Source organism: Gouania willdenowi, chromosome 1 (assembly GCF_900634775.1).
Source record: "Gouania willdenowi chromosome 1, fGouWil2.1, whole genome shotgun sequence".
NCBI lineage: Eukaryota > Metazoa > Chordata > Actinopteri > Blenniiformes > Gobiesocidae > Gouania > Gouania willdenowi.
Window position 1 is genome coordinate 42,364,076 of NC_041044.1, and position 555,000 is coordinate 42,919,075.

Consider the following 555,000-nt stretch of genomic DNA (forward strand, 5'->3'; position numbering starts at 1 on the left):
TTTACTACGACCTCCATTAAAGCCTGTAAAACTGTGATAAAGGCTGGAGTCACGTCATTAAAATAACTTTTGGGCTGCGGTGCGTGTGTGTGAGCGCCCCCCCTCTCTCTCCCCGAGGCACTGCAATACCAATCTCGGCTGAAATACGTTCAATAAAATAATAATTTACGTTGGGTTTGCTTTGGGCTCGGGCCCTAAAATTTAAGGTAATGGGTCGGGCTCAGGTCGGGTCGGGCTCAGGTCGGGTCGGGCTGGATTTTTTGGGCCCGATCCAAACTCTAGTGTAAATTAGAAAGTATTTTTCAAAATAAAAGACAAGTCCAACATGAGATAAGCAATAATTCTTCTTCTTTTTTTTTTATTTTGACCTGCTGTCTGCGACCAACCCAGTACAAGTCTACGACCCACTTTTGGGTCCCGACCCACCACTTGAGAATTGCTGCTCTAAACTTTTTATCTATTTTTCAAATAACTTCCGTGTGTGCATCTTTAAACAACACGTTTGTATTGTTTCACGGGTATTGTTCAATGTTTTACAATAAAATCAGATTGAAACATTGTGTGTGTGTGTGTGTGTGTGTGTGTGTGTGTGTGTGTGTGTGTGTGTGTGTGTGGTGTGTGTGTGGTGTGTGTTGTGTGTGTGTGTGTGTGTGTGTGTGTGTGTGTGTGTGTGTGTGTTGTAAAAAGAAGCTAACACCAGTGAGCTGAATGGCTACTCAGTTTTTACGACATTGACTAAACTCTCAACGAAACTGGAACAACTGGTTTTATGTGTGTGTGCACAATGTCGGTGTTTACAGACAGAGTGATGTCAGAGAACACAGGGACAATTGTTCAGTCAGTTAGTTTGCAGTTGCTGATTATCACAAAGGTCAAGGCTGCAGGCTATTGTCTGAGGGCAGCCGCTGGTCTCCACTGGAACAAGCTAAAGTTGAACAGCCCTCGCTGATAACGTTCATTGAAGCTAAAGCGTCTCATCTCACATCAGTCATTTCTCCAACGCTTCAGTCACTTCATTGAATTTGCCTTTTCATTCTGTATTCTTTCGTTTTTCCTCCTATTTTTTCCAGTGCTTTTATCACCATGCAATTACAGCTTATCTGCAGTAGTAAACTTGGACCCTTCACTTCCTTATCTCCAGAGCTGGGCAGAGCAAGGGTCTCTTGGGCAACAAAGGATAGAAAGAAGAAGAAGAAGAAGAAGAAGAAGAAGAAGAAGAAGAAGAAAGAAGAGAGAAGAAGAGAAGAGAAGAAGAAGAAGAAGAAGAAGAAGAAGAAGAAGAAGAAGAAAGAAGAAGAAGAAGAAGAAGAAGAAAGAAGAAGAAGAAGAAGAAGAAGAAGAAGAAGAAGAAGAAGAAGAAGAAGATTGCAAACAGGTCTCAATCAAATGAAAGAACATAGCTGCTGATAGGAAGTTCTAACTGTATTCCTTTAAGCCACATGTGTCAAACTCAAGGCTTTGGGGCCAAATCCGGCCCTTTAGAGCATCAAATCCGGACCTTTAGGCTCTAAAGTTCAGAGCATCAAATCGACCTGCTCGAGAAAGTGAAAATTATAGAAAATCATTGAAACATTTAGTATTGTTTATTATCAACTAATTCAGCTGAACCTATCTCAGCCCCTGCAAATACAAAAATTCACTTGAAACACACAATGTTTGCAGAGTTTAAATCTTTTTTTTTTTTAATTCAAAATCTCAATTGTTTTTCTAAAATCTGGAAATTTTCTTGAAATTATTCCACAAAATTTCCCCTAAAGATCTTGCAGGGACTGATATACTTGTATACTTCATCATTTATATGTGTACATTGAAAACAAGGCACAATAATGTTGAATTAGCTTTTTTTCCCACCAATAATCTGTGGCTCAGTTAAACTCAAACTGGTTAATATTTGGCCTCTGAACTAAATGAACTTGACATCACTGCTCTAAGCCTCCCTTTTTACTCTTTATATGTCTTTTTAATGTTTATTCTCTATCATGTCAAACTGCTAAACACATTAAGTAAAGTAATGGAGGAAGTCACAATTGTGAACACCTATGACTAATGGAAAGATTATTAAGCAAAAAGAATTGATTTTTTTGGGTTATTTATAGGTATTTTTTAGGGCGTGTAATAATAGTTTTTCACCGATATCCGATATTGTCCAACACAAAGTATTTACTGATACCGATATATACACAGACACCCTCCCCACCAGCCTATTTTAAGGTCACACATCTACACCGCTATGGAAAAAACAGGCTAATGCTACTTTTATTGTGATGCCACACTGGATTTATTCCACAAATAAACGTCATCTGTGATAAGTAAGAAAATGTTTTCAACTTCAGAGATTCATTTTTATTACCTTGTCTCAAACAACAGCACATATACGTTTTTCATCCACCCATCCATTTTCTGACCCACTTGCGCCTTTTTTCAGGGTCGCTGGTGCCTATTTCCAGCTCTCAATGGGCGTTAAGTGGGGGTACACCCTGGACAGAGCGCCAGTCCATCGCAGGGCAACACACAGGCAATAACCACTCACACTCACATTCAGGCTCCACTCAACCTAACAATCATGTTTTTGATTTTGGGAGGAAGCATGCAGAACACGCAAACGCTACACAGAAAGGACCCAAGCATCCAACCCAGGGCTTAAACCCAGGACCTTCTTGCTGTGAGGTGGACCTGCTAACCACTAACCCACCGTATGCCCTTGGTTTTTCAATATCAGCAAAAAAAAATGATACCGATGTCAACCCGACTTCACATTTTATCACTAATATTTAGTGGTGACACAGCCCAGTCTTCATGAAGTTCTTGAGAAGGACACAAAATGGACTTGATTATTTTTGTGTGCGTAGCAACATGATTTCCTGACATTGTGCTTTCTGCGTGACACGTGTTTTATTTGTGCCGCGCGTCACATAAAGTTGTGGCGCTTCCTGGTGGTGATTGCAAAGCGATGTACTTCAACAGGTCAGACGATGCTTTCTGTAGCAGCACTTCTAGCCTCGCCCCAACCTCTGACTTTGTTCATTTGTCACTCATGGATTTATTCATTTTGGCTCTGAAACCTGTCTGAGTGTCCAGTGTGATTGGAGACACTGTCTGCTCCACTAGGATCATTGTCTGTGCTAGCTGCTACATGTTTAGCATTGAGATGGTAGCGGAGGCTACCACCTGAGGCTTGTTTTCCATCCTGTGTTCTTTTTTAACTAAAATAAAAGCCCACAAAACCAAAATTACGCATATGCGCATACGTTATTTATTTATTTTTGTGCATTATTTTATTTTATCAATTAATCGCAATTAATGCGATAAAGTCCCAGCCCTAGTTCTAATAAGATGCAAGTTTACAAAAATACCTGCCAATCGAAATGTGTTGAGTCTAAAAGTCGACAATGTTGTTGTCGTGGTGGCACACATGCAAAGTGAAACTTTTATTTTTGTGACAGGGAGACGTTTCCTCGTGAGGTTGTGTTGAATAATATCGCACATCGCTTGTATTTTCATTTAAACATTAACCGTGACATTTTCTCTTAAGCCTTAACCAATCCTCATGCTCCTCCTCCTCCTCCTCTGCCTAACCCTCCCTGATGTTTGAACTGGTCAGAAAGTGTGTGTGTGTGTGTGTGTGTGTGTGTGTGTGTGTGTGTGTGTGTGTGTGTGTGTGTGTGTGTGTGTGTGTGTGTGTGTGTGTGTGTGTGTGTGTGTGTGTGTGTGTGTGTGTGTGTGTGCGCGTGTGTGTGTGTGTGTGCGTGCTCATCAGAAGGGTCACTGGGGTTAGGGAGTAGACCTTGGCCTTGTGGTTTGACCTCAGAGAAGAGACCAGTGTCTGGGTCTGAATGCCCTGTCTGACCTCCCTGTAACAATTGTGTGTGTGTGTGTGTGTGTGTGTGTGTTGTGTGTGTGTGTGTGTGTGTGTGTGTGTGTGTGTGTGTGTGTGTGTGTGTGTGTGTGTGTGTGTGTGTGTGTGTGTGTGTGTGTGTGTGTGTGTGTTTTCTAAATTAACCACATTTGTATGGGAGGTGTGTGAGTGTCGTCTTTTGCTGTGTGTGTGTGTGTGCGTGTGTGTGTGTGTGTCACATTGGACGGTGGGGGCTTTGGTGGGACGAGACAGAAGTGACAGGTATTGATCACTGCTGGTCCAGTCAAGCAAAGACCCTGTGAAGCCTGTGATCTTTGGGGAGAGTCCTGTCTGTGTGGGGACGTCTATACGATCAATGTGAGATCCTCCACTCAGAGCAGAGCAGAGCAGGGCAGGGTCAGCCCGGGTTTACCTTTTTTCTTTTTTGTTCTTGACAGACAGCAGTTGAGCAAGGATATGTCAGCAAATACATGAGTGAAAACTGAAAAGAATATCAATAATCTTAGTGTTTTTAGATGGAAAAAAGCGATGAAATAGACAGGAAATGATGAGAAGTGACTAAAGATACTGAATCTAAAAAAATATATGTCTGTCTTCACTGGTATAACTGACAGCCTCCTAGTGGTCATCTAATACTGGTGTGCATTAAGGGGGTTCACAAAACACATGTTCACCAAATTTTTATAACCTTTATATCGTCAAAGCTTCTGATATCTGTGAAAGTTGCGCATTATTGGGTTGAGCAACACAAATTGTGAATAAGTGTGCCAGTCTTTACGTTATATTGGTTTCTATTGTTGGTACATATAATGAAAATATCAATAAGAACAAGGTAAAATGTGATTTTTTTTTTAAACCAGTGTGCATTGCCATGAATCTGACGCTACGATTCACTATTTACATGTCACAATATAATACATACAATATATCCTGATAGTAAACGATACACATCATATCAATTATAAATTTCACCTTTACTTGTAAAACTAAATGGTATGAAACATGATTTAATTTTTTTGTTTTAAACTTGTGAGAAAAAGTAAATGGTAACTAACTATAATTTAAGTCATATCAACAATAAGTGGTATGTTTTTCAAATTGTCAAATTACAGTGTTTGAAGAAATGGTAAATGGACTTGATTTATATAGCGCCTTATAACCACACTGAAGCAGTCCCAAAGCACTTTACATATCAGCTCATTCCCCCAATCACTCTCACATTCACACACCAATGGGACAGGACTGCCATGCAAGGCGCAAGAAGAGTTTGATGATGTAAATGACAGTATAAAGAGAAGGAAGAAAAAGAAAAGAAAAGGAAACATAAAAAAGAGAGAAAATAAGACAAAAAAAGGAGAAAAAAGAAAGAAAGAAAACAAAGAAAAGTGCAAAATTACTTTTTTACAAAAAGTATAACTTTTGCTTCTGCAACAGATTCTGATTCTATTAAGTTCCTTAAATTTAAAAGAAATAACTTCCTACATCTATGAAACAAAAATAAAGTGCAGTCAACTTCCAACTAAAATGCATTTGTCACGTGTCGGAGGTGGAGACACGACCAGGAACACATGCACAGAGACAAGAGTTAACACATGAAACTAGAACTACAATGGAAACTAAACAGAACCAACAAAGACTCATAGAACAACTTACAGGCGTTTACTTGCTATGCATATATTAGCGCTTTTAAATGGGGGGGGGGGGGTTTGCTAAAAAATAAATTGATTTTTACATTTTTGGGATTGATACGATAATCACACAGTGAAATATTGCGATATATCTCCTTGTCATCCAAAGTCAATAAATATTTCTCAGCTGAGTGGCATCTTGAGGTGGGTTTTTTTCTACCTATTTGTCCTCCTTCTTGCCTCCATGCCCTCACCTCACCCACATATAAATTGATTTGCAAGGGTCCAGAGTGAGCAATGGCTTAGGGCGCCACCTTTTTTGCATTTGGAGCGTTGAGGGGGACAGCACAATGACTGCATCCAACAAAAGCAGAGAGGAAAGAGGGATGAAGTGAAAGGATGAGAGGTAAAGGAAATGGGGGGAGGCTGCTTGGACTTTGTGTGTGTGTGTGTGTGTGTGTGTGTGTGTGTGTGTGTGTGTGTGTGTGTGTGTGTGGGTGGGTGAGGGGCTTGGTTGTTGGACCAGGTTGAATTTAGCGGAACAGGGTGAACTGACTGGTTCAGGGGTCCTCATGCACAAACACACAGATAGATAGATGGACACAGCCATGTGCACACTCTTGCATGTGCAAATACACACACAGACACACACACACACACGCACACACACACACCCGTGCCCTCATGCCCTCAGCCCTCCCTCCTTGTCCCTTTATCCCTGTCTGGTCAGTAAGGTCAGTGCCTGTCTGGGAAAAGGGGGTCCCTGAATCCCCAAACCTCTTCTTTTTTTTTCACACGCAAAAACATCCACGCAACACACACACTCTCAAAAAGAAATAAAGAAAACGAGGCATCTAATCAACACTTTGTAAAGCAAAAACACATCATATCAAGGACATTTTATCAAGTAAAAAAAAAAAAAAATCCTTGTAGCTCATTCAGCATCAGCTGACCATCGCCTCTTGCATTGGACACACACACACACACACACACACACACACACACACACTGTGCGGCACTTATTAGCCCAGTCTGCTCTTCCCGCACTGACCTCAGTGAAAGAAGAGAGTGAACACATTCAAATGGAAAACACAGTCCATTGTGACTGATGTTTTGTCTCCTCGCGATGTTAATAGATACACTTACCAGCATTTAGAAAAGTGCTGTGGTAGCAGTGCTAGATAACAACACGGTCCTTGTCGGGGATTTCACAATATTTAAGGTCATGTGATTTATGATACTGTAGTTACACTTTTGCACGGACACTTTTCTGCAAAAAAATGTATCAAGGTGAATCTTATCCTCTGAAAACCTAAAGAATAAAAGCATGAGAAATATGCATGAACGTCTAAATGTATGGCATGAGAAGTGTTGTGTAGCTTTTAGCTTTTTTTATTTAATGCCCCTGAGAAACCATTTATTACACACAGACACATGCAAAGAGAGATATCTTAGATAGTGGGGAAAAACCGTCATGAACCTCCTGACCTGAAACCTTATATAGGCTAGCTAGCAGGGACTAGGGGTAGCCTGTGCATGGGGGAAACGCTGGGAGATGAGTGGGGGAGGAATGGATAGAAGTATCTGCACTCCCAGCTGTGGTTGGAGCTGATGGAGGAGGAGCATCAACCTTTTTCTCTTCCCTTTTTTTTTTTCTCACTCGCTTCACCCTGTGATCTCTGACCCGCTGGAAGGCAAACGGACTCGTCTGGTCCACTGCTCGGCTGTGCATGAGTCACGCTACGAGTCAGATCTTTTCGGGGAACCTAACAAAAGCCGTTTCTTTGTAAATCTGTTTTTCTGAACGTACAATACTTGAGGGATTTTCTCACATAAATGCTTGAACGAGTGTTACAGGTGCTACAGTTCTAAACGCTCTAGGCTTGGACCAAACGCAGGAAGTTTCGGAGATGACGAAAAGTCCACGACGGTTTGTGTGGGCTAAGGTGCAAAACAAAACATCAGAACCACCAAAGTTAAAGGCTATTTGTTGCTGGTTCATTGGTGAATGTTGTAAAGGAACAGGCAAAGAAGAGGTTATCATGTATTGGCCAACGCCTTGACCAATATCCAGACACTTTGTCCTCACCACAAGTCTCTCTTTTTTAAGTTATGTCATCTTTTCTTACTGTCAGCTGTTGAAAGAACCTGAATCAACATTTAGATACTTCATATCTGCATCATATTTGAGACACACATTATATTATAAGCATTTTGTTATGCTAAAAGACTTCCTGTGATTCAGCCAGATAGGATTTGGCCAGAAAAGTTTTGTTTAAAAGGAAGTGCGGTTGTTCATAAAAACATACCTGATAGTTTCTCTTTTATTAAAGGGTGCTTTCACACCCGTACAGTCTCGATGGTAGAGAACAATAAGAGGCTCTTATGTATTGGTTATGGTGAGCGCACAGATTTTCTATATCCAGTAGGTCAGAATTTTGCGCTCTGAACGCAAACCAAGCCAAAGCAAGGTGATAAAAAGATCAGCTGTTCTTCACCCTTTCAGCACAAGTTTGAGATTATACCGGTGTGAAAGCACCCTTTAGTAAAAGTGAAACTATCAGGTATGTCTACTTGTAAACAACCGCACTTTCCCTTTAAACAAAAACTTTCTGGCCAAATCTTATCTGGATGATTCACAAAAGATATAAATTCTCTCAAATATGACTCAGATATGAAGCCTCTTAATGTTGATTCAGGTTCTTTCATCGACAGTAGGAAAAGACGACAAAACATAAAAAAGAGAGACCTGTGGTGAGGACAAAGTGTCTGGATAAGCCACAAGGAGAACACAGAGAAAGAAGGTGAAGGCTATGTTATGTCTGAATAGTGTCTTCGCTCATGATACCGATGGAGGCCCATTGCTAAGTCTGAGTCCATGAGCATGTGTGTGTTTATATGTTTTACCCATCAGCACTGATAGGACATTAAATACAGAGGTCATCTCATCACCTGTTTGCTCTTTTGGTCCCACACATCATGAGGTTTTCTGCTGGTCCTGCCACAGATCTGGGTCAGGGGACATTCCTTTCAGACCCATTTCATCACACCCACCCCCGCCCCCCGCCTGAACCCCCTGCTGCGTCTGTACTCCATCCCTATCCCAGCAGCCTCTTGCTCCTCCATGCCAGGGATTGTTTCGAAAGATTAGACTTAATATGAATATCCATAAACAGAATAGGACTCCCAGACTGTGAAAGCTATCAAAGACATATTTGCATCTAATCCTCAAAGAGCCTCCTCCCACCCCTAACAGAGAGCCCACTACCCCCTTTGGGCCCCCGACAAGGTCCTACTAAACCTCCCCCAAAAAACTCTCTCAAACCTGACATCCCCCAACCTCAGAAACCCTCCCCACTTGCCCCCCGGACCATCCCATCCATTCCCCAACCGTTGGGCCAGACAAGACCAGACCAATTCTGTTGGGGATTATTTGGCTTAGTGATGAATAATGGATGACCATCTCCCCTCTGGCTCTCCACCACAGTTGCACCTCTCAATTGGGTCTGGCATGGAGCCATTCACTGGACTGTCTGGATTGATGCTTTCCTGGCAACCCTAGTCCAAGAGATCGGCAAGGTGATGGCACTGCTGAGAAAGTCCTGACAGGATGTAAGTGAAGTTTGCCTAAGACCAGCTTCAAAGTTTTAAGTTAGTTCCAGAAGGCCAAATCTAGATAATTTAGTTCAAAACAGTTTTAACAATTCAAAAGTTTTGAGAATTGATCCTATTTTTTGAAATATTACAATGATTAATGTTTATTTATCACACGTTAATGCTTTGAAGCATGTTCCTTGAAATACCCACAAGAAGGCTATGGATTGAACAGGACATAGTAAAGCTTTTTTCCATTAATTGATATATAAAGTGATTGTCTTTGACACTAAGTAGACCGTGGACTAGCAGGAGTGTACAGAGCGTGGGAGAAAGGCCTGAACATTGTCCTTGTCCTGAAAAGCAAGGAAGCCACTCTTCTTTTATTCCTCCTCTCATCCTTGTTTTGCACTTTATCTCTTTTCATTCGCTTTGGTCTCCTTCTTATTTTCAATGGAGCACTTGGGGCCAAAGAGATGTCAGTGCTGTGGTTCTACACACACACACACACACACACACACACACACACACACACACACACACACACAAGGACACACCTGGGCGTAAGAGCGCCAGCTGAAAGGAGACAAGTTCATCTAAAGGGCCTGGCTAACAGTAAAGTAAGAGGGGCCAAGTCCCTTTGTGCCCCTGGTCCGCTCAGAAGCTTCTTAGCCCTTACTGTGCGAAGGACTCCTGAGGTGCAATTGGACAAGATGTTTTTTGTACAATCATTATTTGTGACCCTTTTTTTTGTCTTTGGTTTTCTTGTTTTCCAGCTTTGTTTGTTTGTGTCTTTCAGCTGAGTCTCGAGTAGCCTTGGGTCCTTTGACGACAGCTGTGCCGTCGGGCAGCGCATAGAAACAACACAAGTTCAACACAATGACTGACAAGCGCTTTGTAGGAAAAGAGGCCCACAATGAATGTGTCCCTAGCACTAAAGACCATGGTTGGCCCCTTAAAACCAGAATCTATGGGGCAGTTTGGCCCATGAGTGTCCACTGTGCAAGTGATTCCCTCCTCAGGAGTCTGGATAACCTCAAACTCATGGATGACCATATTAAGGGAAATGCTTTAAAAGTGTTTATGCAAAGTGTTGACTGTTACACTAATAGCTGACTGATTGCTGTGTGTCTCAATCAGAGTGAATAAAACCAGGGAATGTTTTTTTAAAGTAATCAGCTTGGATTCTGGATGACGGATTGGATCAAGTCTTAAAAATGGGTTTTTCAAAAGAAAAGAAATGGATTACGTAATCAGATCAGATTACGTAATCCAATCTTGGTTTTGATCCGATTCAAACCTTTAGTTTAGGTTTTTCAGAACTTTTTAGTAGGATTGGGGAAATGGGATTAAACTGATCCCATCAGAAGGGTGGATTAATCCTGGCTTTTAGGCCCAAAATGTAACAAAACTTTAAAAGTGTATCAACTGATATTATATTTAGATCATGGAGTATTTATTCATTTGATTTGTTCATCCATCAGGATACAGTGATTAGGAAGTCTATAACAGTATAGGCCTACAGCAAAGTAGAAAGTGTTTGGCCTCATAAAATAACCCCCCAAACAGCTCAATATTGACCACAACTAATATATTTAATTCTGTCACTAACTGATGTATATTCATAACATTCAGAAATATTGTTGTTTTTAGAACGACTCATTTCTGAAAATGGACTAAAAGCACATTTATAACACTTTCCCCTGTGCCTCTACCCACTGACATAATCTCAAATATCACAAGGTTTGAATGTAAATCAAAGGAAAAGAAGCTTCCAGGCTACGAGGAATAAAAGAGAAACTAAAAGGTTGCTCACACTCACCTTCCACTCACAAATCAACATTATTCCAAAATAAGTAGAATTTTATGAAATTGTTACATTTATTGAAGATATAGGCCTACATAACGTTGTAGGTATACAAATGTACAACCACACAAAGCGTTTCTTGGTGAATGAAATTTGTTAAATAAAACATAATGTGGCTAATGTCTCTGATCTCTTTTTCTTGAACGACAAAGTGTCTGTTTTATGTCAGTTATAATCTGCTACAATGGCTGCAAATCATAAAATATGGGTTTTAGATTATTTAAAGTTGTTCAAGGCATATAATTGCATTGGCAACTTACATGATCTACATCTCTTCTCAGTCTTTGTTGAGTTTCCGTGAACACTCGGATTAGCGGGTCCCTTTAAATGTTTTTGCAGCAAGGAATTGTGATACAGCATTATCCGGTCTCCTTTGATAAAGGATGCATCAGTGTTTCCTTGGCTAAAGGAGGTTATAAAGGAAACATTGAGCCTCCTTTTCTCAGCTTTTAGAGAGTTGGAATGCTCCTTATCATGGCCACTACTTAAACACTTCCAGGGATCAAGGAACAGTGAATAGGAAAGGAGATAGGAGGGACTATTCAGAGACACCTGGGCTGCGTCCGAATAGTCCCTCCTATTTCCTTTCCTATCCACTTTTCCATAACCCTGTGGATGACGTCACGGGTAAAGGAAAGGTGTTATGGGCGGAGTTAGGAAAAGGCCATCATGTTTTGTTTTGACAATCAGATACACTTCCACTAGGTGACGTAATAATCTGACGGCTGCAAAGGTTAGTGAAGTCTGCCGCGGTGAAAAACTACAAATTTTGAAAATGGACTAAAAGCACATTTATAACACTTTCTGCTGATATAATCTAACATATCACAAGGTTTGAATGTAAATGAAAGGAAAAGAGGCTACCAGGCTACGAGGAACCAAAGTGAAACTAAAAGAACACCACATTGAGAATGATTGCTTACACTCAGTTATGATCTGATAATATGTCTTACATAGAATAAGATATGAGTTTTAGACTATTTAAAGTTGTTCAAGACATATTATTGCATTGAACTTGCATGATCTCCGTTACTTGTTCGCGCTGGGGTGTGTGTGTCAATTTAAATGTTGTCGCCGCATGGAATTGTGGGTCAGCAATATCTCGTCTCCTTTGGTAAAGGATGCATCAGTGTTTCCTAGGCTAAAGGAGGTTTTAAAGGAAGCATTGAGCCTCTTTTCCTCAGCTTAAAGAGAACTTGAATGCTCTTTATCATGGCCACCACTGAAACACTTCTGATGGTGAAGGAACAGTGGATAGGAAAGGAGATAGGGGGGACGATTCAGACTAAAGGCTTGAATCAGCCTTCATCAAACAAAGATGAGCTCTGGTTATCCAGAAGTGGTGATCCAGATCAGATTAATCCAGTCCAATGTTGCTTTAAAAAAAAAAACGGCTCAAAAGTAAAATGGGTTACATGATCATTGATGAACAAATCCAGATCAATTTTATCTGGATTTAACACTAGCATGCCCAAGGTTTTCTTACTCCTGTTGCCCTGCCCAGAGGCCGCCAAATGACACTCATTTGCAACTCAGTGGGCCACCTCTCTTATGTAAATAAAGCCTTTCGATCGGAATGTGCAGCTAGGCAGTGACAAACTTTGGGGGTTGGTGTAAATGATGGCCAGTGTTGAGAAACCAGTTTCTCCCAGGTAGATGTTTGTTAATCCAAATAACATTATATGGAATTATTGGATAAGAATGGCCAAATTAATATGAGCCATGTGTGTTGTGATCAATTAATAAACCACAATAAATAAAATTAGAAAAAGAAAAACAGTATTAACAGTATTCACTATTTACCTTTATTGTTTTTGAAAAGTGCTTATAAATAAAATGTATTGTTGCTATTTATGGTAAAGCGAGATTTCCGAGTGTGAAAAGGACTGTTTGAGTTCTCACTTTAAAAAGGTAAATTCACGAGGTCCACCATTCACTAACCAGGTCCATGATTATTTTATTAAGCTATTATTTTACAAATTTGAAGAAAGTGCACAAGATGCACAAAGAATCAATGCTTCAACAGGGAAAAACAATCTAAATCTCTGTTTACACCATCAGTTATGCTGACATTATCCCTCTTAACCTTTGACCCAATGCGGAAGTACGAAGCCGGACAAGTTTGGTATCAAGTTCTGTGTGGCATGTGACCTTAAATCCAAGTATGGCTGGCGGGATGGCCCTGCTTGGCGGTGGATGGCGTCCTCTCTCGTCGGGGGGGCCGGGGCCGCCTCCCGGTGGAGAGTGTTGTATCGTGGCGCCGGGTGGGCCTGTGCTGGCCCTGGTGCGGGCATGGGCCTCCCCCCTGCTCGGCCGCTCCCCTTGGTGGCGGGGTGGCGTTGCTCCGGGCCGGCGGGCGGCGGGGGTCGCCCCCTGGGGTGCCGGGGGATGTTGTTGGTGCCTGGCTGTGCCCGGGGGTGGGGGGTGTCGCCGTGCTCCGCGGGGCCGGCGCGGTCTGGGGGGTGCCGTGGGGGGGGTCTCCGGCTGTGCTGTTCCGGGGCCCGCAGTGCCACTTGCCCGTCTGCGCCATCTACCCTCTCGCGTGGCCCGCCACGCGGACGGGCCCGGCTCACACTGGACAGGCCTCCTACATGTTCACTTCACCCCACTCCCAGCTGGTCTGGCTCACTCACAAAATGCACCACACACCAATACCCAACCCTTGGGGGGCTGGATGGTGGGGCTGGGGGTGGAGGGGGCCGCCACCTGTGTTACTATGTAGTGGCGTGGGGGCGGCCCTCCCACCTCTAGTTGCCCTACTAATCCCTCCAATTTTAATCGCATCTCAACATGTCACCCCCCGGAGGGTGTATCATCTTTTACACCCTCCGGCCTATTACACCACATACACATAAATCCACAGAGGCTGGAGGGGGAGCACCGCTCCCCTCCATCCCCCTTCTTTTAATTACACCCCATACATTCACCAAACACACACATTCACACAGGGGATCGGGAAGTGCCTCTCCATTGGGGAATGGAGAGGCACCATAAGAGGGTGGTGGGTTGGTACACATATTTGGGCCTCTCCGGTGGGGGCCTGGCCCCTCTGTTGGTGGCTGGGCCACTGCATAGAGCAAAAGCACATCAAGATGGTGCGGTCGGGCGTGGCGGTGGGTCTCGGGGGGGCTTTGCCGGGGTCTCTCCTTGCGGGGTCTTTCCGGGCTGTGTCGGCCGGGTGGGGCGCGGGGGTGCCTCTCCCCCTTGGGTGTGGCTTGGTGCTTGCTTTGTCTCCTGGTGGCCTTGGGGGCGGGCCCCGCGGTGTGCGGGCCCGGGGCGGCCTGCCTCGCCGGTTTGGGGGGTGGGTGTGCTGGGGGGGTGCTGGTGTCCTCGCCGGGGTTGGGGCGGGGTTGCTTGGCGCCTCGGGGTGATGCTGTTTACTGGGGGGCGGCGCTAGCTGTTCCGGTGGTGGAGGTTGCTGTCGGCCGCCTGGTGGGTCTATCCTGCCGTTTGCGGACTGGTGGGTGGGTCCGGGGCATCTTTGGCTGGGGGCTGCTGTCCCGCACTTGATGTGTGCCGTTGGGGTGCCTCCGTCCCCGCGGTGGGGATCGCCGGTTGCTCGCGGGCCGGCGGGGGGCGCTGCTCCGTGGCTGGCGCTGTCCGGGGGGCGGCGGGCCCTGGGCTGCTGGCCGTGGGCTGTCCGGGGCTGTGCGGTCCTGCTGGGCCGTGGCCGGGTCCCGGGCGGGGGTGTGGGATGCGTCCCGGGGGGCTTGGCCCGGGGGCTTGCCCTTGGGGGGTCCTGGTCCCGGGGGGTGCTCCTGGGGCCCGGGGTGCTTGGCCTGCTGGCCGGGCCGGTCCTGGCGGGGGTCTTTCGGGGCGGGTGGCGCGTGCCGCGCCCTTGCGTACCTACTGGTGCGGCCCCTGCTTGGGCAGTGCCCCGTGAGGTAGGGTGTCGGGGGCCGGAATAGGGGGCCACATCCCGGCGGGGCGGTCTGGCTTGGCCCTTGGAGGGGGCCCTGGCTTTAAAAAAAAAAAAAAAGAACTGAAGCTCGTGGCGCGGGCGGCATCAGTGAAGGGTGATCTGGGGCGCCGTGGGGGGCTAGGTTGGGGTGCCTGGGGGCCGGCGGGGAGACTCCCAGCGGCCCCCTGGTGCCTTATGCGGCTTGGGGTGTGGTCGTCCTCCCTGGGCGGGCTGCTCCTGGTGCTGCATCCGTTCCGGGTCCTTCTGGCCTGGGGTCGGGCCCCTGCTGGCTCTGGGCTCGCCGGCGGGTGCCCACTGGCTGCCTGTTCGGCGCGGTTCTGGTCGTCTGCTGGGTGTGGGCTTCGGCTCCTCCGCTGGGGCCTCGGGCAGGGAGTTCTCTGGGCCCTCCCCTCGGGGGGTTAGGCGCGGGGGTGGGGTGGGGGGGTGGGGGGGTCGATGGGGTGGGGGGTCTGGGGGTTGGGGGTGGGATCGGTGGCGTGGTGCGCTGGGTCCTTGGCTCCTTGGGGCTTTCTCGGGTGTGTATGGGGGGGCGATGGCTGCCTCTCGGCTTGGGATCTTGGGGGCGTTCGGGGGACTGCTTGGCCGTGGGGTGGTCGCCGGGGGCCCTTAGGCTGCCTGCTCTTGCTGCTGGCCTGACTGCTTCTTCGGGCCCGGGGGCGGCTCTTGGGTTTTGCAGTGGCGGTACTTGGAAATACATTTGTCATGGATGCACTGGCCTTGGGCTGTGGGATAACACTCATACTGGGCTCAACCTTAGACACGTTGTTCCCAAATACCTGTTTTATGGAATTTCCACTCACCTCTTCCTCTGTTCACAGCCACCACCATTATTCCTAAACCACACACTGGTCACCAAACTGGCTTGACAACACAACAATAAACACAATATACACAACCACAATTTCACATCGCATCACTTAAAACTATTCCTCACCCATTCCATATCCTATCTTGTATCCCTCTTCCCTGCTAACTTCCCCACCCCCCTCCAACCCCTCACCTTGGTGTAACACTGCCCTCTCTTTTTTACATCCTCCCTTTAATAAAGTATTTCTTACCCTTCCCTAGGGAGGGCTGGTGACGGTCACAATTATGCAATGAAATAAATAAATTTATTTAATTGCAATAATAAAATATGCATTGCTGTCAAAAGATTGCACTTCTTGTAGTGTTAACCTTCGAAAGCATGTGCAGACAAGGTAAAAAAAAAAAAAAAAAAAAAAAAAAAAATCCAAGTATGTGTGCAAAATCATCCCATATCTTGGCAAAGACCCCAGTCGTCCACCTGGGGAGAGATTGTCTGAAAATGTGGTGATGAAGCTTATGGAACCGTTTATGGACAAAGGAAGAACTGTTACAACCGACAATTTTTTCACTTCATTGTCACTAGCACGTCGACTGCACAGCCGGAAGACCACCCTCCTTGGCACAGTCAATAAGATTCGCCGGGAGCTTCCAGATTCAGCTAAAAAGAATTTGGCCCGTGAGGAATTCAGCACACAAGTGTTTTCAACCTCTGGTGCCACACTGACTGTTTATGTGCCCAAATGAAAGAAGACTGTCTGCCTCCTCAGTAGCGTGCACAGCGTGGTGGAGACTGAGGCTACTCGGAAAAAAAAGCCGAACACAGTCACCGACTACAACAGCATGAAATGCGGTGTGGATGTCATGGACCACATGGTTCTGAAGTACACTGTGCGTTCAGGAACACGGCGTTGGCCAGTCGCTGTGTTTTACAACATGATTGACATTGAAGCGCTGAACGCACATGTGCTTTATCAGGCATGCACTGGGGTCAAGGAGAGAAGGGTGGACTTCTTGCTGGAGCTTGCAAATGAGCTTGCCCAGTCTCATATGGCAGCCAAGGAGGTGAATGAGCAAAACCTTCAGCAACAACCACCCACACCTGATGTGGGGAAAAGGGCATTGTGCCAGGTGAAGTGTTGCTGCAGGAAAAACCGTGCCACCAAGTGTTGTATGTATTGTGACAAGTTTGCATGTGGCAAATGCATAAAGGAGGTGTGGCAGTGCCAGAATTGTTCACAAAATCTCTATTAAATAAATTTCACCAAGAATGCAAACAAACTGTGTTGACGTCTCACAAATACTACTTACTACTTTCTGTTGCAAAAGTTGAAATATAAGTTGCAACCTCTATGTAGCTGCTGTATGGGAAACACAAAGGAGAATACAAAAGGTCTTTGTGTCTTGAAACCAAACCCAGCCACCCCCCCACCCTAGCTGAGGGGCCTCAGTAACATAACAATGGTCACAAGCTGAGTTGTTCACACCCGCCATCTGACACCAGCTTGGACTTTATAGGTATAGGTGTCAAATGACACCACTCTGGTCATGCTAGTGTTAATCTTTTGAAACACTGGACCCAGGTTCTTATGGATACACATCTTATCTCTCCATTTCCTTTCTTAAACTTTGAGACAATATTTAAGGTAACTCAGAAAGAGTTCTCTAAACTCTGTGCTGTGAATGCAGAAGAAAGGATGTACTGAGTATGGTGAGGTCAAGGTCTGCCGGGTCAAGCATGTGACTATGTCCTTCTCCCCCCCCACCCCCCTCGTCCCACTCTCTTTAACCCTTGGGCTACAGGAATGAACCACGAGTGAACCAGGAGTGGCGTGATAATTCTCAGAAACTTCCAGAAACTTCCATAGTCCTTCACCCTTCCACCGCTGAAGCAGCTGGAGTGGCTCAGAGAGTTCTGCTATACATGCTAAAATAAACAGCCACTTTTTAGCAACATTTAGCAACAAACCACAATTAAAAAACATCTTCTTATGTTACTTTTGACCAGATGTTAAATCTAAATCTAAATGTTATATTTAAATATGAAATTTAAACCCAAATCTAAATGCTAAATGTTAAATCTAAATGTTTAATATTACATCCGAATTGTAAACCTAAATGTTACATTTAAATATGCATTTTAAATCGAAATCTAAATGTTGAATCTACATTTTTTAAGGTTAAATCTAAATCTTAATCTTAAAAATTAAATCAAAATGTTAAATCTAAATGTTACATTTGAATATGAATGTTAAATCTAAATCTAAATGTTAAATCTTAATCAAAATGTTAAATCTAGCATTTAGATTTGACATTTATATTTAAATGTGATAATCCGATTTAACAATTAGATTTAGATTTAATATTTAACATTTAGATTTAGATTCAACACCTAGATTTAGAAATAACATTTAGATTTAACATTGACATTATATTTTAAAAGAAAAGTAAAAATCACAAATTTCACAAATATTGCTGTAAATCATGACAAAAGTTTTTTAAACATGGTTTGTTGCTAAATGTTGCAAAAAGTTGCTGTTTATTTTAACAAACGCAACTTTACGATCGACGCCCCATAATCTACTGGAAGGATTACACGACACTATACACCTTTAATTAAACCTGACACGTGGGAGAAATATTGCTTTCAATTATGAATGGAAAGAGAGTAAAACATCAACACACATGCACGTAATTAATTTAACCTCATTTTCACGATATGTAAGCATATGTGTGTTATATCATCCCTCCATCCAATATATTTGACCTTTGAACCTGATCAGGGTCATCATGGAGCACCGCAGTTCTTCCATTATTACATAGGACACAAATCAGTCAGACTATCACAATGTTAAAACAGAAAGTTGCAAACTGTAATCAAATAATGGAGTATTTCAACAGTGGAGGGAAAATGGGAGACAAGGCAAACTACGCTGGAATAAAAATGTTTTAATAATTTAAAAAAACAAATAAATAAGATTGAATAAAAGTCTGCCTGCTGATTCTAATTCTGAACAACAAAACAAACCATTCCATCTGAAACAAAAAAAAAAAAAAGTAATAATCACATTCCTTCTTAAATACCTCCCAGTACTTGTTTCAAGCCAGGCCATAAATCACGTATTTGCTGTATTTGTTGTCCAGCCTTGGCTTACACTAAATTATAGTGGCACAAAGAGGCCAGAGGATGAACTTTGGTCTTGAGTCACAGGACAGTAAACAGACACTTTGCTGTCTCCAGGAGAACGTACGGCATGTAACTGACTCACACTGCACACGCTCACAAACACACTGATATAATCAGAGGTGAAAGTAACAAAGTAACAGATTACAAGTATTCACGTTACTGTAATTGAGTTGTTTTAATGGGTACTTGTTTACTTTTTCAGTACATTTCTGAATCAGTCATTTTACTTGCATTTAAGTACGTTTTAAAAGAAGTTTGAAGTATGTTGTTACATTTCTACACCCAATCGTTACTAAGTAAATTATCATTTTTTGTTTTAAAATGATCAACGGACATTGTTAAATTACAACAAAAAATAATGAGATGACGAGACAACAATCAAATGCATCACATCATAGCCGACCAATCAGATTAAACGTAATATGCTTCTCTCTGTTTCCTTGTATTCATTCTTGTTTATGGCCATGTATGTTTTCATTGTATTCATTCATAATTTATTGTTTATTATTTTCTTTTTTCAAAGTAAAGTGACCTTGAGAGGTTTAAAAAGGCGCCTGAGAAATAAAATGTATTATTATTATTATTATTATTATTATTATTATTATTATTATTATTATTGTTATTATTATTATTATTATTATTATTATTATTATTATTATTATTATTATTATTATTTTGCACTGTGCTAGAACAGCATTAAATGTTGGTTTTTTTTCTCAGATTTAGAGTTCATAAATGAAACTATACTTAGAGTCTGACTTTTTTTTTTTTTATTTATTATTATGAATTGAATTAATTGGTGTTATTTTATTTTATTTTAAATTGCACATTGAACAAACCTTTTATTTTGTACAGATGCCTTTGTGGAAAATAAGTTAAGTTCCAATTGTGCAAGATTGAATCTCTTCCTTTTTAAGTTTATACATGAGATGTTTACTGTATGTAAGGGAACTGTGGCAAGATTTATTACCAAAAATAAACTCAAGTAACTAGTAACTTTTAGTTGGGTACTATTTAATTGAGGTACTTTTTACTTTTACTTGAGTAATTTATGTATGACTTACTCGTACTTGTACTTCAATACAATTTCAATCAAGTAAGAGTACTTCTCCCTAAGTAGGATATATCAGTACTCTTTACACCTCTGGTTATATTAAAGCACACAATCCAACAGTGCTGTTATATAGTCAAACAGGGCCATAGATGTTACATAGTATCTCTATCGTGTTTTGGAGGTTTTTAAAGGTTTTGCCGCTCTGAAAGTTCCACACCAGGAGGTTCAAGGTCAGATCAGTTGGTCTCAGGAATCCACTGCCCTTCCCCGCTCCACCTCCCTCATCTCCCTCGACCCTTGACCCCCCACCCCACCCCGCCTCTCCAACAACTCATGCTCTGGAATCAACTGTGCCAAAGGAAACCCCTTCAGCAACACAGCCACCACAAGGTTTATTTCAAGTAATATACCCCTGTAAGTTTTACCTTTTTCCTTTGGCCATTTTTCAACTTCCTTTGTCCCATTTTGCCCGTTTTCAAAACTTTTTTCAGACTTTAGCCACCATTTGCCAATAAATATCCATTTTTTCATATTTTTTGTCCATTTTTGCAGAATCATTTTGACACTTTTATTCAATTGTTGCCCTTTCATTAATTTTGTAGGCCACTTTTCATGCCAAAAAGCTAACTTTTGCCCAATAATTACCACTTGTTTCCTTTTTTCCCTACATTTTGCCTCTTTTTGTTCCACATTTGTGCTTTTTTTAAGCTACCCTTTGCCATTACGTACCACCTGGATCCTCTCTTGGATGCTTTTGGCCCATTTTAGTCACTTTTCACCCCTTTCTTGCCACGTTTTTGCCACTTTTGGACAATATTTGGCCACCTGTTACCATGTTTGCCTTCACACGCTCCTCAAAAAAAAAAAAACAAAGCGGACTGGACCAGCCCTCTTTGGGTTGACGACCCGCTGGACTAATGCCCGGTATGCCAGATGGCCAGTCCACCCCTGGTCCTGACATTACTAGTGTTAAAGAAATGCATTCATTATACCTTGTCTTTGCCTATGCTCCAAGACAAAATACAATACAACCTATATTTCGGCATAGAATTGATTTACTACAAAAGTCTGTCTCATTTAGATCATCTCAACTATTGAATAAACCGTCTAAAAAACTGAGGAACGCAACAGATTTGCATGGACAGTATATACAGTATAAAAAAACACTAACACTTCTGTTGTACATGTGATTGAGACATGTATTGTTCTATTACGGTTTTATTATTATTTATTATTATTTTTGGGTTAGGTGGAGGGATCTAGTAAGGTTAGGTAGGGTTAGGGTTAGGTAGGGATAGACATGTTTAAAGGCACAGGCAACAGGAACCCTTTCCTCCTCCTTATAACAGTAAAGGGTTAGGGTTAGGTAGTGTTAGGGTAACAAAGGGTTAGGGTTAGGGTTATGAATGACACTTAATGACACCTATGGAGCTATGTTGGCATTTTTGGGTTAGGTGGAGGGATCTAGCGGGGTTAGGGTTAGGTAGGTTAGAGTTAGGTAGGTTAGGGTTAAGGGTAGGGTTAGGTCAGGTTAGGGTTAAGGGTAGGGTTAAGGGTAGGGTTAGGTAAGGTTAGGTAAGGTTAGGTAAGGTTAGGGGTTAGGGTAACAAAGGGTTAGGGTAATGAACAACACTTAATGACACCTTTGGAGCTATGTTGGCATTTATTCATGCTAATGACAGGTGTCATGTTATAATAATGACAGCGTAATGTCTGCCTTTATGTATTAAACTTCAAGCAAAGTATTACTCAATAAAGAATAAACTCTATCTCTGGTTTCAGTCCAGTGTATGGGCTGGCGTTGCACTGTCCAACAAAGTCATCATCACAGGCTTCTATTCGTCATTGCACCTTGAAACTAAAAGAGGCTTCTTAATCATTGGCAGCACCCTATTCAACACATTCCAGCCCCTCGCGCCTCACCCCCTGCCCTTCTTTTTTACTCCAGGGTCAACGTTTTCACCTTATCTGGAAGCCATCAGCAGTACCAGTTCCACCTCTGTGAGTCATTTTGGTCTAAACTGTTGCACGTCGTTAAAAAAAAAAAAAAATACAAGTTCTCCCTCTGTCTGTGAAATAGGAAGAAGGAGGAAAAAATTACACACAGTGACATTTAAAGCAATACTTCACAAGCGAGGTAATCCAGATCTCTGCCAAGTTTTTCCTTCCCTGCTCGTACAGATAGTCAAGTGGGCAGACCACGACTCAGAGAAAGGAGGAGGGGGAGGAGGAGGGGGAGTGGGGTTGATTCTGCTATGATCCGGTTCACTCTTTTGGCTTGGACTTTCTTCTCACTGTGTGGTCATGGAGAAAATTGGTGTAGTCAGAAAGCTGTGGTGCACGGGCCAGGGCCAAACATTGATGCTACAAAGTTAGAGGAAAAAACACAGAATAAAGCAAAGACAGAAAAGGTGTGACGAAAAGGGTAAGTGGAGGTGGAATGTGGCCGAGGTTTTTCAGGTTTCTCTTTAATGTTCTCACATTTTCTCACTTCCTGTCCCTGGCTCGTCCTCGTGCTTCTCCAACTCCCCCCAACCCCCCCACCCTTAGTCTTGCACTTTAACTTCAACCTTCTCCGTCTGAGCGACTCAAGCTTCATCCTTCTATCCGTCTGCGGTTCTTCTCTCCCTTCCCCCCATTCTCTATCTCTCCCTCTCCTCAGACAGACACTGCTACCCTCCTGGACGTTTCCTTTCTGCTGGCCTGCCCCAACAAAGGTGCTCAGTCATGTGAAACCTAATCTCCAGCCCCCCAAAACCTGACCCTTGACCTCTTCAGTCTTCACACAGCCAAAGGGGGGGAGGGGAGCGAGGCAGGAAAGGGGAGGCTTTGGGAAAAAGGTCACATTCCCAAAGACACTTTCTGTGTATGCACGTGTGTTTCTATGTAAGTGTGTGTGCATGCACCCAATCCATTATGTGGTTTAGAGTCCAGCAGAAAGCATGTGTGTTTGATTCTGCATCCGAGTCCAAACAAGCTCAAGGAGACTATTTTTTTTCCTCCTGTGTGCTTTAAATGCTTCATGCATTTCTCTACAGTAGATTCATGCGCCTGCTTGCATAGGCACATGGCATGAATGTGTGTGCACATGCTTATAGAGAACACTTTTAGCCCTGGAGCGTTTCTTCTGCCCAGACAAAACACAGACTTTGTTTTCTAACCCACCCAGACCTGCAAGTCTTGTCAGGACAGAGCTCCTCTCCTCTCCTTCCACCCTATAATGGCAATCTTCAGATCTCAGTGTCTGTGAAACACTGTGCCTATGTGTGGGGGGGCATGGGTGTCAGCTGTCCGGGGTGATTAGTGCTTTCATATTGTTCCGAAGAGGCCGACCGAGGCCCCCTCTTCACTGGAACATAGCACAGCTGCAGCCTCCGCTCTTCAGCCACTCTCTCCACACACAGCCATACTGAGCTCGACTCTCACACCCACGAAAATGAGAGACGGAGGCAAGAAGCAGAGAATGATGGAGCTGCAGTTTGGGATGGAAAAAGATAAAGAGAGGTGACAGATGACAGGGTGAAGTGTCTCATTACACGGATTACAGAGTTCATTCAATGCATCAACTCTCCTATGTACAGGAAGGCCTTTTTTAGTTTAAACACACGTCGGGACACAGAGAAAGTGCAGAACTTTTCTGACAATCTTTTCGAGCTGCAATTTCAAGCTTTTACAACTTTTGTAATGATCTTCGATTTATTGATCAATGCACCCCTCACCCGTGGAAGATCGGGGACCCCCACTGTACCTGAATGTGGTTGAACACAGACATGAACATTGAAGAACAGTCATGTGAAGACAGGGCCACTTATAAGGGGGAATAAAGGGAAGAGCTTTTTGGGGCCCATATTTTAAGTCCATTGTTCTATGTATCATAATGGTCCAATAATGGTGGAGAAGGTGGTGAAATGGAATTTTAAAAAACAGAAATTGGTTAAAAGATGCAAATTAGAGTGGCCAAACACAAACAGACAAAATGGTGAAAAGGGTTCAAAGTGTCAATATTGGAACAATTGTAGAAAATTTTAGTATAAACTGGCAAATAATAGGATTGACAAAGCGTGAATTTTGTTAAATTGGCACACATAAGCATGAAATATGGTGATAAGATAAGAGGTTAAAAGTGACAATAATGGGTCAACATATGCAACATTAGGTGGGAAAAGTGGTGGAAGAGGTTTATGTGTTGAAAATGTCTTGAAAGTGGAAAAAAAAAATGTGCAGAAAAGGCATTGAAATTTGAAAAAGAAATGTCAGAAATGGGAGTAATGTAGCAAAAATGCAGTAAAAGGAGCAAAAATATGGCAAGAAAAAGTGATGAAAACAGGTTAAACTATGGCAAGTTTGGTGTAGTTGCAGAAAAAGGGGTAAAAATAAGCAAAATTGGGCTCAAAAAAAGTTCTTAGTTTCTTGAAGGCATCTGGCAACCCCCTCCCAGTGTCTCACGAGCCCAAATGGGGTCCTGACTCCAAAGTTGAGAACCCCTGGCCTACACTATTGATTTATCTGATTAAAAAGTCCAGTGTCCAACAGCATTAAATAATAAAAGCTTTTTTCCATTAAAAAATAAAAAAAAAGTACTTTTCTGTTAAACTTTTACTAAACTTATAATTTGAAGAGTTGTGTATCTGACACAGTCACAAACCAGAAGAAGTTAAACTTTTGCTTTTCAAAGTTTAGGACAAATGTCGTTAACTGAAGGGGTGAGGGGACGGTCGGCAAGTCAGGATACTACTATGGTTAAAGTATGCATGCTATGCACGGGCTGAATAGTGGCAGGATTTGTGGGCCTGGCCTTTGTTGTTCCTCTGACATTGAACTTGGGTGATCACAGGGGAGGGGGTGGGGTGTGTGGGGGGACTGGGATGGGGGTTAACCACACTTTTAAATCTTACAACTGTGTGTATATACTGAAGAACACACACAGGCTAACAATGCTCCTCTCCATACACACACCCAGCCATCCCCACTTCCTTGGAAGTCTGCTTTATCTCAACTGTCAACACCTGAACTAAGCAGGAACCTCTCTCTATCAGTGAACTTTAATCTGGCCCTGCAAGGCAAACAGCGCCAGGCTCGGACAAGAAGAGCGATTAGTCTGTCATGTTGCCCTCCTGAGCTTCAACCGAGAGAGAGGAAAAAAAACTGAGAAGGGAGTGGCCGGAAGAGAAAAAGACAGATTGGGACACAGGCGTGCGTGAAGTTAGATAAAGAAAACAGAGAAAAGGAGAGAAGACACAGGAAATGGTGTGATGGGAAAAACGAGAGGAAGAGAAAAAGAATGGTGATGGACACTTGTTGCAGATATAACACAGATGTTTAGCTGACCTGACAAGACCACAGAGCTCTGCATGAATGTAAACTTTGATCCTGATGACCAGTAACTCAAACTGAGGCATGCAGTTATATGGCAGAATTAAAAACACAGCCAAGTTCACTTACAGTTCACCTCACAATTCATCAGACATTCCTCAAAAAATGTCTGATACACCTTACATTTAAAGGCTCTAAATGATGCTTTAAATGTTGCTATGTCACATGTCCATCCATTATTCAAATGAAACATTTTACAAACATCAAAGACATTCATTTATAGACAAAACAACAGCAGTTTCAAATGTCCTAAGTTCCTCAAACCTCATGAAACTGTCACAAAAATGACGATGCATTTTTTTTGTCCTTGACAACAAAATTTCCTCCTGTTTTTCGTGCTACGTGACACACATTTGTATTGCAAACCGCTGAATGTCAATGGGATTTATCACCTTAATCTAACCCAAACCCAAAGTTCTGATAAAATGTTCTGATAAGACGTAATTTTCAATTCCAATGGAAGCACACGACTTTGAAAGTCCTGTCCCGCAGCACTAATAGAAGGTAGAAGTTGTGTTTGGCATGTACCAAAACACAATCATCATTTTTTGTCACGTTTTCCTGTGAGATAATGTTGAAATTTCCCATAAGATCAATTGCTTTAAGTTGCCACCTATATTTAAGCACCAAAGACTGGAAAATAAAGACATCACAGTTATTTTGGTGGTTATCAGTTCGACCTCACAGCTCAAAGGCCATTGGTTATAATCCTTAGGTGCACAGAGGATCTTTCTCTGTAGAGATTCCCAATACATAAACATTAAATCAGTGGCTTTACAGTATACGCACCTTGAGGAAAAAAAAATGGCTTAGTGCGATACTGACTAGATATTTAATGCATGTAAACAGGATAGCATAGTCATACTAACATACTACTAACATACTACTCATACTAAGTCTGACGTCAAAATAGAGTATGTAGTGTGTTCACATTAGATAGTATGAAAAAAATTGAGGACTCGAGAAATACTCGGATGTATACTATATGGGGACATTCTTGCACGGTGGGCACACTAGTCATACTCAACCGCCCCATGATGCATTGCAAGTGGATTGTAAAATCATCTTGGGACCGGGGTCACGTACTGAGTTTACCTCCGTACTGAGATTATAACCCTAACCCTAAGATAATAATAAACAAATAAAACACGTGTCCGTTCACTTTGAAAACAAAAACAAACAAAATGAATAAAAAAAATTATCAAAAATTCATTTTCCGGTAGTGCGCATGTGCGCACATGTGCATATACAATCTCAGTACAATGCGCACTCACTGGCTTCAAAGTAAAAGTCTAACATCCCATTTTCAAAACAAAGGCCTCTCTTTTAGTTTTTTTTTAAATTTTGTAAATAGGGCTCTTGTTTTGAAGTTAACAGGAAGTTTTGTCAGTAGCACAATGGAGGGTATCCGAAAATCTCAGAAATGTCGAAATTAAATGTGTTTACGTGAGTTTTATGGATCAAATGAGCACATGTTGATATTCTACTTGGTCACTTTCTCACTTCAAATGTTTTCAGAACTTTCAAAGGTGGAGAATCAACAGAGAGATTTAGCCTCAGTGTGAACAAGGTTTTTGTTGTTGTTGGTTCCAAATGCATCTTGGGAAACTTGGAAGTATACATCAGAGGGATTTGTCATTACCTTAATCATATAAATAGTATTTACTCACTGAGTTTGTAGTGTGTACGTTAGTATGATTTTAATGCTTTTTCTCTTATTTTTGTTTTGTCTATTTGAAATTGGTTAAAGGTGAAGAGAAAGGTTCACATTCCTCTCACTAACAGTGTTTATTAGTTCAACGTTTGTTTCATTTGGTTGTTTTTGGTGCAAATTTAACTTTGAGTTGCAGGTGTGAGGCTCCAACTGTGACCAGTTGCTCTGATTGGCCAGCAGCTATAAAACCAGGGCTGCTGGTTAGTCAGAAGGGACACATCTGAGTGGAGAAGAGCTGTAGGAAGAAGTAAATGCACTCCTTTTTTGTATAAAAAATGGCTTGTTTTAAAATAATTGAGTGTAAATTAAAAATAAAAGGCTGTATCCATATCTACTTCCTCTGATACAAAGGTTTTTTCCCCCTTTCATTCCCTGTGTATTGGCCTGAGGTATAACAAATGTACTGAGTGTGATTGGTCAGTGTTGGCCCAATGTTGGAGTATGCAGAAACCCTGCATGCTGAAACTAACACTATGAGTCATTAAACATGGGATGTGATATTAAACCATTGTTTGTGCCAAAAGATGGTAGCTGTGTCTCAGATATGGGAAAGATCATTAGTAGTGTTCCTTTGAATTAATGGGTGTTTCATCCTTTTAAACACGAGACACCTTCATCAAAGGTGGCCAGCTACAGGGTGAGCCTGAGCCTGCATTCCATAACTGTTTCCCTGTATTCAACTGTATCTTGAATAAAATTATGGACATGTTTTATAAACATTGACTGCTTTGTTACCCTTTCTGAAGTCTTAATGGGACTGATTTACATATGTTTGACATTCCTGCATTTGAGTAATCATCAAATCATGCTAACAAAACCAAGGGCTGTGTTCCAACTCACAAACGTACTATAGACTACACACTCAATGAGTATATACTGTCTACTATATACTATAAATATGATTAGGATGATGAGCGTTCCCACTGAAGTTTACTTCCAAGTTTCCCAAGATGAATTTGAAACCTTGTTCACCCTGAGGCTAAATCTCTCTGTTGATTCTCCACCTTTACTTTGAAAGTTCTGAAAACTTTTGAAGTGAGAAAGTGACCAAGTAGAATAACAACATGTGCTCATTTGATTTTCGCAGACCCTCCATTGTGCTACTGACTAAACTTCCTATTAACTTCAAAACAAGAGCCCTATTTACAAAAAGGTGAAAAAAACTAATGGAAGACAAGAAGAGATGCTTTTATTTTGAAAAAGGGATGTTTGATTTTTAGCTTGAAGTTCCGTTTGCAAAAAACTCTTGCTGTTATAATCACAATTAAGTTAGAATTAAATTCCGATAATTGACTTTGTAATGAAAATTGCCAATAGTAATTCTAGAAAAACCCTTAAACTGGGGTGAAAATGCAGTAAGGCAATAATAAAAGAAAAAAGTGAAAAACACCCAATTTTTCGAAGATAAGGCATTGAAATGTAAACATGTTGGATTTTTTTTCTGTCATAAGGCACAACAATGGGGAAAAAAATGTGATTTTGTTAAAATTGACCCATTATTATTATGAGATGCTAACAGAGGAAGAAGGTGAAGTTTTATGGGGTTGTTTATTTCAGGCTCAGTAATTGTGATTAATAGAATTTTAACTTTAACATTTGGGAACATGATTGATTGTAATTGACTTTGTTATTGGGAAAAATGTCGGCCACCGTAATCACAATTGAGTTGTAATTGAACACGGATAATTGAAGACGTAATCGTAATTGAGAAAAGTAATTGACCACAGCCCTAGCGAGTGTGTGTACTGTGCATATTGCAAAAATGTCCTGATATAGTATACATCCGGGAATTTCTTGCATACTCAATCTTTCCACTATCCAATTGGAAGGCACTATACTCATTTTGACCTCAGGCTTATGAGTAGTATGTTATTATGACATTTCAAACACAACCAAGGTTTAGTTAAATGTGAATCTGTGGATCTTAAATGTTTTTTTTTTTTAATCTGCCCAGGGACGACCCTGCCTTGTGCTTGTTGGTGAGCAGAGATAGACACATGCCATGACCCTGATTAAAAAGAATGATGGATAGATAGAAGGATTCATGTAAGTGCTGTGCTAGGGACAATTAAATACATTTGTATATTTCACCAAACGACAGAAAGAAAACAACCAAATCCCAAGGACATAATGTAATACCTTTTTATTTTTTCAAGACAAAATGGCTGAGTGAAGAGAATAACGCAGAACAACAGCTGAAAATAGAGTGGCATCTCCATCAATGAAACAAAAAAACAACCCAATAACACCATCTGTAAATTAAGAAAAAACTCACAATTGGTCAATGACCTTTGGTCATCGGACAAAGAAAGTAAGCCATCACAATTCATCATGAAGGAGCTGATCTGTTTTGCAATGACTCTGTTCTGAACAGAGATTGTGTGCATGTGTGTATGTATGTATGTGTGTGTGTGTGTATGTGTGTGTGTGCGCGTAGTCATAATAAATAATGTCGACCAATGCCACAGGTCAACTTCAAGTTCAGTTCAGAACAAACAGCTTGTGAGTGAAAACAGAACACAGGATGAAATCAGGCAGAAAAAATACCCAAAATATACCTCGATACCATCAGCAATGACGACGTGTACCAAACGTTTCCTCTCGTGGTATCACTTCTGTATACTTAGAATATGCCTTGCATATGAGATGTACCATATTAAATCATAAAGCACCATGGAGCTTTTGGCAATGGCAAGAAAACATGTCACAAAGAAACGCGTCTCAGATTGACGTCGGGTTGATTGCATATGACAAAAAAATTATTTCTCAGAAAACAACTGGAATGTTATCAAGAGGTACAAGGAGAGTAAAAGGTTGGCTACCAAGAAAAACCCAACAATAGCTTGTATTACTGCATATAAAATGGCAGGGGGGAGAAAAATATATCAAAAGAAAATGATAAAGATATGTACAACCACCTCTTTTTTTTTTTCTGTCATACCTCATTGTGGTCACACCAACGGGACTGCCCGAAAAGGCCATCACATGACCTCTCACCCTTGGGGAACACCACAACATGTTATTTAAAAAAAAAAAAAAAAAAAACATACTTATTTTCAAGCATACAAATTATTCACACTATATTATCCTGCCAATATAAGAAAATATACGGTGGCAGCTTGTTGGGATTTTTTCACTACAGAAAAAAAAATAGGGTACATTGAAACCTTTTAAAGAGTACAGGCAAAACAGTTAAAAATACAGGCTCCAACATAAATACTATAAGTGCCTACACTATATGAACATTAATTCCAAATACCATTCTAAATACAGGGAAAAAAGTAGACCATAAATGTGTTTTTGAACATAGGAACTTACATGACTGTGCATTTTCCTATTAGTTTTAAGTTCTCTCTATATATTCATTTATTATAAATTTCTCCCCAATGCAAGTTTTTTTTTTTTTTTTTTTTTTTTTAAACCTGAAGACTCACGTATAGTAAAGGCAAAGATGAGATACATTACAGTTCATTACATAGTGATCAAGTCCTGGATGTGACCAAGGACATCAAAGACAAACAACAATAAAAATAAAAAAAATACTCAAACTTCTATTTTAAATAGGTTTTTCCCCTTGAGATATGAAAGTGTTAGTTTAAAAACCTGTTTCAACACACTTTAGAAATTAAATTTTGTAGAAATGTGTTTTGTCTTTAGTGATCCGTGTGTTTTCAGAGCTGGTATATGGAGCAGGACATTTCTATGGCGGGTCCCGCTTTGATACCTTTACCACGTTCAGGTGTCTGAAGGAGACATGGCTGGCAAACGGTTACTGATCAATCCTTGTACTGTTCATTCTTTGGTTATTCCTTTTCAAAGCCAAATTAAAAAAAAACAACAACATATAAATGGTGTGGTTATTTTGTTTTACTGAATTAAAACCAAAACAGAAATACAGAAACATCAAAAACCAGATAAGCAACGTTTTTTGGTTTTAAAATCTAAATAATAGTGAAATCTTGTTCTGTTTGTGAGACATTTTGATATTATCCAAATAAACTGGTAACTATTGACTCTGAGGAACAATATATGTTAGAACTCGTACCATTTGACACTTTTGCAAAAACAATTACACAGATTTTTATTTTGTATGCTTAATACCGTGAACCACTCATGGTAGTCGTCAACACACACGGAAGTTGACCACAAGAAATGAGGAGCACCAGTAGATGCATTACACCCCCTCTGGTTCCTTTAATCACATATCTTACGCATGCTTTTTGTAACATCATTCTTAAAAATGTATTTGTGTTAATAACGTTTTAATTCACCAGTTCATCAGTTGCTCTTTTGTCCGGGAGAAAAAGTCCGCCCCCCTGTGTGTCCCCTCTGTGTGGTGAGATTAAAACATGAAGTTCTCATCCATAATTTCCCTTAAATATCCAAATATCTCACAAACTTAACAATATTTAATTTAAAAAAAGAAAAACTGCTGCTTGTCTGTTTTATTTTTCTGTATTTATGTTTAAGTTTTACATTGGTAAAACAAAAATAACCACACCATTTATTTGTTATTTGGATTTAAAATGGAATAACTAATGAACGAACAGTACACAGATTATTCTGGTCCAACTCTTTTTTTTATTTTTATTTTATTTTTTCTTTTAATGCAAAGCAATGACGTAGCATAACTCTGTAAGTATAAGAGCAAGTTTTAGGTTTTTTTTCCCCCTTGAGTGTTTGACTGTAAACTGGGAAAATTGAACAGTGCACCTATAGGTAGTCCCAGATCTAGTTCTCATTTTAGACTCAAACCGACTGTATCTCCGATTAGAGAGACAGATACAGAATCCAAGGCAGAGTGACAAGTGCTAAATCATCATTGATGACATGGGGATGGAGTTTTATTTAATATACAGCTACCATCATGAGGTCTAGAGCAGTGGTTCCCGTGTACTCCCTTCATATCATGTGTATCCGCTCCAACATTGTTCCAACATTGGTTCCCTAAGGCTTGATCTACAAATTCAAAACAATGAGTGGAATTTATATATTTTTTAAAATACCATGCAACTTTTATGTGATTACTGCAATAGTACGTAAGTAAATCTAGTATCATTTGTAAAAATGTAGCTAATTATTGTCTCCTATTGTCAGAAATGTGATAAAATAACGTCTACAGCCCAAAATTATGGCTTACTGTACTATACTTGTATGTATCTGTATTTTCAGATTTTTCATTCAATATTCTGGAGCATCTGTAAAAAAAAACAAAAAAAAAAAAAAACAAAAAGCAATTTCTCCCTGGGATAATAAAGTATATTTGATTTGAAAATAATCCTGTTTATTAAATTACAAGAAAATATATAGTATTTATTGAGCAATAGTACTGTTAGTTTGTGGTAATTTGTAAAAAAAAAATAAAAAAAAATAAAATAAAAAAAGCCTGAAAAGGAACTACAAACATTTTTTCCGATTATTTTTTACATTTTTTAGAGTACCCCCTGCAATTTTTACACGTACCACTGTTTGGGAACCACTGATCTAGAGCATGTTAATGTTAAAAAAACAATATAAGAATAGGATCGTATTACATGTCTGATGCTGAAAGAAAAAAAAACAAAAAAAAAACACCAAATTAAATTTCCTGACCTCTATTTAAGTGACTTGCTAAAAATAAGTTTGATATTAATCAAGGGCGTCTAAGATCTAATATGGTAAAGGCAATCAACGCTACAGGAACAACAAATTTGAATTGTAGAGACACCTGGTAAACCCACTCCCTATAAGCTACCCTGACCCGTCCACCCACCCCCTTTTCTCATACAGACACCCAAATCAAAAAATCTGTCTGGCATGAAACAATCAGTTACCACTCTGTGCTCTTCAGGTGACCACTGCTACTTACACAAAAATAAGAAGAAGAAAAAACAAACACACACCAGCAAAACTTTGAAATTTCAAAGAAAATAACCACTCTGTAAAATTAAGAGCTTAACGTTGGTTAAAAAGGACTCATCGGAGTACTTCCATGTGGTACGTACACACATACGAAACATAAGATAATAAACATCTAAATCAAAACTTTACATACCAAACCAAACCTATTCTATTATAGCATGTAACATGCCAGTAACAGAATTGTAGTTTAGAAATTCAAACAATATACAGTCAGGCAGAAAGATGATTCACCAGAGATACGTGGTTTGTTTTATAGTTTTGTGTTGGTTTTTTTCTTCTTTTTTGCTGGCCTCCAAAAACCTCGGCAAAATTCAAAAAAAAAAAAAACAACAGCGTGGAACAGGTGCTTGATGCAAGTACCTGTTTTTTTCTTCTTTTTTTTAATATGTGCACAAAAATGTCCTGTAATCTTGTATAGCTGAAACTCCAAGCTTGTAGCTAAAAGGAGAATTAACTAATGCCAGGTAAATATCCAAGGCACTCGTCATCATTTTTACACCATTATGTTAATTTTACTGCTGTTTGTAAATATTTAATGGCGCTAGTGCCTAGCATTTATAGGCAGCTTAAGTTTTATATATAAATCTCTTTTTGTTCTCATGTTGCATGAAAACTCTTTCACAAAGATCCTTTTTTTTTTTTTTTTTTAAATGTGACCCTGCTTGTCTTGATGGTTGTTTTTTTTTTTTTTTTTTTTTTTTTCTGATAAAATGACACCGTTCACAATGTTTTGAACAAAAAAAAAAAAAAAAACTGTACATGATATGTAAAAACTTTATGCAGCATGGATTTTCAAAAACTATTTCTGTTATTTTTGAAGAAATCAAAAAGTATCAACAGCGACACATCTACAACCACCAGCTGAGGACGAATTTCTCTCTAAGTAGCCAAAAAACACACCAAGCATGCTGTCCAGGTTACAAAAAAATACAAAAACGTGTAAATTATGTAATTTTGCACAATAGAAAGGCTCAAAAAGTTTTTGCGTTTGATGCAATAGTATTGCCCCGATGGTGATCATGCGTTCAGCTGTTTCCAGTCGAATATAAGCGCAGGGCTGTGTTTTTTACTGGTGTCAAACCCTGTTGTCCTTTCCCACCACTTAACAGCTGGTTAGATCGGGTTTGTTTTTAGCCGATAGTGCTAATGGTGAGCTGCCAGCGTGATGCTCTTTGCCTACTCAGTCTTAATGTCATTAGCCAGAGGGCGGTCAATGTGCCACTTCTTCATGTGTTTTCTCTAGAGTGCTGTACCAATGAAAGGCATGTGGCAGATTTCACATTTGTACACGTCCTTGCCCATCTGTCCGTGGGTCCTCATGTGGCGCCGTGAGCTTTGAGCTCTGCGCACAACGCGTAACTGCACAGCTCACACTTGTAGGGCCGCTCTCCAGTGTGGGCTACGTCGGTGCACAGTCAGGTTGCTACAATTCTTGAACACCGTGCCACAATACTCGCAGGTGTCACCTCCGACGACCATCCTTGGAGTTCGGCCGTCCGTTTCCGTGCGGTGTGCTGGCTCCGCTGCCGGTTGCCGCTGCGTCCCGAAGCGGCACGCTCCCCGTCCAGCTCACCGGGTGGAGTGGAAAGCGCAAGCTGCCATTTTCTGACGAGTGCTCGGATGAGGAGGCAAAGGGCGATTGTCTAGAGTCCCCACTTGTGAAGCTCATGAATGGGTCCTTGATTTGCCGGGAGGGCCGCGTAACCAGCTAGCCACTGGGAGTAAACGTTCTCTGTGTTGGGGATGGTAGGAGTGGGAGGGGTCAATGTCTTTCTCTACCTTAATGCGCTTGGACAGAGGACTGAGAGACTCAGGACTGACTCCTCCACTCAACAGCTTCCTGGACAGACTATCAGTGGATAGAGGCCCCAGGCCATTGATGGTAGTGGTGGATCCATATCTGCATGGTTGAGCTCCGTGGTGGGGTCTCCAGCACCAGGGGTCCCATAGGCAGGCTCTGGCGTCGTGGGTGTAAAGCCTCACTGTAGTCTGGTGGTGTCGAGCACCTTCAGTCGCAAACTGAACCGATAGTCATTTCTTCCCTTGTCTACTCCAGGCTTCCTGTCAATGTCCTCCTCTCCTTCCCCCTCCTCTTCGTCTTCTTCCTCCTCCTCCTCCTCCTCTTCCTCCCTCCTCCTCTTCTCCTTCTTCTTTTCTTCCTCCTCCTCTTCTCCAGTTCAGGCATCAGACCATTATTCTCACTCTTGAACTTGGCCACCACTGACTTGAGAGCTTCTGTGGCACTCCCGATCAGATCGCTCGTGCCAGGCTCAGGAGAGCTAGCAGTTGATAGGCCGTCCTCAGACTTGGCACTAAGTACCGAGGACTTGCTCTGACAATGTGTCTTCATATGGCGCTTTAACTTGCTGGCTTGCGTGCAAGCATGATTACAAAGGTGACACTTGAATGGCTTTCCCCCGTGTGGCTACGGCGGTGAACTATAAGGTTGCTCTGGAACTTGAAGGTTCTTCCCGCAGAACTCACCCATGATTTTGCCTTGACAGGGTGCCCGGTTGGACTGCGTTGGATACGGGATTAGGTGTGGAGCTTGAGCCTGAAGGCGACTGAGAAGTGGAGAGTGGATGGTGTAGCTGAGAAAGGGGGCTTAGGAACCTGGCTGTGGAATGGCTGCATTAGCCTTTTTGCATAGGGCTGGGTCTGTTTGGGAAAGTGGCGGAGAACCTCCAGTGGCGTTACCGGCCAGTGCACGCAGACGTCTGGAAAAGTCCATGCTCTGAGGGGGTTCTAATGGCACTGAGTTTAGCCTCATCACCCTGTCGAAGGCGCTGGGATGGTGGTGGCCAAGGCTAAGTCGTTGGGCTCTGATGGCTGAGGCTGGTGACAGCGGCGGGGGGCTGAACAAAGGTGGCGTCCGCGGGTAACGTCCCTCGCGTGGCGTCGAAGCTGAATCCCGGCCGGACCCCGAGCCGGGCATTCGTAGGAGGCTGTAGGGGCTACCATCTGCCAGGTGGACGGCGTGGAGGGGGGGTTGAGACGAGGGCACAATCACCCCCCATCCCTGGAGCTGCAGCCATGCGGGGGTGGTGAGGGGGCTGCCCGGCTCGCTTTCCAGATAGATGCGGAAGCCGTGGGTGTTCTGGGCATGCTGGAGCAGGAACCAGGCACTGGTGAAGGGCTGTTTTGCACGTAGTGCATCGTGTAACTGCTGGGCTCATCTTTATCTGCAAAAAGGAACAGAAAAAAAGAATAAATTACCTGGAAATTAGTTTTTCTTAAAAAGGCCTCTTATGAACGTGTTGATTAAGATATATTTGCAGAGATCTTGTTGAATGTATTCTACTAAAATGCTAGTGTGTATACCTTTCATTAGTATGATATGAGTTAGACAACTTATTTGTTTTTTTATTACTCACTTAGGGCCAGGGTTGGGATCAATTATAATTGTTAATGTTTGTATGTTTCATATCAAGCTTTCCCACATTTTACCATTTAAAAAAAAATATTAAAACCTATACTTTCATTGATTAGTTAACCTTACAAGGTAACTAATAGATAGGAATGAAATTAGATTTTTTTTGTGTGTGTATTTTACAGCTGATTTAGGACCCGTTATCATAAGAGATGCTAACAGAAAGCTAACACGAGAGGAAGATTAACTTTTATTAGGTTATTTATTTCAGGCTCAGTAATTGTGATTAATTGTAATTGAACTTCAGTAACTGAAAACGTAATTATAATTGACTTCCTGAGGATAAAAAATAACTGTATTTAATTGTAATTGATCCCAACCCTGCTTAGGGCTGGGCGATGTGAAACAAAACTCATATCTCAATATTTTTAACTCAGTAAAGTCTTACCAGTAAGACAATTGTGGGTTAAATGTGTTGATGTCACACAGGCTCATTTATTAACCAACAGCTGCACAATATGTTCCACTTTAGACTTTTTCTCCTCTCAGAGACAGCACGTGTGAGTGAGCTCTGTCGTGTGGCTTGTTTAGAGGACGGTCTGGGAAAGTAGCGACTGCCAAAACAAGTATTAAAATAAGCTAAAAAATGTAAATATATCATCATTGGTCTATATTGTCAAAATACAAATCTCATATCTTGAATCTCTATATATTGCCCAATAGTTATAGATGACAAAGATTTCAAAGAGGCCTATTGCAACCATAGGCTTACAAAATGATTTCCTCTATTCAATGGAATTTTTCCACATCTAGAGTAAATAGGCTAGCTAATGCGTTTCAAAGTCAATAACACAGGTGAAATATTAAATATGCAAAACAATGAATAAAACACAATAACAAGCAGTATTTCAGGCAGCAGTAACACAATGTTCACAGCTGAGAAGGCAGTGGAATATTTCAATCCGTAATTGACTTTCAACAGCACTTACACACTGACCTGAGATTTGCCTGACAATGCACGCCTAATCTCGTTTTTAAACACACTCATCTCTCCCTCCGATGCCTTGTTTACAGAATTAGCAAGGCTAAAGTGGGACATGTATCTGATTCTGCATATTAACGCTGAATACAAATAAGAGGTCACACATCAATAAATCATACCAGCATTTATGGGGAAATGTGCAATGTTGAAAAAATAAAAAGGTAAATTTGTTTGTGTGTGTGTCGGAAGAAGAAGAGGAGGAGGAGGAGGAGGACGGAGGAGGAGGGGTTCTCTATATGAAAATGCATTTCTTGCATTGCTTTTTCTTTTCTGATATTTCATGCTTTGTGGATTTATTTAAATCCTCTCAGGTGAATAGAAAAGGAGAAGAAGGGGAAAGCAGAAGTGAGAGATATGCAAAGTAAGACGCATCCATCACTTGCAAATGTGCTCCTTCTTTAATCTTTGCCTTTCGTATTCCTTTCTCTTTTTTCTTTTTTTTTCCACTGGAGGCCATTTTTCTGAAGTCATTTGCAGACACTGAACCAACCAAAAAGCAAGACCACATTATGCTCGAGCTAGGGAGAACACGTAAACGAGAGTGGGGAAGAAGATACGCTGTTCCTAAGATGGTGGACGGACAATTTTGCATGTTTTAAGCCCCGCAGTGGCTCGGAGACAAAGAGGTGAAGGTGGGCCAGAAATAGAAGACGACTGACGAGAAAAAATAAAGGGACAAATGGAGGGAGCAGATTGATGTTTTGTGGTCTGCTTTCCTATCTTATGCATCCACAGCTACCGTGGCCCCCTTCGAACAATCTCACTTAAAGACCAGAACGCAGCATAAAATGTGCACCCAATCAAACCTTGAAGCAAATCTTTTTTTTCCCTTGACTGAAAAGAGTTAGAAGGGGGGGTATACTGGTAAATTATGGATCATTACAATCTGCAAAAATTACAGTTAATTGCTGCCACCTGCAAGGGGCTTTGACCCACTATGGAATTTTTCCATCATAAAAAAACATTTGCCTGTACACGTTTTTTTTCTCTCACAGGCACAAATAAAATGTGGCCATTACTTTGGCTTTTGCTGTATGTATATTTCCTTATTATGTGTGTTTTTATGGCTTTAAGTTGAAAGCCCCATATCACTCGTAAAATAGTCGCAATAACCTGGCCTTTTCCCTTTGATATGCAGGATATACATGCACACTTAGCCATGCAATAATGTCTGAGTGGAGAGTGAATGCGGTACATGTGGTAGAAGCGAAAAAAATAATGATAAAAAACATGCAATTTTGAAGGACAAAGAAGAAAGCAACAGTGGCTGCAGCTACAGGGTCGAAAAAGGCAGCGAATGAGGAAGAAGCAAACGGGGGAGATTAGCGGGCATGAAAGGGGGGACAGTCCAGTGACACCCCTCCATGTTTCTGAAGGACACGAGCACCAAAAACAGATTGCTGCAAAGCTGTTAGTCACTTCATCTGCTCGTGTATCAACACCAGCGCGTCTCCTGCTATGTAATCATTTGTCCATTGGTGGACATTTTTTTGACAAACTGTGCTCACGCCATGAGCCGTGATGATAATTGTTATTTCTATCCGGGGAGTGGACGCTTGACGGACATCAACAAACCCGACCGATGCACGCAAGCAACAGGGAACGTGTCAAAAAGTAAGCCCGCTATTGTTGCTAATAGCTGTCCTCAGAAAGCAAGAAGGACAGTTAAAAGGCGTTCTGACAAGCTGTTGGATGCTTTGAAGGCTTTTTCTCCTTCTGGGACGGACGATGAGCACGGGACGATGGGAGAGAGACAAAAAAAGATGATTTTATAAAAGAGTTTGTCCACTAATGGAATAAAAAAAGCTCCTTCTCACTGCCTGAGTCTGCCTTCTATACTCCTACTGACTGACTTTAAGTCCATGGTGAGTTAGGGGCTGGAGAGCAGGAGAGCTGGGGCTAATGCTGGATCTCCAGGTTCCTTTGAAATAGGATCAGTAGAAAGTTAAAAAAAAAAAAACACACACATACACATACACACACTGACAACCCTTTAGCTTCCATTTCATGGAGGGGCTGAAATAAAGACTTTGGAGGAGAAAGGACCAAATAGGTCAGAGAACTAAGACAGAGGGAAGACAAACAGGGAAAACACAACGGCAAGAAAAGAAAGAATATAAGAATATAGAACAGTGAAACAAAGAGTGAGGCAACAATTCTTCTGAAGAAATTTCATTCCATTGCAACACATTGCGAAATTAGACTTGAGTGTCTCAGCAGCTGGGTTTCTATTACATTTTGAAATGCGCAAAATCTAAATGGCGCAATAAAAACTGGTAATGGAAAGCACTGAATTTTGATAATACACTCAAATATCACGTAAAAGTTTTACCATTTTCATGACGAGGTTTTTCAGACGTTTCCATATTGAAATGTGTCCCAAAAGAGCCATGGAAACACTTTTTACGCAAATACACGTCACAGGGCGTGACGTACCTGGTCACATGACCAATTCTCTCCGAGAAAACATGGCACGGTACGTGTAGATAGAGGAGGAGACCGAGACATTTCTCAACATTATACGTAAACATTATTACTGCCGCATTAGACGTGAAAGAACAAAGGAATACAGAGTGTTATAAGGAGGTTTGGAGCGTCCATCTTCCTGCAGCAAAGACTCGCGGGATGAGATTTCACGGGAGTTACGAGGCTCCAAAACAACCTTCAAAGGAAACACGATCAAAGCGCAATTATACTTTGGAGGAGAGAGGACCAAATAGGTCGGAGAGCAAAGACAGATGGGCGGCAAACAAAGAACACATAAGGGGAGAAAAAGAATAACCTAATGAGGCAACGCAATGAAGAGAAACATAAAACATTAAAACAAAGAGGGAGGTAACAATTCTTCTGAAGAAATTTCATTCCATTGCAACACATTGCAAAATTCGAATGAACGACTTGAAAGTCCCAATAGACGCATTTTCATTGCTCTTGAAAATAAAAACTGGTAATGGAAACACCTGATTTACAAAAGTTCACTCCAATATTGCCAAAAAGTTTTAACGTTTTAATGAGGAGGTATTTCAGACGTTTCGATATTGAATTGTATCGCAAAAGCACTATGGAAACACTTTTTACACAAATACACGTCACATGACCACTTCTCTCTGAGAAAACATGGCGTGGTACGTGGACAGAAGAGGAGAACGAGACATTTCTAGCGTCATACGAAAAATAATTACTGCTGCGTTGCTGTTGTTGTTTGTTTCTTGTTTAATGACGTGTTACAACCAACTTGAATAGGTGCATATCGCCACCTACTGTACTGGAGTGTGAATAATCTTGGTGCCATCTACTTCAGGTAGAAAAAAAAAAAAAAAATGGTTGGTACTGAGCGTACCACAATTACTATGCTAAGTACCTTGGAACAGTCCATCGTTATTGCAAGGGTTTAACATCTCATCTTCCACAACTGTCCTAATTCGATCACTTTTATTTTTCTGTTGCAATACCACTTTCACTATCTTGCAAATGAAGGCAATAAAGGTGACCTTGTCAACTATCAATGGGTCATGGCTGATTTTTTTCCAGGTTCTTATTTACTGTTGGGACTGGGAACCTGCCACATTAGACGTAAAACAACAAAGGACTGCAGAGTGTTATAAGGAGGTTTGGAGAGTCCATCTTCCTGCAGCGAAGTCTCACGGAATGAGATTTAACGAGAGTTACGAGGCTCCAAAACAACCTTCAATGGAAACACGTTCAAAGTACAATGATACTTTGATGACATTTAGAAATATTGCTTTTATTTTGCAAAAATCTGTAATGGAAACCCAGCTAATCTGTGGACATTTTGTGTTTTCCAATTAATTAATACTTTATCCTTGAAATGCTAAATAAGTCTATTGGATGACCGTCTTGTATTATTTGCAAAAACAGACATGTTCCCACCAGAGTAAAATGCAAGGTTTATAGAGCTGTTGTACTATCAACCCTACAACGTAAATGGTGCAGAATCCTGGACTTTCTACCGCTGTCAGATCAAGAAGCTCCGTGCCCACATGATGAGACAGTTGAGGGCTATTATGAACATATCCTGATAGGACAAAGCTACAAACATAGCGATCCTGCATTGTGCCGGCCTACCATCTATGGAAGACATCTTAAATGAGAAGGGAAAATGGAAAATGAAGGACAACTGTTGAATTCCCAGCTCTGTGAAGGTAAACGTAACCAAGGGAGACCCGTTCTTAGGTATAAGGATGTGACAAAAAGAAAACATGAATCTACGAGGAATAGACTCAGTGTTGGCAATGAACAGGGCTGCATGGAGGAACATCATTAAACCCAAGCCTACAGTACATCATAGCACAGTCCTTGTTGCTATGGACCGATTGCAAGAGAGAGAGAAAATAAATAACATTGTTTGTTTCAAGAAACAAAGCTGCTAAAATGTGTTGGAAATGGTGCATTCTGTGCTATACTGTATACTACAAAGTCAATGAGTATTTACTGTTTCATTTGATCCATAAAACTCGCAGAAACACATTTCATGCCAACATTTCAGTCTCACAGTTCAGAGATTTTTGGAGACCCTCCATTGTGATACTGACATAACTTCCGGTTAACTTCAAAATAAGAGCCCTATTTACAAAAGTGTTGAAAAACTAAAGAAAGACAAGAAGAGATGAGAATGGGAAGTTTGACTTTTAGCTGGAAGCTAGTCCCAGGACCATTTCACATTCCGCTTTCATACAATCTAATGTGAACGCACTACATACTCAGACTTAGTATGAGTAGTACGTTAGTATGACATCGTACATAGCCTATTAAGTATGATTAGGAGGATGAGCGTTCCCACTGAAGTATCAGAATCAGAAATGTTTTTAATGGCCATGTACAGTTTTAAGGACAGTACAAAGAATTTGTCTTGGTAGTTGGTGCACAAAACAAACAACAACAAAAAAAAAAAAACAACCCAGCAACAATAATAATAATAATAATGATAAATATAAAGGATGAGGGATAAATAAAGGATAGATAGAGAATAAAGGATAAATAGGATAAATATATATATATATATTGTATATATACAGTGCAGCGGATAATGTCATCATGGAGGTGGTGATCGGGTGAGGGGGGGGGGGGTTCAGTGGGTGACTCGGGGTGTGTTCATGTGGATGGTGGCAGAGGGAAAGAAGCTGTTTTTGTGTCTGGAGGTTCTGGTCCTGATGGACCAAAACCTCCTTCCAGAAGGGAGAGATTGAAACAGTTTATGACCGGGGTGGGAGGGGTTGGCCACAATCTTTCCTGCACACCTCAAAATCCTGGAGGCGTACAGGTCCTGGAGGGAGGGCAGATTGCAGCCGATGACCTTCTCTGCAGAGTGGATGATACGCTGCAGTCTGGCCTTGTCCTTGGCCGTAGCTGCAGCGTACCAGATGGTGATGGAGGAACAGAGGATGGACTGGATGATGGAGCTGTAGAAGTTCACCATCATCTTTGTTGGCAGACTGAACTTCTTCAGCTGCCGCAGGAAGTACATCCTCTGCTGAGCTTTTTTGATAAGGGAGCTGATGTTCAGCTCCCACTTGAGGTGCTGAGTGATGATGGTCCCCAGGAAGCAGAAGTACTCCACAGAGCTCACTGTAGAGTCTCCCAGGGTGAGGGGGGTGAGGGGGGCTGGGTTCTTCCTGAAGTCTGCTATCATCTCCACTGTCTTTAAAGCGTTGAGCTCCAGGTTGTTCTGGCTGCACCAGGACACCAGCCGGTCTGTCTCCCACCTGTAGTCAGACTCGTCTCCATCAGAGATGAGACCGATGATGGTCGTGTCGTCTGCAAACTTCAGGAGTTTGACCGACTGGTGAGAGGAGGTGCAGCTGTTGGTGTACAGGGAGAAGAGCAGAGGAGAAAGAACACAGCCCTGAGGAGATCCAGTGCTGATGGTCCAGGGAGCAGAGATGGTTTTTCCCAGCTTCACGTGCTGCTTCCTGTCAGACAGGAAGTCTGTGATCCACTTGCAGGTGGAGTCTGGCACGTTCAGCTGGGAAAGCTTGTCCTGAAGGAGAGCTGGGATTATAGTGTTGAAAGCAGAGCTGAAGTCCACAAACAGGATCCTGGCGTAGGAGCCTGGGGTTAATGACATTTCAAACACAGCTCTACTCTTTGTAAAACACATTTTTCTGTTGTTCCATAATACATCCCCCAAAATCACATCTTTTCATATTCATGCAATACCGACCAAATAACCTCACAATTACTATTTACCAGTGTATCGTTTTAGCCCAATATGCTCACATAGCATACATCCATTCTTTTTAGTCCGTCAAAGTTTCCAACAAAGCACAAAAAAAGTTACCAGACTTTTGCCAGAGCGTGACTTTTGTTTTTCTAAGTTTGTCCTTGACCATCCCTGATTGTAGACTCAGGCCATGGCGGTGTGACCACGCAGCTTTCACTGATATTGGCCATTTAGCTAATGGAGGAATGGGCTAACAGGATTAGCTTACAGCGGGCCTTCAGAACGCAGAAGAAGGAGGAAGTCACAGAGACGGGAGACACGGAGACATGGCATGTCACTGCCGTTACCCAAACTTATCCGTCCCCGTGGCTCCAAAGAGCACTCTGGCACACCTGAAAAGTGATTATGCTAATACGAGGTCTTTGCCAATATTCATAAGTGTTTATGGGTGTTGAAGTGAGTGTCTTGGGAAGATGGCGGGTTGTCAATACAGTGCTTTTAAGAGTGGCTGAGCCATAACTGGCGTTAATGTGATTACTACTGTGTTTATGTCATTAGGGTATTCACAGGCAGGGATTGGAAAGGGGTGAAGGGGGTTCAGGAGAAAAGAGGCTGAAGAAATAGACGAGCATGTAACAGAGACTCAGACCTGGTCTTCTAAGTGTCCTACGTTGGTCGTCTTGGAGATTACTCACACTTGACTTTGAAGAAAACTTAAAAATGTTATAAGCAGAGGTGAAAGTAATGAATTAAAAGTACAAACGTTAATGTAACTGAGTTGCTTTTATGGGTACTTGTGCTTTTTTGAGTATCTTTCTAAATCAGTCATTTTATTTGCACTTAAGTATGTTTTAAAGTAATTTGTTACATTTCTACACCCACCTATTACTGAGTAAATTAATATTGTGTTTGTTTTCAAATGGTCAACAGACACTGTGAAACTACAAAAAATGAAATAACCAGAAAACAATCAAATGCATCACATCATAGCCGACCAATCAGATGAAACGTAATGCACCACACGCCAAAACAGCCTGGGATGGAGGTTATTTTCACCAGAAGATTCTACAAGCACGATGTAACCCAGTGCTTTTCAACCATGTGGCTTAAAAACAAATACATCAAACAATTACACATCACACACAATAAATAATAAATAACTGTATCTTACAAAAATGTTTGAGAGCATCTGTTATTGGTGTTATGTTATTATTATTTTTAAATGTATATTTTGACAAACCGTTTATTTTATACAGATGCCTTTGTGGAAAATAAATGAAGTTCCAAATGTGGGAGATTTGGTCTCTTCCTTTTTTAAGTTTACTAGTATAGTGACTGTCGGAGGTATGTATTCATATTGACGTTAACAGGAGTTCCACAGTGTAAATGGGAAATAAATGGGATATATATATACTTATATATTTTCTTTTGGAAGCCAGAACATCACCAAAATGTAATCAGCCGTTCCTTGACCCATTATCAACATTTCCTGAAAGTTCAATCAAAATCCGTTCATAACTTTTCTAGTTATCATGTACAGACTACACTGCGTTAGCTTAGCATTAGCATAGAATAGAACAGCGATGATGATGTCACTGTTGATGACATCATCAGTTTGAACGTTTTTGGAACACCGATGACGTCACTGTTGATGACATCATCATTGTTCTAAAACAATGTTTGGACAGGAGTTCCACAGTGTGGAATGGTCATTATAAATTGGTTTTGAAATTACCAAATGACTACAGATGCACACACTCAGGGTATTTGGAAGCCGTTGACAAAGTTTCAGGTTGATCAGACACTGAGGCGGGGAGATATTCGCTCCATGGACACACACACACACACCTTTCTTGCAGTATAGATAGATACATGAGATGTTTACTGTCTGCACAGGAACTGTAGCAAGATTTATTACCAAAAATAACATGGAGGGGGTGAAAGTAAATATTAACTTTTACTTTGAGTACTATCTAATTGAGCTACTTTTTACTTGTACAATTTCAATCCACTAACAGTCCTTTGTCTGTCTCACCTCCTGTTTATATGTATGAAACTACCACATCTGATAATGCTAACCATATGACCTTGCCCTCCGTCGATCCTTGCCTCCCAGTTTCTGTTTGTCACACACAGCCCATCTCACTCTATGGCACCGTTAAGTAAACACGTTGTTTACAGTTTATAAACACGTTGTTTACTAAACTGTTCATTAAACAGGTTATTCTGACCTCTGTTTTGTCTTCCACAAACAAAGCCACTGATGTTTACACTTACAGGCCAAACAGTCTTTGATTTGTGTTGGGTTAATAATAATGTTTGTCACGTTTGACAAATGTTTGTTTTTTTTTTTTTCCTATATTACAATCAATTCTACAAAGTTTTGAAGTCGCCTACCATACGACACAAACACAAAATGACTGTATGGTTCTTAAACCTAATAGAAACACTATCGGTGGGTGATTTAACGTATTCTGGTGTGTGTTTTGGGTTCCACAGTAGCTTCAGCATCTTCTCTGATGTGTTAGAAGATGTGGATGTTCTCCTACTCCAAATTTATGTTTAGGTTTTTGGCTTTGTAGTCCTTTTGTGTGGGTTTTCTTGGTGTTTTTAGACGTTACCTGTGTTTTTGAATTCCTATTTTCTTGTCAATATGGCACATTTTTGTTGCCTGTTTGTGTTTTTTAACAGTCATCATGTGTTTTTTTTGTTATTTTTGTCTCATTTTTTGTCATTTTGTGTATTTTTCTGTCATTTTGTGCAAATCTGTTGACATTTTGTGTGCGCCTGAAATCCTTTTGTTTAACTGGTTGTTTAGTGAGTCTTTGTTGACATTTTGTGCCTTTTGCTGTCGTTTTTTGTGTTTCTGGAGTTTTGTGTGTCATACTGGGCTTCATGTAACTTCCAACCTCATGAAATACAATTTGGTTTTGGGGGCCGCACAAAATGAGACCCAGGGCCACATGTGGCCCCCGAGCCGCCAGCTGCCTATGTCTGCTCTGAAGTGTGAATGATGAATAGGATCACTGATACAGATATCTGGCAAAGAGGAGATTTAGTGCTGGGTGGAGGTTTGCACTCGTTCAGGGCCGTTGTTATGAATGTTTCCTAAATGTATAATTTAATGCTATTTGATTAAATAATATTCTTCTTTATAAGATGGTTTACAGCAGTGGTTCTCAAACTTTTTTGGCTCAGGTACCCCTATTTATGGTTTCTGAAGCCTTTGTTCGACTACAACATGTTGCTCAGAATTCAATGTAAAACAAACAAATGTGGAATAAATGAGTGATAACACATTTTAAATCTCATTTTGTAAATAAATGGAATGAAACAGTATTTAGTGTCTTCTGAATGGATTTATTTCTATAGTTTTTATCATTTCTGGTCATCTCCCGCCTGGTGTGGAACCTAAATTCCTTGTATTTTTAGCTCATGTTCTAATCAAGAACATTATCGTCATCATTATTATGATTGTGAATTTTAAAAAATAAACAATATAAAACCTCATGTTTTAAATGCTTTCATTTGTCTATTTTTCACTGTCTCTCTCATGTACCCCCTGTAGTGCCATCGCCAGTGAGAAACACTGGGTTACATTGTCATTATTTGGTGTGTGTGGGGTGTGTGATACACTCGCCACAATGGATTTAAAAATTAGCCTCACCACGCACTGTCCGCTCGCCTTCGTAACCTTACTGCCTTGTTTTATTTTTCTCTGATGAACTCTATTTGAACTGACCATCCACCCACTCATCTATATTTATACATTAGTTTATCCAACCATTCAACCATCTTTTTGTTTATCCGTTCGGACTAAAAAACTCCAGCTGTACAGACCTTATAATACGCTGTTCAATCTGTGTCTGTGATGCAGATCATTATTTGCACTCTGGGAGGCTGGACCCCATTGTTTCTCATCTGAGCTCTAATGGTAGAGTAAAAAACACCTCTGGGCTTCTCAGCTTAACCAGTCTAATTAAATGCACCGTCGTTTTTCATTTATTGTGTTGGGATCCGCTTCACAGGATCAAACGGCCTTCAACCAACGTCAATGCGAGGTATTAAATAACGGAGGGAAATCAAAGAAACTGTCAAATGTCAGTTTAAGCCCACGTTGTCAGGTACATAAGAGCATTTCATCAAGCAGGAGTATTTTTGGACTTGGACGAGAAGTCTCTGAGCACTTCAGAGAGAAATGAATAAAAGCGTCCTGTCAAAAGATAAGATCTGTCTTAATAAAGTGTAGCTTAAGGAGGTTCTGAGAAGTGCGTGTAATGAGATAACGACAAACACGCCACAGAATGAGTGAAATGCAAAACAACATAAAAGTCTTCTTTGACTCGTTTGAGTCCAAATGTCGCCGGTGTAATTTAGACGAGACTAAAATGTGTCTCCTTTAGGGCTGGGCAATATAGCGAGATTCAATATATAACGAGTTTTCCATTTTGGTGATATAGAAAATTACAATATCGCCGATATCGATATATTTTTATTTATTAGCTTATTTTGAATTTAAATACTTGTTTCAGGAGTCGCTGCTTTCACTACTTCTCAGAAAAGCATAAAAAGCTCAGTTAGATGGATTAGTGGGTGTGTCCTAACCCAGACCTTCATCTAAATAAGCCACACTACAGAACTCACTCACACGTGCTGTCCCTCAAAGGAGAAAAAGCCAAAAGTGGCACATATTGTGTGTTAATTAATGTGTTCAATTGTGTATTTTTTTCCTCCATTTATGTATTTCTGTTCTTTTATGTATGTTTGTTGTCCCATTGTGTATTTTTTTCTCTTTTTGTGTATCTTTGTTGTTCTTTTGTGTATTTCTCTATTTATTTGTACGTTTTTTTATGTATTTTTGTTGTCCTATTAAGTATTTGTGTTGTTCTTTTGTCTATTTCTCTGTTAATTTGTGTTTTTGTCGTCATTTTGTGTATTTTTTGCTGTCATTTTGTACATTGTGATACACACACTTTTTTTTTTTTTAACTTAAAGCACTGTGATGTTGTTTCAGCCTGTGTGACTTTTTGCATCAGCAAATTTAACCCTGAATTTTCTTACTGTGGAAAGACTTTGATTTAAAATAATTTAGATTGTATATTGTATATACAAATATTGAGAGAGGCCTACTCTCCTTACAAGCGTGGTCTGTGTTCGAAGTGCAGTGACAAGATAGCGTCCATACGACATGAGGCCGGACGCGTTAGCATCGCTATCTCTGCATAGCTCAGCTGGTGACAGGCTGGCGTTCCCCACAGTAAGGGATGGAGGGGCACCAGGAAGGTCGACTAGCTGCACATTTCTGCATAAATCTCCAGATAGATAACATCAGGCAGCAGGCAGGCAGCTGCAGATGATAAGGACCCCAGGGCAGGGCATTGGACGCTGTCAAAACTGCTCCGTTTCTGGCTATTGGACGAATGATGCACGTTGGAGCACAAATACTATTTATAAAGACACAATATAGCTTCAGCAAAGTCTACAAGGCCTTGCATCTGACCTCCATCCTCACGGACAAACATTTAGAATCACTTCATGGAAAAGTAATGTGAAAATATCAAGGAGGTTTATTATGGCTGTATTTCATGCTGAGCCTTAAAAAGCTTTTACTGGGGAAATAGATAATAACTTTTTTATTACTAAACCTTCATTTACCAGGAAAATCTATTTTTTAAACCAGGTACACTGAGTTTTATTCCCACATTTAATTTCAGTAAAACTGTACTTCATGCTGAGCTGAAAAAAAGTTTCTACCACCAAGGCCTTTTTTTATTACTTACTATTACTTATACTTTATTTACTTATTTATTTATTTATTTATTTACCAGGAAAATCACATTTTGATTTATTTTCTTTCGTTTTTTTTAAACCCTCTTTTTCAACAGAAAATGATAAAAACTATATATACAGTATGTATCAGTCTTATACATTGACTTTTTTCCCTATATTTAATTTCAGAAAATAGAATAGAATACTCCTTTATTGATCTGTAGGTCACACCTAAATTAGTATACAAAAAAAACAGAAAAAACTGTATATATATATATATATATATATATATATATATTCTGTCTGGACTGGAGACACATTTTGGGTCATGCTGTAGTATCAAATGCAAACTGCAAAGGCAAATGTTTCTTTTAAAACAAACTGAAAAAATTTTTTTTCAAAACAGAAACAAAATGTTAGGATTTTTTATTCTATTTTTTTTTTTTTTTTACTATCATTTTAGCCAATTTTTTGTATCGGTTTTCTCTACTGCATATGACTAAGAGGGGTATTTTTAATTATGTTATTGTTAATTTAATGTTCTAATAGATTTTTAAGCTGTTGAATGTTTCCTGTTGCACTTTTCGATCATGCAAAGCACACTGTATAAAATGTGCTATACAAATACATTAGCCTTGCCTTGTTAACCTATCTGTAAAAGTACAGTCTGTGAGCATCAGACATAAACAGCTTTGCATTAAATCTTTATCAACACATTTCGCTCCAAAAATGGTCTGATTTTACAACAAAGACAAGTTAATGGACTTATAATTGATCAGAACCTGAGAACACCAACAGCCAGAGGACAACAGACGACACAACTACCCCAGTTTGCTAACATATCATTATTTAATAGATAATACTATAGTTGAGGCCACAATGATCAATGAATTCAACATCATTTAGTACAAAACAAAAGGAAAAAGGTCAAATTTGCACATTGCATTGTGGGATGTGGAGACACGGAGACGGGTGGTGCATTCAAGTGTTTTTACTTCATTCTGATAAGACGAGGAACAAACAGAAGAAAAATGGACTCACTGGAATCACTGTAACCACAGTAATGAAGTAAAAAAGACAACACTTCTATGCATTGCATATGCTTACGGCACTACACATCCCACAATGCAATGCGTAAAAATGTCAACAAAGGTGGAGATGAAAGCAAACTTTTTAAATTTTTGACTTTTTTCCTTTCTTTTTGGATAAAACAATGATTTTTTTCATTGATCTATGAGACATAAACTATGAATTTATCTAATAATAATTTTTTTTAAAAAAAGCTAGTTATCAGTGTCGCTTGTGCTCAGGGAAAGAATTCCCAGTAAAGGTTGTAGACACTCTGTAAAGGAATGAAAGCTGTGGATATAAATTAGCCTTGAGCTTAAGAACATTTTGACATGTAAAAACAAACGCACACATAACACACACTGAATGTGTGTGTATTAAATGAACACACACTTTCATGGAAAGCATCACTTTATCCTTCTCTCTGTCTGCGTTTCCCTTTCCAACACTTTTTTTTTCTTCATACACTGTTATGGTCGCACTGAGAGGTTGAAGTCTGTTGACATCTGTGGAAGTGGAGTGTTTTTTTCTTAAAAAACCAAAAAATACAGCAAAGCATCGGCAAAATTGACTCTCTTTATCTTTTTTTTCTCTAAAGCCCTGAATTACAGGAACGTTCTCTGGTGGAATAGTTTGTTTGGGGTACTATCTTCTATGGATCTATAATTTTTTTAAAAATCGAGATTTTCTCGTACTGGTACACTACGGGTTTATGGACGACCAAACCTGCCAAAATTAAAAATACATGAACAACTAAATAAATGTGGGGGAAAAAAAGAAAAATTTAAAATTTAAATACAAATAAATACATAAAAGTGAGGAAAAAATACAATACTTAAAATATAAATACATCATTAAATAAATAAATAAATGCCCTTTATTTACATTTACATTTTGTTGAGATCCAAACCTGCCAAAAATAAAATAAAAAAATAAACAAATAACTAAATGAATGTGAAAAATAACAAAAAGGAAAAATATAATTAAACACAAATAAATAAAAACAAGTGGAAAAAATACAAACGTTAAAACATCAAAATATTAAATATACATTGCATGTTTTACTTTGATTCATTTAATTATTTATTTTATATCGGTACAAATGAAACATATTTTTATTTTTGTTTTGTTTTTATTTTTATTTTTACTTTTATTCATTTATTTTTCAATTATTTATCTATTGGTGTACCAGTATTTATATTTTAACTTTTGTATTTTTCACATTTAAATGTATTTATTTGTATTTCATTTTCATTTTGTATATACATATATGTATATATGGTAAGTTACTGTATATGTTTTTTCATGTTTATTTATTCAATTTATTTAATTTATTTGTATTAATAATAAAATATTTTTATTTCTCACATTTATTTATTTAATTTAAAATGTAACAGGCTTGGGTCCCAACAAAATATAAATGTAAATAAGGAGCAATTTTTGAATTTTTTGTGCATTTATTCATTTAATGATGCATTTATATTTTAACGTTTGTATTTTTTTCCTTTTTATATGTGTTTCATTTTCACATTTATGTATTTATTTATTCATTTAACTTAGATTTTGTGCAGGTTTGGTCATTCATACGGGTTAACTGTAGAAAAAAACAACACAAACTGTTTGCTCACTGTGGCGCCAGCAGCTCTAAAGCATGGGGAATTATTTAGACACCAGTGAACAAGGGTTGTTTGAAACATGCATTATTTTTCACCCTGTCCTACCACCTCGGGGTGAGAGGACCAGGGCATGTGAGCTCGGGCCAACCATAGCAGCTCGTTATGCAGAGAAGCCTCGGGGCCATGGTGGACGGACGTAGCACTTTTAAAACAAGAGGGCCAGTGTGTTGGAGTGTCCCGTGGCCCCGAGCTGTGGAGACTGAGGGTTTAACACGCGTCCCATCTGGTGTGTGTGACTGAGCACACGGTGGTCGAGTGGTTAAGCAGCCATCAATAGCTAGACTCTTTAGATCAGGGGGTTTGTCAGGGTCAGCTGTATCTCACAAATCTGTTTTTTTTACCAAGAAACGGAGAAAGTTGGAAATACTTTAGTCACGAGTTCAGTGTAACGCCCCAAAAATCTCCTTTTATGAGTTTTTAAAAAGCATAGCCATTAAAGTCAATAACAGGAAGTTCTTTGATACCATAATAAGGACACGACAACAGTAATGGGAGGACCTCAGAGCCCAAATCCATTAGCATCCATCCATTCAACCCAATTCCCCACTGCATTATTAATTCATTGAGGAGAAAACTGTGCCGGGCCCTTTTCGCTCGGCCCAGACGCTTTCCAAATCTTGATTAAAATTGCAAAATGGCCTCCTGTTCAGCCCTCATTCAGCCACTCTGAGACATCTTTGACAGAAGCAGTAGGACACTCGTCAGGAAGTGACATAAGGAAGTGGTCAGATAACCAAAGGGACCCACATACTGTATGTTTCCATCCATGCTCATTGTAAGGACCTAACAGTGATATCACTTAAAGTATTCTAGTGGCCTTAAAAATAATATGGTATATTGTTTCAGATAATATTGTTTCAAAAATGTTCAAAAGTCAAATAATTGAAATTGATTAGGATGATGAGAATTCCCACTGAAGTGTACTTCCAAGTTTCCCAAGATGCATTTGGAACCTACAACGACCAAAACCTGAAGCTAAATATCTCTGTTGATTCTCCAACTTTGAAAGTTCTGACCCAAACCCTTTGAACACATTTTATTCCGACATTTCGGAGATTCCGATATTGCCCTCCATTACTGACAAAACTTCCGGTTAACTTCGAAACAAGAGCCCTATTTACAAAAGCGTTAAACTAATGGAAGACAAGAAGAGATGCTTCTTTTCATTTGAACTATTTCTGAAGCAACTGTAAAAACAAAACAAAAAAAGCAATTTCTCCTGTCATAAATAAAGTATATCTGATTCTGACTATCACCTGACCAAGCCTTTTCTATCTTTCCACGCTACAAACTAAGCAAAGAAAGAATGCATGATTCTTTGTGATTTTCAACATTTCGGTAAAATCTTCAAAAAAACATTAACTGGACACAAAATAACCACAACACTTGAAAAAGAGACGAGAAGAAGAAGAAGAAGAACACTTTGTCCCTCTATCTATTCCTAGACCAGAGTTTCTCAAATGGCAGTGGCTATTCTATCCGTACGCAGCGCCCCTGATTGGCCAGTTTAGGTCACGTGACTAAGACTAAACCTAAGCCTAACCCTAAAAATTGTTGCAATATTGGGTTATAACCTAATCCTAACCCTAAAACGCTACGTACATGTACTTTGGTAAACGTACCAATAGCACCGGGGGTTGTCCGTACGGCAACTGTACGAATAGACACTTTCTTCTCAAATGGGGGTACGTGTACCCCTATTGGTACACAATGGCACTACCTAGAGTACTTGAAAGAGAAAGAGAGTGGCGTAATGTGACCGAAAATGATAAAATCCATAGAAATAAATATATTCAGAAGCCACTAAATCAGTGTTCTTTAACCTTGGGGTCGCCTGAAATTTCTGAAAAATTGAAATAGATTTTTATTTTTTGTAATTCTAGAAAAAAATGTCTTTGTTCTGCCAAATATTATTGATATCAAAATGGGGTCACGATCCAAAAAAGGATGCATTATAAAGCATTTCTTTCCATTTATTTACAAAATGAGATTCAAAATGTGTGTTATCACTCGTTCATTCCATCATTTTGCTTTATAGCTAAATGTTGTAGTGGGACAAAAGGGGGTACATTCAGAAACAAGAGAAAGAGGGTACTTGAGCCAAAAAGGTTTGAGACCCACGGTCCTAGACAGTAACAAAGCTGGACAGGCGTGCGTTCACCGTTCATGTCTCTCAGTTCCACTGCGGCTTCTTATAATTCCCGCTTCACACAGTTACCTACGTCTTCCCAGTTACATCTCATTTACACTCTCACCGTCAGCGGCCTGTTAAAAACACAGCGTGTGGATCCTTCCATTTAATCTCCCTGGAGGTGTGTCAGGAACAAGCATGGCTCCAAACAGTGGTGAGTGTGATATTAATTAAGGTAGACAACCTGTAGGCTCCTTTGTGCCCAGCTGTAGAGCATAAATCTGGCTTTTTAACGAGGCTACGGGCCCTAAGATCTCAAACCATGCTGGAATGCTACCTGCACTGCCATGCCAAAAATCTGTCTGGGTCTAGGGCTCCTATAGATCACTTTGTTTATAAGGGGCTATAGCGACCTGCCCTGGGGAGGGAAAGCAAGAAGGAGAGCGAGAGGAACTAAAAAAGAGGGTGGCAAAAGCATGGGGGGAGCTATTTCTAATGGGTCATTGGGTTCAGGTGTATATGGTGTTGTTTTAAAAGGGGTGTCTTTGCATCTATAATCTGCATAGTAACACATTTGGGCCTACAAATATATTAAAACTTCCTTTAGGACCCGAAAGAAAATAAAAAACTAAAACTAAATGAGTGTTTTTTACAGTATATTAAGACAAATATGAAATAAATGTACACTTCTACACAAATACACTGAAACTTCCCAAGAACTGTAGGCGGAGTTTGAGATTCTTGCCAGGCGGGCCAAAAGAAATGTTTTACATTGTGAAGAAGAATTGCACAACAGAAGAACCAACCTAAAGTCTGAAAAGTCTGGGACCATTTCAATGAAAACTTATACTAGTATCTAAAGTGTAATCCAAACTTTGCCCCCCGCAGACCCAATGAAAACTAAAAAACTAAAACTAAATGAGTACTTTTACACTACACTATATCAAGACAATTGATGTAATACACGTACACTTGATTTTAAAGCATTAAAGGTGTGATAAATAAAGAAAACCACCAAAACATAGTTGTGCTTTGCATTGGAAGAACACCAAGATGAGGACATCAAAGAGCTTCTCCACAACATGACATGTGACCAAAGCCTGTGTGCTATTGGGGACGGAAGGATTTATTCACAGACAGCTGCAGAGGAAAGCACACGCATGTACAGACCGACTAACTGACTGACTCGTCTATACCTCTGAGTCAATAGCAGTTTGATCTCAAGTGGGCCACAGATTTAATGCAAGAAAATGAGTCACTTCAACATTAATGTGCCCTAGTTTGCACTTCTACGTATAAATAACAATTACTAAATATGTAATAAACTAATAATATCCAAATGATAAGTGACAGATATCAGTCCCAACAGGATCTTCACTTCAAATGTCCTTGATTTTGTGAACAATTTCTATTTAATTCAGTAAAAGGTGTAATAATTTGAGGAAAATTAAAAGATTTCGTAAGAATTTTAACAAAAAAAATGTTTGCCATCATGCGATACAAACTGTGAGCCCCTGCAAATATTGTTACATTTAATTTACACAATGATTCATGTTTTCTCTCTCATTTTTACTTTCTCCTGCGGGCCAAATTGGATGCTCCAAGGGGCCGAATTTGGTCCCCAGGCCTTGAGTTTGACACACGTGCTCTGAGCCATGAATTGAGCGCAGAACAAACCCAATGAAGCAAACATTCCAGAACAGGCAGAGGCAAGACACTGGCATGTGCAGGCTAAAGAGTGGCTATAATGCAAACAGTCTTTCACACTCATTTACACAAAGACAATTATTGATTTCAACCAGATTAAAAGTACAGCAAAGGTTTGTGATGTAGAGGCTTCCTTTAGAAAAGTGCAAGCTAACAAATGTATCCAGATATGTACAGTATGTGTGAAAGAAGGAAATATGGATTAATGGCTGATCGGGGGATAGAGGTGCAGGAAGTCCAGACTGCAGTCTGCAGCCCATACCTGAGATTTATGAGCCAGATGTTTGTGCCACTGCTTCTCTAAAAAACTATAAAACTTCATTTATAAAAATTTACCAGTTGATTGAACAGCCACAAACAGGGGTTTTGCTCCCCCCACCCCCACCCCCTTTTTACGCCGCCTTATTTATCCTTCGTACCAGTGGTTCTCAACCTTGGTGGTTGAACACAGACATGAACATTGAAGATCAGTCATGTGGAGACAGGACCATCTATAGGGGGAATAAAGGGGAGAGATTTTTGGGGTTCATCCATAAAGTCAGCAAAATGATGGTCTATTGTTCTATGAATCTGTGATAACCACATTTATTTATTCATCTGAATAATATCCACTGTTGTCCAGGACGTTTAGTATTAATTGTGCCTAAGTATATAGTCATCTTAAAGATGTAAATCCTTGTTTTAATCAGAAATAAAACCAAGAAATGATAGAAAAGGTTTAAAAACCACAAAAATGTGTTAAAAGTGGACAAAAACAGGTCAAAAGGTCATTGAAACAAATAATAGGAACATTTCGTTTAAAATGGCAAAAATAAGCATGAAATATGGTGGAAAGAGGTTAAAAGTGACAATAATGGGTCAACATATGTGACCTTAGGTGGAAAAGTGGTGGAAATGGTTGATAAGTGCTGAAAAAGTGGAAAAAAATTGGCAGAAAAAGGCATTGAAATTAGATGGAGAAGTGGCAGAATTAGGAAAAATGTATCAAAAAAGCATCAAAAGGTGCAAAAATAGGTCAAGAAAAAGTGATAACAATAGGTTAAAATATGGCAAGTTGGGTGTATAGTTGCAGATAAATGGTAAATATAACAAAAATGGGCTCAAATTGTTGAAAAAATATTGTTAGTTTCCTGAAGGCATCTGGCGACCCCAAGGTTGAGAACCATTGCTTTATACAATCCCAGTACTGACAGGAATGCTATGTAAAGGTTCTCCAGATCTGACCTGTCACTGAGAGCGGCTGACGACCCCTGACCGACACAAAGGTCATGGGGGCGTTGACCCTAGCGGACTGCTTGTGTTGCATTCTGGGAAATGAACGTCGTTTGGCACAAGGTCAAACTGTAAAGATCCTATATGGTCATTCCATACATGTCCAGCTGATATGAGGTGGGGACTGCCTGAGAATGTTTGATAGGGAATCCATGAGTTATCTGGTGTACCTTTAACATGACTGTATGGAAATATAAAGAAAGACATGAGAGGATATGTTTGCTCTTCTAACATTATCACCTTTACAGTAGAGTGAGACGGAAAGGAGGAGTTATAGTCCCCCTTTTGTCCAACTACAACATTTTGCTATTTAAAAACAACTATAGATCATGATGATGGAAAAACGAGTGATATCACACATTTTAAAGAATCTCATGTTGTAAATAAGAGGAAAGAAACAGTATTTAGTTCATGGCTCTCATCCTTTTTTTAATCGTGACCCCATTTTGATATCAAGGCGACCCCAAAGACGTCTTTTTCTGGAATTAGTTTTTGATCATGTTGGTTCTCAATTGTATTCCATTCACTTGGGAAAAAATTTTTAATTTTTTTTTTTTTTTAAAAAACAAATTTTTTTTTTACAGTTTTTTGAGTAAAATGTTCCTGTTTTTCGGAGTAATTTTTTTTACTGTTTTTTGAGTAATTTTTTTTTACAGTTTTTTTTAGTAATTTTTTTCTGTTTTTCTAAGTTTTCTTCTTTTTTTTTTTACAGTTTTTTGAGTAATTTTTTCCCATTTTTCGGAGTAATTTTTTCTTACTTATCATGATACTAGGAAACCCCGTGAGAACATCCATCCTATGGTGACTCCTGGCTGCACGCTTCTACTCTCCACCCATTCTGAGTATTTTCAGCAGTTTTTTCTTTTCTTTATTTCCAAGTTAATGCATTCTAGTTAAACTACATTTAAATGTTTAAGATTGTGGGTTTTTTTTTTTTGGTTTTTTTAAAAATAATAATCATTTTAAATTGTCAGAAATTTCTGGTGATCCCACATGGGGTCCTGACCCTAAGGTTGAAAAACACAAATTTAGTGGCTCCTGAATAGATTTATCGCTATAATTTCTTTTTTTTTTTTTAATCATTTGCAGTCATTTCAAGACTGATCCATAATTTGTTAATTTTCCACTCTCTCTCTCTCTCTCAAGTACCCCCTGTAGTGCCATCACACACCCCAAGGGGTACACGTACCCCCATTTGAGAAACACTCATCCTAACAGTACAAGGTGCAGGGAACAGCGTAAAAAAAAAAAAACGTGGATACAAGAAGAAAAAGAAGAAGAAGAAGAAGAAGAAGAAGAGGAAGAAGAAGAAGAGAAAAAAATCAAATGTGTGTTGGACAGCTTTACACTGCAGCTCCTTTTTTAGATGACATTAGTGGCAGCTGCTTCCTTTGTGTGGTTTTATGGCCAGGCCCCAAGAAAAAGCTGCAAAAAATGTCTGTTAATCTGCTGCTGAAACTCAAGTGTCTGTCAAACAAGGGGAGCTTGAAAGCACCACGGTGCACCCTCCCTCTCACACACACACACACACACACACACACACAACCAGAGTTAAAACACGCTAATAACATCTCTCACCGTGTACGCAGATATAGTCGGTCTAATGAAACAGTGAAACAGAAACATCTCCGTTTCTCTCCCCTTATCACATATCATTAGCTCATGGTTAATCATGTGACCTCCACTTGCATTAGCATTAGCCACTACACTTAATGACGCAGCTGCTGAAGCTAATTAGCGTAAAACAACTGGTTAACAAACCTATATTTTCAATCTATTATTTACTTAAACTTCACACACAGCACACGCATACTATATTTAATTTAAGTAACATCCACAATCATCTTCACGCAAAGAGATTCAGCAGAATAATTTTATTTTCTTTACCTATCAACGTACTGAGCATCCTTTCCTTAAGCTAACACGAGCTAACTTACACTTTTGTCCTAAAATGTATTTGATTTGATTTAATTTTTCATTTCAAACATGCACACAACAGCAGTGTATTTACACCAATAATAATAATAATAATAATAATAATAATAATAATAATAATAATAATAATAGCAATTAAATAGTCAAACAAAACAAAGTTAGAATAAATGGTCTGTACATAGAGGTGTAAAGAGTACTGATATATCTACTCAAGTAGAAGTACTGTTACTTGATTGAAATTGTACTCAAGTACAAGTAAAAAGTAGCTCAATTATAAGTTTATTGTTGTCACGGTTCACTTGAATACAGTAAATATCTCATGTATAAACTTAAAAAGGAAGAGACAAGATCTAGCACAATTAGAACTTAATTTTTTTAAAATAAAATAAGACCAATTAATCTTAGACTCTAAGCGTAGATACATTTATGAACTCTAAAACAGAGAAATTACCTCCATTCAAAGCTGTTTTTCTGATTGGTCGGATACGATGTGATGCATCTTATTGTTGTCTTGTCATTTCATTTTTTTGTAGTTTCACAATGTCCGTTGAATCATTTTAAAACAAAAAAAATAATAATTTACTCAGAAATGGTTGGGTGTAGAAATGTAACAAATGATTTGACTTCTGTTATAACAAACCTAAGTACAAGTAAAATGACTGTTGAGTCCTTGTAATCTATTACTTTCACCTCTGCCTGTACTTGTTCAAAAAGGAGGAGGAGGAAGTATAAAACTTATATGATCCTAACCTAATATTTAGTACTATAATTTATTTCTATACAATCATCTTCTTATAATATACACCTATTTATGCAATGAAAAGAGACATAATTAATTCATAAATATGTATATAAAATTATACAATTCATGTAATCAACTATAAATTCATCTGTCCAAACATACACACACATACATAAGTTGATACAAACCTATTTGACTTGTTTGAAAAGCTACAATTTCTATATAAGAAACATATAACAAGCACCAAACGTTAATTTAAAAAAGACTCATTTTATTTACTGTAAATACCATCCCATTGTCCTATTGTCCAATTATGCTTAATGTTAATGATAATGCTACAGCATAGGGCAAAATGAAGAGATACAAGGGCATGTTTGTTTACTAGGAGGACAGGACTAATAAAAGGAACATTTGACATTCCACATTTAGAGATATAACAGCTTCATGAAAGGAACAGCATCATAAAACCATCTATTCATTTGCTTTGGTTTCGGGGTCGCGGGGGTGAGCTGGAGCTTGTTTACTGGTATGTGTGTAATATGTACCTAAAGTATGGTTACAGTAAAGAACAAAAATGGAAAACATAATATAAAGTTTGTTGTTTTTTAATGAGTTCTTCATATAAATTGTTTAATTAAAGAAATGAAAATGTTTTTTAAATGCTGTAAAGTACCTTACACCACAGTGGTTTCCAAACGGTGGTGCGCATGACGTTATGACACGACAATGTCTGGCCAAAATAATCATTTTTTTTACTTTATTATTATTAGTGTTCTGAAATATGGGATTGCACATTTTACATTATTTTTATGAGGTTTTTTTTTTTTTTTGATAAAGATCAATATTATTTTTGACCCATTTTATTGAAGTTTTGTTGGAATGGGGGCTTTAAGTATTATTCACTCTTCAAAGGGATAATGTATAAAAAACTTGTTCTCTAGTTCTCCAGTAAGTAAAAGGAGCTGAATTAATGAAAACGTTTTCAAATGAAACAATATAAACAGTGATTTAAAAAGAAAAATACATATATATAAAAAAACTTCTCCATATTGAATGATGTGCAACATTAAACAGTTTTAAGACTTCCTCAGTCATTTATTGCGTAAGAAACCTGTCTGTGGAGTGCAAAAATAACCACTAGTTTAACTTAAACATAAGCATTTCCTACATTTTATGTGTGTTTATATCAGAGCTGTTATAATCAGGTCAATATAATCTGATACTCGTCTTCTCTGCTCATATTGGACTGATATTTGATATCATTATCGGATCAGGACACCATTAGTAAAGATTATTGATGAAATCTTTAATAAATGCATCAATCGTCACTAACTGAAGTAACTTGTTATGAATATAACATACACCATTCCCTCTTATACAGGAAAAATAGGCTAAAAAAAACGGTCCCAGGAAATAAGGAATCAAATTCGACACCACTCCTAAGGTTTTCCCGCATTCAAATTTCACCAGATGAGTCAGAATTAGGGAATAAATCTTTCTAGAGAATGCAAAAACTGCACAAAAGCCCACTAATGAAGACACAGTAAGTGTGGGGGGGGCCAAAGATGCGAACAAGAAGAGCAAATTAACCTTTTTAATTGGAGTGTGGTCGCCCTCTTTGGACGCTGTAGTTTGGATCCAGCGTGCTGACAGATGATGAGAGGGGAAATGGCAGCACTATTACAGGCTACTTGGCACATGTCTGTGGGTACCAGAGCCTGGGGAGAACAGAACAGAACGGGGCATGTCCAGCATGGAAAAAACACTCGTTGCCAGAACGTCCACTGGAGAAAAAAAAGTCTAGCCTCAATAAAGATATAAATAGAAAACGGTTTTCTTGGCACTTGAACTATGGGATAAAAGGTTAGCGTAAGTGTCTGGTGGTCTTGCTCTGATAACAAATGTTGACCTGGGCTTTGGGCGTATAAAGAACCAGTCCTGACAGGTGTGAGGAAAGGTACTCTATTCCCTTTCACATTCCCAATCCCAATATCCCATCTGCCTGGCAAGAAGAACGGAAAAAACAGACAGAAGGGGAAAATAATAGAGGATAACTTCCTGTGTGTGTGTGTGTGTGGTGTGCGTGTGTGGATAGGGGAGTAATGTTTATGTCTGCAGAAACACAGAAAACAAACGTCAAGGTCAGAGACGATAGAGTCGGTCCAAGCAACAGATTTACAGGGATGTTTTAGCTTTTTAGCTTACACCCACACATTTCATACACAAGGCAATTCCATGTGCTTTACATGATCAAAAAGTGCAACAGAAAACATTCAACAGCTTCAAAATCAGCAGTAAAAACATTAAATCGTCAACAACAACATGACCAAAAATTCAGCCCTGGCATTTTCTATCCAGACCACTACGTTATCAGCGACACCATATAGAAGCCGTTATTAAGTCTGTAGCTGTGTTTCCATTACCATTGGAAATAGGCAAAATCTAAATAGCACAATAAAATCTGGTAATGGAAACACCTGCATTTTGAAAAAACACTCAAATGTCACTAAAAAGTTTTTACGTTTTCATGAGGAGTTATTTCAGACGTTTTGATATCGTAATGTGCTGCAAAAGCGCAATGGAAACACCTTTTCCTCAAATACACGTCACAGAACGTGACATACATGGTCACATGACCACTCCTCTCAGAGAAAACACGACTCGTTATAAGGAGGTTTAGAGCGTCAATCGTCCTGTGGCGAAGTCTCACAGGACGAGGCTTCAAAACAACCTTCAATGGAAACAAGTTTAAAGCGTAATTATACTTTGTCGACATTTGGATATATCGCTTTTATTTTGCAAAAATCTGTAATGGAAACACAGCTATAGATACACAACATGTGGCTCTTTATGTCTTCATTTTAATTGTTATTCCCCCAGAAAACCTTAAAAGGGGGAAACTTTTTAACTTCTTTTTACCAATTTCTATTTTACAACTTTCTTTGTCCCATTTTTGCTCCTTTTCAAAAAGTTCTGACACTTTTCTCAGACTTTAACTTCCTTTTGCCAATAAATATCAATTTTTTTCCTATTTTTTGTCCATTTTTGCAAGGTATTTTTGAAACTTTTATCCAATTTTTGTCCCTTCTTTCATTTTGTTTCCTTTTTAACCTACATCTTGCCTCTTTTTTTCTACATTTTGCCTGTTTTTGTTACACATTTTTGCCCTTTTTCACTGTTGTTTGCCACATTTTGCTCATTAAAGCTACCCTTTACCATGACATACCACCTGGTTCCTCTTTATTTACCCATTTTTGGCCACTTTTCACTAATTTTAGTCACTTTACACTTATTTCTTGCCACGTTTTTGCCACTTTTGAACCATTTTTGGCCATCTGTTACCAATACTAAAACTTTATTAGCTGTATATACTAACTGATAAGTACTGTCTACATCTCTATGATGTATTTATCTTTGTGAGATTGAATCTTGTAAAGTTTAAATGGAGTTCATTGGAGACTAGGGCTCCTGAAGGCCCCTCACCTGGTGCCCACGGGCACCATGTTGGTGACCCCTGGGTTTAATATAATCCTGATGTCTGGTGTGTAATGCTGACCCCATTAGCCAGATGCCCATGGACAAGTCGAGGTCATCCCTTAAGACAAAGTAATCAGTCTGTCGCCTGGTTCTCCATCCATTCCCTTTGTCCCTTTGTCAGTCCACTCAGTGGATTTCAGTGTATCTCACTGCCTGTGTCCATCTGTCTTAAATTATACATTCTAATGCATTTAGAACAAGGCACAAAGTGGACACAGTTGGGTTTAGTCATCCAAAGCCTAGAAAATGTTCAACGTCCATAAGTATCACATGCTATGCCATGCACTGCACACCCACTGTCCGGCTGCAGTTCGCCGACACAAATTATCACGTGCAATATTTTTTTTTTCCATCACTTTCTCTTTCTGTCGCCTCCTTGTCCGTAAACACATAAATGCACTAGACACATGGCCGGAGAGAGCAGACTACCATCTGGGAGCAGTGGCCGGCTTTTGTCTGCAAAGGGGTGAAAGCGCCAACAAGACACCCCCCACCCCCCCACACCGCCTTTAATATACACACGCATACACATAAAAAACCATACAAGAAGCCCCACACACACACACACACACACACACACACACACACACACACAACAGCTCCCGCCACCTTTCCCATCCAACTGCTCTAAGTGGATGGGGAGGGTGAGAGCTCTCCTCATACAATCTGCACATATACATATGCAAATTTGCAGGAGGGGGGCATTATAAAACAGCCATCATCATCACCAAACACACACACACACACACACACACACGCAACGGTGGTTAATTTACTTGGCCTTTGCACCAAAGTACCATCACCAGAGTTTGGGAAGAAAAAAAACATATTTTTTCTTTGAAATATATGAGACAAACAAGGAAAAAATGGCTTTTTTATATAAATAACAAACAAACGCGGGCATGTGTGAAATAGATGCAAATGAGATTGCAGAATTTACATGAAGGGAACACATAGGCACATGCACACACCAGTATATTATCCATGTTTGCCCTGCAGCGTGCATAGGATTCATCTAAAGTCGCTGCATTAATTTACACAAGATTCTGTCATATCTGTGTTCACTCAGTCCTTATTATAGCATTGCTGCACGTTTTCTATCGGTGGGAATTCCAGTTTCCTGACCAGGTTCCCAATTTCACTGTCACAGTTTAACCGTCAATGTAATAGGATCAAAATGTGACGCAAGATGCACCAACTTGTGTCGTTTTACATTGAAGTTGGTGTAGAGAAACAGAAAAATGATCACCATCATCCCTTCTTTTTAAACAAAGGACTAAATCAAGGGTGTCAAACTCATTTTAGTTCATTTTCATCTCAAGTGGGCTGCAGATTATAGGCAGGAAAACAAGAAATTTCAACAACATAATGCTCTACTTTGTATTTCCACATTTAAATGATGACAATATTTAAGCATTAAGTGACAGATATCAGTCCCTGCAGGATCTTCACCTAAATTTACTTGATTTTGTTATAAATTTGTATTTAATCTGGGAAAATCTTGTAGAATAATTTGAGGAAAATTGCAGGATTTTTGGGAGTTTATTTTAAAAATTTGCTTTCATAAAAATGACTGGCATTATGTGATATAAACATGTGGAAACCTGTGAACATAGCAAATATTGTAAAGTTTAATTGAATTAGTGTATTTTTAGGTACTGTGATATCTATAACTGAATTAGTTGGTAATTTACACATTGATTTTTCATGTGTTTTTATGTCATTTTTTTTTTTTATTTTCTCCAAATTGGATGCTCTTAAGCAGTTTTTCTCAAATGGGGGTACGTGTGCCCCTAGGGGTACGTGATGGTGTTTATTTTTAGTTCAAAATGATAAACAATAAAATAATACAAAAATAATAAAGATGGAGGAAATGATCTTGATTAAAACACCAACTGAAAATACAAGGCAGGAGATGAGTGTATATGGTCAAAAATAAATAAATACTTATAGATTAAATTAGATTATCCTTAATTTCATCCCACAGTGGGGAAATTCACACGCGACAACATCTAAAGACACAAAGAGCAAGCGAACAAGAAAGTTAAATACAGAAATGAAAAATTAAGACAAAAATAAAATAAGTTATAAAAAAATAACATAAACAATTAATTTAATTCCTGTTATTAAATGATATTCTTTATAATGTGTGTTATCACTTATTCATTCCATCATTATGCTCTATAGTTGATTTTTCATAGTATTCTGAGCAAATTGTTATAGTCAAATAAAGGGGGTACTTGCATTCAGAAATAGGAGAAAGGGGTACTTGAACCCAAAAGGTTTGAGAACCACTGATCTAAAGGGCCAGAATTGGCCCCCGGGCCTTGAGTTTGACACGTGGACTAAATAGTCACACTTGTGATGCCACAGTCTGAATATTGTGAAATACAGCCTGTCCAAAGCTCAGTCGTAAAAGTCCTTTTATTATTAAGATGGTGAATAACTGAGAGCTGATAAAAGTGGATCCCACTATGAGAAGCTCTGCTGTGACACAGTGATGAACTTCATCAATTCTTCAGACGTTCATCATTTAACACACTTTTTTTGATGTGCCATAGCAACGATGAGTTAGTGGGTTTAAACTCAAAACTATTGAAAGTGAAATAGTGAAACAACCTGTGCACAAAAGTCAAATTTAGCTCATATCTAGATAACTTTAACCATTCAAAGACTGGGCTGGTGGAAAAAGAGCAGTTTCAACTTTTAACTTATACATTTACCACTTGTATATATACTAGTATAAATTACATATAAAGTATGACGTCAAAAATATCCAAGCTTTAAGTGACCTTAAAGTTAAATTCACTTACATTCCTTGATATTATGAACAATTGTTATTGAATTTGGTCAAATAATTTGAGGAAATCTGCAATTTAATGAAAAAAAAAATTAGTTTGTTTTTTACAAAAAATTTAAAAATGAATGCCATCATCATGCAGTACAAGCATGTGTATTTGGAGGGGCTGAGATTTCTAAAACTGAATTATTATGTTTTCAATTACACAATGATGTATGGTTTGTCATCTTTACTTTCTCCTGCAGGCCAAATTAGATGCTGTAAAGGGCTGGATTTGCCCCCGGGCCCTTATGTTTGACACATGTGTTTTTACTTGGTCACCATAGAGCATAATGATGGAGTGAATGAGTGATAACACACATTTTAAATAATCTCATTTTGTAAATAAGTGAAATGAAACTGTATTTAGTGCCTCATGAATTGATTTATTTCTGTAGTTTTTATCATTCTGTTGATGTTTCTCCTGATGTGGGACCAAGACTCAGATAATTTTCTAATCAAGATCATTTCCATCATCATGTTGTTTGTTTTTATGTCTTGTTGGTGTTATTTAAATCATTCGTGTGTGTGTTTCCGGTGTTGTGTTTTGTATGTTTCTGTTATTTTTGTGTATTTGTAGTGATCTTGTGTATTGTTCTCTCATTTATCGTGTGTCTTTGTTGTCGTTTTGTGTGTTGCTGATAATAGTAAGTATGTTTCTCTCTCAATGTGTGTCATTTTGTGGAGTTTGTTCTTTTTATTTTCACTATATTTACTCTTATTTGTGTGTTTTGTTGTCATTCTGTCAATCGTTGGCAAATTTTAACCAAAAAATAAACAATATAAAACCCAAAATTTCCCTGTCAAGTACTCCCTGTAGTGCCACCGCGTACCCCCATTTGAGAAACACTGTAGGAGTATGCCATATCGAACACAGCTATGGTCTTTCTGGAGCCACGTGTGCAGATACACTGTCGAATATGTCCGACGTAAATAAAAGGTTAGGGTTAGGGTTCTTACACAAGCAGCTGAGATCTTCAGTATCATATCAACCCCTCCTGTTTTCTCTGTTCCCATGTTTGCTGCTATGTTTTCAGTACACAATAGCAGCAGTGGGGCTAAGCTCATGTTGCCCCATCAAGAAGAGGAGAGCAACCACAACAACTAAACACTTTTCCCTCCTGTTCCCGCCCTGTTTACCACCACATCTATTCGTCTCTCACTTTGTTCCCACGCTCTGTTGCTTTTCTCCTGCGCTCTGCATTGTCCTGTACCCTCAGGTTAGAGGTCCTATCTGTTTCTTCCACTAAAGCCAGGAAACTGAAGGAGGTGGGGGGGGTAGCTGGGAGGGTGAGGGTGAAGCAACCAGGTCTGTCTGTCTGACTGCCTACTTCGGCCGAGGCTGGATAACTGGTCTAAACCGGTTCAAACATACGTGACCCAGTGACATGTTGTCTTTTGTCTACGGACAGAAAAAATCTATGGAGGCATTACATCTAAAATAAGCAGGTACCAAGAAAGTGTGTGTGCGTGTGTGTGTGTGTGTGTGTGTGTGTGTGTGTGCGTGCATGTGTGTGTGTGTGTGTCAAGACCTCTGAGGCCTGGATAACAGCCAAGTTCATCTGTTAATGGACAGCTATGTGGAGCGCCACCCCATCCCCCTCTTTCCCTTTTCCTTGTATCTCCAGCAGCCGTGCCTGCTCACGACCCCCCCCCCCCCCCCCCCAACACCACCACCACCCTTAACCCCCATCCAGGCCTGCCCGATATAGGCCCTCTTCCTCTGCGCCCCTTTTTCCCTTCCCTTGAAAGCTATATCATTCATTCTCGTCCTCCTCGCTGCCCCCAACACTCTGTGCGTCTCCTATTCAAGATAAACAGAGTGTTTCAAGTTCAGGAGACACCCTGGGACCCTTTAACAAAGCCATCTATCATGCTGTCGACCCGAGACTCCTTCGGCCACAGCAGCCTCTGATATGCACTTACATCTCTCTCTGTCTGAATGTGGACGCCCACTGACTTACTGGTCAAGCTTGCTAATAGCTGGACAAACTCTCTATTGTCTTTGTAGCCCCATGGTCTTTATATGACATGGCCAAGATAGACAACCCCAACCTGCTTGATCTTTGTTTGGGGAAATCAAAGCACAAATCGGAGACCACATCTGGAGAAGGAAAAGGACTTTATTTATGTATTGACCACTATCTGGTTACACTCCAGTAAAACCAATTGCTAATTAACAGTGTGTTCATACCAAAGAATTCTAGAACAATTAAATGCTCTAGGATTTGTTTGTGTGGATAGTCCACCTCTAGTCTGGAATCCATCCTAATCTTAATACAGGCGATTGCTCTGGAAGTGCTCACAAGGCATTTGAGTTCTGGGGGGTGAGGGGGCTGAGGGGGCGCAGACGGTTAGGGTAACCACTCAAATGATGAGTGGATCTGATGACAATTGCGCATCAAGCGTAGATATTTTTCCCTTAAAAGAACCAGCAGGCGGAAAATGGCTTATAGTACGGTACGGACGTATGGCTTTAAAGCCTCTTCTTGTTGTGGCTTCAACGATATAGCCAGATATTTTAAAACAGAGCAGAGCTCAGCTCCGAACGGCTTCTATGTGGCAGGCACCATGTTTGTTTAGACACTGCTTGGCACAGGAGATATGACGTTGTTTCTGTACGACTAGGTTTCTTTCAAACCCAGGAAGTGAGCAGAAACGGCGGCATTACCGTACCCGCTTTTTTACAAAAAGTAAGGAAGTGGGTGGGGCTTATCACCAGGCTTGTCCGCCTCATCTGGGCGGTCTGAACACGCAAACAATGTCTAGAGCAGATCAGTCAGACAACTTCTGTAGTGACTGTTCTTGCCGGATTCGGAGCACCAATCAATGTTTAGAGCGCGCCAACTGAGCTCTCTGACCAAACACAGGAAGTTTCTAACATGACGTAGAGTGCACGGCATTATGGGTGGATGGGATACCTGGTATGACGCGAGACAAAACCACGGTAATTTGTTACACAAACGGAGCCAAATAAAGGTGATAAAATGATCAGCCTAACCCAACTATCAGCCGCCAATCCGGGAACGAGACATCAAGGCCACTACCATCCCGTACTTATTTCATTTGATGGACTGGTATACTGTACTAAGGTGTCTTGCTAGCAAAACTAGATCCCAGTACAAAATGAAAGTATTAAAGAAAAGTTGAATACATAAAACTTAGAGAATGGACGCAGGGTTAATCTCTGTATAATGTCCCTTAAGATATTTTAGAAAGCTGACTTTGTGTTTTCACTGGTGGTTAATTCCCATTACACAGAAAGACTGCACAATTTATTGGTTTTAAAATATTTTAGAACATTTGAGATACAAAACCCATTTATGAGAGATCAGCTAAGTATTGAGATTGCTGTGTTAGTTTCAATAAATGAGAATTTGCGTCACAGTTTTCATATTAAAACATTACTTCACCAACACTTACAGTTTAAATATCAGTTATATTATAATATTTGAGCCAATTTTATTCAATCAGTGGCAATTTTTTAAGGTAGGGACAAGGTTGTCGATTGTTTAATCAAACAATCAGAAGTAATATCTGTGAATTCAGTTAAATAATTCAGGTAGGAGTAATTGTCGAGGGCTAAAATGATTAGGATTCTGTTCCAATGAAAGCCGTCTCAGTAAGAAAAAGTCGCTAATGACTAAAATTAGATAAAAACTGGTCTGAAGACTAAATTAAACGTGAGATAAGTGGTTAGGAGCTGTTTCATTTCTCCGTCTTAGCACATTTATTCACACTTTCGTTTCATTAACAGAATTTTTATCGTAGTTTTCATATTAAAAGTAAACAATACTTCACCTGACTGACACTACAGTCTAAATATCAGTTATATTATAATATTTGACCAAATTTTATTCAATCAATGGCTAATTTTTAAGGTAGGGACAAGGTCATCGATTGTTTAATCGAACAATCAGACGTAATATCTGTCAAGTCAGTTAAATAAAAGCCATCTAAGTAAGAAAGAATCGGTAATGACTAAAATGAGATAAAAAGACTAACGTAACGTGAGATAAGTGGTTCGGAGCTGCTTTATTTATCCCTCTTAGCACATTTATTCACACTTTTGTTCGGCGTGTCCTCGTGTATCTTTTCGGAGCCACACAGCAGCCGTGGCCCCAAAAGCCTCACAGCTGCTGTCCTCTCTCGCCTGTTGGAGACAGGCTGGCAGGTTTTAAAGTGCTAAATTATCCAGTAGATGTTATCAAGTTGTTGCCTTTCTGCAAGGAACCATCAATCTTTCATAAGTTCCACACACGGCGTGCAAGCGTTCCCAGAGTCCCCCCCCCCCCCCCCCACTCCCAGTTCACCAACCTCCTGGTACAAGTCGCCAAACAGCACGCAAACTTGTACGTGAACACATCACAATCATAGTCAACAAATACACATGGTGACATAAACTCAGGCAGGTACATGCTCTAGCACTCAAGGGTCCTCATTTATCAACCATTCGTATGTTCAGATCTAAGCGTGTGACGTGCGTTCCACCAAATTCACGCAAGCTTCAGTATTTATCAATTCTGACGTGAGCGTACGCTACGATCAGATCCAAGTGTGGATTTGTGTTGCGAAACAGTAAATTGTGATTGAGACTGAAAATAAAGTATCGAACAAGCCTCAGTTTTTATTTAAGCATAAGCAGACACACATTCAGAACAGATAAAAATGGATTATGAAAACAAACTAAACAAAATAATATTAATTCTAAAAAAGCCAGAGTTTTTAGAATTATAAAACGGTATACGGTATTCTTTTCATGGAATACCGTATAACCCCACTAATGAATTCTGCTACCAAGCAGGAGAACATATGTGCTATACGGAGGAAACAGGACCTCATTCATGCTTTTAAATGTAAATAGTTCCTTAAACTTTTATAAATGTGCTCCAGTAATCAGTGATGTGATGAATTATCGGTGAAATTGGCTGTAGGCATAATAAACACAGACAGGAAAACATTTTTAAGGCTTTTTTTTAAATTTTTTTTATAATAATAATTCTTATTATGTGATATTTATTGCCTAAAGCATGCGGTCCAAGGTCGATATAAATGTCATATTTCCGTGTGTGTCTCCAGGATTTCTGCTGTGAAGTTGTTCTTGGCGCACACAGGGGGGCAGACTTCACCTGCTTAGTAGCTGATTCTCTTCCACAGAACGTTTAAATGAGCTCCTTTAAGTCCGGTTTTCACACGTTCAAAAAGAACATCTTTTTTATATCGTTTTGCTCCACCTTAGATGGGAAAATGTTGATTTTCATTTTGTTTGACCTCAATGGGTGGGGGCTCCATAACAGGAGGGTGTAACATGTTAATGACAATCGAATTCAGCCACTGGATTTATCAACACCCGATCATTTGTACGCTGGGATTGGTCAGATACAAATGTTTCATAAATCACACGTTGGTCCTGTCGTACGACCAAATGAGAACTCAAATTTGCGCTCGTTTTTACACAAGGTTGATAAATGAGGGCCAAGCACTCCAGAAAACAAGTGGGTTGGATGTTGCTTTGGGGAAATCAAGCTCTAAAAATTCTGAGCATTTAACTTTTTTCAGCTCCCACCTTACACTGCCATAAACTGGGCCTTCATTTCCCCATCTCTCCCTCCTTCTTTGCCACTTCTAGCCGTGGCCTGGCGTGCAGGCAGAGCAGAGCAGAGCAGACATGTAGCGAATGCTGTGCGGTAATGGGCTAATCAAAAATGCAAAACAATTGGCAATTACCGAGCAGAGCTCTAATGGTCATTAGAATTTACAACAAGGTAATGAACTGAGAGTCAGCTCGGCCCATGCATATTCATAAAGCAATCAGGCCTTTGAAGATTAAAGAAGCGCTTCAAATTTAAATGAGGGCGCCAGCATGTTATCTGTGAGATTCAGCCTGCAAAAGTAAAGGGTGCCTGGGAGAGGAGTGTGCGTGTGGACATGTTTGTGTGGAGAGACGCGCAGGGGGAGGATAGTCTGGGATGGGGGATGGAGTGCAGGTATAAGTATGTGTGCATTCGTGCATAAATGATGATTATGTTTGTGTATGTGTCAGTCTCATCAATGCATCCACTTGCTTTCTCGCTAAAGGAGACGACACACACACACACACACACACACACGGCAATGAGCTCTTACACCCAAAGTGATTCTGAAAGATTTATATTGAGTCGTTGAAAAATGAATGAAGTCACTAACTTCTGATGATCGTTTTAAAGCCGTGGGATTTTAATCCAAGATCAAATGTAAAATTAATTTGAGCTGTTATAGAAGGCAAATAGCTTTTGATAACCAAACCCCATAGGAGAGGGGAAAAGAACACATATTAGGGTACACAGATGCAAAACTACATAGTCATGGTAAAGCATGCTGAAATTTCCAAAACGTACACATGAACACACACGGAGAAAGTTAAAGGGTTTTCCCAAGAGCAACATCAGAGGAGCTCCTTAGGCTGACCATATGTCCAGATTCATCTTGTCCGTACCGTCAAGCCAGATTTTACAAACTCATCAAATTGTCTGGTTTCCCAGGGACCCTGAACGCATCTAGGGGAACACGTTAATTTAAAAGACCATAACTCTGCTAATATTTGCTCTATCTGAGAAATTCCACCAGTGTCTGAAAGCTAAGGATGTCATTACGTTATTTTACTCACACGTGACGGAATGATTAAAGATGCCGCTTTGCTGTGACAAAATTGTAGCACACGAGGAAAAGAGAAAGAGAGACAAAAGTCCAAGACCTGTTTCAATGATTGAGAGATTTAAAGAAGGTTTACATGAGATTTTTGAGGGACAGATTGTTATAATGCATGATAAAGGTGATTGACTCAGTCACAAAGAGAGAAATTTATTTTTAAACCTTATGGACAATAATAAGTTGTACATTGTATTTTAAGTGTTTTGTATTTTCAGGTATTCAAGACAACGTTGTGTACTAGGAGTAAGTCCTCTTTTTAGGAAATCAAAACATGGTCACCCTAGCTTACTGGGACCAGGATCTAAGGGTTCCTGATAACACGGTGCCCTTGTCACCGTAAGCATATCCCATGGCCTCAGCTTTATCGTCTCTCGGTGCGGGAAAGACAAAGCAACAGTTTGCAGTTCGTGCAGCCTCATGGTTACACAAATACCCACTGCAGCCACAACAGGAACACCCGAGGGTGAGATGACATTCTGAGAGGTGAAAAATATCCAACGGATTATTTAAAAGTGACTAAATAAATGCTCATTGAGTGTAGGGCTGGGCGACAGAGAACAAAACTCATATCTTGATATTATTCAAGAAGTGGCGACAATTTTTTACTCAATAAATCTTCCAGGAGACCAGATCTGAGTGAAATTTGCTGATTCAAAATGCCACACAGGCTCATTATTAACAAACACTGAACAATATGAACCACTTTAGTTCTTTTTTTCTCCTAAAATGAAGGTGTCAGTGAGTGTGGACCCCCACTGTACCTGACGGTGGTTGAACACAGACATGAAAATGAAAAAAAAAATATGGGCAAATTGTGAATGTGGTTAAATTGGCAAAAAAATCTGCATTAAATATGGTGAAAATATGTTAAAAGCAACAACAATGGGTCAAGATATGCAACATTAGGTGGGAAAAGTGGTGGAAAAGGGTTTATAAGTGACGAAAATCTCTTAAATGTGAAAAATGTGCAGAAAATGCATTGAATCTTGATGGAGAAGTGATGGAAATGGGAGTAATGTAGCAAAAAATGCATTAAAAGGAGCAAAAATATGGCAAGAAAAAGTGATGAAAATAGGTTAAAATATGGCAAGTTTGGTGTAGTTGACCCCAAGGTTGAGAACCCCTGCTCTAAGGGACAGCACGTGTGAGTGAGCTCTGTAGTGTGGCTTGATTAGTTGAAGGTGTGAGAAAGCAGCGACTCCTAAAACAAGTATTTTAATACAAAATAAGCTAAAAAAAATAACTAAACATGTATTATACGTGACAATTTTCTATATCGTCCAAATAGAAAACTCGATATATATTGAATCTCGATATATTGCCCAGAGCCTAATTAAGTGGCATTTTAAAATCTTTTGCTTGAACTTTCTGACTTCCTAAAACTCACTTTTTAAACAGTAAGCAACCACTTCCTGTGCAACAAATGCATCAAAGCCACTCTTTCTTCTCTGTTCCTGTTTCGTCTAAAAATAAAGTCATTAACCTGCAGGTGGTGAAGCCGGCGGCTGCATGACAGACGGTGACGCTGTCAGATGACCCCCCGACCCCCCCCGACCCTGTGATGTGAAACGCCTGCCACGCTATTGACAGAACACGCTTATTTCTGAGGAGACTTTCTTATCCAACGCATGTGGTTGTGGACAAATAGGCTTGTTTGTGTTGTGTTGTACTCCAGTTTTAATGTCTTTACACTGGCTCCCAGTCAGCCTCAGAATAGACTTTTAAAGTTCTGCTGCTGCTGGTGTATAAATCTGTGATGGGTTTTGGTCCAGAATACATCAGTGACATGTTAGTCAGTATGAACACAGGCAGGTCTCTCAGATCTATAGACACAGGTCAGATAGTGGGAGCCCAGGTCTCTCAGATCTATGGACACAGGTCAGATTAGTGGAGCCCAGAGCTCACAGTAAACATGGTGATGCTGATTTTAGTTGTTATGCTGCAAAGAAGTGGAACAAAAACTGAAGTCAGCATCATATGTGAACATTTTTAATTCCAAGTTTCTGAGAGGAAGATTTTTAATCATATTATTGTTGATTTAATGTTTTTACTGCTGATTTTATATTTTTATTGATTTTTAAACGTGTAAATGTTTTCTGTTGCAATTTTTAATCATGTAAAGTACATTGAATTGCCTTGTGTATGAAATGTACTTTACACATTAATTTGCCTTGTACAGTTTCGTTTCACTGTGTGCGTGTGTGCGTGTGTGTGTGTGTGTGTGTGCGTGTGTGTGTGTGTGTGTGAACTATAGTGGTTGTGAAAAACGGGATGTGAGTGTGTTTGGTAAGTTTATGGAAGTAAACCATGAGGTGAGGTTGGATTCTGTCTACAATTGACAACTCTGTGTGTTGTTGTGTGTGTGTGTGTGCGTGCGTGTGTGCGTGTGTGTGTGTTGTCCTCTGGGGGGCTCTTGGCCGAGGCTTCCTGTGTCTCAGTTTGTCTTCTAACAACCACAGCCCCAGGCCAGACAGGTGGAGGCTAGTTCAAGTATGCTTGCAAACACACACAGACACACACACACAGACACACACACAGACACACAGAAACACACACAGACTGGCACACGTGGACATCGGAGTTTTCCTTCCCTTCAAGAACACACACGTACACAGTGTAAATCCCCCTCCTGTGAACCAGAGTTTTTGTGTAATAAATGGTGTGTGTGCAGAGGCCCCCGTGATGTGTTGTGAGTTTGATGAGATCTGTCAGAAACATATGATCCTTATTTTTAGCCCCTCCCCCTCCCCCCCTGGTCCACGAGATTCTAACCCAGTCGCCTCTCTCTCTCTCTCTCTCTCTCTTCATCTCTCCTCTCTCTCTCTCATCTCTCTCCTTCTCTCTCTCTCTCTCTCTCTCTCTCTCTCCTCCTCTCTCTCTCTCTCTCCAGGGATTTGAGATCTGAAAGTTTTGGCTACATTAGCTTGTCTTCACCTCCTAAAAGCTTCCAACATCCACTCTAAAGATCATTCTCACTTCCACACAGAGTTGGCTTCAGATTAAGCAACACACACACACAACACACACAGACACGCACACACACACACGTCTAATGGACCATGTGGGGACCGTCGCTCAGTCTCATTTTCTTCATATACAAAATTTGGTAAACTTACTTGAAGTTTTATACAGACTGACTTTACGTTGTCCATTATCATGAATAAAGTGTTATAAAGGTTTGTCACTAAGTGTCGTACGCTAAATTATGACACCTTTGGTACGGTGCACCTCTTAGGACATTCTCAGGTCTCAGAGTCATTTATCTGACAAAACAAACTCAGACTCAGCAAAACTTTCCGTCAACTCAAACGGCGTCAAATGGAACGGCCTCAGGCTTCAAAACACAAGTCAATCAGACTCGATGCCCTCTGGCCTTCAAACACGACACGGCGTTTTACTTTGAAGGAACCAAAAATACAAACGACGATTTTGAAGGAACCAAAATCGTTCTTTCCTTTTATTTATTGTATTGTTTAATTAATAAACATAGTTTATGAAATGTTGATATAAAAAACAAATAAAACAACAGCTTTCAACTTACTCTCGTATCCAAAGCAGCACATATTGATGACATCATGTGTATTTCCGGTTTCTTCAAAAAAAAATGTTGTGTTTTTACGGCCTGAGACCATCAAGTCTGATTACTTTTATTTTGAAGGCTGAGGTCGTGAGTTTTTGAGGGCACTTGTTTTGATAAGTGACGCTGTGTGATTTGACTGAGGTTTTGCTGAGTCATGAGTCAGTTTGGGTCTGATAAATGACTCTGATGCCTCACTCTGAAACCTGAGGATGTCCTAAAATGTACACCGTACTTTGGAGCTATGGTTGGCATTTTTTTGGATTAGGTGGAGGGATCTAGTGGGGTTAGGTATAGGGTTAGGGTAACGAACAACACTTAATAACAGCCATCATGACAGCCTTATTCATGCTAACGACAAGTGTCATGTGATACTCAAATTGTTCTTTTAAGGCCTATGTTTCATAATAAAACTGAATTATTTTTTTTAATCTTTTTAAATACCAGCCAAGTGAGGTCCTACAGCTACATATTTGTTGAATACAAAGCTGCAGTGGAGCTTTGTAGTAAACAACTCTCCACTTTGGTTTAAAATAGATTCATTTAGGCTAACTATGACATTATTTACCCCTGTAACCCTGAAATAGGACAAAGCAGGTCTGAAAATAAATGGATTTTTACTACTACACTCACACAATCCACCTCACCTTATGGTTAATAAATATACCAAACACGCTCACATCCTGTTTTTTACAACCCTGGTTCACACACACACACACACACACACCTAGCCCAGCCTGTCCCTCAGCCCCACCGCTGTATGCCAAGTCTGGCCTGGCACGGCCCACAGAGGGGTGTCCTCGGGCCAGGCTTGCCAAGTCAAAGACTCTTTCATGTTCAGCCTGCACTGCCAGAGTAGTAAAGCTTTAATAAACAGGCACACACACACACACACACACACACACATCCTAAGTAGTCAAAATCGCACTCATGCATGAATAAATATGCACTTTAAATTATATTGTGTACATGAAAAGTGCTCTATAAATAAAATGTGATTGATTGGTTGATAGATGCACACACACATGTACGTACATTGGTTTAACTAGGGCGACCAAACGTCTGCTTCTACCCAAACATGTCCTCTTTTCACATCTTGTCCGGACCGTCCGGGCAGATTTTACAAACTCATCAAAATGTCTGAGTTTCCCAGGGACCCTGAACGCAACTCGGTGAGCTCGTTAATTTAAATGACCGTAACTCTGCTAATATTTACTCTATCTGTGAAATTCTACCAGTTTCTGGAAGATGAAGAGTTGCTCTTTACAGCCGTCACACACGAGGAAAAGAGAAGAGACTAACGTCCAAGATGGATTGACAGAGAACAAATACTGGTGAATTTAAATTTTTTTTCCTCCTGGATGATAAAACCTCCATGGATGTTCAGAGGGATTTGAAAACGAAGGAGCCACTGGGAGAAACTTAGAATGTAGGAAGTTGAGGTACATTTTCCGTCATTTGGTCTAAACTTATCACCTCCCGTCTCCATGACAACAAACCTAATAAAGCTCAGTCAGCATGGGACGATGGGATGCAAATTTTCAGTTATTCATTGAAGTGTATATTTAATGATCATTTACTGAGATGAATTTTCTCATTGTTTCAATGATTGAGAAATTTTAAGAAGGTTTACATGAGATTTTTCAAGGACAGATTATTATAACGCATAATAAAGGTGATTGACCTCTGTCTTTGTTATAAAGAGAGGGATAACAACTTCTTTATCTACAATATTGTATTTTGCCATTACATTAAGGTAGATTAAAAAAAAAACGTGGAGCCCAAGTATCCTCTTTTTCAGTAATCAAAATATGGTCACCTTAGTTTAATACTAAACTCAAAAAGTAAGTATTTGCTCAATTTTGCAGAAGCTGCTTACACATAATCCAACAACAACAAGTGCGCAAACATCCACAACAATTGTAAGTTGTTTAGAGTTCTGTGTGTCACAAAAAAAAAACAAATGAAATGATTCCTGAGACTCTGTTTCTTTTAGAAAATAGGAAAACTCTATCAAAGCCAGTGTAGGATCCAATTAGAGTCTTTTTGTGCAGACACCGGAGCTGCTTATGATATAATATTAGCTGGTTTACTATAATTACAGCAGCATGCATCTATGCCTTTTCACAATCAATTAAAGTGATCGCAGGAACAAAAGCACCGCATGTAAACTTAAACAGTGACCCACATGCCTGCTGATGCACACGCACACACACACACACACACACACACAGCACATGTAGGACCAGATATCACTTCCAAGAAGCCCCTCACATCCCACCATCCCACCCCTCACCACCAGCACTCACACAAATACACGCACCACCTAACCTACACACCCCTTCCAGTCGTGCTTGTGTGTGTGTGTGTGTGTGTGTGCGTGTGGGAGAAAAGTGGCACAGTGCCAACACGGAGGCTACTAAATACCTTTGTCTACACGACACACAGAGACGGACAAAAAAAGACACACCGTCCGTAGCCACAAAGAAAAGAGCTGTTAGAAGGAACTCTGCTCTGCTGGGGGGGGAGGGGGGGTTATAAAGGTGGCTACCATAATTGACTCAGTATTGATTTGGAGTCCAGGTTATAACACAGGCAGCATGTTGGTGAAAGGCGTAAGGTGTGAGATGGTGGTCGATTTGCACAGCTTGGACGGCCTCATTAACACATGTGGAGGGACTGGAGGAACTGGAAGAGGTGCTAATGTGGAGGTGTTAGCAATTATGGACAGAGCAATCACTTATAGTACAAAAATAAATGTGTATATCTATCTATCAATCTGCAGAGGTGTAAAGAGTACTGATATCTCCTACTCAAGTAGAAGTACTGTTAATTGTAGGGGTGTAACGCATAGTCAGAGTTTGAGATTCTTGCCGGGGGTGTGTGTGTGTGTGTGTGTGTGGGGTGGGGGGAATAGAATTCAATATATAGACCACATTGTGTGTAACATATATACAATAATGCAAAAATGATTGGTAACGTTGACTACTATGACAGAAGACGATGGTCACATGACTTGGCTTGTATCTTTAAAAGAACAACAATTAATTCTTTTTTTTTTTTTTCATTCACTGTGTTTTATGGCACTGAAAATATGTGTATATGGTGTACATTATATTAAGAATTGTATTTTTTTCGAAATGAATTTGGGAAAACTGTAATGAAACTTTTGACCACTGGGGTCTATTTGTCAATACTCAATACGTTTTCAATTAAAATTCAAATTAGGTTTACATGACTCTTATGCTTGTTTTATCAACACAAAAATAATTCATTAATATTAATATAAAAATATGTTTTTGGTTTATCTATCTATCTATTTATCATCTATCTATCTATCTATAATCTATCTATCTATCATCTATCTATAATCTATCTATCTATAATATATCTATCTATCATCTATCTATCTATCTGTAATGTACTACGTGATAGCACCGTTCCAAAGATGCTGCTTGAGAAACCATCATCTGCTCTTTTTTCTGGGCCATCCATAATCTGTAGACAAGCTAGGATGTCCTTTTGCATATCTTAAAATTATTTATCATGCAAATGACCACACACAGCCCTGTTCTGCTCCGGCGTAACGGCCCCCCAGCCCCAGACTGCGACCCCAGCCCCAGCTGCAAGCGCGACACTCCCAGACGGTCTCAGCTGTTCCGTAGACAGTCAGACACTATGAGGCACAGCATCATCCCTCCCCAGACCTGGTCTATTACTTAGTGACCCCCCCCCCCCCCCCCCCCCCCCCCGACACCTTTAAGTCATAGGCACAGTTGAGATATGACAAAAACAGAGTTATAAATATAAAGACTGTCTCGAGAATTGTGCCAACCACAATGTGTAACATATACAATAATGAAAAAAAATGAACAAAAACAAATAAAAACAAAATTTGTAACGCGAAGTTACCCGTATACAGGTCAAATTGCATGTTCTCACTCATTCACACTCTTAAGGGATTAACAGCATCGTATCACAATTATCAGACATATACCGTTTGAACGCTTACAATCTTCCGACACAAAAATCACAGCAAACACAGTCAATTATTTTATCCAAAAAAAAATGTCAAGCCAGCACTGCTCATCTTTAAAGTGATGCCATGTCTTACTGAATTCATATATAGCATCAATTGTGGTCTCAAATCAAAAGACATTAAAAGATCCAATGAATCCCAGAATTTAGTCCAAACACAGTAAAACTGCTGTAAAAAAATAAAATAAAATGTAACGTCCTATTTACAAGGAAAAAGCAGCTCTGCTGTGATTTCTTTTGTACCTCTGTGAGGCTGAACCGTGTCAATGAAAATCCTCATTTTTAGATTATTGTTGTAAATTCATGATAAAATCAGGCTACCATCCGATTTCTGCTTCATTTTTGCTGCAATACCAAAACTCATACCTTAATATTTTTTCTCAAATTGGCGATATGTGATATAAATATCAATATTTTTCATTCAAATAAAATCTGACCAGAAAGACAATTTTTGGGTTAAATATTGCTAATATAAAATGCCACACAGACACATTTATTAACAAACAGCTGCACAATATTTGCCACTTGTTGGACAGCACGTGTGAGTGAGTTCTGTCGTAAGGCTTGTTTAGTGGAAGGGGACACTCAGAATCCATCTAACTGTCCTTTTTCATTCTGTTCTGAGAAGTAGCAAAAGCAGTGAAAACAAGTATTTTTATACACAATAGCTACAAAATATTATTTTGTCATGGACGATATCTTAATTTTGTATATCAGCAAAATAGAAACTCGATATATTTTGAATCCCGATATATCGCCAAGCGCTATGCATACATACATGACTGGTGGGCACAGTGTCGCTTCACCTTTTACATTGGTGAAGAAGAATTGCGCAATAGAAGAAAAACCAACCTAAAGTCTCAAAGTACAACAAATGAATTCATATATATTTTATACAGTCACCATGTTTTATTGGCACTTAAAATTTTGTATATTATGTAAATTATATTAAAAATTTTATTTTTTTCAAACTTTTGACCACTAGGGGGAGCAATACTCCCCCTGCCTCCGCAAACTGTGCGTATGCTTTAAGTTTAACCATCCTAGACTGTCAGTGTCCTTCCTCATCCGAACCCTGGCCTTCACACACTGTTGTCCATAGAGAAATCCATCTGTGTCAGAGGATATTTCAGGAAAAAGGGGGCGGGGAGTGCAAGGGTTACTGTCACTTAACGGTTCGCTGTAGCACCACACAGTAAATCATTTAGGCTGAAACGTATCATACACTCCGTCCCCAGGACATAGGACAGGAATGTATGGAGGATGCCTCTGTAGGTGTCCAGACTCTGACTGTGCTGAGCCAGAAGAACATGACGGTTAGCATATGGAGGGGGTGCTGCTGGTGCCCTGGCACTGCCAGCATCGATATATCTATGTTAGAGACAGAAAAAATAAAACAGAACTGATGCAGGGACACACTAGCTTTATGTAGATGTGACGTATGTTTGATTCTGAGGGGCAGTTGTTTTCCGTGTATTTTATTAATAAATAAATATTATTATTATTATTATAGAACAGTTTTTGTCCAATAACTCGTCCCACAAAGTTTGTCCAATTTCACCATCCAGGGTCCCCCAGCGTTTATAGAATACTCAGGACAACTCTGGTATTTTCTGGCATTTTCATAAGTTTAACAATTATTGATGAATTGGTAAAATTATATTTACACATTTTTCCCATTCAAACCTATTTGAACAGTGGACACCTGCTGATAGTCATTATAATACAGTTTTACTGTATAGGTATTACAGACCCCGAGAAGTTATACTGACTCTGAGGGGTAATGTTGACTCTGAGGGGTTATACTGACTCCGAGGGGTTCAGCTTATGCATCATCACTGGAATTTTCTCTTGAGAAATAGTTTCCTTCTGTAATTCCAAACCTGAAAATGAAGTCGATCACATGGACTGTTTTCCTGGGTGAAAGTATTCAATCCTGACTGTTAAACCTGGAAAGATTTTAATGCTCAAATGTGAATTCTACCAAAAAAAAATGACTCTTTGATGACATCAGACCTGCACAATGAGCAAAGAAATGCACGTTTGAACAGCTGACCAGGCCACGTGGCACATCAGATGAGTGATGAGTACAGACTAATGGTCAGCAATGGTCAGGCCTGAAAAACATAGAAACAGGATCCTGTGGCACTACTTTCTCTCTATATCCTGAGTTGACTTCAAATGAATAAAAGACTATGCAATCGCTACGATATCTGTTCATGAGACAAATAACAGTTCAAATCCAAACCCTGCTCTAGAAAACCATCCATACGTGACCCATGCTTGTTTACACATCATGTTTTCACTACAGCTCCACTCGGCCTTCTTGGACAAACCACGCAAACCAGTGGACTCAAGAAGTAGTTAATTACGCAAATCAAGGAATACACTGACAATTAGTGGCAGAAGAGATCCTCAAATAAACACGTTTCCCTCAACAAATCAGCATAATTATATTGTTCTCTATCTACGTTTAATTTTAAGCATCAGAGTGAGAGCTTGGTGGCCACATAGTTGAGGGTACGACAGATATGGAAGCGCAACGAGCTTCAGTGGGACTGAGATGAGTCTCTGCGACCACATGAGAGACAGAGTGTGGAGTCAACAGCACATCTGTGATGCAGCAACAAGCTTGTCTGTCTCTCTCTCATGTATTCTTTGACGTCTTGGGTTATTCTTGTGTCATCTTTGCTCTGTGCCTGGGGGGGAGGGCCTCGGAAGTCTGTTTATATATATACAAATGTATATATATATAATATGTATGTATGTATGTACAAAACATTTTTAAATTATTTATATTGAGGTGAAATAAGCTGGTTGTTAAGCACAGTTTTGCACTAAAAACCTTATTCATACTGCATCAGAGCCCTAGCTACCACCCCCTTTAAAATGGATGTGTCAAAGAGCAGAAGATAGACAGCAGCAGGAAACCATGTCTTTCTTACAAAAGGAAAACCAGGCCAAGACTTAAAGGAGAGGGAGAGAAATATATATATATATAATTATATTATTATTAGTTATACACCCCTCCCTACCCCCCAAAAATAAAAAATGAATTAGCCGCCACTAATTGTAGCAAGTGTGTCCCAAACGCAATATTCAATAACCACTAAAATACAGTAGAACAGATTAATAAAATACAAGCACTAGATATGGAGTCACTAGGTTATGTGAAGAAAAAAAAGCTTATATAACAAAGGAAGAATACTAGTATAGTTTCCGGCCCAAAAAAAGCTTCTTTTAAAGCTAGATTCTTTTAAAAAGAATCTAGCGTTGTTTTTTTTAGTTATTTTTTATGAACCAGACCAAAGCAATCGTTTTTTAGCTCCTGGTGTGTTTACCTGTGATATTCTCTTGCTTGGGGATTATTCCATGCAAGGGTGTGGATAAACAATCCTGGTCCCGTGGCGACACCTGAACGGCCACCTCCACAGGATGGCGCACTTTCCGTAAGTGCTGATACTGGCTCCGCGATTGTGGCGAAGACGCGGACAGCGGCGAGCCGAGCGGCGAGGACGGCGGCCGCTCAACGGGTTTGTCCAAACAGACGCCGCCGTGGCACTGCCTACGTTTGTGTTCGATGAACAGTAGAATGTCGGCCAGGGGGAAACGCAGTGGCACTGGCCGCAGGTCAGCAGGTCCTGGTCCTGGTCCCCTTTCAGGGGCTCGGCCCTGAGCCACCCCCAGCCTGGGCCGTCCTGAGAGTCTTCTTCTGGTAAAATGCCTGAAAGTGGCTCAGCTGGAAGGACACAGAGAAAGACATTTGTCACTAACAATGCAGTAAAAAAATATTTTTACAACTTGGCACAGTGTTTGATAAACATACAAATAAGGGTGTAAGAAAAAAATCAATTTGGCGATATATATACAGTATATATATATATATATATATAGTATCGATCCAAAAATTGTCCAAATCGAGTTTTTTAATCATGTTTTTTATGTATAAAAAAACATTTACAATGAACCACATCAGACCTTGTTTAACTACGTCACTCCTCAATGCATTTTAGCAGAAGTTGATTGAACTTTTATAGATGTAAGGTTACTTTTTTTTTTTTTTTTTAAAGAATTTAAGAACTTAACAGAATCAGAATCTGTTGACGAAGCAAAAGTGAAACTTTTTGGAAAAATGTAATTTGACAGTTTGATAAACATACCACTTGTTTTTTTTTCTAGTTTTTTTTTACTTTGTCTGCGCAAACTCACAGTTGATGTCAGGGGTGGACTGTCCATCTGACGTAATGGGCATCATCTCACTGGGCTGTCGACCCAAAGGTGGCCGGCCCGGTCCACTACATTTCATATGTTCTTGACGAGCGAGTGGAGGCAGACATGGCAACAAGTGGATAAAAAAGGTCCAAAAACATGGCAAGAAAAGAGTGAAAAGTAACTAAAAATGGCCAAAAGCCAAAAAATGGGAAAAATAAAGAGGAACCAGGTGGAATTAAATAGCAACAGGTACCTTAAATGTGCAAAATGTGGCAAAAAATAGTGAAAAATGGCAAAAATGTGGAACAAAAAGAGGCAAAATGTATAGGGAAAAGAAAACAAATGGTATTTTCTGGCCAAAAATGGATAAAAGTGTCCAAAAGAACTTGCGAAAATTGACAATAAATAGGAAAAAGGGATATTTATTGGCAAAAGTAAACCAAAATCTGAAAAAAGTGTGCGCTGGTATAGACAGAAAATACCAGGGCTAAATGTGGGTCCCAGTCCACATGGTTGAAATGTACCTGATGAAACATACAGACCTCTCTCATCTTTTTAAGTGGGACAAATTGCACAATCGGTGGCTGCCAAATACTTTTTTTGCCCCACTGTATAATGTATTGTTTAGTATCAGGATATATATGTATCGTGATATGCAAAATGCAAATCATATCGTCAGATTCATGGCAATGCACAGCCCTAGTGTGATATCAGGTTGAATTTACAAACACTTTAGTTAAGAGAGACAGAAGGAGAGAGAGACAGATCTTCTTTTAAAGGACTGACACGTTCAGCTCGCAGGCACCAGTCAAACGATTAGGTTGCTTGACCCTCTTTTATTGTGGTGCCAATCTTGCTTTTATAATGAACCTAACACCTCCGAGGATCAAAAAATAGATTTTAATTTGAGTTCAAGATGATTGGACCCCATTTCGTTAAAAGTGCTGGGATCTCATGAACCAAGGTTAGACATTGAGAGGTTGGATGTGGAGTAGGTCCCTGAAGTGTCGACAGACGGAGAGAAAGAAAAGAAAGAAAAGAAGAGCGAGGCAGTGTTTTAAAAAGAAGTATACGATGAGATGTGTTCATCCTTTCATTCTGTATTAGGTGGGTTTAATAGGTCGGCCCTGATACTTGTATGTATGTTTAACTGCTTTACATAAGAGCTTTAGTCTGACCTGTGATCTTAAGATGAACTCATTATTCAAGAGTGATAGAAGTATGAGAATTACCCATTTTTCAAAGATCTTAATAGAACATTGAAGTAGATTTAATGTTGCAACTGCGAGTCTTTTTCACTTCTTGGGAAATGCTTGAGTTTCCTTTCCTTTATTGCAACTTTACAAACTAAAACTCATATTCTGTTGAACATATTGCCAAAATATTGAAGGCATGTTTACTTTTGATTTACAAATCAATGAAGGAGGAAAACGGCTTTAATTGGCAACTGTATCATTTCATCATCAGCCAAAGTGTCCATTTGTGACAAAATAATTGAACATAACTCCAGTTTTTTTATATATAAATTGACCAAGGAGAGGATTTCACCTTTTAAAAGCCACTCAACTTTGATATGACTCATATCTTATCACCCCAGCCAAAATAAGGAAACAACTCATGTTGCTTTTTAAAATAAAACTCTACATATTTGTTTTTGTTTTTCAAAAATGGCCAGAAACAGAAAGAAAAAACATGTTTTCTAACGCTGCAATAATTCATAATTGCTTGAGAAAATGTCAATTTAAAGACGAATCCCCCCCCCCCCCCAACCCCCCCCCCCCCCCCCCCTGTGTTTAAGGGTCCCTGTGAGCACACGACCAACTTAAAAGTAATAAAGTGGATCAAGTTCAAGTTCACAATCGGCCTGTAGGACTCCAATCATGTTGCGCCCCCCACTGGCAACTCTCCTGATAATTATCTGACAAATGAGGAAGGGGGGGGAGGGGGGTTAATTGGTTTCGACTGAAACAGGAACAACATGAGACAAATGTACTGCAGGAATAATTAATGCGTGGCTTTTTTTTTTCGTTCTTAATGTTAAAACTGACATTGTGTTTATTTGGAGACACTGACGCGTTACGCATGTGCGATACAAGAAGAATATTATGACATTAATCATCAGCTGATGAGTGACTCAATGCTTCAGCGGAGGAGGAGGAAAAAAACGCGGCTCTGTGTTTAAAATCCAGCTCTGTGTTTAAAAACACTGGTGCGTAAAACGACTTCCTCCCCTCTCCAGGAACAATCCGTGAATCCACAACCTGCATCGATTCACGCCACTAGATTCCTCAATATATAGTGAATACACACAGTTTAAACAGCAGCAGTGAGGAAATGAATAGGAGAAATGGGATTCAACTACGGGGTAACACACACACACACACACGCGAGGTCCGTGCGCAACGGACGGTGCGTAAACACTTCCCTGAGTCCAAAGCCAACCCCAAAACATCTGGGAACGGATTGTCACGAGCAGGTAGACTTTAGTAGCTTTGGAAACTTCTTTGAAAGCGCGTGCATGTCCTTTTATACCAAACGGTCCTGTGAATATTTAGTTTTTTGGAAACTTAACGCGTCGTTTCCAAACTTTTAGCGCAGCGTTAAAGTCACAGCTCTCACATGCATGTTGTCTTTTTATGACTGATAGAAGTAGAGCAGCAGCAGCAGCAGAGGAGACCCTGAGCTTCATGCACTCACACAGCAGTACATTACATTATGTTACATTACATTATGTTACATTACATTATGTTACAATACATTTCATTTCCACTTACGCGAGAACTCCCGTTTGCTCAGGTGCTGCGGTTTGCCTTGCTTGCGGCGAGACATGTCGGTTCAGTGGAGGCTCCTCAGCTCTGGGTTCACATCGGGAAATCCGTCCCTAAAAGGTAGAGTCCAAACGGGATACCTTCATGGATGCGCGTGACATCCCAACAGCAGAGAAAGAGCAGCGGATCATACGGTGGCTGTGCGGGGAGAGCGCGCGGCGCGCAGAGCGGACCTCTTCATGACTTTCTGCGCACACACAGAGAGAGAGAGAGAGAGAGAGAGGGTGATGGGGGTGCAGAAGCCCCCTGAGCTGCAAGTTCAAGTGCGGACGTGACGTTTCTGCGAACTTGAACGTCAGGCTAGTGCACGGAGTAAGACATGCACGACATGGGCAGGGCATAGGCGACCGGTGGGAGGGGGTACACGCCATAATGAAGACCAATGGACACTCATCATGGACTGTACCTATGGAGGAGAGGGGGGGAAAGACCCTGAAGACACCAATGGACGGAGGGGGGAGACAAAGGGGGCGGGGCCAAGAAGGAGAGAGAGAGAGAGAGAGAGAGAGCATGTGGTGTGGATACATTTGGTTTAAAAAAAAGAAATTAAATAACCAATTGTATCAATTTTTATTCTTCATCAATTTTCATGTAAACAATTCCACATTAAAACAGAATGCTTAAATTTACATTTCCAATAACAAGTTGATTCACATCAATCATCATCATCATCTTCATCATCATCATCTTCATCTTCATCATCATCATCATCATCATCATCATCAAATCATTAAATTAACTAAACTACTATAGTAATTGAACATCAAATCAAAGTGAACTTTTCATTTTAATAATCACATAATAAATGTATTACAAATGCAGGTTTTTTACAGCCAGAGCTTAAACTTTCACCAGAAATATTTAGTTTTCTTTTTCTTTTTTTCTTTTTTTCTTTTTTTTTTTTTAAATTAATCGGAAAAGGTGGACTTTTGAAATTGACCTTAGAGAAACATTCAGTTTAGGGCGCCATCTAGTGTTTTTATTTGAACAATAAAATATTTTAAAATGTTTATTATTATTATTATTATTATTATTATTATTATTATTATTATTATTATTAAAAATGTAGTTGTTAACAAAATTTAAAAAAAATTAATATAACAAGAAAATGTTCAATAAAAAACTTAAATTACAAAAAAAAAGAATGTAGTTGATTTATAGAGTTATGTTTAAAGTATCGATAAGAGAGGGGGAGTGTGTGTGTGTGTGTGTGTGTGTGTGTGTGTGTGTGTGTGTGTGTGTGTGTGTGTGTGTGTGTTTCAGAAGCTATTGGGGATCTTAATTAAAAATAAATGAATAATATGAGAATACAATGTCATTTAGTAATCATCACAAATAAAATGCATTTTACTATGCAATTTTACCACAAAAATATAACAAATATTACAATAACTAATAACGATAGTATTTATTATCATTATTAATAGTATTATTATAAATTGCCATGACATTAATTAAGTCTACATTTAAAAAGCATTCGAGTTTACGTCTAAAAAATGATAACATTTCTGTGCCCATATGGCAGTATAACGTTACATAATGAGCGGCTGTGGAGTGTGCGCACAGACAGCGCCACCATGCGTCATAGAGGAGGTGTTACAGGAGGACCAGGGCTGGGTGGAGGAGCTGAAGCAGCAGCATCGGTTGTTGTCGCTGGTAATGCTGTAAAGAGGCTGGATGGATGGATGGATGGATGGATTCTGTCTATGGTTCGTACATGTTTATATATATGTTTGACTGTTTACATCCATCACGGTTTGATTCGTGCTGCTTGTTCATCTCATAGGACGGAGGCATCGTTTTGTGCGACAAATCCTCCCAATAACGCGTTAATCACCACCGGACACCATAACAGCCTCCGTTATTTCATGTAGTTTGCTTTTAGACACGTAATGCCTGCTCTTTGTAGATATGTCTACATTTTTATCAACGTGTTTGTTGTGCGGAAAATAAGGATTAAAACCCAACGCTATCATTACCTTCATCCTGTAATATTTGACCAATAAATGCGTGTTTGGTGCATCAGTGAAACATCTATTTCTCTCTGAGGCTCCATTATTATTATTATTATAGTCCCTGATAATATATATAGTCGCCTGACTGAGTCATGGCCTTCTATAACTGGGCTAATTTTCCGGCTCTGTCATTGGCTGACAGCTTATCAGCAGCTCGTGTTGTCATTTTTTTAAAAAGGGAGATTCATATCAGATATACTGTGTGTGGTCAAGCGTCTAAAGACAAGAGCATATCTGGGCCTCTGCCTTTAGTTCCCTCTACTCTCTGTGCTGGGCCTGGTGATGATGATGATGATGAGGATGATGATGAGGATGAGGATGAGGATGAGGATGGTGAGGTGATGCACAAACATGGGCTGAGCATAGGAGCACGAATGTATGTGAAATAAAATCCCACGAATCCAGCCACTGGAGTGAGTCAGCACAGTAAGGCCTGTCTGCAAGACATTCTGGCATTCTAGTCAAATATAATGCACAAAATGACTTCAAAAACATACAAAATAATAGAAAAGATATACAAAATGACAGAGAAGTTTACAAAATAACAGGAGAAACGCACAAGATGACAACAAATATGTACAAAATTACCCCAAAATCACAAACTTTTGCAGTAAAAATGCACAAAAAGGATTCCAAAAATACAAAATGACAACAAAAATGACATGGCATTCTAGTAGAATAGTGGTTAAGTTTTTCATCCTAATGAAGAAGGCCCTATGTTCAGATTTAATTAAATTTAGTGCGGCTCCAAAAGTAAATGCACAAAAATGACTTAAAAAATGACACAAAATATGGCCAAAATATACAAAATGAAAGTTAACTCCAAAAACACAAACAAAAATACACAAATGAAGAGACAAAATAATTATGGACACAGTGTTTATTACTTTGCATCAAATAATGCAAGATATTCTGGCATTTTAGTGCCTTGAATAGTGGTTCACACTTCGTCTTCATGAAGAAGGTCATTGTTCAGGCATAGGAAACTGGTGGCCCGGGGGCCACGTGTGGCCCTCACTCTGATTTAGTCCGGCCCCAAAAGTAAATGCACAAAATGACTTCAAAAACCATACAAAAATAAACAAAAATGAACAAAATGAAAGAAAAGATATACAAATTGACAGAGAAATTTATAAAAAAGACAACAAAAACACACAAAACGGCAAAAAAATATGCATAAAAATGACTCCATCAACACAAAATGACAACAAAAACGCACAAAAAATGGACTTCAAGAACCTACAAAATGAGACAAAAATATACAAAAGGAGAGAAATTATATATAAAACAAGAGGAAAACATACAAAATGAAAGATACATTTACAAAAAAGAGAACAAAAACACACAAAACGACAACAAAAATACTCAAAGAGAACTCCAAAAACACAAAATGACAACAAGAAAACACAAAATGACTCCTAACGCACAAGACGACAACAAAAATGCGCAAATTGAGGGACAATTAAAAACAATAATAATAATTAAAAATGAGCCCTGTTGTCAGAACAGTTATCTACCACTGTCCTGTAGTTGCTGGTTTAATTCCCAAAAGGAGACAAATTGAGATATTTTCCTTCTACACAATCTCCAAGTGTTTTGTGGGTTTTCTCTGTATTTGTTCTTTAATCTGTTAGTTTGACCATCATCTCTAAATTGCATGAAGGAATAAATGTGTGAGACATAAAGTTGGATTATTTTGTGACCTATGGGATTGAGGACACCATCATTATTACTGATCGTAGAGGAAATGTCAGTGCTATATAATGTGTGTGTGTGTGTGTGTACGGAGCATTTCCTGAAAAACAGATTATTCCTGCATGTTATTATGTTTGTCTTCCTATCACTGCCTCTGTGTTTCCAGCAACGTCATCATTCCACATTGTTTTGATGATGGAGGATTTTATGGACCTGGTTCTTCTCTTTAATGGTTACTGTGGGTTCAGCAGGATGCTGGAATAGATATGAGGAGAGTTTGACCCTTGTGTTTTTCTCTTGTATATTGGTAAATCAGTCAGTGTCCTTTAGTGCTGACTCAAATATCTGTAGTGTGCAAACACACTAACACACCATCTGTTCCCCTCAGGCACTATGACACTAACTTCTTCCATCCATAGTCACTGTCCTCTCCTTAAAATAACCTTAAAACACAGTTTTTTAACTATAGTTTTTGATACTTTGTTTCTTTCAGTTTCTGTAATATTGTCCATGTGTAATTGTGTTCATCTGTGTGAACTGTAAGACCAGATGTTTATGTTTAGGTTAATTATAGTATCACAAATACAGAAAGGTATTACATACACATGCCATAATTAATAACGCCCCAGTTAAACATGATATATAAATGTGTGGAGGAAAAAGCAGGTTTTGTTGTGAAAAACTTAAAGATAGGTCAAAACATATTGGAGGAAAAAAAGTGAAATAAAGATGTTGTCATGCATTTTAAATGCAGTTTATGTAAATTTCGACTTTATTGTTGATTTGCCCAGAATTATTATAATTGTCCCTGATCCATTCTGTCCTGTATATCTGGTCCATCAGGACGCTTTAATGGTCTGATCTGAGCTCCAGTGATGCAGTGATGAGTCTGACGTCCTGGTTCCTGGTGAGTGGAGGGGGGACACGACACCGTCTCCCCAGGGAGATGATCTTTGTGGGACGGGACGACTGTGAACTCATGCTGCAGGTATGGACTAAGCCACTCTGTCATTCTTCATCGAATCACAATCTGTAGCACTGGGATTAGCATGGATTACATTGGTTGTGGTGTGATTCAGAGTCGCAGTGTGGACAAACAGCACGCAGTCATCAACTATGAGACCAACACGGACGAACATAAAGTGAAGGATTTGGGAAGCTTAAATGGAGTGAGTTTCTTTTTTCTTACATGTTATTTTTTATTTATTTATGTTTTTAATAATGAGTATTTCATTATCTATTCATTTTTATCTATTAACTTATAACATGTTTAATTATATTAAAATATTGAATATTTTATTTGGTCATTAAATAGTTATTAATATATAAAATAATAGTTTATTTCGATTTATGATGTGTATTTATTAACATTAAAATGTTGAATTTATTTGAATTATTCATTAAATATATATGTATATATATAATATTTATTCATGATTAAAATATAGATTTTTTTTAATTATTGATCAAATAATTATTTCTATATACATAGTTATATACACGCAGTGGTGTGAAAAAGTGTTTGCCCCCTTCCTGATTTCTTAATTTTTTGCATGTTTTCCACACGTAAATGTTTCAGATCATCAATCAAATTTAAACATTGGTCAAAAATAACACAAGTAAACACAAAATGCAGTTTTTAAATGAAGGGTTTTATTAATGAAGAAGAAAAAAAACCACAAAGCTGCACGGCCCTGTGTGAAAAAGTGTTTGCCCCCTAAACCTAATAACTGATTGGCAAAGTACCCCTGACTGCAGTCCGCAGTTTGGGGCGGAGCTCAATGCGACACACTATTGTGCTGTGATTCTTTTACAGTTAAAAATAATCAATACATAATCGTGCTACATAAATAATTTCATGTGTTACACAATTCTATAGACATACAAATTAGATATGGGTTAGGGTTAGAGTAAGTCTGAACGCGATTGGTTTATTGAACGAAAGTTAAGCACCGCCCCTTAGCAGCGACTACTGCAATCAAGCGTTTGCGATAACTTTCAATGAGTGTTTCCCAACGCTGTGGAGGAATTGTTGCCCACTCATCGTTGTAGAATTGTTGTAGTTCAGCCACATTGGAGGGTTTTTGAGCATGAACCGCCTTTTTAAGGCCATGCCACAGCATCTCAAGAGGATTGAGGTCAGGACTTTGACTTGGCCACTCCAGAGTCTTCATTTTGTTTTTCTTCAGCCATTCAGAGGTGGACTTGCTGGTGTGTTTTGGATCATTGTCCTGCTGTAGAACACAAGTTGGCTTCAGCTTGAGGTCATGAACAGATGGCCGGACATTCTCCTTCAGGATTTTTTGGTAGACGGCAGAATTCATGCTTCCATTTACCACAGCAAGTCTTCCAGGTCCTGAAGCATCAAAACAGCCCCCGACCATCACACTGCCACCACCATATTTTACTGTTGGTATGATGTTCTTTTTCTGAAATGTGGTGTTATGTAACGGGACACAGACCTTCCATAAAGTTCAACTTTTGTCTCGTCAGTCCACAGAATATTTTCCCAAAACTCTTGGGGATCATCAAAATATTTTCTGGCAGAAACGAGACGAGCCTTAATGTTCTTTTTGCTTAGCAGTGGTTTTGGTCGTGGAGCTCTGCCATGCAGGTCATTTTTCTAATGGTGGAGTCATAAATACTGACATTAACTGAGGCAAGTGTTGCCTGCAGTTCTTTAGATGTTGTTGTAGGGTCTTTTGTCACCTCTTTGATGAGTCGTTGATGTGCTCACCACTGTTCCGTGTTTTCTCCATTTGTGGATAATGGCTCTCACTGTGGTTCGCTGGAGTCCCAAAGCTTTAGAAATGGCTTTATAACCTTTTCCAGACTCATAGATTTATGACTTTTTTCTCATTGGTTCCTGAATGTGTTTGGATCTCGCTATGATGTCTATAGCTTTTAAGGATCTTTTGGTCTACTTCACTTTGTCAGGTAGGTCTTATTGAAGTGATTTCTAGACTGAGAACAGGTGTGCAGTAATCAGGCCTGGGTGTGGCTATAGAAATACACTCAGGTATGATCAGCCATAGTTATGTTTTAACAGGAGCACAAACTCTGTGTAGCTTTGGATTTTTTCCTTCCTCATTAAAGGTGCAGTCTGCAACTATTATAAAAGTGACTTTTTGTCATATTTACTAAAGCTGTCACTATGTAAGGACAGCTTTACATCAAACTAGTAGTTTGTGTGAAAAAAACAGACTCGTGAGCCCCGCCCCCTGCTGCTCCTGCAGCCTTTGACAGATTGCCAGAATGAACTTCGACCGAGCAAAAAGAACCAATCAGAGCCAGGATTGTGTTTGAGCTGTTGCTCACAGGCCCCGCCCCTTTCCCAGAGCTAGAGCGCCATCTTTTTTTACAGTGTATGGTCTGGAGGAGTAGAAGATGGAATTGGTGACTTTTCTGTTTGAAAGGTAATTACTGCTGCTTGATTTACATTATGTTTGATTTGTAATTGTTACACTAGAACTCTGTAGTGCATGTGTTGTTCATGTGGGTGCAGCAGCCTCCGTGTGAGCTGCTGTAAGTGACACTGTGTTGTTGCTGCTGCTGAGGTGTGTGCACATAGAGAGAGAGAAGCACTGCAGTAATATACTTTTAGCAGAGCATGTTTTATTACTGTGATGTTGCTGTCTGGCTAACATTAGCTTGTTAGCTCATCTGAGGGAGGTACTTTGGAAAGTTTGGAGGCAGGGCAAGAGAGCAGCGGGGAGGGAGGGAGAGGGAGGCATCTGAGAGTTGCGGACTGCACCTTTAATAAAACCCTTTGTTTAAAAACTTCATTTTGTGTTTACTTGTGTTATCTTTGACTAATGTTTAAATTTGTTTTGATGATCTTAAACATTTAAGTGTGGAAAACATGAAAAAAAGTAAGAAATCAGGAACAGGGCAAACACTTTTTCACACCACAGACTTTTAAACCAGTTTTAAAATAATTATACGTGTTTGTTTTTTCTCTCCTAACAGTAGTATAAAATAAAAAATAAAAAAATATATTTAACTAAGTTATCAACTCTTTTTCAGACATTTGTCAACGACGTCCGAATCCAGGAACAAACATACGTGACGTTGAAAATTGAAGACAAGTTAAGGTTTGGTTATGATATCCTTTGGATGGATGTGTTATTATTACACAGCACAAAGTCATTTCAACTTCAAACTGTACAAACGGTAACTGTATATGCTCCTGAAAGCCTTGTTGCAGAATGTATCAGATCATTGTGTTCTGACCTTAACTATCATCACATACCAACCTGTTCACTGTGGTTAGAGGAGAGCTGCTTATTCCAGAGGAGGCCCTCAAGGTTGGACTCACTATTTCATTCATTGTATCAAAATACACCTGAGTTTTTGTTCTCATTTCATGTGCTTTTTATATTTTGTGCAATTTTGTTGCAGTTTTGTCTGTTTTAGATTCATTCTGTGTATTTTTACCATTTTTGCATGTTTTTTGGAGTCATTCTGTGTATTTTTGTAGTTTTTTTGCTTTTCTCAGTTTTAGATTCATTTTGTGGATTTTTGTTGCATTTTTGTGTGTTTTATTGAGTCATTCTGTGTACATATTTTATCGTTTTGTGTGTCACCCCCTGCGTGCACAGATTGTTTTTCGGGTCACAATTGTTTTCATCCTCTTTCTCTAAACAAAAGAGGTTTACATCTAAAATCTTGAACTTTTCCTGTTTGTTTTCAGAGCAACCAAAAGCAACACAAGTTGTCATTTTGACTAAAAAAAGCTACTAAATTATCTAAAAATCAGGCTGAATAAAAAACCCAACAAATCCACATAAACATGCATCAGCTACAGTGGGGAGAAAAAACTCCATTTTAAGAAACCTCCAGCAGAACCAGGCTCAGAGGTGGCAGCCATCTGCAATACAGAAATGAACACAGAAGCAGCGTCGCTATTCACAGTTTCAAAAACATGAGTAACTTCAGTATGGTGTTGAGTGAAAACGCAGCTTTATCAATCATTTTTGGTTCAATAAACTCTTGTCGTTCATCAGCATGAGAAGTTGAGCAGCCAGCTTCAGCTCAACCAAAGGAAACCACAAGCTGCCGAACCATCGAAATCTGACGTAAAACCTGGAGCGACGTCTGTGTGTGAAGGAGCCTCGGCCAAACCCGTTGATGTCAGCAAATCAGAGGAGAAAACAGCAGGTGAAGCACTGAAGTGGCTCAAGTATTCAAATTCAATGAAAAGATTGTCTACAAATGATAAAATATTCTAGTCTTTTTTTATTAGTTTTGTATTGGGTTTAGCTACCTTATTCCTGGGGCTGCTACTTCATGGGGATACATTATTGAAATACAATAACATTAAAATAGGCTGCATTAGTGTAAACACAGCTTTTCACTACATGAGGCTCGACATCCATAGTAAGTTTATAAAATAGAAAATAACTTAAAGCTGATTTCTGAGAAATCTATGTTTATATATCTTTTTTTTGTCTTACTATGGTCTACTGTAGGTGGTCATTCATATACATCAATGTATATAAGACCCGCCTTCATCCTATAGACCCCTACAAAACCCCAATAGTTCACCCAGCCAATAGGCTTCGACTTCCTGTGGACTGGCAACAGAAAAAGTTTGGGAACCACTGCTTTAGAGCATCCAATTCAGACCAAAGGAGAAAGTAAAAATAACAGAAAACATAAATGTTTGTGTAAATGACCAACTAATTCAGTTGTAGATATCTCAGTACTTCCAAATACACAAATTCAATAAAACGATACAATTTTTTCCAGACCTCAATGTTTTCCAATACCTTTAAAACACAATAGCAGTGATTTTTAATCACAAATTGTCTCTGGATGTTTTGAAAATCTTGCAATTTTCCTCAAAATTTTCCAAGAAATTCAGCAATAAATCACCAAATAAATTTAAAAAAATGTTAGAAAATTAAGGAAATTTGGGTAAAGATAATGCAGGGACTGATATCTGTTATTTATTGCTTGAGAGGTTATGGTTAGTGTTAATAAATTAACCGTATTGCTTGGATATTGCCATTATATTAAATACTTTACATATAATTTATACACGAAAGTGCAAACTAGAACACATTAATGTTAACATTTCTTGTTTTCTTTATTTTATGGTCCACTTGAGATTAAACTGGTCCGTATTTGGCCCCTGAACTAAAACACCCTTTGACACCCTCCTGAAACACATGCGTCAGTGTTTGTTTTCATTAATGTGTCTTGTTTTCTAGTGGATGTAGCCTTATTGCACAGGGGGACCCCACTTTACGGGCAGCCTGCCTGGTGGGGCGATGGAGACGCTGAAAAACAGGAACCAGGAAGACCTGAGGAAAAGAGCTCAGAGAGGAAACGGGAAAAACTAGAAACAGGTTAAAGAACAACAACATCATTCTATTTAGATAAATGGTAACACTTTACTTGAAGTTTTATACATAACGGCTGACATTAAATTGTCATTATCTGTAACTAGCATGAATAAGGTGTCATGAAATTATGACACATTTGGAGCTATGTTTGCATTTTTTGGGTTAGGTGGAGGGATCTAGTGGGGTTAGGTAGGGTTAAGGTTAAGGTGAAGGTTTCTTTAATTAAAAAACAGGTTTAAATGCATACAAATGTATCAAATTTATAGTAACTTAGTATATATATGCACTCACTTTGATTTGTTTTATTTTTTTATATGTTATGACTAAATTACTTCTGTAATTTATTGTGCTATGCAAAACATCAAAATGTCATGTGGTGCGACTGGGAAATGACAGCCTTCATGACACTTCATTCATGCTAATAACAGGTATCATGTCATAATAAGTTGTGTTTTTAAGTTATGCTTACTCATAAACAAATATAGTTCTATTTACTCAAACATGTATAGTTAAAGTTACTCAAAAAGGAAGAACATGTTACACCAACTTTAAACTACTTCATCTATTTAATTAACTTGAACGTCAGATTTATAGTAAGTGGGTGGAGGGATCTAGTGGGGTTAGGTAGGGATAGGGTTAGGGTAAGGAAGGGTTATGGTAACAAAGGACACTTCATGACACCTTATTCATGCTACTAACAGGTTCCATGTCATAATAATGGCAGGATAATGTCTTATGCCTAATGTAAAAACTTCAAGTAGTGTTACGGCTAAATGCTTTTTCACCATTTTTTGTTTTTGACAGACACCAACAGGAATGCAGAAAAGTCCACTCAGCAATCAGCTTCTAGTCAGGAGCCAAGTTATTTTGAAATCCCAACCAAGGACACGTCACGAGATCCAGAGGCAGGTCCCTCTGCTGCCGCAACTGAGCCCACTCATGGGCACGCCTCCTTCACTATCGAGTTTGACCCCGGAGCATCAGGTAAAGTGACTCGAGCAGCTAAAGTGGGTCCAGAGACCAAACCGCGTCCTAAACGGCCTGTTGGGGAGGAGCTGAGTCCACTTCAGACGGCCATGGTAGCAGCAGAGGTGAAAGTTGCTGATTGGCTGGCCCAGAACGAACTACCGTTGGCTCTGAAGGAGACGGTCGCTGAGGAGGACGGCGAGAGCGTGAAAAGCGACGTTCCCGTGCACCTGAGGAGTCTTAAAGGTGTCAGCATCTGATGTGCAATGTGATGCGTACTGTGAAGGTAACCATGAGTGAGATCCTTCATCTTTATTTTCTTTTTTCAATTTCTCATGACTTATCACACGGCAGGCGGCAGACATGAAGACGGCACACAAAGCGACTCGGAGAACGTTCTGGAAGAACAGCGCCGGGCCGCTGCCAGGGAGGAGCATGTGTGGGGCGGTGGGGGAGGGGTGAGGATCAGAGAGGGAAGGGCCAACGTGCCGGAGGGGCTGTTCGCAGAAGAAGACAGTCCCGCACGTCGCCGCAGGCCCTCCAAAGGGACTGGTGGGGTTACGCAGAGGCAACGTGGATCTGCGCCGCATCAACACGAGGGCTATCGCCATGGAGACGAATACAGCGATAGACGGACTTATATCATTGAGCTGGAGAACGGAGACAATGAAGAACAGGTGAGAGGAGTGATCGAAAAAGCAGGATTCTCAGCAGGAATTTTTCACAGAGCAGGGGGGTCATGTGGTGCATGAGCGAGGGCCGCCGTTGCAAGTGTTGTAGGAGGGTCCTGACACATCCCTCCCCAGAAAATTTCAAAATGTATAACCCTAAACCCTAAGTAAAGCTAAAGTTTTTTTTCTTTTTAATCTTTGTGACAGTCTTACTTTAAGACTGAATGTAGTTAGTTAGTCATGCTTGGTATTGGTCCTCCACTAATAAATACTCACAGACACTGTAGAGACAAGAAATAACATTTTATTCAAAAGACTGATTCAAAGATGCATTTTTCAAATTTAAAGGAGGTATTAAGTGGGACCCGCAGTAATAATGGGACTCTTATGGACACGCCACAGATTATGAAGCATACCGTTTATATTGGACAGGGATTATGGGTTACAAAGCAGAAAATGCACACAAGCCAGACAGAACACCACCCAAACCCATCAGACCCAAATGAAGCCAATGTCTCTTTAAGCCTGAACCCGTTTCAACCAGACACTATTACGATCCGTGTGCGGCACGCGCATGTAGAATGATCAGTTGCGAGTTATAAACATGACGAGCAGCTTCGTGAGTCACTACAAGCTACGCCTGGTTGAAGAACACTGTTTATATTGGACGGTGATTACGGTTGCCAAGTGGAAGATGCACACAGTCAACATCAGGGGAAGCTAAGTGGCTGCAATGGTCCTCAGGTAAAGACGGGAGCATCCGAACAAATCGCCTGTAGTAAATAGACGGTGCGACTGATTTATGTGTCTCTGCCTTTTCTCAGCTGCTTTTTTTATTATCTTTGTGCATTTTCTTCCAGATGTTTGATGTGGACGAGCAGACGAGCTGCTTGTCCAGGCTGGGAGTCACGGACCACAGAGACAGACTGATTTCTCAGAGATCTGCTCCCAGAGAGAGAGGGAAGGCTGGGCGTGTAGACGCAGAGGTGCCAAAGTTCCAACTCAATTTTTCTAACGATACCTTTTATCTTAAGCTTGACTTGCCTTTCTCCATGGATCAGGTCCTGCCTGAGGAGTTGGTGGTGGGGGGCCCTCGTTGGGTGTCACAATGGGCCACACTGGCTGCCAACCACATCCGGACTGACCCTGAGGGATCAGGAGGAGAGAGTCAAGTTGTGGCCATGGAGGAGAGAGGTACGTGATAATGGTGCAATGAAATCAGATGAGATGTGATTACTACAAGATTAAAATAATTATAGAATCAACATGGAAACAACAGAAGAAACTGTGAGCAAATGTCACATTTCCCCTACATGGTACCAGCCAGGATCTCAAAGACTACACAATTGTGCTTTTAGGTGTCTTAGTATTAGTTTAACATTAACTCACAATTTAAATATGTTATTAATATTAATATTAATCAGCAAAACAATGCAACGGTACATTAAACTTCCACCTCTATAATTTCTAACTTAAATCAGAGGAATCGTATTAACATTGAAAAACATTCTCTCCTTTCAGCTGAAATAAGTGAAACCAGCCACCCTGCCTCCTCTGGCCACACTGAACGTAAGAGGAGAACCCTACCCCCACTACCTGGGGAGGATCTCAGTGTAGGAAGGAGGACCCCAGGCCCAGGCCTGCGAGCAGATATGGGTGAGAAACAGGACACAGAACTACAGGAGAAGGAAAACCATGAGGAGACGATGCCGAGGGTGAGGAACAGGTCTGGAACTGGAGGTTTGAGTAGCCATGGAGGCAGTCCCAGTCGATCTTCTCCGGCCAAATCACAGGACAGTGGGAGATCAACACAGTCAGGGGTGGTGACCAAGCTCCCCCCTCGTCCTCTAAACAGCGCTGAGAAGAGAATGGAAGAAGCTCGGAGGAGAAAAAAAGAAGATGAGAAAGTAAAGGAGGGTAGTGGAAAACCGTTGTTAAGGCAGGAGAGTTTTACCGTAGAGAAACCAAGCGCCAATGTTCCCATTGAGCTCATACCGCGTATCGACGGGTTAGCAAGCAAACCTCAGAGTAGAGAGGCCGGCGTTGATACTGCCACACTACAGAAAGACTCTGAGGCTGTGGCAGCCTTTCTTGAAACCACCGTTTCTGACCAAGGAGATCCTCCAAGTCAGTCCATTGAAGGCTCCATGTCGCCAGAGTCGGATGTGGACACAACAAGCACCGTCAGTCAGGCTGACGGCGCGAGAAAGGTCATGCAGAAACGAAAAACACTCCCAGGACAGCAGAAGGAGAGAACTGTGTTGCGCTCATTCAACAATGGGGTCACTGGAGGCAGTGAGGTCCAGGACAGAAGAGGGAAGAACAGAACGTCCGGTCCTCAGCAGCACAGCCGTCCATGGACTTCTCTGGACCTCACCGATGATGACTTGAACTCCAGTTCACTGCTTTCAGACACTCAGCAAACAGCCACAAGACCATCCAGAAGTTTGCATACTAAAACCCAGACAGGAACCACAACAGCCACTGCCAGTACCAAATCCAGCCGGGCTAAGGTTACTCAGCCTCCAAGTTGCTCTGCACCAACCAAATCCACGAGCGTTCTCAAACCCAGGCAAACAAGGGCCTCAATATTGAGAAGAGCCCGGCTGGGTGATTCCTCAGACACTGAACCTGCTGACTTAGACCGCATGTCAGTGGCCTCTGAGGCCTCCACAACCAGTTCCACATCAAGAACAGGGATGGCAAAAAGAGGAATGTCCAGGATCGAGGCTCTGGCACAGCCCAGGAGGCCGAGGGTGGGTTCCCCATCTGCCCAGAGTGACTCAGAGGCCACTGTGACAAAAAGTAGAGGTCTGGGGGCCCGCAGTGCTGTTGGTGAATATACCATTAGGCAAGGACTTAGGTCCACCATGAATCCAGTGTCTGGTCCAAGAGCCAGAGCCAACAGCGCCTCCAAACTTCCTGACAAAACCAAAGGAAATCCATCATTCGGGAACTCCACAACCCAATGTAAGAGTCTCATTCATTAATTGTCAACCTAAAGATCCAAAGATTTGATTTGAGGCCTTGCCTAAATTTTACAATATTTCTCCTTCAGCTGGAACTCGGTGGCGCCGCATCCCTGTCGAGTACGCGTCCACCTCAGAGGATGAGTATGGCTCCAACCGGCACCTATCCAAGCAGAGTCACTCTCGACCCCTAACTTCCAGTCGGGTGTCCCAGGTGGGAGCTTCTGCCCCTGTGACCTCTAATCCTGAAGTACTGCCAACCCCAAGGCAGAACTCCAGGGAGCAGGAGGACTATATTATGAGAGACTGGACAGCACACAGTGAGGAAATTGCCAGGTCGGTGCTATTTTGTCACTCTGATTTGTTGCACATCAGGGAAAATATGGTAAGGTATCAAATGTACTGAGTAGATATTGTTTTTGCTCATCAGGATCAGCCAAGATCTTGCCAAAGATCTTGCCATGCTGGCCCGTGAGATCCATGATGTTGCGGGAGAGATTGACTCCGTGAGCCCTGCAGCCAATGACTCCGGAGCACAGGTAAACCTGCAGTCATCAGAAAGCTCTTAAATCCTCAAACTTCATCTACTAAAATGCCTAAAAAGAACGCTCACAGACAGGGTCGGCGCCGTTTTGAGAGAAATGAGGGGCGCTGCGTATGCATAAAGTGGTAGTTTATGGATACGTTCAACGTTTCCATAGTAACGGCCTGAATTAAATTATCTGTGCTCTTTGAAGTGAACAGAGAGTCTTCAAAACTCAGTGGCATTTATGTGTTTTATTGTGACACTTTATTTCATATAAAACATGACTCAAAAGATGCTAAAAAGATTAGCTTAGCAGTAGCATAAATTCTGCTTCACTCTGAATCGTTGCTATGGTGATGATTTTGGAACATGTTTGTTGACTCTTTCTTCTATTTTAAATAGAACTCAGTAAGTCTTTCATGTTAAGATGAAAGAACACACAAAGCATTTCAAAGCCTGAGAAGCAACATTTACATTGTTAAATCCTCAAACTTCATCTAGTAAAATGCCTAAGAACGCTCACAGACAAGGTCGGCGCCGTTTTGAGAGAAAAAAGAAAGATGATCCAGTGAAGGCTCCCACTGAAGACTTTGACTGGACAAAGCTTTTTTCCCTCCTTGATTCACAACCTTCACCAAGTCCTGATGGATCTTCTAAACACCAGGAACCAGTTAAAGAATCAGTAGCAGACAACAAGGCTCACAACCCAGAGTCTGTTACAGAGAGTCTGTGCTTGGATAATGAGGACAAAAACATTTCCACGGTGGAAAATGAGACAGTCATCTCACTACAAGATCTGGAGCTGATGAACAAAGAGCTCACACAGCTTGGTCCTTCACTGGACGTAGAAACAGAGGATCTGAAGGACACACAGACCGAACAGGACCAGGAAATACATGGTTTGAGTCCTGAAAAGGAGAACACTTCACTCCTTGGCTCTCAGCCGATGGAAATGTCCATCCTCCAATGTTCTCAGGTCCAAAATGACACTTCTGTGCTGGACCAACTGAGGGAGGAAAATGACAACCTCAAACTGTCTATGAACCTGTCCCAACAAGCATTAGAGACCCAACTGACCCAGTGGGACAAAGACAAGGCCAGATTATTGGACACACAGAAGGAGAAGGAGACCATCTTTGAGCAGCAACGAGAGATGATTGACCACCTCAATCAGACACTGGAGAAATCATCAGAAGACTTTAAGGTGCTGAAGGAGCAGTGGGCCACAGAAAAAGATGCTCAACAACAGCAAACCATTCTGATGATTCACCTCAAAGAAGAGGAAGTCTCCCGCCTCAGCGTTTTATGGGAAACAGCTGAGCGTACGGTCTCCATCCAAGTCCTCGAACTGGAAAATAAAGCTCATCTGGAGGCTGAAAATGTAAAAATGATCTCCACCTTGAAGGCCTGTATCACTACTGAACAGGAAAAGCTTGAAGAAACAAGAGAGGAATGCAAGCAACTGAACGACGTCCAAAAACAGGACAAGGAGCTGATCCACCTTCTTCAGACCAGGCTGAAGAAGAAGGAAGGAGAACTTCTCGAACAACACGTTCAGGCCATGAAAGAGCAGGAGAACCTTCATTTTCAAATCATGCTGCTGAGGGAGAAGAATGCCTCTGCTTTAGTAGAAGCTGATCTGTTGAAAAGAAATCTCAGCATGAACATCAGTGAACCTGAGAAAGATCCTCCAAAGAAGAAATCTGTGTTTAAGAGGTTCATCAACTTTCTGACAAAGCGATGGCAGAGGAGGTAAAAGATCTGATCATGGACATCATCAGCTGATACAGACTTGGAGCAAAATCTGGACTGGAAGTGTAGTTTAATGCTGACTAGTCAAATAAATGGAAAGCTTTAAATGTTGGGGATGCTTGTCTTACTCTGTGACTTCCTGAAGTCACAAGTCAGAAAAGATAAAGTCTTGAAAACTTTCTTTAAAATTCACAAAAACTATTGTTACTCATTCCACAATCAATAAAAAAAAGAAATAAAAACCCTCTCAAAATGATGTTTCTACTAAATTTCTCTTTGTCTGATTAGGTAAAAGGAAGAAATGAGAGGCACAACCTTTTACAGCCTTCATGCTGACTAATCAATTCTCATGTTATTTTATTGGGATTATTTTTCATACTATTATTATTGGTACAACTACTGCATTAATGTTATTGCTATTCTTATAATTACCATTATATTCTTATATTTTTTTTTTTATTATTATTTTATATTATAGTTACTGGTATTCTCATCAAAAAGACAACAGAAAGATACACAAATACACATGACTCCAAAAATCATACGTTACAGAAAAATACACCATACAAAAAAATATAAAAGTGATGAAGTCATGCACATGTCCCATAGAATTAAACCAGGAAAATTGCACCCACATTTTGCACCCGCAAATATACCCCTTATGCTCCCACATGAATACATACTTCCGACGGTCACTGTACTAGTATATTTAATTGCAATAATAAAACATGCATCGCTGTCTTAAAATGATTACACTTCTTGTAATGTTGACCTTTGACAGCATGTGCAGACAAAGATTAAAAAATAAAACTAAAAAAAGGTTAATTGTTTGTCCTGATTGCAATTATTCACTGCAGCAACATCATTTAAGAAGTCCATTATAATCAAACTACTATTACCATGACAACTCCTCCATAATCATGGTCGGCATCATTGCTAATAAAAACTACACCTGGACACTCATCTGTAGCATTAAAATACCTTTTACACCAAACCTGCCAAAAGTATAAATAAATAAATGTATAATGGAATAATTTAGCACAAATTGTGCGGCTAATGACTAGCTCGCATGTTAGCATTAGCCCCGCGCACATGGACAAAAAATAGTGGGGGGGTGAACAAGCCATGCTTTGGCATTAAAGTTGGGATTAAATATTGCAGCACACTCATATTCATTCAGATAAAAGCTCATTTAGAGAAATAAAAACACTTACTGTACTTACATGTCTGCCATGATGTATTGTCGTCTCTGAGTCTCAGTCCAACTGAAACATTCAGTGCAGGTGTCGGTGACGTCACCAGACAAGTTTACCCTCCAGTGTGGGCGTGTCCAAAAGTTTTAGGTTTGGTAAACGCTGAAAAAATGAGTTTGTTTAATCATTTTTATGAGAAGTTCAGTAAAATTAATTTTACAAAGTAAAATGATAAGTTTGGTAAATATTCACACTTACTACTTATCTGCAACTTTCACAAACGCAAAAATAAATTTAAATTTATTTTTTTGAGCAGATATTCTTTTTAAAATAGTCATACCAACTACATCGATGAAAAACTTTTTACAGTGTAGCCCCCCTGACTATGGGTACAACCGATGACGTTGCCTGACCTTTCCTGTACTTTTAGTCATGTGGTGCACCTATCACGTGACCTAAACCGGCCAATGAGGGGCGCTGCGTATGCATAAAGTGGTAGTTTATGGATACGTTCAACGTTTCCATAGTAACGGCCTGAATTAAATTATCTGTGCTTTTTGAAGTGAACAGAGAGTCTTCAAAACTCAGTGGCATTTATGTGTTTTATTGTGACACTTTATTTCATATAAAACATGACTCAAAAGATGCTAAAAAGATTAGCTTAGCAGTAGCATAAATTCTGCTTCACTCTGAATCGTTGCTAAGGTGATGATTTTGGAACATGTTTGTTGACGCTTTTTTCTATTTTAAATAGAACTCAGTAAGTCTTTCATGTTAAGATGAAAGAACACACAAAGCATTTCAAAGCCTGAGAAGCAACATTTACATTGTTAAATCCTCAAACTTCATCTAGTAAAATGCCTAAGAATGCTCACAGACAAGGTCGGCGCCGTTTTGAGAGAAAAAAGAAAGATGATCCAGTGAAGGCTCCCACTGAAGACTTTGACTGGACAAAGCTTTTTTCCCTCCTTGATTCACAACCTTCACCAAGTCCTGATGGATCTTCTAAACACCAGGAACCAGTTAAAGAATCAGTAGCAGACAACAAGGCTCACAACCCAGAGTCTGTTACAGAGAGTCTGTGCTTGGACAATGAGGACAAAAACATTTCCACGGTGGAAAACGAGACAGTCATCTCACTACAAGATCTGGAGCTGATGAACAAAGAGCTCACACAGCTTGGTCCTTCACTGGAGGTAGAAACAGAGGATCTGAAGGACACACAGACCGAACAGGACCAGGAAATACATGGTTTGAGTCCTGAAAAGGAGAACACTTCACTCCTTGGCTCTCAGCCGATGGAAATGTCCATCCTCCAATGTTCTCAGGTCCAAAATGACACTGCTGTGCTGGACCAACTGAAGGAGGAAAATGACAACCTCAAACTGTCTATGAACCTGTCCCAACAAGCATTAGAGGCCCAACTGACCCAGTGGGACAAAGACAAGGCCAGATTATTGGACACACAGAAGGAGAAGGAGACCATCTTTGAGCAGCAACGAGAGATGATTGACCACCTCAATCAGACACTGGAGAAATCATCAGAAGACTTTAAGGTGCTGAAGGAGCAGTGGGCCACAGAAAAAGATGCTCAACAACAGCAAACCATTCTGATGATTCACCATAAAGAAGAGGAAGTCTCCCGCCTCAGCGTTTTATGGGAAACAGCTGAGCGTACGGTCTCCATCCAAGTCCTCGAACTGGAAAATAAAGCTCATCTGGAGGCTGAAAATGTAAAAATGATCTCCACCTTGAAGGCCTGTATCACTACTGAACAGGAAAAGCTTGAAGAAACAAGAGAGGAATGCAAGCAACTGAACGACGTCCAAAAACAGGACAAGGAGCTGATCCACCTTCTTCAGACCAGGCTGAAGAAGAAGGAAGGAGAACTTCTCGAACAACACGTTCAGGCCATGAAAGAGCAGGAGAACCTTCATTTTCAAATCATGCTGCTGAGGGAGAAGAATGCCTCTGCTTTAGTAGAAGCTGATCTGTTGAAAAGAAATCTCAGCATGAACATCAGTGAACCTGAGAAAGATCCTCCAAAGAAGAAATCTGTGTTTAAGAGGTTCATCAACTTTCTGACAAAGCGATGGCAGAGGAGGTAAAAGATCTGATCATGGACATCATCAGCTGATACAGACTTGGAGCAAAATCTGGACTGGAAGTGTAGTTTAATGCTGACTAGTCAAATAAATGGAAAGCTTTAAATGTTGGGGATGCTTGTCTTACTCTGTGACTTCCTGAAGTCACAAGTCAGAAAACATGAAGTCTTGAAAACTTTCTTTAAAATTCACAAAAACTATTGTCACTCATTCCACAATCAATAAAAAAAAGAAATAAAAACCCTCTCAAAATGATGTTTCTACTAAATTTCTCTTTGTCTGATTAGGTAAAAGGAAGAAATGAGAGGCACAACCTTTTACAGCCTTCATGCTGACTAATCAATTCTCATGTTATTTTATTGGGATTATTTTTCATACTATTATTATTGGTACAACTACTGCATTAATGTTATTGCTATTCTTATAATTACCATTATATTCTTATATTCTTTTTTTTATTATTATTTTATATTATAGTTACTGGTATTCTCATCAAAAAGACAACAGAAAGATACACAAATACACATGACTCCAAAAATCATACGTTACAGAAAAATACACCATACAAAAAAATATAAAAGTGATGAAGTCATGCACATGTCCCATAGAATTAAACCAGAAAAATTGCACCCACATTTTGCACCCGCAAATATACCCCTTATGCTCCCACATGAATACATACTTCCGACGGTCACTGTACTAGTATATTTAATTGCAATAATAAAACATGCATCGCTGTCTTAAAATGATTACACTTCTTGTAATGTTGACCTTTGACAGCATGTGCAGACAAAGATTAAAAAATAAAACTAAAAAAAGGTTAATTGTTTGTCCTGATTGCAATTATTCACTGCAGCAACATCATTTAAGAAGTCCATTATAATCAAACTACTATTACCATGACAACTCCTCCATAATCATGGTCGGCATCATTGCTAATAAAAACTACACCTGGACACTCATCTGTAGCATTAAAATACCTTTTACACCAAACCTGCCAAAAGTATAAATAAATAAATGTATAATGGAATAATTTAGCACAAACTGTGCGGCTAATGACTAGCTCGCATGTTAGCATTAGCCCCGCGCACATGGACAAAAAATAGTGGGGGGGTGAACAAGCCATGCTTTGGCATTAAAGTTGGGATTAAATATTGCAGCACACTCATATTCATTCAGATAAAAGCTCATTTAGAGAAATAAAAACACTTACTGTACTTACATGTCTGCCATGATGTATTGTCGTCTCTGAGTCTCAGTCCAACTGAAACATTCAGTGCAGGTGTCGGTGACGTCACCAGACAAGTTTACCCTCCAGTGTGGGCGTGTCCAAAAGTTTTAGGTTTGGTAAACGCTGAAAAAATGAGTTTGTTTAATCATTTTTATGAGAAGTTCAGTAAAATTAATTTTACAAAGTAAAATGATAAGTTTGGTAAATATTCACACTTACTACTTATCTGCAACTTTCACAAACGCAAAAATAAATTTAAATTTATTTTTTTGAGCAGATATTCTTTTTAAAATAGTCATACCAACTACATCGATGAAAAACTTTTTACAGTGTAGCCCCCCTGACTATGGGTACAACCGATGACGTTGCCTGACCTTTCCTGTACTTTTAGTCATGTGGTGCACCTATCACGTGACCTAAACCGGCCAATGAGGGGCGCTGCGTATGCATAAAGTGGTAGTTTATGGATACGTTCAACGTTTCCATAGTAACGGCCTGAATTAAATTATCTGTGCTTTTTGAAGTGAACAGAGAGTCTTCAAAACTCAGTGGCATTTATGTGTTTTATTGTGACACTTTATTTCATATAAAACATGACTCAAAAGATGCTAAAAAGATTAGCTTAGCAGTAGCATAAATTCTGCTTCACTCTGAATCGTTGCTATGGTGATGATTTTGGAACATGTTTGTTGACTCTTTCTTCTATTTTAAATAGAACTCAGTAAGTCTTTCATGTTAAGATGAAAGAACACACAAAGCATTTCAAAGCCTGAGAAGCAACATTTACATTGTTAAATCCTCAAACTTCATCTAGTAAAATGCCTAAGAACGCTCACAGACAAGGTCGGCGCCGTTTTGAGAGAAAAAAGAAAGATGATCCAGTGAAGGCTCCCACTGAAGACTTTGACTGGACAAAGCTTTTTTCCCTCCTTGATTCACAACCTTCACCAAGTCCTGATGGATCTTCTAAACACCAGGAACCAGTTAAAGAATCAGTAGCAGACAACAAGGCTCACAACCCAGAGTCTGTTACAGAGAGTCTGTGCTTGGATAATGAGGACAAAAACATTTCCACGGTGGAAAATGAGACAGTCATCTCACTACAAGATCTGGAGCTGATGAACAAAGAGCTCACACAGCTTGGTCCTTCACTGGACGTAGAAACAGAGGATCTAAAGGACACACAGACCGAACAGGACCAGGAAATACATGGTTTGAGTCCTGAAAAGGAGAACACTTCACTCCTTGGCTCTCAGCCGATGGAAATGTCCATCCTCCAATGTTCTCAGGTCCAAAATGACACTTCTGTGCTGGACCAACTGAAGGAGGAAAATGACAACCTCAAACTGTCTATGAACCTGTCCCAACAAGCATTAGAGACCCAACTGACCCAGTGGGACAAAGACAAGGCCAGATTATTGGACACACAGAAGGAGAAGGAGACCATCTTTGAGCAGCAACGAGAGATGATTGACCACCTCAATCAGACACTGGAGAAATCATCAGAAGACTTTAAGGTGCTGAAGGAGCAGTGGGCCACAGAAAAAGATGCTCAACAACAGCAAACCATTCTGATGATTCACCTCAAAGAAGAGGAAGTCTCCCGCCTCAGCGTTTTATGGGAAACAGCTGAGCGTACGGTCTCCATCCAAGTCCTCGAACTGGAAAATAAAGCTCATCTGGAGGCTGAAAATGTAAAAATGATCTCCACCTTGAAGGCCTGTATCACTACTGAACAGGAAAAGCTTGAAGAAACAAGAGAGGAATGCAAGCAACTGAACGACGTCCAAAAACAGGACAAGGAGCTGATCCACCTTCTTCAGACCAGGCTGAAGAAGAAGGAAGGAGAACTTCTCGAACAACACGTTCAGGCCATGAAAGAGCAGGAGAACCTTCATTTTCAAATCATGCTGCTGAGGGAGAAGAATGCCTCTGCTTTAGTAGAAGCTGATCTGTTGAAAAGAAATCTCAGCATGAACATCAGTGAACCTGAGAAAGATCCTCCAAAGAAGAAATCTGTGTTTAAGAGGTTCATCAACTTTCTGACAAAGCGATGGCAGAGGAGGTAAAAGATCTGATCATGGACATCATCAGCTGATACAGACTTGGAGCAAAATCTGGACTGGAAGTGTAGTTTAATGCTGACTAGTCAAATAAATGGAAAGCTTTAAATGTTGGGGATGCTTGTCTTACTCTGTGACTTCCTGAAGTCACAAGTCAGAAAAGATAAAGTCTTGAAAACTTTCTTTAAAATTCACAAAAACTATTGTCACTCATTCCACAATCAATAAAAAAAAGAAATAAAAACCCTCTCAAAATGATGTTTCTACTAAATTTCTCTTTGTCTGATTAGGTAAAAGGAAGAAATGAGAGGCACAACCTTTTACAGCCTTCATGCTGACTAATCAATTCTCATGTTATTTTATTGGGATTATTTTTCATACTATTATTATTGGTACAACTACTGCATTAATGTTATTGCTATTCTTATAATTACCATTATATTCTTATATTCTTTTTTTTTTTATTATTTTATATTATAGTTACTGGTATTCTCATCAAAAAGACAACAGAAAGATACACAAATACACATGACTCCAAAAATCATACGTTACAGAAAAATACACCATACAAAAAAATATAAAAGTGATGAAGTCATGCACATGTCCCATAGAATTAAACCAGGAAAATTGCACCCACATTTTGCACCCGCAAATATACCCCTTATGCTCCCACATGAATACATACTTCCGACAGTCACTGTACTAGTATATTTAATTGCAATAATAAAACATGCATCGCTGTCTTAAAATGATTACACTTCTTGTAATGTTGACCTTTGACAGCATGTGCAGACAAAGATTAAAAAATAAAACTAAAAAAGGTTAATTGTTTGTCCTGATTGCAATTATTCACTGCAGCAACATCATTTAAGAAGTCCATTATAATCAAACTACTATTACCATGACAACTCCTCCATAATCATGGTCGGCATCATTGCTAATAAAAACTACACCTGGACACTCATCTGTAGCATTAAAATACCTTTTACACCAAACCTGCCAAAAGTATAAATATATAAATGTATAATGGAATAATTTAGCACAAACTGTGCGGCTAATGACTAGCTCGCATGTTAGCATTAGCCCCGCGCACATGGACAAAAAATAGTGGGGGGATGAACAAGCCATGCTTTGGCATTAAAGTTGGGATTAAATATTGCAGCACACTCATATTCATTCAGATAAAAGCTCATTTAGAGAAATAAAAACACTTACTGTACTTACATGTCTGCCATGATGTATTGTCGTCTCTGAGTCTCAGTCCAACTGAAACATTCAGTGCAGGTGTCGGTGACGTCACCAGACAAGTTTACCCTCCAGTGTGGGCGTGTCCAAAAGTTTTAGGTTTGGTAAACGCTGAAAAAATGAGTTTGTTTAATCATTTTTATGAGAAGTTCAGTAAAATTAATTTTACAAAGTAAAATGATAAGTTTGGTAAATATTCACACTTACTACTTATCTGCAACTTTCACAAACGCAAAAATAAATTGAAATTTATTTTTTTGAGCAGATATTCTTTTTACAATAGTCATACCAACTACATCGATGAAAAACTTTTTACAGTGTAGCCCCCCTGACTATGGGTACAACTGATGACGTTGCCTGACCTTTCCTGTACTTTTAGTCATGTGGTGCACCTATCACGTGACCTAAACCGGCCAATGAGGGGCGCTGCATATGCATAAAGTGGTATTTTATGGATACGTTCAACGTTTCCATAGTAACGGCCTGAATTAAATTATCTGTGCTCTTTGAAGTGAACAGAGAGTCTTCAAAACTCAGTGGCATTTATGTGTTTTATTGTGACACTTTATTTCATATAAAACATGACTCAAAAGATGCTAAAAAGATTAGCTTAGCAGTAGCATAAATTCTGCTTCACTCTGAATCGTTGCTATGGTGATGATTTTGGAACATGTTTGTTGACTCTTTCTTCTATTTTAAATAGAACTCAGTAAGTCTTTCATGTTAAGATGAAAGAACACACAAAGCATTTCAAAGCCTGAGAAGCAACATTTACATTGTTAAATCCTCAAACTTCATCTAGTAAAATGCCTAAGAACGCTCACAGACAAGGTCGGCGCCGTTTTGAGAGAAAAAAGAAAGATGATCCAGTGAAGGCTCCCACTGAAGACTTTGACTGGACAAAGCTTTTTTCCCTCCTTGATTCACAACCTTCACCAAGTCCTGATGGATCTTCTAAACACCAGGAACCAGTTAAAGATTCAGTAGCAGACAACAAGGCTCACAACCCAGAGTCTGTTACAGAGAGTCTGTGCTTGGATAATGAGGACAAAAACATTTCCACGGTGGAAAATGAGACAGTCATCTCACTGCAAGATCTGGAGCTGATGAACAAAGAGCTCACACAGCTTGGTCCTTCACTGGACGTAGAAACAGAGGATCTGAAGGACACACAGACCGAACAGGACCAGGAAATACATGGTTTGAGTCCTGAAAAGGAGAACACTTCACTCCTTGGCTCTCAGCCGATGGAAATGTCCATCCTCCAATGTTCTCAGGTCCAAAATGACACTTCTGTGCTGGACCAACTGAAGGAGGAAAATGACAACCTCAAACTGTCTATGAACCTGTCCCAACAAGCATTAGAGACCCAACTGACCCAGTGGGACAAAGACAAGGCCAGATTATTGGACACACAGAAGGAGAAGGAGACCATCTTTGAGCAGCAACGAGAGATGATTGACCACCTCAATCAGACACTGGAGAAATCATCAGAAGACTTTAAGGTGCTGAAGGAGCAGTGGGCCACAGAAAAAGATGCTCAACAACAGCAAACCATTCTGATGATTCACCTCAAAGAAGAGGAAGTCTCCCGCCTCAGCGTTTTATGGGAAACAGCTGAGCGTACGGTCTCCATCCAAGCCCTAGAACTGGAAAATAAAGCTCATCTGGAGGCTGAAAATGTAAAAATGATCTCCACCTTGACGGCCTGTATCACTACTGAACAGGAAAAGCTTGAAGAAACAAGAGAGGAATGCAAGCAACTGAACGACGTCCAAAAACAGGACAAGGAGCTGATCCACCTTCTTCAGACCAGGCTGAAGAAGAAGGAAGGAGAACTTCTCGAACAACACGTTCAGGCCATGAAAGAGCAGGAGAACCTTCATTTTCAAATCATGCTGCTGAGGGAGAAGAATGCCTCTGCTTTAGTAGAAGCTGATCTGTTGAAAAGAAATCTCAGCATGAACATCAGTGAACCTGAGAAAGATCCTCCAAAGAAGAAATCTGTGTTTAAGAGGTTCATCAACTTTCTGACAAAGCGATGGCAGAGGAGGTAAAAGATCTGATCATGGACATCATCAGCTGATACAGACTTGGAGCAAAATCTGGACTGGAAGTGTAGTTTAATGCTGACTAGTCAAATAAATGGAAAGCTTTAAATGTTGGGGTTGCTTGTCTTACTCTGTGACTTCCTGAAGTCACAAGTCAGAAAAGATAAAGTCTTGAAAACTTTCTTTAAAATTCACAAAAACTATTGTCACTCATTCCACAATCAATAAAAAAAAAAGAAATAAAAACCCTCTCAAAATGATGTTTCTACTAAATTTCTCTTTGTCTGATTAGGTAAAAGGAAGAAATGAGAGGCACAACCTTTTACAGCCTTCATGCTGACTAATCAATTCTCATGTTATTTTATTGGGATTATTTTTCATATTATTATTATTGGTACAACTACTGCATTAATGTTATTGCTATTCTTAGAATTACCATTATATTCTTATATTCTTTTTTTTTTAAATTATTTTATATTATAGTTACTGGTATTCTCATCAAAAAGACAACAGAAAGATACACAAATACACATGACTCCAAAAATCATACGTTACAGAAAAATACACCATACAAAAAAATATAAAAGTGATGAAGTCATGCACATGTCCCATAGAATTAAAGGACTTTATTTAATACCGTGTTCTCTGAGTCTTGTAATGTCAAATGGGTCCATTGCTGTTTTCCTGTATCTGACACCGCTGGGTCAGATTCTTTGCTCTTTTGGGATTTCTTTTCTTTGTTTTGCTGATGACCTACAGCTGTACAGTACATGCAAAGTGTATCTGACATGAATATACTTCAGGCGTGTCTTTTAACTGTTAGGAGATGGTTATCTTCACATTTCCTGCTGTTTAACTCTGCCAAGACAGAACTGATTGTTGTTGGACCTGTGGTCTATTGATTTAATTTTTATATAAAATAGAAAACTAGATTGGCCTTTTTTATTTTAGAAATATTGCCAAGATTAGAGCAATTCTGTTGTCTCAGGATGCTGAGGTCCTTATTCATTTGTTTGTGTCATCATGCTTAGATCACTGTAATGTACTTCTGTCTGGGTTGCCCAAAGATAGTTTTCATGGTCTACAGATGGTAGAGAATGCAGCAGCTCAGGTTCTCACTGGCTTAGGTAGAAATGACCATATTTCTCTTGTGCTGGCCTCTCTTCAATGGCTACCAGTTCAGGTCAGAGCAGATTTTAAGGTATTGGTGTTAACATAAAAAACTGTAAATGGCATCGTCCCATCGCACTTGTTAAATCTGTTGAACCTGTATGTTTCAACTTGTATTTTGAGATCCCAGGAGACTGCACTTCTGAATGTCCCAAGGATCCATATAAGACTGTTGGGGAACGTACTTTTTCAATCTGTGCATTTTACCACCTGAAATTAGGCTTGCTCTCTCCATTGATGGTTTTAAGGCAAACCTATAAACCAATCCTAAAATTATGTTTAATGGATGTGCTATTTGATGTACAGTACTTTGATTGAAAGTGCTCTATAAATATTTTTATTATCATTATTATTATTATTTTGAATCAATGGGATGACTCGACATCTCATTCCCGGCTTTATATAGAAAATATGAAAGTGTTGCCGTTTTTTTAACTTTAGTTTACCTTTGTTTTGTTCACTTTAAGCAGCAGGCGCAAGTATTTGACGGAACCACAGAGCAAAGCAGCGCCCCGGAGACCAACGGGCAATCTGCGGAGCCTCGGACCCGCGGCTCTGCCCGACAGAGCAGTCGTTCCATCCGCAGACAGACCTGGAATAGGGAGGATGTGAGTCAGCTTTTATTTTTTATTGTTTTAGATTTCAATAATCAGCAAAAAAAAAAAATTGCTGTGACCTGCCTATATGATGTAAGTAAGTCCTGCATCAACTGTCAAAACAAATAACAAAATAAAGCTGCATCTGTAGCTGCAGCTCCAACATAGTCTGACAGAAGCATGGTTTTGTAATTACGACCTTTAGGATTAACATGTTTTACTCACACATTCATTTGTTTTATGGGATAATACAGACAACAACAATGTTTGGTATAGAGTGGGATTCGAACCACCAACCTTCTGAATATTCGAAAGTCCACTATTTTTTCAGAGCTGATGTATTTTTTTGTTTTTTTCTAACTTTGAAGAGAAAATTTACTCAATAGACAAAAGTACCCCTTAATGCCACTAGAAGGTGCTCTAGGTCTTAACATTGTGGTTGTGGTTCACTGACCATTAAATAATGTTTAAAAAATAATAATAAAATAATATAATATAATAATATTACTATTGAAATGATAATGTGATTATGATTTTAATAAAAATAAAACTGGTTATAATATAATAATATGTTTGTTACAATGTATAATATGCTTAGAACACTTAGGCGAATAGTCTGAATTTGATGTTTTGCTTGATGATATTTTGTCAAGTGTAGCCTGAAATTGAACAGCCAGCTTCCTTTATGACAGTCACCGTACAACACTGTGCTTTATGAGCTGTTATTTTTATTATTTTCCCAGGCCATCCTTGACAGTTTACTCCTTGCGTCTGTGACTCAGCTGTCGGCTCAGATACGACAGTGTGTTGACAAAACAGCCTGCAAAATCAGGTGAGACTCAAACTTCAGCATCTTTACACTCATAATAAATGATAAATCATTATTATTAGTTTAATATCATATGTTTTATTTTGGCGTGTCCATTAGCTACCTATATTTTGCTTTTATCTATGTTTGTTACATCGTGGCTTCTAGGATCCTCTTCAAGGATAAGGAACGCAAGTGGGACGAGATTGAGACCAAACTGCAGGAAGAGCATGACTCTCTGTTACTGAAGAGCTCCAACCAAGTGATGAATCATTGTTATCGCTATAAATAATTATTGTTGGCTGCTAACTTTTATAAAATCCTAAATTTGGGAACAATATAGACTGGGTGTTTTTAAAGTGGGTTAATTAATTATTCGGACAAATGTGTGTGAGGGAGATCTAATCAATGTTTTCTTTTGGTAATTTATTTTACTTTAACGCATTAAATGCTATTAATTAATTACAGAAAAATAACACACTAAAAAAAAATGTTGTTAATCGCTTTTCCTTTTTTCTTTTCCACTTCAACCCCCACGTTTCATGAAAAGCACAGTTGGGAGCAAATTGTGCAAGAAAAAGTTGGCCAATCACCAGAGCTCTTTTAGCCTCAGCTACCACCTCAATGCTAAACATGTAGCAGCTAGCACCTCAATGCTAAACATGTAGCAGCTAGCACCTCAATGCTAAACATGTAGCAACCAGCACCTCAATGCTAAACATGTAGCAACCAGCACCTCAATGCTAAACATGTAGCAGCTAGCACCTCAATGCTAAACATGTAGCAGCTAGCACCTCAATGCTAAACATGTAGCAACCAGCACCTCAATGCTAAACATGTAGCAGCTAGCACAGACACTCAGACAGAGCTAACTGCTACATGCTCTGAGCAGACAGTGTCTCCAATCCACACTGGACACTCAGACAGGGTTCAGTGACAAATGAACAAAGTGGATAAATGATTGTAGTGGACAGTCGACCACTCGGTGGTAAAGGATGTGGGCGGGGCTAGAAGCGCTGTTACAGATAGCATCGTCTGACCCAACTTATCAACTGCTATGTAGAAAAACTATTTCAGACTTAATTCATCAGCTTCATCAGTTGCTCTGTTTATTTCATGATATCCACAGATATTCTAACTATTTTACACTGTTCAGTTTCCACTTCTCTGGAATGTTCTGTACTAGGTGCTGTTTTTTATTGAAAGTGTCTGGATGTACGTTAAACGTAGCCATCGCAGACCTTTTCTGCATAAACGCAATGTGCCTGTGTTTTCACCGTGCTAGGATAGACGAGTGGTCTGTGGCCCTGCAATCAAGGATTCTTCCTTCTGCTAAAGTGGGTTTGAATCCACATTTGTCAAGTTATTTTTTTTTCATTTTAACGTATTTAGCACGGCAAATTCCACCTTTAAAAATACATATTAGGGACAGATTAGGGATAAAGTTAGAGTTAGGGTTAGGGATAGGGCTAAAATAAAAGGGTTAGCGGGCTAGCTAAAAATTAATATGAGCTAAAATACAAATGACGCAATTAACAAAGCACAGGCCTATAGTGGCCTCTAGTGGCTGGTGGTAAACCCTGCATTACACATCATGTTAGCACTCAGTGACGAAAATAATAAACACTATTTTGTTTTTTAGGCTCATTTATTGTTTTCATTGATTCATTCATAAACCAAATTATATTTAAATTGGAACACGTTGCTTCTCATGTCAAATATTGTCAGGTGATTAATTTAATCCCAAACTCTCTAGATAATTAGATACCTTTTTAATCTAGTTAAAACTCTTTCTTTATCATTTAGTATTTCCTGACTAGACTTTAGAAATTATTTTTGCAATTTTGCATCAAATCTCCACACAGGGTTGTGCCTCGGTCGTAGACTCAGCCTTTGGCATCATTTTAACCCTAGAATGACATGCATTATTTAGGTGACGGACCTCATCAAGCATTAGCTGAGCAAACAGGGCTTGGATCCAAATTTGAACTTTCTTGTTGACTGGTGCAGTTTGTGATACTGATAACATTTTATACTATGTGTTTTTCTTGTTTCCTGTTCTTTTTAAAGGAGGTTTCAACTGTTGTTCAAGACCTGAAGAGAGTGGAAAGACAACTGATGGGTAGGAAATCTGTTGGAAATAAATATAACTACATAAACGTGTCTGTATTTAAAGATATACATGTTTACTTTTCTCTTGTTTTTTTTAATTTACCAGTAATTGATATGATGGTGGACCCTGACGGGACTCTAGATGCTCTGTCCACAATGGGCATCACCAGTCCTCTGACAGACCCCAGGTTGTGTGCGGAACCACAGGTTGAAGCTCAGGGCCTTTCTGACAGCCTTTCAGCTCCCAAACCTGAAGGGGCGACCTTTGACCCCCACAGCTCCTCAAACCCTGCAGAACTGGCAGAGTGAACACTAGACAAAAACAACTGATGGACACCATATACAGTATCTTTACAGATTTGAATGAGTGACAGTTTTTTAATATGAAATCTGGACTTATCTGAGACATTTTTGGATGTGTCTTGTATGTAAACTATAACAATATCATTATGAATCAGCTAGTCCTTCATTTAAGGCAACCAATCACTGTTTTATGTGGCAGGTCATGAGGTTTTTTTTAATTAGATTTGAATCTATAAATCATCCAAAACATCTTCTTCCCCTGAGGAAATCCTACATCCCGATGCGTGAAAAATCACCAAATTTTGCATAAAGGTTCAGTCCCACGCCAGGTAGCCTGAGCTACAAAAACAGGCTAATAGTCATGAAAGTGACGCTACAGCAAACCTCTGAAGTTCAATATCAAATTGACAACCAATCAACCATTTGTGCTACAGATTTGCAAGTTTCACCAAAATGTCGTCTCAACACAACTGCAGTTATATCCAATCACAAATTTTGGAATGGACTCAAAATTTTTCTCAAATTTAGAAATTTCTCACTAACAATGCCACAGAATTCCTCTAAATTACAGGGAAAAAAAGTGCAAATTAGGGCTGAATGATGTCAAATTAGATTTTTTATCTCGTCTATAATCTGCAGCCAACTTGAGATCAAACTGGAAATGAGTTTGATCTTAAATCTTCTTCTTCTGCCTGAAAAATCACCAAATTTACCACAAATCTCCAGTCGCACGCCACAAAAACAGGTCAATAGTCCTAAAGGTGACACTACGGCAAGAAAATTGCAACAAATCAACCGTATGTGCTACAAAACTTTCACCAAAATGTAATCCCAAGTCTGAAGAAACATTTTTACATGTAATCTATCACTGAAAAAAAAAACTGTAAAACCTACAAAACCATTCTTCTCCCATCATTTTTGCCCAGTTGACACCAAACTTGCTATAGCACATACATCTTCAGACTGTACTACACAAACACAGATTTTTGAGTTTTCAAAATTTAAGCCTACAGTGCATCAAAATATTTGACTGTATACATACTTGCAAATACTTTTAAAAATGACAAAAATATTTTGAAAATTTCAAAATTTAATTTTGCTCTCATGCTAGCAATTGAAGTATTCAGTATTTCCACTAACGGAGCCAATAAATCATTGTTTTGAAGAAAAAAAAACTAATTACCAACATACCCATGCTGTGTAGGTGTAATTTGTATATTGTTTTTTGGTTTTTGTGTTAATAAGTGAACTTTTTCCAGCGTTTGAAATCTACCTTTAAACGCTAACAGCTGCTGTCTTGCACACACGTGACTGGCTTAGTAAATTAGTAAAGCTACGCAGACTTTGTTTCACAGAGTTTTGCATTAAATTCAAACTATTTTAAACAGCTTGATTTTGGTCATATATTTGTAATAAAGTCCGTAAGGTGGGATGTTTATCGACTTACGAGTTATATAAACAGCAACAGTAGTAATATTTAACTGGCTATAAGCTGATGTAAAACAGAGTATAATTTCATAACATAATTTTGTTACTGAATAACATTAAATACAAGAAATCTCAACAGCAACTAAAAAACACACACTAACTCCAGTTTTGGCCATATTTATGAAACCATGGTAACATATATAAACATAAAGTTTTTCGTACATTTACAATATATACCTTCTAAAAGTGCATTAATGTTTCTGCATATTACTGCCCCCTCATGGGGGTGCACGTACTGACTGCCATCCTCTGTGGTTTTTAATTGTGTTTTTTATATAGATCATCATGAACATTATTCTATCAATCTATTGAAAATTACAACAAAAGATATTTCAGTCCAAAAGATCAACAATTGCTGAGTGAATGGGCCTGAATGCAGTAATTCAGTTTTATTGATTTATCACTTATACGTATAGAATGCAGTTATATCATATTAAAGCCTCCCATCGTGTTTCTGAACCACTTTTAACTAGAAATATGCAAATTCAACTGTTTGAATGAATATTATCAAAGAGTTTGAAGTGTTGAGGTGACGGGTGAGGTTCCGCCCCCTCTGTTGCTCTTACAGAGACCACGCCCCCCCCCCCCCCCCCCCCCCCCCCACAAGAAAACTGATTTCTTCTGTAAAGGTATAAATTAAATAATGTTTTTTTCCCCTCCAGATATATCCCAGTAATGACTTTCCACCTGGCGTTGTTTGATGCTGGGAAATGAACTGGGATTGTACAGTTTACCAGAGTTTATTCATGTTTATTCAAGTTGCATTCAATACCTCCATCCATGCCTTTGCCTTTTGAAACTTCTGTAATAAAGATAAACCTTCTGTGTGTAATTACAAAATCCAATGTAGCTCCCAAAAATGATTTCTTTTTCTTCTTCTTCCAAATGAATATTTTTGTCACAAGTGCCCAGGACGCAACAATCACCACAGATGGAGATGAGAGTGAAAATGACACTATGTTGAAATTCTTTTGAGAGAACAACAAATGATGTTCCTTTTGTTGTGTTTGTGTCATCGACCAAAAACAGGGTTAAAAGCCAAACTGTCTGTGTGGTTTTTTCAACGACTTCAGATCAATGACTTGTTGTGTTGGAGCCAGCATAGGGACCACCTCCAAGTCCTGCAGCTGCATCAGATCATTACTGATGGATTACCGACCATGACCTGCTGCGTTTGCTCATGTCTTGCCTCATGCCACTGTTTCTACATGAATGTAACGTGTTTAAAGTTCAGCCAAAACCCTCTTTATGATGACGGATAATGCTTTTTGCAATCAGCATTCTTCTGTTCGAACATTTGGTAAGTTTCTGTTTGGATGTTTTATACGTGTTTTTTATTGCAAGTACTTTTATTGATGTTAGGTTCAATTTAAATTTTGCAATATCGGTGTATTATTTGTCTTATTTCCAATAAAATGCATGATTATAAATTATCTTTTTGTCAATTTTACAACATTTTGTTACAAAGTAGGAAAGCGAACTACCAAATACTTTGGTTGTAGATATCTCAGTCCATTCATATTCATTAAAACTCTACAATATTTGCAGGAGATCATGATTTTTCTGTGTTTTTATCAAAGGACTGCAGTGATTTTTTTTTTTTTTTTTTTTTAACCACAAATTTTGAATTTTTTTTTTTTTTTTTCAAATGCAGAAATTTACCACAAACAAATCTACAAAATTCCTCAAAAATGTCACAAAAATTGGAAATTAGGGCACTTTAAACCAAAAATGTGAGTTTGAGTGAAAATGATTGACACCCCTGATTTAGGACCGTAATTTTGCAGCATGAAACTTAGAAAAAGTAGTAAAAAGGTTTCAAAGTGTCAATATTGGAACAATTAGTAGAAACAATTTGTTCTAAACTGGCAAAAAATGGAAATGACTAATTGTGAATGTGGTTAAATTAGCAATGAGCATGAAATATCGTGAAGAGGTTAAAAGTGACAATAATGGGTCAATCTATGTGACTATAGGTGGGAAAAGTGGTGGAAAAGGTTCATAAGTGCCTAAAATATCCTAAGAGTAGAAAAAATGATTTGCTTCTGAAGATCCATTTTATAGTGACAGAAAGTAGTATTTGATTTAAATATTATTATAATTATAAAGCATACATATGCAATAGGAAAGCTACTGATAGAAAGATGATGCTAAGACATTTTGTTTTAATATCGGTCTCCTCTGGTAGCTAAACCACCTCTACTTGTTGTCCCTCTGGTTCTAAATCCATGACAGTAGAGATAAAGTTAGGGGTTCACTAAACTGCTTCATTTGACTTATTTTAGGAAGTTGGGGTGTGTGTAAAGGTGTTAACATGGTCAGGTGTCAGAAAACAGACAAACTTAGCAAACAATGAATAAAATGTAATGCATTTAAACCTGAACTGTAGAAAACCAGGACTGAAGAACTGGAAAACTAACAGAAAGGCATGTAGAAGTAATGTGGTTACTGGGAATGATAAGACAACACAAAATAGCTCATAAAGCAAAAACACGAGGGACAGAAAGCAGATAAAAACAAAGATTGTGACCAATTTCGATCAGTGCAGCTCTGCTAACTTTCAGATAATTCTTGGTATAACAATGGTTAATTCACATGTTCTTGTATCCAGAATCAATATTTATGTGCAGACTGACGGAGCGCCATTGGCTCCCACCACCACCAACACTCACTCACACACTACATTCTTACTAGGCAATGTGGGTAAAGTGCCTTGCCCAAGGACACAATAACAGATACCACTGGGGTGACTGTCCCCCACTGTGGCACCTGGAATTCTCAATGGTCTCCATCCAACTACTAACCAGGTCCAGACCTGCTTAGCTTCAGAGATCTAATGGGATCGGGCAATGACGGGCTGGTATGGCCACACCAGCACCTCTAAAACCTCACAGTGATAAAGATGTACGACTATGCCTCTCAGTGTTATAATGCAGAATCCTCATCATTCATATATTCTGCACCTCTTAAATGATGGATAATCAGTGCTTTCAGGATCAGGATCAGAGAAGATGACCACAATGCTTGTTCAGCAATAATTTTCCTGGAATTCCCTGCAGAGACAAGAGAAGATGCAGAAAGAGTTGTTTTACTTCATCATTCTGTAAATATAAGTGTGTTTCAGGAAAGTTATAGGTTCAGCTTTCTTTAGTTGTAGTAGCCTACTGTGTCAGCTTATTTGCCTTTTATTATAGAAGATAATAATTTAAAAAAAACTACACACTGTGACTTATAAATAGCATTTCCAGTACATGAGCATATTCCTCCAGAATTAGTTTCTCTTTATTGGCTTGCTGTAAAATGTAAAGTAGCATTAAAATTCTCCCTAATAAAAAAAAGAAGCTCTAATATATTTTTCTGACCTGCTCCTGGCTTTCAGTTCATTATTTATTCACAGCAAAGGCTTTATCTCTGTGAAAGATCTCCTTTATGGCAGGCTGTATTTACATGTTCAAGTCACTAGTCATCATTGTAGAGCTAGTTACTAAACAGTCACTAGTTAATGCTACTAGTTATCCTACAAAAAGTAACTTGGAAAAAAATGTAAAAGGTTGAAATTGCAGCTTGATTTCGATCTCCATTGTGGGATGTGGTTTACTATGGGGGAACATGTATATCTTTATTACTATTTACGTATTGTTGTACATTTAGTTTCACTTGTACTTTAGTTTCACTTATTTACTAAATGTAAAATGACCCTGTCTCTCTGGTCTGATCCCAAGTGTTCCGACCTTAATAAGATTTTGGGAGGGACCATTGTACTACTCATACTAAGTTTAACGTCAAAATTAATATGTAGTGCATTCACATCATTTTAATGTGATATTTATTGGCTAAAGTGTGCAGACTGAGGTCAATATAAACGTCATATTTCCATGCGTCTCTCCAGGATCTCTGCTCTGTAGTTTTTCACTTTGCACACAGGGGGGCAGACATCACCTGCTCAGTAGCTGATCCTCTTCCACAGAACGTTTAAATGAGCTTCTTAAATTCCAGTTTTCACACGTTCAAAAAGCACATCTTTGATTTGCTCCACCTCAGATGTGAAGATGCCAATTTTCATCTTGGAAAAGTTTCTTTTCTTGTTTGACCACATGCTGTATTTATCAACACCCGGTCATTTGTAAGCTGGGATTGGTTGGATACGAATGTTTCGTGAATCACACGTTGCTCCCGTTGTACGACCAATTGTGACCTCAGATTTGCACCTGTTTTTACGCAAAGTTGATAAATGAGGGCCATTGAGTTTGTAGTGTATAGTTCATTAGTGTGACATTTATTTATTTGGTTTTTTTTTCTTCTTTATTTAAAAACAAAAATAAAGTGACATTTTGAACACAGCCTGAGAGTTTGCTGTGTCATTGTATTATCAGACATCCTGTTTTTTCAGCATGCTTCCTATTTCACTCTCATATATTGTTGGATTTTCAGTTCATATTAACTTGAAGCTTTTGGAAATCCTGCATCCATGTGACTCCTCCTTCACCTAAGGCTCCGCCCCCACATCTCCCTGACATCAGTTTTGAATGCAAATTTAAAACCTACAACAGCAGAAATACACACTTCTACACTTTAAAGAAAAATAATTACACAATAAAACAGTATATAATGAAATATTTGCTGAACAATTCTTCTTTTCTCAAACATGTTGCAGATAAAAACAATATTATTAAGCAATAAATTATTACACAATGTAAATTTCCTGTTGAACAGTTGTCTGAATTAATGAAATGAATTAATTTGAATACAATTAAAAAAAGAACTTTCTGGAATTAAAAGATCAGATAAAAACAATCATATTTGTGTAAAAATCATCAAAGTTGCTAAGATAACTTAAAATGTACTTACTGTATTAACAATATGGATTCCTAATGCCTTAAGAAAATTAAATGTTTGCATCTTGATTGCAATAGACGTTTAAACTCCAAATATGTGTGTAGAAATATTTACTATGGGGGGAATAAAACCACTCATCTTTAAATAAATCTCTTCCTCTCTTTTGAACCAAATACATGAGTCATTCTTGCACAACATATAATTGTATAATTGCAATAAAAAATCAATGTCTAATTTTCCAAGAAGGAATTGAGTTTATCTACAATGAGGCTTTTCACAATGATAAAGCGTTTTTTTCTTCATGTTTATAGCTGACCTATTTCCTCTATTTGTCTCGTTCTAAAGCCATTATTGTAAATAAAATACCAAAAATAGATCTATATGATTAAAGCAGTAGTGTACACTATAGAATAACATTAACGTTCCTATTTGGCAGAAGCTTGTTTCTATGACAATGTCATTTTATATTTGACCATTAACAAGCCTGATGACAAAAAGGCCCCGAGGAGGAAATCACGGGTTGCAGTACGTCCACTCTTATTAAACAAAAGTAGCAAACACAGCAAAGATCTTCATGTTTTACTGGTTTGAAACCCTTGTTGTGTTCATTCGTGAACACATTGTTGTTGTGCATTACATCAGACAACAAACAGACCCTTTGTGTTCCAGATACGTGCACCACAATGACTTTAAAATGACTAGTACAGTGCCCGTCAGAGGTATGTATTCATGGAGTGGGAGGAGCTTAAGTAGAGTTATCAGTTAGTGTGTGTTTAAACATACTCATTTGGCACACACAATAATACAGTAGTAGCACAATTAGATAGGGATATAATAATAAGAGTGAAAGTAGTAATAATAGTAATGTTATAATAATAATAATAACAGTAGTAATAGTAAAAACATAATAACTAACTCTAGTAACTCTAATGTGATCAAAAAATAATAATATTAATAATAAACAATATTAAATAATGATAAAGTGATATAATGATAATATAGCAATACTAAAAATATAATGAGAATACCAGTAACTATAATATAACATAATAAAAAAGAATATAAGAATATAATGGTAATTATAAGAATAGCAATAACATGAATGCAGTAGTTGTACAATCATACAATAATAATAATATCAATAATAATTGCAATAAAATAACATAATGAGAATTGATTAGTGAGAAATTCTTCCTTTTACTTAATCAGACAAAGATAAATTTAGTAGAAACAAACATCATTTTGGGAGAGTTTTTATTTCTTTTTTTATTGATTGTGGAATGAGTAACAATAGTTTTTGTGTTTTCTGGCTTGTGACTTCAGGAAGTCACAGAGTAAAACAAGCATCCCCAACATTTAAAGCTTTCCATTTATTTGACTAGTCAGTATTAAACTAAACTTCCAGTCCAGATTTTGCTCCAAGTCTGTGTCTTCTAGCAGCTGATATCCATGCTGCTGCTCTTTTACCTCCTCTGCCATCGCTTTGTCAGAAAGTTGATGAGACGCCTAAACACAGATTTCTTCTTTGGAGGATCTTCAGGTTCACTCCTGTTCATGCTGAGTATTCTTTTCAACAGTTCAGCTTCTACTAAAGCAGAGGCATTCTTCTCCCTCAGCAGCATGATTTGAAAATGAAGGTTCTCCTGCTCTTTCATGGCCTGAACGTGTTGTTCTAGAAATTCTCGTCCCTTCTTCTTCAGCTCTGTCTGAAGAAGGTGGATCAGCTCCTTGTCCTGTTTTTGGAAGTCCTTCAGTTGCTTGCATTTCTCTTTTGTTTCTTCAAGCTTTTCTTGTTCAGTTGTGAGAGAGGCCTTCAAGGTGGAAATCATAGATACATGTTGAGCCTCCAGATGAGCTTTATCTTCCAGTTCCAGGGCTTGGATGGAGACCGTACGCTCAGCTGTTTCCCATAAAGCGCTGAGGCGGGAGATTTCCTCTTCTTTATGTTGAATCATCAGATTGGTTTGCTGTTGTTGAGCATCTTTTTCTGTCGCCCACTGCTCCTTCAGCACCTTAAAGTCTTCTGATGATTTCTCCAGTGTCTGTTTGAGGTGGTCAATCATCTCTCGTTTCTGCTCAAAGATGGTCTCGTTCTCCTTCTGTGTGTCTAATAATCTGGCCTTGTCTTTGTCCCACTGGTTCTGTTGGGTCTCTAAGGCTTGTTGGGACTGGATCAAAGACAGTTTAAGGTTGTCATTTTCCTCCCTCAGTTGGTCAAGCACAGAAGGGTCTTTTTGGACCAGAGAATGTTGAAGGGTGGACATTTCCATCTGCTGAGAGCCAAGGAGTGAAGTGTGAAGGTTTTTGTCCTCATTAGCCAAGCACAGACTCTCTGTAACAGACTCTGGGTTGTGAGCCTTGTTGTCTGCTACTGTTTCTTTAACAGGTTCCTGGTGTTGGGAAGATCTATGAAGACTGGATGAAGGTTGTGGATCGAGAAGGGAAAAAAGCTTTGTCCAGTCCATGTCTTCAGTGGGAGCTATCACTGGCTCAAATGAATCTTTCTTTGGTTTGTCAAAACGGCGCCGACCCTGTCTGTGTGCATTCTTCTTAGGCATTTTATTGTTGTAGTTTGAGGTTTTTCCAAAGGAAATGTTGGCTTCTCAAGCTGTGAACTACTGTTTCTCCTTAAAAGATCAAAGAACTACTGTATCTCCTCAAAAGATCAAAGCCCAACTGAAGTAATATTCTAAAGTGAGTTACTGTTAGCAACAGAGTAAACAAAAACATGTTCCAAAATCATCACTATAGCAACGATTCCAACAAATTCCAACAGAATTTATGCTACTGCTATGCTAATCTCTTCAGCATCTTTTGAGTCCTGTTTTATTTGAAATAAAGTGTCACAATAAAACACATAAATACCACCGACTTTTGAAGACTCTCTGTTTACTTCAAAGTAGAGTTGTCAATAATGGCCAAATGAGTATGTGTTTGAAGGTTGGATGTACAAAGAGGTGTACATACTCTGTACTCTGTAGTGTTATAAAGGGGTTTATTTGTGGGTGCAAAGTGAAATAGTGTGTGATTTTCCTGGCTTAATTCTATGGGACATGTGCATGATAAATGTGTTTGTTGTTTTTTTTTGTTTGTTTTTATTCATTTTTATTTATTTTTCCCATTTTGTGTATTTTTCTGTAATGTATGTTTTTTTGCAGTCATTATGTGTGTTTTTGTATCTTTCAGTTGTGTTTTTGTGCATTTTTTTAGTGATTGTTTTTTGTTGCCATCGTTGTGTGATTCTGAAATAATTTTGTGGTTTTTTTGTATCTTTTTGGTGTTGTTTTGTGCATTTATAATGTCATTTTGTATATTTTTTGTATAAATATTTAGTTTTGTGTATTTTGAGTCATTTTCATATTTTGTTGTGGCAGTGAGTGGTTGGATTTGAAATGACGTATATTTACGTCAATGGCAGTGTGTGAGTTAATTAATGAGTAGCAAGTTAACTAAGCATAGATTGTTCTTTGTAGATTTTATAGTATAGACCTGAGGGTGTACTTACACTTCAAACAATAACTAAACCCCTGCTTTCTCCTGACCTGTCACGAGGAGGGAAATTTAAAAAATGTCTTGATTATGGGCGTTGCTCCGAGAGCAGTAAAGACACGCCCAGTCACAGCAGCCCCACCCCCACAGCGCTGCACAGTTTCACACGGAGCTGTCAATAATTTCTCACTGAGGAAACCTAGTCCCTCCTCCCATCTTTTTTAGGAGGGGTGGGGCCAACAGCAACAGTTAGTGATGTCACTGATTTAATCTCAGCAAATAGCAAACTTAAATTGCAATAGTCGGCGTTCAACCCATAGAAGGCAGTCACTTTGACATTTTACAACTAAAAACACTCAATTTAAATTCTCAGACTAAATTGTAACGAGTGGTACTATGATCAATAAACTACATTACTTCATATCTAATCATTTATGGATTGAGCAGAAAAAAGTGGTTAGAAGAGATGATTTTTGATCATTTGTTAAATCTTTCATTACTTTCTAACAGAACACATCTTCACCGTACAGATCCACATCTGAAAACCGTGCTGGCCTCTCTGGCACGTGGCCAGGCCGTCTACACTCATAGACCTGCTCAGCGTTGACTTCTCTCGTATCACCTGACTGTGCCGTCATTGAACCAACACGTCATGTGCACGGTGCACCACACAGTAAGCAGCAGCTTTGGGGTGTGAAGGTGAAACACTTGCCCCCAAACATCCTTCATAGGACATCAGCAGGGTAGCGTGAGGATGGAAAAGATGCTCATTATTATTTGTGAGGACATTAATAGCAACAAAATGCAAACCGGAGCAATGTAGGGTCAGCTTTTATTATTGCCAGAGGTCGTCATTTAAAAATATTTCTGTAATCTAAAATAAATCAAATATCAAAGTTGTATAAAAAACTGTTCTGGGAAAATATAATAAAAAATTACAATTACGTCTTAACCATGTTCAATTACAACTCGATTACGTCCACTGCATTTTTTCCAATAACAATTAAAATTTTTCACCTGAAAGTCAATTACAATTACGTTGTAAATTACTGAAGCTAAATTACAATTAATCACAATTAGTGAGCCTTTAATACATATATTTAGTCCATAAAACTGTTAATATCTCTTATCAAATCAATATTTATTTATTAAAACAAACACTTTTAATTCAATAAAATGCAGCTCAAAATCAGCTGTAGAATACATGAAAAAATATGATAAAAATACACAAAATAACAAAATGTATCGACTTGGTTATCTTGTTAGGCTTCCTAGTTAATTAAAATATTGGTTTTAATATTTTGGTGTGGGCGTCTGAGCCTTTTTTGGGTCAGGGTACCCCTAGATTTTTCATTCTTTTAATGGTTTAAATGATCCAACAGGTAAACTTGATCTGAATTATCATATTTTTTTAATATACTACATATGTGTAAGCCATAGAACTGTAACACAGTTCCCCAGTTTTACATTTTATTTTTTTTTATAAAATTTTAAAAGACAGTTTTAATAGAATATTCTTACCAATTACAATGTCAATTGTCTGAACTTTAAATTATGGTTACTCCAGAAACAGATTATTACAATTATAATGATATAACTGTATTTAATTACTAATTACACAGTTACAATTACAAATGACCCCAACCCTGGAGAAGAGGGAACTGTTAGAATACTCCACTGGGGGGGGGGGACAACCTTGGGATGATATATTACAGGATTTCTGAGCCTAAGTATGTGCTCGGTGGTCTCTAAGGACCTTTAGAGATAGGTGCATATTAATAAACGTAAAACGTAATCAGCATCTGCCAGATAGACGTTTTTACAATTTTACAACCACTTATGTTGCAATTAGCATGTATTTTATTCATGTCAAGAGTTGTCTTGTACCGTCCAACCATCAGCTTGGGATCTCATCTCATTCTGGTGTTTGTCCTGTTGATGTCAGGCCGTTGCTTTACTATAGATGTCATTTGCCTCCCTTTGGGAACGACGCTTCTTCTTCTCGTTTCTTTCTCCGTTTTTGTCCCAGACTAGCAGACAGGCAGAGGACACGTCCTCCACTGAAGGACCTTTACCTTTACCTTTGTTTCATTATCTCTCTGCAGTAAATGTGAAATATCTCTATATTTTAACTGTTTAAAAACTCATCCCTAAATTACACTAAAACTTAATGGCCTTAATTGCATACCAGTGTGTAGTTCCTTAAAACACGATAAAAATGTCCCAGCTCTCAAGTTAATGAGTCCCATGATAAGAATTAACCTTCCAAAATAAAAGAACAAATATATCCGATTGAAGAATGTGGAACGTCAGCTGTCATATTTGGTCAATGTTGGTGAGCTTCTGTAACCATTTATTAAAAATCTGAGTTTGTTTGCAAAAATTAGTCTTAAATGTCAAATATTATATATTATAATGAAGCCAGGTGAGACAAATCAGCTATCTAAACTTGAGGCCTGTCTAAAGGACGTTAGGGCCTGGATGGACCAAAATTTTCTTCTTCTTAACTCAGACAAGACTGAGGTCATTGTACTGGGCCCACGACACCTTAGAGAAACCTATGCTAGCCTAACTGCCCTAGATGGCATTACTCTGGCACGAAGCACAACTGTTAGAAACCTTGGGGTTCTATTTGATCAGGACTTATCCTTCAACTCTCACATAAAACAAACTTCAAGAACTGCCTTCTTTCATCTCCGTAACATTGCTAAAATCAGATCTATCCTGTCTCAGAGCGACGCCGAAAAGCTAGTCCATGCTTTTGTTACCTCTAGACTGGATTATTGTAATTCTCTTTTAGCAGGCTGCCCGAGCAAGTCGCTTAAGACACTTCAGCTGGTTCAAAATGCTGCAGCACGTGTACTGACCTTAGTGTGGAGTTACAGAGTCTCAGCGGCTCTGTCTCCACCCTTTCCTCTGCACACACCCAACACACCATAACGTGGATGGCTGTTCATCATAGGAATGGGATCCACACAAGGTTCCTGCTGCTTAACAAAAGGTTTTCCTTGTCGCCATGATGAATTCATGTTGGGTGTGGGATACATATGTATGTGTATATACGTATATATGCATATGTGTGTATCAATAAAATGAAGAGTCCGTCCTTAAGACTGCTCTACTGTAAAGTGTCTTGAGATACCATTGGTTATGATTTGGCGCTATATAAATAAAAGATTGATTGGTTGATTGATATTACAACTAAGGATGCACGATCAATCAGTGCTGATTTCTTTAATTTTGAGGGATCGGCGACTGGCCGATATTTGCATATGAAACCGATCTTTTGCGTCGCTCTTTTCTACCTGTGTGCACGATTTTGCTACACGGGGTAACCTCAACAGTCAACGTAGCACAGAGGTCGGTAACATTTATCAGTCAAAGAGCCATTTTTGGACCCGTTTCCAACAGAAAAGAAAGCGAGAGGAGCCAAAAACCCTTTTGACATTTAAAATGAAGATAAAACTTCATACAACGTTGTTGTTGTTTTTTTACCTTTGTGCTGTATATAAACAAACTATAGTGTGTTGCATTTATGATCCCAGTTACCTGCTACAGAGAAAACAAAGTTACATTTGTGTACGTAACAAAAATATTTTAAACTCCGGAAAAAAGGCTGTGGGTTGAAGGTTGTCTATAAATGAGTAAATGTTCATTTGGGTCCTTGTATTTAAGAACAAAAAGCTAAACTTCTGTTTAATGGTCACTAAGGGCTTTATTCTCATGTGCATAAGTCCAAAAAGCCACGCAGTGGTGCTGTTTTTGGCTGTGTGCTATTCTCCTCCTGTACTTAAGTCAGTCGCTGCGTGCCTTTATCCCAGTTACGCACTGTGAGTGTTCCCATTCAAATGCGTAAGTCCTTTTCCTCTTACGCGCTTCTAACCCCGGAATAAGTGCAGTGCCCCCATAAGGTGAAACATTATATTACACTAGAAATATGGAGTTAGTTACATTTGAAGCCTCACGGACTCGTGTGTCGTGCAGCAGCAGCTGTGATCACTCAGCTGCTGCTGCTGTTTGGTTGGGTAGAGTTGGTAGGAGTTGGGTTGGCATGTTGCAAATCGAGACCACCAGTGACAATTTCATATGTTTCTGCTGGCAAGTATTAATTCAATTCAAATAAATAAATTTAAGAAACTACCAACATCACTGAGTACGGAGCATTTGAAGCTAGCTATCAAGCTAAAGCTAGCGGGAGCAAAGAACCAGTCAGTGAGCCGCTGTTTGCGCTAATGAGCAGAAATAGAGAAAAGATACTACGAGGAAAATGATGGAGTTCATGGCTTTGGACATTAAAAAAAAAAAAAAACTTGCACTAAGTAACAGTGCAATAAGTCTGAGAATAACTAACCTGTGCCATGTATATTCTACTTATTACCCATTGGTTTTTGAAAATGTTTCACATGCTGCACTTTATTTATTTTTTTCCTGTAAACTGTTAAAAGTTATTGTTAGATTAAAATCCACAAAGCTGCTGCATTTGGACACCTAAAACTCACTTTATTCATGGTTTAAGATGTTTTGTTAGTTTGTCCTATAGATTATTATTATTTTATCATCTACCTCAAACCTTTTTTTTCTGTTTAGAAAAACAAAGTTTAGTTTGTTTAAATGAAAGACTAAAACAGGGCCAAATAAACATATTTTAGGTGCAGAAATAAAACAATTTGAACTGTATTGTGCAGCAGTTTGCTCTTAAAATAATTATAAACGCATATCTGTCCCTGCACAATCTTCACTTTCAAATTTTTAGATTTTGTGGCCAATTTGTCTCTAATTTTGGGGAAATTTTGTGGAATAATTTATAGGCAGTTGCATGATTTTGGAAAAATTGAGTTCTTTAAACAATTTGAGAATAGAAAATAAATAAAAATGGCTGCCATCATGTGATATAAGCATTGGAAAATTATGTCTTGCTATTATTGTGGAGCTTTATTGAATTTGTGTATTCATTTGGAGATATCTAGTCGGTATATACACAATGATTCATGGTTTCTCTGACATTTTTACTTTCTGCTGTGGGCTGAATTGGATGCTCTAATGGGCCGGATTTGGCCCCTGGGCCTCGAGTTTGACATGTGTGGTCTAAAAAAACTCATATAATTTAGTATTTTGCAGCAATGCTCTAAAATTTTCATTTATATTTGAAATATCTCCCTCATGTGTCGTTAAAACAAGTTTTTAATGTTGCACTAGAATTTTTCAATGTTTTACAATAAAATAAGATATAGAACATTTACGTTTATGCTGTCATTTATTTAAAAAAAATAATCAGGATCGGCCAGAATCGGATCGGCACGTCAGGCTTTTTAAAGATCGGTGATCGGACAGGAAATCGGTGCATTCCTAATTACAACCCAAAGAAAAATGCATTTAATGCGTCCTTGCAGAAGTCTTTACAGCGTTTATTGCTGAGTCGGTGAACAAACATGCAGCATGCCTGCTGTCAGTAGCATATGTTGTAGCAAACTCAAGGGTAGATGAAAGTGTTTGTGGATTCGTTGTTAATGGGTTTTTTTTTTTTTTTACCCCCACCAAGGTCCTTTGATGTGTGTCGAGGAGAGAGAGAGAGAGAAAGAGAGAGAGAGAGAGAGAGAGAGAGAGAGAGCTCTAAGGATGAAGCTATTTACCCACCAGACGAGAAACACACCAGTGTGCTGAAACACAGCATTCCTGAAAAGCCCATTCATCAAAATGACTGAACACAGTAAAGAGGAGCAGACAATACTGCTGACGTACGCTTAGACTATAGAAGTTAAAGATATTAATTCAAACTTTGGGTTTGTTTTAATTCCCCCTGGAAATGTGTAGGTGCTAGGCCTGGGCAATATGTCTACATTCAAGATATATTGAGTTTTCTGTTATGGCGATATAGAAAATTATATCAAATATTTAAGTTTTTCATTTATTTTGTAGCTTATTTTGTATTAAGATACTCGTTTTAGGAGTCGCTGCGTTCACTAGTTCTCAGAACAGGATGAAAAGCTCAGTTAGATTCATTTCTGGGCGTGTCATAACTCAGACCTTCACCCAAAGTTGTTACTAAAAATAAACATTAGAAAACCCCATATTTTTAATGCTTTCATTTGTTAATTTTCTCTCTCTGTGTCCTCTGTAGTCCCAACGCGTACCCCTCGGGGTACACATGCCCCCATTTGAGAAACACTGCCTTAGAGGACAAAAAGCCAAAAGTGGCACATATTGTACAGCTCTTTGTTAATAAATGTACCAGTGTGGTGGTTTTTCATCAGTAAATTGACCCCCGAATTGTCTTTCTGCTCAGACTTTAATGAATTAAAAATATTGAGATTTATCGTATATCGTCTTTTGAGAAAAAAATATTGAGATATGAGTTTTGGTCCATATCGCCCAGCCCTAGTAGGTGCAGATGGTTACATGAGGCATGCTCGACCTGCTCAATCCTTTAACTGTCGTTTGGGTTTTCAGAATTCACTATATTGACATTTTTCAGCATCGTCCGTCTCAAAGCAAAGAGTAACTGCTTTCTGTCAGATGAGTTTTACCAAGACTGATTAAACAGGGAAGAAGTGTGTGTGTGTGTGTGTGTGTGTGTGTGTGTGTGTGTGTGTGTGTGTGTGTGTGTGTGTGTGTGTGTGTGTGTGTGTGTGTGTGTGTGTGTGTGTGTGTGTGTGTGTGTGTGTGTGTGTGTGTGTGTGTGTCACCTCCTCCTCTAAGAGCAGCACATAGAGCGTTTACACACATTTGGCTGAATGAACAATGTTAGGACGGAGCAGGAGGAAGAGGCTCGTACACATACAGTAGAGCAGGTGTTAAAAACATCATCGCTAAGGTTGAGTTAAAGGAACCATCTGAGACGTGTTGTTTCCAGGCTCTGTGAGACTTTAGAGGACTGCTGCGCTCATGGTCGGACACACCACACAGGAGCCTTTGAAGGTGAGGCGATTTATTCTGAAATCTGGAATCGTACCCGTATTCTGATCCTAATTTAGCAGAATTTACTCTCTTGAAGTCGCAATTTGGCTTTAAAAAAGAAAAGAATTTGTTTTCTAAAGTCTATACTTGCTTTCATTTTAAATAAATGTTGGACAATATATCGTGCAAAACGATATCATGATGTTAAAATGTAACTCCTATTGCATAGTTGTTTTTTGTGTCTTTTTTCCTTTCCAGAAATATCGTATCATATCGTTATCCCTAACACATCATCATCTATCATATCGTATCGCAAACTCAGTGTATCGTCCCAACCCTAGTTCTTTTCAAAGCTAGTGATGCCGTATTGAACTTGTCTTGTAAACGCAAACTTCCAGCTTTAAGGACACGTGCAGGTGCAAAGTGTCTATGTTAGAACACTCTACTTAAAGTTTTATACATAAGGCTGACATTACGTTGTCATTATCTGTGACGTGCAGTCAGGGTAGGCAAGGTAGGCAGTGCCTTTGTTTTAATTATAATATAATTATAAATTATTTATTTTTCCATTTCTAATACATATAAGTTTTAATGTGTCAGCATTTTATGCTTTTCATAGCCCAAATGACTCAACATCACTATTTCCTGGTACAGCAGAGACGCTGCACAGTCTCACTCCGCTGTAAGGCAGGAGGAGGCCACGCCCTCTTCCAAAAGCACGTTGCTGCTCTGCCTCTGTTCCCATTGCGTTTTTTTGTGTTTGCACATGCGCAGTCAGTTCCCCAAGATGAAAACCATTTATGTCCAAAGGCAGCTCTCTACACTGCCTTTGGACATAACCGTGCTATGCTAAATGCTATACATATGTTCACAGTGCACTAGTGAATTGATATCATGTGACCGCTGCTGCTACGTTCTCTAGCTAGTGGGCGTGATAACACTACAGTCATGATGACAGCGCTAGAGACGATAAGGAAACATTTTTTTTGTGGAAAAACGACAGCTTTTAAAAGATGGAGACCAACACCTGAGTTACCAGACCTTCAGCAAAGGTAAGGTCAGAACATTGTTGGTATTTTCTACAGTGAATGGAACAAAAGGAAGGATTGACTTTGCGGATGCTCCTCACTGAGGCTGCTCTGAGTTGTTGTTGGTGTCATTTTCTCTGTGTTTCTGTGTTTCCAACACAAACAACAGATGTGCTGCCATGTCATGAGATATATCTTGTTGGGAGATTATGGAGGCTATAATAAATAATTGTTTGTTTCTTTTATGGTGTTTATGATGCTGATTTTGTTAGATGGCTAAATACTTGTTCATGTGGATCTTGTTGGGTTTTTTTCTCTCTTATTATGAATTTTATATTTTGATAAGCGCATTGAGATTACTTTGTTGTAAATTGTGCTATACAAATAAAGTTGAATTGAATTAACACTTGCCAGCGGAAACATATGGAATTGTCATTGGTGTTGACATGGTTATTTTTTCAATTCTTAGTTTTTTTTGTTTTTTTTTTTCCTTTCCAAACAAACCGTATCGTTATCGCATACCCATTGTCGTCTATCATATCGTATTGGGAACTCAGTGTATCGTCCCACCCCTAGATCTTTTAAAGGTTAGTGATGCCATATTCTTGTCAACGCAGTCTTCCATTTTACATTATGATGTAACTACAGCTTTAAGGACACGTGCAGGTGCAAACTGTACATAGTCTTACATATGTGCCCTCAACAATGAACAGCAGTAGCTTAGCTTAGCTGATTTTTAGTAAATCTGCTACTTTAAATGCAGCGCAGTTAGCATCTCCGCTTGGGAAAGGCTAACTTGTATCAGGTAAAACCCCATCTGGGGTCACAAGACACTGGGAGGGGGTCGCCAGATGCTTTCAAGGAACTAAAAAATGTTTTTAACAATTCAAGCCCCTTTTTGCTTATTTTTACCCTTTTTTCTGCAACCACACCAAACTTGCCATATTTTAACCTGTTTTCATCTGTTTTACTTGTCATATTTTTGCTCCTTTTAATGCATTTTTGCTACATTATTTCCATTTCTGACACTTCTCCATCACATTTCAATTCTCCATTTAAAATTCTCAATTATCTGCACATTTTTTCCAGTTTCAAGACATTCTCGGCACTTGTAAACCATTCCGACCACTTTTCCCACCTAATGTAGCATATATTAAGCCATTATTGTTACTATTTTTACCACATGCTTGTTTCTGTTTTCCACCTTTAAGCCAATATTGACACTTTGAATCCTTTTTACCACTTTTTCCCACTCTAATTTGCAACTTTTAACAGATTTCTGTGGTTTTAAAATCCCATTTCACCACCTTTTTTACCCTTTTTGGTCACTTTTAACCCATTTTATTCAGATGAATAAATAAATGTGGTTATCACAGATTCATAGAACAATGGACCATCATTTTACTGACTTTATGGGTGGACCCCAAAAATCTCTCCCCTTTATTCCCCCTTATAGATGGTCCTGTCTCCACATGACTGTTCTTCAATGTTCATGTCTGTGTTCAACCACCTTCAGCTACAGTGGGGGTCCCCGCTCTCTGGAACCTTTATTTTGAAGGTCGTGGGCTGAAAAGGTGGAGAACCCATGGTTTAGAACACCTTAAACAACCTCATTAAAGTTTCATCCTCCAGTCGATGAACTGTCCATCAAGTATCTGACTAACTAATTGTTTATGTGAAATATCTCTGTGAAGAGCTTTTGTTGAGGCTTTAAATTGAAGGACTGCGTCAATATCTCGCGTCTTTCACCGTTGCTTGTTTTTCTGAGTCATGAGGCATTATTTTCTCACAGCCTTGCACACGTCTACGTCTACAGTCTGGTCCTTGACTCTGCAGGATGTAATGAAGAGCTCAGTGGTCTCAATGGACCGCAGAGCAGCGCGAGGTGCACACGCCTGGCACCAGCCTCTCAGCCTCATTACCTGAGACAGTCAGTGTGGAGAGAAGGGGGAGGGGGAGGGGAAGGGTGGGTTAACAAATCTTTCAGCCCACATTGTCTCCAAGTCTTTAAAAGCAAAAACTCCTCAGAAGTCAAAGAATTGACCAAACAGAACAAAAAATGAATACATAATGTGATTTTAGCAGCTTTCAAAACAAGGCAAAAAGGCTGAGATGGTGAAAAGGAAATGCCCGTGCAGCACTTTTTTAGCTCTTTGAAAATCAGGCTGGATCTGATCTGAGCTGTAGCATCATAACCTTTGACCCCAGTGACATGTTGTCATATTGTCAACCAGGGCTGGACAAAAATTCTGCCTAGGCATTTTCTGTCCAGTCCACTACATTATCAGTGACACCATGTTATTAAGTCAGTGATGCTCAACATGTGGCTTTTTATGTCTTAATTTCATTATTATTCCCCCAGAAAACCTTAAAAGGGGGAACTTTTAAACCCCTTTTTAAACTGTATTCTTGGACCATTGTGCAACTTTTTGTCCCATTTCTAAAAAGTTCTGACACTTTTTTCAGATTTCAGCGACCTTTTCCCATAAATATCCCTTTTTTATATTTTTTGTTCATTTTTGCAACTTCTTTTTGATGCTATTATCTAATTTTTGTCCTTTTTTACATTTTTTTGGGCTCTTTTCATCCAAAATAAGCTATAAATCCCACGTCTTTCCTTTTTTTCCCCTTCATTTTGCCTCTTTTTGTTGCACATTTTTGCAACTTTTTCACTATTGTTTGCCACATTTTGTCCATTTGCTACCCTTTGCCATTACATACCACCTTGTTCCTCTTTATTTGCTCATTTTTTTGGCTATTCTTAACTGCTTTTGGCGCATTTTAGTCACTTTAAACAGATTTTAGCTACCTTTTGCCAATAAATATCTCTTTTTTCCTCTTTTTTTGGTCAATTTTTGCAAGTTCTTTTTGACACTTTAATGCAATTTTTGTCCTTTAATTTTGTTGGCCACTTTTCATCCAAATATGCTATAAATACCAATAAATATCACTTCTTTCCTATTTCCCCTTCATTTTCTTTTTGTTCCACATTTTGTCCTTTTTCACTGATGTTTGCCACATTTTGCCATTTGGGGTCAATTCCATTTTTCAATTACAATTCCATCTTTAATTATCCATGTTCAATTACAACTCAATTATGATTACAGCGGCCAACATTTTTTTTCCAATTACAAAAAAATTACAATGTTGTTTTCCCCTGAAAGTTAATTACAATTACATTCTTATATATTAAAGTTAAAATTCAACGAATCACAATTTGTTTCGCGCACCGACTAGCAAGACAAATTCCTTGTACGGTCCTAAAAACTGTACTTAGCCATTAAAACATTTCTGATTCTGATTTCTGAGCCTTTAATACAGTAAATAACTTCATAAAATTTAACCTTCCTCTTATGATAGCTTTCTGGCCTTGTTAGTCTTCTTTATCCAGGAAAATATAATATAAATATATACTGTAATTTTGGTGTGGACGTCTGAGCCGTCAGTGTAGATTTAAATTTTCAAAAAAATAGTAAAATGATCTTAAAGAGAACTGACAGGTAAACTTGATCTGAAATATGACATATTTTAATAATTACCTACTTACTGTATGTGTATAGAACTGTAACATGATTCCACAGATTTGCTTTTAATCAGAATCTGAATCAGAAATACTTTAATAATCACAAAAAATACAGCTCCAGATATACAATAATATATTTTATACAAGCCACATCTATTAAAAACAATATAAATATACATACATAAAATGTCAACTGCACAGTTTAATTATGTGCAGAAAGTGCAAAAAGAGCATAATTACATGTTTTGAGTTAGGTTACAGAAGGGGGGTGTCTGACTATCTTAGGGAGGTGTTATAGAGTTTAATGACCACAGGCAGGTGCTCAGAAAATAATTAAATGTAAATGATAGTTTTTATAGAATTCCCATGCCAATTGTGGAACAGATTGTGTGTTGAAATGAAAAAAAAATGGCTGAATTTAAAGCAATTTAAACATAAATATTGGTACATAAAGTTTATCTTCTTGAAGCATCAGTGTTAAAGGGAAAAAATGTGAATTATGGGTGTATATGTACTGTATAATTATAGTGTAAATAGATGTATATTATAAGAAGATTTTATGTATAGTATTAGATATTACAAGGGGTAGGATGATAGAAGTTCTTTTCCAACATGTACAGGCTTCACGAGCAGGATTTTGTACCATTTGTTCACTCTATATTTTGTTTGACTTATATATATATTTTATTATTATTATCTTTTTTTTCATTGTGGTAGATACACTGCTGTTGTGTTCATGTTTGAGATCAAATTAATAAAATAAAAATAGTCAATGCCAATTATCTGAACTCAATTACAATCCCATTACAGTTACATATAGTTCCAATTACAATTGTCATAATTATAATTAATTATCAATTACACAATTACAATTATAATTGACCAGAGCTCAGAGCTAATCTGGTGTTTGAGAGTAGGTTCTACCTCAGGATCTTTACTACGATGCACTGATGCTAATGTAAAGGTTGGTAGTCAAATCCTGGGTTTTTACAGTCAAATGAAGACACGGCAGTCATTGTATTGATCATGAATCCTAAACTCTAATCAATAGCATCGATCTAGAACATTAGCATTAAAGGATGGTTGGATTTCCACACATGCACCTAAATGCTGCAGCACAGTTCCCCTCGCTAATGAAGTGTTTTAAAGTAGGGATGTGCACATGAATCTATAACAATACGATTCACTATTCGCATGATACTAAACAATATGATATACATTGCGATGTATCACAATGTCAATGATCGATTGTGATTATTGATTATTGATTATTCTGAGTTCAACGTACATTACATATACACATAACTCTTTTCGCATTAACATACTTTCATATACAGTATACATGAGCTCGAAAAGGAGTGGGAGGAAGTAAACTTATAAGTTCCCACCCCTGTAATTATCATAATTCATATCAGTGGTTGCTTCCTTTCACAAAACAGAAAAACAGTTTACATGCAAGAAACAAACACATGCATATACACATAATTATAAATACATATATGAATATACAAAAGGATGTGTTACCAACAATGGTAAGTACTTTAGTAGATCACAATCTATTGTTAAGCTCTTACATGTAACAGTTTTATTTTTATTTATATATACTGTATATACATACATAATAATTACAAATTTAAAGAACAAAATTGTATGAAATACAATTTATTTCATTGTTTTACACTTTGAGAGAGCAAGTAAATGGTAACTAACTGTAAATCAAGAACAAATATCAAAAACAAGTGGTATGTTTATGTTTATTAAACTGTGAAATTACATTTTTCAAAAAAAGTTTAACTTTTGCTTCTAGAACAGATTTTGATTCTGTTAAGTTCTTAAATTATCTTAAAAAATTAAATGGTTTTTTTCCTTTATAAACAAACATGAAAAAAAAAATTCTTGGATAGATACAATAATCGCGTAGTAAAATATTATAATATATTGCAGAATCAATCTTTTTCTTACACCTTTATTTTGAAGTATTAAAGTGTTTTATTGGGTATGTTGTTGTGTGTGTTTACTTTACATGCTTCCTTTAGGACAAATTTTACAGAACTGTAAGGTTGATTATCAGAGCTACGCAGATGACACACAACTATATCTATCACTGAACCCAGATGACCATGGTCCCATTGAGGTGTTGTGTGACTGTTTAGAAAAAATAAACTGCTGGATGAGTGAAAACTTCCTTCAACTAAACCATGACAAGACGGAGGTGATTGTCTTTGGTAACAAGGAAAAGAGGACTGCTGTCAGCAATTATCTTGAGTCTGGATCTTTAAAAGCTAAAGACCAAGTCAAAAACCTTGGTGTTCTGATTGACTCAGATCTTACATTCAGCATCAGATCAAATCTATCACAAAAACATCTTCTACCACCTAAAGAACATCTCCAGAGTGAAAGGTTTAATGGCTCAGAAAGATCAGGAGAAACTGGTCCATGCTTTTATCTCCAGCAGACTGGACTATTGTAATGGTCTTCTGACAGGAATCCCCCAAAAGAGCATCAAACATCTACAGCTGGTTCAGAACGCTGCAGCTCGGGTCTTAACCAGAACAAAGAGGTCAGAGCACATTACTCCAGTTTTAAAGTCTTTACACTGGCTCCCAGTCAGCCTCAGAATAGACTTTAAAGTTCTGCTGCTGGTGTATAAATCTGTGAATGGGTTTGGTCCAGAATACATCAGTGACATGTTAGTCAGGTATGAACCCAGCAGGTCTCTCAGATCTATGGACACAGATCAGATAGTGGAGCCCAGAGCTCACAGTAAATATGGTGATGCTGCTTTTAGTTGTTATGCTGCAAAGAAGTGGAACAAACTGCCAGCGGAGCTGAAGTCAGCATCACATGTGAACATTTTTAAATCAAAGTTAAAGGCACTTTTTTTCTCTACTGCGTATGATTGAGAGAGATGTCATGATGATTTTACTGATGATTTTAATTGATTTTACTGATGATTTTAAATGTTCTTATTGATTTAAATGTTCTTATTGATTTTAAACAATTGAATGTTTTATCATGTAAAGCACATTGAGTTGCCTTGAGTATGAAATGCGCTATATAAATAAATTTGCCTTGCCTTGCCTTGCCTTACTTTCCCTGCAGACGCAGCAGAAATGCATTGCGATCTTTGCCCTTCTCTGCTGCTTTGCCGTCCTGGTTGTTCTCATTTTCTCGTCTGTGGACATTTGGGGGGACGACGAGGATGGGATCACAGAGGAAAACTGCAGCAAAGACTGTCTGTAAGACTTTAAACCATCAAATTATTAAAGCAGTTTACCTTTTACGATGCAAAAAATATCCATGACAAATGATGATTTTATTCAAACATTGTGAAACCTTTATTAGGGTAATAAAAGTGACAGTTTAATTGTACATTATTGACTTTCTAAAGCCAGCACAAACAAACAAGAAGTGTTTTATAAGGTCAATGGAAATGAGATTTATTTATAGCTTTATGTCTGTCTGAATATGTCGTCATAGGTTAACTTTTAGTGCAATCTGTAAGCGATGGGTATTCATGTTTTATTCTTGCAAAAAAAAATTCTATTATACATTTATTATTTTTAGTACATAACTAAGAACGTCGCCAGCCCTTTCTCAGAAAAGTTAAGTTATATTTTATCAGAGGGAAATATTAAATAAATAAATAAATAAAATAAATATTTCAAGACATTTTTAGCTCTTTTAAACAGTTGTCATGACCAATATTTGCCAGTTTAAACTAATTGTTCCTATTTTTAAATGACATTACCCCATTACCCCTCCCCCAGTTTAACTTTTTAGCCATTATTGACACTTTGAACACTTTTTACCACTTTTTTTCTCTATTTTTGCCCACTCTAATTTGCAACTTTTAACCAATTTCTGTGGTTTTTCAAATCTCATTTCACCACCATTTCCACCATTTTTGGTCACTTTTAACCCATTTTATTTCTGATTTTTAAAAAAAACTATAGTTTTGCTTATTTCATGTATGGACCCCAAAAATCTCTCCCCTTTATTCCTCCTTATAGATGGCCCTGTCTCTACATGACTGTTCTTCAATGTTCATATCTGTGTTCAACCACCTTCAGCAACAGTGGGGGTCCATCGGTCTCTGGAACCTTTATTGTGGGGGTTGCAGCCTGAAAATGTTGATAAACCACTGATGTAGAGAGCAAAATCTGCTGTGCAAGCAAAGAAACATATTATGTAGGGAGAATATAGTGTCTGAGCATTGCAATGTTTCCCTCTGATAAAGATCAGAGTGAAGAGAGTGAGTGTATACAACAAGTGTGACAGAGCCATTTGTTGGAAGCAAACATTTCTAATTTATGTCCCAACGAAAGCTAATAAAAAGCTATATTACATGATAATGTCTATTAACACAGCTTTGTATCTTCTTATTAATCACAAATACTCTGACTGTGCGTTTTTGATCACTTAACTTGTGCACATAAACTTTATTGGTATATAAATATGTCCAGATCCAAATACTGATAAACTCTTTTTTTTACAGCATTGTGCTTGTGGAAAACATCCCAGGAAATCTCTCTCTACCCAGGAACAGCAAACCCAACCTTTCCCTCTTTGATGGCTTAAACACACTGCTGGACCAGGCCAGACGCTCAGTGGAGATTGTGTCCCCAGTCTGGAACCTGAATTTTTGGAACTATAAAATAGTACCAGCCCATGCCAAACAGGTACGATATAATGACACGAAGAACATAAACCAATTCCATTCCCCTGTTGGTCTGGAAGTAATTATTTTCAAGTAAAGCTGTGAGTTCTGTTTCCGTGACCTTTTTATCCTAAAGATAAATGACTATTAACTGTTGCAGAGACATTGGATGTTCTGCTGCAGTGATACAGAACATCCCTCTCTTCCTCAGGGTCAGCTTCTGTTCCACAGACTGCTCAGCTTAAATTCCCGAGGGGTGAAGCTGAAGATTGCCAGCAGTCAGACAAACTCCAGTGAACTGAAGGACTTGGCAGCACAGGGTAAGTAGCTGTCTGTCATATTTCTATTTTATACCAGCACTTTGTTTTGTCACCTCAGCAAATGCAAGCTATTTATTTTCAGCGATGGCAGCCCACGGGTCACTGAGGGTTTTTCTGACATCCAAAAGTTTTGTTGAGGTTTTTTATTTAATGAACCAGTTACCTGCAAACTTTTTCTCCCAGTGGTTTTGGTTTGCCTCGAGGTAAACAGACGCTTTTGCAGCCCACAGTGACATCCCAGTGTTCTACATTAGGAGTCCAACTTTACAATCATAACCTGTACCTGGTATTAGTCAATGGCTGTGTTGTAAATGTCATACTAACGTACTACTCATACTAAGTAGTATGTCGTGCTTTCGCATTAGATCAGGAGCCAGCATGGACCATTTAAACTGTGATTTACCTTCCAGGATTTAAACTCACAAAGACTACATATGAGATGGAGTTAGAACCTATTAGTTTGTACATACTTCTGATGTTTAAGTTTTAGTATTAAACTAACCATCTCTAAATGATAAATATGTTGCAGATCTGGTGTATGGTCAGTGGTATATGTCATTTGATATGCTGTATATAACATATATTTATTTATAAATAGGGAAATAAAGTGTTTCATGTTGAAACCTCAACATTTCCTACCTTTTTAAGTTACTTTTAGCCTTCGTTATTATCTTATTCTCTAATTAAAGTGAAACCGTGAACATTTAATATTTAAGAAATGTTTTTCTAACTGCTATCTCTTCAGACTATACAGTACCCTGATGTATACTATATTGAGACATTTTTTAAGTATGCACGGTGCACAATAATCACTCTAGTCATACTCAACCCCTCCATTATGATGCATTGCGAGCGGAATGTAAAATCGTCCTGGCATCCCATTTTCAAAATAAAAGCATCTGTTCATGTCTTCCATTAGTTTTTTTTTTTTGTTTTTTTTACTCTTTTGTAAATAGAGCTCTTATTTTGAAGTTAACTGGAAGTTTGGTCAGTAGCACAATGGAGGGTCTCCAAAAATCTACGAAATGTGAGAATGAAATGTGTTTCCGCAAGATCTATGAATCAAATGAGCACATGTTGATATTCTACTTGGTCACTTTCTCACTTCAAATGTTTTCAGAACTTTCAAAGATGGAGAATCAACAGAGATATTTAGTCTCAGTGTGATTCAGGTGTTTGTCATTGCAGGTTTCAATGCATCGTGGGAAACTTGGAAGTATACTTCAGTGGGAACGCTCATCATAATAGTCATACTAGTATATAGTAGACAGTAAATACTCATTGACTTTGTAGTGTATAGTACAGAGTGTGACATTTTAAACACAGCCATAGTCCTCCAAAGCTGTTTCTAGCTCTTTGGGGACCTTATGTAAGACTCCCTTAGGAAGGCCACAGTTTGCCAAACAACATGGATCAATTCCTAATCCTTTAAGTAGTACGTGTAAATCATTTACATAATACCTGCCATCTCATCACACACTGAGCAACTTTGAGGTACAAAGATTTTGACTTAAAGGCAACCTAAAGAGTTGACCCATTACCCATATCAGTTATTTTAAATGATTCCTTAGGTCAATATACAGCGCTTGATAGTATCAGTGCTCCGAGCGGAGCTTCCCTCTTGAAATACCGATCATGTAAGTTTGAAAGGGACTGACCGTCTTTGGCCAGGTCATGTGACCTGGAGAATGCCTGGAGAACGTTTCACTTTACGGCAGTCACGTGACCACAGGCTCTGATATACTCATAGAGCTAAGCTAAGGCTTTTGCTACTATTTTTCCACCTGATCGACTCCTGGTCATGGCCGAGGCAAGAAAAACCATTAAAACTGCTTCTGAGGAGGGGGCCGAGACTCGGCCGCTGCCGCCGCCAACCCGCCTTCTGTCCACCCCAACCCAGGCCCAGCCGCGGCGCTAACACAGCCCCGCTTTGCAGCCCAGGCCGACCGATCCTTATCCCGAAGTTACAGGTCAACTACTGTCTGCATACACAACCCAAAGACAAGGGAGGCTGACCCGACTGACTGTAGATTTCTGGCGCTTGTGGCCACTAGGGGCGCTTGACATGAAAGTTAAGGGTCTAGCGCCCCTAGTGGTCAAAAGTTACAGTGTACCTTTAATTACACAGTTATCAGTTATCCTGGACTCCCCAGGCTCCTACGCCAGGATCCTGTTTGTGGACTTCAGCTCTGCTTTCAACTCTATAATCCCAGCTCTCCTTCAGGACAAGCTTTCCCAGCTGAACGTGCCAGACTCCACCTGCAAGTGGATCACAGACTTCCTGTCTGACAGGAAGCAGCACGTGATGCTGGGAAAAACCATCTCTGCTCCCTGGACCATCAGCACTGGATCTCCTCAGGGCTGTGTTCTTTCTCCTCTGCTCTTCTCCCTGTACACCAACAGCTGCACCTCCTCTCACCAGTCGGTCAAACTCCTGAAGTTTGCAGACGACACGACCATCATCGGTCTCATCTCTGATGGAGACGAGTCTGACTACAGGTGGGAGACAGACCGGTTGGTGTCCTGGTGCAGCCAGAACAACCTGGAGCTCAACGCTTTAAAGACAGTGAAGATGATAGCAGACTTCAGGAAGAACCCAGCCCCCCTCACCCCCCTCACCCTGGGAGACTCTACAGTGAGCTCTGTGGAGTGAGCTCTGTGCACAAAAACAGCTTCTTTCCCTCTGCCACCATCCACATGAACACACCCCAAGTCACCCACTGAACCCCCCCACCCGATCACCACCTCCATGATGACATTATCTGCTGCACTGTATATATATATATTTATCCTATTTATCCTTTATTCTCTATCTATCCTTTATTTATCCCTCATCCTTTATATTTATCATTATTATTATTATTATTGTTGCTGGGTTGTTCTTTGTTTTTTTATTTTTTTGTTGTTGTTTGTTTTGTGCACCAACTACCAAGACAAATTCCTTGTACTGTCCTTAAAACTGTACATGGCCATTAAAAACATTTCTGATTCTGATTCTGATTCTGATCTCAACCTTAAAAAAATATGTTCAGATGGGGGAAAAAAGACTGTCACCTCTTCTGACCACAGAAATATGTCCATTTAAGAAGACAGTCCATTGTTTTGTCCAACCACTGCATCGCATTGGGTCACAAACATGTCAGATCATCCCATAAATGTGATACAGGGTGGTATAACGGCTACTAAAAGTGAAACCAATTGTGAGTGATCTTCAGTTTATTTATATACTGGATTATCTATAGATTGAACGTAAATGTATTCACTGTGACATTAAATGTAATGTCAACCTTTGCCTTTACCTGTGAGGTAGTTTGAGAGGGAGGAGCTCACATTCTTATGTAGGGTAGGAGGAGCCAGGATTGTCAGGAGGAGGAGTTTCCCCATTATGATGTATTAGTGGAAAACATCCAACTCGCCCGTTTTGAGCTGACTTTTTACAAAATGTGGAATAACAAGGGAGAGAGGAAATAGAACTTTTCCAACTTTAGCCCTCTGAATGAGGTTAAATGAATGTGTATCACTGTCGCAAAACCATTATAAAGTGCATAATACTGCCCCTTTAATAGCCCCTATAGAAGTAACTCTTTCTTTTTTTCACTCTTTTCAGAAGCAGAAATCAATTTTGTTAACCAGACAGCATTCACTAGAGGAGGACTGCATTCCTCCTTCTGGATTGTGGATCGGAAGCACATTTACATTGGGAGCGCTGATATGGACTGGAGGTCTTTCTCCAAGGTAACAAAGTCACAACAAGGCAACAACCGCCTCAGCATGCAGAATAACATCTGAGAATAAATGAGCCTCACAAGTCATATGAGGTCAACTTTCTACATTTGATTAAATTAGCACATTTGTCTGTGACAGAGAGCTGGTGAAATGAATAGAGCACAGATTAGTTTCCGTGCTAGTTTATTCACATCAGGTTTGATTTAGCACTTCTGTCTGGGCCAGTTCAGTAAGACGTGTTATTTCACTTTTCATTTAGTATGAAATTCACAACAGAAAGGAAACCAGGAGGCAATAGCAAGCTGGGATTTTAAGTGATTATCTGGCACTTCTAATTTTCCACTGCTGAGTGGGATTGACAACAGCATTAAACATGCCTACTAGGGATGCAACGATTCACTAAACTCCCGATACGATTTGATTCACGATACTGGGTTCATGATACGATTCTCTCAAGATTTATATTACAAAATGGGACTAGACAAATGATGACTGAAAAATATTCCTTTATTTTTTGGGGGAAAAAAAACTAGAAAATACTGTATTTTCTTTTTATTTTTCATTGTCAAAAGAATCCATTGATAAACTATTCAAAACAATGCAATTTAACTAAAAATAAATCTTGAATGAAATAAATAAAAGAATAATACAAATGAAGAAGCCTATTAATTTAAATTCTGGTTCTATAGTAAACAATGCAAAACTGCATAATAGTTGTTTTTCCTTTTAAAAGTGCAACTGAAAAAGTATTTTGTGCCTTAACAATTGGACTTTAAAAAAAACAGTCATTGCACTGTATTTACATCAGATATTTTTTGGACCAGCAGAGGGCGCTGGTAACCCAGTGGTCGGTTGGCATGCAGATATTCTAGCAGTGAAGAAGAGATGCTACGCGCTAGCAGATAGAGCTAATAGAAAAATGTGACTTTTACAGATGTTCACGTAATATTACAGATACTCTTTTGGTGCTAAAGGGGTAAGGAATCATTTATGAACATGTTTAAGAGTAGAAGGCGGCCAGAAAGAAAGTAGTAGCAGATTCTGCCCGCCTCCTGCACTTCTGAACAAGAGAAGGATAAATGTAAAAAAAAGTACTGCAATTCAATTTTCAGAGTATCGATGTGAACCATGATACCTATGAATCAATTTTGAACTGCCTTACAATTAATCGTTACATCCCTAATGCCTACATGTACAGTATATAGTATACTGTCCTATAGAACACAGAGCAAAGCAATGAAAAGAAGATGTTGTGAATTCACATCATGTGTTCTAAAAGAAGATGAAAAACAGGCTGGTACAAAAATAGACAAAACATTAAACACTGTTGTGCTCAGTAGTTAATGAGCAGGCAGATATATTTGGAACAGCAGTCTCCCTTTTTCATTTCATTGTCCTAATAACAGTGAAAAGAGGACGGCAACGTTTGTCTACTGATGGAGCAGCTGATCCAGAAAAGGAACTTTTGAAATATTTAATTGAAAAGTAGCATACATTTTTTAAATCAGTAATAGCTTATTTATTTGTCAACATTTCAAAATAATAAATTCTGATTTATCTGTGTCTTCTTTTAAGGAAACTATGTTAGCCAACCCTTGTAACGTATTATAGAAATTTCACTTCCAGTAGTATTCAAGCTATGTTCGTAGCATCAAGAAAAGAGATATTTAAGGAAAAAAAAAACCTGATAGCAATGAAAACCCTTCATTAGCATATTGAAAATGTGTTTAAGTAAATACATATTTATTTATAAGTTGTACAATCTGTTGTAAACAAGACAATATTCTCATAGCTCATGATAATATACATGTTTTGTTGTACAGCTACAAAAATTGTAACAATAAGAAATGGAGGAATCTATATTTGTATCATGCTTTAAAGGTCCCATATAATGCTGCTTTTTTATACCATTACTTATAAGTCTCAGAAGTCCAACAAAAAAGTTTTTGAAGTGTATTGCCCCAAAACGCATCCCTCATCCTGAATTTCAGTGGTCTAAAAAGTTGTTCTCATAAGAACATTTTTTAGTGAGGGTTGAACTCACCTCAGGGGCAGTGGGAGGAGTTATTCTTCTTATGATGACATAAATGGAGCAAACTCATAACTACTTGTCTGAGCACACATTTCACAAAAAATGTAGAACAAACAAGAGATGGAGGAATCATACATTTTCACTTTTGGAGCCTCATTTTTGGAGATGCATATTACTGTTAGAAAACCATTAAAAAGTTAAATTTGTATAATATGGGACTTTAAATGAAATGAATGACACATTACTTTAAGGGGATGCAGTGATACACTAATGAGGCCAAAAAATAATTGGCCTACATGTTATTTCCTAATATGTGTTATTTACTGGTAAATTGTAAATACACAAATTTATTGAAACTCCACAATATTTGGAGGAACGCATTTTTCCCCCATGATTTTATCACGTGATGGAAGTCATTTTACATCTCACATTTTTCAAAGAGCTCAATTTTTCTATAATAATTTTGCATTAATTTCCCCAAATTCAATAAAAAAAATGGTCACAAAACCAATGAAATTTCAAAGACAAAATCCTGCTGGGACTGATATCTGTCAGATATTGAATGCACATTCCCACTGACACCAGCCATGTGTTTCTCCCCCCCCAGAGGAAAGAACTGGGAGTAATGGTCTACAACTGCAGCTGTTTGGCCCTGGACCTCCACAGAGTTTTTTCCTTTTACCGGCAACTCCACGACAGGGACTACATCCCCTCCATCTGGTCCAAGAGAGTCACGGCCCTCTACGGGATGCACGGGGCCCTAGGCCTGCAGCTCAACGCCACCCCCGCTACAGCCTACGTGTCTGTGAGGAGCTTCTCTGACATCTCACACAATTACAGAATCCTAAAAATAAATCACCTGTGCTGAACATGGAGCAGCTCATAAACAGAGTAGAATATATATATACAGTATATTTATTAAGGTTTTCACAGGTTTATGATGCTGGTGAGACACAGTCTTTGTGGATGTTTTGGGATACAAGTTTAATTAAAAAGGGATAACAATGTACTCACAGGAGGCAATGAATCATGTTGATATCCCGCTGAGTGTGAGTATCAGGCTGCTTCAGCCCAAATTAACAGTAATAAATCTTGCTACCTTGTAAGTGGCGTTGCATTAATAATCCCATGGGAACTAATGAAGCCATGCTTCGCTGTAGCAATAATGCACAGGAGTGGAAAAAAAAGTACAAGAAAGCACAGAAAGTTAAGACTGAATAATGAATGGAATAATATAAGAACGAGTTTTTACCCTTGAAAGAATTGGGGAAAGTCACGCTGAAGTCTAATAACTCAGCCTTTCAATGATAGTTTGCGTGGTACGGAAGAGGATTAGGGCCAATTTTGATGGAGAAAATAATATTCAACAATAAAGTTGAAATGTCGAGGATAAAGTCGCAATTTCGCAAAATAAACTCAAAATACAATATCGTGATATAAAGGTTTGCTAATAAAGTCAAATTTATGGAAGCTGACTAGAGCCAATTCACCATATACGACAACGGTCGCCATTAAAACTGACCCTAATGTGTTTCCGTAGCTCCTCAATAGCCACAGACAGACTGAATGCTCCACCTCTTCTTCATAACTTCACTGGTTTTTCCTTCTGAACAGATTTAGTTTTTGCCAATATCTCTTCAAAGTCCTTAAAGTCATTACAACGCTGTGTTTATGAGCTAAAAGAGAAACGTATTCATCGATACACGGCCACAATCTGCTGTTTGTTGTTATATATGGTGAACTGGCCCTCGTCAGCTTCCGTAGATTTGACTTTATTAGCAAACTTTCGACTTTTGTCACTTTATTGTATTTCAACTTTATTCTCAACGTTTCTATTTTAGTTTAGTTTATCAACAAACTTTCTCCATGCCCCCCATGAACGCCATAAAAGCACAATATATATATATATATATATATATATATATATATAGTAAGAAGAATGAAGCCGAAATATTGAGATTAAAGTTGAAATTTCGATAAAGTTGAAATATAATGTTGAGATTAGGGATGTAACGATTAATCGTAAGGCAGTTAAAAATCGATTCATAGGTATCACGGTTGATATCGATTATCTGACAATTGAATCGCAGTACTTTTTTTAACCAGCAGAGGGTGCTATCCACAAGTGTAGGCGGCGGGCGGAGTCTGCTAATACTTTCTTTCTGGCTGCCTTCTACTCTTAAATATGTTAATAAATGATTCATTTCCCCTTTAGCACCGAAAGAATATCTGTAATATTACTTGAATATCTGTAAATGTCATGTTTTTCTATTAGCTCTGTCTGCTAGCATAGCTTCTCTTCTTCACTGCAAGATATATGCATGCCAACCGACCACTGTATTACCAGCGCCCTCTGCTGGTCCAAACAAATATGACGTAAATCATTGCAATCACGGTTTTTTTTTTTTTTTTTTAAAGTCCAATTGTTAGGGCACAAAATACATTTTCAGTTGCACTTTTAAAAAGAAAAATAACTTATGCAGTTTTGCATTGTTTATTATAGAACCAGAATTTAAATTAATAGGCTTCATTTTCATTTGTATTATTCCTTTATTTATTTCATTCAAGATTTATTTTTAGTTAAATTGCATTGTTTTGAATAGTCAAGGAATTCTTTTGACAATGAAAAATAAAAGGAAAATAGTACCGTATTTTCGAGTTTTTTTCCCAAAAAAAAAATTTTGTCTACAGTCCCATTTTGTAAAATAAATCGTGAGAGAACCGTATCGTGAATCGAATTGTGTCGGAAGTTGAGTGAATCGTTACATCCCTAGTTGAGATTGAAGTCAAAAAGATGAGATTCAAGTCGAAATTTTTCAAATGAACTCGTAATACAACATTGTGATAAGTCGTAGGTTTGCTAATAAAGTCAAATCTATGGAAGCTGGTAAGCTTCCACACCACCCACACCACTCCGCATCCAGACAAATGAAATGTTCTCTCCACCATTGATATGCTTCTCTTAGGTTTTCACATAATTTATCCCGTCTGTTCTCACTCTCCCTCTGAAACCAGTACGTGAGGCAGACCCTGTGCGGTCACTGAGGTTCGAGGAGTCCGTTCCTCCAGAGTATGTTTGTGCTTTCAGACTGTTACTTCCACGTCAGTCTTCCTTTTCCCACTTGCTTTGCTGTGGAACTGTTGTGCCTAACACCGTGATGGGGATTTATGCTGCTGGAATGTCCTCCATTGCACACAGGACGTGAACGCACATCAACTTTTGTCGGGCTGCTAATAGCAATGCCCCAAAACAGTTCATGGACCATTCTGTTTGTAAAAAGATCTCTGATTGGCTGAAAAGTCGCATCACACTCCTGGATTTCTAAAGGTTTTATACAAAGCCTTTTTATACAAAACATTTTGGATTACAGTAAGCTCATAGATGATCATGGATTTTTGACCAAATGGAGCCAATAAAACTTACATCCTGCAGCTTTAATCTGTTCAGAAGGAACAACCAGTCAAGTTTGGAAGAGGTGGAGCATTCAGTCCCGTCGGTTTTGGTGGAGACTGTTGTCATATATAGTGTATTGGCCCTAGTCAGCTTCCATAGATTTGACTTTATTAGTAAACCTTCAACTTTTATTACGATATTGTATTTCATATGTAGTTTTTTAATTTTGACATTTCAACTTTATTCTTGATTTGCCCAGAATGCTTATCTCCATCAAAATTGGCCCTAATCTACTTCTGTGTCCTTTCTGTAGACCTCGCCCGAGCTCTTCTGTGCCAAAGATCGCACCAAAGATGTGGACGCTATCGGTCAAGTCATTCAGAGCGCTCACACGTTCATCTTCATATCTGTGACCGACTACCTTCCTCTGGTGAGCAGGAGTTTCAAAGGAGCCTCGGTCACAAGGTGTGTGTGCAATAAAAAGTATTAGTTCATTTCTCAAAAAGAATGCAGTCACAACTTCTCACAGTTACTGTAAGGCAGGGACGGGCAACTTTGATCATAACGGGGTCCACAAAAATGTTTTTGTCTGAGCCAAGGGCTACATTTTGAACATTCATGTTAGTTTTTAGTATAATTACCAATATGAGCATCAATACAGGGAAAAAACAAAGGGTTTATGTATTTGCTGTATTGTGTTTTTAGTCATATTCTGTGTTTTTGGAGTCATTTTGTGTATTTTTCTCACATTTTGGGAATTTTTGTGCTCAATTTGTGTATTTTTCTGCCATCTCAATATTAATTGCCAATTTGTGCATTTTTGGAGTTGTCCTCTGCATTATTTCATTGTTTGTATTTTTCTGTCCTTGAAGTCATTTTGTTTGTGTTGTTGAATTTTTTTGTGCTTAAGCAGTTATATGAATCTCTTTTGTATATTAATATTCTTCGTGCACTTTATTTGTGTAAACTCATGTCTAGATATTGAGCCTTTTGCGTCATTACGTGTGTTTTTTGACTTATTTTCTGTATTAAATTAGGCTGCAAGTTCCTTTAAACTTGAATTAGACTTTTTGGAAGTTGCCGCCAGTTGCCTATGTCTGTTGTCAGGCAACCGTTGTGTGTTTGTAGGTACTGGTCCCCTATTGATGATGTGATCAGGGAGGCCATGGTTCTGAGGGGGGTGAGAGTCCGTCTGCTGATAAGCTTCTGGAAAAAGACTCACCCTCTCACCTTTAACTTTGTCACCTCGCTACAATCGCTTTGTGTGCAGCTTCACAACTGTTCCCTGGAAGTGGTGAGTGAAAGAAAGTGATATTATTAACATTATTTATGTTGATCTTCATTTTTTTTTTCTTGTCAGAGGTTTTTTAGCCGCAAAGAGAAGAAAAACGACAATCAACTTCCACTTAACCACAACAAATATGTGGTGACTGACAGCGCTGCTTATATAGGTATGTACAGTATAGTCTGTGTGTCATACTGTACGTTTAATTATGGCAGTTGTTCTCAAACTTTTCTGGGTATTCCCCACTTTGAACGATGGTGATCTTTCAAGCCCCACCTGCCCCCATTGCCCCCTAAATCAGGGGTTCTCGACTGGTCTCCCCCTGGTACCCACGTTTTGCCACGGTCATTAAATCACGACCCACTTTTGATTTTTAGAATTAGGTTTTCGAAAATAGCTGTTGAAAACACACACATTTCTACTTTAAAAAAAAACAAACAAATCTATATATTTTCCTGTGCAACATGCATTTCACAGAATGCCTGTCAAAAGAAAAGTTTATTTCAAAATAAAAGACAAGTCCAACATAAGAGACATTAAGTATTAATTTATTTATTTTTGACCAGCTGTCCGCGACCCACCCAGTACAGGTCCGTGACCCACTTTTGGGTCCCGACCCACCAGTTGAGAGTCCCTGCCCTAAATAATTCTGACAATTAACATATTTTCTAATTTATTGAACCAACTATTATTAAAATATTATTTCATAATAAATCAAAAATTAAATTAAATTAACCACCTGCATAAAAAATAAAAACCGTAATTGAGAGAAAGGGTCAGTAATACAGGAAATAACAAAACATTGTTTACAATCTGTGGCAAAAAGTGTAAGAAAACAAAAAAAGGAAATACATTTTTGAAGTCAGTTAATGAAAGTTTGTTTTCACACGCCGATGTAAATATGGCCGTCATTTTAATTTTGTGCAGCCTACAAAAAGTAAATACAAGAAAATGATTTAAAAAAAACACACAGAAAAGCAAAAATACACACAAAAAAATACAAAATTACAAAATATTTGCAAATAGCGAACAACAAAAATACACAATGTTTCTCCAGGGTACTAAATAACACTAAAAAGCGTACAAAGCAAAAGTACACAAAATGACTACAATAAAGCAAAACAAACAAACAAAAATGAAAGAAAAATATACAAAAATGACAACTATTACCGACTAAACCCTTCAGATATTAGTCATTATTCTAAATACTGAGATTATATTCTGATATTGTAGCCCTATGACCTCAGATAATCCCCTTTTTGTGGCCCCCACTGTGATTAAAGTGACTTATTTCTGATCTAAAATGTTATAAATAATATTATAATACCTCTTGCGTGTAAAGTTTTCAAGGCCTGAGTTTCTTTGTTTTTCTTCTTGTTTCTCCTCAGGAAACCATGACTGGGTGGGCAGTGACTTTGTAAAGAACGCAGGAGTCGGACTAGTGATGAAAATAAAAACCAGATCAACAGAGTCACGGGTTACAATCTTAGATCAACTTAAAGCAGCTTATGAGAGAGACTGGACGTCACGTTATTCAAAGAGTCTACAAAGAACCATCGGCTAATAAACCTGCTACTAACACACAAACCTGCTACTTAGAAGCACATAGACTTTTTCTGTATCCTAAAGCCTTATAAACCTGAATGATTTATATTTACATCATTTATACGAGTATCAATTGAAACTTTTTTAAATTTTATTTTATTTTAGACTGTTTTGAAGCCAATGTTATGCTTTGACTGTGCAGCTAGTTATAACATTATCATCTAATTACCTGATAGTGGACTGTTATGTATGTTAGCATGACATGTTGCATGGGTGATATAAAAGCAATATACATACAAACTATTTACCTCGACAAGCAATGTGAATCTAACGCTGTATGTTAATCCTATATAGAGAATATACACTGTCTGAATGATGCTCCTGGATGATTTATTCATTATATTTGCAACAATTTCTAACACTTGAATGTGATCATAAATCCAGGGTGAGGTGATAATGTCTACTATTATTATTTTTTTAATGTAAATTATGGAAATTATTGTTTCTTTTTGATTGGCTACATGTTTATGTTTTTAAAGTGTTTTAAACCTTTTCGTTTTCTGTAGTTTTTTTTATAAACTTAAAGTATACAGTTTAATATGAAACTCTGTTTAAAGGATTTATTGTCATCTTCAGTTTTTTTCAGGGGCTTCCAACAGATCAACAATGGTTGTTTCTGGTTTCGGGTTTGATGCCATTATTGCATTGTGTAATGCCTGTTTTAATTTCATTTTATTAAAAAAAGCAAAAAAAACAAACACTTTCTCTAGACCAAAAGTTCTCAACCTTGAGGTCAGGACCCCATTTGGGGTCAAGAGACACTAGGAGAGGGTCGCCAGTTGCCTTCAAGAATCTAAGAATATTTTATGAACAGTCTGAGCCCATTTTTTGCTTATTTTTACCCTTTTTCTGCAACTACACAAAACTTGCCATATTTTAACCTATTTTCATCAATTTTTCTTGCCATATTTTTGCTCCTTTTAAAGGGATCCTGCACTATTTTTACAAATGTAGCCTAAAACCTTTGAAATGTCCTTATTAGGAGACCTATGCCTAGCAAACGCATTATTTTGCACCATATTTGTTTTATTAACTTATAAAAATGTCCCATTTTGTCCCATCAAACTTTACCATTTGTGAATCTGTGTTCTGCCATTTTGAAATTACACTTTTTCCACTTTCAAGACATTTTCAGTACATTTATTGCCACGTTTAACCTCTTTTCACCATATTTCCTGTTTATTTTTGCCACATTCACTTTTTGTCATGCTCATTATTTACCAGTTTAAACTAATTGTTCCTAATATTTCAATTACATTTATGCCACTTTTAAGCCAATAATGAGACTTTGAACCCTTTTTACTACTTTTTCTGCAACTTTTAACCAGTTTCTTTTATTGATCTCATTTCACCGCCTTTCCCACCATTTTTGGTCCATTTTAACACATTTCATTTTTGATTAAAACAAAAACAAGGATTTACATCTTTAAGATGACTATGTACTATGGCGTAAATACTAATTAACTTCCTGGATAACAGTGGATGCTAAAAAGTTTTGGAAAAGTTTACACAAACTGAAGCAAAACCAAGCCATGATCTATTCATACAGTGATTTTATTTTATTTTACTTTGTTTCTTATTTATTGATTTGCGTCTCTGTAACTAAATGAGGCCTATCTACTGAAGTGCACCCACTAAGTATTCATGTTTTCTTATTGCAGTAACAAGCAGCTGCATAAGTCTCATGAGGCTGTTTCTGTGTGATTTTAATGATGTATAAAGTGTAAAGAACAGACCGACAATTTTTAATATGTTAACAGGATATCTAGCCTTACACACAACATTTAAAAATGGGACATTGTGTGTGTGCTCTTTATTTTATTATTATTATTATTATTATTATTATTATTATTATTATTATTATTAATGGGAGGAAAATAGACTTTAGGAAATTTATTTTCTTTATTTTATTATATTTTAGGAGTTTGTGGTGACTGACAGCGCTGCTTATATAGGTATGTACAGTATAGTCTGTGTGTCATACTGTACGTTTAATTATGGCAGTTGTTCTCAAACTTTTCTGGGTATTCCTCACTTTGAACGATGGTGATCTTTCAAGCCCCACCTGCCCCCATTGCCCCCTAAATCAGGGGTTCTCGACTGGTCTCCCCCTGGTACCCACGTTTTGCCACGGTCATTAAATCACGACCCACTTTTGATTTTTAGAATTAGGTTTTCGAAAATAGCTGTTGAAAACACACACATTTCTACTTTAAAAAAAACAAAAAACAAATCTATATATTTTCCTGTGCAACATGCATTTCACAGAATGCCTATCAAAAGAAAAGTTTATTTCAAAATAAAAGACAAGTCCAACATAAGAGACATTAAGTATTAATTTATTTATTTTTGACCAGCTGTCCGCGACCCACCCAGTACAGGTCATTATAAAGTGTAAAGAACAGACCGACAGTTTTTAATATGTTAACAGGATATTTAGCCTTACACACAACATTTAAAAATGGGACATTGTGTGTGTGCTCTTTATTTTATTATTATTATTATTAATGGGAGGAAAATAGACTTTAGGAAATTTATTTTCTTTATTTTATTATATTTTAGGAGTTTCTATTCTCTTACGACTGTGGTATAAGCAACCAAATAAAGATATTTACTTGTAAACTTTCATTATTAATCTCTGTTTGAAACTTATGTCGTATATTGCAAGAGATTAGTCTTGCAATGGAAATACAAACTGAAGATTTAAATAGTATAACAACAATGAATTTATTAAGAAACACTGACATATAGTAATACAGTCATTTTGAAAAAGCATGTTTATAATAGTGTGAAATGTAGCATTTTATTACCGTGTTAGTGGCTCACTGGTGTTTCAAAATAAGAGGAATAAATCTATATAATCATAATCACTGAACACAGTTTATACACAAATCATTAAAATCCTCAAGATAAAAAAAAAGAATGACTTCACTAAATAATGTTATGATTTAGTCAGGTATTCACTTTAGTTGCAAAATAAACTTTTAAGGCTATTGTGGAAAAATGTTGGCAGTAAAAAAAAATAAAAAATTGAATTTATGGACAATATAATCAAAAAAGAAGGCAGAAATGTGCAAAATACACTTGTTGGTTTTATAACAGCCACAAGATGGCGCTAAAAGACGATTTCTAGACCCAGAAGGTAAATATTGTGAAGAGTATTAAGTCGTTGTTGTTGTTTCCAATTATAATAATTAAAAATAATATATATAATCATATTAGTGCTTTTCAATAAATCTAAGGACACTTTTGAAAAATAAGATAAATATCAGAGACAGCAAAGCGAAATAATTATAGTTTGTTTTTAATAATAATAAGGGTATTAATAATAGTGGTAATAATAATAATAATCTAAGTGTTTATTCCATGGAGTGATATAATACTGACTAACAGTCACAATACTGTCAATAACGAATACAGTGATTTTTTATTTTAAATTAAACGTCTGTTTTTAATATTGTTAAAAAAAAAAAAAGCTGCTGATTAAGATGAGGGGGCGGGGCCTCGGTCTCTATGGGATCAGTTGGTTGTTTAACTTTTAACGGAAGCGGAAAAACAATAAAAATAATATGTTTTCGTGTTATAACTGGAAGTCGTTATTATTTCTAGTTGCATTCATATGTTGGAAACGTTTTACACTATTTTATGTGTTGTTGTGATGAACATTTAGCCTGTCTCTGAAGAGGAAGAGGAGGGGCTGAAACCTTTGCAGCACAGGATCATCATCATCATCATCACTGGACATGTGTGTATGTGATGGTACTGGACAAAATACGGAATATTTCAACCCTGACTTGTTTTAACTTGATTTTTTGGAAATTGATACAAAGTTTGGAGTTTTTTGGGGTTTTTTTCTTCATCTGAGGAGATCAGAGTTAGTGAAACCAATGCTATTTCTAAGATCTGTGTTTTATTGATACTTCTCTGAGGATTGATCCCTCAGCCTCAGTAAAGATGGAGAGCAGAGTATTCCTGTCCTCTCTGGACCACTTCATGCTCAGCCCACTGGTCTCGTGGGTACGATTCTTCACTAAAGTCTGATTTATTTATTTTTTTTACTCTCTTAAAGTCCATCTTATGTGTGATTTTCATTTTGAATGCGTTCATCTTCAGGTGAAGACTTTTGTTCCATGTGATGGAGGCATTCATTTGGATTTCTCTGAGTTGCTGGATGGAGTGTTTCTGAATGACATCATGAGCCAAATGTAAGTTTTGCAGCTTCTGTTGTTGATTTGTCTCATTTCCAGTCAAAGGCTGATTGATCCATAAAGTGTCCAGATGGACATCATCCAGATTAGTGGCGTTAGTGTTTTTAATAGCTTTAATATGGCATCTGTCTCATCTACAACAGGAAATGTTTTACTTTACTGTAGTTTGTGTGTGAAATAATATAACACACAATGAATATTTTCTCCTTTTTTTACTGATTCATCACTGACTAACCGTCTGCAGACATTAACAGTGATGCTATTGTCAGTCTGCAGTGATAAAAAGGGGTGTTTGGTTTTAACTGTGGGTGTTTTGGGTTTTTGCTTTTTTTTTTGTTTGTTTGTTTTTTTTTTGCAATACTTGAAAAATTCTCCAAAACATTTTATAAATAGCATAAAAGTGAATTATATCATAAATGTACAACAGCCTATGAAAAGGGACACCATAGTTTAACCCTTACATAACTAAGTCAAGCACATTCTGCAGTGTTGGGGTCAATTACATTTTTTAATTACATTTTCGTCTTCAATTATCCATGTTTGATTATAACTCTATTTCGATTAAGGTTAAAATTAAAATGATTATTTTCCCCTTAAAGTCAATTAAAATTGCGTTCTCAATTTCTAAAGTTTAATTACAATTGTGGCTTTCATCATCCATGTTTAATTACAACTAATTAAAATTATCATTTTCCCCCTTAAAGCCAATTACAGTTACATTCTCATTTAATAAAGTTCACTTACAATTAATTACAATTACTGAGCCACTAATAAATAATAATTTTTTTTTTTTTAAAAAAAGCCCATAAAATGTATCCTTCATCTTGCGTTAGCTTTCTGTTAGCATCAAATAAAAACAATAATAACAGGTTTGTTTTGACCCATATTAAATATAGAAAAAATATCAGCAGTTGTACAATTTGTTTCTTATCCATTGGTTACTTTGTTAGGCTTCTTCATCCATAAAAATATAGGTTTTAATATTTTATTAATATTACTTGGTGAGGGCGTCTGAGCCGTTTCTCTGTCAGTTTAACCCTCAATTAAATTTGATTTAAATGATAAACTCAAGAGAAGTAAAAGGTAGTGGGAAAACTTGATATTAAACATATATTAATAATAGTGTAAGCCATAGAACTGTAAAATGGTTTGATTAAATTTAACTAAATTATAGTTAATAATACAGTAAATTATAGTTTTTATAGAATTTGAGTCAATTATCTGAACTCAATTGCAAACCAATTATGAATACAACGGCAACATATTTTTCCAATTTAAAATTGTATTTACATCATAATTGTAATTAATTATCCTGCAGATTTGTTTTTTTTTGTTCCTCCTCATTTTTTTAAACAATGCACAGACTTTGTTTTCATTCTTAAAATGAAGGAAAAAAAACATCTTACGTCACTTCTTTTTAGATGTTCTTTAAATTAAATATATGATCATCTGTAGAAGTTTTGTTTAATAAGAAATTGCTTTGGTTGGTTGTAAATAATGTATATATATATTACGTCCATGTATGTATCTTTTATTGTCATTATCTTAAATATAACGAGGACTATGGATGGAAAGTAGCTCATGGATAAATCTGGCACTTTTACACAAAGTATTGTATTGTTTTGTTTTAATAATGTGCACTTTCCTCTACAAATAAACAAATAAAGTAAAGTAAACTTTTTAAAAAAAAAAAAAAAAAAGAGTTTTTTTGACATTTAAAAAAAAAAAGACATTAATCTTTTCAGTCAGACAGTCTGGATGTGCCAAACCGTGAAGGAACGTCATTCTGTTAAGATGCTATTTAGGAGATTATGATCCGCTGTCCTTATGGTATGACAACGTTACCCTCTTTGACGAACACATTCAAAATGTTAAATACATCTATACACACACACATTAAATATTTAAGACTTTCTGAGTATTTATTACAGTCGTCGTCTAATGACACAGATTGACAAAGTGGTGTAGAAGAAGAAATACTGATGACCCAGTGCACGTGTGGATAATTCCGTCTAGCGTCTAGCCACCCCAAGTCTGCAGAGTCCGTTCATCCCACTTATCCTCAAACCAGCTCCAAACTGCAAAACAATGCAGCACCAAAGGGAGGATTTAGGAGGCGGGATAATCCCAGGGTTTGGGAAACCCTGTGGGATTAGAGTGTGATGCTTAGTGCCAGGGGGACACAGATGGATGGAAGTGGAGAACCTGGACAAACAATAACACGGAAAAGGCCTGGGAATGAAGATTTTCAATATATGCTGTGACGAAGTAATCAATTGGTGTAAAAAAAATGTCAATTTAATCTGTTTTTTCAATTGCAAAACACCTTTGGCTTCTTTCCTCTGATAGGATTTTTTTAAATTAATTTGTTTATGTATTAATTTTTCCTTTTTTCACTGATTTATTTGATATTTTATGTATAAAACTTGTAAAAAAAAAAAAAAACTTTTGAATTTACAGAAACCCTGCATCTGCTGCTCTCTGTGTAAACAAAGTGAGCAGAGATCCAAGTCAGAAGATCCACAACTTAAACTTGGTTGTTCAGCAAATCAAGGCTTACTACCTGGTAGGTGTTCCACACTTTGCTCCACACGTTTTTAATCCATGGGGGGTTTTTACGCAAACCACCAAAGCTGCTTAACATTCAAGCCGTTTCCACATTAGATTGGATTTAGCATCAGATTGAAACCTTTAGTAGAGCCAGTTTGATTGGTTCAGATGTCCAATTTAATTTTATATCATTAAAAAAAAAAATGTTACCAATCTATTAAAATATTATCAAGTGCTGTATGTTTGTAATGTAGGCCTCGCAGATCAATCGATCGCATTGCATTGTGGGATGTGGAGTCTCATAGATGGATTTTACTGCATTCTTACCATAATTTCTTGTTTGCCCAAAAAACTCTTCATATTTTTAAAGAATTATTCCCCAGCTGTTTGGTTTCTCCATGTTTGTGATTGGTCTGACGCTGCAATCTCCCCCTGTCACAGAAGCGCACACGTAGCCTGGCTGAAATCTCCTGTCTTAAGTGAACGTGTTTATATCCTGCTTCGTAGTACAGCTGCCCTCTGACGGAGGACGTTTGGTTAGGTGAAGCTAACGGAGAGATATCCCAGATATACTTATCCGGCTTCGTAGTACAGGCCCGATAAGTTACAAAACCGGCCGATATTGAATGTCTTGTCGAGTGAGGTGATATCACGAGGAATACTGGGAACAAATCGGAACAAAAATGGTATCTGTCCTTCTTGTCTGGGGAAGTAACACAAAAAATCACAGTAAGAATGAAGTAAAAACACTTGATCTATGCGTCTGTTTACAGGACTCCACATCCCATAATGCAATGTGTAAAACTTGTGTTTACAGTTGAGATTAAAGCAAACTTTTGAAGGTCAATTTCAACCTTTTACATCTTTTTTGAGCAAGTGATCTTTGATTTATTGATGTATGAGGCCAATACTACAGTATGTCTTTATCTGATAAAAAAAATCATCATCTTTAAATCATCCAGCCCTACCTGTGACCCCAATCGGGTAAAATGTTTACCTCTTTAACCACAATAGGAAAGAGGTTCTGTTATATAATGTAATTTATTTTTATCTCACATTGTTGCTTTCTAATTAAAAAAAAATACGTAAATGTAAGTACTAAAAGTCAAACATATAAAATAACATTAAAATCTATAGTACAGTAGTACTGTACATACTCAGATTGCTCTGCTTTTGTTGGTTTATTCACAAATAAATCTAAATTGTGTTTCTATTCATGCCTTTAAGCAGATATTATGTAATGTACAAACATACATAGTTTCTATTCAAGCTCTAAATCATATCTTAGTATTTATTTCTGCAGGACAACCTGAGACAACTGATCATGTTCCCTCTGCCAAACGTGATGCTTTTGGGAAGAATGCCTTACTGTGGTACGTCTGCATATGAAACGTTACAATCACACAACGTTAGAAACACACACACACACACTTGTCTTTCTTGTCTTTACTTTAAGACGTGTTGAGGTCAGTGTCTCATTCGTGACAGGATCTTTTAGAAGGTTTAATTCAATTACATTCTATCATGTGATAAGCAGTGATGGCTGGGCTTTATCGAGTAGTGACCCATATTCATCTGTCAGTAGACTGCCCTATTTCAATCCGTTTAAAGTTGGGAAGTCTTTTTCTTACGTCACCGTCATTTAGTTTTAGCTCAAATTTTAAAAAAATCAAAACTTTAATCTGTAATCTAAACTCCCTCATTCTTTCGTACCTAAATTATGGCTTGGAAATACGGGGAAACGACTACAAATCCATTCCTCATCCTATTTTCCAACTCCAAAAAAAAGGCAATAAGAATGATCACTAAAGCAGATTTCTATGCACCAATAAAACCCTGTTTTTGTCGAACTAAACTTATTTAAAATCCATGATTCTTGTTGACCTTAACACATTAGTAATGGTGCACAAGGCACATAATCATCTTCTCCCTCCTCACATCCAGTAGCTTTTTGAACACAGGAAAAGTCAATATAACCTCAGAGGAACTGAGATTTTAAAAAAAGGAAAAGCTAAAACAAATTTAAAAAAAAAGTCGATATATTTCTGTAAGAGGTGTTAATCTGTGGAACGACCTGAAAGATCAAATAAAATAGTCCGGGACAGTCACAGCTTTCAAAAAGATGTATAGATCTACTATAATCAATATATATATATATATATATATATATATATATATATATATATATATATATATATATATATATATAAGCTCAGGATGATTAAAGTAGCAACTAATAAAGACTTTAATAGATTCAAAACGAATGAAATGAATTAAATGATGACATGATTTAGTTTAAAAATAACAAAATAAAATGAAGTTTATGTTAAAATAACTATTCTAAATACGTGTGCATTTCTCTTCTGTTGGACACTTGAAATTGTTCGTTATAAATCTTTGTGTTTTTGTCTTGTGGAAGTTTGTAAACATGGATTAGGCATAATAAGTATGAACTTCAGCCTTAAACCCTTTCGGTCATGCTGTGCACAAAATTATGGAAATGTTTCTGTTTAATGTTTAATGGAATGAAATATTAAACTACTACTAATGCCCACAGAGCAGAGCCTGGAAGAAATGAAGAAACTTTTGCTTTTACTGTTGGGATGTGCAGTCCAGGCAAGTGCCACGCATTCAGCTTAATACCATGTGCGTGTAAAATATTCCATTAATTCACTTTATTTACAGTGTGAGAGAAAAGAGGAATACATCGAGAGAATCCAGATGCTTGATTTTGACACCAAAGCTGCGATTGCTGCACAGATTCAAGAGGTGCGTGGCTTTATATTTCTGCTATTTATTTTAGGCCAACAACCTGATGTATGGTATTCCATAAAGGAGGATTAACAAACTCTGAGTCTATCCATAAACTCTGAGTCAACTTACCCAGCGATGGGAAACTCTGGGTATCTGATTCCCTGGTATGAAGTGGGTCAATCAACCCTGAGTATGTAAACCTTGGGTTACGTATGTGCACGCGCGCGATAAAAAGCCATCATCTATGGATCGACGATTACACAAACTACCATGGTAACCACCCGGATAAGAGTGATGGGTGAAATAAGCCGGTGTTTGAGGAATATGAGCCTGTTCTAAAGGTGCGTTCACACTCAACGCCACTTCAGTGACTATATAGTCTTTAAAATCACCCGTAATTAGTCACACTTTTTGGTCATTTCATCACTTTATTGCTTCAGTGACGTGACGAGCGGTGAACATATGAATAAAATGTGTCTGAGGAGACGTGGCAGTAGCATAGGATGGCTGCATAGAGAGACCTCCCATTACACTGGATATTAAGACAGTGACTGCCGCTTGATATCGAATCATTTATATTGATTTTTAATGTAATATTGTCGCCAGAGTCATCTCGACGTCCAAAAAATTTGTCATGAAAAAAAAATTGACCGGGACGCGATGTCGCAACCCATCGCTTTCAAAAGCGGTGTCATAATTCACTGCGCCATCTCAAATGATCATCTCCTCCTTTACATTATCCACAGGTTTGTATCCAGTGACCTTTACTACAGACGTCAGTAGATGTTTTAATGCAGATCAACCTCTCAGTGACTTTCACTTAATGATCTACATCCACAATGTTATAAAGAAAACAACACAACATTAGTAATGATGTGAACACGTCTGTGGTGTGTGATGTTACTAATGTGTTTCAGAGAAAAGTTAAGGTTCATTAAAGTGTTCAGAAACGGAGTTCAGGTGGGCGGAGCCAGGTAGAAACCCAGGGTTTCTTTGATAAAACCTGCCAGTGACCAGGTTTAGTTCAAGGACAATGTTGCCATGGTAACGTACTCAGAGAAGAACATACCTCACGTTTAGGAATGAGATACTCAGAGTTTCCCTCATTTAAGCCTGAACATACTCAGAGTTTGAACATAACCCACTTTATGGAACACCCCTCAGATGCTAACTGTGTTTATTTTTCCCCTTTTTGTTTCCTTTGTTTACCAGCTGACCCACAATCAGGAGAATGTGCTGGATCTGCACTGGTTGGAGGCCACGGAGCTCCATCCTGAGGAAATGGAGGCCTTGAGCAGAAGCATGGCCTCACATCTCAGACACCTGCTGGACCAGAGGGACGCCCACCTGGAGGTACTGATCCATCTTCTGCTGCTTTCAGGGTTGGGGTCACTGAGTAATTCAGTATTCATTACAATGATTGTGTACCAGGGTTGGGGTCAATTATAAGTGCAATCTCGTTATTGATAATTAATTACAATTATAGCTTAATTGTAATTTATTAAATCTGTTGCTGTCATAGTCGTAATTAAATTGTAATTGAGTTCAGATAACTGACTTTGTAATTGTAATAGAAAATTCTATAAAAATGGTCAATTATAATTTAACAAGGTCACCAATAGATTGGAAATAAATTAGATGATAGATAATTGTTTTTAGTGTATTTTACAGCTGATTTATTCTGCGTTATCATAAGAGACGCTAACAGAAAGCTAACGCGCTTTTTTTTTATTTCAGGCTCAGTGATTGACTTTAGTATTTGAGAACGTAATTGTTATTGATTTTCTGAGTATAAAATGGAGTTGTAATTGGAAAAAATGCTGGCAACTGTAATTGAATTGTAATTGAACATGGGTAATCGAAAAAGTAATTGTAACTGAAAAATGTAATTGACCTCATCCCTGTAAAATACACTAAAAAGAAATATTTATCATCTAATTTATTTCCTATCTATTGGTTACCTCATTAGGCTTCATAATCAATAAAAATATAGGTTTTAATATTTTTGGTGTGGCGTCTGAGCCTTTTTGATGTCAGTAAACCTACTTTTTTAAATGGTAAAATGTGGTAAAGCTTGATATGAAACATATTTTAATAATTATTAACTACATATGTGTAGAACTGTACATAGAACTGTAACATGGTTCCCTAGTTTTGTGTTCAATTATAAATGACAATTTTTAAAGGATTTTCATGGCAATTGCAATTAAAAAGTCAATTATCTGAACTCAATGACAATGTAATTACAATTACAACAGAAACATATTTTTTAAGATTACAATTACAGTTTTAAACACCATAATTGTAATTCATTATCAATTGTGGGATTAGAATTGTAAATGACCCCAACCCTGTTAGATGATGAATAATATTTTTTTAGTGTATTTTACAGCTGATTTAATGGTCAATGCTAACATGCTAACAGAACGCTAACACAAAAGGAAGGTTAACATTTTGTGTGTTATTTATTTCAGGTTCAGTATTTGTGATTCATTATAATTTAACTGTAGTAATTGAGAACATAACTGTAATCGACTTCCATGGGAAAAATAATAATTTTAATTTTAATTATTCGGAGAAAATGCCGGTCACAGTAATCGTAATTGTAACTGAACATGGATATAGTTGTAGACGTAATTGTAATTAAAAAATGTAATTGACCTCAACCCTGGCTGCTTTTGTTCTTATTTGTGTTTTTTTTTTTTAATTATTATTTTTCATTGCTTTTTGCAGACCATTGCTGAGCTGATGCATGAAAAAGAAGGTGCTGTTGGCCATCAGCAGCAGGTTGGAACCCAGCAGCACCTGGCAGTGGAGCTGGCCGACTCCAAGGCCAAGATTAGACGATTACGACAAGAGCTGTGAGTAAGAAGGGTTTTTTGTTTTTAACTTTGTTCTGTAAAAAGTGTCAGAATCAAAAGCTTACATTCTAAAAATCATCATTTAAATCAAAATAACTCCAATTTTTACCAACTGTTCCGTGATTATTAATGGTACACTGTATATTTCTAATTTGATTTAATGAATACTTTTTGAGATATGGTCATTTTTGGACGTCCTTATTTTTTTTTCCATTTTCAGCTTCCAATATCTCAGGAATTACATCACTTAACTAAAAAAGGTTTTAAAATATTGCTATAGCTTTTTTAATAATATGAATGAAAAAGAAGACCTTTTTGAAAACAAAGTGATTTTTTTAATTATTATTTTAATTGTGGGAAGAAAACAAAAGGAGAAGAAGAAGAAAAACAAGAACAGGAACTAAAAGCTAAAATATGAAATGGGGAAATTAAATTACTGGTTAGATGTAAGGGTTCTGTAACTCTTTTTCCCAATTAAAAAATAAAAAATAAAAGAAAGTAAATGGAAAATGTTGTGTTTTTAGACGTGATTTTCTTTTATCTTATTTATAGAAATCATTATATACGTGTATATTATATAAAAATTCCTTCATAGAGGATGTGAGTGTGGTGTCGTGGGATTTCCCCTTTAGAGAGTGAATGAGAGGCAGAGAAAAGGGAGACCAGAGGATAATAGATGCCCTGGAGAGTTTGGCCCATTTACTGGTTCTCTATGGCAGGGTCCACTACTGAGCACTAGCACTGACCCACATTTGCTCTATACACACACACACACACACACACACACTGATCCGATCACTTTATCCGTATTTTCCTGTTAGAATGCTCAGCTTTACACACTGTTGTCTAGCAAACATAATATCACATAAAGCTGTTAAGCGTAATATTGAGCTTGATTTTGCACTTTTGAATAAACCTGTGATCATTGGTCGGTTTCATGTTATAGGCTAAAGTGCATCTAAATATCAATGTTTGTATTCATCTATGTCAGAGGTGAAAGTAATAAATTACAAGTACTCGCGTTACTGCAACTGAGTTGCTTTTATAGGTACTTGTAATTTAAAAAAAAAAATTCTAAATCAGTAATTTTACTTGTACTTACGTTAGTTTTAAATGAATTCCATTTCTACACCCAACCGTTACTCAGTAATTTATTATTATTTTTGTTTTAAAATGATTAACGCACCTTGTGAAACTATACAAATAATGAAATAACCAGACAACAATCAAATGCATCACATCATATCCGACCAATCAGATTAAACATTATGCACCGCCCCTAAACAGCATTGAATGGTGGTTAGTTTCTCAGGTTTAGAGTTCATAAGATCACAAGGTATACTTAGACACTGGTCATTATTTAGTTATTTTTTTAAATTGAATTTATTGGTGTTATTTTTATTTTAAAAAGAATTGTACATTTTGACAAACCTTTTATTTTGTACAGATGCCTTTGCGTAAAATAAATTAAATTCCAATTGTGCAAGATGTGGTCTCTTCCTTTTTAAGTTTATACATGAGATGTTTACTGTATGTAAGGGAACCGTAGCAAGATTTATTACCAACAATAAACATGGGGGGGTTAAATTAACTAGTGACCTTTATTTGGAATTCTATTTAATTGAGCTACTTTTTACTTGTATTTGAGTATTTTACGTACGACTTACTTGTACTTGTAGTTGAGTACAATTTCAATAGCAGTATTTCCACTTGAATAGATATATCAGTACTCTTTACATCTCTGATTTCCAACAGTATGCTGGGTGGAAAAAATTGAAAACTATTCTTTTTTCTGAGACATTGTTGTTATTTCTGATTGTTATCACAGTACAACATGCTACATGCTAACCTACTGTGTCTGTTATCTACTCTGACACCAGAGAAGAGAAGAGTGAACAGATCCTGGACTGCAGACACGAGCTGGAGAACCTGGCAACCGTGTCGAAGAGGATCCAACAAGAGGTGTGAAATCTGACGGAAATCTCAACTTCAGCTCCTTTCGATTTGAATAAACATGAAACAATAATATGTATGAAATGCACACTAGCAGGCACTCTGCTTTAGCTTTATTTGATGAATCACATGTTTTTCGTCTAGAACTCCCAGTTACTTGTGGACGCTCGTGCAGCTCGTACCTATCGCGATGAACTTGACGCCCTGAGAGAAAGAGCCATCAAAGCTGACAAACTGGAGAGTGAACTGGGACGCTGCAAAGAGCAACTGCACAAGATGGAGTTCTACAAGGCTAAAGTGGAGGTGCGTTCATGTTGTCTTTGAAGAGCTCTGATTTTACACATTTCATGGGTTTTTAGTCACACTTCTTATTGTCCTTCAATGTAAAGTCTTCCAAGTGTTACATCTGCTGTGTATATTTATATTTCCCCCAGGAACTAAAAGAAGATGTAAGGGTTCTCCAAGAAACCAAAGAGGTGTTGGAGGATCAGCTGGAAGGCTGGAGATCTCGCTCAGATAAAGTTCATCAACTGGAGAAACACAGTCTGCTGCTCAAAGCCCAGGTTCATGAGTTGGAGCAGGTCGGATATGTTCAGCATTGTGATTATATATATAAAATTTCCATTTCACTGATTTTTGTGTTTGATTGTTACAGGAGAGGGAGGTTGATCGGAAACATATGGACGACCTACAGAAGGAGAACTTGGCGTTGTGTATGGCACAGAGGAGGACTATGGAGGAGTCCCAACACTTAGGCTGGGAGTTAGAGCAGCTGTCCAAGACCTCTGACAAGTCTCAAGGTGGGACCAGTGGGAACCTGTTGGTATGGGCTGGTGGGGGGTGTCGTAGAAAAAACAGATAAATGCAAAAAAATCCATCCAACCCCAAAACCACTTTTTCTGCTGACACAAAATGAGTTTTGGTATGAAGTCGTATCTAACATGCAGTCGTATCTGCATGTTGGATATAAAAGAGGCAAATGATTATGTCTAGTGCTAAGCTTAACTAATTAAAAGAACTAACTAGGATTAATTATGGTAAAGTAGGTTTTAAGGCCAAAGTATATTTATGACCTCACCAAAACAACGGTTTACTGTTTGTTTCATGCTCTTAATGATAGTTTTAAATGAATTAATTTATCTTGATGTGTTTGACTAAAGGCCAGCAGACTCTTAGTGAGGAGGTGGTGGAGAGAACCCGGAGCCGGATGCTGAAACTGGAAAAGGAGAACAAAAGTCTCCTGCGGACCATAGAGTACCTCAGAACTGCTTCCAACACTCGTAGTGCACAAACTAGACAAAGTCAACAGCTTTCCTGTAACACCAACGATGTCTCATCCAATGAAGAGCGCCCAGGGTTGGAGAACCACAGTCACGTATCTCCAAATGATTCAGTAACACAGCATCTGCTTAATGGAGACTTGAATTGCCAACTGGACTCAGAAGGTCTTGGGGTAGTTGCCACGAATAACTTTCATATTCAGGAGAAAGGCCAGCGAGAGGATGAAAACAGCAGACAAGTTTTAAAAGAATCACTCTCTGATCGAGAGGTTTTAGAAAACAGCCACAACAAGTTATATAGTGTTGTGGATTCACATGATCAATCTCCCAGCTCAGGCTATGGGAGCATCTTCATGGGTGGGCCAACACGTACCAGCAAACACACACAGCAACTAGAGGCCAAGTGCAAGGCCTTGGACACAGCTAACCAGCATCTACAGACTTCTCTAGACAACACTGGTATGTCAGTCAAAAAAAAAACATTGCTTTCAGTCGCCGTATAAACTCATAACATTGGTAACTTTTCTCACATGTGGCTCTTTGGAGACCGAAAAGTCCAGCGTCTAGAAGCAGAAGTTCAGGATCTGGAAGCGGAAAACCACAGTCTGCAGGCCACCTTGGAGGGACTTCGGATCTCTGTGAGACGCTTAGAGCAACTGGAAACAGAGAAGCAGAGTCTGGAGCAAGAAACTGCAGCTCTGGATAGAGACAAGAGGCAGCTAGAGAAAGAGAATCGACGACTCAAGCAGCAGGTATAGTTAAAAGAACAACCTTTCCTCTGAGATGTAGACGGACTCTCTCATTCCCCGAATGGGTTTCATTCATTTCAGGCAGAAATCCAAGATGCCAACTTGAACAACAGCAACGTTTGCATGGCTGGCTTGGAAAGGGAGATGCGTTTTCTCTCAAAGGAGTTGGAGACGTTGAGGGAAATGTCTGAGAGGGTCAGAGGCCTGGAGAGAGATAACAGAGGACTGAGCAAGCAGGCAGCGATTGACCAAAAGACTCTGTCAACGCTCAGGGAGGTAAGACTAAAGAACAACAACCAAAGGTTTGAAGTTTCTCTTCTGTTTCAAAGGCCACAACACATTCTTAAATTGTAATGTTGTTTATGTCCCCATCTTTGGAAATGGTCAACAGACTTGATTTATATACAGTAGCGCTTTATAACCACCAAGATAGTCCCAGAGCGCTTCACAATATTAGCTCATTTACTCATTCACATTCACACACCAATAAGATAGAACTGCCATACAAGGTGCTAATCAACCATTGGGAGCAAGTTAGGGTTCAGTGTCTTGTCCAAGAACACTTCGACAGCGGTAGTACTGGGATCAAACCCCCAACCTCTTGATCATTACCAGCTGAGGCACGTTCGTCCATCTTTGTCCAAAGCTTTACTCCCTTTGCAATTTCTCAGATGCTGATGGATTTAGTTTTACAATGAAGCTTAATTTCCAACTTTGAGTTTAGTTTAATACAGACATGGGTAATGGGTGGCCCGGGGGCCACTTGCGGCCCTCTGACAAATTTTTTAGGGCCTCCAAATCATAGACTGTAAAAAGAATGGACGGGACAATCTCCCCGGTGGAGTGAAGCTTTTATTTTTAGAGCTCCTTCTGCTGAGTGGCTGCAGTATAGGTCATAAGCCCCGCCTCCTCAATGATAACAGATGGGATGTGGGTCAAACTGTAAAGTTAAAATACTCATCACATAATTTTTGTGATCATTAGTTATTATCACCCTACATTGTGTTAAGTGTTCATTTTTCTGTGAAGTTTGTTTTAAATAAGTTATTTGAGGTTGAAAAACGGGATTTTACATCATATATGACGATGATTGACAGCCGTGGACTTTCCATAGCTCTCTTTGTGAATAGCAGCTACGTCGTGAAAGAAAGCAGAGACGAGTGATTTTCTTCATCTTTAAATAGAGTACGTTTAAATATTTGAGTGTAAATACTGTATATGGTGGTTTTGTATTAACCTCTATGATCTGAACAAGACATTGGTAGAATTTCCAGGGGGAAAGATACTTAAGTTCTTGGCGTAGCTGGGCTGCGTAAGTCATCAGGGCAGTAGGCTAAATGGGCGGGGCGTGTTACCAGGGCTCCTCCCGCCGAACCCTACTGTGCAGACCCTGGCTCCAAATTACATTAAATTTGCAAGATTGAAGTGCCCCTAAGTGCTGTACTTTTTGTTTCAAGAACGATGAGTGGGGACAGCTACAGTGCACGCTCACTGCTCCAAATAAACACACAAAATGACTCTCAAAAGTAGAACACAAATACACAGAGAGAAAACATAAAAAAAGAAATGGCAGCATGATTTTCCAAAATGATTTCAAATGCATACAAAATTAAAAATAAATGCATAAAAGGACAACAAAAGTAGACAAAAATATCCAAAAACACAAAACAGCAACAGAAAGGTGTACAAAAATAAAAACTAAACACAAAATTATTCTAAAAACACCTACAAAAATACAGAAAATGAATTACAAAAACATAAAATAGCAGAAAAAATATACTAAACAACAACAAAAACACACACAAAGCCTTTATTTTTTCCTGTGTTAATGCTCAGATTGGTCATTATTCACAATGCTGTCAGGAATATTGACAATCACATTTTTGTGGCCCCAGCTGTGATAAAAGTAGCCCATCTTTAATCCAATCTGTATATTCATTTGTAAATGTATCTTAGTGTGTTTTCCATTCAATTTAAGTTGGATTAAACAACAAGCCAATAGCGTACTGGTATGAGAAAAAAAGAAACACAGGAACTCATTGTTCAATCGTGAATATTTGACCGTTTTCAGGAGCTGGTGAGTGAGAAACTGAACAGTCAGCAGAGACAAAATGAACTGGAGAGACTTACACATGAGCTGGACATGAAGGGTTTGAACCAAGAAGGTCAACAGTCGGCTGAAGCTGAAACACCAAACGACAGGTGTGAACGCACGGCTCAGAGCGATGTCAATATGAGCATAACCCAAACACGTTTCCTGGTATTTCTTCATGGACTAGGTTCAGGATGCTTGAGTCAGAGTTGGAGTCGTCTCTGAAGAAGTCTCTGCAGATTAAAGATGATAAAATGGCTTCTCTGGAGGCTCGACTGCAGGAATCCTCATCCCTGAACCAGCAGCTGCGTCAGGAGTTAAGGACTGTGAGTCAATTTAAGATGGACAACCTTCACCTGTAGTCATTCCAGAAAGTTCATTTTGTCTTTTTTTTGAATAAAATGTTATGGTTTCATTTATTCAGACAACTTTTTTCAGGAAATTTGCTTTGATCTCTTGACATGTTTCTATTGTTAACAGACAGTCTTCTTCAGAGGCATCTGCTGATCGTTTTGATGTGTCCCCAACTTCCGCGTAATAATTCCAGCAAGTTCATTTTGTCTTCTTTTTTAATAAGTTCCAGAACTATTATTACTTATTAAGAATTATTACGCGGAAGTCGGGAAAACATCAAAGTGATCAGCTGCTGCCTCTGGAGAAGACTGGCCCTTGTTTGAACGTTGTGTAGCCCCCAAAAGTAAATGCACAAAATGACAAGAAACATGCAAAATTGCAGAAAAATACACCAGACAATAAAAATACACAAATGACTCAAAGAGCACACAAAAAAACTAATAAATATACACAATGACAAAAAATATACACCAAAATCACAAACTTACAAAAAAAATACAGAAAGAATACAAAATAACTTCAAAAACACACAAAACAACAAGAAAAATGGGAGAAAAATAATCAAAACAAACATGATATAAGATCAAAAACACAGAAAATGAGCAAGTTCATTTTGTCTTCTTTATTAATAAGTTCAAGCAAGTTCCAGAACGTATTTACGCGGAAATCAAGGACACATCAAAGCGATCAGCAGATGCCTCCGAGGAAGACTGGCATTTGAAACTCAAAACATGTCAGGAGAACAAAGTACATTTCCTGAAAAAAAAAAAACGTTGTCAGAATAAATGAAACCTCAACTTACTTGCCGATAGGTTTGTTAGCACTAGTGTTTACTTGGAACTAACTGTGTTCTTCAGGTGAAGCTGAGCTGTGAGGCTCTACATCAGAGGCTGGAAGAAGAGCAGACGATACTGAGCAATAACTCTACAGGAGAGACTGGAATGGCTGTGAATGAGTGGCTGCGGGAAAGTCAAGAAGCAACGAAGGAGCTGCTGAGACTCAAAGATCACCTCATTGGAGTTGAGAGAAATGTAAGTGGAAGATTTGCTGTATTTATGGCATCTTTGGACCTAATAACTGGAAATAGACCCTCTTAAAAACCAAAATAGTTATAAATATAAATAAATATAAAGTTTATAAATGGAAACGCTTTTTTTCACTTTCATTTGTAAAATCACCGTTATTAAATTATTTCTGCTTCATTGGGTTCAGTTTTTTAAAATAGTTGATGGTTGTGAAGACTTATATCAGTATACATATATTTATGTGGCCCTTGCTGTAATGTTGTGCAGCAAAATGACAACAAAAAACATGCAAATTTGCGCAGAAAAATACACTCGACAATAAAAATACACAAATGACTCCAAAAGCACACAAAAAACTATTAAAAAAAACACACGACTCAGGAAAACAACCAAAAATATACACCAAAATCACCAAGTTACAACCAAAATACACCGAGATGAATCCAAAAACTCAAAATGATAACATAAATGCACAAAGTGATAGGGAAATATACAAAATACCTTAAAAAACACATTAAACAACAACAAAAATGGGAGAGAAATAGTCAAAACAAACAAAATTAGGCCAAAAACCCCACACAATTTGAAAAAGTGACAAAACAAATAACATCAAAATCACAAACTTAGAACAAAAAGACACAAAAATGACTCCAAAAACACAAAATAACTTAAAAAAAACACATTAAACAATAACAAAAATGGGAGATAGTCAAAACAAACACAAAATTAGGTCAAAAACACACAAAAAACAATAAAAAACCACACGACTTGAAAAAGTGACAAAACAAATTACATCAAAATCACAAACTTAGAACAAAAAGACACAAAAATGACTCAAAAAACAGAAAATAACTTCAAAAACATACAAAATAACAAAATGAGATCAAAAACACACAAAATGACTCCAAAAATGCACAAAAACACTTTCATGTTCTTTCCTGAGTTCATTCTTAGCCCTTAGATCAGACATTTACATTTTTCTTTGTCCCTCGCTGTCATAATAGTCGTCCACCTCTGATTTACAGGAACAGGATTAAACCCCATCATTGTTGTTTTACTTGTTTTTTAATCATTCTGCTTTTCAATAACTTATTATGAATCCTGCTAATTGAATCCTGAATTGAGCAGCATTTAAAGCCACTATTCTTCTTTCTTCTGCAGAACGCGACTCTGGAGGCGGAGCGTCAGGCGCTGCACGTTCAGCTAAAACAGCTGGAGAGTCATCGTGACGTCCAACAGGCTCAGATCCTGTCCCTGCAGCGTCAGGCCGCCACGCTGCAGGAGAACAACACCAGCCTGCAGACGCACAACGCTAACCTGCAGGTGTGCACAGGGTTGGGCTCAATTACAATTAAGTAATTGCATCATTGACAATTAATTACAATTATGACTTCATCATAGTTGTAATTGGCATGGAGATTCTATTAAAACTATCAATTATAATTTAATTTTGCGCGAAACAGGGGAACCATGTTACAGTTTAATAACTTACACATATGTAGTTAACAATTATTTAAATATGTTTCATATCAACTTTTCCCACTACTCGTCAGTTCTCTTGAGGATCATTTTACCATTTAAAAAAAAAAAAAAAACTGAAATTGAGGGACTCGGACGCAAACTCCAAAAATATTAATACTAATATTTTCATTGATTAGGAAGCCGAACAAGGTAACCAAGACATATGTAACAAATTAGATGATATATAATATTTATTAGTGTATTTTACAGCTGATTTAAGACATGGGTCAAACTGACCCATTGTCATAAGAGATGCTAACAGAATGCTAACGCAGGAAAAAGTTATATGGGGTCATTTATTTCAGCCTTGCTAATTGTAATTAAATTATTCTGAAATTCAGTAATTGAGAACATAATTGTAATTTTCATCGAAATTGGAAAACAATACCAGTCATCGTAATCATGATTGACTTATAATTGAACATACAGTAGATAATGGACAAAAAACATGCAAAATTGCAAAGAAAAATACATTCGACAAGAAAAATACACAGAAATGATTAAAAAAACACACAATGACAAAAAACATACATTAAATTGATACAGAAATTACAAACTTACAAGAAAAATACACACAGATGACTCCAAAAACACAAAATGACAACAAAAATGCACAAACTGACAGGAAAATACACAAAATAACTTCAAAAACACACAAAAAATATACTGTCCGTCTTCCTCAGCGGTATCATCTGATTGCGTTCATGTGTCCTTATGAGTTCTTTTTCTTTTTTTTTTTATGAGTTTTTTCCCTGCACAGAAAGCAATCAGTAGATGCCTCTGAGGAAGACTGACAGTTAGCAGTCGAAACATGTCAGGAGATCAAAGTCAATTTCAAAGTAAATTTACTGAAAAAAAAGTTGTCCAAAAGAAACCGTAACATATTATTTCAAAAAAAGAAGATGAAATGAACTTGCTGGAATTCCTATGTTGGGAACGTTTATCAAAAGCTGTTTTTGCTGACTCGTAACTAAATTTGCTGTTTCTGCAGGTTGAGAAGTCGACCCTGAGCTCACAGAGCGCCGCCCTCATGGCCCAGAACAAACAGCTGCAGCAGCAACAGTCAAAGACCGAGAGCAACCACGACAACGTGGTGCGTGAGCGCGAAAACCTGCGTGGAGTTCACGAGCAGCTCCTACGAGATCACGAGCGGCTGGAGATTCTGCACGAGCGACAGTCCATGGAGTGTGAGACGCTGATGGGAAAACACGGCTGTCTGAAGAAGGCCCATCGCACCCTGGAACTGGAGCATCGCACCCTACAGGACAGGTAGGAGTCAGAAACTAAAGAAATCCCCCAAAATCACCATCGATTTCCTGCTGGTTGAGACATGTTATGTATTTTTGATATATTAGAAAAGATAATGTTCTCAGTGAAAGGTGACACTGCTAGTTTGTTTGTAAATGGAAACCTTACCACCTACTGCCTCTCCTGCGTGCTACCCCAATATGTTTTTTTTTTTATTAATTAAATTATTAATTTATTTACATTTATTTTACAATTATTTTATTCATTTTATTCATTTTATTCATTTATTTTTCTACTATTATAGTTGTATTAGCATGATTTGTTCATGTTATCACTACGAATGCCACTGTTTACCACATTCTCTTAACTCATACTATATTACATACAGTATATATATATTTCCTGTGTATGTATATGCATATGTTTGTGTGTATGTATATACATTATTATTACATTTCATGTTAGAGACACTGTTACACTGTTCTTGTTTTTTTACCCTTGTTTCAGGACCTTAGGTTATATTTTTACTTTAAAAAAAAAAGAAAAGGATGGGCAATATGTGTATTATATATCATCTTTGTATTGTACTATCCCAAATGAAACCCTAACCCTAACCCTAAAATACAAATTTAAATTAAAAAAAAAGAAACTAAGAGGAAAAGTGACTATCAGGAAAAGCACACGCTGCATTCATCCACATGTTATGTTTGTGCATCTTTATAAAATGTTCAGGCACAACAGCCTGTTGAAAAAACAGACCAAGCTAGACGAGCATGAGAAGGCTCTGAAGGAGGAGCAGATGCGGATGGTTCTGGAGAGAGAGCAGCACAGAACAACTGCTGCAGAATGCTGCAGACTACGGGACGAGAAGGACTGGTAAAAATTCAGGAATTACAGTTACAATGAAAATTACATTTATTATTTTCCCCTTACAATTACGTTCTCAATTACTAAAGTTTAAGAAACATAACCCCATGAAACGCAACCTTTGTCTTGTGTTAGCTTTCTGTTTGCATCTTAACTATAATATATTATATTATATTATATTATATTATATTATATTATATTATATTATATTGTTGTGTTGTGTTGTGTTGTGTTGTGTTGTGTTGTGTTGTGTTGTGTTGTGTTGTGTTGTGTTGTGTTGTGTTATATAGCACCTTTCATACATTGGGACATGTAGCCCAAAGTGTTTTACAAGAATTTTTGAATTTTTTTTCAACTTTGGAGGTCATGATTTTTTGAATATGTCAAAAAGTAATACGTAACATGGTTCTCCAGGTTTGCGTTTAACTGAATTGTAAATGACAGTTTTTATAGAATTTTCATTCCAATTACAATTACAGAGTCTATTATCTGACAGCAACAGTTTTTTTTTCTCAATTACAATTAAAAATCCATCATAATTGTAATGAATTACCCATTATAATTGACCTTTACCCTGACAGACTTTGAGAAAGGCCACTTTATCATAAGCTCTCGTCCTGTGTGTCTCAGGCTGAACCAGACGTATCGTCAGCTCCTCAACGACAACGAGTCTCTGACGGTGGAACACAAGCAGCTGAAGAGCCAGCTGAACGAAGCCAAGCTGGAGAACACCTGGCTCCAGGCCGACTTCTCCAAACTCAAGAAGGAGTTTCAGCAGCTGGACATCACCTCTACAAAGCTCACCAACCAGTGTGAGGTATGGACAAACTGGGTCTAAACACATTCAGGTGGATTGGGTGGAAAAGACTAGTTACAGCAATAATGTGCCCTAGTGTGCAAATACACATATAGATTATATATAAAATATGTAAAGCACGGATAACATCAAAGCAATGTGTGACAGATATCAGTCCCTGCAGGATCCTGACTTTAAATTTTCTTGATTTTGGGTAAATTTTTATTAAATTTAGGGGAACATTTTTAAATAATTTCATGAAAATGGCAGGATTTTGGAAATGTTTAAGTTTCTTTTGAACAATTTGAGGTTTAAAATGACTGGCATTATGTTATATCTACAAATTGATAAATGAGTAATTTGCACAATGATTAAAGTGTAATCTTAATAATAACAATTATTATTATTGTTGTTGTTGTTATCATCATCATTATTATATTATTATCATTAGTATTGTCATTAATATCATTATCATTATTATTTGATTATTATTATTACTTTTTACTTTTTCCTGCGGGCCGAATTGGATCCCCTAAATGTCCAAATGTGGCCCCGGGCCTTGAGTTTGAGCATTTATTATTCTGTTTTATTGTTCTATTTTATTGTTCTATTTTATCGTTCTATTTTTATTGTAAAGTGACCTTGGGGGGCTTGAAAGGCGCTTTTAAATAAAATAAATTATTATTATTATTATTATTATTATTATTATTATTATTATTATTATTATTATTATTATTATTATTATTATTATTAATATTATTATTATTATTAATATTATTATTATTATTATTATTATTATTATTGTTGTTGTTGTTGTTGTTGTTGTTGTTGTTGTTGTTGTTGTTGTTGTTGTTGAGGTGATAAAGTCTCTGTTTCCTCCTCAGCTGCTGAGTCAGGTGAAAAGTAACCTGGAGGAGGAGAGCCGCCACCTTCTGACCCAGATCGAGACGCTGATGATGCAGAACAGGGCTTTACTGGAGCAGTCGATGGAAAGCAAAGATTTCTATCACGTTGAAGAACGACAGTACATGTAGGCACAGGCTCCCAGTCACAGAATGAACTCAAACTTTTTAATGTAATCTGTCTCTCTGTGTCAGTGATAAACTTAATGATCTGAGGAGGCAGAAGGAGAAGCTGGAGGAGAAGATAATGGACCAGTACAAGTTTTATGAGCCGTCTCCTCCTCGCAGGTAACGCTGCAGCACCATGTGACACAATTGTTTAAGATACTGGACAAATGGTGTCAGTAATCCCTGATAATAATAAGACAAACTCTAGATATTAATCATTTTGAAAAGGATTTTTTTTTTAAAGAAAGTAAAAAAAGACACATACATGTGGTTCCGTGATTATTCAAATGGGAAACTGTACATTTTTTGTTTGATGGGATGAAAACTTTTTGAGATTTGGCCAATTTAGTGATGGAGGGTACGTGTCCATTTTCTTACATTTTCAACTTCCAATATCTCAAAATCCACATCACCTAGAAAACTGAAATTTGGTGTAGCAATACAGCTCCACCTACTCTCTCTAAATATATAAAAACATCCTCTATACATTCTATCTGGTGGACATTCCAGCACCTCAAATCTGGAAAAAACTTTGTTGGGGTTTTGGGCTTGAACATGTTTGGGTCTTCAGTAAACAACTTATTATATGCGTCAGCTTCCTGTAATTTGATCATCTTAGAGCTATGAACATAGACTGTTCACATCACTAATGATTAGTCACATATATGTATTGGTTATTGGGTCACACGTTCTTGAAACTTGAAAAAAAAATTACTTTTTACTACATTCATTGGCCCATAACTGCATGTGGGAATGTAAGAAAAAATCTGATTTTTGTTTTAATTTATAGTATAGAAAATACTCTTTCTTGGGATGTAAAACAATTTTTTTTTATGCAACTTCATTTTTATTTTTGACCCCAAATTTGGGTTATTTTACCACTCGCCTTTATTGAAAATCCTTTACATGAGGTCATTGTTGCTTGGTTCTGTGTCTTATAATCATTTATTGTTTATTAGTTTTTCACTAATGACATAAAAAAATATGCCAATTGAATGATTGTTATTATTATTTATTGGTAAAAAATTCAGAATTTTTTGAGACCGAAGTATTTTTGCAATTTGTTGAAATGACGTAGAATGACCGACGTATATGATAATATCTAGCATAATCAATAAAAATCTTTAACCAATCATCTGTCTATATGCACAGCAATGTTTTTTGTTGTTTTCAGTTTAAAAAATTGTAAAAATCAAAGTCATTGGTTATTATTTGTCATCTGTGATCTCCTGCATGTTTTTACTGCACACGAGCCGTCGTTTCTCTGCATCCTCCGCAGGCGTGGGAACTGGATCACTCTGAAGCTGAAGAAGCTGATTAAATCCAGTATCCGTGAGCCCGGTGGGCCCGAGCCTCCACCCACCTCCGCTGATGCTGCCCACCTCTCCTGTCACGACAGCACTTCCATCCTCAGCTCTGAGGGCTCAGCCGCTGACGCCCTCTCACCACGGCGTTGCAACAGTGAGTTTTGTTCCTCTCACATTCAGCAGATCCTCGTCAGAGCCCACACACACATCATTCAGCAGTGTGTGTGTGTGTGTGTGTGTGTGTGTGTGTGTGTGTGTGTGTGTGTGTGTGTGTGTGTGTGTGTGTGTGTGTGTGTGTGTGTGTGTGTGGGGCTGCCAGCTCGTAGGAAGTGCACAGAAAGGTGTGGGTTAACCAACCTTCAAATTCAGCTTTAAAATTTTAAATAACGACTCACAAACAATTCAATATATTTGTTTGATTATCATTGGCTGGTTTGCACAAATGACCATACAGTTTGTTACTATGTCATTCAAAGTTATTGTGCATTAAAATGAAACTATCTTCAAATAGCATTAACCCTCCTCTTATCCTGGGGGTCAATGTGACCCCATTCAATGTTTATCATTCAAAAAAAAGTATTTTTTTTTGCTTCATATTTTGTAACTTTTCCTAATTCAATGGGTACAATCAATTAAGCACAAAATTATCATGATGATATTTTTGAATGTGTGGAACTGATCACATATTGCACGCAAAGGTGTGTAAAACTTGTCTGTGTGTGTGACCATTGTGTGACCTGACACCCCCACACCAGCAGGTGCAGAGTTGATACTTTTGAGTTGATGCATGGCATTGAGGGTGGTGGGGGTGGTGGGACGACAATATTCTTATGAGAATTCCCCACTCCATGGGCATGAGTGGAATAGGAAAAAGTTTGCTGTCAGTGAGGTTTTGGAACAGCTCTTTCACAGTGAAAGTGAAACAGTTGTGTTTTTATTGTCGTCTGTCATTTCCTTTGATGCGTAAAGTGTTTGAACTTTCCTCCTTTGTCCTGAGTAACCCACCTTGTGTCTTATCTCTTTGTATTTGTTTCCAATCCCCTTCCTTTGGCCCAACTCTTCCCAACTCTCCCCTGCTTACCGTACTTCCCTCTCTTGGTTCTCATCCCTCCACCTGCTCCACACACACGATGATAAAAAAGCCCCACGAAAAATATTTCCCTGTACCAGGAAGAGGTTGAAAGACAGAAACAGAGTCAAGTCTCTCTTTCGTCGATCTCTGTGTAAGAAAGCCTGGTCAGCGTTTATTAACACTTTGAAATAGGGGTGTCCTAATCCGATATTGATGACGGATAACGGTCTGATATCAACCTGATATCTTTTTATGCTTTCACACCTTTTTTAACTCAAAGAAATGCAGTTGGACAAAAATATTTAGGTATTGCAAAAGGTGTCATTGATTTGATATTAATATCAGATATTGGCCCGATATCAGAAAAAAAGAAAAGAAAAAAACAGTATCGAAATATATTGGCCTGCATGTAAAATCTCCAATATCAGCAAACCTAATATGTTTTTATTTGATTTATTTTGGTTATTTTTCAGGGTCTTCAATTTTCAAAATATGATTTATTCAAATATATATATGTATAAAATAAAGATGTGTATAACTCATTGGTTAATAATGAATACGTACTGTTGCTGACTATTTTTTGCCATTTGAATAATTTATTCGTAGTGATGTTGTATCAGATCGTTAATGGTCAATATTTGCACTATTAATATCGGGACATCCTTTAAATTCACATATTTTTACTAAAATAGCCTTTGATGTGCTTCAGCTTTTGCTAATATGCTAACATGATACGGTTAAAAGAAAAGCTTCCTACCATCCTTCTCACACCAGAGAAAACTACTGTTGATATCTATTACCATTGATATCTTTTCATTTATAGCTAATAATACAAAATTATTATCTAACAACAATCTTTCATAATCGCCATGGTTATTTTTACCTTCCGTCAAACACCCTCTTCTCCCACTCCTCCATCCCACACCACAGCCTTGAGCAGCTTATCCTTTCCTCCGGCCTCCTTTGAGGCGTGCGGATTGGCTGAGAGCTCAGAGCAGCTGGATGGGTCAAACGTTGATTTGGAGAAGAGTCGAAATGACCCACTGACCTCATCTCCTACCACCACCTCCATCCTGTCCATGCTCCATCGTCATCACGACACCATTCAGCCATCTGGCCATCCCAACAGCACCACTGACACTGTTTCTGATCTCTCTGAGCTCCTGGTAACAGGTAGAGGCATCCACTGTCAACATGTAGGCGTATGGGTTGAGTTTTCATTTGGTGATTTTAATTGTGAATTTGGTTTTCGTGCCCCACAGGCAAAGATGGGAACCACAGCGCAGTGCCGTCAGGATGTGACAACGAGCAGCAGAATCTAGGTAAAATCTGCCTGCTTGTACAGATGTGCCCCCAGCTGAGGAATTAAAGTAAATCCATCAAAGCACAAGCATGACCTTGTTTCATATTAATCTCAGCGCTGATCCCAAATCCCTACCACTGCTAGAAGAGAGACTTGACTCTGCTGCTCCCTGTTGGCCATCATTGATACTGTTGTGACGTTTTGGAATAATGAGACGGAGTGAAGCTTTAGGGTTGCTGGTCAGATGCGGACACAGGGTTTATTATGTCAACGGGTTTGGGGGAACAGACTGGTCTGGGATTTGGAGGTTAACCAGCTTTCAGTGTGTGTGCTTCAGTGAATCTGCTGCTGTTCAGTGCTCTCAGTGTTATGTATGTTGCTGATAGCGGTAGTCATGACATAGCAGCGCCTCTTCAGGCAGAGGCCCTGGTTGTGTGCTATCAGTGTACAATTGTATCTGGCCTGCTTAGGGCAGTCTGACCAGAACTGATCAGGAGAGAGTTCTCAAATTACATAATTACATAGCAATAGTCAAAACATAGCGAAGCCTTCTCAGGCAAGGCCTGGGTGTGTGCTATCAGTGTACGATGGTATCTGGCCTGCTTAGAGCAGTCTGACCAGAAAAGACCAGGAGAGAGTTCTGTAATAATTAGATAATTACATAGCGGTAGTCAAATCATAGCGGAGTCTCCTCAGTCAGAGGCCTTGATGTGTGCTATCAGCGTAGTCAAAACTGAGAGATGCGTACAGAGGGTTTATTGTCAAAGGGTTTTGGGAACTGTCAGAGGTTAACAAGCCTTCAGTGTGTGTGCCTCTGTGAATCTGTTGCTGTTAAGTGCTCTCAGTGCTATGAGAACCATAGTCATAACATAGAGGAGCCTCCTCAGGCAGAGACCTTTGTGAATGCTATCAGTATACTTTGGTATCTAGCATGGCAAGAACTGACCAGGAGATAGTTCTGTAATTACATATCAGATAGCATCCTAACTTCGACTGTTTTTTTTTTTTTCAGGGTTGAACGCGTCACAGAGTCGAGCTCAGAGTGAAAGCAGTGGCGAGTTCAGCCTGAGCCTGGAGAACGAGCCGTGGTCGAACCGCAGCAGTCCTGTTCAGCCCCCTCCATCCCGCTCTTCCTCCCTGTCCAACCATCTGCCCAGTGAGGCCTCCTCCTCCCCCCAGCATAACCCAAAGGACAAAGCTAATTCCATACCCGCTGCTAACACACACAAGTCAGACGCTCGGGACGTCTTACCTCACGACCTGTGGCTCACAAGAAACACGAAAAGCATCCGAAAGGGGTCGAGAAGAGGCAAAGTGACCCATCAATCGTCTGATTCAGGCACTATTGGAAAAAACCATAACATGGACTCAAACTTGAGTGTTAGCCAAGCCGAAGCCACTCGAGCGTCTGCCTGTTCGCCAATCACAGTGCTCTACGTCCAGGGCAAGTCTTCGTCAATGTCCGGCTGCCTCAACTGTTTTTCCACCCCTCTGGGAAAAGAAGGGAAAGGAAAAGGAACCAAGGGTCCCAAAGGTCTCCCAAGAGCCAGTAGCGTCATTTCTACAGCCGAGGGCTCATCTAGACGCTCCAGTATCAGTAGTGTCAGCAGTAGCAGTAGGGTAGTACCCAACGCAGACCCACTCTCAGGTCGGGACTTGAAAGACTGCAACAACCAGACAGAAGCAGACGATCCAAATCCGCAATCAAACCGAGAGGCAACCAAAAACGAACCCATTCCTCCCACCAAGCCTCCCAGAGACCCATCAGCCGTTGTCCTCACAAACACAACAACCACAGCTCCGGTGCAGGAGGAGTCGCTTTTCGAGTCTCTGTTCACATTTAACTCCGTCTTTTCTAACACTATCTTCAGTGACTCTGTCGTGACGGCCGTGACTAATCTGGATGTGTTTGACACCAACCAGACTTTGATCTGTCCAAATATATCAGTGGCAAAAAGACGAGAACCTGCAGAAGAACCTCCACAAACAGTAACCGAAGAGAAAAATGAGCTGAGGGCAAATGTGGGATAAACAGCCATCACAGTTTCCTAATGGTCCCATTAAGGCAGATAGAGACAGGTTAGGTTTCATCCTCGCAAATAAAGCACAGATTTAAAATAGTTTTGAAGTATCTCAATTATAAATATCCAAACATTTACCAAAATTACTTTGACAAACCATTATTAAAATATTCCCTGAGAAAAAAAAGTCTGAATACTAACCCAATGTCTCTTTGTTTTTTCTTTTAATACTTTAAAATAATAGCCAGCCTTTAGGTTTACATCCTTTTTGCCAATAAATCTTTACATCGATGCAACATGTTTAAGAATATTCCCTCTCCTTTCCCTTATTGTCAATCCTGTGTTGTTGTTTTTTTGCCTTTGGCCCAAAGTTGAATATATTTAGCTGGAATTTTATTTTTTTCCCAAAATAAATACATATTATCTGCAAAAGTGCTTTATTGTCTGCGTGCTATTATTGACCTTGATTTTAAACGATTGTACTGCTTTAAGACAGACTGTGTTAATGTGCACCATTTAATTTCTTTATTTGTTAGAAAAAGCTCTTTTAAATTCTTGATATTACATTGTGATACATATTTGTACAAAGTACAACACTGTCTGACATCCTGAGCAGCAAAATTACATAAATGTGGGATGATATATAGATGTTAAAAAAAATGTGTATATATATATATAATGGTCTTGCTGAACCTTGAGCATTAAAAATAGCCTTTACACTTTATTGATATAAAGCTTTATGAATGTTCTAAATTATGTGATTGCAATTTTTGTTTTTTTTAATGTAATTTGAAGAACAATAGTCAACATGTAGTTGGGATTTTGAATGGTATGCAATTTATTCAGTGCCAAGACTAATTTTGACTTTGAGAACGAACAATAATCTTGGGATTTTTTTTCTCAAATTATATAATACAGTCATAATGTTTGTAAAATGTGTTTCAGAGCAAATTTGAAAAAAAATAATTATTTTTAATCTATGCACATGGCACGTGAAATGTTCATTACACATTGACAAGTAATTTATAAGGAAACAAACTACCATTATTTCATGTCACCATAAGGAATTCATCATGTTTTAAAATATGTTTTTTTGTATGTGTTTTATTGTGAATGTGATTTATTTATTTTTACTTTTATTCGTGTATTTGTTTTATCGTGAATATGATTTATTTTTATTTTTTGTGAATGTGATTTTTTTTTGTGATATATATATATATATATATATATGTGTGTATATATTATTGGTTTAATTTTTATGATGTATTTTTATTTCTTTGTTTTATTGTGAATGTGCTTACACTTTATTTCTTCATCGAGCCATCAGGCGCATAGTCTCTTCTCATTGGCTCTCCTATTGGTCATGTGACCTAATGCGGAAACGCTCCATTTTCCAGTGATAAACAAACCATCCGTGGGTGCTCCTGGTTCCTGCAGTGACTCACTTCTCTCCGTACCAGCAGCTGGAGTGGATCCGCACTCTGTGCCGTTTAACTCGGCTCTTTCACCCGCGGGTCTACACGATGCTGAACGCCGCCGCTGCGCAGCGGAACAAGGAGCCGATCCTGGCGGTGATCCGGGACAACGTGGACTCCGTCAGACCTCTGAGGGCCCTGGAGATCTCCTCCGGTACCGGGCAGCACGTCACCTACCTGGCCCGGGCTCTGAGGAACATTACCTGGCAACCCTCCGAGTACGACCGTCAGTCTCTGACCAGGTGAGAATGGAATCGGTTTATTGATTATTATCTGTATCGATAAATCTCATTGCCTGTAACATGGTAGACAGAGATGGGCAACTATCACATTTTTTTCTCTGTCTTTGTGGGGGGTTTTGTCAGTTTTTAGTCATGTTGTGTGTTTTTGTTAGTTTTTGTGTGTTCTTGTTTCAATTTTGTGTATTTTTCTGTCATTTTCTGTCTTTATGTTGTCGATTTGTGCGTGTTTGCAGGGGTCGCTTTCTGTATTTTCATGTTATTTTGTTGACAGTTTGTGTCTTTCAAGCTTATTTGTGTCTCTTTGTTGTCATTTTGTGTATTTTAGGGATATTTTTGTGTGTTTTAACAGTTATTTTGTGTATTATGTTGGGCTTTATATTCCTTCCAACATCTTTAAATTGTGGGGATTTGTTTTGGGGGCCTCACAAAATAAGACCGAGGGCCACATGTGGCCTGCGGGCCACCGGTTGCCTATGCCTGATGTAGACCTTGACGTCATAGCGACCATTTGATGATTTTAATTTTATAACTATTAGTTTATTGATTTACAGGTACCTCATTTTATAAATTAATATATCTATAAATATATTATATCTACTTCTGTAATTATTATTAAATATTTTTTTGTTTATTTGTGTAATATGAAAAAAAATATTTGATCTCTTTTCTTTTGTAAATCTTATTTTTTTATTATTTGAAAGTTGCCTTTTATTCTTTTAATGTGAAAGAAATTGTTGGAGTAACATCAAAAACTCATTTTAAGTAATTATCAGAGTTAGAAATACATCACAGAGGCTTGAGAAATATTACAAATAAAAAGTAATAAACACTAAAAGGTAAAAAAAAAAGAACATTTACATAATGAAGGAAAATGAAGGAAAATGCTGTTAATTAAATAAGGATTAAATAATGTTAAGAATAATAATAATAATATAATACAGATATATACAATAATCAAGAAGCTGTCTCAGATTAAAGTGAGGACTTATTTGCTATATGTTTCCTTATCACTTATCCTAAACAGTCCTTTTTTAATCTACAAATGTGAAATAAAAACTAAGCCTAAATAAAAAATCTTGATTTAAATCGAATTATTTTCGTGTTTCCTAAAAAATCAAACTACTATAATGACTATATTTGTGTCTGCTAGTGATTCATGGTGTTATTTATCCATCTATTGTGACACTGTGCCTGTGTCTACACGAATCTCTTTTGTTGTGCTTCTCAGTATAGAAGCGTACAGAGCCCACTACCAGCTGCCCAACGTGAAGCCCCCGATCCACCTGGATGCTTCTCTGCCTCATCAGTACTGGGGAGGCATCGAGCCAGAGAGCCTGGACCTGGTTCTCAACGTCAACATGATCCACATTTCTCCTCTGGCGTGTACAGAGGTAGGACAGATGTGCTCCTGTGTAACATCACTGTGTCATCAGACATAAACAAACACACTTTGATTTTTCTATCAGGAATATTCAAAATATATTAGCTTTTCATGGGAATTATTTATTAAAATTAAGTAACATTGAAACAACTGATGTTTTTAAATGATGCTAAAATATAACATTTGTAAAGTCCTGTTAAGGGTTAACCTTTAATTTAGAAAATCTCCCGTTAATTCACATGGAAAGTTTCCAATTTTGACAATTCACACGATTTTGCAACCCTCGTTAAAATGTTCTGTTTTATAATTGTGTTATTTTTGAATGGATGCTCATATTAATGTTTAGATGTGACAGTTATTTAAAATCACTCCAGATTTTTTGATTAATTCCAATAAATACTTTAAATGAAAAGTTTATATTTTTGAATATTCCTGAAGTTCCTGAGCATAAGTTCCCGTTGAAAATTATTACCAATAAAATAGCATCAGTTAGGTCTCTAATTGGTGCTAAATCAACAAGAATGTAAGAAATGATGTAATGTAAGAAATTTTGGTTTAGATGATTAAATATTCTGCTTTTAAAAAAAACAAAAAATTAGTTATTTAATTTTAATTTCAAAATTAAAAAAAAAATATTGAAATTCAACACATTTACTTTAAAAGCTGGTTGATTTTTATTTATTTTTTCTTTCTAAAAACAAAAAAATAAATGTTAGAAGCCCGTAACCAGAAGTTACTGTTTTCAAAATAAGAGTGCGTATGAGCACTTTTCTAAATACACAATCTAACATGGTTGGGGTCAATTATAATTGTAATTGTAATTTTTTTTAAAAATGTTCTGTTGTAATCATAATTGAATTGTATCTGAGTTCAGATAATTTAATTTGTAATTGTAATTGGCATGGAAATTATCTTTAAAAAAAAAAACTGTCTTTTACAATTTAATTTAACGCAAACCTGTGGAACCATGTTACAGTTCTATGGCTCACACATACGTAGTTAATAATTATTAAAATGTTTCATATCAAATTTCCCCACAATCTGTCAGTTCTCTTAAGGATCATTTACCAATTTTATTTTTTCACACAAAATTATAATAGCAATATTATCATTGATTAACAAGACTAACAAGGTAACTGAGAGATGGATAATAGTTTTTATTTTATTTTATTTTATTTTATTTTATTTTATTTTATTTTATTTTATTTTATTTTATTTTATTTATTATTTATTATTTATTATTAATTATTAATTATTTATTATTTTATTTTACAGCTGATTTAAGACATGGGTCGAAACTGACCCGTTATCATTAGAGATGCTAACAGAAAGCTAACACAAGAGGAAGGTTAAGTTTTATGAAGTTATTTATTTCAGGCTCGGTAATTGTGATTAATTGTACTTAATGACCTAATTGTAACAGACTTGAAGGGCAAAAATAATAATTGTAATTTTAATTGTAATTGGAAAAAATGCTGGTCACCATAAACATAATTGAGTTGTAATTGAACATGGATAATTGAACGCGTAATTGTAATTAAAATATGTAATTGACCCCAATCCAATGTCCAAAACATACACTGACCAAGTAACATTATCTTTGGGAATAAATAATCAATGTTTACATTTCTAAAGCATTTTCCCACCAGCTCTAAAACTTTATGGTAGATGATGTAATGTGTATGTATTCATACAGCATCCTTTGACACGTAGCTGCTGTGCTAACCATTGTGAGCAGCGTTAGCAGCGTTAGCCTCACAGCTTCTCTTTCATCAAACAGAACAGGAACATCTTCACCTGCCTTCACCGCCCACACAGCCTGTGAGTGATGTCATGTGATTCAGACGTTTGTGATGCTTTGCAGGGTTTATTTCAAGGAGCTGGAGCTGTGCTCAAACCACAGGGCCTGCTGGTGACGTACGGGGTGAGTGAGTACATACTGCTGTTTATCTCCGTCAACAGAAGCTACATCATGTTTGTTTGTTTTTCCTCTTCAGCCTTATGCAGTAAATGGTCAGATTACGCCTCAAAGTAACGTTGACTTTGACTACAGTCTACGTCAGAGGTACGTTAACATCTGTTTATCACTCACCCATACAGCAGTGAGTTTAAAGTGCACACATGCATGACTCCTTTATTATCAGGCGGTGGCTATTCGTACGGTTGTATCAATATACCGACATTCTATCCGTACACAGCGCCCCTCATTGGCCAGTTTTGGTCACGTGACTAAGACTAAACCATACCCGAACCCTAAAAATTGTAAGTTTAAATGATGAACTTACAGAGATATTAAAGGAAGAGTTCACTTAGAATGTGTTATGATCTGTAGTTACTGTGGTTTTCAGGAAGTTACCCGCGTTAATTTTGGCCCCGATGAATTGAGAAAGTTGTACAGCCTCCGCTGCAGCCGTCAGCACTGAAGCGGGAGGGAACAGGGAGGGGCTACAGCCTCCGCTCTACACACAGTGAAGGACGAGGGATTTGTCGCTTTAAGTTGCTTAAAAAGTTCAGATTTTCCAACTTTGAAATTTTTTTTAAATTACACGTCACATTGCTTTAGTGGAGATAACTTGAGATCTAGTCATTTACATTGATTTTAATGTAATGGAGTTGCTTCAGTCACTTCAGTCGCATTCAGCGTGAACCTTAAAATGCTACGTACTTTTACTTCGGTAACCGTACCAATAGCACCGGGTGTTGTCTGTACGGCAACCATACAAATAGACACTTTCATTATTTAACGACTGCCACCTGATAGATGATTTTTAGACATCTTTATATTTTATATTAATTAATTTGGAGACATTTTGTGGAGTACTTTGAGGAAAATTGAAGCCATTTTGAAAATTAAGAGTTCTTTCAACAACATGAGATGTGATATAAGCACTCTATAACTTCATGCAAAGTTTTGAATGCAATGGTGGCATTTAATAGCAAAATAATTACAATCATATTTACAATAACATTTTTGTATTTTTTTTACGACAAGCAATAAAAGACAGATTTACGTGGAATAAAGAGTTATTTTTTGTAAAAAATAAATAAATAAAAAATCACAAGCTTTTTGTTTCCCACTCATGATGTAGAGAACATCTGTTTTTCAGTTGTCAGTGATCGTAATGTTATGGCTGAAATGTATTATTTGATGATTTTTGTCATGTTAACTAAGGGTGAAAGAAAAAATTGATTTAGCGATATTTCACTGTGCGATTATCGTATCAATCCATAAAAAATGTCCAAATCGATTTATTTTTTATCTTGTTTTTTAACAAACAAAGAAAACATTTAATTGCGCTAACATATGCATAATACGTAAACTCCCGGTCACTAGGTGTCAGTGAACGCACCATGAGACCTCAAGGCATTTTAGCTGGATTTTTTTTTTTCATAAAACATACTGGACACTTTTATAGATGTATGTGGTTGATAAACATACCATTTGTTTTTGATAATGAATTACAGTTTGTTAGCATTTACTTGTTCTCGCAAGTTTAAAAAATAAATAAATTGTATTTTATACCATTTTTGTACTTGTAACGGTGAAATATGTAATTATTTATATCTCGATATATCGTATTGTCTAATATCGGGATATATCGTATTATGACATGCAAATTGTGAATTGTATCGTCAGATCCATGGCACTGCACACCCCTAATGTTAACATGAGGATTATAAATGCAATATTAGGGATAGATACCAATTTCTGTACTTTTTTACCGACCGAATTCCTTCGGTACCACCTGGTATCGATTCACGTAAAATTAAACAGTGTCGTGTTTTGGTACCTAAACGCATCTTTGTGACTGTGAGGGAGTGGAAGAGTGGGCGATTTCCCGTACAGTTCCTGAACACAACATTACAAGCAAACGACGGCTGTAGCTAAAGTATGGCTCCGCTTTTTAAAATGCACTGCAGACTGTGCACCTACTTGTTAAAGTTGTTTATTATTATTATTTATAATAATAATAATAAATATGGTAATTGGAACATTTTGAGATTGTATTCTTTACCATTCATTACCACACAAAAGTATCTAAAATTGGTAGCGTTGAGTACCCATCCCCAGTCTCCCCAATCTCTTTAGATTGATTTTAAAAAAGAAGAACAAGGAAGCCTCTGGGATGATTCTGCTCTTTAAAATGTCATTTTGGAATTATTTATTTATTTTTAAATCTTTTCTTGCAGGAACCCAGAGTGGGGACTACGAGATATCTCGCTCCTCAATTCTTTGGCACAAGAAAATGGATTATACCTGGAGAAAATAGTAGGTTCTGCTCACCTATCCAAAACACACACACACACAAAATGCTTTCACTTTAATGTATTGTTTTTATATTGTTTTGTTGGTTCTGTCTTAGGTGGACATGCCTGCAAACAACAAATGTCTCCTGTTCAGAAAGGAAAGTTTGGTGTGAAGTGTTTGAACGGCAGAGACGCCTTATTGTATAACTGTCAACGCTCAGACACGTCGCCAAATGTACAATCAACAAAATGAATGTTTCCCCTAATCTGTGATCCATTATTCTGCCTTTTATTGCACACCAGTAAGAGTTTTAACAAACATGTTGAGTTTACTTCTAAAGCAGATGCTTGGTTGCTGTTTGCTCTGAGTCTTTGCAAAAGTTTAATGAAGAATGGCAAGTACAATTAATACACAAGTGTTTTAAAAAATTAAGCTGTTTAAAAAAAATAGATACATTTTTCTTTAGTGTAAAAATTTTTTTTTTTTGTTTTTCTTCTGAATACAAGTATAGAATTCAATGTAAAAACATTTTTTTTGAAATATTAGTTCAAAGGATCTGGAATGTAGTAAAATTCTGTTGGAATGAATATGTAGAAATCATATAACTTGATGAATTCTCAGTATTTACTGTGTTTTTGTTGTTTTTTGTTAATAAAGTTCTTCATTCCTGTTCAGCCTTGGCCATGTCTTCATCACATGACTTTTTTTCCCAGAACGTCGTGCAGTCTCTCGAGTCTCCGCTCTGGAATGGCTTTGACGTCGGACATCCCATCATGCACCACTCCCATCACCAGCATTTGCGTTAAGGTTTCATTTATTCAGACAACTTTTTCAGGAAATTTACTTTAATCTCCTGATATGTTTTGACATGTCAGCAAATTAGAGTGGCCAACAATGGACAGAAAAAGTGGTAAAGGTAAGAAAAATGGTTTATAGGTGCAGAAAATGTCTTGAAAGTGGAAAAAAAATATGCAGAGAAGGTATTTAAACTTTAAGAAATGGGAGTACTGTAGCAAAAATGCATTAAAAGGAGCAAAAATATGTGATTAAAAACAGGTTAAAATATAGAAAGGTTTGTGTAGTTGCAAAAAAAAGGGTAAAATTAACCAAAAATAAACTCAAAAGTGTCAATATTGGCTTTGAACTGTCAAATAATAGGCATGACAAATGGTGAATGTGGTTAAATTGGCAAAAAATAAGCAAGAAATGGAAAAGTGGTGGAAATGGTAAATGGACTTGATTTATATAGCGCTTTTATACCGACACTGAAGTAGTCCCAAAACACTTTACAATATCAACTCATTCACACACCAATGAGACTGAGCTGCCATGCAAGATGTTGGTCAACCACTGGGAGCAATTTAGGGTTCAGTGTCTTGCCCAAAGAAAGGGTTTATAAGTGCCAAAAGTGTCTTGAAAGTCGAAAAATGTACAGAAAAGCAAAAATGCAATACAAGGAGCAAAAATATGACAAGAAAAAGTGATGGAAATAGGTTATAATATGGCAAGTTTGGTGTAGTTGCAGAAAAATTTGCAAAAGTGGGCTTGAAATTCTCAGCTTCTTGAAAGCAACTTATTAAGTCTAAGTATTTACTGTTTTATTGTTTTTGTTGTCAATAAAGTTCTTCATTCCTGTTCAGTCTTAGCCATGTCTTCATCACATGACTTTTTTCTCAGAACGTCACGCAGTCTCTTGAGTCTCCGCTCTGGGATGGCTTTGACGTAACTGTCAGACTGGACGATGGCCATCCCATCATGCACCACTCCCATCACCAGCAGGGGGTTGTCCTCCACTGTGATGTTGGGGCAGGGGCAGCTCCAGTCAATTTTGGCGATGGTCACCTCCAGATGTTTGGTATTAAAGAAGCTCAAGCCCATCTTTTCATCCCTCAGCACCTCTTCCAGGCTAAAACGAGCTAACCCAGAGTCCAGGTCCTCCACCAGCTCCGTCAGCCGTCCCACAATTGCGAAGTCGCTGCGACACAGGTTGGGGATCATCTTGCCTTTCGTTTTGCATGTCTTGCAGGGCTTTCGTTTGGCTTGCGGACAGTTTGATTCACATTCCTTTTTGGTGCTGAAGCTGTTGGCGTTGCCGTGGCAGCCGCCGTACGCAAAGGCCTGGCACTGTTTCATGACAGGATTCCAGGCATAACGGGCCTCCCAGCTTTTGCAGGGACCCTGGACGGCGGGTAGGGAACAGACGCCCATCCCTTCCCTTTGGCAAGACGCTTTACACTCCTCGTACGTCTCAAATTTGTTGCGACTGTCCTCACAGCCTCCATTGCTGAAGGTGATGCAGGAGCCCAGCTTGCTGTCGTAGTACCAGTCCACGTGGCGCTCTGCGCTGCACACCCGCAGGTCCACTTCCGTCAAGCAGTCCGCCGGAGAGAAGGGCCGCCCCATTGGCATCTCGGGGTCGTCCGAGAAGTCGTCGTCGGCTCTCCGGATGACGGACAGCGGGTAATCTGCACGAAGGACTCCCACTGAGTTCCTGGCAATGCAGGTGTAGATGCCCGTGTCCCACACCTGGGCGTTGTAGATCACCAGCTGTCCAATATTGGTGATGACCACGTTGCCGTACATCTGGTCGGGTCTCATCACCAGCCGCTCGCGCCTCCCACTCTGCTTTTCCCATGTCACGTCGGGTCTGGGGACGCCGATGACGTCACAGTGGAAGTTAACGGTGCCACCTACGTAAATGGATTGGTGGTGAGGGTTGGAGTAAAGCGTGGGCGCCATGGGGTCCTGCTGGGAGGACGTTGGAGTGGGAAGAACTGTAGTATCTTGCGGCAGTGGACTGGTTTGAGGCCCAGCCAGGTAAAAACGACAAGGCACAACGGTTAAAGTCACCCCCCGGATGCAGGCCTCGGCGTCCATGTAGCAGCGGTTGAAGTAGGTGAGGCCGTCAGAGGCGCAGGTGAAGTTGGGCTCCTTCTCACAGCGGTCCTGGCACTTGCAGATGGGCTGTCCTTCCCAGATGTCGCAGATGGCTCCCTGCTGGCTGCAGATGAAACCCTCACAGGTGGCCGTGGAGGGGGCGGTGGCGTCCCCTGTGCCTCCCCAACCATGCGGCTGAGCTGGGGTGCCATCGGAGAAACGGGCAGCGACGCAACTGTTGAAGCCGCACACGTTGGTGCAGCATTTCTCAAAGTCTGCACAGTCCTACAAACACAACACATTTAGTAATTAACTTACAATAAAAAAAAAGTTGAACAAACTTGGTTATTTTTTGCTACTAATAGTAAAGTTCATTAGACTTATTTTGATGATGATTTATCTTATTTAACTGGCGCCCTGTCCAGGGTGTACCCCCGCCCAGCGCCCTATGAGAGCCGGAAATTGGCACCGGCAGACCCCCGGGACCCTGTTAAACAGGAATAAGCGGGTATGAAAGTGGATGGATGGATGGAAGACCCTAAAAACTAGTTTAAATGTGGTGAAAACACTTACACTGGGGTTAAAACGCAATAAGGCATGAAAAATTTGGAAAAACACCTAAAATCGGAGGTAAGGCTATGGTAAGGCATAAAAATGTTGGAATTTCTTTTTTCTTTTTTTTTTTTTTTTTAAAGAGGCTTTCATAATAACCCTAAAAACTAGTTTAAATGTGATGAACACGCTTAAACTGGGGTTAAAACGCAAAAAGGCATAAAAAAAATAAAAAATTTGAAAAACTAATGAAATCGGAGGTAAGGTTATAGTAAGGCATAAAAATGATGGATTTTTTTTATTTTTTTTAGATTAGGCTATCATAATACCCTAAAAACTAGTGCAGATGTGATGAACACATAAATTGGGGTTAAAACGCAGTAAGACATGAAAAATGAGAAAAAATTGAAAAACACCAAAAATCGAAAGTAAGGCATAAAAATGTTGAAATTTCTTTTTTTTTTTTTTGTTTCTTTTATTAAATGAGGCTTTCATAAGACCCTAAAAACTAGTTTAAATGTGCTGAAAACACTTAAAGTGGGGCTAAAACGCAGTAAAGCTTGAAAAACTTGCAAAAACACCGAAAGTCGAAGGTAAGGCTATAGTAAGGCATAAAAACGGAAAAATGTAAAAAAATTTTTAGATAAGATCCTAAAAACTAGTGCAGATGTGATGAACACACTTAAAGTGGGTTTAAAACGCAGTAAGACATGAAAAATGAGAAAAAATTTTAAAACACCTAAAATCGAATGTAAGGCTAGTTAGGCATAAAAATGTTGGAATTTCTTTTTTCTTTTTTTTATTTAAATGAGGCTTTGATAAGGCCCTAAAAACTAGTTTAAATGTGCTGAAAACACTTAAAGTGGGGTTAAAATGCATCAAGGCTTGAAAAATTTGCAAAAACACTTAAAGTCGGAGGTAAGGCTATAGTAAGGCATAAAAACGGAAAAATGTAAAAAAAAAATTTTATTTTATTTTTTTAGATAAGATCCTCAAAACTAGTGCAGATGTGATGAACACACATAAATTGGGGTTAAAACACAGTAAGACATGAAAAATGAGAAAAAATTGAAAAACACCTAAAATCGAAGGTAAGGCTATAGTAAGGCATAAAAACGGAAAAATGTAAAAAATTTATTTTTTTATTTTTTTTAGATTAGGCTATCATAAGACCCTAGAAACTAGTGCAGATGTGATGAACACATAAATTGGGGTTAAAACGCAGTTAGACATGAAAAATGAGAAAAAATTGAAAAACACCTAAAATCGAAGGTAAGGCTAAAGTAAGGCATAAAAATGTTGAAATTTCTTTTTTTTTTTTTTGTTTCTTTTATTAAATGAGGCTATCATAAGACCCTAAAAACTAGTTTAAATGTGCTGAAAACACTTAAAGTGGGGCTAAAACGCAGTAAAGCTTGAAAAATTTGCAAAAACACCTAAAGTCGGAGGTAAGGCTATATAGTAAGGCATAAAAACGAAAAAATGCAAAAAATTTATTTTTTAATTTTTTTTATTTTTTTTTTAGATAAGATCCTAAAAACTAGTGCAGATGTAAAAAATTTTTAGATTTTTTCTTTTTTTTTTAGATGAGGCAATCATAAGACCCTAAAAACTAGTGCAGATGTGATGAACACATAAATTGGGGTTAAAACGCAGTAAGGCATGAAAAAAAAATGAAAAACACCTAAAATCGAAGGTAAGGCTAGTTAGGCATAAAAATGTTGGAATTTCTTTTTTCTTTTTTTTATTTAAATGAGGCTTTCATAAGACCCTAAAAACTAGTTTAAATGTGCTGAAAACACTTAAAGTGGGGTTAAAATGCATCAAGGCTTGAAAAATTTGCAAAAACACTTAAAGTCGGAGGTAAGGCTATAAGTAAGGCATAAAAACGGAAAAATGTAAAAAAAATTTTTTTTAATTTTTTTTAGATTAGGCTATCATAGGACCCTAAAAACTAGTGCAGATGTGATGAACACATAAATTGGGGTTAAAACGCAGTAAGACATGAAAAATGAGAAAAAATTGAAAAACACCTAAAATCGAAGGTAAGGCTATAGTAAGGCATAAAAACGGAAAAATGTAAAAAAAAATTTTTTTTATTTTTTTTAGATTAGGCTATCATAAGACCCTAAAAACTAGTGCAGATGTGATGAACACACATAAATTGGGGTTAAAACACAGTAAGACATGAAAAATGAGAAAAAATTGAAAAACACCTAAAATCGAAGGTAAGGCTATATAGTAAGGCATAAAAACGGAAAAATGTAAAAAAATTTATTTTTTATTTTTTTTAGATTAGGCTATCATAGGACCCTAAAAACTAGTGCAGATGTGATGAACACATAAATTGGGGTTAAAACGCAGTAAGACATGAAAAATGAGAAAAAATTGAAAAACACCTAAAATCGAAGGTAAGGCTATAGTAAAGCATAAAAACGGAAAAATGTAAAAAAAATTATTTTTTTTATTTTTTTTAGATTAGGCTATCATAAGACCCTGAAAACTAGTGCAGATGTGATGAACACATAAATTGGGGTTAAAACGCAGTAAGACATGAAAAATGAGAAAAAATTGAAAAACACCTAAAATCGGAGGTAAGGCTATAGTAAGGCATAAAAACGGAAAAATGTAAAAAAAAAATTTTTTTATTTTTTTTAGATTAGGCTATCATAAGACCCTAAAAACTAGTGCAGATGTGATGAACACATAAATTGGGGTTAAAACGCAGTAAGACATGAAAAATGAGAAAAAATTGAAAAACACCGAAAATCGAAGGTAAGGCTATAGTAAGGCATAAAAACAGAAAAATGTAAAAAAAATTCTTTTTTTTTTTTTTTTTAGATAAGATCCTGAAAACTAGTGCAGATGTGATGAACACACTTAAAGTGGGTTTAAAACGCAGTAAGGCATGAAAAATGAGAAAAAATTGAAAAACACCTAAAATCGAAGGTAAGGCTATAGTAAAGCATAAAAACGGAAAAATGTAAAAAATTTATTTTTGTATTTTTTTTAGATTAGGCTATCAAAAGACCCTAAAAACTAGTGCAGATGTGATGAACACATAAATTGGGGGTAAAACGCAGTAAGACATGAAAAATGAGAAAAAATTGAAAAACACCGAAAATCGAAGGTAAGGCTATAGTAAGGCATAAAAACAGAAAAATGTAAAAAAATTCTTTTTTTTTTTTTTTTAGATAAGATCCTGAAAACTAGTGCAGATGTGATGAACACACTTAAAGTGGGTTTAAAACGCAGTAAGGCATGAAAAATGAGAAAAAATTGAAAAACACCTAAAATCGAATGTAAGGCTATATAGTAAGGCATAAAAACAGAAAAATGTAAAAAAAATTTTTTTTTTTTTCTAGATTAGGCTATCATAAGACCCTGAAAACTAGTTTAAATGTGCTGAAAACACTTAAAGTGGGGCTAAAACGCAGTAAGGCATGAAAAATTTGCAAAAACACCTAAAGTCGGAGGTAAGGCTATAGTAAGGCATAAAAACGGAAAAATGTAAAAAAAAAAAAAAAAAATTTATTATTTTTTTTAGATTAGGCTATCATAAAACCCTAAAAACTAGTGCAGATGTGATGAACACATAAATTGGGGTTAAAACACAGTAAGACATGAAAAATGAGAAAAAATTGAAAAACACCTAAAATCGAAGGTAAGGCTATAGTAAAGCATAAAAACGGAAAAATGTAAAAAATTTATTTTTGTATTTTTTTTAGATTAGGCTATCAAAAGACCCTAAAAACTAGTGCAGATGTGATGAACACATAAATTGGGGTTAAAACACAGTAAGACATGAAAAATGAGAAAAAATTGAAAAACACCGAAAATCGAAAGTAAGGCTATAGTAAGAAATAAAAACGGAAAAATGTAAAAATATTTTTTTTTTTTTTTAGATAAGATCCTGAAAGCTAGTGCAGATGTGATGAACACACTTAAAGTGGGTTTAAACGCAGTAAGACATGAAAAATGAGAAAAAATTGAAAAACACCGAAAATCGAAAGTAAGGCTATAGTAAGAAATAAAAACGGAAAAATGTAAAAATTTTTTTTTTTTTTTTAGATAAGATCCTGAAAGCTAGTGCAGATGTGATGAACACACTTAAAGTGGGTTTAAACGCGGTAAGACATGAAAAATGAGAAAAAATTGAAAAACACCTAAAATCGAATGTAAGGCAATATAGTAAGGCATAAAAACGGAAAAATGTAAAAAAAAAAAAATTTTTTTTTCTAGATTAGGCTATCATAAGACCCTGAAAACTAGTTTAAATGTGCTGAAAACACTTAAAGTGGGGCTAAAACGCAGTAAGGCATGAAAAATTTGCAAAAACACCTAAGGTCGGAGGTAAGGCTATAGTAAGGCATAAAAACGGAAAAATGTAAAAAATGTAAAAAAATTATTTTTTTATTTTTTTTAGATTAGGGTATCATAAGACCCTAAAAACTAGTGCAGATGTGATGAACACACATAAATTGGGGTTAAAACACAGTAAGACATGAAAAATGAGAAAAAACTGAAAAACACCTAAAATCGAAGGTAAGGCTATAAGTAAGGCATAAAAACGGAAAAATGTAAAAAAAAAATTTTTTTATTTTTTTTAGATTAGGCTATCAAAAGACCCTAAAAACTAGTGCAGATGTGATGAACACACATAAATTGGGGTTAAAACGCAGTAAGACATGAAAAATGAGAAAAAATTGAAAAACACCAAAAATCGAAGGTAAGGCTATAGTAAAGCATAAAAACAGAAAAATGTAAAAAATTTATTCTTTTATTTTTTTTAGATTAGGCTATCATAAGACCCTAAAAACTAGTGCAGATGTGATGAACACACTTAAAGTGGGTTTAAAACGCGGTAAGGCATGAAAAATGAGAAAAAATTGAAAAACACCTAAAATCGAAGGTAAGGCTATAGTAAAGCATAAAACGGAAAAATGTAAAAAATTTATTTTTGTATTTTTTTTAGATTAGGCTATCAAAAGACCCTAAAAACTAGTGCAGATGTGATGAACACACATAAATTGGGGTTAAAACACAGTAAGACATGAAAAATGAGAAAAAATTGAAAAACACCTAAAATCGAAGGTAAGGCTATAGTAAGGCATAAAAACGGAAAAATGTAAAAAAATTATTTTTTTATTTTTTTTAGATTTGGCTATATAAGACCCTAAAAACTAGTGCAGATGTGATGAACACACATAAATTGGGGTTAAAACGCAATAAGACATGAAAAATGAGAAAAAATTGAAAAACACCGAAAATCGAAGGTAAGGCTATAGTAAGAAATAAAAACGGAAAAATGTAAAAAAAATTTTTTTTTTTTTTTTTTTTTTTTTTAGATAAGATCCTGAAAACTAGTGCAGATGTGATGAACACACTTAAAGTGGGTTTAAAACGCGGTAAGGCATGAAAAATGAGAAACAATTGAAAAACACCTAAAATCGAATGTAAGGCAATATAGTAAGGCATAAAAACGGAAAAATGTAAAAAAAAAATTTTTTTTTTCTAGATTAGGCTATCATAAGACCCTGAAAACTAGTTTAAATGTGCTGAAAACACTTAAAGTGGGGCTAAAACGCAGTAAGGCATGAAAAATTTGCAAAAACACCTAAAGTCGGAGGTAAGGCTATAGTAAGGCATACAACAGGAAAAATGTAAAAAATGAATTTATTTATTTATTTATTTTTTTTAGATTAGGGTATCATAAGACCCTAAAAACTAGTGCAGATGTGATGAACACACATAAATTGGGGTTAAAACACAGTAAGACATGAAAAATGAGAAAAAATTGAAAAACACCTAAAATCGAAGGTAAGGCTATATAGTAAGGCATAAAAACGGAAAAATGTAAAAAATGAATTTATTTATTTATTTATTTTTTTTAGATTAGGCTATCATAAGACCCTAAAAACTAGTGCAGATGTGATGAACACACATAAATTGGGGTTAAAACGCAGTAAGACATGAAAAATGAGAAAAAATTGAAAAACACCTAAAATCGAAGGTAAGGCTATAGTAAAGCATAAAAACAGAAAAATGTAAAAAAATTTATTCTTTTATTTTTTTTAGATTAGGCTATCATAAGACCCTAAAAACTAGTGCAGATGTGATGAACACACATAAATTGGGGTTAAAACGCAATAAGACATGAAAAATGAGGAAAAAATTGAAAAACACCGAAAATCGAAGGTAAGGCTATAGTAAGGCATAAAAACGGAAAAATGTAAAAAAAAAAATTTTATTTTTTATTTTTTAGATAAGATCCTGAAAACTAGTGCAGATGTGATGAACACACTTAAAGTGGGTTTAAAACGCGGTAAGGCATGAAAAATGAGAAAAAATTGAAAAACACCTAAAATCGAAGGTAAGGCTATAGTAAAGCATAAAAACAGAAAAATGTAAAAAATTTATTTTGTATTTTTTTTAGATTAGGCTATCAAAAGACCCTAAAAACTAGTGCAGATGTGATGAACACACATAAATTGGGGTTAAAACGCAGTAAGACATGAAAAATGAGAAAAAATTGAAAAACACCTAAAATCGAAGGTAAGGCTACAGTAAAGCATAAAAACGGAAAAATGTAAAAAAAAAATTTTTCATTTTTTTTAGATTAGGCTATCATAAGATCCTAAAAACTAGTGCAGATGTGATGAACACACTTAAAGTGGGTTTAAAACGCAGTAAGACTTGAAAAATGAGAAAAAATTGAAAAACACCTAAAATCGAAGGTAAGGCTATAGTAAGGCATAAAAACGGAAAAATGTAAAAAATGTATTTATTTATTTTTTTATTTTTTTTAGATTAGGCTATCATAAGACCCTAAAAACTAGTACAAATGTGATGAACACACTTAAACTGAGGTTAAAACGCAGTAAGGCATGAAAAATTTGGAAAAACACCTAAAATCACAAGTAAGGCTATAGTAAGGCATAAAAATGAAAAAAATTTAGATTTTTTTTTTTTTTTTTAGATAAGATCCTGAAAACTAGTGCAGATGTGATGAACACACTTAAAGTGGGTTTAAAACGCGGTAAGGCATGAAAAATGAGAAACAATTGAAAAACACCTAAAATCGAATGTAAGGCAATATAGTAAGGCATAAAAACGGAAAAATGTAAAAAAAAAAATTTTTTTTTTCTAGATTAGGCTATCATAAGACCCTGAAAACTAGTTTAAATGTGCTGAAAACACTTAAAGTGGGGCTAAAACGCAGTAAGGCATGAAAAATTTGCAAAAACACCTAAAGTCGGAGGTAAGGCTATAGTAAGGCATAAAAACGGAAAAATGTAAAAAATGAATTTATTTATTTATTTTTTTTTTTTAGATTAGGGTATCATAAGACCCTAAAAACTAGTGCAGATGTGATGAACACACATAAATTGGGGTTAAAACACAGTAAGACATGAAAAATGAGAAAAAATTGAAAAACACCTAAAATCGAAGGTAAGGCTATATAGTAAGGCATAAAAACGGAAAAATTTAAAAAAAAAAAAATTTTTATTATTATTTTTTTTTTTGGATTAGGCTATCATAAGACCCTAAAAACTAGTGCAGATGTGATGAACACACATAAATTGGGGTTAAAACGCAGTAAGACATGAAAAATGAGAAAAAATTGAAAAACACCTAAAATCGAAGGTAAGGCTATAGTAAAGCATAAAAACAGAAAAATGTAAAAAATTTATTCTTTTATTTTTTTTAGATTAGGCTATCATAAGACCCTAAAAACTAGTGCAGATGTGATGAACACACATAAATAAATTGGGGTTAAAACGCAGTAAGACATGAAAAATGAGAAAAAATTGAAAAACACCTAAAATCGAAGGTAAGGCTACAGTAAAGCATAAAAACGGAAAAATGTAAAAAATTTATTTTTGTATTTTTTTTAGATTAGGCTATCATAAGACCCTAAAAACTAGTGCAGATGTGATGAACACACATAAATTGGGGTTAAAACGCAGTAAGACATGAAAAATGAGAAAAAATTGAAAAACACCTAAAGTCGGAGGTAAGGCTATAGTAAGGCATAAAAACGGAAAAATGTAAAAAATTTTTTTTTTTTAGATTAGGCTAGCATAAGACCCTAAAAACTAGTGCAGATGTGATGAACACACATAAATTGGGGTTAAAACACAGTAAGACATGAAAAATGAGAAAAAATTGAAAAACACCGAAAATCGAAGGTAAGGCTATCGAAAGGCATAAAAATGTTGGAATTTCTTTTTTTTTGTTTCTTTTATTAAATGAGGCTTTCATAAGACCCTAAAAACTAGTTTAAAAGTGCTGAAAACACTTAAAGTGGGGTTAAAACGCATTAAGGCTTGAAAAATTTGCAAAAACACCTAAAGTCGGAGGTAAGGCTATAGTAAGGCATAAAAACGGAAAAATGTAAAAAAAAAAATTTTCATTTTTTTTAGATTAGGCTATCATAAGATCCTAAAAACTAGTGCAGATGTGATGAACACACTTAAAGTGGGTTTAAAACGCAGTAAGACTTGAAAAATGAGAAAAAATTGAAAAACACCTAAAATCGAAGGTAAGGCTATAGTAAGGCATAAAAACGGAAAAATGTAAAAAATGTATTTATTTTTTTTTTTATTTTTTTTAGATTAGGCTATCATAAGACCCTAAAAACTAGTACAAATGTGATGAACACACTTAAACTGAGGTTAAAACGCAGTAAGGCATGAAAAATTTGGAAAAACACCTAAAATCACAAGTAAGGCTATAGTAAGGCATAAAAATGAAAAAAATTTTGATTTTTTCTTTTTTTTTTTTAGATGAGGCTATCATAAGACCCTAAAAACTAGTGCAGATGTGATGAAAACACTTAAATTGGGGTTAAAACGCAGTAAGGCATGAAAAAAAGAAAAATTGGAAAAACTAATAAAATCAGAGTTAAGGCTATAGTAAAGCATAAAAATGGAAAAATGTTGGATTTTTTATTTATTTATTATTTTTAGATGAGGCTATCATAAGACCTTAAAAAGTAGTTCAAATGTGATAACATTTAAATTGGGGTTAAAATACAGTAAGGCATGAAAAATATGAAAAACAAGTCAATTTGGAGGTAAGGCTATAGAAAGGTACAAAAATGTAAAAATGTTGGATTATTTTTTTAAAGGCTATCATAAGACCCTAAAAACTAAAATGCAACTTAAAAAGTAGGAAAAAATAGCTTGAACTGGCAAATAATGAGCATAACAAATGGTGAATGTGGTTAAATTGTAAGCATGAAATATGGTGAAAAGAGATTAAACGTGACAGTAATGGGTTGACATATGCAACGTTAGGTGGGAAAGTGGTGGAAATGGTTTATAAGTGCTGCAAATGTCTTGAAAGTGGGGAAAATGTGCGTTGAAAATTGATGTAGAAGTCAAATTGTTAAAAAGATATTCTTGAGGGCATCGGCCCAGGTTTTCGCGACCCCAAATGGGGCCCTGGCCCCAAGGTTGAGAACCTCTGTTCAATGGTGTGCACAGCAGGTTTTGGGCTTACTAAAGGTCGTTGTTGTCAAAACTGTTGAGCATTTAAATATCATTGTTTGTTTAATGTTTAGATATTTTTAGTGCCATTGGAAATAAGCAAAGTTCACCTCATCCACGTCGCACTCCCTCTCACAGGTGCTCTGCGCATCGACCCAAAGGTTTGAGTTGAGTTTGTTGGGACAAAAGCCTTCGTGTTTCTCTCTCACTTCTGCCACGCTTGCGCACAAAGAAACTTTAAGGAAACGACAAACCAATAGTATCAACAAACACACGTGTGTCCATTTGATTGGTTTATTATTCCAGCTCGTGTCTCTTATCTGTCTTTCATCATCCACCAGTTTCTCAGGAACCTCACGCATTGTTGCTCTTTGGTGTCAGTAGTATTTCCATTCCTCATTTGACTCCTCAAAGGATGACTCCTGTGGTAGCGAATCACATTTCGCACACGTGTGCGCAAAACGCATGAGTGCGCACAGGGGGAAACGCAATAATCCAACGCAAAACAGACTTTATCTGTACGTCAAGCATTAAATATCCGTCATATTTGTCCAAATCCGGAGTTTCCCAAGCAGCGACGCACAGAGCAGCAGCACAATGAGAGAGAAAGACGCAACCTCAGCCTTTCACACAGGGAGTGAATGGAGGTGGAAAGGGCAGGCCCCCCCTGACCCCCTCTGACCCCCCCACCCCTGCCCCCTCCTCCATACTCCACCACTGGCTGAAACTTTTACGAAGCGCCAAGCAACTGGACAAACATTGTAAACATCAAAGGAAACAAAACTTGTTCCCTGTGCGCACGGAGACACGCGCGCGTTCCTCCTGCTTTTACCGGCTTGTACGTTTTGTTAAATCTAAATGTTAAATGTAAATCTAAATGTAAAAGTTTTTTTTTTTTTTTTTCTGTATTCTGTAAAGCAGCTTTGAGTCCTTAAAAAAAGCGCGATATAAATGTATGTATTATATTCAGGGCCCGAGCACAATGGTGCGTAGGACCCTATTGTAATGCACCTCGTTTTTATTATCATTATTTTATTTACGGCGAAATGATCGAATTTTTAAGGGCCTTAACACCTTCAAAAACTCATGAAAATTTTAACGCACTGGTGAAAATTTTGATATTTTTGGGGAATTGCGCACGTGAATGGCAAAATGACTCAATAGCGCCCCTTGAAATCTGTATTGGCTCCCAGCTTGGACTGATGACATCATCACTCTCTACAGTCAAAATTCTAGTGTACTGAAGAACTATTACTTCAGTACACTGAGGATTTCCCTGATCTGAGTTATAAGTGCTGTTATTTCTTTCTACCACAAACTCACAATGTAACCTTATTGTCTAATAATTTACATCTGTTTTATACCCACACAGAAACCAATCAAGCTCCTCCAGTTATGGTTTAACCCAACCGTCATTCATAGTCATAGCGCCACCTATTGGTAAAAGGAAATCAGAGACATTATATTTGCACAGAACATTGAAGGAAAGTTTGTGATATAATCCTTGAAAATGGTCAGCTACGTCTCAACACTTTCAAATTTCTGCCACACCCCGACATGTTGTGAGGGCCCGTTCAGCGCTGCTTGCAGCATTAATTATTATTATAAATCTAAATGTTAAATCTAAATCTAATGGTTAAATCTAAATCTAATGGTTAAATCTAAATCTAAATATGGGGTGCCAAATGTAAAAAGTAGGTCACTTTTTTCCTAGCCAACATATTTTGACCATTTAGCTCATTTTCCTCACATTTAGCTATTTTTTTTTTCTTTCATTTGAGACAGAAATTCATGCAATCTATCTATATCATTGTTAAAAATATGTACGCATGAAAAATAAATGGAAACATCAATATTAAATCTACGGTAAATGTAAATGTTAAATCTAAATGTTAAATCTAAATCTAAACGATTAATCTAATTTTAAAGGTAAAAGTTAAATCTAACTATTTAATTTAAATCCAATTGTTACATCTAAATCTAAATGTAAATCGGTCCCTAGGTGTAAAGCTAAATGTTTACAAATTATAGAAGTGGACAGGTCAGCGCCTGTCAATCACGAGGCCCCGCCCATAACAGTTAGTCAAGCACCAACACATCTATGGGGTGCCGAATGACTTTTTCATAGCCAACATAATTTGAACTTTCCTCACATTTAGCTATTTTTACTTTCATTTGAGACATAATTTTAGATTTACATTTGACATTTAGATTTAAATTCAATATTTAGATTTATCATTCAGATTAAGATTTAACATTTAGATTTATTTTTCATGTTTACACATTTTTAACAATGATACAGAACATGCTGTTTTTTTATGTGTGGGTGTTTGACTTCATGGCGCCATGTGGGGTTTGGGGGGCGTGTCCAGTCACGTCTCTGACCAACAAACACGCGCTGTTTACATCCTGCGTGTCTAGACGTGGGTCAATTCACTCATTGACGCTGAGCTCAGAGATGCCTCGGTCAGGTGGGAAAGAGAACTCGTTTTCTTCCTCCGCTTTGCTCTTCCTCCCCCGGCCCGGGGGCCCCTGACATGCGGCTCCCCGCATCTTTTCATCCGAGGAGGTGACCCGCAACCCCTGCGTGACTTCTGACCGTGCTGCATTCACGGACCCCGGCCATCGAGCCTGTTTTATGTAAAAGTCTAATATAGAGAGGCCCCACCGCACCTCACCCCCAGACACATTAAGGGTGGACAAAGGGGACAAAAAGTGCCCCGGCTCTTTCCCACCATCACTTTGATTAGTGTTAAAGCACGAGTGTGAAACTCAAGGCACGGGGGCCAAATCTGGCCCTTTGGAGGTTCGAATTTGCCCCGCAAGAGAAAGTAAAAAATGACAGAAAAAAACATCAATAACTGTAGTAAATCAGTGTTTTTCAACCTTTTTTGAGCCAAGGTACATCTTTTCATTGAAAAAATCAAATAAACACAAATAAAATAAGTATTATGTTCTTTCATATTTCATATTTTGCAATTAACAAACTGCATTTATTCCTATTTGTGTTTTTAATAGAAATCAAATGAAATCTATTATAATTTTTCATATTTCTTGTTTCAAATATAAAGTGCAATTAACAATATTTGTCTTAAATTAATATAAAAATACAGAAATATATTATTATTATTATTAATAATAATAATAAGAATAATTAGTTACATAATACATTTATATAATTCAATTTTGTTCTGTAAATGTTAAGCGTGTCAGATATTAACATTAACAACTCACACAATAATATTCATTTAAAATCCACTGCTTTCAAATTCAATTTTAAACCTTCTCTTTTGATGCTTAAAAATGATCACTGATCACTTTTTTTTTTATCTCCTTTTGTGTTTCGTTCAGAGGAAATTTTGCATGTGTAAAATATTCTGATTTTAGGGGTTTACCATTATATAATAATAATAATAATAATAGTAATAATAATCATATTAATGTGGGACTCTTTAGGTGTGCAAAGATAATAAGGATGTTCCGACACAATGGCAATACTGTAGCCTTTAGTATTTGCCAATATACTTTTATTTTATTGTAGTATGACATGTTAAAAGTCTTTTCAAAGTGATAATACTCAAACTGAGAAATACAGTCAAAGTAAACTTCCTGAAAAAAAAGTTGTCTGAATAAATGAAACCTTAAAATATTATTTAAAATGAAGGAAAAATTAACTTGCTGGAATTATTAGTCAGTCAGCAACAGTAGGTACGAGAAAAATGGACCCATTATTAAACAATGGATTATATACATTTTAACCTTACACATGAGAATATTCTACATTTGAATATCATATTTAAAAAACCTCAATTAATCAAATATATTGTAGATTTTAGATGCATGCGATATATAATATAATATAATAATACTCTTTATTTATTTTTGCCAATATTAGGACACCCTTAAACAATATTACTAATGACATCATGAGGTGGATTAACTCTGGGTGTGAAATCAATGTAAACCAAATGCCTAAATCAGTATATTTAACCTTTATTCTGACAGAATGCTGCATCAAAGGGAGAAAACACAATGAAATTCCAGTATCTGACAGCAACAATCATGTGTTTACATAGTGTTTTTAACAGCTCATTTGGTCCATTGCATGGTTCACATTACATCACTGAAAACAGGCACCAGTTATGAATCACGCTCTGCTTTTAAAAACACAGACGTAGAAATGCATCTGCATTCAATATTAAACAAAAATATGAGTCATGTTTAAAATATTTCTCTGAAGATTTGCTTTGTGCCCCAGAAACATCATCCATTCCACAGCAGTAAAAAAAAGAAGAAAACAACTGAAGGTGGATCACTGAGCAGCAGCATTACAAAGGCAATAACAATAACAATAATAATAATAATTGATCTCCACCTTTGATTTATACAATCTCGTTTTACATTCATAAATATTTAGTAGCATGTACAAAAAAAACAAGACCTGTCAAGCTCAAAGCTATGGAGAGGATTAGGGCCAGGAAGAAAAAAAATCATAAATATAGAACAAGTTTTTTTTTGTTTTTTTTAATGATTTTATTTATTTATTTATTTTTTTAGTCCTAATATTTTTTGTTTTGATTTTTTTTTTTTTGTCTTAACTTTGTAACTCTGATTTTTAGGCTAGTTGAGACAAATGAAGACAAAAAAAAACAAAAAAAAAACAAACAATCAAGACAAAAAAGATTCAGACAAAAAAAGTTAGCACTAAAAAAAAAAATTTAAGACAAAAAAAAGACAAAAAAAGAAAATTAAGACTAAAAAAAATAATAATAATTAGGACTTTAAAAAAAAAAGACAAAAAAAAAAAAAGTCGACAACAAAAAAGTTGAGACTTTAAAAAAAATCAAGACAAAAAAAGATTAGACTAAAAAAAACTAAACAAAATTAAGACAGACATTTGCAATTTTTCATCCACTACTTGATCTTTTTGCTGTATTTTTTTCCAGTGGTCCTAATCCTCTTCCGTACAAAGATGAGTTCAATGAAGTAAAATGTAAAGATGAGTAACAAATATAAACCTGGGGGTATTAAACAAAGGACCTGCAGTTAAAAAAACAAGCTTCTACCATGAGTCTAAAAATACAGGAGAATTGTAAAATAAGGCCAAGAATAAAAATAAGCACATTTCAAATAAGTACATTGTCTTTGATCAAACCCTCAGAGGCTGAACAGTTTTTAAAGTAAGAAGAAGAAGAAGAAGAAGAAGAAGAAGAAGAAGAAGAAGTAGTCTACTCTCTCTCTGTGACACTCAAATCAAACGCGCCCTATTTTAAAAACACAGCGTGGAGCTCTGCATAAAATCCTATGAGTCACATGACGTCCAAGCAGGTCTTTGAGAACATCCAACAACATCCAACGATCACAAAACAGGCTGAACTGACGACGCATATTAACACCTTGAAACCCTTCCTTTGATGCTCATTTATGATGATGATGATGATGATGGTGATGATGGTGATGATGGTGATGATGATGGTGATGATGATGATGACGATGATGGTGATGATGATGATGATGATGATGATGAATGTTGTTGTTTACCCTGGTAGCTCGTGCGTTGTTACACAAACATCCACCAGGTGGCACCAGTGAGCACACACTAGCTCAAGCCTTTGTGACAGTCCCAAAGGTCAAAGGTCAAGGTGAACATAACTGGCCGCTCTCCCATTGGGTCATGTGACCTCGTAGAGCATCAACACCTCTGATCCAGGCCCAGTAGAGGCTCCTCCCTCACTATGAGATCTTACAGTTGGACTTAGAGGATGAAGACGAGGAGGAGGAGTTTTTAGGGGGGCTGTGGGGGGGCCTGAAGGACTTGGAGCGCTTGAGGCTGTTCCCTTTGCTGCCTCCGCCCCCCCCGCCGCCGCTGCCAGAGGCCGTGCTGTTGGTCACGGAGTAAGAGCGTCCGTGCATCATGACTGCATTCATGCCGTTGGCCATAGAAAAGGACTTTAGGTGGGACTTGATGGCCACGGGGAGGGGCAGTTTGTCTATGAGGTGCACCGGCGTGCACGACACGATGGAACGGCAGCACAAATCCTGAAGACTGAACACTGGAAAACATACGTCACACGTTAGTATTTAAAATAATGACCAATCTGAGCATTAACACAGGAAACAACAAAGGGGTTGAGTGTTTTTATTGTCATTTTCTGTTGTTGTTTTTTTTTTTGCATGTTTTCAAAATTAAGTTTGTGTATGTATTTTTGTTGTCATTCTGTGTGTGTGTGTGTGTGTGTGTGTGTGTGTGTGTGTGTGTGTGTGTGTGTGTGTGTGTGTGTGTGTGTGTGTGTGTGTGTGTGTTATTCAGACAACTTTGTTTTTAAGAAATCTGCTTTGAAATTTACATTGAAATAACTTTGAAAAAAGTTGTCTGAATAAATGAAGCGTTAACATGTTATTTTTAAAAAAAGAAGACAAAATCAATTTGCTCAAAAATCCAATTAAATGTACAAAAGTACAACAAAAATACACAAAATTACCACAAAAATACACATAACAGTAAATATATTTCAAAATAATAACATAAAAAATGACTCCCAAAACACAAATTGATAACAAAAATCCACATGAATAACAGAAAATATATATAGTATATAATAAATATTAATAATAAAAACTACTCCAAAAACACAAAATAACAAAAATAAATAAAATTACCACAAAAATAAATACAATTATCACAAAAACACACAAATAGCAGAAAATATATATATAAAAAAAAAAATAATACAAATTATTTCAAGAACACAAAATAACAAAAATACACATGAATAACTGGAAATATCGAGAAAAATAAACCACACACAAAATGAATAACAAAAACACAAAACGATAAAAAACACACACAAAAATACTATTTTCTTGTGGATTTATTATTATTATTACTATTATTATTATACATATTTTGTGTAATGCAGCCACAAAAAGAGGAAAATCCAGTGTCGTTTTTTTTTTTTGTCCCTTGCTTAATTTTTCTAGGTTTTTTGGAGTCATTTAATAATAATAATAATAATAATAATAAATCAAATTTGCATAGCGCTTTTTTGGACACTCAAAGACGCTTTACATGTGGAATAATAATAATTTTTACTTTGTGGGCTTCACAAAATGAGTCCCAGGGCCGCATTTGGCCCACGGGCCACCAGTTGCCAATGGCTGTATTAGGATGTACTGCAGTGTAGGTAGATTAGACGTACAACTGTATGGTCTGTTCTCTCAGGATTTACTAAAGATGAAGGTCCTGAAAGTCAGAAGCTAATTACCTCGGCTTATATGTACGTTTCCAATTTTCTGCCCATTGAATGATTCTAAATACTGCACAAGGGTGTGGGTAAAAAAAAATATTCAACAAAGTTTTACATAATTTAAAAATAGATTGATTGGTTTATTCTACATTGATCAGGTTACACAATCTGAGAAAACCTTTTCTTTCTTTCAATTGTCAAACACTAAAATACTTTGTGGCTTCAACATCAACACGTTTCCATGGACTAACCTCTGTTTGGCCTCCAGAACTTCTCCATTCCGTGTCTCATCAGCACGATTCTGGAAAGTTCTGTGAAAGACTCGATGACGTTGAAGTTGCAAAGCGGGCTGACCTCAAAGAAGGTCATGTTGTTCTTCTCAGCGTACGCCCTCGCCTGCTCAGTCGGCACCTGGCGTTTGAAGGCCAAGTGAAGGCGATTTCCTACCAGGATCCTGGGCACGCCTGGTGCATGCTGACAGAGATATACAAACATTACATCTACACGGGTCCAGATTTCAGATTTATCAAACACAAACCTCGTCAATTTCACGAATCCAACGATCGATGCCATCAAATGACCATCCATTAGTGATGTCATACACCAGCAAGATTCCCTGAATAAGGAAATGCATGAGTATCAGTGTATCTAAAAACAAGCATTTTCCACATTAATGTGCACTAGTTTGCACTAGCCCCTAATCACGGTCGAGGGGGAACTTCCACGTATAAATGATAATGTATGTAATGCAACACAGATATCAGTTCCTGCAAGATCTTCACTTAAATTGCCTTAATTTTGTGACCAATCTTTATTTAATTTGGGGAAATTTTGTGGAGTAATTTGACTCGACAATATTCAACAATTTGTGATTAAAAATGCCTGCATTCCTTACAGTATGTGTTAAAGACATGAGGGAACTGAGCTCTGCAAATTTTGAGGAATTTCATTGGTATTGTGTATTTGAAAAGGCTGATATTATCTACGACTGAAATGTTTGGTAACTTACTAATTAGTCATTTTTACTTTCTCCTGCGGGACGGAATGTATGCTCTAACGTGTTAGTTTAGTTTAAACTGGCATATAATGGCAGTTGACAAATTGTGAATGTGGTTAATCTGGCAAAAAATAAGTGAAAAGAGGTTAAAAGTGACAAGGTCAACATACTGTATGTGACATTAGGTGGAAAAGGTTTTAAATTGGGCTGAACGATTTTGGAAAATAATGTAATTGCGATTTATTATGCAATTATTTTTTCAAGGGCCTCTTGTCATGTATTTTTCAATGAACACAAGCAACAAATCAATCTGTTTCATAATATAAACAATTTCAGATTTATTTAAACTTTAAATAAATATAAAATATAAATTTTAAAGCACAGATTACAACAATAAAGCAAACAAATCTGTGGCTTTTACCTCTTCAACATATCTAACTAACTTCACGTTTCATGAAACATGTAAAACATGTGGACTGCACTTCTTAAACACTGTCTGAACTTAACAGGACCGAACAAGACAGGACAATACGTAAAAATAAATAAATAAATAAAATTGTATTTTATGATATCGCAATAATATCGAAAATGCAATTAATCATTCAGCCTTAGTTTATAAGTGCCGAAAATGTCTTGAAAGTTGAAAAAATGTGCAGAAAAGGCATTGAAATGTGATGGAAAAGTGTCAGAAATGGGAATAATGTAGCAAAAATGCATTAAAAGGAGCAAAAATATGACAAGGAAAAGTGATGAAAACAGATTAAAATATGGCAAGTTTGGTGTAGTTTCAGAAAAAAGGTAAAAATAAGCAAAATCAGCTCAAATTGTTCAGAAATGTTCCTAGTTTCTCAAAGGCATCTGGTGACCCCCCTCCCAGTGTCTCGTGACCCCAAGGTTGAGTTTGATTAATGTGGTTTGGGGGCATGAATGTGTGTTTGTGATGGTCTACATCAGTTATCCCTGTGATGGACTCTGAACGGGTGAAGAAGCTCACCTGTGCTCCCCGTGAGTAAGATCTGAAGATGGTGCAAAACCGACCTTGTCCTGAAGTGTCCCTGTCAAAGACCCAAACAACAACGGTTACACACCAATGACATATCATTTGTTCATTATTCAAACCTTACCATAACTCCAGTTTAACTCTTCTCCCATCCAGCAGAATTGTAGTGGTTTTGTAATCAATTCCTAGAATCACACAACGTGAGTTAGCATCATTAATTTATTTTTTCAAAGTAAAAGTTTATGGGATTGAGCTTTATGTTTGAAAATATAGTCGAGTAATGGGAGTCAGACAGTTACATTAATGTGCACAATAAGTAGGGCTGGACAACTCTGGTCGTTTAGTCGACGAGTTGGTCGATGCTGTCGTGGTCGACCAAGGTTTTCATTGGTCGACCAGCAATGGCATCAGTTTCAATACCGTTTAAAAAAAAATGCAATGCACTTATATATGTAATAAGGATTAAATATCAATATAATGTATTTAATGTGTTTGACGTGCTTTTGTTTCAAAGTGCGCTGATCTGATGTTGACATTGACAGTTGTTTAGGCTAACCACTAAAACAAATGTAAATATGTCATTTGTATGAGGAAAAAATAGGTTTTAATTGTTGGTTTCAGGTATATATATATATATATTCAGATATAAATACCTAATGTCTGTCAGACTTGTAGGTTTCACTTTTGCTTTGTCGGATTCTGGTCAAAGCTTGAATAAGGTTCATTACATAAATTATCTGTTGAAAAGCAAATCGAAACCACAAAAAGCCAAAACAAAATATTCGTCTCTTTCTCCTCTGCACCAGCTCATTCATTCTCCGTTTTTTATTTTTATTTTTTTCATTTTTTTGGTCGACTAATCGCTACGTGTGCCATAGTCTTGGTCGACCAACCATTTCCTTGGTTGACTACAGCCCTAACGATAACTGTAATGACATCTTGTTCATGTTTGAATTATAACTGAGACACTTAATTGACATTACTGTAGCACAATCTTCTAAAATGTATTTCATCATTGACAATAAATATCATTAACACTAAACAAAATGCCTACACACAAAGAAAGTAACAATGAGCCTAGAAATGTAGCAGAATTTCTTTTTCAAAATCGTTAAATATTATTATTATTATTATTATTATTAATAATAATAATAATAATAATAATAATAATAATAATAATAATAATAATAATCAACTTTATTTATAGAGCATTTATTAAAACACATGTTACAAAGTGCTTTCCAAAGGCAGCTATACAACAGAAAATAAAAGATATAAAGTCTTGGACAGAAATTAAAACAGTTTAGGAAACAGAAACATAAAAACAAGTCAGAAGTTACATAAAATGAGGGAAGACTCTCCGATAAAAGTATGTTTTAAGAAGACTGCATTAGATATGGACAAAATGTAACATGGAACTCAAGTGCAAAAATGTCACTTTAGTAGAGTATTCGTTATTCATCCCGCAGTGAGGAAATATAATGATTTACGTAGGCATGTGAAGTGGAGCGGAACAAGAAACAAACTTTCAATAGCTGACCTCAAAAATAAATTTGCTTTTTTTTTCTTAACCTTTTTGACACAAATTTCAAATACATTCCTCTATTTTTGACTACTGCACTTTTACATTTTTTTTATGCAGCTGATTAGTTTTATTTAGTGTTTGAGTTTTGATTTAAAAAAAAAAAAAAAACTGTTTCGCTATTTCCTGTATTTTTGTTTCATTTTTTTCACAGATAAATAATTTAATTTAGTTTTTGATTTACAATGAAATCTAATTTCTTGTTCCCTGTTAGTTCTGTTAGTTCACTGAAAAAGTGTTTTTTGTCAGGGTTATTTGGGGGGGGGGGGGGGGATGGCGCAGATGGTGCTTTAAAAGTTCACTTTCATTCAAAGTGGGGAACAGCCAAAACAGTTTGAGAACCCCTGCTGTAGCACACTGAGCAAAGGTTCAAATGATGTAGAGCAGTGGTTCCCAAACTGGGGTACATGTACGCCTAGGGGTACTTAAACACCTCTCAGGATGTACACAGATTACACACATTTGACAGTTCATTTTTCAAATCATTATAGTTTTTTGTTTTTTTTCCTCATCCATCAATAATAATTTGTGGCACAACTCTTTAAAATACACCAACAGGTGAAGTTCAAATTCTAAACTGAGCAAAACATCAGAAATAAATTAATAAAAAGGCCTAAATTCAAGGTTAATGTTGGATGAGACACAGGAAAGAGTTTAGACACAAATAAATAATATACAAAGTGTCTATTGATACAGAAACGAGTACGTTTTCTGGACCTTTTCTACATAAGCGTATGTGCCTGTGTTTTTTCACCATGCCAGAATGGCCGAGTGGTCTAAGGATCCTTTCTTCCGCTAATGTGGGTTTGAATCCCACTTTTGTCATATATATTTTTCATTTTAACATATTTAACACGGCAAATTCTACCTTTAAAATTACATATACAAAAAAAATAAACATTTTAGGGTATTTCCTGGGTTTGGGTTAGGGCTAAAATAAAAGGGGTAGCTAAAAATAAATATGAGCTAAAAGAAAACTGACGGAACTTTAAGTCACATGGTGCACCGATCACGTTACCTAAACTGGCCAATGTGGGGCGCTGCATATTAATAGACTGGCAGTCTATTTATAAGTTTCCGTATCAATAGCCACGACTCATAATGATTTGTGGCACAACTCTTTCAAATACACCAACGGGTGAAGTTCAAATTCTAAAACGAGCAAAACATCAAAAATAAATGAATAAAAAGGCCTACATTGAAGATTAATGTTGGACAAGACACAGGAAAGAGTTTAGACGAGCCTGTAGACACAAATAAATACCAAAGTGTCTATTGATACGTAAATGTCTATTGATACATAAACGTATCAATAGACAATAGCCGTAAACGTATAAAAAGACGTAAACATATCAATAGACCCCGGGACCATTGATACGGAAACGTACGTTTTCTGGATATTTTCTACATAAGCGTAATGTCACCGTGCCAGAATGGCTGAGTCGTCTAAGGTGCCTGACTCAAGACTTTTCCCTTCTGCTGCTGTGGGTTCGAATCCCGCTTTTGTCATATATATTTTTTTCATTTTAACATATTTAACACGGCAAATTCCACCTTTAAAAAAACATTACAAAAAAAACATTTTAGAATAATTCCTATTTTAGGGTTAGGGCTAAAATAAAAGGGTTAGCGGGTGAGTAAAAATAAATATGAGATAAAATAAAACTGAAGGAACTTTAAGTCACGTGGTGCACCTATCACGTCACCTAAACTGGCCAATGAGGGGCGCTGCGTATGAATAAACTTCTGGTCTATTCATACGTTTCCGTATGTATAGCCATGGCCTGAGAAATAAGGGCTAAGGAGTACATGGGGCAATAAAGTTTTGGAAACACTGATGTAGAGATGAAAATCAGAATCCTCACCACTGCTGTAAGCGTATGGAGACTCCACAGATCCATCCTGTAAACTCTCCAATATTTCTCCCTTTCCCACGTCGCTGTCTCCCACCAGGAGGAACTTCAGCAGATAATCGTAGCTCTTTACAGGGCTGCTCTGGGTGCCCATCATCCCCCGCATTGGTTCAGATCCACACGGGGCTCCTTTAAGCTCAGGAATCCACAGAAGAGCTCAGTAGGACACGGTCCTGAGAGGCTTGGACTGGTCCTCCTGACGTTAGCTTCACTGCTAGCTTGTGTGCTAACTTGCTACGACTCTACTACGATAACATTAATCACAATAAATAAATGACATCTGGCGTAATTTATTCTCATATGTAACGTGTGCTCCTCTGTTGTCAGGATGACTCGTGCTCTGACTCCGTTGGTTGTTATTTACACGTTGTTATTATTCCAAACAACACTGGATGCTAGCTTTGCTTTGCTAACAATAACGGCAGCTGCGCATTTAATTAATCACCGAAAATGTAAAATGAAAAATGCACAACATGAACTCGACAATTGCAACACCTAAATTGAACTACTTAACTGTGTTTATGAAGAAAATGTCAACAATGGGTTTTCAATCATCGCGTTCACAGGTTAGCTTACTGTAAAAACCACCTGACAGTGACGTCACGAGTGCGTAATATCCAGGATGCACGTTTCAAAATAAAATGTATTATCATTATTATTATTATTACACACTTACAGCCTGCCTGATTTTATCAATGATAAATATTTTTTTCTGTACTGCAGGATACAAAATTCTGCAAAATAACTGATATGTATCTCAAAACTCAAATGCAAATATTTTAGAGATACGCTAAAAAGATTTTTTTTTTTTCTTCAAATCTATAAATATTTCTGTCATTTTAATATTTTAACAAGGACTTTTTTCAAGAGTTCACGTTTGTCATAAAAAAAACAACACATATTTCAGATACAGTATTTGTGTGTATTTGTACAGTAATTGCCAATGGGTGAAAAAAATACAGGTTTGATTGAGGATTTTTCTTAAAGACACTTTATTTTGGGCATATACCAAAAGATGTATGGGTTTTGGTAACTTTTAATGGAGCTGAGTAAGTCATTGTTCTGTCTTCGTGTACTCAGTTTATTATGTTATCTTGTCTAACAACTTGTCTAGTATTCTGCACCTAATAATTTCATCTGTTCTGTCAGTTTTCCTAATTGGAAAATGTATCCGATTGGTCAGTCTTTTTAGGTTAATGTTTTCTTAAGGGACTGAAGAGACTGGACTGAAGAGATCCCAAACTTTATTAGATATGATTATAACTTTATTTTTTATACTAAAAAAAATTACTCCTTACTGCTCACCACTAATTGGCTGTTCCTGATTGGCATTCGAAACACCTGTGGGAGTCCTGCAATGAGCCCAGAATACAAAAGCCAGCTGAGAAGGTGGTGTTGTGCTTCTTTAGGTCAGGAGTCGTCAGTGGTGGGAGGTAGTTAGCCAGCAAGCTACTGCCGTCAAAATGGGGTCGACACCTGCTAGGATTTTAATCCTGCTTTTTTCATCTGCTTGTTGTTCTGAGTTAAAAGACAAAGCTGATTCTGGTGTACTTTCTCAAGATCCTGACGTAGAGTGGGAGAAACTATTAGAGAATGTGAAGGAGGAAGAACCAGAAGAAACTCCTGCTGCCAAACCCAGACACTGGCACAGCAGGCCAGTCACAAAGCCCTTGCAGTTGCCTGAGTATGTAATTGCCACTGGCGCTGACAACACCGCACTTTTCAGGCCAGAAAAAGGTGTCCGACCCCTCCCCGAGTCAGTAAAGCAAATGCTACTCAACCCTCAAGGTGCCACCTCCAGGAGCCACCCGGACCAAGCCAAGAGGATTGAAGTTTTGTGCCATGTGGACAGAATGTATGTGCGAGTCAAAAGGGATCTTTTCAAGTCTCGGGATGCTTACAAACGTTTGAAACTGGGTAGCTGTCCAGTCAATGAGGGTACCAATGACCACTACTACCTTCTCTACCTTCTGTCGTCCAAATGTGGTTTCAAGAAACAGGTTGGTGAAGTCCTCTATGGTGCTTTCATCCCTAAAGACTAAAATATTGATGCATGTGTTTCAGAGTAATAAAGGCTGTTTAATAATCAGCATTAAGCTCAGCTACAACCTAGATGCTCCTGTTCTGAGGGAATTGCCGTTTGAAACAACAATATTCTGTAAATTTCCCCGGTGAGTCTTCTTAAACATTTTTCTTTTAAATGCTTGGACACCCTTGAATTAACCAAAGCTCACTGTCTTGGCTAACTCTCATATTCCTTCCCTGCAGCTTTTTTCATTCCTACAAAGTTGGTTTCCATCCTCAACTGCGAGGAGGAACAGTGTACAGGCAACTCCAATCAAAAAGCAAGTTCGTCATCACCCCTCAAGATGGTAGGCTTGTCAAATAAGACTTTCTCTCATTATGCAGGTTTCTCTTTAAAAAACTGCAAGAGCATAGTGAAGGAAATGTTTCTCTCTGTAGGGATGGGTCCAGTTTAGTGTTTTAGGGTATAATGTGGCTTGTAAATTAAGTTTGTTGCATTTGTTTAACTGCTAATGTAGAACATCTCAAAGATTAATGGCAGACAGTGTTTCTGTAAGTTCAGTGCAATGAGATTTATTTTTTTTTCCCGAGGTTTGTCACCCACTTGGCTTTTTGAACTGTTCAATTGCATGATGCTGTTTATGTGTCTGAACTTGATTCTTTGCCTCTTCAAGCATCGGGCAAAAACATTCTTGGCACCAGATCCTACACCTTGGGCCAGCTGATGTTCTTCCAGGCCAGTGGACCTGATGTGTCGCACTCTGGAGATAAGAGACTATACATCAACAAGTGCTACATGACTGCCTCCCAAAACCCCAACTCCAGTCCTAGATATACAATTATTGACAACCAAGGGTAAATGTTAGGTTCTTGGCTCCTAACTATGGCTTTTTATCTTTGATGTCAATCAATTGGGTGGTTTCTCTTTGCAGCTGTATGGTTGATGGCAAGGTGTCAGCAGAATCCAAATTCCTTAAATGTGGCTTAAAGATGGTCCAGAGATTCAGTGTGGCTGCCTTCATTTTTAGGAGTTCTTCTTCTTCAACCACCACATCACAGGTAGCATGACTTTGAGCCACTACTGTTCAGAAAAATGCAAGTTGAGAAAAGTTGCACTTTTTTTTTTTTTTTTTTTTTGTTTTAGCAAATCTACATGCACTGTGAGATCACTGTGGGTTCTCACATGCCAACGCCAAGTTTAAAAGCATGCAATTATGATTCGACCTCAAAAACGTGAGTTGGACAACCAAACCATGAGGACTTGGTGACCTTTTTCACTGGTTAAATTAGATTTATTGTATAAATAATTTAGATGGAAGGAGCTCCATGGTGCAGATTCTGTATGCGCTTGCTGTGAATCGACCTGCCCATCAGCCCAGGCCAAAGGTTTGCTAAACTGATTAATTCTTAAAACTGCAAAATGTTTTAGTTCAATCTTCAAATGTTACATTTGCTTTTGTTTTGAATTTCTTCTCTCCAGCTCCCAGAAGTTTCATCACCACTCCTTCCTGGAAGGTTGGTTTGACCAGTGAAGATGAAACGAAGAGCGTCTCGGTTGCTCCCAGGATGAAGTCACAAGAAGTTGTTCCATTTGAAATGGGTGCTGGTGGGGCCGACCATGAAGACTTTCTAGAAAATTGGGACCACGATTACTGACTTGTCCTCGAGACTTTTAATTAAATGACGTTTGTTAATATTTGACTCCTTTCTTTTTTTCCCCTATTCTAAAAATACTGACACTAAGTGAACTGTAAACAAGTGTGTCTTAATGTTACAAGTGTATGTAATTAATCACGTTTAGCTACATAATCTCAACATTGACCATCTGGAAATGTGAAGCAGTTGTGTGCACCATGAGTGGCTCTTTAAAAAACTCACGTGACCAATGATGATGCAAGTCTTAGTTTCCAGCCACACATCCAGAAGCCTTATAAATATCACATGAAACTGCGTGTTGGTTTCATGTTTATCTTCTCACAGTAATTCAAAAGCAGAATATGGGAATAATTTGTTACAGTGCATTTAATACACCAGGCCATTACTTTTTTTCTTTTTTTGTTTAAAAGTGCAATAGGAAAAAACAGCAATTTTGTGAATCAAAGAACCTGATGCAAACTGGTTCATTTCTCTGAAGGAGCCATTAGTCCCAGTATCCATGAAGCAGTTTGTGAATTCTTCACAGCGGTCTCATGTTTCCTGTTATATTTTTGTAGCAGGCTCTCATCCAATGCAGTTATGAAATGTCACTGATAATGTGCTCAGCTCCAGGCGTTAGCAGGTGCCAGTCAAATCTTCAAGTATTTTACTTTTTGCTGCAACCTGCACTGGTTTTTAACCTCCCAAGTATTTTCACCAGCGTTTAACAGAATTATGTTAAAAGCATGATCTTGACAATGTTTTAAACAAAAACAGACCCTACACCACATGTGTCAAACTCAAAGCCCGAGAGCCAAATCCAGCCTTTCAGTGAGTCCAATGTGGCACTGTAGGCAAAACTTAAAATAAAATGAGAATCGTGTAAATTTCCAAATCATTCAGTAGTAGATTTCAGTCCCAAATACACAAAATCAATGGAACTCTACAATATTCAGAGCTAAGTTTTCTCATTACATGGCTTTAATTTACAACTAAATTTATCCAAAATCTTGCCATTTTCCTCTTATTCCACAATTACCCCAAATTAAATAGAAATTGGTCAAATAATCAAGGAAACTGTGCCTTACATATTTTACATAGCATTCATATTTAGAGGTATAAACTGGGGCACATTAAGGTTGAAATGACTCGTCTCTGCCAAAAGTCTGGACCACTTTAAGATCAAACCAGTCTGTGTTTGGCCCCTGAATTACAAGGAATTTGATACACCTGCTGTACATCATGGAAGATTAAATCCATTACATTTTGGAGGGGATCCAGATTAATATATTGATTCTGGATCAGTTTAAACATCAAAAAATCCCTATCATTATTGGCAAAATTTGAAAAACTCATCCCAGTTCATAATTGATAGATCTTTATGAAACTTGACTCAGTTATGCCAGAGCGGTTCCTCTATTACCCCACCAAGTTTCACTTCACTCCTTGGCTCTCAGCAGATGGAAATGTCCATCCTCCAATGTTCTCAGGTCCAAAATGACCCTTCTGTGCTTGACCAACTGAGGGAGGAAAATGACAACCTTAAACTGTCTTTGATCCAGTCCCAACAAGCATTAGAGACCCAACAGAACCAGTGGGACAAAGACAAGGCCAGATTATTAGACACACAGAAGGAGAACGAGACCATCTTTGAGCAGAAACGAGAGATGATTGACCACCTCAAACAGACACTGGAGAAATCATCAGAAGACTTTAAGGTGCTGAAGGAGCAGTGGGCCACAGAAAAACATGCTCAACAACAGCAAACCAATCAGATGATTCAACATAAAGAAGAGGAAATCTCCCGCCTCAGCGCTTTATGGGAAACAGCTGAGCGTACAATCTCCATCCAAGCCCTGGAACTGGAAAATAAAGCTCATCTGGAGGCTGAACATGTATCTATAATTCCCACCTTGAAGGCCTCTCTCACAACTGAACAAGAAAAGCTTGAAGAAACAAAAGAGAAATGCAAGCAACTGAAGGACTTCCAAAAACAGGACAAGGAGCTGATCCACCTTCTTCAGACAGAGCTGAAGAAGAAGGGACGAGAATTTCTAGAACAACACGTTCAGGCCATGAAAGAGCAGGAGAACCTTCATTTTCAAATCATGCTGCTGAGGGAGAAGAATGCCTCTGCTTTAGTAGAAGCTGAACTGTTGAAAAGAATACTCAGCATGAACAGGAGTGAACCTGAAGATCCTCCAAAGAAGAAATCTGTGTTTAGGCGTCTCATCAACTTTCTGACAAAGCGATGGCAGAGGAGGTAAAAGAGCAGCAGCATGGATATCAGCTGCTAGAAGACACAGACTAGGAGCAAAATCTGGACTGGAAGTTTAGTTTAATACTGACTGGTCAAATAAATGGAAAGTTTTAAATGTCCCAAAATGATGTCTGTTTCCACTAAATTTCTCTTTGTTTGATTAAGTAAAAGCAAGAAATGAGAGGCACAACCTTTTACAGCCTTCATGCTCACTAATTGCTTCCTATTTAGGAGTTAAGTCATCCTGTGTGGTTTATCTTCTGTTCAAACTGACTGTATTTGCTCTGCGATATTTTCCTCTACAGCACATGAAGGAAAAATGATTTCCTGTTGTTTGTAGCTAATGACATTCCGGAAAAGAAAAAACTCCCACCCTGAAGTACAGAAACTGTTTGAATTTACAGACGTAATATCTTAAAACCAAGAACTAAGAAGTACATCCTGTAAGTCAATATTTCCTCGTGTGGAATCCATAATTTAGACTTGTTTATCAGATTCTTGCAAAGATTTAAGATCGGAGGCAAAATCAAAACCTGAAACATCACCATACTATGGATGCACAACATCTTCTTTGTGATTCATTATGATTCATTATTCTGCTGAAAGAGGCCACGGCAACCAGGGAATGCTGTTCCTAAGAAGGGTGTATCTGTGGCAACAAAGTGCGTGGTGAAGCCACATGTTCCCCAGCGAGGCGACGCACACACTCATGTTCATCTTTGTGATGTAAAAGGAAATGTGATGATGATGAATCAAATCAGGTGACCTTTTCCCTGAGCTCTGTGAAGTTCCTGTTCTAATCCATGTTGTTTTTTGACAGCAGTCAGATTCAAGTTTCTAACTTGTCTGCAATAAGACCACAAACTGGTGCTTGTATACGCTCTGCAACCTATAGTTTTGATCAGTGGTTCTCAACCTTTTCAGCCCGTGACCTTCAAAATAAAGGTCACAGAGAGCGGGGACCCCCACTGTAGCTGAAGGTGGTTGAACACAGACATCATGGAAAAGAGGTGGAAAGTTGTGAAAGTGGGAGAAATGATGAAAATAGGTTAAAATATGGCAAGTTTGGTGTAGTTGCTCTTCACCTTCTTATCCTGTACAGTGCACAGGGGTGGATACAAACTTAAACACACAACCACCATACTTAGTTAATTTTTACAATTTAACCAATCAGACACCTCCAGAGGAGCTGCTCATTAATTAGCTAGAAACCAGACAATATTGGAAGATGAATGGGGCCTAAATAAAGCTGTGAATATCTTCAAAACATATGTAATAGGAGACATTAAGAAAAAAGGAAATTAATCAATCACGGCATGACATGAGTAATCCTCAGCCTTTTATCGCTTTGTGGGCTTTTATAACTGGTTTGTCAAGCTCTGTTTCATTCAGTGCGTCAGGGTGTGTTTTCAAAGGGTTCTGTGAGACATTTTGCATCTGACAATCTGCTTTTTTTCCTCCGTTGGTTTGATTCTGATGACGCAAATTCACCCTTCACCTTAGTCTAGTCAGCAAACAAATGATCTGGCTGAAGCGGGACACATTTGACTATAGCTTGAAGCCACTTTTGCATGTGTTTGTGTTTTGAAAAGTACAACAAATGAACAATATTACACTTTAAATAAATAAAAACATTCACCATTAATGTGATAAAATAAAACATCGAAGCCAAAGTTGAACTTTAACACCGTGTGGGATTTTTCTTCTTATACTGTATGTGATGCGACTCTTGTGTTGTTGTGTCACACTGACCACAGGTGTGTGTGCAGGGAGGGGCTTGATGACGGCTCATGGTGTTTGATTTGAAAGCTTCGACATCAACAAAAGAGCTCGAGATGCCAGTGTTTGCTGAGTGTGGAACCAACAGCGACTTATCTATCATGGATGCTGTCTTTTTATAAATCTTTCACTTTGCATCTGCTCATTTGGGTTCAGTAAATAAAGGTAAGTGTATGTGATCCCATTGTCTTTTTATTACAAAATACATTAGATACTGGTGGTATACATTTATATACACACATACTGTAGACACTAATTTACACCTAACAGTATACATATATACAGAGGTGAAAGTAACAGATTACAAGTACTCACGTTACTGTAATTGAGATGCTTTAATGGGTACTTATAGTATAGTATATTTTTAAATCAGTCATTTTACATGTACTTAAATACGTTTTAAAAGAAATAAAGTCCTTTGTTACATTTCTACACCCAACCGTTACTGAGTAATTTTTTATTTTATTTTTTTTTAATGATCAACAGACATTGTGAAACTACAAAAAAATGAAATGACCAGACAACAATCAAATGCATCACATCATAGCCGACCAATCAGATTAAACGTAATGCACCTCACCAAAACAGTGTTGAATGCCGGTTAGTTTCTCAATTTTAGTGTTAATAAATGTACTGTTGCTATACTTAGAGCCTGAGAATTTCTTTTTATTTTGAATTAAATGTATTGGTTTTATTTTACTTTAAAAATAATTGTACATTTTGACAAACCTATTATTTTATACATATGCCTTTGTGGAAAATAAATTAAGCTCCAATTGTGCAAGATTTGGTTTCTTCTTTTTTAAGTTTATACAGTACATGCAATGTTTACTGTATGTAAGATAACCGTGGCAAGATTTATGACCAAAAAATAAACATGGGGGGTGAAAGTAACTCGTAACTTTTACTTTGAGTACTATTTAATTGAGCTACTTTTTACTTGTACTTGAGTATTTTGTCTATGAGTTGTACTTGTACTTGAGTACAATTTCAATCAAGTACTGTAACAGTACTTCTCCTTCAGTAGGATAAATCAGTACTCTATACACCTCTGCATATATATATAAAAGAATGATTTTATTATTTTTATATATTTATTTATAAGGGGTTTTATATATATATATATATATATATATATATATAGACTATAAAACGTTTTTCTTTCCCTTTTCTATGTGTTTGTATTGCGGTACATGCACTAATTTTTTTTTTTTTTTGGACATTTCTTGAAAAATTGATAAAACGTCTTCAGTTATAAAATAATCTAATTTTTAAATGTCAGTAATGACTTTAGAGAAGACTGGATCCCATACAAATAATATGTAGTATATCTGAATGGAGAAAAAAGCAGGTTGACTCCAGAATGATCTGACTAGAAAGTTTGTCAAGTTTGATTATATTTATGTTAATTACGGACATCTCGATTGAAGTTTTTGTGGCTATCTCAAAGGTTGTCAAACATTGAGTGGTATTAACTTGAATACTATTCACCATGCTGTATTAGCCTTTATAAATCAGAATAAAACAATCACTTAAAATTTTTTCATGATCTGGTGCTTTAAATTTTGTTTTGTTTATGCTTGGAAACAGTTTGCAAATCACGTTCCTTCATAGGTTTGATTTGTCATGTATTTTGTGAACTAACATATAGTCATTCCTTGCCGACTCAATAATTTGTTTGTTTTTCTTCAGTTTTTAGTTTTACCAGGACCTTCTGTAGAGGACCTCAGCATCTCTCACAATGGATAAGTTTCGTATGATGTTCCAGTTCCTCCAGTCCAACCAGGAGTCTTTTATGAACGGGATCTGTGGAATCATGGCACTGGCCAGTGCTCAGATGTACTCTGCCTTTGAATTCAGTTGTCCGTGTATGCCTGAGTATAACTACAATTATGGGATCGGACTGCTCATTATTCCCCCGATATGGTTCTTCTTGCTTGGCTTTGTGTTGAACAATAACGTCTCTGTGCTTGCTGAGGAGTGGAGGCGACCCACCGGCAGTCGAAGCAAGGACCCGACGATCCTACGCTACATGTTTTGCTCCATCACACAGAGATCTCTGATAGCCCCCGCAGTCTGGGTGTCTGTCACCCTCATGGATGGAAAGAGCTTCCTCTGTGCTTTTAGCATCAACTTGGATATTGAAAGGTTTGGGAATACCAGTTTTGTTAAAGGAATGTCAGAGACAGAGAAGATCAAACTGTTGGCCAGGATTCCCTGCAAAGACTTGTTTGAACATCCGGAAATTCGAATGGCGGCGTCACGATACATCAAGTGTATATCGCAGGTGATCTGGATCATTTATCTCTTTTTACTCTTAAAGATATTGTTAATTATTTGTATTAGTATCTCAATTTTAATGTAAAGATACAAGAATGTTAAACCAAATGTGAAGTAACACCAGCCTGTAGTGACTGTAAGACTAACTGGTAAATACGTTGTATGCCTTTTTCTGATGTGGATACTTTGTGAAGGTTGTGCACACATCTGTTTTATCTACAGTAAGAAAGCATCTACAAACACTACATAACAACCCTTTAATGTACATTTGAGATAAAGTAAGTGGTGTTGTACTCAAGACCACACTATCCAAGACTAAGACTTGCCCAAGACCATGACTTTTGGGTGTCAAGACCAATTCAAAACCAAAACTGAGACAAGCCAGAACCAAGACAAGAACAAGACTTTCGGGAGTCAGACCAAATTAAAACCAAGATCGAGACAAGTGGATACTAAGACAAAACCAGGACTCTTGGGAGTCGAGACGATTCAAGATTAAGACTAAGACAAGCCGAGGCCATGACAAGACCAAGACTTTTGGGGGTCGAGACCAATTCACAACCAAGACAGAGACAAGCCGAGACCAAGACAAGACTGAGACTTTTGAGTGTCAAGACCAAGACCGAGGCTTTTGAGTGTCGAGACCAGGACCAAGACTTTTGGCAGTCGAGACCAATTCAAGACCAAGGCCAAGACAAGCCGAAACCAAGACAAGACTTTTGAGTGTCAAGACCAAGACCGAGACAAGCTGAGACCATGACAAGACCACGACAAGACTTTTGGGTGTGGAGACCAAGTCAAGACCAAAACTGAGACAAGCCGAGACCAAAAAAAGACCAAGACTTTTGGGAGTCGAGACCCAGACTGAGACAAACCGAGACCAAGACAAGACCAAGACAAAACCAAGACTTTGGGTGTGGAAACCAAGTCAAAACCAAGACCAAGACAAGCCGAGACCAAGACAAGACCAAGACAAAACCAAGATTTTGGGTGTGGAAACCAAGTCAAAACCAAGACCAAGACAAGCCGAGACCAAGAAAAGAACAAGAATTTTGGGAGTCGAGACCAATTCAAAACCCAGACCGAGACAAGCTGAGACCTAGACCATAAAAACCTAGCTATTTTAAAAATCATGACAAGGTAGAACAGTTAAAGAGGATTCTCTCTTTAATTTTTGAAACACATTTGAAACACAAAAACAAGGATTCTGCAACTCTTTCAAAGCTCACCATGCAAAAATCTTAACAAATTTGTTCATTGAAATTCTTACCATTTTTTTATCCTTGTATGTATTTAAAAGCCACAGATACTCCAAGAATAATTTTAAATATCTGAAAATAAGATGTGGGACAATACCGAGTGAAAATACTCTCAAATCCGAGAGAAAACAAAGACCTTCAAACTGTGGAGACCAAGACTGGTTTTGAGTACTCTAGAAATAGGAATATGTTATTAAGTAAAAAGAAAAGTCATCATATTGTATTTGCATGAAAACCAATTTGTACAAATGCCAATAATTAATTGAGGTTAATCTAGAATTATTGAACACTTGGATGTTGCATTTTTAGTTTATCATATTGTCTTTATTTCACAGGCATGTGGATGGATGTTTTTGCTCCTGATGACCTTCACTGCTTTCTTGATCCGAGCAATCCGCCCCTGCTTTACCCAGGCTGCATTTCTCAAAACCAAGTACTGGTCTCATTACATTGACATCGAGCGCAAAATATTCGATGAAACCTGCAAGGAGCACGCCAAGAGCTTTGCCAAAGTATGCATCCAACAGTACTTTGAGAACATCAGCGGAGAGATGAGAGTCCTCCACCACCATCACTCCAACAGAGATGAGAGCGACGACGAGGAAGACAAGAGGAGAAGTGATGAAGAAAAGTTGCTGGGTATCAGGGCGCAGGATGATATGAACAAGGTGTTGTGGAACTGGCACACCTGTAAACCGGCCCTGGCTTTGAGAAAGGACCAAATAGCGGAGGAAAACGAAGGCAAAATGAATGGAAACCTCAATGGGGCTGTAAATGGCTTCATAAAGGGACACGCCCACCAAGTGGAGAAAAAGGAATGGGCTGTGTATTACAGTAAAGTCTGAACTTTCATATTAGCTGACCTTTATCAGGCTGGTAATCACTAGACCAGACATGGGCAACAGGCAAACCCGGGGTTTCATATGCGGCCCTCTGTCTTGTTTTGTGCGGTCCAAACAAAAAAACTCAAAAACAATAACTGCACACAAAATGAGACAATATTCAAAATAAGACAATATACAAAATCACAACAAAATAACACTGAAAGTCTTGTTTCCCTTCCCGTGTTAATCCTCTGATTAGCTACTTTAAATGCAGACATGAACGTGACCCTCTGATCAATTACAATTTTTGTGGCCCTCGCTGTGATGGAAGTTGCCCATCTCTACACTAGAGTGTTATTTATCAGTAGAAAACTCTGCAGACTAGTGTATGTATTGAAAACAATGACATATTCTGCGTGAGTTTAGGCATGAGTCGGATTTAAAAAAAAAGTGTGACAGTCACTCCCTGCTATATGAAACACGACCATAACAAGAACCAGTAGAAGTAATCACCTGGTGTGGCAGTTTGCTTTAGGGCTGCTGGTCAGGCGCAAACACAGGGTTTATTACGGGGAACAAAGTTTTGTAATTACATATTCATATGTAATTACAGAACTTTCCCCTGGCCAGTTCTGGTCAGACTGCCTAAGCAGGTCAGATACCGTTGTACACTGATAGCACACACCAAGGTCTCTGCCTGAGGAGGCTTTGCTATGTTACGACTACCGCTGTCCGCAACATAATAACACTGACAGCACTGAACAGCAGCAGATTCACAGAATTACACACACTGAAGGCTTGTTAAACCTCTGATCTCAGATCAGTTTGTTCCACCAAAACCCTTTGACAATAAACCCTGTGTCTGCATCTGACCAGCAACCCTAAAGCTGGAATTTGTCTCATTCACCCAAACCTCCACAACAATTTGTTTAGGATTCTGCAACACTTCAATCCAAGTCACTCTCTAAGATGTGGTTCATCTACGGCTGTTTTCACGTCATGATTTGCTGTAGACGTCTATCTGTGAAGCTACAGCTGCAGTGCAAAAATAAGGTTGATAAAATCTCAACTGTGAGTGAAAGCTGCTTGTGTCCATCAATAAAGTATTGTTAGAGCACGTGGGAGAACTCATGTCTGTGCTGTCGTCTTGCATGAGACGACCATATTAGTCCATGCGGCACTTAACGTTAAATTAGGACAGTTAATGATGGGAAATAACTCAATCTTCCTATATGGAACAGACGATGAAAGGACATTAGGTTTGTCATTAGGCTGCCGAGGCCTTACCAGCAGGAAATAATGATTCCACTGGTCGCTGCCAAAGTCTGGTAATGATGCAGCTTTCGATGGATACTCTGTGTGCTCTGTTTTCTGATGATAATGTAGTAGAGCTGCTGAATCGTTTTGTACAGTCCTTGTACATTTTAATTATATCTTTACTCTTTTTTCTGTCTATCTATTAGTTTGTTCTTCAGCTATATTAGATTGATTCAACTTGTTACATCCTACACATGGCAAAGACAGGAGCATCCTCAATAAATACATTCACTTAAGGCCATCCATCCATCCATTCATCCATCCATTTTCTTCCACCTATCCATTGCCGGGTGGCGAGGGCAGCATCCTTAGTAGGGAAGCCCAGACTTCCCTGTCCCCGGCCACTTCATTCAGCTCTTCCAGGGGCATCCCGAGACGTTCCCAGGCCAGCCAAGAGACATAGTCCCTCCAGCGTGTCCTGGGTCTTTCTTGATTCCTTTGATTCCTCTATAATTGGAACACACCCCCCGGTGTCCCTTCTTAGGCAATTTTAAAGTCAAACATAAAACTTAATAGAGTTCAAAGTATTAATGAATTCCTATTGTACCTGCTTATTCATATACAGGTCCAGCTTTATAAACCATGGTACAATCTTGGACGGACCTCCTGTGACACAAACATTCTCTTCTAGCCAAATCTGGTCCTTTTGAAGTCATCTCGTAAGAGAAAGTAAAAATGAGAAGGAAAGCATTATTTCACAGTGTAAATTACCAAATAATTCAGTTATAGATTTTGCAGTCCTGCCAGATTCATAAATTCATCGAAACTCTATATTATTTGCAGGAGCTCGCTATCATCCTGTGCCTACATCACACGACTGCTGCTGTTAAAAATTGTCGAAAAAATTATCTGTTTTTCCAAATTCCTGAAAATTTTTACAAACAATCCCACAAAATTTGCCCTAAATTACAGAAAATATTTTCATAAAATCAAGAAAATTTGAAGTGGAGATCCCACAGGGACAAATATCCCACAGGGACAAATATCTACCATTTGTAGCTTGGATAATGTCAGTGATTTACAAACTGTTTATATCAGTTATTTGTGGCACGTATTAAAATGGCACTTAAGATCAAACTGCTCGGTATTTGGTTCCTGACAAAATAGCTGGACACCCCCTACCTTCTAGGGATAAATTAGAGTCCACAATTAATCAAACAATGGTTTTTGACTGTGAAAAACCAGATTATCTGAGACAAATTCAAGCAGGCACGGGGAGAGCATGCAAACTATCTCATTTTCAGGGATTCAAACCCTGGACCACTACTCCACTGTGTTGCCAGAGCACCAAACATTTATTTTTTTTTAAAAAGGATGAAAATGTATATTGTAAAAATCTGAGATTTTATATTACTAGCTATAAATATGATATATAATATTTCTAGGTTTTGGAGGTACAGTTTTGAAAAAACACTGGCCTAAAGAAGATTATGTTTTTAAGCACTGAAGAAAACTCAGCTAAAGGCATTGATGGAAATCCCTTAATAACCTGTAGTTTGGACAGAGAACTTCTTTCTGTCATGTAAGGAAACTATGCAAACACGCATGGTTGGTAGGTAAAAGTATTTACATGTCAAGGTCAACATTTGCATGAGGAATAGTGACAACAGGTTTTTTATGGAATCTGGGCATTTCCTTTGACTTCTCATGAACCAATAAGGGTTGTTAACCACACTGAGAATCACTGATGGTTGTTCAGTGTCTATCCTTTGCAAAAAACAAAACAAAAACAAATGCTATCTGTACTCTTAACCTAAGAGAATGTGTGTAAAAATAAAAATAATGTAAAGTAAAGTAAAAATAATAGTGAAAACATGAATCATTATCTAAATGAAACAATATTTGGAGGGGCTCACAGTTTTCCCAGTGCTTATATCGCATGATTGCAGTTATTTTTAAAGCTGCTATCTGAAGTTTCTGAGAGGACGTCCCGATGTCCCGCCCCAAATAGCCTCACTTCCTCCCCCTGCCTCTCCCAATCTACCAGAAGCCACGCCTCTATTTTTCTGCATGCGCATCGCGGAACATAACATAAGGTCGCATTGATATAGGTCTATGGGTCAGATAAGAGCCAAAATCATATTTACCTGTTTGCTGTTGTGACGCGTGGCCTTGTTTCCGTGCACAGTTCCACATTCACTTTGATTGACAGTCTCAAAAACAGGAAGTGGAAGCCTATTGGCTGGGTGCACTCGGCGATTGTTTCCATTCGTATAGGGGTCTGTAGGACGAAGGAGGGACTTATATAGATTCATGTATATGAATGACCACCGGCAGTAGACCATAGTAAAAGACTAGTTAGGTAATTTTATGAATTTCAAAAGAATGATACATAAATATAGATTTATCAGAAACTCTGGATATCAGCATTAATGTTAAACAGCTAAAAAAAACTAAAAATTCTTACAAATCCCTTCATTTTCCTGAAATTATGGGACAAAATATAGATAATTTAAAGTGAAGACCCTGTTGGGACTGATATACTGTATATCACTTATTGCTTGGATATGGTTGCTATGGTTGCCATACTTATTGCTATGGATATTTTCTTACTTATTTTGTATTGTATGTACGTAGAATTGCAAACTCTGGCACAATAATGTTGAAATTACTAGTTTTCGTTTTAAGATCAAATTGCTCCATATTTGGTCCCTGAAGTAAAATGAGTTTGACACCCCTGCCTCAGAAAACAGATACAATGCAACAATGCATTAAGGAGCATCTATGTGCATCTGTGCGGTCTATCCAGCTGTTTCTCGGTGGTCAGAGTTAACATCATTTCAGAGAGCGGGTGGAGGAGGGTGAATGAAAATGGCCTTTTCCCTATTGAAGCTTCTGTTGCCCTTCCTTTACCCTCCGCCTCCTCAGGGATTAGAGGAGCAGCTCTCCCTTTGACCATCTCACAGCTCTCCCCCAGTCACCCAGCAGCTGTTCTCTCCCACAGCTGAATCTGCAGCCGGTGCTACTGGTGTGGGGGTGGACTCGCAAGCCGTATCTTTGCAAATGTTGTGAGCCCATTTGTTTGTAAGTGTGCATGTTCTCACCTGATTTGTGTCAACGTCGTATCTCACCAATGCAGAGGTGCTTCTTCATGCTGTTTGATCATTACGCACTGCAGTGATGAAACATTCATATCAAATGCAAAATATATTTAAAACACTTGATCACAAAGAGAAGAAAACCCTTCAATTATCAAGATTTGCTGAAGGTTAAAGAATGTGAATCAATAACCTGCCTCTGAACTGAAAGACTATTTGAAGTACAGGTCATTCCATGTAATTTCAATACATTTTCAGGACATCACGCGTGCTTTAGTCTCAAAACATTCTGATTATTAAATAGGCACACTGTAATTTTTTAGTTTAATCGGATGAACACTTTTTGAGATAAGGCCAATTTCGTGAGGGGGGTTCCTGAGATATTGGAAGCTGGAAATGGAAGAAAAATAAAGACGCACGAAAATCGACACATACCCCCCCTCACTAAATTGGCCATCAAAAAGCATTGATCTGATCAAACTTTGGAAAGAGTACATTGGATAGACGGATGGATAGATGGATGGATGAATGGATGGATCGTTTATATTCAGTTTGACTTAAAAACAACCAAAACAAGCCAGTTTGAACGCTTCAGGCATTTAAAGAGGATTTTCCAAGACACCTTCATATGGCTTCCGGGATGTTTATCGTAGAACGAGCCCTGGGATCCACCCAGGGGATAAAAGAGGGATTAAGTCTCCAGTCTTGCCTGAGAATGCCTTGGGATTCTCCCAGAGGAGCATGTTGTGGAAGCAGCTGAGGGAAAGGGCTGACTGGGCTTCTTTGCAGGACTCCAATCCAAAGCCAAGACTCGCGTAGGCGGACAAAAGGTAGTTTAAGGTTCAATACATGCAAACCACTTTTAGTTGGAGAACTAAAAGGTGGAACGATGTTCAAAGTTCACGAGACGATATACAATACTGTGCTCACAACAATGATACAAGACAACATTGTTGGAAAGGGAAAAAAAAAACATAAAAAATGCTGTTTGAAAAATGATCATTCTTTTATTTGACATAATTAAATCTAGATATGACCTTTTCAACTCAAGTGAATATGAGACAACACAAATAAAAGCATGGCTGTGTTTGAACGTATTATACACTACAAACTCAATGAGTATATACTGTCTACCATATACTATAGTATGATTAGGATGATGAGCGTTCCCACTGAAATGTAATTCCAAGTCTCCCAAGACGCATTTGGAACCTACGATGACAAAAAAAAGTTTGAAGCCAGTATAAGCCAGTCTACATCCGCGTATTTCGTGGGTACTCAATATTTTCATATTATCTAACGTGAACACACTACATACTAATTTTGACGTCAAACTTAGTATGAGTAGTACGTTAGTGTGACAATTTCAGCACGGTCTATTTAAAATGAAAAAAGTGGTACTTTTTAAATAGGATGCAAAAACAGAGACTGATAACCCACACCCTTGCAAAAACACAATACTACTTGTACCATCAACAATATATCTTGTGACAATATATCTTGTGACATCTTGTCAAACCTTTCCATGTGATGTTTGCCTGTTGGTTTCCTCTGAATATTCCAGTTTACCCTCCCATCTGTCAAATTATGGACACTGATTTTAGGAACTAAGGTTAAGTATTGTTAGAATGTTAGCTTAAATGTAAATGGCTTTAGTAGTTAAAGGATCACTTTTTGAGGGACGTGGTGTTAGTTAGTAAAAGCTTAGATACACACCCCTGGACTCTGAACTGTGGATGGAAACACTATAAAAGAAGAATCAGATACTGAGATGTCTTTGGCATCCAGAGCAGTCTGCTGTGACGGAAGCAGAGAACCACGATCAAGCTTGTAGCTTTCTCGTCATCTACTGAGGAGAAGAAATAAATAAATTGACTGATGTCCAGGTCATTGGAAACACCAGCATTAAAAGTCTTAAGACTGTGTTGATTTGCTGTTCAGTGACCAACTTGTTTCCACACTACACCTCACATTCACAGGTCTAACAGAGGCCATGTTAGACTAGAGCAGGTCATCCTATTGCTGTTATATACGGTCCAAAGGTGGTAGGCAGACGAAACCCCCACCAATACTGGACATCTCATTCTGTAATCAGTACCTCAGCCTCACACACTCAGACCCAGCTGGAGAAACATCCTGTAACAGTTCCTCAGATTTGTCTGAGACCCAATACCACATTGAGGCTACTTCTGTTACAGTCATTTAACTCCCAACCCAGTCCAAATGGCTCTGACCGAGGCCCTCCCCCACACAGGGGCTGCTTTCGCTACAGATTCTTGTCCAAGCGGGCACCCCGTGCCCCCTCCTTTTACCTGTACCACAGGCTCTTCTTCTAGATGCTGAAATCAGTCCCCAATGTTGGAATCACTTATTTTGTGTGGATTTTAATGCAAAATTCCAATTTACATTTAGATTTACGATGTGCACTATGTGTTCCAGCAACAAGACAAATCATGTCAGGAATGTGGACCCCTTATTCCTGACTGCTTCTCATCTCTTTTGTTTTGGGAAAAATAAAAATAAAATTCTAAGTTTTCCCAGAATTTCACCACCACCCATTCAGAATTTAATGAGCTCCTTATGTAGTCAATTATTTAACAGGCAAGATGCTGGTTTCCAACTGTTGTGGCGGTTTTGGATGAATGAGGCCAGTTTTAGGGTTGCTGGTCAGATGCGGACAGGGTTTATATATCAAAGGGTTTTGGAGGCAGACCAGTCTGGGATTCGGAGGTAAACAGGCTTTCAGTGTGTGCCCCCCAATGAATCTCCTGTTGTTTCTGTGCTCTCAGGGTTTTTGCATGTTGCTGATAGTGGTAGTCATAGCAATTGCAGAGACCTTGATGAATGCTGCCAATGGTATCTGGCCTGCTTTGGGCAGTCTGACCAGGACTAACCAGGAGAGATTCTGTAATCACATATCAATGTGAAGCTATATCCACAGACTGTTGAAAACAAAGTCTGTCTAACTGGAATCAATCATTGCTAGCATAACCACAAAACAAAATGACAAGCACAAATTGCTTAAGGGGACAAATTCTACTCTTTATAAGAATGAATCAAATGCGTGTGTGTACGACAAGGAAATCAATGCGCTAGGTTACATTTGATGTTCTTGTCTTTCTGACCTCCACTAAACACAATCGGCCATGTTTGGTTGTCAGGACAATCAGCCATGCGGGGCCTCCCTTGACTTTGCTGCAAAAGTCTCTCTTCAACTCATTCTCTCTCTTACACACACACACACACACACACACACACACACACACACACACACACACACACACACACACACACACAGAGGCATGCTTGCAGGCGCCCCATTTGTCAGTGTCTGCCTCATTCTGCCTTGCTCCTGCCTACAGATTGGTGGACAGAGGTGGCGAGGGAGGGCTGAAACAGACAGAGTTGCGAGGCAAAAAGCCTGGTCACATGAGCACGGATCTGTTTACAAACCAAAGGCAGAGCTGGGGCAGGAGCTATAGAGCAAAAGGCAGGAACAGGAAGGCGCTCGGTCTGCAGGCTGTGTTCTCTCCCCTCCTCTGTCCCATTATTACGGATTGAAAAAGAGGAGAAGCCCTGCCTAGACAGAACAGAACCCAGAGGAACGACACACAAACACAGCCTTTGTCTCTGATCGTCTTTCTTCAACTAAAGCAGCAGATGGTTTAAGGGGGTGTGGGATCCCCCCTCCTCCCTACAAACATATATATAAATATACACACGTATCCACTGACCGACCGAAGACCAGCTGGCTGCTCAGAGCCTTGACTTTGAGCTTTGGATGAGGGGCTCATCCTTTGTTTTTTCAGAGAACCTGCAAGATCTTAGGACTGGCGGAGGTGGAGACAACAGAGGAAATGAGAAGGGGGAAAAAGACGTTTTAACAAAGACGAAGAGGAGATTATTGTCTGATAGTGGCGTCTGTTGTCATTTCTATTGGATCTGATTGAGATTCAGTGATTGCTGTTTTTTTTTGGAAGACACTGCAGATGCAAAGTGGAGCTAAATAGGGCCCTCTCTGCTGGAAATGTAAGTATCCTTTGTTCGCACGTAGTGTGCTTTGTTTATGACCTTGTGAGTTGTGATAGAGGGAGATTGAGCTATTTCACAATAACAACTTCCTGACTGCACATGGTGAGAGGCGTCTGAAAAACAAACCAAGACCATTTCTTTGTCTCTCTCTCTCTCTCTCTCTCCCCCCTATATTTTTTCTGTGTCCTGCGGTGACATCATCCTGGGATCCAGAGGCACATGAGGTCTCCAGTCCTGTTCCAAACACCCCAGTCCCAAATCTCCCAATCTTAACACGGACTGGTTAATCCAGATTTGGGAATGGTGGGTAGCACAGACTGCTGAGCCAACAAAAAAAACACACACAAACCCAACCAACACAGCCTCCCAAGGATTTATGGAAATCTGAAAAAATCTGAAAATCTTGACGGGGTTTTTTGTTTTGTTTTTTTTTGTCAAAGAGCTACCACGCTTCAGACAAAAGAACAATCTGAGCTCAGGGTGACAGAGTCAAGGCTTTGGTGACCCGAGAAGAAGCAGCAGCCCACCACCACTTTGGCTGGTCTCCAAAGCTTCTCCTGACAGAGCCTGAATTCACTGCTGCTGCGCTGGGAGTCACATTTCATGCAACCATTCCAATGGTGTAACGGTAAGTGGGTGCATTTTGCTCTGACTTTGACTTCAAAATTCATAATGAAGTGGAGATGTATGTATGTATGTATGCAGCTCAGAAACTAGATCTACATGCTATTTATTGATAAAGGCTTTTGTTTGGTTTTGTTTTGCTTTCTTAAATATTTTTTCTTAATGAAGTCGTCTTTTATCTGCATGCTATGGGGCTCTGAATGTAAAGTTGTGCATGCTAAAATCAACAGCAACTTTTTGCATCATTTAGTAACAAAGTTTAAAAAAACGCATGTGAATTTTTTTTAATGTTACTTCTGACCAGATGTACAGCAGTATCTGTGAAATTTGTTTTTGTGTGTTTTTCTTGTAAAAATATAATGTAATCTAAATGTTAAATATAAATATAGGAGAGTTTAACATCACGTCCCATGTAAAATTATTCTAACATTTAGAATGAGATTTAATATTAACATTTAACATTTGGATTTAGATTTAACATTTATTATTTAGCATTTAGATTTAACATTTATATTAAATGTAACATTTAGATTTAACATTCAGATTTAGATTTGATATTTAACATTTAGATTTAGATGTAACATTTAGATTTAGATTTACCATTTTAACATTTAGATTTAGATTTAGATGTAACATTTAGATTTAGATTTAATATTTAACATTTAGATTTAACATTGACGTCAAATCAATGGTCAAAAGAACCATAAAATTTCACATACATTTTTCAAACGTGGTTTGTTGCTAAATGTTGAAAAAAGTTGCTGTTCATCTTATCATGTGCAACTTTATAATCGACGCCCCACAGCATGCATCCATGTTTGCATGGTATTACAATACAATATAGGAAATCCCTTCCCCTCACCCCTCTCTTGTAAATCCCCCAACCCCCCAGCCATGTCAAATTATCCAACCCCCTCATGCCCCCCGACTGAGTGCAAGCTGTAACCATTCATTGAGTGTGACACATGGACACTTGGAGGCTGGCAAAGAGCAGCGTCCTCGCTGCAGAGTAATGGGAGCACATGTGGCCTGTGGAAATGGGGCTTCCTCTTCTTTTGTCTTAGCAAATGCTCCTTCTCCCCAGAGTTCATTCCAGTTAATACACGTCCACCCCCCACCAGCCACGAGCCACCACCTGCAACACACACACACACACACACACACACACACTTTATCAGACACTTCTCAAAAGTCTGTGGAACAGATGGCGACTGTGGTGTCCGTCCTGTGCATTTTTTTTCCTTCTTCACAGCTAATTAACGCACAATCCCTAAACCCACTGTGTCCCAACAACTATTTTATTCATTAAGGCCCTTGTTTACACGTCAATGTTTTAGTTCTGTTTCCATTTTTTTTCAATTAACATTCAATTCAATTCAACTTTATTTGTATTGTGCAAATTACAACAAAGTCATCTCAATGCGCTTATCAAAATACAAAATTCATAATAAGAAAGATCATACCACAGATCAGGAACTGCCATCATCAACTTCACGACACCTGAAACAGAGCAGAGAGAGAAGGACGAGGAGAAGACACTGACTGCAGAAAAACACGATACAGTATAATCCAGTCAGCCTGCCTTGGACTTGGGCCTCACTCCCAGTGACCTAGTCCACACTTATTATAAAGGTGATGAATCTCTTCCCGTTTATTGGTAAGCTAACAGCGACTCCAAGGCCTGTAAATGCGAACGTTCACAGACGAGCCCATGTTCGCTCTAGTGGTTAGGTTTTGTTATGATTCAGTCCTGTTTATGCGGACTGTAAATCATCACCAGAATTTGAATCTCTTCCCGTTTATTGAACCAGTAAATGTGACCGTTTACAGACGAGCCTATGTCCGCTGTAGCGATTAGATTATGTTATGATTCAGTCCTGGCAACATTTCAGTCATGGCAACATTTTTTAAACAATCTCTGTTTACATGAAACCGCGGGAAACATTTCAATTCAATTTAACTTTTTTTATATAGCGCAAATTACAACAAAGTCATCTCAAAACGCTTAACAAAACAAAGAGTCCATAGAAGGGAAGAAAGAACCCAACAAGATCCACATGAACAAGCATTTAGCGACATAAAAAACGATGTAGTATACAGTACATGCCAGGTGGTGTGATTTTGCAACGAACCAAAATAAACGCATGCGCAAAGACATTGGCTGTTGGAAATGTCACACTCTGTACTATAAAATACAAACTCAGTGAGTATATACTCTCTACTATACAGTATACATTACGAAATACAACGATAAAAACCTGAATCACACCGAGGCTAAAAATCTCTGATGATTCTCCATCTTTGAAAGTTCTGAAAACATTTGAAGTGAGAAAGTAAGTAGAATATCAACATGTGCTCATTTGATCCATAAAACTCACATAAACACATTTTATTCTGACATTTCAGAGATTTTCAGAGACCCTCCATTGTGCTACTAACAAAACTTCTGGTTAACTTCAGAACAAAAGCCCTATTTACAAAAACGTTAAAAAAAACTAATGGAAGACAAGAAGGGATGCTTTTATTTTGAAAAGGGGATGTTTGATTTTTAGCTTGAAGCCGGTGTCATATACTGAATTCACATCGTACTGAGACTGTATATGTGCGCACATGCGCACTACCAAAAAAATAATTTTTGCTTGAAGAAAAAAAAAAAATCATTTTTGTTTATTTTTCTTTTCAAAGTGAACGGACACGTATTTTATTTGTTTATTAGATTATGTGAGGGTTAGGGTTATAATCTCAGTACGGAGGTAAACTCCGTATGTGACACCGGTCCCGGGACCATTTTACGTTCCACTCGCAATGCAACCCATGGGACAGTTAAGTATAACTAGCGTGCCCACCGTGCATACTTAAAAAATGTTTCCAGATACTGTAGTTTACAACAAGATATTCCTTGTGTATTTTTCATACTATCTAATGTGAGCGCACTACATACTAACTTTGACATCAGACTTAATATGAGCAGTACGTTAGTATGACATTTCAAACACGGCCACTTCCTCTGAACACAAATAAGAGTAGAGCTTAAATCGGACCTAAAGTTAGACCCAACCTGGCCTGATCTTTCTCTAAACCCGAAAAATAAAATAAAAAACAGCTAAAACGTGGGGAAAACATTTGCGTTTTCACTAGAAAACATTCTTGTGTAAACGGGGCATAAGACGTACACTGTCACTGAGTCTTTTTGTCGTACAGAAGGTCAAACATCCACCATCCAACAGTTCTCAGTTACATGATCATGGGTTCAAATCCTACTATATTGTGTAACTCTGTTAGCACTGAGATCTATGGATTTACACAACTCAGCTGTGATTGGCTCCAGCCACCTCTCGGAGGACCAGCAGATGAAATCTGGTTCTGAAAGTATATTACATTACATGGTCAAAGTTAATTACTTTGTAAAATAGTACATGGTTTGATTGCATTTATTTAGAATGTTTAACTCCTCAGTAAATGCTAAATTTAAATACTTAGACTAAAATGTGAAGAGTGGGACTATGATCAATAAACTACATTACTTCATACCAAGTCATATATGTATTCAGCAAAAAAAGTAGTTTTTATTTGATTACAAAACGATTTTCAATTATTCACAATTATCAATATGATTTTCTTCCATTTAACATCAGTATCGTACACTATTGTATAGTGTAAAAGAAAGTCCAACTTAGAAGGACTCAACAATTTGAAATATTTAGTGTATGTAAAATGTTTTTAACTCTTTTTTTATAAATGTAATTGATGAAAATGGTGAATTAACATGTTTTGTTGGCATTTATATATAATGAAGGTATTTAAAGAGGTTTTTTTCTTATCATTTTTGTGAATTAAAACTCGTATTTGTATGTATTTGTCACTGTAGTGACAGTTACTGTAGTGACAGTTACTGTAGTGACAGAGTTCCTGAATGCAGCACCTGGTCTAATGGAAAAGTTTGACTTCTGCCAATGTGGTGCAACGTCACCCCTTCAGGTAACAACCTGCCTGTCGAGATGATAATGCGTATTTTGCAACCTCTTCCTGGCAGGATGCCTGTGTGGTTTGGGTTGGCAGTACTCTGAACACTTGTGCAGCATGACGTCTGACATCTATCACCTCCCGCTCAACGTCTATGTCATCGTGCTGGGCATCGGCCTCTTTGTCTTCATGCTCAGCCTCATCTTCTGCTGCTACCTTTTCAGGTACGCTCAGGAACTCTGGAGAACTCTTTTCTTTTAGCATCAATCTCTGTTGCTATAGCTCATAATGCACTACTGCTGCTATGGTGATAAGCAACTCTCACATATGGATAAGAGCTTTCCTTATGCTAATTTATGGATGGAACGTTGCCTTCCAAGGTGCCAAAGTGGTTACATTCAGTGTCTAAATGATGGAGCGACAGTTTATCAAGTACAATATTCATCGTGCCTTAGTTTTTTTGTTTGTTGTTTTCAATTCCAATTATATTTTTTCCACTGAAAGTCAATTACAATTACCTACTCAATTACTGAAGTTTAAATTAAATTACTGAACCTGAAATGAATAACCTCATAAAGCTCATCCTCCACTTGTGTTAGCATCTCTTACGTATATCCCTGACCCATGTCTTAAATCAGCTGTAAAATACACAAACAAATATTATCTATCATTTAATTTGTTTCTCATGTCTTGGTTACCTTGTTAGGCTTCATAATCCATGAAAATGTTGGTATGAATGATTTTTGTGTGGGTGTCTGAGCCTTTTTTCTTTCAGTATACCCCTAAATTTACTTATTTTTTAAAATGCTACATTGATCCTTAATAGAACTAAATGTAAACTTGATATTAATTACATATGTGTAAGACATAGAACTATAACACGGTTCCCCAGTTTTGCATTTCATTGAATCATAAATGATTATGCCAATACAACTCAATTACCATTCAATTACAATTACAAAAATCTTTCGTCACACACAGAGAGATTCATACTTTTGGGCCAAATTGGAGTCACCAATGAACCTTGGATAACCTCCCACTAAAACCAGTGCAGCAGATTGTTCAGAATTCATCTTAGAACCGTGAAGCACAGATTCAAACACAGAACGCTTCCAAAAACAAAACAAAACACGGAAGGTGACAGCATCAGAGCAGTGTATTTTTGGAGTTGTTTGGTTTGGTTTTGGCTTTAATGCTGATACAGTATGTCTGTTTGATAAAAGATAGGCAGGTCAGAGATTTGTCCTGTTTCCAATGCATATGATGTATCCTATGCCTTTTCTCCACATATCTTAGTTTTTTAGTCAACTGTCAGTCAGAGTGAATGTGGGTTTTGACCATAGACTGTTAAAAAAAAAAAAAAAAAAAAATGGATGAGACAAGCTCCCCGGTGGAGTGAAGCTTTTATTTTTAGAGCTCCCCCAGCTGACTGGTTGTAGTATAGGTCATAAACCCCGCCTCCTCAATGATAACAGATGGGATGTGGGTCAAACTGTAAAGTTAAAATACTTAAACCTGATCATTAGTTATTATTACCCTACATTGTGTTCAAGTGCTCATTTTTCTGTGAAGTTTGTTTTAAATAAGTTATTTGTGGTTGAAAAACACAATTTTACGTCACATATGACAATGATTGACAGCCGCGGGTGTTGCGTTGCTCTCTTCGTGAATAGCAGTTAAGTTGTGAAGTAAAGCTGAGATGTGTGATTTTCTCATTTTTAAATAGAGTTTGTTTTGATAATTGAGTGTAAACACTGTATATGGTGGTTTTGTACTAACCTCTATGATCTGAACAAGACGTTGGTAGAATTTCCAGTTGTTGGCGTAACTGGGTTGCGAAAGTCATCAGGGCATTACGTTAAATGGGCGGGGCGTGTTACCAGGGCTCCTCCCACCGGACCCTACTGTGCAGACTCTGGCTTCAAATGATGTCAAATTTGTAAGATGGAAGCGGCCCTAAGCGCCGTATTTTGGCTTCAAGTACGTTGAGTGGGAACAGCTACAGTGTGACTGTGTGGTTAACAGCACGACTAAATATAAGTACTGGTTCCTATTTATAACTTATGTAAATGTTATTATTGCCAACAACAATGTTACTATTTACCTGATCAACCACACACACAGCATTACAGCTCTTTTTACTTTGATGTATCAAATTGTGGCTGGTGTTTGATACACCTTATTGTTCCTTAATCTGGCAATTCACTGTTTTTGACGTAGCGGCAATGCAAATTGACAGCACTGAATTGCAGGCGAAGGAACTAACTCTAAAACATAAACATCCAGAAACATAAACATCTAAAACCTCTTTACTTTTTTTTTTTTACATTTTAAGATATATGGACTCGTGATAATAACACAATAGAGTGACACGTTAAAATGTAGCATTTAAAATACCATTGTATAATAAACAGGTACAATGGCAGGATATTGGCCATCCTTATTATTCTGTATCTAGTTATTGAAAATTGGGTAAAAGCCAATGAACTCTTTGGGCAGGCCACCTACTACACAACTCAATAAGAGATCAGGCCATTAACAATGGCAGCACAGATTAAGTATACTTCAGGTTTTCCAAGATGCATTCGTAAACCAACAACCATCTGAAAACGTTTCAAGTGAGAAAGTGACCAAGTAGAATATCAACATGTGCTCATTTGATCCATAAAACTGACGTATACACATTTAATTCCGATATTTTGGAGATTTCTATATTGTCCGCCGTTATGCTACTAAAAAAACTTCTGGTTAACTTCAAAACAAGAGCCCTATTTACAAAATCATTAAAATAAAACTAATAGAGGACAAAAAGATATGCTTTTATTTTGAAAATTGGATGTTTGATTTTTAGCTTGCTACATTCCCGTCACACTGCATCATGGGGCGGTTGAGTATGATGAGTGTGCCCACAGTGCATACTTAAAGAATGTCCCCATATAGTATACATCCTGGTATTTCTTGCATACTCTTTCATACTAAAGGTAACGCACTACATGTTCATTTTCACGTCAAACTTAGTATGAGTAGCACGTTAGTATGACATTTACAACACGGTCGTCAATGTATCGTAACTCAACTTCAACTTCAAATTTTAAAAAGACAAAGCTACAAAGATGTGAAAAATGTCCCCAAAAAAATCAGCCAAATACTATGCTTTAACCTTCGACCCCAGCGTTGGTTAAGTTTGAGACTTTAGGCATTAATAAGTCGAGCCCTGATATCCAGCAGTTGCTCTTGTCTGTTGTTGCGATTCCACTCTGAGAAAACATGTTGCCTAAAAGCACACAGGGATCAATATTAAGAACCATCTGTGATGAAACCAGTGATCAAACCAGGAAATGTGCAACTGCATCTATATCAACGTAAAACGAGCAAAACAATACTTTCCTACCAAGCTAGCAACACCAATCTGTCGAGCCAGTTAGCTGATTGTTGCCATCCATAAAAAATGCACAAATCAGAAGTTTAAAAAACCAAAACCTAAATCCTTGCTAGAGCACTTAGTGTGTGTGGTTTTACATTCATCTCTAATCCATAGAGGAGAGTCTCCATGGAGGCTGTTTACACCAAGCTATGACGCTAGTAGTGTTCTGTTTCAACTGGCGACCACATTAACTGGTGACGAGAGATCTGAAAACAAAAAAAAAGAAAAAAGCTTGTTTTCAAAAGCTCTGCTCTCTATGGAAGAGGATTAGGGACATCCAGAATAAAGTTGAAATTTCAGAATTGAAGGCGAAATTTTGAATACAATATTGTGATAAAAGTCGAAGGTTTGCTAATATAGTCAAATCTACGGAAGCTGACTAGAGCCAATTCACCGTATATGACAACAGTCTCCATCCAAACTGACCCTAATGTGTTTCCGTAGCTCGTCAATAGCCACAGACGAACTGAATGTTCCACCTCTTCATAACTTTACTGGTTTTTCCTTCTGAACACGTTACGTTTTTGTTCTCTTCAAAGTCCTTAAAGACATTACAACGCTATGAGCTAAAAAAGAAAGAATCTCTTTGTTATTAAATCCCACTTTCAAGTATAGTTTAACGTATTCATTGATACACAGCGTTTGTTGTTATATATGGTGTGTTGGCCCTTGTCAGCCTCTGTAGATTTGACTTTATTAGCAAACCTTGGAATTTTATCACAATATTGTATTTTGTGAGCATTTTTCGAAATTTTGACTTTACCCTCTTTTTCTCGACTTTATTGTCAACATTATATTTCAACTATATATTTGAAAATTCAACTTTGACCTTGACATTTTGACTTTATTCTCGAAATCTCGACTTCAATCTCGTCGACTTCAATGTCAACATTATATTGCAACAAAATTCTCGAAATTTTGACTTTAATCTTGACATTTCTACTTTAGTCTTGAAATTTTTACTTTAATTTAATCTTTTTTACTTTATTGTCAACATTATATCTCAACTATATTTTTGAAATTTCAACTTTAATCTTGACATTTTGACTAATCTCAACATTTCGACTTTAATTTTCATCTTTTGTACTTTAATGTCAACATTATATTACAACAAAATCCTGGAAATTTCAACTTCAATCTTGACATTTCAACTTTAATCTCGACATTTCGACTTTAATCTCGACATTTCAACTTTAATCTCGTCTTTTTTACTTTAATGTCAACATTATATTGCAACAAAGTTCTCAAAATCTCAACTTTAATCTTGACATGTCGACTTTAATCTTGACATTTTCACTTCATTCTTGATTTGCCCAAAATTTGCTCAAAAATGATAACGCTAATCCACTTCCGTACCTCTCTGACTATTACACATAGACAGTCAAACATTCACTCCAACTAGAATTAATTTAAAAACACTGAAGAAATGATGTTTCAAGACTAGGCTAGAGAATGGAGAAATAAATGACTAAAAGAAAATCTCTCATGCAGAGAGTCTTTTTGAGACTGTGATGATTCAGAGTATAAAGCAAAGCTTGAGTGAAAGCCATGTTTATTGTGGCGGTGACAGCTGAACAGATGCTTCTCTGTTTGTCTTTTTCCAGATTGAAACAACAAGGAACGAGGGAGCAGTTCAGCTACAATGAGGTACAATCTGCTGGTTTTTTTGCTCCTTTATTATAAAAGTATTTACAGCATTTGAAAGACCAGCACCAGGGTTGAGGTCAATTATACTTGCAATTGCATATTTGGTATTTAATTACAATTATGATGTAATTATAATTGCAATCGTAATTTAAAAAAAGCTGTTGCTGTTGTAATCGTAATTGAGTTCAGTTAATTGACTCTGGAATTGTAATTGGTATGGAAATTCTATAAAAACTGTGATTTACAATTTAATTAAACACAAACCTGTGGAACCATGTTACAGCTCTATTGCTTTACATACGTCGTTCAAATTTACTAAAATATGTTCTCTTTAAGATCATTAAAAAATATAAAAATTTAGGGCTATACTGACAGAAAAAAGGCTCAGACGCCCACACACAAAATATCAATACCAATTTTTTCATAGAAAATGAAGCCTAACAAGGAAACCTAGAGATTGAAAACAAAATTAGATGATTTATAATATTTGTTAGTGTATTTTACAGCTGATTTAAGAAATACTGTAGGTCAAATCTGACCCTTTAGCATAAGAGATGCTAACAGAAAGCTAACACAAGAAGAAGGTTAAGTTTTAATGGATTTATTTATTTATTAATTGTAATTGAACTTTAGTAATTGAGAACATAAATGTAATTGACTTTCAGAGGCAACATAATAATTGTGATACTAATTGTAATTAAAAAAAAATGCTGGTCACCATATTTGTAATTGAGTTGTAATTGAACATAGATCATTAAAGATGTAATTGACCCCTAACGTGTCAATTACCCTCATTTATCAACCTTGCGTAAAACGGGTGTAAAGCACAAGCATTGATCTCACGTTAGCATTAACCTAGCATTAGTATTAGCTTAGCATTAACATTAACCTAGCATTAGCATTAACCTAGCATTGGCATTTGCCTAGCATTAGCCCAGCATTAGCATATAGCTGAATATTAGCAATAATGTTGAAAAAGTTGCATTCGCATTCCCACAATTCCCACTACTGAAACAAACTTAACCAATGCATAATGATGGTTTCAATTAAATGTTACTCATTCACAGCCTAAAAGCTTAAATCTCTGCTATTTAATCACAACAATTCTTTACATTGTGGTCAAGAAAAAGTGGAGGAGTTGTTTAATGTGTTACTGTTGCTGTGTTGCAGCACAAATCCACACACGCAGACCTGACGTGAGATCTGATCGTAGCGTAAAATGGATAAACACAAAAGCTTACGTTCAGATCTGAACGCACCAACGGTTGATAAATGAGGGCCAATGTTTTTAGAGCATTTGAAAGGGCAGCAGTGCCCTTCTTAGATAACCTTGAATCCCTCGATGTGTCGTTATTATGCACACTGGTTTTTTAATTCAGCTGCAGTGTGAAATGATGTGGTAGGTGAACAGTGTCTGAGTGGGACGTGGTGACAGAAGGTGGTCAACCTCGGGCAAGGTTAAACTCCAGCTGTGTCTATATTCATCATGATTTAGGAAAAAAACAGAAAAACTGCACACTCTTCCACAATGCGCCCTTTCTTTTCGTAGGTGGTGCTGAAGGGAGCGAGCAAGAAGCTGAGCCTCCTCGGAGTAAGTCTCTCTTTGTCGTGTCAGACAGAAAAAAATCATATTTCACTCTCTCTGCTGCACGTGTTCAAACTCAACTGATCTGAGCTGGTTCAGCTTGTTTTACTTTCTGCCTTAGCGATGGGATTAGTATGCTGCGCAGTGTGCACACTCAGGGTGGAGATGTCCTGAAAATATCTTTTAAAGTGTTGGTGTGAGAGTGCCTGCTGGATGTGGCACTCCAAGAATAACTGCACTCATTCAATATGCATCGTTATAAAAAAGATACGCGCTTTGCTTTCTCTGTCTGTCGCTGGTTCCTAAAAAAACTGTTTTTTACAGTAACCTTTGCCAGACTGGATTGGAGTTGATTGCACAATTTTTACTTGTTTAATCTTGAGATCTTCTTTGTTGAGTATAATGACCTGATCAAATATAACACCTGTGTCAAACTCAAGGCCCGTGGGCCAGATTAGGCCCACCCAAGTATGTAGTCCGGCCCGCTGGAAGTAAAAAAGAAAAACATTGTACATCATCATATACATTGTACATACAGTATCTGACTCCCTCCAAATTCCAAAATTCAATAAAACACCATCAAAATACAATGGGGCTTGATGAACTACATTATTTCTGATTTTTTACTATCCATCCATCCATCTTCATACCCACTTATTCCTGTTTATCAGGGTCGCGGTGGTCTGCCGGTGCCAATCTCCGGCTCTCATAGGGCGCTGGGCGGGGGTACACCCTGGACAGGGCGCCAGTCCATCACAGGGCAACACAGACAGACAACCACTCACTCATTCACTCCTATGGGCAATTTAGAGACTCCAATCAACCTGACAGTCATGTTTTTGGATTGTGGGAGGAAGCCGGAGTACCCGGAGGAAACCCACGCAGCACGGGGAGAACATGCAAACTCCACACAGAAAGGACCCAAGTACACCCCAGGGCTCGAACCCAGGACCTTCTTCCTGTGAGGCGGACATGCTAACCACTAAGACACCGTGCACCCTGATTTTTTACTAGAGCTTGGAAAATTCTTGCTAATTATCCCAAAGAATTCTGGCACAATTCATTGCAAGTTTTGAGAATATTAGTTGCAAATTCAAATAGATTTGATAATAATTTTTTTTTAACATTCAGGATATTGTGAATTAATTACAATATTTCTTACATGTGAAAACACAAACTGGGGCATCACAATTTAGAATTTGTGTTATTTTTCCTTTAAAAAAAACATGGATTTTTCTGCGTAAGACCAAACTGGCTTGTATGTGGCTCTTAAACTAAGATACGTTTGACACCCCTGAAACATAACAAATTAATTCTGAAGGAAAAAAGACAAGCTGGTGGATGGAATGCGAAGCTTTTTGGGGATATTTTTGCTATTTATTATGTGGATGTTAGTTTTACACATACAGTATAAGTAACATCAATTCAAGCGCAGAGTCATCTTGTTTGTTTGTTCACATAATTAATAAATATATAAAGAGGGTATAAATAGATCAAGAACAAGTAAAATTAAATACAATGTATGTGGCTCTACAGCTAAAAGAGACAAAAAAAATGGTGGAAAAGGCAGTGAAATGGTAATTTAAAAAGCACAGAAAATAATTTAAAGTTGACAACCTTGAGGGGCCAAAATATGGAATTTAGTAGTTGGAAAATAATGGGCATGACAAAATGTGAATGTGGTTAAATTGGCAAAACTAAGCATCAAATGTGATAAAAAAAAAAAAAAAAAAAAAGAGGTTAAAAGTGACAATAATGGGTTAACATATATGACATTAGGTGGAAAATAGGTGAAAATAGTGCTTGAAAGTGGAAAATGTACAGAAAAGGATACATTTGAAGGAGAAGTGTCAGAAATGGGAGTAATGTCGCATAAATGCATTAAAAGGAGCAAAAAATATGGCAAGAAAAAGTGATGAACATAGGTTAAAATATGGCAAATTTGGTGTAGTTCCAGAAGAAGGGTAACAATAAGAAAAAATGGCCTGAAATTGTTCTTTGATTCTTGAAGGCATCTGGCAAAGCCTCTCCCAGGGTCTCACGACCCCAAATGGGGCCCTGACCCCAAGGTTGAGAACCCCTGATTTAATGGACATGAAACGGATGCTATACTGTTTAATTTTACATTTTGATAATAACCGAAGGAAGAAGCTTTACCAAACAGTGCAAAGTATTGGAGTGGGTGTTGTATTTTATTATGTACATTGTTGCAGTCCATGTTTCCTTTTATGTAGAATAACCCCCCCCCCACGCCCACGACAACAGCCTCTTAGAAGTTACACATTCTTTCAAAACGTTGAAACAGTCCAGAGTTTTGAGTAATACTAAAAATATTTCCACATCTACAACTCCCAAATTTAAAAACTGAAATAATCTGCTGCTGTTAACTGCACAGACGACTTCAGCATAAAGTGGAATATGATAAAGAATGTCATCGTTATGGTTGATCTTGTATTTCGTTTTTACTGTTGTGCTTTGCAGCAAACTTGTGCCGTGTGTCTGGAAGAATTCCGGACTCGTGATGAGCTGGGAGTGTGTCCGTGCTCACATGCATTTCACAAGAAGTAAGTAAAGCTGAGCCAGAAAGCAGTGAATGACTTTAATAGGAGATGATGCTGCACTAATACCTGCTCTCTGAGCACAGAGGAAGCTTCTCTAAAACTGCCTTTAAACTGGACACACTATCTGCAGCTTACAAAGATCATTTTTAACAAAAAACACACCTTCTAAAATCCCAATCTTCTTCCTGCTTTACTTGTTAATTTTAACCCCCTGTGGCGCCGTCGCATACATTCATTTAAGAAACACAGTCCTAAACCAATGAGTTCTTAGATCTCAGCACTAACACACAGCATAAAGTCATTGTGTTTTCATCAATGTTTATTATCTATAACCACACCAACGCCACATGCTAAACAATTACCAACTAATTCAGTTATATCTCAGCCCGTCCACATACACAAATTATTCTGTATCGTTATTCAGATCTTGGCTCAAAGCCACGTGATCTACTAATCAATATAATAAGTTATATCATATCAGGCTATTACCAATGGGAGCACAGCCTTTCTTCTAATAAGCAACAGTTAGCGATAATGTACATACAGTATATACCCACCACCGTTTTAATACACCTGGGCTGTGTTTGGAATGGCTTACTCCACACTATACTCTTCCCACTAAAGTGTATTTCTAAGTTTCCCAAGATGCATTTGGAATCTACAACGACAAAAACCTTGTTCACACTGAGGCTAAATATCTCTGTTGATTCTCCACCTTTACTTTGAAAGTTCTGAAAACATTTGAAGTGAAAAAGTGACCAAGTAGAATATCAACATGTGCTCATTTGATCCATAAAACTCATGTAGACAAATTTTGGGGATTTTCAGAAACCCTCCATTGTCCTATTGACAAAACTTCTGGTCAATTTCAAAACAAGAGCTTGTTTTACAAAGTAGTTTTAAAAAACTAATGAAGAACAAGAAGAGATGCTTTTATTTTGAAAAGGGGATGTTTGACTCCTAGCTTGAAGCCGGTCCCAGGACCATTTTACATTCCAATGCATCATGGGACGATTGAGTATGACTAGTGCCCACCGTACTTATAAACATATATATATATATATATGGGTATTTCTCGCGTACTCAATCTTTTTATACTATCTAATGTGAACGCACTAGTACATACTAATTTTTCAGACTTAGTGTGAGTCGTAAGTTAGTATGACATTTACAACACAGCCTATTACACTCTACATTCACGTCCTAGTAAAGAACCCTCTTGTTTCCTTCCAGGTGCCTCCTCAAGTGGCTGGAGATCCGCAGCGTGTGCCCCATGTGTAACAAACCCATCCTGCGGCTCCACACAGACGCCCCTCAGGGGGCCGAGGGTCCCATGGACCCAGAGGAGGTGTGAGAGCGTGGACTCGTCTTACACACTCTCACACACACATTAAACACACTAGTGATGATGATGAACAGAGGCAGTCATCTTTTAAAGACATTTCACAGGAAAGAAATGTTGACGACAACAAAAACCCAACGTGGCAACGCGGCTGTCAACGTTTCGGCAACGTTGCCTGGATGGGAACTGAATATCGACGCCAACTTGTGTTGGTCAGATCAAAAAAATCCCACCAACTCCCAGTTTAACTCCCATAAAGCACTGGTCAGAAGAAGAGGTAGAAGAGCTGGAAGTGAGTGGGCATCAGGATGGAGACCTCTATCATCTCAGGGGGTGAAACCAACACAGCCAGCACAACCATGACCATCAGATATCAGCCTGTAGCTCCGTGTGCCACTCATGCTTCTTCAATACTGCCAACGTACGTACGTAGATGGACAGATTCAGCCATCGGGCCACAGCAGCTGGATTAAACCCTGGAGAGGTTAGGTAGACGATACGGTTACCGATTGTTTCCCTCTGAACAAGAGACTGATAGAAAACTAGTCTTGCGTTCATGTATTGTATGTAAGCGTCTCCCTATATATTGTTATTTTGTATTTTAAATAAAACGTCACGTAATGTATTGTAATGATTGTTGGATTTATTAAAAATCAGATCAGAAATCTTTTCATTAATGTAGTTAATAATACACAGTCTCACACACACTGTATACAGGTTTAAAAAGTGAGAAACATGGTGTTTTTTTTTTAAACCACCATTTCTCTCAGTCATTTCTTGTTGATGAAGATGAATTACAAGCAGAGCTGATGATCTTCACTCTGCAGCCTCGGTTCCTTTAGCTTCCACAAACTCCATGGCCTTCTCCTTCACTGCCTGGACGCTCTGCGAGTCGCCGTGTTTCTTCTCGTACTCCAAGTAGCGTTTGAAGAAGAACTTGATCTTCTTGGTAGAAACGCTCAGATGAATGACTCGATCGAAGAGAGCCCTGAGGACGCAGGAGGAGCGTAAATGCACAGTTTTGACAATCATACGCACTTCCGCTAGGTGACAAAATAATGAGACGGCCGTGAAAGTTAGTGACGTCTGCTGTGGTGAAAAAACTACGCGCTTCTGAAAATGGACTACTAAAAGCACATTTATAACACTTTTTGCTGATATAATCTTTAAAATCACGAGGTTTGAATGTAAAGCAAAAGAAAAGAGGCTACCAGGCTATATATATATATAAATATAGATATTATACCATGGGCTCGGGCCAGGTTTGGACGCTGCGCGGTAAATAAATGGTCAGGTGATGCCTTTCGATTAGCACGAGAAAAACGCAAGTAACATCTAGGGTTCTCGCCAGCGGTGTGATGTCGGCCCCTACGCTGTGTTTCCACCACAAAAGGGACAGTTTAATCAAGAAAGGAAGAAGAGTCCAAATTTTAGTCTTGGGGTCCCGAAGCCTGAACCAGTTTTTTCAGAACAGGAAACCACTACAGCACTGGGTTAAAATGCAGAAAACGGATTATTACTGGCACTAAAACGTCCCGCTGATGGCTAGTTTAGAGGCTTATACATGATTATACATCAACAGCGGTTAGAGACTTGTATGTTCTCAGAATTAATCTTGAGCCTGATTTTACCGTTTGCTCACATATCAAGGTTCTCGTCAGTGCTGTGGAGCGTAAGGACCTCCTACGCTGTGATTTTGATCCCCTACGTTGTGTTTCAATCAGTGTAGGGGGTTTTTCTGTGTTTTTTTTCCCTTTTTTAAATCGGTAATAATTGTTGCACACTAAAATAGATTTATTATTAATGCCATATGTACACGTATGAAATAACAGGTACAATTGTACATGTCACTAAAGGGTCTTCCATGTGAGCACGGTTTGTTTTAACTCTTTTTAATCTGCATAACTGAGAAATACGTCTATTCAATACAAGCGATTTGCTCGGATGCCCCCGCCTTCTCCTGAGGACCCCTGCGGCCACTTACAGTAGCTGCCCTGATGTTGCCTGTGTGCATCCTACGCTTTGTAACTCATACTCACCGCCAATATAAAGTGTTCTTCAACACGACGTAACATTTAGCGATACATAAAGCTGCTAGTCATGTTTACAACTCGCAATGAATCTACATGAGCTCGGACTAAGGGTGTAACGATTCATCCATTAGATGAATCACAACAACAAATCGTAATTTGATTCGAATCGTTGCTAAAACGAATCATTACACCCCTAGCGCACACTGATGTGAATACCGTCTGGTTGAAACTAGGGCTGGGCGGTATGACCAAAAATGTATATCACGGTATTTTTCTGAATTAATTAACGATGTCACGATTTTTTTTTTCATGCATAATCAGGTGTTCAAAGCATTTTCTACTGGTTGAGAACCAGAATGGTTTATTTTGCAGAGTACAGGTAAAAAAAAAAGGATATGAATTAAATAAAATATATAGGGTAAAGAAAAATAAAGATAAAGATAAAGAGAGATGAATTACTGCAGTAGATTAACTTAAGATGGTCTATTTTACTGTCATGATGAGTGAATATTGTAGAATAATTCCACACTAGTAGTAATACAAGTTTGCAACAGCAGCCCAATGGCTCTTTGCCGCGCTAGCTTAGCTTTAGCATTAGCTTGATTTCTAGCTTTAAATGCTGCATACTCAGTGGTGTGGTGGTTTCTTATGGTGAATAATGTAGTGTTCTGTTTGCACCACGACTTAAACTGCAATCCTTTGCTCTCCTTATTTGTGTATTACTTCCGAACTGCTAAGCTAACCGTGTCCGTGAGTGTTGTTCTCCTATACCAGAGGCATGCGTACGCAGACACATGCTCACATGCAGCTTCAGAGCTTTCATTTGTCTTTCTGATCCATTTACATGTATGATGTGGAGTACTTCTGCTTCCTGGGGACCATCATCACTCAGCACCTCAAGTGGGAGCTGAACATCAGCTCCCTTATCAAAAAAGCTCAGCAGAGGATGTACTTCCTGCGGCAGCTGAAGAAGTTCAGTCTGCCAACAAAGATGATGGTGAACTTCTACAGCTCCATCATCCAGTCCATCCTCTGCTCCTCCATCACCATCTGGTACGCTGCAGCTACGGCCAAGGACAAGGCCAGACTGCAGCGTATCATCCACTCTGCAGAGAAGGTCATCGGCTGCAATCTGCCCTCCCTCCAGGACCTGTACGCCTCCAGGATTTTGAGGCGTGCAGGAAAGATTGTGGCCGACCCCTCCCACCCCGGTCATAAACTGTTTCAATTTCTCCCTTCTGGAAGAAAGTTTTGGTCCATCAGGACCAGAACCTCCAGACACAAAAACAGCTTCTTTGCCACCATCCACATGAACACACCCCAAGTCACCCACTGAACCCCCCCCCCACCCGATCACCACCTCCATGATGACATTATCTGCTGCACTGTATATATATATATATATATATATATATATATTTATCCTATTTATCCTTTATTCTCTATCTATCCTTTATTTATCCCTCATCCTTTATATTTATCATTATTATATTGTTATTGTTGCTGGGTTGTTCTTTGTTTGTTTTGTGCACCAACTACCAAGACAAATTCCTTGTACTGTCCTTAAAACTGTACATGGCCATTAAAAACATTTCTGATTCTGATGAACCGATATACCGCCCAGCCCTAGTTGAAACGAGTCCGGACTTAAACAGACATTGGCTTCTTCCGGGTCAGACGGGTTTGAGTCGTGCTACGTCGAGTTCTAGGCGAGGCCAACAGTGACGTTAGTGACATCACTGATCTAATATCAGCCACTCTGACATTTTACAACTAAGAACACTTAATTTAAATAATTATTAGAGTCAAATGTGAAGAGTGGAACTAGGATCGATAAACAACATTACTTCATACCTAATCATATATGGATTCAGCAAAAAATTTGTTTTTTATTTGATTACAAACTTGGTATTAGGGTGTAGTTACACTTTAATTATATTATGAAGAGATACGTGCACTGAAGGTGGCTTTTACTCACCTGACATCCTTCTGCGTCCCATGTTTGACTGTGAGGTCGATGAACACTGACCACAGGTCCGTGCGTTTGGGGTAACTCGTCAGAACTTTATCCAACATGTTACGACCTTTATCAGCGTCGCCGTAACGAAACTCCAGCTGAGCAAACCGGGTAATCACATCAACACCTGCACAGCACAGCAGGGCAGAGAGGTTAAAGCAGTGTTTTTCAACCTTGGGGTCGTGACCCCATGTGGGGTCACCTGGATTAACACAATCTTAAACAACTTTATTTTATACTAGGGGTTTTCCACTGGTCTCATCCTGGGACCAACATTTTTTCACGGTCATTAAATCGCAACCCACATTTTTTTTTTTTAAGAAATTAATAGGGATGTAACGATTAATCGTAAGGCCGTTAAAAATTGATTCATAGGTATCACAATTCACATCGATACTGTGAAAATTGAATTGCAGTACTTTTTTTAACCAGCTATCCAGAAGTGTTGGCGGCGGGCGGAATCTGCTAATGCTTTCTTTCTGGCCGCCTTCTACTTTTAAACATGTTCATAAATGATTCCTTACCCCTTTAGTACCAAAAAATATCTGTAATATTACATGAATATCTATAAAATTCAAATTTTTCTATTAGCTCTGTCTGCTAGCGCATAGCATCTCTTCTTCACTGCAAGAATAGCTGCATGCCAACCGACCACTGGGTTACCAGCGCCCTCTGCTGGTCCAAACAAATATCTGACCTAAATACAGTGAAATGACTGTTTCTTTTTTTTAAGTCCAATTGTTAAGGCACAAAATACATTTTCAGTTGCACTTTTAAAAAGAACTATTATGCAGTTTTGCATTGTTTACTATAGAACCAGAATTTAAATTAATAGGCTTCTTCTTCATTTGTATTATTCCATTATTTATTTAATTCAAGATTTATTTTTAGTTAAATTGCATTGTTTTGAATAGTTTATCAAGGGATTCTTTTGACAATGAAAAACAAAAGGAAAACAGTATAGTTTTTTCCCCCCAAAAAATAAAGGAATATTTTTCAGTCATCATCTTTCTACAGTCCCAATTTGTAAAATAAATCGAGAGAATCATATCGTGAACCCAGTGTCGTGAATTGAATCGTATCGGGAGTTGAATGAATCGTTACATCCCTAGAATTTAACCAAATTTAGTTTTTCAAAAATAGCTTTTAAAACACACAATCTTTTTTACAACATAAATCTATAAATGTTCTTGTGCAACATGCATTTCACAGCAATTAAAAGTTTCTTTTTAAAATAAAAGACAAGTTCAACATGAAAGACTTTAAGTAGGACCAGCTGTCCGCAACCCACCCAATACAGGCCCGCGACCCACTTATGAGTTCTGACCCACCAGTTGAGAATCCAATCTACACCTCTGTATTTGTTACACAGTATAACAAACATGATCGAAAAGTAATTCGAGAAAAAATTATTTTAGGTCGACTGTAATTTCTGATAAAAACCATGTAACTCCATCTTCAGGGGGGTCAGAGTGGGTCACAGTCAGAAAAATATTATAAAATTAAGACAACATAATTATCAAATAAAATTATTAACTGGTCTGAACCATGGAAGTAAAACCAGTAGTTGTTCTATGGTAAATCAAACATTAAACGGTGAAATCAAACACGTAATTACAGAATGATGGGACTGAGTGACTCCAAGAGCACTGCTGTGTACGGTGTCCTGAGCTGACGCCAATATTAAATTACTGTGGTGGTATTTTTACCAGCAGAAAAGCTCACAGTCACTTCAAAAATGTCTGCAGACGCCAAAACCTACGTTTTCTGAAACCAGACCAAGACTGAAGCTCAAAGATGGGGAAGAGGGTGGGGCTCAAATAACTACAAACACACTCAAGACACACCTTAGTTTTAATCCAACAACGTCACTTAAAAAGGATCAAAGCCCTGCAGCATTATGCTGTGTTCACACCAAACGCGTTTCAGGTGTCAAAATCGTGCCTCATGCCCCAAGTTGGACGCTTGTCACCGAGCGTCGAACATGCTCTGGACGCACGTCCAAACAAGTTGGGAAGAGAGAGCGTTTAGGGGAGGGGCTTCTCTGTTGCTGGTGGTGTTACTGTTCATACAATGGATGATATTGTGGCGCTCAGTTACGTTCATGATTCACCCAGTGAATGTGAAGTGGTGGGGGACATTGTTGTGTTGGGAAAGCGATGTTTCCGGTCGGATGTATTTTGGTGTGACTGTCAGAGTGTGGGTGAATGGAGAATAAAGTTTGGAGTTCCTTACTAAACACGCCACAGCGCTGTTTCTGGATTCACCAGAGCTGCGCTCGGACGAGAATCACTTTCAACACTACTTCCGTCTCTCCCGTGCCTAGTTTGAAGACCTGCTGAACCGCAACTACAGGTGCTCTATTCCAGCAAAAGAACGAATTTTTTGTTTTCATTCTGAATACGTCACGGTTGGGGAACGCTCCCGATTGGTCGACGCGCCGAGATATGCCCCAAAAGTTCAACAATCCCAACTCTAGTGTCGGCTGCGTTGGTGGCGCTTTAAATTAAAGCTTCAAAACGTGCTGCACAGGAGGCGTGGGGCGCGCAGCGGGACCTCTCGACGCTCCTAGAATCACGTCCACCATATATTGTGTATGTAAACCTGACGCGTTTGATGCTTTGGACGCGTTTGGTGTGAACGTACCATTAGTGTAACTTACTTTCTTTAGAAGGAAGGCTTTTTAGCGCCCTCTGCAGGAGGGAGTTAGCGGCGTCAGATTGGCCCTGCTGCAGGAGGAAGGTTCCATAGCTGATCCACACCGCTTTATTCTGACGGAAACGTTTCACCATCGTTTTATACAGGCTCTCCGCCTCCTGAACACACACACAACAAATCTGATTAATATAAGCAGAATTAATGCAATTGCATTATGTTTGGTCGGTTATGTTTTGGCCTGCGTTTATTCATTCATCTGTGAAGAGTAACTTAACAAACGGACGGATTTTGATCAATTTTTAAGAATTATACAAAATGGCGTAAGGAACAAGTGATTACATTTTGTGGATGATCCGGATCAATTTCCCTGATTCTTACGTTTAGTAAGGGTGTAAGAAATAACTGTTCACATGATTTATTGCAATATTTCACCGTGCGATTATCGTATCAATCTAAAAAATGCCCAAATCGATTTTTTACAATCCTGTTTTTTCTCGCACACACAAAGAAAACATTTAATTGCGCTAAAATATGCAAAGTGTAAAAACGCTAGGTATCAGTGAACCACATCAGACCTTGTTAAACTTTCTCACTTTTCAATACATTTTACCTGGAAGCTGATTGCACTTTATTTTCATAAAACATACTGGGTACTTTCATAGATTTTTTTCTTTTTTTTTAAGAATTTAAAAACTTAGAATCAGAATCTGTTGTAGAAGCAAAACTTTAACTTTTTTAAAAAAATTTTAATTTGACAGTTTGATAAACGTACCACTTGTTTTTCATATTTATACTTGAATTACAGTTAGTTACCATTTACTTTTTCTCCCAAGTTAAAAAAAAGAAATAAATTGTACTTCTTAACATTTTGTACTTGTGAAATTTGTAATTATTGATAACTTTATGGACATCGTATTGTTTAGCATTGGGATATATTGTATCGTGACATGCAAATCGTATCGTGTCATCAAATTCATAGCAATAGACACGCCACCCTATGGCGTGGTGGAGGTCTGCGCTCTTCGAGTGCTTTTTAGTTAATTTGTTTCTTTGTCTTTTCGTCGAATTATGTCAAAAGTACGTACCGGATTTTGACAAAAATGTAACCAAAGATAGACATCGCACCATGGAAGACTAACTTTTGGAAGAGATCGGGTTCAATCTACTGATTCTGGATCTGTTATATAATGAATAAACAAAAAGACGGTCAACATCCTCCAACAAATTAAAAACGGAACAAGGGCTATAACTACGGGAAAAATAATTGCGCGCTTCTCATTTTCGAACTCCATCAAGGTATTGATACCCTGAAGCCACACACCGAATTTGGTTATTCTATCTTAAACAGTTTCTAAGAAAAGCTGTCCCCTTTAACTCTGACAAACGGACGCACAAGGACCTCAAACTTTCATTTTGTTCTCTCAAAATCTCTCTCTCATCATTGGCACCCGAAAGCACAATGTAGTACAGTTATTGTGTTGAATTAACGTGACAGACTGCTTTGATATAGTTATAAGATGACTTATTTTATGTTGTCATCAGCAACGGTCCAAACTCAGAAATAAACGGTGCATAAAGAATGTCGTAAACCTTGGTTTTGTCAGACTTGGTGTAGATGTCGGCCAGCTGCTGGTAGACGAGCACAGGCTCACAGAACTGCACGGCTCGATCAAACACCTTTTTGATGCTCTCCTCTGTACCGTACATGTTCTCCAGGTTCAGCAAAGCCACCCACACATTCAGCTTCTCCTGCTCCTCCCTGCAACAACCACACATAGAAGCATCAGTGGCTGCATTCTTCATCATTCTCACTCATCCTCTTAAAGGGATAAGTTTGGCCAAACATCTTCTAAATGGACTTATTAGTAGATCTATGCCTAAGAAAACACATTATTATGCACCATATTCATTTTATCGCCTTTTAAAAATGGGACCACTTCACAGTTTTAGAGCCTGTGTTCCTTCATCTTGAAATCATGTGATTGATGATGTCACACGGCCCCACTGCCTGTAAACATCCCATTGTTTTCCTTTGGAATGAAGCATTCAGCTTGACTTTTAGATCAGTTAGAAGCTTTTCAGATCATTTAGCAGCTTTCTGAGTCAAAATTCCAATTTGTGCTGATTTTGGTTGCTCTAAATAATCAGGAAAAGTTAAAGATGTCCATGTAAACCTCTTTTGTTTAAAGAAAGAGGTTAAAAAATTAATCTGTGACCGCAGAAGACGACGGTTTGATAGTAGTCAATGAAGCAGAGAAGTTGAGCTCTCCTAAGGGAACTTTACTGTCCCTTAAACAGTGCTAAAGTGCTAAAATCACAAACTGTTGAAAACACACAAACCCTGACAATAGAAGTCCTTTTGGGTGGGAGTCCTCAAACTGTCTGATTTCCTCACTAACTTCAGCTAACTCAGTGCTTTTTAACCTTGGGGTCGTGACCCCATGTGTGGTCGCCGGGAATTAAAATGCTTGAAATGTCTAGTATACACACATATATAGTGTATTTTTTAAAATTATTTTTTTTATAAATTATCATTGTTATTTAATTGTTATTCTTTGCCACACACAATCTAAAACACAATAATTCTATACTTCCACTTTCTCAAAAATGAATCTAGTTCAAATAAAATGCAGTAGAAAAATATCTGAGCTGGTGAATCTTGTCACTTTGTGCCCTAATCCTGAATAGCAAACTGATCAAAAATTTGTGATATAAAAATGGGGTCACGACCTGAAAAAGGTTAAAAACCTCTGAGCTAACTTGTTTTTGGCATCTTTAACTTTACCTGTTTTTTTTAGAGCAACCTAAAGCAACACATGCTGTCATTTTGACCTAAAAAGCTGCTAAATCATCTAAAAATCAGGATGAATGTTTTACTCCAATTGAAAACAAATAGGATGTTTACAGACAGTGTGACATCATCAATCATGTGATTTAAAGATGGTGGAATACAGGCTCTAAAACTGTAAAGTAGTCCCATTTTTAAAAGGTAATTAACTAAATATGGTGCATAATAAGGTGTTTTGTTAGGAATAGATCTTCTATTAAGTACATATTAAAGATTTTAGGCCAAACCTGTAAAAACAATGGTGGATCCCTTTAATGTGCACTAATCGTGTCACGTAGCGTACCTGAAGGAAATGGTTTTCAGGGCTCTCTCGGCCACAGCTCGGGCCTGTTCGATCTGCGTGGCCTGCAGATGATGAGCCATGAACTGCAGCCAGAGCAGGGAGCTGTTGGGGGACGCTAGCAACAAACGCTCGAATGCTGCTGCGTCCTCAGGCCTCAGGTTGGGATCCATGAGCTCAGCTTCCCGCTGCACTAGAGCTTTCTCTGCTGCCTTCTTCTCCTTCTCCAACTCATGACGAGACTTCTTTAATGACTGCCAGAAGACGAAGATTTAATCAAAACAATGAGGAGAATATCAGCGGTAGAGAAGGAAGGGGATTTGATCCTTATGATGCATCACCTTTGGGCCTTCCTCGTGCTCCTCATCATCACTGGAGTCTTCTGCCTTGGCAGTAGATGCTGGCTTCAGGGAGCTCAGGCCCACGTCCCAGGAGAACCCTGCAGCAACCTGGAGTCTGGATGGAGCTGCTGAGCTGGATGGAACCTGCTGAGAACAAGACCTCTGTGGATCATTATCACTCTTAGATGTTCTACATACACCACATCAGAGTACTGATATATTCTACTCCAGTAGAAACACTGTTACTTGATTGAAATTACAGTACAATAATACTCAAAGTAAAAGTTATTAGTTACTTTCACCCCCCACGTTTATTTAAAAGGAAGACACGAAATCTTGCACAGTTGGAACTTAATTTATTTTCCACAGAGGCATCTGTATGAAATAAAAGGTTTGTCAAAATGTGCAATTCTTTTCAAAATAAAATAACATCAATGAATTCAATTTTTTTTTTTTTTAAATAAAAAAATCACAGGCTCTAAGTATACTTACATTTATAAACTCTATAACTGAGAAAATAACCAACATTAAATGTTGTTTTTAGTGTGGTGCATTACGTTTAATCTGATTGGTCGGCTAAGATGTGATGCATTTGATTGTTGTCTGCTCATTTCATTTTTTGTAGTTTCACAATGACTGTTGATCATTTTAAAGCTAAAAATAATAATTTACTCAGTAACGATTGGATGTAGAAATGTAGCTAATTACTTTATTCCTATTGAAACTTACTTAGGTACAAGTAAAATAGAAATATACCAATAAATATACCCATAAAAGCAACTCAATTACAGTAACGTGAGTAATTGTAATCACATAAATTTACCTTTTCAGCGTCTGTTTTAACATCTTTGTCCTCTTCCTCTCTGAAGTAAACTTCCACGCCGCTGTCATTATCATCCGTCTTCACCTTCTTGGTTTTCTTTTTCTTCTTTGGACTCGGTGCATCTTTTTCTGTCTAAAGTTTTAAAGACAAGAAAAAAGAAAATGAGGTCATTAATTAATTGTGCCTAAAATAAACAGGGTCAGGGGTCAACATGTGCATCCAGTCCCAGCTAACCTTCCCACTAAGCCACAGCTGATCGTGGCCCTTATTTATCAACCTTGTGTGAAAACGGTGCAGATTTGATCGTACGGATTCACGTGTGATTCATGAAACATTTCAATCTGACCAATGCCAGCGTGCAATTGATTGGGTGTTGATTAATTCGGCAGCCGAATTCGATCGTCATTAACATGTTACGCCCTCCTGTTTCGGAGGCCCCGCCCACTGACAAAAATGTGCTTTTTGAATGTGTGAAAACTGGACCTAAAGAAGTTCATAAAAACACTCTGTGGAAGAGGATCAGCTACTGAGCAGGTGAGGTCTGCCACCCTGTGTGCGCTGAGAACAACTTCACAGCAGAGACCCTGGAGTCACTCGAATACGACTTTTATATCGACCTCAGCTGTTTGCACGCTTTAGGCAATAAATATCACATTAAAAGAAATTAATACTTGAAACCCTTAAAAAAAAAAAAAAAAAAAAAAAAAGACTAAATGATGTTCCTTGTCTGTGTTTTATTATGCCTTCAGCCAATTTCACCTATAATTGAACACATTATTGATAAAATACTGCAGCGCATTTGTAAAAGTTTAAGGAACTATTTACATTTAAAAGCATGAATGAGGTCCTACTTCCTCCTAACAGCACATCACTTGGTGATCACATTCTCCAAGAAATTCATTTTGATAATCTGTTCTGCTTATGCCTAATTGACAACTGGGACTTGTTTAATACATTATTTTTTGTCAGATTAGGCTGTGTTTAACCATAAATCCATCACGTCACAACTGATTAATACCGACGCCTAAAAATTGTCAACGCTCAGATCTGAATGTACGAACAGTTGATAAATGAGGGCCAGTGAGTGCAGGTTAAAAAAAAGTGAAGGAGTCGTTTTACTTCTTTGCTCTTTGGTCGGCTGCGCTTCTTGGTCTTCTTTGCTTCACGTTCCTTCTTCTCGTCACCCACGAGGCGCAGCGGCAGGCCGAGGGATTCTGGGAGGATGTCGGGCTTTGACGTGTCCTCGGTGAGCAAAGAGAGGTCGACTAGCCCCTCCCCTTTGTCAATGCTGTAGACAGGGACAGATAGAGAGGAGCAGGATAAATATAACGCTGGCGACAGGATGGACTCTAAAAATACCTGATACCTGAGACTGGGCTGAAGTAATCAGGGGAGCCCAGATTTATTTCTGACAGCTGTTTTCTACTACGTTCACATTTAAGACTACATGTCACGTGTAATAGTAACGTTGTGTTTCACCTGCACACTTTAGTGGTGAGCAGGCTGCTGAGGGCCAGGTGATCAGAGATGACTTTAGCACTGGTGACAAAGTACTTGGTGGATTGTTGGAGTCGGGCTCGTCCTGTGATGCAACTCGACAACCTGGAAAGCAAACACAATAAAGTGTGACTATGAGTAAATGATCTGATGCCCCCTGTAGGGAATTCGCCTGTGCTGAGTGTTTAACGGACCTGATGAAGATGCCGTGCTCTCCCACAGACTTGACGTAGCCTCTGATGGTTTGTCCCACTGTCAGTTCCTCTGCTGACAAAACCTCTGGGTCTTTGGCAGGTTTGGCCTGTTGAGGATTCAGCCTGAAACACGAGTTGATGACAGAAAATGTGATTTCGGTTCCTAAGAAAGACACGTGTCAAACTCAAGGCCCGGGAGCCAAATCCAGCCCTTTAGAGCATCCAATTTGGCCAGCAGGAGAACGTAAAAATGACAGAGAAAACATGAATTATTGTGTAAGTTACCAAAATATCCAGTCGTAGATATCTCAAATTCACAAATGTAATGAAATTCTACAATATTCTGAGGGGCTTGCAGGTTTTCTTTGTTGATATCACATGAATGCAGTCATTTTAAATTGCAAATTGTGGAAATAACTCAGAATTTTTCCACAAATCTTGCAATTTCTCACAAAAAATTCTTCTGAATTACACCAAAAAGGGTTACAAAAATCAATCATTTTTTAAAGTGAAGATTTGGTATGAACTGATTTTTTTTCCCCACCAAAAAACTGGTCCATTATTGGTCTCTGAACTAAAATGAGTTCGACTCCCTGCTATAAAACATCATGAAAGAAGCTCGTCAGTGAGGAGAAAACTCACCTTGATGGTCGCAGAGAAAGCTGCCACTTGTCATTTTTACAACCGAGAAGGTAAAACCTAAAAAGGCAACGATAAGACAACAATGAACTTTGATCTGAACTTTGATCTGCTCAAACACAAAAGATAATTTAATCACGGCTAAAATGTGTGCTATTAAGAAAAGTATGCAATGAGGGTGTAAGAAAAAAATCGATTTGACGATTTTGGAAAAATACAATTGACAGTTTGATAAACATATCACTTGTTTTTGATATTTGTACTTGAATTACAGTAAATTATCATTTATTTGTCTTCACAAGTTTAGAAACAATGAATTAAATTGTATTTCATACCATTTTGTACTTGTAAAGGTGACATTTTTAATCATTGATATCGTATATAAACCTTATCGTCAGATCCATGGCAATGTACACCCCTAGTATACAATGATGTGGGAGGAAACGGTAAACTCAGGCTCAAGATGTATGTGTGTAGTTCATTCTGAGAACATTTAAGTCTCCAACCGCTGTTGGAACTCCTGTACAATCAGTGGCGCCTCTAAACTAGCCACCAGGGGGACGTTTTAGTGCCAACAATAATCTGTTTTTGCACTTTCACCCACTGCTGTAGTGGTTTCCTGTTAATTCTGAAAAAGCTGGGACAGGCTTCCTTGATTAAACACAATTTCCTATTTTGCTCAAATTTGTTTGGTATGATGCTGCAACTTCTTCTCATCATTTGTTTTACTTTCCTTTTATGATGTTGCTCCTGTTTTAATTTTTCCTTTGTTCTGTTCAGCACTTTGTGCTTCATATCTGAGAAAAGCACCTTTTAATTAAAAATTACTTACCTACTTAATTAATCTTCTAAAAGTCCTTTTAATTACGATTCATTACATTAGCATTTTCTATGTAAATTGTTTAGAAACTTAAAGTGTTTTTTGCCAAAGAGGGCAGACTGAACACTGCCCTCTAGCGGAAACTCTATACATTCATATCATTAAAATCACATTATTGCCTATTTTTTCATCAAAATTCCTGAAAAAAAAAGATGTGAAAATCTAAACATTTCTTGCAAGTTGACAGTTGTGCTGACCTGAGGAGCTGATCTTTGCTGAAGGCCTCCAGTGGGTTGGGTTTGTAAGCATCAGCGACGTCCGTCACACAAACAAAACCTGTTCCTCCAAAGGGAAGTTTGACCTGGAGTCCAGCCTGTGGGAGAACGTTAGTGATCAACCCCAAAGAGCAGCTGCCTTTCTCCAGTTTATGCACACCTGAAGGAAGAGAAAACAAACACAAATAAACAACAGACTTCATTTGTTGTTTAAGGCGTAGAATAAGGAGTCTGAGTGTTTCTGACCTGTTAGCGACAGCACAAACCGTGGAGGTTTGACCACCACCTCCACCACTTTAGCTCGCACTGCTTTGCCTAGTTTGTACAATTTCTCTGGATGACTGGCGTCCTATGAGGAAAAAAAAAAAAAACAACTTCCAATCCTGTTTTCTGAGCCGGTGTAAATAATAATATAAAGACAATTAGACTTATGCTGCTTAAATCCAAGAGTTTAATTCTGTCCTTTTCTATAGTGTTAAAGGGATCCTCCACTGTTCTTACAAATGTGGCCTAAAATCTTAGAAATGTACTTATTCAAAAATCTATGCCTAACAAAACACATTATTATGCCCCATATTCGTTTTATTAACTTTAACTTTATTAACAGTGTGTTGACACTCTTTGGTGGCTCAAGTTAGCGAGTAATCACAGACAGTCAAAGACACAGAAGCCCTGAGGATAGAATTCCTATTGGGTGGGAGTCCTTCAAAAGTTTGTGATTTGCTCGTTAACTTCAGCCACCAGAGCGTGTCAGCGCACTGTTTAAGAGAGAGTAAAGGCTACCTAGGAAAGCTCTTCTTCTCTGTTTCATTGTCTACTACAAACCTGCAGGGTTGGAACTGTCACCCTATGCGGTCACAGATTTTTTCACTGTTTTTATCCACTTTCGGTAAATAAAAGAGGTTTACATAGACATCTGATTATTTAGAGCAAACAAAAGCAGCACAAGTTGTCATTTTGATTGAAAAAAGCTGCTAAATTATCTAAAAAGCTGCTAAAGGATCTAAAAATCAGGCTGAATGTTTCACTCTAATAGAAGACAATAGGATGTTAACAGGCAGTGAGGCCGTGTGACATCATTAATCACGTGATTTCAAGATGGCGAACAAAATATAAGCTCTAAAACTGTTAGGCAGCTCCATTTACAAAAGTTAATAAAAACAAATAAGGTGCATAATAATGTGTTTTGTTAGAGATATATCTTCTAATAAGTACATTTCAAAGATTTTAGGCCAAATTTGTTAAAAAAGAAAAAATAGGGGCGGATCCCTTTAAGACTGTGCTCGTTTACCAGCTTCTGCAGAGCTGGAATTTTAGACATTTATCAAATCTTGGTGCATTTATGCATGTGACAGATAATTTAAAATAACCAGCATCTTCACACAGAGACAATGTTCATTAACTTTACCTTAGGGTTTGTGATCATCGCCAGCAGGTCAATGGTCCATGTCTTGTAGAGATCAGTGGTGACCTCCAAAGACTTCTTATCTGGATGAAACTGAGGACAAAACGTCAACAGGATGAAGAGAATTCCTTGTTGGTGAATTCACTAATTATATCAAATGCCATCTTTTGGTTCCGTCACACAATCAGTGCATTAAAAGTTTACCTTTGATACAAAGCAGGTAATTTCATCCCCAACCTTGTGTCCAGTGAGTTTTTCTGAGGCCGTTTTCCCTTTAATAGCGACACTCTTGTCTAGTTTGCTGCAGAAACGCAATAAAGCAATCACTCAAATGTTTTTACATTCACCAACAATTTTTTATATTTCTACATTATTTAAAGGAGACATGAAACACTGACAAGTGTATATATACTGTATATTAGTTGTTAATAAAGCATTTTGTTTGAAGTAATGTAGTTTGTTGATCCCAGTTCCCCTAAAACCTGGGGGTGTACTTATTACACGTTAACTCACTCAGTGCCACTGACAAGATAACTCGTCATTTCAAATACCAAATAATTTTTTTTTATGAAAGTAGAGGCTACAATCTTTCAGAATCTGGTGTCAGATTTCAGATAGTCATAGCAGAAAATATTCTGTGGGTCTTTAAAAATAGTCAAAATGCTCAAAAACGGCTGGTACTGAGTGGGTAGAAAATCTGAAAATTGCTGGCACTGAATGAGTTAATATTGGAGACCAAAAAAAAGAGCTGACAAGCTAAGACTGCAGGGTAAACAGCTCATGGCTAACTGCTTACTCGCAGTACCATAACAAACCAGTATGTTAAAGTTTTTTCAGGAAATTTACTTTGATCTCCCAACAAGTTTCGACTGCCAACTGCTAGTCTTCCTCAGTGGCGTCTGCCAATCGCTTGATTTCTGCATAGTAATTCCAGCACATTATTCTTGCCTTCTTTTTGAATACGTTCCAGAACTTATTAACTCATTATGGTATGGAATTATGTAATCATGTTAATTTAAATTAGGTTAATCTGAATTAAGTTGATCAAATCTTAATCAATAAACCTGCTCAGATGCAGTAAATCATTGATCCCTGTGGGGAAATTGGGTGACATTAATGCTGCTCTCATACAACTTAATATATTATAAATAATCAAAAAGGAGTCGTCAGAATAATCCATGTCACTACAATTTATATCTACCTTTGAACTGTAGCTTACACGTGGTTTTAAACGACATTTTTATTTTCACATACATTTTTGACTGATTATGGTTTTTTTTTGTTTATTTAATTATTATCATTTATGTTGTTACCTCAAGAGTTAAAAACAATTTTTTTTTCAAAAAAATTATAAAATATTTCTTAAAAAAACAGAATTTAAAAAATTTAATTCAATTTAATTTATATAGTGCCGACTACAACAAAAATATAAAATTCTTACCAAAAAAACTCCAAAATTCCACACAAACAAACGATTAATGTGGGAAAAAAAAAATTAATGCAAAAACAAAAAAAAGAAAAGAAAGAATTTGTAAAAAAAAAAAATAAATGAAAAGAATTTGATATGGCCCTGGTGCTACAATCCTCTCAGAGCTGTACACATTGGGCTGGACTTACCTGGGAATGAGTGTGAGTTCTGGAATGGTGTATTTGAACTTGGGATGAGAGAAGGGCAAAAATCTAAAAAACAAAATTGCTACAATTAGTTTCAGATTAAAAATATGTCATTACAACAAAGAAAAGAAGGAAAATATGCATTTCAACAAGTGAAGCAAAGACTTACTTTTTATTGGAGGCTTCCCGTCCTCCGATGACACGGACTGTGACGTCACAGCCTACTTTCACGGAGGACGTGGGAAACGACCCAACGTTCACCGCCTCTGGTTCCATCACCTCTGACACGTGCACGTAGCCCGTGCTTCCGTCCTCCAGGGCCACTTTAATCCGTGTGGGCTGCACAGACTTCACTTTTCCCTGCAGGACTTCTCCAAAGCAGTGACCGCGGGAGCCGCTCTGGGTTTCTGAGGTGGTTCTGTGTCGTGGGGGGGCGGCGGCCTGATGCCACGACACCAGAGGAAGTCCCTGCATCTCTTCTGAACTGGGATCCACCACTTCCACAGACACAGTTCCTCCCTCTTTCAGTTTATCGGACTCAAACAGTAAAACCTCGTTCAAGTGGCTGCGAGTCTGGATCACCGTCAGCTGAGCCGTGTTGTTCATGGAGATGACGGCGAAGTCTTTGTCCACGTGCTGCACCGTCGCTGTGCATTTCTGTCCCTCACAAAGCTGTGTGAAGATTAGTGAACAAACACTGAGTCAAGACCACATTCATTTTCTCTGGATTTTAAATAAATGCTTCGGTGAACAGGAAAAGTAACTCACAGACTTCTTCTTCTCCACCAGCTTAGGAAGCACAGACACATGGACTGATGCAGACATGACGTCCACGTGAAGGACTGACGCAGACACTTTCTGACCAGCGCTCAAGTTAACGCCTAGAAAACAACATTAAAATAATGAAATGAACCACTCTCTTATTCCAACAACAAAGTAGCTGTTTTTGCTTTATTTCTTTAAGTTAGTTTCTCTTTAGTGAAACTTATGGACAATTAGTGATTGAGCTGTGGAGCAATGGCAGGTTATTATATATGTGTGTGTGTGTGTGTGTGTGTGTGTATATATATATATATATATATATATATCATAGGGGTGTAACGATTAATCGTAAGGCAGTTAAAAATCAATTCATAGGTATCACGGTTCACATCGATATCCTAAAAATTGAATCGTAGTATTTTTTTTTTCTTGTTTAACAGTGTAGGCTGCGGACAGAATCGTCTACTACTGTCTTTCTGGCCACCTTCTACTCTTAAAAATGTTCATAAATGATTCCTTACCCCTTTAGCACTGAAAGAATATCTGTAATATTACGTGAACATCTGTAAAAGTCACGTTTTTCTATTAGCTCTGTCTGCTAGCATAGCATCTCTTCTTCACTGCAAGAATAGCTGCATGCCAACCGACCACTGGGTTACCAGCGCCCTCTGCTGGTCCACACAAATATCTGACCTAAATACAGTGAAATGACAGATTTTCTTTTTTTTTTTAAGTCCAATTGTTAAGGCACAAAATACTATTTCAGTTGCACTTTTAAAAAGAAGAACTGTTATGCAGTTTTGCATTGTTTACTATAGAACCAGAATTTAAATTAATAGGCTTCTTCTTCATTTGTATTATTCCTTAATTTATTTAATTCAAGATTTATTTTTAGTTAAATTGCATTGTTTTGAATAGTTTATCAAAGGATTCTTTTGACAATGAAAAATAAAAGGAAAATATTACAGTATTTTCTATTTTTTTCCCCAAAAAAAATAAAGGAATATTTTTCAGTCATTATTTGTCTACAGTCCCATTTTGTAAAACAAATTGTGAGAGAATCGTATCGTGAACCCAGTATCATGAATTGAATCGTATAGGGAGTTGAGTGAATCGTTACATCTCTAAATATATCATCTAAGAAAAATATGAATGAAACACTGTAAATACTCCTGTACTTTTCATTGTGCTTTTAAAGAATAGTGAGATAAACAGCCAGTGTGACATTAATGGCAACTTATTTGCAATTGGAAAAATAACTTTTTTCTACTATGACTAACAAGTAACCAATAACCAGTTACAGTAAAGACAGACAATTATCTAAAAAAAAAAAAAAACAATGATATATACTATATATTACCCATTGATAAAGCTTGCAAATTTAAGTCCATTACAGATACCCTTTATGGCGAGAAACGCTTTAAAATGTACAGAAACTAGGCCTGGGAAATATATTGAGATGTCCATTTTGACGATATAGAAAATTACAATATATCTATTTTATATTAAAATACTTAATTCTTTCACTACTCACTCACACGTGCTGTCCCTTAGAGGAGAACAAGCTAAAAGTGGCACATATTGTTTAGCCGTTTGTTAAAAAATGTGCTTATGTGGCTTTTATCATTAACAAATTTAATCCACAGTTGTCTTTCTGGTCAGACATTTATAGCAATATCGTCATTTTGAGAGAAAATATCGAGAAATGAGTTTTGGTCCATTTCGTCCAGCTCTAGTGAAGAGCAGAAATGTATCAGAGGTGAGAGATTTAGTGCATACCCTTAATGTGATGTTTGGTGGCCAGAAAAGTGGCCCCGACCATGTCGTCTGATTTAAAGGTAGCACCGCCGTCCGTAACGCTGTCCATAGTCAACTTCAACTTCTGACCCACAGCCAGAGAGACCAAGGCCTGGTGAGGCTCACTGCCTTCTACGAAACACATGAAAATCACAGAGGGTCAGAATGAGCAAAAACAATCAAACAAAAACACTTTGCACCAGACTACCATGGGTGGTTCTCTTCTAAAACAATGTTTACTATTTGGATTATTAACGACAAGCAGCAGCTGTTTGTTACAGGAGAACCTTCAAAAACAAGAAACAAAAACAAACCTTTTGCAGCCAACTTCTCCATAACAGCTCGTCTCTCACGTAGACCGTTGACCAGTCTGGTCTGAACGTGTCCCTCTGGGTATAAAACCTCAGAAACCCTTAGTGTGACCAGGAACCTCTGCTTCTCCTCGTCCAGGTTGGTCACTTTAGCCAAGACCGTCTGGCCCAGCTGGAACGCCAACTTTGTGTCACTGATGAATTTGTCGCTCATGGCCTTAAAATGAAAAAACACATTAAAATTTGAATGAATACATCAAATGTTCAGTTGGTAACGTATCTTTTCACGTACCGATTTAGGTGAAAGGCCAACGAGGCCATATGGGAACTCAACAAAGACCCCGTAGGACATGATGTTCATGGTCCAGCCGATGAGCTGCATCCCCACTGTGAGCTCAGAGAAATCTTTGGCTGCCATTCCGTCCTCCAGAGACCATCTGACAGTTGGTTTATTAGTGAAAGACTTCAGCAAACAGTCAAGGAAAGGTTTCAAACACGCAGAAATCAATATTTCACTTTCTTTTCTGATCATAAAAAGCAGGATACGATTTTCTGTTGCTTCTTGCTGCAGCAGACGAGGTCAGAGAGGACATCTCCCACCTGTAGACTCTCCCACAGCATTGTGCAGTTTGACATGTGATCAGAGAGGTGCACTGTGGGTAATACGGCATGGAACTCATCGGGCAGGATGGACACCTCCAGACCCCTGGGGGACTTCTTTAGCACCTTCGCTTCAAACTTCTACATCACATAAAAGAAATAGAAAATGCGGAAAAAGGAAACGTCTCATTTCGTATCCATGAGTAGATCTTAGTCATTATTAAGTGAAAATGATATTTTAAAGCTACTGGTGATGATCATTTTATTTTCTAATCAGATGAATACAGAGTAAGCCTCATAGATCAATAAATCGAAGATGATTTGCTTGGGGAAAAAGTAAAAAGGTTAAAATAGTTTTGAACTCGCACTTGGCATCTTATTGGCATTTTTGAAAAGGTTTCATGCATTGCATTGTGGGATGTGGAGTCCCGTAAACAGAAGTGTTTTTCTCGTCATTCTTACAGGACTTGTGCAACAAACCTGGAATTTCTTCTTATCGCACTAACTTTCGAGATTTAATCCGTGTGTCGTTTAATACGCCGCTGGCTAACTTCTTACCAGGGTAAATCACCATGGTAACTTAGGATGAACAGCTAACCTGGTCCAGAGCCGTATAGGGAAAGAGTTGCAACAATAGAAGTTCGAAATGCTTGACCGCCACGTGATTCATGTAGACTCAATTTGTTCCTGGAAGTTATTAGATACGCTGATAATAATAATAATATCCAATATGATTATTTAAACATCTTACCGTTCAAAAGTGCATCACAACCTGTCTAATCCGCACTAGCTTCATTGCGCTACAATAGTAAACTGGTCACTTCCGGAGTCACCAAAAACCGAACCATTGGAGTGAACGGAGTCACTGTGAGTAAATTAAATGCTGGATAAGATTCAAGCCAGCATAAAGCCCCGCCTCCTGACCAATCAGTTCTCAAGGAAAACGACCTGCCCAATAAAAGGAGGATCATTCTGTCACTTTGTCAGAGTTTTTGGGCACAAACACAAGAAATCCCAGTAAGAATGAAGTAAAAACACTTCCATGCATCCGTCTACAGGACTCCACATCCCAGAATGCAATGCGCTAAACTATTTTGACAATGTCAATAAGAGAGTGTTTATAGTGGAAATCAAAACAAACTTTCGAGCGACAATTTCAATCTTTCACTTCTTTTTTTCCTTCTTCAAGCCAATGAACTTTAATTTATTAAGAGGACGACACTATCTTTATCTGATAAAACATTTTGGTCTACAGCAGCTTTAATTGTTTTTCATAGAGGTTAAATCTAAAAATCACTAAATAAAGACAGAAGTCCTTCCTACCTCCCCTACATCACAGTTAAACTCAGGCTTGGTGACGTCCGTGTCTCCTTCCATGGTTGCTTTGAAGGACAGAACCATTTTCTCCTTCTCGGGGTGACAGTGGAGAACTTTAGTCTTCAGCACCTGAATCACCAATCACACAATAGATTAGTTGAAGTGTATAGATGATAAACTAAAAGCAGACGTGGCCCTGATGGTCCGAACCTGTCCGGGATAAAAGACCTCCTCTGGACTGATGATGGGCTCTGAGCTCAGCTCCCTCACTGGAACCAGTCCTTTCACGTTGTTGTAGAAGCGAACGATGCAGCCAAAGTTTTTAACGCACACAACGTGGCCGTGGGACACGCGACCGGGACGGGCGTCGGCGTAGCTGAGGATCAGTGGTAGGGTGCTTTCAATCAGAGCCTTTTTCCTGGTCAGGAACAGCTTCTTCTTCTCTGGTTCTACAGACAACACCTGGACGTCCAAAACCCACAGGAGGATTCATTGAGTGAGAGTTCAATTCAAAAGTGGCTTTAAAAAAGGATTATTTTGCACCATTTTCATTTTATTGCCTTTTAAAAAGGGAACTACTTTACAGTTTTAGAGACTGTGTTAGAGTGCAAAAATGGACAAAGTGGTAAAAAAGGGATTAAAGTGTCAATACTGGCTTAAAAGAGGCAGAAATTGGGTGAGAATGGGTTGGGCTAATGTTATTTAAAAAGTAGGAACAATTAGTTTAAACTGGCAAATAATGAGCACGACAAATGGTGAATGTGGTTAAATTGGCAAAAAATAAACATAAAATATGGTGAGAAGAGGTTAAAAGTGACAATAATGAGGTGGGAAAAGGGTTTATAAGTGTTGGAAATATCTTGAAAGTGGAAAAAATGCGCAGAATAGGCATTGAAATTTGATGAAACATCAGAAATGGGAGTAATGTAGCAAAAATGCATTAGAAGGAGCAAAAATACGGCAAGAAACAGTGATGAAAACAAGTTAAAATATGGCAAGTTTGGTAAAGTTGCAGAAAAAAGGCTCTAAATCTGTTAAGTAGTCCCATTTTTAAAAGGCAATAAAATGAATATGTTGCATAATAATGCCTCTTCTAGTCATAGATCTTCTAATAACAGCAAAAACAGTGGAGGATCCCTTAAACATAACGGCGGGAAAACGCACTGACCCGGCATTTGACTTTCATTCCCTCCATGTATTTCTTCTCCGGGTTTTTGAGGATGACGTCAGAAAGGTGCATCCGAGGAACCAAACCTTTAATGTGATCAGAGAGATGCACGACCATCCCGTTGGTCAGCAGGACGGACACGGTTCCCTTGGTGGAGGAAACAAATGAACAAAGGCCATTAGAGACGACGTTTAAGGTTAACTCTTTGCTTTTAGGACAAATCAAGTAACTTAAAGTGCAACTAATGCTTCTGGTGTTCAACGAATAACTGGTTTTAAGACGATGAAAGAAATCAGAAAACCTTTCTAACCTGGTTCAAGAGTGGCTTATTACTAGTTTATAAAAAGTGCATTTAAAGGTCTACAAACTGAGATGTTATTTTAAGCTAAAATGCTTTGGACTCACCTCTACGAACTGACCTGCCTGTAGGTCGTGATATCGGAAAAACTTCTTTTCAATCACGCTCCTGAAATAAAAGAGCCAAGAATGTCATCATCAGTGCACTGAATTAAACTAAAGGACGTCCATCAGTCGTGTCAGAAAGCAACCAAAATAAGTTGAAGAGTACCTGCGTAAAGAAACCATAAAGATTTGGTCCATGGGGCTGAAGTCCATGATTCTGCAGGTGTGCTGTGGCCTCGCCCACACTTTGTTCTCATTGGCTGGTGTGTTGTTCTCCTTCAGATGATTTTTCTTTCAGTAATAAAAACAAAATGATGTCACTACCAGCCTGACACCAGATTTCCACTCGACTCGGTCCAGTCCTGTAGATCTTCTGCTTTTGTAAAGATTATTGTGATTCAACCATAGATAAAGTCAATATTTATATGTAAAATACGATCCAATAGACCCATTTCAATGTGGACAAACATGAGAAACGTGACTGACGTGCGCGCGCATACTCAGTGCAGAAACCATGTTGTTTACATATGTGACGCTTGAAAAATGGCAATGAATGAACCGTTGTTAAAGCTGCACTACCTGATTCTTGAACCATGACAGGGGCATTACTGAATTCCCTCCCAGTCTCCTCCTCTCACGAAAGTGCACAAAATCATGCACAAGAGCTGAACGTGCACGGTAAAACACGTCACCACGCTAAAGGCTGCACACAAAATATAGGAAAATGAAACATTAGATTACCTGTCCAGAAAGAAAACAGCCACTTGCGCGTCCAAAGTTAGTCCAAGACTAAAAGCAAGTTTGTACCGTGCACGCGCTTCACCATATATTGCTGCAGCCAATGAGGAGGCTCCTTTGTGGGCTCTGCTCACCCCTCCTTTCGCTAAATCCTGTGATTGGAGCTGGAGGGGGTGACCGCCAATATTTTGTCTTCCGGGGTTTATGAACTAAAATACTTAATTATAAGACACAGACAGCACGCAGATGTACTATTTCTTCAGAAATTATTACTTTTTCGACTTATTATATGATGCTAAAATAAATCGAGTACCCCAGCTTTAAGGCTCGAAAATAGATCTAAGTATGTAGAAAGCTTGTTACCAGAGGATGCGGTCGCTTATTTAAGGAAACTTACTTTAGGTACGATTGCAGGACCCATGCAGCATTCCCGTAATTGAGTGGTCATCCGACATGCACTCCAGGCCTGATGTTCAATGACCAGACATTTATACATATCTGATAGAAAACCCAAAGAAAAGCTAAAAGCATTAAGTCTCTAGATGTTTATAACTACTTGTTATGAACGGGCAGGTTGGCGGGCTGCTGGACTCCTGTTAACAAAGGTTTCCGTTTAATTCTGCGTATTCTGATCAGTTTCATCGGATGAGTTTCCATCTCTACATTAAGTCTCCTCCTCACTGTCCCACTTCTGCATATCAGTCCATTTACAGCTTTTTATGATCGCTATTTACTGGATCCAGACTGAGATAGCGCTCCATCCGCTCCCGCCGCAGCGATTACGTTCACACGATCGCTTCTGAACAAACATAACGTGGTTATTTGGGAACTTTATGCTGTTTATTTCTATCATAAACTGGCTGATTTTTACTTTATCCGGAATGTTTCAGCGCTCTCTCTCTCCGTGTGTGTGTGTGTGTGTGTGTGTGTCAGATATGTCAGCTGTCAGTCTCTGTTTGACAGCACACAACCATAAGTCTCGTCTATTGTTCTGAAAAGGCTGCCCACCAGCCGGTATATTGTAAAATTTAAGTCCTGAATTGTTGCTACTACGATTTGTGCAATCGATGGCATTGTGTTGTTTTTATACGAAAACAAAAGTGTTTCAATCGTGTGCCGATGCTAGTACAATGTAGTTCTCCGGTTGTTTTGCACAAAGCCTGCACGCGCATGCAATTTAATATGCATACGTCACATAGAATGGGTCTCTGCTGCCCTGCAACAGCCTGATATGTAACAACGACCTGATTTTTTTTTTTTTTTTTACTAAAACCTAAAATGTAATAAGTGATCAATAATGTAACAAGATGCTGAGCCCAAAACAGTAAAACTTTTTACATTATTACATATATTAAAGCCTTTTGGAGAACCTTGACACTTCTGGTAACTGCATTTTTTTCTAACCGTCACATACATATATATATATATATGTATAAAAGTTTATAAATTTAAGGTTATCTTTCTGACTCACGTGTACAAAAGCCAAGGTTTTGTCTGGCAGCTCCAGCACGGCTCCCGACAGGTGATGCATCGCCATCATCTTGCACTCTTTCACCACCTCACCTATACGGTCTCCAGCTGCAGGGCTGGGGTCTACGAGGGTCCCGGTCTGAGTGAGGTACGGGCGCAGACTCAAACCCACTAAACGTGTGGAGGGTTCCACGTACAGCACACACGCTCTGACCTAAAGGATATGCAGTAAAATCCAGTGAGTTCTGGATCGATGTGGTTGAATAAAGAGTTAAACCGTGTCAGCATCACCTGAACTCCTTCAGCGTAGTTGGATTCTTGTCCTGGCTCCATGTGGAGAAAATCCACCTGACCACTGAATGAAGACAGGAAGTCCAGGAGCAGACCGTGTTTAGTCACCTGTAATAAAAACCAGAACAAACGGACCCTTAGAGTGATTGCGTGTCCCATTGGGCATCTCCAAGTCTCACACCAAGGTTTTTAGGAAAAATCCTCAACGTTTTTAGGTATTTCATATTATGAACAAAAGTAAACATTCAAGCGACACTTGCACCCATTGCCCCCCAAATAACACTGACAAACACTTTTAGAAGCACTGCTCTAATCAAAGTCAAAGCCGTCATTACCTTTTTGATGGTGGCGTTAACCAAAAGGCCAGGAAGGAGGTTAGTGAGGTTCCAGCCCTGCTGTGGATCAGCACAGGCCTGAGATATAGCGCTGGGATCAATGGAGACGTGAACCACACGTCCGTCATTCTTTACCGCCTCCACTTGATATGTCACATACTGACCTGTGCTTAACTCTGGAAATGAAACCAAAAAAGGGTAAAAAAAAAAAAAACAAACAAATGAGGCTAAAGTGAATACCAATATTATTTAAGACAAGGATTAATATTTACAAAACATTTTTTAATAATATAATATTGATCAATCTCAGTTAATCTAAATGAATCTCATAACAATATTTGACACTAGAAGCAAAGTTTTTCAAATCTAAATGTATGTTGGTTTATGACTGAACCAATGAAAAAAATAAATGAGCCAAAACAACAAAATAGTATTTAATATTTCCATCACTGAGTGCGAACAAATTATTCTTTATTCATATTACACATTATGATTGCATTGTTCACAAAGCACAAACTTAAATTTAACTAAGCTATGTTCATGCTTTTCTGGAGTTTTGGGTAAACTTTCTAAAAATGTAGTAACACTTAGTGCAGAACCTTCCAGAGAAGTGGAAACTGAACAGTGCAAAACAGCTGGTGTGAAATACACAGAGCAACTGATGAAGCTAATGAATGAAAACAAGTGATAAACTGCATTATTATTATTTTTGGTGCATTATTTTTTACTAAATAAATAGAAACTAATTATGCAAGAAAAACTGAAGACTGACTTTGACCTTAAATGTGACTTTGAGCGAAGGTCAAATCACACATTGAAAAGAAATGTTGTTCAATGGTACCAGTCTGAGCATTGAGTCTCAATTTGTGGCCACGTTATAGGGAAAAAAGCCTCAGTCTGATCACTTTTCTGAGGAGTTCTTGACCTTAAATATGACTTTGAGCAAAGGTCAAGGTCACACATTGAAATAAATGTTGTTCAATGGTACCAGTGGCCATGTAATAGGGAAAAAAGTTTTTTTTTTCCGTGACGTCATGAAATTTGACCCCTACTATCTTTTTACTGGTAGGTCATACAGCTTCGGTCCAAAGAAATAAAATACTCCACTGGAGATGAGCTTCATAAATGTAAGCATCGAACTTGTACAAAAAATATTTGTAGAGATATGAACATTTTTGGTTTTTGACACTTGACGCAACCTTGACCTTGATATTTTGGCTCCAAAAAATATCTCGACTGCACATTCTTGACATTGCCCCATGAGATGTAATTAGTGCTGTATTAATAGGAGTTGCGTAAGAAAAATAATAAGTACTCATACGATAACAATGTATTTGTCAATTTCCAAATACACTTAATGCTTTTGTGACACGTTTGCAATTAGTTTAAAATCCCTTGATTCTCAGTCCCTAGCTGTCTGTGAAAGAACTGCAGGTGGGATGTGAGTTAATTTGCAATAATGCGCAATAACAACTATCAGCGTAAGATTTTATAACAGTTTGACAGTAGTTAAAATATAAACAGCAATCTTAAAAAAAACACAATATAAGTTAGAAAACAAATGTGTCCAATTTAGGTCCAGTAAATGTGTTGGAATGTGCATTTGTTTTGATTTTAAATGTTTTCAAATAGAAGAGAAATAAACAACGCTCAAGATTTGTTCTACAGTTGTGCAAACTGGAATATTCTGGAAATTTCTTGTGTTCCAAGTGGAAAAGGAAAATTTAACTGGGAATAATTTAACAAACACTATAAACTCTGTACCTTCACCATTGTTTTGTTGGCCTTTTATTGCGTTCTTAGGCAGGAAGGCTTTAGTTCCACTGACGCCAATGTCAATGACGTATCCGTGATCCTCCACACTCTCCACACACCCACTCAACACCTACAGCAGGTAAAACACACACTTTGTTCAGGACGTGAAACCCAGCAACTGACGTTTAAATCATTAACACCACATGCTAACCATTCCAACTTTTAGCGTGGTCATTGTGAGGTTCTTGTTGACCAGCTTTGGGTTGATTGACAGCTGGATGCTAAGCGATCCTTTCTTGGATGTGTCCAACTTGGCAACCACGCATCTGATCACCATGCCAGGGATGAACACGCGTGGCAGAGAACAAAGCTCCTGAAAGGGAATTAAGTGGAAAACAGCCTTACATACAGTGTACTTCATAGGACATCCTTAGGTCTCAAGAGGTCTCAGAAAAACCAAACGATGTCAGATCAAACAGGCTCATCCTTCAAAATAAAAGTCAGATTAAATGGCCACAAATAAAACCGCCTCATGCCGTGAAACACAACATTACGTATTTTGAAGACACCAGAAATACACGTCATCAATATGTGCTGCTTTGGATACGAGAGTAAGTTAAAAGCTGTTATTTTCTATTTATTTATTTTTAAAGGTTAAGATATATCAACATTTCATTTACAGCAATGGACAAAAGTATAAGCTCCCTTGTCATTTTTTCCAGAAAATACACAATTTCTCCCCAGAAATTGTTTCAATTATGAATGTTTTTGGTATACACGTGTTTATTTCTTTTATGTGCATTGAAAAAAAAAACCCACAAAAAAGCAGAAGAAAAAAGCCAAAATTGTGGAAAAATATGAACAAGCTCAAGGTTAAAAGACTATCTCTAGAGATGGTCTTGCTTCCAGGGGTGGGAAACTCCAGTCCTCAAGGGCCAGATGAACGGCTGTCATCAAGCTCTGCAGAAGCATGGTAATGAGCCGTTCATTTGATTCAGGTGTGTTGGAGCAGTGATATCTAAAAGTCTCAGGAATCTGGCCATCGAGGACTGGAGTTGCCCACCCCTGCCTCAGACAGTTCTGGGCTCTTCTCCATATACCTGTTACTTGCCACAGGTGAGTTTAAAAAAAGCATCACATGCTTGAAATGAAATCATTTATCCACAGTTTTAAAGGGCGTGACAACAATTTTGTCTGGTCCATCTTTTTTTATTTAATTATGCAGTTAGGCTTTTTTCTTCTGTTTCTTTGGTTTTTTTTCAATGCACATGAAGGAAATAGACCTTTGAATCCCAAAAACATTTATAAATGCAACAATTTCTGGGAGAAATTGTGTTTTTTCCGGGAAAAATGACAGGGGTGCCAATACTTTCATCCATTACTGCAACTATGTATTCATTAATCAAAATATACGTTGATATATCTTAACTTTTAAGAAATAAAACAAATAAATGGCTTTTCAACTTACTTTGTCATGTGTACTTCCAGGTTCCACCAAAATAAAACACCATGTCGTGTTTTACAGACTGAGGTCTGACAACTTTTATTTTGAAGCCTGAGGCCTTTTCATTTGACGGCATTTGGTTTGGCAAGTGAGGCGGTTTCATCTGACGGAGGTTTTGTTGAGACATGAGTTCCATTTTGTTTTCCTGATACGTACTTCCATCATCAGAGTGTGGAGCAGGATCGTGGCTCTGTGGACTTACCTCAGCGTCGTCTGAGTCCAGCTGGTCACTGAGCAGCTTGGTGTACGAGTCACAGATGTTCCTGATGCTGAGGAACCCTTGAAGGCCACACGGGAGGCTGACCGTCACCTCGAAGTCCGTCACGTCCTTCACACAGCCGAGTAGCAGCATGCCCTCTTTAATGTTCTACAGGACAAATCAGTCAGGCTTTAATAAACATGAAAACAAAACACAGAACAAGTCTTTGAGTGGAGAGAGATTTAAGACTCAGATTCTGTCAAATTCAGCCAAACTGCAGAGTTCTGTTCATCCTCTCAACCTCACACTTCTCATTCAAGTTGTAGCGAGTTGTATTTCACATTTATTCACACAACGAATGTTTGGTAAATGTGTTTCTCACTGAAAATGCCAGTAGGCTAAATAAAAAAATCTGATAATTCTGAATGTTTTCTTGTGTGTTTACTAGGTGTGTGACAATATCTCCATACAGTGACATATCACGATATCTTTACGCACGATCGATTATCAATATGCTCCCGCTAAGTATCAAAATTTTTTTTTTCAAAAACCCTTTTCTGCTTTTTCACTAAAATGTGCAGGTACGTCTTCACAGAAACGTCACTGTTTGTTGAAGGAACCAATATATTGTTTACTGGAATATTTCACTATAATGGTGTCACTGGTAAGAAAGACCCTATTTATTGTTTACATAAAGCACTATTGGAGATACTTATTCATTTACATTGGTATGTTGACACTTATGTACAAAAATGTTGCACTAAAATAGTGTCACCGTTCATATGACACTTTTTCAATTTATAGTCTTTCAGAGATATAAAATAAAAACTGTATTTTTTCACTTAATCTTTTTTTTTTCTTGTTATGTCAGATTATCGTAGATTGATTTCTGACCAATATATCGATAATCGCAGCATCGTCATATTGTGAGATAATCGTTATCGTGAGCTTTGTATCGCGTATCGTATCGTGAGGTACCCAGAGGTTGCCACCCCTAACAGAGACTGTCAATCAAAGTGAATGCGCGTGTGTAAACTGTGCACATAAACAAGGCCGTGCATCACAACAGCAAACAGGTATCACTGAGCAGCATAGCATCATGGAGGTGCGCTCCCAAACTCCAAAGCTTCGGCTAAAAAACTAAATAAAACTCTGGGTACAAAGCTTGCGGATATAAACGTCTTTTTGACCGCAACAGAATTGATCTCGGAGCTGCTTTTCAAAGGTGAAGGGACGTGCAGCTTTTAAAATGATTCCGAACGGACCCTGATTTGGCGACATTTCTCTTGGACAGTTAATAAACATGCTTTAATCACACGACGATGAGTGTTTTATAAGTGAAAAACAATACTACATGTGTGTTGGTGTGTTAAACATTGTTGTTATGTTCCGCGATGCGCACATAAGTAGAGGCGTGGCTTCTCAGAGAAGCAGAGGGAGGAGGTGGAGCTGTTTAGGGAGGGACATCGAGACGTTCACTCCTGAATTTCCTCTCTCTTTTTTCATTCTCCGGTTATCAGCTTTAATGTCAATAATTACATGTGAATAACAGCCATTACATGATTTCCAATATATTGATCAGAACACTACACTATTCGGACAATTTCAGGATATTTCACCCAGAATTCACAACCACCGTCCATGCAGAACAAAAAGATGCAAAGAATTAAAGAAAATGTGCAGGAATAAAAAGGACTATCCTACCTTAATGTGAAGAATTTCCACACATTTGGCCGCAGTGTTAAGCGTCAGTTCCTCCTCTTTTTTCCCATCCGTCTTTTGTTTCTTGAATTTCTTGTGCTCTTTGTTGGTTGCTTTCCGTTTATTAGTTGCTTCTTCATTGGTGGTCTGTAAAAGAAAGTCCAATTATAACTACCAACCGTGCATTAAATGGTCAGCCATAAAGGCCTTTAAGTGTGCCAATATGTTTTATTGTTTAACAATATCTGTCCAATAAACAAACTGTACCTGAAACAAGTTATCAACATCCGGCCGCTGAACCACTATTTTACTTTCAGTGGTTTTCTTTTTTGTCCCTCCTCGAGGAAAGTCCTCCTCTACTGAAGCCATTTTTGATTGATTTGTGTTCTTCTTCTTCTTCTTCTTCAGAAAAGAAACGTAGCAGAAAAAAATAGTGAAAAAAAACCACAACAACATATAATTAGTCCAACCTGTTTGGATACAGAGGCAGAGAAAAGACAAAGATACAGAAGCAGGAATGGCCATGAATATAAATATTATGGTATTAATATAATTCTTTCAAAGGAATTACTTAGAAACACCTCTTTTTAAAACTCAAATGATTAACTAAGCAGTGCCAACATTTGACCAGAAATGTCTACACAACGCCAGTTAATATAATTACGGGTGGATCAATTCAGAATGTATGAATTTTAACCATATCCAGCAAAATATTAAAGTTAAAGAATGTCCGGTTGCTTGAAACGACTACTATAGCCTCAACACCGCCACTGTATAAACAATTCAGCAAGTTCAACAAGATGCGGCTAAAATGTCATTTAGATGTAGGACAAAGTTTTAAATCAGAATCGTTTAATTCTATACGTTTAAAGACTTAATAAAAAAAAAGAAAAGAAAGCGACACTCACATGTTTTCTCAGCACCACGCCATGATCCTGACCCGGAAAGAAAACTCGCAAAGGGTTGTCCCTGTCTATCCAATCAGATCACAGGATTGTTGATTGACATGTAATATAACCTATTAGAACTCATTTTATAAAATTTGCATGACGTACATATCTTTGAGCCAATTGGAATGCAGTATTGTTTGGACAGAGTAGGCGGAACTTCCTGTGTATATTAGCATTGCGGCTACTGCTGAAGGACACCAGATTCTTCTATCTGCCACCACAGGGGTCGTGTGTTTAAGGTACACTTTTTTTTAACAATGTAGTTTCTTTACTGCGTTTTCCATATATTACAAAGATAGCTTATATTGTGTTCCAGTGGTTTGTGTGATTGGGTTCTTTCTAGATCATGTTGAAACAAATTAACCAACAGCTGAGACTAGCCGGCTAACTTTAGCTTAAAGCTAAATAGCAGCTCAGCTCAATATGACTGATTCATTCTGAATGGCTGTTTCGACGTCAACATTTCTAGCAATAAACTGCCACTTGAGTTAAAAATGTCATTATTTAAATGTTATCCAGGTATTAAACTGGCTTTTTTTTTTTTTTTTTTTTAAGTTGTCAGCACCAGCTCAAATACAACTCATGCAATACTAGTTTAAAACGTGAATTAGATTTATTTATGCAATTTTATCCACCCACAGTCCTGGTGACACCGATCATATATAATTGCCGGATACTTGCCTGCTAAATTTATGGTATGAAACATGCAGCCCCCGGCCTAAACCTGGGCCGCTAGAGTGTCGATTTGTTCTATGAATCTGTGATAACCACATTTATTTATTTATCTGAATACTATCTTATAATATAATATCTTACAGTTTATTATTTACGGCGCCATAGTATATAGTCATCTTAAAAAGGTAAATCCTTGTTTTAATCAGAAATAAAATGGGTTAAAAGTGACCAAAAATGGTGGAAAAGGTGGAGAAATAGGATTTTAAAAACCACAGAAATTGGTTAAAAGTTGCTAAATAGAGTGGGCAAAAAAAGTCATATAAAGGGTTCAAAGTAATGTGTTAAGGTTTCATTTAGTCAACTGTCAGTCTTCAAGTTTAAACTGGCAAATAACGGGCATGAAAAATCGTGAATGCGGTCAAATTGCCGAAATTAAGTACAAAATATGGTGAGAAGAGGTTAAAAAGTGACAATAACGGATCAATATATGTGACATTAGGTGGTAAAAGTGGTGGAAAGGGTTTAAAGGTGCAGAAGTGAAAACAATGTGCTGAAAAGGAATTTAAATTTGATAGAGAAGTGGCAGAAATGAGACTAATGTAGCAAAAATGCATTAAAAGTTGCAAAAATATGGCAAGAAAAAGTGATGAGAATAGGTTAAAATATGGCAAGTTTGGCGTAGTTGCATAAAAGTAGTAAAAAAAAAACAAGCAAAAATGGGCTTAAATTGTATTCTTAGTTTCTTGACGGCATCTGGCAACCCCCTCCCAGTGTCTCGCGACCCCAAATGGAGTCCAGACCCCCAAGGTGGAGAACAGTGCCCTGCTGTTGTTTATTGTGAACATGTCAAACATGGCATAAACTATAATCATTGATTTATATTCTCTCTGTAGGACCATTTGATAATCCATCATGGGAGGACACGACGCAGGATCTCAGCACCAATTCACTGGAATTGCAAAGTACTTCAACTCATACACGATCACTGGAAGGAGGAACGTAAGTTTCGTAAAGGAACAGTTAAAGATGGTATTTATATTCACCGTAAAACACTTGTAGCAGAGGTGTGGACGAGAGTCACAAATCTGTTGACTGTAGACTTGAAAACAAACGACTCGTGACTTAACGAGTCTATTGATTCTGGAACTTTTTTTTTTTTTTTTTGCTACATACAACACAAATATAGAGGTAATCATAGTAAAAAAAAAATGCTGACAGGTTACCATAGACAAATCTTATACATTATAATAAAGTGTGTGTGATATTATGAAGTAAATAATTCAGTTTATATAAGTTGAATAAACTTTCTCTGTAAAATGACACTTACTGTGCTACATTATGTACTCATTGTGACTTGTTAAGACTTATAACTTAAAAATTAGGCGTTTCCACCTCTGACTTGTACTAATATCATTTTGTGTTTGTCTCTTTTTCTTTCAGTGTGTTCTGGCTACATACACCACCATAGCAGCCCTTGTTCTTTTCTTTAAATTGAAGCCGAAGAAACAAGCTGCCGTGACAGAAAAGTGATTATGTAAGTATACGTTGAATGGACAAATGTATTATTTGCACCAGGATTCATTTAAATATTATGGAATAAGAAGCATAACGGGATATTAGGTGATTAAATGTGCATCAATCAAGTCTTGAAGTTTTTATCATCTCGGAGCAAAAATCTGCATTCATACATGTTTCTTTATGTTTGGTGTTTTTATTTCCCTTTAGCACTTTGAGATGCTTTCATATGTAAAGTGCAATACAAATAAAATGTATTATTGCATGTGTGATTAGACTGAAACCTGAGCACTTTTCAGCATTTCATGCTAACAGGCGTTAAAATTCCTACTATTTGGTTTATTTTTCCTGCCTAATTAGTGAGGATATTTAGCATCCGACTCTGAGCGATTATACTGACTCCGAGGGGTTTAGTTTATGCATCCTCATTTGCATTTTTTCCGTCTAGTTCCCGTGTCAAACTCGAGGCCCGGGGGCCAAATCTGGCCCTGTGAAGAATTCAATTCGGTTGAAATGAAATGGTTGGAGAAAAAAAAAAAACTAAATTCTTACAAAATTTTAATTTCCTTCAAATTACTACATAATTAAATAGAAATTGGTCACAAGTCAAGGAAATTTAAAGTGAATACTCTGTTGTAACTGATATTTGTCACTTATTGCTTATTGTCGGTATTTCATGTATACTTAGAAGTGCAAACTATGGCACAATAATGTTGAAATTACTCGTTTTCCCGCTTAAAATCTGTGACCCTGCTGAGATTAAACTCAATCTATGTTTGGTCCCTGAACTAAAATGAGTTTAACACCCCTGGTCTAGTTAATCAAATGAATTATACATTATCTACTACTTACACTGTATGCTTCCTTGTCTTTTTTCTTCCTACTTGATCAACTTGTTTTGTCTTTTATTTAAAACTTTTCTCCCACAGGTTTGGACCATCATTTCCAGCTGCTGGGTTTGGAGGGAGCAGCTGATATGCTCGTCATAAAAATGTGATTATTTGGTTTTTCCATGTCAATAAAAATAAACATGCCCAAAACTTAAAAACACTTAGTTTTATTTACAGTGTGCACCGGTAGAAAAGTCTATGTTACAGAAATGTCAGCCACATGTTGACTAAAACTTCACTTATGGCAGTGATGCATTAAAAAAAAGCGTGTTTCTCTGAGCTCCTGATCCGTCAGACCAAACCGCACGATAATGAGGGGATGATTTTCCCCTCATGTCAGGATGTGACGGGGTTTGATTCCCATTGTGGAACCAATCCTTCAAGTATGTGTAGATGTGTTTGTAATGTTATGGTGAGGTCTCAGGGATTGTAGCCCCCTGCAGCCAATAGAAGGTTCCTCCGTGTGAAGTGAAGGTGGATAACGGGGGTAGATTTGGTCATGTATGAACCTAAAAGAAGCTCCTGGGAATTATCCTGTAGATGGATGTGTCCCGTCGCTGCTGTAAAGTCATCAGTCTCTAAATCAAAGGCTTTCGTAGCGTCCCAAAGACGAACCGTGTTGTCCATCGAGCCTTTGGACCATTAAAAAACAAAAGGAACGTGAGTTAAAAAAGGTGTTTTTTTTGTTTTTTACCATGTGTTGGTGAATAAAAACAAACATACCGGAGGCCAGTATTTCACTGTCTCTGCTGAATCTGAGGGAGTAGATGGTGTCTGTGTGGCCCTTCAGTTCTCCAACCATCAGACCGTGACCGATGTCCCACAGCAGGACTCGACCGTCTGTGGCACCTGAGGCCAGGAACTTCCCATTGGGAGAAAACGCCAGTGCGTGGATGGGCCCCTGTAGGTTAGAATGGTGACATCATGTGATCAGTAGGTTACACCTACAACTGCAGTAATTTCACTTCCACTAAGTCTTCCTAACATCACACACTTTAACTCTGACTCAAACCTCTCAAACAGTGGTTCTATAGCGACCCCTACTGGTCCATTAGTTTATTTTATACAAATATTTGCATAAATTAAAATTATACATTATTATATTTATATAATTTTATATATATATACATTTAAATTGTTATGTAATTTTAGATAGTTACAATGATCTATTATCTATAATACATTATTATAAATCATCTATTAACAATTGTGAATTGTACAACTATTAATATAAACATAATTATAAACATTTCCACAATTCTAAATTATACAAATTATTATTGTAAATTATATAATATTTCCATTAATACAAATTATATATATTAAAATTGTTATGTAATTATAATATGTTTATACAATTATAAATTATTTATAATTTAACATTTTATTATATTATAAATATGCTAATAAAAAGATTAACATAATTGTAAATTATATCAATAATACTCTATTAATATACAAATAAATTGATAAATATTAGACAATTATAAATGATATACAATAATATAATGTAATTTTAAATTATATCAACTATTAATATATTTGTAAATTATATTAATAATATATAAAATTCTAAATTATATAAATTAATATAATTGTAAATTATATAAATATTAATGTGTAATATACAGATGTATTGACTATGGGTAATTGTTGAGTTAGGTGGTCGAGGAAGTTTTTGTTTCATTGGTTCACAGCACATGAAGAGTGTTTATGTGCTGTACACACTGACCTTATGACCGGTGAAAATGCGCACACAGTTTCCATTGAGGACATCCCAGAGGCGGATGGTGCGGTCCGATGACCCCGTGACGACGTAGTTGGAGTTTGGATGAAACCGAGTGCAGGTGATGTCAGCCAGGTGACCAGAGAACATCCTGAGGGGCTGGTAGTGGTCTGTAGCCCACAGACTGAGGAGAAACAAACACTATCAGACCTGGGTTCATTCAGATTATCACACATCCTTCAGTTTCTTACCGAGCGACCCGGTCGTGTCCCCCCGACACAAAGTAGTATCCATGAGGGGAAAACTGTGTGTCCCACACTGGGTAGTTGTGACCTTTGTATCCCACCAGACACGTAAACGTTTGGAGGCTCCACAGCCTGATCGTACCGTCCTCAGAACTGGACAAAAGATAGTTCCTGGAGGACAAAAAAACCAGACCACATAGTAGGGGTGTGTACATTACCATGAATCTGACGATACGATTCATAATATGATATATCCTGATACTATACCAGTAGTTCCCAAATATTTTTGTGCCCAAGTCACATGAAAAGTAAAAATCTGAAGGCACATCTATTGTACAAAGTAGCCTTAATAACACGTATTATCACTCATCATGTACAATATCTGTAAATATGCATAATTATTTACTAATACCGAATGAAATTTGACAAAGATAACTGTATATTACTCATGAAATATTTATGAACAAAATATTTCCAAAAAGAAATGTAGTTTGCCTCTGTATTATGAAATGAGTGATACAAAGTAGTAAATTTAAAAAATAATTATTTTTGTGTAGTTGTATATTGCAATAATTAGGGTCCTATAAAATCTGTTTTATTTTTTTCCAAATCTGGTCGGCTCTGATTTTAGGAGTCAGTGATAATTTGCGTAGTTTTATGGGAATTTAGATGCTGTTTCGGGTGGTTTAGGCGGTATGTCAGGTGGTTGAGGAGGTGTTTTGGGTGGTTTAGGCGGTGTGTCAGGTGGTTTAGGAGGTGTTTTGGGTGGTTTAGGCGGTGTGTCAGGTGGTTTAGGCTGTGTTTCAGGTCCTTTAGGCAGTGTTTTGGGTGGTTTAGGAGGTGTTTCAGGTGCTTTAGGTGGTGTTCAATGCAGCCAGGATGGGAGGGAAGCGGGCGGTGCACCTAATGAAATCAAAAATGTAATTGACCCCCAACCCTGGTCAGTGCTGAGTTTTACCTGTCTGGGCTGAAGCTGATGCCGTACACTGGACCACTGTGTCCGTAGAGTATCTTTGACTCACTGGCCGTCTTCTCGTCCATGATTCTCTCCAACACATCGTCAGACTCTTTATCAATCATATTCAAGTCTAGAAAGGAGCAGAAAAAGAAGAAGAGATGGGAAAATCACAGTTTTACTCTAAATAATCAAAGTCAAAGCTGCCGCCACTCCTTTCGGTCGCATTGTGCCGTGTATTCTACCTGCTGCAGACTTGACCTTTCGGAGCTTCTTTGGTGTGACGCTCCAGACTCGTACCGTGGAGTCAGCGAAGCCTCCTGCGATCAGGCTGGAGTCATCTGTGAGGTCCACTGCAGTCAGACCCTGTAGATCGTAAAAAAACAGGAGGAACATCTATGATATATACCTCTATCTCAGTGGTTCTGAAATGAGGGTATGTGTACCCCTAGGGGTACGCAATGGCACTACAGGGGGTACTTGAGAGAAAGTGGAAAATGAACAAATAAAGTGTCAGTATTGGTCCCAAACCAGACGTAAGATGACTGGAAATTAGAAAGCTATAGAAATAAATCTATACATGAACCACTAAATCAGTGTTTTTCAACCTTTGGTTCGGGATCCCATGTGGAATTGCCTGAAATTTCTGAAAAATGTAAATAGATTTTTAAATTTTTTTAATTATTATTATTTTTTAGATTAAAACAACACACAATCTTAAATCTTTGTAAATCTAGTTAAACTGGAATTCAGTAAAAAAAAAAAATCTGAGCTCAAACATGATCAAAAACTAATTCTCGAAAAAAAAGATATTTGGGGTCGCCAGAAATTCTTGATCTCAAAATGGGGTCGCCCTCCAAAAAAGGTGGGGAACCTCGGCACTAAATACTGTTTCTTTCCACTTATTAACTAAATGAGAGTATTTCAAATTGTGTTATCACTCATTCATTACATCATTATGATCTATAGATGTTTTTAAAGAGTTTTCTAAGCACAATAGTCAGACAAAGGAGGTTCTTGGATTCAGAAATAAGAGAAAGGGGGTTCTAGGGCCAAAAATGTGGGCCAAGAACTGTCCTTACATGTTCTTTCTTTCACCCAGAAAGTTTTACTCTAAAACAGTCTTTATGTGCACAGTTCACCCAGAAAGAACTCAGCACATTTGTTCAGAATTGTATACGTCAAAGCAGACACCTCTGAGGAAGACTGGCAGTTGACAGTGGAAAAAAGTGGTCTAAATAAAATAGAAACCGTAACATATTATTAAAAAAAAAGACAAAATGTACTTTCTGGATATATTACCTGGTAAGCGTTTAGAAATGAGTAGAAGCAGATGGAGGGGAGGTTATCTGGTCCCAGGCGGATCCTCTTTGTGGCTTCCTTCATGTTCATGATCTTGTCCAACTTGTCTGAGTCTTTTAGTTCTGGTAGAGGTATTCTGGAAAAAAAAATAGATATTTTACCACCAGTCAAGTCAATCAAATCACTACATCTAGGATTGATAGACACTTTAAAGGCTTGGAAGATATTCCTATCCCCATTAATAACCACACAGTTGTACAAACATAGGAGTAACCGATTTTTTTTTCTTGAAAAAGTGTGATAAAATGCTCAGTCTACATCCGATCTGGATTAAACTCCGTCGGGTAATTGAGGATCCAACCTGAAATAAAAAAAATTCCAATTTCATAATGATAAGTTAAATATGAACCAAGAATTTCACAAATAACATGAGAGATAAGGATGTTTCAATTTTTCAAACTGATCCAGAGTCAGTATATTCATCCAGATTCTGTCCAAAATCGCAATGCATCATGGGGCGGTTGAGTATGGCTGTGTTGTATATGTTATACTAAGTTTGACGTCAAAATGAGTATGTTCTTATAAATATCAGGACGTAACTGCTACGTACTGAGATGTACTGGAATAGCCATGGGCTTTTTGTATTGAGTTTTATTATAATCATGTTTTTTTGGAGAATAAACTATTCCTATATGTATTGAAATCGCTGCATGAGACACTATTACTTTACTGAAGTTGTTGACTGCGATAGTCACTCACTCAGCACGGCGGAAGTAGCAAAAATCACAGCGGAACTACCAAAAAGCCATTTTCCGGTAGTGCGGATGCTCATAATCGGTCTCAGTACGAGGTAAACTCAGTACGTGACACCGGCTTCAAGCAAAAAATCAAACACCTCCTTTTCAAAATAAAAGTCCTCCTCTTGTCTTCCACTCGTTTTTTTTTTTTTTTTTTTTTTTTTTTAACTCTTTTTGTAAATAGGGCTCATGTTTTGAAGTAAACAGGAAGTTTTGTCAGTAGCACAATGGAGGGAATGAAATGTGTCTACGTGAGTTTTATGGATCAAATGAGCACATGTTGATATTCTACTTGGTCACTTTCTCACTTAAAATGTTTTCAGAACTTTCAAAGTAAAGGTGGAGAATCAACAGATATTTAGCCTCAGTGTGAACAAGGTTTTTGTCATTGTAGGTTTGAAATGCATCTTGGGAAACTTGGAAGTATACTACAGTGGGAACGCTCATCATCCTAATCATACTTATAGTATATAGTAGACAGTATATACTCATTGAGTTTGTAGTGTGGTAGTGAGACATTTCCAACACAGCCTATGCCTAGTGTACCCAACGTGTATACTTAAAAAATGTCCCGATATAGTACATAAAACATTTGGGTATTTCTCGCGTATTCAATCTTTTCATGCTATCTAATGTGAACGTATGAGTAGTACCTTAGAATTACATTTACAACACAGACCATGTTAAATTTATAAGTTACTATTTGTGTGTAAGATGTGTGAGCAGTGTTTGAGGAGTTGAGAATCCAAACCTAGTCTGTGATGGAGCATTGGGGTCCTGCTTCTTGCTCTTGGATCCCATGTTGTCCTTTTTTGGTTTCTTCTTCTTGGGTTTGCCCTCTTCATTCTCCGCCTCCTCATCCTCGTCATCAAGAGGAAGCTCTATCTCTGGCTCCTTCAGCAATCCGTAGTACACCTGAATTGTTTGTTGAAATATGTATTTTAAGAAGCTCAGCCGTACTTGGTGCATATTGTGAGTTCTAACCTTTGCCTTGTTGGCCTCTCTCTTGGCCTCCCCCGCCAAGCTGCCCGACATGGCGTCGATCTGACCCTTGCTGCGTGGCATGCCATCGAAGATGTCGATGTAGAGGTGCTCCTGGATGATGTTCCAGATCTGGTTGTTCTGACGCTCCTGCAGATGTCTCTTCAGCAACTGGTAGGAGTCGCGTGAGATACGCAGGACGAACTTACTGGTTCGGAAATCCAACAGCGTTTCGTTGCCTCTCATGTGCTCTTTTTTTGTCAGACTACATAAAACACGTAGGTCGTCTTGGTAGTAGCACTCCTGGTCCCCACTGAACCTGGGGAGGACAGAGACAATAAACAGCTCATTAAATTGTTAAAAATTATGGTAACACTTTCCTTGAAGTTTATTACATAAGGCTGTTATTACACTCATTATTACCTGTCATTACTAGGCCTGGGCAATATATCGACATTCAAAATATATCAAGTTTTCTATTTTGGCGATATAGTAAATGATAATATCGCCTATATAGAGACATATCTATTTTATAGCTTATTTTCTATTAAAATTCTAATTTCAGGAGAAAAACACAGCTAGATGGATTTCTCAGACAAGCCACACTATAGAACTCACTCACACGTGCTGTCCCTTACAGGAGGAAAAGTCAAAATAGCACATATTGTGCCCGTGTGGCTTTTTTCATCAACAAATTTAACCTTTAATTGTCTTTCTAGTGAGAATTTAGTGAGTTAAAAATATTGAGATTAATATTGTATATCGACATTTTCAGAAAAAATATAGAATTATGAATTTTGGTCCATGTCACCCAGCTCGAGGGCATGAATAAAGTGTGATGAAGGCTGTCATTAACTGTTGTTTGTTACCCTAACCTAACCCTAATCCCACTAGATCCCTTCACTTAACCCAAAAAATGCCAACATAGCTCTAAAGGTGTCATAATTTAACGAACAACACTTAATGACAGCCTTCATGACACCTTATTAATGCTAATGACAGTGTAAGGCAAGGCAGGCAAGGCAAGGCAAATTTATTTGTATAGCGCATTTCATACTAGGGCTGGGCGATATATCGAATATACTCGATATATCGCAGCTTGTAGTCTGTGCGGTGTTGAAAATGACCATACCGTTAAACTCGCGGACTTTTTTTTTTTTTTTTTTTTTTTTGAAATGTCATCTTAATGACAACATGCACAAAAGGGCACTATTTGTTTTAAAATATTGTAGTGGCATTATGTACAAAAAGTGCACTTTAATTTTGTGTTTTGAAATGCCATGTGAGTTGCATCCTGCACTAATGTCTTGTTTTGAAATGTCTCTGTGACAATTTTGCACAGAACGTGCACTTTCTGTTGACAATTTTATGTTTGAGCCACTCACTGTTTAATAAATACAGTTATGTCAACTTTGACTTAGTTGTGATATCCCCTTTTTTGCATGAAAGTTTAAAATTGGCATATATTAATGCAGTATGAACATATAGAATCATCATACTGGTGTGATTTTGTGCATCAAAGTGTTAATTCAAGGGTAATGCAAAATATCGAGATATATATCGTGTATCGTGACATGGCCTAAAAATATCGCGGTATTTATAAAAGGCCATATCGCCCAGCCCTATTTCATACTCAAGGCAACTCAATGTGCTTTACATGATAAAACATTCAATTGTTTAAAATCAATAAGAACATTTAAAATCATCAGTAAAAATCAATTAAAATCATCAGTAAAATCAATTAAAATCATCAGTAAAATCAATTAAAATCATCAGTAAAATCATCATTACATCAACAACATGACCAAAAATCTCTCTCTCAATCATATGCAGTAGAGAAAAAAAGTTCCTTTAACTTTGATTTAAAAATGTTCACATGTGATGCTGACTTCAGCTCTGCTGCAGTTTGTTCCACTTCTTTGCAGCATAACAACTAAAAGCAGCATCACCATGTTTACTGTGAGCTCTGGGCTCCACTATCTGATCTGTGTCCATAGATCTGAGAGACCTGCTGGGTTCATACCTGACTAACATGTCACTGATGTATTCTGGACCAAACCCTTTCACAGATTTATACACCAGCAGCAGAACTTTAAAGTCTATTCTGAGGCTGACTGGGAGCCAGTGTAAAGACTTTAAAACTGGAGTAATGTGCTCTGACCTCTTTGTTCTGGTTCAGACCCGAGCTGCAGCGTTCTGAACCAGCTGTAGCTGTTTGATGCTCTTTTGGGGGATTCCTGTCAGAAGACCATTACAATAGTCCAGTCTGCTGGAGATAAAAGCATGGACCAGTTTCTCCTGGTCTTTCTGAGTCATTAAACCTTTCACTCTGGAGATGTTCTGTAGGTGGTAGAAGGCTGTTTTTGTGATAGATTTGATCTGATGCTGAATGTAAGATCTGAGTCAATCAGAACACCAAGGTTTTTGACTTGGTCTTTGGTGTAATGTCTGCCTTATGTATAAAACTTCAAGTGTTATCAAAATGTTCCTCATATTAAGGGTGTACATTGCAATGAATTTCACGATACAATATATACCGACACTAAACAGTACGATATACATTGCGATGTTAATAATTACAAATTTTACCTTATGATTGACGATTTGCACATCATGATACGATATATCCTGATACTAAACAATACAATATATCAATATATATATATATATCTCAATAATTATACATTTCACATTTACAAGTACAAAATGGTATGAAAGACAATTTATTAATTTTTTTCAACTTCGAGAACAAGTAAATGGTAACTAACTGTATCAGCTTCCAGCTAAAATGCATTGAGGAGTGTTCAGGTAGTTTAACAAGGTCTGATGTGGTTCACCGACACATAGTGACCAGACGTTTACGTGCTATGGAGATGTTAGCGCAATTAAATGGGTTTTTTTTTGTTAAAAAACATAATTGATCGTGGTGGAATATCCCGATATATTGCCAAATCAATTTTTCTTCTTACACCCTGACCTCATATTTAGTGATAAAATATGCTTTAACCTCTACTCACTTTTCGAAGAAGGCCTTTGCCTTATTTTCGTGATTGTTGTAGACCAGCTCCAGGTACATGTGCACAAACAGGGGGTAGAACACCTGTGACAGCTCAGCCCTGTGACAGTCCAACACCGTCTCTATGAACTTCTTCAGGCCGCTGTAGTAGACTTCATACAGAGCTGGATCTCCCTGCTGGCTGTAGGCTGACAGCACCACGTTCACATCTGGCTGGTCCTCGGCAACAGCTGCACAAACACAATCAGAAAACTTTTACTTGCCAAGTAGAGTTCTTAAACAAGACGATGAACAAAAAAATCTAAACTTTCTGATCATTCACATGTTATCCTTTACACACTTTAAACCTTTCCAATTAATGAGGTTCAACGCAAGATGTTTATAATTTACAATATAACAAAAGATACAATTTCCCACTGGCCACAACAAATCTTTCATTTCCAACAAAAGGTTTAATACTATTTCAATGATGAACTTCTCTAACCTTTGTGGGACAGATAATAAATTAATAATAGTCATTTAAATCTAATGTCAATGGTTAACGTTCACCCTTTATATCCTTACACTGTAAATAACATTTCACACTTATTACGAGGAGAGAAAAAAAATCAATAATCCATTGATCAGGATTTTATTGACTATTATAAATTGATTCTTCAATTTCCAAAGATTGATTATTTACATTTTTCAAACTGTAACACAAACCAGACCAGTCCTTTAATTAGATATTTAAAATGCACGATACAATATTATTGAAAAGAGAAATTAAATAATTCAGCAGCTGACTGATGTTCAATGGCAGATCAATAATCCTTGTTTAATTATAATTTAAAAATCTAATCGATAATAATCGTTAATAATCGGAAATCAGTTTGTAATAGAATCGAGACGTCAATAATGGGAATCGAATCTAACCGAAAAATTTAACTGATTAAACAAACCCCATAATATATGTCAGAATAAGTTCAAATCTTTTAGAAAACTCATCAAATGTTGAGGAAAATAAAATAGCCTAAATTTATTAATTTGTCCTCTTCTGCAGCTGAAATAAACAATGAATCACACATTCCCATTCAGTCCTACAGGCAATCTAAAGACTCTAGTAACCCTAACATACATGTCTTTGCATGGGGAGAACATGCAAACTCCACACAGAAAGGAACTTCAGGTAAGTTTGTTTTTAATACGTGGGGAAACTGATTATGTTTGCACTGACATTGATCTAAGTCAGGGGGTTCTCAACCTTGGGGTCTGGACCCCATTTGGGGTTGTAAGACACTGGGAGGGGGTCATCAGATGCCTTCAAGAATCTAACAATTTGAGCTAATTTTTGTTGATTTTTACCCTTTTTCTGCAACTTCACCAACTTTACCAGATTTTAACCTATTTTCATCGCTTTTCTTGCCACATTTTTACTCATTTTAATGCATTTTTGCTACATTACTCCCTTTTCTGCCACTTCTCCATCAAATTTCAATGCCTTTTGTGCACATTTTTTTTTCCACTTTCAAAACATTTTCAGCACTTATAAACCTTTTCCATTTAATGTTGCATATGTTGACACATTATTGTCACTTTTAACCACGTTCACGATTTGTCATGGCCATTATTTGACATTTTAAACTAAATGTTTCAATATTGACACTTTGAGCCCTTTTTACCACTTTTTCTGTCCATTTTTGCCCACTCCAATTTGTACATTTGAACCTATTTCTGTAGTTGTTTTAAAATCCCATTTCACCACCTTTTCCATCACTTTTTGGTCACTTTCAAATTTGTATTTCTGATTAAAACCAGGATTTACATCTTTAAATGACTATATATATACACTATGGTAATAATAATAATACTAAACTTCCTGGATAACAGTAGATATTATACAAATAAATAAATAAATGTGGTTATCACAGATTCATAGAACAATGGACCATGATTTTGCTGACTTATGGATGGACCCCAAAAAGCTCTCCCCTTTATACCCCCTTATAGATGACTGTTCTTCAATGTTCATGTCTGTGTTCAACCACCTTCAGCTACAGTGGGGGTCCCTGGTCTCTGGGACCTTTATTTTGGGGGTCGCGGGCTGAAAAGTTTGAGAACCACTGATCTAACTAGTAGTATCCCTAAGTATAAGTAGCATCTAAATGTCTGAATATGTTAGTGTGAAAGTGTTTATGTTGTTTCTTTTGATTTTTCCTCTCCGTTAACTTACTTATTTTTGAGTAGAAATGATTGATTTCTCCACTATGGGACTATTATCGTGCAATCCTTGTCAAATCCTAACAGGAGACTGGACTTTACAGATAAAAACAAACAGTCCGTTTAACCTTTGGACGGTGCAGATGATGAAACGGTGACCCGGCTCAGAAGAGAACCAGCATCTGTTCTGCCGTCTGCCTCCGGTCCTCCCAGTCCGGTCCCAGTGGAGTCTCCCCCCTTCTGATCCAGAGAATCCTCGGGCAGTCCCGCCTCACGCCGCAGGATCTCCACGGACTCGCTCAGGTTGTTCTTTCTGAGGAACTGCAGTACCGCCAACAGCGTCTGCTGGTCCTCCGCGGCTCCGGCCGCTGGTTTGTTGACCCCGGGCGAAACGCCGGAGCCCGGAGACGAGGAAGGCGCTCTGGCATCGTTTGCGCTGTTGTTTGCGGTGGCGTCTGCGACAGGTTCCGATTTAATGGTCTTTTCTTCGACCGCGTCCACTAAACCACCCTGAACGGCCGCCATTTTACAAATGAAATGCGCATGTGCAGAGCTGAAAACAGGAAGCTCCAATTTCGGAAAATCGTGACATCTCATTCGTCCTGGTCATCCAGGCAGCGTGGAAGTCCCGCCCCCTTTTAACTGCTCGTTTTGAATCACATTCAAATAATAATAATATACAGTATTATTAAAATTAATGACTAATATTCATTTAATTTATAAACCAGATATCCTAATACAATTTCTGCAGATTCTCTCACCTTTTTAATATTTTCACCAGCGTTTATTTATTTATTTGTTTGGCTGATTTGGCAAAATTACGTCAAAAGCACTTAAGGGAATTTTGATAATTTTTTAATTTAGAATAGGGGTTAGACCATGGAAGATTCCGTTACATTTTGGAGGGGATCTGGATCACTAAATTGATTCTGGATCACTTTAAAAAAATTAAAACACCCCTATCTCTCATCATTAGTGAAATTTTTAAATTTCATTTCTCGATTTGTAATTGACTGATCTTTATGAAATTTGACTCAGTTATGTTAGGTATGAGTTACATGGGCATTTCATCTTGATTATTACTTCCAAACAAGTGTAAATGATCCTGGTACCATAATCAGTGATCCTGATCACAGATGAATATTCAAATAAAAAAATTTTAATTCAAGGAATTTTTATTTATCAGGGTCAAGAATGGATTTTTTTCCTAAGTTTTAAAAACATGTTTTTGTTTGTAAAAACAAATAAATACCATGTTAGAAGACCAAAAAAAAAAAAAGAAGAAGAAAAAAAAAAAAGTGCAACCGGAAGTTGACAGTGTCAAAATAAGAGCGCGTATGAGGATGGTGCTAGGATGGTGTATTTGTGTTTTTCCTCATTTTGTGAAAAGAAACTGCCTTTTTTGTAATTTTGTATGTTTATGAAGTAATTTAAAGTATGTTTGCTGCTGTCGTGTGTATTTTTGTTGTACTTTATGTATGAAATGAAGATTTTGAGGAAGCAAAATAATAATGAAGCATCGAAAAAATAAATAAATGACATTCGAAAATGAGTGAGAAGAAGCGTAGCTTGTTAGCTCTCACCCCTTCATATATATATATATATATATATATATATATATATATATATATATCTCATCACCATGCCACATCAATTCATAAATATAAATATTAATCACCAATAATCATTAATGACCATTATCCATTATACCTGATAAAGCACAGCTTGACACCAGAAATACATATACAGAAACTTTTCGAGGTTGTTTGTCTGTTTAAGATTTTAAAGTTATGTTCCCGTCTTAAATTATAACCTCCCTCCCGATTCCTAAATACATTTTGTAGATTTTCTGGTAATTGACTGTTTTTTTGCTTTGTGAATTTCAGTAGTTTTGATTGTATAAAAACTAGATTTGTGTGTTCCAAGTAGTTGACCTTGTGAATTGTCCTTATTGCTGTTTTCTGAATCAGAATCAGAATCAGAATCAGAAATGTTTTATTTGCCATGTACAGTTTTGAGGACAGTACAAGGAATTTGACTTGGTGGTTGGTGCACAAAACAAGCAACAAAAAGAAATAAAAGAAATAAAAAACAACACAAACAAAGAACAACCCAGCAACAATAGTAATAATAATAATGATAAATATAAAGGATGAGGGATAAATAAAGGATAGATAGAGAATAAAGGATAAATAGGATAAATATAAATATATATATACAGTGCAGCAGGTATCAAGCTGGTGGAGGTGGTGATCGGGTGGGGGGGGGGGGGGTTCAGTGTGTGACTTGGGGTGTGTTCATGTGGATGGTGGCAGAGGGAAAGAAGCTGTTTTTGTGTCTGGAGGTTCTGGTCCTGATGGACCGAAACCTCCTACCAGAAGGGAGAGATTGAAACAGTTTATGACCGGGGTGGGAGGGGTCTGCCACAATCTTTCCTGCACGCCTCAAAATCCTGGAGGCGTACAGGTCCTGGAGGGAGGGCAGATTGCAGCCGATGACCTTCTCTGCAGAGTGGATGATACGCTGCAGTCTGGCCTTGTCCTTGGCCGTAGCTGCAGCGTACCAGATGGTGATGGAGGAGCAGAGGATGGACTGGATGATGGAGCTGTAGAAGTTCACCATCATCTTTGTTGGCAGACTGAACTTCTTCAGCTGCCGCAGAAAGTACATCCTCTGCTGAGCTTTTTTGATAAGGGAGCTTGTGTTCAGCTCCCACTTGAGGTCCTGAGTGATGATGGTCCCCAGGAAGCAGAAGTACTCTACAGAGCTCACTGTAGAGTCTCCCAGGGTGAGGGGGGTGAGGGGGGCTGGGTTCTTCCTGAAGTCTGCTATCATCTCCACTGTCTTTAAAGCATTGAGCTCCAGGTTGTTCTGGCTGCACCAGGACACCAGCCGGTCTGTCTCCACCTGTAGTCAGACTCGTCTCCATCAGCGATGAGACCGATGATGGTCGTGTCGTCTGCAAACTTCAGGAGTTTGACCGACTGGTGAGAGGAGGTGCAGCTGTTGGTGTACAGGGAGAAGAGCAGAGGAGAAAGAACACAGCCCTGAGGAGATCCAGTGCTGATGGTCCGGGGAGCAGAGATGGTTTTTCCCAGCTTCACGTGCTGCTTCCTGTCAGACAGGAAGTCTGTGATCCACCTGCAGGTGGAGTCTGGCACGTTCAGCTGGGAAAGCTTGTCCTGAAGGAGAGCTGGGATTATTGTATTAAAAGCAGAGCTGAAGTCCACAAACAGGATCCTGGCGTAGGAGCCTGGGGAGTCCAGGTGCTGGAGGATGAAGTGGAGAGCCAGGTTTACAGCATCGTCTACTGACCTGTTGGATCTATAGGCAAACTGCAGGGGGTCCAGGTGGGGGTCGGTGATGTCCTTGATGTGGGAGAGCATGAGGCGTTCAAAGGACTTCATGACCACAGATGTCAGAGCGATGGGTCTAGAAGAATACTAACTTACTATTTTGCAGAAAAGAGCAATATTAGTAAGTGACTGTAATGAAGTAAATGACTGTAATGAAGTTTTGTTAGTATTTTCCCCAAGTCTCAGCACAGTAATGAAAATATGGCAAGACCAGTGTACAGTAAAGTGTGCAAATTTCAGAATTATGATCCAGTATTTGTTTTGCGTTGTATATGACTGCAATGCTTCTTGAAACTTTGGACTGTCCATGTTTGATGTGTGGTTTCCAACTCAGTCTGTCATCTACTGTAATCCAAATAAATTAGTTTTCATGCACCCTTGCAATTTCAACCCCATCTAATTCTAATCACACCTTTGTGTTCTCTGTGCTTTTGCCAAACAACATGAACTTAGTCTTACTTACATTTAATGATAATTTATTCCAGTCAAACCATATCTTTATTTTTATCTTTTTTAATTTCCTCATTTATAACTGTTTCCACTTGTTTAATGTTTTCTCCTGAACCAAAAATATTTGTGTCATCCACGAAATTGACCAATCTTAACCACCTAGATACTTTGCACATGTCATTGATATACTGTACAAGATAAACAATTTGGGGCCCAATACTGACCCCTGGGGGACCCCACAAACAATGTCCAAATATCCAGACCCGTGATTACCCAACTTTACACACTGTTGCCGCCCTTTTAAATAACTCTTCACCCAGTCTAATAACAGTCGTCCATATTATTTTTTAGTTTATTGAATAGTATATCATGATTAATTGTATCAAACGCTAATTGTGTGGGGACAGATTCATTTAACCGACAATGAGCCGGTTCAATATGCATGCTTTATGTGTGGCAAGAAAGTAGCAATTAGCATGTGTTGACCACATGATCATGCATTATCAAATTCAAGTTACTTTTTGAAGCCCTTCAAAGACATTAACTAGAAAAATATCTTCTTTATATAACATTGTGTTCATGTAAACTGAGATGCAAGAAACTGTTTTATTTCTTGATGTCAATTTATTTTATTTTAAACTGTTTTTAAGTTTCCATTTACCTAGTGTGTATGACGCAGTCATCTACTCAAGTGCAAAAAGTATTCAAGAAGCTTCTGTCATCCTGACCTGTGCTCTGGTCCCTGTAAATGAATGGATTTTTAAATCCTGCCTGCTATTCATTACAAAAAAAAAAACAGTTTGTATGATGTTCACTAAACAGTCTCACAACATAAAACAATCTGGTGTATTTTTAAGAAGAGAAGAATTAAAAATTGTCTCAAAATTTAAGTACCTTGGTGTGACCCTTGACTCCACATTAAGTTTAAAAAAACATGTAAAAAGAATATTGAATGAATACAAATTTAATCTGAAAAATTTTAAACAAATTCGTCAATTCAAACCATTCGGGGCTGCCAAAGTGTTTTTACATTCTATTATTTTATCACATATTGAATATTGTTTTACAAGTTGGTCATTAACTGGTGTGAACACACTCAAATCAACAGAATCGCTCTATAAAAAGGCCTTTAAAAGTCTTTGATAAAAAGCCAATCTCCTTCCATTATTGCAATATTTTACAAAAACATAATCTATTAAGCCTAGAGAATTTTAAACATATTAAATATGATTGTTTTCTTTACAAAGTGTTAAATGGATTAGTCCCACCTCCCCTGCTGGGACAGGACAGGGCCTCCTCTAGAGGTGACTGTGAGGTGCCTTTCAGAACAACAGCCTTTAGACAAAATGCTCTGTGTGTGAAGGTCTGCACGTTATGCAACCCCCCCCCCCCCCCCCCCCCCCTTCACTGTTAGGGACTGTCCCACTTTCCTATGTTTAAAACCAAACTCAAAGTGCGGCTTAAAGCAAATCAGTCTTGTGAGCATTAAGTGACTCTTATTTTACTTTTCTTGTACTTATTAATTTCCTTTACATTGTTTGTTGTATTTTCTGTATTTCTGTCATCTGCCTAGGGACTATGGATGTGAATTAGCCCTGTGGCTATAATCCAGCATGTTTACATCTATTTTGTTGTTTCAATGCAGATGTTCATTAATGTGCATTGTCCCTATCAAATAAATGAATACATTAAAAAAATATTTGATTTTAAACTGTTTTTAAGTTGCCATTTACATGATCAATATAAATCAAACATTATTTTATATACTTTTAATTGTATAGAATTTAATACACTGTATTGTCTTCATTGAGAAGGGGGTTTTTTTTGGCTCATGAAGGACTTTAATGTAAGTGAGATGAGACAAAATGGCTCCTTTGAGAGTAAAGGTTACAGACCCCTGACCTAATCTAATCTAATTTACTTTACTTACAGCTGCAGTCCTACATGTAGTTCCCTCTATGGCCTATAGGGGGCGTTGCTGCTCGAGGGGGCGAGATGATCCTCGTGCATCAGCCTCGCACTCATTGCACGTTGACTGTCTGTAGGAGACACACGTTGGGACAGACACAGACAGACACCATGCTGTGCAGACGAGCTTTCCAGAGACTTTCTCCTCTGCTCAAGAGCGGATTCACACCAGCAACCCGACACCGTGAGTCCCTGCATCACTGCACATCATTTGTGTCTCATTCTTTATCAGTCATTCATTAAGGAAATAAATACACATTATTTATTTACCTAAAAACTAGGGATTGCAGAGGTTAGTTTAAATTATTTACAGATTAAAGTCTTTTTTTGTGTGTGTGTTTGTTTGAGGCACATTTTTTGTGCTAAAACGTGAGTCTCCGCTTGGACAAAGGAGGCGTGTCCTGCTTTGGGAACATGTAGTCCCGCTCTGAGCAGTTATGAAAGAGCTGCACACGCGCACACGCACGCACGCACATACATCAAAGTCAACGTTTATTACTGCGTTCCCCCCCCCAAACACATCGACATCAAATGCACGTTTATGATTTTCCATATACTGTATATATATATATATATATATATACTTGTTTATTTATTTTTTTTAAAGGTTAATTATTTGAGAAAACACATTTTTAGGCTCAGAAATGTCAGTTTTCCCAAACATGTAATTTTTTTATACCTTGAACTTTTGCAGAGAAAGAGTATTTAAAAAAAAAAAAGTCAATGTCATTTCTTTAGTTCTGTTTATATATTTTTTTAATTATTATTCTTTTTTCTTTTTCTTTTTTGTATTACTTAGTTTATAATGTTTTGCACTGTTTTGATGATTCTGTTTTCATTGTAAATGAAATGAATTATGTATTTATTTATTTATTTATTTTTGTAAATGTTTCAACATCACCATTTATTTGCTGACATTTTCCACCATATTTTAACCCAGGTGTGGCTCCAGCTCGTCATCCTGCTATAAAACTAATGCAGAAACACCTTTTTTTAATGAACAATGAGGAATGTTGTCAAAATCTCTTTATTTTAGTTTTCCAGGTTTTACAAAACAAATCTCTTCTGACTTCACTTTATATCTTTTCCAGAATAAACGCAAAAACACACATTTTAAAGTTAATTTAATGCAGTTTTGCAGTAACTTCTGCAAACGTGGATCGAAGACACATTGAGATAAGATAAGTCTAGATAACTTAAGTTAGGATAAGTTAAGTTAAAACGACCTAAAGTAAGCTAAGCTAAGATAAGTTTAGATTAAATTAGTTCTGCTAAAATAAGATAGGATAAGATTAATTAGGATCAAATATGTTTGGATTAGGTATTTAATTAAGATTTAATTAGTTAGGATCAGAAAAGTTAAGATAACTTAAGATTGAGGTAAAATCATTTAATATAAGGTTATTCATGGTTTCCCAAAAGAATCTTAGCATTTCTTTTCACCCAAATCTGATCTTTTTGCCCATATGTGACCTTAGGCATTAGCATGTATGCTAATCATGCTAGTCATAGGCTGTGTTCAAAATGGCCGTACTATTTACTACAAACTTAATGAGTATTTATACTATAAGTATGATTGGTTACTTTTTTATTTAAGAATTACAGATCTTAATAGAATCAGAATCTGTTGTAGAAGTAAAAGTTGAACTTGAAATGCGAATGAAATAAATTGAATTTCATACCATTTTTTACTTGTAAAGGTGAAATTTATTGATATATTGCAATGTATATCATATTGTTTAGTATCCGGATATAGTGTATTGTGACATAGAAAATCTTGAATCGTATCGTCACATTCATGGCAATGCACAGCCCTGACACACACACACACACACACATATACTGACTGCACCTGTCCTTCATTTCTGCACGCTCATGCATGGCCACTCTTCTTTACATGCACTGTCATGCACGTGCACTGTCATGTGGCACTATTTTGTTTGTTGTTTCCTGACTTGCGTGCCCATTTTTAGCAGGATTAGCTAATTACCTGTATAAATAACTCAGTGCTGTGTCATGGGTATTACAGCTCTGTGTGTGTTTGTGTATGTGCGTCCTACAGTTGACTCACCATAAGCGCCTTCCCCTCCCCCCGTTTACTGACACATCACTTATCAGCAGCACCACTACTGTACGAGTTCATCTCCTGTGTTTTTAATGGAGATTTAAAGCATGAATCAGAACAATGCGAGTGACGCTGATGGCGAGGTTGTATTTTAATGTTTTTGCGATCTGAAATGGACCAACCAGTGGATGAGTTCATGTTAAGTGTTTTAAAGAAAAATCAAACAGATGTTTAATATTTTTTTATTTTTAATCAACAAAATTCAAAGATTTCAAATAATAGTGAAAGAAGAGTCTAATACATTTTTTCCAAATCAATGAAAAAATGAAATTAAAAATAAATATATATATTCTTTTTATCTAAGTTTTTTTTTTATTAAACAAAGACAATTTTTAGAAAATACCCCACACACACACACACACACGTAACATGACAGGAACAGGCTGAGCTGTACATTGTGTTCTCATGGTCCAATGTACCATGTTCACACACACTGTGTTTGTGTGTGTGTGTGTGTGTGCGTGTGTGCGCGCGCGCGTGTGTGTGTGGAGATTAGCTGCTTCATTTACTGCATCCTTTTAACGCACCATTGGTTATCCTATAAACAGCTGCATCTCCACAGCCACGCCCACACAACAAACAAACAAACTGCAGCAGCTTCAGGCTTTCGTTTCTTTATTTTGAAACATTTCCAAACAGGAAGTGCTCAGTGTTTGTGTGATTGTGTGGATTTGGAGAAGGTTAAACTTTCTGCTTCCTTTGAAATCTGCTGCTTCTTCAAAACAAACTTTGTCCTAAAATAAATATGAAAAAATATCGTCATTTGAACATTTAGAAAGGTTAATATTAAATCGAATTGCTGCTTTTATGGCTGTTCAAATGATAATAAAATAGAAAAAAAATAAATTTAAATAATGTAAATTACAATTGAATTCAAATTTGCACAAAACAAAACTACATTTATTCATAATTGAATTCCAATTTAAAGACAATCATGTGCAACTATTAATTTACAACAAAGTAGTCTTCTCTGGAGATAAAGATTTTAGGTTGATTTTTTTCCTTTTCTCTTTTTTTCTCTCTCATCTCAACAAAAGTCAGAATTCTGACTTTAATTTAATGTGGGGAAAAAAATCTGAATCCTGGGATTATTTGATTTTTCTTTTCTAAAAATTAAAAAAAAACTCAAATTATTAAAAATGAAAATTCTAAAAAGTATTTTGAAATTCTACAATTTTGACTTTAATGGGCCCTTTTCCACCTCACGGTTTCACAATTCACGAGAGGAAAATATATTCCTCGATTAAATGTGAAAAGATGCAGATCTGTGTGAATAAACTTCAAAATAAAAGCCTGGGATCTTTATTCCTTCTTAAACTTGGGGTTTTGTGGATTAAAGAGCCTTTATAATCTATTATTAGAAAAAAGTAACAGTCTTTATTGTTAGATGAAGACAATTCTAAGTGATTTAGAACACTCACCTTGTCTCTGCAGCTCCGGTGCGTCACATGGCCTTCGGGATTCCCGGAGGATCCACCAACACGATGTACTTCCTGTTGTGTGGAGGAGGCGTCACCGCTGCAGCCGTCTACGTGAGTATCATTAAAACATCCATGACAGACCTATGTGATGATGTGGGGACGGAAAACAGTTCTGTATTTTCCTGCTCCTTAAGTTTCAGGGCAGACATTGGGCAAATGGCGGCCCGGGGGCCTCTTCCGGCCCTTGGCAACTTTAAGAAGAAAAAAAATAATAATTATATATATATATATATATATATATATATATATATATACAAAATAACAAAAACACACAAAATAAAAAAAGATTTAGAAAAATGACGGCAAAATACACAAAATGTCTTCCTAACACACACAATGTCATACAAAACACATAAAGGTAAAAAAAAAAACACACTCACAAAACGACGACAAAAACACGAAGAACAACAAAAACACTTAAAATAAGTTCCAAAACAGACAAACAAAATACACAGACTGGCTCTAATATTTCACAAAATGACAAATTATACATAATGACAAAAAAATTACAGAAAATGGCAAATAAATACACCAAAAATATACCAAACGACAACATAAATACACAAAATAACTCCAAAAACACAAGAAACATAAACATAAATTATATATAAAAAAAGACCCCCAAAACACGCAGAAATACACAAAATGTCTTCAAAAACACACTTAATAAAAAACACGAAGAACAACAAAAATACTAAAATTAAGTTCCAAAATACTTGAAACTGCTCTAATAATACACGAACAGACAAAAAATTACATAAAGTGTTAAAGAAATCAAACAATTGAAAGAAAAATATCCCAAACAAGAACATAAATACATGAAGTAACTCCAAAAATACACAAAACATCAACAAAAATTAGCAAAAATGATACAAAATGACCCCAAAAACACACAGAAACCCTTTAATCATTCCTGTAATAATCCACAGATTGGTCATTATTTTTAAATGCTGACATGAACGTGTGGGTCAGATCACGTCGCTCGCTCAGCACACAGACACACAGACACGATTAAATCATGTGGAAACGCACACCAGGGTCTGTTGACACACTCATTGTGTGTGTGTGCGTGCGTGTGTGTGTGAGCTGTGTTAGTCCACACTGCTGTAATCACTGGGAATGTGATGGAATGTAATGAACAAACTGGTTTTATCTCAGGCCTACAAGGCGGTGAGTGGGGACAGTGAGCGCCAAGAGGACAAACTCGCCTCCGTGAACTCTGCCGCAAAAGGTGAGCTAACGCACGCACACACACACACGCACACGCGCACACAGTGTACTTTCATCAACTGATTGTTTTCCTTAGTAATTATCATAAATAAAGACTAAAAATGCTCTTAAATGTGCTCTTCAGGGTTGGAGTCAATTAAATTGGCAATTGTGTATTTGGTAATTAATTACAATTATGATAAATTATAATTGTAATCGTAATTGAAAAAATATGTTGCTGTTGTAATCATAATTGAATTGTAATTGAGTTCAGATCATTGACATTGTAATTGTAATTGTCTTGAACATTCTGTTAAAACTGTCATTTACAATTTAATTAAAGGCAAACCTGTGGAACCGTGTTACAGTTCTATGGCTTACACATATTAAGTTAACAATTATTAGAATATGTTTCAGATCAAGTTTACCTGTCAGTTCTCTTGAGGATCATTTTACCATATTAAAAATAAAGAAATCCAGTGATATACTGACACTAAAAATATTAATACCAGTATTTTCATTGATTAGGGAGCCTAACAATTTAACCAAGAGATGAGAATCAAAGTTCATGATATTGTTATATTTTTTAGTGTATTTTACAGTTGATTAATGGTCAAACGGACCCATTTATCATTAGAGATGCTAACAGAAAGCTAACACAAGAGGAAGGTTCACTTTTATGGGCTTATTTGTTAAAGGTTCAGTAATTGTGATTAAATGTAATTGAACTTTAGTAATTGAAATTGACTTTCAAGGGAAAAATAAATTTATAATTTTGTCTGTAATAGGAAAAAATGTTGGTCACTGTAATTGTAATTGAGTTGTAATTAAACATGGATGATTGGAGACGTAATTGTAATTGAAAAATGTAATTGACAATCACAACCCTGAATTGCTCTGAAAAATAGAACTTTCAACTACTCTACACCGATCCTTGGCCAGTTTAGAGAAAGGGGGTGGGGTTTGTATTTAAACAAGCCAATCACAGGTCATCTTGGGCTTCACTTTGACAGCAAAGTATTTGTAAATAAACGTATTCTCTAACTCGTGTTTTGTGCGTCCGTTTTGTGACGAACGTTAGCTGAGGCTAATTTTGCCTCCACCTGCTGGTGTTAAACAGCTTTAAAGTTCCCACGATGAGCTCAGCAGTTTTATTTCCATCTCTTGATCAACATGTTGGGATTAAGGATTAAGGATAATAGTTTTAAACAGTGGCTGCTTCACCTTTAAGACTTAAAGCTTTAACCCTCTTAGGCTCAGTGACACAAGTGAAGAAGTTAAACTGCTTAAACATGTTTTTGGTTCTGTGGAAATCACCCCGGTGCCCGGGAACAGAACCGGGACGGTCAGAGAACAGTCCTGGTTTATTTAAAGTTCCTGTGTCACCATATTTCACATCAATCATGCTGATATTCAACAATAAAAAGGACAAATGATGTTCCGTTTGTGTGTTAGCTTTAATTTAAAATTGGGACGTTCACTTACATCCAGCATTTGATTTTGGGTTTGGCTAAAATCTCTGTGATGTCAGAGGAGGAAAAAGATCAAAGGCGACATGACAGAAAAAGGAAAAGTTTGATTTTTGGAAAGACTTATTTACAATGATTATTTTCCTCCTGAAAGTCAATTACAATTCATCACATTTACTGAGGCTTTAATAAATAAGCCCATAATACGTAACTTTCCTGTTGTGTTAGCTTTCTGTTAGCATTCCTAATGATAACGGGTCAGTTTTGACCCGTGTCTTAAATCAGCTGTAAAATACACACAAAAAAAAAATATTGTTATCCAACTCATTTTTCATCTCTTGATATAAAAATTACCGATATTTACAAATATTGATATTTTTTGGGGTGTGAGATTTTGAGCCTTTTTTCTGTCAATATAGGCCTGGATTTTATTTTTTTAAGTGGTAAAATAATCTTCAAGAGAAGTGACAGGTAGTGGGACAACTTTATATGAAACCTATTTTAATAATTATTACCTGTGTGTGTAAGTCATAGCATTGTAACATGGCTCCCTACATTTGCATTTGATTAAATTGTAATTGACTGTTTTTATAGAATTTTTATGCCAGTTACAATTACAAAGTCAGTTGTAACTATGTCATTGTCACACTCAGACTCATGTGATCAATGATCTCAAAAGCCAGCAGGAGGCTGCTTTAGAACGTTTACCCTGAATTGAATCGATCTTGGAGAAGTTGAATGCTCGGCTTGCTAGTTAAAAGGCCACTTTATTGGATTCACTGCTGGGAGACCAGGACTCAAGGCTATCAAAATTGAGCTAGCCTGAATCGAAAACAAATCAATTGTCATCTATGGCTCCCAAAGCCAACCGTCACCAGGGTGTAGCGCAGAAAGGCGCTCCATGCTGAGGAGGTCCCCAATAGGGAACTCCGTTTAAAACCTGCCTTTTCCCCTCTTCTTCTCTCCTCCTGTTGTTCTACCACTTTTAATCTAAATACGGGGCGTTCTTGTGGCGACCCACAGTTCTCCCGCCCTTGTCCTCCCATGTTATATGTGATTGTCTTTTCATGTTTCTTAGACGGATGAAACTGAAATGTAATTTTGCTGCTCTGTATGATGTGCAACGACAAATAAAGCTGATTCTGATAATAACGGTGATGTTTTGTAACTCCGTAGGCGCCGTCAGTGTGAGCATTCAAAGCTAAAGGAGCTCATGCAAGGTCCTCTCACAGCGTCATAGCACGTATATGGTCATTCCTCATAAAGTAGACCGACAATGCTCCAAAAGCAACACTAAAATGTTCAATTTTACATTGTACATAGCAATATTTAATAAATGCAATTTTTAAGGTGTGTTGCATTTAGCATTGACATGAAAAATGGTGACTTGGCCAAAAAACTTCCACAAGTCATATTTCCTTCGTCAACGTCAAGAAAATAACACAGCAAAGATAACTTGTTTAATCTCAGCTTTTCTTTGTCTGCAGCTCCTGAGGCGGCACCAGCTGCCGAAGCCGTCGTTGAAGCTGTTGCTGCCGAACCCGCTGCTGAACCCACCGCCGTAGAAGCTGTCGTCGAAGCCGTTGCTGCCATAGAAGCTGCCACAGAAGAAGCTGTTGTAGCAGTAGAAGCTGCCGCGGAAGCTACGGTCGAAGCCGTCGCTGCCACAGAAACCGCCGTAGAAGCTGCCGTGGAGGCTGTCACTGATGTAGAAGTTGCTGCAGAAGCCGTCACAGAAGCTGCCGTAGCAGTTGTCGCTGAAGTGGAAGCTGCCGCAGAAGCGGTCACAGAAGTTGCCGCAGAAGCGGTCACAGAAGTTGCCGCAGAAGCGGTCACAGAAGTTGCCACAGAAGTTGCCACAGAAGTGGTCACAGAAGTTGCCACAGAGGTTGAACCTGTGGCTGCTGTGGAGGATGTCGCTGCCCCTGAGGTGGCAGAAGCTGTTGCAGAAGCCGCCGTCGAGGTCGCCACGGTGATAGAGGCACCATCTGAGCCAGAAAGCGCCGGTACAGCAGCAGTAGAAGAAGCTGCGTAGAGTTTAAAAAGTCTGACCCCTTAAGGAAAGCTTTTCCTTAGATGTTCCGTGTCCTTCTATTCCAACGTTCGGAAAAAGGACTCATGAACCTCCGTTGGTGAAAACATTCTGATTTCCTCTTGATTTCACTTCCGATCGTACCAAAAAGTCAACCACAAGGTTCATCAGTCCACTTCCTTCCTTCCTGTCCTCCCTCACTACCTTCAGAGCTTCTCCTGCTTGGAAGGACTCAAAGCAGATCCTGACTAAACCTGGGCTTTGGGTGAATACTGAAACTGTGGGAGTGCCTTTAAAAGCAGGACGTTAGTGAAATAGTATGTGAGTAATTAAAAGTGGGACTTTAATGTTTTCTTTACTTTAACCAATACAAGAGAAATACCACACTCCTGTTTGTTTGTGGGAACACTACAGTTGAAAATGGTCCCTCGCCGTGGGGCATTAAGGGGGGGATTTTCACAATAAATTGTTTGTTTGATGGTGTGTAATAATAAAAAGGGCTTTTAAATGTTCAATGGAGGGATTTTTTTAAATTTTGATTCATTTCTCTGAATGTACTTTAATAACAATTTAAAGATTTCAATAATTTGAAGCACATTTTGACGTTGTGGAAGTTACATTTAATGCAAATTAATTTAGAATTGTTAAATTGGGTCCAATAAAAGAGCTTTGAAATCACACACATTACACCATAGTCCCCAAAATTACTGAATGAAATCCACTTTATTTATACAGCACATCTGAAAAAATTTGGCCCCTCTAAATTCAAAATGCCAGACTTCCTGTTGAATTTAAGTTGTAAGTCCGAATTACATTTTTGCTAGTCACGGTCTATTGCATATGCCTACAAATGCCATCACGCAAGTCCAAATGAGTGGAAAGTTACAAACGCTAGGTGGCAAAATTGCATCAAAAAACTAAAACTATACTCTCCTGTCAAATTTCATGAAATTGCACCCCCAGGAAGGGCCTCAAAAATCCAAGTAAAGTGTCAAAAGAAGAATCCGTGCAGGAACAATAGGGCCTTTGCTCTCTTTAGTAATTGGGCCCTAATAACAATAGAAACAGAGACCATATTACTCTCAAGGTGAACTAAAAGCCAAGGGTATATTATTATTACTCTCTGAATTTGAAGTCATAGAGCCCCTACTTGTCTCAGCTTTTAAAAGAAAACAGATGTGATTTGAGTGTCAAGAAAAAGCAGACACTTCCCAGGGAGAACAAGATCACAGGGCACAAATCGAGTGTGAAGTGGTTCAAAGCTGCAGATGGGAGAGAGTAGGAAACAGTTATGGGACGCAAGCTCAGGCTTGATCACCCTGTAGCTGGCCACCTTTGATGGGGGTGTCTGGAGTTAAAAAGGCCGAAACACCCCCTGATTCAAAGGAACACTACTGATGATGCGTCCCAAAATGTACACCCTTCCTATATCTGAGACACAGCTCCCATGACACTCTCACACGGTAAACCTCATGTGACAACCATCTTTTGGCACAAAGGACAATTTAACATGTCACCTCTTTGATATTTACACTATTTTTTGATTCCAAGGCTTAAAACACATCAGTGGTTCAGTCTGATTAATCTGTTTTGTTCCTATCCTACCTAGATTTAAATCTAGTAGACTAGGTGTTCAAAGATTAGTAAAAGTTACACCAATTATTGAAGGTTGAATCTGAACTTTGAAGACTTTAAGGTTCTGCTGATGAGTCCTTTTCCCTGATTCCCTTTAAAGACACCGCCCCCCCCCCCCCCATTCCTGTCCTATCAACACTGCCACCTGCTGGACTTTAATTATTTGTACAGTTTATTTTCCTGCTGATAAATGTGGATTTGGATTCAAAAGTGCACACAAATATTGTTTGTCAAAGAACCAGCTGCAATGTCCACAGTTTCTGCCACATTCAGACAGTTTAGAACTCCATGAAAGAGGGACTAACACAAAAAGCGTTGAAGACTCACTCAAACAGAGCTGAGAAAACACTGAAGTTAGGACTGATTCACAAAGAGTTGAGGACTTGCTCTAAATGTTGATGACTCACTCAAAAAAAAAAGTATTCACACGAAAACAGACTCATTGAAATTGAGGTGATGATTAATTTGAAGAGTTCACGTTTGCATCAGTTTAGGACTCAAAGAGTTGAAGACTCACTAAAGTGAGAAGCAGACTCACTCAAAAAATTGGTGTATTCATTCCAAAACAGATGAGGACTCACAATAAAAGTAGTTTAAGACTCACTAAGAGCGGATAGGGAGTCACTTATCGTCACCTGTCCATCCCTGATCTTCTCACAGCAGCTTCTGTGGGCAAGATGAGTCTGAAGAATGAAGATGAAGGAAAGGAGTTGGAGATTCCTGAGGCTGAAGAAGATGCCACAGAAGAAGTCCAAGCTCCATTAGATGCTCCTGCAGCTCTGGAGGAGACCCAGACTGAAGAGCATCAGGCTTTGGTAGCTGACGCTGCACCTGAGGAGGTCCCCATCACAGAAGAAGCTGTGGAGCAAACATCAGCTCAAGCTCTGACAGAGGACACCACTGAAGGTCCGGCCCTCACTCTGCTGCTGGCAGACATGAGTCATGGTCCAGATGAGGAACTGCAGTCTTCATCACCATCAAGGGAAGACTCCTGTCACTGCAGCAAACATCCTACAGCTGGAGACGAGGAGGTGGTGGTGGGGGTGGTGGGGGCATCCCCTGCTGCTTTGGGAGAAGAAACCATCGCTGAGGGAACAGAAGATGTAGCAGAAGAAGTGGTGCAGGTGGAGACGTCACAAGGTGAGAACATCTGCTCTGAAAACACACAGGACAAGTATGCAGAAAAATAATAGAAAAACAAAGAAAAAATGACAACAAAAGTATTCCAAATACACAAAATGATGACAGAAATATAGAAAATGACTCAACACACACAAAACAACAATAAGAAATACACAAAATGACGATGAAAATACTCAAACCAACAGCAAAATTGCATAGAATTATTTGTTCTTAAGATCTATGGACACATTGGGCCTGTACTATGAAGCTGGATAACACACTCAGTTCACCCAGGTGATTTCAGCCTGGCTACGTGTGCGTTCCTGTGACAGAGGAAGATTGCAGCATCAGAGCAAATCACAATCACAGAGAAACTGTGTAGAGCAACTTATTTCACAATTTAGGACATAACATTAAAATCCATAATTCAGATCACAAACAACACTGTTGCAGAAAAAGCAGGAAGAAAAGAAGACAGGCTGGAAGTTCCTGACACTGTTAAAAACATGAGATTATCCAATATTAATCTTTGGGATGATAAACAAACAGTGCTCTGATTAGTTTCACTTTACTACATCACAGACGTGTTTCTATTCAGGTAGTTCTCCTCAATTTATCACACACACACTGGGACGAGAGCACATTGTTTCACTGTATGTTCCTGATGATGCTGACAGCGTCACTATAGTGTATGAATGAATTAATGAATGAATGAGTAGATCTGTACATATGTAGAGTTTCTCTCCACAGGCTTCATCAGCTGATTGTAGATCAGTCCATCAGATATAAATCTATATCTTTCCTAAATGATGTCATCAGTAAATTAAATGATTAATTTATCCATTAATAATATTTCTTTCCTAAACTCAACTGTCTGATATGCACCAACCAGGATCTTCTAACAATGGGCAGCTCATTTTACAAGAGAACTGATTGGTCAGGAGGCGGGACTAGTACTCGCTCATATCTGATCCACTTCATTACCTGGTTCTGACCAGGTTAGATGTTCAGCCTAAGTTACCATGGTGATTTAGCCCAGTAAAAAGTTATCCAACATTGTAGTCCAGCGATAAGAGGTAATCCAGCTTTGTAGTACAGGCTCTTTTTGTATTTCTGTTGTTAGAGCAGCTTTTAGTTCGTTTGCTGCAGAGAAATAAAGTCTACGCCACACAGACTCAGCTTTTTCCTGCTGTTATTGGTGAATTTTAAACAGTTTAACCATGTTGTACCAAACTGTCTGTTTTAATGGTTTTGCATTGCTTGATTTGACTTTATAATCTCTGTCTAAATTACACTTGTAAAGTACTTTGAGCTGCCTTGTTCTCTCTCTCTCTCTCTCTCAAAACTAGTTTGTTAAATGGTCGACTGAATATTTTGGTGGGGGGAAAAAGATGCAAGCGATTTCAAAAGTTTCATATTGTACAAACTGATCTTGTGTTGTTTTGTGTTTTAGGAGCAGAGACTCTGGCGGTGGTGACATCACAGTAATGATATGACGGACAGCCTGCCTTCATATCACACGTCAATCAAATAATTAACATTATAGATTATTGCAGCTCAGAAAACCCAAAGTCCTGTGGGTTTTTGTTAATAATAACTCCACGTTTCTTGTGTTTGGTCATAAATCCTAACGTACACCAGAATAATAGAAGCTGGGTTACTGTACATATTATTATTTATTGGCACATGTTAGCTAACCTTCTTATATACATGAGAAATGTATTATTTATAATATATTTATCACATATTTCAAGCTGGTACATATTATTAATGCAGCCCATGTAAAGTGTTTTTGTTTGATAAATAGATTACTACTAATAATAATAATAATCTAATATCTTCCGTTGAGCCATTAGAATGCAGATATCTTCTGATTTTAATGTATAAAATAACTGAAAACATAAATGTTTATAAAATTAAACACAAATTGCTCCATAGATGCGTGCACACACACAGTGCAGTATATTTCTTTACAAATCCATTTAAAAGAGGAGCATAAATGAAGTTTTTGATCGCTGTGAACTGTGCACATGAATGTGTTTTGTTTTGTGCATGTGACAAACAGGTGATAGCCTTTATGTACGTCTATATACCTGTATATCCTGTGCTCGTTGTTATTATCTGTATGAAAAGTTCAAATGTAGTTTGTTGATGTACAAATGTGAAAAGAATTTGCACATATTTTAAATAAAGGAATGTATTTAAGAGTTAAGCTGTGTCGTGACCACACACACACACACACACACATATATATATATACACACACAATAGGTATGCATGGCAAGGCTGTTTAGGAAATATATATTTATTGGAATATATGGAATGAAGGAAAAGGAATATATATATATGAAAGTCTGACTATAAATATATAAACCTAAATATACGAAAGTCCATATATATCCAGATTTTTAGATTTATATTCAGAATTTCATATATATATTCAGACATTTCATTCATTCCATATATTTCCAGAATCAATAAATATATATGTAAATTCCTAAACGGCTTTCCATAAATATGAATAGATTTCACAATGAAAATGCAATTTCCTTATTTTAATTGAATAATTTTAAAAAGCATTTACTCTGGGACGCAGCCATTGTTTATATTACGGCGTGACGTCATACGTGTATTTTGCCATTTGGATAATCTGACAGCAGTAAACAATCCTCTGTTAAAACCGGACCGAACTAGACCGGACCGAGCCAGTTCCCCGTGAGAGTCCGACCGAACCGACTTCTCCTCACCCGTTTACCGCTCAGTGACAAACCGAGAGCCGCTGTAGACTTCAACTTCTCCCGGTGCGTCCTGGTGTTACGCATTAAGTGGCGACAGTCTTAATTGGTGAGCGAATTCGGTAAGTGTTGCTAGCTGCTGCAGCTGTAGACCTCCAGTTAAAACGGTGACCACTTTAATCACAACACCGGCTAGCTGTAGTTGTGCTAACTGTTAGCCGAGGGCTGAGGCTGACAGAAGCGGACAAAACTGTTTTTTAACTGTTTATCCGGTGACGGTGAGTGCCTGAGGTGGCGAGTTTTATTAGTTAGTGAGTTAACCTGGTTAACGTTAACCGGGTTAACCTGTAGTGTTTGATAAAGAAGAAGAAGAAGCTTTGTTTGATAGGACGCAGTTACAGTGACATTTCGTTTAGCTAACTGTACCACCCATAACACCAGATATAATTAGATTGGAATAATAATTAAGCCATAAATAAATAAATAAATAAATAAAATAAGCTGTAATCATGCAAAACAATAAAATTAATCAAACATGTTTCCCCCTAAAATATGTTTTGCATGGCCTTGTTAATGATTTATTGGCCTGGTTTGAGGAGCAAAGGTAAATCCTACTGTTCGAGGTTTATATTGTGCTAATAGCTTTCAAATGTGCATTAGTGAGGTCAGACACTGATGTTGGACGAAAAGGCCCCAGTCTGCTTTACTGCTACTACTGCTACTCAATAAGTATATACTGTCTACTATATACTATAATTTTATTAAGATGATGAGTGTTCCCACTGACATATACTTCCAACAACAAAAACCTGAATCACACTGAGGCTAAATATCTCTATTGATTCTCCACCTTTACTTTGAAAGTTCTGAAAACATTTTATTGATAAAGTGACCAAGTAGAATATCAACATGTGCTCATTTGATCTATAAAACTCACGTATACACATTTCATTCCCTCCGTTGTGCTACTGACAAAACTTCCGGTGAACTTCAAAACAAGAGCCCTGTTTACAAAAGTGTTAAAAAAAAAAAAAAAACTAATGGAAAACAAGAAGAGATGCTTTTATTTTGAAAAGGGTATGTATGTTTGACTTTTAGTTTGAAGCTGGTCCCAGGACCATTTTACATTCCGCTCGCAATGCATCATGGGGCGGTTGAATATGACTACAAAATGTTCCCTTTTGGCATACATCCGGGTACTCAATCTTTTCATGCTGTCTAATGTGAACGCTCTAGGTACTAATTTTGACGTCAAACTTAGTATGACTAGTACATTAGTATGATATTTACAACATGGCCCATGTTTTGTACAAAACATGGTCATTCATATACATTAATGTATATAAGTCCCGCCTTCGTCTTATAGACCCTTATACAAATGGAAACGATTGCCGAGTGCGCCCAGCCAATAGGCTTCGACTTCCTGTTTTTGAGACTGTCAATCAAAGTGAATGTGGAACTGTGCACGGAAACAAGGTGATAAGCGATATTATCGTAATATCATAAAAAGATTTTCTAATTGCAAAGGCTGCGATTTTTTTTTTTTTTTGTCAAAGTGTAAATACATCTGAAATTGTTTATTATGAAACAGATTGATTATTGCTTTTGTTCATTAAAAAAATACATGACAAGAGGCCCTTGAAAAAATAATTGCATAATAAATCGCAATTGCAATTAGATTATTTTCCAAAATCGTTCAGCCCTAATATTCACTCAATATCAGCAGCACACGACACACTAAACTTATTGATCACATCATAGTGAAATTATTTCCTCTGTTTCACCCAAATCCCCCTCACGGATAGCAGTGGGCTGCCACACATTGTGGGCGGCCTGGGAAGCACATTTGGGGTGTGGAAGAGGGAGAGAGAGAGGGAGGTATGCAGGGTACCTGGGGCGGCGACGGCCAGCGCGAGACCACCGGCGCAAAGTGGGGTTTAGGTTCTGAACGACAGACCGCACATCCCCGCGGACGCCGGTGCATTCCCTATTAGCGCCCGCGGTAAGTCCGTCATGGTCCTCGGACGTGTTGCTTGACGGGGGAGCACATCAGCTCCTTTTTTACGACCAAAATAATTTTATTTTTTAAAATCGCAGCCTTTGCGGTTAGGAAACCTCATTTTATCATATCGTGATATCGCAAATGCAATTAATCGTTCAAGCCATAATCACAACTAGACAAACCGTTACATGTTGCACAAGATTTTAAACGGGATAATGGACAGAATTGTACATATTGATCCGTTTGTCACACTTTCTAGACATTCATTCAACTTTTTTCCGGTGAATAATAGTGTGTAAATGTGTGATATTGTCTTAAAACAGGCGTGTTAGACATATCCATGTCATGTTGGGGCCTGATTTTAAATAAATAGAGAGAGGGGAAAAAAAATGTGTCAGATAGATTTTTTCGTTTCAGAATGTGATTTTCAGCGATTACGCCCTAAGTAACATATTTGATAACGGCTCATAAATGAACACAGGAAGGTATCGTTCTTAATTTATTCATCATTAATTGATGTCCATGTGTAAGCTGGTTTGAAATGTGTTGATTTTACACATTCGCAGTTATTTCCATTTAAGTCCTGAGGTTGAGGCTTTGGTGTGTGTTCTTACTCTGTTTAGTTTGTGTGTGTGTTTAATGTGTGCAAAGGGGACAAGACAGGGCGTTGTACTTAACACCAGCAGCACCGGTTACTTTCAACAAAAGCTCAGTTGTTGCAAGGCCATGTGACTGCGTGTGTGTGTGTGTGTGTCCCTGCCCTGTCATGTGACTGTGAGCTCAGTGCTGCTGGGAGGTTTCCTTCACTTCACACATTGGTGGATGGAGCCACAGAAGCAGCTCTGTTTGTTTCGTCGGCGTGAGTTTTCAGACCTGACAAAGATGCAGGAGGACGAGCTGTTGTTGGGTTCTCAGCAGAGGCGAGTGTTCAGCTCTCCGCCTTTCAATTTTCAGACGATTCTGAGGAAAACGTCACCCCTGGAAAGGAAATCCGAAACCCAGTTGAGGCTTTTAGCTTTCACTTTTGTGAAGTTCCTGAAACGCAGACGAGGTTTGTTTTTTTAGGAAATGATGCTTGTTGAGTTGGAACTAATGCAGATTCTTGATGATTTTGAGCTCAGAAGAGAAACCTCAACAGAGGCCGCATGTTCTCCAACCTGTATGACAGGTTTGAATCAGTGCAGCCTGGTTGATGGAGGTGATCAGCCTTGATATCAGCTCACAAACCAGGATCAATAGTTTTCTTTTCTCGGGCGTCGTGTGTGTGTCTGCGTGAGTTTTTCCCAGAAGCTTCTGACTCACTTGTCTGATATTGTCGCCTGTGCCAAGATCCTGCCAAGGATTTAACCCCTTGTTGGACACAGAGTCTCCATCCGTGTAAAGCATAGGCTCTCAGGTCAGGTCTGTAGCTGTGTGACTGTGTGCAGGGCTGGAAAGAAATCCTCTGCTTTCATTTTTAAAAGGATTTTACGTTGTTGCTCATACAATTTTTCAGATTTGACCTGATACAGGTACAATATTTTATAGCTACTCTTTGTGTTCTGGGTAAGAAGCAGCTTTTTAGAAGCTATGATGATAACACAGTATACATCACAATACCTATACCGATATGATCAAGATCTTTCTTAAAGATGGAAATTAGCTGGAACTCTGTCAAATGTCACTGCATTTTAGTGTCAGTTTCACAGACTTTAACATGGACTGAGATGGCACTCAGAATAAAAAAAATGCATGACGTCAAAGTATTGTGCCTTTAAAAAGTTAGACAAACCATCTGTTGTATGAAATTAAATAATAAAATTGTCCTGTCCGTCCTGTGACCTTAACCCTTTAAATCTCTCTTGGGTGAAACACAGTGAAGTCTAGCTCACGCTTTCTCAGGAATGGCAGGTGATGCTCACAATTATGCCTTGGGCTGTGTTTGAAATGGCACACTCTGAACTATGCACTACAAACTAAGGGCTCTTTTCTCCCACGTGCTTCTAACCCTGGAATAAGTGCAGCGCCCCCATAAGGTGAAACATTATATTGCACTAGAAATATGGACTTTGTTACATTTGAAGCCTCACGGACTCGAGTGTTGTGCAGCAGCAGCTGTGATCACTCAGCTGCTGCTGCTCGATTAATTAAAACTGACAGACGCAGACTTCTGTCCACGTTGGTCACAGTGATTCAACTATTTTCATACTATGTCCAAAGTAAAGTCACAGTTTCATCCACTACAGAGTGAAACAAGCTGTCATATGCAGATGAGGATGGACCACAAACTGTTCCCACACATATTTTAATGAGGCTCAGCTCAGGGCGCTTTAAACTATTTATATTTAAAACTGTGTATTATGGAAGTTAATAGTTCTGTTTCACTGTAAACATCCCTCTGTATTAAAGCAGGACGCTCTGCAGCCAGGTTATTTCCTCATATCTCCAGAACATCTAACACTTTACAGCGATGATGATGATGATGATGATCAAGATCAAGGACACTGAGGCTAAATATCTCTGTTGATTCTCCACCTTTGAAAGTTCTGAAAACATTTGAAGTGAGAAAGTGACCAAGTAGAATATTAACATGTGCTCATTTCATCCATAAAACTCACGTAGAGACATTTCACTCCCACATTCCGGAGATTTAAGCTGAAATTTCGAGAGAAAACTATTTTAAAGAATTTAATCCCGACAATATATTTCAACTTTATTCTCCACATTTTGACTTCATTCTTGATTTTCCCATAATAATTTTTTTACGTCAAAATTAGCCCTAATCCACTTTGTGCACTAATCCTAGCTACTCTATATTTGTATCACAGTATAACAAACATATTAAAAAATCTAATTCTAGAAAAAAAATGTCTTTGGGGTTGCCAGAAATTTGAGATGTCAAAATGGGGTCACGATCTAAAGAAGGTTGGGAACCACTGATCTATTCTATACATAGATTTGATTCAACATCCATCCATTGGGTTTTCTAAAAATAATGACATTTTTGGAATAACTCCATTAAAGTCCCAGAAAATACATCTTTCAAAAAAAAACAAACCTCCTCTGCTGCTCTAAAACTGATGTAATCTTATCTTGGTCTCTCAGATCTTGTCGGTGTCCGTGCTGGAGGAACTCAGTGCTCAGAGGAGCGAGGACGCACCGTCGGCTTCAACCATGGAGCTGCAGAGATCATGAGTCATGAGCTCGGTGCTGCTGGTGGACGTCGGAGGGACGGTGGTGGAGTGCGTCACAGTAGATGAAGCCTCGCAGCAGGTTGGTTGGACTGCTGGGAGGACTGGGTGGGCTTAATGAAAACCACAAGTCAAACCTCACAGGAGTTTATCACACTGAGCATTAACACAGAAAACAACAAAATTATCGTGTTTATATTATTGTTATTTTACTTGCCTTTTTGGGGGGGGGGTCATTTTGTGTGTTTTCTTGATTTTTATATATATATATCTTTGCAGTAATTTTGTGAAGTTTTGTGATTTTGTGTACTTTTGTTTTCCTTTTGGGTGTTTTAACTTTTTTGTGTCATTTCTTGGATTTTTTGTCATTTAATATGTTTCTTAGTGTATTTGTATTGTGGGTGCTTCTTTGGTTGATTTACTTAATTTCTGGGGTAATTTTGTGTATTTTTATTGTTTTTTGGGTTTTATTTTGTGTGTCCTTTTTTGTTCCTTGAGTGGCTTTGTTGTTTTGTGTATTTTGTTATTAGTACTTTTTCTGTCATTTTGAATAATTTTGAGGTCATTTTCTGTGTATTTTTTCAGTTGGTTTCTTGTTTTGTGACATTTTGTGTATATTTGTTGTTTTTTATGTGTCTTTGTTATTTTGTGTATTTTTTTTCTCTTGGTTTCCTGTTTCTGTAATTTTGGGGTCATTTTGTGTATATTTGTTATTTTCTGTATGTCTTGTTATTGTGACAATTTTTGTTGTTATTTGAGTGTCTTTGTTGTTTTGTTTTCAGTGCTTTTTCTGTCATTTTGCATAATTTTGAGCTCATTTTCTGGATTTTTTTATGTTCGTTTTGCGTAATTTTGGGGTCGTTTTGTGTATGTTTGTTGTTCTTTGTGCCTCTTGTTATTTTGATTATTTTTGTTTTTTCATGTCTATTGTTTTGTGTATTTTGTTTTCAGTGCTTTTTCTGTCATTTTGTGTAATTATGAGCACATTTTCTGTATTGTTTCATGTGTTCGTATTGTGTCATTTTGGGGTCGTTTTGTGTATCTTTGTTATTATTTTGAGTATTTTTTTCAAGTTTAGACCAAGGGCCGCATGTGGCTCCGGAGCCACCAGTTTCCCACGTCTGCTGTGGACTATACACAACAGCAGAATGGTAGTGAAATATTCAGCCTGAACAACATGTACACGGTAGACCGAGGATGAGATGGTTTCAGGTTCCGTCACTGATGTTTAATGAATGACTTCCTGTTGAATGATCTGCTGCAGGAGCAAGACTGTGTTGTGGACGTGGAGGGAGAGGAGGAAGGTCAGTGTGAGCCTGAGGACTGTGAGTCTGAGGAGTATCCCACGGTCACAGAGGAGATACCAGACGGATGTCCCTACGGAGAGCAGGGCGTCTCCGCTCACGTGTTGATTTATAACGATGAAGAAGAGGAGGAGGAGGATGAAGATGATGGGGAAAGAGGTGAGTCCATTAATTTGAAACCTCTTCATCCAGTTGTTCAAACATCATCAGATTCAACTTAAATCTATCTTTTAATTTGACTTTATCAACTTTACTGACGTTGTTTTCTTCTTGGCCGGATTTTAAAAACTCATGAAAATGTCCGTGTTTCCCAGGGACCCTGAACGCATCTCTGGAACAGTTCATTTTAAAGACTGTAAGATCTCAAGTTGGACACAAATTTTATGCAGGAAAATCTGTAATTTCAACATTAGTGTGCCCTAGTTCACACTTCTACATATACATAAAATACTAAATATGTAAGAGACGACTATATCCAAACAATAAGTGACATATATCAGTCCCAATAGGACTTTATAATTTCCTAGATTTTGTACCAATTTCTATGTAGTTAAGGGAAATATTATGGACTAGTTTACGGAAAATTGAAGGATTTTGTAGAAAATGTTTAGTTTTTCAACAGTTAACATAAAAAAATGATCATGCAATAAAAGCACCGGGAAAACTGTGAGCACCTGCAAATATTGTGGAGTTTCATTTACACAATGATTCATGTTTTCTCTGTCATTTTTACTTGGCAGTGGCTATCCGTACGGTTCATATATCATGTATCAATATACCGACATTCTACACGTAAGCAGCATTGCTATTTGGCCAGTTTAGGTCACTTGACTAAACTTTACCCTAACCCTAAAAATTGTTGCGATATTGGGTTATAACCTACCCCTAACCCTAAGACGCTACGTACGTGTACTTCGGTAAATGTACCAATGGCACCAGGGGTTGTCCGTACGGCAACCTGTATAAATACACACTTTCTCCTGTGGGCCGAATTGGATGCTCCAAAAGCCGAATTTGCCCCCGGTTCTTTAAGTTTGACACAAGTGTTGTAGATGATTAAAAACCTACATGGAGGTTCAGAGAAGAGTTTGAAAATGAAGGAGCCACTGGGAGGAATGTAGGAAGTTAAGGGTAAAAAAAAGTTCAACTAAGACTAACCATGAATATCTTTAGTAGGGCCTCTGATTCTCCTTTCAAAGTTTCCCAAATTTATTTTGAGGTTCAACTCATTTCCCAATTATTTCAGTTTTATCGGCAATCCCTAATTTTATTTCCTTACTGAGAAAGTGTATGACCCCAAACCATGGAAAAAAATGCTTAGTATGGATTATTTAACTTAAATCTTACATTTTTGATGCTTCAAAAGTCAAAACCGTTTGTTTATTGTGCAATAAATAAAAAGGCTGTTTGCCTATGTCTACCAAACCACCCGTTTTATGGAGATTTCCAGACAGTTATTCCACAATTTTAGTCTGTAAAATAATAAATATTAATACGGAAAACCAAGTTTGTTTTTGTTTTGGTTCTTATCTGATCTAAACCTGATATAAAAACAAATATGACAATAAAATAATGTTTTCTAAAATGAATTTAGAGAGGAAAAAGGATTTCTAACAGGTTTTTTTTACACTGGATGGTCAGCTTTTTACCACATTCATCCTTAAACAAACTTCAAGACCCTCCGTCACTAGCTTTTGACATGTTTTATCAGTATCTTATTTTGAAATAAAAAAAACCCTGCTGGTGTCTGGTTTTAATAACTGCAGAACAAGGTGTGGTTTACAAGGAACAGGAAGTTAAGTCACAATTTTAGCTAATATTACCCAATTAACCTTTCTTTAGTTTACCACTAAAAACACTAATAAAATACTGCCCTCTAGTGTTAGAAGTGTGAAAAGCTTTTTGTTATCGCACCAAAATTTATGTCAAAATATTCCAGTTTTTGTAAATTCCAGTCTTTTTTCATCTATTTTCTTTTCATTTAAAGCGAGTCTCTTTATTTTTAGGAAAAATAAAAGGGAAAATATATCTGGGGCTGATTACAATAAATAAGTAATCAGATTTATGTACTACTCAACTATTGGACTTGATACCCAGAGGTTAAAGTAACAGATTACAAGTACTCACGTTACTGCAATTGAGTTGCTTTTATGGGTACTTGTACTTTTTTCAGTGTATTTATAAATGGCAAGATTTATTACCCAAAATAAACATGGGGGGTGAAAGTAACTAGTAACTTTTAATTGAGCTTGCTTAACTAGCTAGCTACTTTTTACTTGTACTTGAGTATTTTATGTATGACTTACATGTACTTGAGTACAATTTCAATCAAGTAACAGTATTTCTACTTCAGTAGGATATATAAGTACTCTATACACTGCTGCCCACTAGTACTGAGCGATGTGGACCAAAATTCATATTTTGATATTTTTCTTAAAATGGCAAAATCCAATATAAATCTTGATCGTTTTGATTCAGGATGGCTGAGTGGTCTAAGGCACTGCACTCAAGGATTCTTCCTTCCGCTAACATGGGTTCGAATCTCGCATTTTTGGCCGTGACTATTAGGGATGTAACGATTAATCGTAAGGCAGTTAAAAATCGATTCATAGGTATCACGGTTGATATCGATTTTCTGAAAATTGAATCGCAGTACTTTTTTTAACCAGCAGAGGGCGCTATCCACAAGTGTAGGCGGCGGGCGGAGTCTGCTAATACTTTCTTTCTGGCTGCCTTCTACTCTTAAATATGTTAATAAATGATTCATTTCCCCTTTAGCACCGAAAGAATATCTGTAATATTACTTGAATATCTGTAAATGTCATGTTTTTCTATTAGCTCTGTCTGCTAGCATAGCTTCTCTTCTTCACTCGAAGAATTTCTGCATGCCAACCGACCACTGGGTTACCAGCGCCCTCTGCTGGTCCAAACAAATATGGCGTAAATCAGTGTAATCACGTTTTTTTTTGTTTTTTTTAAAGTCCAATTGTTAAGACACAAAATACATTTTCAGTTGCACTTTTAAAAAGAAAAATAACTATTATGCAGTTTTGCATTGTTTATTATAGAACCAGAATTTGAATTAATAGGCTTCATTTTCATTTGTATTATTCCTTTATTTATTTAATTCAAGATTTATTTTTAGTTAAATTGCATTGTTTTGAATAGTTTATCAAGGGATTCTTTTGACAATGAAAAATAAAAGGTAAATAATACAGTATTTTCTACAGTCCCATTTTGTAAAATAAATCGTGAGAGAATCGTATCGTGAACCCAGTATCGTGAATCGAATCGTATCGGGAGTTGAGTGAATCGTTACATCCCTAGTGACTATTCATACGTAAATATATCAATCGACTCCCCTTCTATTCATATGGATTGCCCCCTCATTGGCCATTTTAGGTGATGTGGTAGATGCACCACGTGACTTAAAGTACCGTCAGTTTTATTTTAGCTCATATTTATTTTTAGCTACCCCGCTAACCCTTTTGTTTTGGCCCTAAACCTAAACCAGGAAATACCCTAAAATGTATATACATATGTATTTTTAAAGGTGGAATTTGCTGTGTCAAATATGTTAAAATGAAAAAATATTTATGAAAAAAACCAGATTTGAACCCACGGCAACAGAAGGGAGAATTCTTGAGTCGGGCGCTTCGACCACTCGGTCATCCTGGCAGGTGCGGAAAACATATTTCCGTGTTAATAGAAACTTGGTACATTTTTTCATTTCAACATATTTAACAAGGTAAATTCCACCTTTAAAAATACATTTGACAAAAAAACGTTTAACGTATCCATAGCCTTAAAAATAATAATAATTTGTGTCTGTATCACAAACACGGGTAACTAGCGGCCCCCAAAAGTAAAATGACAGCAAAAAAATAAATAAAAAACACAAATTAACAGAGAAATACACAAAAGAACAACACAAATACTTAATAGCACAACAAAATACACCTCTGTTGATACTCAGCACACCCCTAAATAAAATAGGTTGTTGTTGTTTTGCTTCATTTTTTAGTTAATGTTTACTTTTAATGGTAGATTTATGATAATAAGTGATACATATTGTCTTTAGTTTATCGGACTAACTTTGTTTAATTCAAAAATATATTTGCATGGCTTCGTTTCGTTGACGTCACGTCGTACGTCAGAGTAGGCAGATCAGTGATGGTTTCCTGTGTCTGTGGCGGAAGGATATCCCTGTGTATCTGTGCTACGTCCTCCCGTTGGTTTCTCTGTGAAGCGGAGTGATCTGAGCGCATATCGGCTCCGCTCTCACTGGAAGTCAATGTGAGCCGCGGAGAGAAGGAAACATGGCGACCTTTCAGCAGCAGAACCCCGTGAACCAACTGGACCTGCTCATCAGAGCCGGTAACCGTTCACTCACCGGGGCGCGAGGCAAGAGCGAGGGAGGGAGGGCGTACGGGCGGGCTGCAGGGGGCGCGAGGCTGCGGGTTGTCCCTGCGCGCCTCGGTAACGGAGGACAAACAGGAAGTGATCACCTTCAGTCACCTGCATTTAACTACGCGGAGCTACTTTTAACCCGATCTAAACCTGACCTTTGTTAACTTTATCCGAGCCGTTTGCGCGAGACGGTACCCGTGCGTTTTTTTTTTTTAATGTTTCCCCCCCCCCCTTTCTTTTCTTTTTTTTTTTCTTTCTTCTGCGTGTGTTGAGTAACGGTGTGCACGTCCGCCTCGCGCAACCAGGAAGTGCAGCGTGTTGTGTGTGCCACGCGCTCCTGGAGGACGGACATGTGGCTTAATTTTTTGTTTTAAAAAATCAGAGCACACCTAATACAACAAAATCACCCGTGTGCGTCCGCTTTGAGCACAGGGACTATTTGATCAGTTCTTACAGAAAATAGTACCAAATAATATTTTCAATATTTAATATACTTCCTACATTTTGTGTTATACTTATAATATAGATGTAGTCTACATATTTAACTGGAGCATAAGTATATTGATATTGTATCTATATAGTGTATTGTTATTGCTGATCATAAATTAGTTTTTGCTGCAGACCACGTAATACAATTACTTTCTAAACAAAAGCAGCGACATTCTGTTATAAAAATCTAATGTTTAAAATGTATTTATTCCAATTATTATGTTTTATTTAAAGGGTTTAAAATCTGCAGGCTTTACAATAAATGGGCACATTTTTGACTGGATATTGTATTAGTCCCACAATGTTTGTTCCTCAAAGTCTAAACTTTCAGAATATAATTATTATTATGATAACTTTTTTTGAGAAGTTAATACATTTTTTGCGTTAATGTTTTAAAGCAAAATAAAACTTCCCTCAGTTATTTATCTAGATTAAAAAAACAGTTTATTAAAAGGAAAATATTAATTATATAGTGTCAATATTAAGAATTGTGGGATAAATCTGTATTCTAATTTCTTATTTTCTTAGATTTTGTTTTTCTATTCTAGTTTATTTGTTTATCTTATTTTATTCTAAAAAGTTTCAACTGTCAGAGTTGTATAATATTAATATTTTTAAAGTTGAGAGCGCTAAACAAACTAATTTATATATGTAGCAGAATCAGGTGTTTTCTTATCTATACTCAAAAAAATATTTAAAAAAATTGTAGATTTTATGGATAAGCCTGGTTTACATTTTTTTCTCTTTTTTTCTTTAAAAAAAAAATGTTGTAGTTATTTTTAATTCATGTAAATAAATTAAATCTCCGTGGTTTGTATTCCGGAAGCGTTGACTTTAACGGGGGCGGTACGTGTATTTTAAACGGCAGCGATGGTCCAATCAAGTGTTGGTAAGGCGGGTTTTAATGTAAGCTCGGGCCAATGAGAAGCCGAGTAGGTGATGATTGACATCTCATGTGGGCAGTGGAGGGAAAAACGTGGGGTAAACACGGAAGTGCGCGCGGACGGACGGCACTACTTTCTGTCGGAACTCTCTTCTATTCACCAAGCTGCTTCCGTAACCTTAGCTTTTATCTTCACTTTATCACTTAAAACAACTTTCTTAGCCGTTAACGAACATTTAGATCATAAAAACATTACATACAAATACATTAAAAACTGATTTTATTGTTAGATATAATCTAACTAGTTTTCTCTGTCAGTTCAACTTTTTAAAATCAAATTCTTACATTTAAAAGGCGTTTTTTTCCCCCAGTTTAGTTTTTATTGTTTGAGTTTTGGTAATGTGGTGTGACATTTACATAAATACAACATTTATTTTGATATCAGAGGTTGTTACTTCAAGGTTAACTGAATGACCATTTGTGCATGAGTTATTCTTTTATTTTGGTAAAAATTTGGAAGGATATCGGTTTTCTTTTGCTTTTTTTTTTTTTAAAAAAAAAAACTAATTTGTTGCCTCTTTTTTTTTTTTTTTTTTAAATCATAGTTTTGCAGGGTAACCTTTAAATACTTTTTAGTTTTCTGCATTGGGATGTCTCCACCATAAAATCTTTATTATTTTTCTCCGATAAAGCACATTTTATACTTCGTTTTACCTTTTCATACAAACTTTTAGATGCTTATTGAATGATTACTAATTGTAGTTTTCCAGGTTTACTGCTTTTTCTGCTCTGTGAATGTGTTTCACATGCATTTTATTCATAGTTTTAGCTTCAAATGGTTGAGTTTCTGTAACAAACGCACATTTGCTGCGTTTCACAAACCTATTTTTATTGAATTCTCTGATTTTTCAGTTGTAATTGTTCAGGTTAAACTTTAAAGTATGGCTCACGTTCTTTACGTCTTGCTGTGAGCGTGTCAGACGCTCTAAAGATAGTCTGTGTGACGATAACCAAACATGGACACAGTGGAGAGTTACAGGTTCTCACGTTTCCATCATTGATTGACAACAACAGACGGTTCAGCTGTGAGACACGTGTGCTTCATTTCACCACACACACACATGTAAATTAGAACCACTGCAAATGATCTATTATTATTCATATTTTAATTATTTAATATCTGAATAACTATAGGGTATGATTTAATCTTAAATAAAAACATAAACAAACTTTTGTTCTTAAAGAACCAAAAAAAGCATTGAAATTAATTAATATAGATTGCTAATTTAATCTAGGAATTTAGTATTCTAGTTTTTTTCAGATCTAAATTATTCACCTACTTTAAAATTTAAAAAACAGCATTTTTGTTACTTTAATTTGACACTAAAATGTTTTTCTGAACATTTCCTGCATTTACTTTCTCTATTCTAACCATATTTAGATTTAAATTCAACCCTAAGATGCAATCACGTGTCAAACTCAAGGCCCGGGGGCCAAATCCGGCCCTCTAGAGCATCAAATTTGGCCCCCTCGAGAAAGTAAAAACAATAGAAAAAAACATTAAACAATTTGTAGATTACCAACTAATTCAGTTTTAAATATTGCAGCCTCTCCAAATACAAAAAAATCAATTGAAATCCACAATATTTGCAGAGCTGAGTTTATCACGTGACAGCAGTCATTTTTAGTCTCAAATTGTTGAAAGAACTCACAATTTTTCCAAAATCTGGCAAATTTTCCTCAAATTATTCCTCAAAGTTTCCCCAAAATCATGTGAATTTAAGTGAAGATCCTGCAGGGACTAATATATTTATAATTTATATGTGGAACCAGGGCACATTATTGTTGAATTTGCTTTTTTTCTCACAAAAAAAATCTGTGGCCCACTTAAGCTCAACCTGCTCCGTATGTGGCCCCTGAACTAAAACTAGTTTGACACCCCTGCCTTAAATGAACCTTAAACATGTTTGTACATCTGCTGCTGTGGAAATCCTGCCAGTGACAAACAGTAACTCCATATTGTCACTAGGGGGCGCCACATCCACGTTAACCACATCACACTGTGATCAGCCAATATTAAGGTTTAGTTTTACTGTTTGTATGAAAGTGATGCACTGATTAAATTAAAATGATTAATTCTCCAGATATTCTGACTTTCAAACAAATCTAATGAAAGTTGTTATGTTTAGGTGAAGCTTTGATTAATTTCTATGCATGCTGACGTTTAACAGCCTGTTCATCATTTCATATTTCTTCTTAATATTATTTTTTGTGTCTTTTCTGGTGACGGATTAGGAATTATGACATTGTTTTATGTCCTCTGGTGATTTTTTTTATTTATTTGGATTACTGCATTTTTGTGTTTTTGTAGGCGTTTTATGTCCTCTTGTTTTCATTTTTATATTTTGTTAATTTGTTTGTCATTGTGTGTGTTTATTGAGTCACTTTTGTATATTTGATGTTTTACTTTGAATGTCCTTGAGTCCTTTAGTGAGGGTTTAAAGTAATTTTGTAGTGAATTTTTTTTTGTGTGTGTGTTTGGGGGTAATTTGGTTATTTTTCATGTTTTTGTGGTCATATTGTGTAGTTTTGTTGAATTAATTTTTTTTGTATTAATTCTAGTATTTTTCCGGTCATTTAGGTTTTTTTGGAATTACGTTTCTTTTTCTTGTTTTTGATGGCGTTAGTTGCACGCACAATGTTTGGCTAGCTTAGCACAAAGCAGCGCTGGCAGAGCATCGTTGTCGAGAATAGGGGCGAGGCTACATGATCAGATCTACCTATGTTTTCTAATTGTGTGTGTGTGCGTGTGTGTGTGTGTGTTACAGTGGAGGCTTCTGTCCACGGACCCAGCATTCACTGCTCTGATAAAACGTTTGAAGCTGCTGAAGCTTTGCTAAGGATGGATTCTCCCTCCAGCCTCAGAGGCAACCGCAGTCCAGGTGAAGGCCATGTCCACATCCTGGGAACTTTCAAATCCACCATTAAATTTATTTGTTTGCTTTTAGTTCATTTTATTGTGACAAAGTAGTCGATTAAAAACTACAACTAAAATAAACTTAATTATGAATAGTTTGACACGGACAATGTCTTGTCTTTCTCATTTAAACCACATCATAAATATGTTAGAAAATGTTTTAATAATATTGACATTTAAATTAAATTGTAATTGATAAATACAATTTTTAATCGTAAAATGTGTTTATCTGATCCAAAGTGATAATATAATAAAATAATGAAATATAAAACACGTTTATGATAAGAACTTAATGTTAAATAAAACTTATAAATATTGTAATAGGACAAATAAAAAATATAGAAAGTAAAGCTAAATATAATAAATATTTTCACAAATTATAAAAAAAAAATTAGAATGCCACTTAAAAATTTATTCCAATGAGCAGAAACGTTTTTTTTTTTTTTCTTTTAACATATCTTCACATTTTAATAATAGTACTGAATATATCACATGTGTCAAACCCATGGCCCTGGGGGCCAAATTTGGCCCTTTAGAGCATCCAATTCAGCCTGCAGGAGACAATAAAAGAGAAAACATGAATTATTGTGTAAAGGACCAAATAATCCAGTTGATGTCTCAAATTCTCCAACTTAATGAAATTCTACATTATTTTGAGTGGCTTGGAGTTTACATCACATGTATGGAGTCATTTTTAATGGCAAATTGTGGAAAGAACTTTTCATTTTTCCACAAATCTCACAATTTCTCACAAACAATTCCACAAAATTCCTCTAAATTACACAGGATTTTTTTAAGTTAAGATACTGCAGGGGCTGATATTCAAAGTTTTTGCCCAATTCATGTCAAAATTGTTATTTTTCCCACTTTTTGAGGTCTGTGGCTCACGTTTGGCTGCTGAACTAAAATGAATTTTTCAGCTCTGGATTATATAATTAATAATTAGATTAAAATCATTTCTTAAAACAATGTGACGCAGTGCTGTGACATTTATGGAATAATATTGAAGTTTGATTTAAACGTTTGTCCTCACCGGGGGAAAAACATTTTATTCATAATGAAACAAGACATAAATCACCAAAGTTACTAATAAATGTTCGGTAAACATTGTCTTTATTTCCATGACAAGTTTAAATCGATGAAGTTTTTAACGTGGTGCGATCGACCTTTTGTGCGTCCGCAGCCTCCCCAGACTTCCTCCACGCCGCCATGAGGCCCGACATGGTGGCAGAGACGGAGGTGGAGATTACCACCGAGGACTGCGAGGAAGAGGAGGAGGAGGAGGAGGAGGAGGAGGAGGAATATGACGAGATCGGAGTCCTGAAGGAGGAGCCTGAACCCGCCAAAAAACGACGAGGTAGATCAAAGAAAGTACATCTAAACAGATGCGTGGTGTATTAGTTAACCTGGTGATCGTTATATTTAGTGACGAGTCTGTGTACGTTATTTGTGGCGCTTCTTTGATCACAATAGAATTAAATGACAATGATGCTAATAATACATAGAAAGTGTAGCATATTTTTAAGTAACTTAAAATGCAAAATAAAATAAAAATTCATGAAACTTCAAAGAAAAGTTAAATAAGTCAGTCAGTTAAAAAACAATGAAATGATCAGCCTTTAGCGACACTTCGTGTACCCTCATCCCTCACCTGTACCTCTCAGATTAGGGAAATTTGATCTCGAGTGCACGTATTAGTTGGTGTCATGGTTCAATCAGTGACCGTGTTATTTAATGAGTGATTTATGACAAAAATGGCAGAAAAAACTGTAAATGAATGCGTATCTGCCATCTGAAGTGTTTTTTTATGGTGTTGGGATGAACGCGTGGTTCAGATGAATGTAAACACTGAGTGAGAATGACTGATCACTATTTATAACGGTCACCAGTTAAACTGGTACACTCAACAGCCAAAATGTAGAGGTGAACGTAACGGATTGCTCAAGTTACTGTAATTGAGTTTTTGGGGTATATTTCTAAATCAATAATTCTATTTTACACCTCAATGTTACTGAGTAAATTATTATTATTATTTGTTTTAAAATAATCAACAGACATTGTGAAAGAACTCACAAGGACACATGAAAGCGATCATTAGATGCCTCTAAGGAAGACTGACAGTTGGCAGTCGAAAAGTGTCAGGAGATTAAAGTGAATTTTAAAATGATTTTCCTGGGGAAAAAAAGTTGTTTGAATAAATGAAATGTTAATATATTGTTTAAAAAAAAGAAGACAAAATGAAGTTGCTGGAATTAGCATTGAATGTCGTTTCTTTTTTTATTTTGAATTGAAGTCATTGTTATTTTAGTTAAAAAAGAATTGTACTTTTTGACAAACCTATTATTTTATACAGATGCCTTTGTGAAAAATAAACATTTTTCCTGTTGCTCAGAGTTTCCAGCGTGTTTTATTTTCCTACATCAGCATCTTCACTGACCTTTTTCTTTTCTTTCTGCAGCCAATCGGAAACCAAAGTCACGTCAGTATTCTCTTACAAATGGCGCCGTGGATTCTGGCATCAAAAAGAAATCCAGAGAAGGAAAAGGTATCCGATCGCCTCCTTCACTGTACATTCCTTGTGTCACTGTGTACTAAGGAAGCTTTGATCTCCAGCAGGAAGCACCACCTACCTGTGGGAGTTCCTGCTGGACCTCCTCCAGGACAAAAACACCTGTCCCAGGTACATCAAGTGGACCCAGCGGGAAAAAGGCATCTTCAAACTGGTCGATTCTAAGGCTGTGTCCAAGCTGTGGGGCAAGCACAAGAACAAGCCAGACATGAACTACGAGACCATGGGCCGCGCCCTCAGGTAGCGGCCTACACAACACGACACAATACACACAACACCATACTCAAAAAACAGACAAAACAAAATCACAATTACAGTGAAAAATCACCAATAAGACATAAATACAAAAAATGACATCATTAACACACAAAAAACGGATGTCACGTAAAGACGCCGTAGACATTACTGCATTTGAATAGAATACAAACTGTACATGACAACCTCTAAAAATACAACAGTAATAAGGACTGGAACAAATCTACTCTTTATTGGCCTGTAACAAAGGACAGGAACAGATCTATTCTTTATACATCTGTAACAAAGGAGAGAAACATCTAGTCTTTATAAGTTTGTAACAAAGTACATTAACAGATGTTTTCATTTGTCTATCTGCAGGTATTACTACCAGCGTGGGATCCTTTCTAAGGTGGAGGGTCAACGTCTCGTCTATCAGTTTAAAGAAATGCCCAAAAACATTGTCATCATCGACGACAACACAGACGTTCCCGACCCTGACATCCTGATGGACTCTGACACGTCGGCGTCCTATGATCGTCTCCCCCTGCCCCTCCCCCCGCTGCTGCTCCAGACGGCCGCCGAGCGTCAGTCCGTCACCAAACCCAACATCCTGCGGCGCCCCAACAAGCCCGCCGCTGAGCACCCCATCAGCAGTACACCCCCGTCAGGGGGTGGAGCCACGCTGAACGCCGGGTTACACAACGTTGTGGTGTCAGTTTCTCAAGCGACAGACGGTATTCAGGCACAGACGATCGCCTCCAATGCTGCGGCGCAAAGGTTTGTTTAATCTTCATCGCCAGCTTCACCGCTCTCTGCTCTGACCAGCACCTAAAGTGTCTCTCCTGTGCCTGACTTTAAATCATTATCCCTGATAAACCTAACCTCTGACCTCTTTTCCAGGACGCTGCGTGTTGCCATGCAGGTCCCGGTTGTCATGGCGACGTCGCTGGGTCAGAAGATCTCCACGGTGGCTTTGCAGCAGCAGCAGTCAGCGACGCCTGGAGGAACCTCTCACGCTACGCTGCTCACCTCCGCTAACAGTAGCTCCCAGCAGAAGGTGAGTTCAATCCCATAAACCAGTGATCAGCAGGAGGAGCTCAGCTCTAACCCGAAAGGGCTCGGCACTGAAGTGTCACAAATTCCAGTGGGTCGTGAAGGCAACAGTCTGTAGACACTCTGAAGGTTCTCGCCAGCGCTGTTGACTGTAGGGGACATATACGGTGGGATTTTGATCCCCTATGGTGTTTGTCAACCAGCGTAGGGGGCTTTTTTTTGTTTTGTTTTTTTATAATTGGTATCGTCGTAATAATTGTTGCACACTTGGACACAAAGGGACTTCTAGGTGTACACGTGTCCTTAGCCGTCCCAATATTACTGCGGTTCCACATAATACCTCATTTAAATTAGAAAAACACGTCTTGGAATCAGTCTTTTGAATCAAACGTTATTTCTTGTCTCTACAGTGTGAGTGAGTATTTATTAGTGGAGGACCTTCACCAAGCATGACTAACTCTCAAACTGAATACATGATCTTTTTCATCAATTCAACAAATAACTTTTAGCTTTAAAGTAAGGCTGGAACAAAGATTAAAAACTTAACAAAATTAAGCTGTCAGAGGATTAAAAATTGCAAAATTTTCTGGGGAAATGCGCCCGGACCCCCTACAACATTCGCGCAGGCACGTGATCCCCCCACACTGTAAGAAAAAAAATCCTGGTGAGAACCTGTGAAGCTCCACCCACTGCTTAGTAGAAGACACAATGCATCCACACTCAAGGTTAAAACTCCTTATGATTCTAACTAGTCGATCCCAGTATAAACCAGTCATGTAATGGTCTGTCTCTGGTTCCCAGCAGGTTGTGATCCAGACCATTCCCACTATGGTTCCGGCCACAGCTCAGAACGGAGAGAAGATCACGGTCCAGCTCGCTAAGATCATCACCATTCCCGCCCACCAGTTATCCCAGGGTCCGCTGCAGGCCGCCAACGCCAAGGCCTCTCCAGCCTCTATCAGCCTCCTGGGCAGCGCCGTCACGGTCCGGACGCTGGCGCCGGTCGGCGTCGCCCCGGGAACTCAAGTGATGAGGCTGACCGTGCCGACGGCGGGCGGCCAGCAGGCGCCACGTCACCCCTGCGTCCTCAGCGGCGTTGTCATCGAAGGGACCGCGGAAAAGCCGAAGAGCGCCGGCGTCTCGGCGCAGCACCAGAACAAGGTGAGCGCCGTTGCTATGGAAACGCAGGAAGTGATGACAAAAGGCGAGGAGCCCGAGTGTTGAATCGACGCCAACCACATAGGAACGCAGACTGAAAGGGGGCGGGGTCTACGGGACCAACCCACGTCACTACCATTACAAACACTACACGGACACAGATCCGCTGTGGGCGGAGCTTCAGGAATAGGTCACATGTACATAAGCGAGTGTATCTTTACTAAAGTGTGTCCAAACTTTAAAATGAACTTTGTGTTTTGATACCAAGCACAGTATTAATATGAACCGTTACAAAGGAAACCCCCCCCATCCCCCACCCCCCCATGGGAAAATCTGTGGAGCTGCTTCAGATCTCACAGTGACTTCGTCCCGTTTAGGGTTGGGCATCACTTGGGTTTCAATGATTATGGTTCTCAGTTTTGATTCATGTATTAAATGATTCTCAATTCTGATTCTTTGAGTTGTGCAGGTCAACAGGTCATTTGAAAAAGCCTTTACACAGGATATTTTTAATTCACTTGATTGATACAGTTAAATTTGTTTGCTGTACTGTAACTAGGGTATTCAATTACAAAGGTCCCCAACTGTAACTGTAAAAGTGAAACTTGCTGAAATAACACCACAAACAAGTCTAAAAAACAAAGAGCTACAGCCCAGGTAGATGTGAAACAAAATAAAACAAAGTCAAACCCTGGTACAGTCAAGTGACAAATCAATCAACAGTTCTTGTTGAAGAAGATTATTATTATTCTGTCGACTAGATACTGTGCAACCTAGTCGCTCAAAAACGAACTTTTTAAAGCGACTTAAAGCAACAACTGGCCGTCACTGTCTGTAGAGCCGAGGCAGTAGCCCCTCCCCCGCTACATTGAGACGCTGTACTCCACTTCCTCAATTTACCAGGGCAAAATTAAAGCTGGTAACTTCTTGAATAATCCTACATTCTGGGTGAAATCATCCTTTAGTAACTGTAAGAGGATCATTTAAGCAGCGCGGTCTATGATACAGCTGGAGAAGAAGTGATGAACCCTCTCTCTCCCCTGTCAGCGGCTCTGCAGACACACACACACACACAGTCTGTTCCCTGGTCATCACTTCACTGGTGCGATAGTGACCAGAAAGCACCACTATATTGAAGTGACCGCAGTCAGTTTGGTGTGAACGCACATTTATACAAACCCTGCGTAAACGAACGGAGCAAGCCGGGCGGAGTAATACAAACCGCAGAAACAAACTAGTGCGGGCATTTAGGAACCCAAAAAACGAATCAAAATTCAAACATCTTCCTAACGGCACCGGAACAGGACGTTTGGAACCGGATCTCCGTGCCCAACCCTAGTCCCGATGTCTCAACGTTTGCTTCCTCAAGAACAACAGAAGAGCTGCACGAGGATCGGGACTGAACGTTTGTATATTCAACATTTGAAGCATATTCTATTTTGTTGTACTCTTGTTTCAAAGTGTATTAAAGTAGATTTTACTGAAATCAAAACCTGATTCTGACTCATTTTTGACTTGATCAGATCCAAACGCTTGCTGATATAAATGATGAGACAAAGACCCTCATTTATCAACCTTGTGTGAAAACGAGTGATTTATGGAACATTCCTATCTGACCTCAGGGTTTGGAGTCAATTACATTTATTCAGGAAGTTTACTTTGATCTCCTGACATGTTTTGACTTGTCAACTGCCAGTCTTCTTCAGCGACGTCTGCTGATCGCTTTGATGTCTCTTTGATTTTTGTGTAAATATCCACAAAGTTTATTTTGAACTAACATATTATTCAAAAAGAAGACAAAATGAACTTGGTGGACCAGAGCAGAACGGTAACTCAACCTTCCCCTTTTATTTTCATAATAAAGACCAAAAGTCTACAAAAAAGCCTGAAAGTACATTTTATCTTCTTTTTGATTAATATGTTAAGGTTTCATTTAGCCGGACAACTTGTTTTCAGGAAGTTTACTTTGGCATGTTTCGACTGTCAACTGTCAGTCTTTCTCAGAGGCATTTGCTGATTGCTTTGATGTTTCCGAGTTTTGTCCATGACTTCTGCATAATAATTCCAGCAAGTTCATTTTGTCTTTTTTTTAATAATATGTTATGGTTTCATTGATTCAGACAACTTTTTTCAGGAAATTTGCTTTGATCTCCTGACATATTTTGCTGATCCATTTGATGTGTCCAACACTTGCTGGAATTGTAACGCAGAAGTCGTGGACAAAAACTGTGTCCAAGTGTTGGACACATCAAAGCGATCAGAAGACGCCTCTGAGGAAGTCGAAACATGTCAGGAGATCAAAGTAAACTTCCTGAACATTGAATAAATGAAACCTTAAGATATTATTCAAAAAGAAGACAGACATAACTTGCTGGAGTTATGTGGAAGTCAGGTACACATCAAGGTGATAAGCAGACTCCTCTAAGGAAGACTGGCAGTTCACAGTCGAAATGTTCTGTTGCTGCAGAGTATTATGAACTTCTAACACAAGGTGGCGATGTCGTGTTTTTAAAGTGTACGTTTGAATTGTTTAATCAGACACCAAATGAAAAATGTGTTTAGAAATAAAATACATGTTGGTTTTACAAAATAATACATAATTAGGTCTAATCAAGTCAATTCAAGGCGTTCTTTGCATAAAAGCAATTTTTCAAAATAAAAATTCTGAACCATAATTTTTTGTTTTTCTTTCTGTTCTATACTGATAAAAGCAGAAAAAGCTAGTTATGTAATCACTTTGGGTGGTAAATTGTGACGTCCTTTTTTTAATAACAATGTTAATTGAAAAAAATAAAATACTTTTCATTAGTAAAATTGTCTATTTGTGAGTAATTGGAGACCACTTGTCTAAAGTGCAATGAGCTTTTATTTTGGTACTTTCAGGGAGTGAATTTGCATATTGGCAAAATATTTAGTTTCACCTGTGATATTTAGATAACTTAAATCTTGTTCCTCAGCATTTCAGTTTAGACGCTACGTGGAGTCAGTTCATGAACAGATGTAAAAAAGTTTGTAAATGTCCAATTATTATTTCCAGATGTTGAGAATACGTGATTCAGTTATAGTTATTTGAATAACTGTGAATAAAACAGAGGCGATACATCACGATGAGATTCTTCTTTATTTGAGTTTTTTTACGGCATCAAAGAAAGAGAAAAAGATCAGGAAATCAATGTAAAAAAAACAACAGATTGACACAAATATACAATATTTACAGTTTTACATGATGAACTCCAAAAGCCATCATCAGTCGATCCCAGAAAGCATGATCATCACTGACAGACTCACACTCTGATGTTTTTATTCACATTTTGATGAAATGTTTGTTTATTTCAGTCACTTAAGATCCTTTGATCCTTCATGTTAGATAAGAACAGGTGAAATAAGAAACATCAGGTGATCTGATTTTCTAACGGGACCTTAAAAGTCTCTTATTGTTCCCAGTCGCGTTAAAACCGTCCCATCATGTCCTTCTCGTCACTTCTTGTCCGTCTGCCGCTCACACGGTGCTTGTTCTCAGCTTAATGTAAGCATCTCCAGCCTGGGTACATTACCATGGCAACAGGGTGCTGTTTATACCCTATCTGAGCCTGATAGAGCCTCTCTGGACCAGGACGTGTGGGTCCTGGGTTCCTCCTGCCTGGACGTTAGCCCCCCACCCCTCACTCCTCCTCCCTGAAGCTGAAGTCACAGACCAGGGAGAGGTGGTCCGACGGGTAGCTAAAGGATGGGAGCCGGTCTGGACCGATCTCCTCCTCACTGGGGACGTCCAGCACGGCATCCACCCTCAGCGCGTCCCGGCTGTACCAGATGTAGTCCAGCGTGGCACAGCATTCCCCCGTGGACCGGATCTTCCAGGTGGTGTAGTCGGGCTCAGAGGAACCGTCCTGGCTCAGTTCCTTACAGGCCGATTCCAGACCCAGGGGCGAGGCCAAGAAATCGCGGTAGACCTCCTCGGTCGGGACGGCGTTGAAGTCTCCGCAGACGATGAGGGAAGCGTCCTGGTTCTGGACCAGGTTCTCGAGGTGCACCAGGAGGTCCAGGCCTTGAGCGCTGCGCAGCCATTCCCAGCCGGAGCGAGCCTTAAGGTGCGTCGCTGCCACGCACACGCGCCGCCCCGTGCGCTTGCATCGCAGTGTGGTCGCCACCGCAACCTACGGAAAATAACAAACATGTTAACTAAGGGTGTAAGAAAAAATGCATTGTGCGACATATTGCAATATTTCACCGTGCGATTATCGTATCATTCGAAAAATAGTCAAAATCGTTTAAAAAAAAAAAATCTAATTGCGCTAACATAGGTGTAGCACGTAAACTGTCGGTCACTAGCGTATCCTGGTAGAGACACTCAAACTATCAATCCTCAGCTTGGGGTCAATAACATTTTTCAATTACAATCATGTCTTCAATTATCCATGTTCAATAACAACTTCATTACGTTTACGGTGACCGGCATTTTTTCCCAATTACTGTGACAATTACAATTATTATTTTCCCCCTTATTAAAGTCGGTTGCAATTACATTCTTATTTACTATAGTTCAATTAAAATGAATTACAATAACTGAGCCTTTAACAAATAGCCCCATAGCTTAGCTTAGCTTAGCTTTCTTTATCAAATAAAAACAATGATAACTGGTCGGTTTTGACCCATGTCTTAAATCAGCTGTAAAATACACTTAAAAATATTATCTATCATGCAATTTGTTTCTCATCTCTTGGTTACCTTGTTATGTTTCATTATCCATGAAAATATAGGTTTTAATATTTTTGGTGTGGGCGTCTGAGCCTTTTTGTGTCAGTATATCCCACGATTTCAATAGTTATTATAAATGATAAAATGGTGCGATGATATGAAACATATTAATAATTATTAACTACATATGTGTAGACCATAGAACTGTAACATGGATCCCCAGGTTTGTGCTCAACTATATCGAAATTGTAGTTTTTATAAAATTTCCAAGTCATTTACAATTACAAAGTCAATTATCTGAATTCAATTACAATTCAATCATGATTACAACAGGAATAGATTCATTTGCAATTTATAACAACATAATTGTAATTATTAATCAATTACATGAGTAAAATTATAATTGACCCTAGCCTTAATTGCTGCTGTCAATAGTGAACATTTTATATGAAGGTTAACTTTTTGAAAATCAGGCCCAAAGTCATTGATTTTTGACAGGAACTAGAACTGCACTAACAACTCCAATTAAAACCTAAAATGTGGGCGTTTCCATCTGAATCCACCCACCTGATTGGTTGGGATCTTTAGGGCGGTGAGTCCGATGTTGACGCTGTCAATGAATTCAAAGCGCGATCGGTCGTAGAAGAGCGCGCAGCCGTCGGGGCCGTTGTTTCCCTCCACATCCAGACACAGGGACCAGGGTTTGGGACAGAAGTGACCACTGTAGCCCAGGGCGGCCAGGGCTGGCTGCAGCGTGTCGTAGTAGTGGTCCACTTCCTGTAGACACAGGATGTGAGGTCTGTACGCCAGGACCTCCTCCAGGATCAGGAGCTTCCTGTGGGACCAGCTCAGAGCCTCCAGGGGACATCGGACAAAGGAGTCCAAGCCTTCACCCAGAGCTGGAGAACAGGGCCCAGAGTTAGTGCTAATCAGAGGACACAAAGCGGATCCTAGAGGCGTCTGTTCTGCTCCGTGTTCTTACCTTGAGCCAGGATGTTCCACTGCATCACTCTGATGGCTCCGCCTCCTTGGTTCAGGTGAACAAACGTCCGTTGGAACCGAGGGGCTCCGTCCCTCAGAGCGTCCTCACAGCATTGCAGAAGCTCCATCGGATCGCATAAACATTCCTGTGGGGGTCACATGACATGTTAAAACAGGTGGGAGGGGCTTATTAACCAGGTCGCTCCGCTGACGTCGAGCACTACAAACCTGTTTCGTAGAATCCTGCTTTGGATCCACATTGCTGAAAACCTGATCCAGGTCTGTGTGTGTGGACGAGGGGAGGGTTAGGGGGGCGGAGCTACCGAAGGTGAGAGCGCTGTACAGACGCAGGGCCCCGCCTTCCATCGGACAAACTGCTGAGAGAGAAGAGAATGCGTTAGTTCGAAGACATCAGAGTTGCACACAAGTTAGAACACAATCACACAAAGGCTTTGTTTGAAATCACATACTAACGTAGTATAAACTCAATGAGTATATACTGTCTAGTATATACTATTAGTATGATTAGGATGATGAGAGTATACTTCAAGTTTCCCAAGATGCATTTGGAACCTACGACTAATATCTCCACCTTTGAAAGTCCTGAAAACATTTGACAGGCTGGTGTGGCCACAATATACATTTACATCACAGGTAAAGTCTGCTTCATATTCCGTCCAAATGCCCTAGTTTTGTTTTTATTTAGTTTTTGTTTTCTTCTTGTACTTTAAGTTTTTAATAATGTGACGATGCTAAAATTAATAAGAATTATTCTTTCTTTGGACACGACTAATCCTCTAATTAACAAAGCAGTTTAAAACACTGAAACTGTAAAAACCTGGATCTCTGGATTGTGATCTTATTAATTATTAATTAACATTGTGGCATCTGTTTTCAACTGGTGGGTGGGGACCCAAAAGTGGGTCACGGACTTTTGGATGTGTAAAAATGTTTGAGAATCATTCTGTTATTTGATCTTTTTATCCATCTCTGTAGCAGCTCAGACCTTCCACCCTCATAAAACACACACACTATCTCCAGGAGAACATGCAACCTCTGCAGGGATCACCACCCACTCACTCATCAGCCCTTTTTTTACCAACACAATCACAGCAGGAAGAGGCTTTGCTCCTGTTGGAACCATTCTAAGCTGCTATACGCACACACACACATGCACACCATCTGTTGCTGCAGCCTGCTGTGTGTTTGCACTAAAGCAGGTCAAACTAAAAATCAGGACAATAAACCAAAATAATGAATATTGATAATAAATAACAGATTTTTTGGGGATCTGAACCTATTGATGTGGTTTTGAACTATAGACAGCACACCTCACTGCTGTCAGTTATGGGGCGCCCATTGAAAAAGTTGTGCACGCTAAAATAAACAGCAACTTTTTGCAATCCATGTTTAAAAAGGGTATGTGAATTATTTTTTTATGTTACTTTTGACCAGATTTACAGCAATGTTTGGAAAATTCTTTCTTGTAAAAATATAATGCTTATGTTGAATCTAAATCTAAATGTTTAATAGTCAATCTAAATGCTACATCTAAATAATACATTGAAATCCAAATGCTAAATGTTAAATCTAAAGCATTGTGCTTTTATTTTGGTACTTGCAGTGAATTTGCATATTAGCTAAATATTTAGTTTCACCCGACATTTAGATTTAACAATAACACTTAGATTTATATTTAACATTAGCATTTATATTTAACATTAAGATTTATATTTAACATTAGCATTTATATTTACATTAAGATTTAGATTTAATATTTAACATTTAGATTTAAATTTAGCATTTATATTTAGATTTAACATTAAGATTTAGATTTCATATTTAACATTTAGATTTAACGTTAGCATTTATATTTAGATTTAACATTAAGATTTAGATTTCATATTTAACATTGACATATTTTTAAGAGAAAAAAATGTCACAGATTTCACAAATATTGCTGTACATCTGGTCAAAAATAAAGTTAAAAAAAAAATTCACATCCGTTTTTAAACGTGGTTTGTTGCAAAATGTTGCAAAGTTGCTGGGTTATTTTTTATTTATTTATTTTTTCTTAAGTATGCGCAACTTTACAGTCGACGATTCAGATTCAAAACGTATGTTGCTGCTTTTCCACTTATCACTTGAGAATGTAAAGCTAACGATCCAATGCAACATAAAGACCGTTAACACAGTAGGAGAGAGCAAATAACAGAGAATATAACAACAACATGTATGTTACAGTAGTGAGAAAGTTAGAATACAAACATAGACTGAAATAGTCAAAAAAAAGAATGAATCTCTTACCCAAAGACTCCATGTCTGTGACTTTCTGGTTTCTTCAGCGAAAGGTTGCAGTTGAATGAGTGAATGTTCTCAGTGTGTAGAGTGTGTGTGTGTGTGTGTGTGTGTGTGTAGAGGTCTGAAACCAGACTCTGACTATAAAGGCTCAGGCAGAGAGAGAGGTGTATTAGAGCGACACACGTCATCAGGTTACGAGCAGGACGGAAAACAACAAGTTGTACCAACCAAACTTCTGCTTTCTGAATGTGATTAGAATCTGATCAACACAATCTGACCTGAGGGTCACGTGATCAACATTTAATGAGCAATCTGAGCATTAACACAATAAACAAAGAGTTTGTGTGTTTTTATTGTCATTGTGGGGGGGTCGTTTTATGTATTTATATTGACGTTTTATGCTTCATTCTGTGTGTATTTGTGGTCATGTTTTTTAGAGTAAATTTCTGTATTTTTATTTTGTGTATTATGGTTCATTCTGTGTGTATTTGTGGTCATTTTATGTGTTTTTTGGAGTAGATTTCTGTATTGTTGTCTTTTTGTGCAATTTAGTGTGTAATTTTGTTTCCCGTGTCTGCATTGATGTGTTTGATAACAGATATAAATGTTTTCAAAAATCCTACTTTTTAAAATTGTTGTCATGATAATAAAATAGTTTAAAAAGTTCTGTTTTATCATGGAATTATTGTCTATCCCAGGGGTTCTCACCTTCGGGGTCACAAGACAGAATAATATTTTATGAACAATTTGAGCCGTTTTTACTGCAAACTTGCCAGATTTTAACCTGTTTTCATCAATTTTTCTTGTCATATTTTTGCTCCTTTTAATGCATTTTTGCTACATTATTCCTATTTCTGACACTTTTTCACTTTCAAAACATTTTCACCACTTATAAAGACCTTTTCACCACTTTTCCACCTAATGTTGCATATGTTGACCCATTATCATCACTTTCAACTTCTTTTCTCAATATATATTTATATTTTGGTAATTTAACCATATTCACCATTTGTCATTCCCATTATTTGCCAGTTTATACTAATTGTTCCTACTTTTTTCTGCCTCTTTTAAGCCAATATTTACACTTTGAACCATTTTTACCTCTTTTTCTTTTCTCTATTTTGCTTCTTTTGGCCAATTTGTGTTGTTTTTTAAAAAAAATCCTATTTCACCACCTTTTCCACAGTTTTTCCGCAGATCAGGGAATGTTTTTGCTTTGGAGTTGTAAATCTATAGAGACTCCATTTTCCGTTTTAAAATTTCCTCACTTCAGATTTTCCCATTCCGACATCAGTTTTACTTGTTTCTGTTTCATCATCTTTCCATGTTTAGATGACATAATTTGCTGTTAAATATCCTCAAATCAAACATGATAAATAGGGTTATTAAGTCAACTACTCTTATTAGTTTTATATATTTATATGCTTCAGATAACTTATGGAAGCTGGGGGGGTTACACTAAAATCAAGCCAGATTACATTGTGGGAATCACACTCAAATTTTGCCAAAATGGCATGTACGTTTTAAATGAGAGTATGAATGAACTTTGATATATTTGTTCATTTGATAGACTTGCTAGACATTGGGAAAATAACGTGTAAATGTGTGGGATTGTCCTAAATCATGAATGTAAGGTTTTTCTTTGACTAATTTTCATAAAATAAGATTATCACAAATCCAAATGGTCTGCGGCCCAGTGGTTGGGGACCACTGATCTACACTGATTTATATTTCTTTGTTTTAATCACTCATTTTGCTATTGTTGTTTTAACTTAAGTGTCTTTGAGTTTCTTGAAAAGTGCTTTTAAATAAAATGTATCACTATTATTATTATTATTCCTTTGTTTTTTTATTTTTTGGTTCCATCTAAATGTCTACTTTTCAATCTCAACCTACGAGTTTAAGAACTTCTGAGAACTTTCAATCAGTTGACAGATGACGTACAAATTGTGTTTTTGTCGATGTCATGTTTAGCTTTTATAACTAATCGCTTACAAAGCTTTAAACTTTCCGAATTGGCACTTCAGGAGCTGACCTTCAGAATAAAGTGTATTTATAGCCATTAGAAAATATTAAGTTAATTATTAGGTGTACTAAGTTGAATGTTGTGCTGTTTTTGATTACGTTTGGCAATGATCTGTGCAGATGTTCCAGTTGTGGATCAATCTCTTTATTTAACCCCCCATTGATTGACCGTTCCATTCATCGTTTGCTCTGTAGATAAGACAGAAGGTGAAATAACTTTTTGGATCCGTTGATGATGAACCCCGCACCACTGGAGCAGGAGTTGAGTCCACAAAGGTGGGCTATTAGTGGCCCCTGATTGGGTTGATGTGGGCTCAGCATTGTTTTTGTCTCGCTCTGTAGGTGGACACAATGTACAGAGAGAATACAACTCTGTGCTGGCCTGGGAACACCATGGGAATTAGCCTGCGAGAAAAACCATCTGGGCTTCTCTGCTGAGGATTTTGTCCCCACGTCAGAACAAATCTAACAATTTAAAGAATAATATTCTAACAAATAATCCCAATAGGAATAAACATGTTTCTTCTATTCTTCAAGACTCATGTGGAGAAATGTTGGCCTATTGTTATCATCCATCCATCCATCAATCTATCCATCTACCCATCCATCCATTCATCCGTCCATCCATCTGTCCATCATTTATTTATTTATTTATTTATTTATTCAGTTTATTTCCAACATGGTTACATTCACTTTTTTTTTTTTTTTTTAACATTTTTTTTTTCTTTTTTGTACATGCCGAAAAAGGAGACGAGAGAAGCAGTTTGCTGATCCGGGTCCCGTCCCCTGTTTTACCATCGCAAATTTACATGGGTTTACATGTCTCTCTGGTCAAACATTCTTGAGTTGTTCTAAACCGTCCTTTTTTGTGTATTCTCATCTGTAGTCAGTGTTGTCCTCTCTATCTTTGTTCGTGTTGGCCTTGTTCCCTGCCAGACGTTGTTAGCATTCCTCCAGTTCAAGAACAGTTCCTCTTTCGAAGGTGTTTGGAAGGTTTTTCCCTTTTCATCCATAATGTCACCACTCGGGAATGTCTCTTGTTTTGTCTCTACATCAAGGTTAATCCAGCTGTTGTCAGCTCTATTGGCAGTGTTGTATTTTCCACTGTTAGATTTAACTTGTATAAACACATTATTATATCTTAGTTCATAAGCAAGTTAGTGATTTCATTGTACAATCATCCATCCATCTGTCCATCCATCCATCCATCTGTCCATCCATTCATCCATCCATCTGTCCATCCATCCATCCATCCATCCACCCATCCATCTGTACATCCATTCATTCATCCATCCATCTGTCCATCCATCCATTTGTACATCCATCCATCCATCTGTCCATCCATCCATCCATCCATCCATCCATCCATCCATCTATCCATCTATCCATCTACCCATCCATCCATTCATCTACCATCTGTCCATCCATCCATTCATCCATCCATCTGTCCATTCATCCATCCATCCATCCATCCACCCATCCATCTGTACATCCATTCATTCATCCATCCATCTGTCCATCCATCCATTTGTACATCCATCCATCCATCCATCTGTCCATCCATCCATCCATCCATCTATCCATCTATCCATCTATCCATCCATCCATCCATTTGTACATCCATCCATCCATCTGTCCATCCATCCATCTGTCCATCCAACCATCTGTCCATCCAACCATCTGTACATCCATTCATCCATCCATCCATCCATCTGTCCATCCATCCATCTGTCCATCCAACCATCTGTCCATCCAACCATCTATCCATCCACCCATCCATCTGTTCATCCATCCATCTGTACATCCATTCATCCATCTGTTCATCCATACATCTGTACATCCATCCATCTGGGTCACGGGCGCAGCATTCCCAGCTGAGACACCCAGACCTCTCTCTCCCTGGAAATTTCCTCCAGCTTATCTGTGAGAACCCCAACATGTTCAACAGCCGAGCGGGAACATTGAGGGGCTCATAATGACACAATAAGAGAAAATAAATACATACAAAAATGTACAATACAAATACAAGGCAAGGCAAATGTATTAGTGTAGTGCATTTCATACACAAGGCAATTCAATGTGACTTACATGATTAAAAAGTGCAATAGAAAATATTATATATACAACAGTTTAAAAATCAATAAAAACATTTAAAATCAGCCATAAAAACAGCCGGAGAGAAAATGTGCATTAGAGTCATAATCACATTGATCAGATCCTTAGCTAATGCTAAGGCTAACAGAAACATGCACAGGGCCGTCCACATCTTTATAATCCAGGGGACAAATACATAATATGATCTCAAGTAGGAAAAACTATTCCAACATTTTTTCGTATGGGGCGCTGGTTGTTAAGTTGTGCACGCTAAAATAAACAGCAACTTTTAGCAACATTTAGCAACAAACCACGTTATAAAAAATAGGTATCGGTTCCTGCAGCATCACTTCCTGTTCTCTTTTTTATTTGGCACTACAGCGGATACTTTAGAGAGAGAGAAAGGAAAATTAACAAATGAAAGCATTAAAAAATGGGGTTAATAATGTTTATTTTTCATAAAAAATGATGATATTTTATAATAATGATGATAGAAATGATCTTGATTAGAACATGACCTGAAATTACAGGCGGGAGATATCCAGAAACTATCAAAACTATAGAAACAGTTCCATTAAGGAGGCACTAAATACTGTTTCATTCCACTTTTACAAAATGAGATTCTTTAAAATGTGTTTTATCACTTATTCATCTATTGTTATGATATAGTTGTTTTTTTCATAGAATTCTGAGCAAAATGCTGTAGTTGGACAAAAGGGGAACTGGGATTTAGGAATAAGACAAAGTTTAAGAGCAGTTTAGGGAAGGATAATTATGTAAATGTTGATTATTGGCTGTTAAATAATTGTTATAAAATGGTGGAGGGTTTTATTTGAAAACCACGTACGAGTTTGGCAATTTAAAGTTTATTGACTTGATAAATGTTAAGTTCGCCAAGTTTTACACAACAGGGGTAATGAATGACTTCTTGGAGCTGAGCAATTGGCTTCAGTTTAGTCAGGTGACTATACTGCTCCAGGCAATATTAGAATAACGGATTCATGGATAAATCATTGCATAATAAAGATTTAGCAAGATTTTTACATTTAGGAAATACCAAATTTTCCCAATTATTCCAATATTTTTGGCAATCTTTGATTTAACAATTGAGGCTTCCAGGATAAGTTTTGATCAATAATTAAACCAAGAACAAATTCACCTGACATTAGAAATTGAGACATTGTGAGTTTTGTCATCAGGTTGATTTTTCAGACTTTGACTGAATAAGATAAAGTTTTGTTTTTTTAATGTTCAGAGAGTTTGTTGATTTTGAAACATTTATATTTTGATTTGAGCAAAAATATGGTAAGAAAATGGGTTAAAAGTGACAACACGGGGTCAATATATGTGACATTAGGTGTAAAAGTGCTAAAAAAAAAAAAGGGTTTATAAGTGCTGAAAATGTCTTGAAAGTGGAAAAAATGTGCAGAAAAGGCATTTAAATTTGATGGAGAAGTGGCAGAAAATTGAGTAATGTAGTAAAAATGCATTAAAAGGAGCAAAATTATGGCAAGAAAAAGTGATGAAAATAGGTTCAAATATGGCAAGTTGGGTGTAGTTGAAGAAAAAATGTAAAAAATTAACAAAAATGAGCTCAAATTGTTCAAAAAATATTGTTAGTTTCTTGCAACTTCCTCCCAGTGTTTCGCAAACCCAAATGGGGTCCTGACCCCAAGGTTGAAACCCCTGCCTTAAAGGAGCATTTGGTTCATATTTGTACATTAATCAAGGACAAAATCTGTTCGCTTCTTGTTTTCCTCTCTTTGGCCTCGTGTGTGTGTGTGTGTGTGTGTGCGTGCGTGTGTGTATGCGTGTATGCGTGCGTGCGTGCGTGTCAGGATTGGGGTCAATTGTACTTGAAAAAATGTGCTGCTGTTGTAATTGTAATTGAGTTTAGATAATTTACTTTGTAATTGTAATTGGCATGAAAATTCTATGGCTTACACATATCATAGCACTCACTGCTCTAGGTCAGCCTTGTCCCTGTCTACAAAATACATGAGTGACCAACAAGGTCTCTTCAAAAGTCAAGAAGGACTGGTTAGAAGTTACCACTTACACAAGCCTCACAATGGGCCCCCAATGGGCCCCCAATGGGCTCCCTATGGTTTCACACATGCACGGCCTGGGATGCCATTGTGAGTGCACCCTTAAAATCTCTGACCTATTGTATTTCTTTATTTTCTCAATTGTTCAACTGGTGTCCTTATCTGCTCCGCCTCCTAAAGGTGGGTTAATCCCATCATGTTAATCAGGATTGATTGTTGCATTCTATAGGTGTGCATTCCTCAAATGCCATGGAGAATAATACCTTGTGAATCTTCACACCCATACAGATGGTAGGTATTACAGTTGTTCAGCATGAATCATGGTCTGCTGTACCTCGTAAAGGGCAGTTTTTTTTATTTATTTATTATTTTTTTTAATCATGGATTGGCTGTTATGAGCTATGTTATGAAGATCATTTTACGATTTAAAAAACAATTAAATCTAGGGGAATAGCCTTGATTTAAGCTTAACAAGGTAACCAAGAGATGAGAAACAAATTAAATGACAGATTTTTGTTTTAGTGTATTTTTGAACCATTTTGCAGTTTTTTTCCAATTCCGCATTCACAAATTTCATGAGACTGGATTTTTATGCAAATAAAACAAACTGGTATTGTGTGCAAATATTATGTTTGATAACTAATCGTTGATATATATTAGGAACAACTATGGCCCCAAGACAGATCCCTGGGGTACACCACGTTTAGCCACATTGTAATAGAAGTGTAAGATGCTTCTGATATGTCAAAATTCCTTGTTTTTTGGACCAAGTTTTAGAAGTATTTTGTGGTATTATTTATCAAAATGACTGTCATCATGTGATTAAAGCATGAGAAAACTGTGAGCCCTGTAAATATCGTGGAACTTCATGTAATTTGTGTATTTGGAAGGACAAAGAAATCTACAACTGGATGATTCATGTTTTCTCTGTCATTTCTCCTGAAGGGGCCACATGGGATGCTTTAAAGGACCGGATTTGACACCCTGGGCCTTGTGTTTGACACTAACATGTCCTTTTTTTTCTGTTTCCATTTCAAAACAATGGTTCTGCATGTAAGATATTTCTTTTATTTCTGTATTTTTCAACATCTCGCTCTGGTAGGTCCTGACACTCTATTGCTTTGGTTTGAACACTCACACAACTGGGTTGTTTTCACATGATGTACTGTATACTGTATGAGGACAATTTTTAAGTATGCACGGTATAACACTAGTGATACTCAACCGTCCCATGATGCATTGCGAGCTGAATGTAAAATGGTCCTGGGACCAGCTTCAAGCTAAAAATCAAACATCAGCTTTTCAAAACAAAAGCATCACTTCTTGTCTTCCATTAGTTTTTCAACACTTTTGTAAATCGGGCTCTTGCTTTGAAGTTAACCCGAAGTTTTGACAGTAGCACAACGAAGGGTCTCCAAACGTCATCCTGTCAGCATGAAATGTGTTTCTATGAGTTTTATGGATAAAATGTCCATATGTTGATATTCTACTTGATCACTTTCTCAATTAAAATGTTTTCAGAAGTTTCAAAGTAAAGGTGGAGAATCAACAGAGATATTTATCCTCAGTGTAATTCAGGGTTTTGACATTGTAGGTTCCAAATGCATCTTGGGAAATTTGGAAGTATACTTTAGTGGTAACTCATCATTCTAATCATACTAATAGTATATAGTAGACCAGGGGTGTCAATCTCATTTTAATTCAGGGGCCAAATACAGAGCAGTTTGATCTCAAGTGGGCCACATTTTTTATGCGGGAAAACGAGTAATATTAACATTATTGTGCCCTAGTTTGCACTTCTACGTATGCATCCATCCATCCATCTTCATACCCGCTTATTCCTGTTTATCAGGGTCGCGGGGGTCTGCTGGTGCCAATGTCCGGCTCTCATAGGGCGCTGGGCGGGGGTACACCCTGGACAGGGCGCCAGTCCATCACAGGGCAACACAGACAGACAACCACTCACTCATTCACTCCTATGGGCAATTTAGAGACTCCAATCAACCTGACAGTCATGTTTTTGGATTGTGGGAGGAAGCCGGAGTACCCGGAGGAAACCCACGCAGCATGGGGAGAACATGCAAACTCCACACAGAAAGGACTCAAGTGTCCACCCCAGGGCTTGAACCCAGGACCTTCTTGCTGTGAGGCGGACGTGCCACCTTGCGCCCCTCTACGTATACATAAAACACAAAATACATAAGAAACCGATCATATCCAGTGACAGATTTCAATCCCGATAGGATCTACACTAAAAAATTCCTAATTTTTACTAAATTAAGGAAAATATTATGACATAATTTGAGGAAAACTTAAGGATTTTGTAAGAATTTTGAGTTTTTTCAACTGTTTAAACATTGAAAATGACTGTAATCATGAAAATAATGTTGAGTTTCATTTACACAATGATTCATGTTTTCTCTGTCATTTTCATTTTCTCCTGCGGGCCAAATTGAATGCTCCAATGGGCCGGATTTGGCTCCCGAGCTATGAGTTTGACACGTGTAGTAGACAGTATATACTCATTGAGTTTGTAGTGCATAGTACGGAGTGGGACATTTACAACACAACCATAGACTTCTTCTGCTAGCTCTATATATCTGTGTGTTTCGCTTGTGAATGTAAAGAGAATAAATCACAATGAAAAAGTATTACTTCTTCAATTAAAAGAACCGGGAAGAAAGTAGAGAAAACATACTTTCCATGCTGGTTGATACAGTGACAAAGGACAAAGTGAGATCATAGATAATACATCTGACTTGTTCCCAAAGCAGCTCCACCTCTTTATTTGCTCTGAATGATGAATGCATGTGTCGACTACGCAATAACATAAAGCTTTACTTCTAGTTTCCTGTTTTATTGTGAAATGAGCTAAAACACATGAGCAAAGGGCCACACACTATGTAACACACTCTGTGTTCAAGCTTAGTTCTACACACGTGCATGTTTTGGACACACGTGTTTTGTCTGCGATTGCGTGAATCAAACTGGAAAGTACAAGCATGTGTTTACGATGCTGTGTACCGTGCGTAATGTGTGCCAGTAGGACGGTTTGGCGGCTAAAGTGTGTCGATGTCATGGTCAGTCAATCATTGGTTGGAAGGTAAACACAGTGTTGTTACGCCATAATGTCTCCGTGCTTAATAAGAATTCATCAGTCACTGATCATGACACATTTCCACATGACACTGTTTGGAACTGATAAGTTGTAGCTCCGCCTCTTTTCTCCTATTTTTCACAAAAAAAATTCCTTTCTTATTTGTTTTTTTACTTAGTTTTTTTTTTAAAACCATGCATTTATCGTTATACATAGTGGAAACTTTTCACACAAATATTCATGTTTTTTCATATGTAATAAATGTTTTTTTATAATAAAAAAAAAGAAACAAATCGGTTCATATCATGAAGCGATCACCCGTTGGTGATGAAATGGGATTTTATAAAGAACAGAAATTGATTAAAAGTTGCTAATTAGTGTTGCTAAAAACAAACAGAAAAAATGGTAAATAGATGGTTTAAAGTGTCTATATTGGCTTAAAAGTGGCAAAAATGGGGGGTAAAGTAATTTAAAAAGTTGGAACAATTAGTTTAAACTTACAAATAATGGGCATAAGAAATTGTGAATGTGATTAAATTGTAAAAAAAAAAAAAAAAAAAAAACAATTATTAAATATGGTGAAAAGAGGTTAAAAGTGACATGTGTGACATTAGGTGGAAAAGTGGTGAAAAGGGTTTAAAAGTGCTGAAAATGTCTTGAAATTGGACATGAAGGGGTCATAAATGGGAGTAATGTAGCAAAAAATGCATTAAAAAAAGTGATGAAAATAGGTTAAAATATGGCAAGTTTGGTGTAGTATTAGAAAAAGGGTAAAAATAAGCGAAAATTGGCTTAAATTGTTCAAAAAATATTCTTAGTTTCTTGAAGGCATCTGGCGACCTCTTCCCAGTGTGGACCCCAAATGGGGTCCTGACTCCATGGTTGAGAACCCCTACCTTAAAGGAGCATTTAGTTCATGTTTGTACCTTCAGGAACAGATCTGTTCTTTATATGTCTGCAACCAAGGACAAGAACAGATCTGGAGTTCATATTGAGTTGATTGTTTTAAAAGAAGAATAAACTAGAAAATAATAAGAGTCACCTTTTGACCTTAAAGTCTGATGTTCTTCTTGTTTTCCTCTCGTTGGTCTCTCCTACCTCCTCCTCTGTGTGTGTGTGTGTGTGTGTGTGTGTGCGTTCACCTTCACACTCTTTTCTAAAGAACATTGGTGAGTGTTTGGCTTTAAAAAATTGGGATTTGTTGAAATATTTTCTTCTTTTTACCTTTAATTGACATTGAAAATGTCCATACAATAAATTATATAATTTGATACTTAGGTAAAATGTATTAAAAAAAAAAAAAAAAACCCTTGATCAATATTTTTGTTATTTCATTTGTGGTTGTTGAACTGTGTTTAATTCATGTTTGTAGATGTTGTCCATTGATGTATAACTGAGGAGGTTGTTGCATGTTATCTGGTTTGTTAATGAAAAATAAATAAAAACTTTTGAGATTAGGTCACATGACTTCCTTCAACAATAATTTTATTCCATCAAATGACAAAAAAAAAAACACACATTTATTTCAATTTTAATTCAAAAACATTTTTGCTTTCTCTCCCGCTATTTTATATATATATATATGAAAGCTGAAAGTGCTGTTTGCTGGCCAGAGACAGCAGGGGGGGTGAAAGACCCCCCAATCACCCCATAAACACTTGTATTACCCTCACAGGGACTATGAAAATGACTTATTAAGGTGAAAAAGTGACTTAGTTCTGCTTTAAATAAGGTTTAATGATGATGTTTTGCTCAGATTGACTAAAACCTTCTGATGTGACTTTGATGATGTTTTTTCTGTTCGTGTTGCTTTGATGTTATTTCTGATTATTTCCGGCTCAGCTCTGCCCTTTGATGTCGGGACCTCCCAGTCTTCTGTTAAACTCCATCAGGTGCTGGTGCAGCAGAGCGCTGATCTTCCCCACCTGTGTCCCTCTGCTCTGCAGGAGCTCCATCAGAGAGGTTGTGGAGTAGAGCAGCTCCTCCATCCTGCTCTCCTGCTCCTGCGTCACCTCTGCGTCTTCTCTCCACTTCTCCTGTAAGGCCTCCCTCAGGGCCTCCGTGTCGTGCCTGAGGACCTGCGTGTCCTGGAGGTATCCATCCCTATCCCGCCGTGCCCTGTGGACCTCCTCCGTCATCCTCCTGATGGCGAGGTAGAACCTGCTGTTCTCCATCTGGACCTGCTCCAGGGAAGTCCTGCTGCTGTAGAGTTGCACCTCTTCTGCTCGCAGCGCTGAAGTCTGCAGGAAGAGGGTCTCCATGTGACGCTCCTGGAGCTCCTGGAGATCCAGTTTCAGCTTCTCCCTGGACTTCAGGAGGCTGCTGGTTTTTTTCTCCAGGTCGTGGATGGAGTCCTCCAGCTCACATTTGTTCCTCTCCAGCTCCTGGTGGAGCTTCATCAGACTCTGGTTCCTGTTCAGCTTCTCCTCACACATCTCCTCCTCCTGCCTAAGGAGGACCATCTTCTGCTCCAGCTCCCTCTGCTTCTCCTGGATGCTCCTCACTAGGTTCTCCATTTCTTCTCGGTTCTCCTGCAGCTCTTTCTGACGCCTGTTTTCTACTTGTCTAGATTCTGTCTCTGATTGGAGGACGTGTTTCCTCAGCAGCTCGAGGTCAACGCTCTTCGGCTGACGCTGCAGGAGTGCCGCTTCTTCTCGCTGCAGCTCCTGGTACCTCCTCCTCATGACGCCGATGCTGGAGTTCATCTGCTCCTCGTGCTCCTGCTGAGTCGTCCTCAGCTGCTCCAGTTGCTGATGAAGCTGCTCCATTTCGTCCTCCAGTTGGAGGACCAACCTCCACTCGGTTTCCAGGTTACCGCGGAGCTCCTCCTGGTTCTTCTGGAACAAACGCCTGTTGATGGCGTCCTTTTCCTGGAGCTCTCTGGTCCTCTTCTCCATCTCTTTGATCTGCTGTCGGTACCTGATGATGGAGGTGATTCTCTCCTCCAGCTGCAGCGTGGAGCGCTCCAGCTGCTGTGAAACAACCGTGACCTCCGCGCGTGTCTTCTCCTCTTCTTCACGCTGATGCTTGTGCACCTGTTGAATGTGAGTGATTTTTTCCTGGAGAGCGCGACTCGTTACTCTATCTTCTTCCATCTCGCTCTCCGCTGTGACCGATTCTTCTTGGAGCTTCGTCACAGCGATCCTGAAGGCTTCATCCAACTCCTGAGGTTTCTTCTCCAAACGTTCTCGCTGCTTTTCCAGCTCCTGGTGCATTTGGGTTTCCTCCTGGACTCGTTTCTCATGTTGGGACAGAGATGTTCTCAGTTTTTCTACGTTGTTTTCCAGTTTTGCAGCTTGTGCTGAAAGATCGTTGAGGCTTCTCTGAGCTTCTTCCTTCCTTTGGTTCACCTTCTCCAGCTCACTCCTTCTCATCCTGATCACTTCTTCCTGTTTTTTTATCTTCTCCTCCATCTTCTCCTCTTCTTTGGACAGACTCTCCTTCTCTGCATTGAATGCGTTTCTCTCCAGGGTCATCTTCTGCTGCAGTGTTACTTTGTGGTGCTCCACAGCAGCGATGGAGGACTCCACCTCCTCCGTCAGCCTTTGGGTTTCTAGAAGCTTCTCCTGCAGGGTGGTCTTCAGGCTGATTTCCTCCTCCAGTGAAGCGTTGAGGGTGTCCTGCTCTGCTTTAGCTCTCTCTATCTCAGCACACATAGCTTGGTTCTGCTGCAGTAGCTCATCGTGTCTGGCTGTGGCCTCCTGGTGGAGCTTAGAAGCTACTCCCAGCTCCTCACGAAGCTTCTCTATCTCAGCAGAGTTGGACTCCCAAACAGCAGCCACTCCTGACTGTAGGTCGTGGCTCGTTTTCTCACTAAGCTGTTGGATTTTGTGTCTCAGCTCACTGTTTTCGTTGGTTTCCACGTCCAGGAGCTCGTGAGCGGCGCGTCTTTCCGCCTCCAGGTCGGACACGGCGGCTGATATCAGGGCCAGGTGTCGATGAGCCTCCGGCGGGGCTCCGTGCTCCGTCAGCCCCTCGTCCAGCTCCTTCAGACGCTCCAGAGCGACCGTGACGCCCGGGAACTCCGGAACCAAACACAAAGCCATCGTTTTACACCTTTAAAATGTTCCTGCACCGCGTTATTAGCAACACTCAGGAGAGTCCGGTAACTTTACCGTCGCTAAGGCAACAGTAGCGAGGCAACGGTGAGGGGTCAAAAACTTTAGCAGCGGATTAAAAATTCATCATTTTTTATTATTAGTACTAATAAAATAATGATTATTAATTATTTAATAGAATGCATTATTATTATTATTATTATTATTATTATTATTATTATTATTATTATTACTACCAAAAGTTATTATTAATTAATTTTATAGATATACGACTGTAAAAACCACAGATAATGAAATGGATGGACTACGATTTCATTAAAAATATATATATATATTTTTGTCTGTTTAAATCCTGTTTTTATATATATATATGATGATAGGATTTATTAGTAATACGTTTTGTTGAAATATTTGTTTAGATTTGTTTTGAAAATCAAAATTCTATGGAAAAAAATTTTTTTCTAATCGATTGGGAAAAATACATATCAGTGTATAACAAGTGGATAGAAATTTTTTGGTGTAATCTTATCATCAACAAATGCAGGTGATCCACACACAACTTTCACCATGTGAACCACAAAATATACAAATATTTCCTCCTAACTAATAACTTCATTCCAAGGATAAATTGACTTAAAGTATCTTCTGTTAACATTTCAGTTTTTAGTATAAAAAACTTCCTCAAAGTTGTTTTTAGAAATAAGTTTTAAGGACTGTGCAGTAAACAAGGCAGATTTCCATCATGTATTTACGTGTTATTATGCGTATTTTTGTAGTGTTATATGGCAACCCTGCCTGTCGCACCTCTCTGCCGTCAGTCGGCTCGTGATGCCGTAAAAACTATAGAGCTAGTGCAGATAGAAAACTCACCCTCAAACAAACAATGATGTGATGTTTGGGGATAGATGCAGGTCGTTTGGTAAAATTAAGTATATTTTTTATTTCTCCAACATTTATTATTATTATTATTATTATTATTATTATTATTGTTGTTGTTGTTGTTGTTGTTGTTGTTGTTGTTTCTAAATAAATGTGTTGGACAATTTGCTTTTTTGCATTCACACAATAATTTTTTTTAGTCAGAATTTTAAAAATACACACATTGAATTATGTGATTCATATAAAAATATTTAAATTCAAATGATTGTCTGCAATTTGACCAAAATAAATGAATAAATCCAAAAGCATATTCCCCAACCATTTAAATCGTTTTAGAATAAAAAATCTGGCAGATTATTGGTCAAGTAAATACATGACATCCGTCTCGTTTTCTTTTGTTACAATTAAACGTTTATTGTCCAAATATTCTAGCATTTCTAAATTTCAGTTCTTTATTTAGGTTTGAAATGTGTCCCAGAAAACCTTTACGCACGGTCAACTATAAAACAAACGTACTTCAGCTTCTTTTTCTGACGCACAGAACACACACACGCATACACACACACACACACACGCAAAATATCAACAACTGCTTAGAAACAAATTCAGTTCTCAGTTGGATGGCCTTTGATTATATGTTAATATACAACATAATTTTTCCAACTCTATTGTAACCTTTTTAACTTATTTAACTGTGTGTCTTGTTTATTTTTAAAACTGTTTCTATGTTTTATGAATGAATGTTTGACAGTGCACTTTGAGCTACTTGCACCTTCTTTTCCAATGTGGTTTTATACTGCAAATGGCAAATAAACTGAAAAATAATAATTATTAGTCAGCTTTTCAACATTATGTAAAAAATGACACCACAAGGCAATACATACCATATAAATCATAACTTATCAGGCATCGAGTGTTGACGCAAACCTTTTTCATCATGTATGTTTTTAATACTTTCTATATGTGTTTATCAAGTGGTTTATATTTGTAATTTAATTAGAATCTGATAGAAAATATTTTTATTGTCATTGTAGTTCACAAAGAAGTTTGGCTGCTTCTCCACTTGGGTGTAAAAGAAAAGAGAATAATAATAATAATTATAATACAGGGAGAAACTAAAATGTAGCACTATGATTTAAAAAAAAAAAAAGTGAGAAAGATAAAATAAAAGAAAGTGACATCAGATTAGATATATAAGGAAGATTATGATTTTTTTTCTTTTTTTAAAGAGAGAAAGATAAAATAAATGAAAGTAACATCAGAGGATGAAGATCACTGAAAAAAAAAAAGGACTGGAAAAAAAAATCAAGACAAAACAAAAATATTTCAAGATTAAAAAACATATGATTTAAAAAAACGTGTTCTACAAATATGATTTTATTTTTCTACAATTCTGATTTTATTTTTATTTTATTTTTTCCCCAGTAACTGTTTTTTTTTTTTTTTAAATTTTTTTATCCAGTAGCCCTAATCCTCTTCCGTAGATATAAGGTGTACTGTGGAACAGTACAGTAAAAATTTAAAAAATGCATATATTTTTTATATATTTTTTAAACTTTACAAAAATATTAATAAGCTTTAAACGTGTATCCAAATCATTTTGTATGTTTATTATATGGATTTAATGCACATTTCTTCAAATGTAATGTTTATTGGTTGTATTTTGTCTGTCATTTGTCTGTTTACAAATAAAGTTGAATTGAATTGAATTCATCGTTGTAGAGTCGTATCGCCGCATCGTGTCGCTTCTATGTGCTATAGATCTAGAGCCAGCTCAGCACTCCACAGTCGGGGACGAACCAGCTGCAGCTCCAACATGGACCACCTGGTGAACAAACCCAGGAGTAAGTCCCATGTGTGGCTCTACTTCGGGCTGAAGGCGGATGAACACGGCCAGCCCCTGAACTCCGGTGAGGCGGTGTGTCGGCTGTGCAGGAAGGTGGTTTTGGCAAAGAGCGGGAACACCACCAACCTCCGCAGCCACCTGCAGCGGAGGCACGCGCTCGATTTCCCCAATACCGCCACCGTCACCGCACCGAGCACCGCGGCGATAATCGACAACCAGTGTAGGTTCTTAATCCACTTCACAGCTTTGTGGTTATACATTCCTGCTGCCCTTGGGTGTTTTTAATGCTACTTTACTACAGAAAACCAATCCTGGTGTTGAATTAGTCACTTGTTTAAATAAAGTTATACATGCAACACTCAGGTTTAGGCCTCTTACATTTTTAGTTTTTACATGTTTTGTTTACATAAAAAGGATGCTTCCTTTTTTCTTTTTTTTTGCGCATGCGCACATATTATTCAATGCCACTCCTACAGCCGTCCTTACAGTTGTTACTATGGTAACGACGGATCGATCCAGCCGGTCGATTTCTCTGGCCTAAAAGAAGTCAATAATTTTAAATTAGTTTTTTTAAATGAACAAATACAAAGAAAAAAACACCTTTCACATCTCTGTAAATCCAGCCTGTAAATATGTATATATTCTTATCCTTCATACTTTCATATTACTTGTTATATTTATATTTATATACAGCTTCTATTATTGCATTTGTTTTATCTTTATTGCACTATTTTTCGGGTGTCTTTTGGGTTTTCCTGTGTGTTGCCTTCTGTTGTCTTTTATGTGAGCTGCCATGATGGTACATTTCCCCACTGCGGGATTAATAAAGATACTCTACAGATTATACAAAAAGCTGAAAGACAAAACAAAAACAAATATATATGTAAACCAATGGGAAAAACATTATACCTACAATAAAACAACATATTGGGCTATTGAAAAACATTATTATTATTATTTAGTTTTTTTTTTTTAATAAATAATACAACTCTAGAGACATTTCTACCATAAGGAAGAGATAAAGAACTGGTAAAGAGTTTAAACTCATTCCTCCAGTGGGTGAGGTTAGGCTCGGATTTAAAGAAACTACATTCATGTATATAGCATTTTCTCAACAAAACAATATTAACACCATCTAATTATTAACAAGCAAAGCAAATTTCACATTTGAAACAGTGAATAAATTAAGATGAATCCCTTTCGTTTGAAACCAATATTGAACATGGCTCCAAAAACACTGCACTATGTCACATAAATAGAAAAGATGATCCAGATCCCCAGTCCCGACTTCACAAAATACACAGTAACTAATATCCAAGTTAAATGGGCAAAACTGAATAAACTAAGTGTATAGCATCTTCTTAATTTTGTTCATTTTAAAATCTTTGAGGATGTAATCTATTTTTGTAGAGTGAGTGGAACATGAACTCAAAAAAGTATTTTTAATGAATTATGTTGCTAAACTCAAGGTTACAAAATTCAACTTCATTGATATTAAGCTGCCTTATTATTGTTATTAATAATAATAATAATACATTGAATTTGTACAGTGCTTTTTGGACACTCAAAGACGCTTTACATGGGGAATAAAACCAAACCAAACCAATTTTAATATATTTTGTTTAATCATATTCTTAAGTGACAGTGGATAAATTCTCCTAGTTTACCACATTAGTAGCACTTTGAAATGACAAAGTGTGTTTTTAAAAAATTGAAAACATTATTTTTGAATTTGAGCTTTTCATAGAAAACTGAGAGAAAAGTCTACTTTGTGTTGGCATCCTGTTATTTTTTTTTTTATTTTTTTGCATAATTATGGATCCTCCTGGGTCTGAAATAAAATAAAACGTTTTGATTTTTATTTACTAAGTCAAAGGTCTGGCATCATTAATGTTTCATTATGTTTTGATCTGGTTACAGTAACAGGTGAACGCCACTGCTTTAGATGCTTTTTCCCCCCCAATAACAAATAAATGTCTCTAAAATTGTCTAAATATAACTACTTGCCTTTTATTATCTTAACTTTCACATTCAAGATTGAAATTCAAAACTTTTATTATCATTGAATACAACAAAACCCACCTGTTCAAACGTGCTTTTTTCCGTTTCTTTTTTTTTTATTATTGTTATTTTCTTTGTTTTATGTTTGTCTTATGTAAAGCGGCTTTAAGTCCCCCAAAAAACAGCTATATAAATTTGATGCATTATTATAACAATGTTACATACAATAAAATAAAGAGGCGGATTGGGGCCAATTTTAATGGAGAAATATTTTTTTTTGGCAAATCAAGAATAAAGTTGAAATGTCGAGAATAAACTCAAAATACCATATTGTGGTAAAAGTCAAAGGTTTGCTAATAAAATCAAATCAACGTAAGCCTACAAGGGCTAATTTACCGAATAGAATAGAATAGACCTTTATTGATCCCCAGAGGGGAAATTCACAATTAACACAATATAAGAGCAGACAGTGAGAGAATAAATAAATACTACTAGAAAAGACCCTGAAAGCAGCAGTGCATTTCACTTAAAAACGTGAGTTGTCAATCACAACCGTTGCCATAGTAGTGCTTGCAATATGAACCAATTAAATAGCCCAAAAGTCTTCCATGAGTTTGCAACTCAATGTTGATTGGTCGATTGCATTGACAATATTACTAGTTGACTTCCTCTCATGCTTCTCCTTCAGCATGCCAAAAACAAAAACATGTTTTTTTTTTTGTTTTGTTTTTTTTCAAAACTATTTTATGTTAACTTAAAATGTTGCTTTTTTCTTCTTCTTTTTTTTTTTTTTTTAAATTTTGTTTAGCATTTGCTATAATATATTTAATCCAAAAGGAAGAAAAAAAGAAATGTAATTTATGTGACCTTTTCATAACAAATAAAAGCATATGCAAATAGTTTATTTTGAAAATCTGTCATCTTTTTTGACTAAATTACTGAGTTTTAAAAATCTGGTCACCATATAATAAAGTCAAATCTACGGAAGTGGACGAGGGCCAAATCACCATATAGATTGATTGATCCCTAGAGGGTAAATTCATATTTGCAGCTACACAATATAACAGCAGATAGTAAGAACAAACATACATACTAACATTGGATAATTGTGCAAAATGTAAGACTGTTTATGGTGCTGTGTGTGTAACAAAAAAGACAAGAATAACACATCACTGGTACACAGACATGTTGTGAAATGTGACTGAGTGGCTCTTTAATGTAATGGATGTGATGGTGGTCCTGTTTATTTAATGCACAGAAGCTAGCTGTTGTGTGTAGCTTTGAGTTAAGATGGCGGCCATTTGCTTGTTTTCCGAACAAAGACCCGAAAACCGACAGTGTCCGATCATCGTTTCTATGGTAACCAACCCCTCTGCCAACGTCTCTTCTTCGTGGCTTTTGTTAAAATCATAAACGCTGTGTCACGGTGGAAGGGCGCCCTCTGCGGCCACTGTATTTAGTGGCCCGAGGCTTTGTTTTTAGCACCGGAAAGAAAAGCACAAGCGTGTGGTTTTAGGCTCCACGGGGAAAGATGTCGGCGGCGTGGAGGCATTTTACATTAGAATATGAGGACAGTCCCACGGCTGTTTGTATCCACTGTAACCGCGGAGTGGCCCGAGGTGGAAGTGTCCGTTCATCGTTCAACACGAGCAACATGATCGCCCACCTGAAAGGAAGGCACGCGGAGGCGTACAGCGCGTTCAAAGCCGCCTCGGAGAAAAGAAAGTCTGCTCGCATACAGCGAACCGTGGGCTTCAGGAAAAAGGAGAATTTCAGCAGAACCTGGACTCTGTCAGACGAGGAGCTGGACCCTTCGTTTGGGACAAAAAAGCGGCGTAACGCGCGGAAAACAACAGGTTTTATTTAATTCATTTTCCGAAGCTTTACGGTGTTTGTTATAATCCCACAGGTGTCCTCACAGGAGCTCTGGATCAGGTTTTACTATAATAATAATAATAATAACAACAAATAATATATTATTATTAAAGTGGGCCTGAGCTGCTACACTGTTACATTTTTTTTTATTTGAATTTTATTCAGCTTTTTAATAATGAAGAGAAAAGCTGCAGCAAAAAAATTTAAATATACCCAATACAATTCAAGATAATGAAAAATAACGCTATATATATTATTAAAAAAAAACTCAGAAGAAAAAACACAGATAAAAAAGTGTATAATTTAAAGATGCAAATGTGTAATATAATTTTATGTATTTATTTTTTATATTATATTCTGAATATTCTGTATCTGTGTGCCTTTCCCTTTAATGCAATATGTTTAAATCAGTGGCAGAAATGTTGAATAATGCAGAATATGAAAGAACACAAATTAAATCTCAGTATCTTTATGATAATAATGTTAAGGGGAAAAAAGAAGCAATAATTACTTCTGCACTCACTGAAAAAATGGAAATCATCAGAAAGTGATAATTTTAAAGTGAAGTGAAGCTGTGGTATTATTGTAAACAGGAAAGCTGTTTGTAAATCTTTTTTTCTGTTTTGATATAGAAACCTTTTTTTTAGTGTGTTTATATCCAGGTAACAATATATTTGCACCACTGATATTTGTGTATTTGCATCATATATTTAAACAATCATTATTCTATATTATTGATTATATTTCTGTTTGTTGTTTTTTGTTGCAAAGTAATTCCATTGTTCAGCACTGCTGTACGTTTGACAATAATTTTCTTTAATCCTGTTGTTAATGATATTTTCCTGCTCTGATGTTCCTCCAGCTTCAGATCTGAACAATGAGGACTTCTTCGAGGACACTCCTCTTCTCCAGGCCATCGCCGACCCCAGTGCGTACGTGGCCGACGCGGCGCTGCCGCCCGGCGACCCGTGGCTCAGCGGGGGGCCGAGTCGAGCTGCGCTGTCGTTGCCGTCCTTTCTCAGCCTGTGCGATGACGCCTGCTCGTCCGAGTCCAAGGTGTTTGCCAAGTGCCAGCTGCAGCAGGGGATCATGTTTGGGCCCTTCGTCGGAGAAATATGCCGAGGACAAATGCCGGCCAGCTTCAAATACTCCTGGGCTGTGAGTAACCAAGTAACGTTTTCAAAACGATTTCTGTTTTCACTTCAAAACAGGCTCTTAAAGTGTTTTGATATAAATTCAGCAGGGTTCTCACCAGCAGTGTTGAGCGTAGGGGCCCCCAACATTGTAATTTTTCTCCCCTATTCTCAGTTTTTAGCACCGTATGGGGGATTTTCTGTTTTTTAATCAGTACCGTCGTAATAAATGTTGCACACTTTTACACAAAAGGGACTTCTGGGTGTGCACGGGTTGTTTAAACTCTTTTTAATCTAAATAACGAGGAAGCACATAAATCAGTCAGCTCCAAACTCACAAGTTGGATTTTTCTCGCAATTGACGTCACTTAGCGGAAACTCCTCCTCCTGAAAACTCTGGCTCCTCCTACCCTATCTAAGAATGTGACCTCCTCCCTCTCAAACTACCTCACAGGTAAAACTAACACTGCCATTTAATATAGAATAAGAGCCTTAAAAGACGTGGATATAATAAAAAGAGTGGATGGACGGAGGCATAAACATGCAGACTTTAACACGGACACATGGGCTTATTAAACACACGGACCTCGGCAAACGTAATGGCTTCATCGAGGACATGAAGCAACAGAGCTGCACTATTGATGCGTGGATCATTATAAAGTTTATTTTTCACTCATCGTCCTGTATAGTGGAGGCAGAGCAACTGTTGCATTAACCGCTAGCTTTGATTGACCAAAGTACGGACTTCTATCTCTCTTTTCTGCTGCTCTCTCTCTCTCCTGCCCTGCGGACCAAAGTGAAACCGTGTGTTATCATTGAGCTTCTGCTTCTAAACTACAATCAAAATAAAGGTGGAAACAGTTCTCATGTGGATTTCAATGTTGTAGCCAAAAATAAAACATTTGTTGTGTTTTTCCCAATAGACGTGTATATGATACGTCACGTTCGCCCACTGTCCAATCAGAACCCTTCCAACCCCCAGACCTAAAGCAGAATTAAATAAAGCCAAATAAACCGTTTTCCATGTTAAACCTCAATTCGGAATGACTATTTCCATGTAAACACAAAGCAGAACACTTTGATTCCCAACCCACCACTGCAAACTGAATTTCCCCTTGGGGATAAATAAAGTCTTCTAATTCTGATTCTGATTCATCCCTAATTGATTGTGTTTTTTGCAGATCAGGGACGACTCGTCCTTCTTCTACGTAGACGCTACAAATGAGAACAAATCCAATTGGATGAGGTGGGCGGTTCTGTTGGTCACATGATGTTCCTTTCACATGTGATTCGTCTACATGTTTTTTTTTTTTTTACCAAATGGCTCGTCATGTTTCAGGTACGTGAGGTACACCAGCTGTGAGGAGGTGCATAACCTGGCCGTCTTCCAGTTTTACCGACACATCTACTACAGGGTCTCCCGGCCTGTTTCGGAAGGGGCGGAGTTACGGGTGTGGATTGGAAAAGACTATGCCTCCCTGCTGGGTCTGGGAATCAGTGAGTAACGATCCTGGTCCCTGTAGGACTGAGGCTCCTTAGTCACTCGTTGGGCACCGTTTTTGAAGTCTTGTGATTTTATTTTGAAAGGGATTTAAAAAAAAAAAAAAAAAAAAGCTTTCTGTGTACATCTCAGTAAGAACCAACAGGTTATTACTTATTAGCTAATTCTGCTTTGATTGAGCAGATTTTATTCATAATAATAGATCCACCATAATTCTCACTGGCATGAAAACCACCGCCTCAATACAACTTAACGGTCACTGATAACTACAATAACTCCAAAACAAATCACCATGAACCTCAGTTAACGTCTCCCTTTTTCACTTTCAGAGCTGCCAAATTATTTTTGTCACGTCAACATCATATCTCCTCCTCTTTTCCTATTTAGATACTTTACTACCTAATAATAAACTTCGAGAAATCATACCAAACATGCTATATAGTAGGGGTGGGTATTGGTAAGAATGTTGCGATGCAATGCGTGTCACAATACTTTGGTTGCAATACGATATCACGATATTCTACCCAGCTAATGTCAAAACTATTTGCTTCAAAACATCCTATTTATTATTTATTATTAGTGTTTTTGCACATTTTCTCTGAAAAAAAGAAAATGCAGTGTTACACACTGCCATCATAAAATATAGTGCAACAAGTTTCTTTTCACTGAAACTACTATGTAGAATTCTCAAAGTAACCATGACAACATAATGACAGCATTGTAACAACTGTAAGTGAGAACATTAAGGATAAAGCACCATGAGTTACTGATAATGCATAAAAATAAGAAAAAATAATTTATCCTATTGTATCAGTTTAAACACTGATCTGAACAGATTATATGAAAATAAAATGTCTGCATACATGAATATTACAGGCATTACACACTGCCATCATAAAATCAAGTGCATCTAATAACCATTGCAACACAATGAAAGCATTGTAACCACTGAAATATTGCACAAATATACAAAACTATTGATTAAATATCAGAAGAAATTAAACGGTAAAAAGTTTTTAGTGGCACATTGTGCGAGCTAAGATAAATACCAAACATACGTATCATTACCTCATTGATCATTACGTAACAGATCTACAACGTGGAAATATCCACTTTGTAGGCACTAGTACGCAGTTTAGGTGGTAAATGAAATGGTTTGAAATGCCAGTGTGAAACTCTCATTCATATCAGTCTACTGTGGATTTATTATAAAGATGTTTGTCTAAAGCTGACGTTTCTTCTTCTGTGTTGGACGGTGTCTGCAGGTGATGACGGGGTGAGGTGTGAAATTGGAGAAAAGGAAACCGCTCTGAATCAGCTGCAGGACATTCAGGTGGTGACTCTCCCAAAGCCCAGCAGCACCTCCTCCTGGCCCGACAACAGCCAATCACAGAGCCCCGTGCCCGTCTTCTGCGAGGCCACCGCGGTGTCCAACTCCAGCGAGGCCGGCACCGCCTTCCAGATCTCCGTCCGCGGCTCCCATCCAATAGAACGCTACGACTGCCTTCCCGGCACCGAGAAGCTGCTCGGCAGCGTCAGCCCGTTTTTTGGCCTGGAGCCGGATTCCAGCGGGAAACCTGCCGACCCCAATACCGCGGTGTGCAAACTGTGCATGGAGCGCGTGGCCTGTGGTGACATTCAGAGCCATCTGATGCACAGACACGACATTAGGCCCCCAGACAGCAGCAAGGATCGGACTGTCACCAAAGGTAAACGTACACGTCAACACACACAAAATAAAGTCCTTGTGTTTTATAAATAGTTCATACAAACATGTTGAAAAATTCCATTTGCACAAAAGCCTGATTTAGTGACAATCTGAAGAATCTGTTTTTTTGAAGGGGGTCGCCAGATGCCTTTAAGAAACTAAGAATATTTTTTGAACAAATTTTGGTTGTTTTTTTACCATATTTTTGCCCCTTTTAATGCAATTTCCACCATTACTGCCATTTCTGCCTCTTGAATTTCAATGTTTTTTGCACATTTTTTTCCACTTAGAAAAGGTTTTCAGCACTTATAAACCCTTTTCCGCCCCTTTCCACCTAATGTCACATATCTTGACCCATTTTAGTTTTTTTAACCTCTTACCATATTTCGTGCTTATTTTTGCCAATTTAACCACATTCACGACTAGTTATTCTCATCAAATGCCAGTTTAAACTAATTGTTCCTACTTTTAAGTTAATATTAACACTTTGAACCCTATTTATCACTCAAATTTGCACCTTTTAACCAGTTTCTGTGGTTTTTAAAATCCCATTTCACCACCTTTTCCGCCATTTTTGGTCACTTTTAACCAATTTTATTTCTGTTTAAAACCAGGATTTACATCTTTCAGATAACTGTATACTATGGGGCACATAGTATATAGTCACACAGATCAGAAAATGGGTAGCCATATAGACTAATTCCCATATTTCTCTCCATCACAGGCCAACAGCGAGTCCCACATGTTGGTTACTCTGCTACTGCACAGTCGTCTTCCATGACCGACGCCATCACTAACTTCCTGATCACAGATCTTCTCCCTCTGGCGCTGGTGGAGGGCGAAGGTTTCAAACAGATGATCCACACACTGTTGCCGTCCTACAGACAGCTGCCGATGCTTCCACATCTGGATCACGTTCTAAGGAACAGCTTCATCCGGGGAAAGCAGCGCCTGGCTCAGCTGCTGAGGGGCAGCGGGAGAAGCTACGACGCGAGTAGCGACGTGGGTCACTCTGTGTCGCTGAGCGCCGACGTTTGGGTTTACAGGGGCCAGGCTAGCACGGAGCGCTACGTCACGCTGTGGGCTCATCTCATAGACGCCCACTTTTACGCCCATAACCTGTGTTTGGGAACGCAGAGGTTGAGAGAGGCGGAGAAAGGCGCCTCCAGCCTCCAGACCTTGGAGATCCAGGCGAGATCGATGGCGGAGGAATGGGGAATAACGCAGCCTCTCCTCGTTCTGTTCGGAGGAGAATGGAGGAACCCGACGAATGGAAACATCGCTGCAGAAGGCGAGCGTCCAAACTCAACGACGGAGGACGTGGTTCCAGAACGCTCTCGCCGCAGTCGGACGTTCCCTCCTGTCCCGTGCTTCTTCAGCACCATGCAGCACTGCGTAGAGGAGCTGATAGCGCTCCCGCTCGTCTCCAAATCTCTCCGTCACGTCCAGGTTTTCCTCTACGGGTTGCTCCTCAGCAGGGATCTGGATTCGTGCTTCCCGATGGGTCTGACCAGTGCGGAGAAAACAGGATTAAAGTCCTGGGCTCACGGTCGGCCCACATGGAACCAGCTGTACCTGCTCCTCAATGTGCTGGTCAAGCACAAAATGCTTTTCCACGAGGAAAGGAAAAAAACAACGGAGGACGACACCGCGTCAGACTGCTCCGGTTCATCGGACTCCCAAACCAACGCTCTGCCCTCGCAGTCCGACTGGAAGGTTCTGGAGGAGCTGTGTCAGGTTCTCAAACCGCTGGACGTGGCCTGTCGGACTCTCGCCAAGGACAAGTTTCCTCGTCTGTCGCTGGTGAAGCCAATCCTCACCGGCCTGCTGTCACGCCACCTCACCACGCGCTCCGACCAATCCTCGTCCGTCCTAACGGAAGCAAAGGCCATGATACGGGGTCACCTGACCCGGAGCTACGACCACCCCGAGGTTAGCCGAGCTCTCAGCATAGCGTGTTCGCTCGACCCGCAGTTCCACGGGCTGACCTTCATGGAGGAGGAGGTGAGGCACAAACTCCTGTTGTAAAAACATGTCTAAATTCCTTGGTGTGATGTCGACAGGGTGGAGTCAATTACTGTACATTTTTAAATTACAATTACGTCTTTAGTTATTCGTGTTCAATTGCAACTCAATTAAGTTTATGATTATCTGCATTTTTTCTAAAGTTCAATTACAATTAATCACAATTACTGAGCCTGAATTAAATAACCCCATAAAACTCAACCTTCCTCTTTTGTTAGCTTTCTTTTAGCATCTCAACTCAACTGCATTTATTTACAGTATAAAGCACCTTTCATACATAATGTAGGGCCCTATAAAATCCGTTTTATTTATTTTTTTCGAAATTTTGTGTTTTCAACATTAGTTTTAAAATTCAATTTAAAAATAAAAAATACCAATCAAATTTTTAGGAAAATATTAGTTTTTTAACTCCTGTGAGGAAACAAAATAAATACTAATAAAAAAAAAAAAGAAAACTATGATTAAACAAAAATGTATGTCAAAAATAAAAATGTATTTTAAAATAACGAGTAAGATACAATTAAAAGGTAAATATAAGTTACTGACATGAATTATTTTGACTGCTCCTTTTTAATTATTCATGTCATATAAAGATGTATGAGAACAGCATTAATGTCACCCAATTTCCCCTCAGGGATCAATGGTTTACTGAATCTGATCAGGTTTATTGATTAGTGATTTGAGTTTTGATCAACTTAATTTAAATTAACCTAATTTAAATGATCCTGATGAAAATAAATCCCCCAAAAAAATAAAGGAATATTTTTCAGTCATTTGTCTACATTCCCATTTTGTAAAATAAATCGTGAGAGAATCGTATCGTGAATCGAATCGTATCGGGAGTTGAGTGAATCGTTACATCCCTAGTATTAATGTTTTTTGAGTGAGCCTTTTTTGTGTCCGTTTACACCTCGATTGCTTTTTTTTTTTGGTTTTTTTAATGGTAAAATGATCCTGGAGAACTGACAGGTAAACCTCATATGACACATATTTTTAATAATTATTAACTACTGTACATATGTGTATGTGTAAGCCATAGAACCTTAACATGGTTCCCCAGGTTTTCCTTTAATTAAATTGTAAATGACAGTTTTTCTTGAATTTTAATGTCAATTACAATTACAAAGTTAATTATCTGAACTCAATTGCAATTAAATTACAATTATAATTACAGCAACAGATTTTTCAATTACAAATACAGTTATAATTCATTATAATTAATTACCAATTCAGCAATTACACCTATTATTGATCCCAACCCTAGACAACACTAACGTGTTTCCTTCCCTGTATCGTTCCAGGATCAGATGGCCACGCTTGATTGGATGAAGGAGGAGGCGGTGAAGATGGCAAACGAGGAGAGAAGGCGGAGCTTCAGCAAGAGAAGCTCCTCCCCTGAATCAACTGACTCTAACTCCCAGCGGCGCAGCAAACGTTTAAAAAAGCCCGCCAGCTTCAAGTATCTGATGGACGAAGACGAGGAAGAGGAAGGCAGCGGAGCCGAACCCGAGCACGGTGACGCGGCCGAGACCAACTCCCCCGGCGGTTTGGAGTTCCTGCTCGGTGATCTGATCGGCTCGGCTCAGCGCAGTCAGCGCAGCTCGGTGGAGGAATCCCTCGACGTGGAGACGTCCACGTTCCACACAGAGAAGGCGGCGCCACTCGGCGTGCAGCCATGTCAGTGGTGGAAAACTAAAGCCAGACAGTTCCCCCTGCTGGCCCCGGCCGCCCGCGCCTTCCTGTCCGCTCCGGCAGCGGCCGGTAACGCCACGCAGGAGTTCTTAGGGGACGGAACGGCCTGGAAGAGGTCCAACATCCCCCTGGAAAGTCTGGACGCCATGTTGTTTCTGCATCACAACCCCGAGCTCAGCACCAAGCGGAGCCGTAGAGAGAAGAACCAGTAAACATTCCACCTTAAATCAGTTACAGCCAACATTCCACCTTAAATCAGTTACAGCCAACATTCCACCTTAAATCAGTTACAGTAAACATTCCACCTTAAATCACATCCTCATAGCCAACATTCCACCATAGATGTAAACATTAATGGTCAACATGTCAACACACATCCATTCTACCTGACATTGTCAACATTCCACTTTAAATCGCCAACGTTGGTTTTTCATGACATATGAACAGAAGGTCGTCTTCAACGGACAATAATAATTTAATACAAATAAAATGAAAACACGTGAAAAGTAAAAAAAAAAAAACACCCACAGAACTGTATATCGAATGGTCGATAAATGTCAGAAGTAAATGTAAGTGCGCTGAAAACAAAAAAGAAGTAACCGCTAAAAACTCTTGATAGTGACTGTGTTCTAGTGTTTGACTGACGGACTTCCTTTGAGCAAGTGTTTTTAGTGTTCGTAGCTAATAAAGTGTGTCTGAGTCTGTGCAGAACACGGTGCCTTACCCAGCATGTTTTAGAATGTCCCGTTTTTAATGTTACGTGCGGTTCGTTCGTTTTTGGTGAGAAACCAAAGAGTAGATTTCTTCTACCTCCTCCTGCTCCTCTCTTCACTCCTGTCACTTTACTGAAGCCACTCCCACTCTGAATCAAGACTGAGACTGAGTTTGCCAATTACAAGTTTTGAAATGAGAAAAGCTTGGAATAAAAAAATGTCAACAAATGATTTTTTTTTTTTTTTTATCCGAATAAAACTGGATCAAATATTAAAATGATACAAAAACCCAATGATTCGACGAGGCGTTGATTTCTATCATGAATCCAAAGGAGGATTTGTGTTTACTCCGTTTAGTCAGTTTTACGATCTCACTGGACTAAAACTCAAATACAAACAAAGGCAGGACCACTAAAACTGAAAGTTTTTTTTTTTAAAAAATAAGGCCTCGTCTTGTGAATTAATGGATGGATGACTAAAACTAGGACTAAAATTCAGGAAATGTGATTCATAAAAATCTAGTTACGAGACAAAAAATGGGCAAGACACTAATTTCTAGCTTGAACTCAATTCAAGATTAGTGTTAAACGTGTTTTGTCAAGTATCCTTGACCATAATTCCAGAAAGTTAATTTAGTAAGGTTTAATTTATTCAGACAATGTTTTTCAAGAAATTTACTTTGATCTCCTGACATGTTTTGACTGGCAACTGTCAGTCTTCCTGAGAGGCATCTGTTGATCTCTTTACCCATCGAGCGACGGGTCGTGGCCAGCCTGACAGAACGGTCAAGTTGGCCACACCCAGAAATAACTCATAAGGACACATCAAAGCAATTGGTAGATGCCTCTGAGGAAGACTGTCATGGACATGTCAGGACATCAAAGTACATTTCCAGAAAAAAAGTTGTCTAAATAAGTTAAACCATAACATAACACGCAGAACACCAAAGGTTGGTCTGTTTCACTAATTATTTTATTCCTTTTTAAACCTTTGACCTCAGCAGCAGCTTTTATTGAAGCATGTTTCCACCAGAGGACAAATAACATTAACCCTACAGCTATTATTAGGTACAAAAACGTTAATATGATATAAACAAAGATTACAAATATTAAAATGAATACATAAATAAACCTACAAGATGAAGTAATATGAGATTTGAAAGTCATACTTGTATCTCATACAAGACACCAAAGTCGTTATGAGATACAAAACTTGTAAAGATGAAATTATAAAATTCTGAAGTTGTAATTATGATATAAAACATAAATGATATAATGAGACTGAATTTGTAACTGAGCATAAGTTGTAATTTTGAGATACAAAAGTTGTAATAGATTAAGTTGTAATTATGAGATAAAAAAAATTAGTAACTTGGAGAATAAGTTGTAATTGTCAGACACAATTTGTAATTATATCATAGTTTGAATTATGTGATGAAAAGTTGTAACTATAAGATTAAATTGTAATTTTGAGATACCAAAGTTGTAACTGAGATTAAGTTGTAATTATGAGATACAAAAGTTGTATTAATAGGACAGAAAAGTTGTAATCATAATTCCTCGGGGATGTTTGTATTGATGATGTATTTTTCCAGTGTTGTAAAAAGGCTTCAACTCATCATGAATTATTAACATAAAATGAGTCTGTGTGTAGAACCTTTGGGACTGTTCAACATTTTTATGTGCTTAATACATTCTAGTGACAGTAACTCACATAAAGTGGGTCCCCGTGGAGAACTTCTCGGATTAAGATGAAGCAGAGAGATGATGCTGGACAGCGACGTCATCGTCCCATACAGCTTCCCAAAGTGACAAATTGGAAAACTGAGGTGGACAAATAATCAGGACAACACTTTACAACCATACTTGCATGTCAGTGTCGGAAATAAACTGAATAAATAAATAAAATAAATAAATAAAGGCTGGAAATTATTATTATTGTGCCATATTTTGCCCTTCTAAAATACAAAATATGTAAGAAATTGACAATATTCAAGCAATAAGTGATAGATATGAGGTTGTGACCAATTTCTATTCAATTAAGTTTAATTTATGACTCATGTTTCTTCTGTCTTTTGTTTTTACCTGCGGGCCGAATTGGATGCTCCAAAGGGCTGGGTTTGGTTCCCGGGCCATGAATTTGACACATGATCACTGGAGACAGCTGATCAGGTCCACTAGCCTTAAGGCTGGCATACATTGTGCGATTTTGCCCCATATACATGGGATCACGAGAAACGATTAACACCTCACGACCAGCTCCCGATCAGCAATCGTATGGTCGCAAGGAAATCAAATATTTTTTAAATCCAGTCGCTCCTTGTGAGGGTATCTCACAGTTGAAGCAGTGCCATGGTCTGGTTTACTTCAAACTCTCACACTACGCATGCGTAGGACCACTGTAAAATTGACGGATTGTACTGCTCAGCTCCTGGTCCATCACATCACCGTCTTTTCTTTTTTAAAGCACTTTTTGCTGAGATTTGCGAGTGTCTCTACACTTCCAAGTTCTTCTTTGTCTGTTTTAATAGCGACGCTTCAGAGTTCTTCTTCTTCTTCTAATTTGTACATTACATTTCTGGACCCCGACGTGTTGTGTATGAACTTACAGTGTGAGCAGTCAGATTGTGTCAAGAGTGTTGGTCCGTGTAGTGTGAGGGGTCTGCACATGAGTCGCACAGTTTGAGCTGGAGCTGAGTGCAAAGATTAAAAAAATCGCACAGTGTATCCCAGCCTTTATCGTCTTCTGAAGAGTCTGTTTACCTTTCTCTCTTTGTGGGAGAGAGCCTCTGTGAGCAGCTGTGATGGGGGGTGAAGATGTTCGAGTGTGGCTGGTCAGAGGTGTGAGGGGGGATGGAGTCAGGGCTGTCCCATTGCATATCGAATTTACAATAGAACAAATTTAGGCTATTGGCCAGACGGAGGTCGTTTGCAGCAGCAGGGGCTCTGGGCTTGGAGTTTATTTGCCTGAGCCCCCGCCAGACAGAAGCAGAGTCATTGGCAGAAAATTAGTGTTGAAGCATTTTAGAGTACAGACGTTGAGCGTACGTTGGAGAGGAAAATCCTCGGTAACTTTATGCGGCGACCGTGCTGGCGGAAACGCACAAGCGCACCAGCTCTATTTCCTCTCCTCTGGAGCTTTACTGCTTGAGCAAAGGTGAACACATCTTTGACCAAAATGTCAGTAAATCCACAGAGGAAGTGATGAACGTGGGATATAAAAACTCGGGGATTGTTGCCCTGATGTTCAAGAGCTCTTCTCTGGTGTAAGAGCACCCAGCAGCGGAGTTTACAACAAAAACAAGACAAAACAGTGTGCACCAACACACCACAGCAGCCATCCACGACGTCATTTAATTTGTATTTTATAAAAAAATTTGTCATGGTAGGATAGGAAGTCAAGTTTTCCAGAATCAATAAGCTCAAGTCCGAGTTAAGTCACAAGACATTTGTTTTCAAGTCCAAGTCTTAGAATCTTATTTTACTAGAGGTTGACTTTCACAGTTTTGTCATTGCACTTGGTTTTTATCGCCCTTTTATTTGCGACAATAGTCCCATACAAAGAGCAACTTGAGGTTCATTTAGTGCCTTGCCCAAAGACACTCTGACAGGTGTAAACCTTAGGATCCCACCCCTAAACTATACTTAATCTCTTTCTGTCCACACTTTCTCTGACTGGCCAGATTCCTGCAGTAGATGCTGACGTGCACCGGGTGTGCGAAGGCGAGCAGAGACGCCAGCACCACGCCGATGTTTACCTGAAAGAGGTGAGAAACACAAGGATTCATTCAAGGCCGATAGACGTGATCAGAGGCTACAGTCGCACTGACGGACTTACCAAAAGCTGGTTCCCTTGGAGTGTGTGTTGGATGAGGCGGAGGATGGGAAACTGGAGAAGCAGCACGACACCGGACACAAACATGGCTATTCCAGAGATCTTACCAAAGTGAGTCATAGGAAAGCTGGAAGTAGCAGAAGAAGAACTATCATGTGACCTGGAATCCAAACCTGCCAACCTCTGGAATTCACCTGCATTTAGTACAGCCAGATGTATTTTAATACTGAGGTCATTTTACGTCTAAAAGTGACCAATAAAAGCTGTAAATTGATTGATATGTAGACGTGAGGAGGAAACTTATCAGTTCAAACTTATCAGGATACACGGAAATCCATGTTAAAGCAAACAGGAGTATAGCTTAGGGTGACCAGATTTTTAAAGGGAACATATCATGAAAAATCAATTTTTGCAGTGTTTTTGAACACGAGGTAACTTGTGAGTGTCTACTTGCACACAAAATGTGAAATAAACCCATCCAGTCCGTTGTTTGTGGTCTGTGTAAGTCTTACAACACAGAGAAAAATGCTTTGTTTCAAGTTTTCTCAGTTTGTGACGTCACAAGTTGAATCGGGAAAGAAAATACCCTCCCCTCCGCTAGTCTCCAACGCACCATAGTTGATAACTTGCCATTCAGAAACATCTCTCTGAAGTCTTGGTTGACATACTACTTCGAGAGAGCCTTCTACCTCATGGTCGGACTCAGGTTCATATTGATACGGCTGCACCGCTGCGTTGTCTCCCACGGAAGAGAGGGGTGGGGGGAGGGTCAGCTCTGAAAGCGCTGGTTTATACTGGGTCCTGTTGTTATGTTTTGACCAAACCCCAGCACAGACATGTCAGTTAGACCACAGAGAACTGTTTTAAAACGTGAAAACATTTTATGTCCCCTTTAAAACTCAAAACCGGGACAGTAATTTAACCAAAGAAGATGACAATTTTTCAAAAGAAATGATCTGCATATGATTTTATTTGTAATAAAAAATGGTCATATAAATGACATTTATTTTTTCTTTCTTTTGGATGAAATGTATTGTTGCAATGGCTGAACTAAATCTAATGTGGCTATCAGTAAACGTGTTTCTCTTTTTGGCATGTTGAAGGAATAAGCATGAGAGGAAAGAACAAGCAATATTGTCGATGCAATCGACCAATCAGCATCGAATTGTGAATGCGTGGAAGACTTTTCAGCTTTTTAATTGGTTTATATTGCAAGCGCTACTATGGCAATGGTTGTGATTGACAACTCACAGTCCACAGAGATCACGTTTTTAAGCGAAATACGTTTTTAGGGTCCTTTCTGTCAGCGGCAACAGACGTCCAATGGGACAAACAGGACTGAGCTGTGAAAAACTGGGACAAATCAATGGTTCGGGGGAAATTGACCGGAACACGGGACCGTCCCTGGTAAATTGGGACGCGTGTGGTTACCCTAGCATAGCAGCTCGCCTACCTGCCCGTTCTGACTGGCCAAGTCGTCTGAAGGGCACCCTCATCAGCCAATAGAGTGCGCCCTATGCAGCCTTTGTATGGATTTTTCTTGGAAAAGTGCTAAATTATTGGAATTGGAATACATCGGTGCACTTTATAGTCTGGAAATGACTAATTAATTGACGACACGAGAAATACCCAGATGTACAGGTTTACTATATAGGGACATTATGCACTGTGGGCACACTAGTCATACTCAACCACCCCATGATGCATTGAGAGCAGAATATAGACTTGTACTGACTTCAAGACAAAAGTTTTAGTTTAGTTTAGTTTTAGTTTTTTTTTAAACTCTTGTAAATAAGGCTCTGGTTTTGATGTTAACAGGAAGTCTTGTCAGTAGCACAAAGACAGAGTCTCTGAAAATCTTTGCAATGTTGTAGTTTTATGGATCAAATGAGCACATGTTGATATTCTACCTGGTCACTTTCTCACTTAAAATGTTTTCAGAAATTTTTTCAGATTTTTGTCATCAGAGGTTCCAGATGCATCTTGGGAAACTTGGAAGTATACTTCAGTGAGAGCGCTCATCATCCTAATCATACTTATAGTATATAGTAGACAGTATACTGTATACTCATTCAGTTTGTAGTATATAATACGTTCCATTTTCAACACAGCCATGTCAACTGAATCCCAGAGCGGCTGAAAATGAGTCTTAATTTGCCGAGCAATAGCACTAGCCTAGCATTAGAAAAGGTTGAAATGCTCACTCATATTTACATTTCACTCTGAATATTCATCAATATGTTGTCTTTTGAGGGTGTGTGTCTGTGTGAGTGGACGTACGCTATGCTAACGAAGGCCTGATGGCCGCCGTAGAAGAAGCTACTGCAGGCCACCTGCAGGATGAAGGTGAGGTACTGTAGAGGGAGGATGGTGCTAGTAAAGCACACATAGAAGAAGAAACACAGCAGGCAGGTGAGGACGAGGGCGAGGATCGACGCACTAAGCTCCGCCTCCCTCTTCGTCTCTCCTGGGGAAAAACACGTTAAGGTTGTAGCTTCGGTTCAGTGTGCTGGTTGGATGCTGGTTGGATGCTGGTTGGACGCACCGGGAGCCAAAGGTCGGCGTTTGTGTCTGTCCATGATGAGGCCGCTGATGGGAGCGAAGAACACGCTACACAGCTGAGTGAAGGCGAACACGTTGCTATAGTGACTGACTGTAGGAGAGGAGGACATTTAAAGACAAAAATACACTCACTATGAGAGAAGATATCCAACATGCTGTGATAGTTTAGTTTCTTAAGTTGTGTGTATGAATTGGGTTCTATCGGGTAAGTCAAAGGTCGTAAGTTCAGGTCCTGGTTTTTGCTGACCTGCCACTAGGGGAAGTTTAAAAAATACCTTGATTATGGGCGTGGCTCCTGGAGCAGTGACGACACTCACAGTCTATGCTATAAAATCTCCAAAGAACAATCTATGCTATGCTAACTAGTAGCTACTCTATAGCTCTCTATTCACAAATCTCGTCCTAGGGTTGGACGATATGGACCAAAACTCATATCTCAACATTTTTTCTTAAAATGACGATATACAATATAAATCTCAATCATATTAATTCAAATTAAGTTTGACCAGAAAGACAATTCTGGCTTTAATTTGCTAATGCAAAATCCTGCACAAGCACAATTCTTAGAAACAGTTGCACAAAATGTGCCAATTTTGGCTTTTTCTCCCATAAAGGACAGCATGTGTGAGTGAGTTCTGTAGTGTGGCTTGTTTAGGTGAAGTTCTGGGTTAGGACGCATTCAGAAGTCCATCAAACTATGCTTTTCATGCTGTTCTAAGAACTGGAGAAAGCAGTGACTCCTAAAACAAGTGTTTTAAAACAAAATAAGCTATAAAAATATATATATTGATATAATTTCCTATATCAGCAAAATAGAAAAATTGCAGTTTGGATCTCCTCAACGAGTCACCCTTTACTCACGTGACAGATGATATCATTGATATTTTTTTGTATGTTTGCAGCTTTGGTTTTTAAGGTTCTTTGAGTTGTTGAAGTAATTTTTGCATATTTTTTCACTAGAATGTCTCTGAACTTTTTGATTTGTGTTTTTCTCACAGTGTGACAGGACAGCAGTGAGATCAGCCATGTTGTACAGTATGTATGTTTTTTTTGACCCTCACCCAGTGTCTGGTCGTTCTGGGCGAGCCGACTGAGCGTGGGGTTGACGGTGGATAAGAAGATGACGTGGCAGAAGACGATGATGACGACCCAGACTATGTGCCACAGGAAGAGCCAGGACAAGACGCAGCTGCGGAAGGAAACTGTGGAAAAAAAACCAGCACGTTACTTTAGTTACATTAGTTACTTTAGTTACATTAGTTACTTTAGTTACATTAGTTACTTTATTTACTGTCTCAAAACAATATTTATTCAGGCAAAGTTTGACTCTGACGTATTACATTGTGATTCACCTTCATAATGCGCTGAGCTAAGCAAATCCAAACATGTGGGACTGGTCACTGGTATGAAATTCATTCCTAGTTTCAAAGTGACAGAAAATCTGAAATTTCAATTCTCGCAGAAATTCTTTGCGTATTTTTGAGGCGATATGACAGACTTCTCCTTCTGAAATGGAAATATCTCTATGACGCTGCTAAACACTCACCCTATATCACATTTCCACCATATTTTTCACTGAAAAACGACTGGGCTAATGTTAGCTTTAGCACAGTGTTTTTCAACCTTGGGGTCATGACCCCATGTGGGGTCGTCTTGAATTTAAATAGGGTTACGCCTGAAATGTCTGGATTTTTTTTTTTTTTTTTTTTAAAGAAAAAAAAACATTTACTGATTAAAATGATATTTTTTAATTAAAAAATAAAATAAAATTCAAATTAACGCATAAAACACAATAAATATCAACTAGCCACAACAACTGTATTCCATACATTATTAGTTCAAATAAAATGCAGAATAAAAATATCTTGTCACTTGTACCCACAATGCCCTGCGAGACCACCGATGTCAACATCAATGACAATTCCATATGTTTCTGCTGGCAAATATTAATCTAATAAAATCAACATCGTAAAACACCATTAAAGAAACACAAACAATGATTTAATATAGCCTTCATACTCTCCCAACAAGATACTGTATATCTCATGACAACAACTCAGAACAGCCTCAGTGAGGAGCGTCCACAAGGTCAATCCTTCACTGTGAAAAGTACGAAACATGTTCTGACCTTACCTTTGCTGAAGGTCTGGTAGCACTAAGTGACTCACTTGTCACTTTGTGCACTAATCCTGGCTACTCTGTGTTTGTAACACACTTTAATAAACATAATCAAAAACAAATTCTATATATGTATATATAAATGAAAGAAAAATGTCCCTGCGGTCGCCAGAAATGTATGATATGAAAATGGGGTCATGACCCAAAAAAGATGGGGAACCACTGCTTTAGCAAGTGTAGCTAACAGCTGGACGTCAAATCTGGCGTGTTCTTGTGTATGAAATTATTGAAGATAATTAACCCCATTAACTGTATTAAGCATGTTTGGCACAGATTTTGGTTTATTTATTAGCCTGTAATGACGTCTGATGAGGGAAAGAAGATGATACAGAAACTAAATTAAAATGTCTAAACTCTAAAATGGAAAATCTGGGGCTCTACATTTACCGTTACATCGATCGCAAATATTAACATTCAACTTTCCTTATCTCTCACCCGGAAAGACACCATCAAAATAGAATATGAATTGTCCTCTGTACAGACTGTACAAAACACAAAACCTGGAAAATGCAAAGATGTTTTTGTGTCTCATGAATCTCATTCTTTGCATTTCTCGTCCACACCTTCCTGGCCTTTGCTTTGGATCTGTGACTGTGTCACTAATTCATTCTTCAGTGTTTCTTTGTTGCTCTTGTTCTCCACATCTCTCCTTTTATTCACTGTGGGACACTTGAACCTGTTGGATCAGAGACAGTGAGCGATGTGACCCAAGAACCAGCTGATAGTGAAAATAGAGGTTCACCGTTCTCAAAGAGGTGAATGTTAGGAGCATTTGGTGGTAAAAGTGGGGAACCCAGCTCATTTGGTCAATTTGAATATACATGCTGATTTAGAAAATCTATGTTCCCAAGCTGTAACTTCAGTTCTTTAATTGCTGCCAAAACCGACGATTTTGGCCAATTTTTAGCATTCTCTAAAGAAACAGGTGATATTCACAATGTGATAATGTTGGTTTATTGGTCAAATTTTAGTCAAATCAATTTATGGGATGTCCTTAAAGTCTGTTACATTACATTACAGAAAAAACTCAGCGGAGCACATACTGTACCTCTGCAATGAAACATATTGTGGAAAGATAAACTTTGATATTATTATTAATTCTTGTGAATTAAATAATTTGAGTTAATGCAGACAAGTTGTTTACTGGTATCACTGGAATACAAAGAGAAATACAGCACATTTTAGCTCTACATTTTAACTGTGTAGCTACTGTAGCAGGCTATTAAATGTGATATTAAGTCAATAATGCCACATGCAGTAGCTTGATAGAAATTATATTATTATCATCACACTAGAAAATTAGTTAAGAGCCGCTGCTATCAACATTTCACTTCCCTTCCTGTTTTAAATCACACCTTAAGACACGCATGTTCTCTTTGGCGTTTAACCAGTGTTGAAGGTGATTTTTACTGTTCCAATGGTACTCTGTGATGTATTTATAACTGTATTTTTATTGCATCGTTGTACAGAACTTTGAGTTGTTTTTAATAGTGCTTTATAAATAAATTGGATTGGATTACCTGACGAGAAATGGGCTGAACAAATTCGAATGTTGTCCAGATGTTTGCCTCATAGATCCTGGTTCAGCTTCACTAACCACAAGCTCCTCCTTTCCTCTGATCATTTCTGACATTGTTCTCCGTGCTTTGTATAACTTTTGAAATTCTATAAAACTCCAAATGTTTTTTCACGGTCTGACCGATTGGCACAGCCAAAAAACACGCCAATAGTTCAACATTTCCTTTCGTTCGACGTTCGGGATCTGCTTTGCCGAGTACCTCCAATATGGCGACTTCCAGTTTGATGATGATGATTGATAACTCGCCGTGAAAACCCCCTATTGACTTAAATGAAAACAGCTGCGTTGCAGTGTCGGAGCATTTACGGATGCAGTGGAAATTCAGCTAACCAAGTCCATTAGCAGTTTTAAACGAGGAATTTGAGCATGAAGGACTTCAAATTCAGTTTGGGAACATAGATATTTAGAGTCAGCACATCAAAGTTGTCTAAAACCAACACGTTTCCAGCTTTTACCCCAATTTGCTGCTAACCGCTAGTTCCAGCAATCTCTTTGAGAATCGGGCCACGTCTATCTGATCCTGACCCGTAGGTGAAGGCTTCAGGCAGCGGGTGAGGAATGTGGGTTTTTGGCATCAGGAAGATGGTTCTCAGGAAGAGGAACACACTGCACACGACCAAGAACAGGAAGGAGGAGCGAATGGACACGCCCCTTTCATACAGCAGCTGCAGACACATGAGAGGGTGAGACTATGTGGTCAATTCTCTGTGTTCTTTCATTCCGTTTTTACATTCTTAGGCTATGTGTGATTGATCACCATTACCATGTTTATGCAGAAGAGATAGGGCAGTGGTTCCATACCCTTTTTTGGATTGTGACCCAACTTTGATATCAAGAATTTCTGGTGAACCTAAAGACTTCTTTTTTGTAGAATTAGTTTTTTAATGTAATTTATTTTTTCATGGAGGGGGCAGATGTTCCAATGTGAAGGAGAAAAAAATCAGTTTTAATGTCTTTGATGTTATACTGTATTACAAACACAAAGTTGCCAACAAGTTGTGCCATCTCTGCATTTTGTTATCATATTTATTAACTACATTTATATTTGATAAAGTAAAAGTATAGAATACAGTTGTGTTGTTTTAATTTGTAAAAGACTAATGAATAAAAAATAAATATTTAATCAGACAGAAATTCTTTTTTAAATCAATTACTACACATTTAATTTGAATGCTGTATTTTTTAGAATAAACCTTTTGTATTTTAACCACGCCAGCATTCTCACTAAACCACCCTAAGAATCTGGGACAAAACACAAGAAGGACTTTCAGACATTAAAGAAAAACATACAACAATACTACAATATACTAAAAAGAATACTATTAATACTACTACAAGCAACTAATTTCTTACATCAGTTATTTTACCTTTACAACAAGGAAAACCAGTGCAGACGAGTCAAAGGTTCCGCTATAGATGGTGATGATGGTTGAACGGTAAGAATAGAACAGGTTTCCCACCTTTAACACAAAACAACAACAAAAAAACAGGGATTTCAATCATACAAACTTTGTTTTCAGGGGGAAATGTTTAAGATTTTGTTTGGTTTGTATGTATGTATTTATTTATTTAATACATACATACAAAAAAATTAGACCGAGGGCAGTATGTGGCGATATTAATAATAACATAGCTATTTAATCAGTCTTTAAATAATCATTATTATTATTGTTATTAATATAACATAATATGTATATAACAATATTATAATAAAACAGTATTATTATTATTATCATCATCAATATTATTATTGTTACTGTAAACTTGCACACTGTCTGCACCATAGATAATAAATTACATCCATCCATCATTTTTCGCTTATCCATAGTCAAGTCGCGGCGACAGCATCCTTAGCAGGGAAGCCCAGACTTCTCTTTCCCCAGCCACTTCTTACAGCTCTTCCAAGGGCATCCTGAGGCATTCCAAGGTCACATTGTATTTTATTTTGCGTTATTTTGAAGGACTATATCTTTGTAAATCACTGTGTATTCTGTTTTGTGATGGAAGCACTGTGGTTTTACTACAAAGCACTTTGTGATTTCTATCTGTGAAAGGTGATATATAAATAAAATGTACTTACTTTCGTCTCCATCTCTTCTGCTCTGTTTCACCAGGCAGAGGAAACGCAGGTCGGTGTTACATTTATTGTAGGTGGATGCAATGCCGAGCAGTGTTTGTGTGACACCAACTACGAGAAGAAATCCGTACAATTGTAAAATCTGAGCTTTGCATTTAATTGGCGCGGACTCCACTTTGCGGGTGTCCGTCCGAGTATGTTTGAGCCTTTATTGTCTGCGATGCAGACCAAGCTCTGACTCCGCTTGTATAGGGAACGAACAGCCCTTAACAGGGGGTCCGATAGCCCATACCCCTGGAGAACCCTCCACAGGAAATCCCAGGGGGAAACTCTTTCTCCTGCTTTATGAACATATTTAAATATAATTTTGTATTAAACACGTACCTGAACATTACTGATGTAGAGGATTGCTCCAGAAACCATGAGACACGACAGAGCTGGATACAGTAAAACAGACGTCTCTGAAAGAGTACATTTGCCATCAGTTTTAATGTGTTCATTCTCTCCTTTTTTACCACGCTCACACTGACGTACCAGGGCTGGACAGAGTGATCATCAGTGTCCCTGTGATGAAAAGGAGCCTGCAGGAGAAAAGCACATTTGTTATTACACACTATTTTATAGTAATAACAATAAAGGGAATTCCAAAGATGTGGATTTATTTCAGGACTGAAATCAAAATTTAATCCTGAACTCAAACTTAAACCAGCGCTTAATATGTCCAAAACCAGTCACGAGATAACACGACCACGAGTTGCAAGCACTCAGTCTGATCAAAGTTCCACCTTTTCCTCCTCCAAAGGTTACAGAAGGATAGGGGGCGCTGTTGAGTGATGAGCGTGTAGGACGCATCTCCTGTAGCTCTGCCAGTTTCAATTTAAAACTACATTTTTCAATTTTTCCAGAGGGAGGTCTTTGAAGATCTGTCTGTCTGTCTTTCTAACCGGAGTGCTACCTTCACTTCGGTTAGAAAGCTGCTGAGTGACAAACCCGGGGTCCGGTTAGGACTTTTGTGTCCAGCCAAGCTACGAGTGTCACACAACGGAGCAGAAATGTTCTTCACAAACCCTGAGGAGGCCCTACGCTATGCAAAGCGCCAGTTTCCACCATCCAAGTAGAACTGAGGTACCGTTGTTTGAAACAAACATCGGCGAACCAAACGTGGTGACCCGTCTCCATGGATACTGTGTGACTTGAGGACATCAGAATCAAGCAAGTAGTTTGGGGAATAATACGTAACATTCATCTCATTGTACCATTCCTTCCTATGCATGTTTGCTTACTTTGATCAAGTTTAACATGTTAAGTGACCTTTTAAGTTTGACTTTTTTAGCTCTCTGTTGGTTTTGGGTTGAATGTATTGAGGCAGAGCTACATTAGTATGGTAGGATTATGCTTAGAAATAAGTTTTGTTTGATGGATCCACAGAATGAGTTGTATTCTTTGAATGTGTTTGTATTTTTTTTTTTTTTTGTGGGGTTGTTTAAGGTCAAGGGATGGGGTGGCTGCCTGGGGTGCTTAAAATGTTGTACTTGGAATGTTAATGGCATTAATGGGCAGGTTTTGTGAGGTGAAGTACTCTCTTACCTCAGGGAATTGTGAGCCTTGTGAGGAAACTCATTTGACAAACAAGGCTCAGCAGAGAATATTTGCTAAATGGGTTAATCAGGTGTATCATTCCACCTTTTCTGCAAAGGCCAGAGGAGTGGCTATAATCATACTTAAAATTTCCTTTTTTACATGTGGATAAAGAGGGGAGATATGTTTTAGTCACAGGTGAGCTTCAGTCCACCCTATCACACTACTTTATATGTATGGGTCTAATTGGGATGATCCAGAGTTTTTTAGGAAGATTTTTAATTTAATCCCTGATATTTCTTCTTCTTCTGAATGATTGGAGGTGACTTTAATTTGGTACTAGATCCATACTTGGACAGGTCTTCAAACAAAATAATGCCCACCTCCAATGCAGCTAATTTTCTGAATTTGTATATGAGGAACACAAATCTGTTTGATGTATGGAGGGTCCCAAACGCAGCAGGGAGGGGGTATTCGTTTCATTCCCATGTGCATAATATCTATACAAGAATTGATCTTTTTTCGCTTGATGGGAAACTTTTGCTCTCAGGCCAAATACCATAACATTGTCATTTGTGATCACTATCAGAGGTGCTCGAGACAACAGATTCACGCCGACACTGGAGGTTTGATCATCAGCTCCTCGGGAGGGAAAAGTTTTGTAAGTACCTTGAAGCACATATTAAATTATTTTTTGAAACAAACAGTAAGGATGACATATCGCCAATTCTATTATGGGAGACGTTCAACGTCAGCGTTCAACAACGTAAATTTTCTGTCTTAAAACAGTTGACGGGACGTAGATAAGCAAACTGCTTCTCTCGTCTCCTTTTTCGGCATGTACAAAAAAAAAAAAAAAGAATAACAAAACTTCTGTGAATGCAACCATGTCAGAAATAAACTGAATAAATAAATAAATAATAATACATTTAAACTGTGTTATGAAAAGTCATACATCTCAGTCCGATGCCCCAAAAGAGGTTAGGTTACAGTTTTTGAAAAAATGTGCCCTTCCTACTCTCTCTCAGAGAGACTGTGATTATTCTGATACTGAATTTACATGTGATGAAATAACTGGAACAATTAAAACGTTAAAGAACAGCAAAAGCCCAGGACCAGATGGAATATGCAACGAGTTTTACAAGAAATTCAGTCCTATATTAGCTCCATATCATTTGAGGATGGCTTTCAATTTCATTTCCTCCATCTCTTAATGAAGTGATAATAACTGTCATTCCAAAGAAAGAGAAAGACCTCAAACAGGTTGGATCATAGACCAATTTCTTTATTGAACTCTGACCTCAAGATATTAGCCAAAACGTTGGCAAGACGATTAGGACCAAGCATACATAAATTAATACACCCAGATCAAACTGGGTTTATCCCAGGCTGGCAGATCTTTCACAAATTCAGACATCTTCTAAATATCATTTATTCACCCAAACTTTCTCGGGAGGAGGATTTGTTTGTCCTGAGCCCGGGTGCCGAAAAGGCATTTGACTGTGTTGAATGGCGCTATTTATTTGCCGTGCTGGAGAAATTTGGTTTTGAAGCTAGAATTATTTCTTGGATTAAATTATTGTATTCCAACCCTAATGCCAGAATCCTCATTGATCAGACACATTTAAACTAGGGGCACCCGGCAGGGTTGTCCGCTCAGCCCACTGCTGTTTGCACTGGCCCTGGAACCCCTAACTGACACAATCAGAACACAATTTACTGAATTTACCTCAAACCAAATTTGCTTTATGCGGATGACATTATATTATATATAACACAGCCCAAAACATCAATCCCTGCTTTGCTAGGCACAATTGAACTGGTGCCATTACGCTGCAGAAACCCTGATACTGTATACTAGCACAGACTCCATTTAAACTGGCTCCCAAGGTGTTTACATATTAGGAATAGGGAGGAACGAAGACATATAACTTATTGTTTGAGGATAATTATACTGTTGTTTTAGATAAACTCAAAGCAAAGATAAAATTTTGGGAAACACTCCCAATCTCAATGATAGGTAAAGTAAACACTGTTATGATGATCTTCTTGCCCCAATTACTTTACCTTTTTCAAAATCTGCCTGTGTATCTTTGGAAAACCTTTTTTTAAAAACTGGATTCTATAATTCTTTCATTTATTTGGAATAATAAACATCATAGAATTAGGAAAAGTCATTTATGCAAACGGAAAGAAGTCGGAGGATTGGCTTTTTTACTCGCTACTGCTATGCCATAAATATCCGCTGTATGGTTTACTGGCTGGACCAAACCATCCTTTCTGCCAACTGGCTGTATATAGAACGTGAAGATTGTCTACCCTATTCACTTGGAGCAGTACTGTTGTCTCCAATCCATCCTAAAAAATCACTGTATAATCATAACCCGGTTGTACACAATAGCATCTTAATTTGGCAGCAGTTAGCTAAACAGCTCAAACTTTGACCTCTATCATTTGCAATGCCTCTATCTGCTAATCCTGCATTCCCATCTTCACTTTCAGACGGAGGCATTGATCGTTGGAGGGATATGGGGCTGTGCAGGGTTGGTGATCTTTACTCTCAGGGCACTTTTTTGTCGTTTCAGCAGCTCCAGGAACTTTTCAAAATTCCAAAGGCTTCTTCAGATCCGACATTTTGTCAAAATGCATCTTCAATTTCGAAAATGCTGAGCCAGATAAATTCATTTTTATATGAACTATAACAAGTTCATGACCAAGTGAGTTTGGAACCACTTAAAAAGAAGTGGGAGGAGGAGCTTGGGTTGTAGATACCGGAGGAGATCTGGGGGAGGTCACTGCGATTTGTTAACTGCTGTTCTCTTAATGAGAGACATCATTTAATACAGTTTAAAATTATTCACAGGTTACATTACACAAAGGAGAAACTGAGTAAAACCTACTAGGATCTGTCAGCCATCTGTGATGAATGCAAATGTGCTGCAGCCAACTTGTTGCATAGTTTTGTCTTTTGTCCAAAGATACAGGGGTTCTGGTTGGAGACTTTTGCCTTTTGGACAAGGATCTTGAAGTTGCAATTGAGACCTGATCCTTTACGGATCCTTCTTGGCGTCTCGGGGGCCTCAGAAAAATTCTCAAAAGCTCAGTATCAATTACTTTCATATGCTCTTCTCTGTGCTAAAAAATGATTCTGCAGCGATGCTAGGAAGTGGAACTTTTATCCTTCAGCCAATGGATAAGTAGCCTAACAGATACCCTCCACTCGGAGAAAATCAGATATGTTCTAGTAGACAGGTTAGAGGAATATGAGAAGATCTGGAGACCAATGATCACCTTCTTAGAAGGATAATAAACTGCTTATTATGTGTACTGCTGAGCAGCACACCCCTGGATTGGGAGGGTGGGTGGGTGGGTTTGTTTGTTTTTGTGTGACTTATCCTTGGACTTCATTGTAATTACATACTACCTTTGTTGTTCTGTTTATGTGTCTTGTTTTTGTTTTGTTTTTGCTTGCTTTTGGTTCTACTATACTGTAACTTGGAAAATTTAGGAAGTGCTGCATTGTATGAGTTTTTATGTTTATGTTGATCCTGTTCAGTCAGAACTAGACTAGCTGGTTCAAGTTTAAAGCCTGGCATATATCATCAGTGAATAAAATACAGGACAAGTTAATGACACTGCTGCTCGGCCATTAGACTCCTAAATAAGTGATCGGAGTCTAATGAACTATTCATCCCCCCCCCCCCCCCCCCTTCTCCACTGAACTTTGCACACCACCTGCATTCGCACTTTAGATGCGCCCATGCGCAGCTAACACCATGTCTTTCTATTATGAAACAGCTTTTTGCACATACCATTGTATATATCACCTCTCCTCTGTATAGTTAATATATTTGTATTTTTTTAATTGTACAGGTGTTTTGTATTTAATGTTCAGGTTTTGTTGAGTAACAGTGTTGCATGCCACTGTTAGTTATTATAGTTCTTTTATCTCGATTTATTCCTTTATTACGTAGGCATTCACTGGCGGCCGGCAAAGCAAGAATTTCATTGTACAGGGAAACGTGTTTCTAACTGTACAGATGACAATAAACACTTTGACTTTGACTTTGACTTGACTTGGCATATTGTGAGCTCTGCAGGAACATCTCACCCGTCGGGGATAAGACACCCGAACTTTCATAAAAACAAGAATTGGTGGTATGTAATGGCAAAAGGTAGCTTAAATTAGCAAAATGAGGCAAAATAGTGAAAAAGGGCAAAAATGAAAGGAAAAACAAATGTTATTTATTGGGCAAAAGTTATAGCCAAAGAATCTGGCTGTTGGGAACTTTTTTCTTTCTTTCTTTTGTGTTGCACATGTCTGTGTTACACGTGTGTTACACGTGTATGTTTCACACATGCTTGTGTCGCACGTGTCTGTGTTGCTGATGTCTTACATTCCTGTGTTGTCTGAAAAATAGTCTTACAAAAATGTTCACATGTTGCATTGTCAGAATGCTTGCACTGAAAAAGAAAATTGAAACTTGTTCAAAATGCATTAAACCTTGGGATTTAATGTTTGTGTTTAATAAATGTTTATAAGAAACTGATATAATTTTGTTTCCAGCTTTAAGTTGTTTGAATCTCATTTGGGCATGAAAAGAGAAAATTAAAAAATGCTAATGCAATTAAATGCAATGTATTGAAGAATTACACTTAAGGGGAGTAACAACGCAGGTATATTCATAAAAATGAAGTTTTGAGAGTAATTTCTTAATCAACACTGAGTGTGATGTAGTTTTAACACTTGAGGAGTTAAGTTAAAAGAGTAAATTATGGTTAACACTTAATTGTAATTTAAATCATGACATGACAAGAACCACATGTTGTTAATCTGACTAAATAGGAGCTTTATCATGGTTTTAGTAAATTCATTTATTAAAATCACTGCTCCGCCCCTTGAGCATTGATCTCCAAAGTGACACTATACTTCTAAAACCAAGCTCCTGCTTTTGATCAAGAGGAGCTGAGAAGTGGTGCATGCTGCATAGTGTTCTTACATTGCTATGAGTCTGGTCACGGTGGTCCCATAGCGGTCCAGGATGTAACCAATGGGGAAACGTGTGAGTGTATTACAGATACAAGCCACAGTCATGACCTGAGAGAGCTGCTGGTCCTGCTCTGTGCATTCTGCAACAGGAAAATATTGTTTTCACAGTGATCATTAATGTACAGAGTTAACACTAGTCCCCCAAAAAATATCCTGTGCTTTTATTTTGAAGGAGCAGACAGTATCGTTTGTGCTTCTGTGTAGTTCTAATACTCAAATGTGTACATATTTCTATAAATTATTTGTCTGTTATCCTATATTACTGATAAGCAACTGGTGGCCTGTGGGCCATTTGTGGGCCTCTGTATAATTTGATGCGGCCCCTAAAACAAATAAACAAATTGACTGCAAAAACACATAAAAGGACAGAAAAGTGAACAAAATAACAGTAAAATACACAAAATCACAGAAAAATACATAAAATGACTCGCAAAAAACACAAACTAACAACACAAATACATGAAAAAGCCCCTAAAACACAAACAAATACAAAAATACACAAATTACTCCAGAAACACAAAAAAATAACAGCAAAAATACTGTTGTGACTCCCCCAGGTGATGATGTAGATGGTAAAAAAAGGTGTAGTGTGGAAAAAGGTCTTTGTTGAAACTGACTTGCAAAATAATACAAAGTTTATTAAAACGAGCAGAATCAAACAACAGGAGACAGAGAGTCTGTGAGAACATCGGCGGTCAAATCATACTCTGAAGGAAAACCAGGAGCGAGGCACCGATATCTTTCACAGGGTTTTCAGAAATCACATAATTAAATTACCCTTAACTGGGAGACAAAGAAAGGAATCAACAAATATTTATTGCGGTGGTAAAACTCCCATATAACAATGAACAAAGGCCAAGGTTAGACTCGGTTATGGCATACAGCTGTAATTGGGTGAAGAGCAAGCCTGTCTCTAGGTCCACATGTCAATATAACATTCCAACAGCAGTGCTCCTGAGGTGACTGGATTCAATAGTGAAAAAGTGTTCAATCAGCGTGAAGAAGGCCAATACTCAAATTTAAGTGAAACAGGTATATTGCATAAAATGAATATCATATGAAGCAGTCAATACGCCTCAATACACACAAGGACAGAAGAGTCAACAAAAAACTGTAAAAAAAATACACAATCACAAAAAAATACAAAAAAATGACACAAAAAGCACACAAACTAACAACACAAATACTAGAAAAGGCCTCTAAAACACAACAATACACATAATGACTCCAGAAACACACAAAATAACAGCAAAAATACACACAAGAACAGAAAAGTGAACAAAATAACAACAAACATTAAAACACAACCCTGTGTTTGTATCCTGTATACGTCTTCTGATTGGTCGTTATTCTAAATGCTGACATAAATGTTGATCATGTGATCGTACTGTGATAACAGTGTATCATCTCTATCCGAGTTCCTTTAATTAACACTAATTCTAGTCATCATAGTTCCTCTTCATATCTGTGTAGTTTCATTTGAATGAATTGAACATCACACACAGATGATATATAAATAATCTTATAGTCGGTTCCATCAGGTGAGAACGTAAAGTGAAGTCAGACTCACCTGTGGGTGCCATTCCCTCCTCTGTGGTGGAGTTGAAACATGGCTGTCTAAAGTAACCCTCGACCCTGAGCACAAACACCAGAGACACCCAACCAAAAGAGATCCCGGTGAAGAGCAGACCCTCCACCAACCCACTGAGTAGAGTGAGCCATCGCTGCAGCTCCATCCTGTTAGTCTGCTCTACCTGTCTGTCTGCCTCAGCTGCTGCTGCTGCATTTTTATTTGAATAACACACCCTCTTGGTGCTACACTCCCCCTCCGTCCTCCAGTTAGTTTATTCTATCTGTTTATAGGTTTGTTTGTATATCAAAATATAGTCTCAGGTCAACAACCTGTAACTCTAGAGCAGGGGTGTCTAACTCATTTTAGTTCAGGGTCCAAATACAGACCAGTTTGATTTCAAGTGGGCCACAGATTTTAGCAGGAAAAAGAGCAATTTCAACATGAATGTGCCCTAGTTTGCACCTCCAGTTATAAATTACATGTAAAGTATATAAGAGAGCAAAAATATCCAAGCATGAAGTGACCTTAAACTTAAACTAATTTACATTGCCTTGATATCATGAACAATTGTTATTGAATTTAGTAGAATAATTTGAGGAAATTTGCTCAACACAACCTTTGACGTCCACCGCAACTGTCAGGCGACGGTTGGTTTTCCCTCATCGGCTAGACATATGACTGTAAGTGGAGAGTGTTTGAGGATTGGTGTCTCCAGAGGGGACACACCTCCTTTCAGTGTCTGGTGGGAGTGATTTTGTCATTTCTGCAGGACTTGATTGACAAAAAAGCCTTCTCCACTGTAAAAGTGTACTTGGCTGAGATCGCCGTCTGTCACGTGGGATTTGGGGAGAAAACAGTGAGCCTATCCAGATCACTGGTGCCACCATGGAATCTAGCTGTGCTTCTGGAGGAACTTAAACCTTCTGCTTTTTAACCGCTGGGGGAGACACGCCTGAAGTTTATGTCTCTCAAGGCAAGATTATAACCTTAACCCTAACCTAACCCTAACATATACCAATAAACAAATAAAACACAAGTTCGTTCACTTTGAAAACAAAAAAAAACGAAAATGAATTATTTGGGGTTTTTTTTTTTTACCAAAAATGCATTTTCCGGTAGTGCGCATGCGCATATACAATCTCAGTACAAAGCGCACTCAGTACATGACACCGGGTTTGACCACATCCTGGGCTCTGTTTAGGGGAGTGTCTGTTCAGGACATTTGTGCGGCGGTGAGTTGGAGCTCATCCACTTCTATAGGCTGGACATCTCCGCTCCGTCAGTTCTTGTCTGCAATATGGGAGCTACCATATCCCATAGTGAGACATTAAAACAAATGTTATGAAAGAGAACTATAGGTTATTTACCTAACCCCAGTTCTCTGAGTAATATGAGTGAGATGTCTCACCAGACAGCCTTTCTTGCTGAATGAGTGAGAAGAGGTTTGCTTATTTGAATGACGCTGTATTCCCTGCCCTCTCTACTTATAGTAGGCAGGACTACCTGCGGCGGATGAATACATTTCACCATCCAATCAAGATTAGCGTAATAAGATGAATTAATTGATGGAACCAAAATTAGTCAAGTGACTCAAACAACATTTTTAGGCGTCATTGTAGACCAAAAAGTAACCTGGAAATCGCACACTCAGCATGTTTGTCAAAAAATAATGAAATCTTGGTATTTTGAGTAGAATTTGCTGCTCCTTAATAGATCATAAATGTGTGATGACACTGTTTCATTTGTCCACATATAACTTACTGTAATATGATTTGGGGTGCTATATGTCAAACATATCTGAATAAGATTTGATTCGGACAAAAAAAATTCTAAGAATTGTAAATATTTCAAATAGATTGTCCTCATCTGCTCCTCTCTTCAGGAAATACAATGTTTTGACAATATATAATGTTAATATCTATTGCATTTGTCTCTTCATGTATTACTATGTGCATATGTCCAATGTTCTGCCCAGAGCTTGTAGCAATTTTTTCACATACCTGTGTACTTCAGATGTTCATGCCTACTCCACCAGGCATTGCAGAGATTTGCATCTGCCCTTCTGTAGAACTTCGGCCAGACAAAATACACTTAGATATAGAGGGAATCATTTATCTCTTGCTCTAAAGACTATATCCACTTTTGACTCTTTTAAAAGACAGCTAAAAAGAATGTTAATACACAAGTAATCTTTAACAAGTGGATATGTATGTACAGTGGGTACGGAAAGTATTCAGACCCCTTTAAAATTTTCACTCTTTGTTTCATTGCAGCCATTGGCTAAAATCAAAAAAGTTCATTTTATTTCTCATTAATGTACACTCAGCACCACATTTTGACAGAAAAAAACAGAAATGTAGAAATTTTTGCAAATTTATTAAAAAAGAAAAACTGAAATATCACATGGTCATTAGTATTCTACAGTTTCTACATTTCTATTTTCTTCTGTCAAGATGAGGTGCTGAGTGTACATTATTGAGAAATGAAATTAAAAAATTTAAAGGCGTTGGAATACTTTCCGTACCTACTGTATGTGTATGTGTATATATTTAAAACATTGACTTACCAGCTCAGGCCTGTTCTTGTTTACACTGACTTTGGGGAGGTGGTCTTATAAGACCTATAATGGTCTTCTCACTTTCTCCTGCACAGTTATGTTCTTTTAACCACTGTATATATCTTGTCTTGTTATTTGTGCAAATCAAATCAAAGATAGGGCTTCTGAGATATGACGCGGAAGAGTACAGTATATCTCACAGTGAGACATCTCACTCATATTACTCAGAGAACCGGGATTATATAAATAACTATAGGTTATTTAAATAACCTATAGTTATTCACATAACCCTAGTTCTTTGAGTAATATGAGTGAGATGTCTCACCAGACAACCCTTCTTGCTTGGGTAATTTTGAATGATGTGCTGCCGTCCGCCCCCACTACTTATAGTAGGTGGGACTACTTGTAGCGGACGGACACGTTTTACCAGCCAATCAGGATTGGCATAATGAGATAGTGACTTCTGAGGTCTGCAACAGAGCGTGCATTCCATAGTAAGATATCTCACTCATATTACTCAGAGAACCGGGGTTATGTGAATAACCTAAAGATTTAGATTTAACTTTTATCAATTATATTCAGATTTAACATTTATATTTAACTTTTAACATTTAGATTTAACATCTAAGTTTTACATTTAACAATTTAGATTTAACTTTTAACATTTAAATTTAGATTTTACATTGAACATTTAGATTAAAAAAAAGTGACTTCTATATATTTTATACTTGAAAGTGTAAACCAGGGCCTAACGATGTTGAAAACACTTTCTTTTTTCAGCATAAAAAGTATTTTCTATTGTAGAACTGTAATGAGATTGTCCTCTACTAAATCAAGTCACAGTTTTTCCACTAGAGGGAGTTCTCACATCACTTTACTCACATTCACATGCACTGGTTTCCTCTCTAAACTCTACTGGTCACACTCTGGGTTTACTGGTTTCATGTGTGAACTCTACTGGTCCCACTCTGACTGCACTGGTTTCCTGTCTAAATTCTACTGGTTTCACTCATAGACTAAAAAGAATGAACTGGACAAGCTTCCCGGTGGAGTGAAGCTTTTAAAATTTTTAGAACTCCCCCACTGATTGGCTGCTGTATAGGTCATAAACTCCGCCTCCTCTGCTGTGATCATTAGTTATTATCACCCTATATTGCGTTGAAGTGCTCATTTTTATGTGAAGTTTGTTTTAAATAAGTTGTTTGAGGTTGAAAAAATGGGATTTTACGTCACAAATGACGATGATTGACAGCTGCTGATCTTGCGTAGCTCTTTGTGCATAGCAGTTACGTTGTGAAGGAAAGCAGAGACGTGCAATTTTCTTCATTTTTAAATAGAGTAAGTTAAAAAGATACTTATGTTCTTGCCGTAGCTGAGCTACGTAAGTCTGGCTCCAAATGACATCAAATTTGCAAGATGGCAGCGCCCCTTTACTGGTCCCAGTCTGAGTGCACTGGTCTCCTATCTGAACTCTACTGGTCCCAGTCTGAGTGCACTGGTCTCCTATCTGAACTTTACTGGTTTCACTCTGACAGCGCTGGTTTCCTCACTAAATTCTATTGGTCCCACTCTCGTTTTACTGGTTTCTTGTTTGAACTCTACTGGTCCCAGTCTGAGTGCACTTGTTTCCTCTCTTAATTCTATTGGTTTCCTGTCTGAACTCTACTGGTCCCAGTCTGATTCTACTGGTCCCAGTCTGAGTGCACTTGTTTCCGCTCTTAATTCTATTGGTTTCCTGTCTGAACTCTACTGGTCCCAGTCTGATTCTACTGGTCCCAGTCTGAGTGCACTTGTTTCCTCTCTTAATTCTATTGGTTTCCTGTCTGAACTCTACTGGTCCCAGTCTGATTCTACTGGTCCCAGTCTGAGTGCACTTGTTTCCTCTCTTAATTCTATTGGTTTCCTGTCTGAACTCTACTGGTCCCAGTCTGATGCTACTGGTTCCAGTTTGTGCACTGACTGGTTTCTCCGCCTCTTCTCCCGGTGGAGAGGCGGAGCGCTCAGTCCGAGGCTCGGAGCTCAGGACGCCGCAGAGGTGGGTGTTTCCCCGGCTTCCTCTGCGTGTGCTCGGCCTGCAGCGTGGACTGTTGACCCTCTCGGTGTTTCTCCCTCCACACGGAGCCGCTTTTCCTCCTGTTTTTCACGGCCAGTCACTTGTTTTTCTCCCGGAGCTCAAGACGGTGTCCGCGGAGCAGGAAGCGGCTGAACCGACCCGGGCCCCGACACTGAGACTCTTATGGACTTTGATAAACAAAGCTAACAGTCTCCAGAATCGGTAATGTCTGTTCTCTGTGGGTTTAATGGTCCCAGTGTTGTCTTGACAACGGTTGCATCTGCAACTTTAAGCCAGTTTGTGGTTCATTTTGATGAATTTATTCGTAGGAAACGCAGTGTTAGCCCGCTAGCAGTTAGCCTAGCACCAAGGCTAGTTGTGTTAGCTTGGCTGTGATGAAGTTGGCTTGCGTTTGAAGGCTACGAAACGTAACCTGCTGTTGTTGTTTGGACTCTTTAAAAAAAAAAAAAAAAAAAAAAAATACACCTTATTTTTGCATTATTGTGAATAAATCTGAATCAAAGTCTTCACCTTAAATATCTTAACTTGTTGTAATATCTCATATTTTAGTTTTACAATGTTTGATCTTTTCAGCTTTTTTGGTCCATACTGAACATATTTGTCCAATTCTATAGCAATTTCTCATTATCTATTTGGTCTGGATCAGATATTCTCAACAACTTATTTATATCACATTAAACAATTCATGACGCAACTCCCAATTCTTTATAGAAAATTAATACTTTATGTCATTTACTTTATTAATAACAGACAAAATCTGGTCCTTAAGAAATAAAATGGGATAAATATTGGTGTAAAAAATATTTTGCATATCTATAGGTTTAACTTGCATTGTTCACTGTAGGAAATGGGCGTTGTACAGTACTGTGCGTCAGATTGGAAATATGTGGATGAAATAATCCCAGTTTAACCTTCACAAATGTACATTTTAAGATTTCAGATTATTCCTAAAGTCAGGAATCTGTGAAATTGTTTAGTGGTCTGACAGAATCTTTGCACTTTGTAGGTTAACTCTTTAATGATGGTAAAAAACAAAGTTTGGTTGAGTTAGGACTGCATTAGATTGAATGAGAAATGGCCGCTTTGTAGGAAAGTGTTGTAGTTGTTTTCTGCATACTGTATTTGATTTCATTATACCACTGATTTTCACATTAGGATCTGAGACGTTTATAGTAAATACAAATGTCCAGAAAGCCAAATTTTGACCTAAATTGGAGTACAGTATCCTTTCATGGATTCATCACTTGTATTTTTCAAGATTTTAAGTTGTTTACCACTGCAAACCAAGAAAAAAAAAGGGCGTTTCACTGTGTTGTCAGAATGAGATCGGGGCTCAGGTGGTAGTGGGTCGTCTTCTGATCGAGAGGTTGGGGGTTCGATCCCAGTACCTGACTATGTGTCGAAGTGTCCTTGGGCAAGACACTGAACCCTAAGTTGCTCCCAGTGGTCGACTAGCGCCTTGCATGGCAGTCTGTCCCACTGGTGTGTGAATGTGAGAGTGAATGGGTGAATGAGCTGATATGTAAAGCGCTTTGAGACTGCTTCAGTGTGGTGATAAAGCGCTATATAAAATCAAGTCCATTTACCATTTACCATCATTCCACCAATTTTTGACACTTGTGATCAATCTTACATTATAATTTGCCATTTTTGACATACTGCATCAACATTAGTGCAAATTGTAAGAAAAAGCTGCTGCATTGATCTGATGAAAGTGTTTTCAAATCTGTTAAAATTTGTAATAGCAATGTAGGGACTCTGATTTTTCATTTACACATTTTCTTAATTCCGTTTCAGAGTTTACACACTTCCCCTTAATTTGTGTTTCATTGTCTTTCCCTGTTTAGATGACTTCACTGGCTATTAGATAAATAGATAGATATATGGTTTTTATTGTCATTCATACATACACATCATTGGCGCATACGGCTCGACTTTAGGCTTTAAAAATAAAAGCATAAAATCATACATTTAAAAACAGTGATAAAGTGCTGACATAGGATTAGTGTTAGTTATTGCACTGGGTTCAGATATTAAACTCCCTGAAATAATAACGAACATGCTAAAGAGGGCTGGGCAATTTTGCCTTAAAAAAATCTCAGATTTTTTCAAGTAAAATTTGAGTTTCGATTTGATTTTCAAATTTATTTTTTCACTGCACATAAAAATGACTGTAGACATCAGATATATTGTCAAAAGCGCAACTTTATTGCTGTGATTGTCAAGAGTTAAAATGCATTGAACAATCCCAAAATGAAAAGGAAATGAGTCTCTGTTATTCAACTATTTCAAGCTTTAACCCAGGTTTAAGCAAAAGTACAACAGCAACTTCACAGTGGCTTCAATTTTCTGATTAAGAAATCAGATAAAAATCAAATGAGAAAGAATAAATAAACTTTTTTTTTTTTAACTCGAATTTGCAAAATAAAAATTGTTTTTATCTACAAATTCGATAAATCGATTTTTTGCCCAGCCCTAATGCTAAATAGGTTTAATGGAGTCAACTACTAGTATTAATGTTATATTTTTATTCTACAGATGACATACGGAAGCTGAGAGGGTTAATCTGAAATCAAGTGAGATCACGTCACGGGAAAATTGGCATGTCCTTACGATTCTCTTGGAAGACACTCAGGGTCTATTCACACCAATTAACCCTAGAGCATTTTAAACTCTAGGCTTTGTTTGCTCTGATAGTCCGCCTTGTTTGTCCAGGTGTGAACAAACAAACGAAGTCTAGAGCGGATCAAACAGTCACATTCTAGAGCATTTTTTTTTTTTGCTGTCTCAGAGCGTTTCCAATCAAAGTCTGGAGTGATTAGGTTCGCTGTGAACAACTAAAAAACCGCAGGTACAATGGAGATGACATGGGGCGTACGTCATTGTGGGTGGTCAGTAGAACCGGTAACAGTGCAAACTTCTATTCTGGGCTTTAAAACCACCAAAGGTACGACAACTTTTTGCTGCTCTATTGTAGAATGTTGCAAAAGAACAAATGGAGAAGGAAGAAGTTTCTGAGCACTCATAAGTGCTCGCTTCAACTCGTTGTTGAGCCTCTTCTTCAGGTTTTTTCTGCCTAGAGAAGTCTATACTCCAGTAAGGGTTCCTCAACTGGTTAGTTCGTGGAACTACACCAGAGGCTGTTTGGAGCGGATCAGAAGTTGTGCTTTGAAAGTAAACCAAGCCAAACCAAGGTGATGAAATTATCAGCTGTCCTTCAGTGTGAAAGCAGCCATAACCACTCGTTTTACAGGGAAGATATCATGGAAATGTTTTGCACGAAATCCTGTGCAGCCGTGTTATTGCGTGGCAGAAATTTGACAGATTTAGTAGGGATGTCCCGATACAACTTTTTAACTTCCAATATGATACCGATATTGCAGCCTTGCATATTGGCCGATACCGATATTGATCCGATACGATATCAGCACAAATCATTCAGCCAAATATTGCAAAAAAAAACAACATTCGGCCTTTGGTTTTGTGAGTTAAAAGCAAGGTCGAATAGTAGCGTGTAACGCAATGATGCATTCAAACAACGTGCAGTGATTTTGAGTCAGAAAAGTGTGTGCGCGTTGCTGCAGGAGCACAGCAGCAGGAGCAACAGCTCCTCCTTTTCACACACAACCACAGCTAGACTCTCTACTTACCGCTCTCCGTCGTCCGTCACCGCGTAAACCGTCCAATTCCACTACTGAGTCTCTTGTTAGCGCTCTGAGCCACGAATCCGTAAACGTTTATATTTTATTCGGCTCCGGCCTCAAATTTTCATTTCGGTGCATCCCTATAGAAAAGGCTTGATCAAGTGATGTTTCTCAAACAGAGAACAATAGTCAATGTGCAATAAAAAGAAAACTGAAGGCAACACACAGAAAAACCCTGAAAGACACCTGCAAAATAGTGCAATGAAGATAAAATAAACAATACAATAATAGAAGCTATACATAAATGTAATTACAAAAATGATCTAAAAAGAATAAAGGATACATATTAACAGACAGTACAATGTCTCAGTTTTATTGTACAGTTTGTACAGCGGCGGGAATTAATGACCTGCGGTATCTGTCCATTAGCTCACTTGCTAGACATTCAGTCACCTGTTTTCCAGAGTGAAAAAATTGATGTAAATTTGTGATATTGTCCCAAAACATGTACTGTATGTCAATGTCCGTGGCATTTTTCGTGATCATCCCTTCCTACTTATCCTAGGTGGTGGTGTCTGATTCAGACATAGAAAAATCAAAAGTTTGATGTGAAGTGAATAACAATGCAAAGATTTTTTTTCATTGAAATACTATGCAAGCTGGACTTTTTTTTCTTTTCTTTGTCTTCATATACTGTTGAAAGTCAACACTATATGTAGTGCGATCTTTTTACGACAGCTATGCATGTTTTATTATTGCTATGATGGATTTTTTTATTCGTAAACATGACAATTTAGGTTTTTTCTTTCATTTTAAAAGAGTTTGACTTCCTTCTTTTAAGTTTTCCATTAACTTGACTCAATGGCAACTTGTGAAGCTTCCGTTCGCAGGCCAACTTCAGTGTGTTTCTCAGGAGTATAAATAACCTATTTACAGTAAGACCTGGGAAATATTTTTAATAAAACACGGGTCTACTGGTAAAACTGGTCGATGAATACACAGGTGAGCATGTGAGGTGGGGTTGTTAATCGTGGCAGAGTTTTACCAAAGTGTTTCAGTGAATCTGAGATAAATCACACATTTTAAGTTGTTTTTGTGTTTTCTATTAGTTGTTTAAGTGCCTCTTTGGAGCTAAAGACCAAAGTAACATAGCGGAGGTTCGTCTAAGAGAGATACGGAGATAAGTACGAAGTAGTGAAGTGGTGACATCGGGTTTGTCTTTTGTTATTTTATATATTTTTTTATGTATTTATATTACAGAAGTGAAGTTGCAGTGGGGTCTTTTTTCTCTGCCAGCAGGGGGCCACAATGGTTTGGCTTTATTAAGTATTAATGTCGCGTTCATTTGGCAAACTGTGGTTTAATATTATTTCCCATTGACGGTGAACATAATCTTTGTATATTTTGGTTTTTCCTGTTTTATGTTGGACTGTACGTTTTAGAATTTTTTTGTTACTATATTAGTGTTACTTTTGTGTCCTGGAGCAAAGTGTGTTTGTCTCATGTACATTTTAGTTTTTGTCATTTCCTTTATTGTCAACGGGCTCATCTGAAGCCTCTCATGTATCTAGTGCATAAGTAACCAAGAACTGAAGGCCATTGTTTACATATTTTGGATGTTTTGGAACCTCTGCAACACGTCCACGCATAAAGATTAAACACACTCGTGTATTAAAACTTCATCAGCTTCTTCAAACGTCCCAATATAATATAATCCCTCATAGTTCATGGCCACGATCAATTTTCTCTTCCTTTGAGATTGAGCTTTAATTCAACAAATGTATATTTTCATGTGATTAATTGATGAATAATCATTAGAATACTCAATTACCAAAATAATTGATAGCTGCAGCCCTAATTTCTATATTTTTCCTTTTTAATCAGCTTTCCCTGATTTGATGAAATTACTGGGAAGCTAAATGTTCTCAAAACTTCCCAAAAATGTCTAATTAATACATTTAAATATTGTTAATAATTGGGTTTTTTAATGCTTTTGAAGTGGAAACGGTATGCTCAAATCTTGCAAGACCAAATGCTATGGAGCCATCTCACGAGAATTCCAGTGTTTATCTCTTCGAAACGTTTCCCACACTTTTAACTATTCATTTAGTGGGAAATCATGGTGTAAAACTGTAAATGCATGATATTCTCCCTAAAAATGGAGGCATGGGTATATTTTGTTTCCATTTGTCCGTGAGTTTCTTGAAGTTAATTTCTGTGATTTTCACAACCTTTTACATAAACACAGAATAATGGAGGCCATGCTTTATCTGGATTACTTGATTTGTAAGTAAATGCTGTAAAGAGAATTTAAGTAGCAAATGATGATCTCTTATTTAGGGCCCTATAAAATCCGCGTTAACGGAATCACTGACGGAGTCACAGAATCGACCAATGAAAACAGCTAAATGCGTAAATGGGCAGAATCGGCATGAAACACCGTCACCGTGGGGCAAGGAAGGTTTTTTTTTTACGGGGAAATGTTTCAGAGGATCGCTTATTAGGTGCACCGCCCTCCCCCCTGAAAGTTCCGTCCATTTTTTGTGTAGCTAAGCGCTGCTCCGTGAGAATGTGATCAGCTTTAATCATCTTCCCCTGCTCAGTGTTCGAACTGTTGTCTGGCTAACTAAGAATAACTCAGTCCGTGTTGTCTTTTAGTTCTTTTTTTTCCAGCCTTTTTTCCGTACCTCGTAGCTACACATTCACAGTCAGCAAGCTACCTCAAGTACAACTGTTTCAGTGGGAACTTCCGGTTTACAAAATAAAAGTTAGTTGGAGCAACGTTATTAGAATGTTACATTTGAACAACATCTCATCAGAACTACAGAAGATTATTTAAATTAGGTTAATTTAAACTAAGTTGATCAAAACTTAATCATTAAACCTGCTCAGATTCAGTAAATCATTGATCCCTGAGAGGAAATCAGGTGACATTAATGCAGTTCTCATACATCTTTATATGACATATCAATAATTAAAAAGGAGGAGTCAGAATAATCCATGTCACTACAACTTATATCTACCTTTTAATTCTATCTTACTTTATATTTGACATACATTTTTGTTTAATTGAGTTTTTTTTTTATTTATTAGTTTTTATTTTGTTTCCTCACAGGAGTTAAAAACTAATATTTTCTGTAAAAAAGTGATAAATATTTCTAAAAAAGCGGAATTTAAAAAATGTAAATGAAAAACACGGAATTTGGGGAAAAAACTGAAACTAGAGTTGGACCAAATTTTGTTGTTTGCTTGTACACAAATTGTGCAGAATTTGACCTTTAATAAAAAAAAAACTTGAAAAGCTTCCAAGTACACTTCCAATGTGCTGCTGTTTCTCTGGTTTGGAATCCCTGACGTAGATTCTTTGGCTCAGGTCCTATCTAAGTACTGCATAGGTGCGCTGTTACTTCATGTTTTTTGTTACTTTTTAAAAATGCCTTGAATTCTACTGATAACTTGTTAATGTTTATTCCCTTCACCACCATATACGCCAAGGCCCTGCAGACATGTGAGAGTAAACGTCAGTTTGAAGTCAAAGTCCAACCTTCACTAACAATTTCCTCTCCAGTGAATCACCTGAAACACACACACACACACAGACAGATGCGTGTGCGTGCTGTGCACAGTGTCTCGTATGTTGTTCGTTTTTTCTCATTTTTTTTTCAATGTGGTCTTCCTGGTTAAAGGAGGAAAGCCTGGTTTGTGTCGGCGTTGTTGGAGCAGAGTGTGTATGAAGTCAGGAACCAGTTGAGTGGGTCTGTAGGGTGTGGTAAGGTGGAGGGCGTGTTTGCTCCTTTATTATTCAGCCCCCATGTGAAGGCTCTCACTTTACAGCTGAGAAACAAAGCATGAGCTCCTTTGATTGTAGCAAACATGCATTCATCAGTTTAAATATGCTGTAGTTCAGGGGTCACGTTCAACCAAAAATAACTGAACTTCGTTTCGATCCATCAGGGAAATTTAACTGATCAGGATTCAAGACCCACCATCTAAGCCTGGGAAATATATTGAGATTCAAGATATATCAATGTTTTTTTTTTGATGATATTGAAAATTACAATATTACAATATTACAATTTTTTCATTTATAGCGCATTTTGTATTAAAATACTTGTTTAAGGACTTTTTGCTTATGTTATTTTAAGAATTAGGGCTGATTTTTCCTTATTTAATTCCTTTTTCTGCAACTACTCCAAACTTGCCATATTTTAATCTGTTTTCATCACTTTTTCATGCCATATTTGAGCTTTTTTAATGCATTTTTGCTTCATTACTCCCATTTCTGACACTTCTCCATCAAATTATAATGCATTTTCTGCACATTTTTTCCACTTTCAAGAGATTTTTAGCACTTATAAACCCTTTCCACCACTTTTCCCATGTAATGTCACATATGTTAACCCATTATTGTCACTTTTACCCTCTTTCCATGCTAAATAGATGAAGATGTCACATTATGGTGCATCTGAACCTGAGACATGCATACATACATACACCTAACCTGCACCATTTTCTAATTGGACAAAGGTAAATCATTTGCATTGATTGAAAATAAAAGGGAAACACACTAAAAATACTATTCAGATAAATATGCAGGTAGGGTTCCTGGAGCTCAGCAAACTGACTTTTCTCTGCTTAGCAAACGTTTTGACCCATCATTAACCAGCCAATGTAAATGAGACGATAAAACAATGCAATGGGAGCATCTACAGAAAGTTTCATCGCGACAATTACGTCATTGATCGGATCGGCAAATTAAGACATTACAGCCGATCACATTGATTGCATAAAATGTAAAATATCAGCCAATCCAATATAGTTGATCAGATTGGTTTAAAGCCTAGTATTTGGGTATTAATTAGTGCTGTTGATTGATCCTGGTTCAACTCTCCACATTTTTGTCTAAGTATTTCTATTTGTCGTATTTTGTTGTAAAATGTCAGAGTAACTGCCCTCCATGGGTTTTAAACCTTGCTCTTACAATACAATTGAATTTCGCTATTGGCTGAGATTGAGAATCTGTGACATCATTGGACAATTTTTCATTACTGTTGGCTCCGCCCCCCTACAACAGCTATCACCTGTAGACTACAGTCTGTGTGAATAGGTTGGACTCGGATAACTGTGAATAGAGAGCAACAGTGAGTATTGAGTGACTAGTTAGTATGGGTGTGTATTTCCTGGCATCTGGCGATCCCGATACACAGGTCACGATATGATATATCCTGATATTAAAGTATAAGGTGATTATTGCGTTTTTTTTAATACATGACATAAGAAACAACTAATCTGTAAATGTGCACACCTTCATGAGAACTTTATGTATGAAATATATTTTATTGGCATATTTTACACTCAAAATATTGGCTTTAACATGTCATGTGTCAACAACTTAAAATAAAAAAATAACCTACAATCTGCCTGTGGCTTTTAAACCAACTTTGACTTTAGTGCAACTTTGACTTATTGCAACTTAACTGAGGTATATGAATAGAACAACAACATTAAAGTTAGTACTTTATTTTTAGATTAGGGACCAGGTCTGCGAATTAGCTGTTCGCTTTATGGCCTATGAATATGGCATCGGTTACTTGTAACACTGCTTCTTGTTCTGTCCCTATCAAACATATATATATATATATATATTTTTTTTTTTTGGGGAAAAAAAGACATGGATGCATTTTGAATCGATCCGAGAATCGCGCAATATACCGCCGAATTGATTTTTTTTCAAGACCCCTACTAGTTAACATAGCATAGATTATTCTTTGAAGATTTTACAGTAACTATAGACTGGGCGTGTCTTAACTGCTCCAGGAGCCCCGCCCATAATCAAGGCATTTTTTGAATTTCCGTCACAGTGGCAGGTCAGTAAAAGCCTCACTTTAAATTTAAAATAAAGATATTGTTGATTACATTTTAAATTGTCAGTTGATTAAGCTCGGAAGGCAGAAAGATTTAGTTTTCTTTGTTTTCTTAGGAGTAATAATTGCTGTGTATATATGTACACACTCTGCCTGTGATGTGTTGCCAGGTTGGGATCTTTCTGTCTGTCCTTGTGTGTTATTAATAATGAAGTAAAAGGTATGGTTCTGGGACTGTCTGCGTCTCTTTTGATGTTGAGGGTTGGTTTAAATTTTAAGGTAACTAAATGGTTAACAACATGCAGTCAGCTGGTGAAGAGCAGCTCGGACATGTCTGGTATTTTGTTACGCGGGCTTGTCTGCCTGAGCAGAGATCAGGGGAGAGATTGTGAACAGGTCGAGGCACGCCACAGAGCTGTGAGAGAGAAGAGAAGAGAGAGGAGTAGCGTTTGGTTAGCTCAGAGCCGCCGCGTCTGGCGGTTGCAGCCGCGGCGTTTGAAGCAGGGCTATCATTTGTGAGCCGCTGTAATAACGGCCTTGGACGGGCGTGGCCCTCTGACACACAGAAGCTGGGTTTGTCCTGTTGGCTCCTCCCTCGCCACCACTTCCTCCTCCTCCAGCCTGTTTTTGTTTGAACGCCGCTACGAGGTCAAAGGGCGCTGATTTTAAACGGTCACTCAGTGCTGCTGGGTATTATTTTTTTTTAAATGTTGCGTGTCTGTTCACACCTTTACTGAAGCTTTGATTTCCGTGTGTGAGGAACGTCGCTCACGCTCTGTTTGCTGTGCAGTGGTCAATGTTTGTGCTCGTACAATGAACCATTTTTACAACTTCTGCTCAGGCTTCCTCAAATGATTGACTGAATACTTTTGAATAAATTTGATCAACAAAATGAAAGTAATAAAAGATCACATGACCCACGTAATAACTTCCACCACTTCAGTCGATATACAGGATATTACATCATATACCACGTGTGAAACTCAAGGTCCCATGTGGCCCTTTTTTCTTAGGGGAATGTAAAAATGACTGAGAAAACAGTGTAAATTACCAAATAATTCAGTTGTTGTGCTAAAGACTAAAATAAAATAAAAGTTTCACTATATAAATGTAGAACAACTTATTAGTGTTATAAAAGGGGAAAAGGTTATGTACAGGGTTTTACATATATCCATATACACACACATATGCGTCCAGTTATACAAGTACATACATGTACACAAACACTTGCACATGTATATTGTATGTATACATTAGGAGTGTGACGATATCTTGATACGGCGATATATCGCTATAATTTATTTTATTTTTGGGGGAATTTAAGATTTATTATTTTCAAAACCTTTTTTTTGCTTTTTCACTAAAATGTGCAGGTACGTCTTCACAGAAATTTTGTCACTGTTTGTTGAAGGAACCAATATATTGTTTACTGTAATATTGCACTATAATGGTGTCACTGGTAAGAAAGACCCTATTTTTTGTTGACAGAAAGCACTATTGGAGATACTTATTTGTTTACATTGGTATGTTGACACTTATTTACAGAAATGTTGCACTAAAATAGTGTCACTGTTCATAGGACACTTTTTCATATTATTTTCTTCTTGTTATGTCAGATTAGAGTAGATTGATTTCTGAACAATGTATTGATATTGCAGTATTGTCATATCGTGAGATAATCGTTATCGTGAGTTTTGTGTTGCGTATCGTGAGGTACCCAGAGGTTCCCACCACTAATATACATACATACATACATGCGTGGGCAGACTCAGTAGGTAGGTATTTTGGCAATATTAAAAAATAGAAACTTTTCATGGGAATTTTTTATTTAAATTAAGCAGGAATTGGGAGTAATTTCAGATCACTGTATCATATACACACATACATTTTGGCATCCATGCAAGATTATACTTTAATTGAATTTTTCCACAAATTCAATGAATTTTTACAGGGTTTTGCAATTTTCCCATACCTGTGTAACACAGAAGAGGTCATTTTTTCTCAATTTGTTGAAAGAGGAATTTTTTGATTCCCTATATATTCGTATTTGGCCTGAGTTTGACACCCCTGTTATGTGCTTTATGTATTATTATTACATTATGTACAGTACATAATAGGGATGTAATGATTAATCGTAAGGCAGTTAAAAATCGATTCATAGGTATCACGTTGATATCGATTATCTGACAATTGAATCGCAGTACTTTTTTAACCAGCAGGGGGCGCTATCCGGAAGTGTTGGCGGCGGGCGGAGTTTGCTAATACTTTCTTTCTGGCTTCCTTCTACTCTTAAATATGTTAATAAATGATTCATTAACCCTTTAGCACCGAAAGAATATCTGTAATATTACTTGAATATCTGTAAAAGTCATGTTTTCCTATTAGCTCTGTCTGCTAGCATAGCTTCTCTTCTTCACTGCAAGATATCTGCACGCCAACTGACCACTGGGTTACCAGCGCCCTCTGCTGGTTCAAACAAATATGACTTAAATCAGTGCAATAACGGTTTTTTTTTTTAAAGTCCAATTGTTAAGGCACAAAATACATTTTCAGTTGCACTTTTAAAAGAAAAAGAACTATTATGCAGTTTTGCATTGTTTATTATAGAACCAGAATTTATATTAATAGGCTTGATTTTCATTTGTATTATTCCTTTGTTTATTTAATTCAAGATTTATTTTTAGTTAAATTGCATTGTTTTGAATAGTTTACCAAGGAATTCTTTTGACAATGAAAATAAAAGGAAAATAATATAGTATTTTCTAGTTTTTTTCCCAAAAAAAAAATTTGTCTACAGTCCCATTTTGTAAATGAAAAAAAAGTGAGAGAATCGTATCGTGAACCCAGTATCGTGAATCGAATCGTATCGGGAGTTGAGTGAATCATTACATCCCTAGTACATAACGAACAGTTATTTCAGACATATAAAGAAGAATAGATCTGTCCCTTGCCTTTGTTTACAAACATATATGGATAGATCTGTTCCTGTCCAAGTGAAATGACTGAATATACAAATACATGTTAAGGTTTCGTATATTCGGACATATTTTTTTTCCGGAAATTTCTCTGAATAAAAAACAAACAAAAAAGAAGACAAAATGTCCAAACGTGAACCAAATCCTCCCTGAAATACATTAACATGCAGATATTGAACTGAATAATTTGTCACAAACTCCTCAGTTTTCTAAATATATCACTGAAACACTGCTGCCTAAAGATTACTTTACTGGTAGAGTCTCCCATTTTCTCTTTCATAATCTACACAATTCCTCCTTGTTCTGTATCGTGTCTGTTTACACGTTTTGTTTCCATTTCATCGGCTTCCCCTAATTAGATAACATTAAAGGTTAATAAACTTCCTGAAATAATACCAAATATGTTTAATATAGCAAGTTAAGTTTCCTTTTTAACGATATAATAGAGTTCTATGCTGCAGAAGTACACTGGAAATACTCAATGCTCAAATAAAAGATTGCGTAGCCACCTGTTTTACGGCTAAAAATATCATGGAGATGCATGGTGTTATCCAAAAACATGTAAGTCAATATTTAGTGTATGTCACATTTCATGATCTCTTTCCCGCCTATTTACGAGAAAAAATTGTGTCCTAATATTGTCCCAAAACATGCATGAAAGCAGTGTGAAATGATCATTTCTGCTCCATTTTGTTAAAAGAATAATAGTATTATTGCCGTATCAAAGAATTCTGTCATTTCCATCCGTTTTCCACCATCACATATAATCATAGTTGCTAAATGCATTTCAGTGTTTTAGTTGATCAGTAGAAGAGTTCATGTTAATAGGATATTTAGCCAAATGGCCCTAAAAAGTTCCCACAACACTCAATAAATCAAATTTATCATTTTTTACACACACAAGCCTAAACATGTTTTCACAAACGATAAGAAAATTGTACTTTTCAGAGTAAAAGAATATGAAACCGATGATATTATCTGTTTAAAGTTCACATTTTAGGTTTGAAACATGGCATGAAACAGTAGCAGTGGTAAAAAAGATTTGTGCATTTTTCCACGCAATCAGACTCAAATAACAATAATTATAATTTATCCATTTTACACAGCACTTTTTTTGGGAACCTTAAAGCCGCTTTACATAAGACGAGCAAAAATAAAGAAATAACAATAAAAATAAGAGAATGAGTTTAAGGAAGAGCAAGTTTGGACAAAGAAGAGGACTTGAAGAAGAGGTTTGATCCACATGTGATCATAAAGGTTCAGTTTAGTAGTATGATCAACACTGTTGCACTTTCTAGTTTTCTTTTTATCATTAAAAGCTGATTTATTTATTTAAGGAACCCATAAACGTTGAATCGCCCTCCTTAAGAGTCTGACGTTCTAGCTAAACTTTTGATATTAAAATCATGCTGTGACATTTTTCTTTCAGAACTATAGAATTATTTCTGCTTAAGCTGCACATTTGCTTTGCTTTTGTTGTTGAATCCGTTTATTTCCTTTCTTCAGTGAAAGTACTGAGTTGAGAATATCCCGGCTAAGAATATCTGCTTTGGCCTTGCAGGGGTTTCTGAAAAGTCTGGAGTAGAAATGTGAGCGTCTGTGGGTGAGTGTGTCATACTGTGGCCACGCTGAAGGCCACATGGCAGGGCTGTGTGTGTGTGTGCGCACTTTTGAGTGAGATCTTTACGGTAAAGGTTGAAATAGTGAGGAGAGTAGTACCGTAGTTGTATGTCGATCAAAACAAATGCGTGCACACTCCTCTCTGTGACCATTCAAATAAGGCTGAGTCAGCAGTAAAATGGGCTAAACCACAACAGCCCTTTACCATATTTGTGTGCGCGTGTACGTGGAACAAAATTCACGTCTTCCCGCCACAACCACCACCTACAGAAATAGCAGGAGCAGCGTATGCTACTGAGGAGAGTGAACAAACAGAAGCTTTTAGCATGTAGCGGACATGCTAACCATGTGTATTATGTGGTGGCTCAGAGTTGTAAGTGGCTCAGCGGTGTAATTCCACAGCTATTCCATTAGCTGACACTGCTAATGGCCTCACAATAGATTTATGTGTAATTCTGAAGTCCTTTAAAACGTTGCCACAGAGCGGCACCAGCCACAGGAATGTTAGCGGGGATGTTAGCACAGCTGTGTTTGTCTTCAGAGATGCTTCTAGACTGTGGCATCGTTTGTTTAATGTGCAAGTTGGTACTTTGACAAGTGGCTCATTATGGCTGCTAATGGAGAAGTTGACTGCTGCCACTTCAGTGTGCGGTCGTGCTGCTTACCCCGATGCACCATCTTTATCTCAGTATTAATGCTAAGAAAGGGATCATTGATAACTTTTAGAATAAAATACACAACTTTCCCTCTTATGATTTCACTACATATGTATTTTAGTAAATAATTATTGATTATTTCCATTCAAACAGTGCTTTGGCAGAGAAAAGAGATAAAGTTTTTATTTAAACATAATCAAAACAAGGTCCATTCATTAAAGTCAAGTGTCTTCTTGATATATTACTTTTCCTCTACGATGTTCCGGGACGTCTAAAGAATAGATCTGTTCCTGTCAAAGTAAAACAGAACAAGGTAACATGTATTTTTTTTGACAGTCTGTCTTTCAATAGCTGTGTTTCCATTGCAAAATAAAATGTCGACATTAAATGTCCTTTGTTATTTGTTGTTTAATTTGGCACTAGTAATTTTTAAGTACAATGATAAGAAGTGTCTCTGTCTACACGTACTGCGCCATGTGTTAACGCTATTCTATCAATATCGAAAAGTCTGAAAAACCTCCTCATTAGTGTAAAAACATTTTAGTGATATTTTAGTGTTTGTTCAAAGTTAAGATATTTCCATTTCCAGTTTTTATTGAGTTATTTAGATTTTGCGCATTTCCAAATGTAAAGGCAATGCAGCTTTTTACAGTAAACTTCCATCTTTCTTATTTCACCTTTTACGTCTTTGCACTATAATGAATTGTACTAGTGTAATATTGTTATCCCTATATCCCTATATTTTACTGTGTACAGTAAGTTGTAGCAGTGTGAGCTAATAGTAGCTACGATGGTTCCCAAATTGATGGATGTTTTGTTTGTAGATCAATATCATAAACTGAAAGAGTTCCATTTCCACCTCCGTGTTGTTGTTTTCATTATTGTTGTTTTAAAAAAAAAAAAAAAACTAAACCAAAAAAATAAGGAATTGAACACAAGTATCTGATTATTAAAGCCTGGTCAACTGCCTTCCTAAATTCTTGGGAAACAATGGAGCTCCTTATTTTCCATTTCAAATTTTCCATTTCCATTTTTCGCTAATTATTTCCTTGAATCCTGCCAAAAATGCTTAATAGAGAGCGTGAGATGTGATGTCCGTCTTTCTTTTGCTAATTCCTGCACTTGATGGACATTAGACCATCCGTTAGACATCTAAAAATATTGAGAAAATTCAAGATTTTGTCCCAAAAAGTGTCGTTAAGGTTTTAGGGTGTAACAGTTCAGTAGGTATATTCCAGCATGTTCCATAAGATTTTGGGTGAGAATTTACATTTTGGTCTCTTTGCCAACCCGTTTATTGCGGGAAATTACGGGAAGTGCCTGACATTGTCCAAACACATCCATGTATAGATGTTTTGTGTCTAATGACAATTTCCGCTTGATTTTGTTTAAAAATAAAGAAATAAAATAAAATAAAAAATTGTAATTTCCTTTACAGGAATTGAATGTACTAATTTCTGTTTGTTTTTTACCATCATTGGAAAATATAATGCCCTATTTTTTACAACAAAATAAACCAGAATCTGTACCAAATACAGGTAAACTGTTTATAAATGACACTAATATAAAACCCATTGCATTGATGCTATTGGGCAATCAAATTGGTTAAGGTTGTGAATATCATTATTGATATTTACTGGATGGAAGTGTCTGACTGGAAGGATGAAATGTTTGTGGGAAAGTGGGCGAAGAAACAGAAAGGAGCAGCTCAGACAAGATGTGACACGCTTAATCTGACTTTGGAATGTAGCTGTGTGTGTGTGGTGTGTGAGGTAATAGCTAAGGTGCAGCAGCAGTTTCACTAAAAGTAGCCACGTTAGGCCGAAAGAAGATCCAGGTTCCTTATTTTAGCATCTGACACACATAGTGAATCACTGCCTCACCACCACACAGTTTCATTTATTTATTTACCAGGGTCAGTACACCTGGGGCCTGTACTACGAAGCTAGATTACCTCTTGTTATGCTAACTTCCAGGATTTAAGCAGTGTGCTGTCCTATGAAGCTGGCTAACGTCTTACGGAGCTAAATCACCATGGTAACTTAGGCTGAATGACTGACCTGGTCGGGACCAGGTTTAGTTCGGGCTAGGGTATAAGCGAGTACTAAAGTCCCGCCTCCTGACCAATCAGTTCTCTTTAAATACAACCTGTCCAATAACAGGAGGATCATTGTGAACACGTCACTGTGTGGATCTGATTTGACACTGACAGGAGAGCGAGACAAAAAAAAAACAGAGAGAAAATTTTAATTCGATATTCATTTTCAGGCTATTATCGGACCGATATCGATATTGGATTCAGCTGGTGGGTTGGGAGCAATTTGCAATGACGGAAAAGGTCCTTTTCGTAGATTTCTGAAGTGCCATCTATTCTTTCTTACTGTTGTCAGAGTTTTTAACTCTCTAACTACTGCTAAGATATAATTTACCTCAGTAGATTTTTTTAAGTAATATTTTCACTTTGTGGATGAAAAATCATAATTTCTTCCTCGTGCAGTGCGTTTTTTTTTTTAATTTAACATTTTTTATTTAGAAATTGCTGAAACATGAATATTTCCTGGGAATGGGTCGCAGCTTTATTTGAAACATAGACGTTGGGCTTTGAAGCCAAAACAAATAGAAACTTTTTGATCTCCTGAAATTTGAGCAAACTGCTTCGATTTTAGATTAGATATAGATTTAATTTAATTCCTATTATGCATTTTTGGAATGTATAAATTTTGAAAATAGAAATTCTAAGGCTTTAAAGCTCTCTTCAATCCACCCACTGTTACACCAGTAACTCAGTTTTGGTAAATTCACTGTACATTAAAACAAAAAGGTTGCTGCAGAGTCAAAACTGTTGTTTATTTGTTTAATACGTTGCTGAACATTGACGATCACACATGCATTTGTATTTATTTAATGTGTTTGCATACATGTGAGTGATGCTATAAGTGCAGTAGGCCATCGTGCAATTAGCTCATCAGCATTCTTAGACTGGACGTCATCATTGGGCAAGTCATTCATGCACTTTGACATAGTGATGCACTTCAACATTGATTTTTTTGTGGTTGTACTTTAATGGACTGTGTGACTCCAATTTTACGCGATGAGGAAAATGGAAATGAATTGAACAGTAATGGCACTACTACTATTATCATAATCTTTATTATTTTTGTAAACAAAATCAAGCGGAAATTGAAATATGACGTGAACGATATCACACATTTACACGCAAGAGACGGAAATATCAAATCTTGTACAAAATGTAGCTCCAAAATCTCTTGAGATGATGGACTGAAGTTGGAGTTGAAAGACTGGGTCAATGACTTATTTGTGTCCAACTGCATTTCTTTTAGGTAAAAAAATATTAAAATGCATAGAAATATACCAAATATTTAGTAACGCTCACTTTGATTTTTAATTTTTTCTTTTTAAATGGTGCTACTGCCTAACCATGACTGCTGTTCTAAAAAAATCTTTAAAATTACTCTAAATCTATTCAAATGTATTTTCTGCCCTATTTTAGCTATAATATAGTTCTGTATAAAACATATCTCCTTGATATTTGTTCAATTCAATTCAACTTTATTTGTATAGCGCAATTTACAACAAAGTCATCTCAATGCGCTTATCAAAATATAAAATTCATAATGAGAAAGAGAAAACCCAACAAGATCCACATGAAAAAGCATTGAGCGACAGTGGGAAGAAACAACTCCCTTTTAACAGGAAGAAATCTCCGTCAAACGTGTGGTCTAATGCCTAGCAAGTTTATAAAACACATATTTTAGGCACACTGCAGCAGAATCATATGAAATTAATAACAATATTTATTATGATTGGCATGATTTTGGAGACTTTAAAAGCCTGTAATGGAAAGCAGATAAAAAGGAAGTGAAACAGAAATGGGTAAACTGAGGTGGGAATGACATGGAAAATAAGAAAGTTTGGACATTTTCATATTCTTGCACATCTGTTTGTCCATTTTACACAAAAAGAAGAATCTTTAGTTGCAAAGTAGTTTCCCTTTATATCAACATTTATATCACAGCATTAGAAGCAACAATTTTGCTTCTAATGGATTGAATGGTTTTTGGTTTTAAAATGTTATTTAATGCAAGCAATGCAATGTTGACTTAATGTGTGTTGTTTCATTAGCTAGCATTCATTAATAAATAAGGTCAAGATGCATTATCGTGGCAAATTGTGCATTTCTCCTCTGATTACCTGAATAATTGAGGATTGAATAGATTAATTATTTTAACCTTTGATTTGTTCAGAGGTTAAAGTTGTGTTTATTAGCTGCGTCATTGTAAGATCATCCTCATCCTTTGATAAATCAACTGCCACGTGATTAAAAAGAGGCAAAGCTGCAGTGTGGAGCGTCTAAAACAACTGCTGTTATACAAATTACCGACATGCTCTCACACTGACGTCTCCCTTTACTTCGTCACCTCGGCTGAAAAGGTGCTAACAAGCTCCTCGCGCTGAAAGTCTCATTGCGAGTCTCGCCCGCTATTTTTAATTGTGCAAAGCAGCAGGTGAAGAAGTGACGTGGCTGAGTCGACGGGCTCACACAGAATCAGTATTTTTTAGGTGAACTCTGAGGAGTGGGCGCTTTTCCTCTTCCTCTGCCTTCATCTCCTGAGCTTTCTCCTTCCTGCAAGATAACAGAGAACTTAGGGTGTGAAGAACCAGGACTTTTGAGCTATAAAAGTGCATATTGTGGTCTATATTTGGGGTCTACTGGTGACACGGATCGGGTCAATTACATTTTTAAGTTACAATTAAATTTTCAATTACGCATCTTCATTTACAATTCAATTACAATTACAGTTACCAGCATTTTTTCCAATTACCATGAAATGACAATTATGTTTTATCTTGAGAAATTAAATTACAATTACCTTCTCATTGACTAAAGTTCAATTACAATGAATCACATTTAATGAAGAATAAATAACCTAATAAAAGTTAACCTTCCTCTTGAATCCGGGTACCGATCATTCTTTGGTTATTCTGTTTTAAAACCAAATCAAAGTAACAAATAAATGATGTGGTTATTTTGTTTTACTAACTTAAAACCTAAACATAAATACAGAAAAATCAAAAACCAGATAAGCAGCGTTTTTCTGTTTTAAATTTAAATCTCGTTCTGTTTGTGTGATATTTGGATCATTATGGAGAAACTGTGGACGAGAGCTTCGGGTTTTAATCTCACCACACAGAGTGGACCCACAGACGGGGGGGGGGGACTTTTACGCCTGGACAAAAACGGAGCAACGCATAAGTCACATTACTGATGAACTGGTGAATTGAAACGTTATTAATACATAAATAAATAAAAAATGGATGTTACTTAAAAAATGCATATGATATGTGATTAACCAGAGGTGGTGTAATGAATCTACTGGTTCTCCTTATTTCTTGTGATCAACCTCCATGTGTGTTGACGGCTGCCATTAGTGGCTAGCGGTATTATAAAATTAGCAAAAATATATTTTGTACTGCCCTCAAAAAAGCTGTAATTGTTTTTGCAGAAGTGTCGAAAAAGTTCTAACATCTGTTGTTCCTCACACCAGCCTCTCAGTTGATAGTCAGTCACCAGTTTATCTGGATACTATTTGGACCGTAACACTGTTGGGTAAAGTTGGCAGATATTCACAGATTCAGACTTCTAGAATCAATAACTCTTTAACAAAACATCATCGACACAAATTACGCCTCTTTACATCTGTGTGAGGTGGACAACATGATACTAGATCATTTTATCAAACACAGCAGAGTAAATGTCCTCCCCCGTCTGTGGGTCCCTCTGTGTGGTGAGATTAAAACATGAAGCTCTCGTCCATTGTTTTACCGTAAATATCCAAATATCACACAAACAGAAGATTTAATTTTAAAACAGAAAAAAACTGCTTGTCTAGTTTTTGATTTTTCTGTATTTCTGTTTTGGTTTTAAGTCAGTAAAACAAAATAACCACACTGTTTATTATCTGAACTCAGTTACTGTTTTTAAACAGAATAATCATAGAACAAAGGGTACACGGATTCTCTTGTTAACATCTCTAATGATAACTGGTCCTAAATCAGCTGTAAAATACACTAAAAACAAATACACATCATCTAATTTCTTTCCTATCTATTGGTTACCTTGTTACGCTTCCTAATCAATGAAAACATAGGTTTTAATATTTTTGGTATGAGCGTCTAAGCCTTATTTTTTGTGTCAGTAATAGTATAAACCTAGATTTAAATAGTTTTTTGAAATGGTAAAATGTGGAAAAGCTTGATATGAAACGTATTTTAATAACTGTTAACTACATATGTGTAGAACTGTAACATGGTTTCCCAGTTTTGCGTTAAATTATAATTGACTATTTTTATTAGAATCTTCATGGCAATTACAAAGAAAATTATCTGAACTCAATTACAATTTAACTATAATTACAACAGCAACAGAGCTTTTAAATTATAACAACGCCATAATTGTAATTAATTATCAATTACGTAATTACAATTATAATTGACCCCAACCCTAGTCAGCTTTATTGGATGTTTGTGCGGTGAAACTGATGGTTTCTGGTGTCGGTGCTTTTTCTCTCTGTGTTGGGCGCTGACTCTGTGTTGGGCGCTGACTCTGTGTTGGGCGCTGACTCTGTGTTGGGTGCTGACTCTGTGTTGGGTGCTGACTCTGTGTTGGGTGCTGACTCTGTGTTGGGTGCTGACTCTGTTGGGCGCTGACTCTGTGTTGGGTGCTGACTCTGTGTTGGGTGCTGACTCTGTGTTGGGCGCTGACTCTGTGTTGGGCGCTGACTCTGTGTTGGGCGCTCACTCTGTGTTGGGCGCTCACTCTGTGTTGGGCGCTGACTCTGTGTTGGGCGCTGACTCTGTGTTGGGCGCTGACTCTGTGTTGGGTGCTGACTCTGTGTTGGGTGCTGACTCTGTGTTGGGTGCTGACTCTGTGTTGGGTGCTGACTCTGTGCTGTCCTGTGCTCTCAGCGTGTGAATGGAGCCGCGTGCGAGCGCGGCCTCCCTGCTGGCCTCGGTGCGGGAGCAGGAGAGGCAGTTTGAGATGCTGAGCCGAGCTCTGGAGGAGGAGCGGAGGTCGTGCGCCGGCACTTTGCCCCGCCCCTTCCCCGACGTGCAGGTAACGCCAAAACGTCAAAAACATTCGCCACCGCCTCCTCTCATGCACGTCTTTTTGCTCGGACTCCACCCTTGATGTCATCTCTCCGTGGTCGCCTTCATCCCTGAAACTCATCAGGAGTAAAACTCTCCTCTGTAGAATCATCAGCTCACATTAGGAGTTATCCTAGCAACCAATTATTTATCTAACCATTTGGTCTTTCAACATTTAAATTCAATTGATAAAAAAATAATGTACTGTATAAATTTTTTTTTATTATTATTTTAAATCAATTAAATCATACAAAACTTTAGTTGATCATTCGACCAGTTTAGACCTTTTGTTTTAGGTAATAATGCATCAGAAATATTTTCAAAATAAAAGATTGGCTCCAGCTTGTATTGTTACAAAATATGTTCCTATACAATGTTATTATATTTTGTAATTATAATTGATACTATTATACTTTATTTTAAAATTATTCAAAGGAATTTTTAAGGCACGATTGAGTCCTGAATATTGTTTTTAAAATAATAATGTGGTGTTAAAAAAAACAACAAAAAAAAATACATTTGTACAAGTATTATTTAAACTTACAGTTTTATATTTTATATGACAAAAATTCTTTGTTGGGAAAATAGTATCGATAGTATAGTATAGTATAGATCCACACACGTTAGGTCATGCTGAACAAAATGATACCAAACTCATTGAGGAGGAGGAGTTTTACTCCTTGGTAACCATGGTAACCACCAAAACCATTTTCAATATAATAGCCCCACCATCATCGTCTTCATCATCAGACCTAACCACCCATGAAAGCCGTCTCGTTAGTCTTAACGTGTCTGTAAATGTTTGCATGTTTGTTTCACGTTTGTTGGAAACTAATGGCTTTGTTTTTTTTCTCTGTGAAAGGAAATGGAAAATACATGTGATATTCCAGATGTTGGATGTTTTTTTTTTATCCTACTAGAGATTTTATGCTACATTATAAAACTGTAAAGCTCAGCTTTGCTGGGTGCTGTTTATCAGCCTGGTGGTGGTAAAAGCTTATAAGGAAGGCTGAAAAAACATATACAGCTGGGTCATTCCATGTGATTTCAACAAACTTTCAGGACATCCTACGCACTTGAATTAAAAAAAAAAACTGTAATTTTTACCAATTGTTCCTTAATAATTCAAAAGGCGCTCTGTACATTTTTAGTTTGGCCTGATAAATACTTGGACAATTTAGTGAGAGGGGGTATGTGTTGATTTTCGCGCTTCCTTATTTTTCTTCCAATATCTCAAAAGTTACATCACATAGGAAACTGAAATTTAGTATACTATTACAGCCTCCCCTACTATTCAAAAAGATCTGCAATACAGTACATCGTATCTGGTGGACATGCCAGCCCTTTAAAATTAGAAAAAAGTTTAAATAGCCCCAAAGTTTATGTCTAAAATAAAAATAGACGTCGCATTAAGAAAAAATATTTTATATCCCAAGAAAGTATAACATGTATACTATAAATTAAAACAAATCAGATTTGTTTCTTACATTCCCACATGCAGTTATAGGCCAATAAAAATAGTTTCTGATTTCCAGAGCATGTCACCCAAGAACCAATGCATTTATGTGACTAATCATTAGTGATTTGAACAGTCTGTGATTCTGAGAGAGTAAGTGGAGCTGTATTCCTATACCAAATTTCCGTTTTCTATGTGATGGAGTTCCTGAGATATTCAAAGGTAAAAATGGAAGACAAATAAGGATGAGCGAAAATCGAAACATACACACCTCACTACATTGTCAATATCTAAACTTATTCTTCTAATTAAACTCAAAATGTACAGTGTGTCTATTAAAAAATCACGGAACAATTGGTAAAAAATTTTTTAAGTGCGTGGGCCATCTACAACTTTCATCCGCTTACGTCATCACATACAGAATGTGTCAAACTCAAGGCCTGGGGGCCAAATCTGGCCCTTTGGAGCATCCAATTCGGCCCATAGAAGAAAGTAAAAAATGACAGAGAAAACATGAATCATTGTGTAAATGAAACTCAACAATATTTGCAGGGGCTCACAGTTTTCCTGGTGCTTGTATTGCATGATTGTAGTAATTTTTATAGTTAAACTGTTGAAAAAACTGAACTTTACTCAAGTTACGACATAATATTTTCTTTAATTGAATATAAATTGGCACCAAATCTAGGAAACTTAAAGTGAAGATCCTACTGGGACTGATATCTATTACTTATTGCTTGGATATAGTCGGTTTCTTACATATTTTGTATTTTATGTATACGTAGAAGTGCAAACTAGGGCACAATAATGTTGAAATTACTTGTTTTCTTGCATAAAATCTGTGGCCCACTTGAGATCAAACTGCTCTGTATTTGACCCCTGAGCTAAAATCAGTTTGCCATTGCTGACGTCCAGCATCTAGCGTTATACTTCCTTATACGGATGTAACGATTAATCTTAAGGCAGTTAAAAATTGATTCATAGGTATCACAGTTCATATCGATACTCTGAAAATTGAATCGCAGTACTTTTTTTAAACAGCAGAGGGCGCTATCTATTTATTCTTCTCTTGTCCAGAAGTGTAGTTGGCGGGCGGAATTTCCTTCTACTCTTAAACATGTTCATTAATGATTCCTTGCCCCTTTAGCACCAAAAGAATATCTGTAATATTACATGAATTTCTGTAAAAGTCACGTTTTTCTATTAGCTCTGTCTGCTAGCGCATAGCATCTCTTCTTCACTGCAAGAATAGCTGCATGCCAACCGACCACTGGGTTCCCAGCGCCCTCTGCTGGTCCAAACAAATATCTGACGTAAATACAGTGCAATGACTGGTTTTTTTAAAGTCCAATTGTTAAGGCACAAAACACATTTTCAGTTTCACTTTTAAAAAGAAAAGGAACTATTATGCAGTTTTGCATTGTTTACTATAGAACCAGAATTTAAATGAATAGGCTTCTTCTTCATTTGTATTATTCCTTTATTTATTTCATTCAAGATTTATTTTGAGTTAAATTGCATTGTTTTGCATAGTTTATCAAGAGATTCTTTTGACAATGAAAAATAAAAGGAAAATAGTATAGTATTTTCTAGTTTTTTCCCGAAAAAAAAAAAGAAATATTTTTCAATCATCATTTGTCTACAGTCCCATTTTGTAAAAAAAATCGTGAGCGAATTGTATCGTGAATCGAATAGTATCGGGAGTTGAGTGAATCGTTACATCCCTACTTCGTTATGTCATATTTACTGAGGAGTAAATAGCTAAAGACTGTAGGAAGTAACTTTGTTTGGAGAATCATTCATACTGCTGTGTCACCAGTAAATGGAGGCACCATTGTCCTAGAATGAGCCCAGGTTTTCGTGTTTGGTGTGTCGTGATCTCACGATTGAGAAATGTGTGGCATATATCTCATTTCCTGAATTTCTTTCCCCCGTCTGACCCTCGTCCCTGACTGCTCTGCAGAAGCCATAAAGCCCTGCCTGAGCCGTAGTAACCTGAGTGTCAAAGCTGTGGCGTGTTTGCTTCCACGCCCTCTGTTCACACAGATTACTGCAAGGTGACGACAGCCAATCAAACTCCCACACTCCCTCCTTCTTTCGCTTTCTTATTGTGTCGTGTTCACAGTGAACGGAATAACAAGTACACACACACACTTCTGACCCTGACACATCCTTTACAACAGTGTCTCACAACCTGCAGTGCTTGGAAACAATCAATCAATTACTAATGAATAAGTCATTTATTAATAGTCTCACATTTCTTTACTTGGCAACAACAAGAAACGTTGGTACATCTCTCTGAGGACACATAGGATGGGATATAGGATCATAAGATGATACTTAATTTGTCCATTTATGAGCAAATTGTGTCTTTACAGCAGCGATAAACAATAAGAGCTAAGAGGAATAATAACAATAGAATAAGGATCTTTGCCAGTGTAACCTGGGGTTTCCACTGGATACGTCTCCGCTGCGCCACGGCACAGATCCGGTTTTGCCCTGCTGTCCGTCGTCCGGTAATCCCCACTGGTTGCTTTTTGAGTGCACTCCGGTTGAATGACTATGATGTTACGAGACAGAGGAGTTCTCACAATATTTATATAATCGCTCGAGAACGCAGTTAAAGGTATGTGTTATAAACGCAACAATAAACAGAAACAGGTCAGTGTTCCTAACGAAGGAGAAAAAGAAGGTTGGACTCTGGATTTGTCATAGCCACATTTTTTAGTAACAGCCAACAGAGAAGAGATACAACTGCACCAGTAAAACATGAACTAAATCAAAGTTGCTGCAGTTTACAGTGCAGTTACACTATGACAGGAAACAATATAGTGGATGTGATTAACTTCCTGTTTAGCTTTATTTGCTCTGTGCTGATTGATGCGTCGTGCTCCGGTGTCCGCCAGAAATAGAAGCCCTGCGTATATCTTGTGGAGGGCACCGGACTACCGCAGCTGGGAAGGAGCAGAGCAGCAGCAGCGGACCTGGTGAAAATTAACTCATAGACTAAAGTGGAAACCTATCAGCTCCGGTGGCGCGGCGGAGACGTAACGCAGCGGAGCCGAATCCAGTGGAAATTGGCGGTAAGAGCCACAGAGAAGCCCCGCCCCCTTAGAGTGCAGAGCCTCACTGCAGCACAACCACTGCCATTGAGCATTGACTAGTTTAGAGTAAGACTCGACTCATTCTGAGACACACTTTGTGTAAAGTTGCGGTGAAACTGGCGACAAGTGACTCGAGTGATGTTTTAAATCAACTGGTCTCTCTCATGTTAACCTGTGACTGAGTCCATGTGTTAGGTGGTTGCATGCAGAAATCAGCAAAATGATGGTCCATTGTTCTATGAATTTGTGATAACCACATTTATTTGTTTATCTGAATAATATCCACTGTTATCCACATAGGTTTATTGTTATTTGGTCTATTGTATATAGTAGGGGTGTGACAAGATCTCACGCCACGAGATCTTGTGAGATTAAACTCGAGATTTCTCGTTGCGTTAAAAATCTGTCTCACTAGATTTTTTAATTTATTTTAATTTTTGATTTATTTTATGTGAGCTATCCAAACTTCTATTTGTGACCTGTGGGGGAAGTAATGCACCTTTGCTATGTCTAATATGCCAGAACCTAAAGAAGAGGAGGAGGAGGAATACATTTTAGTTCTACTTTCAATTTGTTTAGTTGCAGCATGTTGTTAATGACATACTTGGTCAGGCTCTGTTTGCACTATTTGCACTCTGTATTGACAGAGTAGAACTTTGTTTTTTTCAAGTGCAAACAATATTATGTGCAAAACCAAATCAAATAAATATTTTATTTTATTTTAACTTTTATACATTTTTAGTTTTAGTTTCAATTTGTGGAAGAAGTTAATTAATAGCTCATGCTTACATCATGCATGTAAAGAGTTATTAATAAAACTTTTGAAAATGCATGTGCAACTCTGTTAAATAAAAGTCTGTTGGTCCAGTGATATATTTTGTCAGTTTTCTGGCCCTCGTTCTCGTAAACTCAGTATCGTGTCTCGTCTGGTTGAGTGTATCGTCACACCCCTAGTTTATAGTCATCTTAAAGATGTAAATCCTTGTTTTAATCTGAAATTAAATGGGTTAAAAGTGACCAAAAAGGGAGGTGAAATGGGATTTTAAAAACCACCGAAATTGTTTAAAAGTTTCAAATTAGAGTGGCCAAAAATGCACAGACAATGTGGTAAAAAGGGTTATAAAGTTAAACTTAAAAAAGTAGGAACAATTAGTTTAAACTGGCAAATAATGAGCATGACAAATCGTGAACGTAGGTAAATTGGCAACCTCGCTTTTTGCAGGGTGTGTCTTGTTATTGATAGTATTTATTATTAATAGTGATTGTGACGTTTAGTAGGAGGAGCTAAAGTGCCTTTTTTTACGTTGCCGTTGGTTTAGTCACACTCTCTAGTCTCTCCTTCCTGTACGTCTCGTTCTTGTCTCTCACTGATTGTCGGAGGCAGGAAAAGGCAGAACGTGACAGAAATGTAGTCGTCGCTGTGTGTTGTTTACATAGCCCAAGGCTTCCACATGCCACTGCTGCTCTCCTAAAGCAGCCCAACACGACCTCTGTCTTTACTGACAGGCTCACACACGCTCTCCTTCCCCTCGTTACCTCGTGTAATTTCACACTCCGTTTATCTGCGTTGTTGTTTATTCGATAGCTGCTTCTAGCCATCATATGCCTATTTTTCTGTGTTTTATGTCCCTGTGAGGAGATATGAGCATCTCGTTTGTGTGAAATTGTCCCCAAAGCTTTGCTGGGTTTGTTTTCATAGTTTATATTTAACTGATCCCTGTAGAGAAACAGTGCCCCCTTTGTTTGAGGTGGGGGTTGCACCACACCCATCATCAGCGTTAAAGTATGCAGGCTGATGTCAGGAAGAATCTGCCTTTTTGTTCCATGTTATCTACATTATTTAAATACACACCTGAGAAACAAATAACTACATGCATGCATAACTTCTTTCAATATACATACATATAATTCAATTCAACTTTATTTGTATAACTAAAATTGCATCAAAGTCATCTCAATGCGCTTGTGAAAATATAGAATTCATAATAAGAAAGAAAAACCCAATACACACACAGTAAATAATATAAAACTCGTTTCTTGACTGAATGTTTTAGTTTTTCAGAAATAGCATTTTGTTTGTTTATCTGCATTAAATTCACTGCTGCAGTCACTTTGATGGGAGTATTTTTTAACAAATAGTTGTTCATTCCATTGGAACACATAGATTAAAGCAGTGTTTCTTAAACTTTTTTGGGTGTTTACCACTTTGAACAAAGGTGAACTTTAATGCAGAACTAAGTAACTTGCACTTAGAGCTCCCCCTAAAGGTCCCTTTTGGTTATGTCACTGTCGTAAAAACTCCACACACCCCGCCCCCTGCCCCACCCCACAGCTACATGCACACCTGTTTGGTCTCCCAAAACAGTAGCAACCGATCACTGAAAAATCCTAATAAAATAGTGACACTAAGGATGCTTTCACACTAGGGATGTAATGATTCACTCAACTCCCGATACGATTCGATTCACGATACTGGGTTCACGATACGATTCTCTCGCGATTTATTTTACAAAATGGGACTGTAGACAAATTTTTTTTTTGGGAAAAAAACTAGAAAATACTGTATTATTTTCCTTTTATATTTCATTGTCAAAATAATCCCTTGATAAACTATTCAAAACAATGCAATTTAACTAAAAATAAATCTTGAATGAAATAAATAAAGGAATAATACAAATGAAAATGAAGCCTATTAATTTAAATTCTGGTTCTATAATAAACAATGCAAAACTGCATAATAGTTCTTTTTCTTTTTAAAAGTGCAACTGAAAATGTATTTTGTGCCTTAACAATTGGACTTTAAAAAAAAAAACCGTGATTACACTGATTTACGTCATATTTGTTTGGACCAGCAGAGGGCGCTGGTAACACAGTGGTCGGTTGGCATGCAGAAATTCTTGCAGTGAAGAAGAGAAGCTATGCTAGCAGACAGAGCTAATAGAAAAACGTGACTTTTACAGATATTCAAGTAATATTACAGATATTCTTTCGGTGCTAAAGAGGCAATTAATCATTTATTAACATATTTAAGAGTAGAAGGCAGCCAGAAAGAAAGTCTTAGCAGACTCCGCCCGCCGCCTACACTTGTGGATTGCGCCCTCTGCTGGTTAAAAAAAGTACTGCGATTCAATTGTCAGAAAATCGATATCAACCGTGATACCTATGAATCGATTTTTAACTGCCTTACGATTAATCGTTACATCCCTATTTCACACATATAGTCCCATGTGACCATGTGAACAGTATGAGGAAGAGAGAAGTAAAATAAATGAATGATGTGGAAGTAATACGGAAGGGAGTGTGGAAATGTGTGTGTTTGTGTGCTGACAAAACGACTCTGAAAACGGATGGATGAATGGATGGCTTGATGGCCTGTTGCCGCAACAACGGAACATGATTGCTGTGTGCTGCTGCTGAGCTGTCACTACATGGAGTTGCTTCGTTCCTCAGACAAAGGTCTTCTCTGGCTTTGTTTTGCTGGCTCCGCCATTATATATGTTTGAGAAAAGTGAATTTGTAGACAATTGTGAGCTGGTCATAATCTAGCATTAGTTTGTATTGGGCTGCTGTAAAGCAGTACGTCTTGCCACCAGGTCGGAGGCATTAAAGTTGTGAGTGAAAAATCCCCCAATCACCCCATAAACACCTGTATTAACCCTCACAGGGACTACGAGAAGGAATTATTAAGGTGAAAAAGTTACTTAGTTCTGCTTTAAAGCCCCACCAAATCATCCTGACAAATAACACATTTTACAATTTATTGAACTAACAGGAAACAAGTAACATATTTCATGATGAATCAAAAATCAAAAACTAAATTAAACTAATTACCTGCATAAAAACAAATCTTCGTTAGAACCATGTTCAGATGTGACAGCCATCAAGCTGACATAAAACATCATTTTTTAACTTTAGTTCCACGTTACATTTTGTTCCCGGTTCATATTTAATGCAATCTAATAATTTAATATTCTTTTAATTTCTACTACATTTTTATCCTTCTTATTATTGCTTTTTTTGCATTTATTAATTTTTTTAGTGTTAATGATCTTTATTGTCAATGAAGGAAGGACTTTAGGAAGATTGGCTTGAAATTCACAATCTCCTCCTGTTTGTCACGCCCCACCTGTCATGTCTCAATTCGCCACCAGGGGGCCATGCCACACACTTTGAGAAACACTGGTTTATAGTGTGTTTTGCTGGCCTGCCACTCGGGGGGACATTTTTAAAAATACCTTGATTATGGGCATCCAGTCACAGGAAAGTCCCTCCTCTCATTTTTTTTCTAGGAGGGGGCGGGGCTAACCGATCCGAAATGGACTTAATTTATATAGCGCTAGGATCAATAAAAAACATTACTTCATACCTAGTCATATACTGTATGTATTCAGCAGAAAAAAAGTGATTTTAGAACACTCTGAGGTTATTTTTGAAGAGCATGAGTTTGCATGCAATAAAAAATAAATAATGATCTGAAGAAATGCTGAATGGATGAGCCTTTTATTGTGAATGTCTTCTTTTTGTGCAGAACGGCCGCGTTCTTTGTGATGCAGACATAGAGAGGCTGACACTGAACGAGGGTTACATCAACGGGACGCATCACGTAAGCATCTCTCCGATGGTCTGAATTTTTATTCAACCACTGTGAAGGTTACGGCCTTTAGAAAAGTGTCCTTTGCTTTGCGTGCAGTACAGGATGGAGCCTGGTCAGGTGGTTCAGGAGTCCTTCACGATGGAGGAGGAGCCTCAGGTCGTGGGGCCAGTAATCTCCGTGGAAACCAGCGATGACGGGACCACACTACGCACAGAAACCACGGTAATGAGTTATCGTCCTTTTCTTCCTGCTTAAAGAGTAACTAAACCCAATTTTTTTTGGCTGAGAATTCAAAATATGCCTTGATTGTGGGCGGGGCTCCTGAAGCAGTTAAGACACGCCTACTCAACTCATAGAGGGCAGTCGCTCTTAATTTTTACAATAAAATATGCCACATTTGGATGCTTTGATTAAAAGAGAGTTGGACAAAAATCAATCATCAAAAATACCTAATACTTAATAAATTTGTTTTTTTACTTTCTCTTTAATTACAGTAAACACACAGCGTGGGAAATGAGCATTTAACGTGTCCACATTATAGTTAGATACATTCCTACAGGGACTTACAGACAACATATACAGGTGCTGGTCATATAATTAGAATATCTTGAAAAAGTTGATTTATTTCAGTAATTCCAACTTATTATATTAATTCATTACACACAGACTGATATATTTCAATCTGACAACTAATGAAAATCCCAAATTCAGTATCTCAGAAAATTAGAATATTACTTAAGAACGATACAAAAAAAGGTTTCTAGAAATGTTGGCCAATTGAAAAGTATGAAGATGAAAAGTATGATCATGTACATCACTAAATACTTAGTTGGAGCTACTTTTGCCTGAATTACTGCAGTAATGGAGTCAATCAGTATGTGACACTGCTCAGGTGTTATGAGGGCCCAGGTTGTTCTGATAATGGCCTTCAGCTCTTCTGCATTGTTAGGTCTGGTGTCTCTCATCTTCCTCTTCACAATACCCCATCAATGTTCTATGGGGTTAAGGTCAGGTGAGTTTGCTGCCCAATCAAGAACAGGGATACTATGGTCCTTAAACCAGGTACTGGTAGCTTTGGCACTGTGTGCAGGTGCCAAGTCTTGTTGGAAAATGAAATCTGCATCTCCATAAAGTTGGTCAGCAGCAGGAAGCATGAAGTGCTCTACAACTTCCTGGTAGACGGCTGCGTTGACCTTGGACCTAATGAAACACAGTGGACCAACACCAGCACATGATATGACACCCCAAACCATCACTGACTGTGGAAACTTTACACTCCACCTCAAGCAACGTGGATTCTGCTCCTCTCCTCTCTACCTCCAGACTCTGGGACTTTGATTTCCAAAGGACATGTAAAATGTACTTTCATCAGAGAACATCACTTTGGACCACTCAGCAGCAGTCTAGTCCTTTTTGTCTGTAGCCCAGACGAGACGCTTCTGACGCTGTCTCTTGTTCAAGAGTGTCTTGACACAGGAATGTGACAGCTGAAACCATGTCTTACATACGTCTGTACGTGGTGGTTCTTGAAGCACTGACTCCAGCTACAGTCCATTCTTTGTGAATCTCCCCCACATTTTTGAATGGGTTTAGTTTCACAATCCTCTCCAGGGCGTGGTTATCACTATTGCTTGTACACTTTTTTCTACCACATCTTTCCCCTCCCTTCACCTCTCTATTAATGTGCTTGGACACAGAGCTCTGTGAACAGCTAGCCTCTTTGAATGGAATTACTGAAATAAATCAACTTTTTTGATATTTTATTTTTATGTCCAGCACCTGTATACTATAAATACTGTGAATATACAATCAATACTATTAATGAACAATATAGATATCATACTATATATGTTTTTAAGGATACTGCTGACAGATTATTTATATAGATATTATAGAGATACTAAAGATACTGTATATTCTAAGTCAAGGGGGAGAAAAATGTTCAATAATCCTCACATCAATTAGAAAATATTTTTGTTCCCCTAAATGCCACAGGAATGATAGAATCTTTCAATGTTTAACCTAAATATTTAAGATCTTTCTTATAGAAATTAACTTCAAAGATACCTGTACTAGTCTTGTATAGAACATGAGTTTAATGTATTATCAATAAACAAAATATGCACATATTTATCTGAAAAAAAAATTAGGTACGTTTTTTTGAACGATTTTAAATCGATTGAATAGGCTAATGTACTTGGTACCTGTGAATCTGTATCAGTAGTTAATGATACCAATTTTCTGTACATTTTTGTACGTTAGTGTGGTAATGAATGGTAAATTATCAAATTTAAAAATGTTCTAATTATCATATTTATTTCTCATATTGATAAAAAATAATGACAAACGTTAGCAAAGTTATCAAACTAACTGTTGCAATACTATCTCAATATTATGAGATACTAAGTCATAATTAATATTATTTTACTTTTCCTAAATTATTTTTATTTAGATTTTGGGCTACCATTAGTTTAGTTTTTTGATAGTTTTTATTAAACTACGGCTCTGACCCCAGTTTGAGAACTACTGATCTATACTATATACTATAGTATAATAGAGATGGACATTATTAATGTAATAGATGTAAATACTTTAGCAAGAGACTAAATATACCTTAGATATAAAAGTAAATCCCCTCTGTCTCCTCTCTAAGGTGGTGAAGCCGACAGTGACCCGTACGGTCATCCCCTCCATCTCAGACTCTCTGTCTGCGGACGGTGGGGGTTCTGTGACCGGAATGGGGGGCTACACGCCCACACCCATGGATCTGGTCTACAGGCAGGGCCCTGGTGGAGGGGCGGTTCCCATGGATTACCCCACCCACACCGTGCCCCGCAACTACCACTACAGCCCCGCCCCCGGCTATGATGAGTACCGAGGCGGCCCTCCATCGGAGGCTTACACCAGCCTGAGCAGGGGGGTGCGCATGGACGACCGCTACAGGTGAGAACACTATATGTTTAATTAATCACATCGGACAATGTAATAAAAATCTTTTTTAACTGAAAGTAAACCTAGAGGCATCCAAATCTTATTATTGTGATAAAGATTCTGGGATTTGGAAGTTGTGATAATAAATTCATGCATTTTAATTTTGCTTTTCCTTAACATTTCTTTGACTTTAAATGTTATTTCTTTATTTTTATGTATTCTGTAAAGCGGCCTTGAGTCCAAAAGAAGCACTCTTTAAAATTGATGCATTTTTATTATTATTATTATTATTATTATTATTATTCCTTAGACCAGTTCATGCAGATGGATACAGAACGCTGGATCCAAACTACAGAGCTCCCAGCAGGAATCAGTTGGACCCGTATGCTGCTCAGCCACAGGTAACACGCACACACACACACACACACACACACACACACACACGTAACACTTACCAGCTTTTCCATCCCAAAAAATTTTAATATTGTGGAAAAAGTTAATTTTTATAGAAAGTGAAACATTTTATTTTGATTTATTTCACATCGAGTGAAGTATTTTAAGCATTTATTTATTTATTTTTTTTTGATGATTATGGTTTTCAGATAATGAAAACCCAAAACTCAGTGTCTCGGAAAATTACAAAGTAACATAAGATAAATGAGTAAATGAAATAAAAAAATGGGATAATTTAAACACAAATGTCGTCATTTCTATTTTCTCAACACGTTTCTTTTGTTCCAATCATGGCTCAGTGGTAGAGTGAGTCTTCCAATATCCGAAGTGTTGAAGGTTTGAATCCCGCTCTGGGCCAGTCATTGTTGTTGTTTCCTTGGGCATGGCACTTTGCCCACATTGTTTTGTATGAATGTGCATGAATTGTGCATGAATGTCGGTGGTGGTCAGAGCGGTTGTGGGCGCGAATTTACAGCCACGCTTCTGTCAGCTGTGGCTACAATGTAGCTTACCACCCAGGGTATGACTGATGTGAATAAATAATGGTTTCTGTAATGCGCTTTGACTGTCATTGAAAAATACTCTAAACAAATCTAAGCCAATATAAATTATTATTATTGTTATTATTATTATTATTGTCCCAAGTTATGACTTAAGCGTTAAAATTGACCTTAAAGGGAAAATATTATGAAAAATGTACTTTTGCAGTCTTTTTGAACACAAATGAGGTAACTTGATTGTCCACACAAAATATGAAATAAACCCATCCAGTCCTTTGTTTGTGGTCTATGTAAGTCTTACAACACAGAGAAAATTGCTCCGTTTCAAATGTTCTACTGTACATTTGTGACGTCACAAGTCAAATCTGGAAAGAAAATCCCCTCCCCTCCGCTGGTAACTCCACCCATGGACTCCGCCCCCAACTTGATGAAAACTTTTGCAAAAGTCCGCCATTGTTTTTCTCGCTAGCAAAGGAGTGATGGCTACCGGTAAAACTAAATACAGAACTTGCCTGCTGCCGTACACAGTGAACGTACACTGTATTATATGCTGTATGAAGTGAGCGTTTATAGACACGCCCTCTCATGAATATGCATAAACAGGCCCCAAAACGGCCCCATTTCAGAACTGCTCAGAGAGTCACTTTTCAGAGGCTAAAACGCTGGAAAACTGGCGAGTTTGGGAAAGTAAACCTCAAATACTATGTTTCTGTGGTTCTTAGAACAACTGGAGATGGGTGATAAATTGCATAATATGTCCCCTTTAATGTAAAAAAACAAAACAAAAAAAACACAAAAAGGTTAGAACTCGAAAGAGAAATTTTATTATTTTTCAATCATACAGTTATATCATCACTAATAATGAAAGTGTAGGTGCACATTTTTTGGCCTGGCTAACGTTTTTTCCGGAGCAGGATATTTAGTCAGAGTTTAAATTTTTCTTGTAACTGACATTTTGTTGGTAGTCTGTATAATGTTATATTTTTGGTGTAGGAAACACTTTTGTTGTGGCCGACATTAGTTTTAATGGACATTTCATTTTGACGTAGTAGTAGTTGAAATTTTTGTCATAACACGACAATTTTGTGGTAGTCTATTTTGGTTCAGCTGATATTTTGTCGTAATGGACTTATTTTTTGCAGTAGTAGCCAATATTTTTGGCGGCGCTTGTACTTCTGGGCATAGCTGATAATTTTGATATTACGTAAATTTTTTATCACAATTGACTTTTTTTGATAGTCGATAATTGTAGCTGAGTCTATGGTTTTTTTAGATTTATTTTATTATGCAAAGGGTGTGTCTTCCAGCCTCAGGGTTGTCTTCTCACTGTCTTATCGTGCCAATAAAAGAATAAGGAAGAGTCATTATCAGCCGATAAGTCATCACACTGAACTTTCTCCTTCGCACCCTCAGATTCATCACATCATCCTTTCCTTTTCTCCTGCAGGTTGGACGATTGGGGAGTGCCATGGAGCTGTCGTCTATTCCCAGGTTCATCCCTGAGCCGTACGGCCTGGAGGACGACCAGCGCAGCATGGGCTCCTACGAACCTGACTACGGCATGGGACACCCGATGACCTACAGCACCGTCCCACGAAACCACCATCACTTTCCTCACGGACCGCCACGCAGAACAGCGTAAGCTAATTAAATTACTACAGCTGTCAAAGTTACTTCGTTATTATCGCTGAATATTAATGTAAAGGAAGCACAAATACTGAACTTTTGTTGTTTAGCATAACACATTTGGTGGAACAGTTTTGGGTCACTGGTTCCAATCCAACCCGGTCCATCACTGTGGGCTGTTGAGCAAGACCCTTAACTCTAACTGCTCGTGTTGTACATCGCTTTGGATAAAAGGGTCTGATAAATGAAATTTGTATTTTGTAATTAGAATTTTAGGTTAGTCTCTGCAATAGATAGAACCAGTACAAAAGGTGAACAGAGAGTCACTTATTGAATTCAAAAGGAATGTAACGCAATATAAAAAACTCCGTTATAATATTCAAAGGTGCACAAAATAAAATCCAGTGAAAAAAAGTTTCAAGAACGCTAAGAGGCACAATGACATTTGACCCTCTCGCTTCCCGTAGCTGCTAACACTAGGGCTGGGTGATAAGCACCAAAACTCATGACTCATTATTTTTTCTCAAAATGGTAATACACGATATAAATCTCAATATCTTTAACTCAGAAAGACAATTCTAAGTTAAATTTGCTGATGCGAAAAGCCACGAAGGCACATATATTAACGAACACCTGCACAATATGTGGTTTTTCTCCTCTAAGAGACAGCAAGTGTGAGTGAGTTAAAGAGTGTGGTTTGTTTTAGGGGAAGGTCTGGGTTAGGAAGCACTCAGTAATCATCTAACTGAGCTTTTCATGCTGTTCCGAGAAGTATTGAAAGCAGCCACAACCAGTACTTTATACAAAATAAGCTATAAAATAAAAAATATATCGTCATAGGTGATATTGTAATTTTCAGTATCGCCAAAATAGAAATCTCAATTTACCTTGAATCTCAATATAGCCTAGCTTACAGGCTGGTGTTTACAAGATTGACGAAAACGTAGAAATGGTGGATACGCCGTCAAATTGTTTTTTATCAACAAAGATTTGTTACACATTTGTTACTCTTCATTCAAAAAAATTTTTAATATTGTATCGTGAGTGTTTCGTATTGTGAGCCCTATGTCACTGCAGGTGTGCCCCAGGGCTCAGTCCTTGGGCCCCTTCTCTTCATTATTTACCTCCTCCCCCTAGGCAATCTCTTCTGTAAACATGGTATCCACTTTCACTGTTACGCAGATGACACCCAGCTCTACCCCCCTAATCACTTACCGACTGCATCACAGAAGTTAAGTCTTGGTTAAATCTTAATTTCCCAAAACTAAACAGTGACAAAACAGAGGTTCTCGTCATTGGTACAAAATCAACACTCTTTGGAACTCAGGAACATGGACTCATTCTCACAATTCAAAGCTGGACTCAAAACCCACTTATTTAAAACAGCATTTCCCACCTGACCACCACTGCTCTGTCTCTGTGTTTTAGCTTCACTGTTACTGTGGTTTTATACTATGTACTGTTGTGGTTTTTTTATGCACTGTAAAGTGACCTTGGTTGACCTGAAAGGCGCTGATTTTAAAATAAAATGTATTATTATATCATATTTCGTATCGTGAGTTAATTATTTTGTTACAACCCTAGAATTCACTGATCATTGTTTGGAAAAAGCTTCTTTTTAACCATTAATCCAACAATCAGGCATTTTAAACTTTTGTTTGATGATGAAACCTGATTAGAAATGCCGTGTCATGTGGTTGTGGTGTGGTCCTCTGACTGCAGGAGCTACGAGGGCACACTGGACGGAGACATGAGCGGCCCCGCTGACATGTACTACTGGGGGGGCGGGGCTCCTCTGGCTCAGGGCGAGCGTGGCAGCATGGCGTCGTTGGACAGCACCCTGAGGAAAGGGCCAGGACCCGGCGGCTGGCGTCAGCCTGAGCTGCCCGAGGTCATCGCCATGCTCAACTACAGGTTGGACCCAGTGAAGAGCAACGCCGCCGCGTACCTGCAGCACCTCACCTACAAGAACGACAAGGTGGGAGTAAATAACAGTCATAGCCAGTCATATTACACTGAACAGCCTGCTATTTATCTATACTTATTATTATAGTTTATTTATAGCGTTTACATGTATTCTATACATGTACTGTATTTTATATCTTTATATCTTTGTTATAGTGACAAAAACATATTTATTCATTTTATATTATTATTTATTTACTCATACTACCTAATAGCACTTTTGCTCAATGTTAATTTGTTTATTATATGAATGTAATTTTACATTACAGTATTTTGTCATTTGAGTACGACTATTTTTATATTACATTGTATTTACAGTATATGTAATATTTTACATTTATTGTGAATATACCATTATTATTATTAATTTATATTTATTTATATGTATAGTATATAAAGCAAATACATTTAAATGATATGTAATGTTATATTTCCTTTTTCATTAATAATTTTCTATATTTACCAAAAATATTTTTTCTCAAATAAATAATTTTATATTTATAGAATGTATACTGTATGTACAGTATATATTTCAAATAAATAAACAGACTGAGCTACACTTTAGCCATTTTTAAACCTTGTAATGCATTTTGAGCTGCATTCTTTTTGCCTGAAAAGCAATAAAAATAAAATTTTATTGATTGATTGAAGAACATGTTTGATTATGCTCATCTTTATACTGTTTTACTCTTGTTTGATTCTTGTTCCTTTGTCCTCAGCTGCTCTTTTCCACATCTTTCTGATTATAGATCTGTTTATAAACTTGTCCTGCTTCTTTGTTAGCAGTCTGACCTGTGTGTGTTCGTGTGTGTGTGCGTGCTTGTGTGCGTGTTGCAGGTGAAGACTGATGTGCGTCGTATGAAAGGGATCCCAGCCCTGGTTTCTATGTTGGACAATCCAAACAGAGAGGTGGGTGTGTTTCCTGATGCTATCACTGCTACAGCAGAACAGCAGGATTATGGGCTGTGGCTTGTTTGTTGTTGTTTCTTGGACTGAAAAGCCTTTAAATCTGAGGATCTGAGGGAAAAGGAACATAAACTCAGGTCCAATCCTGCAGATGAACACCATTGTGCTAAATGTGTCTTTTTAATTAGCAGAAAACCAACTTTACTGATGTTTTTTGTTTGAAAATCTTCTTGGTCGTCCTGGAGTCATCGTAAAGAATGTCTCAACGGTGATTCGCTGAAGTCGGGCCTCCGATTTTTCCACAAAACAGTAAAAACGTAAAAATAAATCTGACGGAGAACCTAATTTTTTCTCTTTTACTGTCTTTATTAATTCTTTTCCATTTTTTTTTTTTTTTTTACATATTTACACACAGTTTTTAACAGGAAAACAAGTGATTGAATGTTTAGGAAGTGTTACAGACAGACAGAATATGTCCACAACTCTGATCATCCCGATCAAAATTTCTAGCTACTGTATGTGTCACGGTTTGACCAGTGCTTCTCAGTTATTTTCTGTTATTGATGATTTCACGATATATTGTGATTTTTTTGGGTGCCATTTTTAAATCGATTTTTTTTATTTATTTTATTATATATTTTATTTATGTATGCACAGACATTTTTTTTTTTCATATAATCTGTTCAGATCAGTGTTTAAACTGATACAATGGGATACATTATTTTTTCTTATTTTTGTGCATTGTCAGTAACTATCTTTATTTAGATTTATCCTTAATGTTCTCACTTACAGTTGTTACAATGCCGTCATTATGTTGTCATGGTTACTTTGAGACTTCTACATAGTAGTTTCAGTGAAAAGAAACTTGTTGCACTTTATTTTATAATGGCAGTGTGTAACACTGCATTTTTTTCAGTGAAAATGTGCAAAAACACTAATAATAAATAATAAATAGGATGTTTTGAAGGAAATAGTTTTGACTCAATTTATACTCTGAATGATCAATATCTTCTGATTTTTCATCTCTACGTTTAATTTTGATATTAACTGGGTAGAATATTGCGATATGTCGCGATAATATCATAACCCACGTATCGCCATACGTATCGTATTGCAACATCCTTGCCAATACTCACCCCTAGTAAACCCTAAGACGGAATTTGGAAAAAATGTGGAATTTGACGACAAACAACGTTGTAGCGTGAGCAGCGGGAAGTGGTTTAATTCTCTAGTTCTCAGTGATGACTTGTGAAACTAAACAGATGAGCCTCCTTGTTTTTGCACGAGGAGTCGATGCTGAGCGTACCTTTGTGTTCACAGGTTCACTACGCAGCCTGTGGAGCCCTGAAGAACATCTCATACGGCAAAGATCCAGACAACAAGATTGCCATCAAGAACTGTGACGGCGTTCCGGCGTTGATCCGACTGCTGAGAAAGATCAGAGACCAGGACCTGACGGACATCATCACAGGTTAGACACAAGCTCTAAACAATAAACTAAACCAAGTCTAAACTGTCAAATCCAATGTTGCATGTCCAATTCTGCTTTTTGAGTAGATGTTAATGCACCAATTATAGGATATATGTAGTTTATCCTATACTTGTTTATATTATGTTAGCGGGCTAACTTTAAACAAGGAGGAACAGCTTCACAGAAAAGCACATTGTGTGAGGTTAAGAAGCGACAGAAATTCCTACGGACATTAAACTCAACATGATGCAGCGACCAAGTGTCTGTGTGATGCTTCACAGTGACATATCCAATTAAAATCAAGTCTTTTGTAGCATTAAAAATGTCAAATCATCAAACACAAGTCTAATGTCCTGTTTCATCAATAATTGGCACATCAGCAGAGCAGCTAAAGAGCCACACGTGGCTTGGGAGTCTCGGGTTGAAGAATCCTGGTCTAATAGCTTTAACCAGGTTCTGATTTCTTGTTTATGTTCTCAACCTTGGGTTCGGGACCCCATTTAGGCTCATGAAACACTGGAAGGGGGTTACCAGATGCCTTTAAGAAACGAAGAATATTTTCTGAACAATTTGAGCCTATTTTTGCTCTTTTAAATGCATTTTTATTACATTACTCCCATTTCTGACACTTCTTCATCAAATTTCAATGCCTTTTTGCGAATTTTTTTTCTGATTAACACAAGGATTTACATCTTGATCTAAGATGACTATATACTATGGCTGAAATAATACTAAACGTTCCTGGATAACAGTGGATATTATTCAAATGAATAAATAAATGTGGTTATCACAGATTCATAGAACAATGGACCATCATTTTGCTGACTTTATGGATGGACCCCATGACTGTTCTTCACTATTCATGCCTGTGTTCAACCACCTTCAGCCACAGTGGGGGTCCCCACTCTATGGAACCTTTATCTTGGGGGTCGTGTGCTTAAAAGGTTGAGAACCACTGGTTTGGTAAATAAATAAGTTTCTGCTCTCTTTTTTTGCAGGCACACTCTGGAACTTGTCGTCTCACGACTCTGTGAAAATGGAAATCGTGGATCACGCTCTGCACGCTCTCTCTGACGAGGTGATAGTTCCTCACTCGGGCTGGGAACGAGGGAGCAACGGAGCCGGAGGCGGAGAGGAAAACTGCAAACCCCGACACCTGGAGTGGGAGACGGCTCTGACCAACACGGCCGGATGTCTACGGTAAACAGAAGCAAACACTGCACAGCACATTTAGGAACAAATTTGTTTTTTATATATCTGTAATGTAGGACAGGATCAGATCTATCCTTTATACGTCTGTAACGTAGGACAGGATCAAATCTATTCTTTATACGTTTGTGATGTAGGACGGGAACATATCTATTCTGTATACGTCTGTAACGTAGGACAGGATCAGATCTATACTTTACACATTTATAACAGGACAAGAACATATCTATTCTTTATACATCTGTAACGTAGGACAGGATCAGATCTATTCTTTATGCGTCTGTGATAAAGAACAGGATCAGATCTATTCCTATATGTTTGTAATGTAGGACGGGGACTGATCTCTTCTGTATATGTATGTAACAAAGGGTAGGAACAGCTCTATTTTTTATATGTCTGTAACGTACAACATGATCAGATTTATTCTTTTACATCTGTAATGTAGGACAGGAACAACTCTTTTCTTTATACGTCTGTGACAAAGGGCAGGAACCAATTTATTCTTTATACGTCTGTAACAAAGGACAGGAACAGATCTATTCTTTATACGTCTGACAAAGGACAGGAAAACACAATTATGAATTATTGACATTTGTTTTGAATGTTTTGTGGGACATTTAGCTGAGCTTTGTTTTTACTAAAACAGTGTTTTAATGCAATGAATTCAGTTAAATGTTATTAATATCTTTCTTTTCTGTGATTTGTTTGTTGTTCAACTTTTGTGATGTTTTTCTTTAAAGCACTGTGAGCCACCATGTGCATGTGTGTGCGTGTGTGTGTGTGTGTGTGACAATGGTTTCTTTACAAATAAACCAGCCTTTCTTTTTAAAGGCTCTGCACTGTAGATCTGTGAGTGATTGTTCACAGCATTGACTCACACTGTGTTCAGACCTGTGCTTTTATCATCTTTGCATTCCTCTCCACTGCACACGTGATTAAAGAATCCTCCAGTCATTCACTTCACATTATTAATGGTTTTCTGATAAACTTGATCCTGGTGACAAATACAACTTTACTTTTTGAATAAACTTCATCTTAAAAATCTTAGCTTTTTAATATTCTTCTAAGGCAAGTTTTTGTTGTTTGTAGAGGAAAACCAGTCGGTTGTCACAGAGGAAAGAAGGAATAATAAAGATTTAAAGCTCATTTTACTTCTTTTCTGTTTAAAGCTGGTGTCAGTTTTCCATCCACAGTTCAGTCAGACCTGTGAGCTTCATTCTGTAACCTGATCCAGTAAAACCAGCACACTGAACTGGAGTTTCACTGGAACAACTGTGTTCCAGTGAGTGTTTTGTCATCACTTTGAAATCCCTCCTTTGTTTTGTTCTTCCACTAAAGAAACGTGAGTTCAGAACGAAGCGAGGCCAGGAGGAAGCTGAGGGAGTGCACAGGATTGGTCGACTCACTCATGTACATTGTGCAGTCGCAGATCGACCTCAAAGATGTGGACAACAAGGTCCGATTTAAACATGAATAATTGTTCTTTTCAATTCTTTTTTTTAGTACTAAATATCATTATATATCCTTTTAAATTCTATTTTTTACATAATAATGAGTAATAAATATCATTATATATTCTTTTTAATTATTTTTTTTTTACATAATGAGTAACACATTATATATTCTTTTAAATTATTTTTTGACATGAGTAATAAATATTAAAAAAAATAGTAGTTTAAGTTTTTATTCTATTTTTTTATAATAATGACTAACAAATATTATTATATATATTCTTTTAAAATATTTTTTTTTACATAATGGGTAATAAATAATATTATATATTCTTTAAAAAAAATTAATATAATAATGAATAATAAATATTCATTTTTTATTCTATTTTTACATAATAATGAGTAAGAAATACTATTATATATTCTTTTAAATTCTACTTACTTTTACATAATCATGAGTAAGAAATATTATTCTATATTTTCTGTATTAAATCCAATAAATGTAATAATTGTATTGAAGTGTTATAAATAGTGCGGTAATATAAAGATTTATAATACATAATCAAAATAAACATTCATTTTTAATGATTAAATAAAACTAAATAATAAAATGAAAGGGTTTTTTTTAATTTATTCAATTTTATTATTTTAAATATTTGTATAACCTTAGTGAATCGTGTTAAGTAAATATCATAGGTTTTCTAGCCTAAAATTCACCTATAATGATGAAACTGAAAACAAACACCTACCAGCTCCTATTTAATAGTATTTTAATGAGATTCTTATTTATTCCACAGCTAATAGAGAACAGCGTTTGCCTGCTGAGGAACTTGTCATATCACGTGCATCGTGAAATCCCAAACTTCGAACGCTACCAGGAGGCCGTGCCCATCAATCAAGGCCCCGCCCCCTCCAGCCAGAAGGGCGGCTGCTTCAGCTCCCGTAAAGGCAAAGGTAGGTTTCACTAGAGACGACCTCACGCTCCAACAGCAACGTGTGTGTGATGTCATCGTTAGCGTGGGGCTCGTACAAGAAAGCACAGCAACCCCTACTGTTGAGTATTGACTAGTTTGCTCATGGAGTAACACTGAGACACAATCTGTGTGACATCAACCGGTGGTGACAGCAGAATTAAACAAGACAAAAACACAAAAAACACATGACAATAAAGAAACATAAGATATGAAATAACAGCAAAAATTCACAAAACTCCAGCAAAAAAGAAAAGCTACAAAAAGGTTAAAAATTTTTTTTACCAAAAACACACAACAACCACAAAATTATGTACATTTAAAAAGTCATGAAACAACAGCAAAATAAGACAAAACTATTACACAAAAACATAACAAACAGACAAATAACATACAAAATAACAGCAAAAATGTATAAAATTCCAACAAAATCAACAAAAAAAACACAAAAAGATACAATATGACTGCAAAAAAGTAGAAAATGACACCAAACTAAATAGAATAATCAGACCAAAAACACGTCAACCACAAAATGAAAACAGCAAAAGTGCGACCATGGCTCAGGTGGTAGTGGGTCGTCTTCTGATCGAGAGGTTGGGGTTCGATCCCAGTACCTGACTATGTGTCGAAGTGTCCTTGGGCAAGACACTGAACCCTAAGTTGCTCCCAGTGGTCGACTAGCGCCTTGCATGGCAGTCCTGTCCCATTGGTGTGCGAATGTGAGAGTGATTGGGTGAATGAGCTGATGTGTAAAGCGCTTTGAGACTGATTCAGTGTGGTGATAAAGCGCTATATAAATCAAGTCCATTTATCATTTTTACCATGAAACAACAGCAAAAATAGACAAAACAATTACTAAATTAGACCAAATGTAATATTCTGAGAAACACGAGTAAATTGATATTATAAATCCGTGTTAACTGCTGACTCAGCGTGGATGTTCTCCTTCATTTAATGTCAAATAACATGGAGTGCTGCTATTCCCCAGTAAAGATAACACTAAGGAAGTAAGATTTAGCATATTTTTTTTATTGAGCAGATCATAAAAATCCCAGCATTTCTGTATATGAAAAAAGTGCAGTTTTAACTATTTCAACCCTAATTTATCTTTAACAGATTTGCTGCTAAACAGCACCCAGCAAAGCTGAGGATAACAGCTAAACATTGTTGTTTATTCTTAAATAATGATGATATACTATAGTCTTCATGTATTTGTATACACCAGCTCGTCATAAAATGAATTGCTGTGTGTTAATTATCAATAATATTAATAATATATTATTACTGAGTGATTCGTGGCTTTAAGTCTTCTGTTTGTTTGGTAGGAGGAGCTAAAACGACTCTTTTTATGTCGAAAGTTGCCGACTCCTGAGCTAGACTGATACTCACACGCACACACACACACACACACACAAAACGCCTCTGTGTCCCAGGAATGTGAATCCTTGTCCTTTCTGTAGCTGCTCTGTTTGTGTTTCACTGGGAGTATTGACTTGTCGTTAACTCCACAATGTGTTTTTTAACCCACCAGAAACATATATATATATATAAATAAAACATATTATAGTTATTATTGGAGCTGGGCATCATTTACCACATTAATTACTCATTATTACCTCTTTATATATCATTTAAATTGTGTGGAAAAATAAATACATCATCATTGGCAGATAATGTTTGACTATCACCTTTTTCAGCCGATAGTATTGAATGTAATCCAAGCCAAGCCCGGTTCGGACATAAAAAGAAGCAACGCAGAAGTCACATTACTGGTGAATCGAAACATTATTAATACATAATTAAATCAAAACCAAAAAAATGGATGTTACGTAAAACATGCACATGATGTGTGGAACCAGAGGTGGTGTAATAAATCTACTGGTGCTCCTCGTTTCTTGTGATCAACTTCTGTGTGTGTTGACGGCTGCTTTTGACATTTTACTGCCTTCAAAAAAGCTGTAATTGTTTTTGCAAAAGTGTCAAATGGTAGAAGTTCTAACATCTATTGTTCCTCACACCAGCCTCACAGTTGATAGTCAGTCACCAGTTTTTTTGGATACTATTTGGATCGTAACACCGCACCGTGACAGAAACGTGAGCAGATTTTTACGAGCTAAAACATCCACACACTGAATGAAAACATGAGCAGAACCAGAAAACTGCTGAAATAAAACCTAAACGGTCCTGTTGTGTGCGGAGACCTGGTCCAGGACCTTGGGAGGGAAACCAGGTGCAGCGGACTTCAGTTCTCTCTCTAATATCCCCGTAAATATCACACAAACAAAAGTTTAAAAAAAAAATGGGAAACACGCTGCTTATCTGCTTTTGTATTTCTCTTTTGGTTTTAAAACAAAATAACCACACTCCAAAATGAGAAGTGTGCACTTATTTTTTCCGGAGTTATTGCCCTTGTGCTGTTTTTTTTTACTCTGTTCGCGGTATCTTCAAAGGGGACAGCTTTTCTTAGAAATTGTTTAAGATAGTTAGTAATTTTATATTCTGATGTGATAATATTTTCATATGGATACATCTAAGTTCTTAGATTTAGGACATTTAGGAAAAGGTTGTGAGTTAGAGTGACAACCAATCTGACAGGGGATGTTGATGACTGTTTTCTTGTTATTAAAACTATTATTAATGCAATTTATTCACACAGTTATTTGGTAATTACAGCATCAGGGTCTGTGATGCGTGTGTGTACGATGATGAATTAAATCCCTACGTTTGCTCTGTGTCGCTGGCATGTTGTTGCTGTTTGTGTGTTGTTCAGTCACGGTGAGACACAAAGGGTTAATTAACTGGGTGGCTTCATTATGGCTGCTTTTCCTTTTTATTTATAATCAAATGCTCTCTCCTCCTCCTCCTCTGACTTTCTCCATCCCTCTGTTTCTCCGTGCTGTCGGGCTGCAGATGAGTGGTTTGCTAAAGGTAAGCGTTTCCTCTGCATGTGACTTCACTCTGCCTCCTGCTTTAGCTCCTGTGAGCTAATAAAGACAAGACTTATGCATTCTTACTAACAAACAACAAATTATTGTTTAATTGCATCCGTAGTTTGGTGTTTTCCCTTTGTGTTCCCCCAGAATTAAACGTACTAATTAGTATTGCACTGATACGGATCCAATAACTGATCTATTTGAACTTTTGAAACACAACTTTTTTAAATAAATGTTGAGAAAGTGATTGTTTTTATTCATTTTCCTCAATGCTTTAGTGTTAAAAATGACAATGATCAAATAAAAGTGCATTATTTACCTATAAAAAAAAGACAGCGAGAAAAAGAATAGATCTGTTCATGTCAAAGTTAAATGTACAAATCCAAACCAGGTAACAGGATAAGGTAATTACATCATCATAAGACGAGAACATTTCTGAATGTAAAAAAACATCTTCTCTACATTTTTCACAGCCTTTTTCTGACTGTCTGTGCGTTGATCGTTTCATATTCCTTCCGAATTGTGTAATTATTTTGATGTTTTTACCCAAAGGTCTATAAAAATTTCAAAGTAAAACATTTAAGCATTAAAAACCAAGTGTTTCTGACATTCTGTGCAGTGGTTGTTTCATAATTCATCTAAATGCTGTCATTTAAAAAAAAACAAAAAAAAAAAACTTCTGTATATCTTTTAAATTGCAACATTTTAGAAACATGTTATAGATTACATTGAATCTCAAACATTTGGAAACTCAGACTTAAAACAGTCTTAAATCAATTCCTGGAATCAAACCCAAGGCATTAAATATGAGAACTGCAATAAACAATGCTTTTTTTCTCTTTTTGTTGACAGTCTGTGCAGCGGCCGTTACATATAACTTCCAAACATTACCAAAATGATGCCGTCTCTTTAAATGATCCGTAAGGAAACTTGTGTTCCAAGTACTGTAGACGGTAAATATTCGAAAGAAATCCATAACATAACAGAGTCCACTCCCGCATGTTAGCATGGTTAGCTTAGCACGTGGCAGTGCAGGCTAAGTAGGGTCTATGTTTAAATTGTGTTATTGAGTCATGTTGCATCCCTAACATCAAACCACATCAGGAGAGAGAAGCACTAACGTGAAGCGCGTTATGTTTGGATGTCTTTAGTTTGTTTTCCACGACTGATTCTTTTAATGTTTCCTCCAGGAAAGAAAGACGAGGACGCTGCGGCGGATGTGATCGACATCCCTAAGAGGACCACGCCTGCTAAAGGTACTTACTCTGCTGGAGAGGTTGGGATGTATTTTCCTACAGTTAAAGCTAAAGCTGGACGATCAATGGATTAAAAGACATTAATCACGTCTGAAGGTTTGGGACAAAGTGGAAGAAGTAAAAGTTAATTCAACGTTCCCGTTTAGATTTCGTAGTTTTAACTGGGATTAAATTAAATACATATTTTGTCTGCGGGCCAAACAACATTAAAGAATTATAGAATAAAATAAAGGAATGTGCATTTCAATGTACGTTTAATTTCCAAAAAAGCCAACAAACTTCAAATAATTTTATCTCACTGTCACTATGATTAATAAAATCTAAAATGATATTTTGATTAAATGAATGAGGAAAATTATTTACTATTTATTATTTATTCACTTTATTTACTTAGTTTAAAATTATAAATTGATCGATCTGCTCATCTGTGTTTTTTTTTTTTGTTTTTGTTTTTTACTTTTAATTTAAAAAAAAATTCAATTTTTTTTTTTAATGGAAAACAAGATTTAGTCACATTAGTCAACAAAATGATAAATAATGTATTTCAATTATATAATACAATATATACTATTGGAAGACTTTTTTTTCTATACCTTTTTTTTAAGGTTTTCTTAAACACTTAAAGTGGTGTGACACATATACATTGTTAAGTCATCAACTTGGTGGTGAATCAACACGTCCTTATTGTCCGGTAGTAGAAGTGGCGACTTTAAAGAAATGAATGTCTCTAATCCAAAGTCATCTTAAAAATGCTTTAAAGGAGAGATAAATTAGTGAAGATTGTACTTTGGTTGTGGAAATAATGTAACTGAAAATAAAATGGTATAATTTGAGGCTGAATTCTTGACAAACTTCTTTCTCCATCCTCCGTCACTGCAGGCTATGAGCTGCTCTTCCAGCCCGAGGTGGTCCGAGTCTACACGTCTCTGCTGAAGGAGTCCAAAAACCCGACCGTCCTCGAAGCCTCAGCCGGAGCCGTGCAGAACCTGTGCGCCGGACGCTGGACCGTAAGTTGTGCTTTATTAAAGAAGATCCAAACCTGCATCGAGTATTAAACACGCTTGTCTCAGCGTTAATGTACATGAATGAATGAATGGGTGATCCACACTTTTTTTGTTCTGCTTTGAGATTTAGAGCTGCCTGGTGTTCTGTGATCCGCTTGTAAGCCTTAAAGGTTTGGATCGCAGACGCCAGGTCACGCTGAACCTGGATCTCATTGTTTATCCAACGGTTGATTACTAAGGGCTTCGTTTTCAAACCGTAGTCGGCTAAAGCAGGGGTTCTCAACCTTGGGGTTGCGAGACACTGGAAGGGCGTCATCAGATGTCTTTAGGAAACTATGAATATTTTCTGAACAGTTTGACAATTTTTGCTTATTTTTATCCTTTTTCTGCAACTACACCAAACTTGCCATATTTTAACATGTTTCATCACTTTTTCTTGTCATATTTTTGCTCTTTTTAATGCATTTTTGCTACATTACTCCCATTTCTGCCACTTCTCTATCACATTTCAATTCCTTTTCTGCACATCTTGGCACTTATGAACTCTTTACACCACTTTTCCCACCTAGTGACGCATATGTTAACCCATTATCGACACTTTTAACCTCTTTTCACCATATTTAATGCTTATTTTTGCCAATTTAACCCCATTCACAATTCACCATGCCATTATTTGCCAGTTTAAACTAATTGTTCCAATACTGACAATTTGAACCCTTTTTACCTGTTTTTCTGTCTATTTTTTGGCACTCTAATTTGCAACTTTCAACCAATTTTTGTCGTTTTTAAAATCTCATTTCACCACCTTTTCCACCGCTTTTGGTAATTTTCAACCCATTTTATTTATGATTAAAACAAGGATTTACATCTTTAAGATTACTACTAATATACTACTAAACGTTCCTGGATAACAGTGGATATTATTCAGATGAATAAATAAATGTGGTTATCACAGATTCATAGAACAATGGACCATCATTTTGCTGACTTAATGGATGGACCCCAAAAATCTCTCCCCTTTATTCCCCCTTATAAATGGCCCTGTCTCCACATGACTGTTCTTCATTGTTCATGTCTGTGTTCAACCACTTTCTGGTACAGTGGGGGTCCCCGGTCTCTGGAAACTTTATTTCGAGGGTCGTGAGCTGAAAAGGTGGAGAACCACTGGGCTAAAGAATGAATGATTGAAATGGTGATAGTTGTGAAATGCGATCGGTCTGTGAGCACCTTCAGTCTGTAGCTTCCTCTGACAGAGCGGACCTTTGTGTCTCTTAGAGAATGTAAACAATGCTTCTTCTTTGACTGCAGCCACTCCTGTCTGTGGGATTTGAGGTGACACATTCTTCACTGAAGTCACAAAGACAAACGCTGTCAGCTTTAGTGGATTATTACCACACAGACAGTTGTACTGTACGTTATCATATGTTTGTTGAACACCTTCAACAATAATTCACCTTGCAGAGTAGAAAAAGTATTTTCTGTAGATCCCTCTGATTTCTTCCTCATTGTGTTGTTAGTTGTAGTCTTTGCTCACCTTATATGTCTAACTCTTGTACTTCAGTTGCGTATATATCTGTCGCTTCTAAGAACATATATCAGTGGAAATATTCACAGATAATCACAGACTTGTATGTTGAATGATTTAAGTTTTTCCTGGAATTTTCACTTGGAACAAAGTCATCCTGGAGGCTTTGTCGAGCTGGATGTTTGAATCTAAACGAGCCGTAATGTGTGTGTTTTAGTATGGTCGATACATCCGAGCCTTACTGCGTCAGGAAAAGGGTTTACCGATGATGACTGAGCTGCTCGCACACGGTAACGACCGCGTGGTCCGAGCCATGTCCGGAGCGCTGCGAAACCTGGCCATCGACGCACGCAACCGCGACCTACTAGGTGAGACTTACAGCTACCACCATAAGAGACTTAAAATGAAAGAGACTTCACTCGTATTTAAGATCTACAATCAAGGCTTCAGAGAGAATTAAGATTTCACTTCATCTTAAGTTCGGAGACTTGATTTTGAGTTCAATAACAAGATGAAACTTGACTTGGATTCAATTCAGTCTTTGCTGATACAGTACATTTTACTTGTACAGTACTTGATCTAAAAGACAAGACCACCTGTTTTAAGCTGAAACTCAAAAGACTTGAGACTCAAGTCTAGAATTGAAAAGACTTGAGACTCAAATCTAGAATTTAAAAAACTTGAGACTCAAATCTAGAACTTAAAAGACTTGAGACTCAAGTCTAGAATTTAAAAAACTAGAGTCTTGACTTGGGCTAGAGCTCAATAGACTTACGACTTGACTTGGTCTGGTACTGGAAGACAAAACTTCTATTGGATTTAATGAGATTTGATTGAGACTTGACTTAGATTTAAGTTGTAAGACAGATTTCTGATATAGGATTAAGACCTGGCTTGGATTGAAGGTTTGAGCCCACTGGTGTTTGCAGGGAAACATGCGGTGCCTCATCTGGTGGCCGACCTTCCTGGTGGTGGTCAGAGTCAGCCGGTGCGAGCGCTATCGGAGGAGACGGTGGTGTCTGTGCTGAGCACGCTACACGAGGTGCTCGGCTCCAGTTTGGAAGCCGCCAAGACGCTCCGGGCCTCGCAAGGAATCGAGAGACTAGTGCTCATCAACAAAGACGGGTGAGTCTTTTGCAAACCACTTTACCCTTTGACCATGATCAGCCACACCGCTATGTGCTAGGCTAACTCAAACAGGTGGGATTAGTCACTATGTGCTAAGCTAACCAAACATAAGGCACTGGTCTCTGGTTTGGAGTTCCTTCAGTCTCAGAGAACGGCAACACATTTACCGTCTGCAATACATGGAAAGCAAAGATTAATCTTGAAGTTTCCTTATCCGTCACCTGGAAAGATACACAACAGGATATACAATACATGACGTCAGACACACTAGAACACACTATTAGTGGGTGAACAATCACGTTCGTGATTGTTCACCCACTAATAGTGAACATGAGCTGGGTTTAGACAGGTTAGTTTTACCCTACTGATGATGTGTTGTTGCAGTAATAATCCTGCAACATGACTCCAAAAACACAATAAAACAACAACAAATTGCACAAAAAACACCAAAAGGACATTGAACGACAAAACAACAAAAATGAAAAAGTAACTAATAAAACACAAAATAAACAACAATACAGTAAATTAAGTTTTTTTTAAATGTGCAAAACAAAAACACACAACAAAGGTGTCACAAAGACACAAAATAAAAACATGCAACATGACATGAAAATAGATTTCCAGATGAGGAAGAACATCATACGGACGGTATGAAAGAAGTGGAAATGACTCATTGTTATGAATTGAGTTGGAAAAGTTTACTTCCTGGATAATTCCAGCAAGTTCTTTTTGAATAATATGCTGAGGTTTCATTTATTCAGGCAACTTTTTTTCTCAGGAAATTTACTTTGATCTCCTGACATCAAAGATCAGGATCTTTGATTTCCTGAGTTTTTGAAGACAAAAAAAAACCTTGCGGGAATTATTACGCAGAAATCAAGGACACATCAAAGCGATCAGCAAAAGCCTCTGAAGAAGACTGGCAGTTGACAGTCGAAACATATCAGAAGATCAAAGTGAAAAAAATTGTCTGACTAAATGAAACATTACTTCCTGGTTGTTGTGTTGTGAAACAAGCTGTTTGTGAGTTGGTGATGATGTTTCCTTTGTGCTTTTGTGAACATCAGGAACCGCTCTGAGCGGGAGGTGCGTGGTGCCGGCCTGGTGCTGCAGACGGTGTGGGGCTACAAGGAGCTGAGACGCACTTTGGAGAAGGACGGCTGGAAGAAGACGGACTTCATGGTGAACCTTAACCCTCCAATCAGCAACAACCGCACCAACGGAGGCTACGAGGACAGCACGCTGCCACTCATAGACAAAGGTCAGCAGCAGGAAGTCTAACACTCACTAGGACTGAGGCAGGAAGGAGTTACTGAGCTGATGTTTGTTATTCACAGGTGGACAAAATGACAGAGAAATGATTCCCATGAATGATTTGGGACCAGGTGAGTCGGACACCAGGAAGTGCACTGACAATTTATTTATTCATCTTTTTATTAAAGTTATCTAATTATGTATTTATTGATTTATGATTTTATTTATCTATCTCTTTTTTGTTTGGTAATATTTTTAATTAATTATTATTATCATTATTTATATACATTTGTTTATCTTAAATCATATCATTATTTCAGCATGTATTACATTGTACTTACAAAGATTAAATCCTCCTTTTCTTTTATTTTAAAAGATTTTGTCGATTGATTTTCATCTTTGTGCTAATTTTGGATATTTATCCCTGTAAGTGCTTTACATGTTCACTCATTGGCTGCCAGCCATTTTCAGAACAGCAACCCCCACCCCCCCCCCCTTCCTGCCAGACATTTTAGAGCATTTTGACTAATTTTGAAGACCGACAGAATATTTTGTACTATGACTATGTAAAATCTGAAACCGTATTCTGAAAGAATAGACTCTACTTTCATTTAAAAAAAATTCTAGTATGTTTCCTTCTTCCATAATCTACAGTTGAATATAGGTAAGTTTCACACAAAACGCCTGTTTCTGAGCAAAAAGCTGAGAAAAAAGTCTTTTTCTGAAGAAAAAAAGTCAGTGAATTTGAGGCTAAATTTTTGCTTTAGTGACACTAAAGCTTGTCTTTACATCATTAAATGATTTAAATAATTGATAACATAATAATAATATAATTAATGTAATTAATTTCAATTCAGGAGCTTTACCGATTTTTAATTTAAATTAATTTGAATTTGAATTTGAATACTTATTGTAATTTATTTTATTTATTTTCTATTTATTGTAATTTGAAATGTCTATTTTTGATGTTAATTTAAATTTGATGGAGTCATTTTTAAAATGACTCCAAGAAAAAAATATTTTAACATGAAACAGTATTTGATATTTAAATCTTAAGGTTTTAATTTTATTTTCTATTAAATCATTATTTTGATTTCATTTCTTAAAATATTAAATATAGTTTATTTTGTTTTTCCAGCTGCAGATGAACACAGTGTATGGCCTGTGCTTTGTGATGTGTGTAATAATGATGATAATAATAATGTTTGTGGTGCTTTACAGATGCTTACTCCACACTGGAGCAAAGTGGGAGGAAGAACACTGTGGATAAAACACTGGAGCCTTCTGACAAAGAAGCTGCTCAGGTAAAGACACACACACGTTACATAAATCATATTTTTAACCATAAACATTTGCTTGGTCTTTGTTTACGAACAAAATAAATGCATTCATTAATTTTCAGCTCATTCTTCTGCACATTACAGGAAATGAACCACTAGGGGGCGCTGAGTCAGCTGACTTTTTTATGTTAAAGTAAAGAAAAAAGTTTTTAAAAAAATAACATTTATCGTAGGGATGCCATGATGTCGACTTTTAACTTTTACGGTCGATAAATAACAGAAAAGGGATTATTAAATAATTTATAACATCAGATGAACGAAACAAAGACTTTGTGAAGGTGTTTTCTCACAGTTTGCTGTTTTATATTCTATTTAAAGGGAAACAATAGTTTTACAATTGAAAACAAGTTTTAAAGAGATTTAATATTAATACAGAATATTATAAAAGTCTTACAAATTTGACTTCACAAATAAAACAAAATGAACCTTAGTATTGAAAAAACTTTTAAGAAAGGACGTAAATGATGCCTTGCCTTATTTAAAATGCAAAAATGTTTTTGAAGACTAATAATGAGTTTTTTGTTCTTAAACTATTTTGTTTTTGTGATTTATCATTAATTCAGACAGTTTTATTTATCATTTTTCTGCTTTTCCCTGCTAAACTTTTTATTTGATAAAAAATGTATTAGAAAACACACGATTACACAGGAAAGCACATTTTCGTGACATTTCTTTTCTATGGCCCGTTTTTAAACTGTGAAATTTAAATCTGTAATGTGTAGTTTAGGTTTATCCATCGACTAGTGATATTTAAACTAAAACCAAAGGCTTTTGATTTGTGTTCTTTATAAGTTGATGCCGTCTTAAATTTTTAGCAGTTAAGAAAGTTTGATCACACGTTTCTTATCAATGAATAAAACACGTTGAAATGAGTTGAATGCAGATATATTCCCATGTTTCCTTTTCATCTCTAACACTGTGTGTAAGTTGTGTTTCCTCTTCCTCTACAACTCATCTCTTTTCCTGAGCCGAGCACCTCAGCCCTGCTGATGTCAGCGTTTGGTTGCGTGTGAATGGACGCGTTCCCACGCACACCCACGGACGGCGAGCGCTAACACGCTTTCACATGTCGACGCCGCAGCAGCTCGACATGTGAAATCCAGCGTGAACCTTCAACTAACTGCTGTAGCCTTCAGCTAACATCTCCGCCTGCATCTCTCTCTCCTCTGTGGGTCCCTTCCTCTCTCTGTCTCTCTTTCTCTCTCACTCACTCTCAGGGCGGCTTCAGAAGACAGCCCTCTTTGCCTCTGCTGGACTCTTACGATGGTTAGGCCACACCCTCAGTGTCACACTGCATGTGAGCGCATGGTATGTGGTGTCCAACGCCTGCACGGCCTAACCTGTGACTGTGTGTGTTCGTGACAGTATACTAATCTCTGCTCATGGTTTTCACGCTGCTCCTTTGCTCCCCCTGCTGGTTCAATGTTTTTTTTTTTTTTTTTTTTGTTTTTTTTTTTATAAATGTGCCAAAAAAATGTGTAAACCCAGAAATCTACCACAAGATAACATGATCACTTATCAAACTATAACATGTGCTGGTACAAGCAGTCAATGTCACAAATCTGTCACAAGATAAAATGATCACTAATCAAATAACAACACCAGCTGGTTTGAGCTCTCAGTTTTTCACAAATCATTTACAAATAAACATGATCACTAGTCAAACCATAACACTAACAGTTTCAATCAACCAATGTGTGACAAACCGTTTACAAGATAACATGATCACTGATCAAATCATAACACCAACGAGTATGGGCATTTATTTTTCAGAAACCAGTAAAAAGCTAACATGGTCACTAATCAATGCATAACACCAACAGGTATAAGCACTATTTTTTTCACAAACCAGTCACAAGACAACATGATCACTAGTCCAACCATAACACTAACAGTTTCAATCAAACTTATGTATGACAAACCATTCACAAGATTACATGGTCACTAATGAAACCACAACACCAACTGGTATCACCATATATTTTTCGTGAAACCAGTCACAAAATAACATGATCACTTGTCAAACCACAACATCAACAGGTTCAATTGATCAATGTCTGAAAAATCAGTCACAAGTTAACACAATCACTAATCGAACCTTAACACCGGCTGGTACGAGCACTCAATTTTGAGGCCAACAGGAGAACATATTTACACTATTAACATGCTTCAGATCACATTGTTATTTTATCACACACACACACACACACACACACACACACACGGGCGGGACGACAACAACACATCCAGTCTTAACAATCATTCAGTCACAGATTGTTGATACACACAAAAAGCAATAAAATGATTGATATGCAACCAAAAGAATCACCTTAAAGGTAGAATCATGTGCAATAATTACCAGTAACCAGTAAACCTGTACTGACTGGTGAAACTGCTAACTGCTAAGTGCTCGTACCTATTGTTGGTGTTAGGGTTTGACTGGTGACCGTGCTACAGTGTGACTGGTTTCTAATTACGCTGACAGATCATCACGTTGTGTTTTTATTTGTATTGTGATGAACGAGCGGTGGAGGATAATATAAACAAAGACTGTGAAGTGTCACCACTTATAATGATTACCAGTTGAACTGATACACCCACAGGTAAACTGATCTTTTATGTGTTTTTATGTTCTCTGGATCATCAAACCTGGAACAATAAATATATCAATGATCAGGCATTTGTGTGTATATATAAATATATATGATGTATATAGTATATATTGACTGTGATGATGTTGTGTGTTATTTTCTTCGTCTCCCGTGTTGAATTTTTCCCCTTTTTTTCCAGTTCAACGTGGTTAAAACTTTCACATTTTTTTTTTGTTTTGCAGAAAATCTGATTGTGTGCGTCAGTGGACGACAGGCCCCGCCCACTTACTGCCCCTGCTGAACTGACGATAGGAATCAACCGTCTGTCTCTCTCTCTCTCGCTCTCTCGCTCGCTCGCTCTGTTACATTCCCTGGAAAACCGCCGTGGATCTCTGATCACTAATGCACTGGGAACCACTGGATGGGATTCACCACGGTTTTCCTGCTCCGTAATAGAAGAACTTCAACCCGAGTATTCCCACCTTTTTCCACAATAACTTACACTACAAACACCATCGTTTCCAGGCTTTTCGTGCCTCTTTTGTCGGCTTCTGTTGTTATTGTTGTGTTGGTCGCCCTCGCTTTTCCTTCCTGTGCCAAAGCTTCTCCTTCCTGTCCGGATTTGCTGCTGCGTTTTTTTAAGTATTCCACGCGGCAACACGTTAAAAATGATTGGTACAGCTTATTCTGGATCTTTTAGGGAGACTTTAAAGTGTTTTTCTCCTTCGTATCCTCATGAATGTGTAAAACTGAGTAACTGGACAGCCTGGCTTGTCTGGACTTTGCTCGCGTGTACGTTTTACATACTGTATTTAGGACATCCTCAGGCCTCAGAGTGAGCTGTCAGGTATCAGAAAAACCTCTGTCATTGGTCAAACCAAACTGACTCATGACTCAGCAAATCCTCCTTCAGATGAAATGGCCTCAGGCTTCAAAATAAGTCGTCAGACACGACATGGTGTTTTATTTTGAAGGAACTGGAAGTACACATGGAAAAGTAAGTTGAAAAGCAGTACTTTCCTTTTATTTTCTGAAAGTTAAGATATATTAACGCATTGTTTAATAAATAAATACATATAAATGAAACGTTAATACATCTTAACCTTTAAAAAGAAATTGAAAATTACAGCGTTCAACTTACCATCAAACCCGCAGCAGCACATATGGATGACGTCTTGTGTATTTGTGGTTTCTTCAAAATAAAACATATCATGTTTTATGTCCTGACTTTTATTTTGAAGCTTGAGCTTCGTTGTCATTTTTGACCGAAGTTTTGCTGAGTCATGAGTCAGTTTGGTCTGATACATGACAGAGGTTTTCCTGAGACCTGGGGATGTTCTAAAATGTACACCGTACATGTGAGTGAAAAGAAGCTTCTACGTACACTACAAAACGCTGATTTCTATTGGTCGGGCCGAACGCAACGCTGAAAACTCTTTTTTTCTCTCTGGGTCACATCCATGTGCCATGTGCAGCTCCTCCTCTGGTGTTTTTCCTCCTTCATAAACTGACTAAATGTGTTGATGGAGAGCCTGGTTCACCCACGTGTTGGAAAAGGTCAGGAACGCTGAGCAGAAATTATGATGGGAGCAGGAACTTGTGTTCTGAATGAATGATCGTCTTTTTCAGAGCGTTCTCCACATTACAAACACTAATTACCAAGCCTTACATTTCTCCTTCATTTGCTCGTTGTAGCCTCGATCACTTCATCCATCCAAAGCCGTCCTGGCATTCCACATGGCTGCTGCTGCGTTTTTCCGCATCTGTTTAAAAAACCGAACGGTTGTGCCATTTACAGCTGTTTCAGGATGGTTCTGTTCTCATAAACTCACAAAAAGTGTGCACGAGGTGTTTTTTAGACCGCTCACATAGGTGAAAAATTACTAAAACGTTCAAACACTACAAAGTGATTTCCTTGTTTTGGTCGCGTCTTCCCGTTATGTTTCTGTGCCAAACATGGTCTTTTCTTTCTGAATTGCTGCTGCTTTTTGTTTCGTAATCGAACATAAATGCAGAGCTCGGCTGATTTGGGTTAAAAGTCTGGAACGCTGAGCTGTGGACACAGATCATTGATCGTCAGCTCTGCAGGAATCAGGGATAAAATCGTCTTTCTCTGAGCGTTCTCACATTACAAACACTAATTATTCAGCCTTACGTTTCTCCTTTATTTGATTGAGCCTCACTTCATCCATCCTAAACCGTCCTGGCGTTCCACATGGCTGCTGCTGCTGCGTTTTTCCGCATTGGTTAAAAAACCCCACGGTTGTGCCATGTACAGCTGTTTCTGGATGTTTAAAATGTTTTAGATTGTTTGCACGAGGTGTTTTTTTACGAATTTGACAAGCTCGAATTTTACTCACGTGGACGAAAAGTTTGGAATGATGAAGATGGATAAAAGCACTAAAACGTTCAAACACTACAAATGATAATTTTTTTTGTTTTGGTCGCACCTTCCCGTCACTTTTCTGTGCCAAACAGATGCTGGATTCCCCTTGTAATCAAACAAAAATGCAGAGCTCGGCTAATGTTACTTAAAAGTTGGGAATGCTAAGCTGTGGAAAGTGTAATCGGAATTTTTTTGGAGACACTCTTTGTTCCAAATGTGTTTCGGAGCTTAATGAGGACTGTACTAGTTGGATTTCCTGAAAGAAAGATACTTTAAAGCACTGTTCTGGGTTAGAAAAAAGTGTTTTTTCTTTGATTTTTCCTGAATCTTCCTTCTTCAGCGTTGCCTTCGCAGTTTTTTAATAAAATAAATAAAGTTTAGTGGTGGGAAACGTTGGCACACGGAGACATCATAGATCACAGCTTTCCTGTTAGATAAGCCAGGAACAGATGAATAAAAGCACATTTAAACTTATATATACCAGAGAATATTTGTTCGTTTGAATGGGTTTATGTATTTCTTTAGGTTGTTTTGTTTTTTTTTTATATATTGATTTGGGTGTAATTGTTTCGGGTGCTTTTGGGTGAAAAAAAAAACCGCTTTATGCAATCAGTTTGTTTTCTACGTGTTTGATTGAGAGCTTTGAGTTCTTGTCTTAATAAACAGCAACAGAAGCGCGTTAAGCATTGGTCTGAGCCTGTAACATCAGACCGTGTCGCTCACCTTAATCTCTGCCTTGGCTCTTAAATGTTGCACATTCTCATTTATGGATGGATTCTGTAACTAGCAATAATGTTTTTAATAAAAATCAAATTCAGATCTGTGTCTCTGCTGTCGCATTACCTTTGTTTTTACTGAATCCCTGATACAACCTGTTTATTACTGCTTATTTATGTCGAAAAATAAATACAAATACACGCAAAACTTACATTTAAAAACAAACTCAATAACCTTAAGTTGTTTATCTGTTTATTGCAGTAAGAAAAAAATGAGAAACACGTTTTATATTCACAGGAAACACTTAAAAAAATAAATAAAAATTGTGTGTGTGTATATATATATATATACAGTATATATTAGATATTTATTGATTTGCATTTTTATTTGTTTAATTGTGAGTCAGCTTTTGAAAATTACTGGTGGAGATTATTTTTCTTTGTTTATTTACATTTTGGTCAATTTTAATTGCAAATTGTTGAAAAAAAAATACTTTTCCAAAATCCTGCAATTTTTTAACAATAGTCCACCTAAAATTTGCGGCCCACTTGAGATCAAACTGGTTCATATTTGGCTCTTGAACTAAAATATGTTTGACACCTTGGTCTATATGTTTCCATTTGTACTGTATGTATATACACATACATTATATACAACAACCATGAAAGACTCATGTTTATTTACAGTGTAAAAAGTTATATATTTAACATAAATCTGATCAGCTGTAATGGTTTAAATGGTGCTCATGTTGTCTTGTGACTGATGTAGAAACTGTAAATGGTTTTAAAGTGTGTTTAGTTTTTTATGCAGTGGAGGTAAAGTCTCTCTCTGAGGATTCTCTCCATCTGCTGATGAATGTCACACCAATGTGACGCTCTCCGGTTCATCTCGTCACCACAAAGAAGACTGCTGGCTCACACTGGGCGCTAGGCGGGGGTACACCCTGGACAGGGAGCCAGTTCATCGCAGGGCAACACATACACTCATATTCACATTCACTCCTACGGGCAAATTAGAGACTCCAATCAACCTTACAGTCATGATTTTGGAGGAAGCATGCAAACTCCACTCAGAAAGGACCCTGGTGTCTACCCCAGGAATTGAACCCAAGACCTTCTTGCTGTGAGGCAGTCGGGCGAACCACTAAAACACAGGGAAGGCATAAAAATGAGCAATAAAGATTAAAACGCCAAAAACGGAGGTAAGTAAAGCATTAAAACGGACAGAAAAATTTAAAACATCTAAAATCAAAGGTAAGGCATAAAAACACAAAAAAACGGTTCAAAACCGAAGTAAGGCATAAAAATGAGCCTGTTTTTATGCCTTACTATAGTCTTACCTCAAAAAAAAAAAAAATTGAAAATGTTTCCAAACTTATGCTTTACTATAGTCTTACCTCAAAAACAAAAATTCAAAATTTTTAGGCGCAATTAAAAAATTTCGCCCGTTTTTATGCCTTACTATAGTGTCCTCAAAAAAAAAAAAAATTGAAAATGTTTCCAAACTTATGTCTAACTATAGTCTTACCTCAAAAAGATATAGGCTTCTGTTTTTAGGCAAAAAAAAACTTGCCCGTTTTTAGCCCTTACTATAGTCTTACCTCCGTTTTGAGGCGTTTGAAATTTTTTCGCCTGTTTTTATGCCTTACTATAGACTTACCTCAAAAAAAAAAAAAAAAATCAAAATGTTTCCAAACTTATGCCTTACTATAGTCTTACCTCTAATATATATAAATAGATATTAAGATTGAAATGCATTTGAATTTTTTTTGCACTTTTTATGCCTTATTATAGCCTTACTTCTGTTTTTAGGCAATTCAAAATTTTCACCTGTTTTTTTTTACCTCAAAAAATGAATAAATAAATAAATAAAAAATGTTTCCAAACTTAAGCTTTACTATAGTCTTACCTAAAAAAAAAATTAAATAAAAAATTCAAAATGTTTCCAAACTTATGACTTACTATAGTCTTTCCTCCATTTCGAGGCATTTGAAATTTTTTCGCCTGTTTTTATGCCTTACTATACTCTTACCTCAAAAAAAGAAAAAAAATTGAAAATATTTCCAAACTTATGCCTTACTATAGTCTTACTTCAAAAAGATATATATATTTAGATTGAAATGCGTTTGAAATTTTTTTGCACTTTTTATGCCTTACTATATATAGCCTTACTTCTGTTTTTAGGCAATTAAAAATTTTCGCCCATTTTTATACCTTACTATCGTCTAACCTCAAAAAAAAAAAAAAAAAAATTCAAAATTTTTAGGCAATTAAAAATTTTCGCCCGTTTTGAGGCCTTACTATAGTCTTACCTCAAAAAAAAATAAATAAATAAATAAATAATGTTTCCAAACTTATGCTTTACTATAGTCTTACCTAAAAAAAATAAATAAATAAAAAATTCAAAATGTTTCCAAACTTATGCCTTACTATAGTCTTTCCTCCGTTTTGAGGCGTTTGAAATTTTTTCGCCTGTTTTTATGCCTTACTATAGACTTGCCTGAAAAAAATATATATTAAGATTGAAATGCGTTAAAAAAATTTGGCACGTTTTTATGCCTTATTATAGACGTACCTCAAAAAAAAAAAAAAAAAAAAAAAAAAAATTGAAAATGTTTCCAAACTTATGCCTTTTTTTGACTTACCTCAAAAAAATATATACTAAGATTGAAATGCGTAAAAAAAAAAATTCACCCGTTTTTAGGCCTTACTATAGTCTTACCTCAAAAAAATATATACTAAGATTGAAATGCATTAAAAAAAAAAAATTGGCACGTTTTTATGCCTTACTATAGCCTTACTTCTGTTTTTAGGCAAAAAAAAATTTTTGCTCGTTTTTAGCCCTTACTATAGACTTACCCCAAAAAAAAAAAAAAAAAAAAAAAAAATTGAAAATGTTTCCAAACTTATGCCTTACTATAGTCTTACCTCAAAAAAAAAATATATTAAGATTGAAATGTGGTAAAAAAACTTTGGCACGTTTTTATGCCTTACATAGCCTTACTTCTGTTTTTAGGCAAAAAAAAAATTTCGCCCGTTTTATGCCTTACTATAGTCTTACCTAAAAAAAAAAAAAAAAAAAAAAAAAATTGAAAGTGTTTCCAAACTTATGCTTTACTATAGTCTTACCTCAAAAAAAAAAAAAAAAAAATTCAAAAATTTTTAGGCAATTAAATATTTTCGTCCGTTTTTAGGCCTTACCTCCGTTTTGAGGCGTTTGAATTTTTTTTTGCCTTTTTTTATGCCTTACTATAGTCTTACCTCAAAAAAAAAATTAAAAATGTTTGGCAAGTTTTTATGCCTTACTATAGCCTTACTTCTGTTTTCAGGCAAAAAAAATTTTCGCCCGTTTTTAGGCCTTACTATAGTCTTACCTCAAAAAGATGTATATTAAGATTGAAATGCGTTAAAAAAAAATTTGGCACATTTTTATGCCTTACTATAGCCTTACTTCTGTTTTTAGGCAAAAAAAAAATTTTCGCCCGTTTTTAGCCCTTACTTATAGTCTTACCTCCGTTTTGAGGCGTTTGAAATTTTTTCGCCTGTTTTTATGCCTTACTATAGACTTACCTAAAAAAAAAAAAAAAAATTGAAAATGTTTCCAAACTTATGCCTTACTATAGACTTACCTCAAAAAAATATATACTAAGATTGAAATGCGTAAAAAAAAAAATTCACCCGTTTTTAGGCCTTACTATAGTCTTACCTCAAAAAAATATATACTAAGATTGAAATGCATTAAAAAAAAAAATTGGCACGTTTTTATGCCTTACTATAGCCTTACTTCTGTTTTTAGGCAAAAAAAAATTTTTGCTCGTTTTTAGCCCTTACTATAGACTTACCCCCAAAAAAAAAAAAAAAAAAAAAAAAAATTGAAAATGTTTCCAAACTTATGCCTTACTATAGTCTTACCTCAAAAAAAAAATATATTAAGATTGAAATGCGGTAAAAAAACTTTGGCACGTTTTTATGCCTTACATAGCCTTACTTCTGTTTTTAGGCAAAAAAAAAATTTCGCCCGTTTTATGCCTTACTATAGTCTTACCTCAAAAAAAAAAAAAAAAAAAAAAAAATTGAAAGTGTTTCCAAACTTATGCTTTACTATAGTCTTACCTCAAAAAAAAAAAAAAAAAAATTCAAAAATTTTTAGGCAATTAAATATTTTCGTCCGTTTTTAGGCCTTACCTCCGTTTTGAGGCGTTTGAATTTTTTTTTGCCTTTTTTTATGCCTTACTATAGTCTTACCTCAAAAAGAAAATTAAAAATGTTTGGCAAGTTTTTATGCCTTACTATAGCCTTACTTCTGTTTTCAGGCAAAAAAAATTTTCGCCCGTTTTTAGGCCTTACTATAGTCTTACCTCAAAAAGATGTATATTAAGATTGAAATGCGTTAAAAAAAAAATTTGGCACATTTTTATGCCTTACTATAGCCTTACTTCTGTTTTTAGGCAAAAAAAAAATTTTCGCCCGTTTTTTGGCCCTTACTTATAGTCTTACCTCCGTTTTGAGGCGTTTGAAATTTTTTCGCCTGTTTTTATGCCTTACTATAGACTTACCTCAAAAAAAAAAAAAAAAATTGAAAATGTTTCCAAACTTATGCCTTACTATAGGCTTACCTCAAAAAAATATATACTAAGATTGAAATGCGTAAAAAAAAAAATTCACCCGTTTTTAGGACTTACTATAGTCTTACCTCAAAAAAATATATACTAAGATTGAAATGCATTAAAAAAAAAAAATTGGCACGTTTTTATGCCTTACTATAGCCTTACTTCTGTTTTTAGGCAAAAAAAAATTTTTGCTCGTTTTTAGCCCTTACTATAGACTTACCCCAAAAAAAAAAAAAAAAAAAAAAAAAAAATTGAAAATGTTTCCAAACTTATGCCTTACTATAGTCTTACCTCAAAAAAAAAATATATTAAGATTGAAATGTGGTAAAAAAACTTTGGCACGTTTTTATGCCTTACATAGCCTTACTTCTGTTTTTAGGCAAAAAAAAAATTTCGCCCGTTTTATGCCTTACTATAGTCTTACCTCAAAAAAAAAAAAAAAAAAAAAAAATTGAAAGTGTTTCCAAACTTATGCTTTACTATAGTCTTACCTAAAAAAAAAAAAAAAAAAATTCAAAAATTTTTAGGCAATTAAATATTTTCGTCCGTTTTTAGGCCTTACCTCCGTTTTGAGGCGTTTGAATTTTTTTTTGCTTTTTTTATGCCTTACTATAGTCTTACCTCAAAAAAAAAATTAAAAATGTTTGGCAAGTTTTTATGCCTTACTATAGCCTTACTTCTGTTTTCAGGCAAAAAAAAATTTTCGCCCGTTTTTAGGCCTTACTATAGTCTTACCTCAAAAAGATGTATATTAAGATTGAAATGCGTTAAAAAAAAATTTGGCACATTTTTATGCCTTACTATAGCCTTACTTCTGTTTTTAGGCAAAAAAAAAATTTTCGCCCGTTTTTAGCCCTTACTTATAGTCTTACCTCCGTTTTGAGGCGTTTGAAATTTTTTCGCCTGTTTTTATGCCTTACTATAGACTTACCTCAAAAAAAAAAAAAAAAAATTGAAAATGTTTCCAAACTTATGCCTTACTATAGACTTACCTCAAAAAAATATATACTAAGATTGAAATGCGTAAAAAAAAAAATTCACCCGTTTTTAGGCCTTACTATAGTCTTACCTCAAAAAAATATATACTAAGATTGAAATGCATTAAAAAAAAAAAATTGGCACGTTTTTATGCCTTACTATAGCCTTACTTCTGTTTTTAGGCAAAAAAAAATTTTTGCTCGTTTTTAGCCCTTACTATAGACTTACCCCAAAAAAAAAAAAAAATTGAAAATGTTTCCAAACTTATGCCTTACTATAGTCTTACCTCAAAAAAAAAATATATTAAGATTGAAATGCGGTAAAAAAACTTTGGCACGTTTTTATGCCTTACATAGCCTTACTTCTGTTTTTAGGCAAAAAAAAAATTTCGCCCGTTTTATTGCCTTACTATAGTCTTACCTCAAAAAAAAAAAAAAAAAAAAAAAAATTGAAAGTGTTTCCAAACTTATGCTTTACTATAGTCTTACCTCAAAAAAAAAAAAAAAATTCAAAAATTTTTAGGCAATTAAATATTTTCGTCCGTTTTTAGGCCTTACCTCCGTTTTGAGGCGTTTGAATTTTTTTTTGCCTTTTTTTATGCCTTACTATAGTCTTACCTCAAAAAAAAAATTAAAAATGTTTGGCAAGTTTTTATGCCTTACTATAGCCTTACTTCTGTTTTCAGGCAAAAAAAATTTTCGCCCGTTTTTAGGCCTTACTATAGTCTTACCTCAAAAAGATGTATATTAAGATTGAAATGCGTTAAAAAAAATTTGGCACATTTTTATGCCTTACTATAGCCTTACTTCTGTTTTTAGGCAAAAAAAAAATTTTCGCCCGTTTTTAGCCCTTACTTATAGTCTTACCTCCGTTTTGAGGCGTTTGAAATTTTTTCGCCTGTTTTTATGCCTTACTATAGACTTATCTCAAAAAAAAAAAAAAAAAGAATTGAAAGTGTTTCCAAACTTATGCCTTACTATAGTCTTACCTCAAAAAAAAAATTAAAAATGTTTGGCAAGTTTTCATGCCTTACTATAGCCTTACTTCTGTTTTTAGGCAAAAAAAAATTTCGCCCCGTTTTTCTGCCTTACTATAGTCTTACCTCAAAAAAATACATATTAAGATTGAAATGCGTTAAAAAAATTTGGCACATTTTTATGCCTTACTATAGCCTTACTTCTGTTTTTAGGCAAAAAAAAATTTTCGCCCGTTTTTAGCCCTTACTTATAGTCTTACCTCCGTTTTGAGGCGTTTGAAATTTTTTCGCCTGTTTTATGCCTTACTATAGACTTATCTCAAAAAAAAAAAAAAAAAAGAATTGAAAGTGTTTCCAAACTTATGCCTTACTATAGTCTTACCTCAAAAAAAAAATTAAAAATGTTTGGCAAGTTTTCATGCCTTACTATAGCCTTACTTCTGTTTTTAGGCAAAAAAAAATTTCGCCCGTTTTTCTGCCTTACTATAGTCTTACCTCCGTTTTGAGGCATTTGAAATTTTTTCGCCTGTTTTTATGCCTTACTATAGACTTACCACAAAAAAATATATACTAAGATTGAAATGCGTTAAAAAAAAATTTCACCCGTTTTTAGGACTTACTATAGTCTTACCTCAAAAAAATATATACTAAGATTGAAATGCGTTAAAAAAAAATTTGGCACGTTTTTATGCCTTACTATAGCCTTACTTCTGTTTTTAGGCAAAAAAAATTTTTTGCTCGTTTTTAGCCCTTACTATAGACTTACCCCAAAAAAAAAAAAAAAAAAAAATTGAAAATGTTTCCAAACTTATGCCTTACTATAGTCTTACCTCAAAAAAAAAATATATTAAGAATGAAATACGTTAAAAAAAATTTGGCACGTTTTTATGCCTTACTATAGCCTTACTTCTGTTTTTAGGCAAAAAAAATTTTCGCCCGTTTTTAGCCCTTACTATAGTCTTACCTCCGTTTTTGAGGCATTTGAAATTTTTTCGCCTGTTTTTATGCCTTACTATAGACTTACCACAAAAAAAAAAAAAAAAAAAAAAAATTGAAAATGTTTCCAAACTTGTGCCTTACTATAGTCTTACCTCAAAAAAAAAATATATTAAGATTGAAATACGTTAAAAAAACTTTGGCACGTTTTTATGCCTTACTTCTGTTTTTAGGCAAAAAAAAATTTCGCCCGTTTTAAGCCCTTACTATAGTCTTACCTCCGTTTGAGGCGTTTGAATTTTTTTCGCCTGTTTTTATGCCTTACTATAGTCTTACCTCAAAAAAAATAAAAATAAAAGGTTTCCAAACTTCTGCTTTACTATAGTCTTACCTCAAAAAACAAAACAAAAAAATTCAAAATTTTTCAAAAAAGTTCTCGTTTTTATGCCTTACCTGTTCATCCATTTTTGTGCCTTACTATAGCCTTACCTCTGTTTTTAGGCATTTAAAAAAATTTTGCCCGTTTTTAGGCCTTACTATAGCCTCATCTCTGAAATTCGGGTGTTTTTCACATTTTTCATGCCTTACTGCATTTTCACGCCAGTTTAAATGTGCTCATCATATTTTAGGGTCTTACTCCATCAGCCTTATCTCAGAAAAAAATATATATTTATATATATATATATATACATACACAGTAGTTTTAAGTAAGGCATAAAGGTAAAAATAAACTATTCACGTAAGATTAGCGTAAGGCTGCAGGCATAAGAATTTATTTGAAAAAATATTTTTAAGTAAGACTAGAATTGCAAAATTGTTCGTAGTAAAGCTATAAAAGCCACTAAAATGATCATAAACACAAGCCTCTTTCTCAGGCCTAAAAAAACCAAAATGAAACCCATCGATATAGTGATTCAGAGAAAAAAAAGACATTTTCACACAGTGTTTATTTATCAGCGATAAAACATAAAAAAGGACACGTATTCACAGGATTGTTGGTATAAATAAGGTTAAAGGTCAGCAGCAAGTCCACACCTCCTTCTCTGGGGTTCTCCTGTAGGACACTTTAAAGGATCCGCTGCAGGCCAGAACGTTCCCAGTGTTCCTCTGTCGTTTCAGTTTCTTCCCTAAAGCAGAGACGATGTCCTCCACCTCGTCCTCCTGCAGCTCTCGTCTCCGTCCCTCAGATCTTCTCTCAGGAGGAAACATGGCCGACGTCTCAAAGAACATCAGGTTATTGGCTCGGGCAAAGCTCAGCGCTCGCTCCTGACTCACCTGGAGGTCCCTCCTGCTCTGGGAGCGGAGGTCCGACTTATTACCAATCAGGAATCTGTTCAGCAGAGGAATAAAACCAGTTCAAAAATCATAATTATTATTTAATCTCAATTTTTGTGTCTAAAATGTGCGCTGCGTGCGCATTAAGACGACATAGTAGTAGTAATAGTAATAGTATTATCAGTGTGTGTGCGGCTCACGCGCCCCTCCCCCCCTCATGTCCCGTCTGGTCGAACCCGCGTTGATTTAAAAATAAAAGTTTTCAAACGTAATCACCAAAAAAGTCAAAAATAATGGATGCGCAACCTCGGGCCAATGCGCAAGCTGTGTACGTCATCTCAGGTTGATCAGACAATGCGTCAGGGAGATATACTGTACGCTCCACACGCACACACACAGACCTTCCTTGTATTTATAGATTAATATTATCTATTGAGTTCATTTTAATTAATTTTTCAGTATCAAATGGTTCAAATCGGTCAAACTGACCTGCAGCACTTGTATATATGTATATATCATCATTTATAGTTATTAATATTATGTCTATTATTGTTAGTGTTTCTGGTTTGTTTGTGTTTTTGTTCTTCGCACCAGCCACCAAAAAAAATTTCCTTGTATTGTTTTTAAACTGTATTTGGCAAATAAAACTGATTGTGAAAAATGTTTTAGTTTAAATAATTAATGAATACACTTTAAAGCTTCATCTATATTTCTTTCTTTTTTGTGTTTCTATCATTTTAGAGATAAATGATAATATTCATAGTCGCGGTGGGGGAAATATTTTCTTCTTCCTGGAGGGGGCGTGACAGAACACTACCTTATCACTATGACGTGTCTATTTGTACGGTTGCCGTACGGACAAACCCCCGGTGCTATTGGTACCTTATATCGCAACATTTTTTAGGGTTAGATTTAGGGTAAGTTTTAGTCTTTGTGACGCAACCAAAACTGGCCAATGACTGTTTAGTTCAGGCCCCCATTTGGCCTAAACTGGCGCTGCATTCAGAAAGAATGTTGGTATATTGATACGGCAACCGTACAGATAGCCACTGCCTTGTTACTATCCGTATTTCACATCTTATTACTATGTAATGACTATCCCATTCCTCTGGTATCCTCTTACCTTGGTATATCGTGTCCGAGGGAGTGTTGCCGGCACTCCTCCACCCAGCAGCTCAGTCCGTTGAAGCTAGCTGGGCTGCTAACGTCGTAGATGAAGAGCACGGCGTGAACGTTACGATAATAATGCTGAACCATCGACTTCCTGAAACGCTCCTGACCGGCCGTGTCCCAGAGCTGCAGCTGAAATAGACAAACACACACTTTATTTTGAAATTTCACCCAACATGTCCATAATGAGCCGTTAGTGTGGATGGTTAACGTGAATAGTTTGCTCGTCCGTGGGTTTATGTGAGGTTTCATCTTTGTTTGTTCCAACACCTCATGAAGGTTCCCCAACAGTTGGCACGCACGGCTCCAAAAATGAGGAAACGTGGGAGGAAGACGGACACAAGAGAGGAAATCATGTGTTACCACATCTCACACACACACACACACACACACTGAGTCATGTGTGAAAGGACATAAACAAGCAGATCATTACACATTACGTGACCTCATGACTCATTCAAACACTGAAATGTAAGAGTGAAAACATGTAAATATGATTATTATCGTGTATTTGGGAAGTTTTTAGAGTTTTTCTCTCATTTCTGAACTTTAGTTTCTGCTCCAACGACAGAGTTTATTTCTATTCAAGCTTTTTAGTCATATATACAGTAGTTATTAAATATCACAAAGAAGAGCAACACTTTTACCTCAGACAGCAGCAATAATATAAAAAATGATATGAAATATATTAATACTTCTTTTTAAAATCTAATTAATTACACTTGTGTAGTAAATATTAAATAAAATGTATGTGTGTAAACATATATGTTTGATCTGCATGTATAAACTGTACATATAAAACTATATAAATATATATTGTAAAACTAGTATCATTAGTTTCCTAATTATGATTTTTAATATTATCTAGAGAGAATTAGTTTGTTTGTGATGGGGTCAGTGTGTAATATTAACTTATGCTTTAACCTGATTAGTTTGATGATTGAGTGTTTGTTCTGTATTTTAGTTTTTCTGAAAACTGCCAAAATAAAATTCAAAATTTCAAATACTCTGTGGTACTAAGATCAATATTTTACATTTGATAGTGTTTTTCACTCACTTCATCACAAATATGAACCATTACGAGCAGTAACGCAGACACTCAGGGAACAAATAAAGAGTCACGCAGACGTAAACAATCAATCTCTCCAGTCCCTACAAAATAAAACATTCCCAGCATTCCTGCAGAAATCAGAGCTCGTGCTTAGTGAACATTAAAAATGGTTTAGCCAACAGTTTTCAAAATAAAAACTGGTTTAGAGTTTATAAAAATGACTGTTTGGTGTCTTTAATGAGCAGCTCGATGGAAAATTAATCATATCTTTAGCACAAATCTGGTCAAAACCTAACAAGTAAGAATACATTTTTTTTTATTTTTTTTTTTTATTATTTAATATGATTTTCGGAAACTTTACGTTTTTATTTTTTTTTTAAATAACAGTTGTTTTAAGGTTAAAAACATGTTATTGTGATCACAAACATGTATAGCTGACATATAAACTTAGTATTTTTGTATTTAAAAAATAACAATAAAACAAAAATGGCAAAAGAGGCTAGCCTGAATATAAGATTTTTCAAAATAAAAGTTACATGAATGTTAAAAAAAAGTGGGTTTGTGATTACAAACACAGAAATCATGTCTATTATATATAATCCTGACAACGTAAAAGTGCTTTTTAAAACAAAAGCTTGTTTAGAGTTTAAAAGTTTGAGAATTTGAAGTTTTCAAAAATAAAATAAGTATAAAAGCATAAAATTGACAATACACGTTTAACTCTAACTGAATGTAACTTATTTCTCTGGAAATTCAAACTTCTTTGTTTAGGATATCAAGAAATTCCTAATTTGAACCTTTTCAAAATAAAATAAATAATTTAAAATAAATGTGTATGTCTTTTTGTGGTATTTTTTTCCTGATGTTAGTTTGTTATCCGATACTTTTAACTTCCTTCTGCAAACATTAAGAAAGTCTTAATTTAAAAATCAAAGAAGGTGGACATTAACAAAGTCCTTTTTGAACATTTTGTAAAGAAAATACACAATTTAAAGCGAGATTTGTGCGTAAAAATGACTTTTTAGTATAATTTTGACTACAAATGCACTAGATTATTGGTTTATTTCTTAAACTTTTGTGTTCAATACATTTAAAATAGCGTGTGGGAATAAGAAAGTTCTAATTTGCATTTTATTTTATTTATTTTTTAAAAAGAAATAAATGCAGCATTTAAAAGCGAGATTTGTGCGTAAAAATGACTTTTTAGAAACTCACGTGAACTTTGACTGGGTTTATTTCCTACATTTTAGTGTTAATTACATTTAAAGTTTCGTACGTGAACATTAAGAAAATCTCATTTGAGCATTTTAAAATGAAAGAGACAATTTAAAAGGGACTTTTTGGTGCCACTTTTCCTTCCCGTTACCCACAGCTGATCGCTTACCTTGATCTTCTCTCCGTCCACGTCCACCGTCCTCTCCCTGAAGTCCACACCGATCGTGGCCTCTGCTCTGCGGGGAAACTCTGCTGCTGAGAGTCGGTGTGTGAGGCACGTCTTCCCCACCCCGGAGTCTCCGATCAGCAGGACTTTGAAGGTCCTGGAGCGGCTCAGAGAACCAGAGAACTCCAGAGAAGATTCCATCAGGTCCTCAAACACAAACACACACACACACAGACGCTATGCTGCACAGATGAGGACGTGAAGGAGGACAGGGGGAGGAGGAAGAGGAGGAGCCACCTGCTGGATATAATTAATCCTACTTAAAGACAATGATTAATTAATTTGACTGGTTAATAAATCCCATTTATTATTTCTACTTTAGGTCAGTCTGAAATAAAGTTATCGATCATCAATACTTGAATCTTTTTGTCCTCTTAAAGAAGAGAATTGAAGACATTCAGTCTTTTGTCTTCCTTCTAAATAAGAGCGTTTAATTGAGTTTTTCCAAAATAAAGGCGGTTTAAAGTCAAATTTGTGTTAAAAATGAAAAAAATAAAATGAAGTATTTACCACTAAGAGGAAAAATGTATTCAATATAATCAAAACAGGTTTAAAAAAAAAAAAAAAAACCTTGGGGTCAGGAACCCATGTGGGGTCGCCTGGAGTTAAAATGGGTTCACTTGAAACGTCCAGTAATTGGTAAAAAAAAAAAATAATTATATTTTTACATTTATGATTATTCTTTTTTCAAATACATCATCACACACATTAAATATCAAATAACTATCGTAAACTTTTTCAAATATAAATCCAGTTTAAATAAAATGTCGTATAGAAATATCTGAGGTGGCTACTCTGTATTTGAAACACTTTAATAAACTTCAATCTCAAAAACTAATCTTAGGAGAAAAAACAAGTCTCTGGGGTCGCTGGACATTTGTGATAAAAAATAGGGTCACGACCCGAAAAAAGTATGGAACCACTGTGTTAATTGTCTAGCTCAATTTAACCCAAATTTATGCAAATAAATCAACAAAATCATTGAAAAATAAGATCAGAGATGAGCGTCTTTTATCACAGCGAGGCCACAAAACTGTGATTGTATCTGATCCGAGGGTCACATGATCAACATTTATCAGCGTTTAGAATAATGACCAATCAGAGCATTAACACGGGAAACAAAGAGTTTGTGCATTTTTAATCTTATTTTTGTGCATTTGTCTGTAAACGTTTTTGTGGAAAATGTTTTTTGTCCTTTCATGTTTTTCTTGTAGTCATTTTGTTTGTCTTTGTAGTAAACCTAACTTGTATATTCCAGTTATATTTTTGTGTATTGTTCTGTTATTGTCATTTTGTGTGTTTTTGCTGTTTTGTGTATTTTTATACTTTAACATTAGGGGCCACCAGTTGCCCATGTATGGATTAGAATAAATAATTTAGACTGAAATTGAAAAGCCATCGTTTTACCATCTGTAAATGATGGAAACTTCACAACTGTGATTCATCAGAGACAAAAAAAAATTACCAAAGTTTTCCAGTTTTAAACCTTGTTTAAAAAAAATTGTTCCATTTTTATGACTTATCTTAAAAAAAATCCAAAATGTTTACATTTTTATGCCTTATCTTAAAAAAATAAAAAAAAAAAAAAAGTTTTTTGATTTTCACACCTTATCTCAGAAAATACACAAAAAACCCTCCACAGTCTTGACTATTTTTCTTTTTGGTTTTAATACAAAAATCCAGAGATATCATACATCACTATCTCAGATTTCATCTCATTTCAACCAAACGGAGGAGAAAAGAGGAAGAGGAGCAGGTGACAGAGTGAGTGAGTCGTTCCCTCATGCAGAGCGGAGCGCCACAGGGCACAGGGTGTGGAGATGCTGCTGAAGTATTGCTTGGTCTGTCCGTCGATGTCAGAGGAACGTAAAAGTGAAGCCAACACAAACAAAGGAAGCACAGTGAGGAGATGGAGGAGCGTCGTTTCCTTCCTTTGACTACGAGTGTCTACGTTCACACTTTAAATCATCGTCTGTTACTAAATATGTTTAAAAGAAAGCCAATAATCCGTCGTCGTCCTCTTTTCTTCCCTCCGTTTCCCACAAACACACACTGAGTCACACGCTCGCACACACACAGACACACACCTTGCACACACACACGCACAGTCCTGAATTCACCCAGCGAGTTGAGCGATGGAGCCTCGACGAGAAAAGATTCCCAAATCCACGTCCCGTGTCGGGCGTACCACAAGGCTCCGTGCTCGGCCCGGTTACGTTTCTTCGCTCCCTCATCCGCTGACGATGATGATGATGGCCTTCGTCGCTCACATCTCGTTGGCTAGCTCCTCCGTTTCCGTGGAGATGTCTCCATTGGCTATCTTGGCGTTCTCCTCGTAGCCCGGCGGCATGAACGCTAACGTGTACGGGAACAGCTTGTGACACTCGGCGCGGTACGACTCGGCACGCTCCTTACAGTCGCCCAGGACGCCGGAGCGCAGACAGTCTAAGATCTCAGCGCAGATCTGTGAGAATAGAATAAAACACCAGAGTTTATCCACAGATTCATGCAGACGCACAACAAACAGGGCTGTGACGTCACAACGAAACAACGCGTTTTATAATGATTTAAGGCGTTTTTCGCGATGACGGATAAAAAAAAACTTTCCGTTTTTTTATTTGAGATCTATTTTTTATAAATCTGTGACAAAGAAAAGGAACAAATCTATTCTTTATAGGCCTGTAACAAAGGAAAAAACAGATCTATTATTTTTATGTCTGTAAAAAAAGACATAAGACAACATTTTAAGGAGAAATCTTTACTGAGTGTTGTTTGATAAAACTGTATTACCTTTTTTATGGACTTTTTAAAATTTTCTAATAAAGTCTAAATTCCGGTGCTGTAAATTCCCAGCTCACCTGAATGCCTCGGTTCTCCAGGGACTCGTCCAGTGCAGTTGCCAGTTCGGCCGCTTTGGTTTCCGTGGAGGAGTCCAGGTAAACCATCATCTTAGCAGCTGCACACAGGAGAACAGAAGAAGAAGAGAGATCCTCATTAGAACGTGAGTGCAGCAGCTCCACCCACTGGTGACACTAAACACTACATCTACAATGTGTTACTAATGTAAATGCTGTGAGATGTTTACCAGCCAGTCTGTGTGGTATGGAGTGTGAGTGCTTGGTGAGGAAGGCCTGGTTGAAGCTCTTAGCGTTGCTGTCTCCAAACAAACGAGTTATTTCCTGTTTCAGGACCGTCCGAACCACCTCAGGAAGATCCTTACTCTCTGACACTGGGAACAGGACCACAGCATAGAGTTCATCACTAGATCAGCAGCACAGTTAACATTAAAAACTAAAGAAAATACAGTAAGTAATTATAAACGTAAAATATATGAAATTAATCTTAAACTGAAAATACATTTGATTAAAAAAAAGAAATGCTATAAATAAAATTCTGCTACAAAAAAATAATAAATAATGTTAAAATAAAATGCACTATACTACATGTATTTATCTATAGCACGTGTCAAACTTGAGGCCTGGGGGCCAAATCCGGCCCTTTGGAGCATCCATTTCAGACCCCAGGAGAAAGTAAAAATGACAGAATCATTGCGTAAACTATTGGAAAATTTAAAATCTAAATTCTTACAAAAACTTTCAATTTGAACATTTTCCTTAATTAAATGGACATTTAAAGTGACTTATTGATGAACAAAATACAAACCAACACTTTAGTTTTTGCTCCCATTTTTCATGAGCTGAACTCAAAGATCTAAAATATTTGTGTTGCGTTTATGTTTTTGTTCAGCGTATTTTGTATTTTATGTATTTGCAGAAGTGCAAACTATGGCACATTAATGTTGAAATTACTAATTTTCCTGCATAAAATCTGTGGCCCACTTAAGATCAAACTGTTGTGTATTTGGCCCCTGAACTAAAATGTGTTCGACACCCCTGATCTATAATATATTATAATTATATATTATAATAAACATGCAGAGAGGTGATAAGTGTTTCACCTCCTTTGAAGAATCTCACTAAACACTGGTGCAGCCACGGCTGGTCGGGGTCGATGGCCAACGCTCTCTTCACCGACTGCAGCATCAGCAGATATTTGTCTGAGGACAGGAAACCAACGTGAGCGACGCGAGAACAAGGAGCTTTTCAAAATAAAAGACTTCCCTCCTACCTTTCCTGAAGTAGATCTCGAAGGCCAGCAGATGTGTGTCGATCTTATCTTTGACCAAATGTTTGAGAGGAATCAGGAACTTTACGGCTTCTTCCAGTGGATTTTCTACCTGTGAACAAACGAGAGTCAAAGAATTACACAGGTTTATATTTATATTTATAAAAACAAATAAACAACAGTTGGAGAGTTCCTCAACTTTAGAATAAACAAAGAGTCGGACATTCTTCTCTTTCTGTCCCTATTGTTTATGTTCATAATTCTGTTTACACTAAGAAAAACAAACACGCATATCGTCTGATGTTCTCTTGTTAAACTTAACATTTACACGGTTAAATTAAGCAATTTTTAAATTTAAATATATTAAAGTTAACATCTGATCAAGTATATGTAAGTTTAGTGATGTGGTAGTTTACATATTAAGTTCGTAAACTTTATGTTCACGTTTGTGTACGTTGAAGTTTACATATGTTTAATTTAAGTTCACGTGTCTACTTATGTTTACATGTACATATGTTTACATACGTTTACATTTACATATGTTTAAGTTAACGTATGTTTACATTTACATATGTTTAAGTTTACATACATTTACATGTTTTTAGGTTTACATACATTTGCATGTCTTTAAATTTACATAAGTTTATATAGGTTTACGTTTACTTATGTTTAAGTTTAAGGTTGCACATGTTGAAGTTCACGCACACTTATGTTTATGTAAGTTTAATTATGTTTACCATTACGTGTTGATACGTTTAAGCTCACACATTTCATATTTCAAGTTTCCGTTCAGGTTTTCAGTTCTTTGCTCAGTGTTTCACAGACTGACTCCTGTTGCAGGTTCTCTCTGATCATGTTTGGTTCTAATGTCTCTCATCTGATGCTGATTGGTCGGTTCTCGGAGCTTCCTGTCACTGACCTTCACTAGTTTGTCGGGGATCAGCTCCTCTTTGGGACCTCCGATTTCCTCGTCGTCGTCCTCTTTCTTCTTCTTCTGGTTTTTCAGCTGCTTCTCCTTCTCTGCGTTCTTCTTCTCCTCCTCCAGCTGTGCTTTCTTCTGAGCGCGTCGCTGCTTGTTTCTCAGCTTCTTCAGCTCTTTGTCGGACAGGTTGGCTGTACGGGAATCACAGAGGAACGTCTACTCACACTAATAATAATAATCATATAATTAATGATGATAAGTGTGCATTAATGGGTGAACGAGGACTGACCGGTGTCGGCCTGCAGCTCCTTGCTGTCGTCCGTCAGTGGATTGTCGTGCAGACTCAGGTAGATGTTGATGGCGGTGGTGGCGGCCTTGTAGTAGAAGGGATGCATCCTCAGAACGTCCTCCAACTTCAGCAGGTCCACGTAGGAGCGCAGCGTCATCTTCCTCATGCAGTAGGTGTGGAAGTCAAACTGGTCGTCCGTGATCTCCACAAAATGCTGGAAACGCCGAAACACAAAAGAGGTAAAACAAACGCCGCAGTGAAGAAACGCTGCCACGCCCAGCAACAAACGCTCACCCGCTCGATCTCGTGACATTTCTTCAGAGCTTCTCCAAACTTGTTCATTCCTTTGTAGGCGAGCGCACACTCCGTCTGGAACCACATGCACTGCATCTCGTTCAGGTTCTCTACGGCCGACGCCCCCTCCTGGGAAACAGGGGAAGAACACACGCGTCAAAGTATTTTGTTTTCCTAAAAGCTGATTAGCAATTAAATTTTTTAAAATATTTATACTTTTGTATTATTCATTATTTCAACTTTTGGATTTTATTTAAAAAAAACAAAAAACAAATTTATACTTTAATATTTTTACTTTTTCATTCTATTTAAATAATATAAATTTATATTTTATTATCTTTTTACATTATTCATTATATTTACTTTTGGATTTTATGAAAATATAAATTTACACTATCATTTTTTATTTTTTATTCTATACAAATTAGTGTATGCATTTTTTAAAACTTTTTTTGGTACATTTTTATATATGTACCTTTATATTTTATTATCTTTTTACATTATTCATTACAGATACTTTTGTATTTTATAAAAATAAAAATAATTTATTATTTTTAATTTTGTATTCTATATAAATATAATTGAATCTAACATGGAGAAGTTTATAAAGAGTTAAAGCTGGAGAGATGGATATTAAAGGCTGACGAATAATTGTGCTCTACATTCGTCTCCCCACAGCCAGACGTTCAAGGACGCTCCTCTATCCTCTATTCTCCAGGATGTTCATGTAGAATGATGCTCCGTCCCCTCCTCCTCCTCCTCCCCCATCACCACCTGTGTTGTTTCTGAATCAGATTTACCCAAGGTCGTTTCACGTCATCTGCGCCGAGCTGGACTGTACAGAATGAGGCGATCGGGATTATGATTTCTTTGGCCCCCCAATCCCCCTCCCCAAATTTTGTTGTAATTGTGTTTCCTTGCTTACGTACGCTGAGGAGGTTTTTCCTAGTTCTACACTTTGCTCCCCAAAGGGAACTAAGTGTAGGACCTGCCTTTTCTCCCCCTCCCCTCTTTTCCTCCTTTTCCCCACTTTTCATCTAAACATGGCGGTGCCGCAGATGGCTGCCTTGGTGTGTTGGTGCGTGTGTTCTTTGCACCAACTGCCAAGTTAAATTCCTTGTGCTGTTTTTAAACTGTACTTGGCAAATAAAAACCTTTCTAATTCTGATTCTAATTTTAAAATGTAGATTTTATTATCGTATATTTATATATTTAACCTTTATATGTTATTTATCTTTATACATTATTATTTCTACTATTTTATTCTATATAATTAATATAAATGTACATATAGGAAAAAAATAATCTTTTTTTGTATTATAATTACCCTTTATATTTCATCTTTTATATTTTTACTTACATTTAGTTACTTTTGTAATTTTTGTTATTTGACATAGTTCTCTAATTAATTAGTTAAATATATTTTGGAGTTCCACAGCAGATTTGTTTGAATAATAATAATATCAATAATATTTAGGAATGAAAGTAGAAACGTGAGCGTTTCCTCACCCGTGTAAACTTAGAGCACATCTCCTCGGCCTCTTTGATCAGTCCAGCCTTCAACATGTACTTTGCACACTTAGAGTTGATGAACCTGTCGGCCGTGTCCAGAGCCTGAGCCTCGTCCATCCACTGAGCCGCCTCCTTGATGTTCCCGGCGTGCTGCGGCGAGGAGAAAAAACCAAACGTGGCGTCAGTCGAGCAGACGTGACGGCGGGAACGACAGTAAAAAACAACGTGAGCGTCACCTTGTAGATCTTGGCTTTGATGAGGAAAAGCTCGATGAGCGTCGGCGTGCTCTCGATGGCGGCGTTGATGTGTTCCAGAGCCAACGTCTGCTGGCCAATCATGTCAAAGTGCTGCGCCAGGAAGTACTGCACCCAGAGCAGAGTGGTGGGAGGCTCCTCCTTCCCGTCGTCTGGGAAACACACGAAGCAGCTTTAGGTTAGGATCTCTGTGGTCAGCAGCAGAAATACATTCTCAACCCTAATCTAATGGTGATCAAAACTTTAACGTAATCTCACTGAGTTCAGCTCAATTTAATTCATACTTCTGAGATAATTACATATATTCATGTTGGCATGTAATCTGATTACTCCTGGGCAGTGTAAGCGCAGCTAATGTTTAGTTTATTGTTGATGTTTTTTTTAACTGCTGTGAGTTACTCTACTGCCAAGGTTCTCAAAGTGGGGTACGCAAATAGTCATGGGGGTATGCAAATAACAATTAAAAACAGTGTAACAACATTGGAAACTAGAATATAAATAGAGCAGCAGTCAGGAACCTCCATGCATTTCCACAAATTATACATTGGCAATGCATTATATTATATTATATTATTATAAGCTTGCTTTATGCTAGCCAAACATGTTTCATGCCTTTTCCCTCCACAAACTTGAGTGAAAAGCAATTTCTAACTTTGACAAACATGAGTTCTGTTCATCTTCTCAACCTCAAGCTTCTCATTAAAGTTGTAGTAAGTTTTATTTCAGTGTCAGGGTGAAGAATATGTTGTATTACTGATACATGCTCAATCAACAAATGTTAGGTAGATTTATTTTACCAAAAAGAAAAATGCCAGTAGACTAATTAATTAAATAAATCAAGTAATAAATCTAAATAAGATGTTTTCTTGTGTGCTTACAGTTTATTATTCCTCAACAGAATAGATAAAATTCAAAAACAAAATTACGTTTTTTTTTTTTTTAATTGTACAAGAGTAGGAGGTACATGGTTTCAGGTTAAATGTCTGGAGGGGTACGGCACTGAAAAGTTTGGGAACCACAGTTCTACTGTATAAAGAGTCAGACTCCTCCATGGCAGCAGGAGGTCGTATGTAACGCACCGTTCTGGCTGAACATCCGACAGCTTCTTAATGACGTCTCATATCCGACCACCAACTCTTCTATGATTGAAACCTGTAGGAATAAAAACATAAGGAGCATGAGGAAGAGGAGGAGGAGTAATCTTTAGCTCCTCCTCTGAGGCTTAGAGACCAATCACTGCCTCCTTCTAACCAGCGAGCACATCTTCAGGCTCAATTAGTCGTTTAACCCAGTGGTTCTCAACCTTTTCAGCCTGCAACCCCCAAAATAAAGGTTCCAGAGAGACAGACATGAACAATGAAGAACAGTCATGTGGAGACAGAGCCATCTATAAAGGGGATAAAGGGGAGAGATTTTTGGGGTCCATCTATAAAGTCAGTAAAATGATGGTCGATTGTTCGATGAATCTGTGATAACGACATTTATTTATTCATCTGAATAATATCCACTGTTATCCAGGAACGTTTATTATTATTTGTGCCATAGCATATAGTCATCTTAAAGATGTAAATCCTTGTTTTAATCAGTAAAAAAAAATGGTTAAAAGGGACCAACAAAGGTGGAAAAGATGACAAAATTGGGTTATAAAATGCACAGAAATTGGTTAAAAGTTGCAAATTAGAGTGGGCAAAAACAGACAGAAAAAGTGGTAAAACGGTTAAAAAATGAGCATGAAATATGGGTGAAAGAGGTTAAACATATGTGACATTAAGTGGAAAGGGTTTTCTAAGTGCTGAAAATGTGGCAGAATTGGCAGAAATGTAGGAAAAATGCATTAAAAGGAGCAAAAATATGGCAAGAAAAAGTGATGAAAATAGGTTAAAATATGGCAAGTTTGGTGTATTTGCAGAAAAACTGTAAAAATAAGAAAAAATGAGCTCAAACTTAAAAAAAATATTCTTAGTTTCTTGAAGGCATCTCCCAGTGTCTTGCGACCCCAAATGTTGAGAACTTCTGGTTTATAAATGTGAAGAACGTTCAGCATGAAACATGGGAACTAAAAGAAGCCGTTTTTTTTGCTTAGTGAATCAACTGGTGATCATGTTATCTGGTGGCCCAGTCTGAGTGTAAAGTGGTTGTGTTCAGAAGTCCACCATTACAAATACTGGACACCAGTTTCACCACAGCACCAGCAAACCTGTGAGCTGCTCTTATTGTGAAGGTCAAACATGAAATAAACTCAACATTCAGCAGTAAAAGAAAGAACAAAGCTCTATTTGTTATTTGCTCACCTTCTCTTTGTCGTTGTAGAGTGATTTCAGCGTGGTGAAGACGGGCGGGCAGCCTTTACTGAAGTTCATCCTCAGATATCTGTCCAGACACTCCCTGAACTTTCCTCCTGCAGCACAAATAGAAGCTCAAAAAGTGGGCGGAGTTTGACACGCAGCAAGAATTCTCCGTTGAAAGCGTTTGCGACGCCAAACTTACCCGACAGGAAGTTGAGCGGCAGCCGACGAGGAACCAGACCTTTAGGAAACTTCTCCCAGGCGTCCTCGTAGATCTTATGTCTCCCATCAACACCGTCTGAGAACCACAGACAAATAATTAACGCATTTACATAATACTTCAATAATGACTTTATCAGCTGAATAATGAAAAACATAATTACAAAATGATTTAAATGAAAATAAACAGCAAATAATAATGATCTACATTTAAACACATATATATGTTAGATATTTGCATAATTATCAAAATAAATTATCAAATTAATAATAATTAATATTTAAATAAGTCATAAATAAACAATACAGCAAATAAGTACATAATTTTCCAAATGTAAATTATTCAAATTATTACATAAATATTGACATTTAAATAAATAAATCATGAAATTAATGATTACTTAGTCTTAGATTAAAATAGCAAATAAACAATAGAGCCAATATTTATATAATTATCTAAATTAGAAAATACATAATTAAATTATACAAATTAAACATTCATAGTTATTTAAACTGAAATAGAATTATTAGAGGGGGAGTAAAAAGGAAAAAATACATTAAAATGTAAATAGTCAAATGCTTAACCTATTCCATAATTATTATATTCTATATCTCATTGTAATAGAATAAACACATTAAATAAAACAATTAAAGGCATCATAAACAGTTTTTTCTAAGTACACTGAACAAAAATATAAACACTTGTTTTTGCTCCCATTTTTCATGAGCTGAACTCAAAGATCTAAAACATTTTCTATAAACACAAAATAACTATTTCTCTCAAATATTGTTCACAAATGTGTTTAAATCTGTTAGTGAGAACTTGTCCTTTGCAAAGATAACATCCCACCTCACAGGTGTGGCATATCAAGATGCTGATTAGACACCATGAATATTGCACAGGTGTGGCCACAATAAAAGGCCACTCTAAAAATGTTGTGTTTAATCACACAGCACAATGCCACAGCGTGTATTTGTCACGCTGACTCTAGGAATGTCCAACAGTTGTTGCTCGTGAACTGAATGTTCATTTCTCTACCATAAACCATCTCTAAAGGTGTTTCAGAGAAAACCAGTCAGTGTCTGCTGTGATCAAAAACAAAAGTGTAGCGTTTATATTTTTGTTCAGTGTATATTGTGTCATTTTAAAAATCTATTGTTGCTGTATTGTATAAAAAGTTGTTTTCTGCTATCCTGGTCACTAAGCTTCTGTAAAAAGGCATTTTAATTTAAATGAGATATGTTTGGATTAATAAAGATTATTAAAATGTGTTGGAAATATTAGGATTGAACAATATTATTTAAGGATTTTAACCACATGTGAAAACATAGCCCCGTCCCTTCCCACAGGAGGGAGAGAGTTTCTGTTTGGTAAGATCTGGGCTCTTACCAGGTTTCAGGGCGTTCTCCAGGCCGCGGTAGTAGGACCAGTTCTCTGGGTTTCTCTCCTGCAGACGACGGTAAACTTCTGTGGCCTCGTCCAGACGTTCCAGCCTCAAGAACAACTCTCCTAGAAAAACACGATGGAGTCAACTACCAGAGAAGAAGAAATGTAACCAATGACTGCCCTCTAGTGCTAGCACTGTGACATGACATGGAACAGATCAACTCTTTATACATCTGTAACTAAGGACATGAACAGATCTACTCTTTAGATATACATCTGTAGCTAAGAACAGGAACAGATCTACTCTTTATACATCTGTAACTAAGGACAAGAACAGATCTACTCTTTAAACATCTGTAACTAAGAACAGGAACAGATCTACTCTTTATATATACATCTGTAGCTAAGAACAGGAACAGATCTACTCTTTATATATACATCTGTAGCTAAGAACAGGAACAGATCTACTCTTTATATATACACCTGTAACTAAGAACAAGAACAGATCTACTCTTTATATATACATCTGTAGCTAAGAACAGGAACAGATCTACTCTTTATATATACATCTGTAGCTAAGAACAGGAACAGATCTACTCTTTATATATACATCTGTAGCTAAGAACAGGAACAGATCTACTCTTTATATATACACCTGTAACTAAGAACAGGAACAGATCTACTCTTTATATATACACCTGTAACTAAGAACAAGAACAGATCTACTCTTTATATATACATCTGTAGCTAAGAACAGGAACAGATCTACTCTTTATATATACATCTGTAGCTAAGAACAGGAACAGATCTACTCTTTATATATACACCTGTAACTAAGAACAAGAACAGATCTACTCTTTATACATCTGTAAATAAGGACAAAAACAGATCTACTCTGTATATATCTGTAACAGTGTTGTTTTCGTCAACGATGACGAAATGATTTCTTTGACAGTAAGGAGACGTGATGAGCTAAACGTGGCTCTTTTAAGACTAAAACACCACACACACACACACACACACACACACACACACACACACACACACACACACACACACACACACACACACACACACACACACACACACACACACACACACACACACATCTTTAAAACAAATAAGTATTTTCATCCATAAGATTAAAACGGCTGCCAAAAACAACACTGATTTGTAACCAAGGACAGCATCAGATATATTCTTTATCCTCTGTTTTTAATCAGGTTGGTGCATCCCTGGTTACCACGGTAACACAGACTCCTCACCTCGCGTCTCTTCCACTGCCAGTTTGTCACAGATCTGCTTCTCGTAGTTGGAAAGATGCTCCAGCGCCTCTTTGTTCAGACCAGCCTCCCTCAGAACCTGGTTCTGGTAGAGCAGCAGCTCACTGTACTCGTAGTCCACTTTGTCTGGGGACGTCTGACACACACACACACACACACACACACACACACACACACACACACACACACACACACACACACACACACACACACACACACACACACACACACACACACACACACACACACACACACACACACACACACACACACACACACACAAGTTTAACAGGACGTTCATAGGTTCTACACCAGGCTGTCTAACCCACATTGTAGTTCAGGACTCAGTCCAATAAAACCATGGCGTTAAAACCAATGAAAAATAACTATGACGTGTTTTTATTTTCCATTTTTTTAGCAAATATTTGTAAAAGTACATTTAGAAAACTTTCACACCTACTGAACAAACCTTTAGCAAAATAAATAATTCCTTTCAAAATAAAGGAACAGAGTTGGTAGGTGGCTCACTCTACTATACTCGTATTTATCGGTGTAATATTTAAATTAATGTGCGTCTTTTATTTAATAATGTACATTTTAATTTATTTTTCTTTCTTTTCTATGTTTTAGTGTTTTTTTTATTTTCATTCAACATATTTCTTCCAGTCAAATGAGCGTTTTAATGTGTAGCGAGTGTTTGGACGAGATAAATATTAAATAAACATTATTTTTACAAATCTTAATGTATAAACCATGTATTTTTTTAAAGTAATGTTTAGGGCTGTAGTCAACCAAGGAAATGGTTGGTTGACTAGACTATGGCTCACGTAGCGATTAGTCGACCAAAAAACAAAAAAAAAAACGGAGAATGAATGAACAGGTGCAGAGGAGGATGAGGAGAAAGAAAAAGAGAGAAACGTTTTGTGGTGCTGATTTGCTTTTAAACACAGATTATTTATGATATGAACATTATTCAAGCTTTGACCAGAACCCGACAAAGCAAAAGTGTAACCTACAGGTCTGACAGACATTAGGTATTTATATCAGAGCCTGACCAGAAACCGACAATTAAAACCTATTTTTCGTCGTACAAATGACATATTTACGTTTGTTTTAGTGATAAACATCTGTTAATGTCAACATCAGATCAGCGTACGGGGAAACCAGCACGTCAAACACAGGTGTGCAGTGCGCCACAGACAGCAGTGAATCTATTTACATAATCCACGTATCAAATATAAGGATAATCCATGTTCTTGTGCAGAAAAAGGATTGATTCAATAGTGGATGTCTTAATTCGTTCCCTCTCTGCTCTGACAGCGCACAGTGTTTTTTTTGCAGACAGCACTCACTCACACAGCTGTTTAAGCATTAAATAATTCATATTTGATATTTAATCTTTATTACCTATATAAGTGCATTGCTTATTGAAACTGACACCATTGCTGGTCAACCAATGAAAATCTTGGTCGACCATGACGACATCGACCAACTAGTCGACTAAACGACCAAAGCTGGCAGCTCTAGTTATGTTTCTGTATATTTTTAACTGTCTTAATTTTTCTGTTCTTACATGTACTAGAATCTTTTTTTATGGACCCCAGGAAAATTAGCCACCACCATGGTGCAAATCTCATGAGAATAGAGCAGACTGTCGTTTACTACTGAAGCTCAGACAATGATTTCATATTTACTAGATTTATTCACACTAATCTGAGGATGATTACTACAGTATGTCTGACCTGTTGTGTTTTCCTGAACTCTTCGATGATCTTCGCTGCCATCTCGTAGTCCTCCAGCAGGTGGTAGGCGATGGCGTATCCGATCCACGAGGCTCGCTGTGCGGGGCGGAGCTGCAGCAGCTGATAACGAGTCTCCTTCAGAATAAAAGAAAAGAACGTGAGATGAATCACAAACGAGCCATGAGTCGACCCCCGATTATCACCAGTGTAATGTTCCAGTCCCCCACTACTCTCTAGCGCCCCCTAAAGAAAAAGCGCTGTTTCTAAAGTGTTGCCACCTGCACGCGTGGTCATTTTTTCCCAGGGTGCAATATGGATTCTACAGTTTGACGATAAGGGACAATACATGATATATGCAGTTTGCAAACTCTGCAAAATGAAAATCATGTACTTCAGAAACACTTCAAGTAGGGGGGTGAAAAACAATCGATTTCACAATATATCGTGATTTTTTGGGTCCCGATTTTAAATAAATTTTTTTATTTTAAAAAACGTCTGTAATATTTATGTATGCAGACATTTTATTTTCATATTATCTGTTCAGATCAGTGTTTAAACTGACACATTAAGATGAACTTTTTTCTTATTTTTGTGCATTATCAGTAACTCAGGGTGATTTATCCTTAATGTTCTCACTTACAGTTGTTACAATGCCGTCATTATGTTGTCATGGTTACTTTGAGACTTCTACAAAGTAGTTTCTGTGAAAAGAAACTTGTTGCACTTTATTTTATGATGGCAGTGTTTTCTTTTTCAGTGAAAATGTGCAAAAACACTAATAATAAAAAAATAAATATTGAATGAAATAAATAAAGGAATAATACATATGAAGAAGAAGCCTATTAATTTAAATTCTGGTTCTATAGTAAACAATGCAAAGCTGCATAATAGTTCTTTTTTTTTTTTTTTTAAAGTGCAACTCAAAATGTATTTTGTGCCTTAACAATTGGACTTTAAAAAAAAAAAAAAAAAACAATCATTGCACTGTATTTACATCAGATATTTGTTTGGACCAGCAGAGGGCGCTGGTAATCCAGTGGTCGGTTATCATGCAGATATTCTAGCAGTGAAGAAGAGATGCTACGCTAGCAGACAGAGCTAATAGAAAAACGTGACTTTTACAGATATTCAGGTAATATTATAGATGTTCTATCGGTGCTAAAGGGGTAAGGAATCATTTATGAACATGTTTAAGAGTAGTAGGCGATTCCGCCCGCTGCCTACGCTTCTGGACAAAAGAAGGATAAATAAATAACGCCCTCTGCTGTTTAAAAAAAGTACTGCAATTCAATTGTCAGAGTATCGATTTGAATCGTGATACCTATGAATCGATTTTTAACTGCCTTACGATTAATCGTTACATCCCTGTAAAATATTGCGATATATAGCGATAATATCGCATCGTGACCCAAGTATCGTGATACGTATCGTATTGCAACAGCCTTGCCAATACCGGAGCTAAAAGAAGCTTAAACATCTGCTGCTACCAACTCAACAACACCCACTCCATCACCGTTTACTTTTGTAATTGAAATGTACTTATTATTTACATTTGGATCTGCTGATCAAAGCCGCAGGTATTTAAATCTTATTTCCATATATAATTTAAAATGTTCTGTTCTCTAATGTTTACTTTTGAAGCTAATAAGTGGGTATTCACGTTTACTTATTTGAACAGAAACTGAACATGAAACATTCATTTTTTTTGGTTTTGATAAAATACTAATTAATTATATTGTTTTTATTTGTTGTAAGCAAGACGTTTTATTTTTTGACGTTAGTGAATTGTTGAACTTTGTAGGCACAGAAATTTGCAAGTATTTGATTATTTTGAAAACTACTACTGAGTGACCAAGAAATGTTAACTTTTGCAAGGTAAGCAAAATAAATGTGACCTCTTCATTCAAAGTTTGCAATAAATCATGTTTTTTTTTCTGGAGTCTAACTGTGAAAGATTCAGGAAAATATGATTCTTTAGTTTGTTCAAAAAGTAAATAAATGTTTAAATTGATCCTTTTGTGACAGTTTGAAAAAACTCGTACCAGTTGGTGTTGCAGTTCAACTCGTAACCGTGTTATCTTGTGACAGATGTAGTAAAAATAAAACATTAATGTACACCTGTCATCTGAAGTATTTTAATCATTTTGTGAAGTCATTAAAGCTTTACTTCAGCTGTGATGCGTCACCAGATGTAATGATCACCATTTGAGCCGATACATCAACAGGTGAACTGAACTAAACTCGTCACACTGAGGGTTGACAGAGATGTTAAAGTTGTGGCTCTGTACTCACCCTGTAGCCCTCCAGGTCTCTCATCTGGATCTGCAGCAGTGAAAGGTCTCTGAGGATCTGCAGGTTGTCTTTGTCCCACTTCAGAGCGTTACGGTAACATTTAATGGCCTCGTCATACTTTTTATCCGAGCGCTGCAGCAGACCGTACACGTGCCAGCCTGAAAAACGTAGTTAAGGACCCCACACTTCACACTAGGAATGGGCGATATAGACTGAAGAATGTATCCCAATATTTATCAATAATGATAAAAATAACAATAAATATATCTATAAAACAATTCCCAACTTAAAGTGTAAACAAGTTCCTTACAAACACTAATTAGATTAAATACATCATCACTAGAATCTGCTTCATTATTAGTATTTACACATTAAAAAGCTACAATATCTGCTGACTCAGAGCTATTCTTCATGGGCTGACATTTTATGGCATATATTTGTACATGTGGGTCACTATTAGTGTTTTTGTATGCAATTCATTTATTTTCCTCATTTACAATAAAAATATTTTTTACATAAAAAAAAAAAAAAAGAAAAACAAAATTTGATGAGTTACATAAAATTATGGTTGATAAATATCATTACATTACTGTCTAATGGGACCAGCTTTATCTGTGAACACGTGAAATATTATTAAAAAAATATTGTGTTTCACAAGTTGGAATGGATGAATAGTGACGTGAGTATTATGCTAACATTTATTTCACTCGACACGTGACATATTAGCTTTTATCCTGTTTTAAATCTTTTATTTTCTCGTTTCCAACACTGTCAGTGTCAGAAATTAGCGAGGAACACGAGCCAAAACATTTTTTGCCAAGAATTTCACCCAAAAACCTCGTTCTATGGGCCAAACTTCTGTCTGTTCAAATCTAAACAAACCCATAGTTTCCCTACATCTGTCTTCTTCTTCCTGTAATAGCTACTAGCAAACGTCTGTCTGAAAAATAAGGGGTGTGTTTATCATTTATTTGCGTTGGAAGAAGCTACTGTGCATTTTAATCTATAAAAGTATCCAAGATATAACATTTTTTCCCATGGCCTCCAATCATTTAAAAAATGCACCGATTTTTTAGACTACGGGGGCCAAAACCCTGATGCATTTACATACGTCATCAATGGGAATTTATCATTTCTATCGTGGGATGAAATATTCTTACCCGTGGGAATGTTTTTCACAATATATACGTTGCACTTCTAAATATGAAGGTAAACAGTAGCGCTCTGGTGTTAGCTATGGTGTAAATCATACGTGTAAATGGGTCAGACACAAAAGCTCTGAAGCTGCATGTGAGCATGTGTCTGCGTGCGCATGCCTCTGCTACAGGAGAACAACACTCACGGACAAAAAGGCACAGTTAGTTTAGCGTGTCGACAGTAATACACAAAAAAAAGAAAGCAAAGGATCGCAATTTGTAATCCCTATAACGTGGAAATAAGTCATGGTGCAAACAAAACACTATATTATTCACCATAAGAAACCACCACACCACTGAGATTGCAGCATTTAAAGCTAGAAATCAAGCTAATGCTAAAGCTAAGCTAGCACAGCAAAGAGCCATTGGGTTGCTGTTGCCAAACTTGTATTACTACTAGAATGGAATTATTCTACAATATTCACTCATTATGACAGTAAAACAAACCATCCTAAGTTAATCTACTGCAGTAATTCATCTCAACCAGTAGAAAATGTTGTGAACACCTGATTATGCATGAAAAAAAAATACCGTCATATACCGTGAAACTGTTAGAATTTAGAAAAATACCGTGATATACATTTTTGGTCATACCGCCTAGCCCTAATATATCAAACTGTAACATATCATGCATTCTTACTTCACTTTACAACTCACTGCGTGAGCATAAACTATCATTGTGGTGAAGGATACAGACGTGGCTCCTCAGGTCGTTCCTCAGGCCTCTCCTCACCAGCTCGTACGCCTCCTCCTTCTTTCCCAGGCAGTTCAGGGTTAACCCTTTCATGGCCAGCGTCTCTGCGGGAGGAAACGCATCGCCGTTAACAACAGGAAGAACATCACGTGGGGTACGGTACCGACGTCACAGACGGAGCGCCACCGCTCACCTCCGTGTTCGGCAAACTTGGGGTTGGAGAGAATCTGTTTGCAGAACTTCAGCCCATTTCGGTATTGTTTGTGTTCGTAACATCGCTGCAGAGAGAGAGAGACGCAGAACGTCAACATCACTAATCAATACACCGACATGATACATACTTAGAACAATCAATACACATGTGCTTAGACCAGGAGTGTTCAACCACGCTAAAGGGTCAGCTTCAATATTTGACATACAGCTGTTTAACTAGAATGAGATGAAAAGCACGTTTGAGGCAATGATAAGGAAACCTGTGATAGGAAAACCAGGATTGACTGAAAAAACTTTTTTCAGGAAATTTACTTTGATCTGATTTGTAGAGCTGGGCAATATATCGTGATCCAAGATATATTATGTTTTTCATTTTGGCGATGTAAAGAAATGACATTATTGCCTATGTTGAGTTACATATCTCTTTTTCTTAACTTGTTTTTATTCATACAGTCACAGTACAAATCACATCATACAAGTATTTAATATTATTCTTAGAGGAGAGTCAAACAGTGTCCTTTACAATTTTTCCATATTTCTGAGATAAATATTCTATAGCTTATTTTGTATTAAAATACTTGTTTTAGGAGTCACTACTTCTCAGAACAGCATGTATTCTAACCCAGATTATCCCTAAAACAAGCCACACTATAGAACTCACTCACACGTGCTGTCCCTTAGTGGAGAAAAAGACAAAAGTGGCACATTTTGTACAGCTGTTTGTTAATAAATGTGTGCCATTTTTCATCAACAAATTTAACCCAAAATTGTCTTTCTGGTCAGACTTTAATGAGTTAAAAATAGGCAATAGCTATCCATAAAAATATCGAGATTAATATCGTATATCGCCATTTTGAGAAAAAATATTGAGACATGAGTTTTGGTCCACATTGCCCAGCACTATTTGTGATCAAAGATAATTTACTTTGATCTGATTTATGATCAAAGATAATTTTCTTTGATCTCAAAATCAAAGTAAATGCCCTGGAAAGAAAAAGTTAGTTAAAAAAAAGTTGAATAAATCAAACGTAACATGCTACAAAAATAACACAAAATGAATTTTCTGGAATTAAAACCAGGATTAGCTAAAGTTCATTCAAGCAAAGCTTTAATTAGGTTAAGTTCAGGTCACTAAGCTGCTATAAAAAGCAGTTTATGTATCTTTATAAATTGTTTAAAGTCTGTTTTCATTTCAAACAAAGCTCTGACAGGAAAAACTCTGTCAAACGTTCACAGGAAACACAACGGTGTGACAGAGAAACAGACAGAGCTGCTGTGCTTCTAACTGGACTGTTGCTGCATTTCTTTAGAGTTAATTCCCAGCAGTGAGATATGCAGGCTGGAGCATTCCAGTACCAGTAGCACTGGTTTATAGTTTTCCCAGTCAGACGGAAAGCCAGCGGATGCCAGTTTCTGCAACGCTCAGAGAAACATGCACAGACTCCAAAAGCAGCCGCTGCTTTAAAAGTCAACGGGTGAAGCTGAACAAGAAGCTCAATTTATCTCAACTTTGTTTTTCTTAAATTACTTGACTTTATATAAGTTTATTTGATGTCAAAGTAGTTTATTTGACCAAATATTTGTTTATCAATTATCATATCTTAGTTTACCCTATATTAGATTAGTTTATCTTAAAGGCACACCATGGACTTTGTGACCTAAAGAGTTGACCCATATGAGTTATTTTAAATAATTCCTCAGGCTAATATACAGCGCAGACAGTATCAATGCTCTGAGCAAGGTTTCCCTCTTGAAATACAGACTATGTAAGTTAGGAGGAGACGAACCGTCTTTCACCAGGTCATGTGACCTGGAGAATGCCTGGAGAACGTTACGGCAGTCACGTGACCACAGGCTTGGATATACATAGTTCCCACGTGACGTCACAACATACGGGCATTTCCAGACCCGCCTCCGTTGCTGTGAGCAGCTGAAACAAGTTAACCTCTGTTTACAGCCAAAAGAGCACAATATGGTAGTTTCGTGTTGGGTTAATGGCGCACTAATCGCCGCGACAGTTGAGTTTAACGTGGATTCTTTAGTAAGGGAAGTCGGCAAGTCAGATCCGTAACTTCAGGATAAGGATTTGCTCTCAGGGCTGGGCTCGTGCCGTGGCTACAGTCTATGGGCTGGAGGAGCAGCTGCCACCGCCGCCGCGCTCTTCTCCCCGCCACCTCGCCGGTGGCACTCCCCCCTACTTTCTGGCTTCGCCGCCATTGTCGGCCCCCTACGCCGGGGGTAGGAGAGGTCGGCCGACGCGGCGAGGCGGGCCCGCTTCTCCGGTGGCGAGGAGAAGAGTGCGGCGGTGGCAGCTGCTACTCCAGCCAATAGACTGTAGCCGCGGCGCGAGCCCAGCCCTGAGAGCAAATCCTTGTCCCAAAGTCACAGGTCAACTAATGTCTGCATACACAATCAAAAGACAAAGGAGGCTGGCCTGACTGACTGACTGTTTTGCGACAGTGCTGCGGCGCTTGTGGACACTAGGGGCACTTGCGTGAAAGTTACAGATCTTGCGCCCCTAGTGGCCAAAAGTTCCACAGTGTGCCTTTAAAGTTATTGATTTCAGTTTATCTTATATTATATTACTTTATCTTATATTAGTCATTTTTTTCTTAAATTAAGTAATATCTTAACTTGCTTGGTCTTAAGTTAGTTTATTTTGATAAATTACTTTATCTTACAGTCAAGTTAATTAATCCATCTAATTTTATTATCCTAGTTGGTCAGTTTAGTTCATCTTAACTCATTAGTTTCTCTTATCTTAAATCATTTGCGTTAATCTTAACTTAGTTTATCCTGTTTTAAGTAGTTAATCTGATTTTAAACTTAATTTATTTCTAAATAATTTACCTCACCTTAATTAATCTTAATCTATCTAAATTTATCTTAATTTATCTTAGATTACGGGACGTTATCTTAAACTTTGTGGTACATTAGGTTATTTTAACTTTTATTTGATATTTTCTTGATAATCTTGGACGTGTATTGTGAAAAATCTTACAGTAATATTGTGCAGCAGTAAATAAATAATGTGTCCATTGAATAATAAATATAGATGCTGTTTATACAGGTTAACTAAACAAAATTAAAGTAAATCACAGATGTAAAATGCTGTGTATACATCACAGCAACACACACACTATAGATATTCCATGTTAAACAGGTGCATTATCCACTCAGACATGAAGCTAACTGCATTTAAAACTGTGTTTTTACACACGTGTTCGACACAAATCGAACACAACACGCTGCACACGCACACGAGTCATCACGCGCACGCAAAAATCACTTTTTTAACGTAACCTGAGGAGCTAAAAACGTGCGGCTGAGCTAACGGAGCTAGCAGCTTTAGCGCCAAGCGCCCGCTTGTTTTCCCAGTTATCGTCATCAAACTGCTCATTGTGCACATTTAAAGTGGATAAACGCCGACAGACGGTGGATGTGTGCGTTAATGTAACAGTGAAAGTCTGCCAATGTGACAGCGGAGCCGTAAACACCCGTGTTCGGCTTGGGCTCGACAGTGACAGCGCACATCGAGGCCACTGTTCTGGGTGAACTGGTGTCCGTGTTACCTGGTGACCCACTTCCGCATGCCTTCACGCGTAGCTCTTGTCTAAACTTACTCAGACTGAACTCAAACCAAGTAATAAGAAATAACAAACATAACAAAGGATAAATACATATCTAATCGATATCGATATGTAAATATCTACTAAAGTAAAAACTGAAATGAGTTTATAATGAACACAGTTTAAGCAAAAATTACATTTATGTTTAAACACATTAAATTCTAAATATTGTTCGTACTTACAATAAATATTTCATTAATTAACTTATTTATCTAAAATCCATATTTCTTTATGCAATGCCAACATTATTTATACTTATTTTATCATTATTTAATCAATTCATTTTGTGTTCATTTATGTATTTTATTGGGTTATTTAAAACTATTCTTATTAAACATGCATACAGTTTAGTTCTCTGTGTTTGGTGAAAATGTATTACACATTTGTGTGTTTTATTTTGTATTTAATAATGTGTAAGTAATTGTTTAGTGTATTTGCATTTCTATAATATATAACACTTGTTCAAAATGTAGTTCTTATTTTTATTTTAGATAAACGTGTAAATACAGAAACAACATATTCACAAAAACAGATGAGCTGATAATTTGTAGTTTAATTCAAATTTTACTCTTTGCAGAGAATAGTCAGATTTACGAGTAAATGGGTTGATTTTGAAGTTAACCGGTCACTTCATCAACTACATATTTACTTGTAATTTTCATTTACATAACATTTAAATGTGTTCTTGTCTTAACAGTAAAAAAAAAAAAAAAAAAAAAAAAAAAAGATAGAAAACGTTAATATTTTTGTGTGAGGAAAAAAATAAATAAAAGGAGAAAAACGTTTTTGTGTTTATATTAACACAAATAACAAAACATTACGTTTAATGCTTGGAATTCATTTGTAAACAAGTGTATTTGGTATGAAGTAAAGTTGTTGATTGATCGTAGTTCAACCCATGATGTTTGAGGCAAAGTATTTTGATACTTTATTATGTATTTTCTTGTGAAAATGTAATAGTGACTGCCTTCTATGGATTGAAACCTTGCTATTATAATCTAATTTTGCTATTGGCTGATAGTGACCACGCCCCTCCCTATAACAGCTAGCAACTGTCGAGTCTCGACTGACAGGGGCTGCTGTTAGAGATAAACGTGTCCCGATCTGATATTAATATCAGATCAGATATTAATATCAGATTGGGACAAATAAAAAAAAACTAAACAAAACAAAAAGTGTATCAGATTAAACTGGCCTGCATTTAAAAATCTCCAAGCCCCGCCCATAATAAAGATTTGTTTTAAAATGTCCATTCTATACGCACATGAGCAAAACATCAGGATTTAGTTACACCTTATAACTTTCTGTTAATTTAATATTATAAATAATTCATGTAACGTTCATGTTTGTTATTGTCCAATCCAAGTGAAAGCAAAAAAAAAAAAAGATTAAACTTAAAGGTTATGCTTAATTTTCTATTAAGTATTGTTTAATAATAACAATTACACTTTGAAAATTGTATAATTACACTAAATGAAAATAGATAACATTAAAATGTTAATCTTTTACTCTGGAAACGCCGGAAGCTGTCTGTAGGCAAACATGGTGATCCGTTGATTCGTAACACCAGGCTAGTTCGCCCATTCAATGATGCCATTTTGGCTAGCAGAGAGAAGCTAATGCTAATAACGGATTGCCGACTGACAGAAAGCCGCCGGAGGTGGACTCCAGACCGGCCCGTGTGTCCGCACAGCCTTGGTACGAGCGACTCACCAGGATCCGCTTAAACAAAGCGTTTTCCTTCGGCGGCAAAGTGACGGATGGCATGTTAGCGGCGGAGAGCAGCTCCTGCTCGACCTCAGCACATGTAGCTAAAGTTAGCCCGGCTAGACCAGAGCAATGGAGCAGAGACACAGATCGGACGGACTCGGCTTCAGTCGGCTACCTCTCGGCCCTGATCGATTGTGCTGCGCTCATCTTCAGGATCCTCCGAGCGCACTGACGTAACCAACGATTTAATAAAATAAAATAAAATAAAATAAAATAAAATAAAATAAAATAAAATAAAATAAAATAAAATAAAATAAACAATTATAATCAATGTATATGTTGAAGTAATACATGTGTATCTTATTTTAAAATTTCGGAAAAAATCAAAGAAAATGTAAAAAGTATTTTTTTTAATTTTTTAATCAACAATTAGAAAATATTATTGTCGTTTTAAAATACATTGAGAAAGCGGTTTATTTATTATTTCAAAAAATATATAAATGTATATATATATTGCTGTTGGAATAATAAATTAGTTTGTTATTTCACAATTTTGGTTGCTTAATTATTAAAGAAAATGTAAAAAGTATTTTTTAAACATTTTTCCAAAAGTTTCAACAATCTACAAAGTAAATAATACTGTCGTCTTCAAATACATTGAGAAAGTGGTTTATTTTGTAAAAACATGTCATTTTGTAAGAAATGTTTTATTGATATTCATTGATATATTTTATTTCAAAACTTTTTGTGATCTATTTTTCTGTTTTCTGCCACCAGAGGGTGCACTACTGATAGTAAAAATAGTTGATGATACAAAATAAAGTAAAAAATAAATTAAAAAAAATCCCTCTGTGAAGTACCCTTTAAATGAAAATATATGAAAACGCTAATAAAGCAGTCGATGTAACCACAGACTTCTATTGTTGCAGTGAAGTCCTGTTTGGTGTCAAAAGTGAAAAATCTTGACAATTCTTCAACTTGTTTTTTTATTCTTTTTACAAAAACTAAAAAACATTGAAACCTTTGCAGATACTTTTAGAATAAAACACACCTCCCTCTTCCTCTCATCCTCCTGCTGTCCTTCATCCTCCTTCTGCTGTTTTTCCATCCTCAGAGGTGTCGCTGCTGAACATGAGTAATGATGCTGTCATCTCTGCAAGTCTCCATTCATCAGTGTCCTGTGTGTGTGTGTGTGTGTGTGTGTGTGTGTGTGTGTGTGTGTGTGTGTGTGCGTGCGTGCGTGCGTGCGTGCGTGCGTGTGTGCGTGTGTGTGTGTGTGTGTGTGATAGAAGAGGTTCAGAAAGGAGGCAGTTTGAGGAGAAGATGGATAACAAAGGAAAACTCCTTGTTTTGTGATTCACTGATACAGAATTAAAGCTCTTTAACATATGTTAGTGAGAGCAAACATCCCTGTGGCAGCTTGTTTAACCTCCCTAACAAATGCAACCAAAAAAAAACATTTCACACAACAATCTCACATATTTCTGCCATTAACACACATTTTAATTTCTTAGTAAAGCTCTGCACGCTTCCCTAGAGATGTAGGAATTATTCTGCACTCGACTCAAGCTCTGTGTATTAAGCTGGACTTAACAAAGTTGGGTTTAAGTTAACCAAAAATGTTTCCAACCTTCCAGAGATGTGAATGTTTGCTCTGTTCAAAGTCAGATATAGTCACATATACACAGATGCCACTAAGTCACTCTATTGGTTTAAGTTAAATAAATAAAAAAGCAAGAGCTGAAGGTTTTTTTTTTTAAACTTTTCTCTCTCTTTAAACAATGTGTCCGAGTGGGAAAAAACCTAACCAAGCTTAAAACACCAAACTAACAGAACCAAACCTAAATAACCAAAGCTAAAGAACCAAGCAAAGAACAGAACCTGAAGAACCAAATCTAAATCAAACTAACAGAACCAAAGCTAAATAACCAAACATAAAGAATCAAACCTAAAAACCAAACGTAAGGAACCAAACAAAGAGCAGAACCTGAAGAACCAAATCTAAAGAATCAAACTAACAGAACAAACCCTAAAGAACCAAACCTTAAAAACCAAACAAAAAAAATCAAACCTGAAGAAGAGACCTTAAGAACCAAACCAACAAAACAAAGCCTAAAGAACCTGAAGAACCAAACCATAAGAACCAGACTAACAGAAAAAAACCTAAAGAACCAAATCAAACCAAGCCAGAAGAACCAAACCTAAAATTAAAAAAAGCACTATTTTAGCCCTTTTGTTGTACTTGATAAACTCCAAACAGGCTTTTTGGTTTTTGTTTTATTGAATCTAATCTGATTTTTGTAAACATCATTGCATCATCGTGTGTTGAACTTCTATTAATCTATTATCCAACTCACTTCCTCGTTTTTCAGGGTTGTGGGGGTTTGCTATAGGCGGGGTACACCCTGGAGAGGGTACCAGTCCTTCACAGGGCATGTATTTAACATGTTTAAATCTATTAATTTATCATTATTGAAGCATATTTTAATGTACAATACACCCAACAAATAATCTACAGTTTTTTGTTTTTATCTTTCTTTCATTCCGTCCACTCACAGTTACAGTTCAGTACGTATCAAAGTGAGAAGCCACGCTGAGTTCACAGAGAGCTGAAACTCACTAGATGGTGTGAAAATACATAGAATGCACAGATATATAAAAGAAAAACTGCAACAAAACCATTTTATATGATCAGCGAGATAAATCTCTCTTTATTGTATCTTTTTGAAAAACCAAAAAAAAAAAAAAAAAGTGTTTTTAATCTTCTTTTGTTAACGTTTCATAATTCTGTACAGCATAAAAAGAAATAAGCACTGCTTAAGAACCGAGCCAAATCTTCGACTAGAATAAAAAAACAAACAAATAAAAAAAGAGAGGTTTACAATACAAATTAGTAGTAAGACATTGTCTGAAGTGCAATGGCATAGCTCAGATGGGTTAAAAGTGAAACCAAAATAAAAATACTTCTCTATTTTCCAACAAACAGTAAATTCTTTACAGAGTAGAGACTGTATTATCTGATGTATTTAAACCTGTAAAAACATATTTACAAATAGCCATTATCTTTTATATAGGTTTTTCTCATAATCACATGTATGTCAGCACCAGTAAAAAAAAAATCTAAACCAACAGAAAAACATCCAGAACAACAATATTTTCATGGTAGAACGTGGTCTACAGACTTGGTCCCGATACGTTGGGATATTTGGAGGAACCCTCAATGATGCCGCCCTAACACTGGTGTTTCCACACATTCCCCACATTGCTGAACAGATGAACGTGCCATTCTGGAGTTCTGGAGCGCCATCGAGGATTTGGAAGCATTAGCAGTGGAACGCTCCACTGCTGAACCTGCACAGGACCGGCTGGACAACACAAGAAGTTCATCCAGTGACGCTGGACTGACGATCCTTCGGAAACGTGACTAAAACCTTCCCACAAAGGTTAATTTAAAGGGTTGGATTACAACAACACAGACAACAATGAGAACAGGTGACACAGAGGAGCTAGTTTACAGAGAAGGCTTTTTTGGTTTCATCGATTACAGCGTCATTGTCCTCCCAACGTTACCTCTGCCGAGCAAAATACAAACGGAGCACTTTCATTGGTTGTCTAAGCAACAATAACGAAACATTGAAGAGATGTAAGAGATGTGAGCAACAGTTAAGGTAATGAAAACCCTCAATGCTTCATACGGCTTCTTCACTGGAAGTATGGACTAGTGCCAAGGATTTTTCTGACGGTTAAAAATCTAACGTGAAAGATATTCCAATCCTTTTTTAGGTTAAAGATCAGTCTGAGTAAAAGACTCAAGATTCTTGGTGCTTTTCCACATCTTAGAAGCTAGGCTAGGCTAAAGGGCAAAGCCGGTTGTGCAGTTGTTCGTGATAATTGCACCGTCTATTCTTGCAGAATACTCACTCAAGAACCCTCAGTATTCCGACGGCCAAACCTTGAAAATACCAGTTCAAGGACCCTTTCACGAGGTAATACAAGATAACTTCCTATTTTTGTCCATCCTGTGTTAAACACGGCAGCCAATTGTAAATGTTTTTCATTTTTTGTGATAATATTTTTTGTAATTGTCTTGTTGAAAAGTGTTGTTAGTGTAAAAATCATACAAAAATGATTCTCTAGACTTAGAAATCAGTCCAATGAAAAGAATCAAAATTTCTCGTGGGTTTATGCATCTTAGAAACTATTTCAGGAAGTTCAAAAGCCAGTAAAGTCATCTACGTACGGAAACACAACGAAACTGAAAGAAAACGACCCTACATAGGTGCTCATGATATCTGAAATCAATCATTAGATCTTAAAGCCAGCGGAGGTCATTTGTGCCTTTGGTTCTTGCGGTGAAGTTACTGAAGAATGTAGAGAATGTGATGCTTGAATTAGATGGTGCAGTTAAGGTTCTATAAAGAACCTTGAATATCCCAATGGCCAAGCCTTGAAACCGTCCTCATCTTTAAAGGAGGGCTTTGGATCAAAAGTTTAAAAACCATAACTGATGATACAGTAAGATTTGGTCCAGGATGGCACTTCTACCGTGTTGACAAAGTCTTCTTTTATCTGCTGAAAATGGCACAAATCGCTGTTTTTTGTCCATGTGTGTGAAGTGCTACTGCCAAGAGTGGAGCCTTTCAGCTCAGAATCTACTTCATCTCTGCGCTTTAATGAGAAAACAAGCTGATTTAGCTTTTGTTGACTTTAAAAAGATTCTAGATATTATCTCATGATGTATCACATTGTTGTTTGTCCTGTTTTGTGACTGTCTGCGAGTTACACCGCTTTGTAGGGGATGGACATAAGAGGTTATTACAATACGTTTAGTACCCGTACATTTAGAGCAAATGTTCCCATAATCCATTGCAGCCCCCAGCAAGCGCAAAGATCTTCCATTGTCCCACGTTTAGTTGTTATACGCAGTGAGAGAAAGAGGGAGGTGTGTTTTTTTAAAGTATCTGCAAAGGCTCTTAAGTTTTTTTTGGTTTTAGTTGTAGTTTAAGAAGGAGATTTGTCAGGATGGTGGTCAGAATGTTGTGGCTGATTTAGTTTTGGTTTTCTAAACTAAACTTTGTTGGCTTTAAAGCAGAGAACCAAGAACTGGACCTACAGCCTTTGTAATGGGTGTCAAACTGAAACCAAAGGTTAGCATGTCTTTCTTTACTTATCACAGTGTTGGAAGCAGATACAATACATTTCCCATTTTTTTCTCAGAATTCCGATTTTCAATCACTGAGAACCAGAATTCATCAAGTGTTGGATTGTTCTCTTAATAACATGGAACGTGTGCAGAGTCTGGATTACTGTGAGACTGCTTAGCTTTCCCCTCTGATGGTTAGTTTCTGAACACTGAGAAGAGTTTATTCAGTGTTAGATTTGTTTGGGATTTACTGTTGCAAAAAGCAACTTCTGCTGATACATGACAAAACACAATAGTTAAGGTGCTTGTGACGCCATCTAGTGCCTGTTCAAGGTCAATTGTTAATTCATAATTCATATTAAAGAGTAACTAAACCCCAAGGTTTATTTGCATTAATTTATCCTCTGAAGCATTAATATTCATTTATACAATTGCAATGCTTTAATGTTTTGTGAGGTTGTTCCACATTTATAGCCATAGATTAAAAATGGTAGTAATAATTGGCAAGATATTTTGTTCTCTGTATAAGATGTGGTAAATGTATGTACATTTGGATTTATACCTTTGTACTTTGTTTTTTTTTTTTTTATACTTTTGTCTGTGTGACAATGGGTTTTAAGAGGTTCCACTATGGGGTGGATTTATGTTTTAATGTTTTTCAGGAAATTCAATAAATAAATCAAATTACAAAAATTGGCATGATCATTTCTTTTGGTGTTTCGGTTTTGGCCAAGAATTTTCATTACGGTGCATCCACATTTGTAATGGCTGGTTTCCACCCATAGAGGGCACTCACTCTTACATTTTTAATCAATCAACAGCAATACTTTATACCAAATTCATTTGTTTTCAAACAAAGTGGTTTAGGGCTTTAGTTACTCTTTAAACAAGCAGGGAAAGGTTGTACTAACATGCTTGGGTTATGGGGGGGCATGTATGTGTATGTGTGTGTGTGTGTGTGTATGTGTGTGTGTGTACATTTCCAAAGAAAGACTAAAAATGACTCCATGCAGTGATATTGGTCAACTTTTCTTTTTTCTTTATGTTATTTACTAAAAAAAGTCACTTGTGGTGCTTAAAAACATTCAGTGCCTCGCGGTTGTTTGTGTCACGCATCTACACAGCATCCCAGTCTGCGTGTGTGTGTGTGTGTGTGTGTGTGTGTGTTTAATCTGACTGCTTGCTTTAGCTGCCTTTTCCCGGGAAATTAATCTCATGAGGAAATGTAGAAAACGAGCGTCGCTCAGCAAAGACACTAGAGGGCAGTGTGTGAGTGTGAGTGTGTGTGTGTGTGTGTGTGTGTGTGTGTGTGTGTGTGTGTGTGTGTGTGTGTGTGTGTGTGTGTGTGTGTGTGAGGCCCAATGAGGGAAGACATTTGTTCAGTTTAGATTCAAACACAGAGAGACGAGTGTTGAAATGAGGGACGTTTGCTCCTAATGTGTGTGTGAAACGTTAATAAATCTATATCTTTATGAGGGAGATGAGATCTGAGCCTTTTAGTGATTAGAAAAGCTGAGAAACACTGGGACAGCAGAATAAATCATTGGGTGGTGCATCTCTTAATCTCTAAACTGCTTCTCGTTAATTTGCAGGAGACAAAATGAAAGCTCTGTTCATCTCTCACACAAACAGAACGATAAACCGACATGTTTTACAAAACAAAAACATAACCTCCTGCGTCCTCTCACGCTGCCACGTTTGATTTCTGTCCCAGATCTTCCAGTAAAAACTTTCCCCGCTGGCTATTGGCTCGGGAAAAATTCCTCCATCCAACCGTCGCTCGAGTCCAGCTCCGCCCCCGAGCCGTCACCCAACCCAAAGGCTCCGCCCCCTGAAGGCCCACCCCCATATCCATAGGATGTCATGTCCTGATTGGCTGTCCTTTGGTAGCCCTGAGGCTGACCCCCGTAGGGTCCACCCCCGCCTCCTCCGGGCCCCGGCCCGAAGCCCCCGACCCCGGCCATGCCTTGGCTCATCACCCCCTGGTTCAGGCCCTGGTTGATGACCATGGGCCGAGGCTGGTTGGTCCTGGGCTGACCCCCCATGTGGGGGCCCATCATGGGCCCACCCATGCCGGCAGCAGGGTTTCCCACCCTTGGGTCCACCCCCTGGCCCATCCCCTGTCCGGGGCCCTGAAAGTGTTGCTTGGCCATCCGCGGCTGCCCCGGCTGCATCCCGTAACCAGGCGCCGATCCGAAGCCCACCATGTCGCCACCTCCACCTGTAGTCCTTCCCATGGCCTGCAGACTCTGTCCCTGCTGCTGCGGCCAACCGCCCGCCGACATCCCCCCGCCGCCACCGCCCCCTCCTGCTCCCAGCATGCTTTGCAGTCTCTGTGCTTGGGCTTTGGCATTGGGAGGAGCTTTGAGGGGCTGCTGGGTCATGGAGTTCATCATCATCCCCTGTCCCCCGTATCCTCCTCCACCTCCAGGACCGGCTCCCGCCTGCCGGGGCGGCCCTCCGGCAGGGTTGTGCTGCGGGGGAAGACCCATGGAGGCCTGGACGCTTTGGTTCTGCTGCTGGTGGATCATCTGGCTCATGGAGGGGTTGATCCCGTACAGCACGCCCTGGCCGGACCCCTGGTTGCTGTACGGTAGTCCCATGTCGGGCTGGGGTCCCACAGAGCCACCCTGACCCTGAACTGAACTCATCTGGACCATTTGCTGCTGGTTCTGCTGCTGTTGCTGAAGGAGACGGGCCGCCCGGATGTTCTGCAGAGCCTGGCTTCTAGAAGCTAGATCCTGAGGAGGACCTGGGAGTGGAAAGTAAGAGGGATTACAACAGGAAACACTGGGAAAACAAGTTACAGTTACTGCTTTATAATTTATTATATTAGTATTTTTTCATTTTGGGTCACAGCTCTTTGTCAGAGGTCACGTTGGATCTTGAATCCAAAAACATACAAAACATACAGAAAAATACAATAGACAACAAAAACACACAAATGACTCCAAAAAGGCAAAAAAGAAAGAACAGAAAATAAAAAATGAGAGAAACATATACTAAATGACAGAAATTTACATAGCAATTACAAAAACACAATAAATATAAACAAAAATGACACCAAAAAAACAAATTATTCCAAAATAAACTCATACTAAATTACATACAAAAATATATGCAATGACATCTGAAATACACAAAATTGACCAAAAGTTGCACAAGACGACTACAAAAGTAAGAAAGTAAATAAAACCACAACACAATGTCACAGAATGACTTAAAAATGGAATAAAAAACAATACACAAACTTTGATGTTCCCTGTATTAATGCTCTGATTGGTCATTATTTTAAATGCTGATATGAATGTTGATCATGTGACCCTCAGTTTTTTGGCCCCAGTGTCTGAACAGTTGCATATCTCTGCATCTGAACCTGTCTGTGATATACAGACTGTCCCAGTGTGTTATTATTAGTGAGTCGTCCTGTGAGTTTAGTGGGAGGAGCTAAAGTGGCTCTTTTTATGATCCATCCACCCCCCCCACTTGTTTCCCCTTTCTCATCCATCTCTTCAACTTCACAGGAACTCTGGGGGATCCAGGACAGACAGGTTGCCGTGGTAACAGGCAGAGCAGGAATTCTTCTTTTAAACAAAGAGCGAGCGAGGACATGACACACACACGCAGAGAGAGAGAGAAAGAGAGAGAGAATGAGAGAGAGAGAGAGAATGAAAGAGAGTGAGTGAGAGAGAGAGTGAGTGAGAGAGAGAGAGAGTGAGAGAGAGTGAGAGAAAATGAGAGAGTGAGTGAGAGAGAGAGTGAGAGAGAGAATGAGAGAGTGAGAGAGAGAATGAGAGAGTGAGAGAGAGAATGAGAAAGTGAGAGAGAGAGAGTGAGTGAGAGAGAGAGAAAGTGAGAGAGAGTGAGAGAATGAGAGAGAGTGAGAGAGTGAGTGAGAGGTGGTTTGTCCATGACTCATACAGTGAAGAAGAGTGTTTGATACAGATGCAAACAGATGTTTTATAAGGTAAAGTCAGCTGTTTATCATAGTGCAGACAGATGTTGATGCTGTTTAAAGTTACACAGATGCTTTCCAGATGATTATTGACACACAGGTGAAGCCCATCTGGGGTGACGAGACAGTGGAGACAGATGTGGGTAACCTGATCTCATACAGATGTTTTGTGTTGGAGCATGGACAGATGTTGCAAAGGATCCGAGACAGGTGTTTTGGGACAGTATGTACAGATGTTAGAGGGGGAACAGTCATTCAGTTCAATAATTCTCAAACACAAACTGATCCAGATGTTGATAGGGTTAGAAATCACACAGATGTTGCAACAGTTAGGACACATGTTTGACATGCAGGTAAAACACATCTGTGTTTACGTATGTTTAAATTGACAGATGTTTTGTGCAGTAAGCACAGATGTTTAATCTAGTATGCACAAAAGTTTGTGTAGTAAGCACAGATGTTGTGTGTAGTACGTACAGATGTTTTGTGTAGTAAGCACAGATGTTTTGTACAGTAAGCACAGATGTTTAATCTAGTATGCACAAAAGTTTGTGTAGTAAGCACAGATGTTGTGTGTAGTACGTACAGATGTTTTGTGTAGTAAGCACAGATGTTTTGTGTAGTAAGCACAGATGTTGTGTGTAGTACGCACAGATGTTGTGTGTAGTACGCACAGATGTTGTGTGTAGTACGCACAGATGTTGTGTGTAGTACGCACAGATGTTGTGTGTAGTAAGTACAGATGTTTTGTGTAGTAAGCACAGATGTTTTGTGTAGTAAGTACAGATGTTTTGTAGGATGTTACTGTTTTGCGGGTGTTTCCGCTACCCAGATGTTTGACAGAGATGTTGAAACAGTTGGGACAGATGTTTGATGTAGAGGTACAACACGTCTGAGGTAGCAGACAGATGTTCTCAATACCTAACAACATCTGGTAACAAGACGGGGAAACAGTTGGGCCAGATGTTAAATGATGTTTCATACACATAAGGTGTTGTGGTAATTAGCTCTTAAAGATCAATTGATTGGGTTTGTTTTGTCTAAATGATCCAGATGTTTGTGTCATTCACCAAAACCATTAAACATGAATGAGGTCTGGCCTGGTTTATGAGATAATCAATGAGGCCGTGTGTGTGTGTGTGTGTGTGTGTGTGTCTCACCTTGGTACTGATTGACTTGAGGGTATGAGTTCCTCTGACTTTGGCCCATCTGTCTGGGAAGATGCTGCTGCTGCTGAAGCTGCAGAAAAAACAAACACCTTAATAAAGGCCTCACGTCTGCTGCTATGAAATGTAAAGGGTCACCAGTTAAAATGATGACCAGTTAAAACAATACACCAACAGGTAAATTGCTCTTTGAATGTTTTTTTGTTTTTTGTTTCACAGAGCTGCTCTCCAACATGTCTCTGCAAATCCAATTAAAAATGACGAGGCAGACAGAGTTCAGCAGTGTTTGTTCCTCGTTAGAAAAACAGTGTTTTATCTCAGCGGACACACACGCACGCACGCACACACACACACACACTGAAGAAATGCAGACATGACAAAGAACTGTTATAGACATTGTAGTAGAGTATAATTACACATACAAAAGGACAACAGTGAGAAAAAGGAGCTACATAAACAAACACCACACACACACACACACACACACACACACACACACACACACACACACACACACACTGTACAGTATAAATGGTAACAAAAATACACAAAATGAGACACATTCACAGTAAACGCCTATATTCCCAGAGGAGGTAAACCATGTTTCATTGAAGTTTTTAAAATGTTATTTAGTGCAATTTTAGTCATTGTGTGTGTTTTTTGGTGAATTATGTATATTTCTGTTGTCATTTAATATATTTTTGCCCTTGTGTAATTTTCAGTGAATTTGTATGGGGTCTTTTTTATTCACTTTGTGTATTTTTGTTGTAAATTGTTCAGTTACTTAGTGCATTTTTAGTCATCCTGTCTGTTTTTGGTTTATTATGTGTATTTCTGTTTTTTTTTTTTTTTTTTTTTTACATATTGTTGTGTATTTTATTTGTCAAGTAAATTTCTCTGATATTTCTGTGTATTTTTAGGAGTCTTGTCTGTCTTTTGGTTAATTTCATTTTCATTTGATATATTTTTGTTTGTATTTTTCAGTAATTTTTAGTAATTTTGCGTATTTTTTTTCATATCATTTACATTTAGAAGCTACAGAAAATGGCTGTTGCCCAGGTCATCCCTTGATGTTGATGAGCAGCAGCTGCACTAACGATGGTAACATGGAGCTAACATTGTGAGCTAACGAGGCTATCATGGAGCTAACCTGTGTGCTAATGAGGCTATCATGGAGCTAACATGTGTGCTAATGAGGCTATCATGGAGCTAACCTGTGTGCTAATGAGGCTATCATGGAACTAACCTGCATACTAACAATTATATCAAGGAGCTAACCTATGAGCGAAACACAACGCTCTCATGGAGCCAACCTATGCGCTAATTACAACGCTCTCATGGAGCTAACCTGTGCGCTAATAACGAAGCTTTCATGGAGCTAACCTGTGTGCTAATAAGGATGCTATCATGAAGCTGACCTGTGAGCTAACAAGGCTATCATGGAGCTACCTTGTGCACTAATAACAATACTATCATGGAGCTAACCTGTGTGCTAATAACGATGCCATCATGGAGCTAACCTGTGTGCTTACGATGCTATCATGGAGATAACCTGTGTGCTAACGAGGCTATCATGGAGCTAACCTGTGTGCTAATGAGGCTATCATGGAGCTAACATGTGTGCTAATGAGGCTATCATGGAGCTAACATGTGTACTAATGAGGCTATCATGGAGCTAACCTGTGTGCTAATGAGGCTATCATGGAGCTAACCTGCATACTAACAATTATATCGAGGAGCTAACCTATGAGCGAAACACAACGCTCTCATGGAGCCAACCTATGCGCTAATTACAACGCTCTCATGGAGCTAACCTGTGCGCTAATAACGAAGCTTTCATGGAGCTAACCTGTGTGCTAATAAGGATGCTATCATGAAGCTAACCTGTGAGCTAACAAGGCTATCATGGAGCTACCTTGTGCGCTAATAACAATACTATCATGGAGCTAACCTGTGTGCTAATAACGATGCCATCATGGAGCTAACCTGTGTGCTAACGATGCTATCATGGAGCTAACCGGTGTGCTAACAATGCTATCATGGAGCTAACCTGTGAGCTAACGAGGCTATCATGGAGCTAACCTGTGTTCTAATGATGCTATCATGGAGCAAACCTGTGTGCTAACGATGCTATCATGGAGCTAACCTGTGTGCTAACGATGCTATCATGGAGCTAACCTGTGTGCTAACGATGCTATCATGGAGCTAACCGGTGTGCTAACAATGCTATCAGGGAGCTAATCTTTGTGCTAACGATGCTATCATGGAATTAACTGGTGTGCTAACGATGCTATCGTGGAGCTGACAATGTTATCATGAAGCTAACCCTGTACGCCAACAATGCTATCATGGAGCTAACCTGTGTGCTAATGATACTATCATGAAGCTAACCTGTGTGCTAACGATTTATTTATTAGTTAATTTTAAAGGGACAGTAAACATTAATGAACATTTCTGTAAATGTGTCAGTCTGATCTGCAAAGCTAGTTTACAACTGTCATCCCTGGGCAAGGTGTATAATGCCAACAACAAATATAAAACATATACAAAATTTTAAAAGTTGAGGCTACATACTTACATAGCATAGCATTTGTTCATACAATTCATACATTGATAACATCTGAATGCTTGTTCTGTGACTTGCACAATAGACTCGTGAATGTATTAAACGTGGGGCTTTCTCTTCTCGTGAGAGGGATGATGTTCCAGATGTTACAGCCCCTGACTGAAAGAACAGTCTGGCCAAAGGTCTGTAGGGCACTTCACAGTTTCCTCTAGACTGAGTGGCTCTGGCAGAAGATGATTTTAGATTTATGAATTCCCTTATTGGCGGTGGTGCGAGTCCATTGAGTATTTTATGAATCGTGCAAGTAAATTTAAGGTATTTAAAATTTTCAAAGTTGAGAAGATTGTACGTCTCAAGAATGTGACAGTGGTGTATGAAACAGGTTTTCTGGCAAAAAAATGTAAAGCTTTTTTATATAATGATATTATATTTGTCTAAAAGTGGTTTCATTTGACCAGTTTGTAAAACAATATTCTATGTGTGAGAACACCATAGCATGCAGAAACATCCTAGCTGCCTGAAACGTCATTGATGAACGAATATATCTGAAGTTATGAAGACTGAATTTAATTGTTTTAGAAATTTTCTTGACGTGACTTTTGAACGTGAGAGTCCATAACTACGCCAAGGTATTTGAACTCTTGTACCAGTTTGAGCTCCACATCTTGGAGAAAAACATGTGAATTTTTTGGTTTTGTTTGGAAACATGATTTGGAGAGCCAATTTTGGACTTGGGCCATTTCAGATGTAAGAATGTGGCCAGCTTCCTGTATATTTTTTGCTGGAGTGTATATTACAGCATCATCTGCATACATTTGTATCTTCTACATGGTTCTGGAAGATCGTTTATATAGAGTAAAAAAGAACCGGTCCTAGAATGGAGCCCTGTGGTACTCCCACTGTGCACGCTGCACACACTGCATTCTGTTGGTACGATATGATTTCATCTAGTTTATGGCTTTCTCTGAAAAAATGTAATTAGATAATTTAGTTAGCAGAATTTTGTGGTCAACGGTGTCAAAAGCCTTCTTTAAGTCCAGAAATACGGCACCTACACAACCGCTTTTGTCTAAAAAGCTTTTTGTTTTTTTTAAAAACACACTGACAGTGCTTTAGACTGATGGGTGCGAAATCCAAACTACATCGGATGCTGTGATGGAGCTAACCCAGGTGCTAACAATGCTATCATGGAGCTAACCCAGGTGCTAACAATGCTATCATGGAGCAAACCTGTGTGCTAACAATGCTATCATGGAGCTAACCTGTGTGCTAACGATGCTATCATGGAGCTAACCTGTGTGCTAACAATGCTATCATGGAGCTAACCTGTGTGCTAATGATGCTATCATGGCGCTAATTTGTGTGCTAACGATGCTATCTAACGATGCTATCATGGAGCTAACCTGTGTGCTAACGATGCTCTCATGGAACTAACCAGTGTGCTAACGATGCTATCATGGAGCTAATTTGTGTGCTAACATTGCTATCATGGAGCTAGCCAGTGTGCTAACAATGCTATCATGGAGCTAACCTGTGTGCTAACAATTCTATCATGGAGCTAACCAGTGTGCTAACAATGCTATCATGGAGCTAACCTGTGTGCTAACAATGCTATCATGGAGCTAACCAGTGTGCTAACAATGCTATCATGGAGCTAACCTGTGTGCTAACAATGCTATCATGGAGCTAACCAGTGTGCTAACAATGCTATCATGGAGCTAACCTGCTCAGCCAGTAGCTGCTGCTGTTGCCGCTGTTCTCTGAAGAGCTGCTGTTTCTGCTGCTCCATCATCTGCATCTGCACCCTCTTCTCCTGCTCCATCGCCATCATCTGCTTCATCATGGCCGCCTGCTGTTGATTGCCCACGTAGCCCGGCGGTGGACCGGAGCCCTGGCTAGGTGCCACGCCGCCGGCCGGGTGAGGTGGAGGGATGGAGCCCGGCGGCCGCGACATTCCCACCACGGCCTGTTCCTGTAGGCAGAGAGGACAGAAACATGTCAATCATCCCATCATGGGCATAGACCATAAATATAATATTAAAAAGACTAAATACAATCATCAGGTTAACTGAGAAATGAAGACCCTGAACGCATCTTTAAATGACAACCATTAGAAAAGGAGAATGTGTTTTCTTGAGCAGCATTTCTCTCTGTTTTAACACAGGAAACTTCATCCAATCACAACAACTCTCCTTCACTTTCAACCAATCACTGACCATCATCATCATGCTCATGTTTCAGTGAAACACCAATAAAAGTCATGATGAGTGAGTGAACTGATGACTGAACTAGTGTCAGCTGGTAACATCGGACACCAGATTTACCACAACACCTTGTCAGGATTTTACACAGAAAAAAAAGATCCGCAGTGTAAAGGATTCCTCCTCCTTCAAAGTAAAATATCATTTAATTAACTCACACAGTCTTCAGCGATAACATTCCACAGCAAATATCACATTAAGGAAGTAACATTGATGGTGTACATCTCACCCATGGGAAATTAGTGGTTCAGGGGCCAAATGTGGCCCTTGTTCTAATTTTGTGCGTCCCTCAAATTCAACAAAATCAAACAAAATGATTCCACAATTACACATAATATAATTCATAGCTTTTTGTATTAAAATACTTGTTTTAGGAGTCTCAAGGTTCTCCTCCCAAGGCTTCTTCGTTCTCTGAACCTTTATGGAGGTTTTATTATCTATGAGGTTCTTCATGATGACATTCCTCAATAAAATTTCCCGTCATTATTTGGCCTCCGTTAGCTCTTCTTGCTCTCTTTGCTCCACGTACGACGCTCTCGTCAAACAAAGCAGCCACTTTAATGAATGTGTCACATGTGAGTAATTTTACAGAACGACACCATAGTGTCTGTAAAGAGAAACTTCATAGCTTTAAGGAACTGTTAGAAATGTTCATGTAGAGCAAATATTGGTGAAGTTACAGTGATTTAAACATGGTCGCTGTGACACATTCAGGGACAGTCTGTGAGTTTGTAAAAACACCTGGACAGGACGTGAAAAGTGGGTAAAACCTGACGAAGGGTGACCCTATGTTGAACAACACTGTCCCTATGAGTGTGACATTAATAATGAATAATTAATGGATGATGATGGTTAGCATTGAGGTGGAGATGATGCTCACATTAGAATCTGCTCTGAGGTGGTAATGGCTGTAGGGACGTGTGAGCACCAACAGGTGGCAGTGGTGATCTTTAAACACAAACGTGTGTGTGTGTGCGTGTCTCAGTGGCCTCCTCTCAGCAGATGGCTCAATCATGACGGCTCTGATCTACGATCTCTCCCACTCTAACTCTTTCCCTGCAAACAGCCCCTCCACCATCAAACTGGCTCTGTTTCCTCTGAAGACACAAGCGCCTCGAACACGTCCACACGCCACTCGACAACCGACGCTAGGGCTGAGCTTCTGTTTGTAGATCACATCTCATTTGTTCTCTTTACACACAACACAAGAAATGTAGACTGGATCAAAGCAAAGATGCAGAGCAGAATGATCAATATATAGATCTATATATCTTAGAATAATTAAATATACACCAGTCCTTAACCTAACAGAGATGTACCATAATTATCTGTGGAACGTGGTGCACAATTTCTTCTGCATTCTCACAGAGTCTTCTGTTGAAGACTCAGCCAATCAGAGCATGATTAGCTGATTAGCTTCTAGCGCCTGTAGCTACTGTAGTGCAATACAACAACCCACAGTAGCAGTGTGAGCTAATATTAGCACTGAGACGATGGGACAATAAGCTTTTATCCCGATACTTGGCTGACGATTCAATATATCTTGCGATTCTTGTAAACTGTGATTCTACAAGTTTTCTGATTAAATATCAACGATTATTGTGATTTTAATTGCCTTATCTTCCTTATTAAAAAAACAAAGTTCAATCATACACTTCTAGGAACAATATACAGTACTGTTGCCACACGCAAAACCTCGCCTTAATATTGTGCGTCCTCCAAAGGAAATGTACAAAATACGTGCAAAAACACACAAAATGACAGAGATTATACACTAAAGTACCACAAACAGTCTAAATTTAATCCAAAAAATGGCAGAAAAATATATACAAAATGACAACAACAAAAATCATACAGAATGACTTTATAAAACACACAAAGCCTTTGCTCTGATTGGTCATTATTCTAAACATGACTCTCAGATCGAAGTTACCGTCTCCGATTTAAAGTGAAACACCACATAGTTTAGTTTCAGATGTTTATGGATAAACGCTCTACTTGAAGATTCTCTAAGATTTGTAAATAAGAAGTGCTATGATATTTGTAAATGTGAGAATGAGTTTGAGCAGAAAAATGTCAGAATCTAGAGAGAACCAGACACTGGAGAGAAGAGCTGAATGGATTATAGGGTGTGTGTGTGTGTGTGTTGAAGGCTCTCTTTATTGGGTTAGAAAGCATGCCGGGCCCACCTGATTACATTACATGTGAGGCTAGCGGAAATGTGGTGCGCGTGCGTGTGTGTATAATAATGACAGTGGCTGATTTATGTAGCCACTGTATTTGCTGTATGTGCACAGAGTTGGGTTAAAGGCTGTGAGTGTTACTACGACACCAACAACTGAATGTACACACTACATAACTGTAGAATTTGGGTGGAAAAATACAGAATTAACCTGCGGAAACGAAAATGACAACATTGTTAATATTATTTTTTGAACAAAATCAAGCAGAAATTGCTATGTGGCACTGAATATAGCCTCATGCATGTAATATTTGCACATTTACATGCAATTTGTCTTCGTAAATGAGTGATCAGAGAGACGGAAATATCAACGCTTGCGCATAATCTGACATAATATGATGGACTTCACTTTCTGAAATGGAAATAGCTATGTTCTGCATTTCCTTGCATTTTTCCATCATAATACAGATGGTCTAATGTGTAGCAGCTGTAGCATATGGACTGATGTGAGATCTCGCCCAAAATCTTGCTTGCATTCTCCGCAAACACAGTGGAGAAATATGAAATTAATAACACTATTCAATTAACTTTATTCAAGCATGTTTGAAAAGCCAGTAATAAGATAAGATAAACATTATTAATCATAGCAGCAGAACAAGATACAAACAGTAAAGGAAACAATAAATAAAATCAAGATTAAAAAAAAAAAAAAAAAATACACAGTAAAACATACACATAAAAGAACACAAAAAAGTAAATAAAAGACAATATAAATATCTTAGTAACAGGTTCAAAATAAAAATTATTAATATTATTAGAGTAAGGCATTGTACAAAAACAACTAAATGATAAATGATAGATGATAGATACTGTAGATAGTGGTGGGTTGGCTCATCGTGTATTCTTTTTCATTTAAATACTTATGACTAAAATGTTTTACTATTGACATTCACATTTTGTGAAAAGATGCAAAACTTCCAGGTTTAACATAACAATATTAAAATTGCAGTAATGAACACATCATTTAAACAATTGCAGTTCACAGAGGTGTTGCACAAATAAACTATTTAGTAAAAATAGTGTCATTTTCTGGTGTTGATTTATAAAGAAACTTTAACCAACACACGTTAAAAAAGCCCCATCCATCCTATTCATCCTTCAGTCCATCCATCCATCCATCCATCCTTCCATCCATCCTTCAGTCCATCCATCCATCCATCATCCATCCTATTCATCCTTCAGTCCATCATCCATCTATTCATCCTTCAGTCCATCCATCCATCTATTCATCCTTCAGTCCATCCATCCATCTATTCATCCTTCAGTCCATCCATCCATCCATCTATTCATCCTTCAGTCCATCCATCCATCTATTCATCCTTCAGTCCATCCATCCATCCATCCATCTATTCATCCTTCAGTCCATCCATCCATCCATCATCCATCCTATTCCTCCTTCAGTCCATCCATCCTTCAGTCTATCCATTCATCCATCCATCCATCTATTCATCCTTCAGTCTATCCATCCATCCTATTCATCCATCTATTCATCCTTCAGTCCATCTATCCATCCATCCATCTATTCTATTCATGCTTCAGTCCATCATCCATCCATCCATCCTATTCATCCTTTAGTCCATCCATCCATTCTATTCATCCTCCAGTCCATCCATCCATCCTTCAGTCTATCCATTCATCCATCCATCCATCTATTCATCCTTCAGTCTATCCATCCATCCTATTCATCCATCTATTCATCCTTCAGTCTATCCATCCATCCTATTCATCCATCTATTCATCCTTCAGTCCATCTATCCATCCATCCATCTATTCTATTCATGCTTCAGTCCATCATCCATCCATCCATCTATTCATCCTTCAGTCCATCCATCCCTTCTATTCATCCTTCAGTCCATCCATCCATCCATCCTATTCATCCTTCAGTCCATCCATCCATCCATCCATCCATTCTATTCATCCTTCAGTCCATCCATCCATCCATCCATCCATCCATCCATCCATTCTATTCATCCTTCAGTCCATCCATCCATCCATCCATCCTATTCATCCTTCAGTCCAGCCTTAATAGTTTATTCTCCTGGTTTTCCTAACAGTGATGTCATCAATGACATCATCAAATTTCCTCTGTGAATCTGAAGGAAAAATAGAATGTGAACCCATTAACTAGTCTATCAATCAAACCAAGTCAAAGGATATGATGGGATTAGATATTGATAATTATTTAGATATTTATAAATAGACATAAATACACATTTAAGATTTATGAAGTAGATTGACAGAATACCAATAAAACACAAGTTTACATATAGAATACAGTTTTATTAAAAGTAAAAAGGTCTCGGCTAAATTAGAAATAATAACGTTCTTAATAATTTATGCATCTATAATATGTTTACCTATCAAGTCATTTATACATATACTGTATATAGTCATCTTAAAGATGTAAATCCTTGTTTTAATCAGAAATAAAATGCTTTAAAGGTGACAAAAAATAGTGGAAAAGGTGATGAAATGGGATTTTGAAAAACCACAGAAATTGGTTAAAAGTTGCAAATTAGAGCTGAATGTAAAATGGTCCTGGGACCGATGTCACGTACTGAGTTTACCTCCATACTGAGATCATAACCTATAATAATGGTCAACATATGTGACATTAGGTGTAAAAGTGCTGAAAATGTCTTGAAATTAGAAAGAATGTGCAGAAAAGTCATTGAAATTTGATGGAGAAGTGTCAGAAATGGGAGAAATGAAGCAAAAATGCATAAAAAGGAGCAAAAATATGGCAAGAAAAAGTGATGAGAGTAAGTTAGTGTGACATTTCCATCTCATACTAGAGCTACACAAATGTATGTGTGTGCATTAGTATCTGCCAGAGTTGGTTCAATTAGGGCTGCAAAATTAATACAATTTTAATTGTGATCACAAATTTGTTACCACGATTAGATGAACTTGATCATCCACAATATTCACATTTAAAATAGGGGCTCTGCACTCTGTAATAGTGTATTTATTCTGTTAGCCTTTGGTACATTTTAAAATCTTGGATAATTTTGCTAAGCTTACTTTTGCACTGTAAACTGTACACATATTGTTTGTTTAAAGCAGTGCAAAAAAACACATATTTTTCCCTAATATGATAAATAATTGTGATTTTAATTGTGATTACGATATTGATCAAAATAATCATGATAATAATTTTGGCCATAATCGTGCGGCTCTGGGCTCAATTGAATTTTTCAATTATAATTACATCTTCAACTATCCATGTTCGATCACAACTCAATTAAAATGATAATTTCCCCCTGAAAGTCAATTACAATTATGTTCTCAATTGCTAAAGTTCAAATACAGATCCTGAAATTAATAAACCCATAAGACGTAACCTTCTTCTTGTGTTAGCATCTCTAATGCTAACGGGTCAGTTTGACGCATGTCTTAAATCATAAAAACAGTTTCTCATCTATTGCTTACCTTGTTTCACTTCCTAATCAATAAAAATATTGGTATTAATATATTTGGTGTCTGAGCCTTTTTTCTGTCAAAAATGGTGAAATGATTCCCAAGAAAAACATAACTTATTAACTACGTATGTGTAAGTCTGAGAACTGCAACATTATTCCCCTGGTTTACACTGACAGGTTTTATAGAATTTCCACGCCAATTACAATTACAATGTCAATTATCTGAACCCAGTTTCAATTAAATTACAACCACAATGTATTTTCTAAATCACAATTATGTCATAATTGTAATTAATTACCAATTACGCAATTAAAATTATAATTGACTGCTTTGTGTATTAAAGTGTGTGTAAATATCATACTAACGTACTACTAATGAGTGTGTAGAGCGTTCATATTAGATAGTATGAAAATATTAAGTATGTGAGAAATACCAGTTTGTATACTATATGGAGACATTTTCCCATGATGCATTGGGAGCATAATGTAAAATGGTACTGGGACCGGCTTCAAGCTCAAAATAAAACACATTTTTCAAAATAAAAGTATATCTTCTTGTCGTGTCACTTTTGTAAATAGGGCTCTTGTTTTGAAGTTAACTAGAAGTTTAGTAAGTAGCATAATGGAGGGTTTCTGAAAATGTGGGAATGAAATGTGTTTATGTGAGTTTTAGGGATCGAATGACCCCATGTTGATATTCTGTGTGGTCACCCATAGTACTATATATATATATATATATATAGAAAGAGAGAGAGAGAGAGAGAGAGAGAGAGAGAGAGAGAGAGAGAATAAATAAGGCCCCCTGTATAAAACACAAACTGTGACATCACTCCTAACATTTACTGTACATAATAATGATGTTAAATGACAATGAAATAAATTAATAGACCGCTGTTGACATGCAATCAATGTTTTTGTTAAGCTAGTATTTGATCAGTTTCTGTTTAGCACTAGCTGCTAACATGCCTTAGCATGGTTTACCTCTGCCGTCATCATTAGTTAGGTTATTTAGACATGACGTCATGTGCTGCAGCAGTAAAAAGTAAACAACTGGTCCGTGGTGACGTCACGCCTCAGAACTGAACTGTCAATCAATATGAGGGGCGGGAATAAAACTATTTTTTTTATTTTCATTAAAACTAGACTTACTAGTTTTTAATAATACTACCAAGTTTAGTTTGCTAATAATATCAGCACTTTGATTGTTTAATTAATCAAAAAAAAAATACAATTTAAAAAAAAAGATATATATTTTCTCCCCAATTTTGCGCCCCCTATGATGGCCGGCGCCCCTAGCATTTGCCTATATTGCCTATGCCACGGGCCGGCCCTGCACACACACACACACACACACACACACGCATGGAGAACTTTCTTGCTTTTATAGAGAAATAATAAAATCCATACTGGATATGAGTGAACACAGGTAAAGTGAATAGTTATGAAGGAATGTGATGAGTTAGATGACAGCTGAGAGGATGAAACATGCAGCAAACATGTGCTCAGCATGTCAAAGACCAGCAACATGATCAGGACCTGATTATTAAAACAAACCAGGTGTGAACACTTACAGCTCATGCTTAAAACATAAGTGTGCACGTGCGAGCTCACATGTGCACGTGAAGCAGATGGTGGATCCAGACTCACACATGCTACGATGAAGCTTTCTACACACAACAGGTGTAGCGCTTCAACTGGTGATCAAGCAAACTGGTGAACCACATCTTTAGACACAATACAGTTAAAGACACACTTTAGATGATAGCTATGTATTCATTGTCATGTTTTATGACATCAGTGCGTCCCAAAGATATCTGAGAAGAACGAGGGAACTATTCAATGATCGGGGTGTCCCGATGCAACTTTTACATTTCTGATACGATACCGATATTGATCAGATACAATATTACCGTGAGTCACACATACTTTTAATACTTATTTTGTAGTGTGGACAGTTAGAAAAGACAGAGAACATTAGTCAGCAACCGATGGGATGAGAAAAACTCACCCACTTATTAGAAGTGCAGAAGTCTGGAATGGACTGTTTGTATTAGAGATTATAAATGCAGGCCGATATAATCAATGCTTGGTTTATTTTGCTGATATCTGATATTTAAATCGGATTGAGATATCCCTATTTAATGATGTCCAACATTTGTTTTTATGTAGATTGTTCACATTAGATAGTGTGAAAATACTCAAAAAATACCAGAATCTATACTGTATGGGCACATGTTTTAAATATGCATGGTGGACACACTAGTCATACTCAACCGTCCCATGATGCATTTCAAGCGGAATGTGAAATGGTCCTGGGACCAGCTTTAAGCTAAAAATCAAACATCCGCTTTTCAAAATAAAAGCATCTCTTCTTGTCTTCCATGAACTGTTTTGTAAATATGGCTCTTGTTTTGAATCAAATGAGCACATGTTGATATTCTACTTGGTCATTTTCTCACTTCAAATGTTTTCAGAACTTTCAAAGATGGAGAATCAATAGAAATATTTATCCTCAGTGTGATTCAGGGTTTTGTCCTTGTAGGTTCCAAATTTGGGAAACTTGGAAGTATACTTATAATATATAGTATAGTAGACAGTATATACTCAATGAGTTTGTAGTGTGTAGTTTGTTAGTAGTATTCAATTTCGAACACAGCCTTGCTGATTGAACCGGGGCGGGACCAACACAAACCACGCCCATGTCAAAATTTTGACCAATCACAAACAGCCGAACAGAACAAACTGGAGTCCTTTGGTTCTCCCTGATGTTCTCTGTTCTCCTGGAGTACGGAGAAGCCTCAGTCACAAGACTTTTTTTTTTTTTTTAACACAACACAATCACCACCCTGTTCTCCAGAAATTACACACGCACAAACACGCACACGCACGCGCAGGGTTTCTCCCAGAGGAGGTTATATTTAAACTGCTGGAGAGGAGTTTTGCTCCCCACAGAGGTCTGTTTAATCTCTAACATCTCAACGCGTCGAACCCTAACTGGCCTATTTCTGACTCTTCTGAACACACACACGTGCGCACACACACACACAGAGACGCAAAAAACACACGCACACAGTTTAAGGGGCAACGTCAGAGTGAAAGGCTTCCTGAGAGACGTCTCGTTGGCCTTTACCGGGATCATCCTTTAGCCCCGACTGTCCAGAGCAGTGTTTCTCATTTGGGGGTATATGTACCCCTCGGAGTACGTGATGGCACAACAGGGGGTACTTGAGAAAGAGAGAGAGTGGAAAATGTACAAATAAAGTGTCAGTCTTGGCCCCACCCGAGGCGTGAAATGACCGGAAATGAAAAAAACGATAGAAATAAATCTATTCAGGAGCCACTACATGAGTGTTTTTTAACCTTGGGGCTGGGACCACATGTGGGGTCGCCTGGAGTTTAAATGAGGTCACCTGAAATTTCTGAAAAATTTTAATTGATTTTTTAAATTAAAACCACACACAATCCTAAATAACTATATTTCTATACTAATACTAATTTAGTTCAACTAAAATGCAGTCAAAAAAATAAAAAATAAATATCTGAGCTCAAACATGATCAAAATAGGGTCACGATCCAAAAAAGGTTGGGAACCACTGCATAAATACTGTTTCTTTCCTCTTATTTACAAAATGAAATTCTTTAAAATGTGTGTCATCATTCGTTCATTCCATCATTATGTTCTACAGTTGTTTTTAAATAGTTTTTTAAGCATAATGTTGTAGTCGGACAAAGAGGTACTTGGATTCAGAATTAAGAGAAAGGGGGTACTTGTGCCAAAAAAGTTTGAGAACCACTGGTTCTGAGGAAAACATGCTGGAGTAAATTAGAACGTTTAAAACCAGTGAAGTCTATAAAATGTAGATATTATACAGTATCTGCTATCACAATGTGACTGATACACTATGTGCTCCATGTGTAAACACTGAGCAAGGCTGAGTCTACCCGGAATTAACATCCCTCCCCCGACTGTCCTCACATGACCTTCAGAGGTTTGGTCACTGCTCTGTTCAAATGGAGACTTAGCTTAACTTCAAGGTAAAGCTAAAAAGCTGAATCATTGATTCACATTAGTAAAATAAAAATAGCTGCATTAATTCATTCTGAGATGGTTGAAGTTTTGCGACAGAGCTATTCTTCTGGAAGCAGATCAGAAATTAGTGGTCATAAAGTGACAGAAAACATGACTCAGCATCAACACTGAAACCACGAATCGGCAACAACACTAAAACGTTGACTTAGCAAGGGAAGTCAATCCACAACTTGGCAAAATACTCAAAGAGTCGGCATCAATATTCAAACCACGACTAGGCAACAACACTCAAACTATGACTCTGCAATACTATTCAAACCACGACTCCTCAATAGCACAAACTATGACTCAACATTATTATTCAAACCAAAATTTGGCAAAAATACTTAAACCACGACTCAACAATACTCAAACCATGACTCAACATCATTATTCAAACCACGTCGACTCGGAAACAACACTCAAACCATGACTCGGCATCAATATTCAAAACACCAACTTGGCAAAATGACCCAAACCATAACTCTGCAACAACACTTAAACGATGACTTAGCAACATGAGTAAATCTACGACTCGGCAACAACGCTCAAACCATAACTTGCATCAATATTCAAACCACAACTCGGAAAAAAATCTTCAAACCACAACTCGGAAAAAAATCTTCAAATCACAACTCAGCCACAACTCTCAAATGTTAACAATAGTCAATTGACGTCTCGACAACAACACTAAAACCATGACTCGGCATCAACATCCGGGTAGGTTGTGGTGTTTGAATGGTAGCTGTGGTGTTACAGAGGGGTACAAAAGGTGCAAAGAAATTCTAACAACATTATTGTTGTTTATTGGCAGGTTGTAGGACATGCTTGATCTTAATATTATTGTTTTTTGGTATTTGTTTTGTTATTTTTTATTTGACATGCAAGGAAAAGATGAGTGAATGAGTCTTTTTTACGTCTAAAGCTGTAAACTTGAGGGAAACAGTGTGCGTCTATGTTTTAGCTGTATTCGTTTTCTTTAGTGTAATAAAAGATGAGAAATGAAATGTTAAAAGCTGTAATTTTGCTCAATAAATCAGGTGAATTACTAATTGAATGTAAAGGTTATTTATTCTCTGTTAATCACCTCTGCAGTTAATTATATTCGTTTAACGCCCCCTTCTTGTCCTGAGAACACATTTATCAGAGGTGCAAAAATGGTCACGGAGCAGCGAGGACAGCGCAGGTAAATCACCACGATGAAGGAGAAAAAGAGCAGGAAGGATGAGATCATACGACTGAATGGATGTTACTGCTTTATGCAGAGAAATACAAGGGGTTTGAGACGTTTTTTGGTGTGAAAATGTGCAAACTCAATTATCTATAACAGAAATAACTAAAAGTTAAAGATTCACTCCATTATGTTACATAAATTACACATTACAGGCATCATTGTTACATTCAACCGAACCGAGCAGCGAAAGCAACTCTGACAGGGACCAAGAGCTACAGTCAATCACCACGGTAACCATCGCCATGGAGACCTTAAAGGTACCACAGCAGCAGGTGGATTCCTTTCTGCGTCTCTTCTCGTTGCCTTTTCTCTTCCAGACACGAGCGCGGAGGGCGAGGAAATCAAACACACACACACGCACACACACACAGTGAGATTTCCCAACTAGAGGCTCTGAATTATTCACAGCTCAGCACTATTACACGCCTGCATCCCACCAGGGATTCACCAGTCAGCCATTACATTAGGACCGCCCGCCCAAGGTCGCCCTTTTTCCTTCAGTACATTCACTGTCAAACCAACACTGATGTTCACATCCTTCCTCGGACCACTTATGATAAACACACAGAGTTTTTAGAAGGTTGTGGGAGTTTACCTGGGAAAAAACAAGCAAAACTATGGTGCTTTTACTTTGAAAGGGATTTGCTTTTTAACGCCGAGGTCCATTATTACTACATCATTAGATGTATCATGAACATTATTTACCTGTTTTGTGTCTCCGATCACACGCGACACTCGCACATTTGACGAAAGAGAATGTTTACACACTTCTAACACTAGAGGACACTGATTAGTTACTTTTCTTTAAAGTAAATTTCAAGGTCATGATACAACTTTTTAGTTCCATAGGTAAATAGAGGATGGCGTGAGTCAGCTTTCTCATTTTGCTTACTTTGGTAAATAAAATACTTCAAACTTATCATGAACAAAACTGGTGCAGTGTTCAAAACCTAACCAGATAAAGAAACTCTACTCAGTAAAAATATCTGTTAAAATCAGACACAAAAGCATGAAACAATAAAAGCTGAGTCAACTGAGTCAAAACTATATAAAAACGTTATATCTAAAATAATGTTTCTAAATTTTGAAGCATATTTACTTCTCACTTAACTGGAAATGCAGTGAAAGCCTTGTTTACATTAGATTTTTGAAAGCTATATGGTAAAAAGCATTAAGTTTTTCAACCACCGCATTAAGTTAGTTCACGTCTGATTGCGTTTTGGGGCGGAAAAATGATGGTTGTTACCTAGTTGAAGGACAGTTAGCGTAGCAGGCTAGCAGCAGCATCACAATTACAGTAAAGAAAATGCTGTAAATGGACTGATATGCAGACGTGGAGCAGTGAGTAGAAGTAGGTGTTTGTAGAAACTCAGGAAAAAAATGAAACTCTTTATCAGCTGGAACCAGAACCCTGCCCCAGGAACCTTCTTCAGCCAATAGCCTGGTTCTTAATAAAGGAGGCTAAAAAGGTTCAAATCATTTGAAGCAGCCTTGCATCCAAGCATGTCATTATTTGAGCCTGTGGCAGAACTTTCCATTAGAACACCTAACTGGTGTCTCTGTTAAATCTGAGCTTCCCGAATTGTCATGATCAGTTGGTTTTATTACCTACTAGGGGTCTATGTTGCCATGAGTCTGACAATACGATACAGGATTTGCATCGCAATATATTGCGATATCAATAATTCAAAATTTCACCTTTACAAGTACAAAATGGCATCAAATACATATTATTTACTTTTTTTTTAACTTGCAAAAACAAGTTGAAATGTAATTCAAGTACCAAAGTGGTATGTTAATCAAACTGTCAAATTACATTTTTAAGAACGTTTCACTTTTGCTTCTACAACATATTCTGATTCTGTTAGGTCCATACATCTATAAAAGTGTCTAGTGACTGGGCGTTTACGTGCTATTATATGAAATGGTTTTATAGTAAAAAAAAAACATGATAGAAAAATCAATTTCGACATTTTTGCGATATATCGCTTACACCCTTCCTACCTACTGATCAAAACACTTTAGGGAGCTGATGACTACCCGTTTTGAAGAAGCTTGGATTTATCTTTTTAAAATTCATTGCTATTCAGGTTCAAAATGCTACATTTATAAAAAAAACAAGCTAAACTAGTATCTTAGCCTGTTGTCATGGTGATGGACGGTCCTAAAGCGAGACCAGTTAACATTACAGTGTTGTCCTTGGTCCTAATGACTACACGCCTCTGTTTTCTAGCTCTGAGAACGTCAGCGGTCATAATGTTGTGGCGGCTCCTCTTCCTGAACATCCTCCTCCCTCTCCGCTGTCATCTCTTCTTCATCTGATTGCTTTCCCTCCTTTGTTCACCCCTCTCGTCACCCTTTGTCCTCACTCCTCCTCTTCCTCCTGCTTTCATTTGCCTCTCCACCCGCTTGCCATTTGTTTTTCTCCATCCTCGCTCATCCATCTTTATTCTCGCCACTGCTCATTTAACGACCGTCCCTTTTCCTCAGCGCCCATCATTCCCCCTCCCCTTTTCTTTGACTCCATCTTTAGAGAGCGGCCGTATAACCTCCACCTCTCTGTCTCTCCTCCATCTACCTCTCTAAATCTATATCTGCCTCTGTCATGGCCCCCTCATTACGACTCCTTCCTCCTCCCTCCTCTCTCCAGAGAAGCCATTAGGTGCTGCTGTAAGGCCATCACTCTTTTTTACTCCTCTCTCTCTCTCTGCTCTAGTCTCAGGGCAATAGGTTTCCCTTCCCTTCAGCGTTCCTCCTTAGTCTCTTCATCTTCTTGTGTTTCTCCCTTCCTTCTCTCCCATTTCCATCCTCCTTCCATTCTCTCCATCTTGGTTTCTCCACCTTTTTCAGCTGCCCCCGCTTTTCCACCATATCCCAGGGAGAGTCCGCAGCAGCTATAGGCTTATATAAATTCTATACTGGACCTATACAGCCATGACTGGGACTGCAAAAATTACATAAACAGATGTGTTACCTGCCCAAAACAACAATAGAGAGGGAATAACATAGATCCTCTCTATACAATGAGAGTGGATTTGTTGTGTTGATAACAACGGATAACAGTTTGACCAAGACAACATTGTACTCTAGATTCAGGCTTAAGGGTGGTACACACAAAGACAATCAGGCTGTTTTTCTCCTGATTATTCTACTTCCGTACCAAAGACAGCAAACACCCAATTTTTTTGGTCTAACAAGGCTTTCAAACCAGTTTAGTGCTTGACTCGGCCTGAATGGGTGGAGGACAGGTGATCATTTTATCACCTTGGTTTGACTTGGTTTGCATTCAGAGAACAACTTCTGATCTGCTCCAAACAGCCTCTGGTGCAGTTGCATAAGGTAACCACTTGAGGGGCCATGACTGGAGTAGAGACTTCTTTGGCCAGAAAAACAGAAACCCGAAGAAGAGGCTCTCAACTATGAGTCAAAGCGAGCGGAGAAACTTCTTCCTTCTCTGTTTGTTCTTTCACAACATTCAGCAATGGATCAGCAACAAGTTGCTGTGCCTTTGGTGGTTTTAAAGCCCTGTTTTGCACCGTCGCTGCCTCTACTGACCACCCACAATGCCATGCGCTCCATGTCATCGCCGATACTTCCTGTGTTTGATCTGCTCTGACAGCAGTTGTGTTGACGGAGCTCTAATTCACGCTAGACTTTGAGACTGATAAAAAACAATCACTCTAGAATTCTCCTGTTTGATCCACTCTTCTGCCAGACTTGGAACATTTCCAATCAAAGTCTAGAGCGATTAGGTACACTGTGACCACAACGCATGCACAGCGTGGACAAAAAACAGGAAGTGTGGGAGATGACGTCGAGGGCACAGCATTGTGGGTGGTCACTCGAGCCAGTGATGGTGCTAAACAGGGAATTAAAACCACCAAAAGAACGACAAATAGTTGCTGCTCTATTGTTGAATGTTGTGAAAGAACAAACGGAGAAGGAAGACGTTTCTGAGCACTCTTAAGCGCTCGCTTTGAACCATCGTTGAGAGTCTCTTCTTTGGGTTTACGTTTCTCTGCCTAGAGAAGTCTATACTGAAGTAGCTGTGCCCTCAACTGGTTACCTCATGGAACTGATCACAGTAACTAGTTAGAGTAACTGGTTACGTGAGCTGGGATTAGACCGTCGTGAGACAGGTTAGTTTTACCCTACTGATGATGTGTTGTTACAATAGTAATCTATTGAACTGTAACTAGTTACAGTAACTGGCTAGCTGATGGAACCAGTTATGGTAACGAGTAGGGATGTAACAATTAATCGTGAGGCAGTTAAAAATCGATTCATAGGTATCACGGTTGATATCGATTTTCTGAAAATTGAATCGCAGTACTTTTTTTAACCAGCAGAGGGCGCTATCCACAAGTGTAGGCAACGGGCGGAGTCTGCTAATACTTTCTTTCTGGCTGCCTTCTACTCTTAAATATGTTAATAAATGATTCATTGCCCCTTTAGCACCGAAAGAATATCTGTAATATTACTTGAATATCTGTAAAAGTCAACGTTTTTCTATAAGCTCTGTCTGCTAGCATAGCTTCTCTTCTTCACTGCAAGAATTTCTGCATGCCAACCGACCACTGTGTTACCAGCGCCCTCTGCTGGTCCAAACAAATATGACATAAATCAGTGTAATCACGGTTTTTTTTTTTAAAAGTCCAATTGTTAAGGCACAAAATACATTTTCAGTTGCACTTTTAAAAAGAAAAAGAACTAATATGCAGTTTTGCATTGTTTATTATAGAACCAGAATTTAAATTAATAGGCTTCATTTTCATTTCTATTATTCCTTTATTTATTTCATTCAAGATTTATTTTTAGTTAAATTGCATTGTTTTGAATAGTTTATCAAGGGATTCTTTTGACAATGAAATATAAAAGGAAAATAATACAGTATTTTCTAGTTTTTTTCCCAAAAAAAAAATATGTCTACAGTCCCATTTTGTAAAATAAATCGTGAGAGAATCGTATCGTGAACCCAGTATCGTGAATCGAATCGTATCGGGAGTTGAGTGAATCGTTACATCCCTAGTAACGAGTTAGAGTAACTGGTTCGCTCATTGAACTGGTTACAGTAACTGGTTAGCTCATGGAACTGGTTACTTACGGGAACTGGTTAGTTCATTGAACTGGTTACAGTAAGTAACTGGTTCACTCATTGAACTGGTTACAGTAACTGGTTAGTTCATGGAACTGGTTACAGTAACTGGTTAGTTCATTGAACTGGTTACAGTAACTGGTTAGCTGATGGAACCAGTTATGGTAACGAGTTAGAGTAACTGGTTCGCTCATTGAACTGGTTACAGTAACTGGTTAGTTTATTGAACTGGTTACAGTAAGTAACTGGTTCACTCATTGAACTGGTTACTTACAGTAACTGGTTAGTTCATGGAACTTGTTACAGTAACTGGTTAGTTCATGGAACTGGTTACAGTAACTGGTTAGTTCATTGAACTGGTTACTTACAGTAACTGGTAAGTTCATTGAACTGGTTACAGTAACTGGTTAGCTCATTGAACTGGTTACAGTAACTGGTTAGCTAATGGAACTGGTTACTTACAGGAACTGGTTAGTTCATTGAACTGGTTACAGTAACTGGTTAGCTCATGCAACTGCACCAGAGGCAGTTTGCAGAGGATCAGAAGTTGTTCTCTGAACGCAAACCGAGCTAAACCAAAGTGATAAAATGATCAGCTGTTCTCCACCCATTCAGACCGGGACAAGGACTAAACCTGTGTCAAAGCACCTTAAGATACTAGAATCAACTTGACCCAGATGGCTCAGAACCGAAACAAACATTGTTGACGAGACTGGACTAGAATACTTTTATTGTCATTGTGCTTGTGTAGGATCAGCAACCCAATCACGCACACCAGTCTGGATCCTTTTGTCTTACACATTCAGACGCCCCTCGCCGTGCAGCACCTCCTGCTATCTTCATCGCCCCCGACTCTGCCCATCTTTGTATGCCATTAATCTCTCCCCTCCCACTTCACTTCCTCTGCCTAACCTCTCACAGGCAGAGAGCTTGAAAAGAGAGAGAGAGAAAGAATGGCCATTATCTAAGGCCGCATCTCCAATAATTCCACAGCAGCCCATTATCCACAATAGAGCCAAAATGGCCTTTGGTAATATGATGAAATCTGCCGTAAAAAGTAGAAATAGGACTAAAAGCGCCAGAGTGTAGAATAGCCTCCATTCCTCAGCTGCTTTATCACATTATTCCATTGGCTCGCCTCCCCCTCCTCCCCTCCCTCCCTCCCTCAGCCGGTGCATTCCTGCATCCGTCTCTAAATTCTCCTTTTTCACTCCCTTCGTCTCTTCCTGCCTGTTTGACACCCACCGCTGCATCACATGCACACTCTCCCATGTCTTAATCCCAGCACAAACTGGAAAAATTCCATTAAAAACTAAGTGTTAATCCCACTGAAGTGTTAATCCGACTCGTGTGTCGGGACGGGATCGTGACGTGCACGAGAAGAGAACGTGCACTAGTCGTCAGGCTGCCACAGATCGGTGCAGGGAAAACAATTTGCAGCAGATGCTAACAGCTGCTCAGAGGGTCTGAGGAAATAAAGAGTGAGCGGTGGTCTGACCACTCCCCCCCACCCCCCTCCTCCTCTACTGCGTCGGTCCCCCGGGAGGTGGGGAGGTGATGTATGGACCTTCTCCTGATCGCACGACTCAGCAGAACAGATGGACGGAACAAAAAAGAGAAGGACGAGGAGGAAAAGGGACGAGGACAAAGACCTAATGATCTGTAGGTGTGTGAGAGCTCAGTGTGCGCAGAGTGAAACATGCTGAGCGATGATTTACTGTTTGAATAATCTTTAAAGCCGTGAGCTGCAGAGTTTCTTGTCGTACATCAGAACAACGGGAGATCATCAAAGGCTGCGCCGGCGTGCCTGCTGTGGCTGGAGACGAAAGCACTCCAAACTAGAAGTGAAAATGTTGATCAGACCTGTAATCTAACAGAGTACAGCAGTAACTATGGATACACTCAATCCTACTCCATCACCCTTAGTGCTCCTCGTGAACTTGGGTGAGACTTACAAATGTAAAATTATCAAAAAAGGGGAAATACATTTATAGTTAAATAAAACAAATTCTAAAAAAAGAACAAGAAATGATCAATGATGTTTAAATTTAAACTGGTGCCTCATGTTATCTGGTCTCTCAGAGGTGTTTAAGACCAGCAGGTTTATACACAAGTTGCTGAATTGGTGGTGGTAAGCTAACCTAAACGTGTGACTGGTCACTACATGCTAAGCTAACCAAAACATGTGGGAATAGTAGTCAGTACCCAATACTTTCATGGGACTGATCTTTTCAGATCCTTTCAACTCATGCGCGTAGACTACGTCACTTCATACACTCGCAATCCTTACGACAGATCTGCTGGGACGTGATGTTTGAATGTAAACCGACCTTCGACTTTTGTCAAATATGTTAATAGTACACATTTAAATATGTGACTTTTTTGTTGTGTTTTTAATTGTTAATTAAAAAAAAAACCTAGAATAAAAACACAATACACAACATTGACAATCAAAAACCAAACCCAAGATAAGATAAAAACCCAAATAAATCGGCATTCACTGAAAACATACATTTCTAATTATTTCTAAATAGCAGAGTATAAACTTTTTAAACAGTACACAAACTGCCGTAAATAAGGCCGACCAGAGGGAGACGCGTTTCACGCATGCGTTGAAAACATTGAAAACAATCAGACCCGTGAAAGGATTGGGCACAGACAGAAGTCGTTACGTGCTACGCTAACCCAAACGTGTGACTGGTCACTACATGCTAAGCTAACCAAAACATGTGGGAATGGTTGATGCTATATGCTAAGCTAGCTCAACTATATGACTGGTCGCTACATGCTAAGCTAACTCAATACATGTGGGACTAGTTGCTTTGTGCTTAGCTAACCCAAACATAAGGACTATTCACTACATGTTAAACTAACCTAAACATATGGGACTGATCGCTATGTGCTAAGCTAACCCAAACAGGGTGATTAGTTGCTACATGCTAACCTAAACCAAACATATGAGACAGGTTGCTACGTGCCAAGCTAGCCAAAACATGGGAGACTAATCGCTTTATGCTAAGCTAACATTAACATGTGGGACTGGTCGAAATGTGTTAAATTAACTTAAATATGGGCAATAGGTTGCTACATGCTAAGCTAATCCAAACATGGGGACTAGTCGCTACTCACTAAGCTAACCCAAACGTGTGACTGGTCACTACATGCTAAGCTAACCAAAACATGTGGTACTGGTTGATGCTATATGCTAAGCTAGCTCAACTATATGACTGGTCGCTACATGCTAAGCTAACTCAATACATGTGGGACTAGTTGCTTTGTGCTTAGCTAACCCAAACATAAGGACTATTCACTACATGTTAAACTAACCTAAACATATGGGACTGATCGCTATGTGCTAAGCTAACCCAAACAGGGTGATTAGTTGCTACATGCTAACCTAAACCAAACATATGAGACAGGTTGCTACGTGCCAAGCTAGCCAAAACATGGGAGACTAATCGCTTTATGCTAAGCTAACATTAACATGTGGGACTGGTCGATACGTGTTAAATTAACTTAAATATGAGGTACAAGTCGCTACGTACTAAGATAACCAAAACATAGGGGACTAGATGCTTTGTGCTAAGCAAACCTAAATATGGGGACTACTCGTAATGTGCCAAGTTAACCCAAACATGGGGACTAGTCCCTAACAAACGTATGACTCTTTACTACATGCTAAGCTAAACAAAACATGTGGGATCGGTTGAAGCTAAATGCTAAGCTAATCAAAACATGTGGGATTGGTTGATGCTATATGCTAAGCTAGCTGAAAAATGGGGAACTGGTCATTACATGCTAAGCTAACCCAAACATGTGGGACTGGTTAATGCTATATCCTAAGCTAGCTCAAATATGTGACTGGCCGCCACATGTTAACATGTGGGTCTGGTTGCTACAAGCTAAGCTAACTCAAACATGAGGACTACTCGCAACAAGCTAAGCTAAATCAAACATGTGGGACTAGTAGCAACATGCTAAGCTAACCCCGACCTCATAGGTTTACCAACTTGTTACAAACTTTACCTCACATATTTGTATTTAGGCACTGTGTTAATAATGAATAAAAATAATATAAAATCACATTTTTCACATTGTGGGGATTTTTATGCAGCGTAAGAGGAATTTTACTATGCGTTAATTTTCACACATTAAGTCTGCAGCAGTCTACCTGATGGGAGTGATTTGACAGACGCACTCTCCTCACAAAACACAAGTGGTAAAGTGCCAATTACCTCGTCTGTGACCACAGACGCCTCCTCCACCTCCTCCTCCTCCTCCTCCCGAATCCTTATTTCCACAAAACAAGAGCAGTCGAGGAGTGGTTAAGAGGGAGGGAGAGAAGGAGGCGAGTGCAGGGTGCAGGAGGGATGGAAGTGAAGATATTGATGAAGAAAGGGAGAATACAGCCACCCCGAGGAGAAGGGGGGGACACTGATATTCAGGGGAAATAGCTTTTGAAGGAGTGAGTGGACTGTCGGCCGACGCGGGGGGAGAAATCGATGTGTAAACAAACCCCGGCTATACGGACAAACAAGAGTGAAGCGGAGAGGGAGGGGGAAGATGGAAACGGAGTGGGAGGAAGGAGTGAGAAAACAAGCTCGACCATGTGTTTAAGTCAACAACGGCGAGCGAAACCTCAACAGAGGTGGAAAAAACGAGGTGTGGGCGGGAAAAAATGCTCCACAGGATAGAAAGGAAAAAAGGGGAGAGGACAGAGACTTTGTATGGAACTCAGGGAAGATGGGGGAGGGAATTAAACGACAAGAAGAAGAAAACAAATGTTTGTGTGATTGTGCTAATTAGCGCTGGCTTTACTGACGAGCTCTGCCAGGCAGCAGACGTTCACCAAAGGAATGGCCCGGATGGGGGGGCGCCACAATGACAGACTAATGGAGGCTGACAGAGGGGAGAGCAGAGAGAGGAGGTGTCAGGGAAGTGATCTGAAATCACTCCAGCAAGGAGGAGAGCCAGCAAACCTCAGGGGACCAGCGGTGACGTACGGGCAGCAGTGCAGTTAGCAGCGTTTACAAAAACTAACAACTCACGACGCAACGTTTGGGCTCAGGCTATTGAAGGAGGTATAACAACCACTGAGCTACAGCGGTCCCAACCAGAGGTTTGTGGACCCCAAGAACACCAATTATTACCTCTCAGAATGTCGATTGTCATCCAAAAACACACAAAACAATAACAAAAATACACAAAATGATGAGAAAAACATACAAAATGACAAAAATACACAAAATGACAACAAAAATGACTCCAAAAAGACAAAACAATAACAAAAATACACAAAATAACTGCAAAGACACACAAAGGACAAGAAAAATACAGAAATTGACAACAAAAATGACTCCAAAAACACAAGACAAGATTTAAAATGCACAAAGTCACAACAAAAACACAAGAAAGGACAATAAAAACATAAAATGACAACAAAAATTACTCTAAACAACTCTAAACCAAAAACACAAAACAACAAGAAAACTGCACAAAATGACAACAAAACCACACTGGACCACAACAAATTAAACCAAAAACCTATAAAACAACAACAAAACCACAAAACATTTTTGGAATCAATGTAACGCCAAAACACAGACAACAAGAAAATGAGTCAAAAAGACACAAAATGAGTCAAAAAGACACAAAATGAGTGGTGACTGCTCGAGTCCAGGTGGATCTCTTAGGTAGTATTTTTTTCTTCTCACTTTTAATTCAAAGCCTCATAACGTTAAAGCTTTAATTCAAACCAAAACACAAAAGCAGCTCAGCAGGTTCTTCTCTTTTGATCGACCCCTCATTTGTTCAGAGTGGTCGATCTGTGTCTGTTTCTCCACAGCCAATCACGTCAACAGAAGCATCAAAATGGCAATTTCACCTTAACAGGAACAGATCTATCCTTTATACATCTGGAACAAGAAACAGGAACAGACATGTTAACTAATGCTAACCTTCTGTGTACTAAAGCCTCATCTGTGAAGTAAAGAAACTAAACACAGATGGATATTTAACGGCGGTGCCTAAAGTAGAACGTGGTCGTCCAATGGGAAGCTTTGGGGCGGCGTGCGTTGCTTTTGTCTGAGCTGAGGTTCATTTGCGGTTTCACTCTACGGTGGTGAGGTTCGCCACGTGCCGGGAACGTGGCGCTACACAACGCATTAGATTACCAGTCTTACACACACACACACACACACACACACCCACACAGAAGCTAATGGTTACTGGTAGATCCAATCATGAGCTGGAGGGGCGGAATGAAAGACAGGGGTTAAGTCTCGGAGTACGGAGAGATTTAAACCTCAAACAGGGGGAAGGAGGGAGGGAGGGAAGGAAGAGGGAGGGGCGAGTGAAAAAGTGCAATGAATGAGTCACTGTGTGTGTGTGTCTGTGTGTGTGTGAGTGTTTAACTATCATCGGTGTTGAAGCGTGATAGGGAAATGTGCTGGGGAGGGCGGTCCCTCTCTGTTCCTGCTCTCATGAGGAGAGAAACACTCTGTTAAAGGAAGGAAAGATGATTCTTCTTCTTCTCTTTCCTCTCATCCTTCCCTCTGTGTGTTTCCTAACAACAGCCTCTTTAAACAGAGCAGATATGCCAGATTAATGAGCCACATATTCCTCTCTGTGTGTGTGTGTGTGTGTGTGTCCAGTGCCTTCTGCACACAAATCAATAGCAACACAAATCTACCAACACTGAAACCCAATGAACGGTGGATGCTTGACATGCATGTAAAGAAGACTTTGTGTGTTTGTGTAGCAGTTGTCCAACACAGTAACACAACTTCCCGTCTCAGCACATTAACAACACACACTGCAACTGAAACAAATCCTTGTTTCACAAACACAATCTGTTTGTTTTATCCTATCAAAGCCTGATTTATTGATTATTTTCTAATACTGAGGAAGATATACTCACTGATACATGTATGAATGGAATTACTAGCTGCTTCACTTTGAAGATGATTCATATTTACCGTACATGGCTGGATGGATGGAGGAAGTTGGGATTTTTACAAAATAAAATAGGCCTGAACACTGAAAATACATCTACATTTTTAAAAAAAATGTATTCTTTCTTTGCGGTAAATGGGCCAAAATATTTAAATCAATAAATAATTCAATTAAAATTAATTATAAACTGCTAAAATAATTAAAAAAAAACAATCAATTTGTTAAGTTAACAAAAATAATGTGTCTAAGTAATTATGAGCATCTTTTAAGGGTGCAAGAAAAAATCGATTGCGCGATACATATCGCGATATTTCACTTCATGATTATCGTATTGTTCTAAAAAATCATGTAATTTCAAAAAAGAATTTAAGAACTCAACAGAATCAGAATCTGTGGTAGAAGCAAAAGTTAAACTTTAATTAAAAAAAAAAAAGTATTTTGACAGTTTGATAAACATACCACTTGTTTTTGAAATTTGTACTATAGTTAGTTACTATTTACTCGCAAGTTAAACAAAAAAGAAATGTAATTGATGAAATAACTATGGATATCGTATTGTTTAGTATCGGGATATATCGTATCGTGACACGCCAATCAGATTCATGACAATGTACACCCCTAGTATCTTTCTGAAGAAGATTTACATTTACTCGTAAAGGTTGGAGGAAACGCTCAAAGGCCGATCGTTATACTCGCCATGTTTGGTCGGTAACTTCATCGATACTTTTATCCAATCAAAGACCAACATTCTTAATAACCTAAATGCATGAATCGCTGTGAAAGTATCCGATTAGGAACGCTGGTTTGAAGCATGTTGTCGTTATTGCCAATAAAACACAGTACTGGTAAGATTACCAGCAGACCCAGTCTATTCTAAACCATAAAGGCTGATATATGTTGGTTCCCTTTGCTCCATCGGAGCAGTGGCTGATGGGATTGATTGAGGGCGAGAGCGGCATATCAGAGCGTGGTTAGCCTTCCTTATTGACCGCATGAGGATCAATGTATAGTACAGAGAGACGCACACGTACACAAGCAACAAACAAAATGACCAACACAAAGAGACAACAACACACGCACATGTTAATGATCAGACCATTAGGAGGCAGGCACGAATCAGTGGGAATGGCTACAAGAGGTTGACTGTGTATTGACGAATAGCAACATGCGTTTACGCACCTACACACAGTGTGGACACACACACCAAAACCTCTCAGGGGATTGGCTGTTAGTGTGAAGTGGGCCAATCAGCAGTGTGTGTGTGTGTGTGTGTGTGCTGAATGAGTGGTGAGATCTGATGCACACTGGCATGAAAACCACTAAAATAGTTTCAAAGTGTCCACACGTCATTGTGCTGTAGCTTCTCGGCATGGAAAATGCAAAAACTGCAAGTCTGAGACCATTGGTGTTACAGTTCAACTAGTGATCATGTTATCTTGTGACCAATTTTGAACTACACCGCTGATTATAATGGCAGTGTTCTTAGAAGAATAGAAGCACCATGTAGAGCAGTCATCTAAAGTACGTATGTATTTATTATATTGTCATTCATTCCCACTGAGTGAAAACCTTAAAACATCACTTCATGAATTATAACAATCACCAGTTGAACCGATACACCCAACTGGTAAAGTTCTGTTTCAATAAGTGCTTTTTTTTAGTCTTCCTACTACTGGCGTTAGTGTTGTTAATGTCCTGCTCCGCCAATCAGCGACGCACGCAGTCATCAAAACATCTGGTTGCCATAGTAACACAGATCAAATGGGTCTCCTTGTTCTTCTCCTGGATCTTTTGGTGCAGGGAAATGATGAACGTTGATTGCACTGAGCATTTGTGTATAGGACTGAGTGGTGTACATGTTATCCTGTGACTGGGTTACAAATATAAGGACAAATATTGACTTTCATCTGAAGTGAGTTTTTATTGTATTGTGATGATAAAAAAAAAATGCTTCACATGAATGAAAACACTAAGTGACTAAGTATGAAGGCCTCGCTCCTGCTGTAACGTGTCACCAGATACGACACGACCAGTTGAACTCATACACCACTCAAACAACTCGTCCTCCTCAGCGTCTTTAGCAAAAAGGAAACTTTTGTTAAATACTTACTCGCTGACTTGTTTACATGTACATTGTTGCACTTTTGGCTGTAAATCTATTTCCTCAAATCCATTTCAGAGTTTACACATTCAGTGTCAGTTTACGCCTCTGTTTCGTAGTCTTACCCTGTTTAGATGAGTTAACAATTAAACTTCCTGAAATCATACCAAACATGTTACATAGGGTTAATAGATTCAACTACTGTTACCATTTTTACACTTAAATGCTATATATTTATATGCATTTTTAGCTAAATACGCAGCTGTGTGATTACGAAAGAGTTTATGAGCCAAATTTGACGCATTTGTCAATTTTTTTATAACTTGCTAGACTTTCAGTCACTCGTTTTCCTGGGAAAGATAATGTCTAAATGCATGTTATTGTCCCAAACAATGCGTGTGAGGTATTTCCGTGTCATATTAGGACCTGGTTTTAAATAAATAAAAAGGTTTAGATTCCTTTCTGCATTTCAGAACATGAATTACGTGTTTTCAGTCTGTTTTCAGAGATCTTGGATCATCAGATAACCATTAAAATGTGTCGAAGCCAGACTATTGCAGTGTTATTCACCTCCCAGTGTTCAGGATCTAAAGTCTGATTGCTGTAGTTATTCATTTTACTGCCATGTTAAGATGTTTAGTACAAGGTCAATATCCCGGCCGTCCTCTGATAGAGACGTTTAAAGGTTCTGGTTTCCCAGGTGAACCTGAGGACGTAACAAAGGCTATTTCAGTCTCATCTGTACGGAAGGAGAAAAGGAAGAGCAGGAACGGAAACCCGCCCTAACTTTAGCCTGATGCGACATTCCAGGGAGGAATAATTCACTTTCTGCTCCTGCTGTAGCAGCTGGAAACAGAGCAGGATAAGGACCTCACAACGATCCTCAGATTCATTCATAAGTAAGAAGTTTATAAAACGTTTCTATCTACTAATCAGGAGATTCCAAGGTTCTCGCAATGAAAACCTTCTTGATTTTTTTTTCCTTATAAAGCTTCACTAAAAAGACAATTCTGGCTCAAAGTGACACAAAGGCACATTTACTAACAACTAACTACATAATATAAACATGCTGCACTACCTCTGGGTATGTTTCTTTGAAGAGACAGCACGTGTGAGTGAGTTCTAGCCTTGATTAACTTCACAGTCTGAATTAAGCGTCATCTGCTTTAGCTGCTACATGAAAATACTATCAATCACAGGTTTGATTAAATGCTGAGAACATGTTGCTGTATTATTAGTATTAGTTTTATTATTAGTATTATATGATTTGTCGTAGCATGGTGTGTTTATTATTTTTAGGGATGTAAGGATATATCCTAAATTGGCTAAAAATTGTTAAAAATAAGAGACGATTCAAATGGATATAGCACAGTATGTGCTTTCATACTCTGCTTAAACAATAGGGGGTGCTGTGACTGTTTTAGTGACGTCACAGTCGTGGTTCAGCCGCACACTCGACTGAACCAAAAGCAGCAGCGTGTGAAAAGCCTAAATCAGGCAAAAAAAAAAAATGCTCAACCCGAAGCCGACAAAAAACATCCAGAACTGTCCGACCCGAATGAAACCGAAGTCTCTTTAAGCCCGAACCCTTTTCAAACTAATCATGTGTGTGTGCGCGTGTAGAATGATCCGAGTCAACATCCATTTGTGCGTTTTTCTCACGCTAATAGAAACATCTGATTTACTGCAACGTCCAAACCCGACCTCAACCCACGGTAAAACGATCAAAATTAAGCCCAAACCATCGGCACAGAGCGACAGAAAGAAAATATGATGATAATAAAAAAAAATTCTTGACAATTTAAATAAAATAATAATCGGTATTTTGACTAATCAGTTTTTTTCTCCAAAATATGATCTCTACGTATTCAAATGGAAGAGTTAAGTGCATCAATACTTTCCAATCTATGATTTGAGTAAAAAAATAAAATAAAAAAAATAATAATAATAATAAATATATATATATATATATAAAATCAGGATTCGAATGAAAAAGCGTATCCCTACACCCCTAATTATTTATTTTATTTTTTAAATATTTGTAGAAACTCACAGGGATCATAGGAGATACCTTTCAGAATCTGGGCACGCCCTAGGAATGCTCTCATTGGCTGAGTGATCTGATTGGCACCTTCCTCCACCAATACTGACCAAAAACAGTCAAAAGAGGTGCCAGTGAAGCAGAGCCAAATCCAAGAACCAAAACGTTCCTGCTGCGACTTCACCGTGCGACATATAGTCCGAAAAAAAATATGGTAAATAGGAAAATGTGACACTTTTTGTCAATAACCAATCACAGGCTGTTTAAGTAGTCTGAGGGTGGAGGTAAAAACAAACTGAACATTCATGACCTTTACACAGAGTTTTGTGTGTAAACTTGTGTTTTTCTCACATACTTTGAGACTTTGAGGTGTGTAACCCTCCAGGTATCCCCTCACTGTCCTCTGTGTGTGTGTGTGTGTGTGTGTGTTACTGTAGACTACACACAATGAAAAAACAAAGTGAGGAAACTCTTCAGAGAGGAATTCTGAGTAGGCTGCGTTCTTTCAGAGAACACAAACACATGCAGGAAAATTGGACGATCACACGCAAACACAGAGTTTTGTTTAAAGGCTAAAAAGCCACTAATTACAAGCTCGGCCTCACTTTGCCTCCAGTTCCTCTCAGCTGTGATAACACTGGGCTCAACAAAGACGACACACAGAAGATGAGCTTCTTATTATCGTATAGTTTACCTAACCATTGCTAAGGAAGTGAGATTTATAGTCCTCACCAACAGAAGATACTATAGAGCTAGAGTCAGCTAAACTACCCCATACAGCTGTATGATAAATTACCTTTGCTTTTAATGAAGTTTACAAGTAGTGCTGGGCAATTTTGCCTAAAAAAATCTCAGATTTTTTAAAGAAAAATGAGTTTCGATTTTTTTTTTTTTAATGCACTTAAAAATTACCGCAGACATCAAATATATATATATTGTCAAAAGTGGAATTTTATTGCTGTGATTGTTAAAATGTACTCGTTAAAATGCATAGAACAATCCCAAAATAAAAAGTAGATGAGGCTCAATTTCAAGCTTTAACCCAGGTTTAAGCAAAAGTACAACAGCACACAATAGATTAAGAAATCAGACAACTATATATTCTATAACATATAACATTACAATGAAAAAAATAATAAACTCTTCCCTTAGCATCTCAGCATAGTGCACTGTGAATAAAAAATTGAACATGCCTGTGGCACACACATAGCCTAGTCAAAGGATAAACAAAGAGGGGGATGGCTCACATCGGAACACGGAAAAGTCCAAAAAAACTGTGGCGGGAAAAAAAAAATTAGAATAATTAAACTCGAATTCGCAAAATAAAAATCATTTTTTTATCTACAAATTTGATTAATCGATTAAATCGATTTTTTGCCGTGCCCTACTTACAAAGTCTTTTGATGTTACTAGTATGAATTGAAACAAACAGGTTAACATCGACAGTGACGGTGACCTCCTGAGCTTTGACCTGATATCTCATCAATAAATCCCATATATCAGTCCCTACAGGGTCCTGCGAGAGTCAGGGATGGAAGGTGATCTCAAATGCAGAAGGAGAAGTCATTTCATTTCAATGAAAACCCAAAAAAACCAATAAGTAAAAAAACTAACAAACAAAAAGTACTTACCAGGAAAAGAAAGGAAAGAATCATTGAAAGCAACAATAAAAGAAATGGGAACACGAGGAGTTAAGCAATAAAGACAAACACACAGTGATCAGGCACATCTTAAGTAGTGAAGTAATCAGGGAATGAGAAACACCTGAGTGGAAACAGTAGGAACAACTCAGTCCCTCCACACTTAACACACTGAAAAGACAGGGGGTGCAATACACAAGAAATGACTAAACGGTACCTGTGGTGAATTCTAATTGCAAGCTCTATGAAAATATAGAGCTTTAGGCAGGTTATTGTCTTTAAAAGTCCTTGTAGAGCAGCTAAGAGCTTATTAGGGTGCGTTCACACTGACGGAACCTAGAGCAGTGAAAACGCTCTAGGGTCCATTTTATAGGATAGTCCTCCTCGTTTGGTCGGTGTGAACACAGTGGACACAAGACAGAAAATAGGAAGTGTGGGAGATAACAGAGCGCACGGTATTGTGGGTGGTCAATAGAACTGGCGACGGCTCAAAATGGGGCTTTAAAACCACCAAAAGCAGAACTTGTTGCTGCTCCAATGCTGAATGTTGGTAAAGAACAAACAGAGAAGGAAGTAGTTTCTGCACAGTCTTAAGTGCTCGCTTTGACCCATAGATGAGAGCCTCTTCTTCAGGTTTCTGTTTCTCTGCCGGGAGAAGTCTCTACTCAAGTCGCTCATGGACCTGCGCCAGAGGCTGTTTGGAGCAGGTCAGAACCTGTTCTCTGAACGCAAACTGAGCCAAATCACTGATAAAATTATCAGTTGTCCTCCACCCATTCGGACCGAGTCCAGGACTAAACCGGTGTGAAAGCAGCCAAAGATATGGTACGGCTGGTAGTGCTCTGGAAGAAGAACTGACAGAATGAGCACTAAATCGGCCTGGTTACAGTAAAAACTGATATGCAGACGTGGAGCGTGAGGAGGTGAGTCCATGTGTAGATGGAAACTGATCAGTTGAAACTCATCAGAAAACCCTTGAATCAGAGTCAGAGTAGAAGCCCGCCCACCTGCACGTCCTCATCAGCCAATAGAGTGCGGCCTAGGTGACGGAGCGTCCAATACACAGACTTTTCCAGGAATATTGTACAGGTCTTGGAAAGCTTTATATACAGTAGTGCGCTCTATACTACTAAAATACAATAGCTCACTCCATTAACCCTATTAGCATGTTTGATATGATTTCAGTAAAAGTCTTCTAAACAGGGAAAGACAATGAAAGGAAAACGTTGAACTCTGAAAGGGGTTTGAGGACAGTTTGAAACAGAAAATCCCTACACTGTTGATATACTGTATAAAGACTGGAATTTCAATAAAAGTATCTGATTGTGAATGCTGATTTAACCACATTGACATTTGCACACTTGGCTATATTTACACACTGATGAATGACTTTGAAGGTGGAATCATGAGTACGCCTCTGCTCAATGGAACTCTGCAGTACAGGTAACCCGTAGATGGTGACATGGATGTATCAGGAAGATGGAGAGCAAGGTCAAATTTCTCAGGAGACTTTAAAGCAACGTAGGAGACTTTTGGGAACGCACACGTCAACGTCTGTAAGTCTAGAGAGGATGAACAGGGAAGAGTGGATGGATTTGGTCTCTGGTGTGTGTGTGTGTGTGCGCGCGCACGCTGCAGTCATCCAGATTGCAGTGACGTGGTGTTATTTCTCTGATAGGAGCTCAGCCACATGAGGAGGACAGAGAGGGGGAGGGGCGAGGAGGCTCAGTGCTGGAAAAACGCTCCGACAGCCAAGAAAGAAAGAAAAAAAGAAAGAAAGAAAGAGGGAGGGAGGGAAAGAGACACGGAGCCACACAAAGGACCGGAGCAGACACAAAGAGAGACAGCCAGAGGAAAAACAGAGCAGGAGGGAGTGGAGGAAGAAGGACAGAAAGGAAAGGGAAAGAAACGTGAGCGCTCCCTTTAAAAATGAGCGACAGAGAGAAAGAAAGATGGCAGAAAGAAGAGAAGAAGGAGAGAACAAGGAGAGCCTGGTGGGCAAAAGAAGGACCAGTTCAAACCACGCCAGGTGGCATGAATCGATTCGTCAACATTTGGAGACGCTGTAATCATATGTTTGAATAAAGTGACAGAAATGTTACAGAACAAACCCAAGGTCTGAAAACAGGACACGGCAGCAAAGGACAGATCCATTTAGGGCTTGGAAGGCTTTATTTTGTGCTGAGTCATGGCTCAAACATCCCAGTGCCTCGGCATAGTTGCTGACTCATGGTTTGTACTCCACAGTGTTTTTGTCAGGTCGTGTTTTGAACTCTGCAGTGCACCCACGTATTGCTGCCAAGTCATGCTTTGAAGTGCACGGCTTCAACACGTCTCTACCCAAATATTCTTCCTAAAGGCAGGCATACACTGTGCGATTTTTGGCCCATTTTGAGCCGATTTTTGACTCGTGCGTCCATTTTTGGGATCGGGCGAGTCTCTGCTAAATCGTGGTGTCGTGCATCGTGTAGTATACATGAAGTCATGAGAAATGATTACCACCTCACGACCAGCTCCCGATCAGCAATCGTACAGTCATAAGGAAATCAAATACGTATGAAATCCTGGTCGCAAGTAGCAAGATGCGCCAAAACAGATATTTTTATTCTGCATTTTATTATTATTATTTATTTGAACTACATTTATATTTCTGAAAATTACAGTGTGTTATATAGTGTTAGAATTTAAAAAATAATCATTTTAAAATGTTTCATCAATAACAGCACATTTCAGGTGACCCTGCATGAGGTCATGCCCCCAAGGTTGAGCAACCCTGCAGTAGTTAGCGTGTCAGCAGTGGAGCAATGAGCAGCTCATGTTCGCGGACGTTTCCTATCAACACGTTTTTAACGTGACCCCAGAACGTTCTGTGAGGAAAGTCGAGCTTTAGTCTGTCACTGAATCAATGAGGAACGGCCCACGGATGGATCGCCATGCGTCACACACCAGATAAGTGTGTGTGTGCGTATGTGTGTCCACATGGCAACAAGCAGCGTTTCCAAAGAGGCAGCTGTTCCATTAGCGGCTGCCATTGTGTCTAATTACATCCTGGTCCCCACACATACACACGCACACACACTCACACACACACACACACAGAAACACAAACTCACACAAAGCATATGTGCATACAAACACACAAACAGCCGCTGCCTCTTCAGTCGAGCAGGAAATCTCTGCCACACACGTTAACAAGGAGAGGAGCGTGTGTGTGTGCGTGTGTGTGTGTGGTGTGTGTTAATCACAGTGCAACAAAACCCCGCCCCCCTCAGCACAAGGCAGAGAAATGACACTTAAGATCTACGAGTGTTTCTATGTGTGTGTGTGTGTGTGTGGTAGCATGGCACACTCTCCCTTTCTCACACACACGCACACGCACGCGCACACACCTCCCCCAGCCACTGAGGAGAAGATCTGAGGCTTTGTGAAATACCAAACATACCAGAGGAGCCACATGAGAGGGAAAAGGCAGCTTTGGAGGAGCCTCGAGAAGCGCGCACGCACACACGCACATTCACACACATACACGAGCGCGCACGCACAAACACGGGGAGTAAAACACAGGATTTGCAGTTGTTGCAGCGCTCAGGGTTTTCACGCACACAGACTCCAAGCGAACAGTGATGTAGAAGCAGATTGACACACACAGACACACCACACACCACACACCACACACACACACACACACACACACACACACACAGACAGACAGACACACACATCCTCCCTAATCAGCTCAGCGGTGTAGCACTTGGATAAGAAGCGCTACAAAGACTACTCGACAATGGTGAGACAGGAGAGCTTACATTGTATTAAACTAGACAAACGGTACACAAGCGTCCTTCAAACACACACACACACACACACACACACACACACACACACACACACCCCACACACAACCCCACACACACATACTTACACACACACACACACACACACACACACACACACACACACACACACACACACACACACATAGACCCACACACACACACACACACACAAACTCAAATGCCTTGATGTTGTGTATCTTTTCAGTTGAAGGATTAAAACACTTGAAGAAGAATCTTTGTGTTCCTCATATTACAGACGGTAAATGTGCAGTCCAACGTGTTTGGGTTAGCTTAGCACGGAGCTGTCAGTGCGCAACACTTTCACGGCCCTGATCGTTTCAAATCCTTTCAACGCATTTCCTACACTCGCAATCCTTACGACAGAGATGCTGTTAAATATGCTATTAGTTCACATTTTAAACGTGACTGTTTTGTGGTGTTTTTAATTGTTAATTAAAAAAAACTAAATAGATAAAAATACAATCCACAACACTGACAATTAAAAACCAAACCATGATAAATGATAAAACCCAAAATAAAGCGGAAATCAGTAAAAACATACATTTTTAATTATTTTTAAATAGCAGACAGTCGCAACCAGTCTCACATGTTTAGGTTAGCTCAGCACGTAGAGACCACTCCCACATGTTTATGTGAGCTTAGCTCGTAATGTCTAGTCTCAAGTTTTAGTTATCTTAACGTGTAGCCACCAGTCTTACGTTTTTGGGTAAGCTTAGCATGGAACAACTAGTCCAATGTGTTAGCTGGGTTAGCTGAGCAAGTAGCCACCAGTCGTACATGTCTGGGTTAGATTAGCTCGTAGTGACCAGCACCACATGTTTTGGTTAGATTGGTATGTGGCCACCAGTACCACATATTTGGGTTATATTAATTTGTAGTGACCAGTTCAACCCACATGTTTGGGTTAGCCTAGCATGTAGCCCACCAGTCCCACATGTATGGGTTAGATTAGCTTGTAGTGATACATCTCACTTGTTTGGGTTAGCTTAGCATGTAGCCACCAGTCCCACATGTTTGGGTTAGCTTAACATGTAGCCACCAGCCCAATATGTTTGGGTTAGGTAAGCATGTAGCCACCAGTCCCACATGTCTGGGTTAGCTTAGCATGTATCCAGCAGTCCAACATGTTGGGTTAGCTTAGCATGTAGCCACCAGTCCAACATGTTGGGTTAGCTTAGCATGTAGCCACCAGTCCAACATGTTTGGGTTAGTTTAGCATGTAGCCACCAGTCCCACATGTATGGGTTTGATTAGCTCGAAGTGATCCATCTCACTTGTTTGGATTAGCTTAACATGTAGCCCACCAGTCCCACATGTTTAATATAGCTTAATGTGTAGCCACCAGTCCAACATGTTTGGGTTAGTTTAGCATGTAGCCCACTAGTCCCACATGTTTAAGTTAGCTTAATATGTAGCCACCAGTCCAACATGTTTGGGTTAGTTTAGCATGTAGCCACCAGTCCCACATGTATGGGTTTGATTAGCTCGTAGTGATCCATCTCACTTGTTTGGGTTAGCTTAGCATGTAGCCCATGAGTCCCACATGTTTAAGTTAGCTTAATATGTAGCCACCACTCCAACATGTTTGGGTTAGCTTAGCATGTAGCCACCAGTCCCACGTGCTTTGGTCAGCTTAGCATGTAGCCACCACACCCACATGTTTGACTTACCTTGGCATGTAGCCACCACTCTTACATGTTTGACTTACCTTAGCATGTAGCCACCACTCTCACATTTTTGACTTACCTTAGCATGTAGTCACCAGTCCTACATGTTTTGGTTAGCTGAGCATATAGCCACCAGTCTCACATTCTTTGGTTAGCTTAGCATATAGCCACCAGTCTCGCGTGGATTTCTAAGCCCTACCACCTGTAATGGTGTAGTGTGTAAAGCATGCGTGTTTACTGGCCGATAACATGACCAATGAGGCGTTGCCTTGTTGCTATGATTGTTCTGTTGCGTGAAAGCATCTCCAGATATCTCACGGCCCCCTCAGAGCTTTGAATTTGAACATCGTGCAGATTCTAGGATTACTGAAAGACAAAGAAACTCTAAACCAGCTGCAGCCGTGCGTCGCACAAAACAATATTAGAAAGTTAATTTGTGATAAATAAATCAGGCGTGACTCTTAAATCTGCAGGAAAGGAGCTGTGGGCGCTGTGATGCACAGCAGATGTTGGGATCTGGTCCTTCCGTGAGCAGCGGCCTCGTCACACGGTCCTGATTATTTCACGCTGTAATAAAAGCTTGTCTCTGGAGGAATGCTCTCCTAATAATCTACCCTTAAACTCCCAAAGTGGTCTTTGTGCCACTCCTCTCTGCCTCTGCTGGTGAACATCAGGCACAGTTTCAGATGTTTCTGCTCTAGCTTTAGATGCAAAACATGGAAAACACAGACGCTCAAGCTTTTAATCTAGATTTTGTCAAGTTTTACTACTATTGGTGTCAAACATGTTGCTTGGAAGCCAAATTTAGCCCATGTTTAGGTTAGCTTAACGTGTAGCAACCGGTCCAACATGTTTGGCTTAGTTTAGCAGTAGCCACCAGTCCCATATGTTTGGGTAGGCTTAGCCTGTAGTCACCAGTCTCACATGTGTGGGTTATCTTAGCTTGTAGAGTCCAGTCCCACATGTTTTGGTTATCTTAGCATGTAGCCACCCACCCCACATGTTTGGCTTAGCTTAGCTTTTAGCAACCAGTCTCACACGTTTGGCTTAGCTTAGCTTATAGCAACGAGTCTCAAGTTTGGGTTAGCGTAGCCATTAGTCTCACATGTTTGAGTTAGCTTAGTATGTAGCCACCAGTCCCACATGTTTGGGTTAGCTTAGCATATAGCCACCAGTCTCACATGTTTGGGTTATCTTAGCTTGCAGCGAGCAGTGCCACATGTTTTGCTTATCTTAGCACGTAGCCACCCACGCCACATGTTTGGCTTGGCTTAGCTTTTAGCAACCAGTCTCACATGTTTGGGTTAGCTTAGCATGAAACCACCAGTCTCACATGTTTGGTTTAGATTAGCTTATAGCAACGAATCTCATGTTTGGGTTAGCATAGCCACCAGTCTCACATGTTTGGGTTTGCTTAGTATGTAGCCACCAGTCCTACATGTTTGGCTTAGCTTAGCATGTATAGCCACCTGTCCCACATGTTTGGGTTAGCTTAACTTGTAGCGAACAGTCCCACAGGTTTGGGTTAGCTTAGCTTGTAGCAACCAGTCCCACAGGTTTGGGTTAGCTTAGCTTGTAGCGACCAGTCCCACAGGTTTGGGTTAGCTTAGCTTGTAGCGACCAGTCCCACACACAATTTCAAAAGACAAATGAGAGGTACACAAAATGACTCATCAAAATGGGACAAAATGACATTTAGGTTAGGTTAGCATGTAGCGACCAGTCCCTGGCTCAGATGTTAATTTAAAGCAGCAACTCGGACTGTTAGTAGCATGAACCAACTCTATACACGCACACGCACACGCACACACACACACACACACACACACACACACACACACACACACACACACACACACACACACACACACACTTTATGAGCTGAAGAGTCACAGCTTCACTTCCATCCCCCACCTTGATTTATGAGCTCAACCTGGGAGATTGGTTTCCACGGTGAGGGAGGGAAACACACACACACACACACACACCATAAAGCCAGTCTGCTGTCCACGTCAAGGAGAAAAGGGGAGGAAAACAAATATGTGCTGGTGGTGAAGCAGCGACTGTGGAACGAGTGGACGAGCCTCACACGTGGGACAATTTATTCTTGTTCTTTTCCGTCGCAGCAGCTAGGAGGACGTGAGCGGGCGCTGCTCGCACAGCGTCCGTCCCTGACCTCCAGGTGTCACATGGTGTCACTCTTTTTCATTTGTGTTTCATTTTTACAGCCCAACCACAGACAGAGTATTTCATTAGAGGAAGATGCTAGAGCTTGTTATCTGGCTGTTTAAAGCTAACACCGCTAGGTTTACATGTTCTCCCTCCATCAGACGTGTCAAAATCACATCAGGCCCAACAGAGCATCATATTTAGCCAGAATAAGTTTAGACGTTAATCTCCGTTAATCTAAGGTTCAAGATTTGTATACCTTAAGTTATTCTTAACTTCTGGGAGGAGAAAAAGCCTTAAGCTTTTATTTAGGCAATTTTATTTATGCAAGTTATTTCTTGTACAGTAACTATGATTGGAATCACCTACAGATTCA

General features: G+C 37.9%; 22 protein-coding genes and 2 pseudogenes across 50 annotated transcripts in view; 12 read left to right on the forward strand and 12 right to left on the reverse strand.

The window, feature by feature from the left end:
* Positions 1-33,639: 33,639 nt before the first annotated feature.
* Positions 33,640-87,789, reverse strand: LOC114464046 (B-cell lymphoma/leukemia 11A-like; annotated as a pseudogene).
* Positions 87,790-89,091: 1,302 nt separating this feature from the next.
* cep170ab (centrosomal protein 170Ab) lies at positions 89,092-121,866 on the forward strand. Of its 4 annotated transcripts, none has more exons than XM_028453034.1 (19): positions 89,092-89,170; positions 92,068-92,212; positions 92,304-92,393; positions 95,251-95,329; positions 95,473-95,531; positions 96,231-96,384; positions 97,440-97,577; positions 98,379-98,786; positions 98,895-99,217; positions 100,072-100,197; positions 100,273-100,405; positions 100,733-102,181; positions 102,270-102,516; positions 102,611-102,719; positions 115,984-116,124; positions 116,856-116,944; positions 117,089-117,182; positions 118,991-119,042; positions 119,139-121,866. In XM_028453034.1, exons 2-19 carry the CDS (start codon positions 92,108-92,110, stop codon positions 119,339-119,341), a joined length of 3,999 nt encoding a protein of 1,332 aa, XP_028308835.1. In that variant the 5' UTR covers positions 89,092-89,170; positions 92,068-92,107; the 3' UTR covers positions 119,342-121,866. The 4 variants fall into 4 exon arrangements, with proteins under 4 accessions (XP_028308835.1, XP_028308826.1, XP_028308844.1 ...); XM_028453025.1 differs by having other exon boundaries at positions 89,109-89,223; XM_028453043.1 differs by having other exon boundaries at positions 89,109-89,223; positions 115,987-116,124.
* Positions 121,867-123,580: 1,714 nt separating this feature from the next.
* On the reverse strand, positions 123,581-123,697 carry LOC114472788 (uncharacterized; annotated as a pseudogene).
* Positions 123,698-135,894: 12,197 nt separating this feature from the next.
* pld5 (phospholipase D family member 5) lies at positions 135,895-157,846 on the forward strand. Of its 2 annotated transcripts, none has more exons than XM_028451874.1 (10): positions 135,895-136,063; positions 143,696-143,832; positions 145,092-145,275; positions 145,465-145,573; positions 149,181-149,308; positions 151,939-152,136; positions 155,039-155,190; positions 155,854-156,019; positions 156,086-156,176; positions 157,399-157,846. In XM_028451874.1, exons 1-10 carry the CDS (start codon positions 136,031-136,033, stop codon positions 157,572-157,574), a joined length of 1,374 nt encoding a protein of 457 aa, XP_028307675.1. In that variant the 5' UTR covers positions 135,895-136,030; the 3' UTR covers positions 157,575-157,846. The 2 variants fall into 2 exon arrangements, with proteins under 2 accessions (XP_028307675.1, XP_028307685.1); XM_028451884.1 differs by having other exon boundaries at positions 156,097-156,176; positions 157,399-157,486.
* A 3,311-nt stretch (positions 157,847-161,157) lies between these two features.
* On the forward strand, positions 161,158-188,956 carry LOC114469014 (girdin-like). The gene is made up of 29 exons (XM_028456234.1): positions 161,158-161,632; positions 161,729-161,820; positions 164,284-164,389; positions 165,677-165,746; positions 166,931-166,989; positions 167,059-167,142; positions 168,340-168,480; positions 169,861-169,988; positions 171,869-171,950; positions 172,086-172,244; positions 172,376-172,522; positions 172,597-172,741; positions 173,102-173,680; positions 173,768-173,973; positions 174,052-174,246; positions 176,042-176,172; positions 176,250-176,388; positions 177,274-177,447; positions 178,603-178,764; positions 179,954-180,231; positions 180,943-181,086; positions 181,708-181,894; positions 182,758-182,903; positions 182,971-183,063; positions 184,223-184,404; positions 185,393-185,473; positions 186,253-186,495; positions 186,585-186,644; positions 187,638-188,956. The coding sequence occupies exons 1-29, from the start codon at positions 161,570-161,572 to the stop codon at positions 188,654-188,656; spliced, it is 5,295 nt and encodes a 1,764-aa protein (XP_028312035.1). The 5' UTR covers positions 161,158-161,569; the 3' UTR covers positions 188,657-188,956.
* Positions 188,957-190,017: 1,061 nt separating this feature from the next.
* Positions 190,018-196,667, forward strand: mettl26 (methyltransferase like 26). The gene is made up of 6 exons (XM_028451760.1): positions 190,018-190,363; positions 191,592-191,754; positions 193,609-193,668; positions 193,742-193,809; positions 195,936-196,014; positions 196,109-196,667. Exons 1-6 carry the CDS (start codon positions 190,170-190,172, stop codon positions 196,163-196,165), a joined length of 621 nt encoding a protein of 206 aa, XP_028307561.1. The 5' UTR covers positions 190,018-190,169; the 3' UTR covers positions 196,166-196,667.
* A 952-nt stretch (positions 196,668-197,619) lies between these two features.
* On the reverse strand, positions 197,620-209,278 carry wfikkn1 (WAP, follistatin/kazal, immunoglobulin, kunitz and netrin domain containing 1). The gene is made up of 2 exons (XM_028442050.1): positions 209,027-209,278; positions 197,620-199,155 (listed from the first exon to the last, which is right to left on the reverse strand). Exons 1-2 carry the CDS (start codon positions 209,276-209,278, stop codon positions 197,620-197,622), a joined length of 1,788 nt encoding a protein of 595 aa, XP_028297851.1.
* A 4,534-nt stretch (positions 209,279-213,812) lies between these two features.
* Positions 213,813-222,254, reverse strand: LOC114470157 (ras-related protein Rab-40C-like). The gene is made up of 6 exons (XM_028458177.1): positions 221,608-222,254; positions 218,285-218,345; positions 218,155-218,215; positions 216,702-216,779; positions 216,415-216,637; positions 213,813-214,969 (listed from the first exon to the last, which is right to left on the reverse strand). The coding sequence occupies exons 1-6, from the start codon at positions 221,759-221,761 to the stop codon at positions 214,650-214,652; spliced, it is 897 nt and encodes a 298-aa protein (XP_028313978.1). The 5' UTR covers positions 221,762-222,254; the 3' UTR covers positions 213,813-214,649.
* Positions 222,255-223,699: 1,445 nt separating this feature from the next.
* Positions 223,700-225,374, forward strand: zp3c (zona pellucida glycoprotein 3c). Its single transcript, XM_028458119.1, has 7 exons — positions 223,700-223,826; positions 223,924-224,027; positions 224,355-224,535; positions 224,613-224,739; positions 224,825-224,913; positions 224,993-225,066; positions 225,161-225,374. The coding sequence occupies exons 1-7, from the start codon at positions 223,705-223,707 to the stop codon at positions 225,334-225,336; spliced, it is 873 nt and encodes a 290-aa protein (XP_028313920.1). The 5' UTR covers positions 223,700-223,704; the 3' UTR covers positions 225,337-225,374.
* Positions 225,375-229,411: 4,037 nt separating this feature from the next.
* calhm1b (calcium homeostasis modulator 1b) lies at positions 229,412-233,998 on the forward strand. The gene is made up of 3 exons (XM_028455179.1): positions 229,412-229,519; positions 231,047-231,641; positions 233,229-233,998. Exons 2-3 carry the CDS (start codon positions 231,096-231,098, stop codon positions 233,736-233,738), a joined length of 1,056 nt encoding a protein of 351 aa, XP_028310980.1. The 5' UTR covers positions 229,412-229,519; positions 231,047-231,095; the 3' UTR covers positions 233,739-233,998.
* Positions 233,999-241,433: 7,435 nt separating this feature from the next.
* On the forward strand, positions 241,434-257,881 carry LOC114470939 (RING finger protein 122). 2 transcript variants are annotated; one of them, XM_028459411.1, is made up of 8 exons: positions 241,435-242,101; positions 242,318-242,407; positions 242,545-242,732; positions 246,762-246,915; positions 251,720-251,762; positions 253,312-253,353; positions 255,829-255,911; positions 257,142-257,881. In XM_028459411.1, exons 3-8 carry the CDS (start codon positions 242,708-242,710, stop codon positions 257,260-257,262), a joined length of 468 nt encoding a protein of 155 aa, XP_028315212.1. In that variant the 5' UTR covers positions 241,435-242,101; positions 242,318-242,407; positions 242,545-242,707; the 3' UTR covers positions 257,263-257,881. The 2 variants fall into 2 exon arrangements, with proteins under 2 accessions (XP_028315290.1, XP_028315212.1); XM_028459489.1 differs by lacking the exon at positions 242,318-242,407 and having other exon boundaries at positions 241,434-242,101.
* A 29-nt stretch (positions 257,882-257,910) lies between these two features.
* On the reverse strand, positions 257,911-290,010 carry pdcd11 (programmed cell death 11). Of its 6 annotated transcripts, none has more exons than XM_028459071.1 (36): positions 289,949-290,010; positions 289,312-289,451; positions 289,048-289,191; positions 287,347-287,511; positions 285,852-286,013; positions 285,656-285,770; positions 283,886-284,061; positions 283,551-283,658; positions 283,261-283,473; positions 281,218-281,342; positions 281,055-281,115; positions 280,650-280,796; positions 279,692-279,943; positions 279,488-279,610; positions 278,111-278,305; positions 277,857-278,027; positions 277,568-277,781; positions 277,236-277,385; positions 275,463-275,575; positions 274,864-275,366; positions 274,698-274,760; positions 273,285-273,381; positions 273,084-273,173; positions 271,922-272,024; positions 271,658-271,835; positions 270,584-270,640; positions 269,942-270,064; positions 269,730-269,852; positions 269,370-269,538; positions 268,251-268,382; positions 267,428-267,574; positions 267,090-267,340; positions 265,549-265,717; positions 263,963-264,116; positions 261,262-261,427; positions 257,911-258,238 (listed from the first exon to the last, which is right to left on the reverse strand). In XM_028459071.1, coding segments are annotated over exons 1-36 (5,472 nt in total). In that variant the 5' UTR covers positions 289,950-290,010; the 3' UTR covers positions 257,911-258,066. The 6 variants fall into 6 exon arrangements, with proteins under 6 accessions (XP_028314872.1, XP_028314807.1, XP_028314722.1 ...); XM_028459006.1 differs by having other exon boundaries at positions 267,428-267,571; positions 285,650-285,770; XM_028458921.1 differs by having other exon boundaries at positions 285,650-285,770.
* Positions 290,011-290,111: 101 nt separating this feature from the next.
* atp5md (ATP synthase membrane subunit k) lies at positions 290,112-293,232 on the forward strand. Its single transcript, XM_028458063.1, has 4 exons — positions 290,112-290,233; positions 291,563-291,668; positions 292,110-292,203; positions 293,114-293,232. Exons 2-3 carry the CDS (start codon positions 291,582-291,584, stop codon positions 292,197-292,199), a joined length of 177 nt encoding a protein of 58 aa, XP_028313864.1. The 5' UTR covers positions 290,112-290,233; positions 291,563-291,581; the 3' UTR covers positions 292,200-292,203; positions 293,114-293,232.
* On the reverse strand, positions 293,226-304,853 carry taf5 (TAF5 RNA polymerase II, TATA box binding protein (TBP)-associated factor). Its single transcript, XM_028458051.1, has 11 exons — positions 304,424-304,853; positions 302,098-302,326; positions 299,084-299,399; positions 298,851-299,014; positions 297,303-297,438; positions 296,246-296,366; positions 296,004-296,133; positions 295,052-295,216; positions 294,807-294,984; positions 293,798-293,975; positions 293,226-293,706 (listed from the first exon to the last, which is right to left on the reverse strand). The coding sequence occupies exons 1-11, from the start codon at positions 304,818-304,820 to the stop codon at positions 293,495-293,497; spliced, it is 2,226 nt and encodes a 741-aa protein (XP_028313852.1). The 5' UTR covers positions 304,821-304,853; the 3' UTR covers positions 293,226-293,494.
* A 5,228-nt stretch (positions 304,854-310,081) lies between these two features.
* On the forward strand, positions 310,082-318,900 carry LOC114472295 (cytochrome c1-like). Its single transcript, XM_028461498.1, has 4 exons — positions 310,082-310,253; positions 313,629-313,726; positions 314,834-314,906; positions 317,841-318,900. Exons 1-4 carry the CDS (start codon positions 310,097-310,099, stop codon positions 318,386-318,388), a joined length of 876 nt encoding a protein of 291 aa, XP_028317299.1. The 5' UTR covers positions 310,082-310,096; the 3' UTR covers positions 318,389-318,900.
* Positions 318,901-323,767: 4,867 nt separating this feature from the next.
* On the forward strand, positions 323,768-345,621 carry elf2b (E74-like factor 2b (ets domain transcription factor)). Of its 10 annotated transcripts, none has more exons than XM_028454510.1 (10): positions 323,768-323,999; positions 328,964-329,131; positions 330,314-330,512; positions 338,964-339,077; positions 340,296-340,469; positions 341,571-341,657; positions 341,726-341,921; positions 342,297-342,695; positions 342,819-342,975; positions 343,773-345,621. In XM_028454510.1, the coding sequence occupies exons 2-10, from the start codon at positions 329,057-329,059 to the stop codon at positions 344,193-344,195; spliced, it is 1,824 nt and encodes a 607-aa protein (XP_028310311.1). In that variant the 5' UTR covers positions 323,768-323,999; positions 328,964-329,056; the 3' UTR covers positions 344,196-345,621. The 10 variants fall into 10 exon arrangements, with proteins under 10 accessions (XP_028310311.1, XP_028310355.1, XP_028310364.1 ...); XM_028454554.1 differs by having other exon boundaries at positions 343,776-345,621; XM_028454563.1 differs by having other exon boundaries at positions 341,729-341,921.
* A 1,765-nt stretch (positions 345,622-347,386) lies between these two features.
* LOC114466393 (nocturnin-like) lies at positions 347,387-352,346 on the reverse strand. Of its 2 annotated transcripts, none has more exons than XM_028451848.1 (5): positions 352,113-352,346; positions 350,034-350,182; positions 349,807-349,951; positions 349,392-349,723; positions 347,387-348,283 (listed from the first exon to the last, which is right to left on the reverse strand). In XM_028451848.1, the coding sequence occupies exons 1-5, from the start codon at positions 352,123-352,125 to the stop codon at positions 347,792-347,794; spliced, it is 1,131 nt and encodes a 376-aa protein (XP_028307649.1). In that variant the 5' UTR covers positions 352,126-352,346; the 3' UTR covers positions 347,387-347,791. The 2 variants fall into 2 exon arrangements, with proteins under 2 accessions (XP_028307649.1, XP_028307650.1); XM_028451849.1 differs by having other exon boundaries at positions 350,034-350,179; positions 352,113-352,343.
* Positions 352,347-363,181: 10,835 nt separating this feature from the next.
* On the reverse strand, positions 363,182-365,465 carry LOC114468658 (trichohyalin-like). The gene has a single exon (XM_028455683.1). The coding sequence runs from the start codon at positions 365,414-365,416 to the stop codon at positions 363,209-363,211; it is 2,208 nt and encodes a 735-aa protein (XP_028311484.1). The 5' UTR covers positions 365,417-365,465; the 3' UTR covers positions 363,182-363,208.
* A 2,594-nt stretch (positions 365,466-368,059) lies between these two features.
* LOC114468642 (uncharacterized) lies at positions 368,060-381,029 on the forward strand. 2 transcript variants are annotated; one of them, XM_028455673.1, is made up of 7 exons: positions 368,060-368,373; positions 372,892-373,187; positions 374,344-374,408; positions 374,502-374,659; positions 375,929-376,372; positions 377,096-378,375; positions 379,698-381,029. In XM_028455673.1, the coding sequence occupies exons 1-7, from the start codon at positions 368,124-368,126 to the stop codon at positions 380,298-380,300; spliced, it is 3,096 nt and encodes a 1,031-aa protein (XP_028311474.1). In that variant the 5' UTR covers positions 368,060-368,123; the 3' UTR covers positions 380,301-381,029. The 2 variants fall into 2 exon arrangements, with proteins under 2 accessions (XP_028311474.1, XP_028311466.1); XM_028455665.1 differs by lacking the exon at positions 368,060-368,373 and adding an exon at positions 371,416-372,010.
* A 3,106-nt stretch (positions 381,030-384,135) lies between these two features.
* LOC114464747 (solute carrier family 43 member 3-like) lies at positions 384,136-401,418 on the reverse strand. Its single transcript, XM_028449260.1, has 12 exons — positions 401,230-401,418; positions 399,610-399,739; positions 393,566-393,612; positions 393,416-393,492; positions 392,322-392,414; positions 391,480-391,619; positions 389,939-390,051; positions 388,259-388,399; positions 387,181-387,288; positions 386,916-387,102; positions 384,639-384,762; positions 384,136-384,558 (listed from the first exon to the last, which is right to left on the reverse strand). Exons 1-12 carry the CDS (start codon positions 401,393-401,395, stop codon positions 384,421-384,423), a joined length of 1,464 nt encoding a protein of 487 aa, XP_028305061.1. The 5' UTR covers positions 401,396-401,418; the 3' UTR covers positions 384,136-384,420.
* A 4,319-nt stretch (positions 401,419-405,737) lies between these two features.
* ctnnd1 (catenin (cadherin-associated protein), delta 1) lies at positions 405,738-466,666 on the forward strand. 7 transcript variants are annotated; one of them, XM_028459957.1, is made up of 23 exons: positions 405,739-406,064; positions 427,610-427,757; positions 436,878-436,952; positions 437,040-437,165; positions 439,597-439,886; positions 440,185-440,275; positions 442,275-442,465; positions 444,176-444,431; positions 445,256-445,327; positions 446,645-446,795; positions 447,794-447,995; positions 449,343-449,460; positions 450,253-450,409; positions 453,337-453,354; positions 454,550-454,615; positions 455,495-455,622; positions 457,362-457,512; positions 458,074-458,269; positions 459,340-459,533; positions 459,610-459,657; positions 460,748-460,830; positions 462,084-462,174; positions 463,700-466,666. In XM_028459957.1, the coding sequence occupies exons 2-22, from the start codon at positions 427,617-427,619 to the stop codon at positions 462,135-462,137; spliced, it is 2,808 nt and encodes a 935-aa protein (XP_028315758.1). In that variant the 5' UTR covers positions 405,739-406,064; positions 427,610-427,616; the 3' UTR covers positions 462,138-462,174; positions 463,700-466,666. The 7 variants fall into 7 exon arrangements, with proteins under 7 accessions (XP_028316003.1, XP_028315758.1, XP_028315508.1 ...); XM_028459707.1 differs by having other exon boundaries at positions 462,084-462,132; XM_028459786.1 differs by having other exon boundaries at positions 405,790-405,824; positions 462,084-462,132; positions 463,700-463,758.
* Positions 466,667-474,987: 8,321 nt separating this feature from the next.
* On the reverse strand, positions 474,988-479,171 carry LOC114464873 (ras-related protein Rab-33B-like). Its single transcript, XM_028449511.1, has 3 exons — positions 478,940-479,171; positions 476,458-476,636; positions 474,988-475,389 (listed from the first exon to the last, which is right to left on the reverse strand). The coding sequence occupies exons 1-3, from the start codon at positions 479,135-479,137 to the stop codon at positions 475,077-475,079; spliced, it is 690 nt and encodes a 229-aa protein (XP_028305312.1). The 5' UTR covers positions 479,138-479,171; the 3' UTR covers positions 474,988-475,076.
* A 1,474-nt stretch (positions 479,172-480,645) lies between these two features.
* LOC114464866 (N-alpha-acetyltransferase 15, NatA auxiliary subunit-like) lies at positions 480,646-503,182 on the reverse strand. Its single transcript, XM_028449498.1, is given in 21 exon segments — positions 480,646-481,370; positions 481,373-481,460; positions 481,855-481,952; positions 482,082-482,225; positions 482,955-483,053; positions 483,125-483,233; positions 484,041-484,234; positions 484,333-484,546; positions 484,627-484,755; positions 486,136-486,288; positions 486,375-486,544; positions 487,472-487,544; positions 488,684-488,790; positions 488,880-488,975; positions 490,287-490,406; positions 491,549-491,702; positions 493,309-493,443; positions 495,601-495,758; positions 497,490-497,594; positions 497,684-497,768; positions 503,046-503,182. Coding segments are annotated over 21 exon segments (2,802 nt in total). The 5' UTR covers positions 503,100-503,182; the 3' UTR covers positions 480,646-481,053.
* A 2,593-nt stretch (positions 503,183-505,775) lies between these two features.
* The window catches only part of maml3 (mastermind-like transcriptional coactivator 3), a 151,078-nt gene continuing 101,853 nt past the window's right edge, over positions 505,776-555,000 (reverse strand). For both annotated transcript variants that reach the window (XM_028468185.1, XM_028468110.1), the window contains 3 exons: positions 517,596-517,844; positions 513,301-513,379; positions 505,776-510,937 (listed from right to left, as the gene is read on the reverse strand). In XM_028468185.1, the coding sequence (XP_028323986.1) occupies positions 509,928-510,937; positions 513,301-513,379; positions 517,596-517,844 (1,338 nt within the window). In that variant the 3' untranslated portion in view covers positions 505,776-509,927. The remainder of the gene's footprint in view (positions 510,938-513,300; positions 513,380-517,595; positions 517,845-555,000) is intronic.

Excerpts from the sequence above, each read along its gene's own strand:
- cep170ab (XM_028453034.1), top strand. The coding sequence starts at position 92,108 with ATGAGTCTGACGTCCTGGTTCCTGGTGAGTGGAGGGGGGACACGACAC. Across the intron at positions 99,218-100,071 it reads ACGGAGACAATGAAGAACAG|ATGTTTGATGTGGACGAGCA; the intron begins GTGAGAGGAGTG and ends ATTTTCTTCCAG. Across the intron at positions 100,198-100,272 it reads CTGGGCGTGTAGACGCAGAG|GTCCTGCCTGAGGAGTTGGT; the intron begins GTGCCAAAGTTC and ends TCCATGGATCAG.
- pdcd11 (XM_028458921.1), bottom strand. Across the intron at positions 289,192-289,311 it reads ATGTTGATAACTTGTTTCAG|ACCACCAATGAAGAAGCAAC; the intron begins GTACAGTTTGTT and ends TTTCTTTTACAG. Across the intron at positions 275,576-277,235 it reads CACCAAACATCACATTAAGG|GCGTTAACTTGAGCGCTGGT; the intron begins GTATGCACTAAA and ends GTTGTTTTCTAG.
- LOC114470939 (XM_028459489.1), top strand. The coding sequence starts at position 242,708 with ATGCAACCATTCCAATGGTGTAACG. Across the intron at positions 242,733-246,761 it reads ACCATTCCAATGGTGTAACG|GATGCCTGTGTGGTTTGGGT; the intron begins GTAAGTGGGTGC and ends TCTTCCTGGCAG. Across the intron at positions 253,354-255,828 it reads AGAAGCTGAGCCTCCTCGGA|CAAACTTGTGCCGTGTGTCT; the intron begins GTAAGTCTCTCT and ends TGTGCTTTGCAG.
- zp3c (XM_028458119.1), top strand. The coding sequence starts at position 223,705 with ATGCATGTGTTTCAGAGTAATAAAGGCTGTTTAATAATCAGCATTAAG. Across the intron at positions 223,827-223,923 it reads ATATTCTGTAAATTTCCCCG|CTTTTTTCATTCCTACAAAG; the intron begins GTGAGTCTTCTT and ends CCTTCCCTGCAG. Across the intron at positions 224,740-224,824 it reads CTTCAACCACCACATCACAG|CAAATCTACATGCACTGTGA; the intron begins GTAGCATGACTT and ends TTTTTGTTTTAG.
- LOC114472295 (XM_028461498.1), top strand. The coding sequence starts at position 310,097 with ATGATCCTCGTGCATCAGCCTCGCACTCATTGCACGTTGACTGTCTGT. Across the intron at positions 310,254-313,628 it reads CACACCAGCAACCCGACACC|CTCCGGTGCGTCACATGGCC; the intron begins GTGAGTCCCTGC and ends TTGTCTCTGCAG. Across the intron at positions 313,727-314,833 it reads TCACCGCTGCAGCCGTCTAC|GCCTACAAGGCGGTGAGTGG; the intron begins GTGAGTATCATT and ends GTTTTATCTCAG.
- calhm1b (XM_028455179.1), top strand. The coding sequence starts at position 231,096 with ATGGATAAGTTTCGTATGATGTTCCAGTTCCTCCAGTCCAACCAGGAG. Across the intron at positions 231,642-233,228 it reads ACATCAAGTGTATATCGCAG|GCATGTGGATGGATGTTTTT; the intron begins GTGATCTGGATC and ends TTTATTTCACAG.
- LOC114464747 (XM_028449260.1), bottom strand. The coding sequence starts at position 401,395 with ATGGAGCTGCAGCGATGGCTCACTCTACTCAGTGGGTTGGTGGAGGGT. Across the intron at positions 390,052-391,479 it reads CCTGAAGCCTTCACCTACGG|GTTCAAGTGTCCCACAGTGA; the intron begins GTCAGGATCAGA and ends CTGATCCAACAG. Across the intron at positions 384,559-384,638 it reads TCCAAGGGAACCAGCTTTTG|GTAAACATCGGCGTGGTGCT; the intron begins GTAAGTCCGTCA and ends CACCTCTTTCAG.
- LOC114468658 (XM_028455683.1), bottom strand. The coding sequence starts at position 365,416 with ATGGCTTTGTGTTTGGTTCCGGAGTTCCCGGGCGTCACGGTCGCTCTG.
- atp5md (XM_028458063.1), top strand. The coding sequence starts at position 291,582 with ATGGGAGGACACGACGCAGGATCTCAGCACCAATTCACTGGAATTGCA. Across the intron at positions 291,669-292,109 it reads CGATCACTGGAAGGAGGAAC|TGTGTTCTGGCTACATACAC; the intron begins GTAAGTTTCGTA and ends TTTTTCTTTCAG.
- LOC114470157 (XM_028458177.1), bottom strand. The coding sequence starts at position 221,761 with ATGCGGGGGATGATGGGCACCCAGAGCAGCCCTGTAAAGAGCTACGAT. Across the intron at positions 216,780-218,154 it reads CTTACTCACGGGGAGCACAG|GGAATCTTGCTGGTGTATGA; the intron begins GTGAGCTTCTTC and ends TTCCTTATTCAG. Across the intron at positions 216,638-216,701 it reads GGATTCGTGAAATTGACGAG|CATGCACCAGGCGTGCCCAG; the intron begins GTTTGTGTTTGA and ends TATCTCTGTCAG.
- ctnnd1 (XM_028459707.1), top strand. The coding sequence starts at position 427,617 with ATGGAGCCGCGTGCGAGCGCGGCCTCCCTGCTGGCCTCGGTGCGGGAG. Across the intron at positions 437,166-439,596 it reads CACTACGCACAGAAACCACG|GTGGTGAAGCCGACAGTGAC; the intron begins GTAATGAGTTAT and ends CTCCTCTCTAAG. Across the intron at positions 462,133-463,699 it reads TCTGCTGGACTCTTACGATG|AAAATCTGATTGTGTGCGTC; the intron begins GTTAGGCCACAC and ends TTTGTTTTGCAG.
- LOC114468642 (XM_028455665.1), top strand. The coding sequence starts at position 371,686 with ATGTCGGCGGCGTGGAGGCATTTTACATTAGAATATGAGGACAGTCCC. Across the intron at positions 374,660-375,928 it reads CCTGCTGGGTCTGGGAATCA|GTGATGACGGGGTGAGGTGT; the intron begins GTGAGTAACGAT and ends CGGTGTCTGCAG. Across the intron at positions 376,373-377,095 it reads GGATCGGACTGTCACCAAAG|GCCAACAGCGAGTCCCACAT; the intron begins GTAAACGTACAC and ends TCTCCATCACAG.
- pld5 (XM_028451874.1), top strand. The coding sequence starts at position 136,031 with ATGGTCGGACACACCACACAGGAGCCTTTGAAG. Across the intron at positions 136,064-143,695 it reads CCACACAGGAGCCTTTGAAG|ACGCAGCAGAAATGCATTGC; the intron begins GTGAGGCGATTT and ends CTTTCCCTGCAG. Across the intron at positions 152,137-155,038 it reads CCGCTACAGCCTACGTGTCT|ACCTCGCCCGAGCTCTTCTG; the intron begins GTGAGGAGCTTC and ends TCCTTTCTGTAG.
- mettl26 (XM_028451760.1), top strand. The coding sequence starts at position 190,170 with ATGCTGAACGCCGCCGCTGCGCAGCGGAACAAGGAGCCGATCCTGGCG. Across the intron at positions 190,364-191,591 it reads GACCGTCAGTCTCTGACCAG|TATAGAAGCGTACAGAGCCC; the intron begins GTGAGAATGGAA and ends TGTGCTTCTCAG. Across the intron at positions 196,015-196,108 it reads GATTATACCTGGAGAAAATA|GTGGACATGCCTGCAAACAA; the intron begins GTAGGTTCTGCT and ends GTTCTGTCTTAG.
- taf5 (XM_028458051.1), bottom strand. The coding sequence starts at position 304,820 with ATGGCGGCCGTTCAGGGTGGTTTAGTGGACGCGGTCGAAGAAAAGACC. Across the intron at positions 297,439-298,850 it reads AATGCTCCATCACAGACTAG|AATACCTCTACCAGAACTAA; the intron begins GTTTGGATTCTC and ends TTTTTTTTCCAG. Across the intron at positions 294,985-295,051 it reads GGACACGACCGGGTCGCTCG|TCTGTGGGCTACAGACCACT; the intron begins GTAAGAAACTGA and ends GTTTCTCCTCAG.
- elf2b (XM_028454510.1), top strand. The coding sequence starts at position 329,057 with ATGAGCTCGGTGCTGCTGGTGGACGTCGGAGGGACGGTGGTGGAGTGC. Across the intron at positions 330,513-338,963 it reads TGAAGATGATGGGGAAAGAG|TGGAGGCTTCTGTCCACGGA; the intron begins GTGAGTCCATTA and ends TGTGTGTTACAG. Across the intron at positions 339,078-340,295 it reads CAGAGGCAACCGCAGTCCAG|CCTCCCCAGACTTCCTCCAC; the intron begins GTGAAGGCCATG and ends GTGCGTCCGCAG.
- LOC114464873 (XM_028449511.1), bottom strand. The coding sequence starts at position 479,137 with ATGGAATCTTCTCTGGAGTTCTCTGGTTCTCTGAGCCGCTCCAGGACC. Across the intron at positions 476,637-478,939 it reads TGGACGGAGAGAAGATCAAG|CTGCAGCTCTGGGACACGGC; the intron begins GTAAGCGATCAG and ends TGTCTATTTCAG. Across the intron at positions 475,390-476,457 it reads CTCGGACACGATATACCAAG|ATTCCTGATTGGTAATAAGT; the intron begins GTAAGAGGATAC and ends TCTGCTGAACAG.
- LOC114469014 (XM_028456234.1), top strand. The coding sequence starts at position 161,570 with ATGGAGAGCAGAGTATTCCTGTCCTCTCTGGACCACTTCATGCTCAGC. Across the intron at positions 177,448-178,602 it reads TCATTGGAGTTGAGAGAAAT|AACGCGACTCTGGAGGCGGA; the intron begins GTAAGTGGAAGA and ends TTTCTTCTGCAG. Across the intron at positions 181,087-181,707 it reads CTACGGGACGAGAAGGACTG|GCTGAACCAGACGTATCGTC; the intron begins GTAAAAATTCAG and ends TGTGTGTCTCAG.
- wfikkn1 (XM_028442050.1), bottom strand. The coding sequence starts at position 209,278 with ATGCGTGAGGTTCCTGAGAAACTGGTGGATGATGAAAGACAGATAAGA. Across the intron at positions 199,156-209,026 it reads GGGAGTGCGACGTGGATGAG|GACTGTGCAGACTTTGAGAA; the intron begins GTGAACTTTGCT and ends TTGTGTTTGTAG.
- LOC114466393 (XM_028451848.1), bottom strand. Across the intron at positions 349,952-350,033 it reads AGCAGGATTCTACGAAACAG|GAATGTTTATGCGATCCGAT; the intron begins GTTTGTAGTGCT and ends TGACCCCCACAG. Across the intron at positions 349,724-349,806 it reads GTGGAACATCCTGGCTCAAG|CTCTGGGTGAAGGCTTGGAC; the intron begins GTAAGAACACGG and ends CCTGTTCTCCAG.